Source organism: Symphalangus syndactylus, chromosome 21 (assembly GCF_028878055.3).
Source record: "Symphalangus syndactylus isolate Jambi chromosome 21, NHGRI_mSymSyn1-v2.1_pri, whole genome shotgun sequence".
NCBI classification, from domain to species: domain Eukaryota; kingdom Metazoa; phylum Chordata; class Mammalia; order Primates; family Hylobatidae; genus Symphalangus; species Symphalangus syndactylus.
In genome coordinates this window covers 35,851,073-36,405,703 of record NC_072443.2, presented here as the reverse complement: position 1 = coordinate 36,405,703, position 554,631 = coordinate 35,851,073, and the positions used below count along the sequence as shown (strand labels likewise).

General features: G+C 39.2%; 10 protein-coding genes, 1 long non-coding RNA gene and 1 pseudogene across 45 annotated transcripts; 4 read left to right on the top strand and 8 right to left on the bottom strand.

The window, feature by feature from the left end:
• Window positions 1–10,097: 10,097 nt before the first annotated feature.
• BTLA (B and T lymphocyte associated) lies at window positions 10,098–47,382 on the top strand. Of its 3 annotated transcripts, XM_055259848.2 has the most exons (6): window positions 10,098–10,397; window positions 10,493–10,692; window positions 31,197–31,511; window positions 39,583–39,726; window positions 41,135–41,181; window positions 44,874–47,382. In XM_055259848.2, the coding sequence occupies exons 2-6, from the start codon at window positions 10,605–10,607 to the stop codon at window positions 45,147–45,149; spliced, it is 870 nt and encodes a 289-aa protein (XP_055115823.2). In that variant the 5' UTR covers window positions 10,098–10,397; window positions 10,493–10,604; the 3' UTR covers window positions 45,150–47,382. The 3 variants fall into 3 exon arrangements, with proteins under 3 accessions (XP_055115823.2, XP_063486146.1, XP_055115822.2); XM_063630076.1 differs by lacking the exon at window positions 39,583–39,726 and having other exon boundaries at window positions 10,234–10,397; XM_055259847.2 differs by having other exon boundaries at window positions 10,327–10,692.
• A 77,202-nt stretch (window positions 47,383–124,584) lies between these two features.
• On the bottom strand, window positions 124,585–125,429 carry LOC129471076 (large ribosomal subunit protein eL8-like). The gene has a single exon (XM_055259315.2). It carries the CDS (start codon window positions 125,410–125,412, stop codon window positions 124,612–124,614), a length of 801 nt encoding a protein of 266 aa, XP_055115290.2. The 5' UTR covers window positions 125,413–125,429; the 3' UTR covers window positions 124,585–124,611.
• Window positions 125,430–147,651: 22,222 nt separating this feature from the next.
• On the bottom strand, window positions 147,652–403,938 carry CD200 (CD200 molecule). 28 transcript variants are annotated; one of them, XM_063630060.1, is made up of 8 exons: window positions 403,826–403,938; window positions 403,081–403,232; window positions 395,257–395,336; window positions 393,246–393,301; window positions 390,415–390,497; window positions 370,326–370,526; window positions 323,896–324,987; window positions 309,764–318,906 (listed from the first exon to the last, which is right to left on the bottom strand). In XM_063630060.1, the coding sequence occupies exon 8, from the start codon at window positions 312,319–312,321 to the stop codon at window positions 311,071–311,073; it is 1,251 nt and encodes a 416-aa protein (XP_063486130.1). In that variant the 5' UTR covers window positions 312,322–318,906; window positions 323,896–324,987; window positions 370,326–370,526; window positions 390,415–390,497; window positions 393,246–393,301; window positions 395,257–395,336; window positions 403,081–403,232; window positions 403,826–403,938; the 3' UTR covers window positions 309,764–311,070. The 28 variants fall into 28 exon arrangements, with proteins under 28 accessions (XP_063486140.1, XP_055116258.1, XP_055116261.1 ...); XM_063630070.1 differs by lacking the exons at window positions 309,764–318,906; window positions 323,896–324,987; window positions 370,326–370,526; ... (1 more) ...; window positions 393,246–393,301; window positions 395,257–395,336 and adding exons at window positions 147,652–148,922; window positions 161,094–161,201; window positions 163,252–163,524; window positions 166,109–166,435; window positions 170,935–171,016 and having other exon boundaries at window positions 403,107–403,232; XM_055260283.2 differs by lacking the exons at window positions 309,764–318,906; window positions 323,896–324,987; window positions 370,326–370,526; ... (3 more) ...; window positions 403,081–403,232; window positions 403,826–403,938 and adding exons at window positions 147,652–148,922; window positions 161,094–161,201; window positions 163,252–163,524; ... (2 more) ...; window positions 176,206–176,280; window positions 179,004–179,148.
• LOC134735504 (large ribosomal subunit protein eL21-like) lies at window positions 167,585–168,120 on the bottom strand (the record flags this gene model as incomplete). Its single annotated transcript, XM_063630802.1, has 1 exon — window positions 167,585–168,120. A coding segment is annotated over one exon (495 nt), but the record flags the coding sequence as incomplete, so codon positions are not given.
• LOC129471561 (uncharacterized) lies at window positions 179,458–218,544 on the bottom strand. Its single transcript, XR_010118456.1, has 5 exons — window positions 218,454–218,544; window positions 212,020–212,201; window positions 207,219–207,503; window positions 181,585–181,722; window positions 179,458–179,980 (listed from the first exon to the last, which is right to left on the bottom strand). It is a non-coding gene; the product is annotated as an uncharacterized lncRNA (long non-coding RNA).
• On the top strand, window positions 210,683–392,365 carry SLC9C1 (solute carrier family 9 member C1). The gene is given in 30 exon segments (XM_055260281.2): window positions 210,683–210,880; window positions 229,269–229,388; window positions 229,390–229,447; window positions 235,392–235,492; window positions 237,307–237,435; window positions 238,341–238,506; window positions 241,179–241,307; window positions 246,638–246,799; window positions 250,360–250,462; window positions 252,353–252,496; window positions 253,598–253,772; window positions 272,322–272,403; window positions 276,383–276,549; window positions 285,072–285,197; window positions 295,385–295,482; window positions 299,034–299,153; window positions 308,224–308,419; window positions 320,490–320,675; window positions 322,488–322,637; window positions 324,124–324,175; window positions 325,407–325,555; window positions 349,332–349,457; window positions 350,948–351,046; window positions 351,906–352,076; window positions 360,466–360,594; window positions 360,729–360,914; window positions 362,407–362,533; window positions 378,186–378,238; window positions 381,400–381,486; window positions 391,965–392,365. Coding segments are annotated over 28 exon segments (3,471 nt in total). The 5' UTR covers window positions 210,683–210,880; window positions 229,269–229,355; the 3' UTR covers window positions 381,454–381,486; window positions 391,965–392,365.
• On the top strand, window positions 396,041–409,250 carry GCSAM (germinal center associated signaling and motility). Of its 4 annotated transcripts, none has more exons than XM_055260295.2 (6): window positions 396,041–398,394; window positions 400,976–401,044; window positions 403,404–403,448; window positions 404,756–404,802; window positions 406,543–406,571; window positions 408,018–409,250. In XM_055260295.2, the coding sequence occupies exons 1-6, from the start codon at window positions 398,366–398,368 to the stop codon at window positions 408,333–408,335; spliced, it is 537 nt and encodes a 178-aa protein (XP_055116270.1). In that variant the 5' UTR covers window positions 396,041–398,365; the 3' UTR covers window positions 408,336–409,250. The 4 variants fall into 4 exon arrangements, with proteins under 4 accessions (XP_055116270.1, XP_055116269.1, XP_055116273.1 ...); XM_055260294.2 differs by having other exon boundaries at window positions 400,970–401,044; XM_055260298.2 differs by lacking the exon at window positions 403,404–403,448.
• A 4,308-nt stretch (window positions 409,251–413,558) lies between these two features.
• Window positions 413,559–445,692, bottom strand: C21H3orf52 (chromosome 21 C3orf52 homolog). Its single transcript, XM_055260291.2, has 6 exons — window positions 445,483–445,692; window positions 438,557–438,686; window positions 429,074–429,201; window positions 422,181–422,251; window positions 418,656–418,837; window positions 413,559–415,133 (listed from the first exon to the last, which is right to left on the bottom strand). The coding sequence occupies exons 1-6, from the start codon at window positions 445,618–445,620 to the stop codon at window positions 415,129–415,131; spliced, it is 654 nt and encodes a 217-aa protein (XP_055116266.1). The 5' UTR covers window positions 445,621–445,692; the 3' UTR covers window positions 413,559–415,128.
• Window positions 445,693–450,574: 4,882 nt separating this feature from the next.
• Window positions 450,575–497,658, bottom strand: TMPRSS7 (transmembrane serine protease 7). Of its 3 annotated transcripts, XM_055259455.2 has the most exons (18): window positions 497,501–497,658; window positions 494,143–494,392; window positions 490,400–490,530; window positions 488,128–488,195; window positions 486,504–486,697; window positions 485,439–485,477; window positions 484,506–484,734; window positions 482,508–482,638; window positions 481,693–481,805; window positions 474,760–474,866; window positions 469,990–470,126; window positions 468,285–468,392; window positions 465,927–466,037; window positions 458,018–458,134; window positions 456,929–457,100; window positions 455,226–455,494; window positions 453,491–453,627; window positions 450,575–451,106 (listed from the first exon to the last, which is right to left on the bottom strand). In XM_055259455.2, the coding sequence occupies exons 1-18, from the start codon at window positions 497,546–497,548 to the stop codon at window positions 450,936–450,938; spliced, it is 2,532 nt and encodes an 843-aa protein (XP_055115430.2). In that variant the 5' UTR covers window positions 497,549–497,658; the 3' UTR covers window positions 450,575–450,935. The 3 variants fall into 3 exon arrangements, with proteins under 3 accessions (XP_055115430.2, XP_055115432.2, XP_055115431.2); XM_055259457.2 differs by lacking the exons at window positions 485,439–485,477; window positions 494,143–494,392; window positions 497,501–497,658 and having other exon boundaries at window positions 486,504–486,694; window positions 490,400–490,525; XM_055259456.2 differs by lacking the exons at window positions 485,439–485,477; window positions 494,143–494,392; window positions 497,501–497,658 and having other exon boundaries at window positions 490,400–490,509.
• Window positions 497,659–498,204: 546 nt separating this feature from the next.
• LOC129471202 (riboflavin kinase-like) lies at window positions 498,205–501,429 on the top strand (annotated as a pseudogene).
• A 16,286-nt stretch (window positions 501,430–517,715) lies between these two features.
• Window positions 517,716–532,950, bottom strand: TAGLN3 (transgelin 3). The gene is made up of 5 exons (XM_055259799.2): window positions 532,754–532,950; window positions 532,269–532,621; window positions 530,929–531,103; window positions 519,781–519,883; window positions 517,716–518,187 (listed from the first exon to the last, which is right to left on the bottom strand). The coding sequence occupies exons 2-5, from the start codon at window positions 532,446–532,448 to the stop codon at window positions 518,046–518,048; spliced, it is 600 nt and encodes a 199-aa protein (XP_055115774.1). The 5' UTR covers window positions 532,449–532,621; window positions 532,754–532,950; the 3' UTR covers window positions 517,716–518,045.
• A 5,536-nt stretch (window positions 532,951–538,486) lies between these two features.
• On the bottom strand, window positions 538,487–553,149 carry ABHD10 (abhydrolase domain containing 10, depalmitoylase). Its single transcript, XM_055259213.2, has 5 exons — window positions 552,926–553,149; window positions 550,156–550,339; window positions 545,413–545,524; window positions 544,741–544,878; window positions 538,487–540,449 (listed from the first exon to the last, which is right to left on the bottom strand). The coding sequence occupies exons 1-5, from the start codon at window positions 553,065–553,067 to the stop codon at window positions 540,105–540,107; spliced, it is 921 nt and encodes a 306-aa protein (XP_055115188.1). The 5' UTR covers window positions 553,068–553,149; the 3' UTR covers window positions 538,487–540,104.
• Window positions 553,150–554,631: the final 1,482 nt, after the last annotated feature.

Below are 554,631 nucleotides of genomic sequence, written 5' to 3'. Positions count from 1 at the left end.
TTTGGAAAAGCTTGAAATTCAGATTATGGATGATCTTACACGTTTTCACTTCGAGTTTATTTCTAATTTTAGTTTTGTAGTATTTTAAAACATCTGATTTACATACATAATAAATGGTATTAACTTATTTAACTTAATTTTAAAATAATTTCATAAAGATTTATAGAACCGTTCCAAAGGTAGCACAAGAGTCCTGTGTACTCCTCAGCTTCTTGTATGTTAATATTTTACTAAGAAATTAACACTGGTTCTATCAACTACAGATTTCATTCACATTTCCTCAGTTTTCCCACTTTTTTTTCTATTTCATAATCTAAACTACGATACTATATTGCATTTAGTTGTCATATCTCTGTCTCTTCTAATCTGTGACAGTTTCTCTGTGTAAAGTCTTTCATGACTTTGATACTTTTGAAGAGTAATGGTCAGAAATTATTGTGTACAGTGCTCCTGAACTTACATTTGTTTCTTCGTTGTTTCCTCATTATTAGCCTGAGGTTATGAATTTTGGGGAAGCATACCACAGAAGTTATGTGTCTTTCCCTTTGCATTATGCCTTTCTCATTGCATTTAGTACTACTAAGTCTGTAGTACTTAGTTAAGGTGGTGTCTGCTTGGTTTGTCTACTCTATATATATAGTTAATATTTATTCCTTTCCGTTGTTAGAAGTGAGTCACTAAGTCTATAGAAGTTTATAGCCACAAGGGAAAAGAATTAATCTTTGCTTTCTGGAGAAACTGCCACAGCAGTAATCAGTAAATTTTGGGAGAGATATTTTGAGGTAATAAAAATATCCAGTTTCTCATTAAAGTTTCATTTAGTAATTTTAGCATTCATCAATGAACCTTGCCTGAAACAGTTATTACTGTAGTGTTCTACTGATGTGCCTATTCTTTTGCTTATAACAATCACTTTTTTTTTTTTTTGGAGACAGACTCTTGCTCTGTCACCCAGGCTGGAGTGCAGTGACACGATCTTGGCTCACTGCAACCTCTGTTCCCTGGTTCAAGTGATTCTCATGCCTCAGCCTCACAAGTAACTGGGATTATACAGGCATGTGCAACCATGTCTGGCTAATTTTTGTATTTATAGTAGAGACAGGGTTTTGCCATTTTGGCTAGGCTGGTTTCAAACTCCTGGCCTCAAGTGATCTGTCTGCCTCAGCCTCCCAAAATGTTGGGATTACAGGCATGAGCCACCACACCTGCCCTTCACCCCACCTTGATTAATGTGGTAAACCTTGAAATAGAGTAGTATGAGCCCTCCAACAATTGTGTACACACACTTCGATAGTGGTATGAATACCATCCTCTCCCTCTTTGGATATTCGGTACAATATTTCAGGTGGGGTATACACCACCTGCAATATTGGAAGTAATATTATTTTCTCCCCCCTGGATATTAGAAACAATATCACAGGGGGTGTGAACAACCCCTGCGATATTTGGAGTAATCTCATGGTCTCCTCTTATGAATATTAAAACAATATCGTAGCGGGAGGGAGGTGTACACCCCCTTGGATATTTGATGTCATCCTCTTCCCCCTTGGATATTAGGAACAATATCAGGAAGGGATGTACAGACCCTGCAACATTTGCTGTCATATAATTGTCTCTCCCCTAAGTATTAGGAAAAATGTAACTGGGGATGTGAACACCCCTGCGATATTGGGAGTAGTATCATCCTCTCCCCCCTTGGATATTAGGAACAATATCACAGGTGGGGTGTACTGCCTCTGCGATATTGAGAGTAAAATTATCCTCACTTCCCCTGGATATTAGGAAGGGGGTATCGGGGAGGGTATACATTCCCTGCGATATTCAATGTAATCTTATTCTCTCCCTCCCGGGGTATTAAGAACAATATTACAGGAGGGGTGTACACCGTTTGCGATATTGAGAGTCACATCCTCTTTCACTCTGGATATTAGGAACAATATCACAGGATTGTGTACACCCCCTGCGATATTGGCAGTAATATCATCCTCTCTCCCTCTGGATATTAGGAAGAGTATCACAGGACTGTGTACAGCCCCTGCAGTATTGGGAGTAATATCCTCTCTCCCTCTGGATATTAGGAAGTGTTTCACAGGGGTATGTGCACCCCTGTGATATTGGGAGTAATATCGTCCTGTCGCCCTCTGGATATTAGGAAGAATATCACAGGGGTGTGTACACTCCCTGCAACATGGGGAGTAATATCCTCTGCCCCCTGGATGTTAAAAACCAAATCACGGGGGTTGTACACCTGCTGCGATATTGGGAGTAATACCTTCCTCTCTCCGCCTGGATATCAGGAGTAATATCACAGGGGTGGTTTACATCGCATGCGATATTGGGAGTAAGATCATCCTCTCTCCCCCTGGATATTAGGAACAACATCAAAGTGGGGTGTCCACCCCCTGCGATATTGCTGTAAAACACCCTGTGATATTAAGAGTAATATCCTCTCGCCCTCTGGATATTAGGAACAATATCATGGGGTGGGGTTTGTACACCCGTGCAATATTGAAAGTAATATCATCCTCTCCCCCCGGTTTTTAGAAACGAAATCACAGTGGGTTGTACACCTGGTGTGATATTGGTAGTAATATCGTTCTCTGTTTCCCTGGATATTAGGAACAACATTACAAGGGGGTTGTACACCACCTGCGATATTTGGAGTAACATGATTCTTTGCCCACCTGGATGTTAGGAACAACCTCACGGCGTGGGGGTCGTGGAAAACCCTGGCTATTTTGAAAGTATCATCCCTTTTTCCCTGGATACTATGAACAATATCACAGGAGGGATGTATACCTTCTGTGACATTGGGAGTAATATTATCCTCTCTCGCCCTGAATATTTAGAAAAATATCAGAGTGGGGTGTACACCCCTGCGATATTGGGAGGAATATCATCCTCTCCACCCAGGAAATTTACTAACAAGGTCACGGGGGGTGTACTCCCCCTGTGATATTGGGAGTAATGTCGTCCTCCCCAAGCCTGGATGTTAGCAACAAGAGCACAGAGGGGGTGTACTCACCCTGTGATATTGGAAGTAATACGATCCTCTCCCCCCGGATATTGAGAAAAACATCACAGCGCGGGTGCACGTTTCCTACGCTGTTGGGAGTAATATTCTTTTCCTCTCTGGATATTAGGAACAATATCACAGGGGTGGCGTACATTTCCTTCGATATTGGGAGAAATATCATCCTCTCCCCGTTGGGATATTAGGAACAATATCCCAGGGGGGTGTCCACCCTCTGCGATATTGGGAGTAATATCATCCTCTTATTTCCCTGGATATTAGACACAATATCACAAAAAGGTATACACCCCCTGCAATATTGGGAGTAATATCCTCTCCTTCCCTGGATATTAGAAAACAATATCATCGGCCGGGCGCAGTGGCTCACGCCTGTAATCCCGGCACTTTGGGAGGCTGAGGCGGGTGGATCACGAGGTCAGGAGTTCAAGACCAGCCTGGCCAAGATGGTGAAACCCTATCTCTACTAAAAATACAAAAAATTAGCCAGGCGCGATGGCAGGCGCCTGCAGTCCCAGCTACTCAGGAGGCTGAGGAAGGAGAATCATTTGAACCCGGAGGGTGGAGGTTGCAGTGAGCCAAGATCGTGCCACTGCACTCCAGCCTGGGTGACAGAGTGAAACTCCGTCTCAAAAAAAAAGAAAACAGTATCATCGGGGTGAACACCCCCTGCAATAATGGGAGTAATATTTTCTCTTTCACAGGCCATTAGGAACAATATCACAGGGGGTGTTTACACACCCTGCGATTTTGGAGGTAATACCCTCTGCCCCCCAGAATATTACCAATAATATCAAACGGGTGGTGTACACCCCCTGTGATATTGGGATAATATCATTCTCTCCACCCCCGGATATTAAGAACAATATCACGGCGGGGGATGGTACACCCCCAGTGATATTGGGAATAATGTCATCCTCTCCTTCCCTGGATATTAGGAACAATAAATATCACAGGGGGGTGTACACCTTCTGTGATATTGGAAGCAATATTATCCTCTCCCCCGCTGGATATTAGAAAAAATATCACACATGGTGTACACCCACTGTGATATTAAGAAGAATATTACAGGGTGTACACCCATTCTGACTTGAGGAGAAATAGCTCCCTAAAATATCACAAGTAATATCACAGGGTATACAGTAATAGCTCCCTAGGGTATTACAAATACTATCACAGGGTGTACACCCACTGTGATAACAGGAGTAATACGTCCCAAGGATATTACGAATAATATCACAGGCTGTACACCCACTATGACATAAGGAGTGATATCTCCCTAGGATATTACGAATAACATCACGGAGTGTACACCCATAGTGTGCACCCACCCTGATATTAGGAGTAATATCTAGCCAGGACATAGCCAATAACAGCACAGGGTGTACATACATGACGTACACCCACTGTGATGTTAGGAGAACTATCTACCTAGGATATTACGAATAACATCACAGAGTGTACACACATGATATACACCCACTGTGGCACTAGGAATAATAACTTTCTAAGATTACGAATAGCATCACAATATAAACACATGGTGTACACCCACTGTAACATTAGGCGTAATTTCTCCCTAGGATATTATGAGTAACATCTCAGTGTGTACACACATGGTGTACACCCACTGTAACATTAAGGGTAATATCCCCCTAGGATGTTATGAATAACATCACAGGGTGTTCACACATGGTGTACATGCACTGTAATATTAGGAATAATATCTCCGTAGGGTATTATGAATAATATCACAGGGTGTACAGCCACTGTGATATTAGAGGTAATATATCTCTAGGATATTATGAATAATATCACAGGGTGTACACCCACTCTGATATTGGGAGCAATATCTCTAGGATATTACAAATAATATCACAGAGTGTACACCCACTGTGATATTAGGAGAAATATCTCTCTGGGATATTACGAATTATGTCACAGAGTGTACACACATGGTGTACACCCACTTTGATATTAGTGATATCTTCCTAGGACATTACAAATTATATCACAGTGTACACCCACGGTAATATTAGGAGTCAAATCTCTCTTGCTTATTACAAATAATATCACAGGGTGTACACCCACTGTGATATTAGGAGTAATATCTTCCAATGATCCCCAGTGCACACCCTAATAAACTTCCTGCACACTAGTCTCTGCCTCAGAGTCTGCTTCCCATTGAGCTTTATTTTCAAAAACTAGAAAGACCTTCCAAGGATCAGAGGCTGGGGCTATTGCGTGGGCTAACTAAGAAACTTCACCCACTGCTGCAGCAGGGCACCCTGGCTATTGACCAGTGGCTACCTATGTTTCTTGTATTCCCTTTTCTGAATAGGAACGTGTGTGTGTGTCTATGTATTATTTCCCTAACAACTGAAAATTAGTCATATTGACATTTTAGCCCTTAGCTTAAAGTAAGTTTCTAATAGGGACCATTGATGCACCATGGCCTGGAAAACATCTTTGCAGAAACTTATGTGACTATCTTCTTCCATTTGTGCTGGTAAGACAATATACCTTAAACAATAATTTTTTGTTTGTTGTTTGTTCCTTTGTTTTTAAAGACAGTGTCTTGCTCTGTCACCCAGACTAGAGAGCAGTGGCACAATCATAGCTCACTATGAAAGCTGGGTAATTTAGAAAGAAGAGAAATATATATCTCACAGTTCTGGAGAGTGGGAGGTCCAAGATCAAGGTTCCAGCAGATACAGTGTCTGGTGAGGGTTGCTCTCTGCTTCCAGAATGGTGCCTTCTTACTGCCTCCTGACAGCAAGGTGGAAGGGGGCAAAGAGGGATGAATGCTGTGTCCTCACATGGCAGAAGAGATGGAAGTGCAGGCAGCTCTCCAAAGCCTTTTTTGGAGTTGGGGTCTTACTCCACTGCCCAGGCTGGAGTGCAGTGGTACGATCGTAACTCATTGCAGCCTTGAACTCCTGGGCTCAAATGATCCTCCTGCCTTAGCGTCCCAAGTAGCTGTAACTACAAGCACATACCACCATATCCAGCTAAGTTTTGAAGTTTCTTGTAGATACAGGGTTTTACTATGTTGCCCAGGCTAGTTTCGAACTTCTGGCCTCAAGCGATCTTCCTGACTTGGCCTCACAAAGTTTGGGATTACAGATGTGAGAGCCACAGCACCTAGCCTGAAGCCTCTTTCTTTTTTTTTTTTTTTTCTTTTTTTTTTTTGAGACGGAGTCTCGCTCTGTCGCCCAGGCTGGAGTGCAGTGGCGCAATCTCGGCTCACTGCAAGCTCCGCCTCCCGGTTTCACGCCATTCTCCTGCCTCAGCCTCTCCGAGTAGCTGGGGCTACAGGCGCCCGCCACCACGCCCAGCTAATTTTTTGTATTTTTTAGTAGAGACGGGGTTTCACCGTGGTCTCGATTTCCTGTCCTCGTGATCCGCCCGCCTCGGCCTCCCAAAGTGCTGGGAGGTGAGCCACCGCGCCCGGCCTCCTGAAGCCTCTTTCATAAGGACATTAACTCCATTCATGAGGGCAGAGCCCTCATGACCTAATCACATTCCAAAAGCCCCTATCTCTTAATGCCATCATTTTAGGGGTTAAGTTCTAACATAGGAATTTCAAGGAGACACCCACACTCAAACCATAGCAGTTTTTATCAAAATGGGCTAAATATTATTCAGTTGGAATTGATTACTGTTATATAAGAATTTGAACTATGAATGCTGTATTCTTTCTTCATCTGGGGAGACCAATTGTCCTAAAAGTGAGGCTTCCTCACTTTATTATGTTTTATTTTTGCAAATAATACTTCATTCAACAATCAAACATTGCTTATGAAATTTTTTTAAACACTATAATGGAAATGTTGGGTGCATATTACTTGATTTTTAGTTCATAAGACATGGAACCATGAGATGCTACATATAGACCTAAGGCCCCTTTGCAAATGTTTTTGTAATTTGGACCATCTTTAAGCTACACCATTCCTCTGCTAATCAAATCTTTATTATGGCATTTACTTTAGAGTCTTGATCTCTATGCAACAATGACTCCCATTAGCAAGTAGACATTTTCAACTTGCTCCACCATCATTAAATTTTGGCTTATTAATACAGGGTTTCTTGGTTCCAGAATGATTATAGTTGCAATTTACTGATTACTCTGCATATATCACCTCAGTTAACCAACAAAACAGGTATTGTTACTATGTTTTAAAGAACTGGAAAATGAAATGTGGAGCAGATTTGGTTCTCTGGAAGCAAACATAGATAGATTAGGGATCAACAACTGTGAAAGGAAGGGATCAGAGGAATAAACTGTGATGTAGGCCTAATATACCCTTGGCAACTCAATTGGGAGCTCTGGATCAAGTATTGCCCATCAGCTTCCCATGTCAGTTCAAAATGGCCAGAAATGGCCGGGCGCGGTGGCTCACGCTTGTAATTCCAGCACTTTGGGAGGCCGAGGCGGGCGAATCACGAGGTCAGGAGATCGAGACCACGGTGAAACCCCGTCTCTACTAAAAAATACAAAAAATTAGCCGGGCGTGGTGGCGGGCGCCTGTAGTCCCAGCTACTCGGAGAGGCTGAGGCAGGAGAATGGCGTGAACCCGGGAGGCAGAGCTTGCAGTGAGCCGAGATCGCGCCACTGCACTCCAGCCTGGGCGACAGAGCAAGACTCCGTCTCAAAATGGCCAGAAATCTGTACACTTTCCTTGCTCCATCATTGGATGCAAGCTGTCATGGGAAAGCATGACCTTGGCCAAGGTGTGTCTCAACTGAGCAGACCTGGGAGAAGTTTACAGTTGGACGTACTCTGCCTATTGCATTCCCCCCATCTAAGAGCAAACACATCCTTGAAGAGGGGATCTGAGAAGTGCATTTCTGTGTCTACTGCAGACTCTAAGAACATAGAAAATCTATGAAAGTTTCTATAGCTAGTAACTGAAAAAGCTTTGATACCACATATGTGATTCAAAAGCTTATATCCCCTGCCAACTCATAATTGGTTTCTAAATATTCCTTCAAACTAGTATATCAAAATCACCTTTGGAGCTTTCTAAAAATAGGGATATCTGGCCTTCACCTTGTGAGATTCTGATTCAATGGAAATGGATAGGATTAAAAAATTCCACCAATTTTATAAAAAGTGTCCAGGCTGATTATAAAATACAGTAATGTATAGAAACTATTGCTTACAATAACATTAGTGAAAAAATGACATCAAATAGAAAAATGTCAAAGATTTTAAATGCTGGATTACTTTTACAGTAAAGCTATGGAATGTTTTTGGGGAAAGTTAAAAAGATCAGAACCAAGATTCATCTCTTTGGGGTTGTCTAACATCAGGGGCAAGACTTTTCCAGGATCCTGTGTCGTGTTTTGTGATTGCTGGTTCTCTGATCATCTGGGGGAAAAATATTGCAGAAAGTATAGCTGCTTCATCATTCATGAAAGCAACTGAGTCTGCAAGTGAACTGAAAAATTTGCCCTCCAAGTAGTTCCTGAGATGTTTTCTAAAGAGAGTTTGAAGTTACTAAATTCTATTTCCTTTTTGTCTTTCAACACAAAACTGATTAGACGTTCATTTTTAAAAATTGTTTCAATATGTAATGCAATCGCTTTCAAGAATGTAGTAAACTCTTTAAATTTGCGGGATCAAACAATATACATAATTATGATGGGATTACAAAAGTTATAAGCTTAAGGCAAGATTGACTTGTTACTGAGATAATAAACTTTTGAGTCTGGCTTCTTTCTAGAACAAAGACAGGAGTGAAATTCAGAGGCAAGGTTTTATCTACAGTGGGACACTCAGGACTCTACCTGTGGAGGGATAAAGAGCTAGGCATGCTAATAAAAGCAAGAAATATATAAATCTTTTAAAAATACATTAGATGCTACATAAGATTTTTTCCAAATTTTGTCTAATTAGCATGGACTTTTTTATATGAAAAATATTTAATAGTGACATAACAGTTTTAAGCTGAGATAAAGTTAATATGATCTCTCTCTGGTTTGGGCTTATGTAACCCATAAGCCATAAGGTTATGGTTTTTGACCTCTGGGCCATTTTAAAGGGACAATGAGCCTTGCTTCAGCTGCCTCAAGAAGCTTTTACTCTGCTGTGAACACAGGAAAAGGAAGGAGGTGTGAAAATATGGCATTAATATTTCCCAGGATGTTTATTTGATTAGCAACAGAAATTCTAAAAGGCTACGTGTACCCTCTCTGTATTATACTATATTATAGGACCAACACTAAAGGTGGATGTGAGAAAGTCGTAATACTGGTTGAATGAGTTCTTTAAAATCAGCAATAGCAACTCATTCATCATTCATCTCCAACGATAGCACATTGTCTATTTGACTCAATAAATACCTGATAACTGTTTTTTAATTTTAATTTACCCTTGGCAACTCAATTGGGAGCTCTGAATTAAGTATTGCCCATCAGTTTCCCATGTCAGGTCAAAATGGCCAGCAATCTATACACTTTCCTTGCTCTTAAAACTTTCCTTGAACTTAAAACCATTGAAGTTTGGCCTTGGAATAAAATCATCAGTCTCTGAGGAAAAAACTTATATAATCGACTTCTGTCAATGATCACAAATGCCACAAATCTAGGTCTCTCACTTGGAGTCTCAAATGGCAGGTGAATTTGATTAGCTCCTATGACTATAAGCTAAACTAATTATTACAAGTGGTTGTGGAGAAAACAGTCCTATGGTGGCCTGTGCTATCTGATCTTGAACTTTTCCATTTCTTCCTTTACTGTTTCTATTCTACTTCATCGAGACAACAACTGCATGAAGAATGTTTAAAATGGAAATTTCCTTTAATTGATATTCAAGATCTCCTTTAGATTAGAACTTTATTATGTAGAGAGAACATGTAGCCAATATTAATGATGATCTTGTTCCATTGATATGTATCCACAGATTAAAGACGGCTGCTCTTCCTTCTTCTGTTGAGGAAGTGCTTCCTGTCACTCATTTTCTCCATAACCTCAGATAAATCTTCACTGGTTTAATGACAATAAGCATCCTCATCTTACCATGACATGTACAGGAAAAAAAAGAAACCTAAAATCTTTTACATAAAAGAAGTTTCATAATCACAAGCTATCACAAAGGGGAAAATGTATACTTACCATTGATAGTTTTACCATAAATTTCCTGACCTTAATTTGATTAAAATCTCAACTTAAAGACTGCAACAATATAGATTTCTTTAAAGCTTAATTGCTCATTTCACTGAACGCTGAGTGCAGGAAAAACCTCAAGCTGGGGCAAAAACATGGTAGAGCGGAAGGAGAAGTTAAGGACTGAGCTGCTTTGCAGATCAGAGTGTTTGAAAGTGAACAGCCAACCTGACAAGAAGCAAAACCACAGAACAGAGTACCACATCGTCTTTCTGTTCATTTTGTTTCACAAAATCATCCAGGCTCTTCCTACTCTCCTCTCTTACCACCTCTCTCTTCTTTTTTTTTTAGTTATTTCACAGATGCCACTGGGGTAGGTAAACTGACCCAACTCTGCAGCACTCAGAAGACGAAGCAAAGCCTTCTACTTGAGCCGTTTTTCCATCCCTGATATGTGCAGGAAATGAAGACATTGCCTGCCATGCTTGGAAATGGGAAATTATTTTGGGTCTTCTTCCTAATCCCATATCTGGACATCTGGAACATCCATGGTAAGGCACCTGCTTAGGTTATTTCTGGTTTTATTTCTCAGGGGGTCTTGGAGGCAACATTTGCCCTTGCTGAACTTATATGGTGTAACGTTTATACTAAGTGGGTAATCGTAGATGAAACCAAGCAGTTACATTTGCTTACCGAAGACATTGTAGAGCATAAACCAAATTAGAATATAGTATTCACCTGCCTGATCATAGGCATCACATCCATAGCTTGGCTGACTTTCTTAAAAACATGTTGATGGTAAGAAAAGAGAACTGAGTAGATGTTATAAATAGTTAAGTACAAATCTATCACTACTTCTTGCAAAAATGCTCTGGCTGCCATACTGATAATGAATAGATAGCTCATTCTTTCCAAACTGAGTGCAGTAGAGTGTTGCAGTGCTCAGTTGGGTAGGAGAGTTGTTGCAGAATCGGAGTTATACATATCTCCACGGTTACCCTCAGATAATATTGCCTCTAAATAAAATCTCTATACTTGCTTCATTGGGATGTATGCCTTGAGAATACCGATTGAGAAAATGCTACAAAATATAGGAACAGAACTTTTCGTCATTGCTTCTATTTTGTTGAAAGGGAATGGTTCCTACTTGGTTGTCAATTGAACACAGAAAATAAGTTGGATTCTGCAAAGATGATATTTAGCCACCCCTGCAAAGACTTTATGCAGGCAAAAAAAAAAAAAAGGGCAATTTCTTTTTTGTTGTAAAGTCGCTTCCTACCTTATATTGACATAGGAACCCACATATTATCAAGAGGAAAAACCTATGAGTGGCTCATCAGAAGCTTCTGATTTTTCAGGTTTTTTTATTTTTTTAAGACAGAGTTTTGCTCTCGTCACCAGGCTGGAGTGCAATGGCGTGATCTTGGCTCACTGCAGCCTCTGCCTCCCGGGTTCAATCGATTCTTCTTCCTCCTAGGTTCAATTGATTCTCCTGCCTCAGCCTCCCTAGTAGCTGGGATTACAGGCACCTGCCACCACGCCCAGCTAATTTTTGTATTTTTAGTAGAGATGTTGGATAACCCCAATTATCCAACATCTGTCCTACCCAACTGAGCACTGCAACACTCTACTGCACTCAGTTTGGAAAGAACGAGCTATCTATTCATCATTAGTGTGGCAGCCAGAGCATTTTCGCAAGGGATAGTGATAGATTTGTACTTAACTATTTATAACATCTACTCAGTTCTCTTTTCTTGCCATCAACCTGTTTTTAAAGAAAGTCAGGCAAGCTATGGATGCAATGCATGTTGGGAAGGCTGGTCTGGAGCTCCTGACCTCAAGTGATCCACCTGCCTCAGCCTCCCAAAGTGCTGGGATTACAGGTATGAGCCACCATGCCCAGTGATTTTTCAGGTCTTAAATATTCTGTCTTATTATTCCCTACAAGCACACATTTATCAGTTTGGATACTGCAATTTTAAATTAGAAAATCTGACCACTGAGGTTCTATGGTAAGTCCATCTATAATTTTAAACTGTGTAGTTTGGAATATGTCTCTATGATGCCAGGATGCCACACAACTAAATGCGAAGTCAAAAAGTCTTTAGTTACCCAAGCATCTTTATGTTTGTAAGTATCTAGTATTAAGTCAACTAGGTGCTTAGATGGTTGACTGAATTTTCCACCTTCCATCAGATGCTTACTGTCACATAGCTACAACTGGAGTCAAATATTATTAAATAGATTTCTTCCCCATTTGAAGGATACGTAAACTACTTTCTATGAAATTAAGAACGATGAGTTTCAGTGCTAAACCACATTGATGGTGGAGTATGACATTTATTTCTCCCAATGTGCAACCTAGCATTTGCAAAAGTGAACTTGGCTGTTAGAAATGGGTTAATTTACTGGCTCTGCCACTTACTGTATGGCGTTAAGTCTCTTCTCTTCTCTTTAGTTTCCTCACTTGTACAATAGAGATAATAATTGTACCTAAATTATGAGGCTGCTGTGAAGACTGTAAGTGCAATAATATGGGTAAAGTGCCTAGCATAGTAAGTGCACATATTAAAGCGCAATAAATGTTAGTGGTATTTTTCCTAAATTATTTTCACCATGGAACCTCCATGTAATTAAATGAGAATTATGTTTTAACATTATTATTTAAAATAGTTGAGTTTTTAAAATTAAAAATAAAATAAATAAGTACAATATGTCTTGCAATATATTTAGCCCAAAATATAGTGAATCAAATTATTCAGAAAATGAAATATGGCTGGGAGCCATGGCTCTCGCCTGTAGTCCCGGCACTTTGGGAAGCCAAGATGGGTGGATCACCTAGGGTCAGGAGTTTAAGACCAGACTGGTCAACATGGTGAAACCCTGTCTCTACTAAAAATATAAAAGTTAGCTGGGCGTGGTGGGAGGTGCCTGTAGTCCCAGCTACTTGGGAGGCCGAGACAGGAGAATAGCTTGAACCCAGGAGGCGGAGGTTGCAGTGAGCTGAGATCACACCACTGCACTCAAAAAAAAGGGGAAAGACTTGAGTGAAGTGCTGGTCAGATACATACCAGTTGATATAATGGATTGCAGCAGCAGTTGCATTAAAGCTATAGGTTAAGAGAAGGAACATTTGGTGAAATTTGTTCTCCCAGGTAGAGCTGATGGCTCCATTTCTTAAAACCACATTAACTACCTTATATCTTGGGGATTTCCTGTGATTTATTTAATTGCTGAGTTCTTTACAGTAACACATTTTCAAAGTGTTTAAAGATAGCCTTTGAAGATTTTTCCCCCTACTTCAAAGCAATGTGAGATCCCTGTCCTTGTTCCTAGGAGTGAGGCTGCATATATAATAAGGCTGGAAAAAATGTAATGTTCTCTACAAACTTCCTGTTTAAGGTCCTTCTTTATTACAAAACTATGCTTGCTTACTTTTTGTGTTTCTCCAAAAGATTAGAGAAACTTGCCCCTCAGTGTGTGGCATACAGTTTCTGTCCTGATAGAAGTAATAAAAATGTCAACACATTCCCTTCATGGGTAGATCATGCTGGCAAGAACTAGACTGCAAGTGGAAGTGTCTCTGCCCATTGTCTGCCCTGTTGTCCTGGACCATTTGTCTGAGGCTGCCCTAGACCCTAGTTCAGTTGAGGATCAACCAAGGATTCCACCTTTAGGCAGGCAGGAACACTGCAGTTAATGTCTGGGTATTTCCTAGCACCATATATGATCCAGAATAAAGGCAGTTGAACTGTTTGATTGATTACTGGTTATTGTGATTTTTAAAAAAAGCAATCCTAGTCTGGTTCAGTAAGGGAAGGACACCTGTATTCTGGCTCTTTTGAGAATGCAGTGGTATTCTCAAAGGACCAGCTTTTAAACACCATGTTCCACATCCCACACAGATTGTTTTGCTCTACCACAAACTGGCCATATCTTTGGGTCAAAAAAAAATCATTCCTTGATGTTCAGGTTTTGTAGCACAGTATCTTTATAATGCATATTTCTATGGCTTCAGCTATTTGTTCCTATTGAAATGTGCATATGGAGGAATGCTAGAGATAGAGATCTGTCTTCTGCCAAGTGCCTATGTATTGTTACAACAATGCCTGCCATATATTAAATAAATGTTTAGGAATGCATTCTGTGGTTACAGGACTTCTTGAATTAAAGCATGAAAAGATTAACCTTGTGCTCATTGCAGCCTTGAACATACTTTTCCTATCACAGAGAAGTTTTTAAATTTCTTGCTTCCTCTGTCCTACTACCAAAGTTTCCTCTATTGTAAAGTTGAGGTCAAAACTATTTATCTTGCCTCATTGGGACTTTCCTACTTAATTTCCATTATTTGTGAGTTTCATCTTTATGTAGAGTTCAGAATTGTTAAAAGAAAAATATTTACAGGCATTTGTAATCAGGTCCAAAAAATAATCATTTTCTTTGTTCCTTGGAGAAGCTGTGTGGTATAGTGGCTAAGATCAGGGACTCTAGAGCCAGACTGCATGGATTAGTATCCTATGTCTGCCATTTAATGGTTTTGTGACTATAAAATCTCTGGTTCTCAGTTTTCTCATCTAAAAAAATGGAAGAATAATCTTATAAGGTTGTTGTGACTATTAAGTGAATTAATTCCGTAAAACACTTAGAACAGTGCATGGCATGCCATTAAGTGCTGTGTATATTTAGCTAATTTTTTTTCTTTTAGTCCAATATTTCATTAGTTTAATAGTCCCGTTAAAGTAACATTGGGTGACAATTGGGAATCAACCACAAATAAAAATTTGGAGTTCACGAAAGTCTTCTATAAATTACTCTTGATATTATTATCTACTCTTTTTTTTATCTCTTCTAAAAAAGGAAAACAGGATACATGTGCAGAACGTACAGGTTTGTTACATAGGTATATGTGTAACATGATGGTTTGCTTAACCTATTGACCCATCCTCTAAGTTCCCTCTCCTCTCCTCCTACTCCCCAACAGGCTCTGGTTTGTGTTATTCCCCTCTCTGTGTCCATATATTCTCATTGTTCAACTTCCACTTATGAGTGAGAACATGCAGTGTTTGGTTTTCTGTTCCTGTGTTAGTTTGCTGAGGATGATGGCTTCCAGCTTCATCCATGTCCCTGCAAAGGGCATGATCTCATTCTTTTTTATGGCTGCATAGTATTCCATGGTGCATATGTACCACATTTTCTTTTTCCAGTCTATCATTGATGGGCATTTGGGTTGGTTCCATGTCTTTGCTATTGTAAATAGTGCTGCAGTAAACATACGTGTGCATGTGTCTTTATAGTAGAATGATTTATATTCCTTTGGGTATATACCCAGTAACGGGATTGCTGGGTCAAATGGTATTTCTGGTTCTAGATCAAGGAATCGCCATACTGTCTTCCACAATGGTTGAACTAAGTTATATTCCCACCAACAGTGTAAAAGCGTTCCTAATTCTCCACAGCCTTGCCAGCATCTATTGTTTCCTGGCTTTTTAATAATCGCCATTCTGACTGGCATGAGATGTTATCTCCTTGTGGTTTTGATTTGCATTTCTCTGATGATCAGTGATGTTGAGCTTTTATTCTTATGTTTGTTGGCTGCATAAATGTCTTTTTTTTTCAGATGGAGTCTCACTCTGTTGTCCAGGCTGGAGTGCAGTGGCGCAATCCCCGCTCACAACAAGCTCTGCCTCCCGGGCTCACGCCATTCTCCTGCCTCAGCCTCCCAAGTAGCTGGGACTACAGGCGGCTGCCACCACGCCTGGCTAATTTTTTGTATTTTTAGTAGAGAGGGTTTCACCGTGTTAGTCAGGATGGTCTTGATCTCCTGACCTCATGATCCGCCTGTCTCGGCCTCCCAAAGTGCTGGGATTACAGGCGTGAGCCACCACAACCAGCCAGTGTCTTCTTTTGAGAAGCGTCTGTTTAGGCTGGGTGTGGTGGCTCTTGGTGCCTGTAATCCCAGCACTTTGGGAAACTGAGGAGGGTGGGTCATTTGAGGTCAGGAGTTCAAGAGCAGTCTGGCCAACATGGTGAAACCCTATCTCTACTAAAAATACAAAAATTAGCTGGGCGTGGTGGGACACGCCTGTAAGACCAGCTACTTGGGAGGCTGAGGCAGAATTGCTTGAACCCAGGAGACAGAAGTTGCAGTGAGCCAGGTTGCACCACTGCACTCCAGCTGGGTAACAGAGTGAGACTCTGTCTCCAAAAAAAAAGAGAGAGAACTGTCTGTTCATATCCTTTGCCCACTTTTTGATGTGGTTGTTTGTTTTTTTCTTGTAAATTTATTTAAGTTTCTTGTAAATTCTGGATATTAGGCCTTTTTCAGATGGGTAGATTGCAAAAATTTTCTCCCATTCTGTAGGATGCCTTTTTGCTCTGATGAGAGTTTCTTTTGCTGTGCAGAAGCTCTTCAGTTTGTTGCAATTGTTTTGGCATTTTTGTCATGAAGACTTTGTGAGAAAAATGCCAAAAGCATTATCTGCTCTTATCCTTGGTCACCAAGAAATGCTAATAGTGTTTGAGAATCATGCGCTTGAGTTGTATTGTGTCAGTGAGTTGTATCATATGCGATTTGCTTCACTTTTCTAATATTCTCCATTCTCTTACCTCAAAATAAGCTCAATATTTTGTACCTTTCTAGTATACTCTCATGGTTATGAACCTGATTTACATGTTTATCTCAATGGAAGAAGTGGCTTATGTGCATGTGTCTATGTGTATGCATGCAGAGATGTCATTTTTAATATGCTCAGAATCTAAACATACAATTTGAGATTCACTTAGAACAGAGTGCAGAAGAGTGTTAGATCAGTCCCAGGAAAACATCAAGTTTAGCTGGCAGAGCTCTTTAATTTATCTTTTCTGCCTTCTTGATAACCATGTTCATCTCATAAGCACAACCTGGAACTCACACACATCACAAATGGCCTATTATCCAGTATTTGGCTACAAGGGAGGCTGGGGCATTGAGATTTTTATCTGGGGGGTTATGGCCCCACTTCATTTTCCTCTATATTATTAGAAGATGAGAATTAATACTGGAAAACATTTAGCAGATTCTGTCCACATAAGTTTGTTTAGTATCTTCAAGGGCTTTGAAAATGCCAATGAATCTCAGTGTGATGTCTGTGGTAGGATGTATTAGAGTTGTGAGGAAGTATCTGGGAAGAAAGAAGAGATGGACTTTCCCTTTCCAATCATAATACATAAGCCACACTTAATCTGAACATCACAAGTAACCACCCTTCCACTGAAGTCAATATTTAGAAATACTCATGTTGGTTTCTGATCAAATGCCAGAGGTGCTCACTGATGCTACTGTCAACAGCTTCTCAGGTATGCTCTCTGCATTTGCTGCCCTATGTTTCTTCCTAAAGTCCCTGTGACCAAGGTGGAAAACTTAGCCTCTCTGAAGGACAGGGCCTATGTGTAACAGGCAATCAAAATCTCTCTGGACCAGAGCTATTTTCTACATTGTCAACATAAATCATTGTTCTTTAGGACTCATTAAGTTGACTAGAAGCTTTTACTATTCAAGGGTGATAATTACATGTTGACCAACTAAAACCACCAGAAACTCATCCTTGTTACATAGAGTAGACAGGGCTCTAAGGAGTGCAATGCATATGAATCCTCTGGCCTAGAGAAGCAAAGTCAGTGACAAATAGGGTATAGAACTGCAAGGGGACATTTGTGACTTGGCAGAGATGTAATGAAGAAGTCCTGAAAGCAAGCTTAGAAAATTATCAAAGGACAAAGTTTTTTTTCAATTTTCTAGTTTTGACCAAGGCAAGCCTTGCTGGTTAATATATTTCTGTAGAATTTCCTCTCCCACATAAAAGAAGAGCATGCTTATATTGGATGTGCTGCCTTTCTTCTATTATATATATACATATATTTTTGCCTGGTGTATATACTAGTTATTATGCACCACTGCTGATCCCTAGAATTGTTGTTGGGAGTAATTTTTCACAGCAGAGCCTTCTGTGTTTCCATCTTGTCTTTACCATTCATAGGCTTTACACCTCTGGATAATGACTCAACTTCTGTGTGATTTCCCTAAATTCATCCTATCAGAAAACATAATAATATCTGGTACTTAATGTTGTTGTTATGTGCCAAGCATAGTGCTAAGAATATTTCCTATATCTTCTCATTTACTTTCACAACAACCCTACTGGATAAGAGCTTGTGCTTTGGAGTTAGCCAGGCCTAGGTTAAAGTCCTAGTCTTGACTCTTCCTCCTACCAGCTGGTGACCTTGGGCAAGTGGCTTATATTCTCTAATACCCAATTTCCTCAACTTAAAGGCCATAATAGTAATTCCCTCATAAAATCATTGTGAGAGTCAAATGAAACAATACATGTTTGGTATCTAAAAGTGCCTACCTCATAATAAGAACTTTGAAAATATTAGTCATATTCTTTTTTTCCTCCTGTTAAGATGGATCTAGGTTGGGTCTACAGCGTATAGATAATGTGAGGTGGAGGGTACTTGTGGGCAAGTGGCAAGGAATGTGTAGCAGTGATTCTGGAGGTGATCTCCTAAATGTAACTTAAACTTTCTATTCGGCATCTGACCTCATGACCTCTAAAGATCTCTTCTTGGCCGGGCATGGTGGCTCACGCTTGTAATCCCAGCACTTTGGGAGGCCGAGGCGGGCGGATCACGAGGTCAGGAGATCGAGACCATGATGAAACCCCGTCTCTATTAAAAATACAAAAAATTAGCCGGGCGTGGTGGAGGGCGCCTGTAGTCCCAGCTACTCGGAGAGGCTGAGGCAGGAGAATGGTGTGAACCCGGGAGGCGGAGCTTGCAGTGAGCCGACATTGCGCCACTGCACTCCAGCCTGGGCGACAGAGCAAGACCCTGTCTCAAAAAAAAAAAAAAAAAAAAAAAAAAAGATCTCTTCTTGTTCTACTCTTAAATATCTCAAGGACAGGAAATGACATGGGGACTTTGTAAGCTTTGCTAAATGTCGGAAAAAGCAATGACAAACAGTAGAATGACTGATTTTAGACAAAACAAGTTCAGAATTATTCCAAACATGATAAAATCAAGAGATATATGGCTTAAAGTCTTCAGTGGCTCAATACAACTGCATTGAAGAGATCAGTCTTCAAATTTACTTGCCAAATAGTCATACTACACTAACAGTGAGAAATTCTAACTGTAGAAGAAATTGCTTTAAAGTGTGCTAATACCATATGAAAGTAAATTTAAGGAAAAGCTTCATATATGAATATAAGAAGATATGTTTTTATAAGAAGGAGATTTTTAAGAGGAAATAATAATAAAAGATGATTGTGAAAATGCTCTCAATTTTCTTGTTTCATGGTTCTTGTTTTTTTTTTAATAATGGACATAAATGTAGATTTATGCCCTGTGTATTCTTGGCACTAATACTTTCCAGTTCCATTTTTGTGAAGGAAATTTTACATTGTGTGTGTGTGTGTGTGTGCGTGTGTGTGTTTACCCAGGGAGAAAATGGCTTTTCTTGTCTAAAGACCAATATCAGGTAATATCCACAGAGAATAAGTTGAATCTACTATTGCATACTACATCCTTGTCTGTGATCTGTATTGTCTGTGATTTGTATCTTTAGTGTTGTTTTTCAGGTAAGACATATGTAAATACACTTTCATTTTACATAAGGGACTGAGGGTCAGTCAGTTTTCATTGTACTCATGAGGACAATCACAGGGTTTTCCTTAAAGTAACAATAGTCACTTTTATAATAGAAGCTCTGATTTTAATATATGTGTGCGTGTATCATACTTATTTAATTTTCTCCAGGTATTCCTAGTACTTCTGAGAATAAATGACTTATGGAGTGGTTTATTTACCATAGAGTTAAATAGACATTACATAATACATTTAATAGACATTACATAATACATTAAAGGAATACTTTCTATATGAGGTGGAACTCCCCCACCCTAACCTCATGTCACCACATTTCTGATTTTGTGAGTGTATGTCAGCTAGTTTATGATGGGAAAGTATGCTATTTGGGTTTTCTGATGTCGTCCGTGTGATTTCCCAAGGTATGCAAGTCAATGTCCTCCCAAGATCTTTGAAGTATGGTTCCATGGGTGCTATTGCTGTATGTGGATTTGCCCTATGTGCAAACCATTGCCTTATGGGATCCCTAAACTCTAATTTCAAGGGAAGATTTGCAAGACAGATTATTTCCCTTCCCTGGTGGCCATCATCTCTCCCCTCCTCTCTACCATTCCAGCCTTCTAAAGTAAGGCAGAACATACCATCCGGAGGCCTTTTTGCTACTGAGTGTAAAGACTTCTTTCCTTCTGTAGCCTCCCCAGCATATGTCTGAAGTTTTGGTTTGCTTGTTGTTTGTCTGTGATAGTATCTTCTGATAGAAGCTAAAATCCTGGTTGATGTCACAGAAAATTATTGGTATATTATACCGTTAGTAATCATTTTAGTTTCTCAAAAAATCATTTGTTTAATTTCTATGTTAAACTCTGATACTTTCTTAGCTCAAGTTAAGGCAATCTGCATTCATTACAGTCATTCATTTCTTTTTTTTTTTTTTTTTTGAGACGGAGTCTTGCTCTGTCCCCCAGGCTGGAGTGCAGTGGCACAATCTCGGCTCACTGCAAGCTCTGCCTCCCGGGTTCACGCCATTCTCCTGCCTCAGCCTCCTGAGTAGGACTACAGGCACCCGCCAACACGCCCGGCTAATTTTTTGTATTTTTAGTAGAGACGGGGTTTCACCGTGTTAGCCAGGATGGTCTCGATCTCCTGACCTCGTGATCCGCCCGCCTCGGCCTCCCAAAGTGCTGGGATTACAGGTTTGAGCCACCGCGCCCGGCCTCATTTCTTTCAATGGTTGTAACCACTTTGAAGTTTCCATAAATTTGTAAGAATTTTTCAGTGGAGACATAGTGAAACTCAGGTGAGATTTTCCTCATGATAATGGTTATAATTAAACCATATGGTATTTAAAAATAAGAAATAATGATATGTTACAAAATATTCATAATCATAACCCTCTTTTTTTTTTAATGGCTAATTGGTTTCAAAAATTACCTACTCTCTTCAGCTCAGCAACTACACTTCCTCAGCTGGGAGTTACGAGACTATACAGTTGTTTGTGGCTGGCACTCCTTTCTGATCGGCTGGTCTTGTAGCTGGATGGCCATGGAGTGTCATTTGTTAAATATTTTTAATATCCACCCCTGAGTGGACATAAATCAGGCCTTTTCAAACTGAATAGTTGTAAAGTCTAGCTTTTCTTTAGTAGTTACAAGTTAACTGCTGTAAGGTATGTTGAGCTGCATATGTTCTTCACCTCAGTGCCTTTTAGCCCACCTCTCTAAGGGCTTAGCTGACTCTGCTGTGCAGCCAGTACTACATAGAAACAATTAGAGCTGTGAACAGGGGATTATTTGCTCCACTAACGTCTTTCTGTTCAGTCTCAGGGCACATCATGCTTTCTCACCTTTATACTTTTCTAAGTCCAACTCCTCACGTAGAGACAGGTAACACACCATCAAGGAAGTAGCAGACTATATAGAAGACAGAAACATGAACACATATGTAATTATAAAGAGTGATGCATGTTGGCTGGGCGTGGTGGCTCATGCCTGTAATACTAGCACTTTGGGAGGCCGAGGAGGGTGGATCACAAGGTCAGGAGTTCAAGACCAGCCTGGCCAACATGGTGAAACCCCATCTCTACTAAAAATATAAAAATTCCCCAGGCGCAGTGGCAGGCACCTGTAATCCCAGCTACTCCAGAGGCTGAGGCAGGAGAATTGCTTGAACCCGGTGGGTGGAGGTTGCAGTGAGCTAAGATCGCACCATTGCACTCCAGCCTGGGTGACAGAGTGAGACTCCATCTCAAAAAAAAAAAAAAAAAAAAAAAAGTGATGCAAGTCACACAAAATAGCATCAGACACTTGCTAGGGAGTGGGGATATGAGGGTATGGTGAGTTTGCATAAAGAAGCAGGGGCTAGGCCGGTGCGGTGGCTCACGCCTGTAATCCCAGCACTTTGGGAGGCTGAGGTGGGTGGATCACGAGGGGTCAGGAGATTGAGACCATCCTGGCTAACCCGGTAAAAACCCGCCTCTACTAAAAATACAAAAAATTAGCCGGGTGTGGTGGCGGGCGCCTGTAGTCCCAGCTACTTGGGAGGCTGAGGCAAAAGAATGGCGTGAACCCAGGAGGCGGAGCTTGCAGTGAGCCGAGATTGGGCCACTGCACTCCAGCCTGGGCAACAGAGCGAGACTCCGTCTCAAAAAAAAAAAAAAAAAATGGACTGTGACAGTGATGTGGAGAATGGATTGAGGTGGAGAGAGGGAAACAAGGCCAAGTTTGGAATGTAGAAGACCATTTGGTAGGCTGTGACAATAATCCACATGAAACAGAATGAGATCCAAATTAAGGCAGTGTCATGGAAACAAATATGGAAGACATTTTCCGTCCTGAATCAATTGAACTTCGTGGCTGATGGAATGGGACGGTGACAAGGAAGGAGACTAAGATGGCTCACCAGGTTCTGGCTAATGTGATTAGGTAGATGATGGTATTATACTGTGATAATGAGAGGAGGACCAAGTTTGCCTGGAGGTTGGCTTGGAGGAAGAAAGAGATTTATCTTCCCCTATGAAGCCTTTCCTGATTGACCCAGCCAGAAAGACTGTCTTCCTCTTGAGGGACCTGAAAGCTCTGAGAGATTATATCATATCCAAAATAATAAAACAAAAATCTAATGGCAAAATTGAAAAGTGGTGTAAGACTTTCAGCCTCTTCTTTGTGCTAGAAACTGTCTCGTTACTAATGTGTCAAGGACAATGGGATATCCACACCCCTGGGTGTGAACAAGTGGGTCCATTGTCTGTACTGAATTTAAAAACAACTAAAAGTTGATTTCCCTTTTTTTTTTTTTTTGACACAGAGTTTCGCTCTTGTTACCCAGGCTGGAGTGCAATGGCGCAATCTCAGCTCACAGCAACCTCGGCCTCCTGGGTTCAAGCGATTCTCCTGCCTCAGCGTCCTGAGTAGCTGGGATTACAGGCATGCGCCACCATGCCCAGCTGATTTTGTATTTTTTAATAGAGACAGGGTTTCTCCATGTTGGTTAGGCTGGTCTCAAACTCCCGACCTCTGGTGATCCGCCCGCCCTGGCCTCCCAAAGTGCTGGGATTACAGGCATGAGCCACCGCTCCCGGCCAGTTTCCTTTTAATTGTCACCACATACTAGCAAATATGAACAATGTCAGAGGTGAAATATTTATCCTTCAAAATATTTTTGGCCTAAGTTCTAAACACTATGGTTACTGTTGAGTTTTGTGATATATATGTAAACTTCAAATTAGCACATTTGTAGTATATGTCATTTGACAAACATTGCATTCTACTTGCAAGTTAACTCACAGAACTTCCCAGTTATAGAGCTGGCCTTGGACATATACAATTCAGCTACTTGTGTTCATTTTGATAGCAAATTTATAATGTCCAGGATCACTCCAGTTTCCTCCAGGGACACTTTGTGTCCTCAGTCTCTGTGGTACTGCATACTCCGGCCTTTCAACATTCAATTTTAAATAAACAATAATACCACAGAGAATGCTGAGACAAAGAAGCAGAACAGGAGCTGTTGCATTTTTGTCATTTGGTGCAAACTTCTTAAATGTTTATTTGTGTTTAAAATTTAAAACAGTGAAAAGGATACAAACTGTGATGTATAAAATTTTCGGCTTGGCAACTTTATTTCATGCCTGAAATATTAGATTGATTAATATTTTTACAATTGAAATTTTTTTAATGTTGTTTTAAAACTAACTTTAGAAAATAAAACTTTAGTGTTACAATTTAGCAGTTACCTAAATTGTATCTTTGCAGAATTTCAGTTTTAATACAATCCATTTATTAGTTATTGGGCAATTATTTACATAAACTATTATATCAGACTATAACTAAAGAATCAAAGTTCATACTGTTTAGATGGATATAAAAATGATTGAATAAATACCTGTGCATTTTTCCGTTTTTTGTATTTTAATATTTTTTTAAACATTTTTTAATTTGCATGGTTTTATACAAGAAGTTCAACATAAGAAAATATTCATTGTCTATATTTCTTTTCTGGCCATTTTATTACTTGTTTCATCTCATGATTTTTTTTTTTTTTTTTTTTGAGACGGAGTCTTGCTCTGTCACCCAGGCTGGAGTGCAGTGGCGCAATCTCGGCTCACTGCAAGCTCCACCTCCCGGGTTCACGCCATTCTCCTGCCTCAGCCTCTCCGAGTAGCTGGGACTACAGGCGCCCGCCACCACGCCCGGCTAATTTTTTTTTTGTATTTTTAGTAGAGACGGGGTTTCACCGTGGTCTCGATCTCCTGACCTCGTGATCCACCCGCCTCGGCCTCCCAAAGTGCTGGGATTACAAGCGTGAGCCACAGCGCCCGGCCTCATCTCATGATTATTTCTGAAAATATTTCTACGTATAGAGAAAGGGGTTGCTCAAAATGATGTACTCTGGACCTAAAATAAAATATCATTGGTACCACCTGATCATGGAATATATATACCACTAGTAGTTTTGATAAAAATTTTTAAAATGGAAGAATTTCTAAACCTATAGTGACTTAAGGGATATTTCATTATATAAGAGCCTGGGTGGAGTAGAAGTTTTTATTCTTTGTTTGTTGGTTTGTTGTTTGAGATGGAGTCTTGCTCTGTCGCCCAGGCTGGAGTGCAGTGGCGCGATCTTGGCTCACTGCAAGCTCCGCCTCCCGGGTTCACGCCATTCTCCTGCGTCAGTCTCCCGAGCAGCTGGTACTACAGGTGCCTGCCACCACACCCCGCTAATTTTTTATTTTTTTATTTTTAGTAGAGACGAGGTTTCACCGTGTTAGCCAGGATGGTCTCGATCTCTTGACCTCGTGATCTGCCTGCCTCGGCCTCCCAAAGTGCTGAGACCACAGGCGTGAGCCACCGTGCCCGGCCAGAAGTTTTTATTCTTTTACTGCATGTATTTATTTTAATTATTTTTAGCATTGAAAATTTCCTATCATCAGATATGAATGCTTGAGAAAAACAGCAGAGATAATAAGAGCAGGAATAAAAATAACTGATGTTTCCGGCTACTTGGGAGGCCGAGGCAGGAGAATTGCTCGAACCCGGGAGATGGAGGTTGCGGTGAACCGAGATTGCTCCATTGCACTCCAGCCTGGGCAACAAGAGCAAAACTCCATTTCAAAAAATACATAAATAAAAGATGAAATAAAATAACTGATAGTTGGAAGTTGAGTAACAGCCAAAAGCAACTGTGATAGTTATTCCTCTTCAGGAAATATTTATTTGATAAGACAAACTTTTGGGGGATAGCTTTGTGTGTCCTAAGTATCATAAGATGGATATGCATAATTCAGAACAGGCAGAAAAGGGGTATTAACAAGCTTGTCAGATGGACAATTAGAATTGTGCTATTTGTCGGCCCGGCCGATGGCTCACGCCTATAATCCCAGCACTTTGTGAGGCAGAGGCGGGTGGATCACTTGAGGTCAGGAGTCCGAGGCCAGCCTGGCTAACACGGTGAAACCCCGTCTCTACTAAAAATACAAAAATTAGCCGGGCGTGGTTGTGGGTGCCTGTAATCCCAGCCACCGGGGAGGCTGAGGCAGGAGAATCACTTGAACCTGGGAGGCAGAGGCTGCAGTGAGCCAAAATTGCATCACTGTACACCAGCCTGGGCAACAAGAGTGAGACTTCACCTCAAAAAATATAAATAAATTAAAAAAATAGAATTATGCTATTCGTCTCAGTGGGTCATTTTTACACTACAAACATCAGTGTTAGCCTCTGAGAGATAGGAAGTATTATAATACCTTGTTTGTGCACAGAGGGAGTACGCTTGATTTCTAATGCCTGCTTGCAAGCCTACATTCATCATCGGTTCATTCCTCCATTCAAGAAAAATTCCTGTGCCAGTCAGTGTGATCGCGAATGATCATCATCCTGCTGATAAGAATATTTAGGAACTGCAATGTTTCCATAATCCTATTGTGAATCAGTGATGCCACCAACACAAAAAGCTAGCTCTTTTCTCCACCCCTAACCCACTTTGCACACCGCTCCAGAGCATACAGTCACAAAAGACAGAACTTGAAGTGATGTCTAATTGTGCCACTAACATCAAGTGATAGTCCTATGGCTAAATAGAAAGGTAATATATTGTGATAGAAATAGAAATTGCAGGCTAGAAGTGGTTTCATAGTTTCAGTCACACATTGAGGAAGGTGAAGTTGTGTGTGTTTGTGTGGTCAGGGGATGGTGAGTTAGAACTTTCCTACTTTTACAGTTCAATCCTTTCATCTTATTTTGAAGAAACTGAGGACCAGCAAAACTGGGGGACTATCTCAAATTCGCTCAATGTGTTAGCATTTGAAACAGACATGTTCAAATGAATAGTCTCATTTGTAGCTATTTCCATGCCCTTTATAAATATCCCCCCAAAATTAGGCACCGTATTTTCTCACGGTGGATAAGCAAAGTTTAAACTCCTGCCTAATGCTTATTCCATTTGTTCTGAAACAACCACTGGTCTCCATGTCACTAAGTCAGAAAACCATGATTCAGTTGTGTATCAATGATCTAAATCTATCATGAGATTCCTGGTCTCAAAGACTTTTCCATTCCATTTCCTCAATCTTAAAATACCTGCCCTGTCCCATGTACTGCTCTGATTCCCAAAGGGCTACTCATTCACCAAGGTTCAGCTCAAGTATAGCCTTTCCATGAAGCTTTGCCCCAGCTGAAGTTAACCTGCAGACCCATGCAAAGTTGTTTGTACCTTTTCTTTTTTTTTTTTTTGAGACAGAGTCTCACTCTGTTGCCCAGGCTGGAGTGCAGTGGCATGACCTCAGCTCACTGCAACCTCCAACTCCCGGGTTCAAGCAATTCTCCTGCCTCAGCCTCTTGAGTAGTTGGGATTACAGGCAGGCACAACCACGCCTGGCTAATTTTTGTATTTTTAGTAAAGACGGTGTTTCACCATGTTGGTCAGGCTGGTCTTAAACTCCTGACCTCAGGTGATCCACCTCCCTCGGCCTCCCAAAGTGCTGGGATTACAGGCATGAGCCACCATGCCCAGCCTTGTTTGTACCTCTTTACGGTGTTATATAACACTCTTCCAATTGCCATTCATTTTTATTTCCCATTAGAAGGCAAGCTCCACAAATGCAGACATCCTATCTGATGTATTCCTAGGCTTCCTAACAACCAGCATGCAAGGTCCCTCAAGCTTTGCTTTCAGCTCAGTAAACTGAAAGAAATAAAGAGTGGTATATAGTACATTGATTCTAGAAAGGTGTCCTCTGGCCAGGTGTGGTGGCTCACGCTTGTAATCCCAGCACTTTGGGAGGCCGAGATGAGCTGATCACCTGAGGTTGGGAGTTCAAGACCAGCCTGACCAACATGAAGAAATCCTCTCTTTACTAAAAATACAAAATCAGCTGGGCGTGGTGGTGGGCCCCTGTAATCCCAGTTACCTGGGAGGCTGAGGCAGGAGAATCGCTTAAACCCGGGAGGCAGAGGTTGCGGTGAGCCAAGATTGTGCCATTGCATTCCAGCCTGTGCAACAAGAGTGAAACTCTTGTCTCAAAAAAAAAAAAAAAAAAAAAAAAAGAGAGAGAAAAAAAAGAAAGAAAAGAAAGGTGGCTTTCATCGTTAGATACTCCTGCCTTACCAATTAAATGGTAAACTCTTGAGGGTAAAAGATCTTTTGTCTATAACTATCTCATTGTTTTTCATAATTCTAGCACAGACTTATAGGGTCCATAAACCGTTATTGACTTATCCAAGAAAATGAAAAGGGAAGTTAGGAGGCTGAGGGAGTCTATTAACTTCAGGGAGAGGAACGGACTTCTGGAAACAAGAGTTTCACTTGAACTTTCTGCCTCTGGCCTTCTTAATTTTTTGTCATAAGTCTAACCACATTCAGGTACACTTCCTTTTGGTAAAAGATTTTACCCTTTCTCTTCATTTTTTTGAAAACCTCATCCTTATAACTTACCTTTCAGTTTGGTTTCATTTTAGTTCTAAACTTTTGGAAGCAACTGAATTAAGAAGTCTTAAAGTGAACTTCTTTGAGGTCTCAGAGCAGTTATAAATAAATAAATATTAAGAGGTTCTAAAAGTTTTCTGCAGGTCCTTTTTCTCACTCTGATTCCTGGAAACTCAATCAAGTTTCTATTATTCTGAGCAGGGATTAATGAGATGTGAGCAGGAAGGGTTTTTAAGTAGGGTGTGAGTGAAAGGTATATTAGGTGTGAGGAAATAGATAAAATGAGAATATTTATGCTGGCAAGGGTGTAGAAATAAGGTGAAACCTTGTTCTGGATAGACATGTATGTGAAGCTCAGGGTCAAAATTTGCTCCTTGGTTCAACATCTGACAAGCTGTGTGATCACAGGCAAGGCCTTTAGCTGTCTTTGTATTTTAAGAGAGTTTTGACTATAATCTCTGTTACGCTTATGTCGTTACAATGTATGATACTGTACATCTATTCAGAAGAATGCATGAAAATGAGTGAAATAAATAAATGAAGGAGATGAATTAGACATTGCTAAGAGAGCGGGTAGTTCAAAACATAGAAAGAAAGGCTAAGAAGGAACTGTAAGAGTGGAGAAAAAAATAATTTAAAAGAAAATACTTTTAGGATCATGAGCTTAGCCTTAACTTTACTGGAAAATAAAAAAATACGAATCAACACCAAGTGCATAACTAAAGGGAAATGAGAAACAAGCCATTGGAAACTGGAGTAAAGGCCATCCTTGTCATACAGTTGCTAAGAATTTGGTGGAAGTGTATCTATGTCTTACGACTTTATGGAAAGCAGAAATTAAAAGCAATAATTTAGGATATCTGGTGGAAAAAATATCTAAGCCGCAAAGCATTTAGGCTGCTGTGTAGCTACTTTTAACTGCATACAGTAAGAGGCAGGAGGGAAAAAAATGACTTAAAAATGGAATTTATAATTAAAAGAGAAGCAGAATAGAAAGATTTGGAAAATTCACTGCCTAGCCATATAAAAAGTGAAAAGGCATGTTTGGGAGAAAATACTAAGGGTGTGGCCTAGTGACCATTGTTAAGGAGATTAATATGGATAGAAGGGAGTGAAGTACTATTCAAGAAGTTGAGAAAAAGGCCCTGAAGGCATTTCAAAGCCTTTGAGGCTGCCCCTCCCATCATAGGCTCAGAGCTCAGAGGGCAAATTGATTTCAGGGGAAACTGGAATGCCCTTTACAGGCTTGCTGCCCAGATCTGCCTCGGGTTTCCGTTCTCTGAATTCCAGCACTGTGCTCCTTGGCTGCTCCAGCCATGGCTCAAGTGAGCCCAGGTGCAGTTCAACCCACCACTTCATAAGGCGCAATTGGTAAGCCTTGGTGGTGCCCACTTGTTAAGTGTGCAGGCTAGCAGAATGAAAGAGGCGTGGGCCACAACTTCCTCCATGTAGATTTCAAAGGATGTTGTGGACAGCCTGAGGGCCCAGGAAGAGTCTGCTCCCATGGCAGTGCCTAGTGGAGCCTTGGGAGTGGACCGCCACTGAGACCCCAGAACTGTGGAGCTATTAGCCTGAAGCATTAGCCTGGGAGAGCTGCAGGTAGGAGTCTCCAACTTGTGAGTGCTGAAGCATCAACCAAGCCCAGCAATGCCATTTTATTTCTCTGTTGGGTTTTGGACTTACTTAGGACCTGTTACTTTCTCATTTTTGCCTATTTCTCCCTTTTGGAATGGGAATATCTATCTTATATCTGTCTTACCACTATATTTTGGAAGTAGATAACTTGTTTTGATTTACAGGATCATAGCTGGAGGGAATTTGCTTCATAATGAATCCTGCCTTGAATCTTACCCATATCTGATTTAGATAAGACTCTGAATTTGGTGTTTTGAGTTGATTCTGCAATAAATTAAAACTTTTGGGGCTATTGAGATGGAATGAATTTTGTATGTGAGAAGAACATGAGTTTTGGGGGACCAGGGACAGAATGCTATGGTTTGAATGCCCCCTCCAAAATTCATGTTGAAATTTTGTTGCTATTGTAACCGTATTATGAGGTGGAACCTTTAAGAGATCAGTAGGTTATGAATGTATTAATGCTGTTATTGTAGGAATGGATTAGTTATCACAGGAGTGGGTGCCTGATAAAAGGATAAATTTTGGCCCCCATTTTTCTCTGTCTTGTGTGCTCCCTTCCACCTTCTGCTTTCTGCCATGAGATAATGCTGCACAAAGGCCTTTGCTAGATGCTGGCACCATGCTCTTGGATTTTCCAGCCTACAGAGCCATGAGCCAAATAAAACTTCTATGATTCATAAATTATCCAATCTCAGGTATTCTGTTATAGTAGCAGAAAACAGACTAAGACAGTGTCTCACATGTCCATGTGTAGAGATCACCAAACAGGCTTTGTGTGAGCAACAAGGCTGTTTATTTCACCTGGGTGCAGGCGGGCTGAGTCCGAAAAGAGAGTCAGCAAATGATGGTGGGATTATCATTAGTTCTTATAGGTTTCGGGATCGGCAGTGGAGTTAAGAGCAATGTTTTGGGGGCAGGGGGTAGATCTCACAAAATACATTCTCAAGAGTGGGGAGAATTACAAAGAATCTTCTTAAGGGTGGGGGAGATTACAAAGTACATTGATCAGTTAGGGTGGGGCAGAAACAAATCACAATGGTGGAATGTCATCAGTTAAGGCTATTTTCACTTCTTTTGTGGATCTTCAGTTACTTCAGGCCATCTGGATGTATACCTGCAGGTCACTGGGGATATCATGGCTTAGCTTGGGCTCAGAGGCCTGACAGACAGAGGATTAAATGATTTATTTCATTTTTTAAACATATTTATTATGTGCCTAATATGTATGAGACATTCTGCTAGTGAGGTTTAATTACTAGCAATTGGGGGGTTGTTTTTGAAAATTACCAAATAATAATGCTTGAGAACTATTGAAGTCACATATATACGGTACTTCCAGAAGAACATATTTGATTTTAGTTTTGTTTTTATCTTTTAGGGAAAGAATCATGTGATGTACAGCTTTATATAAAGAGACAATCTGAACACTCCATCTTAGCAGGAGATCCCTTTGAACTAGAATGCCCTGTGAAATACTGTGCCAACAGGCCTCATGTGACTTGGTGCAAGCTCAATGGAACAACGTGTGTAAAACTTGAAGACAGACAAACAAGTTGGAAAGAAGAGAAGAACATTTCATTTTTTATTCTACATTTTGAACCAGTGCTTCCTAATGACAATGGATCGTACCGCTGTTCTGCAAATTTTCAGTCTAATCTCATTGAAAGCCACTCAACAACTCTTTATGTGACAGGTGAGTTCTCAACACCTAGACCATCTGACATTTTTCTCATAATGTTTCCAGGAAGAGGGGGGTTCAGTTTCTCAAGTGATTATGTTAGAAAGCCAACTCCTATAGCACATCTGAAATCTGCTACACCTCACAGATTATGTGCCAGTGTGTACATATGTGTGTGTATGTGTGTGTTTGAGGTGAGTGAGATAGAGGAGATTAGAGAAATAGATAATAAAAGTTATTGTTTTTGACTTTAGGGATTATAAAATTTATTTGATAACTTCAAAAGTAAACCACTGAAATATTGAAAAAATTATAAAGTGAATACCTATAGTTGCGAATAGCTCTGTGATTGTCCTTGTTTGGTTTTTTTTTTTTCTCTTTTTCCCATTTTTCTCTTCTTTACTTTTGTTCATTACAATTTCTTGAAGTTATGTTTGTGGTGCTTAGGCAATTATACACTTCTTAATAGTTCACAGTTTGTTTAGAGGAAAAACAGCAAACAACTAACTGACTTCCTAGTGATTTTCTGGGAATATTCAGAACTCTATCTCTCTCCCCTGTTCCCCGGAAGAGGCCTTTAATATGCTTTGACAACTGAGGAAGGACAGATAGAAGTTAAGCTCGGGGAAACCAAGCTGAATTAAACATGAAAAAATACATAGAGTGGGGAGTAGGTGAGAGTAAAAAATACTTGGTTTATTTTATAGCCAACATCATATTCAATGGTGAAAGGCTCCCCCTAAGAACAGGAACAAGACATGGATCCTTGCTTTTGCCATTTCCATTTAACATTAAACTGAAAATTCTAGCCTGAGCAAATAGGCAAATACAAGAAATAAAAGATATCTAACTTAGAAAAAAAGAAGTAAAACTTTGTTCACAGATGGCATGAACTTATGTGTAGAAAAATTCTTAAAAATTTATTTAAAACTATTAAAGCTAATACATGAATTTAGCAATTCCACATGATACAGGATCAACACACAAAAATCAGTGATATTTCTATACACTAGCAATAAACAATCCACAAAGAAAATTAAGGAAACAGTTCCATTTACAATAACATCAAAAAGAATAAAATATTTAAGAATAAATTTAACCGGCAAAGTTGTACACTGAACAAAGAAAACATGGCTGAAAGAAATTCAAGAATATGTAAATAGATGCAAAGACATTCTGTATTCATGGACTGAAAGATGTAATATTGTAAAGATAGCAATATTCCCCAAGGTGATCTACAAATTCAATGCAGTTCCACTAAAATCCTAACAGCTTTTTGTCGCTATTGCAGAAATAAAAAAGCTGATCCTAAAATTCACATTGAGTTGCAACAGACCCAGAATTGCCAAAACAATCTTGAAAAAGAACAAAACTGAAGCTAAGACTTCCCTATTTCAAAACTTACTACAAAATGACAGTAAAAAAAAAAAAAAAAAAGAGTAGAACTGTCATATGGATAGACAAAGAGATCAATGTAAATAGAATTGAGAGTCCAAAATAAACTCCATACATCTGTAGTCAATTGATTTTTGATAAGGGTACCAAGATTACTCAGTGGGGAAAGAATAGTCTCAATAAATGGTGCTGGGATAATTGGATATTCATATGTAAAAGAATGAATTTGAACCCCCGTCTCATACCATATTTTAAGAAATCAAAATAAGTCAGACATTTAAGTAGAAGAGCTAAAACTATAAAAACTACATTATATAAAACAATAAAACTCTGGTTTCTTAGGAGAAAACATAGGGATAAATGTTTCTGATCTTGGATTTAGTAGCGCTTTCTTAGATATGTTTACAAAAGCATAATCAACAATAACACCAAAAAGAGATAAATTGGACTTCATAAAAATTAAACACTTTTGTGCATCAAAAGACACTAAAATTCAACAACAAATAGACTGCCAACCTAATTTTAAAATGAGCAAAGGACTTGAATAGACATTTCGTCAAAGAAAATATACAAATGGCCAATAAACATATGAAAAAAATGCTCAATGTCATTAGTCACTGGAGAAATGCAAATCAAAGTCACAATGAAAACTCACTTCACACCCATCAAATGACTAGAATAAAAAAAACACAGAAAATAAGAAGTGTTAGCAAGGATGTGAAGAAATAGAAACACTATCCATTGCTGATGAGAATGTAAAATGGTGCAGTCACTTTAGAAAGTGGTCTAACAGTTCCTCAAAATCAAAAGATAAAACCTAGTTGTCACAGTACCCAGTAATTCTATTCCTAGGTAAATACTCAAATGAAATTAAAATATATGTTCACACAAAACCTTGTGCATGAATGTTTATCACAGCACTATTCACAATAGCCAAAAGGTAGAAACAACCTAAATGTTCAGCTGATGAATGGATAAAGGAAATGTAGTTTATCCACACATGGAATATTATTCAGTCATGAAAAGGAATGAAGTACTAACGTATCTACAACATTGATGAACCTCAGAAGCATTATGCTAAGTAAAAGAAGATATACACAAAAGGTTACGTACAATGTGATTCTGTTTATATGAAATATCCAAAATAGGCAAATCCATAGAGACAGAAAGTAGATTGGTGGTTGCCAGGGGCTGAAGAAATGAAGAATGTGGCATCTACTTAATAGGTAGAGGGTTTCCTTTTGGGGTGATGAATATGTTCTGAATCTAGATTGTAGTCATGTTTGCACAACGTTGTGAATATCTTAAATGCCATTTAATTGTACATTTTAAATGATTAAATTGGTAATTTTTATATGTATTTTACCACAATAAAAATATATTTGGATCAAAGAAGAGCGCCATTTAATTATAAGAAATAAGGTGGATCTTCTTTTGTTGCTCATAAATTGACCTCAACGTTACTAGGAAGGAGAAATTTCAAAAGAGGGTTATTGCAATAGCAGCATGGCTGAACTCTAGATGCAGCCTCATACAGTTTAGTTCCTTTATGGACATCATTCACTTGAATGCATACATTTTACAACTGTTCTTTTAAAAATTAATTTGTTACTTTATATGCTTACTTTTGAGTGTCTTTCAACTCCCTTAAAGTAGCCCAATGAAAGAATCCATTGAAATTCTTTTAAAATACTTTGTCAGTTTAAAATTTCTTACAGCAGCCCCATGAAAAAATGCATAGCACTTTAGTAGTAGCTACAACCCTCAATTATGAAATGTAGAAATGTAGAAGAAATCGATGGCAGAGTTAGGGACTCTGCTTTTGCAAATATAGTGTCAAGCTCGGTGCTAGTTACTTGTGACCATCCATGCACTGGCTTATAAACCTTTTCAGGATGGAGACTGTGTCTTAAACGTCTTTGCTCTGTATGATGGTTGGCAGGGTACCTGGCACATGGTAAGGGCTCACTAAATATTTCTTTGTAAATGAATTAAAGAATATAATATATGCAAAGCACAAAAATTGTCTTCATCAACCTGGAGAAGCCTATATTAAGGATGTATAGAATGAATACTTTCTGGAAAGAATTGCATTATTAATTCACATTAATGAGACAAAATATTTAATTTTTAACAAATACTATTTTTTAAACAGGCAAAATAAATTACAAAAATAAGGAAAATCTGCAAAATGTTAATTCTAGAATGATATATACTATGGAATTAGTAAGTGCTATTAGCTAATTTATATATTAACATAATGTATAATAAAATTAAATTTTGAGGCATTGAGTCCACCTTCCTTGGAAGAGAAGCCTTGTGTAATTTGGTCTTTCTTTATGGGAACTATTCTACTTCTATATGAGAGATGAATTTAGCCAAGGTCAGATGCAAGGTCAGAAGTTAATAATTAATTGTTATACAAAAGTCTATTACACAAAAGTAGCATTACAATTTTTGCTCTATCGCATATTTGGGTCATTCATGATGACTAAAGATAGTCTATAGTTTGTAAAGTGCATAAAGGTGCCTGTTCTAGGGATCAAGTTGGGGCTGAGATTAGGATCAACAATCTATCTATTTTGTGGAGGAAAGAACCCAACTTTAGGTGAAAGGGAATAACATTCCCTCCTAAATCCTGTGCCTTGGGGGGTTTTATGGAACAAAGTATGTGAAGTATGAAGTGGTGAAAGAGATAGTCTAAGAGCTAAATAGGAGACATGAAGGGCCTTGTCAGTTTCTTTTCGAACATTTCTACTCTCCTAGTTTCCTACTCACCTACCCTTCTTATCACTTCCTTCCTTATCAGTTTGTTAATTAATGCTCTTGATCCTCATGGAAAATCCCAGAGAATTTTCTCTGGCTTCCTACTCTTGTCTCTCCACAACATTCCACTCCGTGATGTGTTTCCTCCAATTGCTTCTATGAGCATCTCGTGCCATCATTATCTTCCTTCTAAATAATTCCAAATAATTCTGATTGGACTCTTTGTCTTTAGTATTTCCCCATTTTGGTCAATTTCAGCCAAATACACTTAGTTTACCTCACACACTTCCTTCATAACAACACTCTCTTGCATAGCATCCCCAGTGGTCACAATATTGGGCTCATCTTTGTTAACCAGCATTCAAAGTCTTCCACAATTTGATCCCACCACCTTTCTAGATTGTTTCTGGATTCTATACAGAGCCTCTCAATTGTAGCCTAACGGCCTTACTTGCCATAACCACATCTCCATCATTGCTTTGTGTATGCTGCTCTTGCCACTTGTAGAGCACCCATTCATCTGTCTCCACCTATGGAAATTCTACCCCTCCTTTCAATCTCAGCTCATTTTCCAAGTTCTTTAGGAAGCCTTTCATGATCACCTGAGGGGAAGGGATCACTCCTTTTCACCAATTTTTATGCCATTTAAGGTCTGTCCCTCTCATTTATCATTTCCTTTCACTGTAGTAATGTGTGGAAATGTCTTTTAGGTCCCATGAAAGATTATAAAGTCCTGGAAGGCCGGAATTTGTGTAATATTTCCTTTATTTTTTTCTACTTCCTTCACAAAAGGTAAATCGTTTAGGAATTAACTTTAATTTAAACTCTGTGCGGATTTAAAACTAATTTAATCTAGGTGTGCATTTTTCTTTAGTAAAGTGGTGAAAACAAAAATAACAGGAAGGGTCAAACAAAAATTCCTTTTCCTTCTGAACCTGGAAGTGCTCAGTGAACTAAGTATAAGGTGAGGAGAAAAATATATTTTGGAAATATGTTTAAGGACCATGCTTTTCATAAAGAAATTTTGGAGGTCTGATAAAAAATATTTTATTTTTTTCTGTGAAATGTATTTCCGAAGTGATTTTGGACATTTTCTTATTTTTATAAGTGACTCTCTTTTGCTGTTTATGTTCAAGTTAAAAGTTCATGTAAGAACAGGACTGTGACAGAGTTGGGGCTTAGATGCTCTTAGGAAAGCACTATTCTCCCAGAATGAAGAAAAGCACCTTGCAAAACAAGCCAAAGTCCTAGGGGAAAAGTTGACAGGGCTGGGGAATAGTCCTTGAAACATCCATTGGCCTGCCACTTCACCCTTCCCAAACTTCCCTTGGTCTGTTTCTGATTCCGAACTTCCCCAAGGCTGGGCGTGGTGGCTCACACCTGTAATCCTAGCACTTTGGGAGGCAGAGACGGACAAATCACTTGAGGTCAGGGGTTCGAGATCAGCCTGGTCAACATGGTGAAACCCTATCTCTACTAAAAATACAAAAAATTAGCTGGGCACGGTGGGAGGCGCCTATACTCCCAACTACTCAGGAGGCTGAAGCAGGAGAATCACTTGAACCCAGGAGGTGGAGGCTGCAGTGAACCGACATTGCACCACTGCACTCCAGCCTGGGTGATAGAGCGAGACTCCGTCTCAAAAAAAAAAAAAGAAAAGAGAACTTCCCCAAAATGTGATCATTATCTGTGGCAGGAAAGTGGGTGTGGAGTGAGAGGGCAGGAAGTCCTTGTGGGTTTCCACCCTGATTTGGAGCACCTGCTGAATGTGCCTCTTGTTATTCCAGGTGCCAGAGATATCATTGTGCAGGCTATACTGTGTCCTTATGCTTAAGGAATGGGGAAGAGGAGATCAAAGCAGACAGATGAAGATTGTGTTGTATTTAGTCTTTCAGTGAGCTTCAAAATAAGCCCAGATATTTACTTTGTGTCAATGATCTTGGGATGATGTTCCACAAATTGTGCTTACTGATCTTGAGATAGATTGTTGGACTCTCTGGCAGTGTGCAAACACTGGAATCCTCCCCAAGGCTAGCTCTGGTTTTGGATACACGTGAGTGTACACCCTCATCATTTTCTCAATCAATTTCAGTTATTTATCTTGTTTCTCTATTTCAGAACAAACTCAAAATAAGTTAGGGGGAGTTTTGAGTTTGTTCTGAAATAGAGAAACAGTTTGTTCTGAATTAGTTTTATTTGATCAAACTAATCAAGTAAAATTAAGGAAATTAGTTTTTTTTTTTTTGGTGGTTAAAGAAATAACAGAAGTTGGATCTTCTTGATCCAGCAGATTTGTTTGTATTAGGGTATCTGTTGTAGAAACCTTAGTCCCTATTGCTATCCAAGACCCTCCCCTAGACAGCTGTTTCTGGCACTCCTGGCAGTGGTTTGGCTGCTCGCTAACCTAAACAGCAGCTGCAGCGTCAATAGACAACATTTGTTACCACTCTGAATAACCAAACCACTTTTTGTGCAACTTCAGTTGCCTCTAATCATTTTTACCCCAAACCCAAGCATCTAGCCAAACCAAATAACATTATAATAGAATAGAATTTTTTTTTTTTTTTTTTTTGAGATGGAGTCTTACTCTGTCACCCAGGCTGAGTGCAGTGGTACCACCTCGGTTCACTGAAGTCTCCACCTACTGAGTTCAAGCGATTCTGCTGTCTCAGCCTCCCATGTACCTGGGATTACAGGTGCACACCACGCCCAGCTAGTTTTTGTATTTTTAGGAGAGATGGGGTTTCACCATTTTGGCCATGCTGGTCTCGAACTCCTGACCTCAAGTAATCCACCTGCCTCGGCCTCCCAAAGTGCTGAGATTACAGGTGTGAGCCACCAGGCCAGACCTTAAAATATCTTACTCCAGTATTTTTCATACTGTGTTAACAGTAACCCAAAATTTAAAAAAACAAAAAACAACAACAAAAAAAACTAGATCTTACATCACAACCCATAATGCACACAAATATAAAAAAATTTCATAAGGTCATACTTAACCATAAGACAGAGTTTCTCCATTGACATTTTGGTCTGGATAATGTTTTGTTGCACTAAGTGGGGGTTGCATACTGTATAGTGTAGGGTGTTTAGCAGAATCCCCGGCTTCTACTCACTGGTTGCCAGCCTCCTTCCCCCCACCTTGTTACAGCCAAAAATGTCTCCAGACATTGCCACATGTTCCCTGGAGCCAAAATTGTCCTGCTTGAGAACCACTGCTCTAGTGTGTATGATGCATTCTGATGATTTCTATCCTCTTCTGTTTCATTTTTTAAAATGTTATTTGTGACCTACTAAATTGTTTCACAACCTGCTAATGAGCTGTGAACAACTGCAGACAAACAGAACCTCAGTGCATATTAACATTGATCAATAGTAATGCGCATTAGCTGTGTGCCATGCAGAGCACTTTTGAGGATATCAAAAGTATTTGATATTTGGAGATTCTGATAAGTTATGAGACAAGGAAAGGACGTTGTGTTGAAGAAACTTGAATTTCATGTTACAAACATGTTGGCTTGAGTTCCCATTGCCACTCACTAGCTATCTGACTTGGAGCAATTCTCGGGACAAAATAAAGACAATGGTTTTCCTACTTAAGTGATGAATATGAGAGTTAGATACTGTAAATAGAAAGGCTTAATGAAGTACCTTCTGACAGCTATCATGAAGATTGTTCTGTGGAAGATTAACTCTATCAGAATAAAGAATTTCTGCAAAAGATAAATTATTGCAGAGCCACATCTGCTCAGCAAGAAAGCAAGAGGTGGCTGAGGGCACTGGGATTCTTGAGGAATGCCTCTGGGGAAATGGAGGCATTGGCCTGAAATCTCCTTCATTCAAGTTCTGACAATGCAGAGGGGTGCCGCTGATCCCAATATATCTCAGATTTCCTAACTCTCTTTAGCATTTACTAACATTCCAGATGTAAAAAGTGCCTCAGAACGACCCTCCAAGGACGAAATGGCAAGCAGACCATGGCTCCTGTATAGTTTACTTCCTTTGGGGGGATTGCCTCTACTCATCACTACCTGTTTCTGCCTGTTCTGCTGCCTGAGAAGGCACAAAGGTGGGTTCTGTTTTCCCTCCGCTCCCAGTACCACATATTTGGGGCCATTCTTATTTCTGGGGCTAAAGGATTTTTAGTTTCTTCCTGTTGTTTTCTTTCCCAATCCTGTAAACCACGGATAATGATTTCCTAGAAGACAACTCATACTTGTGCTAAAAAGCTAAATGGGTTAGTTGGGGCTCCCTTGAGTCATGAGAGAGGCATGCTCACCACAGCACAGTATTCCAGCTAGAGTTGTGGCGAGCATAGCACATTGCTGAGACTTCATCATTCTCTTTGCATCAATCTTAGGTTTGTGTGAGAAAGAGCTCTTCTAAACCTTAACAGGATTGGAAGTTGAAACAATCTCTCAGATCAAGATATCTGATTTATTTTGTATTATCCTCTTTTCACAGCCACACCACATCATGCCAGTCCCACACACACCCTTATCTAACTGAAGAGCCAATGTCCCCAGAGAAAATTAGTATGTCTGTACTTTCTGTTGCCATTATAAACATATGCTTGACCTGAATCCTTACCCAACAATAATGCATATGAAAAATGTGGGTTTGGCTATGATGGGAATGGTGTGATATTTTGAAAATAATTCCTTTCTACTTTGGCAAGAACTCCCTCAATGTCATGACCAAACATGTTAAGTAAGAGAGGAAAGCATAGAGAATTCTGATCTAGCTTTGGCCTGAACTACTTCAGTTTTCTCTTTCCTTTTTCTTCTCCTCCATCCTCTCCCATTCCTGTTTTAACAACACGAGCTACAGTGTAGCTATAGAAACTGAGCTAGATAGAGCAACCCTTATTCTGTGTGACACAGGAATAACCTTTGACTGGGCAAAAGTGCTTCTGGTATTTTGGAGTGAGAACTTCTGGAGTTCAGAACCTTCACTGGATTCTGAAGAATTCTCTCTTACCCCAATTCTTCATCTGCAACTCCATGGCTGTTTCTATGGCCTCTCTGTATCTTTCATCATCTTTCTTGAGACTGCTGGAACCTCTCTCAGAACTTCAGAAAAGGAATCAGGGATAAATCTTTTGATTTACCACATCCAAAGTGAACTAGGTAGCCGGAGATCTTGGCTACATAGGTGACAGGACAGCAGCGTTTCTGGCATTGAGTATGGAATGTCCCCAGAGCAAGGACTTCCAGTCTCTTCCAAGTGATATACTAGATCCCTCCCCTTCCTCTTAGATATGCCATGGGGCTATGTGGATTGAAAAGTGATAAACCAGAGAGAGAGCTGGTCAGTGTGAATTCTCACAAACAAGTGTGTGCTAGGCAAAGCAAATTAACAAGCCAAAACTAACAACACTATCCCTGGCATTCAACAGGATAAGCATGGGTGGCAAGGTGGTTTACTTCTGCTTTCTTTACTCCTTTTGATTACCTCTTTTTCTTTTTGTCTTCCAGGAAAGCAAAATGAACTCTCTGACACAGCAGGAAGGGAAATTACCCTGGTAAGCTTGATTTATCTGTTGAAACAAATGCAATTTGTATTATACTGCGTTTATTTATTTATTCAATGAATTTATATAACACCATGTGACAGGCATTATTGTATGTAATATATATATATCTTATATATATATGTAATATATATATAAGATATATATATATTACATACATAGACCCATTTTTAAAAATGTGAATTTTGCATTCTGCTCTCTATGCAGCAAAGACTCTTTAGGATTAACAAGTCTCATAATAAGTAGTTCTTTGGAAGTTCGTGGAAGGCAGTCTAGATCCAAGACAGAAAAGTCAGAGACTGAACCATACAAACTTGACTCTGCTCTTGCCTGTTACGTGGCTTCAGGCTATTCATTTATTTTTTATGTAAACACCTTAAGGTCTGTCTGGAAGCGAGTAGGGAGCTGATGAAAGAATGAACCCATAAATAACCTCATAAAATGATTAGATATCTTCATAACTAGCAGCAGCAAAATAGAGACATGATCTTTGGCTTAGTTATTACACAGAGGTCCCTGGCAATGTGTATGGGCTAATCAAGGAAGGGACCACTCAGACTAAAGGAAGGGAATTTTGGAGTCAATCTTTCCTACAAGGCTTGGAATGTAAATGTAGGCTTTTCTTTTGAGTTGAATGCTATGGAGATATTAGAACTAAAAAAGAATGCAAGATGAGGCAGTATATTTGTGGAAAAGCATTCTGAAGCTCTCTAATTAAAACTAAACAGTCATAAATGAGATACTGCAAAGGAACTTGATGTGTGTGTGTGTTTCAGTAAGGAAGAATAGTGATAAAGAGGTAGTAACCCTCTTAAAAATTCCACAAAAGACAAAATCGATACAGCCAATAATTCTATATATAATATTAAGTGGCATTCAACATTCCCCACCAAGCTGCTTAATTTTAAACCAAACCAAATACACTCAACTTGACAAACTTCTATTAAGTTTTCATGAGCATCAGTAGGCACTGTGTTGGGTGCTAAGGCTTTGTTCCCTCAAATAGGGAAATTTTCTTAAATATTATTTTCTTTCTATAGTAAATAACAATAATAATTTCACTTGATTACAATAAGGCCAGAGAGCTATGAAATTATTTAAGATAAAAATCTAAATAATTTACTGTGCAAGTAAAACCCAGGTTGGTTAAGCTGTGGACATTTTTCTTCCTGTGTAGGCTGGATAAATTATGATTTGAAGCTTAATTTAAAAGGGTATTTTCTGTATGTGTAATTGTTTGGGAAGTTTGTTTTAAAGTGTTTTTGCAGGCCGGGCGCGGTGGCTCACGCTTGTAATCCCAGCACTTTGGGAGGCCGAGGCGGGCGGATCATGAGGTCAGGAGATCGAGACCACGGTGAAACCCCGTCTCTACTAAAAATACAAAAAATTAGCCGGGCGTGGTGGCGGGCGCCTGTAGTCCCAGCTACTCGGAGAGGCTGAGGCAGGAGAATGGCGTGAACCCGGGAGGCGGAGCTTGCAGTGAGCCGAGATCGCGCCACTGCACTCCAGCCTGGGTGACAGAGCGAGACTCCGTCTCAAAAAAAAAAAAAAAAAAAATAAAGTGTTTTTGCTACTAACAGGAATTTGAAGATTTTTGCCCCATTTCAGTTGTCTAGCATTTCAGAAAATAATCAAAAGAATACCATATTAGATCCTTGGGGCTAAATATTTCTTAATATAAAACTAGTTTGGGAACTGTGGAGAAATCAAAGTACAGAAAGGAACTAGTATAAACATGACAGGAAAGGAACTGGTACAAACATAACAGGTACATATAAAAGCCAAAGCTCTGATCTTAATCCAAAACTGTCCTTTGAGGGTATAAAGTGCTTGCCTAATAAAAACCACTGAATTGTACACTTAAAAGGGTGAATTTTATGGCATGTGAATTATATCTAAACATATACTATAAATACAAATTTTAAAATGCTTTGTATACTGTAACCTGCCACAGGAATGTAAGGTGGGATTGCTGTTTCTGGCTTTATCGTCTCTATCCACCACATTGTGGTGCATTGGCTTTGTGACACCCAACCACTTTGACGGGGTGCCACAGCAGGGATGCTGCAGAGCACTATATTTTATTTTGCTCCATTCATTTTAACAAAATTTTTCATGGAAATGAGCCATTTCTTGGGATGAGAGACAGGTAACTGAATTGACAGGCTTAAACAGATTGAAAAGTATCACAGGATCCTTGTTGATATATTGAGGACTAAAGGCTATTTTTCAGTTCACTTGACAGTCTTCTTTAGTGTGCCACCTACTGACCTCAACCAGGCTCCTTCTAGTGGAGTTGGGAGTACTTTTTATCTTAGCCAAGCAACCTCCTCCCCTTTCAGTCGCTCAGCCTTACTGTTATTTCTGGGCAGCCACCACATCAGAGGGTGGCACTGTATCAGTAAGTATTACCTAGCTTCTCAGGGTAAAGCCAGACATGCTTGCATGATAGAGCTCTGCCAAGGAAATCTGCCATAGACATCCTACTGCACACATCACAATGAGGATGACAAAGGACCAGATAAAGTATGTAGACTTTCAAAGACTGTGGACCTGATACCTTAAAGGAGTTAGGCCAGATGTCAAGAGCATAAATTGATGGGCAAAACTTGAATTTAAAAAAACTGAAATAGCCCCTAGAATGAATACATCTTCTTTGTCAAGTGAACCTTTGTATAGGTAGCAGTGGCTAATAAATAACTGAAGAGTGAGAAAACATCAGGACTAATTTTACTTTTTGTTTTTACAAATTCACCTCTTTCTCAGAAGCTCTAAGATATTTGGCTATATTTGAAACGGTAAGAATTTTCTTGCCGGGAGCGGTGGCTCACGCCTATAATCCCAGCACTTTGGGAGGCCGAGGCGGGCGGATCACGAGGTCAGGAGATCGAGACCATTCTGGCTAACATGGTGAAACCCCGTCTCTACTAAAAATACAAAAACAATTAGCCGGGCGCGGTGGTGGGCGCCTGTAGTGCCAGCTACTCGGGAGGCTGAGGCAGGAGAATGGCGTGAAGCCGGGAGGCGGAGCTTGCGGTGAGCCGAGATCGCGCCACTGCACTCCAGCCTGGGCGACAGAGCAAGACTCCGTCTCAAAAAAAAAAAAAAAAAGAATTTTCTTTTGATAGGAATAGCAACTGGAATATTGTTTTAGAACTTTTTCTAAGCTTTATCTTTCCAAAACTGACATCAATTTTTTAATTTAAGATCTCAAATTGTAATAATATATCTTGGCTAACTCATAATATTTATTCTTTCTGCCCTCTTAGGGGTTATCTGTTCTGCTTTATCCTTAATCTTTTTATTCTAAACTGCATTAAATACTACTCATCATGTTATAAGCTGCCTGAAGTTTTCATAGGATATTTTTTGCTTTTTCCATCAATTTGGGCTATGCTTTTTAGCTTGAAGAGGGATTAAAAAATGTTCTGTGACCTCAAAAATGACCAGTAATAAAGCACAAAATAACTATTTAGGGGTGACATAGTGATTCTCAAGCCTTTCGTCCTTTAATAATTGAGATTTAGCTGAAAATGTAGATGTCAGCCGAGTATGTGAGGAACAGTAGATTATTTCTCACAATGGACATGACTCCATTTAAGCCTTTCATTCATAGTTTGCTAATGAATATGCACTACCATGGCCGTAAGTGTCACTTAAAACCATCTTTTTTTCTATTATAGGTTGATGCTCCCTTTAAGAGTGAGCAAACAGATGCAAGCACCAGGCAAAATTCCCAAGTACTGCTATCAGAAACTGGAATTTATGATAATGACCCTGACCTTTGTTTCAGGATGCAGGAAGGGTCTGAAGTTTATTCTAATCCATGCCTGGAAGAAAACAAACCGGGCATTGTTTATGCTTCCCTGAACCATTCTGTCATCGGACCGAACTCAAGACTGGCAAGAAATGTAAAAGAAGCACCAACAGAATATGCATCCATATGTGTGAGGAGTTAAGTCTGTTTCTGACTCCAGGGACCATTGAATGATCAGCATGTTGACATCATTGTCTGGGCCCGACAGGATGTCAAATAATATTTCTCAATTTGAGAATTTTTACTTTAGAAATGTTCATGTTAGTGCTTGGGTCTTAAGGGTCCATAGGACAAATGATTAAAATTTCTCTCAGAAACTTATTTGGGAGCTTTTTATATTATAGCCTTGAATAACAAAATCTCTCCAGAACTGATTGACATCATGAGTAGCAGAACAGTAGAACATTTAAACTTAGCTACATTTTACCCAATATACAAACTCGATCTTGCCTTTGAAGCTATTGGAAATACTTGTAGGGAAAAGAGGTTTGTGTTATCTGGATCAGTTCACTACACACTCTTGAAAACAAAATGTCCCAATTTGACTAACCAACCATAAATACAGTAATGATTGTATATTTCAAGTCAGTCTCCCATAATAAGAAATTTTTCCTGTGTCAGTCTAAGAATGATGTTTCTTAAATGCAAAGGAGAAATCATTTTAGGCTTGATGTAAGAAAATGAAAATAATAAATGGTGCAATAAAAATATAGAATATACCAATTGGATATAGGGTAGATGTTCCACATACCTGGCAAACAAATGCTTATATCTACTCTGTTAGATTGATAAGCAAATATAGGTATTAATGGAGCAGTCAACGTATAGCACATTTATGAGCAAAGTAGAGACTCACTGTTTGGGTCACATAGACTAATGGATAGGAATGTGACATAATGCTGCTGAATTAACATACTTACGGGCATCTGAATAGTTTAAAAGTTAGTCAGAATAGGTATCACTGGGCAAGTGAAGATAGCTCAAACTGCTTCATGCTTGACTTGATAGCAAGTTAAAGTGCAATTAATGGAATGGAGGAAAACCCAGAATATTTAATTGGTCTTTAGGGGTCAATTTGCTTTCATTCACCACATCTGCATCTTGCTGTTCTTCTTACTAAGGAATCAGGGCAAATCATCTGTAGTGACATATTTTAGTTTGCTAATCATTTATTTTAAAATACTGAGGTTGCAGCCACTTAAGAGTATAGCAAAAGATGGATTCAGATTTTTGGACTTTCCAAAGTACTTGAGTTAAACTATTTCAAAAATAGCCTATAATTTTATTCAACAGTTTGAGGCTATTAGAATTCTCAAGTGCTGCTACTGAATAATGTAATAGTCTTCATACAAAGTGGATAGCAAAGGTTAAAATCCATTTGAACAAATATGTGAGCTGAGCTGCTGCACAAATGAATGTGATCTGTGTGTGTGTGTGTGTGTGTGTGTTAGGTGGGGTGGGTAACAACAGAAATGGTGCACCAGAAACTGATCAAATTGACATTATATTTTCAGTTTGCTTATGAAGCTCAAAATACTAGAGTAAATAAGTCATTAAAGCAAATCATATGTGAAATTATGGAGTTTAGAGTACAAGTGGGGTATATATACAAAAAGACAAAACTGAGGTTTTGTGGTGGAGAGATTTTCTTAAGTAACACTGGCATTAAGTTTTAGCTCCTTAGATTTGGGGGTGCAGATATTCTTTTGAGTCACTGTTATTTTGCCAATTACATCTAGAATTTTAAGCAACCAGTTCGAGATAGGCTGCTTTAGCCAGGCTGCATTTGTGGACAACTTATGTAAGAAAGACATGTTAGAATAGCTGCTTGTGGTATTCTTAAAAATAGAAACAGGAAATATGGGGAGGATACATTTAGCTGTCCTCTTATCAGATGAACACACAAAGTTGAACAGTTCCTTGATGATTCTCTCAAACTTAAAAGCAAAATATTTCCGTCTTATTTAGAATATTCTTAGTACGTCTTATAGTAAAGATAATGCTGATAATGATTTCATCTCTAAGATATATTAATATATTTGTACTGTTTGCCAAAATCACAAATCAATTATGTTTTTATTCCTTTTCAAAATGGTGTCAGAGACATACATGCATTTTCCCAAATGAATCTATTTCACTATTATTTACATGGCTTATTTCATTAATTTATAGATGGTTTGAGAAAAAGAATATGTAGATAATTTAATGGTTTTTCACAAATTTTAAGCTTGTTGATTGTGCTAATAAGAAGGTAAAGTTATTAAAACTTATTTGAAATTAATTTGGCATCTGCTTTTGTACCCCAAAATGTGTGGACATGAATATTGATTCTTAAACCCCCTGACAAATAAAAGCGACCCGAATAACTTGCTAAACTGCAGACTATTAACTTGCAGCACTAAGAAATTCTGATTCAGGAGGTCTAGAAAATGGCTCTTTAACAGACATCTTTAAAAGACATGCCAACCAATTTTAATATGTTTCCCAGTGTCTACAATTTGAGAAACCTAGTAGAGGCTAGGTTTGGTATATGTGGTTTATTTGATCAGTTTTGTGCACCAACCAAAACTATCTAGTCCCCAGAATGAATTCTCTGGCGTGATCATATCTATTTTGCTAAATATATAAACTTTTTTCAGAGCACTTTTAGGTTCAGCAAAGCTAAGCAGAGAGCATTGAGAGTTTCTATACCGTCTTCCCCCACACATGCAGTTTCTCCCATCATCAACATCCTGTACTTCAGTGGTGCATTTGTTATAATCAGTAACTAGAATTGACATGTCATTATCAACCAAAGTTCATGGGTTACGTGAGGGCTCACACTTGCAGTTCTTTGGGTTTTGACATGTATAATGACATGTATCCACCATTATAGTGATTTACAGAATAGTTTCACTGTCCTAAAAACCTCTGGCTCTACTCATTTATCTCTCCCTCCAAGTCCCTGACAACCACTGCCTCTATTGCTTTGCCTTTTCCAGAGTGCCATACAGTTGGAGTCATGCCCCATGTAGCCTTTTCAGATTTGCTTCTTTCACTTAGTAATATGCATTTAAGTTTCCCCCATGTCTTATCATGGCTTGATAGTTCATTTCTTTTTAATGGTGAATAATATTCCATTGTCAGAATGTATCACAGTTTATTTATCTGTTCATCTACTGAAGGACATTTTTGTTGCTTCCAAGTTTTGACAATTATGAATAAAATTGCTCTAAACATTTGTGTGCAGGGTTTTAGAAAAACTTCAATTTGAAATTCAGGGGTACATGGGCAGGTTTGTTATAAGGTAAACCAGTGTCATGGAAAGTTTGCTGTACAGATTATTTTATCACCCAAGTATTAAGCCTGTTAGTACCCATTAGTTATTTTATCTGATCTTCTCCCTCCTCCCACTCTCCACCCTCCAGTGGGACTTAATGTCTGTTGTTCCCCTCTATGTTTCCATGTGTTCTCATCATTTAGCTCCCACTTATAAGTGAGAACATGCAATATTAGTTTGCTAAGGGTAATGGCTTCTAGTTCCATCCATGTTCCTGAAAAGGACATGATCCATCTTTTTCATGGCTGCATAGTGTTTCATGGTGTATATGTACCACATTTTCTTTATCCAGTCTTCCATTGATGGACATTTAGGTTGATTCCATGCTTTGCTATTGTGAGTAGTGCTACAGTAAACATATGCATGTATTTGTCTTTAAAACAGAACAATTTATATTCCTTTGGATATATACCCAGTAATGGGATTGCTGGGTCAAATGGTAGTTCTGTTTTTAGCCCTTTGAGGAATTGCCACACTGCTTTCCACAATGGTTAAACTAATTTACACTCCCACCAACGGTGTATAAGTGTTCCCTTTTCTTTGCAACCTCACCAGTGTCTGTTATTTTTTGACTTTTTAATAGTAGCCATTCTGACAGGTGTGAGACAGCATTGTTGTGGTTATGACTCACATCTCAATTTTCAACTCCTTTGGGTAAATACCAAGGAGGATGATGGCTGGATTGTATGGTAAGAGTATGTTGAGTTTTTTAAGAAATTGTCAAAATATCTTCCAAAGTAACTGTACCATTTTGTATTTTCACAGGCAATAAATGAGACTTACTGTTATTTCACATCCTAGCCAGCATTTAGTGTTGTCAGTGTTTTGGAATTTTGCCATTTGAATAGGTGTGTAGTGGTATCTCATTATTTTAATTTGGAATTCCCTAATGACATATACTGTTGTGCATCTTTTCATATAGTTATTTGTAATCCATGTATCCTCTTTGGTGAGGTGTCTGTTCAGATCTTTTGCCCATTGTTTAATTGGGTTGTTCATTTTCTTGTTGAATTTTAAGAGTTCTCTGTATAGTTTTGATAACAACCTTTATCAAATATGTCTCTTTTTCTAGATTGCACATAGTCTTTTTTTTTTCTTTTTTAAATTTTAGATTCAAGGGGTATATGTGCATGTTTGTTACATGAGTATTACATGTATAATGGTGAGTGTTGGGCTTGTAGTATACCCATCACCAAAACACTGGACATTGTATCCAGTAGGAATTTTTCAACCCTCAACTCCTCCCCACTGGAGAAAACAGACCCTGGAGAAAATAGTCTCCAGGGTCTGTGTTCTCCATCTTTACATCCATGCATGCCATTTGTTTAGCTCCCACTGGCAAACAATTTATTTCAGTCTGTGGCTTCTCTTCCTCTCAGTATAATTCATAGCACTTATTTCTTATTATGTTTCCTATAACATTAGACTGTGGGCTTCTTATGGGCAAGGACTATGTCACATTCTTCCTCAGTTTTTTAGCTCAGTGTTTGGCACATATTATGATTAAATAATGTTTAATTAACGAATGACTGTGTTTGCAAAATGAGTCATCTACTCTCTTGATACTCAAAGGATGGCCCTCAAATCAGTAGCATGGGAATCCTCTGGGAGCTTGTTAGTATGTAGAATCTCAGCCTTCACATGTTAAATAAGTATCTACATTTTAGCAAGATCTTCAGGTATTCAGTATGCACTTTGATGTTTGTGAATCTTGTGTTCCACTTAACCTTTATGAACCCATCTTTCCCCACCCAAAGTCAGGTATGGTAGGAATCCAAGTCACATTTATAGGATAGACTAATTTAGAAAGTTCTATTTTAGGCAGAAACAGGAAAGGCCACAAAGTAAAAATGACAAATGAGAGAGCACAGTACTATTTTATAGAAGTTTTGCTAAACCTGAGAACATGAGAACTGAAAGTCCTGTGCTAGAAATCAACTTACAGTTTCAAAAATAAGTTCTGGGGGGTTAATCTTTAAAATCAGGCCCTTATTTTGAAGTTGGTCAGGTGAAACATTCCATGGCAATTGTTTTTTCTGCACCCAACTTATAACCACCTATTACCACCTACCAGTTTGCTAAGTTCTGAGGTTAGTATGGTTGAGAAAGATTTCATTCCTGCCTGACACTGCTTATGGTATAGATGAAGAAGTAGAAGTTAAACAAAAAATTATAATCTCATTGTTGAATTCTGTTGTGGAGATAGGTGCAAAATATTGTGAAAACACCATTGAATTTTAAGTTTCTTGAGTATAAGAACTATGTATATTGTTCACTGTAGTAGAGTTCATGTTCCTGAGACTGAGGGTTTTGAGGGAACCCTAAATAATCACATTCCTCTGGCTCTACAGATCGTTAGCCAACTGAAAAATGGAGGAGTCAGACTGGGGATAATATTAATAATAAAGATAGATTGACAAGCACAGCTTGGGCCCCAAACCAAAATGTGTTTCCTACCCATTCCCCCACCTAATCTTGCTTGACTTTGGGACCCCTTTAAAGGAGAGTTAGGTCTACAGAAAGATACCCACCCAGTCATGTGGGGAATGCAGCCTGCTTCAAGTTTCCTTGATTGCAGATGAGGGTCAGAGATATAACTACAACCTCCTTGCCTTTGATGCAAGACGTTCTTTCAGAGGTTAATGTGGTTAAAAGGGTGAGAAACTCTGCCCATCACACCAGTATGTTAAATCAATCCTCTTTCTGTAAGGAGAAGCCTGCAAGAGGGCAGATCATAGGAGGACCTTATATCAAAGCTAAAGTGAGAACACGAGGAAAGAGAAACAACGACTTTTTCCCAGTTTGGGAATATAGTAATTGCTGAATGTTAAATTACTGAACTGAATGAATTAAAAACAAGAAACAACTACTTCTTTCAGGGAAGTCAAAAAATGTCATTTGTGCCTTCTCTTAGAGCCAGAAAAAAGGGAGGAGAGAATTTTAAGTGCAGAAAAGAGCCATTCAAAGCAGCATGGCACGTTCTGAGATTGTTGGCCAGGCAGCCAGTGGCTGTAGAGTAGGTTATGGGGAGGGAATTACAAAATATAACACCAATTTTAATTGTAATTGCCACTTAAATACAATGTAGGTAGTCAAAGTTCTTTCCAGTATATTATACAAAACATTGTGAAGGATCTATTGGCAACGATTTTCTCTTTAAGCTTCTTGGCTATCACAGATATGCATAACTGACATGCTGATAAAGGCATAAAATTTATTTTTATTTTAGGCAATATTATTAAAACCTATCCAAGTCTTAAAAATGTTTAACAGTTGATAAATGATTTTATTTGGGGTTAAATACAAGGAAGAACAGTACTGAGTAGAATTTTAGCAAACCCTATGAGGTCACAACCAAACAGAGGTTAAAACCTCAGACTTTCTTATTTGCCATTGACAATCTACCTTAAAATAATTAAAAATATTAGCTCCAAACTGGATAATGACAGACTGCGTTGTTCTTTAAACTTTCGGAAATGTGTGTTTTCTTTGAATAGTATGCTATAATGCAATTGGACAACATATGATTCCTAAGTTTATTTGAATAACATTGGTGTTTATTATGCATCTTTCAAAAAAAAAGTTAAAAAGTTCAAATTAAGAAGTATTATAGTCAATCTCTTCCAAGGAAGTATTCCAAGTAATAGTGGAGCTGGCCCACAGATTGACTAACTGCTATATGAAATTGAGACCTAAGCTTTAGGGCTTTCTATGGCTCATAATCACATATTTATAAGCACTCCACAATATTTTACCTCTTATAATTCTTGATGATCCCTTGACAATAATAATAAAATGTTTATAATAATTGATATATACCATTTATTTATTGCTTGTCTATGTGCCAAACACTGCTGTAAGTCTTTTAAATGTACAACTTGTTTAATTCTCACAATCACCTTATGAAGTAAGTGGTTATCATTCTCATTCTACTGATCAGGAAACTGAGGCACACAGTCATCAAGTAACTTGTCCAAGTTCTCATCACTAATAAGTGATAGAAACTAAATCCCAACCTAGTAATCTGATTCCAGAACCTATGTTCTTACCACAGCACCAACTTGAGGAGCAATGGAGAAGAATTTGGGGTTGTTCTAGACTCTGTAGTATGCATGAGAAGGCCTTAGATTTGTGCTGAAACCATCTCAGGATTGTCTCATTAAGCCCTGCTTAAGAGTGATGATGCTTGCAATTGCCCAGTTATCAGTGTTGGGCCATCAGTAGAAGGAAGGAATTGAACTAGGCAAAGATATGGCACTACACTGGAGAAATAATACTCATGCTGATGGCAAGGACAGAGTACAAGATGGTCATCAGGTTAAGTATGCACAGGAGGAGACAAAAATGAGCAGTCTACAATCAGGAGGTCAGGAATTTAAATAACAATGTCCAGAGATTAGACAAGTAGTATAAGAAACTAGCACAGAGCCCAACTGCATGAAAGAAGCTGGATTCTGAGCCAACTGCATTTTAATGCAGGAGTCTCTAACATAATTCCCATTCAGACTGTGTCCTGGACTGAGGTGGGCTTAAATCTCCAGATAAAAACAAGTATTCAGATTTGTCTGGAGAAGAGAATTGAAGAATTAGAGAATCTAGAGGTTCCTAACAACAGTGATGGGAGAAGATATGGAGCTTAGACAGACCCAACATATTTCACCACAGCTCCCTGCCCCTGGAGAAGCATCAATATGTTGGAAAAACAAAAGAGAAACAGTGACGAAGTCAAAGAAAGAAGATACTCAAGGACTTAGGAATAAACCATTGAACCAAAATTGCAGTTAAGGGTAAGTTTTGTCATCTGTAAGCTAAAAATGCACCCTAGTGGTCTTGGGAAAACCAGAGTGTATCCCATTTGTTAAAACCCACATATCACACAAAATGTCCTAGTTTTAAACTCTTTTTGCTGATAATGCTTTAAAATATACTGACTTTGTGGTATACATGATTCTACAAGAACCCAGAACAACCTCCAAGTTCAATCTGTTTTTTTTTTTAAAAAACAAAAACAAAAACAAAAACACTGCCTATTCTGCATTGTATCTTGAGTATCTTAAAGCATCTCAGAAATCTCAAAAAGTGGTACTATTAGTAGGTAAAACATACTTATCCACACAGTCACACACCTATATACATACAGACATAAAAATTAATATTTGTATATATACACTTAGTTCAAATAATGAAAACTAAAAATTTTTAAATGGCTACCTCTAAGAGGGAGGAGAGAAGAGTGTGCAATAATTAAGGATGGAAACGAGACTCCAGTGAATGTACTTTGGTATAGGGTTTGACTTAGAAATAATGAAAATTATTTGCATAATTAAATAATAATACTTCATAAATAAAAAGCAATTCCTCAAATTGAAAACAAACTGAAACAAATGTATATTAGACTGATGGCATACTACATAGAATAATTATGTCAAATGACTTCAGTGTTTTGACTATACAACCTTGCAGGGATATATTATAAGAACAAAAAGAACCATAAAGATATTTTAATCTTCATTTTGTGCTTGTCGTGGTAATATTGATATTTTTATTTTATTTTTTGTTTGTTTCTTTGTTTCTTTTGAGACAGGGTCTTACTCAGTTGTACATACTGGAGTATAGTGGCGTGCTGATAGCTCACTGCAGCCTTGAACTTTTGGGCTCAAGTGACCCTTCTACCTCAGCCTCCCAAAGTGCTGGGATTACAGGAAGGAGCCACCATGCCTGGTGATATTATTATTTAAAAATAATATGTGGATAATGTAGTATACAGCAAGTATGTATGTTAATATATTTAGAAATATAGCTTTCCTGTATGCCAAAAATTAACAGAAGTATGGAATTAAAGATTTTAATTAAGAGCCCTGAAATCCAAGTTTTGAATTTGTGTATATGAAGTATATACATAAATCCCTAATTGTATTTATTAAGTTGAAAGGAAAAAGGGCATGTACATTTCTCTAATCATTAATGATTTTTAAAGCCTTAAATAAAATATTTCCAAATGTAAATCAGTAAAATATTTAAAGAATAATGTACGAGAACTAAGTGAACCACATCTCCAGGAACAACAAAAACAATACCTCCAGTAGGTAAAAGAGAAAAACAACCCTACAGCTCTGTATCATATCCAGAATGCTAAAAAATTGCTGTTCTAGTCATTCATTAATTCACCCAACACATATTTTTGTGTAAGTCTGTTACATGCCAGGCCCTGTGCTAAGCTCTGTGGGGTTCAAAGAAATTTTTAGAAGGCTTGTAGCCTGTGAAAGAGCCATAAACAGGCAATTGTCTCACCTAATGATAACTGTGAAGATTAACATTCATTTGAGTGCTCTGAGTTCATGGAAGGGCATCAATCTGGCCTTAGTGTGGTCACGCATGTTCAGAAGCAGTTTTTCTCATATGATACAAAATCAAGACCCTATATATAAGGAGAGAAACTACAATTCGGTTCTCATAGATGCTTTTAATTAAGAGGCCTTGAGGCATGAAAACTAATGTGAGAGAAAAGCTACTTTTCTCAAACATTCCAAAATCATTGACCATCCATCAGAATACAGTTGGATATATAAGTAGCTAATTTTATATAATTCTAGCTATGTGCCAGGCAGTGTGCTACGGGTTTTGCATAGTTTATCTCATTTGATCCTTACAACATCCCTATGAGGTAGGAGCCAATGAAAATCTCAGTTGATGAGAAACAGTGCTTAAAGAGGTTGCTCTTTTGCATAAGCCAGTTAAAGTTAGAATTCTGTCATTGGCAATAAAAAATGTTAATTCATGTATTTACTAAAGCAGGTCCAATTAATGATGCTTTCTGTTTGGAACATTTCATGAATTTTTCCTTGCCTGTAAGATCTTCTACCTAAGATGTGGAAGCAAAGGAGGATAGACCAAGGCTGTGTTGTCATGAGAGCTCGAGCTGCCCATGGCACTGCAAGTGGGGTGCCCATGGGTCATAGGATATGCAACTAAAATGGTACATCAGAGAAGTAGTATGCAGAGCAAATCTAAATCCATGTCCAGGCAGATGGTCCAACCAGGTTGTCTGACTGAAGGGAATAAATTGAGAGAAATGGAAATGGGAAGAAACTGGGTCAGAGTGGGTGGCGTGCTTGAAGCAAAGGATAAGTGAAGAAGCTTTGAGGAAAACTTTGTGTTATAGAGACATAGTGAAGGTGTTCATCCCTAGAAGATTCTTAATGAAGTCCCAGAAGCTTTTGGATTTTCAGGGTCCTCAACTTTTGGCTCTTTTTTACATTTAAATCATATCTGAGGACAATGGCTTTCAGCTCTGATCAACATTTCTGATGAGGTCTCTGTTAAATGTACGCATTGCCGATGAGTATCAGCCAGAATAGGAAACTTTTTTTTATGTGTATGGTTGGGTTTTAAAGAGCCCTGTTGGCTACATCCTTGGTCAGGGAAAGAACTACCTTGCTTGGACAGTTATTCCACCTCTGCGTCATCCCACCTCCTGACAATGAAGTTCAAAACATTCCTAGTGACTCCACTACCTTTTGACACCCAGAGAATCAAGAGCAGTTGGCTATTGAGAGAATTTCCTGAAGTGTTTCAACTTGGCTTAGAAGCAGTCTTAGCTAATTCCTTTAAAGAAAAAATTTAGAGATGGGGTCTCACTCTGTTGCCTAGGCTGAAACGCAATATTAGCTAATTCGTGACTGAGAAATGAATTTGTGAACACTCAGCAATAGAGGCAGTAGTCTGTCAAAATATTGTATCTGAAAAGCCAATTTGCCTATATCCTTTGGTTACAAAACATTTCTCCTTCCACTCCCTCTCACTTCTGACCCTGGGAATAGCGGGAAGACGGCCCTGCCTTATTATTCTGGTCAACTCTCTGTGGGCTATTTTCCTATTTATTCTGGTCAGCCCAATTTCCTGGAGCTGGTCTCTGTTCCCAGACCTCCCTGCCCTATTTTGGGGAAAGTTTCTTCACAGGACTTGGCCCTGCCTGATGGTTTCGGTCTCTCTAATTTGGATATCTATAGCCACAGCTCCACTCTTCTTGTCATTTTAGGACATTGCTTGGGTAAATCCTTCAGCCTGGGACTGCAGGATATTGGCTTTATATTGGTTTGGGTTTAAGTGCAGATTCTCAGTGCCTTTGCCAGGGATGCTTTCTCCGCCCTGGTTTGTAACTAGATTCTTCCAAAGTTTTTAATAAATGTTATCACAAAATAAGTGTTGTTATACATAGGGATTTACTTTATCAATGTGATTCATTAAGTTCTCATATTTCTGTTAGCCCCCTGTGCTTTCTGGCTCCCTTCTCTCTGTATGTCACAGAGCCAACTCTCTGTAGTCTCTTTTCCTAAACATCAACACGGATAAGGATAATAATCCGCGCATTCTTCAGCAGGACATTTTAAAGTCTTTGCAATTTGGTTCCAGTTTACACCCCCAGCTTTATCTTTGCCACTTTCTTTCATATACAATAGACAGAAAAGCATAGCCAGTATCTAAGAACAGAACACATAAATCAACTTGGCCTTAGAGCCCCTGAATCTTTGCATCTTTGCAGAGATAGCAAGCACATAAATGGGGATCACCATTTGATTGTCTTTTTTTTTTTTTTTTTTGAGACGGAGTCTTGCTCTGTCACCCAGGCTAGAGTGCAGTGGCGCTATCTTGGCTCACTGCAAGCTCGGCCTCTCGGGTTCACGCCATTCTCCTGCCTCAGCCTCCCGAGTAGCTAGGACTACAGGCACCTGCCACCATGCCTGGCTAATTTTTTTTGTGTTTTTTTTTTTTTTTTTTTGTAGATATACGGTTTCACCGTGTTAGCCAGGATGGTCTCGACCTCCTTACCTCGTGATCCGCCTGCCCCGGCCTCCCAAAGTGCTGGGATTACAGGGGTGAGCCACCGAGCCCAGCTTGATTGTCTTTCTATACAATAGTTTGGTCACTGATATTTCAGTCGAATCCTGAATACAGTAATGCTTGCTTTCACACTGCATTCAGCATGTCTTTAAAATTAAGTCTTTATGATCATAGCACTGTAAAATTGGTGTTTTCTACTTTTCCAGTATGTGCATAGGGGAAACAAGATACTCTTCTCCATAGCCTTCTTGCTAATTCACAGCCTGTAAGCTCTTTATGTTCCCATAATATTTTATACCTCTGTAGCTTTGAACATGCATTCTCTTCCGTTTGTTGACTGCATGTTTTCCACCATTTTGCATCCTGGACAATTTCCACTCATTTAAGATTTAACTCAAGTGTCACTTTTTTTTTTATAAGTTCTTCCATAGGTTCTCGAGCAGAATTATTTCTACCCCATTCTGTGTTTCCTCACAATTATGGATTATGATTATTTCTTTGTGTTCTGAAAGTAATCTGACCCTTTCATTCACTTATCCCTTGAAGTCAGGGATTGTATTCTTCATGTATATGTATTCATTTCCAAAATAATGCCTGATACATACTGGAAACACCACAAATATTTATTTTTAAATATATGTTATTTTATATAGAAATCCACTGAATCTACAATTTCCATTAAATTGACATTATTTATTCTTACATTTAGGTATAATCTGGTTTAACTAATTTCTCTTTTTCTTTCTTTTTTGTTTGACACAAAATCTCAATCTGTGGCCCAGGCTGGAGTTCAGTGGTACAATCTTGGTTCACTGCAACCTCACCTCCAGGGTTCAAGCGATTCTCCTCCCTCAGCCTCCCGAGTAGCTGGGACCACAGGTGCGTACACCAGGCCCAGCTAATTTTTGTATTTCTTTTTTTTTTTTTTTTTTGAGATGGAGTCTTGCTCTCTTGCCCGGGCTGGAGTGCAGTGGCACAATCTCGGCTCACTGCAACCTCCACCTCCTGAGTCTAAGCAATTCTCCTGCCTCAGCCTCCTGAGTAGCTTGGACTATAGGCGCATGCCACAATGTCCAGCTAATTTTTGTATTTTTAGTAGAGATGGGGTTTCACCATGTTGGCCAGGATGGTCTGGATCTCTTGATCTCATGATCTGCCCGCTTCGTCCTCCCAAAGTGTGGGGATTACAGGCATGAGCCACTGTGCCTGGCCTTAACTAATTTTTCAATACAATCTATCCTTATTTCCTAGTACCAAGGATATGGAATTTCTATACTTATCCTATGGTCTTCCATAACTGAGTTCCTATTTCTACTTGAAATGTCCACGATCTCAATTTTTAAAGCTTACCTATAGAATTACTTTTGATCATTTACTTAAAGTTTGACCAAATAGACATTCCAGACTAAATTCTGTCTTGATCTGGTCTAGAGAGCCTTTTGGCTTAAGCTTTGTTTCCTCTTAATTTCTTAGTCCCCATTTTAATCTACAGGCTTATGCTCTCACAAACCTAACCCATGCATCTGCATATGTGTTGGAGAGAAATAATTCAAGGTATCAAGTGTGGGTTATGCCTCTAACTGCCAGAGAAACGAAGTACCTGGAATGGCCTCCGGAGAAAATTAAGAAAAGAAATGAATTCCTTACATCTAAAAATAATTATATCTGAAAAAAGATATTATTGGACCTTCCTATATCCCTAGCCCTAGGAAGACTATACTGGGTCTTAACTGTCATGCGGACAAATGTGGAACATATTTAATAAGCACAGGGGAGAGACTGAATAGTTTGTGAATAAGGCATTTACCTCATCCTCTCTGGGGTACCAGCTTTTCAGATGAAAAATGAAGGTTTACAAAACCTGGCTGTAGAGATAACTTTCCTATTATGCCCATGACACTCAGTTACGTCAATCTATATGACATTCCAAAAAGTCACTTCTGTTGACGAGTTTGTCTTCAAGACAAAATTTACATGCCATACTGGGGCTTGGTATGGTTACTTGGTTCTCTCCAAGTACTTGGGTGGCCACTTGGTTCTCTCCAATTCCTATATTTCATGTCTTTGATTCTATAACAGGCCCAAGGGAGGACAGAAAAGTCATATAAACCATGGTTTCTACCTTGTAGGAACATGCAATTTTGTTAAAAAGAAAGAATAAAATAAATTAAGAGAAACTGTACATATTTGTCAAATATAAGGCTTAACTATGAGTATGCATCTCTGAGTAATATATAACTATATTAAGAATACTGAGGGTTGTTTTTATGGTTTGCTGTTTCTCTTCTGCACCATGTCTTTCTACTCTTGGATATTGATTTAGATTCTTTTATCAGGCAGCTGGAGTATTTTTTCCCCTACTTTGTTTCCAGTGAGTTAAGTGAGTCATGTATCTTTTGAGTCCATTTACATCTGAGAATATAATTCCTTTGTCTTCACATATACATGATAAGGTAACTTTTTTCTCCCTCTTTCAAAATGTTGTAGCTAGTTTTATTTAGTTCTGCAATTAAGCATCATAAACAAAGTCTGTTGTAAGTAAGAGATATATATTTTTCATCTTAGGTACCCTGTTGTTTTGTTTCTGTTTTTGTTCTTGCTATGTAGAAATCATTTTTTATCCTTGCAATTCTGAATTTTAAACAGCATATATCTAAACATGTAACTTTCTTCACTCTTGTCTACATCTGGAATCTCAACTAAAAGCATTTTTTCCTCTTGGATCTTTCCTCCATTTTTTTTAACCTTTTAGTTGTTCAGTTCTTTATCCTTTTTATTTTGAGTTCTAAATAATTAGTTGCACATGTTTTTTAATTAGTTAATTTGGCAATCTGTGGTATTCTGGTCACGAACTCTTCTGCTTTAAAAAAATTTTTAAGTAGAAATTTTATGGTAATAAATATTTATAGAGAAAAATCACAAATAATAGGTGCACAGATTGTTAAATTTGAATGGGATAACCTATGTAATCAGTACTCTTCCAGATTAACAACTAGAAGACCAGAACTCCCCAATGCCTCCTTAAAGCCACATCCCTGCTCCCCAAGGAAACTATCTTGACTTCTGACATCATATGTTTGTTTTAATGCTTTTGGACTTGACATAAATAGAATCGTATAGTATGTAATTTTTGAGTTTAAAATCAAGAACCCCTAAAGGTCTGAAATTTTTACCCTGCTTGTAAGCTGACAAATTGGGGTCTCATAGTTTCATGAATGCTGGTAGAAGACATGAGACTCCTGGGACTGAGACAAAGGACATCATTCCTCACAGCCCAGCAAGTAACATAACCATCAGCACAATTGTGCCAGTTTGCCTTGCCCCTCAACTCCCGTGGGGTGATACAGATAGGTTCAGATAAATGCCTTTTCAAATGGGTTACATTACAGGAGAAAACTCCAAATATAAGGAACCTAAATCTTTTATAAAGGGTAGTAAGCATGCCTTCCCTTTGCTCTGAAGGGAGACACTATCTTTATCTTCCAATGTTGTTTGCTATACAAATATCCTGGAAACGAATCTGAAACAAAGTATTTAATGTTTTGCTTTACAAGGTATGCAGAAAGTAAGAGCCTCATGGAGAACTGTCTCCCAGTATCTGAGAGATTCCACATTGATATGGTTTGGCTGTGTCTCCACCCAAATCTCAAGTTGAATTGTGTCTCCCAGAATTCCCACATGTTGTGGGAGGCAGGTAATTGAATCATGGGGACTGGTCTTTCCCGTGCTATTCTCATGACATTGAATAAATTTCACGAGATCTGATGGGTTTATTAGGAGTTTCCGCTTTTGCTTTTCCTCATTTTCTCTTACTGCCACCATGTAAGAGGTGCCTTTCACATCCCGTCATGATTCTGAGGCCTCCCCAGCCATGTGGAACCATAAGTCCAATTAAACCTCTTTTTCTTCCCAGTCTCTGGTATGTCTTTATCAGCAGCTTGAATACGGACTAATACACACATTATATGTTTATATGTTGGTATTCATCCATGTTTTTGCTTATAGCAATAATTAGCTCTTCTGTAGTATAGTAATCCAATGCATGAATATCTCACAATTTAAGTGTACTTTCTTTTGTTGATGAAAATTTGGTTTGTTTCCAGTTTGGGGCTGTTATAAATAATATTACTATAAGTAAACTTGCACATTTTTTGATGCATATTTGTTTGCATTTCTGTTGGGTATATACCTACAAATATAATTGCTGGATTATTGGTTATGCATATATTCAGCTTTAACAGATCTTGCCAGTTTTCTAAGGTGGTTTAAAAAGTTTACCATCTTAACTGGTATCTGGCTTTGTTTATCTTTGGCAACATCAACTATATAGAATAAATTTGATGTAGAGTCCCAGTTGATAAAGATAGTCTCATATAAAGTTTTGCATTTTTTTCTTTCTTCCTTTTTATTTTAATGCCTTGATGGAGGGGTTGGAATTGGCAAATGAAAGTTCAAGTCAGTGGGGAGAATGACCAAAGTGATGTAACAAGAATGCGCTAAGCATATTCACAGTTGATGATTTGTCTGGTTTGCGTGGGCTGTTCAGTGAAATAGAAACATATTATCCTAAGTAATTTATTCTCTTTATATTATGCCTTTAAAAAATCCTCCAAACTCCTAAACCAAACTCTTAGAATGGAGAAAACATTGAAATTATCTTTCGAAGTGTTGTTTGAATATCTCTCTTGGTTAGTAATATGTGGTAACCTGTGGTGTGAGCTTTTATCTTATGAATCACTTATTTGCTTGCAATGCCAGATTACTTGGTAACTGCTCATTCATGATTATTCTCCTTCATTGCTATGATCTTACTCTCAAGTCTTGAAAGGAAGTATGACTAAAAGTCCCTATTGAGGGGAAAAAAAAGCACAGAAAATTTTACTTCTCGACTAATTCAGAGTAGGATATGGTTGATATTTAAAATACGCAGAAGCCTCCAGGAAAAATTAGGGATAAGAATTAAATGATGAACTAGTGAATGAATGCACAAGACTCAGAGTAGGAGAAATTATACTGTGAATTATAAGGGACAAATGGAGCAGAATACTTGATAGGTTTGCAAAGGATTGGGCCAATTGATGATTAATTTTGTGTCAACTTAGCTAAACCATGGTACCCAGTTATTTGGTCAAACATCATTCTAGAAGTTTCTGTGTGGGTATTTTTAAGGTGAGATTCACATTTCATCAGTAGGCTTGAAGTAAAGCAGATTATTCTACATGATGTGGGTGTGCCTCATCCAGTCAGCTGAAGACCTTAAAAAAAACTGACCTTCCTTTGGGAAGAAGAAATTCTGCCAGCAGACTGCTGTGGGCTTATACTGCAACTCTTCCCTGGGTTTCCAGCCTGTTGGCTTACCCTGCAGATATTGGATTTGCTAGCCTCCATAATCATATGAGCTTATTCCTTAAAAATCTCTCTTTCTCGGCCAGGTGCAGTGGTTCACAACTGTAATCCCAGCACTTTGGGAGGCTGAGGCAGGCAGATCACAAGGTTAGGAGTTCGCGACCAGCCTGGCCAATATGGTGAAATGCCATCTCTACTAAAAATACAAAAATTAGCCAGGCGTGGTGGTGGGTGCCTGTAGTCCCAGCCACTCAGGAGGCCGAGATGGGAGAATTGCTTGAACTCGGGAGGTGGAAGTTTCAGTGAGCTGAGATCGCGCCACTGCACTCCAGCCTGGGCAACAGAGCGAGACTCCATCTCAAAAAAACAAAAAACAAAAACCAAAAAAACAAAAACAAAAAAAACCTCTCTTTCTCTCTCCCCCTCCAATTGGTTCTGTTTCTCTGGAGAACCCTAACTAATACAGGCAAATTCTGCATAACTGGCCCAAATCACCTTGGCATTTAAAGGAAGCTCCTGCTTTGCCTAAGGAAAACCAAAGTTTATTGTTAAAAAGGAAAACACCCAATATTATTACATAATTTCTGAATTTGGAAGATTAGAACTTCTGATCTCTTAGGTTCTACTCAAGTATAATACAGTGTCAATAACTCTAAACTCGATTCTGTCATCATTACATGAAAAGGTTTATACTCAACTTCTCAATCTGTCAGTCAAAGAATAAGTTAAATATTGTTTGTTTTCCTAAAGAATCTATTTTTGCCTGAGCTGGAAATTCTTATTGACTTTTTATTTCCTGACCTTACTCTTTTCCCTTGGCATTTAAGAATCAAGCCGTAATTAGAACTTAACTTCACTCTAATAACCATGAGGGAGTGAAAATGGGTGAGCCAAACAAGCCTGAAGCCTGAAACTGCCTCCATGAACTATAAACGGGTAGATACCCGAAAGTATCTGATGATTCTTTTGCCACTGAAATGGTGACTTTTCCAGATGAGATTGTAGCTCCTTAGACCATTTTCTTAGTATTCCTTTCATTTCTTCATTCACGCAGCATAAGTGTTCTGGCCCTTTACTGGGAATAAAGTAAAAAGATATTTAAGATCTACCCTCTACCTTCAGGGAGGTTAGAGACCAAGAGAGGAGGAGAAATATGGAGACAAATTAGTATAAGACCATCCCAGGTGTAGTGATGGAAAGCGTATTACAAATGTGTACGTTGCAGCCTGGTTCATCTTTATACAGAAACAAAGAAGTGCTGGCCCCAAGTTTTATATCCAAGTCCATTTCTGATCAGGCGCAGGTAATAATTATTCAAAGGAATGGCTGGTAAAAGTTCAAATTATATAAATGTCTTGTGACAATTTTTCTGCCACCAGAATTTTAAAAATTCTTTTCTAACTGGTGAGCACTCATGCTTATCAGTATGTTTACTCTTACCAAATCTGTGTCTATCTTTCTGAATTGACCCAGATAGTAGGCAATTTCCTCTTACAATGCACACCATCAACTTCCCTCATACTATACATCTACTGCTTTATCAATAATATTTCTGAACTATTTTTCAGCCTCCTCTTTAGTACATTTTTAGCTAGAGTTCTCAAACCAATTATGTGTGTGTGTGAGATTATAGGTGGGATATAGCAGGTATATGAGATGATGTTGGTGCCCCTCCCGAATTACTTTTATCAGCAATTACACCCATCCCCAAGCTGTTGTAAGTGCTGGCAGCTAATGGATCACAGATGCCCACCCACGTACTTTCCTGGAGAATAGCTCTCAGAAGATGGCCACCAGATGTTCATGCAACATAAGTGTTCTGGCCCTATACTGGGAATAAAGTAAAAAGATATTTAAGATCCACTCTCCCACTACAGCCTACAGCTAATGACTGACTAACTGATGCTAAAGTATGACAGACCAACCCTTTGCATCAAGGAGGAACCATCTCTGTTGTGCAATTTATGGTTCAGTGCACCCCTACCTGACTAATGTGGTAAGAAACTGTAGCTTCATCTACAAAAACAGAAATCTCTTGGAATGGTTTGAGTAAGGTTACTTGAGGACAGAGGCAAGTACAAAGCTGGCAAGTGGATTATTCTTCCATTACTGGTATTCCCAGGGAGCCACAGGTAGGCTTTAACTGGATTGAGACAGTACTACAATGGGTTTGCTTGTCTGGTAAGAGAAGCAACCTCTGAGAATACTTTGCAAGGTTCTGGAAAAGCAAAGTATCCATCAGTTTTGCCCACTTAAATATATTTCTTTTGATTAAGGTACATGCTTTTCTTCTACCAATGTATAGAAGTGAACATCTCCAGCCTGGGCAACAAGAGTGAAACTCCATCTCAAGAAAGAAAAATAATGTTACATGGTTATACCACATTCTCTTTCATGCTCAGAGCAGTGATTTCACTGAAAAATTGGAATGGGATTTGAATCCTTTGTTTCTCAACAGGCATTGAAAAAATATTTTCAGTTATTCATTCAACTGATTGAATATTACAGGAAATGAAGTGAAAACTTCACTGGAACTATTCCAAAAGATCTGGAGATGAGAAGGAGGGGTGGGAGAAAATGAAACTACACAACTTTGTAAATTTCTTACTTCACAAAATTTTTTCATTTTGCCTCATCTACTGATACCAGGCCTGGGTTGAAATTTACATGTGCCCAAGAAGGGTGATATAAATGAATAGGACACAATATACCATTTATCTTGACAATATATAATTTTACAGGTATTTTTGGCTGGATCATAACTTTACCCCATGTAGCCAAATTTGGGTAACTATAAATATGATTCTGTTTCCAAGAGGCAGGGCTAAACCTATTTTTCTTTACCTTTCAAATACTATGAAGTCTTCCTGGTTGTGGGGCCAAAGAGAAATATTAGCATAGCTTCTGTTATTACCAACTATGTGGGTAAATGGTACATCTACTGAGAAAAAAAAATTATGGAGGGGGGAAATGTGTGTGTTAAAAGGCAGTAGCTGGAAACAATGAGAGATCATAGTGGAAGGAAAGGGCACTTGCAAATGGGTCGCAATCCCAGGGAGAAATGCAATCATGCTATTTCCATAAGAGTGTTTCAGAGCAAGAGAATAATACAATTAGCTATCTCTTTCAGAACTAGCACTGGCTCATGTTAGGAAGGTTTAGCACATGGATTCTTTTATTTAAAAAGTAAAACTTTCTCAGAAGCCACTCAACAGAATTTCTTATAGCTCGTGGCCCCAAATGAGCACTATAGTTATTACTAGGTGCAAGGGAGTAGTGGGAACACAACTACATTCTTTAATTAGTAGCATTAAGAAAAAAAGGGTTGAAAATAGCTGTAGTTTTGCCCCATTGACAGCATCTTCCACCAGGGGAGAAGGTCATTTTATCTGTAGCATAGATGATGGACAAGAAACACGCAGAACTGGAGTTGGGGAAACCAGTTAACAGACTTTTGTGTGGGGAGAGGGGATGCAGTGATGGGTATTGAAAATGAGGTAATATATGAGTGATATGGAGGTATACTCGTTAGAACTTGGCTGCTAGATATATGGGACTAGGAAGAGGGAGAAATAAAAGAGGACTCCTTAGGTTTTGAACAAGGTAAGTGATGCTAATGGACAAGGAGAATGTTGAGGATGGAAACGATTCATTTGGTTGTTTATGCTTATCTAATTTCAGTTATTTTTCATTTTCTGCCTTTTGATACCTCTCATTATTTATGGATCATTGTGTCCTAAAATAAAGTAAAATGGGTCTGAAATGTTATGGCAAATGAGACATGTATTATAATCAAAAAATCCTATAACAATAGTGTCATGGGAATCTTTATGTAGATTTTAGAATTACAAGGTTTCTAGTTACATCCAGGATTCCTGTTTTTTTTTTTTTTTGAGACGGAGTCTTGCTCTGTCGCCCAGGCTGGAGTGCAGTGGCACAATCTTGGCTCACTGCAAGCTCTGCCTCCTGGGTTCACGCCATTCTCCTGCCTCAGCCTCTCCGAGTAGCTGGGACTACAGGTGCCCGCCACCACGCCCGGCTAATTTTTTATATTTTTAGTAGAGATGGGGTTTCACCGTGGTCTCGATCTCCTGACCTCGTGATCCGCCCGCCTCGGCCTCCCAAAGTGCTGGGATTACAAGCGTGAGCCACCGCGCCCGGCCTCAGGATTCCTGTTTTAAGCCCCGCAGCTTGCTACATCCGAGAAGGACCCTGTGAGGGTCAAATAAGATAATTATGAGAAAATCTCTTGTAAACTGCAAAATTCTATGCACATATACATGATTATAAGAAATCATTTTGGACAGATATCTAATGGGAGAAACACATAATCTCTGATTATTAATGTGCCTGAAAATGAATTTTTACTCCACTCCATTCAACATTGAATATTACGTGAAAAATAATTATAATTCTCTACTCCTTTCTCACCAAAGGGGAAGAGAAGTGATACAACTGCCCAGTGAAGTTGTAACATGGAATCAAACTTCTGGGTTTGCTGTCACTTTGGATCTGTGACAGGATCATTCTGGTCTGCTCTCCTATTCCTAGTGGTAGTGGAGCTTACCTTGCCCCTTTCTTTCTCTCTCTCTGTTTGTGTGTGCACGTGTGTCTGTGAGACAATATAGGAGGATCTCTGTTTAATTCTACATAAAGTATTAGAAAACTCATTGTGGCTCTGTATTTAAGCTACATGCTCCAATCTATCTTTTGATTGTAATAAATTAACCTTTTGATTTTTTTTTTTTTTTTTTTTTTTTATTGAGACGGAGTCTCGCTCTGTCGCCCAGGCTGGAGTGCAGTGGCACTATCTCGGCTCACTGCAAGCTCCACCTCCTGGGTTCAGGCCATTCTCCTGCCTCAGCCTCCCAAGTAGCTGGGACTACAGGTGCCCGCCACACGCCCGGCTGATTTTTTGTGTTTTTAGTAGAGACGGGGTTTCACAGTGTTAGCCAGGATGGTCTCTATCTCCTGGCCTTGTGATCTGCCCGCCTCTGCCTCCCAAAGTGCTGGGATTACAGGTGTGAGCCACCATGCCCAGCTGACCTTTTGATTTTTATCAATCGAGCTATGAGTCTAACTGCCCAACTTAAAAGGGAAAAGAAGAGGGCTATCTATCTATCCCAGACCTCAGTACTATTAAAAACATCTTTATTGGTGATTCTAAAAGCCTCAGCCAATAATTTACTTTGAGTACAATCTACTTTATGTCTCTACAGGTTAGCCTATTCTGGACATTTCATACAAATGAAATCATACAAGATATGACCTTTTAGTCTAGCTTCTTTCACTTAACATAATATTTTCAAGGTTAATCTGTGCTGTAGCATATATCAGTCTTCTTTCCTCTTAATGAATGAATAATATTCTATTGTATGGATCTACCATATTTTATTTATTCATTCATTAGTAGATGGACATTTGAATTGTTTCTACTTTTTGGCTATCTGAATATTGCTGCTTACAACATATGTTGTCATTAACCTTAAACTATACTTGCATTATCACATATCTATCCACCCAACAATCAATTTATTTTACTGATATATTTCAAGGTAATTTGTAAATATCAATTTATCCATCAAAAATATTCTTCCAGTTAAATACTTTCATGTTGCCAACATTAACTAGATGTAACATTTTTTAGAGCTTTTAAATATAAAATTGCATGCAATAAAAGGTACATTTGTTGATAGAAAAATGCATATACCTGGGTAAATGAATCTCATATTGAGATATGAACCACTACTCTCACTCCAGAAATTTCCTTATGTCCCCTCCCAGCCAATATTCCATACCCCCAGAGACAACTGTAGTTTTTATTTTTTTCACCATAAATATGAACTAGTACATACCTGGGTTTTTAAAAAATGAGTTTCTGTCTTGAAGCTATATAACTTATTCATTTTTAATGTTTATTTATTTCACTGAACTTATTTCTTATCTCATACTTCATATGTAGCATGTTTTTTCCCTTTTTTTGCCTTTTTTCTATTCCCCTCAACGTATATACATGTTTTGTATTCTCATTCTGTCCTATAAAATTAATTTTTTGGCCTATGTAATTAAATGTATATTTTTTCTAAAAATGTCTAATTAGTAGCTACATCCTCCAATTGAACAAAACAAGGAAATTGATGCATTTAAAAATGTATATTACATGGGTATACTGCACCCATGTAAGAAACCTGCATATGTACCAACTATATCTAAAATATAGGGAGGATAGTACCCAACAGGTAGTTTTTTAACACATGCCCCCCTCCCTCTCTCTCCCCTCTAGTAGTCCATCGTGTCTATTGTTCCCATGTTTATGTCCCATGTATACTCAATGTTTAGCTCCCACTTATAAGTGAGAACATGCAATATTTGGTTTTCTGCTCCTGCATTAACTTGCTTTGAATTATGACCTCCAACTCTATCTATGTTGCTGCAAAGTACATGATTTCATTCTTTTTTATGGCTGTGTTCTGTGGTGTATATGAACCACGTTTTCTTTATCCAGTCCACCACTGATGAGGACCTAGGTTGACTGCATGTATTTGCTATTGTGAATAGCATGACGATGAACATATGAGTGCCTGTGTCTTTTTGGTATAATGATACATTTTCCTTTGGGTATATACCCAGTAATGGGATTGCTGGGTATAATGGTAGCTCTGTTTTAACTTCTTTGAGAAATCTCCAAATTGCTTTCCACAGTGTCTGGACTAATTTACATTCCCACCAATAGTCTATAAGCATTCCCTTTTCTCTGCAGCCCCACCAACATCTGTTGTTTTTTGACTTTAATAAAGCCATTCTGACTGGTGTGAGATGGTATCTCATAGTTTTAATTTTCACTTCTCTAATGATTGGTGCTGATGACAATTTTTCACGTTTTTTGGCCACTTGCATGTCTTCCTTTGAGAAGTGTCTCTTCATGTCCTTTGCCAATTTTTTAATGAGGCTAATTTTTGCTTGTTGATTTGTTTAAGCTCCTTAGAAATTCTGGATATTAGACCTTTATCAGACGCATACTTTAGAATATTTTCTCCCACTCGATAGGTTGTCTGTTTACTCTGTTGATAGCTTCTTTTGCTCTGCAGAAACTCTTTAGTCTAATTAGTTCCACTTGTCAATTTTTGGTTTTGTTGCAATTGCTTTCGAGGACTTAGTCAAAAATTATTTGTCCACGCTGATATTGAGAAGAGTATTTCCTAGTATTTTTTTCTAGGATTTTTATAGATTAAGGTTTTATATTTCAACATTTAATCCATCTTGAGTTAATTTTGTATACGGTGAAAGGTAAGGGTCTAGTATTATTCTTCTGCATATAGCTAGCCAGTTAACACCATTTATTGAATAGGGAATCCTTTCCCCATTGCTTGTTTTTGTCTACCTTGTTGAAGATCAGACTGTTGTAGGTGTGCAGCTTTATTTCTGAGTTTTCTATTCTGTTCCACTGGTCTATGTGTCGGTTTTTGTATGACTACCATGGTGTTTTTGGTTGCTGTACTTTTGTAATATAATTTGATGTTGTGATGCTTTCAGCTTTGTCCTTTTTGCTTAAGATTTCTTTGGCTATTCAGGCTCTTTATTGGTTTCCTATGACTTTTAGAATAGGTTTTTCTAATTCTGTGAAGAATGACACTGGTTATTTGATAGAAATAGCATTGAATCTGTAAGTGGCTTTGGGCAGAATGGTCATTTTAATAATATTGATTCTTCCAATCTAAGAGCATGGAAAGTTTCCCCATGTATTTGTTTCATCTCTAATTTCTTTCAACAGTGTTTTATAGTTCTCCTTGTAGAGATCTTTCAACTTCTTGATTAACTATATTCCTTGGTATTTCATTTCCTTTGTGGCTTTTGTAAATGAGATTGCATTCTCAATTTGGCTCTCAGCCTGAATATTATTGGTGTATAGAAATGCTACTGATTTTTCGTACATTGATTTTGTATCCTGAAACCTTGCTAAATTAATTTTTCAGTTCTAGGAAATTTTTGGAAGAGTCTTTAGGGTTTCCTAAGTATAGAATAATGTTATTAGTGAAGAGAGATAGATTGACTTGTTCTTTTCCTATTTGGATGCCTTTTATTTCTTGTTCTTTCTTGATTGCTCTGGCTAGGACTTCCAGTACTTGTTGAATAGGAGGGCATCCTTGTCTTGCTCCAGTTTTCAAGTGGAATGCTTCCAGCTTTTCCTGTTCAGCATGGTGTTGGCTGTGGGTTTTTCATAGATGGTTCTTATTAATTTGAGGTATGTTCCTTTGATGCCTAGTCTGTTGAGAGTTTTTACATGAAGGGATGCTTGAATTACCGAAAGCTTTCTCTGCATCTATTGAGATAATCATGTTTTTTTCCATTTAATTCTGTTTATGTGGTCAATCACATTCATTGATTTGCATATGTTAAACCAACCTTGCATCCCAGGAATAAAGCCTACTTGATAGTGATGAATTAGCTTTTTGATATGCTGCTGGATTCAATTTGCTAGTATTTTGTTGAGCATTTTTTTAAATCTATGTTCATTAGGGATATTGGTCTGAAGTTTTCTTTTTTTATTGTATCTCTGCCAGATTTTGGTATCAGAATGATACTGGCTTCATAAAAGGAATTAGGGTCAGGAGCTCCTTCTCCTCAATTTTTTGGAATAGTTTCAGTAGAATTGGTAGCACTTCTTTGTACATCTGGTAGAATTCAGCTGTAAATCTGTCTGGCCTAGGGCTTTCTTTGCTTGGTAGGATTTTTATTACTTATTCAATTTCAGAGGTTCTTATTGGTTTGTTCACGTTTCACTTTCTTTCTGGTTCAATATTGTGAGGTTGTGTGTTCCCATGAGTGTACCCATTTCCTCTAGATTTTCTAATTTGTGTACATAGGGGTGTTCATAATAGTCTCTGAGCATCTTTTGTTTTTCTATGCAGTCAGTTATAATGTCATCTTTGCCATTTCTTATTGCCCTTACTTGGCTCTTCCCTTTTTTTTCTTTGTTAGTCCAGCTAGTGGTCTATCAATCCCATTTATTTTTTGAAAAAACCAACACTTGGTTCATTAAACTCTTCTATGGACTTTTGCATCTCAATTTCATTCAGTTCTTCTCTGATTTTAGTTGTTTTATTTTCTTCTAATAGCTTTGGGGTTGGTTTGTTCTATTTTTTTCTAGTTCCTCTAGGTATGATGTTCTTTAATTTGAGGTCTTTCTAACTTCTTGATGAAGGCATTCAGTGGTATAAACTTTCCTCCTAAAACTGCATTTAGCTGTATCTCAAATATTTAAGTTGTATCTCTGTTTTCATTAATTCTAAAGAATTGTTTTGATTTCTGCCCTAATTTTGCTGTTCACCCAAGAGTTATTTAGGAACAAGTTGTTTTTTTCTTTTTTGGGGGGACAGAGTCTCGCTCTGTCACCCAGGCTGGAGTAGAGTGGTGCCATCTCAGCTCACTGCAACCTCTGCCTCCCAGGTTCAAGTGATTCTCCTTCCTCGGCCTCCCAATTAGCTGAGACTACAGGCACGTGCCACCACGCCTAGCTAATTTTTTGTATTTTTAGTAGAGACAGTTTTCACCATGTTAGCCAGGATGGTCTCCATCTCCTGACCTTGTGATCTGACTGGCTCAGCCTCCCAAAGTGCTGGGATTACAGGTGTAAGCGACCACATCCGGCCAAGAACAAGTTGTTTAATTTGCATGTTGTGTAGTTTTGAGAGATCATGGTATTGGTTTCTATTTTTATTGCACTGTATTCTGAGAATGTGCTTGGCATAATTTCTATGTTTTTGAATTTATTGAGACTTGCTTTATGACTGAGCATGTGTTTGATCTCAGAATATGTTTTGTATGTGAATGAGAAGAATGTATATTCTGGGGCTGTTGGGTGGAATATTCTGTAGCTGTCTGTAGGTCTGGTTGGTCAAGTGTTGAGTTTAAGTCCAGAATTTCTTGGTTAGTTTTCTGCCTCAATCATCGGTCCAATGCTGTCAGTGGGGTGTTAAAGTCCCCACTATCTTTCTGTGGCTGTCTTAATCTTTTTGTATGTCAAGAAGAACTTGGTTTTATGAATCTGAGTGCTTTAATGTTGGCTGCATATATAATTAGGATGGTTAGGTCTTGTTGAATTAATCCCTTTATCATTATGTAATATCCTTCTCTGTCCTTTCTGATTGTTGTTAACTTAAAATCTATTTATCTAGTATAAGAATAGTGACTCCTGCCATTCCTTGTTTTTAATTTGTATGGTAGATCTTTCTCCATCCCTTTACTTTGAGGCTATGTCTGTTACTACATGTGAGATGAGCCTCTTAAAGACAGCAGAGAGTTAGATCTTGTCTTTTTATCTGGCTTGTCACTGTATGCTTTTTTTTTTTTTTTTTTTTTGAGACAGAGTCTCGCCCTGTCACCCAGGCTGGAGTCCAGTGGCACGACCTTGGCTTACTGCAAGCTCCGCCTCCCGGGTTCATGCCATTCTCCTGCCTCAGCCTCCCGAGTAGCTGGGACTACAGGTGCCCGCCACCACGCCTGGCTAAATTTTTTCTGTATTTTTAGTAGAGACAGGGTTTCACCATGTTAGCCAGAATGGTCTCGATCTCCTGACCTCGTGATCCGCCTGCCTCGGCCTCCCAAAGTGCTGGGATTACAGGCATGAGCCACCGTGCCCGGCCCACTCTATTATGCCTTTTAAGTGGGGCATTTAGACCATTTACATTCAGGGTTAGTATTGGTATGTAAGATTTTGACCCTGTCATCATGTTGTTAAGTGGTTGTTAGCTGGCTAGGGGGACACTCTGTTTTTTAAATTGCCAGAATTCTTTGCCTATTCTTTCTCATTGAGAAGGCTGGTCTTCCTTTAACTGTGGTGCCAAATGAGCATCATCATCTATCTTTGTTCCTGGGTGCTTTCAGAGGGTCAAGGCTCTGTGTAGGATCTTTAATTGTGGCTGGATTTTTGCCTAGGGTCTGACAGGCTTTGTATGCTGGCAAAATATTTTTGGTGTTGTAATTTGGAGTGTGAACCAGTAGATGGAGCTTAAGAGTGTTGGCCAGCAGGTAGGCTTTTAGCCATACAGCTGTGTATTTCAGCACATTTACAGTAGTACTCTGTGATGGCAGTGAGAAAGATAGGTGACCCCCCAACAAGGTCTGCTCCAGGGCCTTGGAGAAGCCCCTTTTGATTACTGGCACCGCATTCGTATTTCCTTTGTTAGGTACTCTGGGCAGCAGGGTTCCCTTAGGTACTGGCTGTGGCTGGCATTCAGGTCACACCCTTCCTGGATCGGCCCTGTTTAGAAGGAGGCACAACTCACTCCCCTGTCACCCAACAAACCTGAGTGTCTCATCCCTCAAAGTGTTCTGGCAATGGGGCACCTCTCCTGTTTGGGCACTGCCAAAGCCAGTGAGCCTTGTCTGGCTAGAGGCAGTGGTGGTGGGTGGAGTGGCATGGACCACCATCTGCATGCTTTCTGGGGGAACACAGGGCTGTGCCCACCTGCAGAGTTCAGGCAGGAGAGGGGCTGCTGTTCTGGAAGCCCAAGCTGGTGAGTCCCATCTGGCTAGCAGCAGTGTGGGTCGGAGGAATCTCCCAGTTCATCACCTGAGTGTTTCCTGGGGAGACACAGAGCTGTGCCCATTGGCAGAGTTCAGGCAGGGCTGGGTCTTCTGTAGTGGAAGGAGGAGTCAAGCTTTGTCTGGCAGGTAGGAGTGAAGCAATCTGACTGCTTCCCAGCAGGCCTAAGGGGCTCCCCATGGTTTTGAGTAGTACCTCTGCAAAAACTCTGGCAACTTTCTGTATCAGTCTAGAGGCCCAGGGCAGGGTGAGGGTCAAGGGGGTTCTCCCATTTCCTGAGTTGCACAGGTTCCTGTGGTAAGTGTGGATTCCCTGGAAGCTCTTACTCCCTCATCCTGTCCCTATATTAAGAAGCTTCTCTTGGCTGCCTGCTAGTCCTGGGTGGGCAGATGCCCAGCTTCACTATTTTCTGTTCTCTGTATGTCCTCTCTCTCCCTTGATGGATCCTGACATGGATTCTTGGATGATCCACTTAAAGAGTCAGTATTTACTTGCCACTTTGTTTCCTCTCCTTTAGAGTGGCACACACTAGCTGCTGCTAGTCAGCCATCTTGAACCACCTCAGGAATTTTTTTTCTGGTATAAATCTTCAGAAAATTCGTACAGAAAGAGTTTTGGTGATAAATATTCTAAATTTTTACATGTATAAGATATTTTTATTTTTCTTCCTAATTTGACTTTGATTGGAATTCTAGTGTTAAATTCTAGTGTAGCTTTCCTGAAAATTTGAAGCTATTTTTTCATTATCTATTGCCTTCAGAGTTTCTGAGAAGATTGATGTCAATTCATTCTTATTCATTTGTAGGGTAATTTTTATTGTTGTTATATGAAAGCTCTTAGAATTTCTCTCCATAATTTTGTGGGTTCTGAAATAACACTATAGGTAGTGTGTTTACATTTTTTCTTGTTTGGCTTTTAGTAGAACTTTTAAGTTTCAGGACTCATGTCTTTCTCTGCTTAGGGTAATTCTCTTCTATTATTTCTTTAAATATCATCTCCTCCTCATTTGGTCTATTCTTACTTTTGGGAACTCCCATGAAATGGCTGTCGAAATTCTAGGTCTAGTCTGCAAAGTCTTTTAAGTTTTATTTCATATGTTCCCTCTCTTTGTCTCTTTGTATGCATTCTAGGGCAATTCTTTGTCTCACTCTGCTAGCTTACTACATCAACCTTCAATTGGGTCTGCTCTACTTTTTAGACTATCTCTTAAGGTTGTCATTTCAACAACTACGTTTTTAATTTTCACAATCAATAATTTGTATTTTTTTTACTTATTCGGAGAATGCTAATTATGCTTCCTCCCCAGCCCCACCCCCCTGCAAAAAGAAGCTCTGTTTAGGTTGCTCTATTAATTCTATTTTTCCCTCTGTAGGTTCTTGGGTTAATTGACTTTACTCTTTCTCTATGTGTTGGCTTCCCTCAAACATCTCATTATTCCCGTAGTGAAGACTTTATCTTTGATTGTGTGTCATAGGTGTTTTTGCAGCCCACCAGGGCATTATTTTATTGAAAGTGTGTGGGAAGTACAGCACGCTGACAGGATAACACCTCGGTGTGTATTTTTCTGAGCATGTCTGCTCCTCATTTCTTTTACAAATCACAGTCACATGCACATTGTCCATTCTCCATTCTCTCTAATCTACTCTTCCTCATATTGTAAGCAATCACTCCCATTGCATGACTAGTTAATAGGGTAGGGGTTGGTCAGCTTGGCTGTTCCTACTAATCACCATGTTTATTGCCTCTTCTACTCATCAATCTCCAGGTATAAAGTTTCTTTGTATAAGATCTCATATTTTTAACAGTTTAATCATGTACAGATTTTGGATTGTGGCTTTTTAAAAAATCAATTTGACTCCTATGACTTTTGTCCTTTAAGGATTTTTCCCAGTTCTGGTCCTCTGAGAGAGAGAGAGAAAAAGAAAGAGAGAGAGAGAAGGTGCATTCTTATTTTCAAGTGTAGCTGTGGCTTACTCACACCCTTATACAAACACATCTATCTATCTATCTATCTATCTATCTATCTATCTATCTTACCACTTCTTCTGGCAAGAACTTTTTTTTTTTTTTTTTTTTTGAGATGGAGTCTCACTGTGTTGCCCAGGCTGAAGTGCAGTGGTGTGATCTCGGCTCACTGCAACCTCTGCCTCCTGGGTTCAAGTGATTCTCCTGTCTCAGCCTCCTGAGTAGCTGGGACTACAGGCACATGCTACCACGCCCAGCTAATTTTTGTATTTTTAGTAGAGATGGGGTTTCACCATATTGGCCAGGATGGTCTTGATCTCCTGACCTTGTGATCCGCCCGCCTCAGCCTCTCAAAGTGCTGGGATTACAGGCATGAGCCACTGCGTCTGGCCAAGAACTATAACTCTTTTATCTCAGTATTTCTAGTTTCTTCCACAGTAACTCCTCAAAAGGTGGTTGTAGATTTGGAAATAAATGTAATTGAGTGGGCCAGTCATTCTCTGTCATGGGAAATCAGGCCATTTACAAGATAAATGCTTTAAGGGAAGCTTCCAATTTGAATTCCAGTGATTTAACTTTCTTATCTACCTATGTTTTGTCTTCCCAACACAACGTCCATATTGATAATAGATGGAAACAAATTTACTGTAATGCTCAAAAGTTGTATTTTGATACACATGTTCTTATTTGGTCCTTACAACCACCATCTGAGGCAAAAGTCCTGACCTCCATCTTTCAGTTGAGTAAACTGAGGCTCAGAGGGGACTGGTACAAGAATATTTTTTGGAAAGCAGCTGATGGACACAGATCTTTGGGAGCAAATTAAGTGTACCATCTTCCATAAAAAGATGGATATGTGCTTTTCTATTCCTTAAAACACTGGTCTATTGCAGATAGCAAAAGTTTAATAAAAGATTAAAAACAAAATTTTATCAATTTTAAAAAGAGAGGGAAAAGAGAAAGAAATTAGTGAATGGACAAAATATAATATATAGAGGCAATTTTAGATTTTTTGTTGTTGATTTTAACGTAGTATTTGCTTATGTGAAGTTCATGGTCAAATCTCTACAAGATGTTTTTTTGCTACTGAACGGAAATGTTTTTAATTTAAAATTTGCCATGGAAAATGGTCTCATTTTATCAGTGTATTAACCAAATTATATCCTTGACTACTAGTATGTGATGTCAAGGGAAAATATTACAAAAGAAAGTAAAAATTCTCAGTTCAGTTGACTTTCCATAACCCTCCTACTTATGTTAGTCATGTATTTTCCCTCTTTTAGAAGTGGTATAGTTAGGCTGGGCGCAGTGGCTCAAGCCTGTAATCCTAGCACTTTGGGAGGCCGAGGTGGGCGGATCACGAGGTCAGGAGTTCGAGCCCATCCTGGCCAACATAGTGAAACCTTGTCTCTACTAAAAATACAAAAAAATTAGCAGGGCGTGGTGGCAGGCGCCTGTATTCCCAGCTACTCAGGAGGCTGAGGCAGGAGAATGGTGTGAACCTGGAAGGCGGAGCTTGCAGTGAGCCGAGATGGTGCCACTGCACTCCAGCCTGGCGGATAGAGCCAGACTCTGCCTCAAAAAAAAAAAAAAAAAAAAAAAAAAAAAAAAAAAAAAAAAAAGAAGTGGTATAGTTACTATATTGGAGCCATTCCTAATTTTAACAGTTTATTAGAGGTTAAAGGCCTCATAAAGTATTTGAACTAGACATCAGAGTAATTTGTCTCACATATGATTAAAAACTGAAAATTAGTGTGTGATCATCTTATGGTTTATGATTGTCTTATGATCAAGTCCACTCTAATCATAAACTTAGAGTGAATCTTAGTTCTAATCATAAACTAAGCTCAGCTGAATAACTTTCATGTTATCAACCACTAAATTATAAATAATATTTGCAAACACTACACATACTATATTTGTTTAGTCCATATTTTTATTAATTAGTTCAGCAAAAATTGAATAGCCTGTAAAGATACTGTGCTTACAGTGGGGACACAGAAGTGAACAAGATAGTAGCTCTTCTTTAAGAATTTTCTTGGGAAGAAAGTAGGGCTGCCAGATTTAACAAATAAAAATGCAGGATGCCCAGTTAAATTTAAACTTAAGATTAAGGGCAGGCACAATGGCTCATACCTGTAACCCCAGCACTTTGGGAGGCCAAGTTGGGTGAATCACTTGAGGTCAGGAGTTTGAGACTAGCCTGACTAACATGGTGAAACCCTGTCTCTACTACAAATACAAAAATTAGCTGAGTGTGTTGGTGTGTGTCTGTAGTTCCTAGTTACTCAGGGAGGCTGAGGCAGGATAATTGCTTGAACCTGGGAGGCAAAGGTTGCAGAGAACTGAGATCATGCCACTAGCTCCAGCCTAAGCAACAAAGTGAGATTCTGTCTCAAAAAATAAAAAATAAAAAAATAAACTTAAGGTTAAATAAATCTTTAGTATGTGTATTAGTCTGTTTCATGCTGCTATAAAGACATACCCATGACTGGGAAGAAAGATAAGTTTAATGGACTTACAGTTCCACGTGGCTGGAGAGGCTTCACAATCATGGCAGAAGGCAAGGAGGATTAAATCACGTCTTACATGGATGGCAGCAGGCAAAGAGAGAGTTTGTGCAGGGAATTCCTCTTTATAAAATCATCAGATCTTATGAGACTTATTCATTATTGTGAGAACAGCACGGAAAGACTTCCTCCATGATTCAGTTACCTCCCACCAGGTCCCTCTCATGACACGTGGGAATTCAAGATGAGATTTGGGTAGGGACACAGCCAAACCATATAATTCCACCCCGGCCCCTCCCAAATCTCATGTGGATGAAGACACAGCCAAACCATATCAGTATGTCTATGTAGAATTTGGAATATACTATAAACTTTTCTTTTTCTGAAATTTGAATTTAACTCAGAAGTTTGCATTTTATCTGGGAACTCTAGAAGAGAGTCAAGGAAAAAGATTGTTATACAACTCTTTTAATAAGTGATATAACATGGCTAAGTCCAGAGAATGGTAGAAATATATAGCTCCTTGATAATTAAGGGTTTTCTTTTTCTTTTTAGATTTTCATATATGCTAGAAGAGAATGTGATTCTTTTCTGCAATTTGACAAGGTTATTGATCTGCAAAATGTCCTGGGAGGAGAGCATCTTCTTAGATAAAAATGATGCACATATAAATATGTGTAGAAATTCTTCAACCATACTGAAATTGACTGCATTGCAAGAACATGGAACCCAGTTTATAGCCATATGAGATGATTTTTCAGGATGAAGCCTATTAAAAATGTTCCTTCAATGTGTTTCTACATGGCAACCATGGAAAACAAACATGCTTTACTATTCTGAGAATACAATAGAAGATAAATATCTTTCAGAGAGTGCAAATAGCACCCTCTGAAGTTCTGGGCCTTCAAACTTTTAGGAATAATGTCCAGGGAAGGAATGTTAAAGCTAGAAGATCAACAGGGCTCATCTGGTTCATGCTTCTCATGCAACAGACAAGAGAGCCAAGGCTAGCTAGGCTTAAGAGATCGTGACTGCTGCAGAAACAAATTACTCTATATCGTATACTATGCTACCTTTTTTCCCCAGCAGACAATTAATCAATGTGGATGAGAATCATAAAAAGACTCTGAAAAACTTTTGTAAAGTTGAGGAAGGAGTGGAAAAAGAAAATATAGAAGAGGGAAACAATAAGGAAGTGATACTAGGAAAGTAAATCCATTCTGTTTTCAGATTAATTAAACTTAAAAGAGAAAAATTGTGTCATAGTTTTCCCGTACTCATATCTCTTGTCTCTGTTTTGAGACACTTATAATTATCATAATTTATTGAAAAGGTAAAAGTCTTTGTCTATTTTTTGCTGCTATAACTGAATACCCAAGGCTGGGCTATTGATTGATTAATTGTAGAGATGGGGGTGGTCTTGGTATTTTGCCCAGGATGGTCTCAAACTCCGGGACTCAAGTGATTCTCCTGCCTTGGCCTCCCAAAGTTCTGGGATTACAGCTCCTGCCTCTGGCCCCTGGACTGGGTAATTTATAATGAACAGCAACTTATTTCCTGAGTTCTGAAGACTGTGAAGTCCAAGACTGAGGGGCCAGCATCTTCTGAAGGACTTCTTGCTGCATTATAACATGACAGAAGTGCAAGAGAGCATGCAAGAAAGAACAGCAAGGGTGTTGAACCCATCCTTTTATTGGAATCCACTCCCATAAGAACTAATCCACTCTCAAGATAATGGCATTAATCCACTCATGACGTCAGAGCCCTTATGACTTAGTCACCTCTTAAACATCCCACCTCTCAACACTGTTGCATTGGGGATTAAGTTTCTAATATGTGAATGCCAGGAGACACATTCAAACCATAGCATTCTGTCACCATTCCCCCAAATTTATGTCCTTTTCGCAGGCAAAATACGTTAATTCCATCCCAATAGCCCCAAAGTCTTAACTAGCTCCAGCACCAATTCAAATGTCCAAAGTCCAGAGTCTCACCAAATGACATATGCTTAAGACTCAAAGCACAATAAAACCTCAGGCAAATTTTCCTCCAGCTATGAGCCTGTAAAATCAAAACAAGTTACATGCTTTCAAAGTACAATGGTGGAACAGGCATAAGATAGACAATTCCATTCCAAAAGAGAGAAATAGCCAAGAAGAAATGAGTAACAGACCCTAACAAGCCCCAGACCCCAGAAGTACACATTAAATTTTAAGATTCCAGGACACACTGGGGTAGGGATTGAATTCCAGAGCCACAGACAGCCTGCTTATAGGTTTGCTGGGCTCAGCCCATGCAGCACCTCTCACACCTGCAGCTTTCCCAGACTAACCTTGCATACTGGTAGGTCTACAGATCTACAGACTTAGAGGTGGACACACTCCATGAATCCACTAGACATTACCCTGTTGGGGACTCTGCAATAGCTTTGCCCCTCTGGCAAGTTTTTCCTGGGTTTACAGGCAGCCACAACATTCTTTGAAATCTAGATGGGGGCAGCCAGGGCCCCACAACTCATGTACTCTGCAAGCCTGCAGAATTAGCACTACATGGATGCTGCCAAGACCCACATATTGCATCCTCCAGGGTGGCAGGTTGAGCTCCATCTGGGCCAGCTTGAGCCATGACTGGGCAGCCGAGGAGACTGCACTGGAGAATGGGAGAGCAAAGTCCTAAAGTGGTTCTGGGCAGCAGATGCTAAGGTCTTACTGGTGCCTCTCTTGTCCTCAAGATTCTAGCTTGCTTAGAAGATCTCTGAAATGCCTTTGGGGTCACTCTCACATTATCTTGGTAAATAGAACCTGAATTCCTTCTATCAATATTAATCTCTTTAGCAAATGGCCAATTGGCCAAACCCTTAATATTCTCTCCTGAACACACCTTTTTATTCTGTACATGGCCGTGCTGAGAATTTTCCAAATCTTTCCTTTCTGCTTCCCTTTTAATTATAAATTCCTTCTTTAAACTATTTTTCTTTTTTATTCATTTTACTGTAAGCAGCCAAAAGAAGTTATGTAGCACTTTGAATGCTTCGATGCTTAGATATTTCTTCTGTCAGGTACGGTAGTTCATTATTCTGGGAGTCAGACACGCTACCACTGGGCCACAAGGTCATGTAGTTCATTATTCTTAAGTTCTGTCTTCCACAAAGTCCTAAAACACGGACATAAATTCCACCAATTTCTTTGCAACTGTATAACAAGGATGGTCTTTGTTCTATTTTCCAATACCTTGTTCCTTATTTCCATCTGAGATCTAATTGGAGTTACTTTGCTATCTATAGTTCTATCAACATTCTGATCATGTCCAATTATGTAATTCCTTTTTTTTTTTTTTTCTGAGACGGAGTCTCGCTCTGTCGCCCAGGCTGGAGTGCAGTGGCGCGATCTCGGCTCACTGCAAGCTCCGCCTCCCGGGTTCACGCCATTCTCCTGCCTCAGCCTCTCCTAGTAGCTGGGACTACAGGCGCCCGCCACCACGCCCGGCTAATTTTTTTGTATTTTTAGTAGAGACGAGGTTTCACCGTGGTCTCGATCTCCTGACTTCGTGATCCACCCGCCTCAGCCTCCCAAAGTGCTGGGATTACAAGCGTGAGCCACCGCTCCCGGCCTCTATTATGTAATTCCTAAGAAGATTTAGGCTCTTCCTATAGTGCTCATCTTCTTCTGAGCCCTCATCAGCATTGCCCTTAACACTCCACTCACAGCAATCTAGGCTTTTTCTAGCCTGCTTCTCCAAATTATTTCAGCCTCTGCCCATTACCCAGTTCCAAAGCCACTTCCACATTTTCGGACTTTTTTTGTAACAACAGCCCCACTTTTCAGTACCAATTTCTTAGTCTGTTTCATGCTGCTCTAGCAGAATACTAAAGGCTAGGCAATGTACGATGAATAAAAATGTATTTCTCATAGTTCTGGAGGCTGACAAGTCTAAGACTGAGGGGCTAAAATCTTGTGACGGCTTTCTTAATGCATTATCACATGGTGGAAGGTAGAAAGGCAAGAGAGCATGCATGGGAGACTGGGAAGAGGGTAGAACTGATCCTTTTATCAAAAGCCCACTCCCATGATAACTAGCTCACTCAGCAATATTAATCCACTGCCGAGGGCAAAGCCCTCATGACCTAATCGCTTTTTAAAGGACCCATCTCTCAACAGTGTTGCATTAGGAATTAACTTTCCAACACTTGAATTTTGGGGCTCACATTTAAACCAAAGTAGTAACCTGAACTGTTCTAAACTAGAAGATCTGTCAGGGGACATAGGGTATCAAGTTAGCAGAATTGAAAATATATTAAAAAAAATTTGGCTGGGTGTGGTAGCTCACGCCTGTAATCCCAGCACTTTGGGAGGCCAAGGTGGGTAGATCGTGAGGTCAGGAGATAGAGACCATCCTGGCCAACACCGTGAAACCCCATCTCTACTAAACAAAATACAAAAAATTAGCCAGGTGCCTGTAGTCCCAGCTATTCAGGAGGCTGAGGCAGGAGAATGGCGTGAATGCAGGAGGCGGAGCTGCACTCCAGCCTAGGCAACAGAGCGAGACTCTGCCTCAAAAAAAAAAAATTAAAATCAATGGATTATCTATATTTTGACTTAATGTAAAGAAATTTAGGAATTGCTGTTATTGACTCCATGGAAATGTTCTATAATTTATTTCTGAATTTGATTAATTTACTATCTTTGTTTCCCTCACCTATAATTGCATTATTTCCTAACTCCATTCCTACCCTGACTTTGGAGTGCTTTACAAATAGTGGGGATCTTTAAGAAATTTGATGCCCTCTGCTAAGATTTGGATATAGTTTGTTTGTCCCCTTCAAGTCTCATGTTGAAATTTGATCCCCAACATTGGAGGTGGGGCCTGACGGAAGGTGTTTGGATCATGGAGGTGGATCCCTTGTGAATGGCTTAGTGCCATTCTTGTGAACGCGAGTGAGTTCTCATTCTTAGTTTCTGGAAAAACTGGCTGTTGAAAGGAGCCTGGCACCTCCTCCTCTTTCTTGCTTCCTCTCTCTCATGTGATGCCTTCTCTGCTTCACCTTCTCCCCCAAAGAGAAGCTTTCAGAGGCCCTCACCAGGTGCAGATGCTGATACCATGCTTGATACTGATACCATGCTTCTTGTACAATCTGGAGAACCGTGAGCCAAGTAAACCTCTTTTCTTTATTAATCGCCCAGCCTCAGATATTCCTTTATAGCAACACAAATGAACTAAGACACTCTCTTATTCTTATTACTATATAATCTCATTTTATTTTATTTTCTCCCCATTTCTCTGGTATTCTAAACATCCATGAGGGTATTGCATGGGCTTTCATTCATTTATTGTTTCTGGCATTCGGTGGTAGCATTCAGTATTTCACTTCTGCAAAATTAGTGTCTCAATTTTTTTGACGATTTTTTTCTTTGATAAGTTCTGTCAGGTTTTTTTTTGGAAATTTCTTTGTATCTCACTGGGTCTTCTAAATTAATTTTCTTTTTCTTTCATGTTTTGCTCAATTTTAATCTCTTCTTTCTTCTTTCCACATATTTCTTAGGTTTTATCTTTCTTTTAATTGATTCTTCTTTTATTTTTATTTCTTTTTGTTTTTATCATACTTTTAATTTCCAACAGTTTTTTGTCTTTCTTCATGGCCTCCACTGTTTATTTTATGTAAATGAAAACTCTTCAAGTTTCTCTACAGAAACTAACTAATTTTGTCTGTTCTTAAGTTTTCTTTCTTTTTTTTTTTTAATCATTCTTTCTCCTAAGTTAGGTGATTAGAGGTTTTTCTTCTTTTTCACTTTTAGCTTTATCTTTCTTTCATGTTACCATATTTCCTCAAATAGTTGGTAGTAATGCATGACACTTGGCCCCTCTGGAAAGGTAGGTGGGCTTATTAACTGATAGTCTTCACATTACAGAAACAAAAGGGAGCAGGCCAAGTATGTGTCAAGACCCCCAGTGCCCACATGTAGAGGTCTTTGCTCTGGAAAAATTGATGTCCAATCGCTCTGCCTTAGGTAATCTCAGATAATTCATTCAATTTCTTTGTAAAAGAACACTTTGATTTTTTTTAATTTTTATTTTATTTTTATGTTTTTACATAGGATACAGTTATCTGACTGTCCATGTTTCTACATGTGGTTGGAAAAGTTGGGGAATGTAGTATGAGCTCAATTGTCCTGGATTCAGAGTTTCATTTAGACAACTTCAGAGTTTGAATTCTGGGCCTCTCCAGAGTTCTGCCTCAAAATTCATTGCATTCCTCTCTTCTAGAGCCATCTCTCTTCTAGGCCACCTTTTCTTCATCCTGTTACATCATTTACTCCTTTATTTATTTTTTATTTGTCATAACTTTTTAAAAACTTTCATTTTTTTTAACATGCTCATCTTTTCTCCTTATTTGGTTGCATATTTATAATACTTTAAGCTATTTTATTATTTCAGTGGAAACTCAGGGATTATGAAAGATAAGTATGTATGGCAAGTCTTTCATCTTGAAATAGAAGCCTATTATTAAATTGTTCTAAAGCCAGAATATTTGGAAAATATTAGTACAACAGTTCATGAATACAAGATAAATCTATCAGTTATTTCAAAAGTTGGGCAAAGTGTTATGTTTTGAGGCACCTGGTTAACATAAAATATATTTTAAAATGTATTCATTTGTCATCAGATACAAATATTTTATTAAATATGTAATATGCCAGTTCAGAGAAAGATTTTTCTATCCTGTTTGGCAAGTAGATTGTTTGGTTCACCTGTTAAACTGCGTCATCAGGGACTCCACTCTTTCTATTTATTTTCTTTGCTATACTTAGCTGTTCTGCAGGAAATTACCTTCATGTGATGACTGCCTTCAAGTACAGTTTCAAGAAAGTTATTCCAGACCAGAAATACCAGAAAGCCTCATGGACCAGATTAAAATGCTTGAATTACATGGTTTATTAAATCAACTTAAAAACACACAGCAAGAAACAAGTGGAAAGAGTTAAGGTAAGTTAACATATTTAAGTTAGAAAAGTCCAAAAGAGAAGCTAAAAAAAGAAAAATTGCATTATTTTCAAACAATTTAATGCAACAGAAAATAATCCTAGGTATGATAATAGAGCCCTAGGATAACACTGTATTGTGGTTTAAGTAAATCACTAATATTCATAATAATGACCAGAAATGGAAATGAAAATATATGATTGTATTCTTTAGGTTTGCAAAAAGGCAAAACAGGTCTATAATTTATCTTAGGAAGAATTCCATTCAATACGCTTTTTAAAACTCTAGGTGACTAAAATTTTGACTTTTTCATGAGTACAAACTAGGATTTATTTTTTAGCTCTGTCACTCACTGTGTGACACTGCATAATCTAAGTCATATATCTGAGCTCTCATTTCTTCAACTATGAAATGGTAAGGGTAATACATTTCTGATATAGTTATCATGACAATTCAATAAAATTATTCATGTATGATGCTTAGGATAATATTAGTTGCTATTATTAACATTACTGAAAATGTTTTTCTTGAGTTTTCCTAAATTCATTGTATGTATAATTTTAATGGTTACAAAATATTTTGTCACACAGTTTTAATTTAAACTACTAAATCAACCTCAATCAGATACTGGCAGGAGTTTTTGTCTGTTTTTGTTTCTCAGAAACGGATGACATTAATCTAGAATTTATATGAAAATGCAAAAGTTTAGAAATGGGCAAGGCAAGCCTGAGGAAGAAGAAGAAAAAAAACTAGAGGACTTGTACTAAACATAAAGATCTATTAAAAACCATAGTTCATTATATTCTTATATAATGCATTATATTTAGTAGTTAAGACAGTGTGGCTCAAATATAGATTAAAATTACCAATGGCACAGAATAGAGAGTTCAGAAACAGATTCACCTGATTTATGAAAAATGTGATATCACAGTGCAGTGAGAAATGGATGGGACCATTGGATATTCACATGGAAAAAGCATGTATCAACTTCTTCCTCACAAAAATAAATTTCAGAACAATTACACATCAATGTGAGAGATAAACGAATAAGGCTTTTAGAATCGTCAATGCTATATATGTGAATAAGTTTGTTTTTTTTAATAGTAGAGTTTAATAGGTAAAGAGTAGAATAATCCCAGACAAATGTTTTTTTGAGAGATTAAAAGGTGTCAGAGATGGGAAGCCAGATACTCCGGGCAACAAGTTCATGGTAGTAATTAATGTGATTTTGTTACTGGGAAGAGCAGAGTCCTCGGTTCTTAGGCTTACTTGCAAGAAAGAATCCGACCGCCGGGCACGGTGGCTCACGCTTGTAATCCCAGCACTTTGGGAGGCCAAGGCGGGCGGATCACGAGGTCAGGGGATCGAGACCACGGTGAAACCCCGTCTCTACTAAAAGTACACACACACACACACAAAATTAGCCGGGCGTGGTGGCGGGCGCCTGTAGTCCCAGCTACTCGGAGAGGCTGAGGCAGGAGAATGGTGTGAACCCGGGAGGCGGAGCTTGCAGCAAGCCGAGATAGCGCCACTGCACTCCAGCCTGGGTGAGAGAGCGAGACTCCGTCTCAAAAAAAAAAAAAAAAAAAAAAAAAGAAAGAAAGAAAGAATCCGACCAAGAGACCACTTAGCCCAAAAAGAGAATTTATTGAAGCAAAATTAGAGCAGACAGTTTATTTAGAGAGACAGTACACTCTAAAAGATGAGGCAGAGTGGGCTACTAACAGAGAATGAGCCAGCAGTAGTCCCAAGAGTTCTGCACTGGGTTTTTATGATGTATTTTTTTCTTGAAGTTCTCATCTCTGTCTTAAGTCTCCACCTTTTTCCTTCATCTAGTTTTTCCTGCTGCTGCCTTAAGTCCTTGCCTTTTCCCTGCCTAGTTCCTGCCTCAGATTTGTGGGATTCTCTCTTACTATTAGTTGGCGTGCATGTGTGGACCTGGTGTTGGACACAAATTCTACCTAATGTCTACATTGCTCATTACCATCACCCCAGGAAGGCTGTATAGCGGTTAAATCTGTACTTTTTATGCCCACATATCTCTTAGGAATTTCTCCTTCACCGCCTTTCCCTCTTTATTAGCATGTAGCTAGCCACATTCCGACAGGTTAATTGCAAAGTGGGTGATTACTGGGTGTCCTAAGGGGGCGATTCTTCCCATGTAAGTATTTCCCCATCTCTTTGCTTATATCCAGCCTACATGTTTCGGGTGGTCCCTGGGGTGTGAGATTTTCCAGACTTCCCTTTTCCTCAGTGGCTCCCCTCCTCTTGCTGCTTATGTCTAGCTATCTGCCTACTCTGACAATTTCTTCCTATTACAATTAATATGAAAGATAATTAATCCATTCTTTCATTCATTCACTCATATAACAAATACTACCTGAGTGACAACTATGTCCCAAGCATTGTTCTAGGTGCTGAGGATATAGTAATGAACAAGGCAGTTAGTTTCTCCTTTCATGGCTCATTTATGAGGCAGACATGGAGGCAACAGAAAGGAATAAATAGATACATAAATAAATGACGAAGAAATAAAATTCAGTAGTGAAACTGAGACAATGAATCAATATATTCAGTGATGAAACAGAGAGTGACCAGTAGTTCCTATAGATGGAGTGGTCAGGGAAGGCCTCTGTGGGGACATAGGAAGTCACCTGTCACCTGAATGGCAAGAATCCCGCTGCTGGGTATGTACCCACATGGTGTTATGAAGTGTATTGGTTTTCATGGATGGATTCTGGCTCATAACTCCCAAAGCCCTTGTTACAATCTTTTGTTACAATGCTGGGTATGTTAGACCTCAGGGGTGGGCCTCTAACCTTCTTCTGCCCTCCTTTCACTTGACCCAAAGACTCTAATCTTAGCTTGCCTTTCTGATTGTGGGTCTTACGGCCCTCCCATCAGTGGAGTCCCACCCTATACCCTGGGGGAAGGAATGCCGACATCATGAAAATCTAAGGGCACAGGGTTCAGAGAGTTCTTGGATACCTGAACACATGCAGGTACCTGCAGGGTGGTGTGCCCAGGGAGGGCATGGAAGCTCCACACCCCTTCCCCTACACCTCATTCCACATGTCTCTTTATTTGTATTCTTTGCAATATCCTTTATAGTAAACCAGTAAATGTAAGTAAGTGTTTCCTTGAATTTTTGGAGCCACTTCAGCAAATTAATTGAACTCAAAGAGAGGGTCATGGGAAACCCAACTTGAAGCTGGTTGGTCAGAAGTTACAGAGGCCCAGACTGGTGTGGTGGGTGAAGGGCTTGGGGACTGAGCCCTCAACTTGGGGGATATGACACTATCTCTGGGTAGTGTCGAACTGAAGTAACAGCTGATGTCTGCTGCTTAGTGTGTGGGGAAAAGAATCCCACACAAATGGTCACAGAAGTCTTCTGTGTTGATCACTGTTGTGGGGTGAGAGTAGAGGAAAAATATGATTAAAGAGTTTTCTCTACACAACCCAAAAGATAGGAAATCAGTATATCAGAGAGATATCTACACTCCACTGTTTTTTGCAGCAGTATTCACAATAGCCAAGATTTGGAAGCAACCTAAGTGTCCATCAACAGACGAATGGATAAAGAAAATGTATATATACACAGGGGACACTACTCAGCCGTTAAAAAAATGAGATCGTGTCATTTGTAACCACATGGATGAAATTGGAGGTCATCATGTGAAGTGAAATAAGCCAGACACAAAAAGACAAACTTCGCATGTTCTCACTTATTTGTGAGAGCTATAAATTAAAACAATTGAACACATAGAGGTAGAGAGGGTAGAAGGATAGTTATCAGAGGCTGGAAAGAATGAGGGGGGATTGTGGGAGGGAAGTGAGGATAGTTAATACATACAAAATAATAATTAGAAAGAATGAATACGACCTAATATTTAATAACAGAACAGGGTGACTATAGTCAATAATGGTTTAATTGTACATTTTAAAATAACGAAAAGAGTATAATAGGTTGTAACACAAAGGATAAATGCTCGAGGTGATGGATGCCCCATTTTCCCATGTAATTATTATGCATTGCATGCCTCTATCAAAATATTTCATGTACCCCATAAGTATATACACTTACTATATACCCACGAAAATTGAAAGTTAAAAAAAAAAAACCCAGCTGACACAGCTCTAGAGAAAAAACATTTCTTGCAATGATATCATTCTATGCAAAGGTCCACAGGTAGAAAAGAGCATAGCAATTCAGGAACCAAAAAGAAAACCAGTGTGGCCGAAGTGTCATGACAAGGAGATGAATGATATTCAGTGATGTTGAAGAGGTAACTAGGGGGCTACTGATGAGAGTAAAAAGTTTGTGGGTTTTTTTTTTGAGATGGATTCTTGGTCTGTCACCAGGCTGGAGTGCAGTGGCGCAATCTCAACTCACTGCAACCTCCGCCTCCTGGCTTCAAGCGATTCCCCTGCCTCAGCCTCCCGAGTAGCTGGGACTACAGGAGTGTGCCACCATGCCCAGCTAATTTTTGTATTTTTAGTAGAGACGGGGTTTCACCATGTTGGCCATGATGATCTCGATCTCTTGACCTCGTGATCCACCCGCCTCGGCCTCCCAAAGTGCTGGGATTTCAGGTGTGAGCCAATGCACCCAGCCTGTGTTTTATTTAAAGAGATGAAAAGGTGTTAGAGAGGAATCCTACTTTACCTTCTTCATTTTTCCATAGAAGGAAGAAAATTTCTATTTTGTTTTCTCAAAGAGAAGAGAGTTAGAGCAACAATTCCAGATTCTGTATGACTTATCTAATTGAAGAATTCTGGATAAGAAACTGAGATCACAATACTATTTTTCAATATTCTGGTAGACCATGGTGTTTTTAGGTACCAACAAGACATTGATATTCTTATGATATAATAACATTAAGATCAAAAAAAGAACCATTAACATCTTTAGATGTCTTAATATACTACACTAAAATGTTTAATCAGACATTTGATTTATTATAAAACATTCTTCTATACTTCCAAAATTCCTCTAAACAAGCACAACAAAAGTCAATTGACCATACAAATGGTATCATAAACATAAAAATTCTTACTCTGGTTTAAAAACTTTCTAAACAAGAGAAATATGAACATGACAAAGTTGACATTAATTCAGATGTTAATCAGTTTCTAGAAAATAAAGAACTAAAAACATTTTCTTTGAAAAACACACACACACTATGGCTTGCTCTCAATGTAATTACTGAAAAAAATAAAAGCTTTCAAAAAGATCTTCTCAAACTTATCTAGCAAGAAGGTGAATTAACCAGAGGAAAATATTGAAATAGCTTATAAATGTCTTATTTCCCGCAAAAAGAGTTTTTGATAGTTGCTTTTTTTTTTTTTTTTTTAACAAAAAATCACTACATACATGGGTTTCAGCGAAATGGCAGAATGAGAGGGCCCCAGCCCAAGACCCTTCACAGAAATTCTCTAGTCTTCTTACAGAGTTAGTATCTATTCACAGACAAGAATGCCTTTGTAGGAAGTCTAGATCACTGGGATAAAATTGCAGCACCCAGTAGAGCATAGAAACAGAAAAGGTATATTAAAAGAGGTAAGAGGAATGGTTTCACTTTGGCCCGTGTTGCCCCTCCAGCAAGCCAGCACAGAGCCATGCCAAGAAAGATCCCCTTGGCCTGTAACTTCTCCAGTGGGAGAAAGAGAGACTGAGGTGGCTGTTCAATTTCCCCAGCATATCAGAGACATACAGAAGAGCCCCAAATCGGTTTCACTTTGCATGGAATACTCGGGGGATTGGCCTGGCTAGACTGACAGGAGAGAGTATGAACAAAGAAAAAGAGTTGTGGGAATTTCAGCAGCAGCATGCAGATCTTTGTGGAGTCTCCATATTTCCACCGGTGGCCTTACCCAAACAGGGCCCCACTGGCAGCCTCGCCCAACCAGAGTCCACTCATCCAGCCCTGCCTAAGTGTGAAGGTCCTCCAATTGGCCCTACCCAATGATAGAGCACACTCAGTGGCTCTACCTGACCAGAGAGTCCAGACAGTAGCCCTGTCATGCTAGGGAGCCCAGCCAGCAGCCCTGCCGGATCAGGGAGCACTTCCAAGACCCTGATCAATCAGGGAGCATGACCAGCAGCCCCACCTGAATGCAGAGCCTAGCTAGAAGCCCTGCTCACCTGAATGCAGAGCCCAGAGAGCAGCCCTGTCAGACCACAGAGCCCAGAGAGATGTCCCATCTTACTGTGGAGTTCCACCAGTGTCCCTGTCTTACTACAGGGCTCTTCCAACTGGTCCCGCCTGACTTTGGAGCCCAGCCACTGACCTTGTCTGACTGTAGAAATCCCCCTAGACAGCCATACTCAACTTCGGACATTCCCCCAACTAGCCCCAACTGACCATGGTGCCCAGCCAGCTGATCCTGCCGATAGCAGAGCACAATCAGTGGGCACCACTCAGCCACAGAGCACTGGCAGTGGGTCCTGCTTGACCAGGGACGCTGGTGGCACAACATGCCTGATCCTATATGCTACCAGCTGGCTTAGCCAAAACTCCATGCTGAACTATGTGGAAAAGGTCTGACCCTGACAAAACCAATCTACAAAGTCTAAAGAAGTAACCACTTCCTCAAGTGTACAGTACAGTTGCAGAATATGAAATCGACATACAAAAATTAGCAGCATTTCTATTTACAAACAACAAACTATGAAAAAAGGAAAGAACACAATCTCATTTACAATTAGCAACAGAAAAAATAAAATATATAGGAATAAACTTAACCAAAATGGTGAAAGACACGTCCACTGAAAATTATAATACGTTGACGAAGGAAATGAAAAGAGGAAACATATAAACAGAAAGACATCTGTGTTCATGGTATGGAAGAATTAATATTGTTAAAATGTTCATAACACTCAAAGTTATCTACAGAGTCAATGCCATCTCTATCAAAATTCCAAGGGCATTTTTCTTTTTTTTTTTGAGACGGAGTCTCGCTCTGTCGCCCAGGCTGGAGTGCAGTGGCGCGATCTCGGCTCACTGCAAGCTCCGCCTCCTGGGTTCACGCCATTCTCCTGCCTCAGCCTCTCCGTGTAGCTGGGACTACAGGCGCCCGCCACCACGCCCGGCTAATTTTTGTATTTTTAGTAGAGACAGGGTTTCACCGTGTTAGCCAAGATGGTCTCAATCTCCTGACCTCGTGATCCGCCCGCCTCGGCCTCCCAAAGTGCTGGGATTACAAGCGTGACCACCGCGCCTGGCTCCAAGGGCATTTTTCAATATGAGTGCCAAGAATACAAAATTGGGAAAGACTTGTTTCTTCAATAAATGGTGTTGGTAAAACTACATCCACATCTAAAAAAATGAAGTTGGACCCTTATCTTTCATCATACACAAAAATCAACTCAAAATGAATCAAAGATTTGACTATGAGATCTGAAACCACAAAACTCCTAGAAGAAAACAGAGAGCGAAACCTTCTTGATATTGACCTCGGCAATTGTTTCTTAAATATGACATCAAAAGCACAGGCAACACAGCAGAAATAGACAAACAGAACTACATAAAATGAAAAAGCTTCTGCATGACAAATGAAACAATCAACAGAGTGAAAAGTAACCTATAGAATGAGAGAAAATATTTGCAAGTTATGTATGTGATACAGGGCTACTTTAAAAATATATATAAGCAGTTTCTAAAACTCAGTAGCACAAACAAAATAATCTGTTTAAAAAAATGGGCAAAGGACTTGAATAGAGAAACATTTCTCTAGAAAAGACATACTTGGATGGAGGAATTAATATTGTTAAAATGTTGATAACACCCATATATTATGTACCATAATAATATGTAAATAAAAGGGGAAACTGGGTGCAGGATATATACGAACACTGTACAGTCTTCTCAATTTATCTGTAAATCTAAAACTGTTCTAAAGGATGAAGTCTATTTTTAAAATAAGTAATTCTGCAAAATTTTTAAAATTGACCATTTTGAAATTGATCATTGACATGTGATCCACTGACATGTGACCAACATTTTTTTGATGATCAAATAATATTTCCATATTATGGTTTTACAGTTAAATTTATTTTATGTAGTGTTTAGTTTTTTAAATAATTGCTCTATTGAATTTTATCTGATATTATTTTATATAAAATTAAATATGCTTAATTATAATTTTTAAACTGTAATTGTTTTATAAGGTGACTTAGACATGTCTGGAGCCTGAGGAAAAAAAGCCAGTAGAGAGACTGCTATAAAATCCATGGTAACATTAACCTTGATAATCTAAGATTATTTGTCTGAAAATTTTTTCATTTGTGTTGTTCCACATGACTTGACTTTAAGTGTTGAATGTGCACATTATTCCTACATTCTGAGACTTAGATTTATAGCTTATGAGTTGTCCTTCTAAAGGTATACTCTTCATATGCCAGTGACTCCCCAGCTTATACAGTAAGTTCTTAATTTCCTTCCTTTTTCAAGCCCACTTCTGCTGTGTTTTCTGTTTAAGTAAAATGATACTCATCCATTTAGTTATGTCAAAAACCTATGAATTATCCATGACCTCTCTTTTACTCTTTCTGCACTTTAAATGCATCAGCTAGTACTGTCTTCAAGAATGTATCTTTTTTTACCCACTCCTCGCCATCTCCTTTACTATCCCCCTTGTCCAAGCCACTATACTTTCATCCTGCTGTGGAAGCAGTTTTCCAACCCTCCTTACTCTCCTTTTGACCACTTAATATACATTCTTCACTAGCCAGAACAATCTTTGAAAAATGTAACCTACCATATGTCACTCCCCATTTGAAATGTTCCTATTGGGATTTTAAGACGACATTAAATAACTTCTCATTTTCTCAGCTCTCAAGTCTGGATTCAATTGAGAGGCAGACAGATTTGGGCAAATGAGATAAAATATTCGTTTTGTATTGATAAATGCTTGGATTGGCAGATGTTGCCTTGTATTGAGTATGGTCGTAAAGACATCACTAATATTTATCTACCTATTTATTTTCTTTCACTTTGAAGTGTGGTTAGAATTTGGAGGAAGCAATTTCATGAAGGTAGAAACAAGATTGCCCTCATAAACTATGTTATGTCCTCATAAAATAAATATTTATATATTATATATAAAATATATAAATTTATTATCCGATCCTTCCCAAGAGAGATTCCGCACCCCTGGTTGCCCTTAGACTTAATCATTAAGCCGGAACCGTAAAGAGAACAAAAAACATTCCCTGTGCCCAACGTTTTATGGCCTGTGTCACTCCTCAAGTAGTCTCCCCAAAGGAGGAATGTCTGACGTGGTAAGTTTGAGAAGAAACTGGATTTTGTTGGATCCACCCCTTCGGAAGTCTCTTGTTGTCTTCCTCCCTCAAGAGATGTCTGCTCTATTTTCCACTTGTTTGGAAACTATCTCCCCTGTCTGGTGTCCTTGCAGCTGTGCATCTGTGAATCTGGGCTGGTAAGCTTTCTCCCTCAAAAACCGACTTGATGTGCTTCTCTGTTCTTATAATATCCGGCTCATATACCTGCATTTCACTAACCTAACCTACTATATTATATATAATTTTGTTGTTTATATGTTTATCTTTTATACCTCACTGAGTTCCTTGAGGGTAGGAACAGTGAGTTTTCTTTTTTTTTTTTGACTCCATGTTCTCAGAACTCTGGCACAGAGTAAATACTCACAAAATATTTCTTCTTCCTTTCTTCCTTCCCTCCTTCTCTCTCTCATTCTGTCCCTCTCTCTTTCTCTATTTCTTTTGTCTATCTTTTAAATCACCAAAACAATACTTTGTATGTAGTAGGTATTTTCCTGCCTAGTACATACCCAAGTATTTTTCAATATTGTTGCACAGTAGTTAGTCTTAGAATTCCCACCTAGATTTTTAGAGGGATTTAAGTCTGATAGTGGTGTCTATATAATGTGAAACAACATTATTTTACTCAACTTAATGTAATATCAACAGTTTATGTATCTGTTTGCACACTTTATGGACACCTCATATTTTGATATATCTGCCATATCTCAAATGTTGTAAAACCTATCTTAAGTACTAAACAAATGACTGATACAAGCATGTTTTATCTCGATATCTGAACACTCCTCATTACTTATAATCTATATCACCAACATTAATTTTCTGTCTCTCATTTGTTGATGCTTGTTTACATTTGGTAATAGCTGGACAAGTATTAACCAGGTTGGAAGTTATGTTTAAGATGGTGAACTGATTAAGCAATAAGTAAATGTATGAGCCCGCATAACTAAAAAATCTGAATATTTAGCTTTTGGAGCAGCTGGATGAGAAGCTAATATATATCTGTTATCAGGACCTAGACGATTTTTCTTTAACTTCTACTTTTATTCACCTCTAATTAGGATCCATTCTTAGTTATGCTCTGTCCTTGTAGTTGCAAGATGACTGCAGCAGCTCTAGAACACTTATCTTTAAAACTCCACACCCAGGAGAAAAGGGAAAGTCCTTGTCTCAGAAAGTTCTAAGAAAGTCTTAGAATAGAATCTCACAGATCTTGATTTCACAGACTTGGATCCTGTGTCCATTCTGGAATCAGATTGTGGCCAGAACAAATAGCGATTAATAAAATGTATTATTAGAATGAGGATTTGGCCAAAAGTGCACTCCCAGAGCCAGGTATGAAATCAACTTTATACATATAGAAAGGTAGGAGAAGGGAATCCCCCAAAACAAAATCAGAGTTCCATAACCACAAGATGAGATCTTGATTACAGGTGGCAAACCCAACAAATGTTCATTATAGATGTCCTGATATATTATATAGTCTCGGTAGTACATATGAAATTCACTTTGGGGAATTCACAGAAAGAGGCAGCCTTTCTCAGGAAAATTAAACTGATGTTTGGAAAGATGCCCACATGAGGGAAGAGAGAGACCTCTCATTGTTTTATATTGTTTTATACTCAGTACCTGTTTTAAGAAAAAACAGCAAGGAAGTAAAACCAAAGACAGGCAGCCCGGCGCCAGGCCCAAACCCAGTAGATAAAAATCAACTCATAACTCAGAAACCGATGTTATTCATAGATTCCAGACCTGTATAGAACATTGTGAAACTCCCTGCCCTGTTCTGTTTCTCTCTGACCACCGGTGCATGCAGCCCCTGTCACATACTGCCTGCTTGCTCAAATCAATCACGACCCTTTCATGTAAAATCTTTAGCATTGTGAGCCCTTAAAAGAGACAGAAATTGTGCATTCAGGAGCTCAGATTTTAAGGCAGTAGCTTGCCAATGCTCCCAGCTGAGTAAAGCCCTTCCTTCTACAACTCGGTGTCAGAGGTTTTGTCTGCGGCTCGTCCCGCAACACATAGACTGCTGATTAGGAAAGACCATTCATATTAAAAGGGCATTAACAGGTAAAGAAAACACTGGCTTCCCATATGAACCAAAAATAATAATAATAAAAGCAGACGCCTCAACTATCAGCCATTGATCCATCACTGAGCTGTTCTTAAGAGTGCCATCTCCTGGGTGACAGCAACAGGACTTATTTATTTAATTTGATAATTGTTAATGAAGTTAATAATACTGTATTGTAAATTTGAAATTTAATAAGAGAGTAGACCTTTGTTTTTACTACATACACAAAAGGTAACTATGTGAGGTGAGGGATGTGTTAACTAACTTAATTTTGGCAATAACTTCACAATGCATATGTACATCAAAGCATCATACTATACAACTTAAATATGTACAATTTTATTTGTCTATTATACCTCAGTAAAGCTGGAAAAAGTATTAGTTAAACAGTATTATGAAAGCCTGAAAGCCTTCTATGTTGTACTCAGCACTCTGTTAGGTGCTAGGAAAAGATATATTTTTTTAAAGGATAACCCTAGGAGCCAAACATAGGATAATGATACTAATGCCCAAAGAGACTGGCTCCATCAAAGACAAAGCTCAGAAGATGCCTTGAGGCTAAAAGAATTGCTGTCCTTGGCCAGGTACAGTGGTTCACACCTGTAATCTCAGCACTTTGGGGGGCCAAGGTGAGTGGATCACCTGAGGTCAGGAGCTCAAGACCAGCCTGGGCAACATGAAACCCATCTCTACTAAAAATATAAAAAATTAGCCAGGCATGGTGGCACATGCCTGTAATCCTAACTACTCAGGAGACTGAGGCAGGAGAATCACTTGAACCTGGGAGACAGAGGTTGCAGTGAGCCGAGATCATGCCCCCGCACTCCAGCCTGAGCAACAGAGTAAGACTCCATCTCAGAAAAAAAAAAAAAAAAAGAATTGCTGCCCTTGAAGGTGAAGACAGTCTATTGTAGAGCTGATCACCTGGCATTTTGAGCCCTTTCAGAGGTCATTGACCTCTGGAGAGAGAAACTGAGACACGTAAGAGGGTGGAAACGACTCAGTGGTGACACACTGAGGAGTCCTGCTCACAAGTGGCACACACTGATCCACCACTCAAAAACCCTAGGCCACAGCTCAGTTCCTCCTTTTAAGAAAATAAATAAATAAATATATAAATAAAACCAGGAAACAATCTAAGAATGAGGAGAAAACAAGAAGAATGGCCCACTTTTGTGCACTCCATAGGTTTTACAGCACCTTTACTTGCCAGAGTAAAACGGAAGTAATACAGTCTTTGCACACATTTAGATTAAGGAAAAAGAGCCCTAAGGTGGACCTGTAACTATAGAGTTCCCAGGTCCCCTTTTTCTGTATTTTCTTTTCTGCCTGCTTTAAATCTGCTGTTACTTTCCTGCTGAGATAAAAACCACTGTTTTGCCGGGCGCGGTGGCTCAAGCCTGTAATCCCAGCACTTTGGGAGGCTGAGGCGGGCGGATCACGAGGTCAGGAGATCAAGACCATCCTGGCTAACACGGTGAAACCCCGTCTCTACTAAAAATACAGAAAAAAATTAGCCAGGCGTGTTGGCGGGCGCGTGTAGTCCCAGCTACTCGGGAGGCTGAGGCAGGAGAATGGAGTGAACCCCAGGAGGCGGAGCTTGCAGTGAGCCGAGACCACGTCACTGCACTCCAGCCTGGGGGACAGAGCAAGACTCTATCTCAAAAAAAAAAAAAAAAAAAAAAAAAAAAAAAAAAAAAAAAAAAAACACTGTTTGGATCTAACAGGTTTTGTTTGTTTTTTGCAAGCTGGCAAATTTATATTTATCTCATGGCTAAAGTACTGAAGTAAAACCTGTAGAAGCTGTGTGTGTGTGTGTGTGTGTGTGTCTGTATATGTGTGTTTGTATATATTTGAAGGCCTTTATAATAGACTTCTATAATGTTATGTTCAATTGGCAATTAAATCCATTTTAATTTCCCTCCAGCTCACCAGGCTTTCTCTTTTTACACTTTTTTTTTTTGAGTCAAAATCTCACTCTGTTGCCCAGGCTGGAGTGCAGTGGTGCCATCTCAGCTCACTGAAACCTCTGCCTCCCGGGTTCAAGCGATTCTCTTGCCTCAGCCTCTCGAGTAGCTGGGATTACAGGCACACGAGCACATCTGACTAATTTTTGTACTTTTAGTGGAGACAGGGTTTCACCATGTTGACCAGGCTGGTCTTGAACTCCTGACCTCAAGTGATCCAACTGCCTCGGCCTCCCACAGTGCTGGGATTACAGGAGTTTGCTGCCCCACTGGGCCCTCTTCATACTTTATGATGTAAGTTTTGTTATCTGATTTTCACCTGAGTTGTTTCCTCTAATATGCAAATTTAAGGCTATTTAGCTGACAACTGCCCAGGGTGAGTTTAAAAAAAAAAAGGAAAAAAAGGAGGTCTTTATGAATCTATAAGATGTACTTCTATCAGCATGCCTAATACATCTATATATTTATGTGTTGTGTACACAATATTTCACTATTAAAAATATATAACGATCTCTGATTAATTGGATTAAAAAATAAAAGTGCTTAAATCAGATACTAAAGAAAAAAGACAGTTAAATGCTTTTTCAAGTTCATGTGAGTTAAGTAAAATCGTTAATAAATAAGCTGGCTTTAAAATTATGGGTAAAATAATATTAGAAATGTCTTAACAATTTGCCAGCATACGTTTGTGTTTGCATTTATTAATCAAGCATTTTCATACTTATTACTCCTAAATACTACAAGGTGTCAAAACTTGGCATAGGGGCTACAAAACTATTAACCCAGCCCAAAATAGAATGATCTTCACTTTTGTAATCTTCAATAAATAAGACATGAGTATTGATTTAATCAAAATTGTTACATCTTAAATTTAGTAAGATTACTATAACCTCTAATCTTGTGGTTTTAGGCGGTCTAGTTCACAGGCAATAAAGTTTGTTATTGTCTTTGTTTCAAAGCTAAACTATAAACCATGTTCTTCCCAAAGTTAGTTCGGCTTATGCCCAGGAATGAACAAGGACAGCTTGGAGGTTAAAAGCAAGATAGAGTTAGATAGGTCAAATCTTTAGAATTTGAAGATTTAATTTAGAAAGTTATATTAAATTAAATAATAGATATTTCATTAAGTATTTTCCAATAAAACTGTATTTGTAGAAAAACATTCTAAGAAAAATGTGTGCCCTTTAAAAAGGTGAACAATTTTTGTCTAATTCAAAGCTTATTTAGAGGTCCTATAAAGGAGATGTAAAGAAAGTTATAAAAATAAAGAGGTAGGTTTTTTTTTTTTTTGGTAAGAAAGCTTAAAGAGAATAATTTTATATGAGAAAGAATCTTGTATGGTAAATTTAGTCCTAGAGTAAAATGACTGGTTGTTTAAGAAAGAAGGATGTTCAGGACAAACCAGAAAGTCGAAGCACAGTCTATGTAAGTCACAATGAGAGGATTAAAATACCCCCAAAGCCCCCAAAACTTTTATATCATCAACTTGTCGTATTAAGTTTTGATTTGTTATGAAAAACCTTTAAAAAATTAAGGTTATTACATCTGTATATCTCTCTGTATGTGTGTGTGATTTTTTGTTGTTGTTGTTTTGATATGGAGTCTCGCTCTGTCACCCAGGCTGGCGTACAGTGGTGTGATCTCAGCTCACTGCAACCTCTGCCTCCCCGGTTCAAGCCATTCTCCTGCCTCAGCCTCCCAGGTAGCTGGGACTACAGGCGTGTGCCATCAAACCTGGATTATTTTGGTACTTTTAGTAGAGATAGGGTTTCGCTATATTGGCTGGGTTGGCCTCAAACTACTTGCGACATTGAGATATAGGGCTCTGACTCCTGGGTCTAAAGAGGACACCAAATCCACTAAATTTTAAACACTGACAGTAATTAAAGCCCCATCTTCAGGCCCTGTAGAAGATGCCATCAAAATAAACTGCATTCCTGAAACACAGAGCTGCAAATGAAAGCTATTCAATTCCTCAAGGCCCCAGGACTATCACGGAAGAGGTGGGTGTGTGAGATTGTAAGGGCCCATTTTGAGAGACAAAATAGTTCAGTTTCTCTATAAGTTAATCATTAATGTCAAAGGCACACTGATACCTGTGTGTGATTAACAAGGTTTTCTTGAAGCGTTAACTGACTCCTTAGTAAAGGTTATAAAGGTTATAAAAGGCTTATGGAAGTTATATCTTATGGTCGAGATTAAACTTTTATAGACTGTTTATAAAATTTTGAAAAAAAATTTAGTTGGCTTCATACTGTTTTATTAGGGCTTATTGTTTTGAAAATTAAGTCTCCTCTCCCAGAGAATGAAGATCCTTGCCTTTTTTTGAAATCCTTGAGTTATCACTTTGTTCAAACGAATGACTTATTTTACAATGACCTATGATATCAAGTATTTTATACATTTGATATTTGACAAACTTTCCAAAACCAAATGATAAATTATGTCTTTTTTCTGACCTAATTGGTCCTTTAAGGTATTAGTTTCCCTAAAGTCCAAAAATGACATAATTTGGCATATTTGGTATAAAAATTGAATAGGAAACACTCTCAAATACGAAATGGTGTTTGGTTTTCTTTGGGCTGTATTTGTATAAATATGTAATTGGTATCTGTTTCAAAATCATGAGAACCTCCTATAATTCTGATATTAGTGTATATTATCAGTAATAATTTTAGTTGTTAAATTATTGTGTGCCTCAGAGGTAACAAATTTCCTTGTCAATTGTGTCTTTGATTATGGCTGCCCTAAAACATTTTGTCATCCATGGACAAATGTTGTCTTGTTTTGGTCCTCTTTAGAAAGTGGTTTTATAATCAGCCATAGAACTCTAACAGGTGTTCTTAAATGAAGGTTTCTGATAACTTTGGAGACTATGACATTAGAATAGAGGAATAACCTTCAGGACTCTCATGGAAAGCTAAAATATTCATGAATATCAAGCAGAAATAGGAGTGAACTGTGCAAACTGAACTAATAGAAGACTAAAGTAATCTTTTTAGCTTTTTGCTTAAAATGTTGCTGATCCTTTGTTTTGTTTTTCGGATCAAGAAGACCTTTATGCTATTTACAGCTTTTAACGATTGAGTAAAGTTTACTCCTATGAACAAAATTTGGAGCATATTTGCTTCTCTCTACCTGATTTCTACAGAATTTGGTAAGTATTTGTACATATTCTTAACTTATGATGTCAGGCCTCTGAGCCCAAGCCAAGCCATCACATCCCCTGTGACTTGCACGTATATGCCCAGATGGCCTGAAGTAAGTGAAGAATCGCAAAAGAAGTGAATATGCCCTGCCCCACCTTAACTGATGACATTCCACCATAAAAGAAGTGTAAATGGCTGGTCCTTGCCTTAAGTGATGACATTACCCTGTGAAAGTCCTTTTCCTGGCTCATCCTGGCTCAGAAAGCACCCCTACTGAGCACCTTGCGACCCCCACTCCTGCTCGCCAGAGAACAAACCTCCTTTGACTGTAATTTTCCTTTACCTACCCAAATCCTATAAAACAGCCCCACCCTTATCTCCCTTCGCTGACTCTCTTTTTGGACTCAGCCCGCCTGCACCCAGGTGAAATAAACAGCCATGTTGCTCACACAAAGTCTGTTTGGTGGTCCCTTCACATGGACGAGCATGAAATTTGGTGCTGTGACTCGGATCGGGGGACCTCCCTTGGGAGATCAATCCCCCATCCTCCTGCTCTTTGCTCTGTGAGAAAGATCCACCTGCGACCTCAGGTCCTCAGACTGACCAGCCCAAGAAACATCTCACCAGTTTCAAATCCGGTAAGCAGCCTCTTTTTACTCTCTTCTCCAACCTCCCTCACTATCCCTCAAACTCTTTCTCCTTTCAGTCTTGGTGCCACACTTCAATCTCTCCCTTCTCTTAATTTCAATTCCTTTCATTTTCTGGTAGAGACAAAGGAGACACGTTTTATCTGTGGACCCAAAACTCTGGTGCCAGTCACGGATTGGGAAGGCAGCCTTCCCTTGGTGTTTAATCATTGCAGGGACGCCTCTTTGATTATTCACCCATGTTTCAGAGGTGTCAGACCACACAGGGACGCCTGCCTCAGTCCTTCACCCTTAGCGGCAAGTCCCGCTTTTCTGGGGAAGGGGCAAGTACCCCAACCCCTTCTCTCTGTGTCTCTACCCTTTCTCTGCTTTCCTGGGGCAGGGGCAAGTACCCCTCAACCCCTTCCCCTTCATCCTTAGTGGCAAGTCCTGCTTTCCTGGGGCAGGGGCAAGTACCCCTCAACCCCTTCTCCTTCACCCTTAGCGGCAAGTCACGCTTTTGTAGGGGTCAAGGACCCCCAATCGCTTATTTCCGCACCCCGACCTCTTATCTCTGTGCCCCGATCCCTTATTTCCATGCCCCAACCTCTTATATCTCTGTGCCCCAATCCCTTATTTCTGTGCCCCAACCCCTTCTCTGCTTTTCTGGAGGGCAAGAACCCCCCACCCCTTCTCCGTGTCTCTACTCTTTTCTCTGGGCTTGCCTCCTTCACTATGGGCAAGCTTCCACCTTCCATTTCTCCTTCTTCTCCCTTAGACTGTGTTCTTAAAAACTTAAAACCTCCTCAACTCTCACCTGACCTAAAATCTAAGCATCTTATTTTCTTCTGCAATGCCGCTTGACCCCAATACAAACTCGACAGTAGTTCCAAATAGCTGGAAAATGGCACTTTCAATTTTTCCATCCTACAAGATCTAAATAATTCTTGTCGTAAAATGGGCAAATGGTCTGAGGTGCCTGACATCCAGGCATTCTTTTACACATCAGTCCCTTCCTAGTCTCTGTGCCCAATGCAACTTGTCCCAAATCTTCCTCCTTTCCCTCTGACCTGTCCCCTCAGTCCCAACCCCAAGTGTCACTGAGTCTTCCTAATCTTCCTTTTCTACAGACCCATCTGACATCTCCCCTCCTCGCCAGGCTGAGCTAGGTCCCAATTCTTCCTCAGCCTCTGCTCCTCCACCCTGTAATCCTTTTATCACCTCCCCTCCTCACACCCGATCTGGCTTACAGTTTTTTTCCATGACTAGCCCTCCCCCACCTGCCCAGCAATTTACTCTTAAAAAGGTGGCTAGAGCTAAAGGCATAGTCAAGGTTAATGCTCCTTTTTCTTTATCCCAAATCAGATAGCATTTAGGCTTTTTCATCAAATATAAAAATCCAGCCCGGTTCATGACTCATTTGGCAGCAACCCTGAGACATTTTACAGCCCTAGACCCTGAAAGGTCAAAAGGCCGTCTTATTCTCAAAATACATTTTATTACCCAATCTGCTCCCGACATTAAATAAAACTCCAAAAATTAAATTCCAGCCCTCAACCCCCACAACAGGATTTAATTAACCTCACCTTCAAGGTGTACAATAATAGAAAAAAGTTGCAATTCCTTGCCTCCACTGTGAGACAAACCCCAGCCACATCTCCAGCATACAAGAACTTCCAAATGCTTGAACCACAGCGGCCAGGCGTTCCTCCAGAACCTCCTCCCCCAGGAGCTTGCTACAAGTGCCAGAAATCTGACCACCAGGCCAAGGAATGCCTGCAGCCCAGGATTCCTCCTAAGCCATGTCCCATCTGTGCGGGACCCCACTGGAAATCAGACTGTTCAACTCACCTGGCAGACACTCCCACAGCCCCTGGAACTCTGGCCCAAGGCTCTCTGACTGACTCCTTCTCGGCTTAGCGGCTGAAGACTGATGCTGCCCGATCGCCTTGGAAGCCCCGTAGACCATCACAGACGCCGAGCTTCGGGTAACTCTCACAGTGGAAGGTAAGTCCATCCCCTTAGTCAATACGGAGGCTACCCACTCCACATTACCTTCTTTTCAAGGGCCTGTTTCCCTTGCCTCCATAACTGTTGTGGGTATTGACAGCCAGGCTTCTAAACCCCTGAAAACTCCCCCACTCTGATGCCAATTTGGACAACACTCTTTTATGCACTCTTTTTTAGTTATCCCACCTGCCCAGTTCCCTTATTAGGCTGAGATATTTTAACCAAATTATCTGCTTCCCTGACTATTCATGGACTACAGCTGTATCTCATTGCCGCCCTTCTCCCCAACCCAAAGCCTCCTTCACGTCTTCCTCTCGTATACCCCCACCTTAACCCATAAGTATGGGACATCTCTACTCCTTCCCTGGCAACCGATCACATGCCCGTTACCATCCCATTAAGACCTAATCACCCTTGCCCCGCTCAACGCCAATATCCTATCCCACAACACGCTTTAAAAGGATTAAAGCCTGTTATCACTCGCCTGGTACAGCATGGGCTTCTAAAACCTATAACTCTCCTTACAATTCCCCCATTTTACCTATCCAAAAACCGGACAAGTCCTACAGATTAGTTCAGGATCTGCGCCTTATCAACCAAATTGTTTTGCCTATCCAACCTGTGCTGCCCAACCCGTACACTCTTTTGTCCTCAATACCTTCCTTCACAACTCACTATTCCGTTCTTGATCTTAAAGATGCTTTTTTCACTATTCCCCTGCACCCCTTGTCCCAGCCTCTCTTTGCTTTCACCTAGACTGACTCTGACACCCATTAGGCTCAGCAAATTACCTGGGCTGTACTGCTGCAAGGTTTCACAGACAGCTCCCATTACTTCAGTCAAGCCCAAATTTCATCCTCATCTGTTACCTATCTCAGCATGATTCTCATAAAAACACACATGCTCTCCCTGCTGATCGTATCCAATTAATCTCCCAAACCTCAATCCCTTACAAAACAACAACTCCTTTCCTTCCTAGGCATGGTTAGTGCAGTCAGAATTCTTACACAAGAGCCAGGACTGCACCCTGTAGCCTCTCTGTCCAAACAACTTGACCTTACTGTTTTAGCCTAGCCATCATGTCTCTGTGCAGCGGCTGCTGCCACCCTAATATTTTTAGAGGCCCTCAAAATCAAAAACTATGCTCAACTTACTCTCTACATTTCTCATAACTTCCAAAATCTATTTTCTTCCTCATACCTGACGCATATACTTTCTGCTCCCTGGCTCCTTCAGCTGTACTCACTCTTTGTTAAGTCCCACAATTACCATTGTTCCTGGCCCGGACTTCAATCTGGCCTCCCACATTATTCCTGATACCACACCTGACCCCCATGACTGTGTCTCTCTGATCCACCTGACATTCACCCCATTTCCCCATATTTCCTTCTTTCCTGTTCCTCCCCCTGATCACGCTTGATTTATTGATGGCAGTTCCACCACGTCTAATCGCCACACATCAGCAAAGGCAGGCTATGCTATAGTACAAGCCACTAGCCCACCTTTTAGAACCTCTCATTTCCTTTCCATCGTGGAAATCTATCCTCAAGGAAATAACTTCTCAGTGTTCCATCTGCTATTCTACTACTCCTCAGGGATTATTCAGGCCCCCTCCCTTCCCTACACATCAAGCTCAAGGATTTGCACCTACCCAGGACCGGCAAATTAGCTTTACTCAACATGCCTCGAGTAAGATAACTAAAATACCTCTTAATCTAAGTAGACACTTTCACTGGATAAGTAGAGTCCTTTCCTACAGGGTCTGAGAAGGCCACCGCAGTCATTTCTTCCCTTCTGTCAGACATAATTCCTCACTTTAGCCTTCCCACCTCTATACAGTCTGATAACAGACCAGCCTTTATTAGTCAAATCAGCCAAGCAGTTTTTCAGGCTCTTAGTATTCAGTGACAGACTAATGGTCTATTAAAAACACACCTCACCAAGCTCAGCCACCAACTTAAAAAGGACTGGACAATACTTTTACCACTTTTGCTTCTCAGAATTCAGGCCTGTCCTGGGAATGCTACAAGATACAGCCAATTTAAGCTCCTGTATAGACACCTCTTTTTATTAGGCCCCAGTCTCATTCCAGACACCAGACCAACTTAGAAGGTGCTCCCAAAAAACTTGTCATCCCTACTATTTTCTGTCAAGTCATACTCCTAGTCTCCATTCTCAACTACTCATACATGCCCTGCTCTTGTTTACACGGCCGGTTTACACTGCTTCTCCAAGCCATCACAGGTGATATCTCCTCGTGCTATCCCCAAACTGCCACTCTTAGCTCTTGAAGTAAATAAATAATCTTTGCTGACAGGACTATGCTGAATCTCCTTAGGCACTCTCTAATTAGATGTCCTAGGTCCTCCCAATTCTTAGAACTTTAATACCTGTTTTTCTTCTTCTCTTATTCCTTTAGTTTTTCAATTCATACAAAACTGTATCCAGGCCATCACCAATAATTCTACACGACAAGTGTTTCTTCTAACAACCCCACAATATCACCCCTTACCACAAAATCTTCCTTTGGCTTAATCTCTCCCACTCTAGGTTCCCACGCTGCCCCTAATCCCGCTTGAAGCAGCCCTGAGAAACATCGCCCATTCTCTCTCCATACCAACCCCCCAAAATTTTCTCCGCCCCAACACTTCAACACTATTTTGTTTCATTTTTCTTATTAATATAAGAAGGTGGGAATGTCAGGCCTCTGAGCCCAAGCCAAGCCATCGCACCCCCTGTGACTTGCACGTATACACCCAGATGTCCTGAAGTAACTGAAGAATCACAAAAGAAGTGAATATGCCTTGCCTTGCCTTACCTGATGACATTCCACCATAAAAGAAGTGTAAATGGCCAGTCCTTGCCTTAAGTGATGACATTACCTTGTGAAAGTCCTTTTCCTGGCTCATCTGGCTCAAAAAGCGCCCCCACTGAGCACCTTGCGACCCCCACTCCTGCCCGCCAGAGAACAAACCCCCTTTGACTGTAATTTTCCTTTACCTACCCAAATCCTATAAAACGGCCCCACCCTTATCTCCCTTCGCTGACTCTCTTTTTGGACTCAGCCCGCCTGCACCAGATGATTAAAAAACTTTATTGCTCACGAAAAGCCTGTTTGGTAGTCTCTTCATACGGACGTGCATGAAAGTGGCACAAATCCATGGCTGGGCTCAGCTTTTAAAAAGTCTTACCTGAGATTCCTTCTATGGAACAAAGTTGCATCAAAGCCAATTTAAAAGCCTATATAAAAATAATTATTCTTGCTGCACTCTATATAAATAATGAGGCCAAGTATAATAAAGCAAATCAGTCCTACCATGATTTGTCTTTAGTAAAAATGGGAAACTATAGAGAAAACTCTATAGTTTCAAAAACTATAGTACACCTGTTGTTAGATTCTAGTCTGGCCTAATGTTTTCTAATTTTTATTGTTTTCCACAGTTTGAACCGAATTCTAATTTTTCGTGGCTACCAGTCATCGAAATAATGTTATAAATTTTTACTTCTTTTTTTCCCCTAATTTTTCCTAATTTGGTATCATTGAAAACTAAGCTCTGCTCTCATAAAGCCCTGTGAACTGAAACTAGACAACTTAAACTTCAGAAGTAAATAACAACAACCTATTTACATAGATAAGCCACTTTCATACCTGCCTACTGATGTATGAACTTCAGAGTCATGTGGCCTATATCAACTTACCAGGATTTTTTTTTGTTTGTTGTTTTTCTCCCTTCCTTACCCTATTTTCTCTTCATAAAACATAAGACTTTACAACTTTCTACAAATGAGTTTTCCTAGTAACTCAGGACCTACCTGTCTAGGGATAAACCATCCTAGCCAAGAGCGATCAGATGAAAGCTGGAACAAGAGACTCATTTTCTTCTAAAATGTTTTCTCCAAAAGATTTTTTAGAAAGAAAAGGGAAGAAATGGGAAAGGGAAATATCTTGGGCCCCCAAAATCACTAGGCTAAAGGGAAAAGTCAAGCTGCGAACTGCTTAGGGCTAACCTGCCTCCTATTCTATTCAAAGTCATCCCTCTGTTCACTGAGATAAATGCATACCTGATTTTCATGCGCGTCCGTCCGTGTGAAGAGACCAGCCAACAGGCTTTGTGTGAGCAATAAAGTTTTAATCACCTGGGTGCAGGCGGGCTGAGTCCAAAAAGAGAGTCAGCGAAGGGAGATAGGGGTGGGGCCGTTTTATAAGATTTGGGTAGGGAAAGGAAAATTACAGTCAAAGGGGGTTTGTTCTCTGGCGGGCAGGAGTGGGGGTCGCAAGGTGCTCAGTGGGGGAGTTTTTTGAGCCAGATGAGCCAGGAAAAGGACTTTCACAAGGTAATGTCATCACTTAAGGAAAGGACCGGCCATTTTCACTTCTTTTGTGGTGGAATGTCATCAGTTAAGGCGGGGCAGGGCATTTTCACTTCTTTTGTGATTCTTCAGTTACTTCAGGCCATCTAGGCATATACGTGCAAGTCACAAAGGATGCGATGGCTTGGCTTAGGCTCAGAGGCCTGACACTGATTGCCTCATTTGGAAAGGCTAATCAGAAACTCAAAAGAATACAGTCACTTTTCTCTCACCTTCCTGTGACCCAGAATCCCCTTCCTTGCCTGGAGTTGTCCCACTTTTGCTTTGAGTTGTCCCACCTTTCTGGACTGAACCAGTGTTCATTTTATGTACGTTGATTGATGTCTCATGTCTCCCTAACATGTATAAAACCGAGCTGTGCTCTGACCATCTTAGGCACATGTCGTCAGGACCCCCTGAGGCTATGTCTTGGGCATGCGTCCTCAACCTTGGCAAAATAAACTTTCTAAATTAACGGAGACGTGTCTCAGATTGTTGGGGTTCACAGTTCACAACCTTAAATGGATCACGATTGGGAATATTTAGTTGCTTAGCTTTAGTGTTCAGTGAGGAGTGGCCTATCTCATAGTCTCAGGTAGTAGCAAAAAACTGAAACCTGGGGAAAGACAGGGAATTTTTCTGATAGCCTGACAACCTGTTAGGGAAGCCACGCCTGTTACAGGATGATGGGTCATAGTCAGGTGAGAATTCATATGTCTGTAATTTCCTGAGGTGATTAATTTGGATTTCCCAATTATTCAACATGTCATAATAATAAGACTGACTAATCAGAATATGTCACATCAACAGCCTGATATAATAACTTGTGTATATACTCTTCCTGTAAGAGCAATCCAAGGACCCACCTGGGGGATATTGCAGACTACTACATTTGACTTTTTTTTTTTTTTTTGAGACAGAGTCTCGCTCTGTCACCCAGGCTGGAGTGCAGTGGCGTGGTCTTGGCTCACTGCAAGCTCCACCTCCCGGGTTCACACCATTCTCCTGCCTCAGCTGCCCAAGTAGCTGGGACTACAGGCACCCGCCACCACACCCGGCTAATTTTTTTTCATATTTTTAGTAGAGACGGGGTTTTATCTTGTTAGCCAGGATAGTCTCGATCTCCTGACCTTGTGATCCGACTGCCTCGGCCTCCCAAAGTGCTGGGATTACAGGTGTGAGCCACCACGCCCGGCCTTATGTTTGACATTAAGTCAATAATGTTGAAATGATAAAGCTTTCAGTAAGGATAAAGGAAAATATGAAAATATACCTCTATTTTTAGAGAAGCAACAAGGACAAATTTCTTGGGAAAGAAATCATGTTGCAAAAATTGTAATGTTCTTTATCATAGAAACCATAAGCATTTTGACACATTATAGAGGCTCACCACTATATATATAGTTTGTATGTATGCGGTATATGTATTGTTAATTTCAGAGTTAAGAAGTTTATTTTGAGTTAATAAGGACTAGCTAATTTAATCAAATAGAGAATAACTTGCTCAGAACATGGATCAGAACTTATTTATAATGACTTATAATCTGTCTACTTTTAAGCTACAATTTCTTTAAAGGAATTTGAGCCTTGTAGGTTAGTGGAGGAATTTGAAAAATTAGAACTATTTCTGGTTTAGTACCAGCCAGGAAGAAAATAAATGAGTTAGTCAAAGTTTAAGAATAATAAATCCACTCAAAATGGAAAGTTCTAAATTTTTCTGTCATTCATTTGTCCAACTAATAAATATTTACTGAAAACCACTATGTGTAAGTTACGGGATTCCAGTAGTTGAAAATGCAGAGAAAGCCCAGAGAGAAGTGGTGAGCCTCTATAATGTGCTAAATTGCTTATGGTTTCTATGTTATAAAGAACATTACAGCAATATGATTATTTTTCCCAAGAAATGTCCTTATTGCTTCTCTCAAAACAGTGATTTAGAAGTAGCTCTCTAGATTAATTTTAAAAATTACTTTCTAAAGTATCTGTTTTTGTATCATTGAAAATTCCCACCCAGTAATGTAATCTTTCCTCTCCTTTCTCAATACAGACACTCAATTTAACCTGCAAAAATATTCATTTTGACTCATTATATCTGCTTGTTATTCACTTAAGTGAATCTGTCACAGTCACATTTCTATATCAAGGACCTCAGTCAAGAACATTACTACTAAACTGTTAGGAATAAAGTCTCTTCATGAATGTATGTTCTATACCTTTGCCAAAATGTGGCAGGCCTCAGGTTTCTAAGAGATACCAAACCATACTTAAAACTATCCTAACTGCTGAATTCAAAACATTTAATTTTGTATTTTGGTTTCTCTCATATATTTGTTGTTGTACCTTTCACAGTATTTATTTTTCCTTATTTTTTTTTACCAAGTCATACTATTAATAAAATCAAACTAAATTTCTTATTGCTCAAATAATAGCATTAATCAGTATGATTCTAACTTTAAAAAGTTAGTTGGCTGTCTTGTAAGTGACCCTCAATGTTTTCATTAAGGCTAATACATAGAATGATGAGAATAATTATGACTTATCATATGTATGGTATTTCTATTATTTTCTAGAATTATAATCATGTACATTTTTTTAAAGTTGAAGGAGATTCAACTTCAGCCTTCTCCCCAAAGCAGGGATTCTTTCTATGTGAGATAAAATAATTTTTAATTTGGAAGCAGGAGAAAAAGTTGCGTAAATTTTTTAATATGAGAAATTTGATTTTTTTCCATTTCTTAGTTTATGGTATGAGATTCACCTCAGTGCATTCTTAATCATGACTACTAAGGCAACCAATTGAACCCATTTAAAATAAGGAGACAAATAATGTTTCATTATTTTATTATTCAAATCAAAAGCAAGTTAAGCCTTCATATTGAATTACCCTTTATTATACTAGGCTTCTCTCCTCCCTTTTAGTCATCTTCTTCAGGATAACCTTAAATCTTCCAAGGTCTTACACATACTCATCATATTCAGGGAACTGAGACTCCACACACCTCACTTTGAGGCTGGAATATGCTGAAACTGCCTCCACAAACTCATTATTCTGGACCAAGACTTACAGCCTAAAGTGAAGGACATTTCCAAAGAAATTTTCTCCTCGCTGATGCTGCTCCTGCTGCAGTGCAATGACCCTGGCTATGTACAAGACATACTTTGGCTTGTTCCTGGGAAACCTTTGCTCTGTAAAGAGCACTGAGCTGTTGCTACCATTGCTGGCTTCAAGCACTTTGTCCCCATTCATTTCCAAGGTCAGACCTAATGCCAAGACTTTCTTGAAGGAGAAGTGGGGAGTCTCAGCTACTGCCGCCAGAAAGGCAGATGTTTTCATTGTTTGCCGCAACCTGTTTGTCTTATAGTGGTTTCTCAAGATATCCAGGAAGAAAGAAAAACAAATACCTCACCCTGCCCTAGGAAAGTGACAGACTGTGATGACACTTCCATCACAAAACACACCTGGACTCTGAAGCAATTGTCTCCTTTAACACACCCATGTTAAAACCAGTCCAAGTTTCACCTTCTCAGGCGTACTCCCACTACATTGTGTTTAAAATATATATTTTTTATATTATTATTTTATTTATTTATTTTTTTGAGACGGAGTCTCACTCTGTCACCCAGGCTGGAGTGCAGTGGCGCTATCTAGGCTCACTGCAAGCTCCGCCTCCCAGGTTCACGCCATTTTCCTGCCTCAGCCTCCCGAGTAGCTGGTACTACAGGCGTCTCAATCTCCTGACCTCGTGATCCGCCCACCTCGGCCTCCCAAAGTGCTGGGATTACAAGCGTGAGCCACCGCGCCCAGCCCATTTTTTGTATTTTTAATGGAGATGGGGTTTCACCATGTTAGCCAGGATGGTCTCAATCTCCTGACCTCGTGATCCGCCCACTTCGGCCTCCCAAAGTGCTGGGATTACAGGCATGAGCCACCACGCCCGGCGTTAAAATATTTTAATACACATTTTCATTTATTGGAGAAATGTGTCATTGCTTAAGTTGTTCTGTTTAAACAATGTGAGACAGGTCTCATTTAATTTAGAAAGTTTATTTTGCCAAGGTTGAGAATGCGCACCTGTGACACAGCCTCAGGAGGTTCTGACACATGTGTCCAAGGTGGTCAGAGCACAGTTTGGTTTTATACATTTTAGGGAGACATGAGATGTCAATCAACATATGTAAGATGAACATTGGTTCAGTCTGGAAAGGTGGGACAACTTTAAGCAAAGGCAGGAAGACTTGAAGTCAGGAGGGGCCTTCCAGGTCATAGGCAGAGAAGAAAAATGATTGCATTATTTTGAGTTTCTGATTAGCCTCTCCAAAGGAGGCAATCAATTATCTCAGTGAGCAGAGGGGTGACTTTGAATAGAATGGGAGGCAGGTTTGCCCTAAGCAGTTCCCACTTGACTTTTCCCTTTAGCTTAGTGATTTGGGGGCCCCAAGATTTATTTTCCTTTCACACTCCTAGGTACAGTGCCTAGTCAGGAAAAAAAAAAAAAGCCCCAAATCTATAAAGTCACAGCGACAGTCACACAAACATAATTTTCCCACGGTGCTCTGCATCCCACTTTATAATGACCTCTGCACACTCTAATGTTAGTCTTGCATCACCTGAAACTTCTTTACCCTAGGTGCTATGGGTTTTTGAGAACACAAATGATACATAGTTATAGAATCACAAGCTGAATAGACTCCAACATTGTCTACCATGAAAGAAACATTTATTCTCCACCTTATGCCATGCCACTACTTTTGTTTGGACCTATTGAGGTACATTTATTTTATTGGACTTTAATGAGCTTGGGACACTGAGAATGCATGTCAAGAAGTAGAAGGGAGGAAAGAAAAGAAATGTTATGGTCTGCTGTGCTTTCTTACTTAATACTGAAAACAATGCAAAGAATAATTCACAGATGAGGACATTGGGATATGAAAAGTGGTAACTCTATGATCACATAGTTAGTACATTGCAGATCTTGGATTTTAACCGATGTTTTACGTGACTTAGAAACCCTTCATATTATTTACACTACTCATTTCTATCCTGCCAAATGTCTCTGTTAATATCCAGACTCTTTTTTGGATTAAAACTCTGAATTCTCTTTCTGATCTGTATCATTTAAATCCCAAATACTTAGTATGAACACCATAAGTGCTAAAGCATTAAAAAGTCATTAAACAACCTCAAATTAATAAGGCATGTTAGTGTTTGAAAATTCTGGTACATATATTACCTCTTGTCTTTTCTTTAATAGGAGTATAAGATGAATATTTTAATGTCATCTCTTTTTTAAAAATTAGGAGGCCAATGTCTAGGGAGATAATTTGTGAGAGATAGCATGATGACGGTGGAGCCAGAATGTGAACTTGGGTCTTCTGGCTCCAAGTCTAGAATAGCTGCATTGCTCTACTACACTCAGTGTTTTGTTGAGGAAACATCTGTAGCCTTGCTTTCCTGGGGTACAGCATTAGGGGAAGGACAACAAAGAGTATATATGCATTCTCAGTGATGTTCAACAGTGGTTTCCTTCCACTAACGACTTACAGAGTTCTCTCTTCTTAATTTCCTTCCTTTTCTCCAGTGAGAGTCTAGAAGTCATTTATATTCACTATGTCAAGTGTTTGAGCTTAATTTTCTTAGGTATATTTTGCTGCTCTCTCTTTACTTTCTTATGGACTCATTCAATGAGAAATTCAAACACAGTCAAACTGTCAAAGGCATTCAAACCAGAGCAATTCCATCTTGAGTGAAGCTAGGAAAAATGAAGCTGGAGCTTGCTGGGCTGCATTCCTAGAAAGTTAGGTTTTCCTAGCCTCTAGATGTTTACAGTTAAGGGAACAGATTTATAATTTTTACTAATCAGGCCCAGACTTGGGAGTATCCTGATATCCCGATATCTTTTTTTTTTTTTTAGATGGAGTCTTGTTTTGTTGCCCAGGTTGTAGTGCAGTGGTGGGATCTCTGCTCACTGCAACCTCTGCCTCCCTGGTTCAAGCGATTCTCCTGCCTCAGCCTCCTGAGTAGCTGGGACTATAGGTGTGCACCACCACGCCTGGCTAATTATTGTATTTTTAGTAGAGATGGGGTTTCATCATGTTGACCAGGCTGGTCTTGAACTCCTGATCACAGGAGTTTATATTTATATATATTATATTTAGGATATAATATATGTTCATCTTGTCTAAAAAAATATGGAGAAAGGAAGTCCCTCCACCTTGCCATCTCCTATCTAGGTGACTTTGAGTATGGTAATGACATTATACATACAACACCGAAACCATGATTCATTAAAACTAATTCATAAGCTAGACTTCATTAGAATTAAAAGTTTCTGCTCTGTCAAGGCCACTTACAAAGAATAAGAAGATGACCCCATAGACTGGGAGAAAATATTTGCAAAACACATATCTGATAAAAAAAAAGACTGTTATCCAAAATATACCCACCCCCTGAAAAAACCCTCTTAAAACTCAACAGTAAGAAAGTGAACAACCAGATTGGTTGCCCATAACAAATGGGCAAAAGATCTGAACAGACGTCTCACCAAAAAAGGTACAGATGACTAATAAGCACATAAAAAGATGTTCACCATCGTATGTTATCAGGGAAATGTGACTCAAAATGATGAGATACCTCTATACACCTATTTGAATGTCAAAAATTCAAAACACTGAGAACACCAAATGCTGGTGAGAATGTGGAGCAACAGGGACTCTCCTTTATTGCAGATGGCAATGAAAAATTGTGTAGCCACCTTGGAAGACAGTTTGGTAGTTTCTTCTGAACATGTAATTCAAAAATCATACTCCTTAGAATTTTCTCATATTAGTTAAAAACATGTCCATACAAAAATCTGCATGCAGATATTTATAGCAGCTTAATTAATAATTACCAAAACGTGGAAGAAGCCAAGATGTCCTTCAACAGGTGAATGAATAAGTAAACTGTGGTATATCCATTTAACGGAATATTATTCACCATTAAAAAGAAATGCACTGTCACACAGTGAAAATTACCATGTGAAGCAAGCCAGTCTAAAAAAGCTACAAACTGTATGGTTCCAACTATGTAACATTCCGCAACAGGCAAAACTATGAAGACAGTAAAACGATCAGTGGTTGTCTGGGGTTAGGGAAGAAGAGGGAATGAATCAGCAGAGCACAGAGAATTTTTAGGGCAGTGATACTATTCTGCATAATACTGTAATGATGGCTACATGTTATGATACATTTGCAAAACTTATAGAACGTGGAACACCAAGAGTGAACCCTAATGTATAGTATGAACTTTGGGTGACAATGATATGTCAATGTCATATGAAGTTTCATTATAACAAATATAGTGCTCTTATCTGGGATATTGCTAGTGGGGGAAGCTATGTGTATGTGGCGGCAGGGAGTATGTGGAAAATCAATGTACCTTCTGCTCAGCTTTGCTATAAACCTAAAACTAAAAAATAAAATCTATTATTTTAAAACCTAAAAAACAAAATCTATTAAAAAATAGGATTAGACATTTGCAGAACCTGAAGTGCCTCTAAGAAATCTTAGAGTCATCTGAAACAGTTTGGTACCCACCAAGTTAAACTGTCGTTCATTTCATAACTAATAATATCATTGAAAACCACAATACAATCAAAATAAATTGAAGACATACCTCTTGAGAAACTTTACTAAATCTTCGCAAACATATTCTTTCCATTCCTAAATGTAACCTTATGGGCCATCTATTATTTTTAAGTTAACCTACTTTATATATAAGGCTTTTAAACTCATTTACATATAAGGAAACAGATGTACAAAGATCAGTGGGTTGCTCGAGGTCACAGAGCTAGTAAGAGAAGAGACAGCGTCAATCCAAGGCTCTTGCATGACACCCTGGAACTGCCTTATCCTGATCTCTTTCTTTGGGCAAGACGTATGACACCCCGCATGAGGAAAAAGAACTAAGTACACTCAGTGCATCTGTGCCTTTGGATGACTGCACTGTGAGCTTTCCAGAGGCTGCCAGTTCCTCTGCCTTGGGTTCTGAAGGGCACCAGCCAGGCCTCTCCTGGGTGGGAGGCTAACACAAGTCTGGCTCTGTCCAGGAAGGTCCTCTCTGCCCCACGGGTGGACTAAAATGAAGAATGCTGAAGAAGCCACTGAAATAATGTTCTCAAACTTCTTGCTTTTCATTCTTGCATCCACAGGTGTTCTCACGTGGCTATTATGTGAAAATACTGTTTCGGGCACAGGAGGTGCAGGAGTAAACAAGACAGGGAAGGTTCATATTTGAAGCAGGGAAAACAGCAAATGTGAAAGCCTTGAGTTGGGAACAAGCAGATGCCTGTGGCCAGGCAGGAGGAGGAGCCCCCAGGAACCACCAGTGGCAGGGCAGAGGTGTACATAGTTTACATGTTATTCCATTGAAACATTTCCTGCTTATCATTTCTTTTCATTCCTGCTTATGTGTTGACCTCAACTCAGATGGAAGCCTTGCAGCTGAAGGCAGAAGAGGAGAGGAGGCCTTACGTGGTACACTGACTGTCAGGAAATGAGCATATTTGGTTAACAAGAGAGGGATGAGGAAAGAGAAACAATTGAGTTCTGTTTCCTGAGCGACAGAGCTAGCCCCAGGCTCTGCTGAAGAAAGCACAAACGAAAGCTTTATTTGTTTCCCAGCAGCACTGCCCACTAAGGCCTCTCCACAGAAAAGAGATCTGAAGAAGAAGCCAATAAGATTTATTTTTACCATACTGAGTATGTGTGTTGAAAGTGAGAGGCATCTCGGGGAGTTATTTTTTAGCTGCCTCTTACATAGCTTCCCAGCTAAGGAGTTTTGGCATCTACCTCCTTAGGAATTCCTACTTTATCCTTCATGCTTCAAGACTAAAGCTCTTGCAGTTCCCTGAACAACGTTATCCCTCTCTTCTACTCAGTCTCAATCTGTTTTGGCTCACGTTTTCAGATTCTTTATTTTTGACCTCAGCATTACTTTCATCAGAAAGATTTTTTGGCTCTGTCCCAGGGGGTGATATCAATTGGGCTTTTCTGGAAAAGATTCATAGAGGCTTTTGTGTGCAGAAAACAATACTTACAGTACTCTGTGTTGTCACTGACACTCATTCAACTACAATTATAAATGGAAAACTTTGCTTTTCTTAAGCTTTTAAACATAATTGAAAAACATTTGGTATTAATCTATAAATGTAAACATTTTTTGGTTAAATTAAGCACGGTTTGTCCTTGGTTATTGTTTGGTTGGCTTATATATATATATATGTATTTCACAAACAAAATGTATATAAACCTTTAGGTACTATATATAAGCTTAAATTATTTCATATTTTAAATATACAGTTGACTCTTGAAAAAGGCAGATGCTAAGGACATTGTCTCCCTTCATAGTAAAAAATCCATATATAACTTGACTCTCCAAAAACTTAACTACTAATAGACTACTGCTGACTGGAAGAATTACTGATAATATAAACACTCAATTAACACATATTTTATATATTATGTGTATTATATACTGTATTCTTACAATAAAGTAAGATAGAGAAAAGAAATGTTATTAAGCTATTCCTAGGAGAAAATATATTTACTATTCATTAAGTGGATCATCATAAAGGTCTTCATCCTTGTCATCTTCACACTGAGTAGGTTGAGAAAGAGAGGAAAGAGGAAGGGTTGGTCTTGCTGTCTCAGGGGTGGCAGAGCTGAAAAAGGTGGAAGAGGTGGAAGAAGGAGTAGCAGGCACAGCGGTGTAGCTTTACAGAAATACATGATTTCTGTCTCCCTTTTTTGCTTTTTCATTTCTCCAAAGATATTCCCGTACGGTACCAATCCTTCCACAATTTGATTTAATTTCAGTGCTTGTATCATAGGAGGCTCCATGTTGTACAAAAAGTCAGAAGCAGTCTTAAATAATTGTAACCCTTCTGCCGGATTGTCTAATGTCAATTTGTTTTCTGGCACTGCTTCTCCTATGTCCTCTTCCTCACTGTCTCACACTGGTTTGGAAGTCCTCATCTCCATCAAGTTGTCTTCTGTTAATTCTTCTGATGTGGTACCTATGCATTCTTGAACTTCTTCATGATTCATATCTTGAAACCTCTCATCCCTGCACCATTTTTGCCATATCCACAATCTCTTTCAAGATTCCTTTGACTGGTCCTGCCACAAATCCTGTGAAATCATGCACAACATCTGGACACAGTTTTCTCCAGCAAAATTTATTTGTTTGGGCCTGATTGCTTTCACAGCATTTTCTATAACAATGATGGCATCTTCAATGGGGTAATCTTCCAAACTTTCATGATGTGCTCTCTATTGGGATTCTCCTCCTTAGTACTGACAACCATTCCATAGACTACCATGAATAATGAGCCTTAAAGGTCCTTATGAGACCCTGATCTAAAAGCTGAACTACATATGTTGAGTTTGTTGCCAAATAGACCACTTTGATGCCTTTGGTGTAGAACTCATAGAGTTCTAGGTGGCCAGGGACATTGTCCAATAACAAAATAACTATAAAAAAGCCCCTTACTGGCAAAGTACTTCCCAATTTCAGGAACAAAGCATTGATCGAACCAATCAGAAAAAGAGTTCTTATTTTCTGGGCCTTCTTGTTGTAATACAGCCAGATGACTGACAGCTGGTGTTTTATTTTCCTTCAAGGTTTGGGTGTTAGTAGCTTTATAGATAGGGACAGCCCTGATCATAAACCCAACTGCTTTTGCACAAAACAATAGCGTTAGCCTATCCCTTCCTGCCTTAAATCCTGGTGCTTGCTTTTCTTCCTTACTAGTAAATATCTTTTGTGGCATTTCTCCCCCACCCCCCAAAATGGGCCAGTTAAATCTGCAATAAAAATCTCTTCAGGAAAATGTCCTTTATCCTCAACGGGTTTCTTAATGGTGTCTGGAAATTTGCTGCCTCTTGGTTGGCAAAAGCTGATTTTCTTGTTATCTTGTCATTTTTTAAGCCACACTTCTTTCTAAAAGTATCAAACTATCCTTGCTGGCATTAAGTTCTCCAGATTTAGATCTTCCACCTTCCTTTTGCTTTAAGTTATCATATAGTGACTTTGCTTTTTCTTGAATCATGTTAGAGTCTATAGGTATGCCTTTCTTATAGCAATCCTGCACCCACATAAAAGGTGTATTTTCAATATGACATAAAAAGGTATTTTGCAAAAAGTGCAAGGTTTTGGTACTTGCTGACCTAGCTGTAGTGATGGCTTCATATCTTCTCTTTTCTTCTCTTTTTTTTCCTTTTCTTTTCCAATGAGCCTTATACTAGATTCATTTATCCTGAAGTGACAGGAAACTTCAGCTGCAGACTCCAATCTATGGGACATATCAAACAATTCAACTTTTTTTGGTAATGTCATGACTCTTCTCTGTTTCTTGGGAGCACTTCCAGCAGCACTACTGACTCTTTGTATGGGTCCCATGGTGTTAATGAAGGTTTATGGTATTGCACTGAAAAATGAGTGAGAACTTCAAAAGGTCACTTTTTACTGGGATATGCAATTTATGGATGAAAGAAACTGCTCACTTGGAGGCAATTAGCATCATATGACATTTCAAGCAGATACAATGCTTGAGCTCACTGCAATAGCAATGAGAGGTGGATACAAAATTATTACAGAAGTACAACTTATACTATAGTTAATTTTATGCAGTTATATTTTGATAGTACATCTCGATTTGTTTACATTTTTCTCAACTGAAAATGGTGCCCTGTAGTCTTTAAGTGTTTGTATGTGTAAGTGTAGACAAACTAACTTTTTATAATAGATTTGTGTATATTTTATATAGCAAATAAGAAAATAGACTAGTATCAATATGTTTTATGCATTCATGGCATAGCTTTTTCTTAAACATTTCGCTATTTCTAGGCATGATTTATCTGTGAATATTTAAACATTGTCAGACATCTCCAAAAATTTTTCTAATACATTTATTGAAAAAAAAATCCATGTATAGGTGAACCCTTGCAATTGAAATCCATGTTGTTCAAAGGTCAATGGTATATAATTCAAGAAATGGAAGTCTAAGTCCAATAATATGATTGTTTCTAAATATTTAAACATATTTTATTTACTTGGTTAATTATATTCCTATAAATGTTTCCAGCTATGGTCACAATTTCATGTGATGGATTTTCTCAAGAACTTTAAGCACCTAAAAGAGCAGATTACAAATCCCATAAAAAAATCCTTTCTATACACATAGGTAATTGGGATAAGTCAAATAATAAAATTACACATTTCCATATGATTCTCTTAAGCATTTAAACATCATAAAACTTGCCCTCATATATTTAGTAAATCAGATTATCTTAACTATTTAAAATTAATTGCAAACATACTTTTTTATTTTTTAGATGGAGTCTTGCTCTTGTTACCCAGGCTGGAGTGCAATGGCACAATCTCGGCTCACTGCAACCTCCGCCTCCCAGGTTCAAGTGATTCTCCTACCTCAGCCTCCAGAGTAGCTGGGATTACAGGCGCCCGCCACCGTGCCCAGCTAATTTTTTTATTTTTAGTAGAGACAGGGTTTCACTATGTTGGCCAGGCTGGTCTCTAATTCCTGACCTCAGACGATCCACCCGCCTCAGCCTCCCAAAGTGCTGGGATTATAGGCGTGAGCCACCACGCCCAGCCTATACGTGGGTAAAATCTTCAAGTGTTTTAGTTAAAACCATCAGTCTATTATGTTAGTTTCTCAAATATTTTTAATACAAAGCACATACAAAGCACTATCATGATTTTTTAAACTTGTTATATTTGCAAAAAAACAAATTGCGCAAAAATGACAATATCATATTCATTTTTAAAAACCATCTAAATATTTCTCTTTTTTTGATATAGCCTCGAGTTTGCAAAGTCATTTAATTAAGTAGAACATAATTATTTCAGGCTCACCACTAAAGCTGAGATTATTCACTCAGAGTTGTTGGTCAGAGATTTGATAACAATGGTATCGATTTGGGGTCACTGGTCACTGGACAAGGAATTAAAATCTGGAACACGTGGACTAATGCAGAGCACCTTCTAAGAAAATTCAGCTCAGGTTTATAAGGAAAATCCCCTTTCAAGAGTTCTGCGGTTAATGGAGAACTCATTGATATTATCAGTTTACTGTATCACATAAATTTTTGCCATCTTTCAAATTTACCCTGACACAAATTCTGTCATAATTGCCTATAACATTTTATCACTTGATTGGATAGATGAATACGCACGAGATTTGTATCTCTTTGCTTCCTAATTAGAATAAACACAGTAGTGTAAGATTTTATATTCTATAGCTTAGCAAACACGATTCCATTATTAATAGCTAGTATTCTGGTCTTATTATTTAAGCTGAGCAAGGCTGGAAGTGAGAACATAAATTCAAGCAAAGTTCAGAGAACCCAGTTGCATGAGCTTCCTATGGCTGCTGTAACAAAGTACCATGAACAAGGTTGTTTATTGTCTTGTAGGTCTGTAATATAGAAGTCTGAAATCAAGGTGTCAGCAGCACCATGCTCTCTTGAAATCTTTAGAAGAGGATCCTTCCTTGCCTCTTCACATCTTCTGGTGGTCCGCAGGCAATCTTTGGTGTTCCTTGGTTTGTATATGCATCACTCTAGTCCTCCATCTTCACACGAAGTTCTTCTTGTGCCTCTGTGTCTTCACATGGCATTCTTTTTAACAGGATGTCAGTCATATTTGATGGCACCCTACTCCAGCATAATACCATCTTAACTTAATTACATCTGCAATGACCTATCTCCAAATCAGGTCACATTCTGAGGAACCCAGGGTTTGGACTTCAACATATGTTTTTTGGGGGAAGCAGTTTGATCTCTAACACCATGATAAAATCAATGGACTGTAGATCCTGGTAATGTTAAGCAGTTTATCAACCTTGGCATTATTGACCTATTGCACTGAATAATTCTTTGCACTGAATTATTTTTTGTACTGGAAAATTCAGGAGGTCTGTCCTATATATTGGGAGATGTCACCAGCATTTTTGGCCTTTACCTGTTAGATGCCAGTAACACCCTCTTGGTGTGACAACCAAAATGTCTTCAGGCATCTCTATATACCTCCTGGAGGGGTGGGCATCAAAATTGCCCTTAGTTGAAAACCACAGAGGAAAGAAAAAGAATAAAGAAAGGCACACATAAAGGAAAGCTGGAGTTGTAATATATGAGGAAGTGAACAGGAAAAATAGGAAATTTTCTTATGGCAATGGGAAGTGTGTAAATGAGGTAACAAAGGGGTATTAGTTTCTGTAAGAAAAAGATTAAGATATGGTTATAGGAGTGAGGCAAGTGCCTGATGTAGAGTGAGGACTGGGTTGGTAGAGGGGAAAAGACCTGGGAATTAAAAGAATCATGTTTGTACACATTGATATAGCCAACAATTTTATCACAGAAGTAGTTTTGGAGGCTGACAGTTAATCAGGAACTAAAATCTTCAAGAAATGTGGGAGGCAGGGGATCTGGGGAAGATGAATGACTATAACAAAGATAAGGAGAAGGTAAAATATCTGATTATTTGAGATTCAAGCAAGTCCTTTCATGGAGTCAGAAAAGACTGCAGCCTAGAAGTGGCAATGGGGGACAAAAAGGACATCCCTTCCCCCCATGCATATGTCTGCATCCAGTGACACAAGAAAGGCAAAACCACTGCAGGGGGCTGCAGGGGACACTGTCCTCCAGGAAGCACCAAGTTCAGTTAGTGCATGAAGAGGTGGAAGGGAACCTTTAGGAAAAAACTTGAGGCCACAGAGTTTGCTGATTATTGGAGTTCCAGGGAACAGAGTTGAAGGAGTTCAGAGGTTGAGGATTGGTGAGAAGCAGGATCAAAAACAGGAATTAACAGAGCCTTATCAAAATGAGTGTAAGGAGGAATGAGCAATTTCCTAAGAATCAGTCTTTGGTTTCTTGCAATGACTGACATGAATAGAGATAAAGACATACTAGATAATGGTGACAAAGCTAGTGTTTTTGAGAGATGAGGGAGGAGGGATCTTGCCAGGAGCATGCAAAGTTTGAGGGCTCTCTCTTGATCTTTGATGGTGGATTTTTCAGGGTCATTTTTCACTGGGCCCTGAATGGCAGCTTAGAGGAAAGCAGTTTTCTGCCAGCAAGATATTTAAAAAAGAAAGAAAAAAAGCTCGAGTGTTGGAACCTGAACCCTCTGAGTTTGTATGCCAGCTCTCAGCTCTGCTACAAAGAAGAAGGGAAATGTCTTGTCTTTTTTTTTTTTTTTTTCTGAGATAGAGTCTCGCTTTGCTACCCAGGCTGCCGTGCAGTGGCTCCATCTCAGCTCACTGCAACCTCCCCCTCCTGGGTTCAAGCGGTTCTCATGCCTCAGCCACCGGAGTAGCTGGAGTAGCTGGGATTACAGGCATGCATCACCAAGCCCGGCTAATTTTTGTATTTTTTAGTAGAGACAGGGTTTTGTCATTTGGCAAGACTGGTCTCGAACTTTTTTTTAACAAAAAAGTTACTGAAATATATACTGAACTGTCTGCTGAGTTGTACAGACATTAGTAACTCAGTCACATTTTTTTTGAAGGAAAATTTGTATTTTAATTATTTTTATGTACGGAAAACTCAACAGCGTACATTTAACCCAGTTTAGTGGCAAGTTCTTTAGCCTTTGCCTTTTCGAGCTTGGCGATACGAGCCACAGACTTAGGACCCAGGACGTTGCTGCCCCAGTGACGGCGGATCTCATCGTATCTGTCATTGTAATTGGTCCTGATAGCTTCCACCAGCTTAGCCAAAGCTCCTTTGTCTTCCGAGTTCACCTGTGTGAAGGCGACAGTGGTGCAGGTCTTCCTGTGGACTAGACGTCCCAGTCTTGCCTTCCCCTTGATAATGCAGTAAGGGACCCCCATTTTACGACACAGGGCAGGCAAGAAGACAACCAGCTCAATGGGATCCACGTCGTGTGCAATCACCACCAGCTGAGCTTTCTTGTTCTCCACCAGCATGGTGACGGTGTTAACTCCTGCTCGAAGGACAGGTGGTCTCTTCGTGGGGACGTCTCCTTTGCCAGCAGCTTTCTTCTGGGCCCGGGCCAACAGTCTCTGCTTCTTCTCTTGCTTTGTCTCTGGTCTGTACTTGTGGGCCAGCTTAAGCAGCTGCGTAGCTGTTTGGCGGTCCGGGGCCTGGGTGAACTGGTTAATCACAGGAAGCACTTTCAGCCGCTTATAGAGGATGGCTCTCTGCCGCTGCAACCTGATATAGTGGGGCCATTTCACAAAGCGGGTGAGGTCTCTTTTGGGCTGGATGTCCTGTCCAATGCCAAAATTCTTAGGCCTTTTCTCAAACAGGGGATTCACCACTTTCTTAGCCTCCTGCTTCTTCACGACAGCAGGGGCCGGAGCCACCTTCTTTCCCTTGGCCTTCTTTCCTTTCGGCATCTTGGGCGGCGGGAGGAGAGAGCCTCAGTCACATTTTAAATGAATGTCTTTTGCACTTTCACATAACCCGTGGGAAGAAATACCTTTTATGGCATAATCCAAAGTACATATTTGTGAGCATTTTATTAATGAATACTTGCCCTTATTGAGTGTTATGCACACTGGTAATTTATTTATCATATTATTATTTTGTATGAGACAGGGTCTTGCTCTGTCACCCAGGCTGGAATGCATTGGCGCAATCATGGCTCATTGCATCCTGGACCTCTGGGCTCAAGAGATCCTTTCACTTCAGTCTCCCAAGTAGTTCAGACTGCAGACATGTAGTCACTTCATCCTCTCCATTCACATGATTTACACTTTGTAACTTCACATTCATCCTCTCCATTTACCTAGATCACACACACCAGGTAACATCCTCTCTATTTACAATATGGCACATACTGAGTAAATGACTCTGTGACTTCGCTTCATTCTTTTCATTTACATAGAATGTATGCTAAATAACCAATGGGAAACCTCTAGAGTATTGAAACCCCAGAATATTCTGTAAGTGGGGCTCTTGAGCCCCTATGCTCAGCCCACTCCCACTCTGTGGAGTGTACTTTCATTCTCAATAAATCCCTGCCCTTGCTTTCCTCTCTTCGTTTGTGTGTTTTGTCCAATTCTTTGTTCTAGATTCCAAGAGCCTGGATACCTTCTACTGGTAACACTGCCAGATAATTTCTGTTTTTTATATTGTTTCAAATAGAAACAATTAAGTTCATCTCATGATACCAATTTTGAAGCGACATTATTCTACAAACATATATTGAGCATCTTCCCTCAGCCTAGTTCTGATGGTTATTTCAAATTTAAAGAATAATGTAGATCCTGTACCACAGGCCACTGGGGAAAACAAATAGATAAATACTTACCAAATAAAGCATTACAATAGAAATCTGTCAAAGTGCTGTTGGATCTTAGCCTAGAAAATCCGAGAATATCCTTCAAAAGGAGAGGACAATTAAGCCTTGCTTCAAGAGGGAGTAGGACTTGTGTATACAGAGAAAATGTGCTATGAAGATATAAATTGTGTTCCAGGTGGTTATTTCTTAGGCTAAGCCACGTACAGAATTTGGTTTATACAAATAGTGCTTTACCACTTTTCTTCTGAAATTTAATCAATCTCATTTATCATCTTTCTTGGATTTTAGAAAAAATATTTCATTTCTGTAGAATTGTCCTGCTGTTGGCTGCCTAACTATAGCCAAAGAAGTGACAAACTAAAGAACTTTCTGGAGGTAATTTCACAGAAAATACCCAGTAAAGCACATACTAATCTGGGTAAGATTTAATCTGCCTGCCAGGAATATTCATCATGTGGATTGTGCTGTGGTTACAAAGAACACCAAAACTGTTTCCACACTCAAGATGCTTGCATGTGCTGGAAAGGGGAACAGACAAATTAAAGAAGACAGGCAGTAAGTAATGTGTAGAGCCACGAGAGGGGATCTTCTAACTCTGGGAAATGGTAGAGTTGGTCTCAGAGAAAGCACTCTGGAGGGGAAGAAGGGGCATCTGAAATCTAGATATGTGTTAATTTACTTAGTTCAGCAGTTGCAGATTCAAGCTCTATGAGGGGTCAGGGAGGTAACCGAAATGAGTGTAATACCCTGTGGACAAGATAAGATGTGGTGGGGTCTTGGCAAACCAAGCATCATAGCCAGTCTACAGGAAGCAGTGGGCAGTCCTCTGGCTGAGTGTATCAGTCTGTTTTCACGCTGCTGATAAAGACATACCTGAGACTGGGAATAAAAAGAGGTTTAATTGGACTTAACAGTTTCACATGGCTGGGGAGGCCTCAGAATCATGGCAGAGGCTAAAGGTACTTCTTACATGGCAGTGGCAAGAGAAAATGAGGAAGATGCAAAAGCAGAAACCCCCGATAAAACCATCAGATCTCGTGAGACATTCATTATCATGAGAACAGTATGGGGAAAACCACCCCCATGATTCAAATTCTCTCTCACTGGGTCCCCCCCACAACACATGGGAATTATGGGAGTACAATTCAAGATGAAATTTGGGTTGGGACACAGAACCAAACCATATCATTCTGCCCTTGGCCTCTCCAAATCTTATGCCCTCACATTTCAAAACAAATCATGCCTTCCAACAGTTCCCCAAAGTCTTAACTCATTTCAACACTAACCCGAAAGTCCACAGTCCAAAGTCTCATCTGAGACAAGGCAAGTTCCTTCCATCTGTGAGCCTGCAAAATCAAAAGCAAGCTAGTTACTTCCTAGATACAATGGAAGGTATTGGGTAAATACAGCTGTTCCAAATGAGATAAATTGTACAAAATAAAGGGGTTACAGGGCCCATGCAAGTCCAAAATCCATTGGGGAAGTCAGATTTTAAATCTCTAAAATGATCTCCTTTGATTCCAGGTCTCACATCCAGGTCACGCTGATGCAAACGGTGGGTTCCCATGATCTTGGGCAGCTCCACCCCTGTGGCTTTGCAGGGTACACCCTCCCTCCCAGCTGCTTTCACAGGCTGGCATTGTGTATCTGTGGCTTTTCTAGGCAAACAGTGCAAGCTGTTGGTGGATCTATCATTCTGGGGTCTGGAGGACAATGGCTCTCTTCTCACAACTCCACTAGGTGGTGGCCCAGTAGGGACTCTGTGTGGGGCTCTGACCCCACATTTCCCTTCTGCACTGCCCTAGCAGAGGTTCTCCATGAGTGCCCTGCCCCTGCAGCAAACTTCTGCCTGGGCATCCAGGGATTTCCATACATCTTCTGAAATCTAGGCGGAGGTTCTCAAACCTCAATTCTTGACTTCTGTGCACTCATAGGCTCAATACCACATGGAAGCTGCCAAGTCTTGGGGCTTGCACCCTCTGAAGCCACAGCCCGAGCTCTATGTTGGCCCCTTTCAGCCACAGCTGGAGCAGCTGGGATGCAGAGCACCAAGTCCCTAGGCTGCACACAGCATGGGGACACTGGGTCTGGGCTAAGAAACCATTTTCTTCTAGGCCTCCAGGCCTGTGATGGGAGAGGCTGCCATGAAGACCTCTGACACATCCTGGAGTCATTTTCCCCATCCTCTTGGGGATTGACATTCAGCTTCTTGTTACTTATGCAAATTTCTGCAGCAGGCTTGAATTTGTCCTCAGAAAATGGGATCAAACCATATCACCGAAGACAGGCTGAGGTTTTTAAAAAGCAAGCCAGGGAATTCATACTTCTGTAGAAAAGGTTTTTAAAAAACTTCTCTATTTTGTTAAAACACTTGGTAGGCCAAACGAAACACATTTGCTAGTGGAGGAGGTCATTCATGACCAATTTTTTATTTCTGCTCTGTTAATTAAGGCTTTTCTAGAATTCTATATTTAAAATGAAAATTTCTTGATTGGAAATAATTGTAATACCTTAGTGTGAATGGTGCATTTGATTATTTTAATTGGAGTAAATGGAATTAGTGCTTTTTAAGTCTCTCTTATGGGCTAGGTTACTAGGAAAATAACTCTTAGCATCCTAGAAAGAAGCAATGCTTTCAGGATGAAAAGGATAAAGTCTGCGAAGCCCTCAGGTAAAGATGGAAAGAAACACTGGAAGGGAAGGAGCAAGTAAGAGGACTCTGGGAGAGGTGCTCTCCTTTTATTGTGCATTCAATTCCTTTGCAGAGTTGGGGAAAGGGAGATTTTTTAGCAAGGGTCAGTCCTGGCTACTATTCTGGGACAGTAATAAATTAGTTTTCTTTTTCTTTTGTTCATTTAGGAACTACAGTACTCTTATGTCAGTAACATAGATCACAGTCGTATGTCTCCAGGCTTCTTATCTTCCTCTGAACCTGACCTGGCTACTGTTTGGTGGATTATGGAGGAAAGGCTGTAATGGGAAAGTAGGTTGGGTGAAGGGATGAGGAAAAGGAAAGCATCGTGGAGCACATTAGCAGGCTTTCCTCGTGAAGAAGCAGGTATGTGCCCAGTGGAGACTTACAAGAAGGGAACTACAGACCTTCTTTCTCTCTTTCTTTTCCCTTCCTACATGCTCTTTTCCCCTCCCTACCTTTCCCATTTGCTCTCCACTCCTTAAAGGAGATGTATACCTCGATGCCCTGGGATGTGGAGGGGTTGGAGGCCACAAAATGTTAGTGCCACTGTGTACCAGTCTACCCTGGACTCTGATATGCCAGCAGAAATGTGTACTTTCCATCAGAACCAAGGCACCAAGCAAACCTTGCCAAAAATTCACAGAGAACCAACCAGGTGTGGTGGGTCACGCCTGTAATCCCAGCACTTTGGGAGGCCGAGGCAGGTGGATCACAAGGTCAGGAGATCGAGACCATCCTGGCTAACAGGGTGAAACCCCGTCTCTACTAAAAATAGAAAAAATTGGCTGGGCATGGTGGCGGGCGCCTGTAGTCCCAGCTGCTCGGGATGCTGAGGCAGGAGAATGGCGTGAACCCGGGAGGCGGAGCTTGCAGTGAGCCGAGATTGCGCCACCACACTCCAGCCTGGGAAACAGAGAGAGACTCCATCTCAAAAAAAAAAAAAAAAAAAAATTCACAGAGGACAAAAAAGCATGCTGAGGACAGATGTGCTACCTGTCTATGTTGACAGACCCTTTAAAAACATTCCACCTACAGTCCCCATAAGTAATAGTCAGACCATATACTCTGACTTTTAGTTGTGATCAAAGACCTAAAGAGTTTTCCTGGTGGCACAATGAGTGTTCAAAAGACTAAAAAAGGAGTATATGGTGTAAATAATGTGTAAGTAAATGCTATCACTTCCACGCTGAACTAGTGTTACTAGGAGAATAGATGAGTCAATCAGAGAGGAGTGGCAGAACGTCTTCATGGAAGAGAAGTAACCTCACTAGTTATACCATGGTGATTAAGGGATTTCTTTCTCCAAACACCGCTGGGCTCTGCTAGCTGACAGATTCTTGCAGCCCCTGCCAGAGTGAAAGTCCCAAAGCATGGGTAGTGGCAATTTATTCCTAGACCTAGGGACCTAATCTTTAGAAGCAGAAAATAGAATTGTCCTTAAGGGTGGGAATACAACATGGGAGGGAACAGATATATATTTAGGGCCTATGCCAAGCACAAGATTGGGAACAGAAATAGGCATTACAGAGTACGTTCATCAGCTGCTTGTTCAAGAGGTGGCCTAGCTGTTGTTTCAGTGTCTTAAACAGTCAAGCATTTTTAGTCATGCCTGTGGTTTCTTTTGCAATCCAGTTTCCTCAGAAACTTACAGGCTTCTATACTATTTTCCTCCCAGTGAGTTCTGTTTCCAGGACATACACAATATTCTTAGATATACTTCTTACGTATTGTTTTCAAACCTGCCTTACTTTTTCGCTTCCCCACCTCTACGCCTCGCTCTCAATTTAATTGCAGCTAATTTGAAGGCTAGTAGGCTCAAGCAAGAAGATATTACATCTTATTTTTTTTCTCCTCAAATAAGAAATTCAAATCTGAAGAAAGTTAGAAAATGTTTTCAAAGTTACAAAATTAATAATTGGCAAAGTTGTCAGGTGCGGCGGCTCATGCCTGTAATCCCAGCACTTTGGGAGGCTGAGCTGAGGTGGGTGGATCACCTGAGGTCAGGAGTTCAAGACCAGCCTGGCCAACATGGTGAAACTCTGTCTCTACTAAAAATACAAAAATTAGCCTGGCGTGGTGGCAGGCACCTATAATCCCAGCTACTCGGGAGGCTGAGACAGGAGAATCACTTGAACTCGGGAGGCGGAGGTTGCAGTGAGTGGAGATTGCACCATTGCACTCCAGCCTGGGCAACAAGAGTGAAACTCCATCTCAAAAAAAAACAAACAAAAAAATTGGCAGAGTTGAGATTCTATCTTGCATTCCTCAGACTTAGAAACCTTTGCTGTTTTTCTTTCATTAAGCCCAGTAGAGAATTCTCAGCATTCCTGACAGTTTGGAAGATAGGTACTTAATGGACTATAGCCTCCTCAGCAATGTCTGGGAGACCTATGATATAAAGTGGAGTCTGGACATTAAAAAAAAGAGATAAAAGGAGAAGAGAAGGTAGAAAAGAAAAGTGTGCCATAGAGACGAAGAAAAGAAGTAAATGCATATGTTCCAGTAGAGTGGACTTGGGCCTCAGTGGAGTTCAAGCAAAGATGTCCATTCTTGGAATATCCTGCTAAGACTGTGGTCTCTTAATCACGTCTAATTTTACTACCACGTTTTAAAATATGGTAAAGAATATCTTAGTTCATTTTGTGTTGCTATAAAGGAATGCCTGAAGTTGGGTAATTTATGAAGGAAAAAAGGTTTATTTGGCTCACAATTCTGATTGCTGGAAAGTTCATGATTGGGCACCCACATCTGGTGAGGGCCTTAGGCTGCTTCCACTCACGACAGAAGGTGAAGGGGTGATGATGTGTGCAGAGATCACATAGCGACAGAGAAGGCAAGAGAAGGGGGGAGATTCCAGGCTCATTTTAGCAACTAGCTCTCTCAGAAACCAATACAGTGAGAATTCACTCACCCCCAAGGGAGGGCATTAATCTATTCACGTGGGATCTCCCTCCATGACCGAAACACCTCCCATTTGGCCCCACCTCCAACATTAAGGATCAAATTTCAACATGAGATTGAAACGCATAACAAAGAACAAGTAAAGGAAAACTGAAAATGTGGGTTATATCAAAGTCAAACTGTGAAATTTGAGAACTGCATTTATTTAATCCTACTGACCTTTAGTTTCCTCCCCTGTAAAATGTGAATAGTGATACAGTATTGTAGATTCATTGCAAAGATAAAGCCATGTAAGTTGAGTTCATAGCACAGTATCTGGCTCATAAAGAGAGAGCAAATGCATCATCTCCTTCCTCTCTCCTTAAAAAATTTCTGTTTTATTTTGCAGTTATTTTCTAAAATTCGATTCTCTAAATTCTTTTTTGTGTTGACAATTCCAAAAGAAATTGATGTCAACACAGTTCTGCAAAGTTGCTCAAAAAGCAGGAGGAGGGCAGAAACATGTATAGAGATAATTTGCTTTCTGTGACCAACCTCTCATCCCCAAATCCCCAATAAAATCCTAGATACATGAGTGATACATGGTGGTGATATGCCCCGCAGATTTGGTAGTGGTTTACAACACAGTCATGGCATTAGATAACTGACACAGTCATCATGGGTGAATTGCACAGAGTCAGAGGAAATAGTATCAAATGAAGCTGACAAAGTGGCTAGAGGCCAGAGTGTTGACTCCGTTACAGATCTTAGCTATCTTTTTTTTTTATTTTTTTTTTTGCACACAAAAACAATAAACATTTTCTAAAAATACATACAAACAAAAAGATGCGTATCAAACAGAGATCTTAGCTATCTTAAGAACAGTGGAAGCCATTGGAGAATATCAGTCAGTTACATAACATCATTATCAGAATTTAGAAAGATTACTTGGGTGTGTTGTAAAGAATGGATTGGCAATATTTCAGACAAGCAATGATAATGTCTAGAATAAAGGCAGTAGCAGTAGAGATGCAGAGATGTATATTTTATATTTAGGATGTTACAGTAATAAGGCTTTGATCAAAGTCCTATTTCATCAAATGGAAACAAATGGAGAAGTATTATGCATTCCTGCCAGATTTCTGGCAGTGTGCTTGATGGTTAATATTGAGTGTCAACTTGATTGCACTGAAAAGTGCAAAGTACTGTTCCTGGATGTGTTTGTGAGGGTGCTGCCAAAAGAGATTAAAATTTGAATCAGTGGGCTGAGAGAAGCAGACCACCCTCAATCTGAGTGGGCGCAATCTAATCGGCTGCCAGAAAGACTAGAATAAAGCAGGCAGAAGAAGGTGGGAGAAGCCGATTTGCTGAGTCTTCCGGTCTTCATCTTTCTTCCGTGCTGGATGCTTCCTGCCCTTGAACATCGGACACCAAGTTCTAAAGCTTTTGGACTCTTAGGCTTACACCGGTGGTTTGTCTGGGGCTCTTGGGCCTTTGGCCACAGACTGAAGGCTGCACTGTCAGCTTCCCTACTTTTGAGGTTTTCGGACTTGGACTGACTTCCCTGCTCCTCAGCTTGCAGACAGCCTATTGTAGGACTTCAACTTGTGATTGCGTGAGACAATACTTGTTAATAAACTCCCCTTCGTATATACATCTATCCTATTAGTCCTGTCCCTCTAGCGAACCCTGTGCCCAAATGGATGATGACACCATCCCCTGTTGATACGGACAGGAAACGGGGAAACACTGGGTAGAAGAGAGTGGTTCCCTGGTAAAGGCCCCTATCTCAAGCCTGAAGTCCTGTGGCCCTAAATGGGGACAGGCATTTCTGTTTTCATACGAAGAAGTTGCCTTTTGGCCCACCATGCCCTCTATCCTGTATTCATATAAACCCCAGGCTCCAGAAGCAGATGAGCAGATGAGAAGATGAGTAGACCAGCAGACGGATTGCAAAATGGTGCAATAGAGAAAGAGAAAAGAAGAGGAAATGTCTGAACACCAAGAGGTTTCCAGCTGGGGTGGTCAGAGAAGAGTGCAGCCACGAGATGGCCAAACTCCAGGGAAGATCTTCTTCCCACTTCATTCCCTGCTTCTGTTTCCCCATCCATCCCACTGAGAGCCACCTCTACCACTCAATAAAACCCCTCATTCATCCTTCAAGCCCGTGTGCGACCTGATTTTTCCGAGATGCTGGGCAAGAGCTCAGGATACAGAAAGCTGTCGAACTGCCCCTCTGCCCTTGCAGAGCTGGTAAACACCCAAGCCATTCATGGATGGCAAGGCTAAAAGGGCACACTGTAACACACTCCACTTAGGCTCCTTCACCTGCCTGTCTGTGTGCTCCCCCTCCCATAAGGGGTTTGAGGAGTGCTGGTGACTGAATGGGCGAGCCACACCCGTCACATGTCCTTTGAGGGGGATCAGGGAACTCTCATGTTTCACTGTAATAGAGAAAACTGGAGGAGGACCAGTTATGGGATTGGGAAAGACCAGGAGTTCAGCTTTGGACCTGTTCAGTTTGAGTTGCCTGTAAGTTAGCAAGTGGAGATGTTTTTTAGGCAGTTGGATACAAATATCTGAGCTCCAAGGAGTTAGAAGTAGTAATTTTGGACTTGTGAGTGTATAGATCATAACTGAAGACATGGCAAGGATGAGATCACACAGGGAAAGAGTACACTATTAGGAAACAAGAGAGCCTCTATGCAAGTTTTCAAGAATTGCAAAATTTAAAAATTAAGTACAGGAGGATGAGCTGGAAAGATGAGGGGAAAATCAAGAGCACATCATATTACAGAAGACAATGAATTTCAAGAAAGAGTCTAATGTGAGACATGTACAGAAGAGGTAAAAAAAAAAGTCATTAAACTTAGTGATATGGAGGTCACTAGAGTCCTTCCAGAAAGCAAAAAATTGCTTAGAATTTCAAGGGGACTGTGGAGTTGTCCCCTTACGTGCCCCTGAGCCCAGGTTAAGAACTCCTGCCTGTGGATTCCAAACAGTCATCTAACAAGGTAACCTAACTGGATTCAATATTAATTCTCTACTCTCTCAATGGCAAGAAAAATTGTTTAGCTGACTTTAATGTCATTTGAAACTATGTGATTTTGTGTCCCAGGCAGGCTAGAGGTTCAAAGAAAGAGGTTATATTAATATAAATAAGGCAGCTTCTTTATTTGTCCATCGGAAAGTCTGTTCGTCTGCAATCATAGAAAGCATTAGATAAATCAACTGCAGGGAGATAGCTGCACAGATGCGAAGCTCTGCCTGATGATTCCAGCCTATTTTCCAGGCATAATCAACAGTGACTTATTCCTTCCCTAGAAACTAATCTTCCTGTTTGGACCAATTGTATTATTCTTAACCCCACTACAGGTTACGGACAATAGCGTGAGTAAAATCTGGGAATTCCTGAGATGTGCTTCCAAAAAACTATGGTCGGGAATATGTAAATCTGAATAAATAAGAGCATGAGTTTATAAAAATTTCCAGTTCCACCCAATAAATTCTCTTCTTCCCTTTTTTTTAAGAGATAAGATCTCGCCCTGTCACCAGCCTCTCTCCCTTTTGACCATTGAACAACTGAACCCCAACTCCAATTACTGAAGCCAACTATTTCATAACTCAGTCTCTCACACTCTTGAGCAGATTCAGTAATAAGAAAGTTTATCTTTCACTTTTTCTGTTTTGGTTCTGGTCCTGGTCTCTGGATCTTTGTGTTAGTTTCCTATGGCTGCCATAACAAATGACCACAAAGATGGTGGCTGAAAATGATAGAAATTTATTCTCTCACAGTTCTAAAAGCAAAGTGTTTGCGGAACTACATTCCATCCAAAGGCTCTAGGGGCAGTCTGTTCTTGCCTCCTCCAGCTTTTGGTGGCTCCAGATGTTCCTCAGCTTGTGGCCACATCATTCTAGTTTTTGCTTCTGTGGTGACATTGCCTTCTCCTGTCCTCTGTGTGTCTCATATAAGGACACTTTTCACTGGATTTAGGGCATGCCCAGATAATCCAGAATGATCTCATGTCTAGACTCTTAAATTATATCTGCACAGACTCACTTAGGAAATAATATCATATTCATAGGTTCTGGGGATTAGGATGTAGACCTGTATTTGTGGGGACACAATTCAACCCACTACCCCCTCCAATGAACACATCTATTTTCTATTTCATAGAACTGCCTTTTCAATGGTTGAAGAAGCTGTTAGATTTCCTCTTGTTCATATTAGGGAAAAAATGGCTGATGTTACTGAAGCTCTACAATGTTCCAGGCATGTGCCAAAATAATATTACAATGTTAGTGTCTATTTTTCCTTCCTATTCATTACCATTTCCTTTCATGCATTATAACAGGTGGGGTCTTTTTGCTCACTGCCTCAGGAAAAGAATGTGGCAAGGGAAAAAGAATGGTAACTTATTCTTATTTTACAGAAGGCTAAAATCTCAAGCTTTTGGGTAAAGTGAATCAGCACACGTGTGGGGACAGAGAAGGAACAGAGTAGAGACAGGGAGACAGTCTATGGATCCCATAACAGAGGGTGCATGGGTAGATGTGACTGTGCTCAAACTGTCAAATAGGATGCTGCAAGGAGCCTGCGGCAAGTCTCATCAGAAGAATTACAATTTGGCTGGTGTGGTGGCTCATACCTGTAATCCCAGCACTTTGGGAGGCCGAGGTGGGCGGATCACCTGGGGTCAGGAGTTTGAGACCAGCCTGGCCAACATAGTGAAACCCTGTCTCTACTAAAAATACAAAAAAATTACCTGGGTGTGTTGGTGGGCACCCGTAGTCCCAGTTACTTGGGAGGCTGAGGTAGGAGAACTGCTTGAACCCGGGAGGTGGAGGTTGTAGTGAGCCAAGATTGTGCCACTGCACTCCAGCCTGGGAAACAGAGCAAGACTCCATCAAAAAAAAAAAAAAAAAAGGAATTACAGTTCAAAGCTCGGTTTTGGAGTGAAGCCATACACACTTTCAGAAAAACAAAACTATTTCCTTTTGAGAAACAGCTTTTGGCTTGCAATTGAGCCCTGGAAGTCCTTGATCGTTGGGATACCAAGTTACTTTTTGCCCATAATAATGAACTGTGTGATTGATCCACCCAGGCATAAAGTCGGGCGTTCCCAACAAGAGTATATCATCAAACAGAATTAGTGTATATAAACCTAGGCTTGAGAAAGTCCTGAAGATACTGGTCCTGAGGATTACATTAAGTTGTGTGGGCAACTGACCATTCTTTTGGTGTATGTAGTCCTGTTGCATAGTCACCTGCCTCTCAGCTGTTTCAGCTGCCTCAGTGGGAATTCCCATGAGCAGCTGAATAAGGACCGCAACAATCTAGACTTATTTATGAAGCAATGAAACTCAATATTCCACCTCACACTCTTTCAGAATTTTTGCTTCCTTTCCTGACGGCTCTGAATGAAACCACCCATGAAGACCTTTCAGCCAAAACCAAAGCTGCATCATTATCTGTGCGTGTAATCTTGAGTAAAATGTATTTCTTCATCTGTAAAATATAGGGGTCAAACATGATAATTCTGAGGCCTCTTAGCTCAATGATTTTACTATTATCTGATGGGGGCCCATATACAATTCAATGTGGAAAAAAGTAACAGGAAATCCACTGTTTGGATAATGGGTACACTAGAAGTCCAATCCCCAACAGTACATAATATATCCGTGTATCAAACATGCATATGTACCCCTGAGTATAAAATATAATAAAATAAAAATAAATAAATATATAACAAAAACTAAAATAAACAAACAAAAAAAAAAACAAAAATTACGGAAACTGAATATATCACCCAATTCCTCTGTCCCCTTTGTGCTATGAAACAATGGCAAAACCGGCTGGTAGCGGGGGCTCACGCTTGTAATCCCAGCACTTTGGGAGGCCGAGGCGGGTGGATCACGAGGTCAGGAGATAGAGACCACGGTGAAACCCCGTCTCTACTAAAAATACAAAAAAAATTAGCTGGGCGTGGTGGCGGGCGCCTGTAGTCCCAGCTACTCGGAGAGGCTGAGGCAGGAGAATGGCGTGAACCCAGGAGGCGGAGCTTGCAGTGAGCCGAGATCGCGCCACTGCACTCCAGCCTGGGCGACAGAGCAAGACTCTGTCTCAAAAAAAAAAAAAAAAAAAAAGAAACAATGGCAAAACCAAGAATTTTCCTTGTTTATTCCTTTGATATAGCCTGCCATTGACCAGAATGAAATATATCAAATTTCTGTCTTTAGAATAACCCTGAGTCTACGGAATCAGATATCTGACTGAGGGAAATATTCACCAATTCAATTGAATTCATCTAACATTAGATCAGATTAGTGTCAGGGTCAAAATGCAAAGGCACACTTCCTGTATTGGAACAGCCTTCTGTGCTATGAACCCAGCCTATGTTTCCAGTTCATTGCATGTTCCTTTCTCCACTGCCCACCCTAACCTCCAGCCTAATGCTTCCCTTCCTTAGCCTCACTTGGTGTTCCACACCTCCTGCCTCTGCATATGCTGGTCTGTCTGCCTAGAATATTTGTCATCCTGTAGTCCAACACTGTCACAGTTTATATGATGACTTCTCACAGCATCTCTAGAGAAATCATCTTGTCTTATTTATTTTATATCAATAGAGCCAAGCAGAATACCTTTCTCATAATTGATGCTCAATAAATATTAGTTGGAAAGAATGCTCAACCACGTGATTAAGCCAGTAGTTCTTACCTCCTGACTCTATCTCAGGATAGAAGCAGTTCTCTTTTCACTCCATTCCCTCCTTCAGTTCCCTGAAGTGGATTCTTCATTTATTCTCTGTGCTTCATTGCTCTCCATCAAACTTTTGAATATGTCACTTAGGTGTCCTTCTCACTTTTATTTGTTTCTTCTAATAGAGGAATGATATTTCTACATAGCTATACTACTAACCCCAAACATGATCTCAATCTACTCTTTCATTGCCTTACAAACTAGTGAAGTGGACTGTTTAATGACTAAAGGCCAGACTTTAGGTATTACTTCCTGGAGACATTCTCAAAGAAGTTTTAATTAAAATCACTTCAAAAATTTCTAACACATCAAAATTCTTTTCATCTAGTAATATCTAGCTTTATAACTGAAGAAATTACTTAGCCTTCCCGAGCATCTAGGGTTTGTTATTGCTGTTTCTTTGTAAATGAAATAAGGGTACGTTTTTATAGAGATGTTGTGGATATTAATTGACACAGTATGAACAGCAATAAACACTGCGTCTGGTGAAATAGTAAAGTGATCAATAATGTTAGCTGTTTTAATTATTATTATTTTATAGCACTTTACAGTTTTCTAGGTGTAACCAGGGACTCATCTGATGAATCCTCATAATCACATAGTTGGGTAGATATTATGTCAGGAAACCCAGACTTGGAAATGCTTGCCTCATATTTTCCACTATATTTGTTTATTTAAGGATTAATTTTGATTGCCCCTTATTTTCACCAAAGTAACTTGAAGCAGTTTCAAAATATATATACTTAAAAAGTAGTAACCTAGGAATGTTGGAACCAAGAAAAGGTGAGCAATCGTGTACCAACCATAATGGTAAATACAATTCCATTGATTGAGTACCATATTTGGCTCTTAAAACAAATAAATAGTGGCTTTTCTGGATGGTGGTGTAATGGACTAATATTTTTTATGTCTCTACTTCCTTTATTATTATTCTTCTGTACTTAACAATTTTTTTGTAATGAGCATGTATTATTTTTAATAATCAGCAAGAAGCATCTTAATCGGACCTTGGCTTCTTGACCATCAAGGCAAGAAGGAAAATTAGTCATTTATAGTCACACATTACTTAATATTGGAGATGTGCTCTGAGAAATGTGTCGTTAGGTGATTTTGTCATTGGGCAAACACTATAGAGTATACTTACACAAACCAAATAGTATAGCCTACTACACACCCAGGCTATCTAGTATAGCCTATTGCTCCTAGGCTACAACCCTGTGCAACATATTATTGTTCTGAATCCTGGAGGCAATGGTGACATCATGGTAAGTATTTGTGTATCTAAACATATCTAAACATAGAAAATGTACAATAAGAATATGATAGAAAAGATTTAGAAATGGTACATCTGTATAGGGCACTTACCATGAATGGAGCTTGCAGGACTAGAAGTTGCTGTGGGTGTCTGTGAGTAAGTGGTGAGTGAATAGGAAGGCCTAGGATATTACTGTAGACTACTGTAGACTAAAAAATACTGTACATCTAGGATACACTATATTTATAAAAATAATTTTTCTTCAATGATAAATTAACCTTAGCTTACTATAACTTTTTTACTTTATAAACTTTTTAATTTGTTTTAACTTTTTGACTCTTGTGGCAACACTTATCTTAAAACACAAGCACATTATACAGCTATACTAAAATATTGTCTTCATATTCTTATTGTATGAACACTTTGTATTTAAAATTTTTTTACTCTTTCAATTTTTTTTTATTAAAAATGGAGACACAGACATAATATTAGCCTAGACCTACACAAGGTCAGGATCATCAGTATCACTCTCTTCCACCTCCACGTCTCGTCCCACTGAAAGATCTTCAGAGGCAATAACATCCAAAGAATTGTCATCTCCTATGATAATAATGCTTTCTCCTGGTATACTTCCTGAAGGACCTTCCTGAGGTTGTTTTACAATTAACTATATATTTAAAAGTAGAATGAGTACACTTAAAACAATAGAAAGTATACTATAGTAAATTCATAAACTTGTAACATAATCATTATCATTATCAAGTATTATGTGCTATACATAATTGTATGTATTAAACTTTCATATAAGTGGCAGCACAATATGTTTGTATACACTAATATCACCACAAATGTTGTGAGTAATGCATTGCTCTACAACCTTATGATGGCTATGACATCACTAGGTGAGAGGATTTTTTCAGCTCCGTTATATAATCTTATGGGACCATTGTTGAATGTGCAGTCTGTCATTGACAGAATCATCATTACGCAACACATGATTGTGTATAGTAAGAATAAAAAAGGAGACACAGGGAGGGGAACAACACACACTGGGGCCTGTCAGGGGAGGGTTGGGTGGAGGGGAGAGAGCATTAGGAAAAAGAGCTAATGCATGCTGGGCTTCATACCTAGGGGATAGGTTGATAGGTGCAGCAAACCCCAGTGGGACATGTTTACCTATGTAACAAACCTGCGTATGCTGAACATGTACCCCGGAACTTAAAAAAAATTTTTTTAAAGGAGAGAGTGTGCCAATTCCTTCAGGAAAATAGTTTTTCTAGTATTGGTTTTCACTTGGAACACTAAGAAGTATAATGTACTTTAACTTCAGAATCATTTTTCAGCAAATACACTGACAATGCCTGAAAATGCTTCTTGTAGCATTGTTTCAGAAATGCAAGGAGTATAAGCAATTTTGTAATGGGCTAAGATCATGTCGTTCAAGAATAAATGCCAATTAAATGGATTTTGTGTTTTCAGTCAATTGTCCCTTAGGATCACTGTCAAATGAGGCCAGGAGTGAGTGTAAATGCGTGACTACTATGTCTGATTTAACAGTACTGAATTTGAAAATGTGTTAGGAACTGGCTATAATAGCTTCGAGTTTGTAAGGATAATAAATAAAATATGTGTTAAAAGTTTTGCAATTATGTGGTATGTAGCATAACTCCAGAAATTATGAGGCACCTGCACAGATGGGTGACCTCCCACCTGCATCCAGTTCAAGCCACGAGCAGGAAGAGTCTGGTCATAGAGGAAGAAGTGATGCTGCCAGAGGCGTAAAGAGAGTATCATTTCAACTTGATTGTCTGCAATAGTGTATCCTCTGTTAAATCATTGGTGGTCAAGAGAGTCACACCAATTGGTAAGAGAAACTATTGGAAACCTCTGTGCTATGTATCCTGGCCACACTTATTTTTTTTCTAAATCCAAAACTGTATTCTGTTTGCTTACCCAAACTGCATCAGTACCTGGACTTTCTGTCAGCTCTTTCCTACTACAATACTTCTCAAGAGAATGGTTGTATACTCATTTTAGCACCCATGCTTTGATGAATGATTGACTGCAGAGTGTTTGGAATTCTATTTTCATTGATATAAGTCTATAGTAATGGAATTCAAGGTTGTTGAGAAAAAATTTTATTTGGAAACCAGATGAAAAATGTGGCAGAGTTGAATATATTGTGAAAAAAGAGGAGACATTAGTGTTCTTGCTTAGCAAAGTAAGATATGAGTAATTTTTTAAACTTTGGATTATAAGATTTTCAAACATACACCAAAATAAAGAGGAGAATATAAAGGCATCAATTTCTTTTTTTTTTTTTTTTTTGAGATGGAGTCTCGCTCTGTCGCCCAGGCTAGAGTGCAGTGGCGCAATCTCGGCTCACTGCAAGCTCCGCCTCCTGGGTTCAGGCCATTCTCCTGCCTCAGCCTCTCCGAGTAGCTGGGACTACAGGCGCCTGCCACCACGCCTGGCTAATTTTTTTGTATTTTTAGTAGAGACGGGGTTTCACCATAGTCTCGATCTCCTGACCTCGTGATCCTCCCGCCTCGGCCTCCCAAAGTGCTGGGATTACAAGCGTGAGCCACCGCGCCCGGCCAAAGGCATCAATTTCAACAACGATCATTGTATGCCAATTTTATTTTCTATCATCCATATCCAAAATATCAGCATCACATCTGTAATTATGTAGAATCAAAGTACAAATTGAATTATAATAAATATATTTCTGGCTGGGCACAGTGGCTCACACCTGTAATCCCAGCACTTTGGGAGGCCGAGGCAGGCGGATCACCTGAGGTCAGGAGTTCAAGACCAGCCTGGCCGACATGGCAAAACCCCGTCTCTACTAAAAATACAAAAATTAGCCGGGTGTGGTGGCACATGCCTGTAATCTCAGCTACTCAGAAGGCTGAGGCAGGAGAATCGCTTGAACCTGGGAGACAGAGGTTTCAGTGAGCTGAGATTGTGCCACTGCACTCCAGCCTGGGCAACAAGAGCGAGGCTCTGTAAAAAAGGGAAAGAAAGAAAGAGAGAGAGAAAAAAAAGAGAGAAAGAAAGGAAGAGAAAGAAGAAAACAACAAATAACGTATTTCTGAATTTCATTTTCTATTCATGACAGTACTTCATGAATTTCCACAAGTCATTTCTAAATAATACATGCAGGTAGATGTATTTCGTCCTTTATTAAATATTTAATTTCTTCAGAACCAGGATTTTTAGTAGTGTCTTCCTCCGCAAATACCTCTCAGGACCCAGTACAGTGAGATGCCTAAAATGATGCTTGATAAATGCTATCTATTGTGAGACACATGCTGTTGTTCTGATCAACATAAACGCTACTGGCAGAAACACATAATCTAATGATGAGAAATGCAGTTTCACTTTCTAATGAAAACTACTCATTAAAACATAAAGTTTATGATAAGAAAATTATATATTTATTCGGTATGAAATTATCACAACCTTCACCTAATATCAGCACCTCTATTCCATCTCTTGGTTAATAAATGAAACAAAAATTGTGATCTAATTATATAAAGTTGCTTGTTTTCTTTCTTTTCATCTTTTCATGACTGTTGAAATGTTCTCTCCAATATATTTAGCTTTTGAAACTTCATGAGAGTGAATGGAAATTCATTCAAATCTGGCTTTGTAATGAGTGGTTCATGGTTTTTGGTTTGCTATTTTTAACCTGACGTATCTGGAAAAGTTCCCCTCCCCAGACTTGTTTATTGGCTCTCCTGCTCTTTCTCCTCAAGACCCAAAGCTAGAAAACATGCTGTTGAAAACAAAACAACTCTAGCCAAGGGAAATCTATGCAATGGAAAAGGGATTCTCCAGAATAAAGCGTAATGTCAAAACTGTGCATATTATCTCTCAAACAGGATGAGTACCTTCTCACTGCCAAAGTAGTTGGAGGGACATCAAACACCAGTGATGAGAACATTGAAACTCACATGAGGTAAAGCGATTCAGGAAAGTTTTAGTAAGCACTCAGGTCCTGAATATAGATACATAAACTTGGGAACTTGTTTTCTCAGCTGAGCGGTTTCCTCAGGAGATTGGTTCCAGGACCTCCATGGATATCTAAATCTGCAGATGCTCAAGTTCCTAATATAAAAGGGTGTAGTATATTCATATCACCTATGCACATTTTCCCACATACTTTAAATCATCTTTAGATTACTTATAAACCTATTACAATGTAAATATTATACAAATAGTTGTTATACTGTATTGTTTTTAAATTTGTATTATTTTTATTCTTGTATTGTTATTTTTTTCGGATATTTTTTATCCGTGATTGGTTGACTCCACAAATGTGGAACCCACAGATGGGGAGGGCTGACTGTATTTGCAATATTGTCTCTGATTTATTAGAAAATAAACTAACATGTGTACAAGTTACTGAGCTAAACACAACCAGATCCAGAATCATGTGGTAATTGAAATGCTTCACCTGAGCGGCTGGGCTTCATTGCCTCTCTAACTGCACCTGAGCGGCTGGGCTTCATTGCCTCTCTAACTGCACTGGAACATAAAAGCTACTCCTAGAAACACACAACTCTCTCTCTTTTTGAGTTTCAAATTTCTGAGATAAGTGTCCCACTATCTAGACTAATACGAGTCCGGTTAAAAGTATTAAAGTATCTTTAGGGTATCTATGAAGTATTTTTCAGGGGAAAAGGCACATGAGCCATGCAGGTACCTGCAGGAAGAACATTCCAGGCAGAGAGAGGAGGAAATGCCAAGGCTCTGAGATGGAAACATGTCTGAAATGTTGGTGAAATACCCGGGAGACTAGTGATCAGGAGAGAGAGTGGCAGAAAGTGACTTCAGAGAGTATCAGCGAGCCCCATTATCTAGAGCCTTATAGCCCACATAAAGACTTTGGCTTGTATTCTAGGTGAGATGGGAAGCACTTGGAAATTTTAGGCAGGAGAATTATGTGATTTGACTTGACAAATTTTAGAACAGTTATGTTTCCAGTAGAGTGAAAGAGGAAGAACGCAGAAGCATGAAGATTAATTAGAAAGCAATAACAATGATCTAGAAAAAAAATAATAGTGGTTTGGGTCAGGTGTAAGACTGGAAGTAGGAGCTGGATTCTGAATATAAGTACAGAACAAACAGGATACGCTGGCAAGTAAGATTGAGATAAATCACTGCAGGGTGGGCAGAAAAGAGAGTTCACTGGACAGGAACCCGGGATTTCTCAGTTGGAGTTTTGGCCGAAAACACATTTACAATGCTACTGGAAGAAAGTCACTGAAAAGTATGAAGGCTCATTTTTCACACCTACAAAAATGGGGTTAATTACCTTCAGGACCTCACAAGACAAATGATTACGACGTCTGTGTAAATGTTGGCTTGCTTAGATTGAGTCACTGCTCTATGTGACTTTGTGCAAGTGAATTAGCCTGAGCAACTGTGGAGGGGAGGATGAAATCAAATCTGGAATATTTTGAGAACAAACAAAAAATAAGAATATCACCACTGTGAAGAAATAATTTAAGAAGCTTTATTTTAAAAGGCAAAGGCCGGGCAAAGTCACTCACCCCTTTAATCCCAGACAGGAGGATTTCTTGAAGCCAGGAGTTTGAGACCAGCCTGGGCATCATAGTGAGACCTTATCTCAACAAAAAATAAAAAGTTAGCTAGGCATGGTGATGCATGCCTGTAGTCCTAGCTACTCAGGAGTACGAGGCAGGAGGATCGCTTGAATCCAGGGTTTCAAGGCTGCAGTGAGCTATGATGGCACCACTGCACTCCAGCCTGAGTGACACAGTGAGACCCTGTCTCTACAACAAAAATTAAATAAAATACTCTTTCTAAGCTCAGAATATCATAGAAGAAAGTTCAAAAAAATTATTTTAATCAAAGCCTTATGATTCCTAGTAGTAATATGGATTTTGCACTCTTTGAACCTAGATTTATGAATTGTTATCAAGTCACGGATTGAGGAATACAAACCAAAAAGAAAACATAAAATGACAAAAAAACCCTCCATTTGCAGTTTCGGTTTCAGTTAAACACAACAGACTTCTTCTGTTTTCTCCTCTCTCTAAGCAAGTTTGCAGTACTCTGGAATTTTTCTAAATTTTTACTAAGAACAGAAATACATGACTGAATTATTCTAAGGGACTCAAAAGTTTACAACTTTCCCAATCTGCTTAAATATGCAAAGCCCAAGCTACCTCTTTCTAATTCACAAATACAAAAAAGCACCCGTAGTTGAAAGTTTAGGATAAGCATAGAAGGGCTGGTGAGCAGCCTCCCAGGGTGAGAGGGCAGGAGACATAGAGGAGAGAGCAAGGCTGTGGTGTTCCACATGGAGCCACCTTCTCAGCAGAGAGGCATGCTCTCAATTACTCTTTCCTTCTCCTCTTTATTTCTCTATAACCTCCCAAGTCTTCCCCATCAAACATACCTATCCTACGTCCAAGTATCTCAACATCCTGAAAAGTAACTGAAAAGCCATTTAATAAGCCAATTTAAATTGAATTATTAACCATAGATAAAAATTAGTCTTTGAGCTTTCTCTGCATTTTGAGGAGGAGCTCCCAGTAATGCAATGGCCTGAAGTCCTGGTTAAAAGGTGAAATGCTTAGGTACCATGAAGCTAGATGTTTAGCAAGGAGTTCCTTTGAGAAAGACTCATGAAATCTTCCCATAAGGTGGTTTTCTTCTTTGCCTATACTTTATAACTGTAGTCTTTGGCATTGTCCCTAAGACCATCTCAGGGGGTCCACGTAATCAAAAAATTATTGTCACGATAACACCAATAAATTATTGACTTTCTCACTCTCATTCTCTAATAAATGTGCTCTGAAGTCTTCCAGAAGCTGTATGATGTATGATGTTGGCATCACTCTGATAGCTAATAGGATATATGGTTATATATTTTTGTATTTAAATTTTATCAGTTTTAATTTCAAATATGACAAATATCAACAGATATAATTCACATTACAGAAAAAGCTCTTTGGGATCCTCAATGATGTTTTTAAATGCATAAAGGGGTCCTAAGACCAAAATGTTTGAGAACTGTTGCATTAAGTCATCCTGCCTGATCTAGTACCAATTTAGCAGATACTAGAAATATAGAAAAATACAAGGGGATGATTCCCACTAAATTCAAAACTATGTGAGCTAATTGGTCTGCAAAGGTTGGTATCTAAAAGCAAAATCAAAAGAACACATATAAGGAAGTGCTGCAGAACTGATAGGGTCATGTCAAAAGGACATAGGCACCAACTCAAAGGAGCTCACACCAGCCAGACATCTGATTTGGGTTTTTGTGATTAGTCAGAAACAGCAGCTCATTTTTTTTTTTTTTTTTTTTTTTTTTTGAGACAGAGTCTTGCTCTGTTGCCCAGGCTGGAGTGCAGTGGCGCTATCTCGGCTCACTGCAAGCTCCGCCTCTCGGGTTCATGCCATTCTTCTGCCTCAGCCTCCCGAGTAGCTGGGACTATAGGTGCCCAGCTAATTTTTTGTATTTTTAGTAGAGACGGGGTTTCACCATGTTAGCCAGGATGGTCTCGATCTCCTGACCTCGAGGTCTGCTGCCTCGGCCTCCCAAAGTGCTGGGATTACAGGCGTGAGCCACCGCGCCCGGCCTAGCTCATCTTTTAGGAAGGGGAAGATAGAGAGGAGGGGAGGGTTTTACATATGATGGGAAAAGACAAGGATTATCATTCATTTCCACATTTCCCAAGAGAATATCATAAGCCAAATATTTGGAGTCAACACTTTTAATTGTTCAATATTTTACTACAAATATAAGAAACAATACAGAATTAAATAACACATGAAAATCTTGCTCTATATATATATATATATAAATATCCAATTTAACAGCGAAAACAACTTACACTTTAATTCCTAGGCCACTGGATAGACACAGACAAAGCAGAAGATACTGAAAAAGCAACTAATAATGGTTATTAAAGATTCAACATCATTCCACTAGCTGGAACAATATCTTTAGAACAAAGGGATTGTATGCTCATATTTGCCTCCTCTGCTGTTGTGAAAAGTTAATGCATGGAAAAAGAAGCCAGCAGAGACAAAGCATGTGAATTGGCTGACTGCTATACAGGAAATCTCCTAAACATCTGTTTTCATAATGTATTTTCATTATATGAGGCTGAATTTAGAATGATGTAAAATAGGGCTGGGTCATGTTATAAGACAAATGGACAGGGAAAGCATGCTTCTCAAAAAATGTGAGCTATTGTCTAAGACTAACAATATTTATCTAGCTATAAAAATAAATAAGTTAAATGAATAAGTTGATTGCCAATGTTACTTCACAATAAATTCAGTCCTATTTTTGTTGGAGTAAATCTCATAGAAGCACATGAAGAACAGCAGTGAAACCAAGGATTCTAGCAAGGCCAGCTATTAGCAAAGCAGTAAGCAGGAACTGGACTAGATACCAAATGATGGGGAAACAGACTCATAGACCTAAGAACATGGGAAGAAGAGATGTAACATCAACAGAAAGGCAAAAGGTAAGCGCTCTGTATTCTTTCTTCTCTCTCTTTCAATTCTTCCCCCTTTGCTTATTCCCTTTTTTTTCTGGAATTACATTTTAAATTAAGTTTTAGAGCTATGTGGTAAATTATTTGGTCCAATTCCTTTATACTTTGGATGAGGTAAAGTGACTAACAGAGGTCCCCACCAGTAGGAGCTCAAGTCAGTCTGTGAGCTCAGTGCTCCTGATACTAAGTCCAGTGCCCTTTCAACCACATAACATGGCATTGCTTTACAAAATCAAGTCCTACAACAGACCTGAGAGGTAAAATGACTTCCTCTTGGGATTCAAACACCGAGTAGCTCAGATGGCAGTAAAAAGTCGTGGGATCCTTAAGGCTTTCGCTCCCACCTCTTTCGCTCTTTCAGGTCCTTTGGAGAATGGCCCCTTTTCCTCCTGCTTTTCTCTTGTGTCAAATTCAAGTAGACCAGGGAATGACTTTCAGGGTGCTGTATGACTCATTTAGGGCTCTGGATAAAAGAAAAACAAGGTATTAACTTTGGACACTTGTAAATTCTATCATAATAGATTTTAAGAAGATAAATAATAGAGAGATTAAGAAGCACAGAGTTATTCCAGTGTATATTCGTTGGCAAAGATAAGGAAGTAGACATTTCTGACCCAGTATGATGTGAGGGGACTATGACTCTTTACAAGAACAAAAGTAGGCTGGATGCGGTGGCTCATGGCTGTAAGCCGTGTTTTGGGAGGCCGAGGCAGGAGGATCATTTGAGCCCAGGAGTTCAAGACCAGTCTGGGCAACATAGTAAGACCTTGTCTCTACAAAAAATAAAAATAAAAAAAAAATAGCTGGACATGGTGGCATGCACCTATACTCCCAGCTACTCAGGAGGCTGAGGCATGAGGATGACTTGAGCCCAGGAGACTGGGGCTGCAGTGAGCTATGATCTCACCACTGCACTCCAGCCCCAGGCAATATAGCAAGACACTATCTCTGAAAAAAAAAAACAAAACAAAAAACAAAAACAAAACTAAAACAAAAATAAAAGGGCATACGTAATCCTAGGAAACAATGGTTTAGCAAATCACCTAAGACTATAAGTAAAGGAACATGCTCAAAAATTCCAAATGATCAAAATGTATTCTATTTGTAAGCTTTGTTTCTGATGGATAATAACTCACTGGATGACAGGGTAGAAATGGTCATGAAGTAGAGGCCTTTCCAAGGGCTAGTGGCTTTCTGGCACATACTGGGAGCCTGGGATCCTCTCAAGGCACATAGATGATGAAGTAAAAGACTTGGAATTTTATCTTGGCACCACCTCTCACTCTCTGTGTAATCTTAGGTAATTGTTTACCAGAACCTGCAAAGTTCTGCACATTTTAGATCCTGCCAATATTTCTAACATCAGATATCAATGGGCCATGGAAAGACCATCTTCTCCCAACATGGCTCAATACTTTTCAATTTAAATAGTAAAAAACGAATTACTAGAAAAATGACATAAAATAATATAATTCATTTTAAATTATCAGATTTAACAGATATGAAATTACTGTCAAATTCTTATCATAGAGTGTAAGCATTTATTCTCAGTTACGTACTTATGTTGCTTCAGACTAGTAAAGAACACTTCTTGGATGGGCAACCATCCTCAGACCATATTTGGAGTAACACTGCTCTAAAATATATACATATATATATTATATTTTTTTTTTTTTTGAGATGAGGTCTTACTGTGTCAACCAAACTAGAGTGCAGTGGTGCAATCTCCGCTCACTGTAACCTCCACCTCCTGGGTTCAAGTGATTCTCCTGCCTCAGCCTCCTGAGTAGCTGGGAGTACAGGCACATGCCACTATGCTTGGCTAATTTTAATATTTTCAGTAGAGATGGGGTTTCACTATGTTGGCCGGCTGGTCTCAAACTCCTGACCTCAGGTGATCTGCCCGCTTCAGCCTCCCAAAGTGCTGGGATTATAGATGTGTGCCACCTCGCCCTGTAAAATATTAATGACTTTTCTGCCTTAGAGCTTTCACATTTGCAATTAATTTGCTAAAAGCCACTCTTCCCTTGTGTCTTCCATGGCTGGCTTATTCTCTCCTTGCAGGTCTCTGATTAAAAGTCACCACCTCAGTGAAGCTTTCCCTAACAAATTCCAAGTAACTGGTATCCTTTTCAAGTTATCCTCTTTCATTGCATGCTATATTTTATATTATTCTATATTATTTCCTTGTGCTAAAATCTCTTGTTTTAATAGTATCCTTATTTGTTGATTCGCTTGTCATTTCCCTGCCTATCTCCCTAACCTGTCATCTCCATTACAATTACTAATATTATTCTATATTATTTCCTTGTGCTAAAATCTCTTGTTTTAATAGTATCCTTATTTGTTGATTCACTTGTCATTTCTCTGCCTATCCCCCTAACCTGTCATCTCCATTATCAATTACCAATAACAATTTATAATTCTTATATGACCTAACTACTGACTGGAATCCAGAATAATAATCTAAATGATAGCATGGTTTCCTTTAAAGATCACTAGTATACATTTTTGTTGTTGTTTTTTGTTTGTTTTTTTTAAAAAAAGCTCTTAAATTGAGCCTGACTTTGAATGGTTGATTACTTGATTCTGCATCTGGTCTGAAGAAGTTTTTCCTTTCTCTAAAATAAAGTTTCTATATATCTTTCTCTCTCCGTCACCTCAAAGGCCATGCTTTACTCACAGCCCTTGCCAGAGCAAAACCTTTTAGGATTCTTCTAAACTCTAGAATGCCTAAGGACTACCTGAAGTACTGGTTAACTTGCAAATACACAGGACACTTGTAGAGAATGTGATTCTTTGTCGTTTTGTGTGGTTCAGGAATATACTTTCGTTTTCTTTCTTTCTCTCTTTCTCTCTCTTTCTTTTTTTTTTTTTTTTTTTTTTTGAGACGGAGTCTCGCTCTGTCGCCCAGGCTGGAGTGCAGTGGCGCAATCTCGGCTCACTGCAAGCTCCGCCTCCCGGGTTCACGCCATTCTCCTGCCTCAGCCTCTCCGAGTAGCTGGGACTACAGGCGCCCGCCACCACGCCCGGCTAATTTTTTGTATTTTTAGTAGAGACGGGGTTTCACCGTGGTCTCGATCTCCTGACCTCGTGATCCGCCCGCCTCGGCCTCCCAAAGTGCTGGGATTACAAGCGTGAGCCACCGCGCCCGGCCTCTTTCTCTCTCTTTCTTTCCTCTCTTTTTTCTTTCTTTCCTCTTTCTTTCTTTCCTTTCTTTCTTTCTTCTTTCTTTCTTCCTTCCTTCTCTCTCTCTTTCTTTCTTTCCTCTCACTTTTCTTTCTTTCCTCTCACTTTTCTTTCTTTCTCTCTTTTCTTTCTTTTTGGATTGGGTAATCTATGAAGCAATGTGTGAGGGAACAAAAATAATAAGAGAAGTTTAAAGCATATGGAATAGAGAGTGAAGAAATTGTTTAGTGCAGAGAAGGCAGAACAGTCAAGTTGTGGTAAGGATAGGAGAAACTAGATGCAAAACTCATGAATCAGTGCTGATGGGGAACTTAGGGCAGCTTTGGATCTACAAGCACCTTCAGGTAGCCGCTCTTCTTGCCATGTGGCAGTTTAGTTTCCTGGAAATGCATTTATACACATCCGTACAGGAACTGTCCTCTCTCTACCCTTGACTTGCACTAGCTTCAGTGAGTAATTTTTCTGCCCACACTTCTACAAAAAAAAAATCTAAGCAAAACCGTTTCTCTTCTTCAAAAAGAGATAAATTGCACTAGCAGGAAATCAGTTTTCGGCATCAAAAGTTCATTTCAGTACAGGCATGTTTTTAGTACGCACATTTTCTGATTCTGTCTCCCCAGTGGGTCCCCACAAATTTCTCCCAAGACTGCTACTAGAATGACTTATATAGCAGGTCCTCCAACAACATCCTTTCATTCCACAACATCTTGTTATAATGTTGATGAGTTAAACAATAGATTCCCACCCAGGGCCACTGTGTGGAGTTAGCACATTCTCCCCAAGTCTGCATGGGTTTTCTCTGGATACTCCGGTTCCCCCCACATCCCAAACATGTACGGCATGTTACGTAAATTGCATGTCCAAATGGTCCCAGTCTGAGTAACTGTGTGTGGGTGTGTGTGTGCGTGTGTGTGTGTGCGTGTGTGAACGCCCCCTGCTATGGGTTGACGTCCTGTCTGGTGTCAGTGTCTGCCTTGCATCCTGAGCTGACAGGATAGGCTCTGGCCACCTATGCCCTTGAACTGAAATCACTGAGTGAATAATTATCTGACTTGTTTTTGTTACTCTTTCTTAAATGTATGCATAGCTCACATTTATTTCGATGTTTAATATTAGAAATGTTTTGGTCTTTATTAAAAGTTTGGTGATGTTTTTGTGAGAAATATGCCATAGGAACTTGTCTTGTTTCTATCATTTAGCCTGTGGTAAAATTGGTTTTGTTACATGCCATTTTGCTTAAACTCGCAGTTTCCAAGAACCTATTGATGACATTAAAACTTACTGTATGAGTTCTTCTCCCTTTCAAATACTCATGCCCATGTGCCCAAACAGATTCAGACAACCTGAAATCTTCCTCAAAGCTTTCCTAACTGCTACAATTCCTGTTTGTCCCTCCATTTATCTCTCTAAACTCGTCCCTCCTTGAACATTTGTACAATTCATGAAAATATACATCGATAAAAAGAAAAAGGACCTTAGATTTAGTAATTACAAAAACGAACATTTGTTACAAACTTACTCTGCCGCATTGGTGTGCTAGAGCTTTATTGGTTCATGCCGATGGTTAAATTGTTAGTACCTTGAAATTTGCTATGGTGGGAACATTTACTTCACAGAAGTTGGCAACAGCTACAAATAAGCACTCCACCCCTCTCCTCCCAGGCCAGTGTTCCAGCGTATCATTCGTTTTAGGCACTTTTCTTTTTTTTTTTTTGAGACGGAGCCCCGGTCTGTCGCCCAGGCTGGAGTGCAGTGGGGCGATCTCGGCTCACTGCAAGCTCCGCCTCCCGGGTTCACGCCATTTTCCTGCCTCAGCCTCCCAAGCAGCTGGGACTAGAGGTGCCCGCCACCGCACCCGGCTAATTTTTTATATTTTTAGTAGAGACAGGGTTTCACCGTGTTAGCCAGGATGGTCTCGATCTCCTGACCTCGTGATCCGCCAGCCTCGGCCTTCCAAAGTGTTGGGATTACAGGCGTGAGCCACTGCGCCCGGCCATTAGGCACTTTTCTAAGCCCTTGTATGTATTCCCGTTTAAATCTTCACAACATTCTTGTGAGATACAGTTACAATTATTATCCCCATCTTAGTGAGGAAAAGGAGGCACAGGGAAGTTAAATGGCTTGTCCAAAGGTACTCAGCTAATTTGTAAAGGACAGGATTTGATCAAAATCACTAAGTAATTGTTCATTGTTGCTAATAAAAATGACTGACTAGAAAACAACCAATTTTATATGTCATTTGCAATCATTCTTGCCAAAATTAACAGTTGAAAACTTTAAACTCTTGAAGGAGAAATATTGTAGAAATAAATATCACATTCAGTTTCTCAATTATTTCATGTGGCCTTGGTTAAGATGAAAAAAATTTCAGTTAGATAAGGAGTAATAACTTCAAGAGATCTATTGTACAACATGGTGACTACGGTTAATAACAATGTATTGTATACTTGATATTACTGACAGAGTAGATTTTATGTGTTCATACCACAAAAAAATAAGTATATGAGGCAATGCACGTGTTAAGTAGCTTGATTTAGCCATTCCACAATGTATACATATATACAAATATCATTTTGTACACCATAAATACATACAATTTCTGTTTTCGATTAAAAAATAAAAACAAAAATTCATAATAAGTAATAGTTTTAAAAAAGATTAAAAGAAAATTGTGTACACAATCCCAAAGGTATTTAACATGAACTCTTTAAAGGACTTTCAAAATACAAGGCTAGCATTTCTCTTTATTGTATAAAAATGGGAGAAGGTTGGAGAATTTATAAACTAGTGTCCACAGAGGCTCAGAACTAGCAGAATTGGTCAGTCATCATGAAATTCTATCTAGTTTGAATACTGAGAAGGGCAAGAGGCTCTCTTTTGATAGCCTCTCATTCATAAATTTCCATAATTGTGCCTCATGAAATGCGGAACTTAACATCGAAGTTGTGATTTTTGCAAAACATGTCTTGCATGTTTGTAGTACAAAATCTCATTTGTTCTTTATTTACTAGAAGAAATTGTATTTTTTTACAATATGGTTATTTTTAGAGATTAAAATTATTCAAATTAAATTGTACTGAACGTACTTTTATCTCTTAATTTTTTTCCTTATATTTCTAACATTTTTTTCTACTTAATATACTTCATCAAATATATATATTTTTAGCTCTGTCTTTAAAAAAATTGTTAGTGGAAGAACTGCTCTACTGCATATGGGTTGCTGAAATCAATTAGAGCCTATAAATGGGAATTTTGAAGAATTCTGAAAATGATATGAAAAGCATTGAGGCTCCTAAAATCTATAATGACCTCATAACATGACTCTGCAAGTATTTGGGACTGAGAAATTCCCAGTTTAATAAGTTATGATAAATGGGGAAAGACCAATTTGGTTATGCCTACTATCACCACACATAGTGATAATATAATTTTCCCACTTTGAACTTTCACAGTTCCCTGTGAACTTGTGTTTACGGGATGCTTATGACTAAGACAAAGGAAGTTAGAATTGCTTCCTCTATGAAAAGGTGGAAATAGGGAGAAGCAGGAAATATGCAAGAACTGAGATTCTAAGAAAAAAAAGTTTTTGTAATATTACAGTTAGTGATAGAAAACAAGGGAAAGCAGAAGTGATGCTTTTGCATCACAGATTTGAAAGACAAAATATAATCTTGGAAAATAAAGCCTTGCCTGGTCGGAGGTTCTGACCAGGTTTTGAAGTTCTTTGATAGAGAGTTGCCAGGAACAGAGCAAAAGCTATGGAATTGCAGAGAGAGAATGCTTCCACTGGGAGGTCAGTAAACAGCTGTCCCTCTAAGTAACTCACTCCCACACCCTCTTAGCATTTGTGGTAGGCATAATAATGGCACCCCAAAGACATCCATATTCTAATTCCAGGAATCTGTGAATATGTTACTTTACATGGCAAAAGGAATTTTGCTGATGTGATTAAATTAAGGACCCTGAGATGGATTATGCAGTTGGGCCCATTGTAATCACAAGGATCCTTATAAAGGAAAAAGGAGACAAACGTATCAGATTTAGAGTGATTCAATGTGAAAAAGACTCAACTGGACATTGTTGGCTTTGAAGATGCAAGGCAAGGAATGTGGGCAGTCTCTAAAAGCAGGAAAAGAGAGAGAGGGGAAAAAATGGATTCTCCCCTAGAACCTCCAGAAAGGAATGTCTCCTTGCAGACACCTTGTTTTAAACCCAGTGAGACCCATGTTGGACTTCTGACCTCTAGAACTGTAGTATAATACACGTGTGTTGTTTTAAGCTGCTAAGTGTGTGATAATTTGGTAAAGAAGCAATAGAAAATTAATACAGCATTTATGATGTTTCCCCCTCTGTAAGCCATGTTGAGTACTTTCATTAAGTGGCCCAATCTTTTCCAGTTTAAATAGCATACAGTTGGCTTCTTTTGTTAGTAGAGGCTAGGGTCTTGTATCTGTTTAGAGGCAAGCTTATTATATGGGTGTGACTATACTACTGAAATGCGCAACGGTTCCAAACAAAACAAACTGGTAATAGACACTAGGTAAAGGATATATGCAAGCTAAAATGCAAAAGGAGTAGAGATGTTAGAGGATTTTTCAGCTGGAAGATTTTCTCATCCTTTTTGCTTTTCATTAATTGGTCTAACAGGTACTGACAGCTAATCTCCTTAAACAGCCCCATGGCCAAAAAGCCAAGGGAATGAGTATGCCATTTGAGGACTGAACATACATTGAATTATTGGGCAGGAGACTGAGATGTCTTGATTCCTAGAGATGTTCCCCACATATAGATTGAAACTTAAAATTTGGGTCATCTATGCCCATGTGGGTTTAGGTGTTAGAGAGAACAGCAAAGAAGAGCTCCAGGCAAGAATGTCCAGGCATTAAGAATCTGTTTGCTAAGGGTTTTGTGATAAGATTATGTATGTCATCTTGGCATGATAGGTAAATCATACAAAATTTGTAAAATTTTTGCAGAAAAATAGCCTTGGAATTCAAGATTTCTCCCAGCAATACTAATCTAAGCAGTTCAATGAAGATTCTTTATCGCTTTTCTCATGTAAAGCATCACATTTCTTCCTCCTGAAACTATGAGGATACTGGGGTGGGGTTGGGTAGTGCCATTCATCCAGCCTCTGTCAGGGAAGCATAAGTACTTTTTGAGCAAAGCAAAGGTTCTTATTTCATACAGCCCAGACAGAGGGCTACCCATTCATACAGCCTTTGTACAGGAAGCAAAAGTGCTTTCTGAGCAAAGCACGGGTTGTTATTTCAGGAGGGGGGAACAGATATTGTTTTCCCCTTTCAATTAATGACCAATTGCATCATCACAAATTGTTTATTGAACACCTTTGTTGTTTGTATTAAGTATTAAGCTTAAAATAGGAGAAAGTCCCATGCTGTTATCCAGGAAATGACGTTTTATTAACTTTGCCATTGTTATTATACATTGCCAGGAACCCATTCATAGGTTAGGTTATTGTGAAGAGAAGGAAATCAAGATAAATATACAGCTCATGCAGATGAAAAACATACTTCTAATGGATTAGGTAGTACTTGAAAAAAAAGTGAAGTTTGGCATATAAATTTTACATGATTGTCTAAATTATCTATTGTTCTCCAAAGCAGCCTTGACTCAACCAAACCAAAGCAAAGCAAACCAAACCAAACAAAATAAAGCTGCCTAAAAATTAGGTGATTGTCTATGATGATCTGCCCCAAAGTGAAGTTTCTTTTATTGTTTCTGAGAAGCATGTAATTGTTGGTGGGATGACTAATGAGAAATAAAAGATTATTCTCAACTCCAAATTTAACTACATTGTCATATATGTGAAAGGCACAACTGTATGAAATCACTGGGTTTTAATAGAAAGAAGTATTTTGAGATGATGGAAAATTTCCCTAGGAAATTTTAATTCTTTCTCACTTACTGTTTTAAAGTACTGGATTCATGAAAGAGAAAAGAATGTTCTTTGAAATCTTATTAGTCTTACTGTGGTAGTCTCCTGGGAAGCAATTGTGATAATTCTATCAGGAATGGTGCAAAGAAATGGCCTGTGCTACTTTACAGTTGGAAAAAACCAATGTCATACTCTCTGGCATTATACAGGATCACAAGAAAAGTAATGGTAGTCTAACTTCTATGTAAAAATAACATCAGTAACTATAAGTTTGCTTAGGCATTTGTGAGTAATGAGTAGTGATTATGACCTAAAATAAACTTCTGTTTTGGTCATTTACCCAACACAGAATTGACCTAACTTAACAGACTTACCTTATTTACCAGATTTTTATTATTGGCTACTGGAGCTACATGAAGATAATTCTTTGTCTGTTCACACTCAATAAATTCAAAAACTAATGCATCTGTCTCCTTTGCTTTTCTACAAACTCTAAACACTCTCTCTCTCAGTTCCACCTCTTCACTTTAGTGTTTCTGTTCACATCACCATTTTTGAGGTCACCAAGTTCAAAATCTTTGTATTATTTTGGACCAATCGTGTTTTCCTGCCCATTCGGAAATTTTATGTTTTCAGAAGATGATGGAAAGAAAAAGAGAAAGAAAAGTAAGGATGAAAACAACTGGAAGGCAAATGTGTAGGACTATTCCCCTTCCTCACAAAATATCAACCAGAATTTGTTAATTGTAGAAATAAAAAATGGCGCTATCTTCTATGATTTTCTTTCCTTTCTCTTTTCTTTGTCCCAACTTTTTGTATAACCTGAAGTTCGGTCTAAATGAACCAGTATTTGCTTAGCCCTGAGCATTTAAGCTTCAGCATAATCGACTCTTGGTTTTACTAGCTGTTAAGTATATGAAGCCAAATTATCTGGCTGTTAAAATTTTCTTTTTTTTTTTTTTTTTTGAGACGGAGTCTCGCTCTGTCGCCCAGGCTGGAGTGCAGTGGCGCAATCTCGGCTCACTGCAAGCTCCGCCTCCCAGGTTCACGCCATTCTCCTGCCTCAGCCTCTCCGAGTAGCTGGGACTACAGGCGCCCGCCACCACGCCCGGCTAATTTTTTGTCTTTTTTAGTAGAGACGGGGTTTCACTGTGGTCTCGATCTCCTGACCTCGTGATCCGCCCGCCTTGGCCTCCCAAAGTGCTGGGATTACAAGCGTGAGCCACCGCGCCCGGCCGGCTGTTAAAATTTTCTAAATCGGTTGTTACAGTTTGGATACTTGATCCTGCAAATCTTATGTTGAAATCTGATCCCCAATGTTAGAGGTAGGGCTTAATGGGAGGTGTTTAAGGGGAAAGATCTCTTGGGAATTGATTAATGCCCTTGGTGTGAGTGAGTTCTCTCTAGTTCCCATGAGAGCTGGTAAAACAGCCTGGCAGCACCCTCTTTTATTTTCCTGTCTCGCTATCTGGTCTCTGTGCACAGTGGCTCCCCTTTTCCTTCTGCTATGAGTGGAGGTAGCTTGAGGCCCTCACCAGAAGCAGATGTTGGCACTGTGTTTGTATAGCCTTCAGAAGCCAAATAAACCTCTTTTCTTTATGAATTACCCAGCCTCAGGTGTCTTTTATAAGCAACACAAATGGAAAAGAAACGAGTCAAAAATCCAGTCATTGAAAATATGCCACTGAACATTCAGAGGAATTAATTCAATTGGCCATATGTCATGAAGACATCATCAGTAAATGGCAATCCTGATGCATACAGGAGTCAACATAGGTTCAGGTATTTATTTCATAAGTGAGGAAAAACTTGGGCAGAGAAATAAGCTGATTCTTTTTGCTTCAAGAATCGGATATTGCCATTGAATGACTATATTTCCCAGAAAGTCCAAGACTTGCTTAATGAACAAGGGTAATTATTTTGCATGTCTCTTTCCAGTAGAATTTACCTCAGGCTTGAGTAGATTGCATTATAAAACTTTTGCCCAAGAGGGACTTTTAAAAATGAATTTAAATGCTTTATACTTGTCTGCTTGCACTTTCCAAAAGAAAAGGACATTGACAGTAAGCACAGATTAAGTGAATGCAACTGATAACAATAGCTCCTTTCAAGTCAAGACATTGGGGCATCAGTAATGACAGGAAGAACATTTGGCAGAGGTCAGGGCACCGGGGTTTAGTCCTAGCCTACTCTTAAGAAGCTGTATGAACTTATGGAAGGAAGTCAGCTTTCCTCTCTGGGCTTCAGTTTCCTAATTGGAAAAGAAAAATGTCTGGATAAAGTAGAATCAAACAGACTTCTGTCTTTGATTTTATTCTGTGGAGCACTTATGAGTTCCGTGGGCTTATAATTATGTGCAGTAAGATTAACTGATTTGTAATCTTCTCTCCTGGACAGAACAAATACCTTTACCTACTTTTGCAAAAGGGCCACTGACACTGAAGGCTTTTTGTGTTTTATAAATTCACAAGAATTAATCTGGAGGATTATGCAAAATAAAGTGGTCAAAAACTTGAAACATGAACAAAAACATAAAAATGTAAACATAAAACTAAAAGGAAACATTTCTATAAAACATAAAATGAAAGGAAAAAATGAGTAAGATTTTTAATCAAAGTCTAAAATAGCAATCAAAGCCAACTTTTTTTCTTTCCTGACCCCTATCCTTCAGTCATCTGAAATGGAGGAAACTCCCATATTACCCCTTCACGCTAGCAAATTCCCATTATACAAAACTTCAACTGCAGCTTTGTATTCGCTTCAATAAATTATGCACTGTCTACAGAAACCAAAGACATTTCATTCTTCCTCTCTATCTAGCTCACTGCTCTTGCTTTATAGTGTCTCTTGTTTTATAATTTCTCACAATATCTTAGACTGGCATTTATGAGGTACTGAATTTACAATAGAAGGGGAATTGAAAAAAAATCACCTTAAAAATTCTCTCTGTCCTCAATCAGTTCATTCAGTAACTTAACATTTATTCAGCCCCTGGTATATATAAGATGCTGTGATAGTTGTGAAAGATAAAGAGAAATTTACAGTCTAGAAGGGCAGAACGACATGACACAGTTACTGTAAGTATGGATCACTTGCATGATGCTGATAGTGTTTGAGGCATCGTGGGAGTATAACACAGAAAGTGTTACTTAATGAGTGATCATAATTGGACAATTGCAGTCTCTTAAATGGGCAAATGGCCTGTGAAGTGCTATAAAAAGAGAAGAGATTGTCCTTCTCATTAATGAGTGGAAAGGGCCTTACGTGGGTGCCAGACTTCTTTCTTTGGTTCTATCACCATTGTTTGATTTCATTAGCTTCTAAGTCATCTTAGCAAACCAAAAGCAGAAATGTCCAATTTAATGTCCAATTGCAAGAAAATGCCCCGATGCATTTTAAAACAGTATCAACATTTCTATATTTTGGAAACAACAAACAAAACACATTGTTGCCATTCCCTTATTTATATCTTCAAATGACTCACAAATTGTCATTAAAAATAAAATTTAATTTATATCATTTTTTGAACTCCCTGTGATGACCCACCTCGGTCCTGATTCCGGTGACGTTTCCAGTACAGTAAGATTGAGATTAGGACGAGAAGAATTACCAGGGAAACAATGCTTAACAATAGTGGAACTGAAAACCAATAGCCTATAGATATTGAAGAAAGAAAAAGGAAAATGACGTCACAAGAGGAAATTGTTGAGGCAAAAAGTAATAAAGCAATAGAGTTGAGCTTTTAGTTAAAATTATCCTTAAATACATACATATGTAGGTTTATACGTATGACTTCATATTATTTTAATAATATTTAGATATTAGTAATAGCTAACGTGTTTTATCTGGCTACTATGTAATAAGAGCTTTAAACTTATCCCATTTAATCCTCAAAACATCCCAAGATTTATTATTTTCTAACAGATTTTTTTTTTTTGGTATTTTTGTATTTTTAGTAGAGACGGGGTTTCACCGTGGTCTCGATCTCCTGACCTTGTGATCCGCCCGCCTCAGCCTCCCAAAGTGCTGGGATTACAAGCGTGAGCCACCGCGCCCGGCCTATTTTCTAACACATTTAAAGAAAACCGAGGCTTTGAGAATTTAACTGAGATCAAACTCAGAATAGCAAATGGGATAGCCAAGGCTTGATTGAAAGTCTGTTTGCCTGTAAAGCACATATTCTTTGCCGTACTATCTATTAAAAGAATATATGTTTATTGAGGAAATTGTGGAAAATGCAGAGAAGTATAAAGAAAGAAACATGAATCTCATGATTTCAACCCCCAGAGATAACTCATCTCAAAGTTTTTATTAAATTTCTTCTTATCTATGTCTTTAATGCAACTCAGCTTAAATATCAGTTCCTCAGTGTCATGCTGCAATGCAAAGGCACATGAGGAACTCCTTGATTTAGGAGTCTCTAGCATCTTCTCCATACCTCCATAATGGGATTCATCACATCATTATTTAACTGAACACCTCAGACCTCAGACAGGGATTTGTTTGATTTCTATACTTCCGGTGCTTGACATAATGCTTTGAGCATGGAAGATTTTTGGTAAATGTTCACAGAATAAACAAACATTATACAAGTGGTATATATACACTGTAAGTGATATAAGTCAAATCTGGCATTCTTGGGAAAAAAAAAAAAAAAAAAGACATTCTTTTTTAGGTTCTTGTTTTTCCGGGAAATATACCCTTTGCCATGGCTGAATCTGAAGATCTCTTCACAAATATCCAAATCCAACACTGCAAGTCTTTTTGACAAAATTTGCCTAAATATCCAATTTCTGATTAGTCTGGGTTTTCAGGGACTCCAAAGGCCACTGCAGTAAAGAGGTGGGTGTAGAAAGCTTTTCCAGTTTATTGCTCATTATCTCTCCAAAAAAGAGGAGTAATACTTTTTATGAGGCTTATTACTGACTGCTTCATCAAGAGTCAGTGCTTCAAAACTACAGAGAAAAGACATGGCTATTATTGCTAAAACTTCTTGTCTTTATAATCTCTGCTCCCTTTATTCTCTCCTCTGTCATTCTCACCTCTTGTATCTATGAGGCCCAGAGACAGTAGTTTGCACAAAAACACAAGAAAGCAAAAAGGGACTTGGAGAGGAGGCAGTTTGCTTTAAAATGGGTGATGAAAGCACTTCAGATAGGTCGCTTTCTCACAGTGTAGATTATTACAGTGATTTCATCACAGATGTCACTTCTTCCAGGAAACCTTCCAAATCTCCCCCAGATTGAGCCCCTCCTTCCCAACCTCCAATTCTCCCATGGTGCATCATAGCTTTCTCACTGGAGAATGTAATGCACAGTTTTACAATTGCCCATCCATTTATCTCTATTCCTTAGTAGACTAGAAGCTTAGGGACTGAGTTTTGCTCATTGCTGCACTTTTCGTGTTCAACCCAAAGTCTGGCCCAGAACAGACCTAATTACATGTTAGTAGAGTGGAAGAAATAAATAAATGAATGGATCTCAGCAACAGCATTTGGTGTGTGGGCAATGAACCACATTTATGAAAGTAAAACTTGCTTTATTTGTTTCTTCAATTTTTGTTTTGTTTTGTTTTTTCCTTATTTGCCCCATTCTTTCTCCAAATAGATTATGCTAAGAGGCTGAAAACCTCTGCAGGACATTCACTGCCTTCCAGATGCATGCACACGGACACAACCACAGCCACCTTGCTCACTTTCTCTTACCTTTGTTGACTGTTTGCTTAAAGTCAGTCACAGTCCCCAGGTGCAGCACCTGGCAGATCACCTCCTTCCCCACCTGATTCTTAGGGTCTTTGATATGGAGGATGCTGGTAACAGACGTGGTCCCATTTGGGTGAGACAGAGTCACTGTACTATTTTCAATCCCTGACCGAGGGACCTTCCAGAAGACCATGGGGGCTGGGCGGGCAGTGGCAGAGCAAGTGATATTTAGGTGGTCTTCAGAGAATTTGTAGTGAAGGGATACTATGGGCTGTACTGGGACAAAAAATAAACATGATCTGTTATCAGTTAAGCACCTGGTCTGAGACCTGCAGTCTCTCAGAGAGATGAAGGAAATATGCTTATAGAAAGATAATGGAGGCTAGAAAGATAGGGTGGCATATCCTACCCAAACTGGGGACTTTCCAGTTCCTCTTGTGTCTAATTTTCTGATCTGCAGGATGGAGACTGGCCTAGTACAAACCTGGGATGAGAAAGACCCTTTCTGTAATTTGTCTGTAGCAGAATTTGTCAGATGGACATAGAGTATTGAGAAGTCAGATGATACTCTTCTCTCCCAAACAGTCCTAATTATTCTGTTCTCTTCCAGGGGCAATGCAGCATCTCTGCCTTCTTCTAGGTATTCCTCTTAAATGGCTTGACAATAACCACCAACCAGCACTGCCATACATGTGTCCTGTACCTATCAGAGGCACTAGGGCAGTTTTGGAACAGAGAGCCCATAGAAAGGCTACTGCTTAGAGATAGCCATTTTCTTCTTGGAGCTGGACCAGTGAATTAGATGCATGGCGGAGAGCTGGAAAATCCCTTTTTGGAAGAGCTACACAAAGTGCGAATTTGGAATTCATAGCTAATAACCATAGAAATTAAGAAATGACTCTTGGAAGAGCATTGGAAATCACCTGATTAAATTAAGAAAAAATTACTAGCTCATGAGAAAATTGTTTTCAGGCCAGCTGTAGCCTGTAACCTTTTGAAAATCCCCTGACTAGTGAGTTCATTTTTGTTAGAATATAGAATTTTTCTTTTCTAAGCAAACGTAAACTTGTCTTTCTGTGGTTGGCTTTGGAGCCCACAAGATAATTAAATGGCAGTGCTAACTGAAAGCCTGGGCTGTGCTTATAGGTTCAAGAGGCAGGTAGATGACACTGGGTTGGGGAAGTAGGGCTATGGAACTGTGGCTCTGGCTAAGATTACTAATGTCTGGGCCGGGCGCGGTGGCTCACGCTTGTAATCCCAGCACTTTGGGAGGCCAAGGCGGGCGGATCACGAGGTCAGGAGATCGAGACCACCGTGAACGGTGAAACCTCGTCTCTACTAAAAATACAAAAAAATTAGCCGGGCGTGGTGGCGGGCGCCTGTAGTCCCAGCTACTCGGAGAGGCTGAGGCAGGAGAATGGCGTGAACCCGGGAGGCGGAGCTTGCAGTGAGCCGAGATTGCGCCACTGCACTCCAGCCTGGGCAACAGAGCGAGTCTCCGTCTCAAAAAAAAAAAAAAAAGATTACTAATGTCTGTGAGCACTGGAGGAAGGGAAACAAAAGTGAAAAAATACGAATATGGTTGATGGGCCAGACTGAGTGTTGAGGTCCTATGATGTATCAAAGAATGGCTTACATGAAAGTTATAAGTTGTGGCTGGAAAAGGTCAGTGTGGAAGAGAACAGAATTACTAGCTTTAAAGCTCAGAGACGTCTGCTTTTCAGGAAAAAAAAATACAAAAGTCTATGAGTGAAGGAAGGAGACTAAAAGAAAGAAAGATGAGAGGAAAAGAGGAAGAGAATAAAAAGGAACACAAATGAGAAAAATATGACAGAAAAAAAGAAGAAAAATTAGATAGGAGGAAGGAAAGAAGAAAGGAAAGCAGAGAGGGAGGAAAGGAAGGAAGGAGACAGGGAGGAAAAACAGAAAAAGAGAGAATGAAAGAAGTGGAAATCAAGAAAGAAACGACATAAGATTCTACAGAGAGGACTCATTATAGGCAAAATAAGTAAAAGAAATTTCTTTTGGCATTGTCCTATCTCCCTTGCATTCTCATCTACTAAGCCTTTTCTTCCCTGTGGGCAATATTATTGGCATGATTAAACTCTCACCTTAATATTCCTAATAACCATAAGTTTGTCCTCTACTCACTAAAACTACTGCCATGTGTGCCACGCTCGGAAGTAATCTCTTAATCCCGCTTCCTAATCTTTCATCTCAGCTGTGTGTCAGTTAAGAAGAATCTCATCAAACTAAGCCTCTTGGATTTTAAAAGAATGCTCTTGCCCAGTTATATCTTTAGTTGGCATCATTTCAGGTATGAAAAGGCTCTGCTCTATGTGCCCTTATCAATCCTGAAAGAGCTATCTCCCCAAGCAAAATGAGAAGGACAATCATAACTGGCTCAAGGCTAGTCCAATCTGGCTCTGTCCTTAGATCCAAAAAGTTGAAGTTGTAAGTGACCCTAGAAATGATCTATTTCACACTTATTGTCCAGACAATGAAACTCCAGTGGAGTGTGGATAGGACCCTTCTAGGGTTGCATGATTGCTAGTGGGCAAAGCCAGATCTGAACCATATCACTGCTTATGGAGAACTTGTTGCCCTCACCATTGTCCTCAAATTTCTCCTGTTGACAGCAGGATCCCTCAGAGAAAAGATAGCTCCAGCCAAAGAACTCAGTGTAGCCCCAAGAACTCTCCAAATAATCATAAACACAGCTATAGTAGACATGAAAGGCTATCTTCTCATGACCCTTTCTGTGGTTAAAATCCTGAAAAACTGGGCACTATGGCTATGTTCCAAACATTCTTGAAAATAGTATTTCCAGACACAGACAATGATTCTTAGAGACTCTCACCATAGACGGTGAGGCAGGCTGTTCCTGAGATCTTCCCAAAACCAAAGGTATTAAAGAGACACATGTAACACCCTTCATCCTCCAGGGTGATATTCCAGAAGGTGATGGTTGAGTTTTGGAGTCCCAGCTGGGTAATGTTTATCTTGTCCTTATAGGCAGGCTGGATCACCACCCCATGGTTCTCGCTGAAGGTGACCATGTTTTCTGGGCTTACAGCTTTCTTTTTCTGCCATGTCACAATGAGGGCTTCCTGGGCATTTTGCAGAGAGCATTTTAAGGAAGCAGGTGTGTACAGCTGCTCTCTTTCATCCTGGGTCACCACTTGCACTATGGAATCATAAAAGAACATTTATATTTAAAGATTGTAACACACATACACTTTTTCCTGATTATAAATAAAATGTATATTCAATGTCAAATATAGAAAAGATAGAGAAAATGCAAAGAAGAAAACATTTATTTACATTCCTACATGATGCCAGAGAAATAGATAGGTTCAAATGTTTGTTCAATCTTTAAAGAATAGTAGCAGAGTAGAAAAACAAGAAAGCAACTCTCAGTTACAAGAAATTGTGAATGATCTGTGTAAGCTGCGAAGTAGGTACAATGAGATTGAAGATGTAAACTGCCAGGTAGGATAGCAGCTTCACCAATCTTGTCCATGCTTGGAGAAGTAGAAGCAAAGAGCAGGAAAAGGCCAAAGGATAACAGGCAGAGTGACCACTTCAAGTAAAGAAGATGGAGCAGCCCTATGCATTCCACACAAACACACACACACACACAATCTACAAAGGAAGCAGGTGGAACAGAGGTGTTTGCCTCCAAGAAGCAAGAGTGTATATAGGAACATAGGTGAAGAGATTTATGGGACAATGTTCTGGAGGATCTTGAAGCTTTGGCACACAAATAATAATTTACACACCCTCCGCTTTCACTAAATGCTATGGTGATAATTTCTTCCCTTCCTCAATATTAGCAACTCATACTATCGTACATTATTTGATGGAAAATCTCAACATAAAAACGAATAGCCAAACTTTTCAGAAAGCCAATACAATGAAAGAGAAATAATAAACTTTACAAACCCAATAACTCATACAAAATGAGTAAAGACATCATAAGACAATAAATACTTTGACATGAATACATGTGATGATATAAGTGTAATAAAAGCATTACGAATAGTAGAAATTAGAGATATAGAAAATGAGAAATGTAAAATTGCAACAGATTGGCTGACTTAGCAAAATGGATGCTACTGAAGAGTAAATTAGCAAAAAGTAAGAACAGGCTGTGAAATTATTCTAGAATGTAGCACAAAGAGATAATGATATGGAAGGGATTAAGGAAAAATTCAATAAGTAGACTCGAATGTTCCAAAATCAGTTCAGTAAGACTTCTAAAAGGAGAGAAAAAAAAGAATGGAAGACAAAAACACTGTAAGAAGGGAAAAAAGTATTTTTTTTTTTTTTTTTTTACAGCCCAGAGGTCCTTTATTTTTTTTTTTTAAACACCTATTATGCCATGAATTCATAGGGAATAGGTTCCAGCAGCTCAGGCTCCTTCCCATTGGTTCTCACAAAGTGTGCTTCTGTGGGTGGAGCAGGCTGGCGCTTTAGTTGAACCCAGGTACCTTTCTCTTTGGCTTCTTTCTTTTTCTGATCATTTTCCTTCACACGTTTCAGGAAGCTGTCTCGGCTCTTAGAGTGCTTAATGTGCTCAATACGCACATTAATTCTCTTGGCAAGAATCTTGCCCTTAACTTGTTTGTTTACAACAATGCCAACAGCATGCTGGGTAACATTGTAGACTCTTCCAGTTTTGCCATGGTAACACTTGTGGGGCATTCTTTTTTGAACAGTACCCATTCCCTTGATGTCTACAATATCACCTTTCTTATAGATTTGCATATACGTGGTGGCCAAAGGAACAACTCCATGTTTTCTAAAAGGCCTGGAGAACATATATCGGGTGCCTCTCCTCTTTCCCTTTGTGTTTGTTATTTTGGTGAATTACTGGAAGATGGCAGTTCCAGCCGAAAGGACAAAAGTATTTTTCAAAATGATAAAAGGAACAATCTAAAATCAGATCTATTATAGTAATCACAAACCTTTATGCACCTAACAACATAACTCCGAAATATATAAAACAAAACTAATAGAATTACAAAGAAAAAAATTTAAATCCACAATCATACTGAGAACCTTCAATTTAATATATTTAAACAATTGTAAAAGCAAAAAAGTTAAATAGGAAATTTGAAAAACTGCCAGGTACAGTGGCTGATGCCTGTAATCCTGGTGCTTTGGGAAGTCAAAGTAGAAGACTCACTTGAGGCCAGGAGTTCAAGGTCAGCGTGGGCAAGAGATGAGACCCTTATCTCTACAAGAAATGTAAAAATTAGCCAGCCGTAGCATCATGTACTTGTAGTCCTAGCTACTCAGGAGCATAGGACAGGAAGATTGCTTAAGGCCAGGAGTTCAAGGTTGCAATAAGCAATGATCGCACCACTGTACTCTAGCCTGGGTGACAAGGTAAGTCCATGTCACAAAGAAAAGAAAATTTGAAAAACAATATATATTTATATATATACTTTAGGTATTTAATATTATCAATGTTTTATATGTTTATATTATATACACTATATACTTTATATGTATGTAGATCTCTCTCTCTCTGTGTATAAATATAAATTTCTTCCCTTCTCCAATATTAGCAACTCATACTATGATAAATTATTTGATGGAAAATCTCAACATAATAACAAATAGCCATACTTTTGAGAAAGTCAATACAATGAAAGAGAAATAATAAACTTTACAAACCCAATAACTCATACTAAATGAATAAAGATATCATAAGACACACACACACAGACACACACACACACTTTACTCAAAGAAAGGATGTATAAACTTTTCAAAACACACATAAAACATTCCTCCAAATTGAACTCAAAATAGGCCACAATAAAGTTGCTACCCTATGTATGGCCTTGAACACTGTTCATAATACAATAAAATTAGAAATTTACATACTTCTTTTTAAGTCTTAGGTACACCGGAAAACATAGAAAAAATCATAAATTATTATAACTGAATGACAATGAGAACATAATATGCTAAAAATCTATAGAAATGGGTAAGACGTGCCTGGTGCAGTGGCTCACGCCTGTAATCCCAGCACTTTGGGAGGCCGAGGTGAGAGGATCACTTGAGGTCAGGAGTTTGAGACCAACCTGGCCAACAAAGTGAAACCCTGTTTCTACTAAAAATACAAAAATTAGCCAGGCATGGTGGCGGGCACCTGTAATCCCAGCTATTCAGGAGGCTGAGGCAGGAGAATTGCTTGAACCCGAGAGGCAGAGGTTGCAGTGAGCTGAGACTGTGCCACTGCACTCCAGCCTGGGTGACAGAGTGAAATTTCGTAGAAAGAAAGAGAGAAAGAAAGAAAGAAGAAAGAAAGAAAGAAAGAAAGAAAGAAAGAAAGAAAGAAAGAAAGAAAGAAAAGAAAGAAAAGAAAGAAAAGAAAGACAGTTCTCAGAGAAACATTTAATTCTAGCAACATTTAATAGAAAAGAAGAGATAATGAAAAATGAATACTTACTTCCAAACCTCCTACCCTCCCTTTCAAATATCGCAGTGAATTAATAAAGATAAAGACACTAATAAAATGGTACACAAAATGTAAACTTGATCACAAGCATCGAGACTTGTTTTTAAAGACTGATAATCTGGATAAAATGTTGCCAAGTATAAGTAGAAAAAAAAAAAAGAAGGCTGAGCAAACAAGCAACTCCCCCACAACATCAGGGAATGAAAGATGGGAATAACAAATACAGGTTGGAACACCTGAGTATTGCATAATTCAAAACTAAATGATGTGTACTCTTGGAAGATGTGAAAAGTTCTGGGAAACTATCTGTTGCTAGGATTGAGGTTTCTTGAAAGTTTATTGAGATTTTGCAGACCAGAGATTTGAAGAAATTACTGCTTTTAGAAGGCAGAGTGAAAGGGGACTCGAAACTAGAGTTCAACTCTTAGATGAGTTTTTTTTTTTTTTTTCTTTTTGATCATGGAAGAAATCGTTTAGGGGAAGTTTACAATTCTTTGCTACCTCTATGGAATCTCACTTAGATTCCTCTGGTCAGTTGATAAGTCCTGTGATGAATGTTGTGGACCAGAGTTGGAGATGGGCATGAAGCCCACCTGATCTTCACCAGCATCACCCACATCTGTGGAGGCTGATGCTGAGCAACATCACACTGCAAGTGATGAAAAGGCCAGTGGTAAAGTGAGTGTGGCCTCCCAAGGAACTGAGGAGGAAGAGCTAGGAACTTCAGTAGATAAGTAAATGGCACAACCAAATTTGTTATAGAACAGATAATATGAGCCTGTATAACTTCTACATTTCATTGTTTTCTACATTTTTCTGTAAAAAGGTAACACACCCAATTTTAAGGCTTACTGCCAGATTACTTTCCAAAAAGATTGAATTCAAGCATTCCCATATCTTTAAAAACAGAGGAAATCATTATTTGTAATTCAATTCAGTAAGTGAAAAAGACATTTTAAAATAGAGGATTTTTTCATAAGTCTGGTTCATATACTATGGAAATGGCTTCTAAATATCAAAGTGTGCTTCTACATCAAAAACAAAAATGTGGAAAGCAGAAAGAATCACTCCAACTCCTCCAGGCAGATTACATGCTTAAATCATTCATGCAGACAAATGGAACCAGCACAGCACAAACAATACTGGCTAAATGTCTTCACCCCAGAAATTGTGTTTGCTGGGCTCCAAGAAGGGGAATTGAGCTTCTTTACCTTGTGCTGTGCACAGCACCACTGCTGCCATGCCCCAAACCAGGCTGTAGGTAGACAGATGACAGAAGGGCATCCTGATCACCTGAAGACAGAAAGCAAAGTACAGAAATGGGGGTTTGGATTTGGACAAATCCAAGGAAGCTTCAATCTAATCTCTATTTCAGGGAATGTTGTAGCTAAGTTTTTATCCCCCAGAGAATTTTGGTTTTGTGGGAGCAGAACTTGAGGTTATAAATGGAAGAAATAACAAAGCATGCTCAGGATATGAGGAGGGAAAAGCAGTAGGGTGGCTCCAACACAATAGCAATCCCTGGCAATTTGGGGCCTTGCTTCTAAAACCACCGTTGTCAAGAGCGAGGTCTCAAAAACATAGGATCACTGGGGAAAACAAAGTGCCTTAAATAAATACAGAAAATGCTGAGAATACAAATGTTAGACAGCATCCACTTCCCAAAAAATCCACATCTGTTAATATTAAAAATGTAACTCAGAGGGTAACCCTTTTCAAGAACATTATTTGACTGCCTTGAATTTTGTTGAGGTTGATTTTAATTCTGCAAGTGTTTTATATAAACTGCATGTTTTAAAAACCAGTACTGGCTTTAATTTTTTCTTTCGCTGACTTATTTTCATGTGTCTGGGCAGAAATCCTCGGCCTTCTTATAAATCATGGGAGTATTTAAGATAATGCTATTCTGGGCATCATCCTTCTATAAAATAATAAGTCAGGGTAGAGGCAGTTGAACTTTTCTCTGCAATAGTGCCATGGATCCATTCATATGGTCTGTATGTATGTTCATACTAAGGGGCAAAGGCAAGAAATGTAACTTTTTCCTTTATTTTTTCTATATTTCTATTTTTCATAATACAGATGAGTAAAAAATGTAACTTTTATCTGTTTTTAACTGAATTTTATTTTTATTTCAGTTACTATTCCAACTGGAGATAAGAATTTACTTCCAATCAATGTTGTATAATCTCTGTCAATTCAGTCTTTCACCACCACAATACCCCATAATTGTCCCAATCTCCAGCATTGCGTCTACATTCCTGGGGGTTCACAAAATGCCCAGCTATAAGACAGGACTGCTAATCATTGATTACAACCATCTATTATGCTAGCATTTGCTAAAGTGGCTGTGTTCCCCTCAAGTCATCACTGTCATTAGTTTGTGCAATTATTGCTCACAAGATGAACTGGTGCTTGCTCATGTTCTTCGAGGCTGTCCCTGGGTTCCCCTTGTGCTGGATGAAAGGAAATTCTACAAGGCTTTCTGCCTAAATTCCTGTGTATCAATTCATCTCTGTTTTACTGTTCACTTGCCATGATGGACAAGCATGGTGCTTCCTACAGTCCCTTTAGGGGACTGTGAGACACAGGTATTATTTTTTTCTTGGATCTTGACAACTACTTGCAGGTTCTATTTTCTACTCTCCTGAACTTCCCATGTCTGGGGCCTGGGCACAGGGCCTTATTTTGGGGATGCAAACTGGTATCTGAGCATAGACATCAATCAGCCCCATTTTGCTCTCCCAGCCTACAAAATATTTATCTCCCTGAGCCAGAAAAGCTGGTTCCTCCATCACTCTGCATTCATCGAATCAACCCTTTCTAGCATGAACATTATATCCTTGGTCTTTTAGCATTTAGTCATTTGAAACTGGAATGCCAAGTCTCTTGGTATTGCAAAATTTTGGCTTTTGAAACTAAAATTTATTTTCTGCTTAGTATTCCTTCTCTAAGGCAATGGAAGCTTAATTGTCTGATTTGAAAGACCAGAGGACAAAAATAAAGTACTGGAATAAAAAATCACACCAGATGATACATTAAAATAATACTCCAACTTATATTTTGCATAAGGCTACTAAGCCACTAATACTAACATTTATTGAACATTTATTATGTACTAGGCACTGTTCTTAGCACTTGAGATAAAGCATTTCATCCAATATTTCATATAAATCTATATAGGAAGCACTATAATTTTTTTTTTTTTTTTTTTTTTTTTGAGACGGAGTCTCGCTCTGTCGCCCAGGCTGGAGTGCAGTGGCGCAATCTCGGCTCACTGCAAGCTCCGCCTCCCGGGTTCACGCCATTCTCCTGCCTCAGCCTCTCCGAGTAGCTGGGACTGCAGGCGCCCACCACCACGCCCGGCTAATTTTTTTTGTATTTTTAGTAGAGACGGGGTTTCACCGTGGTCTCGATCTCCTGACCTCGTGATCCGCCCGCCTCGGCCTCCCAAATCGCTGGGATTACAAGCGTGAGCCACCGCGCCCAGCAGGAAGCACTATTATTGTCATCATTTGCAAAATAAAGAATGAGGCACAGAGAAGTTAAGTAACTTGCCCAAGGTCACACAGCTGTGAAGTGACAGAGAAGGGATTTAAGCCCAGGCAGTCTGGTTTCAGAGCTCATAACCATAATTACCACACTATCTTGCCTCCCCTATGTATAAAGTTTTGTTGGTTTAAAAATTTTGACACATCATCACAAAAGTACATTGTTATTGCCTATGACCAAATCATTGTGAGGAATTACCAAACTGCTATTCACACAGCAGTCCCTGCTTCATTGTCCTGCAACAATATGTTAAATTCAATTTTGAAGCTGTTTTTAAAAAGCATTTAAACCGGTTTCCACAGAGTCAAGGAATCTCTGAAAGCCATCAAGTCATTGTCTAGAAGCTCTGCTAATAATAAAGCGTGACCCCATCTGTCACTACCTGCAGCTCAGCACCTACAAATATGCTATCAAATCTCATGTCACTGTGCTTTCCACCTTGAACACCAAGCTCCACTTCACCATTCTTTCAATGACTTGAAATTACCAAGCTATTTCCTACATTAGTTCTTTTATCTTTCCTTCTGCCTAAGATGCTGTCAGTTGAATAAAGAAAAGAACGAATGATGAATAATTAAATTTATGAATAACATCAAATTAATCGTCATTTTACCCAAAACAGCTACTTTTTTGTACTTTTATCTCCCAGGCACTCAAGTCATCCAGGATGAATCATTTTTCCCCTACCTAGATATGAAATTAGTCACTTTACACATTAGATTCTTGCATGTGAAGTGTCTGTTCCTTGGTACCCATGTGAAGTGTCTGTTTTTTACTACCCTAGTCTCAGCTCATAACACTAAGTGTTTTGTGCAGTAGTCTTGTCTTCTATTGGAACTGAACTTTTGCCAATATAGTTGGCCCACTGTATCTGTGGGTTCTGTATCCATGGATTCAGGTAACCACAGATGGAAAATATATTTTTTAAAAAAGCATCTGCACTGAACAAACATAGATTTTTGTCATTATTGCCTAAATAATACAGCATAAGAACTATTTATATAGAATTTACATTGTATTAGGAATTATAATCAAGAGATGAGTTTATATATATGGGAGGATATGCATAGGTTATATGCAAATATTACAGCATTTCATATAAGGGACTTGCACCATCCACCAATTGGTATATGTGAGGGTCTTGGAACAAAGCCCCCATGGATACCAAGGGACAACTGTACTTCTTTCATTTATTCTATTATTAATCATCTCTATTGAGTCTGACTTCATGCCAGGCACTATGGTAGGTACTTTGGAGACAGTGGTACATAAGGCGGATATAGTCCCTAACTTAGTTAAGTTTACTATCCAGCTTATGTATTTACACACTATTGACAGATTAATTTTCCTTAAATTCCTCTTTGCACAAGATGCCATCCTCTTCTATAGCCCCTAACTATCTAGAGAAAATTGTTCAAAGTTCTTAGCCCGTTTTCGTTCTTGCAAATTCATTTCCATTGCCTTCCTATGCATCCCCTCCCTGCCAGCTAGCCTTTTCTACTTCTAAATGCACCACACAATTTCCCGCCTTGGTATTTTTGCTTGAGCCATTCCTCCTACATGAAATGTCTTCCCCCTCACTTGTATTTATGTAAGGTCTTACTTTTATGAGCCTGATTACAGTCATCTTGCTATACAGATCCTCCTCTTCGGAAGCATTTTCTGCTTAGGTCTTTTGGAAATTTTAGTGCTCCAAGAAGATTCAAGCCTCTTCCTCCAGTGCCAAAGGGGTCCTATCTCCCTTTGTCTGCCATGCCACAGCTTCCAGATCTTGTCTGAACACACCCATCTGCTTTCCAGTTTGAAAGATGACTACTTCCCAAATATACCCACCATATACCCCACACCCTGAGACACTGTTTCCAGCATGCTTACTACCTGTCAACACCCCTCACCCCCCACCACTCCCCCAGCTATCAGTCTTTGATTCTTGTCAGTGAAAAAAAATATAGCACTAAAGCAGACTTGACAGTTTTGAAACTACTCTTCTTTCTCAGACTGAGTTAAATTCCTGAGGTTGGGACATTGGCTGCTTGTTTCATTAGAAACAGTCTCTTATTTGGCTCTGTCTATTCTTTTATGGTATTTAGCAGTATGATCATAGTCTTCCATTAAGTAGTGGTCTCTTTGTGCCTGTCTCATTGCCTCCCAAGAACCTCAATATCCACTGAATCCTGTTGCTTTAGCAGGATGTCCTGACCACTTTTTCCTTAATAAACTCATCACGGGCATCCTTTTCTGAAGTTATATGTTCTCATCGGCTCCTGTTTAGCCCCATCTGTTGCGACTATAATTTGAAGCTTATTTCTAGAATATTGGACCATAATCACTTAAATGACCTTGCTTTAGGGTCAGGATCATTGTTAAAGGGTGGTATTCTACCTGTGGGAATCCCATCCCCTCATTCTCAGTGTTTGCCTTAACTAAGCCCTGTTTTTGCCATTCCTTTTGCCATTCCTTTTAGATACAATGACTTCCCTGCTGGAATTCATTTTCCTTATCACTCCAAGCTGGGTCTTTCTGTTTGTCTTTCAATTTTTCTGGGATTTTTATTGTCTTGTGATAGCCTTCTTCCTGTGGGCTTAGGAGCAGTGGGTGGGGGAACGGAGTTCTCAAGGATCTAAATCTCTCCTCCTTTACCTGCCACAAGGATTTCTCTTCCTTTTCCTGTCCAGTGGGAGCCACTCAATTCTAATATCCTCCTACTCAACGGATTTGTTAATTTTAATTCTGGTCAATACATGCCCTTTTCTTTCCTTATGAAACAGCCATGACCTAAACTTAATGAGGGAAATTTCAAGAGGAAGTACCAAACCAATTCCAAATAACAGGTGTTTCACAAACATTAATCTTATATAATAAGCTTCATTTTTCCTCTAGCAAGAGAAGTTACTAACCAAGTCCCTTCATAGGTAGGGGTAGAAAATTACCTGGTAATCATTGATGGTGGTCTTTCCTAGGAGTGTAGCTGTAAGGAGAGGGCCCCCAATTGTCCTGGTCAGGGTCTGTGGTTTGAGATCAATGAGATGATAAAAATTGGAGCCAATATTGTCTCAGCTCTCTTGGGGCCAACTTGTACCCTAGAGGTGGTTGTGTGTGTTGAACACCAGAGCTGTCATGGTCTGGGTGAAGACCCAGCATCATGTTAGAGACTGGCCTGCTGGAAAAGGGCTCTTCTTCAGCACTCACTAACTGCCAGAGACAGGGAGTCTCCATCACTATCTCCATCACAGTGTTCCTGATGGATCTTTCAGGATAGATGTCCTGGAAGGAATGATGTCTCACCTCCCCGTGGCCTATCCCAAGTGCTGCCACATACCTGAGTGTCTTCTTGTCTTCAGCTAGAGAGAACCAATCACTTAGACTGTCATCCTAGACCCCATGCAGTGGCATCATAGTATACAGTAATACTGATCTTCGTGATGTAAGTTGCTTTTTCCTTACATCTCTAAGGCTACAGAGAATTCAAGATTATATCATCTGAAGGTGCCATTAGGACAAATTATTCTTTGCAGATATATTTTATTATTCGATACTCAAGCATACCATAAGCATGCTATGCCTTCCTTGTGACTTCTCTTCCTGTCTTCATAGGTCTAAGACTAATAACATAGTCACTGCTCTTTGAGAAATCCAAGATGATTCAGCTGCCTGAATACATACTCACAGCCTACAAAGATCTGCTCACTCTGCCTGTCCACTGCTGGGTATTATACTCACAAAGGCTTTGGTTTTGAAGTGAAAAAAAATATAACTCGATAATTTTCTCAGTGTTACTGAGACTGTTTTATCCTATCTAATTATCTAGGAAAGTCAGAAAAAATCAGGCAAAATGTTTCCTCAGGCTCCATTGCCAGTGCCCACCCAACACATTTTGTTTTATTTTCGGCTAAGGCAATTGTGGAGACGGATACTGGCATTCCAAATCGATGTGATATTTTTTAAACCATTAGGCTTCTCTCTGACGTGGAAATCCAGGCTCTAGCAGAAGCCATGATGAAGAATGCAGAATGGACAAGCTCTCATAGAGAAAATCTGTGTTTTAGGACAAGAGAGAAAGCAGATACATACCAAACCAAACCATATATTGTGGACTGGGAGCCAGCAATGTTAAGAAACAAAACACAGTGATTGAGGCAAAGGAAATCAGAAGGAAAGCCTTACTCTTAAATAGATACGTATTTTTATTTTACAGTTTTTTTTTCCTCGAGTCCATGCAGAATAACTGAAGATATGACCAATCTGAAAACAACAGTATTTATATATTTACAGGGAGGTGACTGGGGCTAAAACAAATACTAGATTTGTGAGCAAAAGAAATCATTTTACCTCTCTGAGACTCCGGAAAATTAATAGTACCAATCTAATGGTTAAAAAGACTAAATGAAGTAGTATATAAAGCTCCTAGAATACTGCCAGTACGAATAAGCACTAAATAAATGTTGCCCTTATCTCACATAGTTATTATGAGAATTAGGCAATTAAAGCACTTAGTATAGAGCCTAGGTTATAGTAAACGCCAATTTGTGTTAGGTAGATAAAAAAATTAATCGATCAAATCATATAGGGGGAACTACAGTCCTGAAAACAAAGAAGCCCACTTATAACCCTTGCCATGCAGTCCAGGGTTCACAAAAACCTGGGTCTTACCAGACAGCTGCCCACCTGGTAGCTATATTGCCCCTATTCATGCCTCTTTCTCAGCAAGTTTCTATGTCCAAATCCACATTACCCCACATGTAGTCACAAGGACTTGGAAATATCAGGCTTTCCGCCTGTTTATGTGTAAAACGAGGTAATAATTCATTTTTAGAAGGATAGTTATAAAGAAGATTAACAGTATCTAGCTTGCAGTAGACCGTAGCTCACAGACCACCATTCTCCTTTGTTAAGAAAGACAGTGAAATCATTGGCTATGTGGTCTTGCCAACAAACCATACATGAAAGAATTATCTTGAGGCATTCATTGTATTTGGATTTTTATACCAATACCATTGTATTTGGATTTCATATACCAATGGGGTATATGAAAACCTTCTCCGTTTTTTGTCTTGTAAGCTGGTTCCTAATAAACAAAATGTCTGTTTCTCTAGATAGCCAGGGTTAACCCTTCAAAGTATTATGATCACAGAGCATTTCAGCTCTCTCAAGTGTAGCTTCAGCTTTAACTGATCCTTCATGGCTTCCCCCAGGCAAGGGCTAGGAAGGAGAAAGGGGCTGCATAACAAAGAGGAGCGGCAGGAGCTCTCCCGGAGAGAGCGAGCCTGGAAACCTGTATCTCCGCCGCAGCTTTTGGTGCCAACATGGAACCAATACAGCATTTCTCCTTCCCTTTTGGGGGCAGTTTAAAATAGGCTGTGCCTCCCCAGCTTTGGGAGCTGGAGCCAGTGAGCCGAGCCGAGCCTGCCCGGAGGATGCGCCAGCTTCGCCAGCGCGGATCAAGCGCCCCCGGAGCCCCGGCCTGGTGTATCTTTTTTTCAGGCAATTGGAATGGAGAATCTGGACGCCAGCAGCTGCCTGTAAACCACCCTTTGGAAGGCAAAATCCGCTTCGCAGCAAGATAAAGCGCTTAGAGAAAAGCGCTGCCATCAACACCACTGATATAGTCCCCCGACCAGATTGTGGCGAGAGCCGAAGCTCCGCGCCTTCCACTCGCCGCCCGCCCCAGGGCCACCGGCTCGACATCGCCCGCCCTGCGCCCTCCTTCCCAAGCCCCGGCCCCGCTCACCAGCCTCTCCATCCTCGCTCCTGGAGGCGCAGGCGAGGTGGCTGACTGCGGATGTGCGCCTGGAGCTCTGCTAGGGAGGCGGGAGGAGCGTCACCTGTGCCCCCACCGCACCTCCCGCCTCTTCCTCCTCCCCAGCCCCCTTCTTCCACTCCCTTTTCCCCACGCCCTCATAGGAGCGGAGGCTGTCTGTGTGGGGGGAATTAAATGATGTTTATATTCAGCTTTGCCTATTTTCAGACATTTTTCCCTTTTCAAAGGTGACCACTGGGGAAACTGAGAAAGTGTTTGGAAAAAAAAAAAATCTTTTTTTTTTTTTTTTTTTCCATTTTCCTGCTACCTGGACTGAGAAAGGAAATGAGGTGGGAGGTTGTGGAGATCAGTTGTTGAACTGTTAGCTCTTGATGTAGTAGCAAAGGATTCAAGCTGAATTTAACCAGTGGACTCTTTTTTTTAAAGAAAAAACTAACATTTATTATTTTTAAATCCAGATTCAAATTATATATTTAAGCAATCAATTCCGCAATGATTTCACCTTTCGTGATGTGATCAATTCTTTGGTGAAGAGTTTCCTTCCACTTGCATTAATGATAAGGATTCTTTTTTCCCTTCTCCTTCTCCTTCTCCTTCTTCTTCTCCTTCTCCTTCTTCTTGAGACGGAGTCTCGCTCTGTGGCCCAGACGCCCGCCACCATGCCCGGCTAATTTTTTGTATTTGTAGTAGAGACGGGGTTTCACCATGTTAGTCAGGATGGTCTGGATCTCCTGACCTCATGATCCGCCCTCCTCGGCCTCCCAAAGTGCTGGGATTACAGGCGTGAGCCACTGCACCCGGCCCTCCTCCTCCTTCTCCTTCTTCTCCTTCTCCTTCTCCTTCTTCTCTTTCTCCTTCTCCTCCTTCTCCTTCTCTTCTCCTCCTCCTTCTCCTCCTCCTCCACCCCCCCCCTTCGTCGTCTTCTTCTTATTCCAGAGTTCTTGGCTCTTAAAAACAAAAACGACAAAGAAACCATCAAATGTTCACCTCCTGAAGCCTTTTGTGTTTTACTACTACCACCCTCTCATAAGGAGCTGGGACAAAGCTTTGGGGTTTTGTTTTTGCTTCTTTTTACGAAGTCTCTCTCTGTTGTCCAAGCTGGAATGAGTGGTGCGATCATAACTCACTCCTGGGCTCAAGGGATCCTCTCACCTCAGCCTCTAGAGTAGCTAGAACGATAGATGTGCAGCCACTATGTCCAGCTTTTTTTTTTTTTTTTTTTTTCCAGACATGGGGTCTTGTGTTGCCCAGGCTGACCTGAAATTCCTAGCCTCAAATGATCCTTCTGCCAACGCCTCCCAAAGCAGTGGGATTACAGGCATGACCAAATGCACCTGACCTATTCTCCGATTTCTTTTTTGGGGGAGGGACGGAGTCTCGCTCTGTCGCCCAGGCTGGAGTGCAGTGGCGCGATCTCAGCTCACTGCAAGCTCTGCCTCCTGGGTTCACGCCATTCTCCTGGCTCAGCCTCCAGAGTAGCTGGGACTACAGGCGCCCGCCACCACGCCCGGCTAATTTTTTTGTATTTTTAGTAGAGACAGGGTTTCACCGTGTTAGCCAGGATGGTCTCGATCTCCTGACTTCATGATCCGCCTGTCTCAGCCTCCCAAAGTGGTGGGATTACAGGCGTGAGCCACCGCGCCCGGCCCCTATTCTCCTACTTCTAACACCATAGACTAGGCTCAACTGATTTTGAATTTTATATGAATGGCATCATAGCATATGTCTTCACTTGTGTCTGGGTTTTTTACTCAACAGTAGATTTTAAAAATCCATCCATGTTATTGCCTGTAGTGTGGCTTATTCATTCTCACTGATGTATAGTATCCTATTCTATAAATACTGTATATTACAATTTATTTATCTATTCTTCTATTAATTAAAATTTCTTTGTTTTTCAAATTGGAAGCATTTTTCATAGTGGTGCTATAAACATTCTTATACATGTCTTTTCATAAGCATATGTACATCATTCTATTACATTAATTTTTCCCATATATTTTCCTATCACTTTATTTTTAGCCTTCCTCTATTAGAGAAATATTAACTGAACACTTGGGAAAAAAATTCTCCCACCTTGGCCTCCCAAACTACTGGGATTACAGTTGTGAGCCACTGCACCCAGCCTTAACCTATTTGTATGTTGTAATTACCGATATAATAGGACTTTTAATTTTTTTATATTTCATTTTAGTATATTTTCTTCTGTCTTATCTTTCATTAGGCTAAATATTATCTTGCTACACTAAGAGTTATATTTTATTATTCTGCTGTTTTCTCTTAACTTACTAAGGACAATACATATATTTATTTTTTTAAGTCAATTTCTTAAATTTCCCAACACGTATACCTTAGCATAATTCTCCTCACCTCTCATAATCTTATTTTCTAATTTTTTTAAAAATAAAATCTTATATTTATTATTTTTAAATCCAGATTCAAATTATAGAGTTAAGCAACCAATTTCATAATGATTGAGGCCAGGAGTTCAAGACCATACCGGGCAACATAGTGAGACCCCTGTCTCTACCAAAAAATAAAAATAAATTACCTGAACATGGTGGCACATGCGTGTAGTCCCAGCTAATCAGGAAGCTGAGATGGGAGGATTGCTTAAGCTCAGGAGGTTGAGGCTGAAGTGAGCCATGATGGAGACACTGCACTCTAGCCTGGGTGATGCAGTGAAACCCTATTTCAAAAAAAAAAAAAAAAAAAAACAGCTTAAAAACAACATTTTTAGGTTAAAAGAGACTTGGGACACAGAAGAGTGAACAAAAGGGGAAAAACTCCCAGCCATAATGAAGCATAAACATTGTATTAAAAACTCTTTGAAAAAGAAGAAATTTGCTTACATAATTTTTTTAAAAAAGGTCTGCAGGAAAAAGGAAAAAATGACATTTAAAATTATTGGACAGATTTAAAGGAACATTCAGAATTAATATATCACCTTAATTATATCAGATGTCAATATTGAGCAAAAGAAGCAAACAAGGAACTCAACAAAATGAGAAGGAAAAATATAATAAAACTAAAGGCAGAAATCAATAAAAACAAACACAAATAGAAAAAATATAATTTTTTTAGAGATTAATTGATCAAACCGGTGGCATGTAATACTCAGAAAATTATTTCTGTAATACAGAGTAACAATATAGAATGAAAAAGGAGAACTAATACTAATGCAACAAATAGCAAAAATAACAAAACAATATTGTGAACAGTCATATGAAAACTTACACAAAATGAATAAATTTCTGAAAGTGGCAAATTGGCCACAAAAATTTAAAAATTAAATAGGCCAATAACTTAGTAAGCAAGTAAATCAAAATCAAAGACTTGCTTTGCAAAATAAATAAATAAATAACAGACCTAGAGGATTGTTGAGGAATAGATCTATCTTATTCATGTTCAAAAGGGAGAATTATAAAATTACTAAGATCTTTCTTTGAGGCTAGTATTATTTTAATTTTAAAGCCAGGAAAGGATAATCCAAGAAAATAAAATTATAGTCCTCTTTTACTTATAAATATAAGGCAGAGCAATTTCCAAAATGGCTTAACATTAGAAAACTGTCAATATAATTTATCATATTAGTAAATTGCTATGAAAAACCATGATTATCTCAACAAGTACCAGTAAATTATTTCTTAAGTTCAACAACATGTTTATCATAAAAACAAAGGAGATAGGAATAAGAAAATATTTCCTAACTTTATGCTTACTGATCAAACTGCAGCAAATGTCATATTTAACTGTAAGGAAATTTTAGACATGGTCTTTTAAATCGGAAACAAGAAAAAGATAACTGCTATTGCAGGTATTAAATATAAAAAGAGGTGTCAATTGGAAAGAAAGAAGCAAAACTGTCATTAGTTGTAAGAGAGAGAATCAACTTCATGAAAAACAATCAAAATCAACAGAAAAACTTAAATACAGAGTTTAGCACAGTTTCCCAATATTGGTTAACTTAAAAAATCCAAAAATGTTCCTAAACCACTAATAATAACCGGCTAGACATTTTTAAAAATATCATTAATTATAGTGAATAAATTAAAAGTACTAAAGAATTAACCTAGCAAAAATTACACCTACATTGAGAAAATTGTAAAACCTTCCTAAAAGACATTTAGAAAGACTTGAATAAATGGATAATAGTATTTATGGCTGAAGGAAATTCCACTATAAAGACATCAATGCCCCAAACTCAAATTTATTAACAACTTATAGTTTGACTTAACATTGTTAAATCCATACACTTTTTATCCATAAAAAGTGGACTTTCGGTTTTCTATTAAATACTCTGTTCCCCTAATGGTATAACTGAAAAATGTAACAGAGTGATGCCAAACAGGGAGAAGTAATCAATATCTAGTATATAAAGGATCTAAGATATAAAAAATTTCTGGCCGGGTACAGTGGCTCACCCGTGTAATTCCAGCACTTTGGGAGGCCGAGGCAGGAGGATCATTTGAGGTCAGGAGTTCGAAACCAGCTTAGCCAACATGGTGAAACCCTGTCTCTACTAAAAATACAAAAAGGGGCACTGTGGCTCACGCCTGTAATCCCAGCACTTTGGGAGGCTGAGGCAGGTGGATCACCTGAGGTCAGGAGTTCAAGACCAGCCTCAAAACATGACGAAACCCCCTTCTCTACTAAAAAACAACAAAAATTAGCTGGGCGTGGTGGCAGGCACCTGTAATCCTAGTGACTTGGGAAGCTGAGGCAGGAGAATAACTTGAACCCAGGAGGCGGAGGTTGCAGTGAGCCGAGATCGCACCATTGCACTCCAGCCTGGACAACAAGAGTGAAACTCTGTCTCAAAAAAAAGAAAATATAAAAAATTAGCTGGGCATGGTGGTGGGCACCTGTAATCCCAGCTACTTGGGAGGCTGAGGCAGGAGAATCACTTGAGCCCCAGAAGCAGAGATTGCAGTGAGCTGAGATCGCACCATTGCACTCCAGCTCTGGGTGACAGAGCGAGACTCTGTCTCAAAAAAAAAAAAAAAAAATTTGCAAATATAAACAGCCAACCAGACATTACTTGAAGATATAGACAAGAACTTTACAGAAGGGGAAACTTGAATGGCTAAAAAATACATGAATACATGCTCATACTTATCAATAATCTGAAAAAATGCAAATCAAAGCAGTCATTCAATTGGTGATGATGGGAGGGGATCTGAATCAGGGAATGAATAGAAATATTCAAAGACATTAATATTAATATAACCTAATTGGAAACCAGTAATTCATGAAATTCGATTATATATTTAACCAAATCATTGTTTTCATTTATTTCTAAAATAATTGTTGCTACCAAATGCATGATTTAATTTGGAAGGTTAAATCTTAAATTTGAACTGTACAAAATAACAATTCACAATTGTTTTTTTTTTTTTTTTTTTTTTGAGACTGTGTCTTGCTCTTTCGCCCAGGCTAGAGTGCAGTGGCGCGATCTCGGCTCACTGCAAGCTCCGCCTCCCGGGTTCACGCCATTCTCCTGCCTCAGCCTCCCTAGTAGCTGGGACTACAGGCGCCCGCCACCGCGCCCGGCTAATTTTTTGTATTTTTAGTAGAGACGGGGTTTCACCGTGTTAACCAGGATAGTCTCGATCTCCTGACCTCGTGATCCACCCGCCTCGGCCTCCCAAAGTGCTGGGATTACAGGCGTGAGCCACCACGCCCGGCCTACAATTCACAATTGTTATACAAAGTAACAAATTCACAAACCTTCCAATTTACCTGTATGTGAGAAGAGAATGGCTCATTACATTCTCCATGTGAGGCTGTCTCAAATGAAGTATTGGTTCACACATATTCTGATATATATATGAGATATAGCGACAGGCATGTATCCATCCATAAGAGGAATACAGCCCAAACACTCCCCCTCATGGCAGTACATTGTAAGAGTATGCTATGAGTAAAAAATTGGGAGAGTCAGATTCAAATTCTCTTGAGATTGACCAAAGTATATTTTCAAATGCTTAGTTGGGCATAAAAATACTCCAATTACAGAACTTGCATATTATTTCCACTCTATAATAGTGAGAGTCATAACCTATGATTTGTCCCCTTGGAGAGTCTATTCATTATACTCTAAAATTTAAACCACCGGTCCTTATATGTTCCATATATTTCAGATTCATATATAGAGATAATTAACCTATTCCTTTGGATGTAAAATAGGCGTTTCAAAATTAACGTGTTCAAAATTGAACTCTGGATTCTCTTTCTAAAGTTTGTTCTTCCTCTAATCTTTCCCATATTTGTAAAAGTTTTCTTCATCTAACACCAAAAAACAATCATCAGGACAATTCTTATATTTTGCTCTTTTACCACAGCTGTTCCTTCAGCAAATCTTGCCATCCTAAACTTGTCCTTAATCCCTCAGTCCCCTTTGCTGCTACTCTAGTCCAGGCCACCATCAACTCTCATCTTGACTACTGCAATAGTCTCTTTGAAAAATCTCCTTCCAGTCTCTACCTTTTTTTACCTCTCAATGAGCTTCCTCCCACCAGTTGTCTGTGGTCTGTATTCTCTCGTGCAAAAATCTGTCCTCAATAAAGACTCTTAGACTCAATTTACTATAAGTATTAATGATAACTAACAGCCTACCTTTGTAATATTCCAGAGTAAACTATGACTTTAACAAAGATATACCCTTCACTGCGGGAATTACCAAGCATGTGGAAGAGTTTTTTCATAACAACTCTTTTCATGACGGATTTTGCCAGAGCCCTTGGAATTTCTTTTTTTAATGATTAAAACTAGCCCTGTTTCACTCACCCTCTTTTTCACAAACAGGTAACATCTTGCTTCTCAGAGTAATACAGAGGATAATGATGACAACACATGAAATAAATTAAAATGTTATGAGCGCACCTATAGGTAGACAAATAGAAGAACTAGATGTACCTGAAAAACACAAATCAGAAACGTTCTTTGTGACTATACTTCTTTTCTATACACTGTATTGCCCTCTTGATACCTTTAATCTGTAATGCTCTTTTGAGTTGCCATTGCCTCTTTGACATTAAAATTAATACTATATGAGATTTGCCATATTTTACTTTATTAAAAAAAAACTAACAAATATTCAAACTCCTACACGTTCTTCAAAGATATATAACATCTAATATAATCTTAACATTCTCAAGAATAAGAAAAAATAGGTAATCACCTAAATATTTATCATAGAAAAATGGTTAAGCAAAATATAATATAATGTAATAAATAATAAATTAATTTTATTAAGAATTATATATAAATTTATAATTATATATTTATAAATAAGTTTAATAATAAAATATAGTGTAGTCACTTGCTGACTATATTACTAAAATGGAATTTCCAGAGTCTGGAATAACCTCAGAAAATAAATGTATAGTAATAATAATAGATATTCAAGATGAATGTACTAAGTAATGCGATAAGCATTTTATAGGGACCATTTATTCACATTATCTGGGTAAGTGCAGTTATTAGGTACAGATGAGAAAACGCAGTCTCAGTGATGTTAAGAAAATCACTCAAAGATATACCATGATTAAGTGGAAAAAGTGAGAAACAAGTTTAATTTTCACTCGAGTGCCTACACTCAAGAAAAACAATTTTTCACGCATCAATACTTTAAAAAATAGCTACTTTGACCAAAGTGTAACTAAATTGTGTTACTGACATGTCTTCATGTAGCCCTCTGAATAAAATGTACATTTTTTTTTTTTTTTTTTGAGACGGAGTCTTGCTCTGCCGCCCAGGTTGGAGCGCAGTGGCGCAATCTCAGCTCACTGCAAGCTCCGCCTCCCCGGTTCACGCCATTCTCCTGCCTCAGCCTCCCGAGTAGCTGGGACTACAGGCGCCCGCCACTACGCCCGGCTAATTTTTTTGTATTTTTAGTAGAGACGGGGTTTCACCGTGGTCTCGATCTCCTGACCTCGTGATCCGCCCCCCTCGGCCTCCCAAAGTGCTGGAGTTACAAGCGTGAGCCACTGCGCCCGGCCTAAAATGTACATTTTTTATTGCAGTTTAAAATTAACAAAAAGCCATCACTGTAATTGTCAATGATGCTTCTTAGATATGATATAAAAATGAACATATAATTTATGTTGGCCCTTAAGTAAGTTTTTGCTAACATTAACACGAAATATTTTGCATTTTGCATATTTAGGTCTTCTCACAGTAGGCTTTTTTCTCTGTCCTCTGCCTAATTGCCAGACTGCTGTAATTTTCCTGCTTACAGTAACCTCTCACTCTTTTTAAATTTGCTGCTTTGAATTTTCATTACCATTGAAGGAAAAGAGAAATCTTTTTTTAGTAGTTCTTTTCTGAAATGTTATTTAGAGAGTGCATGTGATCCGGTGTGCCATTTATTTTTGACTGCTCAGACATCATTTTGTCTCAGTTTCTAGATTTTACCAATAGTCTTTCTCAAGAAGATACTACATAGTCATTCTAAACAGGTGGAGGGGGATGAATGTGAAGAGTTTGGCGGTAAAATATGAACACATCCTTAAAGTTAACAACAACAATGCATAGAAAGAAATACTTAGATGAGAATTTCAACAGAATTAGGGATTTATATTGCTCATATTTGTTACAAAACTAAGCAAGGAAGAATCATTTTCTTAGTTGATAGCTTCTTTACTGACATTTGTATTTCAATAAGAAGTAAAATTAACTGATATCTAGCTAGTAGATTGATGGAAGATACATAGGCTATTCAACTGGCATATTCCAATCTCAAGAGCTGGGGAAGGCCTAGGCGAGTGGATCACCTGAGGTCAGGAGTTCAAGACCAGCCTGGCCAACATGGTGAAAATCTGTCTCTACTAAAAATACAAAAAATTAGCCGAGTGTCGTGGCACGCACCTGTAATCCCAGCTACTCGGGAGGCTGAGGCAGGAGAATCACTTGAACCTGGGAGGCAGAGGTTGCATTGAGCCGAGATTGCCCCACTGTACTCCAGCCTGGGCAACAAGAGCGAAACTCCATCTCAAAAAAAAAAAAAAAAAAAAAAGTATTTCTGATCATTTTCCTGTATATTCTGATTGTGAACTTCCTTACATGTCCTGCAGACAAATAAATCTTGTTTGATTTTCCCAAGTGATATACGGATATTCATCAGTCTGTTAGTCCATAGTTAATACTGAAATTTGTTACAGCTTTGTTTATGAAGCTTGGCATCTAAAGTGGGACAGACACAAAGATCCTAGACTCATCATGCCTACATTTTTCAGAGGAAATCACCAGAGTAATTAGGAAAAGGGAGAGGAGTAGGATACCATGTAACTCATTTTGTCTTCTTACAAAATTTGTAAGAATTTGTTTTAAAAAGGATACAGCCATGACAAAAGAGGAAACATTTCAGTGGAACAGGTGCATGTTTTCCTTAACTTACTGAAGCCTGAAATGTAGCCCATTAATTTGAAAATGCAGAAGATCATGGTATAGAACCTAAAATGTCTTGGACTATAAGGCTCAAATTAAAAGTATATGGTACGTAGAAAGAGCACAGATGAGACTACTATTGATTTAAAGCTCTCTGACAAGCCAGAAAAACTTTTTTTTTCGTACAGATATTTGGGATACCTTCTTTGTGGCTCCCAGTAATTCATTAATATATTCAAGTTGTATAGTTCATGGCAAGATAGTCACCAAAACTCTAGGCTACAGGATAAAGGAATTAAGAGTATTTGCTCCAAAGCTTGTCTTAGATCTTCTGTTGAAGTAGGAAGGGGAGAATGCATTATTCTTTAACCCTGGAGAGTGGTGATGGTTGTTTGGCTTGTCAATGGATGCTTGTGATTTATGCTCATATTTATCCAAAGGAAAGGAAATCTGTATATTGAAGGGATATCTTCTGCACTCTCATGTTGGCTGTTTTGTTTTGTTTTGTTTTGTTTTGAGATAGGGTCTCGCTTTGTTGTCCAGGCTGGAGTGTGGTGGCATGATCATGGCTGACTGCAGCCTCAACCTTATCCAGGGACCTGCCCCGATAATCACATACGTTCTTTTCTATTTTCCTAAGCGTCGGCTGGATTGAGAAATAAAGGGACAGAGTACAAAAGACAGAAATTTTAAAGCCGGGCATCTGGGGGAGACATCACACATTGGTAGGATCCATGATGCCCGACAAGCCACAAAAACCAGCAAGTTTTTATTAGGGATTTTCAAAAGGGGAGGGAGTGTGCAAATAGGTGTGGGTAAAAGACATCAAGTACTCAACAGGGTAATAGAATATCAGAAGGCAAGTGGAGGCAGGGTGAGATCACAGGACCACAGGACTGAGGCAAAATTAAAATTGCTAATGAAGTTTCCGGCACCATTGTCATTGACAACATCTTCTCAGGAGACAGGGTTTTGAGATCAACCGGTCTGACCAAAATTTATTAGGTGGGAATTTCCTCTTCCTAATAAGCCTGGGAGCGCTATGGGAGACTGGAGTTTATTTCACCTCTGCAATCTCGACCATAAGAGACAGGTACGTCCCGGGGGGGCCAGTTCAGAGACCTACCCCTAGGTGCGCATTCTCTTTCTCAGGGACGTTCCATGCTGAGAAAAAGAATTCAGCGATATTTCTCCCATTTGCTTTTGAAAGAAGAGAAATATGGCTGTTTTGCCCGGCTCACCGGCGGTCAGAGTTTAAGATTATCTCTCTTATTCCCTGAACAATTGCTGTTATCCCGTTCTTTTTTCAGGGTGCCCACATTTCATATTGCTCAAACACACATGCTGTACAATTTTTGTAGTTAATGGAATTATTGCAGGGTCCTGGAACGATATACATCCTCCTCAGCTGACAGGATTAAGAGATTAAAGTAAAGACAGGCATAGGAAATCACAAGGGTATTGATTGGGGAAGTGATAAATGTCCATGAAATCTTTACAATTTATGTTTAGAGATTGCAGTAAAGACAGGCATAAGAAATTACTAAAGTATTAATTTGGGGAACTAATAAATGTCCATAAAATCTTCACAATCCACGTTCCTCTGCCATGGCTTCAGCCAGTCCCTCCGTTTGGGGTCCCTGACTTCCCGCAACAAACCTCGCAGGCTCAAACAATCCTCCCACCTCAGCTTCCTGAGTATCTGGGACTGTAGGCGCTCACCACCATATCTGGCTAACTTTCTTATTTGTTATTGAGGCAGGGTTTTGCTCTGTTGCCCAGGCTGGTCTTGAACTCCTGGTCTCAAGCGATCAGCCCACTTCAGCCTCCCAAAGTGCTAGGATTACAGGTGAGAGCCACTGTGGCTGGTGACTTTCATATTAATTGCAGCACTATTTACAATAGCCAAGATAAGGAATCAACCACAGTGTCCAACAACAGATGAATGAATAAAGAAAATGTGGTATATAGGCACAATGGAAATACTATCCAGACATAATAAAGAATGAAATCCTGTCATTTATGGCAACATGGATGAGCCTAGAGAACATTATGTTAAGGGAAATAGCCAGGAACAGAAAGTTAAACACCAGACATCCTCACTCATATGCAAAAGCTTAAAAAGTTTATCTCACAGAAGTAAAGAAAGGAGGATACTAGAGGACAGGAAAGGTTGTAGGAAGGGAGAATAGAGAGAGGTTACTTAAAGGTTATGACATTTTAGCTAGGTAGGAGGAATAAGTTCTAGTGTTCTATAGCACTGTAGGATGACTATGTTTAACATCAATATATTACACAGTTTCACATAGCTCAAAGAGGGGATATTGAACATTTCCATCACAAAGAAATGATAAATGTTTGAGAAGATGGATATGCTAATTATCCTGATCAGATCGCTATACCTTTTATGTATCAAAAAACTTCACTGTGTATACCCCATAAAAAGGTACAATTATATTTGTTAATTAAAATAAACAATTTTAACAAGCATATATCTCATAATGCCCAAGTCAACCACTAAAGGAAGAGTAAAGAAATCTTATTTAAAAATTAGTTAATAAATTAAAAAATGGGGATATAAAATTTTTAAAAATAACTCAAAATCAAGGAAAGAGAGAAAAGAACATTAAACAGGTGAGAGATAATAGAAAATGAATAGTAATGTGGTAGATTAAAACCCCAAAATATCAGTATTTACAGTGACTATATGGAGAATAAATACTTTAATTTTAAAAGATTACTTGCTATAATATAAAAACAATTATTTAATACTGTTTATTGGCTTCCACTGTTAGAAACATCCTGTGAGGAAATTATACGCTGTTTAATTATTGTTATAATTAAATTATTGTTACAAAACAGAAGATAAATACAGGTGACAGAGCTTGGAAGGAGGGAGAGCAAAGAGGAATGGGCAACTAAGAGAGACATTCTGAAACTGGGTCAATGGTCAATGGCCTTGTTGTTTGAGGTGTCATCCAAGTTTGTTGTCTTGCGACCAAGAGAATTAAGGAGCATGGATACACAAAGGGTGAGGTTGAAGCAAAAATTTAATAAGTAAAAGAAGAAAGCTCTCTGCAGCAGAGAGGGGAGCCCCATTGGGGTGCTGTTTTGCAGTTGAATTCAGAAGCTTTTATAAGAAACTCATCTCTGTAGCTGCTTGAGCAAATTCTCTTATCTGTACAGCTGTCTGTGTAACTTCCCTTATCTATGCAGCTACAGATATGTCTCTAGGTAAGCACAAAGCACAGCTTCTATTGTTTGTATAACTGTGGATTTGTTTTAGGTAAGTCCCCCTCCCCTCCCTGTGAAAGCGCCCATGGTGCCCACTGTGTACATGTCTGAAAACTTTTTCCTGAGATCCCACCAATCAGAAAAACAACAAAAGGCTTCCATTCTGGACCTTGCCTCCTTATCTGTGCAGCTGCAGCCTGAGTTTTCCCCAGGCTGCTCTACTTGTGCCTGTAGCTGTGATTTTTCAGCTGCTTCTCCAAGGACTAGCCTTAGCTGTCTACCTAACTTTTTGCTTTTCTTCTCCCTAAATTGTATGGTGGATGAAACAAACAAACAAACAAACAAAAAACAGATTTGGCAAGGCTGTTGAAAGTTGTAGAGGTAAGCAGGGAAAAAAAAAAAAAAAACTATATTGGGAGGCAAAGGGTGGAGAAAAAGTTGAGGGAGGTGTAAAAAGAGCTCAATCTTCAGTAATTGTGGCAGAAATCCAGTGGAGACCATATAAAGCAGATCAATCTAACATTTGCCATATAAGAACAGTTGCCTCAGGAAGCAGGACTAGAGTAGAGATGGCTTCATCATTTGATTCATTCAACCACACATATATAATACATTGATTTACATTTTAAAAAATACGCGACTTATACAAACACCTCTGGTAACGGACTTTGAAGAAAAATAAATATTTTTCGTTATTGATGTATCACTTCTACTTACATTCTTGTATTACTAAAAGAGGAACAATCTCCTCATTATTCATTAGAGGATGATTCATGTACACAATCAGGCATTGGAGTACCAGGGACCTCACAGTCTCCATAGAGATGGTGCATATTTCAGTGACAGTTATTGTGCCATTTGGATTCTGAGCAAGATATTCCTCTGGTGAGTTAATTAATACTTGTGAGGGGAAAACAGATATTTGAGGAGTAGGTTTTCTCATAGCTGAATAATTAAGGCAAAGAAAATCTTCAAAGTCTAGATTCAGCTGGAGTTCAGTTCTTAATTCAGATACAGCTGAGGCCAAAAAAAAAAAAAAAAAAGGGAGAAACAAAATTAAACATAAACGTATGTCATGCTGGATTTATATGATGCCTAAGACTGGTCTTCCCCAAATTTTTATATGGAGCCAAAGCATAGGAAACATATCCCTCTCAGATATTTGTCCCCACATTTTACAAAACTTCACAGTATCATTTCCTCTACCCACTGACAGGCCCTCCAATTTGAGAAGAATAGTTGATGTCGTAACTTTCATTCAACCTTATATAAACCCCCAACACTTTAAATGTATGGCGGGCCGGGCGCGGTGGCTCACGCTTGTAATCCCAGCACTTTGGGAGGCCGAGGCGGGCGGATCACGAGGTCAGGAGATCGAGACCACGGTGAAACCCCGTCTCTACTAAAAAATACAAAAAAATTAGCCGGGCGCGGTGGCGGGCGCCTGTAGTCCCAGCTACTCGGAGGCTGAGGCAGGAGAATGGCGTGAACCCGGGAGGCGGAGCTTGCAGTGAGCCGAGATTGCGCCACTGCACTCCAGCCCGGGCGACAGAGCGAGACTCTGTCTCAAAAAACAAAACAAAACAAAACAAAAAAATGTATGGCAACATAATGAGGAGACACTATGACACTATAATTATTCCTGTAACTTTGTGTTAATTTGAAGACTGGGAAGCCCCTATTCTCTTAGAGTCCTCATCCTTCTTCTTTCTTTTTTTTTTTTTTTTTGAGACGGAGTCTCGCTCTTTCACCCAGGCTGGATGCAATGGCGCCATCTCGGCTCACTGCAGACTCCGCCCCCCGAGGTTCACGCCATTCTCCTACCTCAGCCTCCCGCGGAGCTGGGACTACAGGCGCCCGCCATCTCGCCCAGCTAACTTTTTGTATTTTTTAGTAGAGATGGGGTTTCACCGTGTTAGCCAGGATGGTCTCAATCTCCTGACCTCGTGATCCGCCCGCCTCGGCCTCCCAAAGTGCTGGGATTACAGGCGTGAGCCACTACGCCTGGCCTCTTCTTTCTTTCTTTCCTGGCTCTTTTTCTTTTTGTCTCATTTCTCAACTCTCCAGTGTGAAAGTCCTTCACGAATTTCACTCATGGTAAGAATGCTACTAACTGATCTAAACTAAGGGTGTGGTGATTGTGGGCACAATAATTTAATAATAAGAGCAAATAAATCTCCTGAGATCTTCAAAAGTATTGATTTCCTCAGTCCTCTGCTACAGTGTGTTAAGATTGGCAGAAGGCCACAATTTCTTTGTTGGTTGAGAAAAAATTACCAATAATTTTCCCTGACACCACATGGTAGATAGCAGAAAAGTGCATCCGATTAGGTTATTCTCTAATAGGAAGTTAAAGTGAAATTTTTAATTTTCCTGCGATAGGAAAGAAGGACTTTGGAAAATTTATTAAGTGACATGTATATATGTTTGTGTATGCCTGCAGGTGTGTGTTTTCGAGGTGTCAAAATATACAAAAATAATTAAACAAAAATTAGAATTACATTTTCAAAGCTTTCATTTCTAGATAAAATGGAGTAGTTTGCAGGAGGTTAACGCTTCTATTGAGAATAACTATATAAACTGAATTAATTACACAAGAATTTACTTAAGGGCATCAAGCAACTGAAAAGCCAAGAAGAATTAGAGGGAGTAAAACACAGAGGGGGGGAGTCTTACAGAGGTGAGTTGAGAGTCAGCAGCAACAACCTGGGATTATTTTTGTCAGTACTCTATGGGTTGGAAGTTGAGAATCGGGAAACAGATAAACCTTTGGAGTTTTCTGGAATGTTGCAGCCCTAGAGTGAGTGGAGTGACAAATGGAAGACTTTGTAGAGCTTCAGACACGTGCCAATTTCTCCCTTAACATCTTGCTGAACTGCAAATCTGCACATGGTGGGAAGTTAAAAGTAAAAGGTAAATCAAAACCTCAGGAAGTCAGAGTGGAACTTTTCCAGACCTAAAGTTCTTAGAAGATAAAAATCTCTAGGAAGGGGCACTAGAGATTAAAAGCTCTAAAAAATAGTGTTGAATTCATGCAGTGAAAAGCTGCCAACACCTTTTTCCTGAGGATACTTGTTGATATATGTAAGAATCCAGCTTTGACCTTAAGTAGAACTCTGCTGCTGAGCAACAAAGAAATCAAAAGAGCATTTGGTCATTTCTTGGGCTAGAGTAACAAAACTGAAGACTTGAAGAAACTCACACATAGAGCCACCTTCCCCCGCAAAACATTTATCAAATTCTGATTTCGTGCAGAGAAAAAAAACCAAAGAGCTAAGTTCAATCTCTCAACGGCTCAGAAAAAATTCTCATAGTCTCTTAGTGCTAAGGAGACAAATATGCATTAGTCTCACAATTGAAAGCTCTAGAGGTTCATGCTTTAGAGTGATAAACCAATTAGAAAATATTTTGAACAGAATTACAATGAAGATATGATGTATCAAAACTTGTGATATATAGCTGAAGAAGTGAACAAAGGAAAATGTGTTGCCTTAGATCCACACATTAGAAGAAAAAGGCAGAAAATTGATGGTCAGAGCTTCCATGTCAAGATACTAGTAAATCAGCAGGAAATCAAAATTACAAAGTAGAAGAAAGAACATAACAAAGACAAGAGCAAAACTCAATAAAATAGAAGATAAAATAACAACATTCGAGTGGGTATTTACTAGTAAAATTTATACACCCCAGGTGAGGTTAACCAAAAGAAAAAAGAAAGAAAATATGATTTACCAATATTGTGATAAATAGGGAAACCCTATCACAAATCCTACAGACATTAAGAAAAACAATATTTTTACCAATTACATGAAAATAACTTTGAAAATTGGCATAAAATGTAACATCAAAATAGACAGAAGAAAAAATAAAAAAATAGAGAAGTGAGATATCTATTAATGATATTGAATCCATTATTAAAAATCATCCAGATGAAATACCAAGGCTCTTGTATCTTCACTGGGTGAATACTTCCAAATACTTGAAGGGAGAAAAATTATCAGTCTTGTAAAACTCTTCAAAGAGGGGGAAAAACACATACCAACAATTTTTATTTTTATTTTTCTTTCACAGCTGGCTATGTGACTCAAATAGTCAACTTTTTAAAATATATGTATCTGTATGTCTGTGTATTTATGCTATATGTACATGATGTTTCACTACCAAAATAGATAAAAGAGTTCTATAACTGGCTTAGAGAAAGTAAGTGCTTAACTCAAATATTTTATCAGGAAAATAAAAACTTTAACTCATATGCCTTTTAGTTTACGTGACTTTAATAATCTTTAGTAAATAAAGACAGTTTTTAAATTATTGGTATAATAAAACAGAGGTGTCTTCAAAGTTTAATTTAGACGTTTGGTCTGAATAAGGAAGGTCAGATACTGTCTCTGCTAGATATAAAACTTTGCTTGTCTAATACTTTTGATACTTGCTTAACTTGCCTATAAACGTGTCTTTAGATTTGAGCCCGTAGGGCCATTTCAAGGCCCAGCCTCAGACATTGTTCATTGTCTTGGACTCTGCATCTGGTACATAACTAAAATTGGTTACTTACTAGGTTTTTCATTAAAAATAAAAATAAGTGTTACTAAGAGTTAACATTGTAATTAATAGCTGTAATTAAAACTACTAGATATAAGAGAAACAATTCTATACACAAAGTATATAAGAAAAAGAGAATGTGTTTTTTTTTAAAGGGTTATAAAAAGACATGGAAATGTAGTTTTTTAAAAAAGAAAAAAGTAATTTTGTCTATTTTAGAGGTTTGTAAAAACTATATTAAATGGAGTGTTTAAAAATAATAGATAAGGCCTGGTGCGGTGGCTCACGCCTATAATCCCAGCACTTTGGGAGGCCGAGGCAGGCGAATCACGAGGTCAGGAGATCGAGACCATCCTGGCTAACACAGTGAAACCCCGTCTCTACTAAAAATACAAAAAATTAGCCGGGTGCAGTGGCAGGCGCCTATAGTCCCAGCTACTAGGGAGGCTGAGGCAGGAGAATGGTGTGAACCCAGGAGGCGGAGCTTGCAGTGAGCCAAGATTGCACCACTGCACCGCAGCCTGGGCGAAAGAGTGAGACTCAGTCTCACAAAAAAAAACAATGGATAAAGCAAGTTAGAAAAAAGAAAATATAAAAGAATTATAAAAGGTTTATAAAAATATTACCTTATGAGGTAAGTTTGGATGGATTTGTTTATAAGATTGTATTTAAAATTATCTTTTGTAATAATAATATTTACACTTTGCAAAGGTAAAATATGGCTTTCTCCTTTGAACAAGATTTTCATTTAATATTAAGAGACAGTAAAAGTTTTTTTTTTACCTTTTGAGTAAACTGCATAGAGAGAGAGAGAAAGAGAAGAAAGAGGAGAGAGATTCAGTTGAGCTCATGCTGTCTTGTTGTTTGGGAAACTGAGTGTCTATCAAAGAGTAAAGGTTTTTGTGCTTTTTAAAATCTTTAAATTCTCATTTAATCTAAGTTAACGAGTTATTTGGGATTAACTGGGATACTATTTTGTGATATCAAGTGTTTTAAACCTTTAATACTCAAAAAATTTTTCAAAATCAAAATTTCAAGTCCCAAACTCAGTTTTTTAAATCTCATTAACTTTTTTTGGTGCTAGGTCTTCTGAAGTCCAAAGGAGACATATTCAGTTAATTCAAGATGTTAAAATCATACAGGAAGCATTATCAAATATGAAATGGTGCTTAACTTTCTTTGAGTCCTATTTATATAAATGTGTTAGTAATATGTATTTCAAAATTATATGAGGTTTCTAGAATTCGAATATATCTTTGTATATGTTATCTACAATACATATGGTTATTACATTAAATTGTTGCATGTTACGGAAATAACCAAATTTTCTTGTCATTTGTATCTTTGACCATGGCTGTTTGGGCTTTTGTCATCCACAGACAATTAACGTTTTACTTTGATTCCTCTCAAAAAGTGGTTTATAACCAGCAATAGCCCAAAACTTCCTTCTTTAAGGAGTTCAAAGGAAGAACTCTGACAAGCTCTTAAATGCGGGTTTCTGACAATCCTTCTGATTGTGACATGAAACTAGAGAAAAAATAATTTCAGCACTCTCATTGAAGAACTAATGTGTTCAGAAGGATTACTAACCCCAGTATCAAACAGAATGAGTAATTGCATTGGACTGAATGAATAGGGGACTAAAATGATTTTTATGACTTTTTGTGTTTGACACATTGGAGATTCAGGGTTTTTTGGTCAGAATCAAGATTTTTTTATTTTGAGCTATTTATACCTTTTATTTTATTTTATTTTTTATTTTTTTGAGATGGAGTTTTGCTCTTGTTGCCCAGGCTACAGTGCAATGGTGCAATCTCAGCTCACTGCAACCTCCACCTCCCAGGTTCAAGCAATTCTCCTGCCTCAGCCTTCTAAGTAGCTGAGCTATTTATAGCTTTTTAACAATTGAGTAAATTATACTCTTGTGATCAAAATTTGAATCATATTTCTTTCAGTCTACCTGATTTCTCCAGAATGTGGAAACCATTTGAGAGTATTATTAATTTATGGCAACATAGTTATTTGCATAATTTCAATAAAAATATGTTTTCTTTTGTAACAGGACACAATTGGAGACATTGGTTATGTTTCCTAGGCTTTGACTGAACTGGCATATTTTCAGATATAAACAGACGGCTTTGAGGAATTAAAATTGACTTCATAAGGTGATAAAAGGCCCTTGAAAGGACTAGTCTCATATCTTGTCCATGCAATTTTTTTTACATCTCTTGACTTGTGGTAAGAAAAGAATGTCACGTTCTGACAGGCCCAGGAACCTCAAGTTATTTTGGGACTTTGAGAAGAATAGAATTCAACCAATTCATGGAGGTATATGCAGGCACAGATAAATCCTTTTCTAGGCTCTAGAGGCTTCTTAAAAGTAAAATCCGTCATTCTTTATAAGAAAGCTCCAGTAAAGCCAATTCAAAATGAGCCTATCGACCAGTAATTATTCTTGCTGTACTTTATGCAAATAATCAGGCCATACAACCACTATAATAACAGTCTTATTATACTACAACTTGTTTTGCAGATAAGTTGTTTTTACTATGATTTGTCTTTGGTAAAAATAGGAAAATATAAAAAATTACATTTCAAAAGAAACTATAGTACACCTGTTATTAGATTCTAGCCTTGTCTATTGTTTTTCAGTTTTTATTATTTATCTATAATTTATCTGGACTAGATCTTGAATTCTATCCTGACTACAAGTCTCCAAACTAATGTTTTAAAATCATTTTTTTCCCATTTTTCTAACTTGGAATCACTAGAAGTTAAAACCATGCTTTTCTTAAAACCCTGCAAACTGAAGCTAGACAACTTGAACTTTGGAAGAAATAACAGCAATTTCATGCCTGACTACTGATGTACAGCCTTCTTTTTTTTTTTTTTTTTTTTTTTTTTTTTTTGAGACGGAGTCTCACTCTGTCGCCCAGGCTGGAGTGCAGTGGCGCAATCTCTGCTCACTGCAAGCTCCGCCTCCTGGGTTCACGCCATTCTCCTGCCTCAGCCTCTCCGAGTAGCTGGGACTACAGGCGCCTGCCACCACGCCCGGCTAATTTTTTGTATTTTTTAGTAGAGACGGGGTTTCACCGTGGTCTCGATCTCCTGACCTCGTGATCTGCCCGCCTCGGCCTCCCAAAGTGCTGGGATTACAAGCGTGAGCCACCGCTCCCGGCCAGCCTTCTTGTAATATAGCCTGAATCTGTTTTCCAACATTGCTTTCCCTTTGTTGCTGTAATCTGGTCTTGGTAGCCCCCTTTTTCTCTTTTTTCCCTTTCATTCTTTCTTCCTTCCCCTTTTTCGCTCCTTGGGCCACAAGACTTGACAACCTCCTAGAAATGAGCCTTCCTAGTAACGTGGAATCTAACCTCGTAGGAATAAACTATCTAGCAACAAGGGATCACAACAAACCCATAACCAGAGACTAATATTCTTCTGCAATGCTTTCAACAAAAGATTTTGAAGAATTGGGGAAAATGTGGAAGAAAACAAAATCTCAGGATCTTGAACTCACTATGCCAAAGGGAAAGTTAAGTTTGGGAACTAGGTGATACAAGAGACTACCTTCCTTTTTTTTTTCCCAAATAGATTACTGTAATTTCACATGCTTATGTTATGTAGAAGGTAGATTTACTGAGCATGAAATGAATGCATAATTGACTTTGTCCCACTCCCTCCTCTTCACATGTAAAACATAGACTCACTGAGTGCTAATTACTACCCTCCTTCCTGTTTTTTTCTTCCCCTTCTGCTTCCTCCTTCCTCTTTAAACATTGACATTCCCAAAATCCTCTCTGAAAAAAAGCACAGGGCACAGATCCTACTGTGACTTGTGTTTGTTTTTCCTGGGCACGTCCTCAACCGTGGCAAAATAAATCTCAAAATCAATCAAGGTCTACCTTAATTACTTTTTTTACTTACACAGTATAAGCTTAATAATAAAGCTTAATAAAAATATTTCAAGAAAAAAGAATTACAGACCAGTATCTTTCCTGGGCTTTGATCCTAAAATAAATATTGGATAATCAAATTAACCAATACGTTATAAAAGGATACACAGTAATAATCACTAAGGTTTCCTTCTCTCCAGTAATGCAAGGATGATTTAATATTCATAAATCAATCAATTTAAATCACCATTGACATGGTTAGGCTTTGTGTCCCCACCCAAATCTCATCTTGAATTGTAATCCCCAGGTGTTGAGGGAGAGAACTGGTGGGAAGTGATTGGATCATCGGGGCGGTTCCTCCCATGCTGTTCTCGCGATAGTGAGCAAGTTCTCACAAGATCTGATGGTTGTATAAGTGTTTGATAGCTTCTCTCTTGCTTACTCACTTCTCTCTCTTGCCACCATCTGAAGAAGGTGCTCCTTTGCTCTTCGCCTCTCACCATGATCGTTAAGTTTCCTGAAGCCTCCCCAGCCATGTGGAACTGTGAGTCAATTAAACCTCTTTCCTTTATAAATTACCTAGGCTCTGATATTTCTTTATAGCAGTGTGAGAATGGACTAATACAACCGTATTAACAGAAAAAGTGAGAAAAATAATGTGATTAATAGATTCAGAAAAAAGCATTTGATATGTTTCTATACCTATTTATGAAAGAATAATAGCTAGCTAGGAATATAAGAGAATTTCCTTTATATAATGAAAGATAACTACAACAAGCCTTCAGCTAACATTACACTTAATGATGAAACTGTTAATGCTTTTCCTTTGAGCTCAGTAACAAGACAAAAATTCCCACCACTCTCAGTCCTTCTCTCCAACAGTTGACTGGAGATCCTAGCTTGGACAATAAGCCATGAGAAAGAAATAAAATGAATAAAGATGGGAATGCATTAAATCAGTCTTTATTTCCAGGTGACATGATTTTGTACTTAAAGAATTAGAAAAATTTACAGAGAAATTACTATAATTAACAAGTCAATTCAGCAAGATCCTGGATTCAAGGTCAATATTCCAAAATAAATAAGATGTCCAGTTTCAGTTTTAACGTATAAAGAGCTTGGAATTCATCATCTCATCCTAACACAAGAAAAAAGCTGAACAAACTGAGAATCAATGGTCTTTATTAGACTCTTCAGAGAATTAAAGGCACAGGGAAAACTACAACCCTGAAATCAGCAGAGACATGAATAGAAAGGCACTGAGATCAGCTTACTTGGAATGAAAGTCACTGGTGTTATAAAATGGTAGGGACATATCAATGATAATTTTGATGGATTGCCAGAGGCTTCGTGTGAATCAGCTTCAGAATGATAAACTCTTCAGAGCTGCAGTCTTAGGGAGACCCCACAATTCCATAGGTTTCACCTCCAGGAACCTTATCAGCTTTTCATAGTGAAGAGCTAAGAAAAATCACTTCATATGTTTAAAAACCGAAGAGGAAATGTAACCATTTTTAAATAAGCCCAGTGCATTTTTCACTTAAAAAAAAAAAAACCTACTTTCTAGGAAAAAAAGAAAAAAAAAAGATATATATAACCAGAACCTTATCTTATGTAGACGGAAGGAAAATGACCTAACTCCAGTCACCTCTTGCTTTCCTGTCTCATCTAAAGTGGTAAGGGAGAGAAAAATAAGTAAGAAAATGTATGAAGGTCATAGTGTTGTGGGATTCAGGAGGATGAGAGAGAGACCTAGGGTTGAAACAGGAGAATCTTTTATTGAGTGCACTCAGGCCCAGCTGACTCAACTTCCAAAAGACTGGGCCCGGAACGAAGACAGCACTTGACTTCACAAAAGGAGGTGAGCTAGCTTGAAGCAAGCTTACAGTGGCATGAAAGCAAGGATACAGAGGCAGGACAAAGACAGTTAATCAAATTGTAACAGATTCATAACTCAGGATTACACATAACCATTGCTGTGCAACCCAGGTGTCCATTATCTGGGTTTGCCTAGGCACAGGCTTATCCTATAACCTTCACTATGGCGCCCAGGTGACTGTAACTCAGGTCTGCTCAGAGGCTCATGACCTTCACTCTACTGCTTAGATAAAACAGAGTACTTGAAGTCACTAGTTACAGAGAACAGGAATCTGTAAACTCATTCCATAAAAACAAATGAAAATTTGTTTTTCTTCTCCCTATGTTGAGGGAGTGCTGGGAGAGTCTCCAGAGCACATTAGCTAATATCATCAAGACTCTTCCTGGGTCTGGGCTGTGCCTGTTGCTGCCTCTGGGACAAATCAGCCTAATACAGGAAAATGTTTTTCACTTTCTTTTTAATTTTATTTTTCTTTAATTTCCCACCTCAATAGCCTATAGCCAAGGTACACAGGCCCACTAAAAGAATGAGAATTAATCATAAGATTTTAGAATGCTTTCCCTCCACAATTCCTTACCACCATCAACAGGGCTCTAGGATAATAGCATTGGATTATAGCTGAAATAGTTGCAAGTCTCAGACTCTAATTAATAAGCAGTTCTTAGAAACAAGGAAACTATAGATATGTGAAGCCCTTGACACCTGCTGCTACAGTAAACAATAATGCAACCCAACTTTTAGCCACATTTGCATAAAACCCACACTAAAAGCCTATTTACCTCAGTTTCTATTACCTCATGTATCATGTCTGGCCTTTGACAAAAAATTGCAAGGCATGTTAAAAGACAAGAATGGTTCAGGAGCAGTGGGTCACACCTGTAATCCCAGCACTTTGGGAGGCTGAGGCAGGCAGATCACGAGGTCAGGAGTTCAGGACCAGTCTGTCCAACATGGTGAAACTCCATATCTACTAAAAATACAAAAAAATTAGCCGGGTGTGGTGGTGCACACCTGTAATCCAGCTACTCAGGAGGCTGCAGCAGGAGAATTACTTGAACCTGGGAGGCAGAGGTTGCAGTGAGCTGAGATTGTGCCATTGCACTCCAGCCTGGGCAACAGAGTGAGACTCCGTCTCAAAAAAAAAGACAAGAACAAGGGCAGTCTGAAGAGACAAAGCAAACATTAAACTATAATCAGATAAAACACAAACTTCAGAATTATCCAACAGGAAATTTAAAATAACTATGATTGATATATTGAGGACTCGAGTGGAAAAAATAGACAATGGGCAAGAATAATATAAGCAGAGAGATGGAAACTTTAAGAAGCAATAAAAAGAAAATGCAAGAGATAGTAATAATGATAATCACAACAGAGTAACAAATTGAAGAAAGTCTTTGATAGGCTTATCAATAAATTGCACATGGCCAATGGAAGAATTAGTGGCTTCTAGATATTTCTAGATATCTTCTAGATATTTCAATAGAAATTTCCCAAAGTAAAATATAAAGGGGGAAAAATAAAATATCCAAAAATGGTGAGAAATTTTCCAATAATTTTTATGCACAATTGGAATACCAGAAGGAGGAGAGAGAATTAAGGAGAAGAGATATTTGAATAATGGCTGAGAACTTTCCAAAATTAATGGCAAACATGAAATCACAGACTCTGAAATCTGACATAACATCAAGCAGAATAAATACCAAAAAAAAATCTACATTATGTTCAAACTTCAGAAAAACAGAGAAAATCTTGAAATAAGAGAGAGGAAATAAATCTTATCTATAGAGGAAAAAAGAATAAGAGTTACAGTGAACTTCTCATCAAATCAATGCATGGGGAGAGTGGAGTGAAATATTTAAAGTGTTTAAAGAAAAAAAAATCCACTAACCTAAAATTCTTATTTAAAAGTGAAGGATAAAGACTTTCTCAGACAAACAAAATCAAATAATTCATTGCCAGCAGATCTACAGATTTGCTATGCCAAAATGTGTGTGTGTGTGTGTGTATGTGTGTATAAAAGAAGCTGTTTTGATAGAGCAAAAATAATGTAGATAGAAAACTTGAATCTACATAAAAAAGTAAAAGCATCAGAAAAGAATAAAGGTAAAACAAGATTTTTTTTTTGTATACTTGATCTAATTGTTCAAAGTAATAACAGTGACAAGGCACTGTGTAATTATAGCACATGGATAAATAAAATAAATGGCAAAAATATTATAAAAGATAGGAGGGAGAAACTGGGAATACTCTATTATAAAGTACCCACAATGCTCATGAAATTGTATAGTGTTATTTTAAAGTAGATTACAATTAGTTGTAAATGTATCTTACAAGCTCTAGGAAAGCCACTAAAATGTTTTTAAAAAGAAGTCTAATGGGTATGCAAAGAGGAGAGAAAATTGAATCACAGAAAATAATTAAAACTAGAGAAGCTAGGGAAAGTATGGAAAAGAAGCAAATTGCAAGGGTAAATAGCAAAACAGTTATAAACATAGCAGATACTAATCCAACTATATCAATGATCTCCTTCTAATGAATGGTCTAAATATACCAATTAAAAGTAATTGCCAGCCTACATTTTTTCTTTTCTTCCTTTTTTTTTTTTTTTTTTTTTTAAGACAGAGTCTCGCTCTGTTGCGCAGGCTGGAATGCAGTGGTGCAATCTCGGCTCACTGCAACCTCCGACTCCTAGGTTCAAGCAATTCTCCTGCCATAGCCTCTTGAGTAGCTGGGAGTACAGGCACATGCACATGCCACCACGCCTGGCTAATTTTTGTATTTTTAGTAGAGACGGGGTTTCACCATGTTGGCCAGGCTGGTCTCGAACTCCTGACCTCAGGTGATCTGCCCACCTTGGCTTCCCAAAGTGCTAGGATCATAGGCGTGAGCCACCACACCGGCCCAGACTACATTTTTTCAAAAAAATCTATATGCTGTCTACAAGACATTCACTACATGCAGTCAGCCCTCTATATCCATGAGTTCTACATCTCTGGATTCAACTAGAAATAGATCAAAAATATTTGGGAACAAAATGGTTAGTTGTGTCTGTACTGAACAGGCACAGACTTTTTTCTTGTCATTATTTAAAGTACTTTATAGATGATTTCTGAAGACTCGTACATGTAAGAACTGTGAGTATCAGCTCCTCTGGGTTCTGGTTACTGCTGACTTTTTGTTGGTCTGAGCAAATCAGTAATTTGTGTATAGATTTTTTAAAATTTAGAACTAGTTTTTATACTGGAAGGTAATAATTATAATTTTGAAAGATTTTTGAGATTATCACTTTTAGTTTATACACACACAATAAAACTTTTTGTCTTGTCTCTTTCTGATAGCTCTAGGAGTTTCATATTTTGGTCGTAGTTTCAACATTTTAACATGTGAATTATAGGGTTTCATGCTGGCTTCCAGATTTTATTATTTGACTACAAACAATGAAGTTTGAAATATATATAATATATAATAATATAATAATATAATATATAATATATATTATATAATTATAATAATATATAATTGTAATCATATTAAATTATATATATAATATTATATAACATATATATATAATTTGAAGGAGGGAAATGTTATCCTCTGTTTCTATAAGAGATAAATATGGTGGATATTTTTCTATTGGTAATGATTGAGTTCACCTCTTTCAGAAGACATTTTCTTTCTCTTCTGAGTAATTCAAATAAAATCTGGCCCTTGTGAAACCCTGGAAATCTTAAGTCTGTTGAAATACAAGGTTAAACACATTCCAAGAGATTTGTTCAAACTAAAATTATTTTTTATACTTTGAGGTGCCTGAGAAAAAGACTACATTATTTATGAGAAAATGTGCTTTATCTTGGAAATTGTGTTGAAACATTAGCTTGCTATTTTGTAAAATAAATACTTATGAAGCTAACACTGTTGCAGGATTCAGGAGGATGAGAGAGACCTGGGGTTGAAACAGGAGAATCTTTACTGAGTGCACTCAGGCCCAGCTGACTCACATCCAAAAGACTGGGCCCAGAACAAAGACAGCACCTGACTTTCATATACACTTCACAAAACGGGGTGGGCTAGCTTGAAGCAAGCTTACAGTGGTATGAAAGCAGGGATCCAGAGGCAGGACAAGGACAGGATTGCATATGACCGTTGCCAAGCAACCCAGATGTTCCGTATCTACGTTTGCCTGTGCACGGGCTTATCCTATAACCTTCACTGTGGTGCCCAGGCACCTCTAGTTCAGGCCTACTCAGGTTTTTCATGACCTTTGTTGTACTTCTTAAATAAAACAGAATACTTGAAGTCACTAGTTAAGAGAACAAGAATCTATATACTCATTCAATAAAACAAAGGAAAATTTGTTTTTCTTCTCCCTGTGTTGAGGGAGTGCTGGGAGAGTCTCCAGAGCACATTAGATAGTATTATCAAGACTTCCTGGGTCTGGGCTGTGCCTGTTGCTGCGTCTGGGACAAGTTAGCCTAAAACAGGAAAACTTATTTCTCTTTCTTTTAATTTTATTTTTTTTTTAACTTCCCACTTCATTCCCCCCTTTGAGGCCTTTTATAAAAGAGTTTACTAGAAGGCCTCAATATTACTTAATTTTGCATGAAGAGACAAGTTTTCTTCTTTGAGCAAACGTTGATATTTAAACAAAGCCATTAGCTGAGTGGTAGTTTGTCTAGCTATGTTTTTAGCCAACTGTGTAAACAGATACTATAGTACTCCATGGAACTGTGGATTAGGGGAAAGAGTGAGCCTATGCATGTTATCTGGCAAACATTAAAATATAAAGATCTGACTCCTTCATGGGAGAGAGACTTTGGTCTGGTTTAAAAGACTTCCTTTCCTTGACCTGGTACAAATCTTAAACCAGGTCCTAGATAAAAGCTTAGGGTTCTAGCATACATAAGACTGGCTACTCCTTGGGTCACAGACTGAATAGGTTGTTTGGTCGTACATACAAGTCTCCAGAGGGGTTTCTGTGTATTCATAGTATATAAAGTACAATAAAGTCTTAACTACTGTGTTTCTTATTTATGTAGTGTGCTTGCACTGATGGCAACTATCTATGTGCTTTTCTTTTTGTATAGACTTAAGTGCAAATAAAGCCAAGGTAAAAAGTAACATTCTTATACTAAACATGGACAGAAAGAGTTCTCCCTTGGGCAGACAGATTGGCAATAATGATAGCATAGTAATAAAACAACTAGTAATACTAAGATAGTAATTAAACATAAAATTTGTATTCACATCTACTCATTTGATGATGACTCCTCAAGCTTCAGCCACGCGTAGGCTAGTCAGCTTCTGGTTGTGTGACTACAGCAGGGCTTACAGTTTTCCTCAAGCTTCCGCCGTACATAGACTGGCCAGCCTCCGGAGTGGCCACAGCAGGGCTACTGTTATTTCTACTAGTTACATGATCTTGTCACAGGATCAGCCGGGTTGGATGGTCTGGGTCTTATTGACTGATCCACTGATCCTGGGCCGCTGGTTTTAGCCGACTGTGGTGAATCCAAGGCATGATTCCTGAAACTTTAACATAAGTAGGAGTAGACAAGATTATAGAATGGGGCCTATCCTATATGAGTCCTAGAGTGGTTGGATTTTATTTTTTAACTTAACTAAAGTTCCTAGGTTTGAAAGGGTGTATTGGGGGTCTGTCAGACTTAATAGGCATTTTTTCTATATCTAGCCATGCACTTTTTGCATGGCCATTCCTAGAGACTGCATTTGCCTTTTTAAAGTTAGTTTTCCTAGTTTACAGAGATCACTTTTAATCTGACTTATGATGGGGGTGGCCGGCTGAACAAAATCTCACAGGGCAAATACCTAGTTTGTTTGGTGGGGGTGCACCTGACTCGGAAGAGGACCATGGGCAAGACCTGATCTTACCTTAGATGAGTTTCTCTTGGCAAAATTTCTTCAGCAGCTGTTTGAGTGTCCGGTTCATGCACTCCACTTTACCTGAGCTCTGCAGCCTGTAGGCTGTATATAATTTCCACTTTATTTTTAATAGTCGAGTTAAGTTCTGAACTATTTCAGCCACAAATGTTGGTGCATTGTCTGATTCTAGAGTTAGAGGCAGTCCAAATCTGGGAATAATGTTTCTTAACAACATGTTGGTCACCTATAGTGCCTTCTCTGTCTGGGTGGGGAAGGCCTTGACCTATCCTGAAAAGGTGCAAATGAACACCAATATGTATTGATAGCCCCCCTCTCAGGGCAATTCAGTGAAGTCCATAAGCAGTTTTTCACAGGGTATGGCTCCTGTTTTCTGAACTCCCAGGGGCTGAGTAGGCCCTTGTCATGGATTGTTCTGAACACAAGTTAAACACTGTTTGTTTATAAATGGCTTGAGTAATAGCAATGAGCCATGGCACATAGAAAATGATGCCCTAATAATGTCTTTAGTGCTGTTTTTTTTTTTTTTCCATGTGAGTTCCTTGGTGGAACTGTTTTACAAATCTGGGGGCTACCATTTCAGGTATGGCTAGCCTCACATTGGAGATTTTTTACCATTCTCCTTCAATGTAGTTTCTATTTTCCTGGGCAAACCAAGCCTTTTCATTTGGAGTGTAGCTTGGGATCTCTGGGAAGGGAATCTCCAGGAGGAGAGGTATAGCTAAGGCTTCTTCTTTACAAGGTGGAGTTGTCACTGCAGCCTGCTTTGCCTCTTTGTCTGCCTTTCTGTTTTCTTTAGCCTTCAGTGTTCTTGCTTTTTGGTGCCCTTTGCAGTGCATTACTGCTACCTTTTTGGGGGCCTATACAGCATTTAAGAGGTGTAGAATTTCTTCCTTGTACTTTATTTCTTTACTTCCAGCAGTTAAAAGTCTTTTTTTTTTTTTTTTCATTGTAAATAGCCAGATGAACATTCAAAGTGGCAGAAGCATATTTGGAATCTGTGTAAATATTTGCCTTCTGGTCTTTTGCTAGCCAGAGAGCTCTTGTCAGAGCTATTAGCTCTGCTTTCTAAACAGAAGTTCCTGTAGGCAAAGACTGCACCTCTATTACTGAGTTCAAAGTTACTACTGCATATCTAGCTTGGTGGACTCCTTTTAGTATGAAACTGCTTCCATTAGTAAAATATTCAATGTCCCGGTCCCTGAGGGGCTGATCTGTCAAATCTCTCCGCTTGAGAACACTTCATCTACCACGTCCATACAGCAACGAAGGGGGCCTCCTGGCACTGACTTTATGAGGAAGGAGCAAGGTAGCTGGGTTTAGGGTATTCACAGTCTCTAAAGTCAGTTTATTAGCTTCCTGCACCAGTAAGGCAGTGGCAGCTAGTGCTTTAAAACGAAGAGGTCATCAAAGTGCCACAGAATCTAATTGCTGGATAAGTATGTCACCGGGTGATGCCATGACCTTATAGCTTGAGTTAGAACCTTTATGGTGTCCCTTTCACTTGTGGGCATACAAGAAGAAAAGCTTAGTTAGACCTGGTAGTCCTAAAGCTGGGGCCTGAGTCAAAGCTTTTTTTGATTTCCTTAAAAGCCTTTTCCTGGTTGGCCTTCCAGAAAAGGGGCTCCTTCTTTCCTCCCCTTTGTGGCTTCGTATAATGGTTTAGCCATGAGCAAGAAATTTGGCATCTAAATGCGGCAGAACCTTGCTGCCCATAGGAACTTTTTTTTTTTTTTTTTTTTTTTTTTTTTTTTTTTTTTGAGACGGAGTCTCGCTCTGTCGCCCAGGCTGGAGTGCAGTGGCGCAATCTCGGCTCACTGCAAGCTCCCCCTCCCGGGTTCACGCCATTCTCCTGCCTCAGCCTCTCCGAGTAGCTGGGACTACAGGCGCCCGCCACCACGCCCGGCTAATTTTTTCTATTTTTTTTTAGTAGAGACGGGGTTTCACCATGGTCTCGATCTCCTGACCTCATGATCCGCCCGCCTCGGCCTCCCAAAGTGCTGGGATTACAAGCGTGAGCCACCGCGCCCGGCCACAGCCCATAGGAACTTTTTTATCTGACGCCTGGTGGTTGGAGTAGGAAGTGCACAAACAGCCTGCTTCTGTTCACTACTAAGCCATCTTTCCTCTTGGCTTATATAAAAGCTTAAATACTGGACACTTTTAAAGCAAATTTGAGCCTTTTTTCCTGACACTTTATAGCCTGTCTTTTCCAGCAGGTGCAGGAGGTCTTGGGTTCCTCCGGGTGCAGTAGCCCTTGGCTGGTGATTTTCTTATACCATGGCCCTGATCATTTTCCTTATTCTTTTGACATTCATCTTTTCAGTGTCTTTTCCTTTTGCACCGTGCACATTAATCTCTCTTTAGCCTCGGCCGGCCTTCAAATTCTTGTCCAGAATAGCCTCTTCCACGACTGCGTTCGTGCCCGCGTCCAAGCCTCCTTGCAAAGTCAGCTTCTCTTCCCGTAAGGGCTGCTGCTAGCAAATTAGCCTTTCTTAATGATCAGCCTCCTTTTTTGCCTCCTGATCTCGGTTAATGTACACCTTGGTAGCCACTTTAATAAGCTGAGTAGCATTCACGCCTGCGGAGCTTCTAACTTCTGCAATTTTTGCCTGATATCTCCTTGGGCTTGCCTTACTAACGCCGTATTCACCATGCGCTGATTTTCAGCAGCCTCGGGGTTAAATGGAGTGTACAACCAAAATGCGTCACCAAGTCTTTTATAAAACTGGCTGGTGCTTTTATCTGCACCCTAGAGCACCTCTGAGATTTTTTTCTATATCGATTGCCTTTTTCTTCTACCATCTTTAAAAAAGCCTTTGCAGAAGTGCTTCTCGGCATCTTTGCAGACACCGTAGCTAGACTGCATCATCTGGGTCCTAGTGGGGGTCTACTTGTCCTCTTAAGAGGTATAGGCATAACTTGGGCGCGGACAGACCTGAGACAGCCTGACTGACTTTTCAAACCTTTCACTTTAACTTCCTGGAGCTCTGATTTCTCCTTCTCAGGTGAGTCTGGGAGCGTGTATCCGTTTGAACTTAACTTCTTAGAGGCAGTTAGGCTTGGTAAAGGGGGGGTAGATTGTCCCGTAATTCTTGCAAAACCAATTTTTTTGCCTTTCCTGAGACTTTTCTTTTGTCTCCATAGCTGCCAGGGCAGCTGATTTTTACCTACACTTTTGGCTCGGCTGTGCTACAAGCCCCTGTGACTTTCCTTTTAACTCTGTAGCTGCCAGCGCAGCTGATTTCTCTTGGCGTGAGCTGCGAGCATTCTGCAATAAACTGCTAGGCAGGGCTGCATCTATTTAGCCATGAGTAAATATAAAGTCTTTGTCTGAACGTCCTGGCTGTCCTCCGACCCTAGTCACCACCTTAAAACACATGGCCAATTTCTTTATCTATAGTGTCTTCGGCCAGGCAGCCACACTAAAAGAGGGCTATTCTAATTCACAGAGAGTTTTCAGCATCTGAGGGGTTAACTTGACTCCTTAATCTCCTGCAAAGCCTTTTTTAAAGTTCTTTAGCATGCATTCCAAGGGGGTGGGTTTCGAGGATTTTCCTCCCATTTCCTCCCAGTGACAATGCATCACATTCACTCTTCCCTTTCTCCCTTCAAGGCTCAGCACACTCCCTCTTCCTTTCCTTTTAGGCTGATCGGACCCAGTTGGTCCTATAGGTTGCTCAGAGCATACAGCCTCTACTAAGAGACCTGCAGCCCCCTGCATGTCACTCCTCACATTGGTTTCTCCCGGAACCGTCTCTTTCACACGCTTTCACAAACCTCCCCTGCCCCAGGACTCCTCATCAGATGAAACGAGTCTCTCTCTCGTGTCCCGGGTGGGTTCACATGCACCCACACACTCCCAGTTGGGGTGGCAAGCCACTCTTGCCACCCTGCTAGCAAGCTCTACCTTGCTGCACTTGCCGCTCTATTGGCCCATTTCCTCCCCTTTTCCAGTTCCTGTCTCCAGATCCAGTGAACCACTTTTACTTTGTTAGTGGGGACAAGCGGTTCATCCAAATGGGCAAGCCTCTCCTGCCACACCCAGCTGTTCTGGGTTGGATTAGTGGTCATTCCCTGGGAAGTGATCAAGCTCCCCTTTGTCCTTAGGGGACGGGCTTCCCTGCCTTGGGCCCCAAAACCTTACCACGGTTCAGATGTCTGCGCGCTGCTCTTGAGATTGTCCCGCAACCCTCCAGGTTTTGATGCACTGTACGGGGAGGGGCGCTGGGGAGTGGAAGAGCCGCTTCCTTGCTTCCTTCTCTGGGCTTAAGTTCTTCCAGTGGTGCCTGAAGTTACAGGTCTCCCACTGCTGGGGCCCCAGACCACCTACAGGCAAAGGAGACAGCCAACCTGTCCTCTCCACGGCCTCCTGGCTGGCTCACCAGAAATGTTATGGGATTCAGGAGGATGAGAGAAACCTTGGGTTGAAACAGGAGAATCTTTATTAGAGTGCACTCAGGCCCAGCTGACTCATGTCCAAAAGACTGGGCCCGGAACAAAGACAGCACCTGACTTTCATACACACTTCACAAAATGGGGTGGGCTAGCTTGAAGCAAGCTTACAGTGGCATGAAAGGAGGGATCCAGAGGCAGGACAAAGACAGGATTGCATATGACCGTTGCCAAGCAACCCAGATGTTCGTTATCTAGGTTTGCCTGTGCACAGGCTTATCCTATAACCTTCACTATGGGGCCCAGGCAGCTGTAGTTCAGGCCTACTCAGGCTTCTCATGACCTTTTTTGTACTTCTTAGATAAAACAGAATACTTAAAGTCACTAGTTACAGACAACAAGAATCTATAAACTCATTCCATAAAACAAAGGAAAATTTGTTTTTCTTCTCCCTGTGTTGAGGGAGTGCTGGGAGAGTCTCCAGAGCACATTAGATAATATTAACAAGACTTTTCCTAGGTCTGGGCTGTGCCTGTTGCTGCCTCTTGGACAAGTTAGCCTAAAACAGGAAAACTTTTTTCTCTCTTTAATTTTATTTTTCTTTAATTTCCCACCTCAACACAAGATTATTTCAGAATAATCAGCAGTTTCCTTGACCTTTTGCTTGCTTTTCTGAATATTTTGAATATAACACATTTCTTTCTATTTTATTCCAGAGCATGCAAATGATATGAAACATCACTGTACTGAAAGAATTAATATATTACTTTTAGTAATGTACCTGAGCTAAATGACTGAAGCCTTAGTGTACATAGAAGCCACAATAATTTGTATGACATTTTGAAGTGAATTAAATATTTTCAAACATGCTTATTTGACAGCCAGTGTTATATTTTTTAGACCAACACAACGCACAATGATTACTCCAAACTCAATATTTTCAAATTCACATATTTAAAGATAGGGAAGCTACAATTTCTTTGTCAAAATTATGGGCTGCCATATTTATGCCTATTTCTTCATCTGTATTATTTGATACTCAGAATTTTTAAATTTCTGTGATTTCTGATTTTGTAGACTGTAATGTGTTCATTGTGTTTATGAAGTAATATATAATTGTGCAGTTTCTGTGAGTAAATGGAATGCTTGGGCTTTCAATGTAGTATTCATATAAAGCAATAAATATTAATGTTATAAAAATGTTTAAAACAGTATATGATAGAATGTGTGTAGGTCATATACAAATACTACACCATTTTATGTAAGTGACTTGAGCACTCATCTCTACAGTACTGTAGAGTACTGGAGAGGAGGCAACCAATCTCCCATGGATACCAAGGAATGACTGTATATAAAGACACAGATAAGTTTAAAGTAAAGGAGCCAAAAAAAATACCATGTTAACACTAATCAAAAGAGAGTTGCAGTAGCTATATTAACTTTAGACAAAGCAGATTTCAAAACAAGAAAAATTTTCAGGGATAGAAGAGGGCATCATATAACAATAAAGGGGTTAATTCTCTAAGAAGACAATAATTTTTAACATGTATGTGCCTAACAATAGATGTTAAAAATATGTGAGGCAAAAACTGATAGAACCACAAGCAAAAATAAACAAATCTATTATAGCCAGAAACTTCAACATCCCTTAACAGATCAAGCTGCCAAGAGATCAGGAAGGATGTAATTGACCTGAAAACACTATCAATCAACTTAATATCATTAAGATCACTTTATCCAAAAACACCAGAATATTCTTCTCAAATTCACACAGGACGTTAACCAACCTAGAACCCATTCTGGGAGTTAAAACAACACTTTAACATACAAAATGTGTTCTCAGACCACAATGGGATTAAACTAGAAATAACAAAAAGATAAATGGAAAGTCCCCAAATATTTGGATATTAAACAATATGTTTCTAAATAACATATGGGTTAAATACAAAATCTCAAAAAAAAATCTAAAAATATTTTAACTAAATGAAAATAAAAATACTACTTATCAAAATTTGTAAGATGCAGTAAAAGCAGTGTTCAGAGGAAAAATATATAGCACTAAATGCATATGTTAGAAAAGATGAGAGATTTAAATCAATAAGCTTCTACCTTAAGATAAGAGAAAAAGAAATTTAGGAATTCCAAGGAGTGCAGACTGTAACCTGAAAATCTAACTGTATGATAAGTGTATCTATGCAAACATAAGAATTGACAGTGCACACACTTGACAAGATGTGATGAAAATGGCACCTTACCTCTGTGGGCTTTCTGCCAACCCATAACCCCAGTCTAATAATGAGAAAAGCACCAGACAGGCTCTGAGAGAGGGTAATTCTACAAAATACTTGACTCCTCAAAATAGTCAAAGTCATCAAAAACAAGGAAATTCTGAGAAATTATCACAGCCAAAGGAAGCCTAAGTAGACATCACAAGTAAATGCAATGCGATATTCTGGTTGGCACCCTGGTATAGAAAAAGACATTAGGTAAAAACTAAGGAAATCAGAATGAACTGTGGACTTTAGTTATGAAAAATGTATTGAATTTGGTCTATTAATTTTAAGAAATGTATCATGCTAATGTATGATGTTAATAATAGAAAAAAAACTAGATAAGGAAGTACATAAGAACACTATACTATCTTTTCTATTTTTCTGTAAACCTAAAACTGTTCTAAAAAATAGTATCTTAAAGCATTGTTTTCTGTATATCTTCAATAAGCTCATAGAAGACAAACACTTGAATATAGCATTTACAACAACAGCTCATCTCCCCAATAAAAAGAAATAAAAGTATATGTAGAAATAAATACATTAAAAGGTTTATAAGACCTCTCCACTAAAACCAGCAAAATATTTCTGAGAAAATTAAAGACTTAAATAAATGGAAAGATATAACATATTCATACACAGGGAAAGGCATAAAGATGTCAGTTCTTTCCAAGCTGATTTTTAGATTCAGTACAAACCTAATCAAAATTCAACCAGTTTTTAAAAAATGTTTAATTGTGAAAATTGACAAGCTGATTCTGAAAAAGCCAAGATAATGAACAGAAGACTTACCTCTGTTCCAGATATAAAGCTAAAGTAATACAATGTGATATTGATTTAAGGATAAGAAAATACAATAAAATAGTGATTCAGAAAAAGACACACAAATATAGTCAACTGATATATATATAATATATAAAATATACAAATAAAACAGACAGTGTATAAGATTAGAGAAAAATGATCTTTCCAATAAAAGATGCTGTGTCAATTGGATATCCATGTGGCAAAATTATATATTATATATTGACCCCTACCTAAGACTGGAGACAAAAACCTATTTCAAATGCACTGAAGATTTAAATATGAAGATAAAACACAACTTCTTTTTGTTTTTTAGATAGGCTCTTGCTCTGTCATCCAGGCTGGCGTGCAGTGGTGCAAACTCAGCTCACTGCAACCTCTGCCTCCTGGGCTCATGTGATTCTCCCACCTCAGGTTCCTGAGTAGCTGAGACTATAGATACGTACCACCATGCTTGTCTAATTTTTAAATTTCTTGTAGAAATGAAGTCTCACTGTATTGCCATGGCTGGCCTCAAACTCCAAGACTCAAGCAATCCTCCCAACTTGGTCTCCCAAAGTGCAAAATACAGCTTTTAAAAGAAAACACTGTAGAACATCTAAATGAATTTAGTAACCATATAAAAAAGCTTTGGGAGTTCACCCACCATGACACCTGCCTTACATGTAATGATAAAGGGAGTTATTTCAGTTGAAACAAAATAATGCTAATAACATGAAAACATAAAAGTACAAAACTCACTGTAAAGGTTAGAATATAGTCAAACTTAGGATATGCTAAATACTGTAAAAGTGGCACATAAATTAGACTTAATCCAGTGTAAAAGATTTTTAAGTATTAAAAATTACTATAACTATAAAAATTTGGTCATGGAAAAATATGTAAAAGATGTAAACTGTGATATCAATAGCATTATATGTGGAGGGGGTAGAGAAATGAAAATGTGGAGATTAGAATGGTGCTTACTAGGGGATTGAGGATGGAGGAAAAAGGAAATAGAGTGACGTTGGTCAAAGGGTACAAACTTTCAGTTGAACAGGAGCAATAAGTTCTGGAGAGCTATTGTGCAACATAGTGACTACAGTTAATAATATAGTGTATATTTGAAAATTCCTAGGAGAATAGATTTTTAAGTATATCACCACACATACAAAAAATAATAAATGTGTGAAGGGATAGATATGTTAATTAGCTTGATTTAATTACTCCACAATATATACATGTATCAAAACACCACATTGCACATCATAAATATATATAGTCAATAAAAAGAAGAATCTCAAACGAATAACCTAATCTTCCACCTTATGAAACTAAAGAAGAGCAAACTGAATTCAAAACAAGCAAAGAAAGGAAACAATAAAGATTAGAGCAGATGTGGAAAGAGAAATAGAAAATAGAAACAAGCAAAACTGACTAAAAATAGATAATGTAAATATAACTATAACAAGTAAAGAAACTGAGTTGGTAATCAAAAAATGTGTTACAAAAAAGAAGCCACCAGATGGCTTCACTGGTGAATTCTACCAAATGCTTAAAGAGGTAACACAAATCCTTCACAAATCCTAACAATAACAACAACAAGTAGAAGAGAAGGAAACACTTCTTAACTCATTTTTTGAGGTCAGCATTACCTTGATACCAAAGCCAGACAAAAAATTCACAAGAAAATACTGTAGATCATTATCTCTTGAGACTATAGATGCAAAACTCCTCAGTAAAATACTAGTAAACTGAACCCAGCAGCATATAAAAAAGAAATTTACATGTCGATCAAGTGGAATTTATCTCAGGAATGTAGGTTTGGTTCAACAAATGAAAATTGAGGTAATACACCATAAGGGAGAAAAGCTTTTGATAATCTCAATACATGCAGACAAAGCAATTGACAAAATCTAACACCTTTATATAATTAAAAAGCTGAGGCAGGAGACCGTTGTGAACCCGGGAGGCGGAGCTTGCAGTGAGCCGAGATCACACCACTGCACTCCAGCCTGGGCGACAGAGCGAGACTCCATCTCAAAACAACAACAACAACAAAAAAAAACACCAAACAAACAAACAAAAAACACCAAAAAAGAAAAAAAAAAAAGAAACCGTAGTAATAGAAGGAAACTGCTTTGAATCAATAAAGGGCATGTATGAAAAACCCATAGCTAACAGCATACTTAATGGTGAAAACAAAGTTTTTCCCTAACATCAGGAACAAGACAAGAATATGTTCTCCCTACTTCTATTAAACAGTGCATTTGAAATTCCAGCCAGGCCAATTAGGCAAGATTTTTTAAAAGGCGGGGGATGGAGTGGGATACCGTTTGGAAAACAAGAAGTGAAGTATATCTATTTGCAGATGACATGACCCTATATACAGAAACCCCTAAAAATCTACAAAAGGCCTATTAGAGCTAATATTAGGTTAGTGCAAGAGTAGTTGCAGTTTTTGCCATTACTTTTGCACTGACCTATAAATGAGTTCACCAAGCTTATAGGATACAAGATCAATACAGAAAAATCAGTTGTACTTCTATACACTAGCAATGAATAATGCAAAAATAAAATTAAAAAACCAGTTCCATTGTGATGGCAAAACAAAACAAAACAAAAAAGAATTAAATGACCAGGAATAAGTTTAACAAGAGAAGTGCAAGGCAGTCCATTTGCTGATTTTTTTTTTTTTTTTAGAATTTGTTGTTGTATTTTTTGCATCTGTAATTTGGTTTCTCTTTATATCACCTATTTTTTTCCCTGGAACTTTACTTCTTTGCCCAGAGTTTCTATTTTTTCATCTATTTCAATAGTGTTCATAATTATTAGTATTTGCTGAAATATTTTTATGATGGCTATGTTAAAATCCTTTTTAGATAATTCTAACATCTTTGTAATCTTGGGGTTGGTGTCTTTTATTGTCCGTTCTCATTCAAGTTGGGATCACCTTCGTTCTTGGTATGATGAGTGATTTTCAATTTCTATTTGGACAGTGCAGATATTATAAGATACTGGATCTTATTTAAATCCTGGGTTTTACCAGGCATCCTCTGACACTGCTCTGGCAGGAGAAGTGGGATCACCTCTTGTAGGCAAGTTGGAATAAAAGCTCAAGTTCTCTACTCACTCTTGACACACAGCTGAAGAAGGGGTGTCTTCTTACTGTTTAGGTAGGAGTGGGGCTTCAGGCTCTTCACTAGGTCTCTGATGATAGCCCCCTGGATGGGAAAGAGAAGGGTGCCCCATTACTGCTCCCTGCATGGTCTCCACTGATACCATGGGAGGTGGCTTACGCCTATAATCCCAGGACTTTGGGAGGCTGAGGAGAGGGTGGCTTGAGGCCAGGAATTTGAGACCAGCCTGGGCAACATAGCAAGACTCCATCGCTACAAAAAGAATTTAAAAATTAGTCAGGTGTGGTGATATGCCTGTAGAAGTATTCACCCAAATACTTAAGAGGTTCAGGTGTGAGGATTGCCTGAGCCCAGAAGTTTAAGGTAGCGGTGAGCTATGGTTATACCACTACATTCCAGCCTGAGTGACAGAGTGAGATCCCATCTCTTAGGAAAAAAAAGGTGAATGATTCTGGATTACAAGGATGTCCAGTGTGTGGTCATTAGAGTGTATTTCTAAAGAGGAATATTAGACAACATTTACATTTCCTGTTTGATATATATATATATGTATATGTATATAAACTTAACAAGACATATGTATATAAACAAATACATAATGTAGCAAATATTAGGTTTGCAACCTAATTAATTTTTAAATATGTATCTACCCATGAACCACAACCCACACACGGATATGTGGTATGTATTTCCAACAATGAGAATCCTTTTTTTTTTGAAACGGTGCCTCACTCTGTCTCCCAGGCTGGAGTACAGTGGCGCAATCTCGGCTCACTGCAACCTCCGCCTCCCGGGTTCAAGTGATTCTCCTTTCTTAGTCTCCCGGAGCTAGGACTCTAGGCGCCTGCCACCATGCCTGGCTAATTTTTGTATTTTTAGTAGAGATGGGGTTTCACCTTGTTGGTCAGGTCGGTCTCGAACCTCTGACCTCAGGTGATCCACCCGCCTCAGCCTCCCAAAGTGCTGGGATTACAGGCATGAGCCACCACGCCTGGCCGAGAATAGATTTTTTAAAGAACCAAGAAAAGGGGCAGCCCAGCAAGACAGAAAATGTCACCAATAACTGCTTTACTTTAACCAAACACCACAGAAAAATATTCACCCACTCCCTGTACCCACATACCAGCAAAGACTGAGTAGGAAGCTTAAACTTCACCCATACCATACAAGATGCCAGAACCCTGCCTGTTCCCCCACCCCAACCAGAGCAGTATCAGAAAAGGCCTAGTGGGAGCTGGAACTTTCATAACAACCAGGCCGTAAAGAGGCACCCCAAGCCTCAGTGGAGACCATGTAGGGAGCCTGGACTTCTACTCCCATCCAGTCAAACAAGTTGCCTTGTGCCTTCTTCATCAGGGTAGTATCAGAGGAGGCCAAATGAAGAGTTGGGAATTTTACCACCATTCACTTATAAACGTGTGGGTCGGGAGAAAGAAATGAAACACAGAGAACAAAACATTAAATACAATTTTAAATAACTTTAAGATATTTTATGAGAGTAGGAATGTGAAAAGTTGGCTCTATAGTAATAACGGTAATTTCAATTAAAATATTTTTTACATATTATGTTTAGAAAAAACAAATGAGCATATATATCATTATTCCTGAAAATTTCCTCACGTATAACCCAGAGTGAAAGTTCACCTTGTCATCTTGATTTCATTCTCTTACATGCCCAGAATATCCATTCACTTTTTTCCTAACCCAGCAACCTGCGTCCTCATATCTCTACCCCACTATCTTATCCAGGAAACTTCCTTTTACTAGAATTCTGGGAAAGCTCTTTGTCAGAAATCCACTGTCCCAAAGTCTTAAATTAACACAATGGCGCAATTTCTGTAGGTTCATTTTCACCCCTTATTTATTTTTAAAAATAAACAAAGCCTTAAGCCCTCAAATGCCTGAGATATGCAGGAGCAATGACGTTGCATTTCATCAGCCAATCAAGTAAGAGGAGATGGGCCTGAAGCTAAACGGTGCAGACTAGGGGCGAGCTTGGAGCAAGTAACTGTCAGTGAGGCTGCAGTTGGTCCGGGCTGTTTGGCTGTGAGCGAAATAGCTGCCCCCTACTTCTCACTAGCACACCACGGGATACTCCTCCTGAGGCTCCGGATGGTGAGCTCTCCAGTTTCTAGTTTCCTTTTCTGGAAGTTGACCTTTCCTACTGGTATTTTCTCTCTCAGTCTCGGCTCCTAGAGGAACAAAGGCTCCCACAGTTTTCCGGCTAGAGATTCAGCCACTCCCTCTTGGAGCTTCCGCCTTTCTTGTGGCAGACCATGAAACACTTTCCCAAAGATCAGCTAGCCTCTCGGTTTGAACTTCTACCCCTTAGCTGCTTCCCCTCCTCCCTTATGCTTTTTACATCAACTCTTTGTGAACTATCCAGTGGCATGTGTTCCCTTTGCGTTACTGAAACTGAAAAGTCCAGCCCCAGGGGAAAGCTCACTGGTTCACGGAATCGCGTCAGGTGTGTGGAGCTGATCCTGAGCCGGAGGAAGGGCTCATTCTGAGTGGAGGGGCATTAGGAGGGCAATAGCCCACCCACCTTCAGAGTCAGTAAGATGTCTGCGTTGTGTGGTAGGAGAGTTTACTGAGGAGACAATCCAGCCTCAGGTATCAATATAAAATAAACCATTAAGCATGAGCGTTGTAGCTGCGAAGATTACTGAGATCCCACAGTGCCCTCTTCAGGATGCTTTCTTCACCTAATTCTTGCAAAATGTTCCAATGTAAAGGAAGAAGACTGTTTCCGTGTTCAGGAACATGGTAAATTAGTGTGACTTACGGTTCATGAGACAAAATTTCTCAATGCTGGCTGACTGACAAGGACGAATTCATGTCATTTTTGAGAGGGCAGTCATCAATTTCCTCCACGCACAAACAGAATTGAGATTTTAGCTAACATGAAATATATATATATATATTTGAAATGGAGTCTCACTCTGTCACCCAGGCTGGAGTGCAGTAGCACAATCTAGGCTCACTGCAATCTCTGCCTCTTCAGTTGATTCTCCTGTCTCAGCCTCCCAAGTAGTTGGGATTACAGGCATGTGCCACCACACCTGGCTATTTTTATTTTATTTTATTTTATTTTTAGTAGAGACAGTTTCACCATTTCGGCCAGGCTAGTCTCGAACTCCTGATCTCAAGTGATCCACACGCCTAGGCCTCCCAAAGTGCTGGGATTACAGGCGTGAGCCACTGTGCTCAGTCAACTAACTTATTGAAAAATTAATGCAGAGGACCTATGTGATAAACCAATATTTTTTCCTTAATGGGATTTGGACTCACAGACTTTTACAAAGCTGTCAAAAGTCAGCTTAAGATGAAGAGTTTTAATTACCTTGAAAAGCTGTGGCCGGGCATGATGGCTCACGCCTGTAATCCCAGCACTTTGGGAGGCCGAGGCGGGCGGATCACAAGGTCAGGAGATCGAGACCATCCTGGCTAACACAGTGAAACCCCGTCTCTACTAAAAATACAAAAAATTAGCCGGGCGTGGTGGCAGGCGCCTGTAGCCCCAGCTACTCGGGAGGCTGAGGCAGGAGAATGGTGTGAACCCAGGAGGCAGAGCTTGCAGTGAGCTGAGATCGCATCACTGCACTCCAGCCTGGGCAACAGAGCAAGACTCCTTCTCAAAAAACAAAAAACAGAAAACCTGTTTATTCTCATAGCTATTTCTTTACCCATACATTTAACATATTAAGCTACAGTAATGTTAGTATTTTAAGAACTATTTTAAAATGACATCTATTCTCAAATAGAGATTTCTTATGAGATTTTGGAGTAGAGGTTGGGGAAGCCAAATGGTATTTATCAACATATGCATAGCCAGAGAGATAAACTGTGTTGAATTTGATCATATATATCTCTGAATTTAAGAGTAAACAGGATTTGTGGTAATTTTATTATTATTAATATGATTATAATTTAACTTTTATGTTCTGGGGTACATGTGCAGGTTTGTTGTATAGGTAAACTCGTGTCATGGAGATTTGTTGTACAAATTATTTAATCACCCAGCTATTAAGCCTGGCACCCATTAGTTATTTTTCCTGATCCTCTCTCTCCTCCCACCATCTACCCTCAAGTAGGCCCCAGCGTATTCCCCTCTATGTGTCCACGTGTTCTGAATATTTAGCTTCCACTTATAAGTGTGAACATGTAGTATTTGGTTTTCTGTTCCTGCATTAGTTTGCTAAGAATAATGGCTTCCAGCTCCATCCATGTTCCTACAAAGGACATAATCTCATTTTTTATGGCTGCATAGTATTTCATGGTGTATATGTGCCACATTTAGTTTATCTAGTCTACCATTGATGGGCATTTGGGTTGATTCCATGACTTTGCTTTTGTGAATAGTGCTGCAATGAACGTACGCATGCATGTGTCTTTATGATAGAACAGTTTACATTTCTTTGTGTTTATACCCGGTAATGGGATTGCTGGGTCAAATGTTAGATCTGTTTTTAGGTCTTTGTTTTCCACAGTGGTTGAACTAATTTATATTCCCACCAATAGTGTATAAGCTTTCCTTTTTCTCCACAACCTTGTCAGCATCTGTTATTTTTTGACTTTTTAATAGTAGCCATTTTGACTGGTGTGAAATGGTACTTCCCTTGTGGTTTTGATTTGCATTTCTCTAATGATCAGTGATGTTAAGCTTTTTTTTCATACGTTGTTGGCAGCATGTATGTCTTCTTTTTAGAAGTGTCTTGTCCTTTGCCTACTTTTTAATGGGGTTGGTTGTTTTTTCTTGTAGATTATTTTAAGTTCCTTATAGACGCTGGATATTAGACCTTTGTCAGAAGCATAGTTTGCAAAAATTTTCTCCCATTCCGTAGGTTATCTGTTTACTCTGTTGATAGTTTCTTTTGCGTGCAGTAGCTCTTTAGTTTAATTAGATCCCATTTGTTAATTTTTGCTTTTGTTGCGATTGCTTTTGATGTCTTTGTCGTAAAACCTTAGCCCACTCTTATGTCGAGAATGATGTTGCCATTACCAGCCACTACAAAAACACACTTAAGTACACAGACCAGTGACACTGTAAAGCAAGCACACAGTCAAGTCTGCATAATCACCAGCTAACATCACGCTGACAAGATCAAATCCACATGTATCAATACTAACCTTGAAAGTAAATGGGCTAACTGCCCCAATTAAAAGGCACAGAGTGGCAGGATGAATAAAGAACCCAGACCCTATGGTATGCTGTCTTCAAGACACCCGTCTCACATGCAGGATTGAAAGAAATGGATGGAGAAAGATCTACCAAGCAAATGTAAAACAGAAAAAAGCAAAGGTTGCAATCCTAATTTCAGACAAAACAGACTTTAAGCCAACAAAGAACAAAAAAAAAAAAAAAAAAGGAAAAGAAGGTAATAACATAATGGTAAAGGGTTCAATTTAACAATACCTATTTAAATATATATTCACTCAACATAGGAGCACCCAGATTCATAAAGCAAGTTCTTAGAGACTTTCAAAGAGACTGACACTCCCACATAATAATAGTGGGAGACTTCAACATCCCACTGACAGTTTTAGACAGATCATCAAGGCAGAAAATTAACAAACATATTCAGGACCCAAACTCAGCATGCTCAAATGAATCTGGTAGACTTCTACAGAACTCTTCACCCAAAAACAAGAGTATACATTCTTCTCATTGCCACATGACACATACTCTAAAATCAACCATATGGTCAAACAAAGAACACTTGTCAGCAAATGCGAAAGAACTGAAATCACAATAACTACTCTCTCAGACCACAGCACAATTTTATTATTTTCTGAAAAAAATTTATTATAATTGAATCTGTAAACACTACAATTTTTAAATAATTTTAGAAATGATAAAAATGCTCATGGGAGCATGTATTCTTAGTTTGGAAAACAATAGACTTCTTAACTATATTAAATTCAGAAAGCATGTAGGAATGTGTAACTGTGGTACAGAAAATAATTTTCCTTATTTCGTCTAGCCTGTATACTCAAGGATTCTTAGTCTTGGCATAAGAGTGGGCAAGTTAAGAGGTGACATTAACAATATTTTTCTCAATAGTTTGATGTTAAGAGCAAATATTACTAATTGACCAAAATGTTCTTTCCTAATGGCAGGGGCTTCCCCTGGAGCAGTGTTTCTAAACACCGATTGCTCATTAGAATCATTGGAAAGCTTTTAGAGTTCCTGGTACTCAGGCTGCACCCCAGATGAATTAAATTAACCTTGGAGGGAGGGCACCAAGGCATCAGTATTTTCTAAAACTCGCCACATGATTCCATGTGTGGCCAAGGTTGAGAATCTCTGTTAAGCGACATAGCTGAGCTCACTCTTCTCTGTCACTTGTATTACATTCGAGATCTTCAGGTCTACCTACAGTTCTTGATATGTTTAGGTAACGTTAAAGAATTTAGAAATCCTTTGAGGAAAAGAACCAAACACAAAACCCAGAACAGCCCCCAAATCCAGGAAGTGATCTAATACTCAGAGATAGGACTCACTATGTTGCTCCAAGCTGGCCTTAGGCTCATAGCTGGGCCAATGTTGTTCTCCTCTTTGACATAAATGATCCCACAGAACATCAACATCAGACAAAGTCACTTCAAACCTTAGCAAAATGAGACACAAAGGTTGTTGTGCAACCTATACAACACCAAACACCCAGTCTCAGCTAAAATGAGTGACTGCTGCTTCTGTGCCCATCACAGCTGTTATCTTAGCTCTAGTCTACCCTCCTTATAGTAAAGTTTTATTGAAATACTCAATCCCAGAATTGTCCTCACTTTCTGACAGCACCCTACCTAAAGTGAACCCTCACTTCCACAGACCTTTTCCAAAATTACCCAGACAAAGCGCAGGTGCTCTAGTAGGTTATTTCTAACACTCTTTCGTTGATATACCCCATGGTTTCCCATGGTGAGTCATCTCCTTCACTGCAACAAATAAATAACAAACAAAACTTGTTGACTACAGATGTATTTCTGGTAACATTTGGCTGAAGGGCATTGACAGCCTTTCTCACAAAACCTCACCAAGAATATTGAAAAGAAGCTGACTTTGAGACTAAAAATTGAGCAATGTTGTCTGAATTGAGTGGATCACAGTGGTTGCTAACCTTGGCTGGGTTAAATTAAAATTACCTGAAGAGCCCAGGCTGCAGACCAGACTGAATTAAATCAGAATCTCTGGAGATAGGACGTAGGCACCAGTATCATTACAGCTCCTTAGGTAATTCCAAAAAATAATAAATATAGGGAGAGAAATTACACAGACTAGAAAATTATACAGATTTGAAAACTGAGGCCAGTGGTGTTAAAGTAAGTTACCCTGAGTCTTTCAACCTACAGGCAGAAGCCCATCAGACCTACGAATGCAAGTAGTCTGACCGCAGATTCTGAAATTTGTTTTAGAGACAAGGTATCACTCTGTCACCCAGGTTGGAATGCAGGGGCATGATCATAGTTCACTGCAGCCTTGAATGCCTGGGCTCAAAACAATGTCTCACCACCCCCTCAGCCTCCTGAGTAGCTAGGACCATAGGTGAGCACCACACTGAGCTAAGTTTTTTATTTTTTGTAGCAATGGAGGCTTGCTTTGTTGCCCAGTCTGGTGTTGAATTCCTGGCCTCAAGGGATCCTCCCATCTTGGCCTCCCAAAATGTTGGGATTATAGGCATGGGCCAGTAGGCCAGCCAGAGTATGCACTTTTACCTTGGTGGTAATGTGTCCGAAATTGGTGGGTTCTTGGTCTCACTGACTTCAAGAATGAAGCCGCGGACCCTCGCGGTGAGTGTTACAGCTTAAGGTGGCGCGTCTGGAGTTTGTTCCTTCTGATGTTCGGATGTGTTCGGAGTTTCTTCCTTCTGGTGGGTTCGTGGTCTCGCTGGCTCAGGAGTGAAGCCGCAGACTCTCGCAGTGAGTGTTACAGTTCTTAAGGCTGCGCGTCTGGAGTTTGTTCCTTCTGATGTTCAGATGTGTTTCTTCCTTCTGGTGGATTTGTGGTCTTGCTGGCTCAGGAGTGAAGCCACGGACCCTCGTGGTGAGTGTTACAGTTCTCAAGGCGGTGCATCTGGAGTTGTTCGTTCCTCCCGGTGGGCTCGTGGTCTCGCTGGCTTCAGGAGTGAAGCTGCAGACCTTCGCGGTGAGTGTTACACCTCATAAAAGCAGTGTGGACCCAAAGAGTGAGCAGTAGCAAGATTTATTGCAAAGAGTGAAAGAACAAAGCTTCCACAGTGTGGAAGGGGACCCGAACGGGTTGCCACTGCTGGCTTGGGCAGCCTGCTTTTATTCTCTTATCTGGCCCCACCCACGTCCTGCTGATTGGTAGAGCCCAGTGGTCTGTTTTGACAGGGCACTGATTGGTGCGTTTACCGTCCCTGAGCTAGACGTAAAGGTTCTCCACGTCCTCATCAGATCAGTTAGATACAGAGTATAGACGCAAAGGTTCTCCAAGGCCCCACCAGAGCAGCTAGATACAGAGTGTCGATTTGTGCATTCACAGACCCTGAGCTAGACACAGGGTGCTGATTGGTGTATTTACAATCCCTGAGCTAGACATAAAGGTTCTCCACATCTCCACCAGTCTCAGGAGCCCAGCTGGCTTCACCCAGTGGATCCCGCACAGGGGCTGCAGGTGGAGCTGTCTGCCAGTCCCGCGCCATGCGCTCACACGCCTCAGCCCTTGGGTGGTCGATGGGACTGGGCGCTGTGGAGCAAGGGGTGGTGCTCGTCAGGGAGGCTCGGGCCGCACAGGAGCCCATGGAGGGGGTGGGAGGCTCAGGCATGGTGGGCTGCAGGTCCCGAGCCCTGCCCCGTGGGAAGGCAGCTAAGGTCCGGTGAGAAATCGAGCGCAGTGCCGGTGGGCTGGCACTGCTGGGGGACCCAGTACACCCTCCGCAGCCGCTGGCCTAGGTGCTAAGCCCCTCACTGCCCAGGGCCCGCAGGGCCGGCCGGCTGCTCCGAGTGAGGGACCCGCCAAGCCCACGCCCACCCGGAACTCCAGCTGGCCCGCAAGCACTGTGCGCAGCCCCGGTGCCCGCTCGCGCCTCTCCCTCCACACTCCCTGCAAGCTGAGGGAGCCGGCTTCTGCCTTGGCCAGCCCAGAAAGGGGCTCCGACAGTGCAGCAGTGGGCTGAAGGGCTCCTCAAGTGCCCCCAAAGTGGGAGCCCAGGCAGAGGAGGCGCCCAGAGCGAGCGAGGGCTGTGAGGACTGCCAGCATGCTGTCACCTCTCAGTAATATGTTACAATCTTTGTGAATGTTATCTATAAGGCTTTTGATGCTGGTGATACAATAATAAGAGGAAAACAGCACAAAATTTAATCGTAAAAGGATGAGCCCAACAATGCAAATGAAACCTGTAAGAGCCACTAGATGATATGATTTTGGGTCATTTCTTTTCTGCTTTTGAAATACTTGTTTACATATTTATTTCAAAAAGTGTTCACAATAAACATGTATTTATTTTCCCCTTCAAAATATTGTTTTATAATAAGAAAGACATAAGAAAACATACATATATCATATATATATGATGTGTGTGTGTGCGTGTGCGTATGAAACTGAAAAAACAAATTGCCAGATTATCATATTATGAGAGGAATTATAATTTCTTTTCCTTTTTTTTTTTTTTTTTTTTTTTTTTTTGAGATGGAGTCTCGCTCTGTGGCCCAGGCTGGAGTGCAGTGGCGCGATCTCGGCTCACTGCAAGCTCCGCCTCCCGGGTTCACGCCATTTTCCTGCCTCAGCCTCCCGAGTAGCTAGGACTACAGGCGCCCGCCACCACGCCCGGCTAATTTTTTGTATTTTTAGTAGAGACCTGGTTTCACCATAGCCAGGATGGTCTCAATCTCCTGACCTCGTGATCCACCCGCCTCAGCCTCCCAAAGTATTGGGATCACAGGTGTGAGCCACTGTGCCCGGCCAGGAATTATAATTTCTTAGCAAGGCAGCCATATGAGATGCTGATAGAAGGCACTAAAAAATGTCAAGCTACCATTATGAGAGATAGAATCATAATATCCTGTGTGAAATGTAAGACCTTTGATGTAAAACTTTCCTTTCCATGGGAAGCAGGCGAGATTGCCTGACTGTGGTTAACTGTCTATTGTTTCAAACTCTTATCAAGGCCCCTCTTGTTCCTTTTCCAAGAAGTAACAAAGAAATAGAACATGTAACAATTTCCCTGATTTAAGAAAGTTTTTTGGTTTTTATATTTTTCTTACATTCTTGGTTGCTATATACACATATAAATTTAGAGAACACCTTGTCTGTCAGTGTCCCAAATGAGATCAAAGAAGGCTGTGATTGGATATCATCATGATTTATTAATTTCTGTCTGGATAAAACAACAAAAGAGATCCAAATATTCTTCCCTGGTTTCCCTACTACTTTGGAATAGCTGTCAGAACGTGCTTGCAGAGGCTTAGATAATCTGAGGACAAAACCCTTTGTTGTCCTTCCACAGAGCTAAGTAACCTGCACCAGCTTGTGGTTCCAATGACCACATTGGTGAGTGTGAATGGTTAGATGGAGAATCCTTCTTTCAGACAGTTGGGTGGATTCCGAGTGGGTAACAACTGAGTAGTGCTTGGCATTGTAAGTAAACATAAGGTAACACTGGTAGTCTCTATCACTTGGGGTTCCGACTTTTTTATTACATTAACTTGAAAGCATCATAGAAGGGAGAGGCATCCCTAAATTTGGCAGACCATGAGAAATCACTAGAAATAATTAAAGAATAGGGCTTTTTTTCTTTTTTAGAAAATTATTAGAAGGCCACCAAGAAGGCAAATCTTATGTTTCTTAGATTCAGATGGACTGTGAAAAACAACAAGATGGATGATCATACGGAGATTGTTTCTAACATCAATCTTCATAAAAATTTTTCTGACACATGGCTGGAATATTTAAGGAGTTTTTTTTTCAGTACTCCTGAGGACCTCCCTGAAGTCATTCTAACATTGTCTTTGATCAGCACCATTGGAGGTAAGTATCTCTTTATCTGAGTTTCTTCTTCCGGTACATCTTATAAATGCTACCATATAGAATTAAGGAAAGTAGAAGTAATAGGATATAATTTTGTTCTCAAACTTATACCTTTATCTCAATATTTTCAATCAAATGAATCCAATAATAATTTGCTCCTATGGAGAGACGTGTAGAATCTGATTTTCATAACATTCACCCTATTGGGTTCAAAGTGTTCATTCATACCTTCTTACTTGCTATGTCAGGGTCAGATTTCAATGAAGGAGATAATTGAAGAAAACAGGCAGAAAATCAAGGGTTGGGGCAGGGTGTCCCATAGGTTTTGTCCAAATTATAAATTATGCCTGCTATTTTGAGAAGAAAAGAACATGGTATAAACAAAAAGAAAACACTTTTTGCACTTTCTTTGTCCTGATTAGGGACTGTATTACAAAGAAGCAGAAAAAAATGAAATGGAAGCAAATGTTATGATATTACTTATTGCACTTTTATAACAATAATACACAAAGTTAAATATTTGTTATGGGGTTTTTAATGTGTAATAAGTAATTTTTTTTTCACAGTATTATAAAAATTTTATTTCAAAGCTTTTGATATAGCAACACATAAATGCAATATGAAAACCAAATGTTAGGCCAGGTCCAGTGGCTCACACCTGTAATACTAACACTTTGGGAGGCTGAGATGGGCAGATCACTTGAGTCCAGCAGTTCAAGACCAGCCCCATGAACATGGCAAAACCTCGTCTCAACAACAACCAAAAATTGGCTGCACATGTTAGCATGCACCAGTAGTCCCACCTACTCAGAGGCTGAGGTAGGAGGACTACTTGAGCCAGGAGGTGGATATTGCAGTGAGCCAAGATCATGCCACTGCACTCCAGCCTGGGTGACAGAGCGAGATCCTATCTCAAAAAAAAAAAAAAAAAAAAGAAGTAAATGTTAAATTATAACTGAATACCATAAGGAAAGATGTAGCTGTTTGTAGACTTGATGTGCATATTTACATCTGGTTAAATTTGCAGACTCCCTAGCTTGTTTTTACACGCAACAGTCCTGGCTTTGAGCATGCAAGCTGAAATTATGCAGTGTAATCTTAATCTATGCAAAAATTTATGATTGTTCTGTGACTTTTAAATTTGCTAGATTAAAAACTCTCCTGGCTGGGCACGGTGGCTGATGCCTATAATCCCAGCACTGTGGGAGGCCAAGGCGGGCAGATTGCTTGAGCTCAGGAGCTCAGGACTGGCCTGGGCAAAATGGCAAAGTCCCGTCTCTACTAAAAACACAAAAAAATTAGCCTGGAGTGGTGGTGCACACCTATGGTCCCAGCTACTTGAGGGGCTGAGGTGGGAGAATTGCTCCAGCCTGGGAGGCGAAGGTTGCAGTGAGCTGAGATCATACCGCTGCTCTCCAGCCTTGGTGACATAGCATCACACCTTCTCAAAACAAAAACCTCTCCTGTGTTGGCTATAAATATTTCAGGAGATCAAGACTATCCTGGCTAACACGGTGAAACACTGTTTCTACTAAAAATACAAAAAATTAGCCGGGCGTGGTGGTAGGCACCTGTAGTCTCAGCTACTCGGGAGGCTGAGGCAGGAGAATGCCGTGAACTCAGGAGGCAGACCTTGCAGTGAGCCGAGATCACACCACTGCACTCCAGCCTGGGTGACAGTGCGAGACTCCATCTCAAAAAAAAAAAAATGTATTCTTTTCTAATAATGTAAAACTAATATTTATTTAGTATACTAAATTTTAGTAATTCAAAATATTAGAAACATTGGAACACTAAAACATTTCTTTATAATTTTGTCAAGAATAGTTTGAATAGTGCTTGTCTTATCATATAACTTACTAGTGAGCATCTTTTCTATGCCTTGGCAAATTGTCTCACTCCTTCTTAACTTTGGGTCAGCTTCCAAAAGTTTATCCTTTGCATTTTCAATGTAATGAAGTATCTGAGAGCTCCTTTAATGTAAAGTTTTTTGCTGGCATCACTTCCTGAGACATGGTTGTTCTTTACGTCACAACCACTTTCTTAATGTATGTCTATACATTTGACTTTGCTAAATTCCCCTGGCTACATATCTAGAACTGCCTCTTGAACAGCAGCAGCGTTAACATTCCCATAGTCAGCTATATCTTCTGTAACGTTCTATCTGAAGCTTGCTGCTTCATGAGATAGCTTAACATCAATTCATGCCAACTGCTGAAATGATGAGCCCAGCTTTTACTGGTAATAATATATTCTCTTTCAGTCTTCTTGTCGTTACCATTTTCTTTCAGTTCAGTAACTAAAGTTATCACTTTGGCCTGAATGCTAGTCAAACTGATTGGGATTTGTTTTTGATTAGTCTTCAATCCAAACAAGTAAATGCTCCATTTCAACCACAAGCAGCTTTCTGTTCCCAGTGCAATTAAAACTGAAAGACGTTGAAGCAACTTTACCTTTTTACGTTTATCAGACTTTTTAAATAGGTTTGTATTACAGTTTCATGCAGGTCTGAGTCTCAACCTATCTTTGCTTTGCTGTCACCACTTTCAAATCTAATCACATCCAATTTCACTTCCAGCATTATCACTTTTCTTTGCTGCCCTGTCCCTTGCTAACCAATTACCTCTTTTGATTATCTATTTTTGTAAATGATCACGAGTTTAATCCTTGGGGTTGAGGAGGCAACACTACTATGCACTTTGTGCTTTGCTATCTGTGCATGAACTGAACAGATGATCAGTAATGAATCACCAACAAACTTTGAAAGAAGTAATGTAATAAGTGACTGATCATGATGCACATCTTTTTTTTTTTTTTTTTTTTTTTTTTTTTTTTTTTTTTGCACAGTGATTTGTGGACTAAAGAGCTAGCAGCAAAATTTATGCAAGTTTTCTCAATACTGTGGTCATGGAAATATTAACCACATTGTTGGACTGGTTTTATTTAACTTAACTGTGGTAACCGATATTTATGCATATTGAAACTGTGCAAAGCAAGGACTGCCTATATCTAAAAAAAGAAAAACTCCTTATTAGTTCCCAAAACAGTTAACTTTTAATCCAATTTAGTTAACTACTGTCCAGGCCTAATACTGAATCAAATAAAAACTGAACTGCTCACTGGAGTTAGAAAAATGTTTGGAGAGAATTTAATGCAGAATTCTTCAAATTAGGATTTGCATAGCACAAAGACATTCTAGTGTTTTTTTTTTTTTTTTTTTAGAGATAGGGTTTTGCTCTGTCACCCATTGTAGTGGCAATAATCACAGCTCACTGCAGCTTCAACACCTGGGGTACAAGTGATCCTCCCACCTCAGCCTCCCAAGCAGCTAAGACCACAGGCACACACAACCATGCCTCGTTAATTATTTTATTTTTTGTAGAGACAGGATTTCATTTTGTTGCCAAGACTAGTCTGGAACTCCTGGCCTCAAGGGATCCTTCTGCTTTGGCCACCCAAAGTGCAAGGATCACAGACATGAGCCTCCATGCCCAGTCGACATTCTTTTGGGAATTCAGATCCCTTCCCCTCATTTCAATAGTCGTGAGGTCTGCAAAGAGTAAAGTTGTAGACAAAACGATCATCACAAGGCACATGACTGTAACTTTTTCCCTAGCAGCCAGTACCATGTTTACGCCTCGGTAAAACAGTAGCATCCATTCCATTAATGTTGTTTTAGTTTGTTTCTGAATGCATTTATTTCACAAATTTGTTTGTTAAGGGCTATAAACAAAATTTGTATCAATTTTTATGTCTGTGTCTATTTATAAAATAGAAAATTAAGTCAGCATTAATTTAAGTTAACATGAATAGTCACAAGAATTTTTCCCCTCTATAAAGGGTGGATATTCAAGGAGACTTCAAAAATTTGTGGAAAAATGGAATTAAAAGATAAAAGTATAAACTATATTTCTAAACATTAGCTTGATCGAGTTAAAGACACTTTTGTAAGGGATGATACCAGCTATTTAGTCCATCCTAAAGAACTGAGAGTTCTGGGAATTTAACCACATCAATGCAGTTTTTTTTTTCATTATTAACTGAAGAAAAATGTACTGCCCTTAAAAAAATTATTAAGATTAGGGAAAAAAAGTGAGAAGGTGCCAAACTGGGACTATAGGGTGAATGCCTAGTGATTTCCATCAGAACTCCCACAAAATTGCCCTTGTTGGATGAGAGAGACGAGCAGGAGCATTGCTGTGGTGAAGAACTCTCTGGTGAAGCTTTCTCTGGCATTTTTCTGCTAAAGCTTTGGCTGAGTTTTTCAAAACACTCTCATAATAAGCACATGTTACCATTCTTTGGCACTACAGAAAGTCAACAAGCAAAATGCCTTGAGCATCCAAAAGCTGTTGCCATGACCTTTGCTCTCAACCAGTCCACTTGTAGTTTGACTGAACTACTTCTATATTTTGGTAACCATTGCTTTAATTGTGCTTTGTCTTCAGGATTGCACTGGTAAAGACAGGTTTCATCTCCTGTTACAAGTTTTCAGTGAAATGCTTCAAGATCATGAGCCCATTTATTTAAAATATCCATTGAAAGTTCTGGTCTTGTCCGTAGCTGATCTGGGTGCAATGGTTTTTGTACCTCTCAGGTGTAAAGTTTGCTGAGCTTTTCCGGTCAGAATTGTGTCAGGTGAACCAACTGAGATGTCTATGGTGTTGGCTGTTGTTTCTGCTGTTAGTTGTTGGTTTTCTTCAATTAGGCCATGAACTAGATTAATTTTTTTCTCACAAACTGATGTGGATGATCTGCCACTGTGGGCTTCTTCTTCAACATTACTTATCCCTTCTTAAAACTAATTATTCATTTGTAAACCATTCTCTTTGGAGCATTGTCTCCAGACACATATAAACTTTTCATAAAGCATCAATTAAGTCACCATTCTTCCACCCAAGTGTCAACATAAATTTGATGTTTGTTCTTGCTTCAATTTTAGCAGAATTCATATTCCTCTTCTTAAACTGATGTCTTATTCTTCTTAGTGCTTCAAACTAGATCCTTATGATATAAATCTTCAACGTCTTGATCAAATAAATATGACAAATGATGTTCTGTAAGAAAAACGCCCTTCACTTTTATTCCTTCCCTGCATATTTTGAGTAATTATCTTCCAAGACCCATGCATCTTCTCCCAAAATCTCTGAGAATACAATTTCTTATTTCCTTCACTGTGGCAAAGTGTTTCAGAAAAGTGTTCCTTGAATTAATAGTCGGCGTATCCTATTTGACTCCCGCTCCTCCGGGATCACATACCTGCAGCCAACCATGCCAAGAGCTTCTCTATTATCTCCGCATCGGAGAGCCCTTTCTCCCCATATCCTCCAGTTTCAGAGACTGCACCCGGAGACCCATTGTCAGGTTCCCAGATTCACCTCAATTTCGGTCCTACCTCTCTGCTTTGCATTCTCGGGCTCGCTCGGCCTTACAAGAAGGACGATGGTGCCAGATTGTGCCAGAATGAGTGAAAACAGGAGGAAAATGAACCAGTTGCAGCAAAACCCACTATTCCACAACTAGTTTTTTAAATTGGTCTAGTTTCTCATTGTTCCTGAACCAGAAGATTTCATTAAAGTTTACTTACTAATCTTTTATTGCAAGATTGCTAAAGAAACTAATCTCTGATTTATAATGTGTACAAAACTACTATAAATATTTCAATAGTAACCCAAGAGCCAATAATTGCTAGTAATGTTTGTTAAGTTTCTAAGGAGATGAGCATGAGATACATCATAGGAGAGGTAAAACAGTAACCTGGTAGATTAACAGTTACACTGATTCTGTGTGCTGATAAGTGTGAGGGAGGATTTTAAACTCACGAAAAGAGAAAACAAGTAGTGAAACTGTAAGACATTGTTCACAATTTTAAGAAATCATGTCACATTAAAGTTCTATAAATGAGATATCTCATTGCCTTTCAGTAACAACATTTTTTTTGCAGCATTTTTGAACCTGCTCTTGGAAGACTTTCCAATTCCTGTCCCTGTGATATTATTTTTACTTGGATGCAGTTTTGAAGTATTAAGCTTTACATCTTCACAGGTGTGTATTGTAAATGAGTATTTTACACTATTTATTTGAGAATTGTATAAATGCAGAGATGGCATTTAAAATTTGCAAAAATTATTCATCCCCTCACTGTTCTGCCAGTTGATAGATGATTGTGATGTGGCTAGCATCACATCAGGCATGTAGATAAAGGAGCCAGGCCTGCAAAAGCTGAGGTCTAGCTGAGATCTGCAAAAGCTGAGTACATACAGCTACTGAGTACATACAGCTACTGAAAGTATTAGTGGCCAAGGAATGTTAAACAGATTTTAAAAGCTTAGAAAAAAAATGGCTAGTGACATAGGAGCTCAGGGAGACTTTGTACTGCTGGTACGGGACTTGAGTAGCAAAAATATTATAATATTGAACTAAGCTATTTCCTCAATGAAGACGGTTTTAAAGGGTTTCTGTTAGAAGAGAAACTAGTCTCTTAAGTGTGCAGATTTGGGCAAGGGGCGATAATTTGCCAATATCTGCCCTAGTCAATCAGAATGGATGTGAGAACTTGTCTGAAATGATTGACTTTCCCAAACAAATTTAGTCAATAATGTTAAAAGTATTATACAAAACATGTATTCATGTAAGAACCAGAAGCAGTTTACTACTTTACCTGTCATAAACAGGTTTTATAATCATATGATTTTGACACAGATGCAATTTGAAGTACTTCTTTAAGCTTTACTATTTGTCAGCAACTCCTTCAAAGGAAGAGACCAATGTTAAGACCCATGAAGGGTCTAAGATTTTTCTCTACTTGCCAGCTAATAAGCTAGCCTGCCAGTTTCATGATCCCAGAAAAAGAGATGGGACTCCTGGACCAGAGAAAAAGGGTTTTATTATCCACAGCAATAGCAATAACCAGAGTTAACACTTTCTTGTGCCTGTCTCCTGAACCATAATCCCAAAGAAGCAAAGAGGGCCAGGTGAAATCTGCACCTACATTGGGTTATATATCTGGCCACAGGAGAAGAAATGTAAGCTTAGAGAACCTGAATCCTCTATAATGGGTAGTAAGTTCATTTGCTCTCTTGCCTATTCTTCCACGCACATCTTCTATATAAGCCATAGCCAATTATTTGTAGTTTTTAGAATTTGGTACAATCACTTACTCCTTTGTGAATTTTGTGCATGATTATCCACCTACCTGAAACTTCTTTCTTCGTCTTGATTGCCTGAAAATCTGCTGCATATTCTTTAGTACCCATGTCAATGTACTTCCTGTATCTGTTCTTTAAATGTAATAAACGTCTCTGAGGGAGATACTATCTTTATTACACTGGACAGTAAAGTAAACCTGTCATTTGCTCTGGAGGAAGACACTTGCTCTGCCTTCTAAGCCATACCTACATTCATGAAAAGATAGTCTGGAAGAAAAACAATCAATGCCTGTATGCATAAACCATGGAGAAACACAAGAGATGCATGGAGAATTATCTCCCAAATGCAAAGATATTACCTAACACAGTAGGTACTCAGTGTTTCCCTAATAAGTGAATGTTGAATGGATACCTATAAGAGGAGTTACACATTTCCACTAAATATCTCATGTTAAACATTGTTAATTAGTTATTGCATGAATTGCATTAACTTTCCAGTCTCTATCCCTTCTATTCTTCCACACATATCTTCTACATAAGCCATGGTCAATTATTTGTAGTTTCTAGAATTTGATATGATCACTTACTCCTTTGTGTGATATATCTTTTAAAAATTGTCTTTCTCTACTGTTAGATTTAGGAGTGCCTAGCATGTATTCTATTCTAATAGTGATGAATAAATGAGAAGATGATATATTTGTATAATATTAGGTCCAAAGATACGCAAACACCATACAATGGATGAGTCCAGACTTATTTTTTCGTATATTTACACCAGTAATTTTCTTTACTACTGCACTTGACATGGATACATACATGCTTCGAAAGTTATTTTGGCAGGTAAGCATTCTTTTTTGGTAATATCATTCATTCATGAACCACATATTATCTATGTTCAAATTTTTAAAATATTTTTTTCCAAAAAGGGAACAAAGAAGAAAGAAAAGGGTATGGGAGTAATAAATTCAGCTTCATAATTTAGTGAATAAGCCATATCTTGGCAATTGCCTAGCATATCAAAGACCCAGGGGAAAAATTATGAAAGAAAACAGTAATTCTGAAAATCTGACTCGCATAACTTCATACCAGATATAATTTTAACACTGAAATGCTACAAGAGTGCTATGAGAAAGTGTATTAGCTCCAGTAAAAGGAAATTGCTAAGAAAAGTCATGTTTTAAATACCTATGTTCTAGAGCTTCCTACATTCAAATCTAAGAGAATAAAAGCAGAGAAGAAAACACAGAAGCAGCTAAACTTTAATTCAAAAACCATAAGTTTTTTAATATGTGAGATTTGAACTGTATCAGGGAAAGACCTCAAGAAAAAACACTCCAAATCATAAGTAGGGTGTACGTTTCTTTCAAAGTAATCAAAACAGTTTTGTAAATACAGGCCATTACTTAAACTGCATTAGAAGCAAATAATCTGTTAGAATAATTTATACTTTTAAGCCAAATCCAGACACATGGAATTCAGACAAATGACAAAAAGATGAAATCAAAAAGAATAGACATAAAAGGGGTTTGGGTTGTCTCAGCTGAGCTCTGCCAAGCCATCTCCTGCATCTTTGGTCAAGTGGAAGTCAGCTGAAGCAGCGTGAGCTAGATGGCCCCACTCCTCTGTCTGCTGGTGGGTACTGTTGGTGTTGGTTGATTCTGTATCTCCAATAATGCTGATTATCTTCTTCTTAAAATGGACTACAAAAGCAGTCTGATTTTTCTAATTGTAAAATTTCTTTGCAGATACTTTTAATTACAATTCCCGGCTTTTTGGTTAATTATATCTTAGTTCTTTGGTATCTGGCATCTGTAAATAAATTACTTTTGAAGCCCACCTCACGGTTATTATTTTCAGCTATCCTTGTGAGTTCAGATCCCATGCTAACCGCAGCTGCTGTAAGAGACCTTGGTAGGTATATTGTTCTCTTTTTCTATATTTATAATATCATATTTCATAATGAACTTGTATTTGTTTTAAGATGTTTTGCTTTTGGTAGCTTTTCACTATGAGAAGTCAGGTAGTGAGGGATTGGGGGTTGAGGATTAAGCAGAGATTCTGGAGGTCATGCTTAGGGCAGAAGAAATGCCAGTGACGGGCTTACTTAGTGTCAAAAAAAGTATTATATGCAATTGTGGAATAGGAGAGGGGATTAGTTTAGAACCCTTGACTTTATACATACTTCTACCTTGAGCCAACAGAACAGTTCTGGGATGTTACAATATTGCATATACACTGTGGTGACATTTCTGTTGCCCAATATTTCTTTTCCTTTGGAAATAATCATTAGGACAATGCCATTTTAAAAATATTTTGCTTTTGGAGTCATTGTCATCATCAAGACTGAAAACCTAAAAAGCCAAAAAATGGTAAAATCATCAATCACACAGCGTTTTGAGTGTATACTATTTTAAGAAAAATCAATCTATATTTAAAAGTAAAATGCCAACTCAATTTAGCCCAGAAGAGCAAAAAAAAAAAAAAAAAAAAAGCCTCATGCAAGAAAAACAATAACTTTATTGTCCCCCTTCATCACTTTTTAATAATGAGAACTAGAAAAATTGCTTTAAAATAGAATATTAATATGGCAACCCATGCACACATTTGCACACACACAACATGCGTACTCTTTTCAATTTTAATTTTACTTTCTAGCCAATTAAAGGGGAAATAGCTATCTAACGCAGGTAGAAATAGAGTAGGGGAGACACATCAAGTGTAAATATATGAATAAATGAGAGCTGAGCCTTCAAGACAAAGGACATTAAGAGAGTGAGATGACACTTTAGAAGAAGATGCCAACATCCACCACCCAACCCTGTATTCTTGTCTTCCTCCCCATACTCTCAGCACACATCCCTGCCTCCTTGTGACTGTCAGTGCCAGCCCTTTTCTCCTCTATATTTGAGAGACTCTTACGATACCTGAGATCTGATTTCACTCTTGTCTAACTTTGTTATCTTGTAATCTAGTATTCCACTGATTTTCTACCCTGCTGCTGTTGAACTTGATTTATGAAGAGTACCTTGCAAGGTTATGTTCATAAATTTTGTCCATCTTGCCATTACTTTCAGAATTTTGTCTGTCTCCTCCCTGTATCTTTCCAGAAGAAATTTTTATAAGTAATTTCTTCTTGGCAGCATTGTTCCTGAGTTTACAAAGCAAGATTTATAAGATTTAGATATATGTATATATGTGTATGTGTGTGTGCATGTGTATGTGCATATATATACTTTTTTTAAATATATACATGAAAAATTTGCCCAGGACAGTCAGAATACATAAGTACATTCACATTGGCTTGAGCTTTTCATGTCCTTTGACTCCTCCTATGCCCTTACATCTACTAAGTATTTCTGAGTATTTACATTTTGCCATACTTCCATTTTCTAAAATGGAATAATTATACAATAATATCAGTTAGATTTTGCTGAGTAATAAACAACTGCAAATATGGTGGCTTAAACAACAATTATTATTTCTCATGAATCCAGCAGTTCTGATGATATGGGCTGGGTTCTGCTGATCTTGCTAGGTTCACTAAGGAATCTGTAACCAGCTGGTGGACATTGGGGAGGCTAAGTGATCCAGGATGGCCTCATTTGGGAAGATCTACGATTCCTTCTTATATCTCTTATATTCCTATAGAGGAATGCTGCCATGGCGGTGGCAGGAGTCAGAGAGGAGGCAGAAAATTTCTGCTTTCATCGAGTCTCATAAAAAAACAAACTAGATCTTTTTGGTGAGAATCACTGCCAAGTCTTACAGCGAAGGGCATAGATACAGGCAGAGGTGAAGTATGGGATGGCCAAGGCAATTGAGCCACACAGGAACAGCCTTGGTGTTTCTTCTCTTCTATCAGCGTACTGACTGTAGTTAGGTTGTGATTGCAGTTATAGAGTGGTTGATTCACAGAAAGTACATTTGCTGTATAATAACATTTCCTCCTATGGCTTTTAGAAAATCACTATAGATGCTCAAAGTTGTAGTTTTACCACTACATGCACGTTTAATGGCAGAGGAAAAGGACAACTGATAGACATTTAAACTTAGAATGCCATCGTAAATAGAGGAAAATTTGGATGGAAGTGAATAATATCAGGAACTCTCCATTCATGGAGATTGATTTCTAAAACCATTGGGAAGAATGAATGAGAAAGTCAGATAATTTCTAAGCCTAGCTAGATTATGTGAACAAGTGCCTTAATATTTGTTTGGATGTCATGTTATAAAGCTTTGGTTTGTAAATTTACTTTATTCCTCAATCATCATTTTCTGTCTTGCCTTAAATATATCTGATTTATCATGCATGTATTTATATAGAACAACTCACTGAATTAAAAAAATAATAAATTTCATGTTTTCCTCTGTGCTTTGAAGCAAGGAATGAGAAATTTAATTATCTCACACAAACATAACGATCGTAATTAATTTAGTGCCAATTATGATTGTCTAAACTTAACTTACAGTAAATCCATAGCTAAGACCATCCTTATAGTTGCTAAGAAAATTGTATTCTTTAACATTTAATTTTTAATGTTTTTCTCACTTTAAAAAACATCTTTCCCCCTCAACATATGTAGGGCTTTCTAGAAGCCTCATCAGTTTAATTAATGGAGAAAGTCTGATGACCTCTGTTATATCATTAATTACATTTACTAGTATTATGGATTTTGGCAAAAGACTACAAAGTAAAAGAAACCATACCTTAGGTACGTATCTTTTTTAAAAATTTTTCTTAACATCAGAATCCTGTATTTTCTGAAAGCTGATGTGTATTTTGTAATATCCTACCATAAGTTATATTTGTAGGAAGATAATAGTGAGTATTGGTTTAGTGACTTACTCTTTACAAAGCACTATTATACATTACTTAATGTTAGTTACATATTTGTTGTGAGACTGGGTTGAGACTCTTCATGAAGATGCTTATGGGAGCAACATTCCACAGGCCTGGGCTGAACCAGAATGCCAGACAACCAGAATGAGGGATGTTCTTTTTTATGTGCTGAAGATGAGCTTAGAAGATAAGCCAAATAGTGCATCCACTAGTAGTGAGAGGAGGCAGCTTCTCTTCCCTTTGCCCTGGGACTATATCTCATGCTGGCAACATAAAAAGCTGTCAAATAAGGGAGGAAGTATGAGTTATTAGCCATCTACAGGGCCAGAGAATAGTGCTTGTTAGCAGAGGGATTGCAAAGTTTCCATGAGCTGTTTCATTCACCGCTTTCAGATAGCCCTAAACCATAAGTACTTTTTTTCCCCTTTATCATGTTTATGTGTGTATATAAAATAAATGATATATGTATATTATAATAGTGATTATAATGTATACAGCTATATAACTATTAATCAGGAGAAGAAATTTCATGTTACCACCATCCCTAGAAGCAACTTATGTGCTCCTCTCTGGTCAAAACCCTGTATCTTCCTCCTAGAAAAGTCATTTTCAATGTTTAGTCTCTGAATCCCTGGCTAGTGGAGGAAGGGGGTTCATAGGATCTTTTCAGGGTGTCTATGAAATCAAAGCATTTCCATAATATTACTAAGAATTTATTTACCTTTTTATTGTGGTGCACTTGCACTGGTTTTGGAAAAGCAATTATTACAGTCTCCTTGATAAACTGACGACCTACTATTCTATGCACTGGGTGTCTTCTTTGTTCTAAGGTCTTATGTAGCATTGTCTCATTCCACCACTACCCCCATTCCTGTGGAAAAGGTGTGCTTAGGAGGTGCCTCCACAACATATTCTAATCCATTGATCTGTATGGTATCAAACAATCCACTCTGCTGCAGTGGATTTACCACTACATGCACATTTAATGGCAGAGGAAAAGGACAACTGATAGACATTTAAACTTAGAATGCCATCATAAATAGAGGAAAATTTGGATGGAAGTGAGTAATATCAGGAACTCTCCATTCATGGAGATTGATTTCTAAAACCATTGGGAAGAATGAATGAGAAAGTCAGATAATTTCTAAGCCTAGCTAGATTATGTGAATTCCCCTAGATTATGTGAAGAAGGGGATTCTTCTATTCCCCCCCTCCCCTCAGCAATGAAGAATATCTTAAATTACCTCTCTTACTACTCAAGAAGGGGAGATTTTAGCTGTAACTGTTTTCCCTGTCCCTAGAGAGTGCTTCATTGTTGTGCAACCAGGGACCCTGTATACCTCTATTCTTTCCTATTCCTGCCTTATCCTAAAACTCAGAAGTGAAGAATATTTTTCCCAAGAAGAATCATCCTGAGGACCACCACCCCTCTCACCCTTCCCTCAAAGGAGCTGATCCAGGTGGTGGACAGTTACCCCACTTGGGCATAGGAGGTATTTGCTTTCAGCCTTTGAGGCTTATGGACAACAGATGGGTGAAGCTCTCTGTATGGTGTTAGTTTACCTAGCCCATGGAAGCTTGGAGCATCTGTGGTGAACCTGGAATCTCAGTTTAGCACAGAAAGGTACATCGTCTTTAGGTACTTCCAATTCACCATCTGTGATGTGTGTGAAAGCCAAATAACCATAAACACAACCTCTACTAAAACCCAGGGTGCAAAGGGAGGTGACGCAATATGGCACTCAGAGAGCACTCACCATAAAACCTCCTATAGCTATGACCTTCCTGAAGTTAACTAAGGTGAGCAACAAAGAAATTTCTATATTCAGAACATTTAAAAAACTCAAGGGCCACCCTTGGGGGAACTGAAAAACCTGAAAGAAATACAATCATGCATGCCATTCAGGAGGATCCATGTTCACCTACTAAACCTGGTTCAGTGTTCTACCAGGCTTTATTTAAGATACTATATACTGACCACGTATTTTCAGGGAAACTTATATCAGAAATGACATCTACAGGCTAATCAGGGGAACTTTTTTGGTACTTGTTGGGAGAAGGGAAAGGAAAAGGAAGAATAAAGGTTCTGATATGGAAGTTCATTCATTTACTGATTCAACAATTATTTATTAATATGTACTATGTGAGAATTTCTATTCTAGGGCCTGAGGATTTAACCATAAACACAATAAGCAAAGTCCCCTTGCCTCCATAGAGCTTGCCTTGTAATTTTGATAATAATCAATGGAATGGAACTTTATTTTTTTATATTTCAGAGGAATAAAAACTGTAAGTAATCACTATTAAAATAATAATAGTAATAACTTCAACAGTAAAAACTCTGCTGTAGGAGAAAGAGAACGATGAATTTACTTTTTTAGACATTAGGACTTTCTCTGAACTTCAACACCTTTGAAATACAAATTTTCCTTAAGAAATAAAGATGCTTAATAAGCTTTACTGCTATTTCATTTGAAAATTGTGAATCAATATTTTTCAGAGTAACCAGTGTTTTTATAACTTCTGTAATTTTTTTTTTTTTTGAGACGGAGTCTTCGCTTTGTCGCCCAGGCTGGAGTGCAGTGGTGCAGTCTCGGCTCACTGCAAGCTCCACCTCCCAGGTTCATGCCATTCTCCTGCCTCAGCCTCTCCAAGTAGCTGGGACTACAGGCGCCCGCCACCACGCCCGGCTAATTTTTTGTATTTTTAGTGGAGACAGGGTTTCACTGTGGTCTCGATCTCCTGACCTCGTGATCCGCCCGCCTCGGCCTCCCAAAGTGCTGGGATTACAAGCGTGAGCCACCGCGCCCAGCCACTTCTGTAATTATTTAAACAGTGTTACTAATCTGTGAAGTTAGCACATATTTTATAATAGGGAAAAATTAAGAAAGATTATTTCACTCAGAGTTCTTACTCTTTCCAATTTGAGTGCTAGAAATTTTAAAACACTATAAGCAGTAATGGCTTTGCTTTGAGACTTTTCCTGGCTTAACAAATCTAGTCAGCAAACATGTTACTTATTAAAATGTATTTTCCTTTCTTAAAGGAAAAAGCAACATTCAAACGGGGGTCTTCTAACTCCAGATTCCTGTATGCTTCTGCAACTAGAGTTAGCCTCCATCCTATATTTTAGTGACAGGAGATGCTGGACTCAAAATTATTGCCATGACCAGCTCTGTGCCTAGAGCTCCTGTGGCCTAGAGCCATGTGTTGTTCCAGCAAATGAGCCTATGATGGCCTCGGGCTCCCTGTTTTCCTGGGAAGGGCATCATGACATTGCTCTGTGGAAAGCAATTAGGCAAAATATAAAAGTAACAACACCAAAGAAGCAAATATCTTTTGGTGCATGAATTTTACTTTTGGAATCTAAAAAGCACTCAGAGAAGCACAGAAAAATGTATGTACAGAAATATACATTGCAACATTGTTTATCAGGGTGAAAAGCTAAAACATATGAAATGCTCAAAAATAAGGAAGCGATCAGTCACTTTGGCAGGCCAAGATAATGCAGGAGATTCACCCACCTGAGGCCTAGAGACATTTCTCTTTCTGTACTTCCTGTGTGTATTACATTAGATCTAGAGTATCACTTCCATGAGTTTAGGGACTTCCTACTTGTTCCTTCATATATCTCTAAAATCTATTACATGTTTGACACGTTAAAGGCACTGTATAAATTCCTTAATGGAGACCGAAAGGAGCTCTTAAACTAAACTGACGAAATTTTACAAACTTATGCATGGCTTTTAGCAGTTGAAAATAAACTCTTTCAACACAGAAACAAGAAAATTTGTCCATCTACCCCAAAGACAATGAGCTATTTTTATTAATATTAGTTTTAATGGACAAATCATAATGTATACATTTATGGGGTACAATGTGAGGCTTTGATATATATATATATACAATGTAGAATGATTGAGTCAAGCTAATTAACATCACCTCATTTAACTATAATTTTTTATGATGAGAGATTTGAAATTTACTCTCTTAGTTATTTTGAAATACCAATACATTATTATTGACTATAGTCACTTTGCTGTGTAATAGATCTAAAAACTTATTACTGCTTTCTCTTGGAAACTTTGCACCTGTTAATCAACAATTCCCTATTCTCTTCCTCCCTACATCCCCAGCCTCTGGTAATAATTATTCTACTCTTATTTCTGTAAGTTCAACTTTTTTAGTTTCTATATATAAGTAAGATCATGCCTATCTTATTTCACTTAGCATAATGTCCTCTAGGTTCATCCATCTTGTTGTAAATAACAAGACTTCCTTCTTCTTTAAGGACAAATAATATTTCATTGTGTATGTTTACCATATTTTCTTTATTCATTCACTGATAGACACTTAGGTTGACTCCATATGTTGGACATAAATAACCCGATTAAAAAATAGGCTAAGAACAGACAGACATTAAAAGAAGACATACAAATGGTCAACTGGTACTTTTTTTTTTTTGAGACAGAGTCTTGCTCTGTTGCCCAGGCTGGAGTGCAGTGGTGTGATCTCGGCTCACTACAACCTCTGCCTCCCGGGTTCAAGCTATTCTCATGCCTCAGCCTCCCAGGTAGCCGGGATTACAGGCATGTGCCACCACACCCAGCTAATTTTTGTATTTTTAATAGAGATGGGATTTCGCCATGTTGGCCAGGCTGGTCTCAAACTCCTGGCCTCAAGGGATCTGCCCACCTCGGCCTCCCTAGGGATTGTAAGTGCTGAGATTATAGGCATGAGCAACAGCACTCGGCAGTCAACAGGTACATTAAAAAATGTTCAGCATCACTAAACATTAGGGAAATGCAGATGAAAACCACAATGAGATATCACTTCACATCTGTTAAAATGGCTTTTATCAAAAAGATAAAAGAGAAGTGTTAGTAAGATTGCAGAGAAAAGGAAACTCTTGTACACTGTTGGTGGGAATGTAAATTAGTAAAGCTATTATGGAAAACTGTGTGGAAGTTCCTCAAAAAACTAAAAGTAGAACTCTACCATATGGTCCAGTAATCCTACTTCTGGGTATATAACCAAAAGAATTGAAATCAATATGTTGCAGGGATATCTGCACTCTCATGTTCATTGTGGCAGTTAGCTAATTTTAAAGATAATGACAAAAAGGAAAATAAACCTGGAATATCAATTAAAATTAAGGGCAAGTTCTATTAACTATTTCTTATTTACGCCCCTTTCTTGTAGCTGAAGAGATCGTGGGTGGAATTTGTTCATATATTATAGCAAGTTTCTTGTTTGGAATTCTAAGTTCAAAACTGATTCAATTTTGGATGTCAACTGTTTTTGGTGATGATGTCAATCATATAAGTCTCATCTTTTCAATTCTGTATCTCATCTTTTATATTTGTAAGTGAGAGGCCTATGCCTAAAATAAAATCACATAGAAAACTTCAAAATAAAAATATATGAAAAATGCATACCAGGCAAAAGTTAGTAAAAACATTCAACTGATCTAGACAGAATATTTTTATTAAAATAATCTATCAAAAGATATTAAACATATGAATATCTATACAACAGAAAACAATGTACCAATATTAGCAAATACTATTATAAAAGAAAGAAAAATTTGACAAAACTATCATTACAGAAAGATAAATTCTTATGCCTTTCCCAGAGAATTTCATGACTAATTGAACAAAAAATGATCATGGCTATAAAAATATTTAAATATCTTATAAGGTTGGTTTATAAGATATATAGAGTTTTACCTCCCACAACAGAATGCATATCCTTTACATATACCTGTAGACAATTTGCAGAAATTAACTCGAAGAACATTTCAATAAAATTTCAAACATTGTTCAACCACGATGCAATTAAATTAAATATGAATTACAAGGAGAGAGTTCCTACCAGGCGTGGTGGCTTATGCCTATAATCCTAGCACCTTGGGACAGGAGGATCACTTGAGCCCAGGATTTCGAGACCAGTCTGGGTAAGATAGTGAGATCCCATGTCTACAAGAATTTTTAAAACTAGCTAGATGTGGTAGCACATGCCTGTAGTCCCAGCTCCTCAGGAGCCTGAGGCTGGAGGATCACTTGAGCCCAGGAATTTGAGGCTGCAGTGAGCTATGATCGCACTCCAGCCCAGGCAACAAAGAGAGAAGCCGTCTCTCTAACAAAAAGGCGGGGGGGGGCAGTTTCTACCTGTAAATTAGATATTTTGTCTTGGTAACTGTTAGATCAAAAAGGCAATCAAAATAGAAGTTACATATCAAGTAAAGCTAAATGTTATAACATCTCTCAATATTATTAATCCATGTCCCACAATCACCTCCTCACAAAAATATGGTAGCTATTGATAATTAGCCATACCGCTGTTTCCTGACACAGCCTCAGAATTACATTTAACTCAGTTCTTCAGACAGCCCTTCATATGATTTGGAATTGACATGCAAGATAACACCTAGTTACCTCACCTGTACTATGTCTCTGTTACATTTAGGAATAAGACAATGGTGTATATTCTCACATCCATGATTAAAAATAATTCTGAAGGCTCTAGCTAATGCAATAAGGGGGAACATTTATACATATTTTAAAAGAAAAAATGGTTAGATTGATCACAACATTTTATATCATATAGAAAATTCAACAGAATTAATTGGTAAACAAAGTCAGCAAGACCCTTTAATAGCTTGATATAAGATAAAGTTATCCAAAACAATTGATGGTATTTTTATCAGCCAGCAATGACTAGCTAGAAAATATGAAAATTTGATTCTTTTTATATTGGTAAAAAGTTATAAAATATCAATGAATAAACTTAACAAATAGTTTGAACCTAAACATAGAAAATTATAAAAGTTATTAAGAAATATAAAATTTGAATAAGTTGAAGCATAGAAAAACTATTCTTCAGAAGTGCTAGAGTAATGGGAATTTATTATTTTTCCCTCTGAAGAGGAAAAGGCAGACCAGAGGATCTTGAGGCTTTCTAATGAATTAATCAGTGGATTAAATTCAATTATAATATACTGAGGGTTACAGAATCAAGCTAATGAATTAACAGACAGTGAGAGAATGATCAGTTAATTCAGGTAGATTCCTCATGTACTAGTATTCATGTGTATGTATACTTAGATTCCTAAAAGAAAATCTAACAAATATAATTTCCTCTAACATTATTTTTAATAAGTAATCCTAGTTTCAAGATTAAAGGTTATACTTAAGAAAATAATTTTAAACTTTTAGAGTCAAGATGTCTCAATAAACATTTTAGGAAGAAACCTGCCAGGACAGAATTTCATTAAAGCAAGATACAGAGTAAATATAAATTTAATGTAAAAAGACTTTCCCTGTGACATGGCTTCATGTTTATATTATTAGTACCTTCAAGATAGTCATTATAAATATTTTCCCGACTTCACCATCACCTAACAAGTTATAATACCTAATCCAGGGCTTGATTGTTTCAAAGAACCTATGTCCATGATTTCTTCTTCTTTCACGATTCAACAATGACTCTGCCTTTGTTACCATTTTCAGCCAGGACTAAAATAAAAAATAGACAACTTGTAATTTTCCATCTTTAGAAGGGAAAACTCAATAATGTAATAATGGCATTAATTTCACTAAATTAAACTTTATTACAATCCAAATCAAACAATGATAGAAATTTTTTTTGGTTTTAAAATTTCCTTCTCTCTCTCTGTTTTTTTTTTTTTTTGGGATGGAGTCTCGCTCTGTCACCCAGGCTGGAGTGCAGTGGCCCAATCTCTGCTCACTGCAAGCTCCGCCTCTTGGGTTCTTGCTATTCTCCTGCCTCAGCCTCCCGAGTAGCTGGGACTACAGGCGCCCGCCACCACGCCTGGCTAATTTTTCATATTTTTAGTAGAGATGGGGTTTCACCGTGTTAGCCAGGAGGGTCTCAATCTCCTGACCTCATGATCCACCCGCCTTGGCCTCTCAAGGTGCTGGGATTACAGGCGTGAGCCACCACGCCCAGCCCTCTCTCTCTCTTAGAAACAGAGTCTTGCTCTGTTGCCCGGGCTCTGGAGTACTCATGGCTCACTGCAGCCTCAACCTCCTGGGTTTAAGCAATTCTCCCACCTCAGCCTCCTAAGTAGCTGGTACTACAGGCATGTGCCTGCAAGCCAAGCCAATTTTTAAAATTGTTTGTAGAGACAGGGTCACATTATATTGCCTAGGCCAGCCCCGAACACCTGGGCTCAAGCAATCATCCCACGTCAGCCTCCCAAAGTGCTGGAATTACAGGTATGAGCCACCGTGCCTATCTAAAATTTCATGACAATTTCAGAAGTTAAGCTAGAGAAATTAATGTGTGAGAACAGACAAGACAATTTTTTTAAGTGGAGAACTTTCTCTACCAGATAATTAAATGTTTTAATAGGTCTACAGTAATTAAAATACAACTGTTGTAATACAAGAATGCAAAGTAAGTCAAAGAAACGCAAAGGGCACAGAACTAGTCGAAGTATGAATGACAATTTAATATATGATAAAAGTAGCATGTCCACAATATTCTTTAGTATTAAAAACAAATATTTCAATTTTTACTTATTAACTAGAACTATGTCTGCTAAGAAGTTGTGGGCAAGTTCACGAAATCATCAGCTGATTTTCATTTCAACCCTCCAGAACCCATCTGAAACAACCAGACCTCTAAAGTGTGCTCTAGCCTCAATGGGGTGTGTGAAGCAGTGCAAAGATGTCCATAGTAGGCTTTATAATACAATTGGATATAAGTTGGAGGAAGAAAAAGGACATGGGGTGGTGGTAATAATTTGCAATATTTTTCAGCTGAAATCAAGTGAAGTTAGTTGCCTCTCTATAAAAGTCACGGTACTGTCACAACATCTGATACTTTTAACTCAGGTAAAATTTGTGCTGCTGTTGATGTTAAATTAATACTTTATATTTATTTCTTTTTAAAAATAGGTGAGTTAGTTGGAATGTCAGGAATATTTACTCTGGCCATTGTCGGACTTCTTTTAAATTCTACAAGTTTTAAAGCAGGAGTTGAAGAAACACTTCTTCTTGAGTAAGTGGGTAGCATATTTTGACTTTATTTCATACAATGGAAGCTATAATATTATAATAGTAACAATATCTACATCTACATGGTTGAAGTAAGATTTTCAAAGACTTGAAAGCTGCCCAACTAAAAATCTTTCCTAGATTTTATTTTTTCTTGCCTGTGTCTTTGAATCCTCCAATTTAAAGCAAATTCGTAACCTTACCTTGAGTCCGTGTTGGTTCTCTTTCCCCACTCATTCCTCAAATCTCTGATTATCTCCTCAATAATTTCCCATATAAAATCTTGTACCCACTAGTAAGAGGGTGCCAAAAGTGCAGTAATTGAGAAGTAATATTTTAATATTTTAATGCAATATTTTAAAATTAAGTTTAATTAAGTTGAACTTAATGCAAAAAAAATCTAAAGATCAGTATTTTAAGGACAATGAGGTGCTGTGTAAAGCAAATCAGAAGAGTAAGCTGGGGCATTTGAAGAGGATTAGCAGTGTTATAAAAGAAAGTATGACCAAGCTAAATGTAAGCAAGACTATGGGTGGAAAAGTGCAAATTGTGCCTTGCTCAAGGGAACTCATCTGAGGGGTGAGTAATCAGCAAAAACGAAGAGCACTTTCTGTAATGCTTCAATACGTAGGGTGGAAACTTGACCTGAACCACATAATGAAAACATATGTGTTAACAAAGGCCCTGAAAGTAAACCATGATTTTTAGAGTTTCGGGACAACGTTATAGAAGATAGAATTAATTCTAATGTAAAAAGCTTAGAAGATATAGGGTCTTATAGGATTCTGGAGCACTTCAATAAAATTCCATGCCAATTACAATGGAAGTAAATTGTACTTGCACTTAGGCAAAATTAAACGGACCACAGCTGAGGGAAGAATTTAAAATGCTACACAAGTATTAGTTATATATATGGGGAATGATTCTGAAGGTTTTCCTCTCCTTCTTGCTCCAACTGTAAGCTGGATCTTCAAATATATTACTTATGTTTATTCTTCATTCATTATAAGTTGTGATGTCTTTCTTGCCTGCATTCCTAGTACTATTGAGCCTACAATTGAAGTAGGTGATCTCTCTGTACCTCAAAGTGATTTCTAAATCATTCTATCTCCTACTTCCTTAAAAGAATCCAATTTTGAAGCTCGTGCCATCAGAATATACCATCTGCCTCTTGATTGTGATTATCTATAGAACTCAAGTCACATTTTCCATTTTGTGAAGATTTTAGTTCCTGTCTTACTGTGACTCTCCAATATTACTCTGTCACCATTCTTAGTGATGTCAATAATCATACAGTTAATCCTTCTACTCCCTCATCTTTCAATTCCTGGATCTTCTCTCCTTGTATAAGTATGTCCACCACTCCTCTTTAACCACCCACTCCCACAGTTGTACAAATAACTACTTCATAAACTCAATTGCAAGAATCTTACTGTCTAAAATATGGTATGTACCAACTTCTACTCTTGAAGATAGTGGAAATCTAAGATAATAGTGTTAAATCCTACTAACATCTCAAAACAACCTGTAACAGGTCCATGTTAACTCTTTAACATAGAAGCTGTACCATCTCTCATCTTTTCACTATATGCCCTCTAGTACCTAAATTCTCACAATTCTGCAACCATACTGAGACTAAAATTTATTGATTCTATGATCTTTTACTGACTCTCACCCATCTCATATTTTCAATTCCTCTTTATCCAGATAATTTCTTTTGTGTAAAATAATTTAATAACTTTTCATTATTTTCAGCTACAAGTCAAATTTGTTTGTAAATGTTTTATTCATTTTTTGGTAATCATTAGCACAATGATTCACATAGATAAACCTTGTAATAAAGATGTCAAATTAATTAATTATAAATATTTTTAATTTTTTCTGAATAATGCAGATTCTGGACTTTTCTATCACGTGTTGCTTTTCTCATGGTGTTTACTTTCTTTGGACTTCTAATTCCTGCACATACATATTTGTATATAAAATTCGTTGATATATACTATTCATTAAATATCTATTTCACACTGATTGTTTTAAGGTAAGAACATCATTAAAATTTTTCTATTTATAGATAATTGAGTCAGTTTGAAGATCATCTCTTAAATAACACAAAGATTTCGTACCTTAGATTGAAAAATTGACTGAAACTTTCCAAGGATCATCAGCAAATAAATGCTTTGTAATTTTTTTTGGCTTTTAACTAAATTTCAAAGCAATGCAAACTCTGTTTTTTTTAATTAGAAAAAAACACAATTAACATTTGACATATTTTGTCCAATGTTTTTGTAATGACATTTCATGAAGTTAAGTACCTATTATAAATAAAAATCTTGTTTTTGCTCAATATTATATAACAAACAATTTTCTATTAATTAAAAACTATAGTTAGAAATTGCTCTTTAAAAATCATAGGGAAGCCCCTTTTGTAAACGTCTTTTTTTCTCAAATAATTTTTGTAGTTTCTCTTTCCATTGTTAAGAGGTAGAAAGAAGTCTGTTCATGTAGCTGAAAAGGAGATAGCATAGAGTGAGAAAAACCACCATAACTGGAGTCTCATAGTTCTTTAATCTCCATTACTCAAATGGTTAACATTCTACTTCCATCTAGTTGAATTGTTGAAGTCAAGGCATCTAGTGCCAAGTAAAAGAAAATTATTTCCCAAATTATCAGATAAAATTAGTGTAAAACATAGGAATGATATATGACTGAAGGAAAAATAATCTGGCCAATATTGGACCAATTCAGCAAGATTAAAATCTATAAACAAAAAGAAACAGAGAACATTTTCTCACTTCTTATTCATTAGATTTGTTTTTATTTGGGTTGGGGATTCAGAATTTATGTACAAGACATCTCGAACTTTTCTTTTTCCTCCTGAAGGAGCACCACTCAAGGATGATGTAAAGTTACTATGCTACTCACCTAGTAGAAAGAAACAAAGAATAATACCATTCTCTTGGCATGTCTCTCTATGGAATACCTGCTGCTTTTCTTTGGTGTCATGTCAACAGTGTGTGAAAGATGTCTCATTTGTTTGAGAGTTAGGAATTCTACAGGGAGTAGATTAGAATAGAGTAGCATGAAATGGAAAGAAACTCATATGAAAGAATAACTTTGTAAAAATTGTTTTGTCTTTTAGATTTCTGACCCTTCTGTTAATGAGCCCTGTTTTGTCTCGAGTTGGTCATGAGTTCAGCTGGCGCTGGGTATTCATAATGGTCTGTAGTGAAACGAAAGGGATGCCTAATATAAACATGGCCCTTCTGCTTGCCTACTCTGATCTTTATTTTGGATCTGACAAAGAAAAATCTCAAGTAACGGAAGCTGTATTTTCTTATTTGAATATTGTATAAAACTATTACTGTGTATTTAAAATATATTTTTTTGAAGTGAGGTAGCTCAACTTCACTTGGGATGTAGGAGTGATTTAGCTATGATGGCAAGATTGGGGAGAGGAGGAACAACTGGCAACTTTTCTTCTCCCCATTCTAGCTTAGGAACTCCTACGTTTCTTCATACCCTAAAATAGGTTTATTACAAAGATCAAAGTAATTAAAACTTATCAATCATTTAAAATAGTACCTGGTATAAAATGTGCACTCAATAATGTTTTAATTATTTATTGCACTCAAGAGAAGTGAAAACTTTCTTATGATTGGCCCTATTGCCTTCTGTAACTTTCTGAGGCTCATTTAGTAATGCTATGAGCCAAAACATTTTAAAGCACTCTAAACAGTACCCTCAAACTCTGCTTAGCAGAAAATACAGGGCATAATTCTCCTACCGTGTGTCTGGGCAAGATAATTACAAGTATCTCTATAAGAAAATTTCTGTGCAGATATCACACAGCATCTGATGCTTTTGTCATCTGGGTTTTTTTTTTAACAAGAATTCCAAGTGTAAAAAGAGAAGTGGCAAGATAATCATTATGTGTCTACTTAAATAATACTCAGTCCAAATATTTAAAAAACTAATCTTTAAACTGCCTTTAAAATCAAAATTATCTAATATTGCATGACCTCTCCCTTCTGTCTATTTCTACATGCCCAAATAATCAAGATCAGTGTCATCACTATGCACCTGATCAGTGTGATGGCTAACCTTGCACACAGATCTAGGTTCTGAAATTTTTAGCTTAGCTGCTATTTGCTGCAGGGACATCAGCAAGTTTTTAATTTCCACCTCACCTCTTGTATCAGTTTCCTTACTCCAAAACAGACTTAATAGTATCAATGGTTTGCTGGTAAATATTTAACAAGTAACTTAAGTGTTGAGGTGAGAGAAACATTTTTTGTTTCTCATAATAATGCTTTGTGAAAGTAGTGTGCTAAGCCAGCCTAGCACACTACTTTCACAAAGCATTATTATGAGAAACAAAAAATGTACATAAAACACTTGGCACATTGTTTAGCATATAGCAATTGTACAATAAATACAAGCTCTGATGATGAAATTATAAGTGATGATATACTTTGCAGTAGTGTTTTAAAATAAAATTTTAGTAAGTGAAATCATTTAGTAAAATATCCTCACTAGAAGTAACTCCTTGAGAAGAAAGTAGCACCCCTTTTCTCAATTTAATCTAGCTGAACCCTACAGTTAATACTTACCCAGAGGCATTACAGTAAAGGGTTAAAAATACTAACATTGAAGACATACTGCCTTTTTAATTCTGTCTCTACTACTCATAAGTTATGTTATATTGGGAAAGTCACTGTGCCCTAGCTTCCCATCTGTGTAATTGTACAGTATTGGTAATTACCTCAGACAATTGCAGTGAAGATTAAATAAGCCTCGTATATTGTATTATAAGCCTGTTACATGTGTTAGCTCCTATTAATTTTAAACTATTAAACTAATTGAGTGGTCTTTTACCTAGAATGCAATTCACTTTAGATTGATTTAGGAACTTAATATTGATAAATATCAATTGAAAATAATCAATGATTGAAAAATATCAATGTCTGTGGAATTCTAGTCTTTACTATGATGAATAGTGGATATCAGACTTACTTTCCATAGTAAACAACTACAAAAATGTTTAAAATATATGAAGCAACTGATTTGGGGTATTGGATAAGGGACATTGCCTGGTTAGATCCTTCAGAGAAATGGAACACATAAGGAGAGTTCACATTCACTCTGATCTTTCTTCAAAAATGTTGCACAGAGAAGTGAAGGCCAAACAGGATGCAGTAAAGTTACTGGGCAGAAAATACCTATATGAGAGTTTAGGGCTACTTAAGTAGCTAGAATTTGGGGAGGCAAGGTATCATGGAGGGAAGAATTGTGTAGAAAAAGGAGCACCAGAAATTTAAATTTCCTTGGATCATTACTTCAATACTAATCAAAACAAGCAGAGATTTTGCAGGAGGAGCAGCAGAAAAGAGCTGCTTGGGAGCTTTTGGCTGAATGGATATTGTAAAGGCCACACAGCTCTGGCAGATACTTGAGTTCTGACTAGCCATGGTGTATAAACCTCACTGAAAACCACATAGGTTAAGTTGTGAATCCAGAAAGACCATGTCTTAGAAATAAGAATTATGCCCTAAAGAAATGTGTATTTTAGACCCATTTGAAGAAAGACTAGAATCATACCTTAGTAGGATAATGTGATCTGCCAGTAAATTAACTGCCTGACACAAAACTCGAAACTCTTTACAAGAAGAAAATGTAATCAAGACGCTCGAGAATGTAACATCCATAATATATAGCCTAAAATCTAATATTACTATGCATGTGAAGAAGCAGGAAAATGTGGTCTATTACTAAGGGAAAAAATTATTCAATAGAAACAACCCAAAGATGACACAGATGTTGGAACTAGCAAAACTTTAAAAAATATACTCAAGAATCTAAAGAAAAAATGGACATAGGAAATGAGGATATGGGATATTTCAGTGAAGAAATTGAAACTATAAAAAAATCCAAAGAAAAATTCTAGAAATAAGAAATATCCAAACTAAAAATTTTTGTTATCAGCTTCATGGCAGATTGGACTGTGCAGAAGAAAAAAAATAAGTTCTAAGTTAATATGTTCTACAAGAGTGAGAAAATATATGAAGCAAAAACTGATAAACCTAAAGGGAGAAATAGATAAATTATAATTGGACACTTTAATACTCCTCTATATAATCCAACAAATTATAGAACAACTAGACAGAAAATCAGCAAAGATATGAAAGAATTGATATCATCATCGACAAATAGGATCCAATTGATATTTATGGAAATTATATCAATTGATGCAGAAAAAGCATTTTACAAAATGTAAAATCCATTCATGATAAAAACTTCAAAACATAAGAATAGAAGGGAATTTTCTAATGTTGATAGAGAACATCTGTAAAAAGTCTATAGGTAACAACATAATTAATAGTGAAAGACTGTTTTCCCTTTAAGATTTGGAACAATGTAAAAATGTCTCCTTTTTCTTTTTGTAAAACTTTTATTTTAGGTTCAGGGATACATGTGCAGGTTTGTTATATGGGTAAATTGCATGGCATGGAAGTTTGATGTACAGATCATCCTTTTTTTTTAGATGGGTAAACTCATGTCACAGTGGTTTGTTGTACAGAATATTTCATATTCTGTACCAAGCCTAGTACCCAATAGTTATTTTTTTTTCTGATCCTCTCCCTTCTCCAATCCTCCACCTTCAAGTAGTCTCCACTATCTGTTATTCCCTTCTTTGTGTCCATATGTTCTCATCATTTAGCTCCCACTTATAAGTAAGAACATGCAGTATTTGGTTTTCTGTTCCTGCGTTAGTTTACTAAAGACAATGGCCTCCAGCTCTGTCCATTTTCCTGCAGGACATGATCTCATTCTTTTATGTGGCTGCATAATATTCTGATACGGTTTGGCTCTGTGTCCCTACCCAAATCTCATGTTGAATTGTAATTCCCAATGTTAGGGGAGGGACCTGGTGACTGGATCATGGGGGTGGATTTCCCCCTTACTGTTCTCATGATAGTGCGTGATTGCTCATGAGATCTGGCTGTTTAAAAATGTGCAGCACTTCCCCTTTGACTCTCTCTCTCTCCTGCTCTGCCATGTGAAGATTTTGCCTGCTTTTCCCCTTTGCCTTCTGCTATGATTGTAAGTTTCCTGAGTCCTCCCCAGCCATGCTTCCTGTACACCCTGCAGAATCATGAGCCAATTAAACCCTTCTTCTTTATAAATTACCCAGTCTGGCCGGGTGTGGTGGCTCATGCCTGTAATCTCAGCACTTTAGGAGGCTGAAGTGGGTGCATCACTTGAGGTCAGGAGTTTGAGACCAGCCCAGCCAACATGATGAAACCCTGTCTCTGCTAAAAATACGAATACCTGTAAAACTAAAAATAAAAATACAAATAGCCTGTGTGGTGGTGCGCACCTGTAGTCCCAGATACTCAGGAGACCGAGACATGAGAATCTCTTGAACCCTAAAGGTGGCTGCAGTGAGCCGAGATGCACTGTTGCACTCCAGCCTGGGCGACAGAGTGAGGCTCCATCTCAAAAACAAAAACAAAAACAAAAAAACCCAAAAAACAAACAAAAAAAAACCCACCCAAATCTCAGGTAGTTCTTGATAGCAATGTGAGACTGGACTAATACATATTCTGTGGTGTATATGTACATTTTCTTTATCCAATCTGCCATGGTGGGCATTTAGGTTAATTCCATATCTTTGCTATTTGTGAATAGTGCTGCAATGAGCATAGGCATGCAAGTGTCTTTATGGTAGAACAATTTATATTCTTTTGGGTATATATACACAGGAATGGGATTGCTGGGTCAAATGGTAATTCTGATTTTAGCTCTTTGAAGAATTGCCACACTGCTTTCCACAACAACTGAACTAACTTACACTCCCACTAACTGTGTAAGTGTTCAGTTTTCTCTACAGCCTTGCCAGCATCTGTTATTTTTTGACTTTTTAATAATAGCTATTCTGACTGGTTTGAGATGGTATCTCATAATGGTTTTGATTTGCATTACTCTAATGATCAATGATACTGAGCTTTTTAAAATATGCTTGTTAGCTGCCTGTATGTCTTCTTTTGAAAACTGTCTGCTCATGTCCTTTACCTACTTTTAATGGGGTTGTTTTCTTGTAAATTTGTTTAAGTTCCTTATAAATGCTGGATATTAGACCTTTGTCAGATGCATAGTTGGCAAATATTTTCTCCCATTCTGTAGGTTTTATATTTACTCTGTTGATAGTTTCTTTTGCTGTGCAGAAACTCTTATGTTTAATTAGATCAATTTTATCAAGTTTTGCTTTTGTTGTGATTGCTTTTGGCGTCTTTGTCATGAAATCTTTGCCACTATCTATGTCCAGCATGGTATTGCCTAGGTGTCTTCCAGAGTTTTTATAGATTTGAGTCTTACATTTAAGTCTTTAATCTATCTTGAGTTGATTTTCTTATGTAGTGTAAGGAAAGGGTCTAGGTTCTACCTTCTGTATATGGCTAGCTAGTTATCCCAAAACCATTTATTGAATAGGGAGTCCTTTCCCTATTGCTTCTTTTTGACAGCATTGTCAAAGATAAGATGGTTGTAGGTGTGCAGCCTTATTTCTGGGCCCTCTCTTCTACTCTGTTGGTATAAATGTCTGTTTTTGTACCAGTACCCACGCAGTTTTGATTACTGTAGCCCTGTTGGACATTCTGAAGTCAGGTAATGTGATGCCTCCAACTTTGTTCTTTCTGCTTAGTATTACCTTGGCTATTTGGGCTCTTTTTGGTTCCATATGAATTTTAAAATAGATTTTTCTAGCTCTGTGAATGTCATTGTTAGTTTGATAGGAATAGCATTCAATTTGTAAATTCTTTGGGGCAGTATGTCCATTTTAATGATATTGATTCTTCCTATCCATGAACGTGGATTATTTTCCATTCATTTGTGTCATCTCTGATCTCATTGGGCAGCATTTTGTAATTCTCATTGTAGAGATTTTTTACCTCACTGGTTAGCTATATTCTTAGGTATTATTTGGGCAATTATGAATGGGATTGAATTCCTGATTTGGCTCTTGGCTTGGTTGGGGGTGGTGCATAAGAATGCTGATGAATTTTGTATGATGATTTTGTATCCTGAAACTTTGCTGAAGCTGTTTACAAGTTGATGGAGATTTAGGCCAACTATGGGATTGTCTAGATACAGAATCATGTTATCTGCAAATAAGGATAATTTGACTTCTTTTCCTGTTTGGATGCACTTTATTTCTTTCTCTTGCCTGATTGACCTGGCCAGGACTTCCAATACTATATTGAGTAGGACTGGTGAGAGAGGGCATCCTTGTCTTGTGCCAGTATTCAAGAAGAATGCATCTAGCCTTTGCCTACTCAGTATGATATTGGCTGTGGGTTTGTCATAAAGGGCTCTTATTATTTTGAGGTATGGTCCTTCGATACCCAGTAGATTGAGAGTTTTTAACAGGAAGAGATGTTGAATTTTATCAAAGTCTTTTCTGCATCTATGGAGATCATTGTATAGTTTTTTTTAGCTTCTGATCAATCACATTTATTGATTTGCATATACTGAACCAACCTTGCATCCCAATCAAGCCTACTTGATTGTGGTGGCTTAGCTTTTCCATGTGCTGCTGGATATTGGTTTACTAGTATTTTCTTGAGGATTTTTGCATCAATGTTCATCAAGAATATTGGCCTCAAGTTTTCTTTTTTGTTGTTTCTCTGTCAGGTTTTGATATTAGGATGATGCTAGCCTCATAGAATGATTTGGGGAGGAGTTTTTCCTCCTCTGTTTTTTGGAATCGTTTAAGTAGAAATGGTACCAACTCTTCTTTGTGTATCTGGTAGAATTAGGCTGTGAATTTGTCTGGTCCATGGCTTTTTTTGGTTGGTCTATTTGTTACTGATTCAATTTGGGAACTCATTACTGGCCTGTTCAGGGAAACACTTTCTTCCTGGTTGAGGCTTGGAAAGATGTATGTGTCTAGGAACTTATCCATCTCTTCTAGGTTTTCTAGTTTGTGTGCATAGGGGTGTTCATAGTAGTCTCTGATGGTTATTTGTATTTTTGTGTGGTCAGTGGTAGCGTACACTTTGTCATTTCTAATTGGGCTTATTTGAATGTTCTCTTCTTTATTAGTCTAGCTAGAAGTTTTTCTGTCTTATTAATGTTTTCAAAAATAAAAAGAACCACTGCATCCATTGATCTTGTGAATGATTTTTGTGTGTGTGTGTTTTGATCTCCTCGGTTCAGCTCTGATTTTGGTTATTTCTTATCTTCTGCTAGCTTTGGGGTTGGTTTGCCTTTGCTTCTCTAGTTCTTTTAGTTGTGATTTTAGGTTGTTAATTTGAGAGCTTTCTTTTTGATTTGGGCATTTCGTGATATAAATTTCTCTCTTGACATTGCCTTAGCTGTGTCCCAGAAATTCTGGTATGTTGTCTTTTTGTTCATATTAGTTTTGAAGAACTTCTTGATTTCTGCCTTTATTTTATTATTTACCCAAAACTCATTAAGAAGCAGGTTGTTTAATTTCCATATAATTGGACAGTTTTGAGTAGTTTTTTAGCCTTAATTTCTGTTTTTATTGTGCTGTGATCTCAGAGTGTGTTCAGTATGATTTTTTTCTATTGCATTTGCTGAGGATTGTTTTATGTTTGATTGTGTTGTTGATTTTAGACTTTTTGCCATGTGGTGATGAGCAGAATGTACATTCTGTTGTTTTTTGATGGAGAATTCTATAGAGGTCCGTAAGGTCCATTTGGTCCAATGCTGTGTTCAGATCCTGAATATCTTTGTTCATTTTCTGCCTTAATGATATGTCTACTACTGTTTGTGGAGTGTGAAAGTCTCCCACTATTCTTGTGTGGGAGTATAAGTCTCTTTGTAGGTCTCTAAGAACTTGGTTTGTGAATCTCAGTGCTCCTCTGTTAGGTGCATTAATATTTAGTATAGTTAGGTCTTCTTATTGAATTGAACCCTTTACCATTATGTAATGCCCTTCTTTGTGTTTTTAAAAACTTTGTTGTTTTAAAGTCTGTTTTGTCTGCAAATAGGGTTGTTTAACTCCTGCTTTTTTTTGTTTTCCATTTGCTTGGAAAATATTTTATTTTGAGCCTATGGGTGTCCCTGCAGATGAGAGGGGTCTCTCGAAGACAGCACACCATTGGCTCTTGGTTCTTTATCCAGCTTGCTGCTCTCTATCTTTTAAATGGGGTATTTAACCCATTTATAGTCAAGGTTATTATTGATATGTGTGGATTTGATCTTGCCATTGTGTTGTTAGCTGGTTATTACGTCAGTTTGTTTGTATAGTTGCTTTATTGTGTCACTAGTCTGTGTATTTATGTGTGTTTTTGTGTTGGCTGTCAGCGATCTTTCCTTTCTATATTTAGTGCTTCTTTGCAGATCTCTTGTAAGGCAAGTCTGTTGGTAACCAACTCCTTCCGTATTTGCTTATCTGAAATAAAAAAAATTGTATTTCATGTTCACTTAGGAAGCTTAGTTTGCTGGATATGAAATTATTGGTTGAAGATTTTTTGTCTAAGAATGTTGAATATAAGCCCCCAGTCACTTCTGGCTTGTAGGATTTCTACTGAGAGATCCACTGTTAGCCTGGTGGAGTTCCTTTTGTAGGTGACCTGCCCTTTCTCTCTAGCTGCCTTTAATTTTCTTTTCTTCATTTTGACATTGTAAAATCTGATGATTGTGTGTCTTGGGGATGATCTTCTTGTATAGAAGCTTGCAAGGGTTCTCTGTATTTCCTGAATTTGACTGTAGGCCTCTCTAGCAAGTTTGGAGAAGTTTCATGAACAACTTTCTGAAATATGTCTTTTAAATTGTTTGCTTTCTCCTCATTCCTTGCAGGGATGCCAATAATTTGTAGTTTTACCTCTTTACGTAATCCCATATTTTTCAGAAGTTTTGTTTAACCTTTTTCATTCTTTTTTCATTTTTATCTGACTGTCTTATTTCATGGATCAAGCCTTCAAGTTCCAAGATTCTTTCCTCATCTTGGTTTATTCTGCTGTTAATACTGGAGATAACCTTGTGGAATTTTTGTAGTGTGCTTTTCAGCTCTATCAGATCAGATCTGTGTATCATTTTATTGTGATTCTTAGCTTCCTTGGATTGGTTTTGCCATTCTTCTGAATCTTGATGATATTCATTACTATCCACATTCTGAATTCTATTTCTGTTATCTCAGCCAACTCATCCTGGTTAAGAACCCATGTTGGAGAACTAGTGTGGTCATTTGGAGGACATAAGACACTCTGGCCATTTGAGTTAACAGAGTTCTTGCATTGGTTCTTTCTCATCTCTGTGTTTGGGTGTCCCTTTAACTGTGGTGCAGATTGAGTGCAGTCAGTAGACTTCTTTTCTGAATGTTTTCACTGGGCCAAGGCTTTGTGCAGAGTCTTTATTTGTAAATGACTTATTGTCTTTGGTTTCACAGGGCGGATATGTTAGTGAGGTATTTTTGGTATTGAAACTTTGGGGTATGAACCAGTAGGTGGTGGTTAGGTATTGTGGTCAGTTGGTGGGCTCTTGCTTGGTCACATGGCTCCCCTACATTTCCTCACAGTTGCAGCCATGCTGTCTGTCAATGCCCTGAACATGTGGTCTCCTTTCCTACTTGCGTGCTGGCTGTAGATCACAAATTGGCACTCCAAGGCTGCCTACCACAGCTCTTGTGTGATCTCACTGTTGCCTTCCCCAACTTGGGGGCAACAGTGGAAAGGACCTTAGCAGTGTTTGTGGATGAAGGTCTTTTGCCTGTCTGCTGGGGGCTCCACCCCAGAGAGATGCAGGTGAGTAATCATTCAGTGCAATTGTCCAGAATGCAGGATCTGTGTTGTAGGTCCAAGCTTAGTCAGGAGATATGGGTTTAAGGGCCCACATAACAGTCTGGTTACTTTTTCATAAGGATGCTGTGGTATGCTGGCAGTCATCTCCAGTCCCTAGTCTCCTCAGATTTTCCAGGACCTGAAGGTATCACTAGTGATGGCTGTGAAACAGAAAAATGGTGGCCTGCCCTCCCCCTCCCTTTGTGAGCTCCAGCCCAGGGAGGTACAGACATTTTGCCAGCCTGAACACACCAGCAGGAGGTGGCTGGAGTCTCCACTTGGTAGATCCCGCCTACTGCGGAGGAATGGGATCATGGACCCACTTAAAAAAGCAGTCTGGCCTATTTTCCCAAGGGCAGCAGTGCTTTGCTGGCAGTTCACTCCAGTCCCTGGTCACCTTGGACTCTCCAAAGCCTGAAGGCAACAATGGCTAAGGCTACTAAACAGCAAAGATGGCAGTCCACTCCACCTTCTGAGAGCTCCATCCCAGAGAGTTTTGAAATTGCTGCTGACCAGAAAACACCAGCAGGGGTGGCTGGAGACCCCAATCAGGATGTCCCACCCAGTGAGAAGGATCAAAATCAGGAACCTGCATAAAAAGGCATTCTGGCTGCTTTCTCATAGAGCATCTGTGCTGTTCTGGGGGTCTGCTTGAACCTCCAGTTGCTCCACACTCTCCAAAGCCTAAAGGCCACCATGCTTAAGTTGAGAAACAGCAAAGATGGTGGCCTACCTCTCCCTCTGGTAGCCCCATCCCAGGGAGGTTGGAAACTGCTGCTGACCAGAAAACACTGGTGGGGGTGGTCGTAGACTGCAGTCAGGAAATTCTGCCTGGTGAAGAGAACTAGGACCTGGGACCCATGTGAAAATGCAATCTGGCTGTTTATCCAAGAGCAGCTGCACTGTTCTGGGGGACCTTTCCAGTCCCTAGTCACCTCAGAATCCCTAGAGTTCAAAGGCAACAAAAGATGGTGGCCCATCCCTCCCACAGGGACCTCCATCCCAGGGAGGCTGGGAACCACTGCAACCCAGAAAACACTGGCTAGGGTGACTGGAGAGCCCAGCCTGCAGTCTGACATGCAGAGCTACATGGAATATTAGCAGAGCAGCCACTCATATGGAGCCCTGGACACTTTAGATACCTGGGCTTCCCAGCAAAAGTGGCAGCAATTTGAGCAAAGTTGGGGGTTAGACCCCTGTCCATACCTCTAGGAAAGGAGATGATTCAGGGGGCTGACCCAAGAGTTTCAAAGATCCATGGGAGAAGCATGGATACCCAGAATCACTCATTCACTCACCCGCCCAGAGAGGAGAAGCAGGATCATGGACCTGAGTAAAAAAGCAAGCCAGCTACTCTTCCATAGGGCAGCTGCACTAGAGGCAGCAATGGCTAAGGCTATGGAACAGCAAAGATGGTGGCTTGCACCTCCCTCTCAGAGCTTGGTCTCAGGGAGGTATAATGCTGCTACTGGTGGATGACTGAAGTTTCAAGCAGTGGGTCTTATCCTGGGGGATGCCATGGGAATGATGCCTGTAGACCATTGCTACTCAGGCCCCCTGGATCACCTCCTTTCCTAGAGTACGTTCAGGAGTCTAATCTCTGACTTTGCTGAAGTTGCAGCCACTTTTGCTGGGAACCCCAAGTATCTAAAGCACCTAGGGCTCCACGTGTGCCTGGATGGCTGCTCTGCTAAGACTCCATGTTAGACTGAAGGCCCTGATGGAGTCGGATCATGAGGGGATTTCCTGACCTGATGGTTGCAGAGATCCATGGGAGAAGAATGGGTGCCCGGAATCAGTCACTCACACATCACTTCCCTGTGTAGGGGAGGCTCCCCTGACTCTGTGTCACTCCTAGGTGGGTGGTCATCCTGCCTTGATTTTTCTTGTTCTCTGTGGGTCAAGTTTTTTGCTTTATGAATCCCAATGTGTGTACCTGGATGTTCCAGCTGAAAATGCTGTATTTACTCACCCCTTCTATTTCTCTCCATGATAGAGGTGCATACTAGCTGCTTCTAGCCAGCTATCTTGGTCAGTTTCCCAATCTTGTTCTTTTTATGACTGCATAGTATTCCATGGTGTATATGTACCACATTTTCTTTACCTAGTCTACAATTGTGGGCATTTTGCTTGATTTCATGTATTTACTCTTGTGAATAGTGCTGTGATGAACATACACATGCATAAGTCTTTATAGTAGAACAATTTATATTCTCTTAGATATATACCCAATAATGGGATTGCTGGGTCGAATTGTAGTTCCAAGTTCTTTGAGAAGTCACCAAACTGCTTTCCACTGTGGCTGCCCTAATTTACATTTCCACCAGCAGTATATAACTGTCCCTTTTTCTCTGCCAGCACCTGTTATTTCTTGACTTTTTAGTAATAGCCAGTCTGACTGGTGTGAGGTGGCATCTCATTGTGGTTTTGATTTGCACTTCTCTGGTGATAGCAATTTTCACATGTTTCATGTGTGTGTTGGCCATCTATGTGTCTACGTTCTTCTTTTTTGAGTTGTAAAAAACCATAGAAACAACAGGTGCTGGAGAGGATGTGGAGAAATAGGAACACTTTTGCACTGTTGGTGGGACTGTAAACTAGTTCAACCATTGTGGAAGTCGGTGTGGTGATTCCTCAGGGATCTAGAACTAGAAATACCATTTGACCCAGCCATCCCATTACTGGGTATATACCCAAAGGATTATAATACATGCTGCTATAAAGACACATGCACACGTATGTTTATTGCGGCACTATTCACAATAGCAAAGACTTGGAACCAACTCAAATGTCCAACAATGATAGACTGGATTAAGAAAATGTGGCACATATACACAGTGGAATACTATGCAGCCGTAAAAAGGGATGAGTTCGTGTCCTTTGCATGGACATGGATGAAGCTGGAAACCATCATTCTCAGCAAACTATTGCAAGGACAAAAAACCAAACACCGTATGTTCTCACTCATAGGTGGGAATTGAACAATGAGAACACATGGACACAGGAAGGGGAACATCACACACTGGGGCCTGTTATGGGGTGGGGGGAGGGGGGAGGGATAGCATTAGGAGATATACCTAATGCTAAATGACGAGTTAATGGGTGCAGCACACCAACATGGCACATGTATACATATGTAACAAACCTGCACATTGTGCACATGTACCCTAAAACCTAAAGTATAATAAAAAGAAAACCATAGAAAACCTCAATGAAACCAGAAGTTGGTTATTTGAAACAATAAATAAGATCGATAGGTTGCTAGCTAGACTAATATAGAATAAAAGAGACTATCCAAATAAACACAATCAGAAATGACTTAGAAGACATTACCACCAACCCCACAGAAATACAAGAATCCCTCAGAAACTGTTGTGAACACCTCTGCACACAAACTAGAAAATCTACAAGAAATAGACAAATTATTGGAAACAACAAACTCCCAAGATTAAACCAGGAATAAATTGAAACCCTGAACAGACCAATAACAAGTTCCAAAATTGATTCTGCATCTAATAACCTACCAACCAGAAAAAGCTGAAACAAATTCATAGCTGAATTGTACTATATAGATAAAGAGCTGGTACCATTTCTACTAAAACTGTTCCAAAAAATTGAGAATAGACTCCTCTCCAACTTATACTATGAGGCCAGCATCATCCTAATACCAAAACCTGGCAGAGCTAGCAGAGACACAACAGAAAAATAAAACTTCGGGCCAATATCCTTGAAGAATATAGATGCAAAAATCCTCAACAAAATACTGACAAACCCAATCCAGCAACAAATCAAAAAGCTAATCTACCCATGATCTAGTAGGCTTTATCCTTTGGATGTCAGGTAGATTCAATACATACAAGTAAGTAAATGTGATTCATCACATAAACAGAACTAAAAACTAGAATCGTGATTACTTCAATAGATGCAGAAAAGGCTTTTGATGAAATCCAACATTACTTCATGTTCAAAACCCTTAAAAATCTAGACGTTGAAGGAAGATACCTCAAAATGAGAAGAGCCCTCTATGACAAGTCCACAGCCAACATCATACAGAATCAGCAAAAGCTGGAAGCATTCCCCTTGAGAGCTGGAACAAGACAAGGATGCCCATTTTCACCATTCCTATTCAACACAGTTCTGAGAGTCCTAGGCAGAGCAGTCAGGCAAGAGAAAGAAATAAAAGGCACCTAAATAAGTAGAGATTAAGTAAAACTATCTCTATATGCAGAAGATATGATTTTATACATAGAAAACTTTTTGTGAAATAGAGTTTGAAGAAAACTACTTTAATCTGATAGAGGGGATTTATTTAAAAAGAAAAAGTTAAAAACTTAATGATAAGTGACACTTAATGGTTGAATACTGAATACTTTCTCATAAGTTTCAAATAAGGGCAAATATATCTGCTTTCTTCATTTTTGTGGAACATTATGCTCAATGTCCTACCTCAGGCAATAGGGAGAAAAAAGGCACACAAATTGGTAGATACTAAATAACCAGTAGAACTAATAAGTGAATTTAGCAAAATCATGAAATTCATGTTCAGTATACAAAACTAAATTATATTTTTATATACTAGCAACAAACAAACAGAAAAATGAAGTAAAGAACATAATAATAGCATCAAAAACATGTCATAGCAACAAAAATAATGAAATACATATGTATCAGTTATCATTATCTATGGCTATGTAAAAAATTATCCCAAAATTCAGTGGCTTGAAATAAGAAACATTTATTATCTCAGTTTCTGTGAGTCAGGAGTGTGAGTTTAAATTAACTGAGTGCCTCTGATTGTTTCTCTCATAAACTTGCATTTAAGCATAAATTGGGAGTGCAGCCATCAAAATGCTCAACTGGGGCTAGAGAATCTGCTTCTAAGCTGATTGTGTGGTTTTGTTGACAAGATTCAGTTGTTTGAAGGCAGTGAACTAAGGGCTTTAGTTTCTCGTTGACTCTTGGCCAGAAGCCTCCTTGTCATTTGGACCTCTCCATAGGTCAGCTTGCAATATGGTAGCTGGCTACTCTCAGAATGAATAAGCAAGAGAGCTAGAGAGAGCAAACCCTCAAGACAGAAGCCACGGTCTTTTTACAACCTAATTTTGAAAGTCACTTCCCATTACTTCTTCATATTCTATTTATTAGAAGTGAGTCAATATGTCTAGTCCATATTTAAGATGACTAAGTGTCTAATATCAACAGTATATTTCAGCGTGTGAGATACACACACACACACACACACACACTCAGAGTAAACTGAGTACCACTTTACATTTTCTCTTCCAGAGTGAGATGTATGCAGTATGTGGCCATGTTTGCTAACATACTCATTCTTGACAAAATTCTGATATTATAAAATGTATATGGTTAATATTTGGGCTTGTGACCTGACTTCTAAGAGCTGCTTCTATCACAGAATTAGGCATTCACTTAACAAAGTAGGAATTTGAGCACAACCTTGTCCACAAGACATTTTAAATATCCACTTAGCCCGGTGTAGTTAGTAGGTGGATGGACGCCACTTTCATAAGTTGAGCTTGAGCTCACAACTCAATTGTGCAGCTTAATATGCTGAGTAGGGACGCTCCCCTATGGGTTGTCTTTATATCACCATCTTTCTAAGCCCAGAGATGTCATAAGTGACAAGAAAAGTGATAAAATTGAGAAATGGGTGTCACTGCTTCATTTGGAACACGTTATTAACTATGGTTGAAAGATCAAATAAAATAGTAGTTTTATATTTCAACACAAATTGCTATAAGCAGTCCTTGATGTTTTTTTGATGGTATCAGCTGGACAGCCTCAAATCTAAGAGGGCTTTCCACCCTAGATATAAAATAGATGTTGCCTATTGCTGTGCTTATAAATGAAAAAGGAAGTTGAGGACACTTTTGCAAATGCCAGAATGTAAGATTCATTCAGTGTGCTCCCTGGGCCTCTAATGCATGCATTGACAGGATTTGCTTATTTTCTAAAATTAGCTTCATTCAATATTTATTATTCTCGTTTTCCTCTCTGAGAATGAACTCTGTATAAAATAAGCTTCTGCCTATTTGCATTTATCCTCCAAACCCAATCTAACAGGATGTGTTCATTTTAAAAACAAGAGGGGAAAAGACCAGAGTTTTCAGGAGAAAACTGGAGGAACATGGGGACGAAACCTCAGAAAGCAGCTATTCTCAGCAGCTTCCTGGTTAACAACCTTGATGCTGCCTCTAGTCTTTGTCTGTATTCTTCTGCATTTAACCTTCGGATTGTAAGCCTTTTCTGGCAAGCTTTTCTTCTTTTTTTTTAAGCTCTTTTCCTGAAACTTTCTATGAATGGCTATGGCACCATTAATGCTGCTGAATATCTTTAAACTCTTAGCACAGGCAAGTGTGTAGCTTAAGGCCACTACTGGTGAGGAAACCAGGTGTTCTCTGTGCCTTTTTTCTTTCTGTGAAGTAGTTTAAGGACATCTAAAAAATTAGATTTTAAAAAGTTATCATTTTGGTACAACACCGTGTGCATATACACTTGGAAGCTTAAAAAGGTGTTTTGTCTGGAACTTAGAATAAGCTCTAAATCTAGTAGGGCAGACTTTCTAACATACCTAGTTTTATTTATTGGCTTTGCTGGAGTATGATAGGAAAATGACGACTCTTTACTCAGCTCTGGTATTGCTCATAACTTACCAAGAAGCTAATACTAAACTTGGAAAATTGTTTAAGTACATTTTATCAAGCAGTCTGGGTTTTGTTTTTTAATATAGTTTTTAATGGATATCTGAAAACTGAAGGAAACTTTAAAGGTTTTTTAATGGTGCAGGTGAAGGTGCCAGTTGCTATTTGGTATCACACTCTACAAAAGCTTAATTACTTTACTTGATGCTGGTTGCTAAGCAGTGATTGTACAGAACATAAGCCTACTGGGTGCCTTTACAAGCCAGAGGCTGATGCCGCACTCTTGATGTCATGTGAGGAAATAATGCACATGCTCTAATTGCTCACCAGGAAATAAACCTAGAAACAGAAAATGAAGAACAAAAAGGTTGCTTGAAATAAAACATGATCAACATGACCGTACTTTGAAACATTTCAGGAAGGTTGCTTCTTGTCAAACTTGCCTGGCAGAGTTTGTTCAAAACTTGTATTTAATAAATGAACACCTGACTTACAAAAAAAAAAAAAGATGACTAAGTATCGAGAGATGGATACCTTTGAGAGCCAACTTAGAGGCTTCTTTCCAAAATATGCAAAACTTGTGCACTGAAAACAACATGGCATTGTTGAGGTAAATTTTTAAAAACCTACATAAAATATGTATTCCAATCATGGATTTGAAGACTTGGAATTATTAGGATGTCACTATACTCATTGCAATTCCAATCTCAGAAGATTTTGGAAATAGATACCCAAAATCTAAACTCCATATAGAAATACAGAAGACTGAGGATAGCCCTAATAATTTTGAAAAGGAAGAACCAAATTTAAGGACTTATACTATCTGATATCAGGACTGACTATAAAAATACAGTAATTCAGTAGCATGCTGGCATAAGAATAAAAAAAAGATGAATGGAGTATAATAAAGAATTCAAAAACTCACATTTATATGGCGAATTGGTTTTTGACACAGATTCTGAAACAGTTCAATGAGAGAAAAAATATTTTTTTCAATAAATGGTGCTGAACTACTGGATTTACTTAGAAAAAAAAAAGAAAAACTCTATTTTTACCTCACACCATACCTAAAACTGATTTGAGATGGACCATAGACTTAAATATAAAATCAAAAACTCTAAAATTTTTTGAAGAAAATACAATGGTAACCCAATTTTAAAAAAATGTACAAAATATTTGAACAGACACTTCTTCAAAAAGAAAGATGTGTACTAATATGCATGTTAAAAGTATTCAATGTTACTACTCTAAGGAAATGCAAATTAAAATCACAGTGAGACATGTCATATGCTATTTAATTTATATGAAGATTTTAGAATTGGCAATTCTTATCTACAGAAGTAGAAATCAAAATACTAGCTGCCTCTCATTGGTGAAGGACTGATTAGGAAGGAGCATTAGAGAAATTTTGGGGATGTGAGATATTTTGCATCTTGATAGGATTGAGAGTTTTATGAGTAGATATGCACTGTCAAAATTGACAAAATGGTACTTGAGTACATTTCAATGTATGTACATTATACCTCAGATTTCATTATTACCAGTGCTTGGGCTGCACCCTTGAAGAATTAGATCAGAATATTCAGTGGGGACCTCCTGGGTACCAATATTTTAAAGTTTCCCTTATGATTCTAATGTGCAACTTTGGGAGCCTCTGGTGTGGTTTCATGCTCTATCCCTAATTCCATCTGTGGGTATAGAACAGAAGACTAGCTAGGGCTAAACATAAATTCTGGAAGTTAGAATTCCATAAATCCCCAGAAATGTGTAGCCTCAGATTGAAAAGTGTTAGTTCATTTGTCTATCAAGACTGACTTGAGATACAAGTAGATAAAGATATCAAGTGGCACCAAAGACATTTATTACTCCTTCTTCCTGACAGTGAAAGGGTACCAGTGAGGCAAAGTGTGAGGTGGAGAAAACATATCAAGGGGCTTGAGTTGTTCTCCTTTCCCGGGTAAGGAGAATTGTTTGATGCAGATATGCTGTTAATGTTGAATAGAGAACGGTGTGGCCATGCACAGCCAGGTGTGTATAGTGGATAAGGATTGATAAAATATAAGTGTATTCTCAGCTACCAGGAAGTGCAACAGTGGAAGTCAAAGATAAATATTCCTTCCCAATGTCTGTATTAAGTATTGATTTACTTGTCAAAACTTGTGTCCTAATTTTGGTTTGGTACAAAACATGGATGAATTACATGCAGGAAGATAAAGAATACCCAGAGTGCTTTCATCATGTCTTAGATTAATTCCTCCCCTGCCATGAGCATCTATTAACACAGTACAACCTAGCTTAATTTATATTGGAAAATAGCTTAATTTATATTGGTAAATATAGGCTATATTATATGAAATTGCCATGAATACTTACTTTGTGTTTTTTTCAATTCTAGGTATTATTTCATGGAGTGTTAGTGTGCCTAATAACCCTTGTTGTCAATAGATTTATTTTGCCAGTGGCAGTTACTATACTAGGTAAGCCCTAACAATTACCATTCCTGTGGAGAGAAAAATATTCTAAGTATGGTAAAGAAGTGCTAATAATAAAGGAAGAATCCATATACAGCCTAGGCAACATAGTGAGACCCCCATCTCTACAAAAAGTTTAAAAATTAGCCAGGTGTGGCGGTGCACACCTGTTGTCCTAGCTATTTGGAAGGCTGATTGGGGAGGATCGCTGGAACCCAGGAGGCTGATGCTGCAGTGAGGCAAGATCACACCACTGCACTCCACCCTGGGCAAGAGAGCAAGACCCTGTCTCAAAAAAAAAAAGAATCCATATAAATTATATAAATACAAGTCAGTGGTGCCTAATTTTTTTCAAATTTTATTTTACATGTGCAGGTTTGTTACATGGGTATACTGTGTGATGCTGAGGTTTGAGGTACAGGTCTCATCACCAAGGTAGTGACCACAGTACCCAAAAGGTAGCTTTGCAACTCACATCCCATTTCTCTTTCCCCACTCTAGTACTCCCTGGTGTCCACTGTTCGCATCTCTATGTTCATGTGTACTCAATATTTAGCTCCCACAAAAGGTATTGGATTTTCGCTCCTGCATTAATTCACTTAGGATAGTGGACTCTGGCTTTATCCATGTTGTGGCAAAGGGCATAATCTTGTTCTTTTTTATGGCTGCGTAGTATTCAATGATGTATCTATAGCACATTTTCTTTATCCATTCCACCACTGATGGACACTTAGGTTGATTCCATCTCTTTGCTATTGTGAATAATGCTGTGATGAACATACAAGTGAATGTATCTTTTTTGTAGAATGATTTATTTTCCTTTGGCTATCTTCGGGTGGCTAGCTTGAATGGTAGTTCTGTTTATAGTTATTTGAGAAATCTCCAAACTGCTTTCCACAGTGGCTGAACTAATTTACATTCTCCTTTCTCACCAACAGTATATGTGTTCCCTTTTCCCCACAGCCTTGCCAGCATCTGTTATTTTTTGACTTTTTAATAATAACCATTCTGACTGGTGTGAGATGGTATCTTATTGTGATTTTGATTTGCGTTTCTTTTATGATTAGTGATGATGAGCATTATTTCACGTGTTTTGTTGGCCACTTGTATGCCTTCTTTCGAGAAGTGTCTGTTCATGTACTTTGCCCATTAAGATTTTTTTTGTTTTAATTTTTGTGGATACATAGTAGTTGTATATATTTATGGGGTGCATGAGCTATTTTGATACGGGTATAGAATGTGTAATAATCAATTACGGTAAATGGAGTATCCATCACCTCAAGTGTTTATCCTTTGTGTTACAAACAATCCAATTATACACTTTTAGTTATTTTTAAATGCACAATTACTTATTCTTGACTATAGTCACCCTATCGTGCTATCAAATGCCAGATCTTTTTCATTCTTTCTATTTTTTGAACACATTAACCACCCAAATTTCCCCTTACCTCCCCACTACTCCTCACAGGCTCTGGTTAATCATCATTCTACTCTCTATCTCCATAAGTTCAATTGTTTTAATTTTTAGCTCCCACAAATAAGTGAGAACATGCAAAGTTTTTCCTTCTGTGCCTGGCTTATTTCACTTAACATGACCTCCAGTTCCATCCATGCTGTTGCAAATGACAGGATCTCATTCTTTTTAATAGCTTAATGGTATGCCATTGTGTATATGTATAATATTTTCTTTATCCATTCATCTGCTGATGGACACTTAACCTTTGCCAATTTTTAAATGGGATTGTTTTTTGCCTGTTGCTTTAAGTTCCTTGTAGATTCTGGATATGAGACCTTCGTTAGATGTATAGTTTGCTAATATATTCTCCCATTTTATAGGTTGTCTGTTTACTCTATTAATAGTTTCTTTTGCTTTGCAGAAACTCTCTAGTTTAATTAGCTGTCGCTTGTCAATTTTTGTTTTGTTACAGTTTTGGGGGGGACTTAGCCAAAAATTATTTCTCGAGGCTGGTGTGGAAAAAGTTATTTCCTAGGTTTTCTTCTAGGACTTTTATAGTTTGAGGTCTTACATTTAAATATTTAATCCATCTTGAGTTAATTTTTGTATATAGTGAAAGGTAGAGGTCCAGTTTCATTGTTCTGCATACAGCTAGCCAGTTATCACAGCACCATTTATTGAATAGCGAATCCATCCCCCATTGTCTGTTTTTGTCAGCTTTGTCAAACATCAGATGGCTGTAGGTGTGCAGCTTTTCTTCTGGGTTCTCTATTCTGTCCCATTGAGCTATGTATCTGTTTTTGTACCAATACCATGTTGTTTTGGTTACTGTAGAACAGTAGTATAGTTTGAAGTCAAGTAGTGTGATGCTTCTGGCTTTGTTCTGTTTGCTTAGGATCGCATTGGCTATTTGGGCTCTCTCTTGGTTCTACATAAATTTTAGAACTGTTTTTCTCTAATCCTGTGAAAAATGACATTAGTAGTTCAATAGAAATTGTGTTGAATCTGCATATTGCTTTGGATAATGTGGCCATTTTAATGATATTGATTCTTTCAATCCATGAGCATGGAATGTTTTTCTATTTATTTGTGTAATCTCTGATTACTTTCACAGTGTTTTATAGTTCTCCTTGTAGAGATCTTTCACCTCCTTTGTTAGCTGTATTCCTAGATATTTCTCTTTTTTTGTGGCTATTTTCTTCTTTTTTATTTTTAAAATGTTTGTTGGTACATAGTAGGTGTATATGTTTGTGGGGTACCCGAGATGTTTTGGTACAGGCATGCAAAGTGAAATAAGCACATCATAGAGAATAGGATATCCATCCCTTCAGGCATTTATCCTTTGAATTACAAACAATTCAATTGCTCTTTAAATTATTCTTAAAATGTAAAATTTTAAAAATGTTTAAAATTTAAAATATGACTCTTTAAATTATTCTTAAAATGTAAAGGTATTATTGACTATAGTCACCTTATTGTGTTGTCAAACAATAAGTCTTATTTATTCTTTCTATATTTTTGTGCCCATTAACCATCCCCACCTGCCCCTATCCCCCCACCACCTTTCCCAGCCTTTGTTAACCATCATTCTACCCTCTATGTCCATGAGTTAAATTGTTTTTATTTTTAGATCCCACAAATAAGTGAGAATATGTGATGTTTGTCTTTCTGTGTGTGGCTTATTTCACTTAATGATCTTCAGAAAACACAACAGGTGCTAAATTTCTTAGGAAGCTAGAAACTGGACGTGTTCTAGAACAGAAAGATAGTTCAAGAGATTGGAATCTTAAAAGATAATGCAGATAACTTATCATATGTGCTTAACTGGCTCATGCAGTTATGGAAGCTAAGTCCCAAAGTATGCATTCCAAAGGCCTGAGAAACAAAAGAGCCAATGGTACAAGTTCCAGCTAAAGTCTGAAGGTAGGAGAAGACAGAAGTCCCTACTCAAAGACCACCAGGCAGAGACAACAAATTCTCTCTTGTTCAGACTCTTGTTTTATTGAGGCCTCCAACAGATTGGATGAGGCCCACCAACATTGGGAAAGGCAATGTACTAGTCTACCAATTTAAATGTCACCCTCATCCAAAAAAACACTCACAGATACACCCAGAATGTTTAACTGAATATATGGGCACCCTGTGGCCCAGTCAAGTTGACACATGAAACTAACCATTATACCTCTGTTTCTTTGTTTCCTCATATATCAAACTGGGAAAAAGGACTCACCTCAAAAGTTGGCCAGATAACCAAAAACTTAATGCATGCAAAGTGCTGAAATGCACTTTTGCAGAATATAGTAAGCACTCAATAAACATTAGCTATTACTATTACATGCCTCACCTTTTGTGAGAAGAAATATGAAAGCAGAAAATGTTTAACTCTTTAGTATTTCCATTATTAAACAATTTATGTTGAAATTTTATTTAAAGATTAGTGACAATAAGTTAATAACAAAAGTAAGCTTTCTAACCCATATCAGAATGGTGGTGTTTCTACTATTTATCAAATGTGTGTTTGTATCAAAGGTCTTCGTGATGCCACATCAACAAAATATAAATCGGTTTGTTGCACATTTCAGCACTTTCAAGAGCTAACCAAGTCTGCAGCCTCTGCCCTTAAATTTGACAAAGATCTTGCTAATGCTGATTGGAACATGATTGAGAAAGCAATTATACTTGAAAACCCATACATGGTAAGCAAGTAATATCTTTTTTATTGCTTTAATGCAGATTCGATTATACTGAAGTATAAATCAGATCATAAATATTAATTCACAAGTTTTAATATTTGTAATTGATAGAGAAGTCATGTTGATAACTCTATTTAACAAAGTAGTAAGGGGGAGTGTTAAAGAACTTCATGATCACTGTGGGGCAAAGTAGAAGTCATAACCCCTTTGAATATATATGTTTAAAATATGTTTTGGGGGCACAGTTCCAAGATGGCCGAATAGGAACAGCTCCAGTCTACAGCTCCCAGCGTGAGTGATGCAGAAGACAGGAGATTTCTGCATTTCCAACTGAGGTACCAGGTTCATCTCACTGGGGCTTGTCGGACAGTGGGTGCAGGACAGTAGTTGCAGTGTGCCGAGTGTGAGCTGAACCAGGGCGAGGCATCGCCTCACCCAGGAAGTGCAAGGGGTCAGGGAATTCCCTTTTGTAGCCAAGCAAAGCTGTGACAGATGGCACCTGGAAAATAGGGTCACTCCCACCCTAATACTGTGCTTTTCCAATGGTCTTAGCAAACAGCACACCAGGAGATTATATCCCACACCTGGCTCAGAGGGTCCCACAGCCATGGAGCTAGCTCATTGCTAGCATAGCAGTCTGAGATCAAACTGCAAGGAGGCAGTGAGGCTGGTGAGGGGTGCCCACAATTGCTGAGGCTTGAGTAGGTAAACAAAGACACCAGGAAGCTCGAACTGGGTGGAGCCCACTGCAGCTCAAGGATGCCTGCCTGCCTCTGCAGACTCCACCTCTGGGGGCAGGGCATAGCTGAATAAAAGGCAGCAGAAACCTCTGCAGGCTTAAATGTCCCTGTCTGACAGCTTTGAAGAGAGTAATGTTTCTCCCAGCATGGAGTTTGAGATCTGAGAACAGACAGACTGCCTCCTCAAGTGGGTCCCTGACCCCCGAGTAGCCTAACTGGGAGGCACCCCCCAGTAGGGGCAGATTGACACCTCACACGGCGAGGTACTCCTCTGAGAGGAAACCTCCAGAGGAACAATCAGACAGCAACATTGCCTGTTCAGCAATATTCACTGTTCTGCAGCCTCTGCTGCTGATACCCAGGCAAACAGAGTCTGGAGTGGACCTCCAGTAAACTCCAACAGACCTGTAGCTGAGGGTCCTGGCTGTTAGAAGGAAAACTAACAAACACAAAGGACATCCACACCAAAACCCCATCTGTACATCACCATCATCAAAGACCAAAGGTAGATAAAACCGCAAAGATGGGGAAAAACAGAACAGAAAAACTGAAAATTCTGAAAATCAGAGCACCTCTCCTCCTCCAAAGGAATGCAGCTTCTCACCAGCAATGGAAAAAAGCTGAATGTAAAATGACTTTGACGAGTTGAGAGAAGAAGGCTTAAGATGATCAAACATCTCCAAGCTAAAGAAGGAAGTTCGAACCCATCGCAGAGAAGTTAACCTTGAAAAAAGATTAGACGAATGGCTAACTAGAATAATCAATGCAGAGAAGTCCTTAAAGGACCTGATGGAGCTGAAAACCATGGCACGAGAACTACGTCACGAATGCACAAGCTTCAGTAGCCGATTCAATCAACTGGAAGAAAGGGTATCAGTGATGGAAGATCAAAGGAATGAAATGAAGCGAGAAGAGAAGTTTAGAGAAAAAGGAATAAAAAGAAATGAACAAAGCCTCCAAGAAATATGGGACTATGTGAAAAGACCCAATCTACATCTGATTGGTGTACCTGAATGTGACGGGGAGAATGGAACCAAGTTGGAAAACACTCTGCAGGATATTATCCAGGAGAACTTCCCCAATCTAGCAAGGCAGGCCAACATTCAAATTCAGGAAATACAGAGAACACCACAAAGATACTCCTTGACAAGACCAACTCCAAGACACATAATTGTCAGATTCACCAAAGTTGAAATGAAAGAAAAAATGTTAAGGGCAGACAGAGAGAAAAGTTGGGTTACCCACAAAGGGAAGACCATCAAACTAACAGCTGATCTCTCAGCAGAAATTCTACAAGCCAGAAGACAGTGGGGGCCAATATTCAACATTCCCAGAGAAAAGAATTTTCAACCCAGAATTTCATATCTAGCCAAACTAAGCTTCATAAGTGAAGGAGAAATCAAATCCTTTACAGAGAAGCAAATGCTGAGAGATTTTGTCACCACCAGGCCTGCCCTAAAAGAGCTCCTGAAAGAAGCACTAAACATGGAAAGGAACAACCGGTACCAGCCACTGCAAAAACATGCCAAATTGTAAAGACTGTCAATGCTAGGAAGAAACTGCATCAACTAATGAGCAAAATAACCAGCTAACATCATAATGACAGGATCAAATTCACACATAACAATATTAACCTTAAATGTAAATGGGCTAAATGCTCCAATTAAAAGACACAGACTGGCAAATTGGATAAAGAGTCAAGACCCATCAGTGTGCTGTATTCAGGAAACCCATCTCATGTGCACATAGGCTCAAAATAAAGGGATGGAGGAAGATCTGCCAAGCAAATGGAAAACAAAAAAGGCAGGGGTTACCATCCTTGTCTCTGATAAAACAGACTTTAAACCAACAGAGATCAAAAGAGAGAAAGAAGGCCATTACATAATGGTAAAGGGATCAATTAAACAAGAAGAGCTAACTATCCTAAACATATATGCACCCAATACAGGAGCACCCAGATTCATAAAGCAAGTCCTTAGAGACCTACAAAGAGACTTAGACTCCCACACAATAATAATGGGAGACTTTGTCACCCAACTGTCGACATAAGACAGATCAACGAGACAGAAAGTTAACAAGGATATCCAGGAATTGAGATCAGCTCTGCACCAAGCGGACCTAATAGACATCTATAGAACTCTCCACCCCAAATCAACAGAGCATACATTCTTCTCAGCACCACACCACACTTATTCCAAAACTGACCACATAGTTGGAAGTAAAGCACTCCTCAGCAAATGTAAAAGAACAGAAATTACAACAAACTGTCTCTCAGACCACAGTGCAATCAAACTAGAACTCAGGATTAAGAAACTCACTCAAAACCGCTCAACTACATGGAAATGGAACAACGTGCTCCTGAATGACTACTGGGTACATAACGAAATGAAGGCAGAAATAAAGATGTTCTTTGAAACCAATGAGAACAAAGACACAACATACCAGAATCTCTGGGACACATTTATAGCAGTGTGTAGAGGGAAATTTATAGCACTAAATGCCCACAAGAGAAAGCAGGAAAGATCCAAAATTGACACCCTAACATCACAATGAAAAGAACTAGAGAAGCAAAAGCAAACACATTCAAAAGCTAGCAGAAGGCAAGAAATAACTAAAATCAGAGCAGAACTGAAGGAGATAGAGACACGAAAAACCCTTCAAAAAATCAATGAATCCAGGCGCTGTTTTTTTGGAAAGATCCACCAAATTGATAGACCACCAGCAAGACTAATAAAGAAAAGAGAGAAAAATCAAATAGATGCAATAGAAAATGATAAAGGGGATGTCACCACCGATCCCACAGAAATACAAACTACCATCAGAGAATACTATAAACACCTCTACACAAATAAACTAGAAAATCTAGAAGATATGCATAAATTCCTTGACACATGCACCCTCCCAAGACTAAACCAGGAAGAAGTTAAATCTCTTAATAGACCAATAACAGGCTCTGAAATTGAAGCAATAATTAATAGCTTACCAACCAAAAAAAGTCCAGGACCAGATGGATTCACAGCCGAATTCTACCAGAGGTACAAGGAGGAGCTGGTACCATTCCTTCTGAAACTATTCCAATCAATAGAAAAAGAGGGAATCCTCCCTAACTCATTTTATGAGGCCAGCATCATCCTGATACCAAAGCCTGGCAGAGACACAACACAAAAAGAGAATTTTAGACCAATATTCCTAATGAACATCGATGCAAAAATCCTCAATAAAATACTGGCAAACCGAATCCAGCAGCACATCAAAAAGCTTTTCCACCATGATCAAGTGGGCTTCATCCCTGGGATGCAAGGCTGGTTCAGCATATGCAAATCAATAAATGTAATCCAGCATATAAACAGAACCAGAGACAAAAACCACATGATTATCTCAATAGATGCAGAAAAGGCCTTTGACAAAATTCAACAGCCCTTCATGCTGAAAGCTCTTAATAAATTAGGTATTGATGGGATGTATCGCAAAATAATAAGAGCTATTTATGACAAACCCACAGCGAATATCATACTGAATGGGAAAAAACTGAAAGCTTTCCCTTTGATAACTGGCACAAGACAGGGATGCCCTCTCTCACAACTCCTATTCAACATAGTGTTGGAGGTTCTGGCCAGGGCAATCAGGCAGGAGAAGGAAATAAAGGGTATTTAATTAGGAAAAGAGGAAGTCAAATTGTCCCTGTTTGCAGATGACATGATTGTATATTTAGAAAACCCCATTGTCTCAGCCCAAAATCTCCTTAAGCTGATAAGCAACTTCAGCAAAGTCTCAGGATACAAAATCAGTGTGCAAAAATCACAAGCATCCTTATACACCAATAACAGACAGAGAGCCAAATCATGAGTGAACTCCTATTCACAATTGCTTCAAAGAGAATAAAATATCTAGGAATCCAACTTACAAGGGATGGGAAGGACCTCTTCAAGGAGAACTACAAACCACTGATCAACAAAATAAAAGAGGATACAAACAAATGGAAGAACATTCCATGCTCATGGATAGGAAGAATCAATATCGTGAAAATGGCCATACTGCCCAAGGTAACTTATAGATTCAATGCCATCCCTATCAAGCTACCAATGACTTTATTCACAGAATTGGAAAAAACTACTTTGAAGTTCATATGGAACCAAAAAAGAGCCCACATTGCTAAGTCAATCCTAAGCCAAAAGAACAAAGCTGGAGGCATCACGCTACCTGACTTCAAACTATACTACAAGGCGCCAGGCGCGGTGGCTCACGCCTGTAATCCCAGCACTTTGAGAGGCCGAGGTGCGTGGATCATGAGGTCAGGAGATCGAGACCATCCTGGCTAACACGGTGAAACCCTGTCTCTACTAAAAAATACAAAAAATTAGCTGGGCGAGGTGGCGGGCGCCTGTAGTCCCAGCTATGCGGGAGGCTGAGGCAGGAGAATGGTGTGAACCCCGGGGGATGGAGCCTGCAGTGAGCCGAGATCGCGCCACTGCACTCCAGCCTGGGTGAAAGAGCGAGACTCCTTCTCAAAAAAAAAGAGAAAAACAAAAAAAAAAACTGTACTACAAGGCTACAGTAACCAAATAACCAAAGCAGCATGGTACTGGTACCAAAACAGAGATCTAGACCAATGGAACAGAACAGAGCCCTCAGAAATAATACCACACATCTACAAATATCTGATCTTTGACAAACTTGACAAAAACAAGAAATGGAGAAAGGATTCCCTATTTAACAAATGGTGCTGGGAAAACTGGCTAGCCATATGTAGAAAGCTGAAACTGGATACCTTCCTTATGCCTTACACAAAAATTAATTCAAGATGGATTAAAGACTTAAAAGTTAGACCTAAAACCATAAAAACCCTAGAAGGAAACCTAGGCAATACCATTCAGGACATAGGCATGGGCAAGGACTTCATGTCTAAAACACCAAAAGCAATGGCAACAAAAGCCAAAATTGACAAATGGGATCTAATTAAACTAAAGAGCTTCTGCACAGCAAAAGAAACTACCATCAGAGTGAACAGGCAACCTACAGAATGGGAGAAAATTTTTGCAATCTACGCATCTGACAAAGGGCTGATATCCAGAATCTACAAGGAACTCAAACAAATTTACAAGTAAAAACAACCCCATCAAAAAGTGGGCAAATGATATGAACAGACACTTCTCAAAAGAAGACATTTATGCAGCCAACAGATACATGAAAAAATGCTCATCATCACTGGTCATCAGAGAAATGCAAATCAAAACCACAATGAGATACCATTTCATACCACTTAGATAGTTTACTGAGAATGATGTTTTCCAGTTTCATCCATGTCCCTACAAAGGACACGAACTCATCATTTTTTATGGCTGCATAGTATTCCATGGTGTATATGTGTATTGTGGCACTATTCACAATAGCAAAGACTTGGAACCAACCCAAATGTCCAACAATGATAGACTGGATTAAGAAAGTGTGGCACATATACACCATGGAATACTATGCAGCCATAAAAAAGGATGAGTTCATGTCCTGTGTAGGGACATAGATGAAGCTGGAAACCATCATTCTTAGCAAACTGTCCCAAGGACAAAAAACCAAACACTGCATGCTCTCACTCATCGGTGGGAATTGAACAATGAGAACAGGTGGACACAGGAAGGGGAACATCACACTCCGGGGACTGTTGTGGGGTGGGGGGAGGGGAGGGATAGCATTAGGAGATATACCTAATGCTGAGTGACGAGTTAATGGGTGCAGCACACCAACATGGCACATGTATACATATGTAACAAACTTGCATGTTGTGCACATGTACCCTAGAACTTGAAGTATAATTAAAAAAAAGAATCAATAAATACCCAAAATTTGAAAATAAAATAAAATATATGTTTTATGTGTATGTTTAAAATATATATGTTTAAATTCAAAAGAGGAAGCCGTGTATTGGAGCTCTCTTTAAAAGACATCATAGGTCAGCACAGTGGCTCATGCCTATAATCTTAGCACTTTGGGAAGCCAAGGCAGGTGAATTGCTTCAGCCAAGCAGTTTGAGACCAGCCTGGCAACATGCCAAAACCATGTCTCTATAAAATATACAAAAATTAGCTGGGTAGTGGTGTGCATCTGTAGTCCCCGCTACTCAGGAGACTGAGGTGGGAGGATCACTCAAGCCTGGGAGGTTGAGGCTGTGGTGAACCGTGATTGTGCCACTGCACTCCAGCCTGGGCAGCAGAGAGAAACCCTTTCTTAAAAAAAAAATATGTGTGTGTGTGTGTGTATGAAAATGAACCTTAGAAAATGGCTAGTTTCTGACCAAATTGGGACGGGTCAGGGGCCTTTGTTTATTTATTTAGGCTATTGTGTATCTAAGCATTTGTTAGACCTTAATTTATGGTTAAAAATATTTTCAATATGAAATAGAATTCAAAGCCAAAGTTTAGCTGTGGGAGATGTCACCTTCTGTTTCTGAGATATGCTTTAAGATATCTGCAGTCAGACTCATTCTTTCAAGAACACTCAGCACACTAATCAGTCATGGTTTCCCTAAAGGGAAATAGTAAAAGTTGTCCTGGGGTCTTCACACCTGCTGCACTTTTCCGTGTCCTACATCGTGTCCAGTTTTCAATGGTTTTTACAATGTTTTTGTTTTTGTTTTTGCAAAACACAGTATGAGGGGCCAACTTCTGGGAGTGCTTAGGTGAGATAATTAGTCTCTATGAAGTAGAATTCCGAAAAAATCCATTTCATATCCACTGAACCAGTGCTTAAAGCTCCAGATAGGAATTTAGAACTGACCCTTGTGCCTGCAGGAATACTGCCAGGATTTCTGGATGGAACAAGTACCACGTCATATCCAAGGATTTCTCTAGTAGCTCCCAATACCTGATTGTGAACTTTTGCTGACTTGTCTGCATCAGAATTATCCAGAAAGTTTATTCAAAATATTGATTGAGTTTTCACCTACTCTCTGAAGAGTTTTATGCAGGTGGTCTGAGCAGGGCTCCAGGAATATTTTAAATCCACTACCCAGCTAATTCTAATGCAGAAGCCAGTGTTGGGGCCACCACTCTGGTACTTGATCTGTTTTAGAAGGCAGAGGATCAAATGACTACATTCTCGTTTTTATGATGCAAACATGAGGGATATTATAGTATTAAAGATAGAACACTGACCTTGGAATCAGAAAATCTGGCTTTATAGCCTAGCTTTCTCACTTAATAGCTTTGTAATTTTGAGCATATCAATTTTCTCTAAGCTTCAGTTTCTCATCTGTAAATTATTCATACTCCGATTTCCTTTATGTGTGTTCACTTTCTATTTTACATTAAGTGTTCATTTTAAAGCAGTGGTTGTCAAGCTTTAGCTGCAGTAAAATTTTCAAATGAAGTTTTAGAAACACAGATTGCTGCCCACTCCTCCAATTATGATTCAGTAGGTCTAAGGTGGGATCTGAGAATGCACGTTTCTAACACTTCCCAGGTGATTCTGATGCTGCTGGGAGACCACACTTTGAAAACTGCTAGTGTAAAGCATGATCATATATGTGATAGCTTTTTAAACTGTTAATAATGCCATGTAAAAGTAAAGATATGATATAACTCCTCCCTGCAAAACTGACAATTATTTTACCTTCTATAACTGAGCAAACGATTAGGACATTTGAGCAAATGATGAGGATCTGAACATTTTTCTTATCTACCAGATTTGCTACCATTTTTCAAAGCAAACTGGTACAAAAATTGCTTGTGGATTATGCTAAACAATATGTTAATATTCATGTATTTTTTGTTCTTTTGTTTATGTTTTATTTAGTTGAACGAAGAAGAAACAACAGAACATCAGAAGGTGAAATGTCCACACTGTAACAAGGAAATAGATGAGATCTTTAACATTGAAGCAATGGAGCTGGCCAACAGGCGTCTGTTGTCGGCACAAATAGTACTGTACTATTCTTTTTTGAAATTACGTTTGGCCAAAAATTATGTTGAAAAATTCCTCCTTTATAAAGACATCTTGATCATGCTCACCTAATAGATTGTTTACAAAGGCAAAGGGAAGTTTGACATTGTCTTAGGAATCTGCTTGATTGGAAAGAAAGAAAAAGAGAGAGAGAGAGACAGACAGAAAGAAGGAAAAGAAAGAGAGAGACAAAAGAAAGAAAGAGAAAGAAGGAAAGAAAGAAATTCACTCACATTAGCTTAAGTAAAGAGTGGTTTATTTATGAAGAATTTGGAATTTCACAGATCCCAGTGGCAGAAATTGCAACTGGGGTTAAACTTCAGACGTGTTAGGCAATCAGTTCTGTGACATTGCCCATCTCTGGATCCAAGCCAGTTTTTCATATAATGATACAGCCAAATCCTCTAATAGCTGGCTGAAGAGAGTTTTATGTCTTCATTCAAATATTGGCTAAAAATTAGAGAAATGCTGTAGCACAGCAGCATACAAACTGTTGGAAATTGCTAATAGTCTAGTTTTCATTTTCTATCCAGGTTGAAATAATCAAGATCTATTTGCCATGAATTGTCCTCTTAAGGTGTTCATATTGGCCCTTCCTCACTGCCTATGGAGCTGTTGAACACTTCTCAGCTATTCCAGCCACATAGGATTCCAATCACTCTACCTGCTCAGTCTAACTAGGGAAGTGGGAGATCTGTAGGGTATGACTGTTCTCTGTTCAACAGTAGTCTTGGCAGACAAGCTGAGTTTCAAAGGCAACTATTTTAAGGACATAAATAACTTCTTTAAGCAATTGAGGCCGTGCCATGAGGATGAAGCTAATGCCCATATGGTGCTTTATTCCACCAGCAGATTTTCCACTTGTCCTACCAAATTAGGTATTGCTATCCCCAGAGTAATGACTTCCTTCCATATGACTAAGTTAACACAGAGGTAGCAAATATTCCTGCTAGCTCTTCCATGTTTCCTAAATCTGATGCTCCAAGGCCATGTTTCTGTAATGTAAATGGACAAGCTAGTCATCCTGGGTTCCCCTGGGAACTGCCTATGAACAGCTTCTGAGGCAAAAACAAAGGCAGGCTTTCTAAATATACCGAGTCAGCAGGAATGAGAGGAAAAAATTGTCAGTCAATGTAAAACAATGGAACAAGATAGAGAAACATCTAGACCAGGATTTCAGAGTAGAAGAGGATCTGGAAACAATGAAGTAGGGCTAGTCCTGAGATAACCATGGGTGAATCTGAACAGCCAACCATGGCTTCTTTAAGCCACAACAATTGCTTCCTTAGAAAGTACAAAGGAGTATTTTACAAACATTTGTCTGTAACTGTCAAAAATGAGGTAGACTAACCAAAAGTATATATAATCTGCTATATAATTTAGGAAATATAAATTGCATTTCTATCTTTTTCTGCAGAAATTCCCCAAATCAAAAATTTTTCAATGAGATAGAAAATAAAAACAGAATATGAAACACTAAATTGTGGAAATATCAACTAACAGCACATTTTGATCCTTCTCATTGCTCACTCAACTTTTCTGGATAGTTTTGTTTCTCTATCTAAGTAATGTACTTGCTCACCAATTTTTGTAATATCCCTTCTAGCTGGACTCATGATCAAAGAATCTGCCACTGCCAGCACCACCACCTTATTCCCCACCCCTATTGCCACTAATTCTTTATACACACTCATACACGCACACAATTTTCTCAGCCTTAAAAAAATCTATACACCCTTTTGCTTGATAATCTCTTTTTGTACATTGTGTTATTAAATTTTACCTTTTCAAACTAATATTTTATTCCAATATGAAATGTAAATTTAGGGTCAAGAGGGTAATTTTTATTGCTGTTGTTTTAATTGACATATAATTATACATATTTATGAGGCACAATGTAATATTCTAATACATGTATACGTGTGTCATGATCAAATAAGGGTAATAAGCATATAGATCACTTCAAAGCTTTATTGTTTCTTTAGGTTGAGAATGTTCAAAATCTTGTCTTCTAACTATATGAAAAAATACAATAGATTACTGTTTACTATAATCACCCTGCAGTGCTGTAGAACACTAGAATTTATTCCTTCTATCTAACTGCAAACTTTATATCTGTTAACCAACCTATACCTGCTAGCTCCCCTGTCCCCCTACCCTTCCCAGCCTCTTGGAGCCACTATTTTACTCTATGAGGTCAACTTTTATAGCTTCCATATATGAGTGAGAACAAGCAGTATTTCTTTTTCTGTGCCTGACTTCTTTCACTTAGCATAATGTCCTCTAGTCTTATCCATGTTGCCACAAATGAAAGCATTTTATTCATTTTTATGGCTCAATAGTATTCTGTTGTGTAAATATACGACATTTTCTGTATCCATTCATCTATTGATGAACACTTAGATTGATTGCTTATCTTGGCTATTGTGAATTGTGCTGCAATAAACATTCCCCATATATAAACACTGTATTCTAGCCAGGGAAAGATAATATCTCATTATGGTTTTGATTTTCATTTCCCTATTCACTAGCGATGTTAAATTTTTTTATGTGCTTGTTGACTATTTGTGTCTTCGAGAAATGTCTATTCAGATCCTTTGCTCATTTTCAAATCATACTATTTGTTTGTTTGTTTTTGCTGTTGGGTAGTTTGAGTTCTTTGTCTATTCTGGATATTAATGCCTTAGTAGAAGAATAGTTTGCAAATATTTCTTTTTGTTCTGCAGGTTGTCTCATTATTCTATTGATTGCTTCCTTTGCTGTGCAGTAGTATTTTAGTTTGATATAATCTCATGTGTCTATTTTTCCTTTTGTTTCCTGTGCTTTTGAGATTGTAGCCATGAAATCCTTGCCCAGTCCAATGACTTGAAGTGTTTCTCCTCCGTTTTCTTCTAGTGGTTTCATAGTGGCAAGTCTTTAATCGACTTTGAGTTTATTTTCATATAAAGGAGAGACAATGGTTTAGTTTCATTCATCTGCATATGACTATTAATCCCAACACTATTTATTGAAGAGACTGTTCTTTCCCCAGTGTACGTTCCTCATGACTTTGTTGAAAATCAATTGGCTATAAATAGGTAATATATTTCTGGGTTTTCTATTCTGTTCTATTGGTTTGTGTGCCTGTTTTTATGCAAGTACCATACTGTATTGGTTGCTATAGCTTGTTGGTTGTAGTGTATTTTGAACTAAGGTATTATAATGTCTCCAGCTTTGTTCCTTGTGCTCAAAATTGCTTTGGCTACTTGAGGTCTTTTGAGGTTCCATACAAATTTTAGGAATGTTTTCTCTATCACTGATATTTTGCTAGGGATTGCATTGAATCCGTAGGATTCTTAGGGAGTATGGTCATTTTAACAAGATTTGTTCTTCCAATATATGAACATGGGATGTCTTTCCATTTTTTGTGTTCTCTTCAATTCCTTCATGAGTCTTTTATAGTTTTCATTGTAGAGGTCTTTCACTTTCATGGTTAAATGTATTATGTATTTTTGGTAGCTGTTGTAAATGGGATTTATGCTTTGATTTCTTTTCACATAGTTAGATGTTAGTCTGTAGAAATGCTACTAATTTTGTTTGTTTGTTAATATCGTATCCTGCAACTTCACTAAATTGGTTTATCAGTTCTAGGAGTTGTTTTGTGGAGTCTTTAGCTTTCCTAAATATAAGATTTTAACTTATCCTCATTCTGTATGATTTTGGCTGTGGATTTGTCATATATGGTTGTATTGTATTTAGGTACAATCCTTGTATATCTAATTTGTTGGGAGTTTTTATCATGAAACAATGCTGAATTTTATCAAATTTTTTTGTGTCTATTCAGATGATCAAATGGCTTTGATCTTTCTGTTAATGTGATGTCTCATGTGTGTTGATTTGTGTATGTTTAAATATCCTTGCATTCCTGGGATAAATCCCACTTGATCATAGTGTATAATCTCTTTGATGTGCTGTTAGATTTTGTTTGCTAGTATTTTGTTGAGGATTTTTGCATCTGTGTTCATGAGGGATATTAGCCTATAGTTTTCTTTTTTGTTGTGTTGTTTGCTTTTGGTATTAGGGTAATGCTAGCCTCATAAAATGAGTTTGGAAGAATTCCTTCCCTTTCAAAAATATTTTTTTCTTGGGAGACTTTATATTACTGCTGCAATCTTGTAAGTCTTCATTGGTCTATTCGGACTTCCTATGTCTTCCTGGCTCAATCTCAGTAGGTTTATGTGTCCAGGAATTTATCCATTCCCTCTAGGTTTTCCAATTTGTTGGAGTGTAGTTTTTCATAATAGTCTGTAATGATCCTTTGAATTTGTGGGGTCTCAGTTGTTGTGTCTCGTTTTTCACTTCTGATTTATTTGTATTACTTCTGATTTATTTGTATCTTCTCTCCTTATTTTCTTAGTCTAATGGTTTGTTAATTTTTTCTTATTTAAAAAACAACATTTTGTTTTTCTGATCTTTTATATTATTTTTGGTGTCAATTTCACTTATTTTAGTTCTGATTTTTATTACTTCTTTCTTTGACCTAATTTTGGGTTTGGTTTGTTCTTACTTTTTTAGTTCCTTGAGGTGCATAATTAAGTTGTTTTTTGAACTTTTGTGTGCAGGGGGTTGGGGGGAAGATGGAGTCTTACTCTATCGCCCAGGCTGGATTGCAGTGGTGCAATCTCGGCTCACTGCAACCTCTACCTCCTAGATTCAAGCAATTCTCCTATATCAGCCTCCTGAGTATCTGTGATTAAAGGTGCTTGCTACCACACCTGGCTAATTCTTGTAATTTTAGTAGATATGGGGTTTCACCATGTTGGCCAGGCTGGTCTCAAACTCCTGACCTCAAGTGATCTGCACACCTCAGCCTCCAAAAGTGCTGGGATTACAGGCATGAGCCACCACACCTGGCTCTCTGTCTATTTTTTTGATGTAAAAGTTTATTACTATAAATTTCCCTCTTAGTGCAGCTTTTGCTATATCCCATAGGTTTTGGTATGTTGTGTTTCTATTTTTGTTTCAAAATAAAGAATTACCTTCTTAATTTTTTTTCTTGATCTATCAGTGGTTGAGGAACATGATTAATTTCCACATGGTTGTACAGTTTCCAATGTTCTTGTTACGGATTTCCAGTTTTACTCCATTGTGGTCAGAAAAGATACTTGATATGATTTTAATTTTTTAAAAATTTGGGGGGCTTGTTTTGTGGCCTACCATATGCTCTCTCCTGGAGAATGATCTGTGTGCTGATGAGAAGAATATGTATTCTGCTGTTCTTGAATGAAATGTTCTGTCTATAGTGCAGTTTAAATCCAATGTTTCTTTGTTGATTTTCTGTCTAGATAGTCCTTCCAATGCTATGACTAGGGCTTTAAAGACCCAACTATTATCGTATTGGAGTCTTTCTCTCCCTTCAGATCTAATAATTTTTGCCTTATATGTCTCAGTGCTCTGGTTTTTGGTATTTATATGTCCTCTTGCTGATTTGATCCCTTTATCATTATATAGTAAACTTCTTTGTCTCTCTTACAGTGTTTTACTTAAAGTCTATTTTATCAGTTATAAGTATAGCTATATAACTACTCCTGATCATTTTTGGGTTCTGTTTGCCAGAAATATCTTTTTTCATCCCTTCACTTTCAGTCTGTGGGTGTCTTTATAGGTGAAGTGAGTTTTTAATAGGCATAGGTGGTGTGTAGTTGGGTCTTATTTTTTTAATCAATTCAGCCAGTCTATATCTTTTAAATGGAAATTTTAATTAGTTTACATTCAGGGTTATTATTGAAAGGTGTCGTTTTATCATTTTTTTTTTTTTGGTTGGTGTGTATTTATTTTTGTTTGTTTATCTTTGAAGTTTGGTGTTTTTCTGTAATAATAAGGTTTGATTCCTTTAAGATTTGTGTATCTGCTCTACCATTGGGTTTTATATGTTTTTACAATCTTAGTTATTGTCCTTTTGCTTCCAGATATTTGACTTTTAAACATTTCTTGTGAGTCCTGTCTAGTAATGGTGAATTCTCTCAGGTTTTACTTGTCAGGGAAACACTTGATTTCTGAAGGATAGCTTTTCTGGATATAGTATTGTTGGTTGAAAGTTTTTTTGTCTTTCATATTGTCAACCATATCATTTGTCAACCATATTATCTTATTCTCTTCTGGCCTATAAAGTTTCTGCTGAGAAATATGCTGATATTCTAATGGAGATTCCTTTATATATGACTTGACACTTTTTCTATTTTTAAAATTCTCTCTTTGTCTTTGACTTTTGACAGTTTGACTATAATGTGCCTCAGAGAAGAATTTTTTAGGTTGAAACTTTTGGGGGATATTTGACCTTCCTGGATCTAGATGTCTATATCTTTTCAAAAACTTGGAAGTTTTCTGTTATTACTTTATTAAATATGTTTTTATAACTTTTCCCATCTTTTCTCCTTCTTAAATTCCCATAATGATAACATTTGTTTGTGTAATGGTGTCCCATAGGTCCCATGAGCTCTCTTGGGTTCTTTGGCTCTTTCTTTTTCTTTCTTTCTTTCTTTCTTTCTTTCTTTCTTTCTTTCTTTCTTTCTTTCTTTCTTTCTTTCTTTCTTTCTTTATTTCTCTCTTTCTTCTTTCTTTCTCCCTTTTTTCTTTTCTTTCTTATCTATGTATCTTTCTTTCTCCTTTTCTCTTTTTTCTTTCTCTTTTGTCTGACATGGTTACTTGAAAATATCTGGCTTCAAGTTTAGAGATTCTTTTTTTCTGTTTGATCTAGTTTGTTATCAGAGTTCAATTGTATTTTTTCATTCATTAAATTAGTCAGCTCCAATATTTCTGTTCAGTTATTTTTTTATAATATCTATCTTTTTGTTGAGTTTCTCATTCACATAATGAATTGCTTTTCGATTTTATTGTGTCTGCTGAGTTTCCTTAATATCATTATTGTAAATTCCTTTTCAGGGAGTTTCTACAATTCCATTTCTTTGGGACCAGTTGCTGGTGAACTATTGTGTTCCTTTAACAGTGAGATATTTTCTTGCTTTTTCATGTTTTTTTGTATCCTTGCATTGATATCTTCAGATCTCGTGAAACAGTCACCTCTTTCAATTTTGTATAGTGGCTTTCATGGGGAAAGACTCACCTGCAGAGGGTGTCAGTTGGGTAGGGTACATTAGCTTTTTACTGGGTGGATACAATAGCATAGCCTCAATACAGTTTCTTCAGCTACAGTCAATGTCATTGATGCCTGTGAGTGCCTCATTTGCTTAGGCTGCAGAAGTTTGTGTGGCTGGTCTACCTATGTGGGGTCTGCTCCCTTGTGAATGAGGGAGCTGGCTATGCTACCATGCGTAGAGAACCAGGATCATCTGTGATCTGGGGGAAGTGCAGGCTGGTCAGCCAGCATCTCTTCTCAGGTGCTACTCCTTTGAGGACAGGGTTCCAGGCTGGTCTTCACTCTGGGGAAGCAAGGGGCTGGTTAGCCAGCAGCTCAGCTCATATGCTGCTTCACTTGAAATTTTGCTTTTTAGTATAGTTAATTTTTCTTGTAGGCAAATCCAGTAAACCTAGGTAATAATTTTTAGGCTAAAGTGTGATTTATTCATCTGTATGTCTTCAGTGAATACCACAATGTGTAGTACATAGTAGGTGCTCAATTAATATTCACTCAACTAATTAATCTGAACCTTTTTGGAGTATTGGAGATTTATTATAGGATCTAATAGCTGTTCTATTTTGATATCTCAATTCTTCTCTTCTTTCACTCCTCTCTTGCTGTTTAAATTCCTTTCTTTTTCTTTTCCTTTGCTGGCCTGCTTTCCTTTCTTTGTTTCTTTTGTATTGAGATATATATCATTCTTTGTTTATTTCTGTTTGATAAGCTAACTTCAAAAAGTATCTAATTTTACCTTACAAATGATATAAATGTCAATAATACTCTATAACTTTCTAAATAAAATGTTAACTATAGATGTACTTTTAGAGTAGACACATGTTTTCATTTCCCTTTTCTCAATCTACCTCTACGTTCATTTTTTAAAAAAGAAAAAATTGCTTACTAGGCCTTGTACCCATGGCTGGAATATGAATTTAGTTCAATGTTCTGAAATCTCTTTGTGTTCCTCTTCTATTTTTTGAGACAAAGTTTCTTTATGTTGCACAGACTGGTCTCAAATTCTTGAGCTCAAAGAATCCTCCTGCCTTAGTCTCCCAGAGTAGCTGGGGCTACAGGGGGACACCACCATGCCCTATTCCCCTGTTTTCACTTTTATACTTTAAGTTTTGTTTTAATGATTATGCTTATTAGTCTTATAAACAGAAGCCTTTTATAGATATGTTTTATTACATATTTCATTCTTTAATATATTGATATTATGTTATAATATTCACTGATTATTTCCAACAATATTCCCAGCTGAGAATATCTTTGAAATGTATTTTTCAATGGTTTGGCTAGTGTCTCTAGCCTAATTTTGTAGAAAAAAGAATTGATTAGTAAATGTTTAAAGATGTTTCAGACCTAAAAATAGTTTTATCCAAGTAATGATACATTTATATGAAGACAAAGGAATGATTTTTATGCAATTAATAAATTAATATTTATTAAATACAGCTTCCTTTATTGTTTGGATATCTGTAGAATTATTTCTATTTCCTTGTAAATTAAAAATGTTATGAGGCCATGTCTTTTAGTCACTTCCCAATTTTAATTTATTTCAGGAAAATATGGTGTACAAGAACCCACAAAATAAATGAAGGAAACTTCATTTTGAGTCTTGTTTTTGTTATTAATATGATATGTGACTAAGGACTTAATCTATTTAGTTTTCATTCTCTCAATCTATAAAAGAGAAAACTTATGGTGACTGAATAACCTCTTTTTTGCTTGTGATATTCTATGTTTTCTGCAGTGTACACTCCATGTACCTTTTTGATTTATTGCCTCAAATGTTTGGGTTCTACTATTGTATTTCAATCATTGATTTTGTGCTATTGTGTCTTAATCAAGAAATCCCGCTTTTCAAAGTAGATTGGATTTCTCTGCTCTGTTCTCTAGATCCTCATTTCACTTAATATCTTCCAAGTTCTTCTTAATTTTACATATATTTTCATGCTCATCTTGATTTGTCGATTTGGTTTCTGCATTCCCATTGGGAAAGATAATTTAACAGTTAACATCTTCTAGTATCTAATTGCTTTGGTATTTGTGTTGCTAAGCTTTCGTGAGATCCATATAATCTTCAGCTTCCTTATTTTTTCAAACTACAATTTTTATCTTGAGGATACTAAGAATATTTTGATTTAATATTGTTTTAAACATATTTTAATGATATTTAAGGAGAAGAGTGTACTCTATTGAATTCCTGTAATTATGGGAAAAATTTTTTCATCCCACATCCTCAAATGTCATTGTTATTTCTTTCTAGTGTTTCCCCAAAACAAAGCAGTGTTTAATATTCAAAACTGATCATGCAGAGAGAATGCCTGCTGCAGAACCCAGAAATCTTTGGTCATATAATATATTTCAGTTAAGGAAGTTGGTCTACACAGTGATTCTGAATAGTGTTCAGCACCTGGATGCCAGGAACAGTGTCAGATACTGGTTTCCATATAATCAGACATAGTCCCTGACGCTCATATATATGTATTGAATGAAGAAGTGACTGCATTCTGCCAAATAGCAGCAATCTGTTATTATAATACTCCTTATAAATTATAAAATTTTCTATAAATAATTATATAAGTTACAAAGATATAATAATTTTAATCCTTATCACAGATGAGGCAGCAGAGCCCTGTTGTGGAAATATTTGAGAAAATTCAATTAAATAAAGATGTATAGTAGAATTTTTTTTTTACTGTAGGGATTCTCAGAGCCTTTAATATTCATTATTAACTTTTGAGATGTGGATATAGCTTGTAGCAGTTCCCAAACTCATTGGCCAATAAGTTCCATTTATTTTTTGAAAATCTAATTCCATGTCTAGAAGAGCTCTAGTTTCCTTCAGAACCAATATGGCTCCACCCAAAGCCAAGACCTACCTTATCCAGTAATCTTATAATCTGAACTCCATAGAAAGATTCTTTTTACAAATATACTAGACTGAGTGTTTTTACTTCTTTATCCCACATTTTTCCCATCAAGATTGTAATAAGTTGTCATTGTTATTCATGCTATATAATGACTTGAATTAATATTTTTTTAGGCAAGCTACCAGAGACAATACAGGGATGAGATTCTGTCCCAGAGTGCTGTCCAGGTGTTGGTTGGTGCAGCAGGAAGTTTTGGTGAGAAGAAGGGAAAGTAAGTATATTCTCAAGAGATGGCTTCTATTCTAAGCCACAGCATTTAGGAAATTACTCAAGTGAGTTTTCTTGTTTTTGTCTGGTAACTTGGCTCCCTCTACTATTAATATCAATACTGTAGTATGACAGCAGAGCTGTCTGCTCTATACCCCACCCTCAGGCCAAACTACCTATTTTCAGTTTCCCAAATTTGCTGCATTCATTCATACCTCCGTGGTTTTGAACAAGCTTTTCCTTCTGACTGAAACTTTCTTTTGTTCTTTGTCCTCCCCCTGCCAAAAGTTAAGCTGTGGTAAAGAACTCTTCCTTTTAGACAATTTGAATGCCAGACTAAGTAAGAGTGAAGCCTTCCTTAATCCTTCCAGGCATATCTTCCCCAATACACAGGTAGTACTTCAACATCTTCTCTTAATACTTAGCATGCATTTGTAATCTTGTAGTGATTTCTTTAGATATAGGTCTCCAAAATAAGCAGTGACTTCCTCAAAGTTGGTGTTTTGAGGAGTACCCTCAGATCATCCCCTGTGGAGGAATGCTGGATCTATGATTGGGCAAACAGGGGGGTTAAACTGCAATGCAACTGCAACAGTGTCCACCCAGACATACTTTCTAGTTCTAGACAACAGTCCCGAAGACACCAAAATTCCCTGCTTAAATTGTCCTAAGCTTATTTCCAGAGTCTATTTGGGCCTCTAGTCCTGGTCCATCGTCTCATGAGCAAACCAGACCTTTGGTGTGCATACCCCTAAACCTGAAGGATGTGCCAACCTTGTGTTAAGTCACACATACAACCTTGTGGTACACTGAAGGATAAAGTTAGATGTTAGAAAAGAAGCAGCCAGAAATCAGGGCATATTTGCATTTCATTTCAAGTACAGACTTTCAAAGTAACTAAGAGTTTTCATTTTAAGCCTAGTCATACAAATCATTATGACATTATATGTGTCATGATAGGAAGATGAAATATATCTTATTTAAAATTTTGTTTCCTTGATTTATAATGCTTGAATATTTTCATCTATGCTACCAGGGTTTCTGTTTGTCCTTTTGATCCAGGCACTTCCAATGCTTTAGTTGACCTAGTAAAGTTGAGGGAGTTGAAAGAGAGGGCTTGGCAAATGTGATCAATTCAAAACAATACCATGCATATTTTAAAGAAGAAAGGTGCATATTGTACAGTGGAAGTTTTTAATAAATGACACGATAAAAAGCATCATTAATATATTTTCCAGGAGATGTTAAAAATAAAACAACAGGCTGGGCATAGTGGCTCATGCTTGTAATCCCAGCATTTTAGGAGGCCGAGGTGGGTGGATCACTTGAGGTCAGGAGCTCGAGACCAGCCTGACCAATATGGTGAAACCCTGTCTCTACTACAAATACAAAAAAACTAGCCAGGCATGGTGGCATGCACCTGTAGTCCCAGCTACTCAGGAGGCTGAGACAGGAGAATTGCTTGAACCCCGAAGACAGAGGTTGCAGTGAGCTGAGATCGCGCCACTGCACTCCAGCCTGGGGGACAGAGCAAGGCTCTGTCTCAAAAATAAAAATAAAAATAAAACAACATAGAGCAATTCAGCCCACTGCCTTGATTTTTTTCTCTTTAAATGTTCCCTAAAGGCAGAAGCAACATATGTCTATGAAGGCAAACTTTGGAATATATTACATTTTTAATGCATACATGTAAGAGATACACATTGAATACCAATATGTGCAAAGCTATATATTACCAATATATGCCAGTCACTGTAGGGAATATTAATATTAGCAAAATGATATTCCAGCCCCTAGAGAACTTTCTATTGATTATGCTTATATTCAGTTCTTGCTTCTTTGCTGAGCTGCCTTGGAGTTGATTTTACCATTTGCTAATTATTCCTATGAGTGCCTCGTGTCAGGGTAACCTGTGGCAAGAAAAACAAGTCTAAGAAAAGAAAGAGTGGAGGGTTTAAACAGGAGCACCAGGACCTATGCTAAGTGCTTGTATAATTGCCTAAAAAATAATACTTTGAGCACATAGTTTCTTTTTATTGAGTGTCAAACCAGGTACAGTTTTAAACACTTTACATGTATTAACCTATTTTACCTCAGAAGAATCTTATGAGATAGATGCTGTTATTATATTCACGATGCAGGTTAGGAAAGTAAAGCAAGGAGAAATTAAATAATTTATGCAAGGTCATTTGACTCATAAATTACAGAGTTGGTATTCAAAGCCAAGCTGCCTCACTATCCAGTTAAATAGATCATACTGTTTCCCTAAATCAGGTCTAAACAGTGAACACATTGATGTAAAATAGGAATTCAAGAGCCTGAATTACTTAGTAATTTGTGCTGTAAAGTGTCACACATAGATATCACAATAAGACTATATTAAATGCTTATTTTTGTGAGTCCAGGGAGCCCTCTCATTTATTATCTCTGTGGCAACACTTACCACATTTTACTGTAATTGGTATTTACATGTTTCATACCACTAGTCTGTTGGAGCCTTGAGGGCAGACCAGTATTTCTTCATGGTCTATCTTTAGCATTTAACAACCATAGCAGATGTTGAATAAATATTTTTTCAATTATAAATGAATCAAGTAGAAAAGAGTATACAGATTCAACATTTTCCATTTATTTACTGCATATTATATTGAATTACAGATAATCGAATGACTTCATTCTTTTCAATTACGTTAGTATCCCTGTAGTAAAAAATATATATATACAAGTTTTAAAGTAAGAACATTATAATTCATAGAAAGGGCAAGGTTTACCTTTGAACTTAGGTTTCCAATGCCCTTCCATTAAGCCACATTATAAGGTAGGGCCTCAGATCCAAGGGCAGAGCCTTACTCTCCTTCTGATCATGACGATGAAAGTATCTGGTCAGCAGCAGGTAAATTCCTCGAAAAGCCAAGGAGATTGGCTAAACAAGATGTGATCATATACACGGATCTGAGCTGTCTCAATTAAAAAAAAAAAGCCAGCAGAATGCTACAGAAAACTTGAGACAAGTGCTACCAAAATGACATTGAGCTCTTATGACCAGTGACTTTTTTAAGTTACCATTTTAACTCATTTTTAGTCATTCTAAACCTTACTATCTGCTTTGAAGGTGAAGACAAAGCGAGGGGAAGATGTGTGATATGAGTTGGATGCTTTATACATGCTTTCCCATTTAATTATCCCAACCTAACATTGGTATTTTTATCCTTACTTTTTAGATTAGCCAGCAAGTTAATGAGGTAATTTGTCCATTGCCATACCAGACAATGGGGAATCTAATATGAAAACCCAGATGTCTGAATCCCAAATATTTGAAACATAGTATGTTTTCTGTCCCTGAACCTTGAAATCTCTATTATTTTCAACCATGTATCTCCAATTTTTAATACTCTCTGTTTAACAAGTGAGCCTGACAATCTAACTTCATGAACCATGCTCATGAAAATGTCTTAATCCAGCCATCATGACACAAAATAGTCTTCCTGTTTTGTGCAACATTAAACTTATCTCAAAATGTTTAAAGCATGTTTAAAGATTTCTCTCTTTTTCTAGATATATGAGTCTTGAGACAATAAAGAATTATTCTGAAAGCCAAAAAACAGTTACCTTTACTAGAAAACTACTACTTAATTTGGTGTATAATACCAGAAAGGAAAAAGGGGGCCCATCAAAGTAAGTGCTTTTGAACGTTATAAGAAAGGCTATTATATTCACTTGAAATTCCCTGTTTTTTCTTTTAAAATGATATCCTGAATTTTTTTTTTATTATACTATAAGTGCTAGGGTACATGTGCACAACGTGCAGGTTTGTTACATATGCATACATATGACATGTTGGTGTGGCGCACTCATTAACTCGTCATTTACATTAGGTATATCTCCTAATGCTATCCTTCCCCCCTCCCCTCACCCCACAACAGGCCCCAGTGTGTGATGTTCCCCACTGTGTCCAGGTGTTCTCATTGTTCAATTCCCACCTATGAGTGAGAACATGCAGTGTTTGGTTTTTCGTCCTTGCAATAGTTTGCTGAGAATGATGGTTTCCAGCTTCATCCATGTCCCTACAAAGGACATGAACTCATCCTTTTTATGGCTGCATAGTATTCCATGGTATATATGTGCCACATTTTCTTAATCCAGTCTATCATTGATGGACATTTGGGTTGGTTCCAAGTCTTTGCTATTGTGAATAGTGCCACAATAAACATATGTGTGCATGTGTCTTTATAGCAGCATGATTTATAATCCTTTGGGTATATACGCAGTAATAGGATGGCTGGGTCAAATGGTATTTGTAGTTCTAGATCCTTGAGGAATTGCCACACTGTCTTCCACAATGGTTGAAATAGGTTACAACCCCACAAACAGTGTAAAAGTGTTCCTGTTTCTCCACATCCTCTCCAGCACCTGTTGTTTCTTGACTTTAATGATGGCCATTCTAACTGGTGTGAGACGGTATCTCATTGTGATTTTGATTTCCATTTCTCTGATGGCAAGTGATGATGAGCATTTTTTCACGTGTCTTTTGGCTGCATAAATGTCTTCTTTTGAGAAGTGTCTGTTAATATCATTCGCCTACTTTTTGATGGGGTTGTTTTTTTTTCTTGTAAATTTGTTTGAGTTCTTTGTAGATTCTGGATATTAGCCCTTTGTCAGATGAGTAGATTGCAAAAATCTTCTCCCATTCTGTAGGTTGCCTGTTCACTCTAATGGTAGTTTCTTTTGCTCTGCAGAAGCTCTTTAGTTTAATTACATCCCATTTGTCTATTTTGGCTTTTGTTGCCATTGCTTTTGGTGTTTTAGTCATGAAGTCCTTGCCCATGCCTATGTCCTGAATGGTATTGCCTAGGTTTTCTTCTAGGGTTTTTATGGTTTTAGGTCTAACATTTAAGTCTTTAATCCATCTTGAATTGATTTTTGTATAAGGTATAAGGAAGGGAACCAGTTTCAGCTTTCTACATATGGCTAGCCAGTTTTCCCAGCACCATTTGTTAAATAGGGAATCCTTTCCCCATTTCTTGTTTTTGTCAGGTTTGTCAAAGATCAGATGGTTGTAGATGTGTGGTATTATTTCTGAGGGCTCTGTTCTGTTCCATTGGTCTATATCTCTGTTTTGGTACAAGTACCATGCTGTTTTGGTTACCACAGCCTTGCTGTATAGTTTGAAGTCAGGTAGCGTGATGCCTCCAGTGTTGTTCTTTTGGCTTATGATTGACTTAGCAATACGGGCTCTTTTTTGGTTCCATATGAACTTTAAAGTAGTTTTTTCCAATTCTGTGAAGAAAGTCAGTGGTAGCTTGATGGGGATGGCATTGAATCTATAAATTACCTTGGGCAGTATGGCCATTTTCATGATATTGATTTTTCCTATCCCTGAGCATAGAATGTTCTTCCATTTGTTTGTGTCCTCTTTTATTTCGTTGAGCAGTGGTTTGTAGATCTCCTTGAAGAGGTCCTTCCCATCCCTTGTAAGTTGGATTCCTAGGTATTTTATTCTCTTTGAAGCAATTGTGAATGGGAGTTCACTCATGATTTGGCTCTCTGTTTGTCTGTTTTTGGTGTATAAGGATACTTGTGATTTTTGCACACTGATTTTGTATCCTGAGACTTTGCTGAAGTTGCTAATCAGCTTAAGGAGATTTTGGGCTGAGACAATGGGGTTTTCTAAATATACAATCATGTCATCTGCAAACAGGGACAATTTGACTTCCTCTTTTCCTAATTGAATACCCTTTATTTCCTTCTCCTGCCTGATTGCCCTGGCCAGAACTTCCAACACTATGTTGAATAGGAGTTGTGAGAGGGCATCCCTGTCTTGTGCCAATTTTCAAAGTGAATGCTTTCAGTTTTTGCCCATTTAGTATGATACTGGCTGTGGGTTTGTCATAAATAGCTCTTATTATTTTGAGATATGTCCCATCAATACCTAATTTATTAAGAGTTTTTAGCATGAAGGGCTGTTGAATTTTGTTGAAGGCCTTTTCTGCATCTATTGAGATAATCGTGTGTTTTTTTTCTTTGGTTCTGTTTATATGCTAGATTACATTTATTGATTTGTGTATGTTGAACCAGCCTTGCATCCCAGGGATGAAGCCCACTTGATCATAGTAGATAAGCTTTTTGATGTGCTGCTGGATTCGATTTGCCAGTATTTTATTGAGAATTTTTGCTTTGATGTTCATCAGGAATATTGGTCTAAAATTCTTTTTTGTGTGTGTGTCTCTGCCAGGCTTTGGTATCAGGATGATGCTGGCCTCATAAAATGAGTTAGGGAGGATTCCCTGTTTTTCTATTGATTGAAATAATTTCAGAAGGAGTGGTACCAGCTCCTCCTTGTACCCTTGGTAGAATTCGGCTGTGAATCCATCTGGTCCTGGACTTTTTTTGGTTGGTAAGCTATTAATTGTTTCCGTAATTTCAGAGCCTGTTATTGGTCTATTCAGAGATTCAACTTCTTCCTGGTTTAGTCTTGGGAGAGTGTATTGTCCAGGAATTTATCCATTTCTTGTAGATTTTCTAGTTTATTTGTGTAAAGGTGTTTATAGTATTCTCTGAGAGTAGTTTGTATTTCTGTGGGATCGGCGGTGATATCCCCTTTATCATTTTTTATTGCTTCTATTTGATTCTTCTCTCTTTTCTTCTTTATTAGTCTTGCTAGTGGTCTATCAATTTTGTCGATCTTTTCAAAAAAACCAACTCCTGGATTCATTGATTTTTTTGAAGGGTTTTTCGTGTCTATCTCCTTCAGTTCTGCTCTGATCTTAGTTATTTCTTGCCTTCTGCTAGCTTTTGAATGTGTTTGCTCTTGCTTCTCTAGTTCTTTTCATTGTGATGTTAGGGTGTCAATTTTAGATCTTTCCTGCTTTCTCTTGTGGGCATTTAGTGCTACAAATTTCCCACTACACACTGCTTTGAATGTGTCCCAGAGATTCTGGTATGTTGTGTCTTTGTTCTTATTGGTTTCAAAGAACATCTTTATTTCTGCCTCCATTTTGTTATGTACCCAGTAGTCACTCAGCAGCAGGTTGTTCAGTTTCCATGTAGTTGAGTGGTTTTGAGTGAGTTTCTTAATCCTGAGCTCTAGTTTGATTGCACTGTGGTCTGAGAGACAGTTTGTTATAATTTCTGTTCTTTTACATTTGCTGAGGAGTGCTTTACTTCCAACTATGTGGTCAATTTTGGAATAAGTGTGATGTGGTGCTAATAAGAATGTATATTCTGTTGATTTGGGGTGGAGAGTTCTGTAGATGTCTATTAGGTCTGCTTCGTGCAGAGCTGAGTTCAATTCGTGGATATCCTTGTTAACTTTCTGTCTTGTTGATCTTTCCAATGTTGACAGTGGGGTGTTAAAGTCTCCCATTATTATTGTGTGGGAGTCTAAGTCTCTTTGTAGGTCTCTAAGGACTTGCTTTATGAATCTGGGTGCTCCTATATTGGGTGCATATATATTTAGGATAGTTAGCTCTTCTTGTTGAATTGATCCCTTAACCATTATGTAATGGCCTTCTATGTCTCTTTTGATCTTTGTTGGTTTAAAGTCTGTTTTATCAGAGACTAGGATTGCAACCCCTGTTTTTTTTTGCTTTCCATTTGCTTGGTAGATCTTCCTCCATCACTTTATTTTGATCCTATGTGTCTCTGTACATGAGATGGTTCTCCTGAATACAGCACACTGATGGGTCTTGACTCTTTATCCAACTTGCCAGTCTGTGTCTTTTAATTGGAGCATTTAGCCCATTTACATTTAAGGTTAATATTGTTATGTGTGAATTTGATCTTGTCATTATGATGTTAGCTGGTTATTTTGCCCATTTGTTGATGCAGTTTCTTCCTAGTATAGATGGTCTTTACAATTTGGCATGTTTTTGCAGTGGCTGGTACTGATTGTTCCTTTCCATGTTTAGTGTTTCCTTCAGGAGCTCTTGCAGGGCAGACCTGGTGGTGACAAAATCTCTCAGCATTTGCTTGTCTGTAAAGTATTTTATTTCTCCTTCACTTATGAAGCTTAGTTTGGCTGGATATGAAATTCTGGGTTGAAAATTCTTTTCTTTAAGAATGTTGAATATTGGCCCCCACTGTCTTCTGCCTTGTAGAGTTTCTGCTGAGAGATCCTCTATTAGTCTGATGGGCTTCCCTTTGTTGGTAACCTGACCTTTCTCTCTGGTTGCCTTTTACATTTTTTCATTCATTTCAACTTTGGTGGATCTGACAATTATGTGTCTTGGAGTTGCTCTTCTCGAGGAGTATCTTTGTGGCATTCTCTGTATTTCCTGAATTTGAATGTTGGCCTGCCTTGCTAGGTTGGGGAAGTTCTCCTAGATAATATCCTGCAGAGTGTTTTCCAGCTTGGTTCCATTCTCCCCGTCACTTTCAGGTACACCAATCAGATGTAGATTTGGTCTTTTCACATAGTCCCATATTTCTGGGAGGCTTTGTTCATTTCTTTTTACTCTTTTTTCTGTAAACTTCTCTTCTTGCTTCATTTCATTTATTTGATCTTCAATCACTGATACCCTTTCTTCCAGTTGATCGAATTGGCTACTGAAGCTTGTGCATTCATCACGTAGTTCTTGTGCCATGGTTTTCAGCTCCATCAGGTCATTTAAGGACTTCTCTACACTGGTTATTCTAGTTAGCCATTCGTCTAATCTTTTTTCAAGGTTTTTAGCTTCCTTGCCATGGGTTCGAACTTCCTCCTTTAGCTTGGAGAAGTTTGATCATCTGAAGCCTTCTTCTCTCAACTCATCAAAGTCATTCTCCATCCAGCTTTGTTCTGTTGCTGGTGAGGAGCTGCATTCCTTTGGAGGAGGAGAGGTGCTCTGATTTTTTAGAATTTTCAGTTTTTCTGCTCTGTTTTTTCCCTATCTTTGTGGTTTTATCTACTTTTGGTCTTTGATGATGGTGACGTACAGATGGCGTTTTGGTGTGGATGTCGTTTCTGTTTGTTAGTTTTCCTTCTAACAGTCAGGACCCTCAGCTGCAGGTCTGTTGGTGTTTGCTGGATGTCCACTCCAGACCCTGTTTGCCTGGGTATCAGCAGTGGAGGCTGCAGAAGAGTGAATATTGCTGAACAGCAAATTTTGCTGCCTGATCATTCCTCTGGATGTTTCATCTCAGAGGGTTACCCGGCCTTGTGAGGTGTCAGTCTGTCCCTACTCGGGGGTGCCTCCCAGTTAGGCTACTCAGGGGTCAGGGACCCACTTGAGGAGGCAGTCTGTCCATTCTCAGATCTCAAACTCCGTGCTGGGAGAACCACTACTCTCTTCAAAGCTGTCAGGCAGGGACATTTAAGTCTGCAGAGGTTTCTGCTGCCTTTGGTTCGGCTATGCCCTGCCCCCAGAGGTGGAGTCTACAGAGGAAGGCAGGCCTCCTTGAGCTGCAGTGGGCTCCACCCAGTTCGAGCCTCCCGGCCACTTTATTTACCTACTCAAGCCTCAGCAATGGTGGGCGCCCCTCCCCCAGCCTTGCTGCTGCTTTGCAGTTCGATCTCAGATTGCCGTGCTAGCAATGAGTGAGGCTCCATGGGCGTGGGACCCTCTGAGCCAGGCGTGGGATATAATTTCCTGGTGGGCTGTTTGCTAAGACCATTGGAAAAGCACTGTATTAGGGTGGGAGTGACCCGATTTTCCAGATGTCATCTGTCACAGCTTCACTTGGCTAGGAAAGGGAATTCCCTGACCCCTTGCACTTCCCAGGTGAGGGGATGCCTTGCCCTGCTTCAGCTCATGCTTGGTGCACTGTACCCACTGTCCTGCACCCACTGTCCGACAAGCCCCAGTGAGATGAACCCAGTACCTCAGTTGGAAATGCAGAAATCTCCCGTCTTCTGTGTCACTCATGCTGGGAGCTGTTGACTGGAGTTGTTCCTGTTCAGCTATCTTGGAACCGCCCTCTATCCTGAATATTTTGCAAAATATTTTGAGGAATTTTACAATGAAATTTCTTTTTAAAAATTTTTGCATATTTTATTATCTGAAAAATGGCCTTATTTATAGTCACAGAAAATGCTCACAAACATACCTAAACTAAGAAAACAAAAATAATCTGTATTAACAAATTCATATTTTATACCTGTTACCAAATCAGCCTTCAAACTCACCACAAATTTTGGTACCACCATATATTGTTAAGAGTTTTTATAAAAATCAAAGGAGATTATGGCATAATCTAAGAGAAAAATGATCTGGCCAACATCCACTGTAAACCTTAGCAGCATCCTTTTAATTTTTTATTTAAAAAAAAAAAAAGTTTTTTTTTCCTGTCTTTACAATTGATTTAAAGCTTTGAAGTGGGTGGTAGCCACCTCAGAGGAGACTGATGAGTGTCATAGGGCATAAATAGCTACAGAATGTTTATTAGAAATGTGGGGGTCAGCCACCACCCTAAATTTCTTATGTACATACACAAAGTTACTTAAAGAATAAGAAAGATAGGAATAGTATTCTCTTTTTAATTGAGGTAAATTTCATATACATAAGTAAACCATTAACCATTTTAAAATGTATAATTCGGTGTTATTTATTAGTCCAAAACTAAACTGGGTATGCATTAAGCAGTCATTCCCCATTTCCCCTTTTTGCCCTGCTCCTGGAAAGCACCAGTCTGTTTTCTGTCCCTGTGAATTTACTTATTTCAAATGTTTCACATAAATGAAATCATCACTACGTAGCCTTGTGTTTCTGGCTTCTTTTACTTAGCATAATGTTTTCATCCACATAACAGAATGTATTAGTACCATAAGGGTCATCCTCTTTGTAGCATGTATCAATATGTGATTCCCATTTAAGGTTGAATAATGTTCCATGATATATATACCACATTTTATTTACCCATTCATCAGTTTATGGACATTTGAGTTGTTTCTGCCTTTTGGCTATTATGAATAGTGCTGCCATGAACATTCATGTACAAGTTCATATTTGAATACCTGCTTTCTATTCAAGGGCATATCCCAGGGGCAAAATTGCAGGACTGTGTGGTAATTCTATATTTAGTTTCTTGAGTAACCACCAAATTGTTTTCCACACTTGGTATACAATTTTGATATCAGGAAGTATAAGTCCTTCAACTTTTCTTTTTCAAGATTGTTGTAACTAGTTGAGGTCCCTTACAATTCCATATAAATTTTAGATTATCTTGCCTGTTTCTTCAAAATAAAGAAAAAGGTCGAGATTTTTATAGGATTTAATTTAATCTGTAGATTACTTTGGGTAGCATTGTCATATTATCAATATTAAGCCTTCCAAACCATAAACATGGAATATCTTACCTTTTATTTAAATCTTTAACTTACTTTGGTAATGTTTTGTTGTTTTGAGCATGCAAGTTTTAGGTTAACATTAATCCTAACTATTTTGTTGTTTTTGGTGCTATTTTAAATATAATTGTTTTCATAATTTCATTTTCAGATCAGTCCTTTCTAGTGTATAGAAATACAACTGATTTTTATATATCGATTTTGTTTCCTGAAACTTTGCTATTTTGTTTATTAGCTCTAGTTGATTTTTGCACATTCTCTAGGATTTTCAGTATATAGGATTATGTCATCCACAAGTAGAGATCATTTTACTTCTTCCTCTTCAATTGGAATTTCTTTTTTTTTTCTTAGATTCAAGGGAAAGAAATATAGCTAGTGACAAAATGAATGAGATCAGTGACTGCAAATTTAACCATAAATTTAAGCAAAGGTAACCTCCAGTGCCATGCTTTGCCAAACATGGTTTTGCTGCTGGAAGAGATCAAAAAAAGCAGACTGGAGAGAGGACAGAGAGGTTACCACAAAGTTAACAAGGCTTGAACTCTGCAGCTCCCATCACAGAGGAACTGCCTGAGGCCTTGGAGGGCCCTGGCAATGTGAGCACAGACTATATATTACTGCACTCCTAATTTGATCATCTTTTTTTCAAATGGGATCCAAAATTGTAAAAGCTTCTGGGCCATGGCATAGATGTACCTTTAAGAATCAGAAAATGATCTGGTACTTACCCAGTCTTCAATCAGCAATTAATTCATCATTATCATGTGAATTTTAACAACAATAGTGTATTATTATACTACTTGAATAATTAAAATATTAAAAGTAAATCTTTTTATCTACATTTCTACTCTCCATCATATTGAATATGGAAGCTATTTTTCAAAGCATATACATTAATTTAAATTTTGTGATAAAATTTGGATCCATATATTCCACCACCATGCATCCTAGGCTTTGATCCCAATTTTATACCTTGACAAGAGAAGATGCTCATGATACATTGTTAAAAGGGAAAAATGCAGGTTACAGAAAAATATGTGTCATATAACTTCTTTTATGTTTATAGATAATCATTTTATAAACATAAAAAGTTGGAACAATATTCAAACTAATAGTATTCGTCTCTGAAAATAGGAATTATCAAAAGCTAGAAAGTACTCTCTTTATTTAAAAAAAATTCCAGTTTGAATTTTTCCTGTATTATACCAAAAATATTTCTATTAAAAGTAAAAAGAAAAAGTGAATGAGATTTAAGGAGGGAGAGAAAGAGAAAGGAGAAACTAGACTCAAGACAGAGGAGGATCAGTGGAAGAAATTAAAAGGGCAGTATCTGAAGCAGGATGCCAGAACGTGTTAGCTAGTGGTGGCTGCTTTCAGAATTAAGGAAGGCTCTGCGGCTGTTGATAAGTAGAACAGAAATGAGTATATATGAAAATCATTTAATGTAAACCTTTTATCAGATAAAACTGTCTTTTTGTTTTACAGATACTTCTTTTTTCGTATATGCCATACAGTAGTATTTACTGAGGAATTTGAACATGTTGGATACCTTGTGATATTAATGAATATATTTCCCTTTATAATCTCTTGGATATCCCAGTTAAATGTAATCTACCACAACGAATTAAAACACACTAACTACTGTTTTCTTACACTTTATGTTCTAGAGGCACTACTTAAGGTAATCTAAAATTTATGTGTGTATGGAAGTGTTATATGTCTGATAGGGAGATTTCCTAGCCTTGTTTTTCAACACCAGCAACAGACAATTTTCTGAAGGATTGTATGAATTTCTTCCTCAGGTCTCCAAACTTTAATTTTTGAAGGTGATTTTTATAGTAACTCAATAGATAATATGCATACTTGAAGCACTGATTTTGTATTTCAGAAATAAATTTTAAAATGGTGTGTGTCAAAGGGACACAAAGTGAGTTTAAAAGGTATTGGCAATGTTCTCAGTCTTAGCAGGGTGGTGAGTACTTGAATGTTCATTTTATTATTTTTATACTGGATAGGTATTTTTATATCTCTCTAGTATGATAGAGGAATACACAGAGTACAATGGGAACAGACAGAAGGAGCTTCTTATGCAGAATAGTAGGGTCAGAGAAGGAAGGTATTCAAGGGAAAGCAACACTTGAGATGAATTTTGAATAATGTCTAGGAGTCAAAAAAGAGAATAACTACGAGTACATCACATAATAAACAACAAGAACAAGGGAAAACATAGAAGCAACACCATGACACATGTAAGGAACACGACTCCCAATGACTGAAGCTCAGGAATGAGTTGGTCAGAGTGGAGATTGGAGAGATATTAAATATGTTTTCAGGATATGGAAAATGAGGGAAGAGACATAGATGTGAATTAAATAATAAAGGGCAGGCCATGCTGTCTCATCTACTTTTGTGACATCAACTGTCATTCATAGTCTAATGACTCCCAAATTCATGTCTATAGTTCAAATTTTATCCAGAGCCATAGATCATATAGGTAGCTGCTGACTAGATCCCTCTGACAAAGTACTGGGCAAATATTACAAGCAGCATATTGAAAAGAAATGTGTCTTCTCTAATCCTACTATCCCTTCAGAATTTCAATGGAAACCCAATTTCCCAAGCTGAAGTCTACAACCATCTTTGAAATCTCCCACTTTCTTAGCTATAGTAGGTTTCAAGAAACCTTTTTTTGAAATATGCAGAAAGACTGACTGTATCAACCATCACAAAATAGTAGGAATTTTGACTATTTTCTCCCTTGGAATAGATGCTTCAGTATTTTAGCTATTTGATTTCAAATTACTATGATCATTTACTAGTATAAATATGTACTTTAACATGTCTAAATTCAAATTATTATTATTATTATATTTTAAGTTCTAGGGTTTATGTGCACAACGTGCAGGTTTGTTACATATGTAAACATGTGCCATGTTGGTTTGCTGCACCCATTAACTCATCATTTACATTAGTTATTTCTCCTAATGCTATCCCTCCCCCAGACCCTGACCCCATGACAGGACCCGGTGTGTGATGTTCCTCGCCCTGTGTCCAGGTGTTCTCGTTGTTCACATCCCCCCTGTGAGTGAGAACATGCAGTGTTGGGTTTCCTGTCCTTGTGATAGTTTGCTCAGAATGATGGTTTCCAGCTTCATCCATGTCCCTACAAAGGACATGAACTCATCCTTTTTTATGGCTGCATAGTATTCCATGGTGTATATGGGCCACATTTTCTTTCTTTTTTTTATTTTTTATTTTATTATTATACTTTAGGTTTTAGGGTACATGTGCACAATGTGCAGGTTTGTTACATATGTATCCATGTGCCGTGTTGGTTTGCTGCACCCATTAACTCGTCATTTAGCATTAGGTATATCTCCTAATGCTGTCCCTTCCCCCTCCCCCCACCCCACAACAGTCCCCGGAGTGTGATGTTCCCCTTCCTGTGTCCATGAGTTCTCATTGTTCAATTCCCACCTATGAGTGAGAACATGCGGTGTTTGGTTTTTTGTCCTTGTGATAATTTACTGAGAATGATGGTTTCCAGTTTCATCCATGTCCCTACAAACGACATGAACTCATCGTTTTTTATGGCTGCATAGTATTCCATGGTTTATATGTGCCACATTTTCTTAATCCAGTCTATCGTTGTTGGACATTTGGGTTGGTTCCAAGTCTTTGCTATTGTGAATAGTGCCACAATAAACATATGTGTGCATGTGTCTTTATAGCAGCATGATTTATAGTCCTTTGGGTATATACCCAGTAATGGGATGGCTGGGTCAAATGGTATTTCTAGTTCTAGATCCCTGAGGAATCGCCACACTGACTTCCACAATGGTTGAACTAGTTTACAGTCCCACCAACAGTGTAAAAGTGTTCCTATTTCTCCACATCCTCTCCAGCACCTGTTGTTTCCTGACTTTTTAATGATGGACATTCTAACTGGTGTGAGATGGTATCTCACTGTGGTTTTGATTTGCATTTCTCTGATGGCCAGTGATGATGAGCATTTTGTCATGTGTTTTTTGGCTGCATAAATGTCTTCTTTTGAGAAGTGTCTGTTCATGTACTTTGCCCACTTTTTGATGGGCTTGTTTTTTTCTTGTAAATTTGTTTGAGTTCATTGTAGATTCTGGATATTAGCCCTTTGTCAGATGAGTAGGTTGCAAAAATTTTCTCCCATTTTGTAGGTTGCCTGTTCACTCTGATGGTAGTTTCTTTTGCTGTGCAGAAGCTCTTTAGTTTAATTAGATCCCATTTGTCAATTTTGGCTTTTGTTGCCATTGCTTTGGGTGGTTTAGACATGAAGTCCTTGCCCACGCCTATGTCCTAAATGGTATTGCCTAGGCTTTCTTCTAGGGTTTTTATGGTTTTAGGTCTAACATGAAAGTCTTTAATCCATCTTGAATTAATTTTTGTATAAGGTGTAAGGAAGGGATCCAATTTCAGCTTTCTACATATGGCTAGCCAGTTTTCCCAGCACAATTTATTAAATAGGGAATCCTTTCCCCATTTCTTGTTTTTGTCAGGTTTGTCAAAGATCAGATAGTTGTAGATATGCGGCATCATTTCTGAGGGCTCTGTTCTGTTCCATTGATCTATGTCTCTGTTGTGGTACCAGTACCATGCTGTTTTGGTTACTGTAGCCTTGTAGTATAGTTTGAAGTCAGGTAGCATGATGCCTCCAGCTTTGTTCTTTAGGCTTAGGATTGACTTGGCAATGCGGGCTCTTTTTTGGTTCCATATGAACTTTAAAGTAGTTTTTTCCAATTCTATGATGAAAGTCATTGGTAGCTTGATAGGGATGGCATTGAATCTATAAATTACCTTGGGCAGTATGGCCATTTTCATGATATTGATTCTTCCAACCCATGAGCATGGAATGTTCTCCCACTTGTTTGTATCCTCTTTTATTTCATTGAGCAGTGGTTTGTAGTTCTCCTTGAAGAGGTCCTTCACATCCCTTGTAAGTTGGATTCCTAGGTATTTTATTGTCTTTGAAGCAATTGTGAATGGGAGTTCACTCATGATTTGGCTCTCTGTTTGTCTGTGATTGGTGTACAAGAATGCTTGTGAGTTTTGTACATTGATTTTGTATCCTGAGACTTTGCTGAAGTTGCTAATCAGTTTAAGGAGATTTTGGGCTGAGACAATGGGGTTTTCTAGATATACAATCATGTCATCTGCAAACAGGGACAATTTGACTTCCTCTTTTCCTAATTGAATACCCTTTATTTCCTTCTCCTGCCTGATTTCCCTGGCCAGAACTTCCAGCACTGTGTTGAATAGGAGTGGTGAGAGAGAGCATCCCTGTCTGGTGCCAGTTTTCAAAGGGAATGCTTCCAGTTTTTGCCCATTCAGTATGATATTGGCTGTGGGTTTGTCATAGATAGCTCTTATTATTTCGAGATACATCCTATCAATACCTAATTTATTGAGAGTTTTTAGCATGAAGGGTTGTTGAATTTTGTCAAAGGCCTTTTCTGCATCTATTGAGATAATCATGTGGTTTTTGTCTTTGGTTCTGTTTATATGCTGGATTACATTTATTGATTTGCGTATGTTGAACCAGCCTTGCATCCCAGGGATGAAGCCCACTTGATCATGGTGGATAAGCTTTTTGATGTGCTGCTGGATTCACTTGCCAGTATTTTATTGAGGATTTTTGCATCAATGTTCATCAAGGATATTGGTCTGAAATTCTCTTTTTTGGTTATGTCTCTGCTGGGCTTTGATATCAGGACGATGCTGGCCTCATAAAATGTGTAAGGGAGGATTCCCTCTTTTTCTATCGATTGGAATAGTTTCAGAAGGAATGGTACCAGTTCCTCCCTGTACCTCTGGTAGAATTCGGCTGTGAATCCATCAGGTCCTGGACTCTTTTTGGTTGGTAAGCTATTGATTATTGCCACAATTTCAAAGCCTGTTATTGGTCTATTCAGAGATTCAACTTCTTCCTGATTTAGTCTTGGGAGGGTGTATTTGTCGAGGAATTTATCCATTTCTTCGAGATTTTCTAGTTTATTTGCATAGAGGTGTTTGTAGTATTCTCTGATGGTAGATTGTATTTCTGTGGGATCGGTGGTGATATCCCCTTTTTCATTTTTTATTGCATCTATTTGATTCTTCTGTCTTTTCTTCTTTATTAGTCTTGCTAGCAGTATATCAATTTTGTTGATCTTTTCAAAAAACCAGCTCCTGGATTCATTAATTTTTTGAAGGGTTTTTTGTGTCTCTATTTCCTTCAGTTCTGCTCTGATTTTAGTTATTTCTAGCCTTCTGCTAGCTTTTGAATGTGTTTGCTCTTGCTTTACTAGTTCTTTTAATTGTGATGTTAGGGTGTCAATTTTGAATCTTTCCTGCTTTCTCTTGTGGGCATTTAGTGCTATAAATTTCCCTCTACACACTGCTTTGAATGGGGCCACATTTTCTTAATCCAGTCTATCATTGACGGACATTTGGGTTGGTTCCAAGGCTTTGCTATTGTGAGTAGTGCCACAATAGACATTATGTGTGCATGTGTCTTTATAGTAGCATGATTTATAATCCTTTGGGTATATACCCAGTAATGGGATAGCTGGGTCAAATGGTATTTCTAGTTCTAGATCCTTGAGGAATTGCCACACTCTTCCACAATGGTTGAACTAGTTTCTACTCCCACCAACAGTGTAGAAGTGTTCCTGTTTCTCCACATCCTCTCCAGCATCTGTTGTTTCGTTTTTAATGATCGCCATGCTAAATGGTGTGAGATGTTATCTCATTGTGGTTTTGATTTGCATTTCTCTGATGACCAGTGATGTTGAGCATTTTTTCATGCATCTATTACCTGCATAAATGTCTTCTTTTGAGAAGTGTCTGTTCATATCTTTTGCCCACTTGTTGATGGGTTTTTTAATATAAATTTATTCAAGTTCTTTGTAGATTCTGGAGATTAGCCCTTTGTCAGATGGGTAGATTGCAAAAATTTTCTCCCATTCTGTAGGTTGCCTGTTCACTCTGATGGTAGTTTCTTTTGCTATGCAGAAGCTCTTTAGTTTAATTAGATCCCATTTGTCTATTTTGGCTTTTGTTGCCACTGCTTTTGTGTTTTAGTCATGAAGTCCTTGCCCATGCCTATGTCCTGAATGGTATTGCCTAGGTTTTCTTCTAGAGTTTTTATGGTTTTAGGTCTAACATTTAAGTCTTTAATCCCTCTTGAATTAATTTTTGTATAAGGTATAAGGAAGGGATCCAGTTTCAGCTTTCTACATATGGCTAGCCAGTTTTCCAGCACCATTTATTAAATAGGGAATCCTTTCTCCATTTCTTGTTTTTGTCAGGTTTGTCAAAGATCAGATGGTTGTAGATGTGTAGCATTATTTCTGAGGCCTCTGTTCTATTCCATTGGTCTATCTCTCTGTTTTGCTACCAGTACCATGCTGGGTTGGTTACTGTAGCTTTGTAGTATAGTTTGAAGTCAGGTAGCGTGATGCCTCCAGCTCTGTTCTTTTTGCTTAGGATTGTGCTGGCAATGCAGGCTCTTTTTTGGTTCCATATGAACTTTAAAGTAGTTGTTTTCCAATTCTCTGAAGAAAGTCGTTGGTAGCTTGATGGGGATGGCATTGAATCTATAAATTACCTTGGGCAGTATGACCATTTTCATGATATTGATTCTTCCTATCCGTGAGCATGGAATGTTCTTCCATTTGTTTGTGTCCTCCATTATTTCGTTGAGCAGTGGTTTGTAGTTCTCCTTGAAGAGGTCCTTCATGTCCCTTGTAAGTTGAATTCCTAGGTATTTTATTCTCTTTGAAGCAACTGTGAATGGGAGTTCACTCATGATTTGGCTCTCTGTTTGTCTGTTATTGGTGTATAAGGATGCTTGTGATTTTTGCACATTGATTTTGTATCCTGGGACTTTGCTGAAGTTGCTTATGAGCTTAAGGAGATTTTGGGCTGAGATGATGGGGTTTTCTAAATATACAATCATGTGAGCTGCAAACAGGGATAATTTGACTTCCTCTTTTCCTAATAGAATACCCTTTATTTCTTTTTCTTGCTTGATTGCCCCGGCCAGAACTTCCAACACTATATTGAATAGGAGTGGTGAGAGAGGGAATCCCTGTCTTGTGCCAGTTTTCAAAGGAAATGCTTCCAGTTTTTGCCCATTCAGTATGATATTGGCTGTGGGTTTGTCATAAATAGCTCTAATTATTTTGAGGTATGTTCCATCAATACCTAGTTTATTGAGAGTTTTTAGCATGAAGGGCTGTTGAAGTTTGTCAAAGGCCTTTTCTGCATCTATTGAGATAGTCATGCAGTTTTTGTCACTGGTTCTGTTTCTGTGATGGATTATTTATTGATTTGTATATGTTGAACCAGCCTTGCATACCAGGGATGAAGCTGACTTGATCGTGGTGGATAAGCTTTTTGATGTGCTGCTGGATTTGGTTTGCCAGTATTTTATAGAGGATTTTTGCATCGATGTTCATAAGGGATATTGGTCTAAAATTCTCCTTTTTTGTTGTGTCTCTGCCAGGCTTTGTTATCATGGTGAGGCTGGCCTCATAAAATGAATTAGGGAGGATTCCCTCTTTTTTATTGTTTGGAATGGTTTCAGAAGGAATGGTACCAGCTCCTCCTTGTACCTCTGGCAGAATTCGGCTGTGAATCCATCTGGTCCTGGACTTTTTGTGGTTGGTAGGCTATTGATTATTGCCTCAATTTCAGAGCCTGTTATTGGTCTAATCAGAGATTCAGCTTCTTCCTGGTTTAGTCTTGGGAGGGTGTATGTGTCCAGGAATTTATCCATTTCTTGTAGATTTTCTAGTTTATTTGTGTAGAGGTGTTTATACTATTCTCTGATGGTAGTTTGTATTTCTGTGGGATTGGTGGTGATACCCCTTTTGTCATTTTTTATTGAGTCTATTTGATTCTTCTCTCTTTTCTTCATTAGTCTTGCTAGTGGTCTATCAATTTTGTTGATCTTTTCAAAAAACGAGCTCCTGGATTCATTGATTTTTTTGAAGGGTTTTTCATGTCTCTATCTCCTTCAGTTCTGCCCTGATCTTAGTGATTTCTTGCCTTTTGCTAGCTTTTGAATGTGTTTGCTCTTGCTTCTCTAGTTCTTTTAATTGTGATGTTAGGGTGTCAATTTTAGATCTTTCCTGCCTTCTCTTGTGGTCATTTAGTGCTATAAATTTCCCTCTACACACTGCTTTGAATGTATCCCAGAGATTCTGGTATGTTGTGTCTTTGTTCTCACTGGTTTCAAAGAACATCTTTATTTCTGACTTGATTTCCTTGTTTACCCAGTAGTCATTCAGGAGCAGGTTGTTGTTTCCATGTAGTTGTGTGTTTTTGAGTGAGTTTCTTAATCCTGAGTTCTAATTTGATTGCACTGTGGTCTGAGAGACAGTTTGTTGTGATTTCTGTTCTTTCACATTTGCTGAGGAGTGCTTTACTTCCAACTATGTGGTCAATTTTGGAATAAGTGTGATGTGGTGCTAATAAGAATGTATATTCTGTTGATTTGGGGTGGAGAGTTCTGTAGATGTCTATTAGGTCCACTTGGTGCAGAGCCAGATTCAATTCCTGGATATCCTTGTTAACTTTCTGTCTCATTGATCTGTCTAATGATAACAGTGGGGTATTAAAATCTCCCATTATTATTGTGTGGGAGTCTAAGTCTCTTTGTAGGTCTCTAAGGACTTGCTTTATGAATCTGGGTGCTCCTGTATTGGGTGCATATATATTTAGGATAGCTAGCTCTTCTTGTTGAATTGATCCCTTAACCATTATGTAATGGCCTTCTTTGTCTCTTTTGATCTTTGTTGGTTTAAAGTCTGTTTTATCAGAGACTAGGATTGCAACCCCTGTTTTTTTTTGCTTTCCATTTGCTTGGTAGATCTTCCTCCATCACTTTATTTTGATCCTATGTGTGTCTCTGTACATGAGATGGGTCTCTTGAATACAGCACACTGATGATTCTTGACTCTGTATCCAATTTGCCAGTTTGTGTCTTTTAATTGGGTCATTTAGCCCATTTACATTTAAGGTTAATATTGTTATGTGTGAATTTGATCTTGTCATTATGATGTTAGCTGGTTATTTTGCCCATTAGTGGATGCAGTTTCTTCCTAGCATCAATGATCTTTACAATTTGGCTTGTTTTTTCAGTGGCTGGTACCGGTTGTTCCTTTCCATGTTTAGTGCTTCCTTCAGGAGCTCTTGTAGGGCAGGCCTGGTGGTGACAAAATCTCTCAGCATTTGCTTGTCTGTAATGGATTTTATTTCTCCTTCACTTATGAAGCTTAGTTTGGCTAGATATGAAATTCTGGGTTGAAAATTTCTTTAAGAATGTTGAATATTGGCTCCCACTATCTTCTGCCTTGTAGAGTTTCTGCTGAGAGATCCACTGTTAGTCTGATGGGCTTCCCTTTGTGGGTAACCCGACCTTTCTCTCTGGCTGTCCTTTACATGTTTTCCTTCATTTCAACCTTGGTGGATCTGAGAATGATGTGTCTTGGGGTTGCTCTTCTTAAGGAGTATCTTTGTGGTGTTCTCTGTATTTCATGAATTTGAATGCTAGGTTGGAGAAGTTCTCCTCTATAATATCCTGCAGAGTGTTTTCCAACTTGGTTCCATTCTCCCCATCACTTTCAGGTATACCAATCAGATGTAGATTTGGTCTTTTCACATAGTCCCATATTTCTTGGAGGCTTTGTTTGTTTCTTTTTACTCTTTTTTTCTCTAAGGTTCTTTTCTTGCTTTCTTTCATTAATTTGTTCTTCAATTACTGATGCCCTTTCTTCCACTTGATCGAATTGGCTACTGAAGCTTGTGCATGAGTCATGTAGGTCTTGTGCCGTGGTTTTCAGCTCCATCAGGTCATTTAAGGTCTTCTCTACAGTGTTTATTCTAGTTAACCATTTGTCTTATCTTTTCTCAAGGTTTTTACCTTCCTTGCGATGGGTTCAAACATGCTCCTTTAGCTCGGAGAAGTTTGTTATTACTGACCTGCTGAAGCCTACTTCTGTCAGCTTGTCAAAGTCATTCTCCATCCAGCTTTGTTCCATTGCTGGCTAGGAGCTGCGATCCTTTGGAGGAGAAGAGGTTCTCTAGTTTTTAGAATTTTCAGCTTTTCTGCTCTGGTTTCTCCCCATCTTTGTGGTTTTATCTGCCTTTGACCTTTGATGTTGGCGACAGATGGGGTTTTGGTGTGGTTGTCCTTTTTGTTGATGTTGTTGCTATTCCTTTCTGTTTGTTAGTTTTCTTTCTAACAGTCAGGTCCCTCAGCTGCAGGTCTGTTGGAGTTTGCTGGAGGTCCACTCCAGACCCTGTTTGCCTGGGTGTCACCAGCGGAGGCTGCAGAATAGCAAATATTGCAGAGCAGCAAATATTGCTACCTGATCCTTCTTCTCAAAGCTTCATCCCAGAGGGACACCCACCTGTATGAGATGTCAGTCGGCCCCTACTGGGAGGTGTCTCCCAGTTAGGCTACACGGGGGTCAGCGACCCACTTGAGGAGGCAGTCTGTCTGTTCTTAGAGCTCAAACGCTATGCTGGGGAACCACTGCTCTCTTCAGAGCTGTCAGACAGGGACATTTAAGTCTGCAGAAGTTTCTGCTGCCTTTTGTTCAACTATGCCCTGCCCCTAGAGGTGCAGTCAACAGAGGCAGCAGGCCTTGCTGAGCTGCAGTGGGCTCCACCCAGTTGGAGCTTCCCAGGCTGCTTTGTTCACCTACTCAAGCTTCAGCAGTGACAGACCCCCCTCCCCCTACCATGCTGCTGCCTCTCAGGTCAATCTCAGACTGCTGCACTAGCAATGAGTAAGGCTCTGTGGGCATGGGACCCACTGAGCCAGGCGTGGGATATAATCTCTTGGTGTGTGCTGTTTGCTAAGACCATTGGAAAAGCACAGTATTTATGTGGGAGTGTCCCGTTTTTCCAGGTACAGTCTGTCACAGCTTCCGTTGGCTAGGAAAGGGAAATCCCCTGACCCCTTGTGCTTCCCGGGTGAGGCGATGCCCCAGGAACATGGGCTGCACCCACTGTTCAACCAGTCCCAATGAGATGAACCAGGTACCTCAGCTGGAAATGCAGAAATCACCTGTCCTCTGCGTCGATCACACTGGGAGCTGTAGACCGGGGCTGTTCCTATTCAGTCATCTTGTAACAAACCCCCTCAAATAATTATTTTTAACAAGAACGATGTTATGACATTAAACCACTATAGACACCACAATTGTGACTATTGGTCACAATTCTGTAAAATTTAAAAATTATTTGTTCCAGTATTATAAATTTAGCAGATCAATTAATCATTAGGTAACAGTTAAGTGAGATAAAATATGTAGGTACAGATACTGGATCTAAAATATTCACATATATTTCACTTTAACTAATAAAATGAAGTCCTTCCATATTTGTATTCTACTAGAAATGTCATATTTAACATACCTTAACTAGAAACATACCTTAACTATCTTCAGTTGGCATTCAGCTAGCCTTGAACAGAATTGCCAGAAAACCTTTTTCAATTGTGGATTCAAGGCAATGAAATCTTTGTTGCCAAAATTCAGATTAAGTTATGGCATTAATGCCTGCAAATTAATATAGGGAACAAAGGAAAGGGAAAGAAATGTATGTATTCTAACTTGGTTTTTTGCCTAGCAGTAGGAGATTTGTAAGTGCTTCAATTTTATTATTTTCTTTTGAGTTGCTTCTAAAAAGTCACCCTTTTTAGGGATCCTTAAAGAACGTTGTCTGAATCAAGAAATATTCTAGTTGTCCTCACTGGATCTCTAGATGTATGAGGGAGAAAATAGGAAAAAAACAAACAAACAAAAAAAACAAGTAATATGCTTTTTAAAAAAACAGCAAAAGCAATTTCTCAACTGGCAGCTATCTGATTTAAAAGACTGTCAAATTACTGGACCTGTTTAGAATCATCCTAATAAGCTATTCTACCTCTAAGGTAGGAATACATGGTTATGGAGTAAAACATACACATAGAAAGCCTCTGATATGTATTTATTTCAATGTTTATGTGTTGATGAAACCTTACGTTAGCTCTGCAAATATATTCATTGAGATAAAGAAAAGGGTTGGTGGAATTGCTAAGGTAATTCTGACAAAATATTTACTTCTCCATAGATTTTCTTACGAATTTTTTTGAGAAATTAAAAATAACTTATTCTGCATTATCCCAGAATGAAATTACACAAGTGAATTTAGTGAAGAAAGCATAATCTTTTAATAAATACATTTTTAAATCTTGAACTACTTTAATAAAAACTTTGCCCACATGTGTCACAACAAACATAAACTAATTTTGTCTTGACTACTCAGAATCATCATTTTGGATATAAATTATAAAATAATAAAAAATGGATACAACCCCCAGGATTTTTATGGCATTTAGGGCAACTTGTTTTAAATTAAAACACCCTGGCATACTACATTTTTGTCTGAATTTGCCTTTCCAATGTTGCTACTTTTTACTGGTGTCATTATAGACATCTGTTTGTTTTCATTATACCTGTCCTTTAAACCCAATCCTAAATTAATAGTCCTAGGAATATTCCTTTATTACAGGATAAATTTGATGAACTTGTTTGTTTGTTTGATTTTGGTTTCCTCAGGATATTTCATACACGTGGAGTAGATAAGAGAAAAGCCTAACATGATGTTTAAATTATTGTGGAAAATGGTGTAGTAAAAGCAGAAACAAACATGATAATGGTAATTTCCTTTTAAATCGACAGATAGCAGCAATGAGGAAGGACTTTTTTTCACATGCCTGGAACCTATTCGAGTTAGCAATTACATTAATTGGCATCTTATATGTAATAGTTATTGAAATAGACACCATTAAGTATATTTTTAATGTGACTGAAGTAATAGTCTTTATAAAAGTTGTTCAATTTATTCGTATACTACGCATTTTCAAGGTAAAGAACCAGTCAATCATGCAATTTCTAGTTCCTACTGATTGTTTCCTAAAACATACAGTAAAACTAGTTTACTAGTTTTATGGTTACCATTTTCTGTTGGGTTAATGTTTATATTTTAAATTTTAGCTCCCTTTGACAAATTAAGTTTCATAACATTTCATATTACAAACATCCAAATTATATTAGGAATTTGTTTAGCATGTGAAAGTATAGAAATACTCATCACAACTTTTCCTTTAAATAGACAGCACATGAGAAATTCTATATTAATGTAAGTGTAAGTTAACCTCCATGTAATGTTTATTTTTATAGATACTTGGGGAATAAAAGATGGAAGTTAACAAAGCAACCATGCAAACTATTTATAGGGACAAAGAAAATAGCCTACATTTATACAAATCAAGGAAAAAATACATATAGTATTATAGAAATATGGTTTCAAAAATAACCTTTGATTGTCTAATAACATGTTTCTATAACAAATATTATGGGTGGTTATTTTCTGTGTGATTATTTCAATGACATGAAACTCACTCCTTCACAAATAAGTATATATATGAATGCAGATATACTCGCTCTTTCCTATCTTTTTTACTATTCATACACAAACAAGATACATACATATATAAGCACTGTGAGAGATACAGTTAAATAAAACATAGTTTGTATGGAGATAAAACTTATAGAATCTTTACATTTAGATCTTTCTTACACATGTAAGGAATAATTTAAAACATTTTTGCTACTGAGAGGCATAAATCAACTAGGTCAAAGAGTACAGAACCAGTAGCCTGCTTTTTCAGTATTCTAATGGATCGTAAGTAGTGCTAGAGTGCAATTTACCTGAGGAAGGCAAGTCTAGTGTAATCCACTGATTAATTCTGATAGGAAGGTATACAGAGCCTAACAAATAGTTCAGATGAAGAAACTGATAAACCACCTAAGAAAAGTTTGTTGATATATTCAGAAAACTCTGAACTATGGTCTTATGTTAAATCACAGGTCCTTGGAATATGAAGATGAATTAGATATTGTCTCTTCCGCGGAAAGCTTATTGTAGAAGAAAAATCATGAGTAATCTAGATATTGAAATGTTATATGGTAGGATAGGTGCAAAACAAGAGTATGCACAGAATGAGAAAAGACTTCATTTATTAGTTGATACTTGAGCTGAATCTTGAAAGATGAGTGTAAACCCTTTGGGGATTAGTGGCAGGTAGTTGCAGGGTAGAGTATGGAGGTTGTGGAACACAGATAGAAAAACAAAGGGATCAATGAACTCTGCAGAAGCTAGGGGACTGCACAATGGTAGCTGATAACCTGGAGACTTCAACCCTCAGCAAAGAAACACGGAGAAGTGAAGTTAATTTTGGGGTCTAACAGGCAGTATGGTTGTGGTGGTTTCTCACCTGACCAGACCATCTAGTAGGAGGTGTTATAGGAGATTGAGCATGCAAAAATGGCAGTAATTTAGTCATTTTATGACCTAAGCACAGAAGATTAATTGCATTGTTTTCCAAGAATTTAAACCAGTTGAAAATAGCATCCAATTCTCTATAAGGAAAATAAGTAAAGAATAAAGTCATAAATTTCACATAGGTACCCCCAAATTATTAGTTATGGGGAAATAGCTATAGTCATGAAGTTATAAAGATACCACTAAAAAAAAAACAAGAACCTTGACAGGTTATTGTAGTTATCTTTGAGGGCACTTAATTTCTTATTATTAAGTATTTTGATTAAACTAATCAACATATCGTAAAATGATATTTGTGCAATTTATATTAATGGAAGTCCTGTTTAATTCAGCTCATAGCACCAAAGTTGCTGCAAATAATAGATAAAAGAATGAGTCATCAGAAGACCTTTTGGTATGGAATACTAAAAGGATATGTCCAAGGCGAAGCAGACATAATGACTATAATTGATCAGATTACAAGTTCTAAACAGATTAAACAGGTAAGAAAACCTTAAATCCTAAGAAAAGAGTTCACTCAGCCCTCAGTTGCCCTCATCCATCATTTTTTTCTGTTCATATATGCAGATGTCTTTACTCCTGGTTTTCTAATTAATTTCTTTAAAAACTTAAACTGGGTTACATTTAAATTACTCAAATGCCTCCTTCTGAAATGACCTGTGCCATATTAGCGAGTTATAAGGCTCGTATAAGGCACCTTTCTGTCTTTGTGGAGGTTATCACGAAACCCATGTGCAGTGGTTAGCTTTCTCCCAATGCAAGCTCTAAGATCTGTCAGGCTATGGGTGTGTAAAATAGGAAGTACTGGAAGGTGAGAAGTGAAGGCAGGGTGGAGAAAACAGGGCTTCCTCATAATGTCCAAAAACTTCTTTCATCTCTCTCTATCCTTGTTTTCTACACATTAAACAGTAAAGGAAATAAAAACAAGTGATTCAGCAAATAGAAAGAAGTAAAGAAAACGATAATTAAAATAGAGGGAAACCTACTTTGATTTTGTCATTATGCAGATGAGAAAAAGGAGGCCAAGAGAGGTTAAATGATTGTGCCCAAAGTTCCATAGTGAGTAAGCAGGAAAGATAATTCTAAGGCCTAAATTCTGGATATTATTTTTACTTTCTAGATTGAGACAGATTAAAACTGATATGTGCCCACGAGTTTGTCAGCTATGTGGAATGCAACATTTACTTTTCAAGACGATTTAAAACATTTCAATGCTATATTTTATGTGCCCAAAACTTTGTCATTGAGAAACTGAACATTCAATATGCGGTAGAATACAAAAAGTAGTATCTTCCGCTCTTCACCTCCTGCAACTTTAAAACTATTTTCTTATGTTTTATTATCTTTTCTAACCACTGATATTTAGCGCTTGAATTTGGAGATACACACGAGAAAATATGAAAAGACTTGAGTCCCTAAAATATTGTCTTATTATCCCTAATTTCTATTTTCATTCACCTTGGCCAAAACTTCTAGTCTCTTAAGATTGATAGCCATCCTGGAATCACAAATTTGGGGGCTCTCATAAAGCTGAATGGGAAAGTACCTACCTATGTTCATAAAACATAGACTAAAATCAGTTTATTGGTTTTATGACTGCAATCTTCTGTTGGGCTAATGTTTGTATTTTGAATTTTAGCTCCCTTTGACAAATTAAGTTTTATAACGTTTCATATTACAAACATCCATATTATATTAGGAATTAATACCATGCCTGCACTTTTCAGAATCATGACTCACCTTCAGATGTCTCAAAATCGGGCTAGGTTATACCTCTTATCTTCTCTACTACTCTAGCTGAAGCAAAAAGTGCTGCAGCACAAAATTCAATTCGAACCCCTGAAAACCTCTTCATCCTACTTCTCTTAAAACTATTAACTTAGGTTAAAAATCCATCAGTTGCAAATGTAAGGACATTTTATAACAGTCTGTTTTTCCAATGGGGATAACATTTCTTTTGTTCCTTAGATGTTATTAAAGCGAGTGATAAGGAATATGGAACATGCTATGAAAGAGCTAGGTAAGTGTCTCTCATCCTATTTAGCATGACCATCTCTTATCATCACCACTTCAGAAAGGCAATGGTTTTCATAACTCGAGCTAATATTTCAGGAAACCTACTCACTAACAATACTGAAGTGAGTAACCTCAACAATCAATGCAATCTTATTTTCTAGTTGAGATGGAAATAGTGTAATAACTCTTCACACACTCTCTCTCTGCTTCATGCAACAATGAAGGCCTTTTGATTTCTCTTTAGACAAGCTGGCATGCTATGATTATGTATGTCATTATAGTCTTGTAAATTCCATTTTTTTCCAAACCAGAAATACAGGTACCTTCCTGAGTGACACAAGAAGTTACGTTTTTCTTCTTCTTGCCACAGAACTGCCATTTAAGGATTTAGGTCTTAAATGAGTTGAAATTAGAATACAATCTTGCAGAATCCTGTTTTATCTGCTGGGAGGCCCAGTGTCAAACATGGCAATAGCCTATTCTCTGAGTCATGCCAAGTCATGCTCCTGGCGCAGGACAAATCTTGAGAGTGGCACAGTCACAACCCTATAGTATAATGTTCATGTATAGGAGAAGAAAATTTTATACCATGTGGTGAGCTACAAAAGGACACAGCAAACGTGGAGATGAGGTCATTTGAGAGATCTTCTATGACAGGTAGTTACCAAACCAGATAAGAGGTTATGATCAAGGAAAAGCCCAAATGTAGACTCTAAGATGAAATTTTCATGGACTTCAGGAATCCAGATGAAATGGACAGAAGAGCATAAATGTATGGGTCATCTAGATGCACTGGCAGGTTGAGTGGATGATGACCTAAGACGAGTGAAAGGAAGTAATCAGAAACCGTACTTAATTACACAATCTGTAGTTAAAAATTCTGATTCACACAGAATAAGAAAATGAGTCATGAACTCCAGACATATAGCCCTGAGCAGCCTCCCAGTGTCCAGTGCAGGTAGAAAAGTATACCTGTTAATCCTAGAAACGAGGCTACCTATCCTTCTCCATGGACTTAGGCACAAGTGTGAGTGCTGCCAAGAAAACATCCAGCAGAACTCTGGCACTACTAGTGAATTATGATTGATCATAGTGGCCCCTTCAGGAAGAGATACATTTCTCTGTGTTGAGGGCGGTATTCCATGGGTTTAGAACAGAAACATTAGCTTACTGTCCACATAAAAAATTTAAAACAATGTTCTTATTTAATCTAAAAATATTTTGTTATTTTTTAGGCTACTTAGAGTATGATCACCCAGAAATTGCTGTCACTGTGAAAACAAAGGAAGAAATTAATGTTATGCTCAATATGGCTACAGAAATTCTTAACACTTTCAGCTTAAAAGGAATTATTAGTGAAATTGAAGGTGCTGGAATTAATAAGGTAAGGCAAAATATTTTCTTTTTTTTTTCATGTGGCCAACAAACATTTATTTCAGATAAATGAAAATTTATGTCCACACAAAAACCTGTACATGAATGTTCATAGCACTTTAGTTTTTTTTTTTTTTATTATACTTTAGGGTTTTAGGGTACATGTGCACAATGTGCAGGTTTGTTACATATGTATCTATGTGCCATGTTGATTTCCTGCACCCATCAACTCGTCATTTAGCATTAGGTGTATCTCCTAATGCTGTCCCTCCCCCCTCCCCCCACCCCACAACAGTCCCCGGAGTGTGATGTTCCCCTTCTTGTGTCCATGAGTTCTCATTGTTGAATTCCCACCTATGAGTGAGAACATGCGGTGTTTGGTTTTTTGTCCTTGTGATAGTTTACTGAGAATGATGTTTTCCAGTTTCATCCATGTCCCTACAAAGGACACGAACTCATCATTTTTTATGGCTGCATAGTATTCCATGGTGTATATGTGCCACATTTTCTTAATCCAGTCTATCGTTGTTGGACATTTGGGTTGGTTCCAACTCTTTGCTATTGTGAATAGTGCCGCAATAAACATACGTGTGCATGTGTCTTTATAGCAGCATGATTTATAGTCCTTTGGGTATATACCCAGTAATGGGATGGCTGGGTCAAATGGTATTTCTAGTTCTAGATCCCTGAGGAATCGCCACACTGACTTCCACAATGGTTGAACTAGTTTACAGTCCCACCAACAGTGTAAAAGTGTTCCTATTTCTCCACATCCTCTCCAGCACCTGTTGTTTCCTGATTTTTTAATGATGGCCATTCTAACTGGTGTGAGATGGTATCTCACTGTGGTTTTGATTTGCATTTCTCTGATGGCCAGTGATGATGAGCATTTCTTCATGTGTTTTTTGGCTGCATAAATGTCTTCTTTTGAGAAGTGTCTGTTCATGTCCTCTGCCCACTTTTTGATGGGGTTGTTTGTTTTTTTCTTGTAAATTTGTTTGAATTCATTGTAGATTCTGGATATTAGCCCTTTGTCAGATGAGTAGGTTGCAAAAATTTTCTCCCATTCTGTAGGTTGCCTGTTCACTCTGATGGTAGTTTCTTTTGCTGTGAAGAAGCTCTTTAGTTTAATGAGATCCCATTTGTCGATTTTGGCTTTTGTTGCCATTGCTTTTGGTGTTTTAGACATGAAGTCCTTGCCCACGCCTATGTCCTGAATGGTATTGCCTAGGTTTTCTTGTAGGATTTTAATGGTTTTAGGTCTAACATATAAGTCTTTAATCCATCTTGAATTAATTTTTGTATAAGGTGTAAGGAAGGGATCCAGTTGCAGCTTTCTACATATGGCTAGCCAGTTTTCCCAGCACCATTTATTAAATAGGGAATCCTTTCCCCATTTCTTGCTTTTGTCAGGTTTGTCAAAGATCAGATAGTTGTAGATATGCGGCATCATTTCTGAGGGCTCTGTTCTGTTCCATTGATCTATGTCTCTGTTGTGGTACCAGTACCATGCTGTTTTGGTTACTGTAGCCTTGTAGTATAGTTTGAAGTCAGGTAGCATGATGCCTCCAGCTTTGTTCTTTTGGCTTAGGATTGACCTGGCGATGCGGGCTCTTTTTTGGTTCCATATGAACTTTAAAGTAGTTTTTTCCAATTCTGTGAAGAAAGTCATTGGTAGCTTGATGGGGATGGCATTGAATCTATAAATTACCTTGGGCAGTATGGCCATTTTCACAATATTGATTTTTCCAACCCATGAGCATGGAATGTTCTTCCATTTGTTTGTATCCTCTTTTATTTCATTGAGCAGTGGTTTGTAGTTCTCCTTGAAGAGGTCCTTCATATCCCTTGTAAGTTGGATTCCTAGGTATTTTATTCTCTTTGAAGCAATTGTGAATGGGAGTTCATTAATGATTTGGCTCTCTGTTTGTCTGTTATTGGTGTACAAGAATGCTTGTGATTTTTGTACATTAATTTTGTATCCTGAGACTTTGCTGAAGTTGCTAATCAGCTTAAGGAGATTTTGGGCTGAGACAATGGGGTTTTCTAGATATACAATCATGTCATCTGCAAACAGGGACAATTTGACTTCCTCTTTTCCTAATTCAATACCCTTTATTTCCTTCTCCTGCCTGATTGCTCTGGCCAGAACTTCCAGCACTATGTTGAATAGGAGCGGTGAGAGAGGGCATCCCTGTCTTGTGCCAGTTTTCAGAGGGAATGCTTCCAGTTTTAAGGCAAAATATTTTCAAAGCAAGTATATTTACTCAATATATAATCATTCATGACCTTCAAGGCTACATTTGACTTCTAACACAGGCCATTTCTAAGATAGGAAAATCTCACTTAAAATAATTTTCTAAAGACAAACTCCTATGATAGACAGTTTCCTTCCTGCAGCCCAGGTGGTCAGCTTCTCTTTTTATTTTTGCTACAGTAACAGACCACCTGTTTCTCTGCTTTGCTGCCAAACGAAAAGTCTGATGAATCTATTCGTCATCCTAGATTACAGTGGGTATTATTATGTTTGGGGAATTATCTGTGACACTTAAATAACATTTTTCATGTAAAACATGATTTAAGACAACACTCAATTGTAGGGTTAGTGTTGACTATGTTTCCTTTTTCTAAGTTACATAAATGGTACTATGACATATAAAGGATAGAAAGAATCCCAATTCATTCTGTAAGTACAAACTTGACACCAAAATGGGAAATAGCATAAGAAAAAAAGCATAAACCCTGTTATACTTGTAAATACACATACAAAATTTCTTAGCATAATAGTAGTGAACTGAATTGGGTAGCATATTAAATGTGTAATATACTTTGTCTTGGTAGGTTTTCTCTCTCCTAACAGCTATGTAACTCACATACTAAGAGATGAAGAAGAAAAACTACTTGATAAAATTTAACCCTCATTAAGAATGTTAATAAAAATCTTAGAAGACTAATAATAGAAGGAACTTCCCTAACTTGATAAATAGTATGTATTAAAAATTTGTAGCAAACTTTGTGTTAGATGGCAAAACATTAAGAGCATTCTTTTTTTTTTTTTTTCTTCTCTTTTTTTTTTTTTTTTTTTTTAATTATACTTTAGGGTTTTAGGGTACATGTGCACAATGTGCAGATTTGTTACATATGTATCCATGTGCCATGTTGATTTCCTGCACCCATTAACTCGTCATTTAGCATTAGGTGTATCTCCTAATGCTGTCCCTCCCCCCTCCCCCCACCCCACAACAGTCCCCGGAGTGTGATGTTCCCCTTCCTGTGTCCGTGAGTTCTCATTGTTCAATTCCCACCTATGAGTGAGAACATGCGGTGTTTGGTTTTTTGTCCTTGCGATAGTTTACTGAGAATGATGTTTTCCAGTTTCATCCATGTCCCTACAAAGGACACGAACTCATCATTTTTTATGGCTGCATAGTATTCCATGGTGTATATGTGCCACATTTTCTTAATCCAGTCTATCGTTGTTGGACATTTGGGTTGGTTCCAACTCTTTGCTATTGTGAATAGTGCCGCAATAAACATACGTGTGCATGTGTCTTTATAGCAGCATGATTTATAGTCCTTTGGGTATATACCCAGTAATGGGATGGCTGGGTCAAATGGTATTTCTAGTTCTAGATCCCTGAGGAATCGCCACACTGACTTCCACAATGGTTGAACTAGTTTACAGTCCCACCAACAGTGTAAAAGTGTTCCTATTTCTCCACATCCTCTCCAGCACCTGTTGTTTCCTGATTTTTTAATGATGGCCATTCTAACTGGTGTGAGATGGTATCTCACTGTGGTTTTGATTTGCATTTCTCTGATGGCCAGTGATGATGAGCATTTCTTCATGTGTTTTTTGGCTGCATAAATGTCTTCTTTTGAGAAGTGTCTGTTCATGTCCTCTGCCCACTTTTTGATGGGGTTGTTTGTTTTTTTCTTGTAAATTTGTTTGAGTTCATTGTAGACTCTGGATATTAGCCCTTTGTCAGATGAGTAGGTTGCAAAAATTTTCTCCCATTGTGTAGGTTGCCTGTTCACTCTGATGATAGTTTCTTTTGCTGTGCAGAAGCTCTTTAGTTTAATGAGATCCCATTTGTCGATTTTGGCTTTTGTTGCCATTGCTTTTGGTGTTTTAGACATGAAGTCCTTGCCCACGCCTATGACCTGAATGGTATTGCCTAGGTTTTCTTGTAGGATTTTAATGGTTTTAGGTCTAACATATAAATCTTTAATCCATCTTGAATTAATTTTTGTATAAGGTGTAAGGAAGGGATCCAGTTGCAGCTTTCTACATATGGCTAGCCAGTTTTCCCAGCACCATTTATTAAATAGGGAATCCTTTCCCCATTTCTTGCTTTTGTCAGGTTTGTCAAAGATCAGATAGTTGTAGCTATGCGGCATCATTTCTGAGGGCTCTGTTCTGTTCCATTGATCTATGTCTCTGTTGTGGTACCAGTACCATGCTGTTTTGGTTACTGTAGCCTTGTAGTATAGTTTAAAGTCAGGTAGCGTGATGCCTCCAGCTTTGTTCTTTTGGCTTAGGATTGACTTGGCGATGCGGGCTCTTTTTTGGTTCCATATGAACTTTAAAGTAGTTTTTTCCAATTCTGTGAAGAAAGTCATTGGTAGCTTGATGGGGATGGCATTGAATCTATAAATTACCTTGGGCAGTATGGCCATTTTCACGATATTGATTCTTCCAACCCATGAGCATGGAATGTTCTTCCATTTGTTTGTATCCTCTTTTATTTCATTGAGCAGTGGTTTGTAGTTCTCCTTGAAGAGGTCCTTCACATCCCTTGTAAGTTGGATTCCTAGGTATTTTATTCTGTTTGAAGCAATTGTGAATGGGAGTTCACTCATGATTTGGCTCTCTGTTTGTCTGTTATTGGTGTACAAGAATGCTTGTGATTTTTGTACATTAATTTTGTATCCTGAGACTTTGCTGAAGTTGCTAATCAGCTTAAGGAGATTTTGGGCTGAGACAATGGGGTTTTCTAGATATACAATCATGTCATCTGCAAACAGGGACAATTTGACTTCCTCTTTTCCTAATTGAATACCCTTTATTTCCTTCTCCTGCCTGATTGCTCTGGCCAGAACTTCCAGCACTATGTTGAATAGGAGCGGTGAGAGAGGGCATCCCTGTCTTGTGCCAGTTTTCAGAGGGAATGCTTCCAGTTTTTGCCCATTCAGTATGATATTGGCTGTGGGTTTGTCGTAGATAGCTCTTATTATTTTGAGATACGTCCCATCAATACCTAATTTATTGAGAGTTTTTACCATGAAGGGTTGTTGAATTTTGTCAAAGGCCTTTTCTGCATCTATTGAGATAATCATGTAGTTTTTGTCTTTGGTTCTGTTTATATGCTGGATTACATTTATTGATTTGCGTATGTTGAACCAGCCTTGCATCCCAGGGATGAAGCCCACTTGATCATGGTGGATAAGCTTTTTGATGTGCTGCTGGATTCGGTTTGCCAGTATTTTATTGAGGATTTTTGCATCAATGTTCATCAAGGATATTGGTCTGAAATTCTCTTTTTTGGTTAAGTCTCTGCCAGGTTTTGGTATCAGGACGATGCTGGCTTCATAAAATGTGTTAGGGAGGATTCCCTCTTTTTCTATCGATTGGAATAGTTTCAGAAGGAATGGTACCAGTTCCTCCTTGTACCTCTGGTAGAATTCAGCTGTGAATCCATCAGGTCCTGGACTCTTTTTGGTTGGTAAGCTATTGATTATTGCCACAATTTCAGAACCTGTTATTGGTCTATTCAGAGATTCAACTTCTTCCTGGTTTAGTCTTGGGAGGGTGTATTTGTCGAGGAATTTATCCATTTCTTCCAGATTTTCTAGTTTATTTGCATAGAGGTGTTTGTAGTATTCTCTGATGGTAGATTGTATTTCTGTGGGATCGGTGGTGATATCCCCTTTTTCGTTTTTTATTGCATCTATTTGATTCTTCTCTCTTTTCTTCTTTATTAGTCTTGCTAGCGGTCCATCAATTTTGTTGATCTTTTCAAAAAACCAGCTCCTGGATTCATTAATTTTTTGAAGGGTTTTTTGTGTCTCTATTTCCTTCAGTTCTGCTCTGATTTTAGTTATTTCTAGCCTTCTGCTAGCTTTTGAATGTGTTTGCTCTTGCTTTTCTAGTTCTTTTAATTGTGATGTTAGGGTGTCAATTTTGGATCTTTCCTGCTTTCTCTTGTGGGCATTTAGTGCTATAAATTTCCCTCTACACACTGCTTTGAACGTGTCCCAGAGATTCTGGTATGTTGTGTCTTTGTTCTCGTTGGTTTCAAAGAACATCTTTATTTCTGCCTTCATTTCATTATGTACCCAATAGTCATTCAGGAGCAGGTTGTTCAGTTTCCATGTAGTTGAGCGGTTTTGACTGAGTTTCTTAATCCTGAGTTCTAGTTTGATTGCACTGTGGTCTGAGAGACAGTTTGTTATAATCTCTGTTCTTTTACATTTGCTGAGAAGAGCTTTACTTCCAACTATGTGGTCAATTTTGGAATAGGTGTGGTGTGGTGCTGAAAAAAATGTATATTCTGTTGATTTGGGGTGGAGAGTTCTGTAGATGTCTATTAGGTCCACTTTATGTAGAGCTGAGTTCAATTCCTGGATATCCTTGTTAACTTTCTGTCTCGTTGATCTGTCTAATGCTGACAGTGGGGTGTTAAAATCTCCCATTATTATTGTGTGGGAGTTTAAGTCCCTTTGTAGGTCACTGAGGACTTGCTTTATGAATCTGGGTGCTCCTGTGTTGGGTGCATATATATTTAGGATAGTTAGCTCTTCTTGTTGAATTGATCCCTTTACCATTATGTAATGGCCTTCTTTGTCTCTTTTGATCTTTGTTGGTTTAAAGTCTATTTTATCAGAGACTAGGATTGCAACCCCTGCCTTTTTTTGTTTTCCAGTTGCTTGATAGATCTTCCCCCATCCCTTTATTTTGAGTCTATGTGTATCTCTGCACATGAGATGGGTTTCCTGAATACAGCACACTGATGGGTCCTGACTCCTTATCCAGTTTGCCAGTCTGTGTCTTTTGATTGGAGCATTTAGCCCATTGACATTTAACGTGAATATTGTTATGTGTGAATCTGATCCTGTCATTATGATGTTAGTTGGTTATTTTGCTCGTTAGTTGCTATAGTTTCTTCCTAGCCTTGATGGTCTTTACAATTTGGCATGTTTTTGCAGGGGCTGGTACCGGTTGTTCCTTTCCATGTTTAGTGCTTCCTTCAGGAGCTCTTTTAGGGCAGGCCTGGTGGTGACAAAATCACTCAGCATTTGCTTGTCTGTAAAGTATTTTATTTCTCCTTCACTTATGAAGCTTAGTTTGGCGGGATAGGAAATTCTGGGCTGAAAATTCTTTTCTTTAAGAATGTTGAATATCGGCCCCCACTCTCTTCTGGCTTGTAGAGTTTCTGCTGAGAGATCAGCTGTTAGTCTGATGGGCTTCCCTTTGTGGGTAACCCGACCTTTCTCTCTGGCTGCCCTTAACATTTTTTCCTTCATTTCAACTTTGGTGAATCTGACAATTATGTGTCTTGGAGTTGCCCTTCTCGAGGAGTATCTTTGTGGCGTTCTCTGTATTTCCTGAATCTGAATGCTGGCCTGCCTTGCTAGATTGGGGAAGTTCTCCTGGATAATATCTTGCAGAGTGTTTTCCAACTTGGTTCCATTCTCCCCGTCATTTTCAGGTACACCAATCAGACGTAGGTTTGGTCTTTTCACATAGTCCCAAATTTCTTGGAGGCTTTGTTCATTTCTTTTTATTCTTTTTTCTCTAAACTTCCCTTCTCTCTTCATTTCATTCATTTCATCTTCTATCAGCGATACCCTTTCTTCCAGTTGATCACATCTGCTACTGAGGCTTCTGCATTCTTCGCGTAGTTCTTGAAACTTGGCTTTCAGCTCCATCATCTCCTTTAAGCCCTTCTCTCCATTGGTTATTCTAGTTATCCATTCTTCTAATTTTTTTTCAAAGTTTTTAACTTCTTTGCTATTGTTTTGAATTTCCTCTCGTAGCTCAGAGTAGTTTGATCGTCTGAAGCCTTCTTCTCTCAACTCATCAAAGTCATCCTCCATCCAGCTTTGTTCCGTTGCTGGTGAGGAACTGCGTTCCTTTGGAGGAGGAGAGGTGCTCTGTTTTTTAGAGTTTCCAGTTTTTTTGGTCTGTTTTTTCCCCATCTTTGTGGTTTTGTCTACTTTTTGTCTTCGATGATGGTGATGTACAGATGGGTTTTTGGTGTGGATGTCCTTTCTGTTTGTTAATTTTCCTTCTACCAAACAAGACCCTCAGCTGCAGGTCTGTTGGAGTTTACTAGAGGTCCACTCCAGACCCTGTTTGGCTGGGTGTCAGCACCGGTGGCTGCAGAACAGTGGATTTTCGTGAGACCGCAAATTCAGCTGTCTGATAGTTCCTCTGAAAGTTTTGTCTCAGAGGAGTACCCGGTTGAATGAGGTGTCAGTCTGTCCCTACTGGGGGGGTGCCTCCCAGTTAGGCTGCTCAGGGGTGAGGGACCCACTTTAGGAGGCAGTCTGTCCGTTCTCAGATCTCCAGCTGCGTGCTGGGAGAACCACTACTCTCTTCAAAGCTGTCAGTCAGACAGGGACATTTAAGCCTGTGGAGGTTCTCGCTGAGTTTTTGGTTGTCTGTGCCCTGCCCCCAGAGGTGGAGCCTACAGAGGCAGGCAGGCCTCCTTGAGCTGTGGTGGGCTCCACCCAGTTCGAGCTTCCTGGCTGCTTTGTTTACCTAAGCAAGCCTGGGCAATGGCGGGCGCCCCTCCCCCAGCCTCGTTGCCGCCTTGCAGCTTGATCTCAGACTGCTGTGCTAGCAATCAGCAAGACTCTGTGGGCATAGGACCCTCCGAGCCAGGTGCGGGACACAATCTCCTAGTGTGCCGTTTTCCAGGCCCGTTGGAAAAGCGCAGTATTAGGACGGGACTGACCCGATATTCCAGGTGCCGTCTGTTTCCCCTTTCTTTGACTAGGAAAGGGAACTCCCTGACCCCTTGCGCTTCCCGAGTGAGGCAATGCCTCGCCCTGCTTCGGCTCGCGCACAGTGCGCTTCACCGACTGTCCTGAACCCACTGTTAGGCACTCCCTAGTGAGATGAAACCGGTACCTCAAGCAGAAATGCAGAAATCACCAGTCTTCTGTGTCGCTGGGGCTGGGAGCTGGAGACCGGAGCTGTTCCTATTTGGCCATCTTGGCTCCACCCCCCTTTCTCAAGAGCATTCTTATTAAAGTTAGGAACAAAAGAAGAATGACAAGTGACATTCCAAGCATTGAATAACTATGCTGGAGGTCTTATCCAAGTCAAGAAAAAAAGAAAGAAAATTGAGAGATGAAAATTTTGGAAAGAGGAGAAAACTGCTATTATTTGTTGACTGATTAATTTAAAATCTTAAGGAATTAGCTTAAAAGCAGTAGGATTAATAAAATAATTCAATAGCATCCAGAAATAAAAGTAATATATAAAATTCTTCTCTAATGGAAAAATTTAGAAAAATATTATTATATTTACAATTACAATTAGAAACTCTAAATTCTTATCTATGAACCTAATATAAAATACATAACACCTATGTGGTAAGAACTAAAAAATTCCAACTGAATACATGTTTCTGTAGAGTAGGTATTAACAATCATTTTCTATAAAGGAAAATATAGTAAATATTTTATATTATGTAGGCCATATGGTTCCTACTAGTAGTACTAAATTCTGCAATTGTAATACCAAAACAACTACAAACAACATGTAAATAAATAGGCATGTTTGTGTTCCCTACCCCAAAAAAATGTTTAGAAAAGTAGATGTTAAGCAGGAGCGGGCCTATGGGCAGTAGTTGCAACCCATGTTGTAGAGAATCAATATCTAAGGCATGAATCATCCATAAAATAATCAGTTAATTTAATAAACCTTAATTAAAATTTGCACCATGTTAGGGAGCTAAGGATTTCACTTGTACAATTTATTGCTCAGAAATTAATTTAAAAAAAAAACAGTAAGAATTGAGAGGATTCTAGGAAGAAAACAGAGTAGGAAGTTTCAGAAATCTGTCTCTCCTTTTAGACAACAATTGCACTGGCAAAATCTGTCTGATGTAACTATTTTGGAAATCTGAATTCTATGAAGGTTTGCAACTTTCAGGGGAAGGCTTAGATGATAAATTTTGGTTAATTTTGTCATGTTTATCTCTCAGCACAGTAATAGCTACTCCTCACCCCTCAGCACCATGGCAGGCAGCTATGCATGTGTTCTTGGAGCAACTTAAAACTTGCAAGAGCCAGATTGGCAATAAAAGACCCTGTTCTCTAAATATCTTGCATCTGTACTCTGATGACTGATGGATTGCCATTTCTAATCAGAGAAGGCAAAGAGGTGGAAACCATTGTGATTGCCCCTCCTCATATTATTGTAAGCCCTCCCCCTCTGGCTGAAGTGACTTCCAAAGGATTTAAAGGGCCAACACTTTTTTTTAACCTCTTTATTTTTGTCTTATTTCTCTTTTGGGAGCCAGACTTTAAAGACTAAGACATTCAAAAACCACCACTTCACAGGTGAAATGAGAAAGTCACAATGCATGCACAGGGGAAGACACAGGCTCAGAAAAAAGGTAAAATAAAACCCTGACAATACCTTAAGCTTCGACCTAAGACTAATCCTAAGCAGAGACAGCCTACAACCACCAAAAAACAAAAACAAAACAGCAAATTCTGGGAAAAAAGGGAGAGTCTGAGTTCCAGAATTACCGCATTGTTTAATTTAAATTCAGTTGTTGTTTTTTTTAAATCACAAGGCATACACAGAAACTGGCAAGTATTGCCCATTCAAAAGAAAAAAAAATAAAACAACAGAACTGTCCCTAAAAAAGATGGCAGGTCTACCAGACAAAGACTTTAAAACAGTTGTTTTAAAGATGCTCAAAGAACTCAAGAAAGATGTGAAGAAAGTCAGGTAGAAAATACATGAACAAAATGGAAATATCCATAAAGACATAGAAAATCTAAAAAGAAATTCTGGAGCAGAAAAGTAAAAAGTACAATTAAGTACAATAACTAAAATCTAAAAATTTTCTAAGGGGATTCAAAGGCAGATTTGAGTAGGCAGAAAAAAGAATCAGCAAACTTGAGGATAGGACACTGGAAATTACATGTCTGAGGAACAGAAAGATAAAAAGAATTTTAAAAAGTTAACAGAGCCTAAGGGGCCTGTGGGACACCTGAAGCAGACCAATATATATTGTGGGAGTCCAAGAGAGAGAAGGAAAAAAGACAACATTTGAGAAAATAATGGCCAAAAACTTTTCAAATTTAATGAAAGACATGAATGTAAACATCCAAGAATCTCAACAAACTCCAAGTAGGATGAACTCAAACAGAACCACATCTAGACACATTATAATCAAACTGTTAAAAGACAAAGAGAAGTTTTAAGACAACAAGAGAGAAGCAATCCATCACACACAAGGATCCTCAATAAGATGAATAGTAGATTTCTTACTGGAAACCTTGGAGGCCAGAAGCCAGTGAGCTGATGTATTCGAAGTGAAAAAACAAAAAAAAGTGTCAGCCAAGAATCTTACATTCAGAAAAATTGTACTGCAAATGTAAAGGAAAAATTGAGACATTTCCAGATAAACAAAAGTTTAGGGAGTTTGTTACCTCTAGATCTGCCTTAAAATAAATGCAAAAGGAAGTCCTGCTGGTTAAATGGAAAGACACTAGACAGTAACTCAGAACCTTATAAAGAAATAAGACTCAGTAAAGGTAAATACATAGGGAATTATAAAAGCTAGTATTATTGTAATAATGATGTGTAACTCCACTTCTTGTTTTCTAAATGATTTATGAGAATAATATTTCTACTAAAAAACAGTTATTAGTATAAAACTAATATTATTTTAACTTTGGATTGCATTAAAAATATTTCATGTTTTTGGACACACAATGTATAAAGATGTAATACTGTGATATCAACAGCTGAAAGGAGATGGGGATGGAACTGTTGTTAAAGGAGCAGAGTTTTTGAATGTTATGGAAGTTAAGTTTGTATAAATTCAAATTATAGTGTTATAGCTCTGGGAGTTCATCTATAATGCCCATGGTAAACACAAAAAAAGTAGCTAAAATATATACACAGAAAGAAATAAGAAAACAACTTAAATGTTTCACTATTTTAAAAAATCAACTTAACAAAAGAAAATAATATAGGACAACAAAGCTACAGATATTTAGAAAAGCTATACAGAAAAAATACAGCAAAATGACAGAAGTAAGTTCCTTCTTATCAGTAATTACTTTAAATGTAAAGGGATTAAACTCTCTAATCAAAAGACAGATTGGCAGAACAGATCAAAAAACATGATCCAACTATGTGCTTTTTCTTTGAGAAATTGGATCTCTACATGCAAAAGAATAAAGTTGGACCCTTACCTAATATCATATACAAAAAATACCTCAAAATAGACCCATGACCTTTATGTAAGACCTAAAACTATAAAACTCTCAGAAGAAAACATGGTTAAAACTTCAAAACATTGGATTTCACAATGATTACTTGGAAATGATGCTTAAGGCATGCGCAACAAAAGAAAATATAGACAAAGTGCACTTCATGAAAATTTGGAAATTTTGTGCATCAAAAACCACTATTACAGAGTAAAACGACCCAAAGAATGAGAGGAAATATTTGCAAACCATGTGTCTTATACAAATTAATACCCATAATATATAGAGAACTCATAAAACTAAACAACCTGATTCAAAATGGGCAAAACATTTGAATAGAAATTTCTCCAAAGAAGACACTCAAGTGGCCAATAGCAACATGAAAATATGTGTTTGACATCATTCATCATTATGGAAATGCAAATCAAAACTAGTGAGATACCACCACACATCCATTAGGATAGCCACCACCAAAAAAAAAAAAAAAGAAAAGAAAAGAAAATATCATTGTTTTGGTGAGGGTGTGGAGAAATTGGAACCATTGTACACTGTTGTTGGAAAAGTAAAATGATACAACCTCTGTGGGAAACAGTATGGTACTTTCTCAAAAAAGTTAAAATCAGAATTACCATATGATCCAGTAATTCCTTTTCTGGGTATATAGTCAAAAGAATTGAAAGCAGAGTCTCGGGCCGGGCCGGGCGCGGTCGCTCACGCTTGTAATCCCAGCACTTTGGGAGGCCAAGGCGGGCGGATCACGAGGTCAGGAGATCGAGACCACGGTGAAACCCCGTCTCTACTAAAAATACAAAAAAATTAGCCGGGCGAGGTGGCGGGCGCCTGTAGTCCCAGCTACTCGGAGAGGCTGAGGCGGGAGAATGGCGTGAACCCGGGAGGCGGAGCTTGCAGTGAGCCGAGACTGCGCCACTGCACTCCAGCCTGGGCGACAGAGCGAGACACCGTCTCAAAAAAGAAAAAAAAAAAGAAAGCAGAGTCTCAAGGAGTTATTTGTACACCTACATTCATAGCAACATTATTCACAATAACTAAAATGTAGAAGCCAATTAATTTACAGTGACATAGGCAAGATGGCACACTAGAGGTGCCTGGTACTCATTTCCTTCACCCTTCAAAAGAAAGGACCAAGGCAACAAATTAAAAAAATAAGATTTGTCTGGAATGTTGAGGGGAGAAAACTAAAGCACAGGCAGGGAGTAAAGAAGTACCTGTGGTGATTGGAAAACCCAGGAAGTCACATGGAGGCACCCTGCTTCTGCAGCCCCATCTCCCCCACACTTATTGGCCTGGAGTCAGAAATAACTTCCCATTTCATGGAAAAGATAGGCAGAAGATTCCCACCGGCCCCCAATGCCACCACAAGCACCTGCAGTCCTCCCTACAGAAGTATCGCACAGTCTTTCCAAAACCTGAACACTGTTTGGGGAGCTGCTGGGAATTCATGAAGCTGCATTACTCCAGATTAGGATCATAAGGTGTGCACTCCCCACTCCCTACCCATCTACTGTGAGCCAAGCTGCTGCACCATGGCACCATCTTGACACCAGAGCTATTTGTGGAGTGTACCCTGCTCATGGGACTAGTTGCTACTGCACCCCTCCAGCCCTGGAGCTTTCTCTTCATTCCACCAAGCCCACATGAATGACTGAATGCCACAAACCCAGTTGCATGAAACTGGGGCCTAGGATCAGCTGTGGCTCTGGTCCCACACAGCAGGAAAACCAACCCCCACCACCCACAATTCCAGCCAGAGAAACAGTCTTGCAGCCCCATTCAGGACAAAACTTCTGTTGAAATGGCCTAACCACTGTGTCTCTCCTGCAACCAGGAGAGGCCCCCAAGCCAGCAAGTAGATAACACACCCCCAGGCTGGCAGAGCAGCTACAAGTGTCCCCACCCAAGACCTGAAAAACAGCCCTGTCACCACCATTAACCTCATGGACATACCCCTGGCCTGCCCAATGACCCCATGCCATCCCCATACCCAGAGCCTGAGACACAACCCCATAGCTACCCCCAGCAGACATATCCTTAAGCCAGCAAAGCAGCCTTGTGCCTGTATCCTGTGACCAAGAAAGAGCCCCAAGTTACCCTTCTCAACAAAGACATGCCTCTGGCCTGCTGAATGCCCTGCACCAGAACTAAGGGCCTGAGAAACAGCCCCACAAGTCTCTGCTGAAAGATATGCCCCCAATTTAGCTAAGCAGTCTTGTGCCCACATGCCAGACCAGAAAAAAAAGCCCATCCAATCCTAGGCAGACATGCCTCCAAGCCAGCTAAATAGTTGCATGCCCATGCCCCTGGCCAGAGTAACAGACCCATGGCTCCAACCCTAGTGATCCAGACCCCAAGTTAGCTGACATGTCATGTGCATGCATGTGCCCCCAACTTGAGAGGCAGTCCAGCAAGTCTATACCTGGGAAAGCCATGGCACTACCACCACACACTCTCATAGCTTAGGCCACTGAAACACTTGCAAAATTCACTAGTATGGATTCCAGTTGGAACAAACTACATGGAGACTACAGTACTGCATCTGTCTAGATCCAAAGCCAATGCATTCTACCCAACCGACACCCCAAGACCTACTCATGCCAGTAAGTCTTTCCCTATGAAACCTACTTCATAAAATTCAGAGAGGCGATTGTTCCACCAGATGCATAGAAAGTAGTGTAGTGACATCAAACATGAAAAAGCAAGGAAATATGATACTTCCAGGGGAACACAATAACTCTCTACTAACAGATATGCAAAATACCAGAAAAAAATTTTAAAATAATCATGTTAACAAAACAGTCGGATACAAGAGAATACAGATGGACAGTACACTAAATCAGAAAAACAATTCATGATTCAAGTGAGAAGTTTAACAAAGAACCAAACAGAAATTCTAGAGCTGAGGAATTCAATGAATGAAATAAAAAATACTATTGAGAGCTTCAACAAAGACTAAACCAAGCAGAAAAAATAATTTCTGCACTTGAAGACAAGTCTTCTGAAATAACTCAGGCAGACCAAAAAGAAAGAAAAAAACAAAAACAAAAAAAGAATAGAAACAATAAAAGGTAGACACCACCCAAGTGTCCATTAATAGATGAATGGATGAGCAAAATGTGGTATATACATACAATGGAATTTTATTTAACCTTAAAAAGATAAATCCTGATATATACTACAATATAGATGAATCTTGATGACTTGTGCTAATTGAAATAAGCCAGTCATGAAAATCAAATACTATGTGATTCCATTTATATAAGGTATTTAGAGAATCAAAAGATAGAGAAATGATGGAATTGTAGTTGTCAGGGGCTGGGGAAGTTGAAATGGGGAATTATTGTTTAATGGGTATAGAGTTTCAGTTGTGCAAGATGAAAAGAATTCTGGAGATGGATGGTGGTGATGGTTAAGCAACAGTGTGAATGTACTTAACACCAGTGAAAATGAAGGGAGCCTTAGCCATTTAAAATAGTTAAAATAATAAATTTTTATGTTACGTGTATTTTACCACAGTAAAAAAAAATGGAAAAAAACAAGAAATGGAGAAAGGATTCTCTGTTTAACAAATGGTGCTGGGAAAACTGGCTAGCCATATGTAAAAAGCTGAAACTGGATCTCTTCCTTACACCTTATACAAAATTTAATTCAAGATGGATTAAAGACTTAAATGTTAGACCTAAAGCCATAAAAACTCTAGAAGAAAACCTAGGCAATACCATTCAGGACATAGGCGTGGGCAAGGACTTCATGACTAAAACACCAAAAGCAATGGCAACAAAAGCCAAAATTGACAAATGGGATCTAATTAAACTAAAGAGCACAGCAAAAGAAACTACCATCAGAGTGAACAGGCAACCTACAGAATGGGAGAAAATTTTTGCAATCTACCCATCTGACAAAGGGCTAATATACAGAATCTACAAAGAACTCAAACAAATTTACAAGAAAAAAACAAACAACCCCATCAAAAAGTGGGCAAAGGATATGAACAGACACTTCTCTAAAGAAGACATTTATGCAGCCAACAGATACATGACAAAATGCTCATCATCACTGGTCATCAGAGAAATGCAAATCAAAACCACAATGAGATACCATCTCACACCAGTTAGAATGGCAATCATTAAAAAGTCAGGAAACAACAGATGCTGGAGAGGATGTGGAGAAATAGCAACACTTTTACACTATTGGTGGGAGTGTAAACTAGTTCAACCATTGTGGAAGAGAGTGATGATTCCTCAAGGATCTAGAACTAGAAATAACATTTGACCCAGCCATCGCATTACTGGGTATATACCCAAAGGATTATAAATCATGCTGCTATAAAGACACATGAACACGTGTGTTCATTGTAGCATTATTCACAATAGCAAAGACTTGGAACCAACCCATCAATGATAGACTGGATTGAGAAAATGTGGCACATATACACCATGGAATACTATGCAGCCATAAAAATGGATGAGTTCATGTCCTTTGCAGGGACATAGATGAAGCTGGAAACCATCATTCTCAGCAAACTATTGCAAGGATAGAAAACCAAACACCGCATGTTCTCACTCATAGGTGGGAATTGAACAATGAGAACACTTGGACACAGGGTGAGGAACATCACACACCAGGGCCTGTCATGGGGTGGGGGGAGGGGGGAGGGATAGCATTAGGAGAAATATCTAATGTAAATGACGAGTTAATGGGTGCAGCAAACCAACATGGCACATGTATACCTATGTAACAAACCTGCACATTGTGCACATGTACCCTAGAACTTAAAATATAATAAAAAAAGAAAATTAAAACTTTAAAAATGCATACCTTTAAACCAGCAATTACACCTGTATGAATCTACAGTTATTCAAGAATAAGCAAAGATATGTGTTCAAACATATATTATAAACAGCCTATATGTCCATCAAGTTGGAGATGGTTATATAAATTGTAGTATGGCCATGCAAGTGTGGTATAGCTGTGCAAGTGCAACATATATGTAAATAAATATATGTAAATAGATATGGAGACATATATGTAAACATATAAATAACATTATATGTAAATAAACAAGAATTTTAAATATCTATATATACTGATATAAAAAATTCACCAAGATACACTATTAGTAGGAAAAAAGTAACCTGTAAAATTATAAGATTTTATATATATGATGGTCATTTTAGATTTTTAAACATTTCTGTAGATACATCTATGTAATATATTAAAAATAATCTAGACAAATATATGCAAAACTTTTCATATTGCTCCACGTGGAAGAAGAAATGAGAAGGAAAGAAGGAAAATGAAGGAAGCCTTAGCTATTTATTTTATTTATATTTTCATCATGCTTGAAACTTTTACTTGGAAGTGTTCTTATATATCACTTGTATAATTAGTAAACTAATTTTTTAAAACAAGTCCCCCAGTTGCCACAATTTTTTTTTGGAAGTAACCAAAATAGAATCCTGAAGACACAGTCTCACTTGATCTTCTATTGGTTACATCATTAACACACAAAGCCTGTGTGCCTTGTACAAATTGAAACAAACTCACCACATTCAATGAAGGTTATTTTTCATTTAATGTTTATTATACAGTTTAATGGTTCAGTCTGTAATTTCATTTGACCATGGTGAGAAAACCTGTGAAAAGCAGTATCTTCACTGAAGAAGAAACATAAACACTAGATGAAAACCTACAAAAGCTCATGGTAAAATAACAGAAGGGAGAATAGTGAAAGATTAAAATAAATCTTTACTCATTTGATTCTCACAGCAACCTATCATGTGGATACTATTGTTGTCCCTATTTTATGAGAGAAAAAACTGAAGCACAGAGAGATAAAATAACTTGCACCAAGGTCAGATAGCTAGTAAGTCTGGAGACGTTAATTTAATCCAGGCATTCTGATCCCAGAACTCAGGCTCTTAAACATAACACTATAAAAAGCCCAAAATAGAAAGAGATGTGTGTAAAAAGCCTTTTGAACTTAGAAAGCAGGGTCAATATACCTGATTATAAAGAAAGTTTATCTTGCAGAAAATAGAAATAATGAACAGAAGCAATGCCATTTAGAATGCCTTATATAACAATGCTAGGTTAAAGTTAGCATTTTTTCTGTATGAATAATCAATTGATCCAGCATAATTTATGAAAAAGACCATCCTACTCCACTGCACTGTGCTGGAGCCTTTGTCACTATTTAAGCGACTGTGTAGGTGTGGATAAGTTTCTGGACTCTTTTTCTGTTCCATTGTTTTATTTAACTATCATTGAACCAAATCATATTGTCTTGATTACTGAAACTTGCTAAGTTTTCATACATGATTGTGTGTGTCTTCCAGCTTTGTTATTTTCTTCAAGACTATTTTGACTAGTTTTAACATTTTGTATTTTCAAATAAATTTTAAAGGCAGCTTGGAAATTTCTACTAAGTTGGCCTACTGAAATTTCCATTGAGATTCCATTAATCTTGTATATCAATTTAAGGAGAATTGATAACTTTGTGATATTGACTTGATCTACTCATATGATATATCTTCACTTAATTAGGTTTTAATGTTGTTTTAATTGTTTTTGGTTTTTTTCTGTGTAGAGTTCTTATACTATTAAATTCATAAATCTGAACTTTATCTTATACCATACACAAAAAAATCAATTCCAGATAAATTATAGACATAACTGTTAAAGGTAAAAGAATAAACTTCTAGAAAGTGACATAAGAGAATTTTCATGATATTGGCATAGGCAAAGATTTCTTAAATAGGATACCAAATTGGATTTTAATAACATTAAAATTAAGAATTTTTCTTCATTAAAAAATTAAGAGAACTAAAAGTCCACAAAAAGGTAGAGGATAATTGCAAGACAAATATTTCCAATGAAGAACTTATATCCAGAATATACAAATCAATAAGAACAAGATAGAAAGTTCATTTTTTAATGGGCAAAAGATTTGAAAGTGCATTGTGCAGTGGAAGATATTTAAATGGCTAATACACATAAGAAAAGGTGCTAAATATCATTGTCACAAGCTTGATGCAAATTAAAACCCAAATGAAATACCAATACACAACCACCAGCATACCATTTTTTTTAAACTGACAATACCAAGTGTAGACAACAGTGTGGAACAACTGGAACATTAGAGTAGAAGTGTAAATTGATGTAAGTGATTTGAAAAAATATTTGGCAGTAACTATTAAAATTGAACATATGCATACTTTATGATCCAGCAATCAGATTAGATAACCATATACTCAACAGAAATATGTACACCTGTACACTATATTCGTAGCAGCATTACTCATAAAAACCCCAACTGAAGCAATCTAAATGTCAATCAACAGTAGATAAATAAAGCTGTGGCATCCATAACCGAATATTATACTACGATGAAAATAAAGTGAAAAAATTTTTGTTTTCTGCAACATCATAGATGAATCTCAGAAACAAAATGTTGAGCAAATGAAATCAGACAGAAGTACATTCTTTTTTTTTATTATTATTATACTTTAGGTTATAGGGTACATGTGCACAATGTGCAGGTTTGTTACATGTGTATCCATGTGCCGTGTTGGTTTGCTGCACCCATTAACTCGTCATTTAGCATTAGGTATATCTCCCAATGCTGTCCCTCCCCACTCCCCCCACCCCACAACAGTCCCCGGAGTGTGATGTTCCCCTTCCTGTGTCCATGAGTTCTCATTGTTCAATTCCCAGCTACGAGTGAGAACATGCGGTGTTTGGTTTTTTGTCCTTGCAATAGTTTACTGAGAATGATGGTTTCCAGTTTCATCCATGTCCCTACAAAGGACATGAACTCATCATTTTTTATGGCTGCATAGTATTCCATGGTGTATATGTGCCACATTTTCTTAATCCAGTCTATCGCTGTTGGACGTTTGGGTTGGTTCCAAGTCTTTTCTATTGTGAATAGTGCCACAATAAACATACGTGTGCATGTGTCTTTATAGCAGCATGATTTATAGTCCTTTGGGTATATACCCAGTAATGGGATGGCTGGGTCAAATGGTATTTCTAGTTCTAAGTCCCTGAGGAATCGCCACACTGACTTCCACAATGGTTGAACTAGTTTACAGTCCCACCAACAGTGTAAAAGTGTTCCTATTTCTCCACATCCTCTCCAGCAGCTGTTGTTTCCTGACTTTTTAATGATGGCCATTCTAACTGGTGTGAGATGGTATCTCATTGTGGTTTTGATTTGCATTTCTCTGATGGCTAGTGATGATGAGCATTTTGTCATGTGTTTTTTGGCTGCATAAATGTCTTCTTTCGAGAAGTGTCTGTTCATGTCCTTCGCCCACTTTTTGATGGGGTTGTTTTTTTCTTGTAAATTTGTTTGAGTTCATTGTAGATCCTGGATATTAGCCCTTTGTCAGATGAGTAGGTTGTGAAAATTTTCTCCCATTCTGTAGGTTGCCTGTTCACTCTGATGGTAGTTTCTTTTGCTGTGCAGAAGCTCTTTAGTTTAATTAGATCCCATTTGTCAATTTTGGCTTTTGTTGCCATTGCTTTTGGTGGTTTAGACATGAAGTCCTTGACCACGCCTATGTCCTGAATGGTATTGCCTAGGTTTTCTTCTAGGGTTTTTATGGTTTTAGGTCTAACATGTAAGTCTTTAATCCATCTTGAATTAATTTTTATATAAGGTGTAAGGAAGGGATCCAGTTTCAGCTTTCTACATATGGCTAGCCAGTTTTCCCAGCACCATTTATTAAATAGGGAATCCTTTCCCCATTTCTTGTTTTTGTCAGGTTTGTCAAAGATCAGATAGTTGTAGATATGCGGCATTATTTCTGAGGGCTCTGTTCTGTTCCATTGATCTATGTCTCTGTTGTGGTACCAGTACCATGCTGTTTTGGTTACTGTAGCCTTGTAGTATAGTTTGAAATCAGGTAGCGTGATGCCTCCAGCTTTGTTCTTTAGGCTTAGGATTGACTTGGCCATGCGGGCTCTTTTTTGGTTCCATATGAACTTTAAAGTAGTTTTTTCCAATTCTGTGAAGAAAGTCATTGGTAGCTTGATGGGGATGGCATTGAATCTACAAATTACCTTGGGCAGTATGGCCATTTTCATGATATTGATTCTTCCAACCCATGAGCATGGAATGTTCTCCCATTTGTTTGTATCCTCTTTTATTTCATTGAGCAGTGGTTTGTACTTCTCCTTGAAGAGGTCCTTCACATCCCTTGTAAGTTGGATTCCTAGGTATTTTATTCTCTTTGAAGCAATTGTGAATGGGAGTTCACTCATGATTTGGCTCTCTGTTTGTCTGTGATTGGTGTACAAGAATGCTTGTGATTTTTGTACATTGATTTTGTATCCTGAGACTTTGCTGAAGTTGCTAATCAGTTTAAGGAGATTTTGGGCTGAGACAATGGGGTTTTCTAGATATACAATCATGTCATCTGCAAACAGGGACAATTTGACTTCCTCTTTTCCTAATTGAATACCCTTTATTTCCTTCTCCTGCCTGATTGCCCTGGCCAGATCTTCCAGCACTATGTTGAATAGGAGTTGTGAGAGAGGGCATCCCTGTCTTGTGCCAGTTTTCAAAGGAATGCTTCCAGTTTTTGCCCATTCAGTATGATATTGGCTGTGGGTTTGTCATAGATAGCTCTTATTATTTTGAGATACATCCCATCAATACCTAATTTATTGAGAGTTTTTAGCATGAAGCATTGTTGAATTTTGTCAAAGGCCTTTTCTGCATCTATTGAGATAATCATGTGGTTTTTGTCTTTGGTTCTGTTTACATGCTGGATTACATTTATTGATTTGCATATGTTGAACCAGCCTTGCATCCCAGGGATGAAGCCCACTTGATCATGGTGGATAAGCTTTTTGATGTGCTGCTGGATTTGGTTTGCCAGTATTTTATTGAGGATTTTTGCATCAATGTTCATCAAGGATATTGGTCTGAAATTCTCTTTTTTGGTTGTGTCTCTGCCAGGCTTTGGTATCAGGACGATGCTGGCCTCATAAAATGTGTTAGGGAGGAGTCCCTCTTTTTCTATCGATTGGAATAGTTTCAGAAGGAATGGTACCAGTTCCTCCTGTACCTCCGGTAGAATTCGGCTGTGAATCCATCAGGTCCTGGACTCTTTTTGGTTGGTAAGCTATTGATTATTGCCACAATTTCAGAGCCTGTTATTGGTCTATTCAGAGATTCAACTTCTTCCTGGTTTAGTCTTGGGAGGGTGTATTTGTCGAGGAATTTATTCGTTTCTTCTAGATTTTCTAGTTGATTTGCGTAGAGGTGTTTGTAGTATTCTCTGATGGTAGATTGTATTTCTGTGGGATTGGTGGTGATATCCCCTTTTTCATTTTTTATTGCGTCTATTTGATTCTTCTCTCTTTTCTTCTTTATTCGTCTTGCTAGTGGTCTATCAATTTTGTTGATCTTTTCAAATAACCAGCTCCTGGATTCATTAATTTTTTGAAGGGTTTTTTTGTGTCTCTATTTCCTTCAGTTCTGCTCTGATTTTAGTTATTTCTAGCCTTCTGCTATCTTTTGAATGTATTTGCTCTTGCTTTTCTAGTTCTTTTAATTGTGATGTTAGGGTGTCAATTTTGGATCTTTCCTGCTTTCTCTTGTGGGCATTTACTGCTATAAATTTCCCTCTACACACTGCTTTGAATGTGTCCCAGAGATTCTGGTATGTTGAGACACAAGTACATTCTTTCATTTCATGCCTAAAAGGCTGAAAGCCAGAGAAAGCTAAACAATGATTATAGAAGTATAGTAGTTATCTTTGGATAGAAGTAATGATTAGAGGAGAACATAAAGGAGGATTCTAGGGTGAAGCAAATGTTTTATTAATCTAGGTGTTGGTTACACAGATGTTTTTACTTTGTAATATTCTTTGAGTGAACATTTATGACTTGTACACTTTTTTTCACATCTGCTATACTTCAGTAAAATGGTTCACTTTAAGAAGCTTATCTATGACTTCAGAATAATGATCATAGGGAAAACTACCTAACAGGTACTATGCTTATTACCTGGGTAACAAAATAATCAGTAAACCAAACCCCTGTGACATGCAACTTACCCATGTAACAAATCTGCACATGTATCACCTGAACCTAAAATAAAAGTTGGGAAGAAATAAAAATAATGATGATACAAAAAGAATCATGATATAAGGAGAGGTTGGAAATGTTCATGGAAGAAGAAAAATGTCAAATGATCAAGAATAGGAAATAGTACAAAGACCTGTCTGCCTTAAACATTCTGAGAATAGCAGTTTGGTTCATCCTTTTTCTTAAATTTTGTGTTTTAGTTAATCATGGCCAAAAGGAAAGAGGTGCTTGATTCTCAATCTATTATCAGGCCTCTTACTGTTGAAGAAGTCCTATATCATATTCCGTGGCTAGATAAAAACAAAGACCATATAAACTTCATTCAGGTAACACTTTTATTTCCTACTAATAATATTTTTAATGTACTAGCAAATAATCTTTTTAAAAATAAGAATTTAACCATGATACTCTCTAGTTTAATATTCTCTAAATGTTCCTTATTGCTGATAGTATAAAATCAAATATGCAAAATTTTGAATAATATGCAAAATCTTTCTGCAATCTGTTTCCTGCCTACTTCTCCACCTTTGTCTTCTGTTTTCCATTGCCACATATCCTCTACACTCTATTTATACTGAACCACTCATGGTGTCCCACGCACATTACATGTTTTTCTAATTCCATTCATCTGTGGGTGCTATTTACTTTTTTTGAAATGCCCTTGTTTTTCACTTTTTTTTTTTTCAAACTTTTCCTTCTTATTTCTTTTCTGGAAACATCCCCACCAGAGTACTCAGAGAAGTAGGCTTTGGAGCCAAATGCCCCAGTAGAAGACCATCCTGTGAACTATATTGTTTTCAGAGGACCAATATTGCTGCCATTGTATCCAATATGTACCTTTATTATAGCATTAAGTACATTACATTACAATTATCGTTAGGTCTCTCTCCTACTATATTTTTTATCTCATCTATCTTTTAAATACCCAGCCCCTAGCACTTTGCATAATGCATAGTGGATGCTCAGTTAAGTGCTTGTGGAATGAACAAATAAATGGATCTAACTTGTTCTAATATTCTTTTTTATATATCTATTTGACATCAAAAGACCAATTATATTTTTCTACCTGATTAAAACATTTTGAATAAATGAATATTTTATTTACCTGATCAGCTGTTTGGAGCAGGAGTATGTATGACAAATGCATGCCATTAGCCTACGTCTGTTCCCATTACTTTTCATCCAGATGAAAGATTTTTATCCCCTAATTACATTCTCATTCCTAGAGTACTTCTTTTCTAATCCATGTATGAATACCTTATCTAAAATTGCATATATTCATAAAGATCCACCTTCCTCTTTACTATTCATAATTTCTATTTTCTGTTACAAACTTATTACTAATATATTTCAGATATTATCAAATGATAGTAATTTTTTAAATGTAAAAACTTTTTTAAAAAATGCAAATTTTAGGCCCGGTATGGTGGCTCACGCCTGTAATCCAAGCACTTTGGAAGGCCAAGGTGGGCGGAAAACCTGAGGTCAGGAGTCTGAGAGCAGCCTGGCCAATGTGGTGAAACCCCGTATCTGCTAAAAATGCAAAAATTAGCTGGGCATGGTGGTGGGCACCTGTAATCCCAGCTACTCAGGAGGCTGAGGTAGGAGAATTGGTTCAAGCAATTCTCCTCAGCTTGAACCCAGGAGGGGGAGGGTGCAGTGAGCCGAGATCGCACCACTGCACTCCAGTATGGGTGACAGAGCGAGACTCCATCTCAAAAAAATAAATAAATGAATAACAAAAATGCAAATTTTAACATTCCCAACCACTCCTAAAATGTTGTTTATAGTTTATGTATTTGGTGGTATCTTTTAGGAAAAAGCCAAAGTTGTAACATTTGATTGTGGAAATGATATATTTGAAGAAGGTGATGAGCCCAAAGGAATCTATATCATTATTTCAGGCATGGTAAAGGTAAGGCAGAGGTTTTTGTTTTGTTTTGTCTTTTTGCTTTGAGACAGAGTTTCTCTCCTGTTGCCCAAGCTGGAGTGCAATGGCATGATCTTGGCTCACTGAAGCCTCCACCTCCCAGGTTCAAGTGATTCTCCTGCCTCAGCCTCCCAAGTAGCTGGAATTACAGGCACACACCACCACACCCTGGTAATTTTTTGTATATTTAGCGGAAACAGGGTTTCACTATGTTAGCCAGGCTGGTCTCGAACTCCTGACCTCAGGTGATCCGCCCGCCTCAGCCTCCCAAAGTGCTGGGATTACAGGTGTGAGCCACTGCACCCCACCAGGCAGAGTTATTTATAAATGCACTTGTGATCATAAGTTTTTAAAGAAAACTTTATGAAATTGATAATTAGTAGCTTTCCATGTTAAGAACTGTATAGTTTCTTTTTTCGGACAGTGACTACCATCTAATGATAAATTTTCATGTTCAGACACAATGGATAACACTATCTATCATTTTAAAGCCATACTTTCTCACAGATAACAGGAAACTTTCAAAAGAATTATCTTTTACGATGGAAAATTATAATATAAATTGTTATTCATCTTATGCTGATCTGAGCTAGAGATTTAGCCATTCTAAAATGGGTATAGATTAACTGAGTAGGAGGAATCAGAAAGATCAGAGTATTTAAGAATGCTTTGTGTCTAAATTATTGCTAATTTAACAATTTTACTTAAAAAGAAATAAAATATTTATTCTCAAAATATGTAAATATTAAAATTGTTCAAACCAAAGTGGAAAAAGTCATAAATTAGTTTTGGTAATACAAGTTAACTGGCATATGTATTTTTCTCTTTCTTTGTTCCTGAACAGCTTGAAAAATCAAAGCCAGGTTTAGGGATTGATCAAATGATGGAGTCAAAGGAGAAGGATTTTCTGATAATTGACACAGACTATATGCTCAGTGGAGAAATAATAGGAGAGATAAGCTGCTTAACTAATGAACCTATGAAATATTCTGCCACCTGCGAAACTGTAGTGGAGGTCAGAAAAAATTCACCTGTGACTTTTGTTGTATTTTGTTAAATATCTAATATCAGATTTAAGGTTATTTTAGTATTTAGTATAAGTTTACAGTCTAGTTGACAATTTACTTTTAAAAACTAGGAATAATAAAGGAACAAAACTTGCCAAATTACACTCATCTAGTATAAAGCCCTGGCAAAATAGCTTATGAATGTTAATCAACCATAAAGAAAGAAAGATTTATCCAGAAAAATTGGCTATATAAGCTCTTTCATGGGGAAATTGGCTAGCATATGTTAATTGTCAATACCATAATTTGAAAGATGAGAAAGGGGATAAAGACAGGGCTAGAATCTATTAATATAAAAGTTGGGCAAAGTGCATGAAAGTTTCCCTACACATGATTGAGAACAAAATCCTCATAGTACCAAGGGCTCCCACTGGCTTAATTTGAACTCAAAAAGAATAATGACTGTAAATAATTAAACTCCATAAATATGTGAAAATCCATACATTCCATATATTGATAATGATGCTAATTTTTTAAATTTCTCCTGAGGTTGCTAGGATATCATTTTATTACTTTGAAAATGGATTTTTTTAAGAGAAAGAAGTAAACATTTATCTTGCCTTTCTTCTATGAACTCTTTCAAAGTAGTTTTTTAATTGAGGAAAAATTCTATATAGAATTTCAGCTAATAAACACAGAATGAGAGAATCAGAAAATCTCCATTGTGCCATCGCTAATAAAATAATAGATCTAGGAAACAACCTTCAGTTGATGCTGAAACTTCTAAGTGAATGTTAATAGAAAATGTTATAATGAAGGAAATACTACCTAAGGACATTGGTCAATATTAGAGTCACTAAATGGGACAACCAGGCATGATGTACCTCATGATGTGATGCAGCAGAAGTGCTAGCACCACCCATGAAGTCTCACACAAGAAAAAATCTGAAGTTCTTCAAGTCTATAGATTGAATCAGTTTACAGAAAATACAGGAAGGAGAGAAACAAGTTAATTGACAGCAAGAGGGAATAATCAGCTAAATTTAGAATGTGGAAGAGTCTGTAGACAAATAACCTGATTTCTTTAACAAATCAATGGCATAAAAAGTGAATGGAGTAGCAGACATGGTGGCTCATACCTGTAATCCCAAAACTTTGGGAGGCTGGGGCAGGAGGAGGCCAGGAGTTTGAGACTGGCCTGCAACATATCTGCAAAAAATTAAAAAAAAAAATTAGCCAGGCATGGTGACACATGCCTGTAGTTGCAGCTACTTGGGAGGATTGCTTGAGCCCAGGAACCCAAGGTTACAGTCAGTCATGATTGCACCACTGCACTCCAGACTGGTAACAGAGCCAGACTCTGTCTCTGTTTACAAAAAAAAAACAAACAAAAAACAAAATATGTAGTGGTAGAGGGGAAGAAGGCAAAGAAAAATTATTAAAAATGGACTTGAGATATAATAACCAAATAAATACAGTTGCTCTAATTTGAACAAACCAATTATAAAGAGACCTATTTGAGATAACTTAGGACATTTTAATGTGAACAGAATACTAAATGATATTTTTATTTTTGGCATATAATCACATATGTTATATATTTAAAATATCTCATTAAAATATTTACAAATAAAATTATATATTTATGATACCTGGAATTTGCATAAAACACTCTAGCCTTCTGTTTTGGGCTATAATGAAGTTACTGGTAACAGAGCTGCACATCTGCTATAAAAAAAAACCCTAAAACTTAATAAAATATATGAGGCAAATGTGATTTTTTTCTATTTAAATTTTTTTTTTTTTTTTTACTTTTTGAAAAAAAATTTTTTTAAACCTTTTATTTTAGGTACAGGGGTACATGTGCAGGTTTGTTATATAGGTAAACTTACGTTACCCAAAACTAAGAGATGAGAAACTCACAAAGTAAGCCCTACATTCACCCCGATCCTCTGCTTAGGACTATTTCCTGACCATGATGCAATAAGAATCCAAGCAGAAGATGGCGATCCTGCCAAGCTGAGAAATGAGACATCAGAAGTTGTGGAAGCTAACTTGGCTAGAATCTGCAGAGCAGGAAGTAAGACAAAGTCTTACATGGAGAAAGACCCAAGTAGTCTGTGTGGTGGTTCTCTACAAGTCCTTGGTTGAGAGACAGGCTGCAAATGCCCAGGATGAGACACAATTAGATTTACCAGATTGTTAAGAAAGGAAGAGAGACACCAGGAGTCAGGCAAGGTGCAGGGGGTCACGCCTGTAATCCCAGTACTTTGGTAGGCTGAGGCTGGTGGATCACCTGAGGTCAGGAGTTCGAGACCAACCTGACCAACATGGTGAAACCCCGGCTCCAATAAAAATACAAAAATTAGCTGGGCACAGTGGCACACACCTGTAATCCCAACTACTCAGAAGGCTGAGGCAGGAGAATCACTTGAACCCAGGAGGCAGAGGTTGCAGTGAGCAGAGATTGCACCACTGCACTCCAGCCTGGGCGACAGAGCAAGACTCTGTCACAAAAAAAAAAAGAGAGAGAGAGAAAGAGAGAGAGAGAGAGAGAGAGACACCAGGAGTCAAGAAGTCGAGAAGTCAAGATACCTAACAGAAAGGAAAGATCTGTTAAAATCTCAGGCCCACAGCTGAGAGACCAGAAAGGATAGGCCTTAGGAGTAAGAATCATGACCTAGAAGAAGGCTTGCTCTTATTCTAAGACCTAACAAAGCCTTGGAGCAAGCCCTGACAGCATCCATGGTGGAGACAGAGTTTGGAGACAAGTTACACTGTCTTAGCTACCTGAGGTTTTCTATGATTCACTCAATCAAATTGTAAAACCCAGCCTATACAAGCTCAGTGTGATCAGATAGTAAATGAACTGCCTACTATAACAAAAATCAACAATTTTCAGAGGAAGATAAAATAATCTAGAATCTCTGTAGTGTTATCATCAGCAACCATGAATTACAAAACAAGCAAAGAAGCATGAAATTGTGATCTATAGTATAAAAGGTGAGGAGTAAAGCATTCGGTAAAAACCATCATGGAGATTGTCCAGACTATAGATTGGTCAAAGACTTTAAACCAGTTGTTAAAAATTGATTCTGGAGAGAGGTGGCCAACATGGCTGATTAGAAGCAGCTGGTGTGCGCCGCTCTCACAGAGAGGGATGGAAGAGGCAAGTAAACATAGCACTTTCAACTGAAACATCCAGGTACACACATTGGGACTAATCAAGGAAACAACTCAATTCACGGAGAACGGAGGAAAGTAAGGCAGGATGACCACCCACCTGGGAGCGACACAGAGTCAGGGGAACCTCCCCTGCCCAGGGAAGCAGTGAGTGAATGAGCAGCCCCAGGAACCCATGCTTCTCCCATGGATCTTTACAACCCTCCAGTCAGGAGGACCCACTCCACTAGGGCCTGCAGTCTGACATGCAGAGCTATGTGGAGTCTTGGCAGAGCAGCAACTCAGGCACATGTGGAGCCCTAGGAGCCTTAGATACCCAGGCCTCCCAGCAAAAGCAGCTGCAACCCTCAGCAGGAGGTTAGATCCCCATACCTACTCCTAAGAAAGGGACTGAATCCAGGGGACTGACCAATGATGGTCTGCAGGCCCATGGTACATCACATGATAAGACCCACTGGCTTGGAAATACAGCCAGCCATGGGTAGCAGCATTGCGTCTCTCTGAGAAAGAGCTCCCAGCAGGTCGGGCGGGCCACCACCTTTGCTGTATCTTAGCCTCAGCCACTGTTGCCTTAGGGCTCAGGCAAATCGGTGACAATGAGGGACTAGAGCAGTCTCTCAGCACTGCCCAGCAGTACTATGGAGAAGCAGTCAGACTTCTTATTCATGCAGATCCCGAATCCCATTTCTCCTCACTAGGCAGAATCTCCCAACTGGAGTCCTCCAATCACCCCTACTGGTGATGGCTGACTGAGTTTCAAACCTCCTTGTTACAGAGCTCCCAGAGGGAGGGTGGACCACCATCTTTGCTGTTTGGTCAACTTAGCTATTCTTGCCTTCGGGCTTTGAAGAGTCCAAGGCAACTGGAGGCTGGAGTGGACCTCCAGCTAGCACAGCTGCTCTATGAAAACATGGCCAGACTGTTATTTTTAAGTGGGTCTTTGATCCCATTCCTTTTCACTGGGTAGGACCTCCTGACCAGGGTCTCCAGCTACCTCCTACAGGTGTGTTCAGGCTGGCAATAGGTTCATACCTCCCTGGGGCAGAGCTCTCAGAGGGAGAGGCAGGCCACCATCTCTGCTATTTCACACCCTCCACTCATTGTTACCTCAGGCACTAGAAAGTCCGAGGTGACTAGGGACTGGAGCAGACACCCAGCATACCACAGCAGCCCTATGGAAAAGTGGCCAGACTGTTATATGGAGCTAGTTCCCACATCTCCTCACTGGGCAAGTCCTCCAGGCCTGGGCCTCCAGCCACCCTTTGTCAGGGCTATTGAGCCAGTAGCAGTTCTGCAACTCCCTGGACGGGACTCCCCGTGGGAGGGGGAGTTGCCATCCTTGCTGTCTTGCAGCCCTTGCCCTTGCTGTCTCCAGGATCCAGAGAGTCTGTAGGGACCAGAGGCTGGTCCAGACCCCCAGCAAAGAGCAACCAGCTCACAGAAAAGTGGCCAGACTGTTCTCCACGCAGATCTGGATCCTCACTTTTCCTCACTGGGCAGGGCTGCCTGGCCTGGGACTCCAGCACAATGACCCAACCCTTGCCTGATCACCACAATCAAAGACAGCCCAGCATTTCTTCAAGGAGGAAATCATAGAGTCAACTCACAACCCCTCTGCTACTACATTTGCAGTGGCTCAGCCCTTACAGCCCTGACACTGGAAAGGAACAAAGGGCCTAGTCATTATGCTGGCACCTCCAGCACATGGCAGCCACCATATGGAGGTGAACCACCACCCAAACTCTTCACCAGGCAGGGCCCCCAGCTCATGAAAGTAGAACAGTTGCTCCATCCACAACTAAGCATACTCACTGGTAGTGGCCCAGAGTTTGCCCAGGGAGAGGCTCCTAGAGACATACAACTGCACCCCTGCTCCCGCCACTGCCAACAGTTGTATCCCTGCTTCCCTTAGTCTGGGGAAGAAACAAAGAGCCTGAGGGCTACACTAAAGCTTACCACATGCCACAGCTACCAGACAGAGGAAAGACCAATCTTTCCTCCCTGTGAGCTTTTGGCCCCCCTGAACCCCACCAAGAAAAATCCTAAGGTCATGACAACAGTACACACAACCCATGCCTCCAGCTGACCAGTAACAGCAGCTCCACATTTCATGGAGGTGGAGCCCCCAGGGGCAACAACTTACAGAATGGAAGACAATGCTTGCAAACTATGCATCTGACAAAGGTTTATAAGCCAGAATCTCTAAGAAACTTAAACAAATTAACAAGCAAAACACAAACAACCCCATTAAAAAGTGGGCAAACCATAGGAACAGACACTTTTCTAAAGAAGATATAAACATGGCCACCAAGCATATGAAAAAATTCTGATGATCACTAACCATTTACATTTGAAATACAAATCAAAACACAATGAGATACCATCTCACACCAGTCAGAATGACTATCATTAAAAAGTCAAAAAATAGATGCTGGCAAGGCATACATCCCGTGTAATTAAGGCCACATGATGCTGGCTTTAGGTTAAGATGTAGAGATCAATACAACAGAAAAGAGAATCCATAAATAAATCCACACATACATAGTCAATAGATTTTTGACAAAGGATCAAATTATCTCAATGGAAAAATTACAATATTTTCAACAAATAATCCTGAAAACACTGAATATCCATGCAGAAGCAATGAACCTTGATCCCCACATACTAGGCCCAAAATGTAATGTGGCATGATCATATACTTTAACATGAAAGATAGAACTATATAAAGTATAGAAGAAAACATAGGAGAACTTAAGGTAGGCAAATATATCTTAGCCAGGATTGTTTTTAAGTATAACCATAAAACGAAATATTGATAAATTGGATGTCACCAAAATTAAAAATCTTCTGCTCTTCAAAAGACATCACAAAAAACATGAGCAGCAGGCTCAGGGAAAAATATGAGTCATGGGCTTAGGGATTTTTCAAAAGTTCCCCAAGAAAAGGATTTGATAATAGAATCTATAAATAACTCTTACAATTCAAAAATAAGACAAACTACTGAATTAAAAACTGGGCAAAGAATGTGAACAGACACTTTACAAAGAATATACAAATAGCCAATAAACGCATGAAGATGGTCACCATCATTAGCTGCCAGAAACATGCAGATTAAACCCACAGTGGTATGTCAATACACACCTACTACATTGCCTAAAAATAAAAACACTGAATAACAGGTACTGGCAAGGACGTGGAGCAACTAAAATTTTCTTTCCTTTTTTTTTTTTTTCTGACAGAGTCTCACTCTGTTGCCCAGGCTGGAGTGCAATGGCTCCCAATCTCAGCTCACTGCAACCTCTGCCTCCTGGGTTCAAGTGATTCTCCTGCCTCAGTCTCCCAAGTAGCTAGGATTACAGTCACGTGGCACCACGCCCAGCTAATTTTTGTATTTTTAGTAGAGATGGCGTTTCGCCATGTTGGCCAGGCCGGTCTCGAACTCCTGACCTCAGGTGCTCAGCCCGCCTCAGCCTCCCAAAGTGCTGAGATTATAGGCATGAGCCACCGTGCCCAGCTGAAATTTTCATACATGGCTGATGAGACTGTAAAATGTTGAAATAACTTCTGAAACCAGAGATTTTAATCTGAACAGTGGTCTGAAACAGTTTGTCAGTTGCTTACAAAAGTTAAATATACATGTCCTATACTACACAAAAAAAAGATACTGACCCAAGAGAAATAAAATCCAATGTACACAAAACTTGTTTTTCACTATTCATAGAAGTTTTATTCTTAGTAACCAATGGTCTGTTCACTTTTAGCATAAGCATTTTATTTTTGCCTAAAAAGTTTGCTCCCCTCAAATAACACATTTATAGAGGCATATATTTATCTAAAAGGTCAAATAATTTTTAGTAATTTGTTTTCTATTTTTTATCTTATAAAAAATAAAATATGTGTAAATCACAATCTGATAATGGGTTTGTATCTAAAATATATAAGGAACTCAAAAGCTCAACAGCAAGAAAATAAATAATACAATTAAAAATAAGCAAATGAACTGAATAAACATTTCTCAAAAGAAGACATACAAATGGCCAACAGGTATATAAACAATGTTCAAAATCATTAATCATCAGAAAAATGCACATGAAAACTACAATGAGATACTACCTTACACTAGTCAGAAAGGCTATTTGAGTTCCTTGTAAATTCTGGACATTGGTCCATAGTCAGACGCATAGTTTGCAAATATATTCTCCCATTCTGCAGGGTTTTTGTTTCTCCCAGTGAATAGGTTGCTTGTTCACTTGATATTTATTTATTTTTGTGGTACAGAAGCTATTTAGTTCAATTATGTTCCATTTGTCTATTTTTGTTCTTGTTGCCTGTGCTTTTGAGGTTTTAGTCATGAATTCTTTGCCTACACCAATGTCCAGAAGACTTTTCTCTAGGTTTTCTTCCAGCATGTTGATAGTGTGGGATCTAATGTTTAACTCTTTAATCCATGTTGAGTTGATTTTTTTTAATGTGGTGAGAGATAAAGGGTCCAGTGTTATTGTTTTGCATAAAGCAATCAAATTTTCCCAATACCATTTATGGAAAGAAATTTTAGATGACACAAACAAATGAAAAACATCCTATGCTCATAGATCAGAAGAATTAGTACTGTTGAAATGACCACACTGCCCAAAGCAATCTATAGATTGAATGCAATATCTATCAAAATGTCACGATTTTTCACAGAATTGGGAAAAAACTATCCTAAAATTCATATGGAACCAAAAAAGAGCTCAAATATCCAAAGCAATCCTAAGCAAAAAGAACAAAGCTGGGGGAATCACATCACCTAACTTCAAATTATACTATAAAGATATAGTAATCAAAACTCAAATATCCAAAGCAATCCTAAGCAAAAAGAACAAAGCTGGGGGAATCACATCACCTAACTTCAAATTATACTATAAAGATATAGTAATCAAAACAGCATGATACTGGTATACAAATATACACATACATCAATGGAACAGAATTTAAAAACCCAGAAATAAAGCCACATTTTACAGCCAACTGATTTTGACAAAGTCAACAAGAACATAGGGAAAGGACACACCAATTTTCATTGATAGACACATTTTATTAAGTTTCCATGCTATTATGTGAGTCTTACCTAATTAAATTATTAGCTTTAATAGTGTACATAAACAAAAAAACTTTATTCCTTAAACCATAGTGCACAAAATAAAATACCAAATTTACATCCTTCTTTTCCAGACATGTTTTATTCCCAAAACTCACTTGTATGATGCTTTTGAGCAATGCTCTCCTCTCATTGAAAAAATGTGGCTAAAAATTGGACTCGCTATTACAGCCAGAAAAATCAGAGAACACTTATCTTATGAGGTAGGAAGTGCTTGTATAAACTTGTCTTTCTTTCTTTGAATGGAATGGCATTAAAACATTATAATTGACTATTTATGAATATATATTAAACTTCATAAACTAATAATAGACTGAAATTGTGTTTTCTAAAACAGGATTGGAACTACAAGATGCAACTAAAGCTCTCTAATATTTATGTAGTAGATATACCAACGAGCACCAAAACTGATATTTATGATGAAAATCTAATCTATGTTATCCTCATACATGGAGCTGTAGAAGATTGTCTGTTACGAAAAACTTATAGAGCACCTTTCTTAATTCCTATAACATGCCATCAGGTAAAGAAATATTGATTCCTGTCTTCAGATCAATATGCCATATGTCCAACAATGTATTAACATCAGAAAAACTGTCACTATAATCTTAAGCTCTTCACCTTCCAATCTTCTCCCTTTTCCCACCACTCCATAAACACTCACTCATACCCACAACCACACCCACATACGCCCACACACACCAAGTTCATTGACTGCTTTGGCACTTGCTAGCCCAAGCACAAGTTATTCCCATCCAATGCCTATGAAGGCCAAGCTGGACATTTTGGCTACAGTTAGATTTTAGTACAGTTATTCATTGCAAAAGAGGGTGCATTTATTTTACTCACATGTTGCAGAAAAACTGTATCAACAATGCTCTAGAAAGGTTCTGCCAGACTGATGCTGAATTGAGTATTAGTAGTATTTCCACAGCTGCTTTGAAAGTGAATGTCTTCTCATATTTAAACTGTTAATTGCGTTCCCCTGCCAATCAAAATGAGAACCTGAGCCATGTAAATTAGGAAAGGAGTGTGTGTGTGTGTGTATTGTTTTGTGTTGGGGGAGAATCAGAGAGGCACATGTCAAAAGGAATCAGGGGACATAAAAGATACAGCAACAAAAAGTAATTCAAAGAGGACTCAGAGTTATTTAAAATATGCTTGAATACAGTGCTATATATTGAAATGATTAAAAAAATGATACTTACAACTTATCCTCAAGAGATCTCTCATCCAAGTGGAAAGAAACAAATAAGTAAATATATTAATAAAATGTTTTACAGCTAGGATGAAAGCACTTACAGGGTAGATTTTGGACATAAGAAAAAAGTGTAATGGGAATGGGAGGGATCCCAAGGTGAGAAATGATCACAAGAAAATTTTCTAAGTGGACATCACCAGCACTGACATAGTGCTTAATGACAGGAAGTGAAACATTCTCCGCTATGCTGCTCTCTACCTCTATCCTTGAACACATAACAGAGATTTGGTGTGGGTGCTTGTTGAGAATTTAGACGCCAAGCAGGAGCCTGAAGCCTGATAAACTCTATCTGCTTCCCGAGAAACAGAGCCCTACTCATTGCGGATTTGGGTACCAATGTGATTCAAACTATATTGAAAACAACCACAAGGTGGAAGAATATTTTGAAATATTTCTATATGGCAGAAAGTTTAATGACAAGAATATTTTGAAATACTCTTTTCATTAAACTTTCTTTCTGCCATGTAGAAAAAGTCTCTGGATGACTTTTAAAGGGCCATTGGTAATTCATTATTAATCATTTTTTTCATATGGAATAGAAATATTTAAAAATCAATGAATGTATATGGAATATTGACTTTTTCAAAATCAACATATCCAAGTATTTTAAGATATCAGTCTTATTTGTGTTGATTTGTTAATATTTTCCATTTTTCCCAGATACCTAGAGAAAGCCAGAAATAGCAGCTTACTAGATAAATGTTTATTGTAAGGTATTTGCTCAGAAATTAACTTGCATTCTGTCAACTTTCAGATACAAGGTACTGAAGATTTCACAAAAGTAGTGATTACTCAAACTCCAATTAACATGAAAACATTCAGATGGAATATTAGAAAGTTTGTTCCTAAACATAAAAGTTCTCTTACACCAGAATTAATAGGTGAGTTAGATTTCTTTGAGCAATTGTGAAAACTTACTTTCCCTTTATAAAATAGCCATATGTGTATTTGGAAACTGTTGTTTGCATTCTGCCTAATATATTGAGGAATCCTTTTAACCGCCATATTTGCTATTCAATGTATGAGTTCAGACAGACAATATTGAATTTACACTTTTAAATTATTATATATTTCATCCATAAGAACAAAAGTGCATAATTATCAAAATGATATGAAAAAATGTTAATGAGGGAATTAGTAGCTCTTCCCTAAAATTAAGATATGTTATATAGCAATAACAATAAAAATAGCATTGAACTGTCTGAACAAAAAAAATAAATCACTGGAACTAGATGAATAACTTTGATATAAAGCCTATTCTTCATACAGATTTTAATAGATAAAACTTTAATCATAACATATATGATTACTTAATCACTACTATTAAGACCTTGATTAAAATTTGAAAAATACTTTTGAGATAAATTTAAAAATTGAATTTAAATTTTCAATTTTAAATTGAATTTTGAGATAAATTTTAAAAATTTAAAAATTATTGAATAAGTAATAATAATAGAATTTAATTGATCAATTCATTAAAGGAGAAATAATGTTCAAAATTTAGAAATATAGAAATCAATTTGTATCTATAAAAAATATTACCAATCAAGAGATCAACCAAAGACATTTCACAGGTGAAAACTTGCGCTGAAAACACAATGTGGGATTCTTTCTCCTGCTGTCCTGTGAAGAGGTGCTGTCCACCATGATTGTAAGTTTCTTGAGGCCTCCCCAGCCATGTGGAACTCTCCAGCTCGGAGGATGCACATTTAACATTTAAAGAAATAGCTAGACTCCAGTCTTCAGCTCCCAGTGTGAGTGACGCAGAAGACAGGTGATTTATGCATTTCCAACTGAGGTACTGAGTTTGTCTCACTGGGGAATGTCAGAAAGTGACTGCAGCACACTGAGCGTGAGCTGAAGCAGGGTGAGGCATTGCCTCACCTGGGAAGTGCAAGGGGTCAGGGAATTCCCTATCCTAGTCAAAGAAAGGGGTGACAGACGGCACCTGGAAAATCAGGTCACTCCCACCCTAATACTGTGCTTTTCCAAAGGTCTTAGCAAACGGCACACCAGGAGATTATATCCCATGCCTGGCTCGGAGGGTCCTATGCCCACGGAGCCTCACTCATTGCTAGCACAGCAGTCTGAGATCAAACTGCAAGGCAGCAGCAAGGCTGGAGGAGGCTTGAGTAGGTAAACAAAGCAGCCAGGAAGCTTGAACTGGGTGGAGCCCACCACAGCTCAAGGAGGCCTCCCTGCTTCTGTAGACGCCACCTCGGGGGGCAGGGCATTGCCAAACAAAAGGCAGCAGAATCCTCTGCAGACTTAAATGTCCCTCTCTGACAGCTTTGAAGAGAGTAGTGGTTCTGCCAGTATGCAGCTGGACATCTGAGAATGGACAGACTGCCTCCTCAAGTGGGTCCTTGAACCCTGAGTAGCCTAACTGGGAGGCACCCCTCAGTAGGGACAGACTGACACCTCACATGGCCGGGTACTCCTCTGAGACAAAACTTCCAGAGGAACGATCAGGCAGGAACATTTGCTGTTCACCAGTATCTGCTGTTGTACAGCCTCCACTGCTGATACCTAGGCAAACAGGGTCTGGAGTGGACCTCCAGCAAACTCCAACAGACCTGCAGCTGAGGGTCCTGACTGTTAGAAGGAAAAATAACAAACAGAAAGGATATCCACACCAAAACCCCATCTGTACGTCACCATCATCAAAGACCAAAGGCAGATAAAACCACAAAGATAGGGAAAAAACAGAGCAGAAAAACTGGAAACTCTAAAAATCACAGTGCCTCTCCTTCTCCAAAGGAACGCTGCTCCTCACCAGCAATGGAACAAAGCTTGACGGAGAATGACTTTGACGAGTTGAGAGATCAAACATCTCCGAGCTAAAGGAGGAAGTTCGACCCATGGCAAAGAAGTTAAAAACCTTGAAAAAAAATTAGACAAATGGCTAACTAGAACAACCAATGCAGAGAAGTCCTTAAAGGACCTGATGGAGATGAAAACCAAGGTACGAGAACTACATGACAAATGCACAAGCCTCAGTAGCCGACTCAATCAACTGGAAGAAAGGGTATCAGTGAGGGAAGATCAAATGAATGAAATGAAGCGAGAAGAGAAGTTGAGAGAAAAAGGAATAAAAAGAAATGAACAAAGCCTCCAAGAAATATGGGACTATGTGAAAAGACCAAATCTACGTCTGATTGGTATACCTGAAAGTGACGGGGAGAATGGAACCAAGTTGGAAAACACTCTGCAGGATATTATACAAGAGAACTTCCCCAATCTAGCAAGGCAGGCCAACATTCAAATTCAGGAAATAGAGAGAACGCCACAAAGATATTCCTCGAGAAGAGCAACCCCGAGACACATAATTCTGAGATTCACCAAGGTTGAAATGAAGGAAAAAAAGTTAATGGCAGCAAGAGAGAAAGGTCGGGTTACCCACAAAGGGAAGCCCATCAGAATAATAGCGGATCTCTCAGCAGAAACTCTACAAGCCAGAAAAGAGTGGGGGCCAATATTCAACATTCTTAAAGAAAAGAATTTTCAACCCAGAATTTCATATCTAGCCAAACTAAGCTTCATAAGTGGAGGAGAAATAAAATCCTTTACAGACAAGCAAATGCTGAGAGATTTTGTCACCACCAGGCCTACCCTACAAGAGCTCCTGAAGGAAGCACTAAACATGGAAAGGAACAATCAGTACCAGCCACTGCAAAAACATGCCAAATTCTACAGACCATTGAGGCTAGGAAGAAACTGCATCAACTAGTGAGCAAATTAACCAGCTAACATCATAATGACAGGATCAAATTCACACATAACAATATTAATCTTAAATGTAAATGGGCTAAATGCTCCAATTAAAAGACACAGACTGGCAAATTGGATAAAGAGTCAAGACCCATCAGTGTGCTGTATTCAGGAAACCCATCTCATGTACAGAGACACACATAGGATCAAAATAAAGGGATGGAGGAAGATCTACCAAGCAAATGAAAAACAAAAAAAGGCAGGGGTTGCAATCCTAGTCTCTGATAAAACAGAGATCAAAAGAGAGAAAGAAGGCCATTACATAATGGTAAAGGGATCAATTAAACAAGAAGAGCTAACTATCCTAAATATATATGCACCCAATACAGGAGCATCCAGATTCATAAAGCAAGTCCTTAGAGACCTACAAAGAGACTTAGACTCCCACACAATAATAATGGGAGACTTTAACACCCCACTGTCAACATTAGAACGATCAATGAGACAAAAAGTTAACAAGGATATCCAGGAATTGAACTCAGCTCGGCACCAAGTAGACCTAATACACATCTACAGAACTCTCCACCCCAAATCAACAGAATATACATTCTTCTAAGCACCACACCACACTTATTCCAAAATTGACCACATAGTTGGAAGTAAAGAACTCCTCAGCAAATGTAAAAGAACAGAAATTATAACAAACTGTCTCTCAGACCACAGGGCAATCAAACTAGAACTCTGGATTAAGGAACTCACTCAAAACTGCTCAACTACATGGAAACGGAACAACTTGCTCCTGAATGACTACTGGGTACCTAACGAATTGAAGGCAGAAATAAAGATGTTCTTTGAAACCGATGAGAACAAAGACACAACGTACCAGAATCCCTGGGACACATTCAAAGCAGTGTGTAGAGGGAAATTTATAGCACTAAATGACCACAAGAGAAAGCAGGAAAGATCTAAAATTGACACGCTAACATCACAATTAAAAGAACTAGAGAAGCAAGAGCAAACACATTCAAAAGCTAGCAGAAGGCAAGAAATAACTAAGATCAGAGCAGAACTGAAGGAAACAGAGACACAAAAAACCCTTCAAAAAATCAATGAATACGGGCGCTGCTTTTTGAAAAGATCAACAAAATTGATAGACCACTAGCAAGACTAATAAAGAAGAAAAGAGAAAATAATCAAATAGACGCAATAAAAAATGATAAAGGGGATATCGCTACCGATCCCACAGAAATACAAACTACCATCAGAGAATACTGTAAACACCTCTACGCAAATAAACTAGAAAATCTACAAGAAATGGATGAATTCCTCGACACATACACCCTCCCAAGACTAAAGCAGGAAGAAGTTGAATCTCTGAATAGACCAATAACAGGCTCTGAAATTGAGGCAATAATTAATAGCTTACCAACCAAAAAAAGTCCAGGACCAGACGGATTCACAGCCGAATTCTACCAGAGGTACAAGGAGGAGCTGGTACCATTCCTTCTGAAACTATTCCAATCAATAGAAAAAGAGGGAATCCTCCCTAACTCATTTTATGAGGCCAGCATCATCCTGATACCAAAGCCTGTCAGAGACACAACAAAAAAGAGAATTTTAGACCAATATCCCTGATGAACATTGATGCAAAAATCCTCAATAAAATACTGGCAAACCAAATCCAGCAGCACAACAAAAAGCTTATCCACCATGATCAAGTGGGCTTCATCCCTGGGATGCAAGGCTGGTTCAACATATGCAAATCAATAAACATAATCCAGCATATAAACAGAACCAATGACAAAAACCATAAGATTATCTGAATAGATGCAGAAAAGGCCATCGACAAAATTCAACAATGCTCCATGCTAAAAACTCTCAATAAATTAGGTATTGATGGGACGTATCTCAAAATAATAATAGCTATCTATGACAAACCCATAGCCAATATCATACTGAATGGGCAAAAACTGGAAGCATTCCCTTTGAAAACTGGCACAAGACAGGATGCCCTCTCTCACCACTCCTATTCAACATACTGTTGGAGGTTCTGGCCAGGGCAATCAGGCAGGAGAAGGAAATAAAGGGTATTCAATTAGGAAAAGAGGAAGTCACATTGTCCCTGTTTGCAGATGACATGATTGTATATCTAGAAAACCCCATCGTCTCAGCCCAAAATCTCCCTAAGCTGGTAGGCAACTTCAGCAAAGTATCAGGATACAAAATCAATGTGCAAAAATCACAAGCATTCTTATACACCAATAACAGACAAACAGAGAGCCAAATCATGAGTGAACTCCCATTCACAATTGCTTCAAAGAGAATAAAATACCTAGGAATCCAACTTACAAGGGATGGGAAGGACCTCTTCAAGGAGAACTACAAACCACTGCTCAATGAAATAAAAGAGGATACAAACAAATGGAAGAAGATTTCACGCTCCTGGGTAGGAAGAATCAATATCATGAAAATGGCCATACTGCCCAAGGTAATTTATAGATTCAGTGCCATCCCCATCAAGCTACCAATGACTTTCTTCACAGAATTGGAAAAAATTACTTTAAAGTTCATATGGAACCAAAAAAGAGCCCACATTGCCAAGTCAATCCTAAGCCAAAAGAGCAAAGCTGGAGGCATCACGCTACCTGACTTCAAACTATACTACAAGGCTATAGTAACCAAAACAGCATGGTACTGGTACCAAAACAGAGATATAGACCAATGGAACAGAACAGACCCTTCAGAAATAATGCCACATATCTACAACCATCTGATCTTTGACAAACCTGACAAAAACAAGAAATGGGGAAAGGATTCCCTATTTAACAAATGGTGCTGGGAAAACTGGCTAGCCATATGTGGAAAGCTGAAACTGGATCCCTCCCTTACATCTTATACAAAAATTAATTCAAGATGGATTAAAGATTTAAATGTTAGACCTAAAACCATAAAAACCCTAGAAGAAAACCTAGGCAATACCATTCAAGACATAGGCATAGGCAAGGACTTCATGACTAAAACACCAAAAGCAGTGGCAAGAAAAGCCAAAATTGACAAATGGGATCTAATTAAACTAAAGAGCTTCTGCACAGCAAAAGAAACTACCATCAGAGTGAACAGGCAACCTATAGAATGGGAGAAAATTTGTTGCAATCTACTCATCTGACAAAGGGCTAATATCCATAATCTACAATGAACTCAAACAAATTTACAAGAAAAAAACAAACAACCCCATCAAAAAATGGGTGAACGATATGAACAGACACTTCTCAAAAGAAGACATTTATGCAGCCAAAAGACACATGAAAAAATGTTCATCATCACTGGCCATCAGAGAAATGCAAATCAAAACCATAATGAGATACCATCTCACACCAGTTAGAATGGCGATCATTAAAAAGTCAGGAAACAACAGCTGCTGGAGAGGATGTGGAGAAATAGGAACACTTTTACACTGTTAGTGGGACTGTAAACCAGTTCAATCATTGTGGAAGTCAGTGTGGCGATTCCTCAGGGATCTAGAACTAGAAATACCATTTGACCCAGCCATCCCATTACTGGGTATATACCCAAAGGATTATAAATCATGCTGCTATAAAGACACCTGCACACGTATGTTTATTGTGGCACTATTCACAATAGCAAAGACTTGGAACCAACCCAAATGTCCATCAATGATAGACTGGATTAAGAAAATGTGGCACATATACACCATGGAATACTATGCAGCCATAAAAAAGGATGAGTTCATGTCCTTTGTAGGGACACGGATGAAGCTGGAAACCATCATTCTTAGCAAACTATCACAAGGACAAAAAACCAAACACTGCATGTTCTCAGTCATAGGTGGGAATTGAACAATGAGAACTCATGGACACAGGAAGGGGAACATCACACACCGGGGACTGTTGTGGGGTGGGGGGTGGGGGGAGGGAATAGCATGTGGCGATATGCCTAATGTTAAATGATGAGTTACTGGGTGCAGCACACCAACATGGCACATGTATACATATGTAACTAACCTGCACGTTGTGCACGTGTACCCTAAAACTTAAAGTATAATTAAAAAAAAAAAGAAAACACAATGTGGAAAATGTTCAACATTGTTAATGTTTACAGAAACAAATTATATATTTGGTCTATTTGATTTGTGAAATTTTATAAAAATTATAATACCTCTCAACCAAAAAGAATGTAGTGAATTTGATACATATTCTTACTTTATTAATAGCAATGTAAACAATAAAGTAAATTTATCAGGAGATTCCAAAAGACATAAAAGTGTTTATATCCTTTGACTAAATAATATGATGTCTCAACGTTTATCCTAAAGATATAAAGCTAAAAAAGAAAATGATAATTGAGCATATTTTAAAAATAAAACATAAGAAATAATAAAAATGTATAATGATGAATGAATGGTTAACTAAATCAGTACATCAGTCAATGTGATTGAATGTTATATAAGCATTAAAAACTTGATTTTCCGTATTATAACTTTTGAAAAACAGTGATACAAGGAAAGAAATAGCAGACACTGGGGTCTACTTGAAGGAGGAGGATGGGAGGAAGGAGAAGAGTAGAAAAGATAACTATTGGGTACTAGGCTTAATACCTGGGTGATGAAATGATATACACAATAAACTTCTGTGACAACGTGTTTACATTTGTAACAAACTATTCACATGTACCCCCAAACCTAAACTAAACGTTAAAGAAAAACCAGTGATATACGTCAAGTAAAAATACCAAGAATATAACATTATATTACTAATGTAAATGAGTTTAATCTTTATTATGTACAATCATATAATTTTGCATCTATGTGGACACAAAATACTGCCACTGTATGGTCCCCACTGACCTTAAGATTAAGCATATACAGAGTGGCATAACCAAGATAATGGAATAGAAGGTAATACATTCATATATCCCACAAAAAAAAAAATTCTGTACCCATACATGGCCCAAAGCCTCTCTGCAGGAGCCTCAAAATTTAGGTAGGAGTTTGTGAAGTCTTCATGTAGCTCACAACCTAGGAGCATCATTTTGAGAAGCAGATTGACTCCAGGTAGTTGATACTACAAGCTTGCTTCCACATTCAAGTCTTGAAATTGTCCTGTCCTCCAAGGGGCTTGGCTCCTTCCTCATTTGGTCTTGAGCCTGCAACCAAAACCATCTGTCAAGGAATCCAAGATGTATCATGCATACTTGTGCCTTGGCAGAGAAACTCATCTGCCTGCTAACATCTATCTCAGTGATGAACCTGAAAGTTTCCCTGTGGTTTGGCTTCAACCACTCTCAGCTGAGGTCCCAGCTCAGAGCTGTTCACACAAGGATCCAGAGAGAGAATCACCCATATCACACAACCTGGGAGTCTGAGCCTCCCTGACAGGCTTGCCGACCTCCAACTCACAGCAGATCCTGATGGCACCAAGTCTCAGGTCTGGCTCCTCCCACTGCAACCAGTAAACTATCCCATCTGTGCTGAAACCTGCAAGGCATGCCCCTCTGAAGCAATAAGACAAAGACTCTCCAGCCTGTGTCCCACAGCAGATCCCCAATCAACCTAATCTGAGGTCCAGCCCTTCTTACTGCAGTCAGGGAACTATCCCATCTGTTCAGGTACCTACTGGGAAACACATACCTATCTGAACTGATGTGACAGGCATGCCAGCCTCTATCTCACAGCTTTCTCAACTTTGTCCCCTCCTGCTACATCAGGGAGCTATCCTATCTGTGCTGGGTAATGTGCACTACTCTGAAGCAAGACTGACCTCTCCAGCCTCTGTCCCACAGCAGATCCTGAGGGGACAGTCTCAGCTCTGGCTCCTCCCGCTACAGTCAAGGAACTGCCTTGCTTGTGCAGGCACCTGCTGGGTGATGCATGCCCATCTAAGCCAACAATACGGGCCTATCAACCTCCTTTCTCTGGCAAATCCCAAGGGGGCCCAGCCTCAACTTCAACCCTTCTGTTGCCCATGCTGAAGTGCAGTGGTGCAATCATGTCTCATGGCAGCCTTGAACTCTTGGACTCAAGCAGTTCTCCCACCTCAGCCTCTCAGTGTTGGGATTACAGGCATGAGCCACTGCGGCTGGCCCAACTTCAACCCTCTCACTGCAATCAGGGACCCAACATATCCATGCAGAGATGGGCAGAGAGTCACATCCATCCAGGGCATTGGGACAGTCTTCTGAACTCAGATTCCAGACCAGCACTCTCACACAACCCCAGAACCCTCCCTGGGTCTTCCCCAGGTCCATCTGGGCCTTAAAACCACATCAGCCTTGAAATCCTTGTGAGCATCTTGGTAAGCCTGGGCTTAGAGCATACTCTAGTGCTGAGAGGGCTGCAGTGATCACAGATTCAGGTAACTAAACAATCAGTCTGCCAGAATCCATGGAAGGCTCTCCAAAGACAGACAGAGACAGGCAAAGGCAAACTGTGGAGACTAAAATAAATACCTAATCCCTCAATGTACATGTCCACAAGCATCAGGAATATTGAGAGAAATATGACCTCACCAAATGCACAAAATAAGATGTCAGAAACCAACCCCAAAGTGATGGAGATGTGTGATCTCTCAAAGAATTCAAGAAAACATTTTAAGGAAACTCTCTGGACTTCAAGAAAACACCAAATGAATTCAGAAATTTATCAATGAAATTTAACAGAGATCAAAATTTTAAAAAATCAAACATAAGTCCTAAAGCTGAAAAATAAAATTAATGAAAAACCATCGACAGCAGAATTGATCAAATAGAAGAAGGAATCAGTGAAGTTGAAGACAGTCCAGTTGAAAATACAGTCAGAGGAGAAAAAGAATAAAAAAAAGAATAAAGATATCTTACAAGGTCTAGGTGACAACATCTAAAGAACAAATATTTTGGTTTTTGAAGTTAAAAAGGGAACTGAGAAAGAAAAAGTTGTATAAAGTTTGTTTTAATAAATAATAACAGAAAACTTTACAAACCTGGACAAGGAGATAAATATCTAGATACAAAAAGATTAAGTCATCAATCAGATTTAACTCATATAAGAATACCCCAAAACATTATAATCAGGTACTCAAAAGCCAAAGATAAAGAAAGGAAAAAGCGACTTTTGAGCAAAAGCAATGAGGAAAAAAAAGAAGGAAATAATATGTAAGGGAAATCCAATATGCCTGAAAGCAGACTTCTCAACAGAAACCTTACAGGCCAGGAGGAGTAGAAAGATATATTCAAAGTGCTGAAGAAAAAAAAAAAATCTGCCAAGCATGAATACTGTACTCAGAAAAGCTAAATTTCAGAAAGAAAGGAGAAATAAGAACTTTCCCAGACCAAAAAAAAAAAAAAACTTGAGGGGATTTATCACTATCAGACCTGTCCTATAAGAAATGCTAAAGGAAATTCTTCAAATAGAAAGAAAATGATATCGATGTGATTGTTACACTAATATGGTAATCATGGTGTGTGAATCACTTATATCCCTACTAAGAAGAATAAGAGACAAAATATTTAAAATAATACTAACTACAACAATTTTAAAGAGATAAGCAATATAAAATGCAAGTTGTGACATTAAAAATCAAAATGTGGGGTAAGTTGGGAATTAATGTGTACAGATGTCTTTGTTTGTGTGTTTGTTTCTTCTGTCTCTTTTTTGCAATCAAAGTTAAGTTGGCATTAGTTTTAAATAACTTATTTAAAACATACTACCAGAAAAAAATAACTAAACACAATGGAAGATAGTAAGAAAGGAAGAAAGAGAATAGTTACAAAACAACTAGAAAACAAGTAAGACAGTGGCAGTAGTAAGTCCTTACCTATTAGTAATAACAATGAATGTAAATGGACTACATTCTCCAATTAAAAGATAAAGCATGGCTTAATAAATTAAAAAAATAAAACCCAACTATATGCTGCCTATGAGAAGAACTCTTTGCCTATAAAGATACATGTACACTGAAAATGAGAGGATAGAATAAAATATTCTATGCAAACAGAAACCAAAAGAGGAAGAATAGCTATACTTATATCAGATAAAATGGACCTTAAATCGAAATCTTTACAAAAAAAAAAGAACAAAAAAGGTCATTATATAATAAAAAAGGGTCAATTAAACAAGAGGATCTAACAATTGCCAATATACGTATGCGCTAAACATCAGTCCCCAGATATGTAAAGCAAATATTAAGAGATCTAAAGGGAGAGGTGGACTGCAATACAACAGTAGTAGGGGACTTCAACACCCCAGTTACAGCAATGGGCAGATTATCAAGTCAGAAAATTAACAAACATTGGAGTTAAACTAGACCCTACACCAAATGAGCCTAACAGACATTTACAGAGTATTTCATTCAACTGCTGCAGAATATACATTTTTCTTATCAGCACATGGAATATTCTCCAGGATAGGCCACATGTTAAGCCACAAAACAAGTCTCAACGATTTTTAAAAAGTCAAAACTATATCAAATATCTTTTCTGACCACAATGGGATAAAACTAGAAATCAATCAGAGGAGGAACTATGGAAACTGTGTAAATACATGAAATTTAAAAAAACATGCACCTAGATGACCAATGGATCAATTTAGAAATTAAAGGAAAAATTTATTTTAATTTATTGAAATAAATGAAAATGGAAACACAAAATTTCAGAGCCTATGAGATATAGCAAAACTAATACTAAGTGGGAAGTCTATAGCAATAAATACCCACACTCCCAAAATAGAAACACCTAAAAAAAAATCTAATGACACACCTCAGGGAACTTGAAAGCAAGAACAAACCAAATCCAAAATTAGTAGAAGAGAAGAAATAATAAATGAGCAGAAATAAATAAAATTGGAAATAATAATGATTTTAAAATTTGGCAAAAAAATTTTGTTTTTTAAAAAAGATAATTAACAAAACCTTATCTAGACTAAGAAAAAGAGATAAACCCCAGACAAATAAAACCAGAAATAAAAAGTAAAGATTGCAACTGATACCACAGAAATACAAAGGATCATCATAGACTACTATGAAAAATTATACGTGAACAAATTGGAAAACCTAGAAGAAATGGATAAATTCCTGGACACATACAACCTATCAAAATTGAAACATGAAGAAATAGAACACCTGTACAGACCAATAACACATGACAAGATCAAAGCCATAATAAAAAGTCTCCCATTAAAGAAAACCCTAGGATTTAATGGGTTCACTACTGAATTGTAATGAATATTTAAATAATAACTAATATCAATTCTACTTAAACTATATCAAAAAATTGAAGAGAAAGAAATACTTTTAAATTTATTCCACTAGGCCAGCATTATCCTGATACCAAAAGCAGACAAGAACACAGGAAAAATAGAAAACTACAGGCCAATATCCTTGATCAACATAGATGCAAAAATCCTCAACAAAATACTAGCAAACGAAATTCAACAATAGATTAAAAAGGTCATTCATCATGATCAAGTGGGATTCATCTCAAGGATGCACAGATGGTTCAACATATACAAATCAATAAATGTGATGTATTACATCAACAGAATCAAGGATGAAAACCCTATGATCATTTCAGTAAATGCAGAATAAGTATTCAATAAAATTCAACATCCTTTCATAATAAAAATCATCAACAAATTGAATATAGAAGGAACATACCTCAACACAATAAATGTGACATATATGGCAAACTCTCAACTAATAACATATTAAACAGGAAAGAATTTAAAAAAGCTTTTCCACGAAGATCTGGAGCAAAACAAGGATGTCCATTTTTATCACTATTCAAGATAGTACTGGTGGTCCAAGCCAGAGCAATTAGGCAAGAGAAAAAAATAAAGGCGTCCAAATTGAAAGGAAGAAGTCAAAGTATTCTCATTTGCAGACGACATGATAGCATCCTTAGAAAAACCTAAGGACTCCACACCAAAAACTCTTAAAACTGATAAATCCAGTAAAGTTGCAGGATACAAAATCAACATACAAAAAGTCAGTAGCATTTATATAGGCTAACAGTGATCAGTCTAAAAAAGAAATGAAGAAAGCAATCGTATTTACAATAGCTACAAAAAAATAAAATACCTAGGAATAAATTTAACTTAAGAAGTGAAAGATCTCTACAAGAAAAACTATAAAACACTCTTGAAAGAAATCAAAGAAGGCGCACAAAAAATTAAAAGATATTCCATGTTCATAGATTGGAATAATTAATGTTGTTAAAGTGGTCTATACTACCCAAAGCAATCTATAAATTCAAAGCAAGGCCTATCAAAATACCAATGGCATTCTCCACAGACATAGAAAAAAAATCCTAAAATCCATAGGGAACCACAAAAGACCCTGAATAGCTACAGCAGTCTTGAGCAAAAAGAACAAAACCAGAGGCATCACATTACCTGATTTCAAATTATACTACAAAGCTACAATTACCAAAATAGCATGGTACTGGCATAAAAACAGATACATAGATCAATGGAGCAGAATAAAGAACCCAGAAATAAATCCATGCACTGATAGCCAACTCATTTTCAACAAAAGCACCAAGAACATATATTGGGAAAAGGACAGTCTCTTTAATAATTGGTGCTAGAAAAACTGGACATCCATATGCAGAAGAATGAAACAAGCTTCCCATCTATTATCATATAGAAAAAAACAACTCAAAATGGATTAGAGACTTAAATTTAAGACCTAAAACTGTAAAACTACAAAAAAAAGTTGGGAAAATGCTATAGGACATTGGCCTGAAGATTTTTTTGCTTCAGGCCACAAAAGAACAGACAACCAAAGCCAAAATAAACAAGTGGGATTATATCAAGCTAAAAACTTCTGCACAACAAAGGAAACAGTCTACAAAGTGAAGAGACAACTTACAGAATAACAAAATATTTGCAAACTATTCATCTGATATGGTATTAATAACCAGAATATATAAGGAACATAACTCAATAGCAAAAACACAAGTACTCGATTTTTAAATGCGCAAAAGATCTGAAGAGACATTTATCAAAAGAAGACATGCAAATGACCAACAGATATACGAAAAAATGCTCAACATCACTAAAAATAGAGAAATGCAAATCAAAACCATAATGAGATATCATTTCACCTTAGTTAGAATGACTACTGTCAAAAAGACAAAAAATTTAAAATACTGGCAAATATACCAAGAAAAGGGAATACCTGTACACTATTGGTGGGAATGTAAAGTAGTACAGCCATTATGGAAAACTGTACAGTGTTTCTTTAAAAAAAAAAAAAAAAAACTAAAAATAGAATTACCATATGATCTATCAATCCCACTGCTGGGTATATATTCAAAAGAAATAAAATCAGTATGTTGAAGCGATGTCTTCACTCCCATGTTTATTGCAGCACTGTTCACAACACCCAAGATATGAAATCAACATGTGTTCATCAACAAATGGATAAAGAAAATGCAGTGTGTATGTGTGCATATGTGTATATACACAATGGAATATTATCTAGCCATTAAAAAAACAATAAAATTCTCTCATTTGCTGCAATATGTTTGAAACTAGAGGTCATTCTCTTAAGCTAAATAATCCAGGCACAAAAAGACAAATGCGACATGTTCTCACTCATCTGTGGGCACTAAAAAAGTGGATCTCATAGAAGTATAGAGTATCATGATAGTTATCAAAGACTGAGAAGGAAAGGGAAAGGAGACGATGAAGAGAAGTTGACTAAGGGGTACACAAAAAATACAGTTAGAGGGGATAAATTCTAGTATTCAATAGTACAGTAATTATAGTTAAAAAAATATATTGTATATTTCCAAATAGCCAGAAGAGAAGAATTGTAATGTTCCCAACACACAAAAAAAAGATAAATGTTTGAGGTGATGGATATCCCAATTATTCTGATTTGATCTTTACGCATTGTATACAGGCATCAAAATATTATATGTACCCCCAAAATAGGTACAACTAATATATATCAATAAAATATTTAAATTGTCAAAAAAATTAAAATAAAATACCTTGATTCTCTGCTTTTAAAAATGATTAAGCATATACAGGGCATGGTTTTGGGCCCTTCACCATCTGCACTTTCACCTGCTACCTCCTCTCCCCACTCTTTAAAACCTAGCTATAGCAAACTACAAATGGTTCACCTGATACCTCCTCTCCCCACTCTTTAAAACCTAGCCATAGCAAACTACAAATGGTTCACCTGGTGGCCTCCCATTCCTGAGCCTTTCCCCATGTTGTTCATTTTTCCTGAAATTCTCTATACATCCTCTTCCCCACATCTCCTCATTTCATGGCGCTAACTCCTTATCCTTGAAATCTCACCTTTTTCTCCAAGCAGCCATCACTAATACATCCAAAATTCACAAAACTGCGCTATGTGACTCTCCTGCATGCTCCCATAGCCCAACATACACACAGTTCTGTTTTTACCACGTCATATTTCTTTGTATGTTTGCTAGTCTGTCTGTTTTACTAACTTAAAACTCCTAGAAGACATGGATCTTAACTCTTTTGCTTTCTTATGTATCCTCATTGCTAGCAACATGCCTGATCCTCAATACATATTAATATAAAAGTATTTTGGGATATTGGAATGATAGATGATTTTGTAGCTCTACTTTCCAAACTTTTTGCACATTTATCATATAATCTCCATAATAAAAGACTTATAATCACTTTTTAAAATGTGACCCCCTTTTTTTTTAGCCAAATGAGATTACCACCAATTTCAGATCACAGATCCTGAGTGTGATTTGAATCTGATCTAATCTGATAGTTGGACTAACAGAAATAGTCACTTGCTTCAGTGGTTGAATTGACACTTTTTTTTTTTTAATCAGGTTCAGCTGGAACATTGGAAGAAGGCATTCAAGAAGAAACAAATGTTAAGGAGGTAAATTTAAAGCAGCCTTTCTAAAAGTTTTATTTTGGGTAAAAGAGAGTCTAGAATTTATGGAAACTACCAATGTGTTTCTCTTATTCTGAAAAAGTTCATCTGCTAGTCATTTTGTAGATTTTGGTGTAAAAGACTTATTTTAGCACTGGGTACAGTGGAAATTATACTTATTTTTAGGGAAGTATTAGAGAAATGACAAAGAAAAATGAAGTTCAAGGGATGCTAGAAGACCTGTCTTGAATCACATTAGCAACCAGGCACTACCAGGATGGCTACAGTTGTAGCACACCCAAGCCCTTTCCACTCCCCGTTGGAGTGCCAAAATCTGGACTGACCTTAATCCTTTCAGTGCTACCTCAGCTATGCATTTGGGATCTTTAAGCCTGAAAGCAGTTTGCCCTGTGTTCACAGTGCATGACAGAAAGAAGGAGCTCAATAATAAATGCTCTAATAAAATATATCCCGGCTAACCTAAATTATTCACAAATATTGATCAATTTCATATTCCTCTATGACCCTGGGGATCTTGAGATCCTCAAAATCTTGAGCCAACTTCACAATAGGATTCCAAGCTATGAAACACTATAGGACTCTGGAACTGAAACTGAGCAGAGAGAAATATAATGAAAATACCCCACCAAATCTACATCATCCTACCTGTGTCTGAATCGTATGGACTCCAGATGCAATGGAGAGTTCATTTTTAGTTTGAGTCTCTGCCAAGTTGGTTATATTGCTCCAGAAGAAGCTGATTATAATACTCAGAATCTGATAAATGTCTGCTATGAATACACAAGCCATAAAATTGTATATTTCGTTGTTAAATACATATTTTACATCAATTAAGCCTATTTGTTCTATTAGCACTAGACATAAACCTCTGAGAACAGACACTCCTTTTATCCCCAACATCTCCTCACAAATATATGTTGAATAAAAGATGATCATAGGCTCTGTGATAAGTTGAAGATGTTCCTCATCCAAGTGCCCTGGCTTTTAAGAGGACAACACTCTTCTCCAGTACCCAAGTTTCCATCCCTCATGAAAGAAGGATGTTCACTCTCTCCCAAAAGGATTTTGGAGACTTCTTGGGAAAAAGTTTCCTCAAACCTTTCATATTTATTGCCTGTTGAATGGAATTCATGGCAGAATAGCATAAGGGTCAAGAATCTGGGCTCTGGTATGAGACTTTCTGGAATTGACTCAGATTCTACCACTTAATAGCCATGTGACCTTGGGCAAATTTTTTAACCTACATAAGCATCATTTTTTCATCTATAAAAGAGTGATAATAGCAATACCCACCTCTGTAAAGATCAAAGAAATGAAAAGTACATTGCACAGTTCTTGGCACAAACAAGCAATTCCTACACACAGTTTCCATTATTCTTGGCTCACCCCTTCTTAATACAGGAAACTATTTCTCCAAACATCTTTGTCCCTTCCCATATTCTCTAAAAAACATGGATACATGCACCTATTCCAATTCTTCCAAACACAGCTGCTCCTGAAGGCTAGAGAATAACAAAGGGAAATAACAATAGAAAAATAGATGAGGAGGACATTTAAAATAAAATATTAGATGACTTCTAGAGCCCACTGACAAGACCATTTTTTTTTTTTTAACAATGCTGCCTTAATAACATATTTGGAGGGATCGAAGAAGGAAAGCTAATGTTTTTCATGTACCTAGCCTCAAAGAATGCTGCTTTTCCATCAATTAAAAAAAATGATGGCATGGTGGTTGTTAATGAAGCAGGAGTGTGAAAATGAAAGTTTGTTAAATGACAGGAACATTAGCTATTAAGACATATAAAGAAAATCATCAAATTGTGTTGTTTAGTAGATGCTTCTCCCTGCAGTTAGATCCTGGCTGTGTTAGACTCAGCTCTCTTCCCAGGATCCCAAACCCTTTCCTCATTATTACCATCCCAGGACTGTGGCTTTCCCTTTACATAATAAAAAGTCCATCAAAGGTGTGGGGGAAAGAAAGATAGATCAGACTGTTATTGTGTCTATCTAGAAAAAGGAAGACATAAGAAACTCCATTTTGAGCTGTACTAAGAAAAATTCTTCTGCCTTGAGATGCTGCTAATCTGTAACCCCGGCCCCAACCCTGTGCTTGCAAAAACATGTGCTGTATTGACTCAAGGTTTAATGGATTTAGGGCTGTGCAGGATGTGCTTTGTTAAAAATGTGTTTGCAGGCAGTATGCTTGGTAAAAGTCATCGCCATTCTCCAGTCTTGAGTACCCAGGGACACAATGCACTGCGGTAGGTCGCACAGACCTCTGCCCAAGAAATCCTAGGTATTGTCCAAGGTTTCTCCCCACTGAGACAGCCTGAGATATCGCCTCATGGGAAGGGAAAGACCTGACCGTTCCACAGCCTGACACCAATACAGGGTCTGTGCTGAGGAGGATTAGTGAAAGAGGAAGGCTTCTTTGCAGTTGAGATAAGAGGAAGGCATCTGTCTTCTGCTTGTCCCTGGGAATGGAATGTCTCGATGTAAAACCTGATCGTACATTCTATTTTATGAGATAGGAGAAAACCGCCTTATGGCTGGAGGTGAGACATGCTGGTAGCAATACTGCTCTTTACTGCACTGAGATGTTTGTGTAAAGTCAAACATAAATCTGGCATACATGCACATCGAGGCACAGCACCTTTCCTTAAACTTATTTAGACACAGAGTCCTTTGCTCACATGTTTTCCTGCTGACCCTTTACCCACCATTACCCTATAGTCCTGCCACATCCCCCTCTCCGAGATGGTAGAGATAGTGATCAATAAATACTGAGGGAACTCAGAGACCAGTGCCGGTGCAGGTCCTCCCTATGCTGAGTGCAGGTCCCCTGGGCCCACTTTTCTTCCTCTATACTTTGTCTCTGTGTCTTATTTCTTTTCTCAGTCTCTCGTCTCCACCTTGAGAGAAATACCCACAGGTGTGGAGGGGCAGGCCCCCTTCAAAAGGCCTATCATCACATCAAGTAACAAACTGTTTTGAATCCCAGGACGGAGCACACAGTGCTGCCACTGCCAGGAGTCCCCAGCCTTGCTCCCTGCTCTGTGGACTGAATTCTACCAGCCCTGCTTTGTAAGTCTGACCCTTATTAACAGTCTCAGAATTTGAGTCCTATCTCCTGTCTCAATTTCTAGATGCAAGAGCCTGCACATTTTCTTGATGATCTCAATGACAAAGTTCAACTGTAAGGAGTCCCCTAGAATAAACCTAAGGAAAGTCAGGTAAGCCACCCTGGTTTCCTCAACAGGATCAGGAGCACATCTGTCCCTGGAGATACAGACTGAGCCAAAGTTACTCGCCCTTTATGTGACAGTGTGAATTATAACTCTTTCCACTAGTCAGATGATTCTTCTAATTACAGTGTTTCTAAGTTGTAATTTAGAGAATTAACTTTAAAATACGACTCCTTTATCTAGGTTTCTGAAAACTTCATAATATTCTGGTTTCCTCTCTATATACTGGTACTTAATCTCACATGCAACACTGGCTGCTCTCAATTTAGCAGGTTATTTTTCAGGCTACCATGTACTGTTGGAAGATATAAAAAGATAAGTTATGACTTCAATTCTCAAGTGTTTATGTTCTAGTTAAGAAGACAAAACCTACCAGAAGGCAATTAAACTACCATAAAAGATACACTGTGGATAACACCAGCTGAAGTTAAAGGCATTCAAGAGAGAAATGGCTGGCTGTGAGAATGGGCAAAGTCTTTGTAAAGAAAGGAAGAGGATGTTCACAAGAGAGGATAAAAGAAAGCAAGACCTTTGGGGAACAATGAGAAGGACAGTCTGACAGTTAACTGTTCAAAATGTGTCTATGGGGAAATATTTGTGTGTGTATGCTTTATATGATTTTATGTTACATAAATCATATCACTAAGTTAAAAAATAAAAGCCATCAGATAAATAGGTTTATCTCCATTTTAAAAATGTAATTCTTCAGGCTGGGCGCGGTGGCTCATGCCTGTAATCCCAGCACTTTGGTAGGCCAAGGCAGGTGGATCACGAGGTCAGGAGTTCAAGACCAGCCTGACCAAGGTGGTGAAACCCCATCTCTATTAAAAATACAAAAATTAGCCAGGCGCTGTGGTAGATGCCTGTAATCCCAGCTACTCAGGAGGCTGAGGCAGGAGAATCACTTGAACCTGGGCAGTGGAGGTTGCAGTGAGCCGAGATCATGCCATTGTACTTCAGCCTGGGCAACAGAGTGAGACTTCATCTCAAAAAAAAAAAAAAAAAAAAAAAACAAATATATATTTCTTCCATGCCACCTCCATATTTTAAAATATGGCCATATTTAAAAGTAGATTTAAAAGCTTAAAATACCCTATGAAAAAGTATTTGCAAGATGAATTTAATGGCAGATTAGAGGCTTTCAGTGTGCCTCAGCCACTTGGAAATAGCAAGATAGTGCATAAAAATTATCTCTGTGAGCTACAATTCAAGAAGGAAGATGGGAATCCACTGGAATCATGAGGGACACCCCAGATCCTAGAGAGAAGAACACCGGCAAACAGCACTCCCATGACAGTATCTACCTCATAAAAGTGAGTGAAGCCCCAGTATATGAGAGAAGTAGAGAGCTTCCCTTTGTGACTCATCTTTCTACTGGAGAGCCATGCAACCCAGGCCAAGGGAGACCACTTTGTTTCTCCCTAGCCCTTGAGTTAACTTAGGAGAAAGGCACTAGAGAAAGCTGTAGACATTTTCCCAGACCTGGGATGAGAGCAGGATGCCATTTTTAATCCAGTCACATAAAAAGTCAGTCATTCTTGGGTGACTCAGCAGCATGGCTATGCAGGCATTTTAGTCTCAGGCCAGAGATTGAACACCCTGTTCTGGAGCAGGGTAGGAGCCTCCACTGCCAGAATTGTGGAAAGTGCCTCAACAGTAGGTGGTAGAATTGTGCTTTTCCCCATTGCAAGTCTGGGGTAGGAGGAAAACTGCTACAGCTGTAGTTTCTCCTGGGTGAAGTGAGACTTTCAGCCAGGGCCAGCTTGGCAACCAGGAACTTATCTGTATGTGCCATTGCTGGGTGCCTTACTCTGCTCCCCTGAGATTGTGGTGCAGTGGGGCCCTCTCTGCTCAACCTCCAGGTAGAAATACAGGTATTTGGAGCAGTCATTCACCTTGTTCAGCACCCTAAGCCATCCCACCCTTCCTGGACACAGATCATGGTGCCGTGGGGCTCCCTCTGCTCCCCACCCAGGAAGATGTCAGGTGTTCAGAGCACCCATTTGCCTTGTTCAGCAGCTTGAGCCATGCAACCCTTTCTGGACATAGATCATGGTACAGTGGGGCTCTCTGCTCCACACCCAGGCAGACCTCCAGGCATTTAGAATACCCATTCACCTGGTTCAGCAGCCTAAGCTATGCCATCCTCCCTAGACATAGATTGTGGTACAGCAGGGCTCTCTGCTCCAAGCCCAGGGAGATCTCCAGACATTTGGGGCACCTGTTTGCCTGGTTCAAGAGCCTGAGCCACCCCATCCTTTCTGCACATAGATCATGGTACAGCAGGGCTCTCTCCGCTCCACACTTAGGCAGATCTCCAGGCATTTGGATTACTCACTCACTGGATCAGCAGCCTGACCCACCCCATCCTTTCTGTACAGAGATCCTGGTGTGTGGGAACTCTCTCTCTGCTTCATGCCCAGGCAGATCACCAGGCATTCAGAGTACCCACTGACCTGTTTCAACATCCTGAGCCACCCCACCCTTCCAGAATCATGATGCAGTGGGACTCTCTGCTCCATGACCAGGCAGATCTCCAGGCATTCAGATTATGCACTCACTGGATCAGCAGCCTGACCCAACTGCTCCCCCTACTTCCTGTGCAGAGATTTTGGTACAGGGGGACCTTCTCTGCTCCATGCTCACACAGATCTCCAAGCATTCAGAGCACCTGCTTCCTTGGGCCAGCAGCCTGAGTCATCCTACCCCTCCTGTGCAGAGATCTTGGTGCAGGGGGGCCATCTCTGCTCCACACACAAGCAGATCTCAGGCATCTGAAGCATCCACTCTTCTAAATTAGGAGCTTAGGCTGCCCCCACTTCCTGTGCAGAGAACTCAGAGCCAAGGTTTCCCAACTCCATGCCCAGGCACACCAGTGAGTACCTGGTGGACACTCACTGGATTCTCTGTTGGCACTGGTGCTTGTGTCTGCTATCAAGAGACCTGCAGACAGATCTGCCCAGTCAAGACACACCCTTTATGGCTCCTACTCCCCATCCCCTCAAGGCTGAGCAGGGAGTTCAGACCACTGTGCATATTAGGAATTAGCCCATTGCCTAAAACAATAGTTTCTGCCAGTAAACACGGGTCAAGTATATACCTAAACACATTGGCCACAGCCAGCTCTTACTGTAAGTGCCATCTACAGGCTTGTAGGGTGAACTGCACAGCCCAATATAAAACCTGCCAAAAGTTTTATTAAGACATAGAGCTATAGTAGCAAAGCCAAAACAGCATTCTCTATGGTCATACCCCCTAGGGAGTAGGGGAAAAGGGAAGGGAAAAAATAAAAAATAAACAAATAATAATATTATTAAAGGGAAAAAAGGAAAATTCTACTCACATGAAAAGAATTACAAAAATTGGAAGTGCCAGTGTCTCCAGATGAGAAGGAACCCATGCAAGAATTCTGACACCATGAAAAATCTGAATGGCACCACTAAAGGATTTCACTAGCTCTCCAGCAATGGTCCTTAACCAAAATGTAAACTCAGAGATACAGATAAGGAAGTCAAAGCATGGATTCTAAGGAAGCTTAATGAGATCCAAGATGAAGTTGGAAATCAACACAAAGAAACCTTAAAACAATCCAGGAAATGAAAGAAGAGATAAACGCCTTAAAAAGAAATCAATCAGGGCTTCTGGAATTGGAAGACTTACCTAAAAAAATTCAAAATACAATTGAAAACTTTATCAATAGACTAAACCAAGGATAAAAATGAATTTCAGAGCTTGAAGACCATTCTTTTGAACTAACCCAATGTGCCTGAAATAAAGTTTAAAAGAATTTTAAAAATGAGCAAAGTCTTTGAGAAATATGGGATTATATAAAGAGATCAAACTTATGAATTATTGGCATTCCCTAGAGAAGGAGAAAAGTCAAACAACCTATAGAATATATTTCAGGAAATAATTCAAGAAAACTTCTTTAATCTTGCTAGAGATGTAGACATCCAGATACAAAAACCTAGAGACAATATACAAAATGAACATCCCCAACACATATAGTCACCAGACTGTCCATGCCAAAGAAAAAATTTTAAAGTCAGGAAAATAGGGTAGATAACATACAGTGGGGACTCCATGAGTCTAACAGCAGATTTCTCAGCAGAAATCTTACAAGCCAGGAGAGACTGGGGACCTATATTCATCATTCTGAAAGAGAGAAAATTCCAACCAAGAATTTCATATCCTGCCAAACTAAGCTTTATAAGCAAAGGAAAATTAAAATATTTTCCAGACAAGAAAGTGCTAAGGGAATTCATTACCATGAGACCACCCTTATAAGAGACTGTTAAGAAAGTTCTAAACAAGGAAACAAAAGAATGGCAACTGCTACCACAAAAACTCACCCATGTACATACCTTGCAGGCCATATAAAACAAAAACACAACAGAAACTGCACAATAGACAGCTAACAACTTCACAATAGGATCAAAATTTACATATCAATATGAATCTTGAATGTAAATGGTGTAAACACCCCCACATAAAAGGCATAGAGTAGCAAGTTGAATTTAAAAAATAAGACCTATCCTTCAAGAAACCCATCTCACACATAATGACACCAATGAGCTCAAAGTAAAGGGCTGGAGAAAGATCTACCATGCAAATGGAAAACAAAAAAGAGCAGGGGTCACTATTTTTATATCAGATAAAACAGACTTTAAATCGGAAACAGTAAAAAAGACAAATGCATTATGTAATGATAAAGGGTTCAATGTAAAAAGAAGACAACCATCCTAAATTTATATGCACCCAATACTGGAGCACCTAGGTTCATAAAACACATACTTCTAGATGTATGAAAAGGCTTAGATAGTCATACAATACTAGTGAGGGACTTTAACTCCCCACTGACAGTATTAGACAGATTGAGACAGAAAAGTAACAGAGAAATTCTGGACTTTAACTCAACACTTGGACCTAATAGACATCTACAGAATACTCCACCCATCAACCACAATGTATATTATTCTCATCTGCACACAAAAAATATTCCAAGATTGACCACATGCTCAGCCATAAAGCAAGTCTCAATCAGTTCAAAAGAATCAAAATCATACCAACCATATTCTTGGACAACAGTGGAATAAAAATAAAAATGAATACCAAGAAGATCTCTCAAAACCACACAATTACATGGAAATTAAACAATTGACTTCTGAATGATGTTTGAGTAAACAATTAAATCAAGGCAAAAATCAAAAAAATACTTTGAAATAAATGAAAGAGATACAACATACCAAAGTCTCTGGGATACAGCAAAACCAGTGTTAAGCATAAAGTTTATAACACTAAATGCCTACCTGAAAAGTTAGAAAGATCTCAAATTAACAATCTAATTTCACACCTTAGGAACTAGAAAAACAAGAACAAATGAGCTACAAAGCTAGCAGAAGAAAAGAAATAACTAAAATCAGAGAAGAACTGAACAAAATTAAGACATAAAAATCCATACAAAGAATCAATGGAAATAAAGTCGGTTTTTTGAAAGGATAAACAAAATCAGTAGATTACTAGCTAGATTTAAAAAAAAAAGAGAGCTCCAAATATGCACAATCAGAAATGACAAAGGTGACATTATAACCAATCCCACAGAAATCCAAAAGATCCTTGGAGATTATTATGAACACCTCTACATACACAAACTAGAAAATGTAGAAGAAATGGTGTATCAGTCCGTTTTCATGCTGCTGATAAAGACATACTTGAGACTGGGCAATTTACAAAAGAAAGAGGTTTACTGGATTTACAGTTCCACATGGCTAGGGAGGCCTCACAATCATGGCAGAAGGTGAAAGACACATCTCATGTAGTGGCAGACAAGAGAAGACAGCTTGGGCAGGGAAACTCCCCCTTATATAATCATCAGATCTCATGAGACTTATTCACTATCATGAGAACAGCACAGGAAAGACTTGCCCCCATGATTCAATTACCTGCTTTCGGGTCTCTCCCACAACATGTGGGAATTTAAGATGAGATTTGGGTGGAAACACAGCCAAACCATATCAAATAGTTAAATTTCTGGGACCACACAATCTCCCAAGATTGAATCAGGAATAAATTGAAAAACTGAACAGACCAATATCAGGTTCCAAAATTGAATCCATAAAAAAAAACCTACCAACCAAAAAAAAAAAAGCCAAGGGCTGGATTCACAGCCAAATTCTACCAGATATACAAAGAAGAGCTAGTACCAATTCTACTGAAACTATTTCAAAAAATCAACGAGAAGGAACTCCTCCCTAACTCATTCTACAAAGCCAGCATCACCCTGATACCAAAACCTGGCAAAACACAATGAAAAAAGAAAACTACAGGCCAATATTCCCAATCAACATAGATGTGAAAATCCTCAACAAAATTTTAGCAAATTAAATCCAGCAGCACATCAAAAAGCTAATATACTACAATCAAGTAGGCTTTATTTCTGGGATGCAAGGCTTATTCAACATCCAGCAGATCAATAACTGTGGTTTACCACATAAAGAGAATCAAAAACAAGGCCATATGATCATCTCTATAGACATAGAGAAAGCTTTTGATAAGATCCAACATCCCTTCTGATAAAAAGCCTCAACAGACTAGGTACTGAAGGAACACACCTCAAAATAACAGGAGCCATCAAGCTTCTATTATTTTTGGGACAAGCCCACAGCCAACATCATACTGAATAGGCAAAAGCTGGAACCATTCCCTTTGAGAACTGGAACAAGAAAAGGATGTCAACTCCCACTACTCCTATTCAACATAATACTAGAAATGCTAGCCAAAGCAATTAGGCAAAAGAAAGAAATAAAAGTCATCCAAAAAAGAAAAAGAAGTCAAACTATCTCTCTTTGCAGACAATACGATTTCACATTTAAAAAACCCCAAGGACTCTACCAAAAGCCTTCTGGAGGTGACAAACAACTTCAGCAAAGTTTCAGGATGCAGAATCAATGTACAAAAATCAGTAGCATTTCTATACACCAGTGTTCAATCTGAGAGCCAAATCAAGAACACACTCCCATTTACCACACACACACACACACACACACACAACCTTAGGAATACATGCAACCAAGGAGGTGAAAGATTTCTATAAGGAGAATGACAAAATACTGCTGAAAGAAATCACAGATGACATAAACAAATGGAGAAACATTCTATGCTTGTGGATTGGAAGAATCAATATTGTTAAAATGGCCATACTGCCCAAAACAATCTACAGATTCAACACTATTCTTATTGAATTACCAACATAATTTTTCACAGAATTAGAAAAAAAAATGGCCGGGTGTGGTGGCTCACACTTGTAATTCCGGCACTTTAGGAGGCCGAGGTGGATGAATCACGAGGTCAGGAGTTTGGGACCAGCCTGGCCAACATGGTGAAACCCGCCTCTACTAAAAATACAAAAAGTTAGCTGGGCTTGATGGTGGGCACCTGTAATCCCAGCTACTCAAGAGGCTGAGGCAGGAGAATCACTTGAACCCAGGAGGCGGAGGTTGCAGTGAGCCAAGATCACACCATTGCACTCAAGCCCAGGTGACAATGTGAGACTCTGTCTCAAAAAAAAAAAAAAAAAAAAAAAGCCAGGGCATCACAATACTATAAGGCATAGTAATCAAAGCAGCATGGTACTGGTACAAAAACAGACACATAGGCCAATGGAACAGAATAGAGAACCTGTAACTAAAGCCCCACACTTACAACCATCTAATCTTCAACAAAGTTGACAATACAAGCAATGGGGAAAGGACTCCCTATTCAATAACTGGTACTAGGATAACTAGCTAGCCATATACAGAAGAATGAACCTGAAACTATTTCATTCTTTCCCCTACCTTTCACCATATACAAAAATTCACTCAAGATAGATTAAAGATTTAAATGTAAGACCTCAAACCATAAGAATCCTAGAAGAAAACCTAGGAAACACTATTCTCGACACTGGCCTTGGCAAATAATTTATGACTAAGTCTTCAAAAGCAATTGCAACAAAAACAGAAACTGACAAGTAGGACCTAATTAAAGTAAAGAGCTTCTGCACGGCAGAAGAAACTATCAATAGGATAAACAGACAACCTACAGTATGGGAGAAAATATTCCCAAACTGTGCATCCAACAAAGGCCTAATTTCCAGAATCCATAAAGAACTTAAACAATTGAACAAGCAAAAAACAACCCCATTAAAAATGCATGAAAGACATAGACAGACACTTCTCAAATGAAGACATACAAGCAGCCAACAAACATGAAAAAGTGCTCATCATCACTAATCATTAGAGAAATGCAAATCAAAACCACAATGAGATACTATCTCATGCCATTCAGAATGACTCTTATTAAAAAGGCAAAAACAACAGATATGATGAGGCTGCAGAGAAAAGGAAACATGTATACACTGTTGGTGGGAATGTAAACTAGTTCAGCCACTATGGACAGTAGTTTGGAGATTTCTCAAAGAACTTAAAACAGAACTACCATTTGATGCAGCAATGGCATTACTGGAGATATATATATATATACAAATTATTCTACCAAAAAGACACATGCACTTGCATGTTCATCATAGCACCACTTAAAATAAATAGCAAGACATGGAATCAACCTAGGTGCTCATCAGTGGTGAGTTGAATGAAGAAAATGTGGTACATATATGCCATGAAATACTATACAGCCATAAAAGAGACCCAAATCATGTCCTTTGCAGCAATATGGATGCAGCTGAAACCCATTATCCTAAGCAAATTAACACAGGAAAAGAAAACCAAATATTGCATGTTCTCACCTATAAGTGGGAGCTAAACATTGGGTACTCATGGATATAAAGATGGCAACATTAGACCCTGGGGATTTCTACAGAGGGAAGAGAGGGAGGGGTCATGGGTTGAAAAACTAACTACTGGGTACTATGCTCAGTACCTGGGTGATGGAATCATTTGAATCCTAAGCCCAGCATCACACAATATACCCAGGTAAAAAACTTGCACATGTATCCCTGGAATCTAAAATAAAAATTGGAAAAAAAAAGATTTTTTTATTATTGCCCAAAGAATACTTTCATTTATTATCAGAAGATATTCTCTTTTTTGTATATTGAATTTAAGTCAGAATGATTTAGGTAATGTTTAATGCATTAATCTCTTTTATCTCAAAAAAGTAATACTGTCATAGAAAGCAGAAGGAAATATAAGGAGGTGCTGGAGATTGATAATCTTCTTGGCAGGAGGACACCCAAGTCAGCAGTTTCTTATGCAATCCTATAATAATAAAAGCAGTTCAAGAATGGTCCAAAAAAAGAATTAATTGCTTACAATAAGATCAATATCTTTGCCTTGGACTAATGTGTACAACATGATTAGGAAAACACTGTAATTTCAACAGGCAAACTTATGAATAAGCAATTCAAGTAAAAGACAATACCTAACAATGGAGAAAATAGTAATCTAAGAAATGCAGAATTAAAAAAATTATTAACATTTGCTTTTTTAATTGACAACTTTTTATTCATTGGTAACATCTATTTCCTTTGAAACAGAAGAGGAAATAGATGAAAACTGAGGTATATTGGTTTTCTCATATTTTGCTGGTAGAAGAGTAAAAACAACTTGTAACAAAGTTATAAGAATGTTCACACACTTTGAATTAGTGATTATGCTTCCAGGGATTAATCCAAAGTAAATTATTCTTACAGTAAATGTGTACAAAACGTCCAAGGCACTACTACTTCTAATGACAAAAGAAAGAGCCCAAGTGTCTAACAACGAGATTGTCTACAGAACATCCATATGAGGAAATATTGTGCAACCATTAAAAGGGTTGGTTGTATAGATCAATGTAAAATATAAAGAGGAAGGCAAAATATGCAACATACAATATATACACATCTTTCAACATGAAAAGGGTCTAGAAAAGATCAATACAAGTTATTTAATTATGGAATTAGAAGGATGAGAGTAGGAGTGGTTTTGATCACTTCTCTTATTTTATGCGGTTCTATTGATTTTATAATAAGCATGATTATGAAACTATTAAACATTATTGAATATAAATTATTTGAAAGTTATTTATTTCTTCTTAACACCCTTTACATTCACCAATACTGGTTTGATGAAGGGGGTTTTTATAGTCTGAACTGAAGCTCAATGAGTGGTAATGGATTAAGTCAATGCTTCTCACAATGGACAGTGCTCATCCTGACAATCCATAAACTATGCCTGTTCATTTTTAGCAGGCTTCAGTGGCTTCTCAGACTCTGACTCCTAGGTAAAATCATTCTGCCACCACTCTATGAGTGATAAGGGATTCACACTCACTTGCTCAATTTCCTTCCTTGGCCTTAACAAAAATGACCAAGTGTTTCTTATGGGAGTCAAATTGACCCTCTAGTACATCCTATTCTGGGTTGTAAGTCAATGTTGAAAGATTCAAAAGCCCTCTATGTTTTTGTTTTTTCTTTCCGCTTCTGTTAGGAAAGAGTAAGACTGTTATGAAGACCGAAGCATGTATTAATGCTGTGGCTGTGAGAGGCCTCCTGCTGCAGAAACACACTTCCCTACATCAAGAAGGAGCAACTTCAAGTTGGATCCTGTGTGGACGATCTTGGTGCTAAGCAGAAAAGAAATTTGGACCTTGAGACCATCAGTTCAACATATATACTTTTTGCAAAATTTCCTTGATTTAAAATATTTGTTATTTTAAATATACAAAACATTTTAGAAAATCTTAGAGTAAATTTTAGTCTTAAAGCCAGAAAATAAGCTTATAGCCATCTAGATATTTTGCATATTGCTGTTACAGCAATAACGGTTTGGTTCACTTTATGAAAAATAAAATGTATTAAAATATAGTTTAAATGTTGTTCTTGATCCAAGTATTGATTTGTGTCACTCATTGCACTTCACTCATCTCGGTAGCTCTCAGAGAATTATAATAGTGAGGAATGAAAACTGATTCTGACTGAATCGGGCAACTTAGCCCTAAGTGAAACTTTCAGTAATCACTTTGTTCACCATTATACTCACAGCAACGAGCACAATGCCTGGTATGTAATTTTAGAAAATAGTCTTAACAGTGAAGAATTAGTGCATGCTTTCTGTATGTTAGGCATACAACACATGCCATACGGTTATGATGAACTCATTTTGTAACAATCATATAAGGTAAGTACAATTATTCCCAATTTATGAATGAGTAAACTGAAAATCTCACAACTAGGAAGAGGCAGAGCAGAGATTTGAAAACAAGTTATAACACGTATCCCTCTAATACGGTAAGCCCTAAATAGATATCTGAAGAATTAATAAAAATTTAGCTTGCAGTGAGCTGAAATAGCACCACTGCAGTCTGGCCTGGGCGAAACAGCAAGGACTCCGTCTCAAAAAAAAAAAAAAATATTTAAAGATAAGTCTTCAGAGTCAGACTTCCACCTGGGGGTCTAGAAATCTGAATGCTATGCCAAATAACTGGTGGTGGGCACGTTTTAGAAGCCAAGTATGGCAACTCCTGTCACAAAAGTGTCCTTGTGGAAAAGACAACTTGGTTTGTTTCTGTTGACAAAGTCAAATCAAACTGCTACCACTTCTCTCCAAAACTAACCTTAACCAGTTTTTTCCCAGGGATAATTACCTGACAGCTGTTAAGTGTTTAAGGAACCCCATTAATGAGTACCCCTCCTCTCCTGAGTTCTGAACCAACTGAAAATTATGACAAAGGGTTAAAGCAAATAGAGATTAAAACATTCACAAGCTCACCATTATTACTGATGGAGCTGACATTAGATAATGTGGTTGCCTTCTTTTCCCTAGAACTGAAAAGATTGACTGCTGTAGGCATTTGTCATTAAGCTTAATGCACAGCTGAGAACAGTAGAAAATGCAAGATTTCTAAGAGTAAATTTACTCCAAAAAGTATCAGGAAGAAGGGGATTAACAAAGAATGTCCAGGTTCTACTTCCAAATATATCAACCAAATAAACCACCGCACTTCAGTAGAACAAATGAGAAAATGAAGATGGGCAGCAATATAAAGGCAATGGAGAGTTCAGCCCTTGATCTAGAGCAAGCACCAGGAGAGGGAAGAAGTGTTCTCCACCAACAGTAGCTGTTACTTACAGAGAGCCTAATGTGTCTTCTGATACGCTATTCTGAGTGCTTTTCCCTCATTAGCTTATGCAATCATCATATGAATTTTGGGAGGTACGTACCATCATTAGTCCCATTTTGCCAAGGAAGTAATGGGGCTTAGAGCATGCAAATAAATTGCTCAAAGTCACACAGCTAGGCATGATGACATGGATTTAAATCCTCCAAGCACAATCAGTATAATGCTTTTTAAGTTATTTAGATTTTATCATGGAAATTTAAGCCATTGAAGAAGTATTGCATACACTCCATTATATTAGTTATTGTCAATGTCATGGACTAGGTTTGTGTACTGGATTGTAAACATCTCCCTGTGGGAAAAGGCCACTACACAAGACACTGGAATATAAAATCCTGGTACCATGCATGATGTATATAACCAGCCTCATCTTCAGGACATGGTGGGTTGTGTGCCTAGGGCTCTGCTTTTACCTGAAAGAATGTAATGTACAGACTTTGGCTGAGGAAGGTGCGTAGAGCTCACTTTCATTTGGCTTTTCAGAGGAAACCTGTTTATTTGCTTACAATGCCCAGAACATTGTCTGCTTTTAAAATTTTTATATAAAAGGCTTTCTGTGGTCTGTTGACCCTTAAATATTTTTGTAATTTAGCTTTATTCTTTAACTTTTATAAGGCTTAAACCTAGTTTATACTTTGTCTGCAGATATTTGACTTATCTTCCATATTCTATATTAGTTTTACTAATGAAAAACAGCAAACTTTGCAAATGAAGAAACATTCTTCCCAAGGGTCATTTATTCTCAGAGAAGTGCTGTGCCACCCTCCTGGTGGTTACAGCTAGGAGAGCATTCCTAGTGAACTGAAGAAGTTCCCGTTCTGTTTCTAGACAATCATCTCTGGATTACCATGGCTCCTGCAAAGCCAGTGGAGCCATGTGCTGAAATCTCTTCACCACAAAGCAAAAGTTCAACCCCAACATTCACCTAGAGAGTTACTGAAACTCTGTTATCTCCTCTTTAAAACAAAATACTTTTTTGTATGGAATAGCAGCAATTAATAGTTACAGTTTTCAAACACATAACTATCTGACATTAGCTAGGACCACTAATCAGCTCATATTCTGTATCACAAAGTATATAGTTAGAAAGTTCTATTCAGGAAGATTCCTCAGTACCATGCAGCCTTTGCCCTCTTCTAAAGGGAAGCAGAATAGGGAAGTCTTAACTAAACTATTTGACTCCTGGTTCTGTAAGAAATCTTAAATAAACCACTTCTTTTCCCATAACAAAATGCCCCAAAATAATTTTCTTTCTGTATAAATAGTTCTCCTAATTCCCTTCCCTCATTTCACTATTGCCAGAAAGTGACTGGGCTAAGGCTAGGGCTAGAATTATCCCATCTAGGCCTTTGAAACTGCAGGAGTATCTAGAATCACTCTTATCACTCACTCTTATCCTAAAGGTCTCTAACGTGCCTTGTGCTGAGGCCAGCCCAGATTGTGAAAACTGCCTAAGAACTGGGAAACCTTGACACACTAAACATGCAAATATACCGCTCCTTATTGACACATTGGAGTGATGTAGACCAGGTTTCAAAGTCAAGCTAAGACGTCTTTCAAAGAGTACTTATTAAATAGGACAACAGATAGATATATCCACACCCAGTTTGAACTTATATCTTAGCTCTGTCACTTCCTATTGGGATATCCTTGAGCAAGTCACTTGAGCCTGGTGTTCTCATCTACAACAAAGAGGAAATAGTATTTATTCCACAGAATTCTTACATGAAGAAATTAGAAATTGTATCTAAAGCATTTAACAGAGTTACTGGATTATTAGCAAGTTCTCAACAAATACTTATTGTAATTATACTTTTCTACGATCTTCAAAGGATATAGCAAAACAGTCATTGGTCATTAATTCTTTACAGCAATGCCAAAGGATAGGAAAGTAAATTTAAAGATCTCAACCCAAACGTTCTCTGATTTCCCTATCATCTGCTTACAAATATCCAGGATTTTATTTCCAATTCAACACATACGGTTTCTTACATGTGTTAGAAATACAGTTTCTTACACGTGTTAGGCACTGGGGTTAAACACTGAGAAGAATAAAGAATGAATCTATGATTCAAAGATTTGTTATCTGGGCTTCTTTGTGTGGGGGTGTGTTACTTTACTCATTTATGGAAAGGAGATATATTATTTATAGTCCAGAGTCAGTTTTACAGCAGTAAATCTGTATATTATAAATATCCTGCTCTTTCATGCTACTTTACACACGTGATTGATAGCTAACACTTCCACAGCTCAGCTTCTCCATCTAGCGGCCTGAGTAAAACAGAAGCTTGAAAACAATTTCTAACCTTCCCCTAAATTACAATGGGCAGATTGATTTCCAACTCACCCTACCATGGCTCTCTGGACTCAAAGACTTTTTTAGACAATAGTGGAACTAATTAAGCCACCCATGGAGCAGCATCCAGGCTGTGTCTGCTCAGGCTGCCCCAACCAGGGTCTAGGATCTGTTCATTCATACTGGTGGGAAGTCAACAATAGCCCTACTCACTGGCTAAGCACCCTGTCCATGTGGTCTCTCTTTCACAATGCTAAGACATTCTGGTCCCCTGCTGCTAGCCTCTAGGTAGTGCAAAAGGTGCTGAGGCCACTGAGGAGGGGGCACTTTTAGGTTAGATTGATTGTTTTTCTTTTCTTCTGAAGGTAATAGGGAAGAGAGAGGTTAGTTATAATAGTATATCAAGATTCCTTCCAACTCCCACACATACATACCTCTTTTTCTCATACACAAAATGGCAGACCACTGCTTGTCATCCCAGATTTTCCACACACAAGGAAGAAGCATTCGATAAATTGGAACACATACTCTATTTTTTATTGTAATTATCCAGCCTGGGAAAGGGAATGATTTTGAAAGAAGAGAATTGGAGAAACAGACTAGGGTACCCCTAGGTTTCTTAGATCTATATCCTGTGGAAACTTGATTTTCAATAAAAGCTTTGTTAAGAATATTCTTTTTTACTTCAATGCTTCATTTAATTTATTGATGGGAGGGTTTTCCTGAATTTCAAATATTTACAGAACAAGAAAATTTGCCACCCTAACATCTTTCCTAGAGTCAATTACATGAGGGATTCATGAAAAAAATTAATGGAGCTACTATTGGGGAAATAGAATTAAAAGCAAAATCTCCTGCTATTTCAGAAAACCTCTCCACAAAAATAGAAGAGAAAGAAAACACTTTTATTTCTGAATAAATATTCAAGCAGAATGTAATGCACACCACAGGCACACCCTTAAAGAGATTACTAAAACAGAAAGAAATCTTCCCCTTTTATATGCCAAGAAGATAGCCTCCATTGCACACATTTTCTCAAGACGAAACAATGACTAGTATTCAAATAAGAGGACTTGACAGCACCATTTGTCACATAGAGTTTATCTGAAATTATTTTTGTAATATATTTGCTAATTGCCCTTAACAACTAATTTCCCCTTTCTTTTTGATTGGAGGTAGATTTGCAATTTGGAGACAGGTATCAACTGAAGTTAGACTCCAGAAAATTGTATTCTGGAATACTTGAGCATGGAAACTGCACATGGACATTAGGGTGTGTGCTCTGAGATAAACTAAAGCTACAGTGAGAGAACATAACCAATCCCAAAGATAATTTCAAAGAACAATGACAGCAAAGGTTAGGTGGGAGTAGTATTTGACAATGTTTATTTGATATTGTCTCTCAGAGCTGCAAACTAGATTATACAAATCATTAGCATCAGATAGCTTTAAAGTTGTGACCTTCCTTTACATGAATTTTCTAGCCAGTTTCCTTTCCTTTGCAAGAGGTAACAAAACATGAAACCTTAGAATGTGTGAGTTCAGATATTAGGTAGGTATAAGCAGGCTCTCTGTCCAGGGATGCTTTCTGTCTTGCAGGGGCTAGTCAGACTTGTGTGTTTTTATTTTATTCTCGCATTTGTGTTTTTTTAGAAAAGTGAATGGTCGATAATGGCTTATCTTTTATAATAAAATCTTCCATTTTTAATAAGGTGCTCCTGGAAATCCCTCACAGAGCCAAAAGGAAGTTTGGAGAGCAGCTGTAAGGATAAGAATGATGTGGGGTGAATCTGGGGTTACACAGCTAGTGTGCCAGAAACACTAGTGTGTAAAAGTGTTCCATTGTGGATTTGATTTACACTTCCCTAATGACTACAATGTTTAGCATCTTTTAACGTTCATCTGTGTAGTTCCTTTGGTGAAATGTCTGTTCAAATACTTTGCCCGTTTTGTTATTGGGTGTTTGTTTTCAGATTTGAGGGTTGTTGATACTATATTTTCTACAGGTCTGTGGCTTGACTGTTTTAACCTCCTTCTGACTTTTCTAAGATGACAACGTGATTTATAAACGTAACTATCTGCAGTGGAAAAACTCCCATGGCCCATCTGTAATTTCAGACCTGGGATTCCCCAGAGGTTTGAAGCTCTCATTGACGGGTAGTTGCTGGTTATGGCCAACAGCCAGGTTGATTCAGGCACTGACATGTTAGGACATTCTGCATGTGGGTGCCTCTGACACTCCTCCCCCAGCCTCTTCCTCCCCTCTGCAGAGACACCCTTCTCCTTTCTGCTGTCTCTGCATGGGTGGCCAGAGCCACACAGCCCTTTCTTTAAGTCAGGAGTTGCCCTGTCAGAGCACAAGGCAAGAAGGAATTGGTAAAGGGACGGAGGGGAAGCCCTGAGAGGACTGAGAGGATGGGAAACTCTCTGCTGAGAGAAAACAGGTAAGTCTAGACTCCCTGTGGGAGAGCAGAGGAGATGGGACAGGGCAATACAGCAAGGAAGAGAAAAAGAAAGCTAGTATACAGTTAGCACACTAAGTTGGGGTAGAAAGTAGTTGGGTAAGGAAACTGCCAAGCCTTCAGTGCCTACTCTGTGCCAGATACCACATTAAATTTCCCATAGGTTTTGCCTTCTCCCAAGAATCATGGTGAGCAGCTGATGGAGAATAGCTGAAAGGTGGAAAGACTTTACCAAGGAAGGTCTATATAATAGGTTACCACCTAAGAAACGAAACAACTTTCTGAAAGCCCGGGAAGGAAATGCCCTCCTGAGCTCCTCATGCTCCACAAGGAGGTCAAAATCACCACCCTCTTTCAGGCACTGTTTTAAGTTTGAAATAAACAGCAAGCTTCCTGCCACCTTGAGGCTTCCTTTGATGTGCACTCCCTGCAAGCAGGTAAGCAGAGGTCATCTAAATTAAATAGGCAGAGAACTCGGATTTACTTTTCTGGACCTCAGCTTCTTTATTTTAAGTAGAAATAATAATACAATATCTACCTTAGAGAGTTCTAATGTGTATTGTGCTAGCATAGTGCCTGACACAAAGTAGAGTTCAAAATTAGAAGATATTTTCTGCTTTCTTTTTTTGACCATCATCTTCCTTAATATCAAAGCCGTGCCACCAAAACAGTGCCACCACAGACAAGGTAATCTCTAGGGTATAAAGTGGGTTGATCTAGAGAGAGTAAGCGAGCCAGAGGGGGTCTTCACGGGGTTATGTTTGGAATTCCAGGTCTCAGTTCATGCCACTAGAGAGTGGAACACAGGAAAAAATAGTAGCCTAGTTTTGACCACTTGCCGAAAAGAGGATTGATCGTCCTGTGGAATATCTCATGTCCCTTCCTAAGAATCATGTTGTCTGAGACTTCTCTACCCTGGGTCCTCACAGCCCCTTGTCAATCTTCTACTCTAGCATTGTTCTAACAATTATATAAATTACTATTTTTATTACTAGATATGAGATGCTCAAATGTAGTGATTGTTTCTTATTTATCTTTGAATTCCTGGTTCCCGGCATTGTTTCTGGCACATCACGTGCACTGAATAAGTGCAAAAAAACTTAAAAAAAATATTTTTTACTTTAAAATTTTGTTTTATGTAAGAAAAAAACTTTTTCCAAGGTACACACATCTTATGCTATTTGGACTTCTTATGGTTTTGTGTTTATTATATTTTAAAGAAAATTCAATTTTAAATCTAGAAAGCTTTTTGGTTTCTGCCATTACATTCATGCTTAAAATTCTTTGCTCTTCCTAAGATAAGACAAATCAACTCATATGTTTTGATTTTGTTATTTTATATTTGGCAATATATATTCAATATATGGTGTCAGATATAAATTTTTTTTCCAAATAGTTAATCGGTTTGCCCAACATCTTTATTTCTATGATGATTTAAAAGGTCTCCCTTGAACCAAGTGCAGTGGCATGCACCTGTAGTCCCAGCTACTCAGGAGGCTGAGGCAGGAGGATTGCTTGAGCCCAGGAGTTTGAGTGCAGCCTGAGCAACATAGCAAGACCCAGTCTTAAAAATAAATTCATTAAAATAATTAAATAAAATGTTTCCCTTAATGTATTCAAAAGTCTTGTATATATTGGTATCTAATTTTCATTGTCACCTCAACACTCAGTTATCATCTAATCAGCATACCCCCCCAACCATGTCTCTCCAGATCAAATAAGCTAAGAAGCTGGGGAAATTTTGCACAGGATAGAATGGCACCCATCCCTTCATGACAGGAGCTCAGTCTCAGAGGAAGGGACCTGCCAGCAGCAAACCCAGCTTTTCCCCCTTAGTGGTTGTGGATCCTCAGACCAGTTGCCTAGCATATTGGGCCTCAGTTTCCTCATTAGTATAAAAACTATAATGATAATATCTATCTTATGGATTTATTCTGGGATTAAATGAAATATAACACACAAAATGATTGGCATATAGTAAGTAGTGTTTAAGTGTTAGTTTCTTTATCCTCATACTCCCAATTCCTAACAAATGGAAAGATGGGTATACAGAAATCTAACCCAAACAATGAACCAATTTACTTTCTTTATTCAATCCTTTTCTTCTCCTTCTGTCCCTTGTTTTGGGCCTCCATGCTTTCTGTGAAAGATGGTGTGATTTACACAAGACAAAGCCAGTACCTTTCCGCATTACTTGTGTATAGCTCCTGGAACTACATCAAAGAGATGGTAGCTGAGGACCTCAGGCCTCTCTCTGGACACTGATACTCTCAGGGTCATGATGAGGATCCCTGGATATTTAGGAACAGACGATTTAGGATCACTTGTTCATGGCGGTTGGAGAACATTAGTGGGCTGTTGCTGTGGCAATGGGGAGCACATCAGATCAAAGGTAGCTTGTGGCATGTGCTTGAGGAAACAGTATTAACATGTGTGAGGGCAACCAGTCAATTTCAGAGTTACACACAAATAGCAGAAATGAGGAAAGTTGGAAAAATTATGAAAAGAAGTGGCAGGCCTGTTTAGGAAATACTTAGCCTGTTTCTGATATGTTGAGTTTCAGGCGGCAGCAGAACACTCAAGAGATGCCTTGGACAGTGAGAATGCAAAGCCCCAAACAGAGAACATCCAGGTGAGAGCAAAATCAACCAAACTCCCCCAGCCTTTGTGGACTTCACATCCCAGTGAGAGAGGGCCCTGTTTAGACCAGTAGCAGTTGCAATAATAGCAAATGTGAAGACAGGACAAAAGATAAAATGCTTGAAAACTTTGGACGGGAGATGTGCTACTTTGCTAGAAGCCTAATGTAACTCCTAGCAACAGGAACCAAGACCCTGTTAGTCCCTGTTATGACCCGTTATAAAACAAGGGTCTTATTTCCTGTTGTCCTTTTGTTTGTCTATCTCAGGTACCTTTGTGCTCAACCTCCACCCTAGCCATTTTATTTTAAGCTATAGGTGTCTATTTCTGAAGTGACCACATGCCCCATGTTACAACAATTTTTAGAAAGTTTGTGGAGACACCATTGTGATTGCCCTGATGCTGTTAAACAAAGACCACCTCATTAACTCTTTTTGAACAGACCTTTCAAATGTCTAGCCCTAAAGAATTCTCTCTAAGGAAAGGAATAATTAAAATATGGAACTAATGTTCCAGGTTCCAAGAATTCTAAGGGCTGACAAGGTCAGTTTTTCTGTGGCCTGTAAAGTTATCTGTGCTTTTCACATGGTTTCGGAGGAGATTTTGAAAGAGGAGCAATTGAAAAACAGGCACTGTTGTTATTTTTTAACACCAATGCCTGCGTGAGGGGCTGGAGACCAAGAGATTCCTTTCAACAGGGTGCATTTTTTCAGTGCAAGTTGAGAATTACATATTTTCAGGGGTATCATTGGGCACATTTTAAGGCATACAGTTCAAATGATGAAATAAATCAGAAGGGCCATGGCATCGTAACAAGGGAGGGGTTGGGTAGACTGGAGAGCCAGAGAGGGCATTGTGAAAGAGACAGATACCTCAAATTCCTGACATGTAGCCTAAGGGTATAGAGATTTGTCTAGCTTGCTTCTTGGAGGCTGTCTGAACCCATCCCAAACCAAAACAACCATGTTGAAATGCAAGAATAAATTGCAGAAAAGTCAAGTAGGAGAAACAGCCAGCTTACAGATCGTTTTTGCCCATATTTAACCTCAGCTTATTCTTATAACTCCAAGTGTAAGCAGTATATACATCTTCTTTTACAGATTTAAAAACTGTGGCCTCAGGAGTTCAGAGAATATCTCTCAAAATCATCCCCCTCCTCTTATCTCATTCATTTCTCCTCAGTGAATCTGGTTTGTTAACTTGGTGTGATTCAGTAGTTATCTTACCATGTTTCCTTAGCAACAAAGCAGATATGTAAGCAAACAGCCTGAAGCATATTGAAGGTAACCTAAAGAAGAGGAAGAGCTGCAGCTGTGCCTCTGGGCCCCAAAGGCTTTGATGATGCATAGATCTTAGAGGTTGTCAGAATGCTCAGCCAAGCAGGTGACCAGAACCAAGGTCACGATGCAGTCAGCCTCTCCTCCACTGCTCCTCCTGATGAAACTTCATGGGAAAGCTCATGGGGGGAGACATTTTTGGATGGTGTTTTCCAAACGTTTTTACGTACTGTAACTGATACACATACTACTTTATAAAGGGCTTTCACATTTAACCATGTAGGTAGTTGACTATGCCTCAAATTCAGAAAGATGTACAGAATGATACTTAGACATTAATGTAGATGTAGTACTGCAGAGAGATTCTAAGCCTTTGTGCTATAAGAGAGAGAAGTCCTGTTATTCAACTATGTCATTGGAGTCAAGGTAGTAGATTTGCTGACCTCCTGCACCAGGGTTGTTCTGTCCTTGGCTATTCATTCTGTATTCATATCTTCATCAAATATTTTTTGAAAACCCATTTACTGTGTGCCAGATGTTGAGTCATAGACTGGAAATATATACCACGATGAACAAGATCAACATGGTCCCCAACTTTGTGAAGCTCACGTTCTAGTGTAGAATATAGACAAGTGAGCAAACAATTGCAATATACTGTAAATTGGAGAAATTCAGAGTATAGTCAAATACTGTTATTGCCTAACCCATACCTGAAAAAAAAATGATTTGTAAAATTTCCACACATTTGTACCTTGATTTCCTGGAGATAACACTTACGTGTTCTTCATTACAAGGGAACCAAGGAAATTACCAGAATTGAGAGTGAGGAATCACTTTTCCTTTGCTGGGAACACAGCAGAAAGCTTTTGTCCTGATTAGGAATTTGATAGTATCATCTTCATCCTAGGAAGACAAATGCATTCTACCATGAGAGATATGTCCAAGTTATCTAGAATGAAACACACTTGTGGGGAGAAAAAAAGTTTTCCACAGAAATGGCAAAAGGAAAGGAGTCACCTTAACAAAGCTGCAGAAATCAACCTTATGATTTGCCATCTCTCTTGGGTATTTTAGATGCTGGGATCACCATATCGCTGAAGGGTGTTTCTGTCTTCCATGGTGAGTGGACAGTTGTTTTTAGGAGTTATTTCCCTAAGTGTGGTTTCAATGTGGTATTTGCTGTAAGTTACCTGTGACTGTCTGTGGCCACAGCGGAAGCCTGTCACTAGCCAGATACAATCACCTAAGAGTTAATCAGGGAAGCAATCCTTCCAATTTGATGAGAAACAGGAACAATAGTCTCATGGGTGGCATGCTCTCCTCAAACAGGAAAGCCTCAGAAGCAAAGATGAAACTAGCTACTAACGTAGAAAAAAGACACCTTTTTTTCACACTGCAAATCTGAGTCTGCATGTTCCGAAGCACACATTTCTATCCCTTGCACATAGAACTTATAGTCGGGGTGATAGTATAATTAATCATCCGAACTTAGATACCTTTTGAAAGAGTGACGCTCAGACTTAAGACCACGGCACACCGGCTCGGCCAAAAGATCTTTATTGGAGGCAGCAGGCTGGGCTGGGCAGGAGAGTGAGAGAGAGAGAGAGAGAGAGCGGTGGGGGGTTTGCTTCTTTTATGCCCAGGAGGGCTGCGTGGATGTTCGTGATTGGTTGGGGTGGGGCTTAGAGCGAGGCAGGAAAAACACCTCTCTCTGATTGGTTTTTCCTTTGGCGGGCTTGCATTGAGGAAGGAGAACCCGGAACCAGCGCCATTAGGGTGCTCTAGTTACCTAACACCTTTGAGAGTGAAACGGATGCTAAAAATAGTTAAAGCTCGCTAAGTGATTGATAATGACCTTAACCAGACTGAGGCAAACCAGGACATATGGTCACCCTCACAGCAGATGTTCTTGTCTACTGAAATGATAGTGGGCTTCCATTATATTTATATCGCATTTTTTCAGGGAGTCTTTCATACAGTGTTCCCTTATGCGAAGAGTGTGTTTATTTGTTTGTTTGTTTTGGAGATCATAGATTAGAATTGAGATTGAAAATAATCCTGGCTCCTTTACTCACATGATAGAAAAGAAATTGATACTTTGTCAGAAAAAAAGTCTCCAAAAAAGTAACCTCTATCACCGTATTTCCCCATCTATAAATCAATTCCCTATCAGATTTAGAAAAGAAAGAGAGGAGGAGGAGGAGAGAGAGAGAGAGAGAGAGAGAGAAAGAGGCACAAAGGAATATATTTCTACTTGGCCTCATCTTTTACTTTTTTGTTTTTTATTTAACTCATCTATGCTGAAGGAGGCATTATAAAAGGTATATAACTTTAACAAAGAGTTAAAAGTAAGTTTTGTAGGTTTGTGTCATTTCCTTTGAGAGTTTCTGAATATTAAAACAATTTGCTTTGCTTTGCTTTCACAGGAAAAAAATACTCATTTTTGAAAAGAGGCAAGATTCCCAAAATGAAAGTAAGTCATTGATTTCCTATTATTTTCACTTTTGATAAGACTTACATTTCCAAACTGCTGCTACTTTATGTTCCCAAAGCCCCTTAGGCATGTTTCAATTACAATATCTACACATTTTGCTGCACTGTATCCAATTGCATGTCCTTTGTCCTCACTAGATGGTGAGCTCATTGAAGCAGGAATTGGCTCATTAATCTCCAAATTCCTGAGTTAGTGCCTGAGGCCTGGAGGCTGAAGGCAGTAACTGGGGGCAAGGATACAAAAGGTGGAGGAGAAAGGCACTTACAAGAAACTGCAAGAAAGCCAGCCTGGGATAGGGGAGGGGTGGGGCCTCCTGGCCAAGTTAAAGATTTTCATCTTTGTCTTGAGAGCTACAGGAGATACTGGCTTTACACAGTGGGGAGGCGGGGGCAAGTATGATTAGATTTGTATTAAAGATATCACCCAGTTTCCTGTGCAGAAAACAAATTGCAGCAAGGAGCGGGAAGAGCAGATACCAGAAGACCACTTAGGAGGCTGGTGCAGTAGTCTCTGGTGATAGTACAGCGTTGAAGTTAAGGAGAAAGAAGAATTCTAGAAGGAGAGTGTGATGAATTGTATCACACCTAAAAATAAAAATAAGAAAGTGTAGGCCTGAGGACAAGCTATTGTGTTTCTGAAGAAGAAAAATGGAAGAGTTTTGACTTTTCCTTCCTTAGTTTACAGAGGAGAACCTAATTCATTTACACAGAATCTTAAAATCTAGCCCTGCAAGATGTGTAAATGAATAATACAGCCTCCCACCCTAGCCACTTCACTCCAGAAGTGGTGGGTCCCAGGGAACCTCCATTTCCATCAGAGCAAAACATAATAGAAATAAGACCAGATGCTAAAACTCTATGCTGAAGATGCTTTTCTTATAATGATAATCAAGGAAGTTTTAGATGCCTATAGGAGCTTATGGAGATGTGGAAATCCAGGATGTGAGGACCGAGAGAATGTCAATCCGTATACCATATGGTGGCTTCCTCTGTAGACTTTCATGTGAGGGAACATGTTTGTTTATGGAACTGGTGTTTTTGCAAGAGGGTAGCAAGGGTGTCAGTTTGCCTCTTTGCTGACTGGCCAGAGCCATTTGGTTTTAACTAGGCTCTGAAAAATTGCCCTGCTCATTTGTTATCTGCCAGCAGGTATAGGAATGGGAAAGTTTAGCTTAAGAGTTTCCTGCTCTGCAAAACTCCTTGAACACCAGTTATCACACTACCACCATCCCGTCACCTAGAGTAGAAACGACGGCCCTCCGCTCCACAGTGTGGATCTCTCACAGCCCCTTGTCTGTCTCCTGTGCTAGCTTGTGAGCCTTTTGAGGACAGGGACTGTTTCTGATTCTTCTTTGTCTCCCCAGTGCCTGGTGCAGAGGCACTGAATTTGTGTAAGGAACACAAATCAATTTTGCCTAAGGAAGGAGAGGGGGCTAGGTAAGGAGGGAAAGAGAGCTGGAGGGAGAAATCGTGATTTCCTTTCCAAAGACTAACCAAATGTGTCTCCCTCCTCTCACCTCTCAGACTGAGCATAGCTCTCGCTGTGACTTGTTTAGATGTCCTGTCACTCCCCAGGGATGTGCTGTAGATCAGAATAACCTGAGAAGAGCTACCCCAGCTGTTTCTTGGCTTTTTAGTTATTTATATTCTAGCCTTGCCTGCTCCTCCCCTCAAATCTCCCCATAACCTGAAATTCATTGAGTGTATTTTCTTTCTCCAGATGAAGGAATATCATCTACTCCCACCCAGGTAATAAGAACATCTCTAAGCTATTTTTTGAGATGATGATAGAAGTGCAGACACTCTAAATGGCAGGAGAAGTTGGCCTCCAAGATCCCTTCTGACCCTTACATGGAGAAAGACTTTAGATGTCAGTGCTTGTGAACCTGGGGAGCAAGTGCAGGGCCAGGTGGCAGAAGCAGCAGCCACTTCTGCTGTATAACTTATTGAAAGGAACTTAAATTTACTGACCACTTCATTTATGACAGACAACATGCTGAGTGCTTTACACACATCAACTCATGTAGCTAAAACAACAACCCTTGAATATTGCTACTATAATCCATCCCATCCCCCCATTTTATAGACGAGAAAACTGAGTGATTAAGTGATAATTCCCCAAAGCCAAATAGCTAAAAGTGGGCGGAACCAGGATTCAAAACCAAGTCTTACTTCACAATCCATGCTTTTCCCCCTGTACTTTGCTGCTTTGCTTTTTATCTCCTGATATCCCATCACAAGTGAAACCTTCCCTTGAGTTGCTTCCCTACTTAATAACGTAAATATCTCTAGAGGGTAATTAAATCTCATAACCAAAACACATTAAGATATCACAAGATTATTTATTTATTTATTTTGAGACAGAGTTTTGCTCTTGTCACCCAGGCTGGAGTGCAATGGCATGATCTCAGCTCACTGCAACCTCCGCCTCCTAAGTTCAAGCGATTCTCAGCCTCAGCCTCCCCAGTAGCTGGGATTACAGGTGTATGCCACCACACCTGGCTAATTTTTGTATTTTCAGTAGAAATGGGGTTTCACCATGTTGGCCAGGCTGGTCTCGAACTCCTGACCTCAGGTGATCCACCCACCTCGGCCTTCCAAAGTGCTGGGATTACAGGCGTGAGCCACTGTGCCCAGCCAGATTATTCTTTTTTATTAGAATGGGCTATCCTCAGAGCCCTGAGACTGGGAATTACATGGGTAGTGTCTTAGTCCACTTGTGTTGCTATAAAGGAATATGCAAAGCTGGGTAATTTATAAAGAAAAGAAGTTTATTTGGCTCATGGTTCTTCAGGCTGTACACTCATAACTGCGAAGATGGCACCAAGCCATTCATGAGAAATCTGCTCCCATAACCAAAACACCTCTCACTAGGCACCACCTCCAACAATGGGAACCAAATTTCAACATTAGATTTGCAGGGGACGAATATCCAAACTATATCGGGTGGTCAGAGGTCACTCTGGAACAAGGGGCAGAGAGGATGCACTTGAGCAGGCTCTAGACCTTAAGCACTCTTGCTGCTGGCCTAGTGGTTGGGGTAGAAGCAGCCATTTAGAAAAAAATGGCCAAGAGATGGGGAGGAGGTGGTCATAGAAGACAGACTTGACCCAGGGTCAAGCCTGTGTTGAGACTGAAGTGTAAAGGTCATGGCAAGAGACCAAATCTTGATGATGGCTCTCCTTTGACAAGCAGGACAACATTGACCAGACCTACTCAGAGGAGCTGTGCTATACCCTCATCAATCATCGGGTTCTCTGTAGAAGGCCATCAGGGAACTCTGCTGAAGAGTACTATGAGAATGTTCCCTGCAAAGCGGAGAGACCCAGAGAGTCCTTGGGAGGAACTGAGACTGAGTATTCACTTCTACACATCCCTTCTACCCCTAGGCATGCCCGATCCCCGGAAGATGAATATGAACTTCTCATGCCTCACAGAATCTCCTCTCACTTTCTGCAACAGCCACGTCCACTTATGGCCCCTTCTGAGACTCAGTTTTCCCATTTACAGTGAAGTGGTTGGACTAGCATTTGTTTAGCACCAACAAATAAAAGGTGGGATGGGGGATCTGCCTGAAGCAGGGATGGGACACAAACTCCCTCCAGCTTATCTCCCACAACAACCCTTTCCCTGCAGAGCACGGTTTGTATACCACAAGCCCTCTTAGCATGCAAAAGCCAAAATCTAAAGATCGGCCATTTATCCTGAACACCACCATTTGAGAAAGAGGTAACCATCTTTGGTTCTACATGGTTTGGAGAGTATAGTGGTAGGAGGGGCTCCCTGATTCCCCTAAAGCTATGCACACCACAAGGGGCTCTGCTCTTCTGTCTGGGATCTTCTTATAAAGCGTTCCCATGATTGTTCTCTAAAGTCACAAGGAAGCTTTACTCATCATACTAAGTGTGCCCAACGGGGAGTTCACTCATTACGGTGACCTTCCAGCTCAGCCCCCACCCCATGGGAGCCTGTGTTGCTCCTCTCACTCCATGTGTCTAAGTCATGTCTTTTACATAGTGTCCTTTGACCTGTTGGCCCCCATGGTCTGTTTAGTTATGTGAGTTGAATCAAGAGGGTCTAGGCCAGATGTTTACATAATTTTAACCTATATGATTTTATTTTTAACTTTGTATTTCTCCCTAGAAATCTTAATAAGACAATTATACCATCAGACAATGTTAAGAAGAAAGATCCTTGGAGATCCCGTAATCCCACTATCCTTTTTTGGTTCAGAGAGGATAATTTGCCTAAAGATACATTAAAGTTAGTGGCGAAACTTAATTTGGAGCCTGATCTCCTACTGACTTCCAATTTAGTGCTCGCCCAGTATGCTACATAGAAAGCCCTCTGCAATATACTAAATGTATATATTTAATAATGTCATTTATAAAATATGAATAAAATGTCCACATAGGAAATTAACACGTATATACCTTCTCTGATAAGCACTCCTCTGTGTGTCCTGATTATTTACTTTCTCTTATCTTTTCCTTAGTGTTCCTCAAATTATATCTATCCTCTAAACCAGGGATCAGAAAACTATAACCCCCAGGCCAAATCTGGCCCACTCCCTGTATTTATAGATAAAGATTTATTGGAACACAGCCACACTCATTTGTTTACCTACTATCTATGATTGTTCAACCATGGGAGAGTTGAGTAATTGTGACAGGGACCATAGGCCCTAAAGAGCCAAAATAAATATACTTTGGCACTTTTTGGAAAAAAAGTTTGCAGACACCTGCCCTAAATGATTACAGTTTGAGAGAAACTTAACAGAAATGTGTTTGGTTACTGATGCATAAGAGCAGGCACCAATAAAATGGCATAAAAATATTAAATCACAAATTGGATAAGTGAGACCAAGACAATTTAGCAAATTCTACTATTTCTGTATTCACACCTGTGTCTTCCACTTGTTGTTTTATTTAACTCACGGCTACTGTCCTAATTTTAGGGATGCTAAAATAGTTTGTTTTAAAAGAGGTTTGTTTAAGAAAGCAGTAGGTACATTATGTTTACTAGACAGGCCCTTTGACCAGCTAAGTGACAGGGAACCTGGTACATTATGTTTAGTTACTGTTTTCTTCTCAAAGTTAACCAAAGCTAAATAACTTTGCTATGTAAAATGTGCTAACTCCCAAATGAGGAGAAATGCAGTGGCTTGAGCTTGGATGTGTCACAGGTTTGTGAAGACTTCAGCCAGGTGACAGTCTTCAGCTAAAGAGCCAGCTGCATCTTGGTATCTCCTCCTCTGCTAACTTCCTACTTTTAGCAAAATTCTTTCACATGGAACTCTAGCTGATCCTTGGCCAGGATCAGATCCTCAAAAGGAGGTAATCAGTTAGCAGTGGATATTGTACAAGATGTAACATGGCTTAGAGGAAAGAGTGTAGACCCCAGAGACAGATAATCAGTCATTCAAATCCTGGTTCTCTCTCTTCCTCCATCTGTGACTTTGAACATGCTACTTGGAGGCTCAGCTTCTTCATCATCAACAGGAGGATTACATCTAATGCAGGCAATCATCTATTACAGATGCCGAATAAATGATATCAAAGAGCACAGAGAAACAAAAATCTTTTATGATGTATGGAAAAAAAACATGCTGATACAGCTGGCTATTCAGGGCCACCCAGCAGTCCTCCAGCAAGGTAGAAACACCAAATCAATGAGTTTATGCTAGAATTTTTCACATGGCTACTGGACCATTGTGGAAGTAGACTAGTTGAAATATTCTTAGTATGACATAGTAAGTTATATTTGTTTGAACCTTATCCTGTGAAAGCATTATCTGTCCCAAACAGTATATGCCTTTTATCAGGGACACATTAAATATAAATGTTTAACCAAATAAAGTTGTTCTTATAATGTAATTATAACTGGGATTTATAAGAGGGAATTATAGGAGGGATTATGAAAGGGAATTTTGAGCAAGGGGAGCCATTTGGGAGTGCTTCAAGATACCCAATATGATATATACAATTATGATTTCTCAGTTAAAAGTAATATTAAGAACAAAAAAAGAGTTAAAAAATTCTGATATGAGTGCAATATACTTAATGTGTAGGATGTCTCAAATTTCCAGTAAATACATTTTAATGTCCCAAAATACCCACTACGTCTGTAACACTGATCCTGTTTCCCTACATTTCAGGATTTCTAATGAAAGCTGGGCACTCCCTTTGCAGAAAATGCACATTCACATACACACACATTTGTATACGATGTGTGCAGGGGTTAGGGATGCAACCCCTCAGTGAAAGAATCCCTGTCCCTGATAAAGAACCTGAGCCTGAGCATTTAAATTACTCTCTCAAGCCACAAATATAATCAGAAAACTCCCCCTCCATCATGCTGGTCTTAAAACTACATAGCCAAAATTCAGAGGCACAATTTATGCCACAACTGCAGACTTTGTGGTTTCCGTTTCACATATGTACTAGCATCTATAAATAATCCCTTATTCTATGAATAAATTCTTATTTAAAACAGAAGAGAAAAATAGGAAGAGGGCAAAGATAGGGCGGGAAAATCTGTTGACAACAAGTTGAAATGCTAACGTTTTTTAGGACAAACTTGAGTGATAGGTGCTTCGGATAGTCTCAGGGATGGGGAAGGGCATGGACAGAACAGGAAATAGAAGTCTCCAGGATTCCACGAGGGCTCCAGGGAAAAGTAGATTCTATTTCCATTTATCTCTGTTCTTTTCCAAGCCTATAGCCTCAATTCAGAAAGCCACTTGATCTGAGCATACCTTGGCTCTGCCAACTGTTAAGTGGACCAGTGTAAATTTCGTCTACTTTCCTACAGAATTATCTTTTGCAAGGCACTTGGTGAAGCCTCGAGAGGTCACCATCATCACAGAAAGCCTCCTGCAGTCTGAGGGCCCTCCCTCTCCATTCACCCCTGACCCCTGATCACTTGTGCTCCTTAGGGATCCCCAGATGTCAGTCAAGCCTGAACTGAGCATGCCTCTGGGGATCCTACCTGGGCTGGAGGCCACTCATAGTATGTGGTTGCCCTGTGGGCTAGGCTTTGCCCTCAACAAGCTGTGGAACTCTGGGCTGGTCCTCCCAGCTCTCCAGAATTTGATTTCCCAACTGTGAGATGAGGGAGGTGCCTTTTGAAGCTGAGTCTGTAATCTCTAGTCACAAAGGAAAGATTCAAGGATGTCTGTGGATAAAGCTGCCAACAATGCAGCAATTGTTAATTCACAATGCAGTGTGAATTAACTTATTTTAAAGCAATGAAAGAGTGATGGGACAGGAGAAGGAGGACATTGAGAGATTTCTCCCATTTTTTCTTAGCATTGATCAGACTCTGAATAGGACAGGATTCATGTCCAGAATTCACATGTAAAAGACAAAGGAGAGAATATGTACCTCATCCTAAGAAGACACAAACATGTGTAAAGGCAGGCAAATCTTCTTATTCAAATCCCACCAGTGCTTCAGGATTCTGCTTGAGTCCTACTTCCTACAAAAAAAGTCCTCTGATTAAACTATACTGACCACTCTTTTCTCTGACCACCGCAACCCTACTGTTTCCGTTTGTTTGTTTGTTTGTTTGTTTGTTATGGAGTTTCACTCTTGTCACCCAGGCTGGAGTGCAATGGTGTGATCTCGGCTCACTGCAACCTCTGCCTCCTGGGTTCAAGCAATTCTCCTGCCTCAGCCTCCTGAGTAGCTGGGATTACAGGTGCCTGCCACCACGCCTGGCTAATTTTTAGTAGAGATGGGGTTTCACCATGTTGGTCAGGCTGGTCTCGAGCTCCTAACCTCAGGTGATCTGCCTGCCTCGGCCTCCCAAAGTGCTGGGATTACAGGTATGAGCCACCATGCCCAGACTGCCTTTGTTTTTAACCCCTGGGTATTTTTTTCTGCTGTTTCCTGTTTCATCTGTACTGATCCTGACTCCTTAATAAGACTAACAGCTTCTTTTATTGTTGTCCTCTCCATTAATATCCCCATAGCCTTCTATAAAACACACCATTTTTTTCAAATCTGTAGAAGTAAATTAAATTGAAAGGCAAAAAAGAATCAGACATATGGCTGGAATTTTTGTTGGCAGAGGAACAGAAGCAGGTTCTGCTGATATGGCTGTTGCCATTCTATCCATATCTAAGTGACATCCAGAGAAGAGCAGTTTTCTTCTCAAATCCTTCAATTATTGAAACCTCACTATGTACCAGGCATTATGCTCATCATAATGTTGTGTGATGACCAGTAGATTTATCTCCTATAGCAGAACAGTGCATTTGCAAGGGCCATTTTTTTTTTTCAAACCCCGCCAAATATGTTAGTCACAAAGGTTAGTTTTTTTCCATATCATCTGGGCAGAAAAGTCAAACCTATGGAAAGTCCTCTCTATGACTCGCAAATGGTCAAAACCCGAGACAAGGTACTTGCATCTTGGTGCTTTCCAAAGCAGAAGGGAAGAACAAAACCAAATCCTGCCTCCAGACATGAACAGGCTGTTCCTTCAAGTCCAAGCCCTTTCAGATAGCAAGTCCTGCCAGAGAGGGCCTCAGAGAAAGAGGAGGGGATGGCCTCTGCCTGCTTTTGCTGGAACAGAGAGGAGAACAAAGGCCGCCCCAGCCAAACTTGGCTTCAACTTATTCACCCAGAAGAGGAAGCTGCCCTAAGGGAAATAAAAAGATTATGTTCAACACCATTTACTGCAAAAAACAAACAAAAACCCTGCCCAAAGCTCAGCCAATGGGAATGCAACAGCACAGATGCAAAAATAATGTATTGTAAATGTTTTTAAATCATTCTCCATTAAAATTTTTCATTATTTTCTACAAAATACAAATACACTAAGGTTCACATTTGACATGTAAAACATAAAGAGGAAGAAGAGAAATCCACTAGTTTCACTAGTTTAAAGAACAATCACCAAAATGAGACAATGATCTATAGTACATGTATCTTCTAGTTAAATAGGAAAGCAAATTCACATTATCCAGAGTCCCGGGTCATAAAGAACTCAAGTCAAATCTAGTCTGAGGCAGACACTCTAGCTTGTGTCCACACACAGCTGCCCTTCACACTGACTTTAACCCAGGGCTGATTTAACTGACAGACGAGATCTCTCACGATACAGCACAAAACTCTTTCTCCTGGTAAATTTCTTTTCCCAACAAAACAAACACTTGGTTCCCTCACAACAGGCAATTCTGTATCTGTAGACAACCAACACAGTGGCTAATATTCCTCCTACCCCCCAAATAGCTGGCAAAAGCTTCCAACAGTTTATTTTCAAAGAAGAGTGGTTCTTCCTGTATCACAACCATCTGTAACAGGATACACAATCATTGCCTGAAGACACTGAGTCCTACAGGAAGGTTTGTAGCACTGGGCAACAAAAAGCCAATGCGTAATATCCAGAGCAGATGTTAAACAGCCTTAATGATTCTCTAATGAAAGTTTATAAAAATATAAATGGAGTGACTATCCAAAGTGATAGTAGTGTGCTCAAAACTCACAGGGACCCATATTTCCAAAAAGGGTGTTCAGGAATCACAGCAACAACAAGGAGCTGCAAAATAATGAAGAAACACATAGCTCCCATCTGTAACTAGCTATATACATAGATTTCAAAGTAACCTTGGTGGTGTGCCTAAGGCTGGTTGGCTAAGACACTCAGGTACAGGTCATAGAAGTAGACACAGAACCACACTGCTGAGGTCTTCTAAAGTGCCTTCCTTTTCTTCACAGCCTGGCTTAGAGGTAGATCAAATCGAATGGTGGGAGGGGAGGAGGGTGATTTCAGTGAATAATTGGCTTAGTCTTCCTAACCTGGCTGTCTGCCTCTCCCTGCTCTACCAGCTCATGCTTATGCGATCCCATCTAAAAGAAGGCAGTGCACCTCTGCACTAAAGAAAAAGTAGCCCAGGTGGGTGGAGTGCTTCAAGAATAGCAGTGAGCCATGATCACGCCACCGCACTCCAGCCTAAGCGACAGAACGAGACCCTGTCTCAAAAAACAAAACAAAATAAAAACAAATAGAATACCAGTGACCTCCCACAGTGGGACATAACCCGCTGACCCTATCGCCCCCACCCTAGCTGGCTTCCTGCCTTTGTCAAGACTGGACCCAGCTGAAGCAGTGCTCGGGAGCTGTTTTACTGGGCTTGGAGCCAGACTGCAGAATCAGGAGAGAAAGGAGTCTCCACCCCTCTGGTTGTTGCTGGTGCTTCTGTATTAATCCACAGAATCTTTTCTGCAAAACAGAGTGAATTCCCTTCATCTCCAGGACTCAGTGGAGCACTGCTTTCAGACACAGACCAGCCTCCATCACTTCATTCTAAAAAGAAAACACAGATGAACAAAAGTTACTGATTTTTAAAACCATTATTAAATGCTTGTGTTTTTATTTCATTTCATTGAATTTTAGTATAAAATCTTAAATAAAATTGCAAGGTTTATACATTCCTAACAGAGGAAATTTAGTCTTCAGTCCACACACACACACACACACACACACACACACTGCTCTGAATACATTTCAAAAGGCAAATCACACTTATTGTTTCTTATTTGTTTGGGTAGGATGCATGAGAAATAATTTTGATGATGTGGTTTTTGGGTGCTGAAGACATTTTAACATCCAGTCCCTTTTCATAATCTAACCATAAAGTCTAAAATTTCCGTTTCTAAAACGTGTAAAATATACTGTGAGAAATTCTGATGAGAGAAATGGTGTGAACCCTACGGCACAGGTGCAGGTGCAGATGCAAAGCCCCAAGCAGACACAACACAGGGGGAGCCCGCCGGGGTCTACAGACCAGCAGTCCAGCCTCACTACCACCGACAGGACCAACAAGATTCACTATTCTCCCTACCTGGGGCTCTTTCCTCTTCTCTCTCACAAAAATCCTGGTTTTGCCTTTTTTCCCTACTCAGTCTACTAGCTGACTCCTTCCCATGTGAGAACAGTACCAAGTACCTCCCCTGTGTCCAAAATAACTCATGATGCTGACCTATTCTTTGATCTTTGTAAAACAGACTTCCCCCTCCTAGCCCAGGGCCCCACTCATCTAGGAGGTCAAGAAGATCAAAGATAGGGAAGGGTGAGGGACGATGGACTTAAAAAATTCCTTTATCATTATATTTTAAGGAAAGTTTTTATTTTTATAAGGCATCCCAATATGCATGCAGTCAGGTCAAAATAATCGCCATATTTCCAAATTAGAGAATGAGAAGCAAACACACACAAAACCCCTCAGGAATCTAAATTGCAATCTAATTTTGGATTCTGCTTCTAAAGTGCACATTTACAAACCCCAAATGGACCACAGGCTGGGCTCAGGGAAATACTTGGAATCCCTGAAATTGTCTGTACAATTTTGTGTTGTGGGGAGAAGTAGGTACATTTTTTTTTTCCTGGGGAGAAGGTACACAGCTGTCTTCAAATTCTCTAAGGGGCACACAAACCAAACAATTTTAAGAATCTTTGTTCTTTGAAGACTAAGAACATTACCATTGTGGGAAACTAGTTGCCCAGGTAATCACAGGGCGGGGATAGTAATCCCCCAAGCCCACAGCCCATGTGCACGTGGAAACTGGCATAAGAACTCACTCCATCCCTCTTGGTCCCTCCCAGGGCCCTGGGCCTCTCCCTGACACATCTTCCCTTTCTCTAGAGTTTGCCTCTGAGCTCATCCCCCATCTGCCTGCATGCCTGCGATGAGTCCCTCTTCTTTCCTCACTTCCCAACTGCTTCTCTGTGCACCCTTCCCTTTGAGAGGGCAGTGACACTCACATTCTGAAAACATAAAATGGCTCAAATATTGCACATTGATGCTCTGCAAAGTGGGACACGGGGTCACAGAAAACCCCACATTTTCTCAGCATGTCCCGTCAGAAGAAATGTCTGAGAGAAAGCATGCAATTTCCAGAAGAGCAGAGACTTTGTTTCACTCACAGCTGCCTTCCCAGCACCTGCTGGAGCACCAAGCCGTGGGGAAGCAGCTGAGTCTCTTTGGCCAAGCTCAGGGTCTTCTGGGAGCCCTCCTCAGGTCTCACAAGCAGTCTGCCCTTTATCCTGTGCTGTTTGAACCTCTCAGCCTTGGAGGCCTCTTAAACCTTTCCTCAGACCTCTGCCCACCTCCCTGGCCTCCATTTGGAAAGAGCCAGTAACAATTTTTGCAAGGGGCCTAAGAAAATCAAGACCAACCACACCACAGCAGCAGCCCCCACAGGCATCGCAGGCCTCTTTACACAGGAGGAGGCTGAAGGTTTGTGGTTTTTTTTTTTTCTTTTGAAACGGAGTTTCACTCTTGTCACCCAGGCTGGAGTGCAATGGCACGATCCCGGCTCACCGCAACCACCGCCTCCCAGGTTCAAGCGATTCTCCTGCCTCAGCCTCCCGAGTAGCTGGGATTACAAGCACCTGCCACCATGCCCAGCTAATTTTTGTATTTTTAGTAGAGATGGGGTTCCGCCATGTTGGCCAGGCTTGTCTGGAACTCCTGACCTCAGGTGATCCACCTGCCTCGGCCTCCCAAAGTGCTGGGATTACAGGAGTGAGCCACCACGCCTGGCCTTTTTTTTTTTTCTTTTTAAAATTCCTGTAATTGGGGCACAGTCTCTTCACTCCACACACATATAGTGTCTGCCTGACCCACAGACACACTTTATTCAGGATGCTCTGTGAGGAAGATCTCCAGTTATGAGACTTTTCCAGTGAGCTAAAATTTGGCCTTCTGAATGGCATTCTTAAGAACTGTTTTACATAACGTTCTGCCTTCTTAGGCCAACATTACTCTTGCCTCTCATCCTCAAGAAACAGTGTCATCATCATAATAAACACCTTGTCTTGTACTATGCACCAACACTTGTGCTTTTAACCACCCGTTCCATGCTTTTGATTCTAGACCGTTAATGCACCTGCTGCCAACCACAACTACTCCTAATTTGCCTTTCATTCATTCAACTAGTATTTACCGAGAACCTACTAATGTGGAGAAAGTGATTCTGATGGACTGTGGATGAGAACATAAAATATTCAAGATTGTTGGCATTATGGGCTAAATAAGAGCAAACAAGCCTCCGAGCGAGGTATCAGAAAGTGAGATCAGCAGCAAAGGCCAGAGCTTCACTACAAAGCAATGGAAGGACATTTTGAGGGCTTGAAGCCATTTGGCCTTCTGACCTTCCTTTCTGTCAGGTTTTGTTCCAAGTGTCAAAAGTTCTCAGATTCTGATAAATGGGGTGTTTGTTACATTTATTAAACAACGTATCTATTTCCTTGTTCTGTTCTTCATTTTAAAAGTTGACGAGTAAATTTGTCATAATTTTCTAAGGAAAGGAATAAACTTGTCTTTGTATACCCCTCTATTAATTTCTTAATGGTCTCAGTGGCCTTCAACAGAAAAAGAAATAGGTTCCCCATATTGAGATACTCTTTCAGCAATTTAGCTGTATCATTTATTTCCAATTCTTCAATTCTTACTTCTCTTGTGAAACCACAGTATCTCCATAAAGGTTGCTAATCATGTTGTAAAGTAGGATACAGGGCTTAGAATGTGGGTGAACTGCATGAGGAAACATGTAGCAATGTTCATCTTTATAGTTGAATCATCTTTTCCATAATTGCTCCCCAACTACACTGTCTAATTATGGAGGGCACGGACTGTGTAGCCTCCACAGAGAGGGGAACATCACCTCACAGCAACACCATGTGCTGAGGGGATGAGTGAATAAATGAATAGTCTGACACAGTACCAAGTCACCACAGTTGCCAAATCGAACCAAGCCAATTTGACCCTAATCTGGTTCACCTGTTTACTGTCACAACTCTGACTTCTTTACTTGCTCTACTTACCATAGAGCAAGAGTGACGCTGGATCAAGCCCCAGACTCTCACAACCGGGTATATTCTGATCATGGAAATCCTGTAGCAAAATGCCCAGCACCAACTCCTCACTCATCATATACTTCATAAAATTTTCATCATCTGATGGAACCCCAAATTGCAGGTCATACATTACTGTGGCATTTTCACCACTGAAAGGCAAACCAGAGACATTAAAACATAAACAGCATCATACTGCAACTCAAGACATGAATTTAAGCAATAACTTTTTTTTTTTAGTTTTGCATGTTCTTCCAGTACAAAATAGCAAAGAATGTTCTGTCTTGGAAAAACATACTGTCCTATAAGAATCCTCTTCCATAGATTCATCACAAAAAGTTGAGGTGATCCTAACCTCCTCCTTCCACCCAGTACCCATCGTCTAGGGATCCACTGGGAGAGGCCATCAGAGCGAGAGGTGCAGCCCATCTCCGGTCAAGATGCTGAGAAGATCCCAGGCTTGACCCATCATCTGTCCCAACCCCAGCCTTCATCCCTTAAGGCAAGCCAGGGAAGCCTTCGCTTTTCTCCACACACATTCCTTCTTCATGTTCTCAGCATTGCCCCCACAAAGGTGTGCCAGGGATATTTAGTTTAACCAATTCTTTATTTGACCTATAAAAATGTTTAAGGCACAGCCAAAGTTTCCTACCATTGGCTGGGTCCAGAACTTCTGAACGTTGACAGAGACCACCCTGTGTATCAGCAACAAATCAGGCTTCCCTAGTTTGTCCCCAAAGTGAGAAACTTTTCTGTCCCATTTCCAGAGGCCCCTAGGGCAAGATAACCAAGTCCTGTAACTCTCAGTAATGGGACCTAAGGAAAGGGAATTTTCATCTTCCTAGAACATTTTTTCCCATTTCCAAAATAAAAATAATCAAGGGCTACCCTCCATTAATTAGTGTCTAATGCTGCTCTTTAAATGCTGCTTCAACATTTAGTTTATTCATAGTTATCCTATAACTTTTGTTCAAGATGGGCCAGATTAAAAACCAGCAATAAAATAATGAGCAGGAGGCCACATCTGAGACTATCACCTTGGGGAAGTTTTGCAGATGCACCAGTCCCATTAGTGTGAATCAGGCCACTGCCCTTGCTAAGGATAGGCAAAGAGCTCCCTCTTCTGGCCACAGGTCACATAGGCCGATACTCTTGGATCTTACAAGGTGGCTGACAATTGAGTTTATAAACTCTACTATGGCTGGGAGATGTGCCAGATCCTGCAGATCAAATGAATAATGGAGAGTCAGGACTCTGAAGAAACTCATAGTTTCAAGGATGCCACTACAGGAGGGCCGAAAAATGCACTTTCAAACTGCAATCCAGCTACCCTAGTTCGCAGGTGTCATAACTTGTTCCCTGAGCTCTGCCCTCTAATTATCGCTAATGATGATCAACACCTACACAGCCAGCCACCCTGCATTCCCAGGGGCAAGGACTTGGGCTGGCTAATGAAGAGGGCCAGAGTCTGACTTTCAGAGGACTAGGTCAGAAGCTGAATGGGAAAATCAGGCCACCTAGCCTGGCCTGGCCAGCCCATCCTAATCCCCCATGGAAGGTCACAGGGTAAATTTACATAAGGCTATTTTGAGAAAAGAGCAATTTTCAGGGCCTTTCGCCCAGCTGTCCACCACTGGAGTGAGTCTAGCAGCCAATAACCAAAGGGCATTTTTCCAGGTTCTAGCTGGGCCAGTCCAGGGCTGAGGTCATGATGCCCCTGTAGACACAAACGCATGTGCCAGGGATTTAGCCGCCTCCCGCCCATGTGCAGCAGCACCCTTTGGGAAGCAATGGCTTTTCTTCCTCAATTCAATACTTTAGAACCTCTGTCTGGACTTCTTGAAATAAAGTGCAGAGATGTCACCATAAGTACCATGTACATTGGGTCTGTTTTGTTTTGTCTCCTTTGAGTCTCTCTGTGTCACAGGCTGGAGTGCAATGGTGCCATCTCAACTCACTGCAAACTGCGACTCCCTGGTTCAAGCAATTCTCCTGCCTCAGCCTCCCAAGTAGCTGGGTTTACAGGCACGTGCCACCACGCCCAGCTAATTTTTGTATTTTTAGTAGAGACGGGGTTTCACCATGTTGGCCAGGATGCTCTCAATCTCATGACCTCGTGATCTGCCTGCCTCGGCCTCCCAAAGTGCTGGGATTACAGGTGTGAGCCACCATGCCCAGCCCATTGGGGGTCTTTAAAGAAGGAGATCAAAGGCAGCCTGCACCGTATGTATCTGTAGACTTCAAGTCTGTTTGGCCCCACACCGTGGTGCTACCTACTGCCTGCTTTACGTGCCTCCCCTCCCAGGTCTGCTAATATTAGGGTTTGGAGAACTTACAGTTTGAAAGGGGAATCTCAATATAATACAACTTTTGATGGTCATATTCCAGAGACATCTCAGGCATAATGGATAATGAAGCTTTGATGTAAATTTTAAGTCATCTCCAATAGTCCCAATGATGTAAAAGGATAATAAACGGACTCTACACACATACACCCTGATGCCTACATCTCAAGAACATTAAAGATAAGGAGGAAATTTAAAAAATAAAAAATACATATGGGTGTGTATATCCTATGTGTGTGTAGTATCTGTGGTGCCTATGGTAGATACATGAACAGAAGTAATTACACTCAACTCCTGACAGCTATTAACTCCATGGAAGGGAATGGCATTAGTTATTGGTGGTGGCAGTGGAGAAAAAAGGAGGCAGAAGGTAGACTTTTCCTGTGCATACCTCTTTATGTCTTCTTTTTTAAATTTTTATTTATTTTTATTTTTTTGACAGAGTCTTGCTCTGTCACTCAGGCTGGAGTGCAGTGGCGCAATCTCAGCTCACTGCAACCTCCCCTCCCAAATTCAAGAGATTCTCCTGCCTCGGCCTCCTGAGTAGCTGGGATTAGAGGCACCCACCAACACACCTGGCTAATTTTTGTATTTTTAGTAGAGATGGGGTTTCACCACGTTGGCCAGGCTAGTATTGAACTCCTGACCTCAAGTGATCCACCCGCCTTGGCCTCCCAAAGTGCTGGGATTACAGGCATGAGCCACCACGCCCGGCTCCTCTTTACATCTTTAATACTAAACAAGGAGAATGTACTCCTGTATTACTTGTGCTCCTCAAAAGCAAATGCCTATACATATATCACTCACATCACAGCACGACCTGAGATCTATTTCTACTTCTACCCTTAGCTTATTTGAGCATTCATTGTTAAACAGGAATGGTTTGCCTGGGATTGGCTTTTCCTCTCTTTTGTGTGGCCCTGGTTGAATCATACCATTAATCTGGGCTTCCTTTTTCTCATTTGTAAAATAAGGGAGTTGAGCCTGTTGGTGTAAAAGACCTTCCCAGCACTGACATTCTGTGATTCTATTACAGGTTCCCTTCATGCTCTGAGGCTCTGGGAATCCCCACTAGGTAAATGCTGAAGGGTGGGGTGGGGGGATCTCTTTCCAGAGAAAGAGAGCAAAATGTAATGTTCCACACTCTTACCTGAAGTCCACTATTTTAACTGAAGTAAAATAACGACTCAGAGAGGGCGATGTACTGTACACATCTGTGAGCTAAAACAAACAGAAGCAAATTAAACCACACACATTACTGACAGATCATATTACACATCACCTGACAAAGCAAAACTGTTTCTAAGGCAGAGGAGATTCCACTCTAGCCTGGAATCAACTTATCTGGAAGCTCTGGATCAAGAATTGAGCCCACCATAAACCAAAACTCAAGTTAATGCTACTTCAAAAGAACTCCATTTATAAGGACCAAATGACTCAGTTTCTCTCAGAAGTTGCACTGGCACCCTGTGGCCGTAGTGGTGAGAATGTCAGCAGCTGGAGCCCACACAGACCTCACAGACCATGGGAAGGAGAGAAGAGAAGACCCCAAAATGGCTGCTGGACAGCAGCAGCACAGACCACTTAGCACCTGGGACATTGCTTAGCCCAGGGCTTCTTTCTCCCTTCTCCAGAGCTTCAGTGTAAAGACAAACAGCCATGCTAAGCCATGGGTCTAGCACATCCCCTGGACAAAGAGACAAAGAGGGGAACTGCAAAAATATGGAGGCTTTATTTTATGCATGAAATATTGCAAGCATCATAAAAAATAATGACACCTGTGTTTCCACTACCTAGCTTTCATGTCTTCACATTTGCTATACTGGGTTCGGCCCTTTAATTTAAGAAACAAAATAAAGCTAAAGTGACTCCTACATACTATTCAGTTCCTCCTCTCTCTCTTCCTTAGTACTAACCATCATTCTGAAGCTGGCATGCATCCTTTCTTTGCATATTTTTACAAATTACTACTTATTTATGTAATCATAACAAAATATAATTTGTGTTTTTATTCAACCAAAAGGCATCATATTCTACATAATCTTCTAAAACTTGCTTTTTTTCACTCAAAATTACATTTAAGATTTACCCATAAAGTAAATCTCAATGAAAGGCATTCACCTAACTCCTGCACAGATTTCCTTTAAATGAGTATACCAGCCTATCCACTCCTCTACTGATGATCACATGCACTATTCCCAATTTTCCCCTATCACAACTTATGCTGAAGCAATCATCCTTAATGTCTCCATGCATCTCTTCTTGGACACGCAGGAGTTTCCAATGGGCATATGCCAAGAAAAGGAATTGTCGGGTTTAAGGGTAGGTGCATTTCCAACTTCACAAAATTGTTCTCCCTTTCCCACCCCTCCCAGCAATGTATACATATCCATTTCACGTTGTTTTAATTTGTACTGCCTCACTTACTAGTGAGGTTGAACATCTTTTCATATGTTTATTAACTCTTTGGGACTTCTCATCTCTGAATTTCTCACTCATTTCCTTTCCTTCTCTTGGCTTTCTGTCTTTTTTTTTTTTTTTTTTTTTGAGATGGAGTCTCACTCTGTCGCCCAGGCTGGAGTGCAGTGGCACAATCTCGGCTCACTGCAAGCTCCGCCTCCCGGGTTCACGCCATTCTCCTGCCTCAGCCTCTCCAAGTAGCTGGGACTACAGGCGCCCGCCACCACGCCCAGCTAATTTTTTTTTGTATTTTTAGTAGAGACGGGGTTTCACCGTGGTCTCGATCTCTTGACCTTGTGATCTGCCTGCCTCGGCCTCCCAAACTGCTGGGATTACAAGCGTGAGCCACCGCGCCCGGCCTATCTTTTTCTTGTCTATCTGAAGTGGTTAGTTTCATATTCTGGATACTAGTTGTTGATATTATGTTACAAGTGTCTTTTCCCAGGCATTGAGTAGTTGTGTTTCAGAGATCTGAATCCTAAACTAGTAGTACTAGGAACATGTGCCATCCCCAGCTACAGCCATTATGGCTTAATGACCTATCACTTTTTTCAATAACAAGCAGTCGAACATACAAAAAACAGCAGTGCCCTATGGGGAGCTTACCCTGTTTCCCCTCAACTCCAAATGGAATGTCAAGGACGCTGCACTTCCACAATACACTCCCATTTAACTCAACATTTACAACCCATCTCTCAAAGAGAGAACAAAAGAGGACAGTGCCTGCTATTTCTGCTCTTCTAATCTTGTCATTATTGTTGTGATCTTTATAAAAACCTGGCAAAACAGGCATTAATATATCTCCCCTTTTTACTGGAAAATTAAACAGCACTCCATTCCATGAGATGAAGAAAACCTGTCCCAGTCACTGTGCTAGTAAATGGAGAAGCCAAAATTCAATCCTACGTGTTATGAACACTAAAAACCAGCTTCTTCCCATCTTACCACACTACCCAGTGAAGAAGAAATTGATACATATATAGTGAAGGAAAGTGTCTCCTGAATATCAAGGAGGAAAGAAGCTTAAAGTGACAAAAACTTTCAGAGAAAATGACTGGGTCATCGTACAGCTCTTAAGCCCCAATGCACAGGATGTTGCCGATAGGCTGACAGTCATTTAGAAAACTCAGGAACTAGGAAAGCAGCTTTCACAGGGATGCTGTGATGGGGAGGAGGATGAGGATGCTGTAGAGGAGAACTTTTTCAAGCACTAATGTCAAGCACTCGTGTCTCTCTCTTCCTTTTGGATTGAGTTTCCTATGGCAAGAGTGATATTTATCCTTCCTTCCAGTCTTCTCTGCTTCCTCCTTCCCTTCTTTCCTTTATTAATCTTTAGGGCCCAGCACAGTGTTTTGCACATAACAGGCTTTCAGCAAATTTTTAAGTTAAAATTTTAAGGTAACATATGGAGTGCTCGACTAGATCATTTTTAGTGTTCACTCGAAGATTCTTTTTGATCATGCTCCTCTGCTGTCCTTAGGACATATTTACATTTGGGGACCTGTTAGTCACACTGTCCACTTTTGGCCCAAAGAAGTGAAATAGGGGGGTTCCTCAACACTTAGTCTGGTGTCTCCCACACAATGTCTATGAGGCTTGGTGCAAACTGAGCAAGGAGTTCAGCGAGTTAATTAGCTGAGTCTGATGCAGTGGCTAATTAGAGACCAGCTTCCAGAATAAGAGAGGTGCCATCATTAACTCCTAACCCATGCACAGGGTGTGGTAGTTCACATGTAACTAACAGGCTGGCTTAAGCAGAGTAACGGCCCCAACCCTGAGAGGAAAACACTGTGGCAGTGACACATGGCAGGGCCTGTGTTTAGAAAAGTCAAGGGAAAGGGCATAAAGTTCCAGTACTGTGATATAATAACAATATGTATACTGTTTAGTCTCTGCCCCAGTTCCTGGCACAGAATTCCTAAAACCCTTGTTACTTCCTGAGTGACAGGGGTGCCGGGTACATCTTTTACTCTAACATTTGGTCTTTACCCCAGCTCCTGACACAGACCTGCTCCTAAATCTCTTGCAGTTTCCTGGGTTATAGGAGTGTCTTTATTCCTGATGAGGCAACTCTTGGCGGGCTGCTGGATGGGGGCTTGGTCAGAAAGACCAAGCCGCAACTAGAAGCTTGGAACTTTCAGCCAGTGTGGTGGAGTGGGATAGTGCATGCATGTAATCCCGGCAACTCGGGAGACTGAGGAGGGAGAATCGCTTGAGGCCAGGAGCTTGATATCAGCCCAGGCAATATAGTGAAAACTGTCTCAAGAAAAAAAAAAAAAAAAAAAGAAGAAGAAGAAGAAATCTAAAGCTTTTGGCTCCACCTCCACCCCCATCCTCCGGGGCGGAGAGAGGCTGGAGAGCAAGCTAATAATCCATCATGCCCATGTGATGAAATCTCCATAAAAATCCCTAAAAGACAGAGTTTGGAGAGCTCCCAGGTGGCTGAACACATTTACAAGGGAGAGTGGCACACCTGAAAAGACATGGACACCCACGTTCCAGCCCACATGTCCACCCTCTGTACCTTTTCATCTGGCTTTTGATATCCTCTATTCTCTGCAGTGTGCCCATAAATGTAATGCTTCCCTGAGCTCTGTGAGCCATTCTAGCAAATAATCAAACCCAAGGCGGGGGGATTTTAGAAACCTCTGATATGCAGCTGGTTGGTCAGAAGCACAAGTGACAACCTAGACTTGTAACTGGCATCTTTTTTTTTTTTTTGAAACGGAGTCTCGCTCTGTTGCCCAGGCTGGAGTGCAATGGTACAGTCTCGGCTCACTGCAAGCTCCGCCTCCCAGGTTCACACCATTCTCTTGCCTCAGCCTCCCGCAACTGGCATCTTAAATGAGGGAAGTTTTGTGGGGCTGAACCCTTAAACTGTGGGGTCTGCACTAACTCCAGGCAGATCATGTCAGAATTGAACTGGATTGCAAGACATCCAGCTGGTGGCAGATAATTGGTTGGTGTGGAAACACACACACACACACACACACACACACACACACGTGGCCAAAGAATTGTTCTGCATTGAATGTGGGTATAGAGAAAAAAATAGTTTTTCCTCCACAAATACCCACTTCCATTTACCTTTTATATCCAGAAACTTCTGAAACTTGACCTAATGGAAGAAAGGAGTTATTAACCTGACAATAAGACAGCAGCAGTACCTTTAGGTGCTAATTTTTGTTCCTGAGCATATTTGGCTGATGAATGAAGGGCAGGAATCTGTCACCTCACTATGCCTTACTTTGATCATCTGTAAATAAGATAATTCTTTTAAAATGTTTCTCAAGTTATTTTTACGTAATCTCATTTGCACCTGAGGTATACAGAGAACGTGCACTGGTTTCCATTTATCAGAGAAGAAACTGGCTCAAAGGAATCTGTGGACCCACCACAGCCATCGATGTCAGTCCCTGTTCCTTTGCCACTACCTAGCGATGAGCTCAAAATACCCAGAGAATTTCCTCGTATCTGACTCTGTGCAAGATATATGGTTGTAAAATGAAAAATGAACATTCATTTACCTTTGAAATAGACAGTCTACTCTGCAACAGGTGACACATGTGGATGCTGACTCATCTTATTTCTGCTCAGCAAATGCAAAACCTCTCCATTAAAAAAGCAGCCAAGAGGAAAGTAACAAGAAGTGTCTCACTCAGCAACTTGCCCCAGGAAGCAGGTGGAAGGAAACGAGAAAAGGGAGCTGAAGATAAGACATAAATGAAGAGACTTCAGGGATTTGAGGGAAAGGGTGGTGGGGGTAAGGGATAAAAGACAACATATTGGGTACAGTGTACACTGCTTGGGTAATGGGTACACCAAAATCTCAGAAATCACCACTAAAGAACTTATTCATGTAACCAAATCCCACCTGGTCCCCCAAAACCTATGGAAATAAAAAATAAAAATAAATAAATAAACTTAAACAACCTAAAAAAATTTAAAGATATAAATGAAGAGAAGGAGAAAGAGAAACCTGGAGTAATCATCACAGGATACCAACTCCTGTGATAAAAGAAGCAATTAAATCTCATGCATGGGTACCCAGAAACTGACTCTGATGTGACCTGGATAGAATCGCCTCTTCAGGAGCTTTTGTAGGAATCAAATCGAATGGAAGTTAGATAAACAGCACTCACTCCATTCAACCTAGCAATGGCAGAGAAGAATCTAATGGAGGGCAGGCTGCTCTTGCCTAGATTTTCTTATCAAAATTTCTGGATCTGGCTGTGAACCACCCTGTCTTTGACAGGATGATCAGGATGCCCCACCCAACCGTCCTAGTCTGGCTGCAGAGCTTCCACCTTCCACAGAGGGTTCATTCTCGTGGGTTTCTCACCTCATGACCGACACCACCATCCATCTGCCCAATCACTTAACTGGAGCTTGCAGTCATGCTCTCCTCACCACCACCCAATCAGTCACGGACTCTTGTTGAGTAAGAATACCTCTTAAATCTCACGCAAATCTTCCTTATTTTCCTGACACTGCCCTAGTTCAAGCCTCCCTCATTTCTCACCTGGACCATTGTAACACCTTCTAACTGATCTCTTCCTCCTAGCTTTCTCCACCAAAACACAGAAAGGCTAAAAGGAAAAATCTAACTGTGTCAATCTGCTGATTAAAATATTTTGGTGCCTTACCGAAGAGTGGGAAAGCCTTCATGACCTGACCCCTGCCTTCCTTTTTAGCCTCATCTCTGCAAGCTGTCACCACAAAGCATGGGAAGGCCACAGTACACTACTTTGCAGATCCTTTAATGTCCCATGCTTTTTTATTTAGAACATTCCTACCTCATTTCAAAACTCATCCTGAGCATCACTTCACTAAACAGGCCTTTCATGCCTTCATCTTCACCTCAGGTAGCTCAGATACCCCTCCTTTGCCATTGTAAAACACACTAGAACATATCACACTATTATAAAACTATCTTTTTAGTTACTTCCTGTGCTTGGACTGTGAGACCACTGAAGGCACAGACAATGTGACCCTGTCACTTGGCATGCTGTCTAGCACATTACAGACCCTCAATGAATACTACAGGTTGAATTAAATATAGGACCTGAGGTAGTAAAAAGAACAGTGTCCTCCAGCATTTATGCAGCTGGAGGCCAGGACTCTTCTCTCTGGCTTTGCACTACAGTAAAGACATTTACTTACTTTTTTAACAAAGTTTTATTTTAGGCTCAGGAGAATACATGTGCATGCTTGTTATATAGGTAAACTCATGTCACGGCGGTTTGTTGTACAGATTATTTTGTCACCCAGGTACTAAGCCTAGTACCCAATAGTTATTTTTTTTTCTGCTCCTCTCCCTCTTCCCACCCTCCGCCCTTAAGTAGGCCCCAGTGTCTGTTCCTCTCTTCGTGTCCACGTGTTCTTATCATTTAGCTTCCACTTGTAAGTGAGAACATGTGGTATTTGGTCATAAAACATATTTATAAGCATCATTTTCTGCTAAAATCCAGACAAAGAATCCAAAATTGAAGCTACTTACTCTATAGCTCTATGCCAATTATTCTAGAAAAACTCATATTCTAATGTCAAGAACTCCTTAGGCAATACATAAGATGGAATTACCCTTTCGGTGAGCAGGTGAGGCAATTCCTCTTGAGCAACACACTCCTCTGGAATCTTCAGCATGACGAAGAATGTTTTATTTGATGATAATTCAAGTATTTCATTTTCATCTTCATCAACATAAGTTACTAAAGAGAGTAGGGGAGGTGGAAATGAAAAACAAAAGTAAACACCTGCATATAATAATAAACTTATTTATTCCATTGACTGCCATACTTAAACATAACTATGACCATCAAGGGTAAAGGCTGAACACAGCAAGCAAGTATAAGCAGAAATGCTTTCTCCACCCAGTAAAATTGAGTAAAATACAGGAGTTTGCCTCCATCAAAATAAAAAGTTTGTTTTATGGCAAAGGGGTCTCAGATTCCACTGAATACAGACTGGGGAAAGGGCCCGAGGGAGTAGGAAGAATACGAACTTCCTTATTAGACTGAACCTGCAGCTTAGCTAGGTACACAGGTGTCAAGGCAGGTACTGGGAGACAGTGGGGGTGGCTAAACTATACTCAGAGCCCCAGGGTGTGCAGGAATTGTTCAGGTCAATGAATTAGCATGTATTAGGGTCAAGGTATATTTATAGACTCAGTTCTGAAATAATTTACATTTTATAAATGGGAAAACAGACCCAGAGGGTTGACAAGTTTACCTAAAACAATGAGTGATGGAGGACAGAAAGTGGGAGCAAGCAACCGCATTGACTCACCTCCCAGTTCTGTGCTGGCAAAGACCACCATGAAGAAGTGACATCATTGACCCAAACAACAGAGGTGGGACTAGAAAATGAGCTTGCGAGTTCATGTCTTGAAGTCTCCCCAGGAAGACAGAGGATGAGCATGAAGCCATCGCTCTAGACTATGTCTCACAGGACAGGTATGTTGACATGCTCTGCTTGCAGAAGGGAAGCTAAACTATACTCAGAGCCCCAGGGTGTGTAGGAATTACATTCCTGGGACAATTAGTTATGTGTTGCTGCTTGTGTTTAATGACTGCTATCTAATTGATTTTTAAGTAGTTGGAACTAAAGGAAAATCACACAAAGTGATGAGCCAGGCGCCAGAAGCTAGCACTAGTGTGCTAATTATGCTCCCCTGGCTCCACGCCAGCCTCACCAGCTGGCCCCACACAGGAGACCACCTCTCTGGCCCTGAGAAAGGCGTAGGAGGGAGGAACCAGGTGCTTATATTGCCATAGACTTTAAGACCATAGGGGAATAAATTCAGTGTTGGAGATGGAAGAACAGGTAAAAAGGAGGAAGATTCCTGGTATTCCTGTTACTTATTCTGTGAGGACATCTGGAGATATGAGGCATTAGGAGCAAGGAATGTGCAGAAAAGAGTTAATATAGCAGGTCTGAGATTGCTAGCATAAGAAATGCCTCCTCGAAATTGGTCCTGGCTGGTGTCTGAGAACCTGGATTTTCCACTGATGAGAGGGGCTCCCTGTGCCTCAACTGTTTGTACAATGTGGCTAACATCTCTTTCCTTCTGACAGTCTGGATTTTTGATGCATAGTAGGCAGAGGCTACGTATATGACCAACCTCCAGTGAAAACCGTGGGCACTGAATCTCTAATAAGCTTCCCTAGTAGATGAGATCTCACATGTGTTGTCACAGTCTATCGCTGGAGGAATTAAACAAGTCTGGTGCAACTCCATTGAGAGATGACACTTGAAAGCTTGCTCCTGGTTTTCTCTGGATTTTGCTGTAATTAATCATTTGATGTAATATATCCTTTTGCTGTAATAGATCATAGTGATCAGTAGGACTACATGCTGAGTCCTGTGTATCCTCCTAGCAAATTGTTGAATCTAGGAGTAATCTTGGGGACCCCCAAACATAGGGAATTATCCTGCATCCTTACTTGTTGTAAGTCATGACATTATGTTGTATGATTTAAAAAAAAAGTTATGCCTTCATAGCCAAAAAATTTGCTAAGTGCAGGAAATTGTAACAAAGCAAAGAAAAAATACTAATAATCTTGCAATCAAGAGGGTTTTTCCTCCTGTACTTGATATTATATATTTAAGGTCTTAACAAATAGGTAATTTATATCCTGCTTTTTGTTGTTTGCTGCCGTTGTTGCTTACTTATCCTGATTGTTTTGTTGTAAACATATCAAAAGCCATTTCCCATGTGCTTAAAATTCCTTGCAAAGATTATTTTAATGGCTTCATAATGTTCATAATAGGCTCACCTATTTTCTTAAATATGACATTTATCATTTTCAGCTTTCTACTTCTATAAATAATATTTCGATGGGTATCTTTGAGCCCTATACCCACCATGTAGATTTCCATAACAGATATCAATGCCTCAGAAAACAATAGGGGATGCCAAGAGGATAGATACAAGATTCAAATAACTGCTAAACTCAAGGACACTGAGAAGAGATGCCAAGTGTGAAAACAGGCCTCCCATAATAGCTCTAATGACACATATTTGATGTGTATCATCCAAATTATGAATCTGTACCAAGACCTATCTAAATAGTTGTGTGGGTCAAATAATAACAATAGTAACAATGACAGGCTTACTCAGTCAGGAGAGCTTTTATGTCACTAATGAGATAATCTGGGCTGTACTTATTCGTGTAGAAAAAACATATTTTTAAAAAATCACAAAAACGTGTTGTATGTTGAAGGAACATGAAAACAGTTCTTTGGCTAGAATATAAGAAATTAACCTTGAGAGAGAGCCCTTAAATGCCAGATACCTTCAAGGGGTAGTGGAATGTTGTTAAACATCTCCCACGAAGAAAGTAGAGGCTGGTGTTTAATGGAGGTTAATCAGGTGGTCATGGATGGGATAAAATGAAACGAGGAGAGATGAGGCAGAGAGGCCAACAGGCATAAGTTTGGAACAGACTGATTTGACTGAAAGCAGTGGGAACAAAAAGAAAAAATTAATGAGAAAGCCCAGGATAGTAGAAACAGAGCTGGCTTTAAAGGTAGCCAGACTTAGTCCAAACTCCTGCTGGCTATTTGTTAGCCAGGTGACCTTGAGCAAGTCACTTAAATCTCTGAAGCTACTTCTCCAACAGAAATATCAACACCTACAATGTAGGTGATAGTAAAGATGAAGACCAATGTGCATAAAATATCCTGCATCGTGCCTTCTAGTAAGTGGGAAAGTTACTATCAAGACACTACGAAGGAATAACTGGTAAGATTTGGCCATTATCCAGATATGGGAAAGAAGATATCAAAAAGGTTTCCAAGATATCAAGCCCAGGAACAGGAAGAATAATAGCTACTGTATTAAGTATGACATGCAAACATTCTGCTATGCACTTTATGAATATATTTTCCTCACATAATCCTCACATCAACCCAATGAGTTAAATACTGTTGTTTTCATTTTTAAATGAAGACATTGAGGCTTAGAGAAAACGCATAATTTGTTTGGGTCAATGAATTAGCATGTATTAGGGTCAAGGTATATTTATAGACTCAGATTCCGAAATCCTTTACATTTTATAAATGGGAAAACAGGCCCAGAGGGTTGACAAGTTTGCCTAAAGTTACACAACTGGATAGTAGCAGAACTAAAATAAACTTGGTCTTATATAAAAGATGAGTGAATGGGGAAAAGATGAGCAAATTGGGATAAAGGATATGATATGGTCTGAATGTTTGTGTCTCCCTGAAAAACGCATATGTTGAAATCTAACCACCAATGTGAGCGTGTATTAGTCCATTCTCACATGGCTATAAAGAACTACCTGAGACTGGGTAATTTATGAAGAAAAGAGGTTTAATTGTCTTACAGTTATGCAGGCTTAACAGGAAGCAAGGATGGGAGCCCTCAGGAAACTTACAATTATAGCAGAAGGCTCAGGGGAAACAAGCATGTCTTATCATGGGGGAGCAGGAGAGAGAGACAAAGAGCAAAGAAGGAAGAGCCACACATTTTTAAGCCATCAGATCTCATGAGAATTCACACACTATCATGAGAATAGCAAAGGGGAAATCTACCCCCATGATCCAATCACCTCCCACCAGGCCCCTCTTACCATTCAATGTGAGATTTGGACAGGGACACAAATCCAAACAATATCAGATGGTCTTAGAGGGTGGGGCCTTTGGGAGGTGATTAGATCATGAGGGGAGAGCATTTATGAATGGTATTAGTGCCCTTATAAAAAAGGCCGAGAAAGCTGCCTTTCCCCTTATACCGTAGAAGATATAGCTAGAAGGCATGATCTACTAAATAAAAAGTGTGCCCTCACCAGACAGCAAATGTGTGCTGACGCTTTGATCTTGGAGTTCCCAGCCTCCAGAACTGTGAGCAATAAATTTCTGTTATGTATAAGCTACCTAGTTTATGATATTCTGTTATAGTAGCCCAAGCAGACTAAAATAGCATACAAACAAACGGTAGTTTCACATGTATAATAATTGAGATGATGATAGTTGTTTTTAGTTAAAGATCTCTGGCCAAGAGTACTTCTAAACCTCAGGAAAATTGTACAGATGTAGATCTAGGAGTCACCTTCTTAGAGGCATGGCTGCTGTCTTGGGAGTGAATGAGCTCTCCAAGAAAAAGAATGAAGAATGTGAAAAGTCACGAAGCTGAAGAGAAGCCTCACGAACCCACAATGCAGAGGCCAAGAGCAAAAACAGCAAAATCAACCTAAAGTCCAGGAGTTCTATAGACTCAGAAGAGTATAATGAAGTTGACAGAGCTAAAAGATGACAATAAGGCAGGAGACAGAGAAATGTTGGCTTCCACGATCAGACAATTGCTAGTAATCTTGGGAAGAAATATTGGGAACCAATAGATACAAGAGGTTTGGGAGTCTGCAAGAGGCAAGATTCAAATGCAGACCTTTCTTTCTGGAAGTTTGCCAGTGAAAGAAGGGAGAGAAAAACATATATCTAAATGAAGTAGCAAGAATCCTGATGGAAGACTGCTTTGAAGGAGAGAGGATGATAGTACATTTGAAGAGTTAACCCATTTATACCTGAGGTTGAACTTTTTGAATTTTTGCAATCAGACTTTGGTGATGACCTTGAGCAGTAAGATATAAATAACTGCCACATGATTAGCATTCCAATAATGGCATCAATTAAGAATAAATAAAGGCATAAATTAAGAAGAATCTGAGGATGCTTAGAGAGAGGAGGAGATATCTGAAGATCTCTGGGTCAGAGGAAGCTGAAAGATATTATATGGAGACCACAGGTAAAGGTGTCCATCTTGGTAGAGAAACATCAGCGATTTGAAGAAAAGATAAACAGGTGAAAATGGAAAGAAATTGCAAGGTACTGGGTCTAGTGCTGCTCTCATGTTCCTGCCCCAAAGGATCTTGGCAGCTTATAGCTTGTTAATGCTGTCTGCCTAGGATTTTCCCATGAGTCACCCTACACCAGGGAGCATTACCCTGTGAAAACTGTCAGTCTGCCAGAACCACGTGACATCATAAAATGTAGCTCTTATTCACAACTGAAAGGCAAACAAATCCACTCAACACAATGTCACTTAGGAAGTCGTTGCTTATATCTCAGTACCACAGCATTCCTACTCATAAAAGGTGTTTAAATTAAGAGATTAGGGTCAGGCAAGAATCTGGGGTATAATGTTGGGGGATATCACATAAGTGTCTCCGGAATGTTATCAATTTAAATCATGTTTCTAAGCATCCACCTATTTGTCACAGTTTTGTTTCTGAAATATTTAAAATATTTTGCCCCAACCAAAACTTCATTAGTAAAGTGTTATTCAGGGTCTCACCTCTCCATGACTAGGGTGAATTATTGAAGAAAGGAGAACCCTTGAGAACACTCAACTGTTTCTCCAAATTATCCAGAAAGAAAATGACTTTGAGAAAAAGATGAAGGCTTTTGTTTCTGTACCTGTCAAATCAAGAAATTTATAATTCCTTATGGAGAAAGAAAGAATCCATTCATACCTTTTCCCTAAAGAGTCTCAAATAACAGAATTCCCTGGGTTCCACTCATAAAAATAGACATTAAAAAAATTTCCATGTCGATTGTGAGTCTGGTGGACAGGTAGCCTCTTTTCCCTAGTGCATGCAAAGCCCCTACTCAGTGCCTTAAGCTAAGCCATGATCCTGAATTTGTCATTCTTCAATGGCATACAAGGGCAGAGTAGTGGGCAAGCCCACCCCATGTACAGGCAATAAAGGCTGCACAGTCTGTAGAGAATGAGCAGCAATAATAAAACCTACTACAAGTTGGTCTGCTTTTATTATCACCACATGCCGACAATTCTTAATTTGAGTGAAAAAATACAACTCCCCACTGGACACCCTGCCCTGGGTACCCAACTGTCCCCTCCCCAACTTTCTGTTCTGAGATGCTTTCACTGTCCCATTTTATGTCCACCCCAACTGCACAGTTTTGAAGGCTAAAGAAATTTCATCTTAGTTATTATTTCACTGTATTAACTTCTGATTAAATTCAGCTCTGGAAATGCCTCTAAGATTTCTATTTCATCTATTGTTGCATGTATAAGAGCACATAGTTACCATAAATCTCACCCTCAGGTCTAAACAACCTTAACATTATCTACATGCCATAAATCCTGCCCTTATGCCATTGTAAAACACATCCCTTCTGAAGCACGCATACCCTTTTTCTATGGTATTTAAGCCCTGGGCCTTTGGGGTAATGGTGCAGGAATGCACCATCTCCTCTCGCTGCTGCCCAAGGCATGGCTTCTGTTCCTAAAACCCCGTTAAATGCTTCTTTCTGAGTAATTGGATTTGTCAGTTTTTCTTTAGCCTCTCAGCTTCCTCAGCCTTTCTGGGTAGTTTTGCAAAGACCTGCCTACTAAAGAACAAAAGTTAACACTTCTGCCTCCAAGCTTCAATCTGAAGACTATAGAGCCTTGAGACAGGAGATTAAGGGGTCTAGAGAAGGGTAAGCAGGCAATGAATGGCAAATGTAGTTCCTGAGGAACTTTAGTCACCCAGTAAATCCAGACAGCCACAGGCACAGCCCTTGACGCTCCCAACAGTGTTTTTATCCCCAGACAACATTTCCCACGCAGTACTTGAAAGTTCCACAAATATCTGATCCATATTAATGGGCTTGGCAATTAGGAAGTGGCTGATTATTGAAGATCATCCCCAAAAAGTGCCTACAGAACTGCTCTAGGTGAGGCTGGGACTGTCACAGAAGGGAGCCCTTGCCCCACCCCTTTTTACCTACTGCATCTCCCCCACTCCCACGTCTAACATGACTCTCCCCACAGGATCAAATACCTAAGAGCTGAGATGCCAAGTAAAATAAAAGTATTTCCTTGATTTAAAAAGTAGTTTGAAAAAATCTCTCTTACAGCATTGACATGTTAGAACACAAATTTACAATTAAATTAAAAATAAAGTTTGCACTACAAGTGTTAAAAAACTTCTTCCCTGAATATTATCCCATAACCTTTTACATCTCCAGAAAAACTGTGGTAGGAAGTGAAATATCTTCCTCTTGCAGACTGCTCTTTGTAAGGTGAAGAGGTTAGATGATTTTTTGAGAATGGAAGACAGATCCTGGGTCTTGTGCTTTAGAATCCTGAATATTAAACCATCTAGATCTCTTGAATCATCCTTTGTGATAGGCCCCAGATGCCAACAGGATCCAAATATCAACTTCTAGGATAGCACCAACTAGTTGTGTCAGGACAAGATTGTGCTACTCAACCTCATTTTCAACATCCATGTGTTGGAACTGATATGAATAGGAAATATGGCAATGCTAACACCAGAACTATTGTCCTCAGCATGACGGAGGAGGTGCACCACACTTTATTAGCTTTTTCCTACCTTAACACCAGCTTATAGCCTCAAACAGTCATCCAACACACCTGAACAATGCCCTAAGTAAATAAGTAGATATGGTACCTGGCCAGGATACTCATGTGCTGGAGGTTGGCTGATGTCATCAAAGTTTTCCTATTCCTTTGGGAATTACAAAACTCTAAGACAGGAAATTAAGGGGTTAGGAGAAAGGGAAACAAGAGGTAAATGGAAAATGTAGTTTCTGAGGAAAATTCCTGAGAACTCCCTCTGGAGAGAGTGGGGAGTTACCCCTTCTTGTTCTCATTCTATGACTGGGTTTGTAACTGGGAGCTGGACTCAACCCATGCCGCATGAAGGCAGGATCATGCTCGGGAGTATCCCAGCCTCATATGAGCCCCTCTCTACCATCACCCCCACATATAAATAAAAACAATTTTCTTCTTTCCCATTTTGAATTGAAATGATTGTCCACTGGAGGATGTAAAAACTTTGACGAATACGAATAATCATTAAAAAATTGGTAACTACCTAAACAACTTTAAATGATGTGGAAGACTATATCACGCAAATCATAAAAATAATAATGTTCACAAAGAATTTTTAATGACTTGGCAAAATGATCTAAACATAATATCAAAATCCTAAAGGTAGTCCACAAGACTATAAAGAAATCTAATCTCAAATTATTTTAGAAATGCAACGAAACAAAAGACTAGAAGAAAATATGACCAAATATTAATATTATGGATGGGTTTTATGGGTAATTGAACATGTATCATTTTTGAATCAAAATAAGCAACAAAATGAAATAATATATGGAATAGATGTAGTCATATATAGTTAGCATTCTATATGTTTTTTGTTTTATACACACATACAACACTAATAAAATAGTCATTTCTAAAATAAGTTAAACTTGGGCCAAGCATGGTGGCTCATGCCTCTAATCCCAGCAATTTGGGAGGCCAAGGCAGGCAGATCACTTGAGGTCAGGAGTTCAAGACCAACCTCAACAGCATGGCGAAACCCCGTCTCTACTAAAAACACAAAAATTAGCTGGGCGTGGTGGCACGTGCCTATAATTCCAGCTATTTCAGAGGCTGAGGCATGAGAATTCCTTGAACTTGGGAGGCAGAGGTTGCAGCGAGCCAAAGTCGTGCCACTGCACTCTAGCCTGGGTGACAGAGTGAGACTTTCGCTCAAAAAATAAATAAATAAATACAATAAGTTAAAATAATGACAGCTTATGGACACATGGTTCTTCAAAGTGTTTTAAAACTCTTTCAAATACATTATTTATTATTTTATCATCATAGTAATATATCAGACACACCAGATGAAGTATAATTATTTTTAGCAAACAAATGAAAAGAAAAAGAATTCAAATCAACAGGTATCAGGATATAAATAAAATATAAATCAGTGTTTAAGTAAGTTGAAACGTTAAGAAACCTCTTCAAGATCCAATGAGCAGAGTTTAAAGTAAAACACTGGTTTCTATACTTCTTCTGGAGCTTATAAAACAACAAAATACAACAACAACAGAAAACAAAAACACAAGAATCAGGCATATCTCCCACCCATACAATATATTCCAAGCCGGTCTTAAATTCACATTATAAATAATGAAATGGCTATGAGTACATCTTCCATTTCAGTGTAAGTCACAAGCCTTAAGTAAGTTCTTAAAATGTGTTATTTATTCACATCTAAATCCTCTTACCTGCAGCAAGATATAAGCCTATGATGATCACTATAATGACACCTAGGAAAATGGAGGTGATGATCATCCACAGTTTGCACCTTCCAAACACATTCTTATTACAGAAGCTCCAGGGGCTTTCCTTGTTAGCCTAGAAAGGCAGAGGGAGATTGTGAGGCAGTCATTTTGTTGCAACAGACAGTTCCGAATACCTAGGATGGGCCAGAGACACAGAAATAAAGGCAGCAAGACCCTGACCTCAGGGCAACACTCTACTGAATCAAGTTTACAAAAAGATCAGAGGCAGAACAGAACCTCACCAAGAAGTTAGCAAGAAAATCCTCTGGGGGCTCTGAAGTGGGGAGGATAGGCAGGATTTTGAAAGATGGATTTTTGAAGGCATTCCAAACCCAGGAAAGAGCATCCACAGTGTGGATTCGTAATGGAACCGGCCAGCAGATTAGTCTGCCGATTGGAATGTGGGTTTCAGAGGCAAATAATGAAAGTTAAGATTAGAGAGAGTGAAAGGCTGGGAGCACACTCAGAGGGTGTTGATGGCTGTCCCAGAATAGATTGGACTTAATTGGGTGTGCACTGGTAACCTGAAGGTTTTGAAGCACCAGAGCCGAGTTGAAAATTAAGGGAAAATTATGTGTAGTTTAGAGTGGAAACACCAAGAAAAAGCTACAAGGCTACTGCTGTGGCCTAGGTTCTATGTAAAAAAGGGTTGGGAAAGGAAATGAAAGGACAGATGCAAGAGACAACAGGAAATAAGCTGCAAAGCTGGAGTGAGAAGGCTGGAGTGAGGCAGAGGAGGGGTCAATGAAAACAAGTACAACTGCTATGGTTTATTGAACACCAGCGTCATTTCACTTAACCCTAACAGCCCTTCAGGGTGTGCACTAGCCCATTTCAAAGACGCAATTCAGAGAGATGAGCCAGAACCAGTCCCTGCTGTGTGTCTCCACAAAGCTCTCCAACCTTCCCTTTTGTCCGCATCACTGTACAGAGCTCCGGCTTATGAGGGTGTCACAGAGGGGCCCCCACCTTACCCTATATGGTCCCATGACTCTTCTACTTCCCACTCCACCGTTAGGTAATTCTTACATGGAGACCATGGGAAACAACAGAATACAATGGGAAAAAAATGTTTCTGTATCTAACACACTTGGATTCCAAACCAAGGTATACCACTTAAAGGCAAGGTGGCTTTAAGCAAGCTACTGAAACTCACAGGCCCCAAAGTCCTCAACTTTAAAATATATAAATAGTAAATGTAGCTCACAGGACTGTTGCAAAAACTAGAGATAATGGACACAAAGCATCTGCTAAACAATTATCGGGAGCTTGGCCAAAGGGTGCAATCGCGCCTCAGTCATTCCTCAGCGTTCGCCATCCTACAAAGCAGCAGCCGGCACTCGAGGAGACTCGCTCCTGACTGACACCTGGCCACCTGGCCTGCTTTCTCTCCCGTTCTTTTTTTTTTTTTTTTTTTTTCTTGAGACGGAGTCTTGCTCTGTCACCCAGGCTGGAGTGCAGTGGCACGATCTCGGCTCACTGCAAGCCCCGCCTCCCTGGTTCACGCCATTCTCCTGCCTCAGCCTCCTGAGTAGCTGGGACTACAGGTGCCTGCCACCACACCCAGCTAATTTGTTGTATATTTAGTAGAGATGGGGTTTCACCGTGTTAGCCAGGATGGTCTCGATCTCCTGACCTCGTGATCCTCCTGCCTCAGCCTCCCAAAGTGCTGGGATTACAGGCATGAGCCACCATGCCTGGCCTTCTCTCCCATTCTTATTTTGGTGCTGGCCATCAGAAAAGGAAGCGGTCAGTCCACATTTGGACTGTATTTCCAACCTTCTCAATTAGAGTTGCCCAAGCCTGGCTGCATTTCAGAATCACTCGGTAAGGATTTTAACTGACACATACGTAGGCCCCACCTGCGCCTAGTGGACCAGATTGTAAGGGAGGTGGGAGCAGGCCATGACACGCCTCTGATCTGAAGCCTCCCACCTTTCGGGAGTTAAGTCAAATCTCCCCTTTGGTGGAAGCCTCCCTCCCCACCTGCCCTTAGTGAGATCTTCCAACACCTGAGATGTCCACATAGCCCATCTGCTGCTGCCACTGACTGCCCTGTCTGGTTTCAGGTTCAAAATCAAACAGAGCCTGGCCTTATCTTCCTGGGTAAACTGAAACCACATAGAGGAGGTGTGCTCTTAAACTGCCCTGTTCTTATATTCCACACCTGTGCCTTGTACAAGTAATACACATTTAACAATTGTGTGCTGTTTAGTTGTAGAGGCCTCCAGAAATTTTAAGAATGGACTTTGGGAAAATCTAGATGAGGAGACAAATGTTGGATTTCCCAAGTGCACTTTACGCTGACTCTGAGGCCCAGCCTGTCACAGGTGCGAGGGGAGCACTTAAAGGCCCTAGGGATATCTTGACAGAGGAAATCCCTCGAGTTAAGTGCATTTCTGGAATCCAGGGATAGGGTCACCTCTCATCCCCACTCAAAACCTGCAGAACTGCTTCAAAGCCAGGGGAGGCCACATGGGAAAAAGACATCCCAGTACAAAGAATCTTCAGTTTCTCAGGGGACAGAAACATCTCCCCATTTACAGAGCTCCTGAGGCCAAAGCCCTGGTGCTATTTTCAGCCTTCATAAAAGGCAGCTGGGACCCATAAAGATTAGCACAAAAGGAAATATCTAGTTTCAAATGAGCCATAGAATGAGTGTCAATGCACCTCCTTGGCCTCTCATGCGTTTACTTATGCTGTCCCTTAGAGATCATAAATTAGGACTCTGGTGGGTTGAAAAAAACCACTAATTACTCTATGACTTCCTGGAGGAACTCAGCTCAAAATTTTACAGCCATCATCTATGGGAAATGCCTCTTCCTGCAGCCTAGTGCCCTCACTGACCTGTCCTCAGCTCTAAGAGCAAGACTGCTGAGCACTATCCCTTACATGATTAATATTCACAGACTTTATGTCATTATAAAATGGTCTGTCACAACAAAAAATAAAAATTAAAAAAAATAGCCAGGCATGACGGTTTACACCCGTGGTCCCAGATACTGAGAAGTCTGAGGTGGGAGGATCGCTTGAGCCCAAGAGGTCAAGGCTGCAGTGAGCTATGAGCATACTACTGCACTCCAGCCTGGGCGGCAGGAGTGAGACTCTCTCAAATGAAAAAAAAAAAAAAAAAGCACAGGGAAACTGTCAGACACTCCCAGCCAAACAATAGATTGTACAGTGCTTCTCAGCTGTCTGCACATTAGAATCAGCTGAGGAATTAGTATCTTTTAGAGGTAACCCCCGGAGATTCCAATGTGCCCTGAGGGTGAAGAGCCTGTGATACAGTAGGTGTGTGCTACCTGTGCCATCTGAGTCTTGCCTCAAAACTGGATCATGAAGACACACTGCCTTCTTCACTGGCTTCATCTCTCTTGCCCAAATTCTAGATCGTGAGGAGAGGCCACACATAGATTCTTCTGCAAGGTGCCGTCCAGAGATATTTGCAACTACATCTTACATTCTATTATTGTTTTACATGGCTTAATAATTTACATTTGCAAACTGCATCTTATATTCTGTGTCGTATCATATGGCTCAAGAATTTTCAGGGCTTTCATGTGAACATTCCCCAGATATTTACATCCCTCTTTAGATAAAGGTCTAAATACATGACACAGGATCCTGCAACAGTGGCAGGATACCTATCTCTTAGATCCAAAAAGCTTTTCTTCTTTTCGACTCAATCAGAAGCAGATATTATATAGATCAGGGAAAATTTTCTTTCAGGTAGGAAACTCTTCATAATATTCAGTGTGGGATTTAATCCACTTGTTTGATCCAAGCGCAAAAGAGCCAGTTGATTCTTGTCCTAAACTGAACAACACGTGGCAATGGAGCTAATTTTTAGCTAGCTCATTGAAATAAATCTTTTTTTTTTTTTGAGATGGAGTTTCACTCTTGTTGCCCAGGCTGGAGTGCAGTGGCGTGATCTGGGCTCACCACGACCTCCGCCTCCCAGGTTCAAGCGAGTCTCTTCACTCAGCCTTCCTGAGTAGCGAGGATTACAGGCATGCGCCACCACACCCGGCTAATTTTGTATTTTTTTTAGTAGAGACGGGGTTTCTCCATGTTGGTCAGGCTGGTCTCGAACTCCCAACCTCAGATGATCTGCCCACCTTGGCCTCCCAAAGTGCTGGGATTACAGGCGTGAGCAGCTGCACCCGGCCTGAAATAAATCTCACCTGCCTCAAAACTATCAATTTACTGGTTTGTTATTATTCAAACGATGTTGCCATCTCTTAAAATGCCTCTGGGATTTCTATTTGAAAACTGAGCCCCTGTAATGAGCCATAAAAGAAAACCAGCCTCACTCTATTACCCATAATTTCTTTTTCACTTTTGACCCAGCCATATTGCCATGTTTACAGTGACAGCAGGCAAAGTAGAGTTCAGTGGCTTCCATTCCTTTGTCTCAAGTGCCAAGCACACATTAAGAAAGGCAAAGAAGTTCTTTCTACTGCTGTTGTTCACTCTCCCACCACAGCTCTTCCAAGGAAGAAGAGAGATGTCTTCTTCCCAATCATTCCAGAACTGTTCCTGATTCCTCACCCATCCACCTGCAACTCCATCATTCCAGATGTGATACTCAACTGCTAGCTCACTTAAATTACCTAATTATAAATTACCTAACTTATAGAAATTAGTAATAATTAATAACTTAGGCAACTATAAACAAATGAGTATAAATTATATATGACATATTTAAATTAAATGCTGATAGATAATAGCTAGATAGATAGAATAAATCAACAGAAACAGCATAGGTTTGAGATCTAAAAAACACACGTTCAAGCTTCAGAGGCACCACTGAGTGAACTTGAGGATTTTGGTAACTCCTCTGAGCCTCCCTCAATTTCTTCACTCAGCATCTTCAATCTGACAAACCAGAATACTGACGCCTTCCTCTTAAGTTAGTTGTGATAATTAAGTGCATTTATGCATCAAAAGTATTTGTCACAAGACAGTTACTAAACAGGGTTAATGAAAATACATGGACTTCAGTTACATTTCAAAATTAGAAATCTTAATATACAGTTCAAAGAGACCAACACACAAAATTCTTAAGTGTCTGAATCTTGTCTGAATCTTTTTAATGAGCCTATATTTATTGACTTTTCTAACTGAAATACACTTCACTTTATTTTATAGGACAAAAGAGAACGATTAACACATTAGATGAGATTAGTTCAAGGCATTCCTTGAACACACTCCAAGTACTCCTGTAGCCCTTCACCTTTACTCCATCCTGTTACTGAGGACAGCTCTCCTATTGGGTGACCTACAAAGCTAACTTACAAAGAAGTCTAGGGTATCTGTATATACCTTACTAACAAGGACGTCATGAGAACATTAAAGAACCATTGCTACAGGGTAGGTGCTAAACAATTACAGAATACTGTTAACCCTGCATGGATTTGGCATGTTCTACCCATCACCTGTTTTCAACAAGGCATTCCCGGGCCTCACAGAAGCCCGAGTAGGCACACATTACCACTACGGGACAGCCTTGCCCCTGGGACACATTTTTTGGGGCGAAACTGTCACCAGATCTCTGGATTCAGCCCCAAGCTAGGGAGTCTTTAGGGTGTCCGGGTCTATCTAATCTGAGGCAAGTATTTCCAACTCCCATTCCTGGACACCGCCCTGGAGAACTCATACAGCCAGTTCACAGTTGTGGCCACTTGCACTGGTGACCAGACTATCTTTGTTCAACCTTCATTCTTCTGTGGCATTCATATTTTATTCAGAAATAAGTTTCCAAATTACTTTCCAGAGTACCTATAAAAGCAGACTTTGCAATAGTTCCAGGAATCAATGTAGAACAAAAGCAATGCTTTCAACTTTTGAATTTCCTGCTTATCCCTAAAATCAACAGCTGGGCAGCCAAAAAGTTGGGGGTGGAAGAGTGGGGCCTAGAAAGATCAGGTCGGGGCTCTATATGGGGAGTTCTGTGTACCCGGAAAACCTCAAGCCAATCTTAGGAGTTAATCAGAAGGTGGATGGCTGGGAAGTCAAAGCTCTGATGTTTTACAAGTCTTTGATGAGAGTGAATAATGTTCCAATCATTGCTAGGGTTGAATCAGAAAAGAGCTTGGCCTAAAAATCGCCAGGGACTTCCTTAGGGATTGAGAGGAGGTAAAAGCAAGGTGGGCGAAGTCTCATCCTTCGAGACAAGAACTTTGAAATTATTTTCTTTCAGTTGAGCAGGGCAAGTTCACCTCCCCCCAGCCGCCCCCCCAACCAGCCCGCCCCATCTCTACGCCAGCCCTACCCCTTCTCCCCTTCTGACCGCTTTCTCTCCTCTGTGCTCTCCCCTATCTCTCTTCCTGCAGAATCAAATGGCCAGGCTGGGAGAAGGCAGAAAGTGCTTGGCGGATGGTAGGCATGGAAGAAGGCTGGGGGCTGCGGCGAGGTGGGTGGAGGGGAGGGAGAGAAGGGGCAAGGCAGTGAAGGTAAGAGGAGGGCAGAAGAGATTCTGAGAGAAGGAGGATACTCAATTTGTCATTTTCATTCTCCCTACTGGAAAAAAGAAAAACTGAATTAAAAGTTACATAACTTTAAAAAACTACTTCTATCTCCGGGATATCTCTCTGAAGACAGGAGCGGCCACACCTCACCACTAGGATTCCTAAAGCGCCTCGGGTGTCAGAGGGGTTGGAGGACCCCAGGGGCTGGGGAGGGGACTGCTCGGGCCGAAAGGTGTCGCGGTGACTCGGCTCCATTCAGAGCACTCCAGCGCACCCCACCCTCGCTGGGCGCCGGCGACGCCCCGCCTGGCTGGAAACCCGAAACTCACGGGTGCCAGGCCCGGGTCCTACTACTGTCCCGCCGCCGGCAAGTTAGGGCCAGCGCCAAGAGGACCTTACCTCGGCCGGGGGGGCCTCCTCGTTCAAAGAAGGGAAGACTTTGTCGGCACCATTGAGAGGCGTGTGCTCTTCTGGCTGCCGCTCGAGCACCGAGAGCTCCAGCTCGTCTACTGGCGGTGAGGGTTGGGCCGGGTCCATGGGCCGGCAGAGAAAGTCTGAGCGGCTCCGCGGGAGGCCACAGAGCAGGCAGAGTCGAGCGACCTCCCCGCCTCACACTCCACCCACTGGGCGGGGCGCCGCGGACCTCGGGCGGCGGGAGCGGACTGGAGCGGACAAGAGGGGCGAACAGTGAGTGGCGGCCACTCCCTGGATCCCGCCGGGTAGAGCACCCGAGGACGTGGCGGAGTGGGCTCCAGAGCCGAGGGCTGTTTTTCTGGTTTGTTTAGGGCGCTGCCTGCTATGCCTTTCCCCGCGCCTGCAGATGCAGACCATCTCTGTTTAGGGGCTGCCTGGGTGTCGGGCTGTGGTAAGGAAAGGGTGGGCCCGGCAGCACCGTCCAACGGAGAAAAGTTTACGATCTAACCCTACGACCTCTTGGTTGTTGGGGTTTGCAGTCCTCCCGGCCTAGCAAAAGTGCATTCATTCAATCAACAAATAACCATGCCTCGTGCCAGCATGGTGCTAGGTTCTGAGTATATGAAGGTGAATAATAAACACCAACACACTTCCTTGTCAAGTCCAGAGTCAGGCACAGAGACAGTATTGTGTGGTGCTGGGGACAGCGGACTCTAAAACCAGTGTACCTGGGTTATTCTCCACCCAGAGGGTTCCTCACTGTGAGACCTCGATCTTCATCTCTCTGTGCCAACGTCCTCACCTGGAAAGTTGGTGTAATATTTGTACCCTCCTAATGTAGTTGTTACCAGGATTACAAGGGTTGTTGTAAGCAAAGCACTCAGAACAGTGATTGACACAGCAAGCACTCATAAATGTTGACCATTATTATTTATCTTTGAGAGGAGGGGCCTTACACACACACACACACAATGCACGCACACACACAATCTCCTTGACACCCTATCTGTAGTTCAGAACTTCCGGTTTAGTTAGCATGGAATTATGTTTGTTAAGCACAGCATGGGTTGGGCCAGGGGCCTCAACTCTCAAGCTTCTGTTCCGAATAGTCTTGCCCCTTACTGCTCACCCTCCATGCAACACACACACACACACACATACACACACATACACACACATTAAGACCAGACCATTAACAAGAAGCATATAAATCAGCTCCACTCCAAATATGTTGACTTGAGTCCAAAAGTCTGGCATCTTCAGTGCCTGATGTTGAGACAGCCTAGATATCCTGTCTCCAGTTGTCTGGTGCCTGCTACCAGATCCCCTGAACTTTGGATCCATCCGCCTGCTAAGGAGAGTCTGCAGTGACTCATCTGCTGACCTGCACTGACTTCTGCTCCAACAGGCAGATCCTGCAAGAATCAAGCTGCATTCTCAGCTGGGGTTTTTGACCAGGTTTTTTAACCAAGGAGCAAGGGTTAAGGGAATCAACAAGGAATGGTGAGGTACCCAGGGACTAGCAATACTGAGAAGCCATTAACACTCTTAGGCCTGAAAGGGATTGGAGACTGATAAAGAACTAGAGCCATTGAAGGGTGTGGGAATTTGCAGGGAGGTCTTGATAGGATCTGTAGTCACAAAAACATGCAGACCTGACTGGAAGCACTGAGACCTCTCAAACTTCTGATCCTCCCCACCCCCATCCTTACCTAGGGTCCAGAAAACTTTTCTCATAGTTCCCTTATTTGACTGCAGGAGTTCATCCTAAATGTGAGATTTTTTTCTCACATCAGATGGATAGTAGCTATCTCCAAGCCTGGTTTCTCCATGCACAGATACCTAAAGCCTCCCTCACTCCCCAGAGAATCAAAAAACAACTGCTCCTGTCTCAAGCACACCCTAAACCACGTCTTCTAATGCCTTTTGAGTACTGTTAAGCAAGGTTTATATATTCTGTAATTAGATTTAAATTCATTTCTATAATTCCATATGCCTAACCCTTGTCCTCATGTTACAGTGGAAGGAATATAAGTTCTGAAGGCAGACAGAACTAGGATCAAATTTAGACTCTCACTATCTGTGTGTTCTTGGGCAGGTTGTTTAATGTCTGTTTGTTTTCTTATAAAATGATTCCTACCTAGCAGAGTCAGGAAGATTAAGGTAAAGCATTTATTCTTGTGCCTGAAAAATGAAAGGATCTCAGTAAATGCTCCATTACGTTCCCTGACTGTGTCTTTGTAGCTAATACCCACCCTCCCCCGACCCTTAGCACCCAGCACTAACCCTTGATTCAATATATTTTCTTTTGATAGTGATTTTTCTTCCTGTCCTGTCCTATTTTCCTGATCACTGACACTTGCTGACACCTCCGATATTACCTGAACTACTTAAATACTTATTTGCAACCTGTTCCTGTTCCTGTTAAACTGCTAATTTCTTAATCTCCAGACAGCTGACCTAGAATGCAGATGAAAGTCCCAACCCTACCTGAAGACTTTCTTCATCCTGCCAGTTTCACTCCACACTAAGGATTCAGAGTAAGTTAGGAAGAGGTGTTTCTCCCTAGAGGTACAACCAAGTTTAAACAATTCTGATGAAAGTCAAGCATCTGTGAACGAGGAACCAAACTCTACCTAGATTTGTTTTTGTAATTCCTTCAGAATTTATTTACATAAGGTTAGCTTTTTAAATGTACTATTATTTCAAAGATAGATTTCTTTAATATAATTTAAAATTATTATTGACTCAATGGCTTTAGGTTGAAGAGTCCAATTTAAGTAACATTAAAAAATTAAAACATACTTATAATTTGCTGACCAATATAAGATTTTTGATGTTGCTCTTTTGTAATAGTACTTGCTCTTCTTTTTAAATCCTTTTTAGAAGCAAATAATTTCCTAAATGGTTATCATATAAACTGAAAAACAAAGTAACATCATCAGAATGATATCATCAATACACCAAAGCATCTCATTCCCTTCAAATAGGTCTGTGACTCTGGAATATGTGACTCTGGAATACGCAACAGTTTGTTCCTGTGTGTTGTCAGATGGCAAGCGGTACCACTCTGAACATCAGCAACTGGGTCAGCCACTCAAGCTAATCAAGTAGAAAACAATTGAGAAATGGTTGCTTGTGGTGCTTCACTGTGCTATTTTCAAGGCACTGTGAAAGAGGGCATGAGTCCTTACAAATTCTCCCCAATAACATGGCACGTGAAATGCTTCTGTCTTGATTTATGAAGGCCATTTTGCTCTTCTAACAAAACCATTCTTGGGACTTGCCTTACTTCACACCTTTGCAAGAATGAAGTGGATATTCCCACATCATTCAGGTTCTAAATGCATCTTAACATGCAATATCCAAGTAAGTTAGGTTTGTTTTTCAACCTTTTCCCTGCCCCAGCACTGCTAAGGAACATCGTGTACTCACTTTAATACCAGTGAGGGCCTATAGTGGTAGTGCATACATGTGCTTTCAAAAACTCCCTCTGATGAATCTGATAGATCATGCCAGCCCTCCTCCATCCCCTGAGATCACAGACTTATGCAAAGGTTTTCATGTATTTTGTGAAGAGCAATTCTATGCCCTAGAAATGACCATAAAGTAAAAAGTACAACTCACCTTGTATATAGGTCACAGCCATCCAGACAAAATAAATGTAGATTATAAGAACTGTCAGCCTAATTCGCTCTTCTATCCAGTGGATTCAGTAGCCAAGTCCTCCCTTTTGAATTAGTGGTACACTTGGCCCTCTGAACTGCACTATCATATAGCCAGTTTACTGAAACCTTTGGGGCCCATTAATAGAGGTATTATTAAGATGCTTTATCCTTAATCTGCGGAAACAGTCTTTTAACAAATCAAAGTATGTTCTATGAACTGAAAAATTTATCTGGCCTGGGAGATGACACCTTTTGCTCTCTCTCCTTTTGCTGTTACATTAAGATTTTCTAAGATTCTGTGCATTATTCTATTAATAGACCCTACCTGATAATAGTATTTTTATTACTCCTTTGACTTTATAACAGGAAAACAAATAATATCACTCTTTTTTCTGTTGTTTTCACTCATTTGGTGGTACTGTCAATTCTGGCTTCTGTTAATGAAAAGAATATTCTGAAATCAAGTATGAAACCTTCTAAATCAAGATAAAATAAATCAAGAACTAAGATACATTGAGAGTATGCTATAGGTTTACAACTATGTAAGGTATTATAAGAGTCTGAAAGTAAAAGAAAGTCTTATCCACTGGGGTTTTAGAAAAGAACCAAAAGCCAGATGATAATATTTCTGAAAAATTTCAGTTTCGCAACAATCATTCAAAAATTTCTTTGCCTCTTTTTTTTTGCTGACCAGCATTACAACAATTTCTTTGAATCTCATATACATGCTTTCGATTCAATTACCATGATGCTTTATTCTGCCATTTAGTCATGGTTGCTGTCAGTTTTGTTGGTGGTTGATTGGTTTCTCTGTACACAACATTACCATGTGCCATGGCTGAAGATGGTCCACTATGATATGGTTAGATAAAACTGGTTTGTAAAGCAACAATATAGGTACTTATTCTGTCGATAACTGAGTTTTGCTTTATTTGCATTTGCAAAGGAGATATTTTGTGCATTTAGTTTCTTGAAAATGCTGAAGGTCAGGTATGTTTTTTATTGGAATTTCTTATTTTAATAAGTCAAATTTGCTCTAATTTTTATAAGTATCTGAACATGAATAGGGACATAAAATAGGGATCCCTGAACATCTCCCTTATTTTTTTATTTTATTTTGGAGGCTTAGTTCATAACATTACTTTACGTTTCTTCCATCTCTGAATCAATAGCTTTTTGTACTTAAGAATGAATATAGTTATTTCCTTGGGAAAACTTTTTATGGAGCACATATTAATCTTTCAATAAGTATTAAATGTATGCAATTTGACACTTTCAGTTGAAAAAAAGTAAGGGACTAATTTTATTATTAAATGTATGCACTTTGACATTTCTAGTTGAAAAAATGTAAGGGACTCATTTTATTAATAATTATTGCATCATTTTATTTATTTATTTATTTATTTATTTATTTATTTATTTATTGAGATGGAGTCTCGCTGTGTCACCCAGGCTGGAGTGCAGTGGCTGATCTTGGCTCACTGCAAGCTCCACCTCCCGGGTTCATGCCATTCTCCTGCCTCAGCCTCCTGAGTAGCTGGGACTACAGGCACCTGCCACCACGCCCGGCAAATTTTTTTTTTTTTAGTAGAGACAGGGTTTCACCATGTTAGCCAGGATGGTCTTGATCTACTGACCTTATGATCTGCCCGCCTCGGCCTCCTAAAGTGCTGGGATTGCAGGTGTGAGCCAGCGCACCCAGCCAATTACTGCATCATTGTAAAGTATCTATTTTTAACGTAAATCACAGTAAAAATACAACTGGTACAATTACAAAAGAAAAGGGACATATTTATGAATCCAGGGAACAAAGTTTGACACTCTTGTGTAAACACCAGGAAAGTTTGGTCGTCCACATCCATGTCCCCAGCTAACAATGCCAGTCAAAATCCATTTTCCATCACTTTTTCTTCGACAAGATAAAGGTCCACCCGAATCTCCCTACACACACAAAAAATTGTAAGTATAAAGTAAATTGGTCCCATGATCATCAGTTTCATCTTTATTGTATCTAATGAATTGTGTTCAAGAGTCCTCTAATGACATGTTTTTGCTTGGCTAATCACTGTGTAATTTGGGAAGTGTCAAAAACTAATGTGAAACTTCTATCATTTTATAATTATTCTTCCTATAATCAAACAGCTGCATTCATTAGACGAAACATGATTCTTTAGGCTAAGAATAACATTAGAAGATTCTTACTGGAGAAAACAACTCTCACATAGCCCTAAACAAAGAATAAACCTCAGTAATACTAGTGGTGATGGTGGTGGTGGTGGTGGTGGTAACAGTAGTAGTAGTAGTAGTAGTAGTGGTAGTAGTAGTAGTAGCAGTAGTAGTAGTAGTAGTAGTAGTAAGGGCTAACATTTATTTAGTGCTAGCTATGTGCTAAGAATTGTTTAAAGACATTTAATCCTCACAACAACCTTATGAGGCATGTTTATCTTGGAAGGTTGACTTCTATCTCTGGGCCATGCAACTTCAGTGATTAGCTTATAGCCCCATGGAGAAGAAGAGACCTGTTTAGTTAGCCAGGTCCAGTGAAAAAACCCTAACAACTGCTGGTCCACAGTCATCACCAACAAATCACTCTCACTTGAGAGTCCTTTCTGATATCTCAATTCCTCTAAGCAAAGGCTTAAACAATTCAAAGTATAAACATAATTTCCACAGTATTAGTCCTTTAAATTATAATATCTAGGTTTTATTTTCCTATTTTAGAGGGTAGATAATCTTGCAACTTACTCAGAGGCAACGAACTTGCCCATGTATCCAAATTATGATCTTATACCTGATTAGGAAAATTCCAACTAGTAGGGAAACTGGGCTCTTTATTTTAATTGTCACCACATCAACTCTACTAAGTTTAACAAGTAAACACTCGTGGCTGTGTGGAACAGGGCTGTGTAACTGACTAGCTATGGGAAGGACCCCAAATAGAGTACCCTTAGCATAGAGAGGCAAGGGTTCAAATCCCAGCTCAGACATTTACACTTACTAGCTATATGACCTTGGGCAATTTACTGACCCTCTCTGTGCCCAGTTTCCTCTTCTATAAAATGAGGAAAAAAGAATGATTGGAATGAATTTATGTAAAGAACCTAGCATGGTGCTTGCCACAAAATAGGAGCTCAGAAGACAGAAGTCATTATTATAGGATGAGTTTTTGTGGCATCATGGCTAAGCTTGTGGAAAGATGAAAGAACAGCTCCCACTGTCCTACTCACCCTCTAAATCAGGAGTGTCCAATCTTTTGGCTTCCCTAAGCCACATTGGAAGAAGAAGAATTGTCTTGGGCCACACATAAAATATATGAACACTAATGATAACTAATGAGCTAAAAAAAAATTGCAAAAAAAAAACTCATGATGTTTTCAGAAAGTTTATGAATTTGTGTTGGGCTGCATTCAAAGCTGTCCTGGGCTGCATGTGGCCTGTGGGTGTGGGTTGGACAAGTTTGCTGTAAATCGTCTGTTTACTCTTTGGCAATCATGTAGGTAACTGCATAGATTGGAATCTCAGGCTCCGAGAAATGTCACCCCAAAGGTGACTTCCAACTTTACCACTGCCAGGGGCCTACCCAGCGAACTACAAATGAGTACTCTTTGTCACCTCTCCATTCCTCCCCTCTTTCCCCAAGCATATGCTTCAAAGGAATGAGTATATAAAATCCTTCAAATTTTAGAAATTAAATGGCAGCTGCTAAGGAAATAGGAAATAAATTGGTTATAAGAAAATTATGAGGCCGGGCACGGTGGCTCACGCCTGTAATCCCAGCACTTTGGGAGGCCGAGGCGGGTGGATCACAAGGTCAGGAGTTCAAGACCAGCCTGGCCGAGATGGTGAAACCCTGTCTCTACTAAAAATACAAAAAAAAAATTAGCTGGGCGTGGTGGCGGGCGCCTGTAATCCCAGCTACTCGGAGGCTGAGGCAGAAAATTGCTTGAACCCAGGAGGCGGATGTTGCAGTGAGCTGAGATCATGCCACTGCACTCCAGCTGGGACACAGAGCAAGACTCTGTCTCCAAAAAAAAAAAAAAAAAAAAAAAAAGAAAATTATGGCAGAATGATGAATGCTGACCTCATCCTCTAAATATTGAAGGAAAATACATGAAGCACATTATAGAAAACTGAGTTCTATAGAATAAATTATTTCAACACCTCTCCAAGATCTTAGGCAATTGGATGATAAATAATATCTGAGCAGCTCAGGTGAATTAAGGGAAATACCTGCCCTGGTTATTTCCCGGTGTTATGTAGATTAAATGAGAAAGCATTTATGGAAAGCACAACATGTTAGGCAAGGGAAAGGTACAATGACTTACTTTGCAGGCATCTCTCTTGCCTGACATTATGCCTGCACAGAGCATCCGAGAAGTGATGATCCCGTAGGTGGAAACACAGAGGGTTTGATCAATGAGCTCTACCTCTGCTTGTTGCAGAACAAGGGAGCCTTTATTATCTGCAAAACACATTGGAAGTAGAAATGATGTTAGTGGTAATGGCTACATGTATTCAGGGCTTCATTTGAAAAGTTAACACACATTATCTCCTTTTACCCTCATAGCAGCAATTCTTTGAGGTAAATTCTACTATTATCCTAATTGTGCTGATGAAGAAATCGAGGGCTAGGAGATTAAAGGGCTTGCCCAGTGACACACCGCTAGCAAGTAACACAAGATTCAGACCCAAGGTCTGACTCAATTACTTGAACAACTGTGCCATATTCCTCACCATTTCCCTCCTGTTTTCAGTAGGATGATAAGTCAGCAACAGTTATTACTAATATCTACTATTCAAGAGAGCTCTTTAAATGGAGCAGCATAACTGATATATGGGAGTCCCTGATGAACTGTAAAAACCTAACAGTTTGCAAATAGCTGTTTCACTTCCTTTTGAACCTACCTGGCTAAGATGATTCAGAAAAATGAGTGCACACACAGATATTCAGGCTTATAAAGAAAACATCTCATGATAAGTTGGTTGGGCAGATGCTTTTCTCCTGTGATATATGATAATGTAATCAAAGCACTGAGCACAGTAACCTATCAAAGTTACAAGTGTTCACACAGTCAGCTGCCTTCCCTCCTTGGGACCCTGAGACTTCAGTGGACCCAAGCTGGTGGTATTACTACTTCAATCACTAAATGAAAGCACTGAGAAGCTGCCTTTGAGAAGCTGCCCACACTTTAGAGTGTCAAAACGAGGCTACAGGGTAAGGTTCAGGAATTACAGATGCTGTATGTGTCCTAAACCCTTGAAAAGGATGGCAAAAGAAGGTGAGGTGATCGAAAGATCAAGGGAAAATATTAGCACTAGGGTTTGGGGATACATTCACAAAGCATTGGATTCTTCCCCTCACTATATATTCAGAATCCCACCTTGAATCCTGGACCATGAAAATCCTTGGCAGGGTAGATGTAGGGACTTCCCTATTATACAGCCTGATCTTTACGCATATTGAAAAGATGTCCTCTCTCGCCAGAGGAATTGCAAAAAGGTATCTCCTCTGGGTGGACCAAATCCGAATCCTGGAGGTATAACCTCCAGGCCTGAATTTCTGGTCTGGAAACTAAGGGCAGTCTGAAGTTCAGCCCCCACTCTCATCCCTTGGCCAATTGCACAGGCATAGGACATACCCACATAGTTTTCCAGACTGTTGCCTATGAGTTGACGTAGTGGGATGTGCACGTGTGTCCTTCTCTCCTTTATAAATGAATCATTTCTTTGAATGAAAAGGGAGGAATTGCTCCTTCTCTAGTGAATAACATAGCATACCCTTCAGAGTTTGAAAAGGGCCCATGACTATCTAGTCAATCCTGCCTTGCTCATACACAGTCCTCTCCCTCTTTATAAGGTGAGCCCTGCTTCTTTTAAAGCAGGTGGATAGCATCATTAAAAAGGAATAACAGTACCCTCCTCCAATCCAACCTTCCAGAGTTGTCAGGAGGTTCAAAGGAGATCATATACACAAACCCTCTCTGTGAACCCTAAAGCACTACATAAACACCTTATCATCCTCTGCAGGGGAAGGGCATGACCATTCATTTATACACACACCTGCTTCGTGTCTTTGCCCCCAGCCAGTTACCCAGCACTTCTCCCCACTGCGAACTCTCTGGCCAGCAGGAGGAATGCATATTGGCTGAATGAGCTGTTTCAGGGTCTCAGGCCAGGCAATACTGAGCTGTAGCAAAGCAATATCATAATCAAAAGTCTGACTGTTATAGTACTCATGGACCACAATTCTTCTCACCGGGGAGACAAACTTGGCATTCCCCTGAACATACATCCCAAGGTGTGCAGTCCATGGTGTGGGATCCGACAGCCTGAGAGAACAGTAATGAAACATAAAGTTAGCAGCTTAAAGAACCACATGTAGTTTGCAAACAAGCACTCTAAAGAGTTGAGGGCTGAAAAAGAAGGGCCTGACTTCCAGGGTGTTATAGTCGCTGGCTCTGTCCAGGGACTATGGCAGAAAGGATAACTGTGAGCCTCCCTTGTCTCCCTAAAAAAGTATTAGGAGTGGCGAGTAATAGAAAATTCACTCAACAATGTCCTAAGCAAATTCCTGGACATTTTCTTTCCACTAGTATTTCATGAACCACACACAGGTCAACAATGTTGGTATCTAGAATTAATTTGTTACATTCTTCCTATTCATGCTGGCAATGGCATTTGATGGAGAATCCTACTACCAAATTCAAATGATATGAATACCAAGATAGATTAGAAATCAAAGTGTTATAAGCAGGAATTTAATGAAATTCCTTCTGGCGAACTACTGGAAGTCTTAATGATCACTACTCTTACTGCTCAACAATGCCCATTCATAGGGTCACCAACTGCCATTCCCATCAGTCTTTCGAGAATCCCAATCTTGACCTCCATGACCTTGCACAAGTCACAGAAGGACTTGTAATCTCCACGTGAAGCGTCCATCTCCATCAGCATAACAGTGGGGTAAAAAGTGGGAGTGAAAAAAATGAGGAAGCCCCAAAATTTTGGTCACTAATCTGCTTAGCTGATGTCTCATGAGTGGCAATGGACACCCAAAGAAATATTAGGGTTAACACATTATTTGGAGCAGTTTCACAGCATTAGAGACTAATGATCAAACAGATGTGAAGCTATCTTAATAATTAACACAAATCCTATAATTTCTAGGAGAAACAAAGATCCAAACTGTGTAACTTCATTGAAATACTAAAAAAAAATGCAGAATGAGAAGTGAATGATTTTTTTACGCTAAGATTCAGTAGATTCCAATAGTAAGTTTAAATTTTAAGTGAGGTTATTTTCTAAGATGTCCTCTTACCCTTAGCTGGAAGAGCATCTATCCCATCATAATCCCATTGGTAAAGACAGACAGAGCCCTTCCAAAGCCAATCCTAATAGGCCTCTCCAGGATCCCCCTCCTATATTAAATGGGGATCTCCATTCTCCAGTCACTCTCCAGTGCCCATTTTTCTCCACATTCTCCACACATTCTCTTAAGTTTGCTCCCTCTGAGTTAAAAGCCCTATCTTGTTTTCTCAGCCTTAGTAAAAGCCTATTCATTCTTGATGTTTCCTTTGTGCTCTTTTTTTATACCAACAATATCTTAAAAAAAATGTTTGTCACACACGTGGGATCCAAAAAATGAAAGCTCAATTGAATTGACTGAATGTCCCCAACAGGGATCTGCTTCCCACAATTTGAGGGCAGATATGTTGTCTGTGGCCACAGAGTGCCACTTGAGAGTAAGGACCCTCATGCCCTACCTGTTTCCATGAAAGCAGTGGGCTGCAGAAAGAAGCCACTCCCTGGAGATGACCGAGGCACCACAGTAGGCAGATCCAACAAAGTGGAGGCTGACCTGCCACGGCCAACCCCCCTCCAGGGTGTCTGTGCCTCCGATGATGCGGTGAAGGGTGGAGGAACTCCTGCTGCAGGCTTTGGTGGAGAAAGGGCATGTGATTTAAAGGTAGACTTGGAAGAAAAACTAGAAGTTAAGCCAGTTTTAGTGCTGGCTGGGAACTGACTCACTGGGTAGCAATTTGAAATCTCCTTATCTAGAGGACAGAGAACATGTTAAGTCTGTCTGAAACCAATACAAACAAACCACTCCCTCCTTCCTGAAGCATGCCCTGACACAGTCTCTATACCACAATGCAGATGAGAGGAGGAGGGGGACCTGCTGTAACAGCTGAACTGACATAAACAGCTGCCTATGGATTTAGATTGTCAGGTAAAGAGGAATGTAAATGAATTGAGAATTTCTTTGAAGTTGTGCTGATGTGACAGAAAGTATTTGGGAAAAGATTTATAAGACCTGGACAAATGAAAACCTACTGGGAAAACTAGTTATCAGAGCAATTGTTTGCTGGTGTAAATAGTATTAGTAAAGATGTATAACTTACATGTTGCCATATGGCCAATTAGTGGCCACATGACTAATAGGAGCATGTGGGAGATTAGTTATTGAGTCAAACCTAAAGAAAGAAACAGCACTTGATGTTGTTCATAACATAAGGCATTATTAACAAGTCATCCACTGCATTCCAGTTTCTATTTATTTTCTCACAGGGTTTTTTATTTAAGATCTTCTCCCTTGATTAAAATTATTAGAAAGTGAAAGTTCTCATTTTAAAAATTTAATTCATTAATGCTGTTATCAAGAAGACAGAATCCATTCCAGAGTTTTTATTTCTGAGAAACAATTTCAGACGCAGTTTGCCAATAGTTACTATTCTTGTTTTGGCTATGGCAACCTCAATCAAGGGAAATACACCAAGAAGGGAATGAAAATATAAAAAACAGGTAAACTGAAGAGGGAATACAGGAACCCAAAGGAATGAATTTCTACTCACTGCAGCCTTCTTCATCACTTCCATCTGGACAATCCACTGTCCCATCACATTTTGCATTTTGTTTCCTAAAGCAAATATCATTGCCACACTTAAAAGTTCTGTTGTTGCAAGGAATACCTAACAATGGACAAAAGAAGAAACAGCTTTTCTTAGCCAGAAACAAACTTGAGTGAATGAGATTTGAATGAATAACTCCAAACCCCATAAAAAATGGTTTAATCACAGGATTAGTATTTGCTGCTCTGGGATAAATGGCAGAAAGAAGTGAAGCAACCTCACAGTGATCTGTTTCTTCACCTAAGAAAAGCCATTTGAAGGCTAGCAGGCATATTTGTTGAGACTCAATCCTATCACGTCTTCTTTCTCCCACAGCAGGTGAGATGTGAAGAAGGATGACATATCAGTGGCTTTAGGCTGCAGCCTCTTTGCTATTACCTTCTCTTATTCTCCAAGAAAACTTTAGACAAAAATCACAGCCATGCTCAGTTATTTTATATCAGTAGGAGGCAAAATGGACAGACTTGTGAATTACAACACATTTGTTCACAACCTTGGAGGTTTGTTTCTGCGAGGGTGAGAGTGGAACGTGTTCCATTCCAGTATTTGGCAAGTTCCTCTACATCAGGTTTTCTGTATCCTACAATTCTGAGCATCATTAAAAGCAAGTAAGCAATAAGAATCTGCCAGTATTACAAAAGAAACTACCATCAGAGTGAACAGGCAACCTACAGAATGGGAGAAAATTTTTGCAATCTACCCATCTGACAAAGGGCTAATCTCCAGAATCTACAAAGAACTCAAACAAATTTACAAGAAAAAAACAGACAACCCCATCAAAAAGTGGGCAAAGGATATGAACAGACACTTCTCAAAAGAAGACATTTATGCAGCCAACAGACACATGAAAAAATGCTCATCATCACTGGTCATCAGAGAAATGCAAATCAAAATTACAATGGATACAATCTCACCACAGTTAGAATGACGATCATTAAAAAGTCTGGAAAAGGCCGGGCGTGGTGGCTCATGCCTGTAATCCCAGCACTTTGGGAGGCTGAGGTGGGTGGATTGCCTGTGGTCAGGAGTTTGAGATCAGTGTGGCCAACATGGTGAAACCCCATCTCTACTAAAAATACAAAAAAATTAGCTGGGCATGGTGGTGTGCACAAGTAATCCCAGCTACTCGGGAGGCTGAGGCAGGGGAATTGCTTGAACCCGGGATGTAGAGGTTGCAGTGAGCCCAGACTGTGCCACTGCACTCCAGCCTGGGCAACAGAGCAAGATTCTGTCTCAAAAAAAAAAAAAAAAAAAATCAGGAAACAACAGATGCTGGAGAGGACGTGGAGAAATAGGAACACTTTTACACTGTTGGCGGGAGTGTAAATTAGTTCAACCATTGTGCAAGATGATATGGCAATTCCTCAGGGATCTAGAACTAGAAATACCATTTGACCCAGCAATCCCATTACTGGGTATATACCCAAAGGATTATAAATCATGCTACTATAAAGACACATGCACATGTATGTCTATTGTGGCACTAGTCACAATAGCAAAGACTTGGAACCAACCCAAATGTCCATAAATAATAGACTGGATTAAGAAAATGTGGCACATATGCCTGGCTTGGCAGGTCCCACGTCCGCAGAGCCTTGCTCACTGCTAGCACAGCAGTCTGAGATCCAACTGCCAGGCAGCAGCCTGGCTGGGGGAGGGGCGTCCACCATTGCTGAGGCTTGAGTAGGTAAACAAAGCAGCCAGGAAGCTCAAACTGGGTGGAGCCCACTGCAGCTCAGCAAGGCCTACTGCCCCTATAGACTCCACCTCTGTGGGCAGGGCATAGCTGAACAAAAGGCAGCAAACAACTTCTGAAGACTTAAACGTTCCTCTCTGACAGCTCTAAAGAGAGCAGTGGTCCTCCCGGCATGGCATTTGAGCTCTAAGAACAGACAGACTGCCTCCTCAAGTGGGTCCCTGACCCCTGTGTAGCCTAACTGGGAGACACCTCCCAGTAGGGGCCAACAGATACCTCATATAGGCGGGTGCCCCTCTGGGATGAAGCTTCCAGAGGAAGGATCAGGCAGCAATATTTGCTGCTCTGCAATATTTGCTGTTCTGCAGCCTCCACTGGTGATACCCAGGCAAACAGGGTCTGGAGTAGACCTCTAACAAACTCCAACAGACCTGCAGCTGAGGGACCTGACTGTTAGAAGCAAAACTAACAAACAGAAAGGAACAGCATCAACATCAACAAAAGGGACATCTACACCAAAACCCCATCTGTAAGTCACCAACATCAAAGACCAAAGATACATAAAACCACAAAGATGGGGAGAAACCAGAGCAGAAAAGCTGAAAATTCTAAAATCCAGAGCTCCTCTTCTCCTTCAAAGGAATGCAGCTCCTCACCAGCAACGGAACAAAGCTGGAGGAGAACTACTTTGGCAAGTTGACAGAAGTAGGCTTCAGAAGGTCGGTAATAACAAACTTCGCTGAGCTAAAGGAGCATGTTCAAACCCATCACAAGGAAGCTAAAAACCTTGGAAAAAGATTAGACGAATGGCTAACTAGAATAAACAGTGTAGAGAAGACCTTAAATGACCTGATGGAGCTGAAAACTATGGCACGAGAACTACATGACACATGCACAAGCTTCAGTAGCTGATTCGATCAAGTGGAAGAAAGGGTATCAGTGATTGAAGATCGAATTAATGAAATAAAGTGAGAAAAGAAGTTTAGAGAAAAAGGAATAAAAAGAAATGAACAAAGCCTCCAAGAAATATGGGACTATGTGAAAAGACCAAATCTACGTTTGATTGGTGTACCTGAAAGTGATGGGGAGAATGGAACCAAGTTGGAAAACACTCTTCAGGATGTTATCCATGAGAACTTCCCTAACCTAGCAAGGCAGGCCAACATTCAAATTCAGGAAATACACAGAACACCACAAAGATACTCCTCGAAAAGAGAAACCCCAAGACACATAATTGTCAGATTTGCCAAGGTTGAAATGAAAGAAAAAATGTTAAGGGCAGCCAGAGACAAAGGTCAGGTTACCCACAAAGGGAAGCCTATCAAATTAACAGCAGATCTCTCGGCAGAAACCCTACAAGCCAGAAAAGAGTGGGGGCCAATATTCAACATTCTTAAAGAAAAAAATTTTCAACCCAGAATTTCACATCCCGCCAAACTAAGCTTCATAAGTGAAGGAGAAATAAATTCCTTTACCGACAAGCAAATGCTGAGAGATTTTTGTCACCACTAGACCTGCCTTACAAGAGCTCCTGAAGGAAGAACTAAACATGGAAAAGAACAACTGGTACCAGCCACTGCAAAAACATCTCAAATTATAAAGACCATTGATGTTATGGAGAAATTGCATCAACTAACGGGCAAAATAACCAGCTAACATCATAATGACAGGATCAAATTCACACATAACAATATTAACCTTAAATGTAAATGGGCTAAATGCCCCAATTAAAAGACACGGACTGGCAAATTGGATAAAGAATGACAAGTTAACAGGTGCAGCACACCAACATGGCACATGTATACATATGTAACAAACCTGCATGTTGTGCACATGTACCCTAGAACTTAAAGTATAATAATAATAAAAAAAAGAGTCAAGACCCATCAGTGTGCTGTATTCAGGAGACTCAACTCATGTGTAGAGACACACATAGGCTCAAAATAAAGGGTTGGAGGAAGATCTACCAAGCAAATGAAAAGCAAAAAAAAAACCAGAGGTTGCAATCCTCGTCTCTGATAAAACAGACATTAAACCAACAGAGATCAAAAGAGACAAAGAGGGCCATTACATAATGGTAAAGGAATCAATTAAACAAGAAGAGCTAACTATCCTAAATATATATGAACCCAATATAGGAGCACCCAGATTCATAAAGCAAGTCTTTAGAGACCTACAGAGACTTAGACTCCCACACAATAATAATGGGAGACTTTAACACCCCACTGTCAATATTAGACAGATCAACAAGACAGAAGGTTAACAAAGATATCCAGGACTTGAACTCAGCTCTGCACCAAGCAGACCTAATAGACATCTACAAAACTCTCCACCCCAAATCAACAGAATATACATTCTTATCAGCACCACATCACACTTACGTAAAATTGACCACATAATTGGAAGTAAAGCACTCCTCAGCAAATGTAAAAGAAGAGAAATCACAACAAACTGTCTCTCATAGACCACAGTGCAATCGAATCAAAACTCAGGATTAAAAAACTCATTCAAAACCACACAACTTCATGGAAACTGAACAACCTGCTCCTGAATGACTAATGGGTAAATAACGAAATGAAGGCAGAAATAAAGATGTTCTTTGAAACCAATGAGAACAAAGATGCAATGTACCAGAATCTCTGGGACACATTTAAAGCAATGTGTAGAGAGAAATTTGTTGCACTAAATGCCCACAAAAGAAAGCAGAAAAGATCTAAAATCAACACTGTAACATCACAATTAAAAGAACTAGAGAAGCAAGAGCAAACAAATTCAAAAGCTAGCAGAAGGCAGGAAATAACTAAAATCAGAGCAGAGCTGAAAGAGATAGAGACACAAAAAAACCCTTCAAAAAAATCAATGAGTCTGAGAGCTGGTTTTTTGAAATGATCAACAAAATTGATAGACCACTAGCAAGATTAATAAAGAAGAAAAGAGAGAAGAATCAAATAGACTCAATAAAAAAATGATAAGGGGGATATCACCACCAATCCCACAGAAATACAAACTGCATCAGAGAATACTATAAACACCTCTATGCAAATAAACTAGAAAATCTAGAAGACATGGGTAAATTCCTGGACACATACACCCTCCCAAGACTAAACCAGGAAGAAGTTGAATCTCTGAATAGACCAATAACAGGCTCTGAAACTGAGGCAACACTTAATAGCCTACCAACCAAAAAAATTCCAGGACCAGACGGATTCACAGCCGAATTCTATCAGAGGCACAAAGAAGAGCTGGTACCATTCCTTCTGAAACTATTCCAATCAACAGAAAAAGAGGGAATCCTCCCTAACTTATTTTATGAGGCCAGCATCATCCTGATACCAAAGCCTGTCAGAGACACAACAAAAAAAGAGAATTTTAGACCAATACCCTTGAAGAACATTGATGCAAAAATCCTCAATAAAACACACTGGCAAACCAAATCCAGCAGCACATGAAAAAGCTTATCCACTATGATCAATTTGGCTTCATTTTGGGACACAAGGCTGGTTCAACATACACAAATCAATAAACGTAATCCATCACGTAGACAGAACCAATGACAAAAACCGCATGATTATCTCAATAGATGCAGAAAAGGCCTTTGACAAAATTCAACAGCCCTTCATGCTAAAAACTATCAATGAACTAGGTATTGATGGAACATATCTCAAACTAATAAGAGCTATTTATGACAAACCCACAGCCAATATCATACTGAATGGGTAAAAATTGGAAGCATTCCCTTTGAAAACCGGCACAAGACAAGGATGTGCTCTCTCACCACTCCTATTCAACATAGTGTTGGAAGTTCTGGCCAGGGCAATCAGGCAGGAGAAAGAAATAAAGGGTATTCAATTAGGAAAAGAGGAAGTCAAATTGTCCCTGTTTGCAGATGACATGATTGTATATTTACAAAACCCCATCGTTTCAGCCCAAAATCTCCTTAAGCTGATAAGTAACTTCAGCAGTCTCAGGATATAAAATCAATGTGCAAAAATCACAAGCATCCTTATACACCAATAACAGACAAACAGAGAGCCAAATCATGGGAGAACTCCCATTCACAATTGCTACAAAGAGAATAAAATACCTAGGAATCCAGCTTACAAGGGATGTGAAGGACCTCTTCAAGGAGAACTACAAACCACTGCTCAACGAAGTAAAAGAGGACACAAACAAATGGAAAAACATTCCATGCTCATGGATAGGAAGAATCAATATCGTGAAAATGGCCATACTGCTGAAGGTAATTTATAGATTCAATGCCATCCTCATCAAGCTACCAATGACTTTCTTCACAGAATTGGAAAACACTACTTTAAGTTCACATGGAACCAAAAAAGAGCCCTCATTGCCAAGACAATCCTAAGCCAAAAGAACAAAGCTGGAGGCATCATGCTACCTGATGTCAAATTATACTACAAGGCTACAGTAACCAAAACAGCATGGTGCCGGTACCAAAACAGATATATAGAGCAATGGAACAGAACAGAGACCTCAGAAATAACACCACACATGTATAACCATCTGATCTTTGACAAACCTGACAAAAACAAGAAATGGGGAAAGGATTCCCTATTTAATAAATGGTGGTGGAAAAACTGGCTAGCCATATGCAGAAAGCTCAAAGTGGATCCCTTCCTACACCTTATACAAAAATTAATTCCAGATGGATTAAAGACTTAAATGTTAGACCTAAAACCATAAAATCCCTAGAAGAAAACCTAGGCAATACCATTCAGGACATAGGCATGGGCAAGGACTTCATGACTAAAACACCAAAAGCAATGGCAACAAAAGCCAAAATAGACAAATGGGATCCAATTAAACTAAAGAGCTTCTGCATGGCAAAAGAAACTACCATCAGAGTGAACAGGCAACCTACAGAATGGGAGAAAACGTTTGCAATCTGCCCATTTCACAAAGGGCAATTCTCCAGAATCTACAGAGAACTCAAACAAATTTACAAGAAAAAAACAAGCAACCCCATCAAAAAGTGGGCAAAGGATATGAACAGACACTTCTCAAAAGAAGACATTTATGCAGCCAACAGACACATGAAAAAATGCTCGTCATCACTGGTCATCAGAGAAATGAAAATCAAAACCACAGTGAGATACCATCTCACGCCAGTCAGAATGGTGATCATTAAAAAGTCAGGAAACAACAGGTGCTGGAGAAAATGTGGAGAAATAGGAATGCTTTTACACTGTTGGTGGGAGTGTAAACTAGTTCAACCATTGTGGAAGACAGTGTGGCAATTCCTCAAGGATCTAGAACTACAAATACCATTTGACCCAGCAATCCCATTACTGGGTATATACCCAAAGGATTATAAATCATGCCACTATAAAGACACATACACACGTATGTTTATTGCAGCACTATTCACAATAGCAAAGACTTGGAACCAACCCAAATATCCATCAATGATAGACTGGATTAAGAAAATGTGGCACATATACACCATAGAATACTATGCAGCCATAAAAAAGGATGAGTTCATGTCCTTTGCAGGGACATGGATGAAGCTGGAAACCATCATTCTCAGCAAACTATCACAAGAAGAGAAAACCAAACACTGCATGTTCTCACTCATAGGTGGGAATTGAACAATGAGAACACTTGGACACAGGGTGGGGAACATCACACACCAGGGCCTGTCAGGGGGTGAGGGCCTTGGGGAGGGATAGCATTAGGAGAAATACCTAATGTAAATGACCAGTTGATGGGTACAGCAAACCAACACGGCACAAGTATACCTATGTAACAAACCTGCATGTTGTGCACATGTACCCTAGAATTAAAGTATAATAATTTTAAAAAAAGAAAAAACAGTGTTTTTTACACTAAAGTAAAAATTTTTTAAATTGAAAAAAAAAAAAAGAGAATCTGCCAGTATTCACACATGAACACACACACACACACACTCACACACATACACACATTCCACCCCATTTAGAGTGACCAACTGTCCCTATTTGTCCCCTTGGGACTAAAGGGGTTCCCAAGACAAGGGGCTTTCAGTGCTAAAACTGGAAAAGTTCCAGAGAAACTGGGACAAGTTGATTGCCCTAACCCCTAACCCATCAGAGGTATTTTTGTCCTGATTTAGAAGAGTTTCATAGGAGGAACAGCAGGGCACAGAGGACTCTCCCTCACTTTGAGTGCAGTTTTGCTCATCCCGGCCATTCTCACAGTCCCTGAAGCCATCACAGATGAGAGGGCCATGCTGCCTGAAGGAGCTGGTATTGCAGGCAGGTTGAGGGCTCACTAGAATAAAAAATAAAAACAGAAAGTTCATGAGCCTGAGATACCAGCTGGGTTCTCTGATGATCAGCAGTGCCAGTCTCAAGGTACAAATCATTAGGATGACCTATAAAACAAAAAGTGTATTTTCCTCAAAACTGACGCTTCCATGAGGAAAAGTAGGTGTTTAAACTTTGGTGTAATTTCTAGCACTTGTTTTGTCAGATCTGATTTTTGCTTTTGTATAAACGTGTTAAACTCTGGTGGCTTGTTTATTTAGTTACAATTAAATGCATCATAGTAATTTATTTTAAGGGAGATAAAAATCATAAGCTGTGATTTAAATCAAACTCATCTACCTTCTGAAGCAAAATAGGAGTGTCCTGAGATTGGAGATTTTGTCTTCTTGATCTCCGTACCTCAAGCCCCTGAACAAATAGTGGTTGTTTACTCAAGGTTTGTTGAATGAATTAATGAATGTGAGATCTTAAAGGATAACAGACTTTGGGTTTATGTGGCCCTGTGGTCTCTTTGGAATTATTTTGTCTGATGAGATCAATTTCCGGAATTAGGAAATATTCATGTATATCTATCATGTTTTTCCTCTTTGGAATACTTTCATGAATTGCCTTTAGACCAGCAACAAGTACAAGCAAGCAAATTTAGGAGGTATGATTCCTTAGACATTTCCGGTTTTGTGAATAGTTATCAGTTTTGCTATCTGCACTTGTTTTTTCAGAGCTATCTCTTGTGAGGGCAGGTAGGAGGATATTGCTGCCCTAAAATTGTTCATTAGGTCCCTGAGTATACCTAGTGGACACTTAGAAAATAGCTCCAAAAAATGGCACAATGAGGAATAACGATTACCAAAAAATAGTCCTTATTATAAATTAACAATAATCATTTTTGTTTGGAGAATCAGCACAAAAAATAATAATGTAAAAAAACCTGTCATTATATAATGATCAGTATTTATTTTCTTAAGAAATAGAACACTATAGATTTAAATAATCAATGAACCATAAGCTAAGGCAAATTTTGTGTTTTGTTTTGTCAATTAAAAAAATAACGTATAAACTAGGCACGGTGGCTCGTGCCTGTAATCCCAGCACTTTGGGAAGCCAAGGTGGGAGGACTGCTTGAGGTCAGCAGTTTTAGACTGGCTTGGGCAACACAGTGAGACCCCATCTGTATGAAAAGTAAAAAAAAGTTAGTGGCATCGGTGGTGTGCGCCTGTATTCCCAGCTACTCAGGAGGCTGAGTGGGAAGGATCCCTTGAGCCTAGGAGTTCGAGGCTGCAGTGAGCTATGATCACACCACTGCTCTCCAGCCTGGATGGCAGAGCAATACCTTGTCTCTAAAAAAATAAATAAATAAAGTATATAGTCACAGGTTATTTTTCATTAATATAATTTTTCAAAGTTAGATACAGCATATTAACTATATTTTTCCAAGAATATAAAAAAGATTAAATAGCATCATCATTGTAACTGGATTTGATTTAAACACTCTGGACCTTCAGGAGAAAATGCTGCCAATGGTGTCACATAGTCCAGTGAATTGTCCTTCCCATATTGCTCCCTGAAACTAGAGATGGATTCAGGAATGAGGTACAAATAGTCATGAAAAATTAAGACAGAGATTCTCCACCCAAAATAAGAATATCCAGTTACCCCACACCTTAGTCATCACCAATGTGATGTCAGTACAAATTGTACAGGTTAGAAAAATAACAACAGAACTTTTTCTTTCATGGGGCTGGCTGCAGTGGCTCATGCCTGTAATCTCAACACTTTGGGAGGCCGAGGGAGTCAGAATGCTTGAGGCCAGGAGTTTGACACCAGCCTGGGCAGCAAAGTGAGACATTGTCTCTAATAAAAATCTTTTAAAAATTAGTGAGACATGGTGGTGCACACCTGTGTTGCTGCTCTCCCCTCTTTTCCTTTTGCCACTGCCATGACTAGCCCACTGGCTCAATAAGGAAAAGAGCCATAAAAAATCGAGCTGATTCCAACCTTGGAAGAACCAAGCTCAGGAGGACCCAATGCTTGAAGCAGAGCCACCCATATGAGCCCAGCCTATATTAGTCAGATCCCAGAAAATCCACAGATGAAGAATAAATGATTGTTTAAGCCACTGGGTTTTGGGGTAGTTGATTATGCAGTAATAGATAATAACTACAAAAACTAAGGATATATACCAGCAGCAATCATGGTCCTGAGAAGTTACTTATTCCATAAGAAAGTCATATTAAAAAGTTTGAATACCCACCGCAAAACAGTTCATCACTTTCATCAAAGCAGTCATTTACTCCATCACAACGCTGGGCCTGAGGGACACATAAACCGGAGGAGCATCTAAAAGATCCAACAGGGCAGGCTACGGACAACAAAAAATAGAAAATCTTGGATAAATCCCTGAAATCACTAGACCACATTAGCAAAGAAATTTAAAGTGTGAAGTGGTTAGGGAGTTGGCAGGGTAGCAGTAATAATTATATAGTGTCTCCATCAAATGAAGGCTGCCAGTCATTGAAAGACAAAAAAGCAGAACATAGAAGAGCAAAGAAGAAAGCAGTGTCCACTTGGAGCTCTCGGTGAGTACTGCATTCAGGTCATATGCACAAGCAAATTTCTACTATCTCCATAGTCTAGTCTCAGCTGGATGACTTTGTCATATACCTGAAGAGTGTGACAGTTGGAACATACCTAAGGGAGCCTAGCATTCCTAATGTGGAGTCTTTAGACAGCCCTAGAGAATCTTAAATTGACTTCTGGTGTCCCTGAATCTTCTGTGATCAGATGAGTTATTCTGTATGTCTTAAATTACATTTTCAAGTGAGCTGTGCTCCAAAACATATTAGTAACCACTGCTCTTATCACGTTGGACCTAGAGAGATTACTTACTGGCCTCGAATCCAGACTCCTGCCCCCTACCTCCCTGTCCATTTGTCTTTCCTCTTCAACCAGGCTTCTGATTAATGGTCCATTCCCTGATTCAAGATTCATTCCTGATCTTGAATCATTCATCCAGAGTTCATAGGTAAACATTAGAGAAATAATGAATCCTTCTTCCCCTTGTGCAAAAGAATGGGGGAAAGTGTATGGTCGAGTCAAACACTATTTCAATGGCACATGATGGAATGGATGAGATGCTGGAAAATAGTTATGGTTTGAAGAAACAATTAAAAATAAGACAGCTTGTTTTATCTACCTGTGACTCTGCTGGAAACTGTAATACTCTGATATTCAGGATGTAATATTCTGAATCTAGAAGAAGGTCTATTAGAGATTGGCAAAGAAGGACATGGTCTAAAGAAATGTTCTCTCAAGTCATATCCCTGTGGACTCCTCAGTGGGCAATCTTTACTTTTTCCCTCTTAAGATGGGTCAAAGATTTCCTGAGCATGTCATTACCCACTCTCTGTAGTTCTAATGACTTCCCTCACACATTGCCTTCTCTGATGAGCACTTCCTGGCCACTCTTCCAGTAGTTTTCAGTATGAATTTCAAACTCAACATTCTGAGGGCTGATATTTGAACTCCCTCCACCAAACAGCTCTTCCTGTGCAAACACAGGCCAAAGTGAGTGACAAGTGTTGGCTTTGGATCCACTACATGTTGGTGTAAACATCATATTTACAGAGAATGATGGCTAGCAAGAACTACAAACCAATACATGTCTTGTCTTTAAGGAATAATGTGAGAAATTATTTTTCAACTATAAATCAGTAATATTAAAAAGTTATATTATTTCTTTAATAATTCAAAGTATAGTAGTAATAAATATGTAATCTTATATATTTGTTATATTTATTTGTATTTTATATTTATTATTTATTATAAAAATAAGTATGTAAAAGGAAATAGCAGAAATAAAGAAGTATTCGTTTCTTAAATTCTCATGGTTTAGAATTATAAAATGTTATCTTCTATGTAAGTATTAAGTTTTCCTAAGGAGGTGATCTCAGGCTTACGTTGACTGATGTTGTAACTGCCATATTCTACCAAAAGTGGCTTGTCTGAAAGACTTGAACTGCACTGGAGCTGAATGTGAACCAGAGGGCTGGGCACTCGAAAAATTGTCTGATGATCCATGTAGGAGCCACAGTACCTGAGGAGATAAGAGTCGGGGAGAACACACAGTTTGAGGTTCTGTCGACTGAATTCCTGTTCATGGTGAATTCTCTAATACTTTGGTCATTTGGTTTTCACAAACAGAGATGGGTATGGCAGAGCCAGTGGTAGTTATTCATTCTAGGCCATGTGACTGTGATCAAGTAACTTCTGCCCTCTTTATTTTCTCCTCTGCTTAATGGAACAATAATAGTACCATTGACCTGTTGCTTTCCTCACCATCACTTATGATCCAAAGAAATATGGATTTAATTATCCCAGTTTTCTCTCCTTTTACAATGTGAAAACCTGTGTAACATAAGAATTGCCTGCTTTTGTCAACAAGCCTCTCTGCCAAGCAAAGTGGAGTTCATTCATTCAGGTTGAAAATATGCAAAGAATTCCAGCAAGACTAAAAGCAAAAGACAACATTATTTCAATCTAAATTGAAATCTGACATGCACATAAGGGCTTGTCCTTGGCAAAATTTCAAAGAATTAATGTCTGTCTCCAATATTTCCCTACCTAGATTTTTTTTTTTTTACCTCTCATCACCTAATGCCCCCCAGTATCCTTTTGAGAAAATATCCCTCCTGTTAATAATTCTCACTACATTAGCACTGTGGTTAGTGGAGCATACAGTATTATTATATTGCAGGCCCATAAGTTAGTCCACCACCCTGCGTAGATGAGGCTCTTCCCACAGAGAAACCCGCAAGATCTTGATGGGAGACAGCAGACATAAGGCTTGGGGGTAATTGTTGTGGGAAGTCAGGGACCCCAAACGGAGGGACCGGCTGAAGCCATGGCAGAAGAATGTGGATTGTGAAGATTTCATGGACATTTATTAGTTCCCCAGATTAATACTTTTATAATTTCTTATACCTGTCTTTACTGCAGTCTCTAAACATAAATTGTGAAGATTTCATGGACACTTATCACTTCCCCAATCAATACCCTTGTGATTTCCTATGCCTGTCTTTACTTTAATCTCTTAATCCCATCATTTTCGTAAGCTGAGGAGGATGTGTGTCACCCCAGGACCCTGTGATGATTGCGTTAACTGCACAAATTGTTTGTAGAGCACGTATGTTTGAACAATATGAAATCTGGGCACCTTGGAAAAAGAACAGGATAACAGCAATGTTCAGGGAACAAGAGAGATAACCTTAAACTCTGACCGCTGGTGAGCCGGGTGGAACAGAGCCATATTTCTCTTCTTTCAAAAGCAAATGGGAGAAATATCGCTGAATTCTTTTTCTCAGCAAGGAACATCCCTGAGAAAGAGAATGCGCCCCTAAGGGTGGGCCTCTAAAATGGCCCCCTTGGGTGTGGCCATCTTCTATGGTTGAGACTGTAGGGATGAAATAAGCCCCAGTCTCCCATAGCGCTCCCAGGCTTATTAGGATGAGGAAATTCCCGCCTAATAAATTTTTGGTCAGACCGGTTGTCTGCTCTCAAATCCTGTCTCCTGATAAGATGTTATCAATGACAATGCGTGCTAACTTTATTAGCAATTTTAATTTTGCCCTTGTCCTGTGGTCCTGTGATCTCGCCCTGTCTCCATTTGCCTTGTGATATTCTATTACCTTGTGAAGCACGTGATCTCTGTGACCCACACCCTATCCGTACACTCCCTCCCCTTTTGAAAATCACTAATAAAAACTTGCTGGTTTTGCGGCTTGTGGGGCATCACAGAATCTACCGACACATGATGTCTCCCCCAGACGCCCAGCTTTAAAATTTCTCTCTTTTGTACTCTGTCCCTTTATTTCTCAACCCAGCCAACGCTTAGGGAAAATAAAAAAGAACAGACGTGACTATGGGGGGCAGGTTCCCCGATAGGTAATGACCTCCACTGGATCCTGTGATGCCAATTACTCTAGGCCCCTAAAGCACTTGGGAAACAGGCATCTTCCATGGATCAGACACTGGCATTCAGGAGCACAGATAACCTATGATTTTAAGGATTAAAGGAGGAGAGCATTCACGTGTTTTTCAGGAAGAGTCTTTCGCAGTTGGCTGAAGTACAGGAACTGATAACCTGTTAGACCAACTCCTGAGGTATGAGGAAGAGATGGCAAGTGCAGATGTCCTTCTGGCTAACTGGGAGCCAGGGTCTGAGAGGCACCTGAAAGCCAAGCCATGCCAAACTTTTGGAGTCAGAGTTGGCCATCTTGAGATCAGAATCCTGTGCTCTTAAAAACATGCTGATTATGTTATCTGAATCTCATAGTGATTTTCTTTGTGCTCACCATTAACATTTAGTAGAGTTTCCTTGCAAAGATGAGCCTTGCTAGGCATGTTAAGGGGAATCAAGAGGAAAGAGATCATACGCTTGGGCTGGAGTTTAAAGGCGGAGAGTATGCAATGGGGAATAATGGTGGCTTATGAAATGAAAGTTTTAAAACTGAGAAACAGGAGAAAGCCAGCAAGAGTCAGTTCATATAGACAGACACATGACAAGTGAGGAAACTAAGACATAAAGACGTGAAATAACTTGCTAAAGTTCAAATAGCAAGTAAGTAAAACCAAGATTTGGATGCCAATTGGCCTGATGCTAAACTCTAGCACACCAAAGCAGTTCTGTCCTGCTAAATCTTTGTAAAAAGGCTATCCATTTCTTAGGGGTTCATATACCGCAGTCCAGCTGCCCTGAGCATTCACACCTCACCCCCAGGCTGTCTAGAGGAGATCATTAGGCTTCTTCCAGTCAGGATTACTTTTTCCTCCTTCCCCATTATAGCCTCAATTTCCTTAGGCTAACTGCTCAGCAAGGTATCTAGTTAGCACAATTAGAGCTTTTCCTTTTTAGAGGAAAAGTACTTGATAATGTGAAGGGCTGGCATTTTAAATCCTGAAGGTAAGGAAGCATCAAATGAATCTGATAGGATTTCAGCCAGCCCACAAGCCTAGTGAAGAACTAGCCCTTTAGGAAAGGATGGGGCTGAGAGAGCTTTCCTGGTATTGCTTGGGAGCAGATCCTGCTCCTACTTAGGCAGCAGTAAACACATCCCCGGTCATTGTTGTGATTTAGGGATAAAATAGCCCCTCATTTTCAAAGTGCAGCTCTGTCATAGGCTTACACCTTCACAAAAGATTTGTAAAGATTTGTTTTCTGGATCTCTATTTTAATTAAATACCAAAATGCAGTATCTTTAAAGCCTTGGGGGCACGTTCTATAGTATTTATCCAACAAGTGTCATTTCAAAAACAATCTTATTATTCATATTAATAATAGCTAGTATTTTTTGCTTTGTGGTATACATGATTTCATAAATGCAAACCAAAAAACAAACAAGAAAAACTTATTAAGAATCATTACCTCATTTCACCAACCAAAACTCAAAGAAGTTAAATAATTTGCCCTAGTTAATGTAGCTCCTAAATGATAGAGCTGGAACTTGAACCCACGTCTTCTGACTCCCACAAAATAGAGCCTCGATTCAATTACACTCCCCAAAACAATACAGTCTGCATTTTAATAATGAATCCAAGAATGTCCTTAAATTTGATAAAGCCTATTCCAATGAAGACAGGACCAGTTATTTTGCAAGTAGTCTGTCTAAAGGAATTGAAAGAAGTTTGTTCTGAAAAAGCACTTAGAAAGGAAAGGTTTCACTCATAGAATAACAATGAGCAAAGAAGTAGCAGGCAAATCCTTTAACTTAACAGAATTCTCTGAAAGTGAACTAAGAAGCTATTCTGTGGTCAAGACAGGGCATCCTGTATTTTTGAAAACCTATTGAGGGGCTGGGTGTGGTGGCTCATGCCTGTAACCCTGGAACTTTGGGAGGCTGAAGAAGGTGGATCACTTGAGGTCAGGAGTTTGACACCAGCCTGGCCAACATGGCAAAACCCCGTCTCTACTAAAATGACAAAAATTAGCCAGGTATGGTGGTGTGTGCCTGTAGTCCCAGCTACTTGGGAGGCTGAGGCAGGAGAATCGCTTGAACCCAGGAGGCAGAGGTTGCAGTGAGCCAAGATCGCACAACAGCACTCCAGCCTGGGTGACAGAGCAAAACTCTGTCTCAAAAAAATAAAGATAAAAAAAAATTTTTTTTAAAGTATTTAATTCAGTGCCTATTTAATCTGTTACAGATTTAGAAGTAAATCAACAACAACAATTAAGGGACAAATTAAGAGTGAGAGTGAGCACCTAGTACATTGGTTCTAGAGCCAAGTAGATTGGTTCTACCCCTAAGCCCCTAGATTTCTGATTAGCTTCAACCCATTTCCCAGTCTCAGGATCCAGCCATGCCAACTGGGACTTTCCAACCACACAGAATTGGTCAATGGTCTCTAACATTTTTTTCCAGCAGAATCCCAATTTATTATTTTCCCCCATGGATCCAGGATTTGAAAAACTCATCTGCCAAATACTCTTGTGAAGTGTGGAGTATACATTTCTACAGCCCAGCAGCAGGGAGCAGTGGTGGGGCAGGAGCCCTAAGACATGGGTTTGAATCCTGCCTCCATCACTCATGAGCTGCATGGCCTTGAGCAAGTTACGTAACTCCTATATCCCTCAGTTTCCCTAACTGTAAATGGTAAAGCACAAACTCTTTGAGGACAAGGAACACACAGCTATGAACTTTTCATCAGATGCCTCACATATGAAAATCACTTACATGTGCTCATTAATTTCCCACCATCCATGCTCACAGCCTTTCATACTCTTCTTGGTTATTGAATAGTTATAGAATTTCAGTGCTATGCCAAGAGTTGATAGAGAAGTCTGTGAAAATAAACCTTAAGTCAGAAAAAAATGCTTCAATCAAAGGATATATTTACTTATTCCCTTGGTTTGTTGTTTTAAGGCCATTCTACTCCTTGTGCCCTGTGGCCCTTAGTGGGGTAAACCAGTTCTCCTGAACAAAGCGGGATAAGGAGGAGAGCGTTCTGAAGAAGGAAGCAGGCAGCCATGTATTCAGGGAGCAGCTGCTGGGTCCCAAGTGGAGCGGGGTGACTTGAGACTTATCAGCATCTCTGGGTTTCAGTTTCTCCCTGTTAGTGTGAACTTAACTTTAATAACACCCACTTGTTAATGAGTGTAAGCACCTTCCTCTTTTGATGTACATATGACACAGCTGATTTAAAGCATCATTCAGATTCTTTAGAGAAAGGAGAAATGAATCAGCCTCCTCTTCATATTAAATTCAGTATTTCCGAAGGCTGTTAGTGAGTCACCCCTAGATCTTCTCGGAAGACGTCAAAAGAGAAAGCTGCCTACGTGTATGAGCAAACACGTGTGTGTGTGTGTACATGCACCACACCACTCCACACACACACACACACACACACACACTATGCAACTGACTTTTTTGTTGCATTTTGTGGTATACATCTGTATTATGTCTGATATGACAAAGTTTTCGTTTTGATTTTCACTTTGACCCAGGAATTATTTAAGGAATTTTTACATGTAAGAGAGTCAAATTTGGGTTCATCCATTTTTAAGCTTTCTAATTCTTAGTGGAATAAGAGTATCATTTCACCGGGCGCGGTGGCTCACGCCTGTGATCCCAGCACTTTGGGAGGCTGAGGCCGGCAGATCACGAGGTCAGGAGATCGAGACCATCCTGGTTAACACGGTGAAACTCCGTCTCTACTAAAAATACAAAAAATTAGCCAGGCTTGGTGGCGGGCACCTATAGTCCCAGCTACTTGGGAGGCTGAGACAGGAGAATGGCATGAACCCGGGAGGCAGAGCTTGCAGTGAGCCAAGATCACACCACTACACTCCAGCCTGGGTGACAGAGTGAGACTCCGTCTCCAAAAAAAAAAAAAAAAAAAAAAGAGTATCATTTATAGTGCCTTAAATTTTTTAAATTTTGTGGTCAAATTTATGAATGCTTCCTGGTCACTTTAAAACAGGAGTAGTCTGCATATATATGATATGAAACTCATCTGTATGATATTCAATATTTAATATCCTGCTTTGCCTTATTTATTGTCCTCCACTATCTCTGTCATGAATGAAGAGACTTAAAATTCCTTATTTAAGCATTGCCCACTTCTTTGCTTATGTTTTTTTACTTTTTTTATAAAATAATTTTTATAGAGACAGAGTTTCACCACATTGCCCAGGCTGGTCTTGAACTCCTGGGCTCAAGTGATCCAGCCACCTCAGCCTCCAAAACTGTTGGGATTATAGGCATGAGCACTGTGCCTAGCTGGCATTGCCCACTTCTCTCTTTGTATTTCCACTTATTTTTGATTTATGAGTATTACTGCTGTTTTGTTTGCTGCATAAACAATTGACGTAATCAGATCTTGTGGATCATCGTCTTCATCATTATAGATTGCTTTTTGTCTCGTACTTGCAAATCAGGGATATCGTTGCCCTGATTTCAGTGTTGCCTGGTACTAAGATTGTGGACTCTGCTTTTTGTTGTTTATACTTGCCTGATACATTGTCCATCCTTTTTGTTCAGCCTTATTGAGTTGCTTTTTAGTTCATTTTGTCTTTTAAAAATAACATAAAGTTCAGTTTTAGGTAATACTTTGTAATTCAATTTTATTGTCTTTTTCTTTAGATGAATTTTACCCATTACTTGTATTGCTCTGAAAGACGTTTGGTTTTAGTTATGTCATCGCATTATATGTTATGCTGTGTGTGTGTGTGTGTGTGTGTGTCTGCGCAAGTGTTTGCTTGTTTCCAATGTGCGTTTGAATAGAGTAAACCACCACCCCTCACCACCTACCTTTGAGGGAGAATGAATCAGGCACTTTATGTTTCTCACTTAAACATCACAACAGCCCTGTTGTGCAGGTAGTGTGAATCCCATTGCACAGAAGTAAAAACCAAGACTAACCAAGAAAAGTAACTTTTCCAAGGTTAAAAAATGCAGATTACAGATTCAGAAGCAGCCCTGCATGTCTCTGAAGGTCACCCTTTTCCCGGTGTATCACGCTGCTTGGATACCAACATGGGGGGCTCAATCGGAAAAGGATTGTCTTATGTTTACCGAAAACCAGGGCTCATGAGAACACATATCAGCTTTTTTTAAGTCTCCTCATCTGGTTATTTCTTCACATAAAAACTATGCAAACTGGCTGGGTGCAGTGGCTCATGCCTGTAATCCCAGCACTTTGGGAGGCCAAGGCGGGTGGACCACGAGGTCAGGAGACCCAGACCATCCTGGCTAACACGGTGAAACCCCGTCTCTACTAAAAAATACAAAAAATTAGCTGGGCTTGGTGGCGGGCGCCTGTAGTCCCAGCTACTCGGGAGGCTGAGGCAGGAGAATGGCGTGAACCTGGGAGGCGGAGCTTGCAGTGAGCCGAGATGTGCCACTGCACTCCAGCCTGGGCGACAGAGCGAGACTGTGTCAAAAAAAAAAAAAAAAAAAAAAAAAAAAATGCAAACGGAGAGATAGTAAATATATTAAGTAACTAATGTAAATCTTATAATGTAAGAACATCTTGCAGTGCAATCTTCTACAAGAAGCTCAGTTAGGCATTTTCACTATATTCCACAGCTTCAAAATAAAAATGGATTCATATGCAACACTACCTTCCAATCCACAGGGTTCCTCCATAGTGAAAAGAAATGAGTCCCCTTGCACACTGATTCCACTAACACAGAATTGCACACAATTCTACATTTGTATACAGATTGGCCAAGAGGCATTACTTATATTAACCTGCTTGACAAACAGAGGGATGACATTTAGTTTCACAGTGCATTGCAAGCTATTTCAACAAACGAACAAAAAAATAAGCCCACTATTATATGCTCTGTGTTCTCTGTTTCTGTTCCCTATCCTCTGCCTTCGCGTTGGGAACTTTAACCAAGTAAAGGGAGGAATCTTCCTGATCTGGACCTGTAATATGTAAATATATCTCTAGTCAGTAATGGTGATAGGATGCAAGAGGACTTATCTTTCAGCCCACCCCTAATTTGCCAGTGGTCGTGTGTACACAACCCAAGAACCCACCTCAGATGAGCAGTGAAAGTTTCTGTGGTAAAACTGCTTGCATATTTCCTTCACAGAAGCAGGGAACAGGGCTCCCTTCTGGGGAATCTTGTGCATTTCCTAAGTGATATAAGGAGGTGACTTACATGGCCCGTAAAAATCCGTGCTTATGCCTGGCGGACCTAAATTGGATGGTGCTGTGCTGAATGACTTCTGTGATAAAACAATTCAAAGCACTGCTCCATTTTCCTTTTCTAAGATTCTATAACAAAATGTATTGGAATACAAAAAAAGAAGGGAGGAGGTAAATGTTCAGCTAAGTGATTGTTAAGAAACATAGGGAAGCAGAACATCTTTAGAAACCCAGAAAAGGAGAAGGGGCTGAATTTATTTATGATTCCTTCTAGTCCTACCTGGGTCACTTTCTGTTTGAGTGATCCCTAGTAAATGATTCAACCCATCTCTTTTTCCGTACCTGTAAAATGTGCTAAGAATATGTCTTCTATATTAGAGGTGTGTTTTGAAGGGCCAATAAAAATATGTTGCCAAAAATACTGAAGTGCTAAACAAATATAGACAACATAATATAAACTCAACACCCTTTTTTGGTTGTACTTATTTGTTCCTTCTTCCCCTGTAGTCTGTAAGCTCCATGAGAACAAGGACTTTATCTTGCTACTAGGCATCCCCATATAGGGCCTGACACATGGCAGACATTTAATAAGCATTGTTGAGTAGACGAGAGAGCTTGAGAGAAGAATCTTTAAGCTGTAGCAGAAGTTAATCCTTCTCAGATAAATAAGACCTTAAAGCTCAGCTGAAAGTGAGTTTGCAAAGGGGGTTGATTGCTCTTCAGTGAATTTCAAAATGGGACCAGACACTAAGATGGATTGAGGAGAATATAAACTAACTTTTGTGTAAAAGACTTTTATTATGATGAGTCAATATTTTTGTTACTTAAGTCATCTAGTTCTTATTTTTTAAATAAATTCAAAGCTATTTTACAGGTGAAAAAAGTCAATTTTACACTGATCTCCATTCACAGTAACATGCCCTCATGTTTTCAAAGCTTTCTGGAAAGGAACAGCTTTATTTAACCTCTACACTAAGGAGGACAAACTTGCTCTCTGAAAGATGACAACAGCTGACACGTTTGTCCTGGTGTTTCCTGCCTCCTTTCTCCCACTCCTCACTTGCCCACTGGGATGCCCTTTTCCTTATAAAGACTTTTTTCTTTTTCTTCAGCATTTCTCACCTCCAACCCCTAGCAAAACAGTAAATGATCCAATATTCTTATTCACACCCTGACTAAAAGTCCCAACAAAGTTTTAAAATGTTCATTTTAAGGCTGTGGATTATTAAGAAGTCAACCTTTATTTTATCTCAAAGGAATTTCAAATATTTGACAGAGCTTTTAAGAATGGCACTTTTTCTGCTATCACACGAGCTCAAGAAGGTAAATCTGCTTTGTGGAGAGACTGAAGAAATGGAGATTTGTTTCCTTTCCCTCTTCCTTCCCTAACCCTTTCCTTCATCTCCTCTTTTCCTCTCCTCCTCAGACTCGCTGCCTATCTGAGGCCCTGCATTTCTGCTGCCCTGAATCCTTGAGAATGTGGCAGTGAGCAAGGGTCCAGCACCTTTATCTCTTAATTACTTTGGAAATAATTGTAATAATGATTTTTTTAAAATTTAAGGATACATGCCATCAGGGTATTGACACCAACTTACAGGTTTGGGTAGAGTAATGAAATTATTTTAACTATTTAACTATTATGACTATGCACAAAAAAACATCTATGCATCGGCCGGGCGCGGTGGCTCACGCTTGTAATCCCAGCACTTTGGGAGGCCGAGGCGGGCGGATCACGAGGTCAGGAGATCGAGACCACGGTGAAACCCCGTCTCTACTAAAAAATACAAAAAATTAGCCGGGCGTGGTGGCAGGCGCCTGTAGTCCCAGCTACTCGGAGAGGCTGAGGCAGGAGAATGGCGTGAACCCGGGAGGCGAAGCTTGCAGTGAGCCGAGATTGTGCCACTGCACTCCAGCCTGGGCGACAGAGCGAGACTCCGTCTCAAAAAAAACAAAAAAAAAAATAAAAATAAAAATTAAAAAAAAAAAACATCTATGCATCAAGCACCCTCCTGCCTCAGAGTCCCTGGCTCAGCTGTTCTCTTTGCCTGCAACATTCTTATCCTGGTATTCACAAGGTTAGTTCCGTCATCTTTCAGGTTTATCTGCAAATGTCCCCTTGTCAGCAAGACTTTCCCTGACCATCCTATTTAAGATAACAAACACCTAACTTGTTATGCTTCACACCTCCCACCCCCAATTCAAGCTATAGAGCCCCCTTCCCTGCTTTATTTTTCTCCATAGCATTTTATCATTACGAGACATATTACGCGTATTTAACTTGTTTGTTTATTACTTGCCTTCCCCTACTGGAAGGTAAGCTCCATGAGAGCAGGGCTGCTGCTCTGTGTGTGTGTCTGATTTCATGGATCCCCAGTGTCTGGAATCGTGCCTGAGTGCCTGGCCCATAGTAGTCATTCAATAATATGTTGAATAAACACAAACAACATACTGCTTGCCACTTACATCTAATTCATCTAATTGCTACGCCACACAATAATGAGTCTAGATGTATATCCTGAATGAACAAAGGTGACACTTTGCCCTGTCTCCATGTGATATTATAGGTGGAGAAAGAAAAAACAGTTTACTAAGTTTTTTTTAAAAAAGCATAAATGCCCTATCTAGCAACAGAAGGAGAGATACATAGATAGATAGATAATAGAGATAGATAGATAGATAGATAGATAGATAGATAGATAGATAGATGATAGATAGATAGATAGATGATAGATAGATAGACAGATAGATAGATAGATAGATAGATAAATAGATATTTCATATACATTTGTACTCTGGTTTGCTTATACAACTGAAATATAATAGAGTCGTCCCTTAGTATCTGTGGAGGATTGGTTCCAGGAGCCCTACAGATACCAAAATTCTCAGATAGTGAAGTATCTTATATAAAATTGTGTAGTATTTGCGTGTAATCTATACACATCCTCTCCTATACTTTAAATCATCTCTAGATTACTTATAATACCTAATACAATTATATTCTATATAAATAGTTGTTATATTGTATTGTTTTCATTTGTATTGTTGTTTATTGTTGTATTTTACTGTGTGTGTTTGTAAAATTTTTTGATCTGTGATTGGTTTAATCCATGAATGTCAAACCTGCAGATACAGAGGGCTGACTGTATTGCCTAATCCAATTTATTATTTTATTATTATTCCTATTACAATGCTGGTGATGAAGTAATTAAAAATTGATAAATGTGCTCTATCATAATACAATAATTGTTTGAACCTTCAACAATGCCTTTGCATTTTCAATACCAACAAAATAAATTTGAGAAAAAAGCCCCAGTCTGCTAAGAGTAGTTCATTTGTGGGCAGAGGGTTGAAATTACAGAAAAGTGTTGCATTCTAAATAATATATTTCAATAATACTGAAATTTTATAAAATTAAGCAATATTCTTTTGTAATTAAAAAATTAATGAAATTCATACTATTAAAAATAGAGCAGTAATATTTTTCTAAGACACTGGTAGAACTAGGCTACCTGAAATTTCCAGGTACACTTGCATTTTGGAGGATAGTAGCTCGGGTAATATGGGCTTGAAATTTTCCCTTCAAAGCCAGTGGTGTCTTTGACCAACACTGTGTTTTCACACTCTGGAAAAGATACCCAGTGACACACAATGATTCGCAGCTGTGAGATTATGGAAAAATACACTTCATACATTTCTTTAATTACTAATGCACACTTCCTTGATCGACAAGCTTTATATATTTCTTAAACTTTAGGTTTTTTTTTTTTTTTTTTTTCAGAAGAAAGAAATACCACCCTACAGATGTATAGCTAAAATGCTTATTCTCTAATTCTATATTTGTTTTCACATCATATGTCTTGGCTGCAGATCTGCAAGATGCTATTACTCTCTTTAAAAACATAGTTCTGAACTCAGAGACACCAGCAACAGCTGAACAGCAATCCCTCCTCAGAGGGCCTGAGTTCCATCCCTCATATTGCCTCCTCTAAGCTCTCAACTGTAATAATCTCAACCTCTTTCCTTTGTTCACCCAGCCCTAGGGATGATAGTTACTTTCTGCACATGTTACATCCATGACACATTTCTCTTCTTGTCCTTTTGGCCTTTTGAGTAACCTTATTAACACCTTTATATGAAGTTAATAGTTCTTACAGAATTCATTCTGTCCAAATAACTAATATGGTCTCTCTCTTCTGAGTGGACCCTTATTCAGAGTCCCAGGCTAATACAATGAATATTACAACACAGCTTCCAGAAAGATAAGAATAGGCTATCATAACAAATACTTCTAAAAGTGACTTCTCCATAATTGGGGAAGACTTACTTTGTTCTGGAATGACCTCAAAATATGCCCGGATTCCTGACAGCCTCCGTATATGAGGAGACTTAAATGTCACCAACATGAGATTATTTGTAGAAACAAATGACATTAATGTTCTTGTGGGTTCACAAATTCTGAAAGCAGATAATAAAACAAAAGTACATGAATAATACGTTATTTGAGAAATGGGTCTCCATTCAAAACGATTCCACACATTTCCTGGGCCATCCATTCAATCCATCCACTCAGTTCTTGGGAATCTCTCCCAACCAGATCCTCATCCATTAGTAGCCACAGAGCACTATGGAGCCAGAAAAGGTAGATATATTTTTGTGTAGGAACCTCTACCAGAGAATTCTCTGGGATGGCTGTCACTGTATGCTCCTTGGGCAGAAATACGGTATAAAAGTAGTGTATCTAATGGCTAAGGTCCTGAACTCTGCTCTAAGGAAAACTGGATTCAAAATTCAGCTCCATCACGTAAATGGATGAAAGATGCCAGGCTTAAATCTTTGTAAGCACCAGTTTCTCTTCTATGCAATGGTAGTGTTACCAGAAGAAAGGCCACGTGAGTTGTCCAGGTCCTTGGCATTTTAAACAAAGAACTGAACAAAATGCACAAAGCAACAAAGGAATGAAACACAAAAATGAGAAAGGAAAGCAGGGATTTATTAAAGCACTCCACAAGGTGGGAGTGGGCCAGAGCAAGTGACTCAAGGGCCTAGTTACAAAATATTCTGGGTTTTAAGTACTCCTTGTGAGGTCCCTATCAGCTACCCCTTAACTCAATGAAGGGTTTGGCCCATGGCTAAAGGCTGAGGTGAATTGGTGCGGAATGCAGATGAAGGGATGGCCCGGGCTTGACCCCCAGCCAATCCAGGGTGCTTTCTCTTTCCACCTGAGACGTGGCGGAAGCGGTAGGGTTGTAGAGTGATGGGGCTTTTCCTTTTAGTTTAGCTTTAGGAAGTTTGTGTCAATTGGCCTTAGGTTCCCAGCCCCCAGATCTTCTTGTTTCCCCTTGAATCAGCTTTAGGAAGTCAGCACTGATTGGCCGTAAGTTCCCTGCCTTCAGATCCTATTTTCCTGCCTCAGTAGTAATAATAATAGTATGCTCCTCATAGCATTGTGCTGAGGATTAAATGAGATAAGTAAATATGTCTGAAAGGATGAAAAGAAGCTGATAATGATGGAGGAATGGGCATCAGTGGCAAACTTACTTTTCACTGCACATTCTTATGTAGTGTTTGAATTTTTAACATGCACATTCATCACCAAAATATAAATACCTGCATACACACATAAAGCATTGTTGCATACATCCATAGACACGGTTAAAAATAATAGGATGATTTATGTACCTTTTTAGCACAGTGAGTAATAATTTCTTAATAAAGCCTAATTGATTATTAGTTTACCAAATATTAAGCACCCACAAATAAATATCTACTATTAAGTAAAAAATACTAGAGTATGTATATGTGTGTGTAATTACACATACATGAATGAAAGGATTTATGCTAAAATATAACAGAAATTTGTTCTGAATAATGAGGTTGTGAAGTAATTGATACTGTTTCCTCTGACCTAATTTTCTACAATAAACATGTATTATCTTTGTAACGAGGAAAAAAATTTAATTGTTTACTAATATGATGCAATCATCATAGGATATTCTCACACTGTTGAAATAGTAGACTTCATTTTTATTTCAATAAATGTAAAATTAAACAAAGTATCTGTTATATTTCAGGTATACTGGCTGAAGTTCTTGCTGTACTGACTTTGAGAGTATTTGCTACAAGTGGAAAACAAACATTGAGTCTGACAGGCTCTGGCGAGGGTACTAAAGTATAAGGGATAAATAGGGCATGGGTCAGTCATTGACCTCATGTGTGCACACAAAAACTGTTTTAAAAAAAAAATCCAGGGGGAACACAGATACTGTAAAACAGAGGTTGTAAAAAATCTTTTTACCCGCCAAGAAGAGTACCTGCATCGTACCTGTACAAGATGCTGCTCCGGATGGGCAAAAGGGAGTCGTAAATGGTCAGGGAGTCAGTGACACAGTTGTCGGCTTCGATTTGGATGGACTTGATTGAGAGACGAATCAGGTAGCCTACTATGGCCACCAGCTTGAAGTGACACATCAGCCTCCCTGAGGTTGCAGAGATCTCCAGCGGGTAGTGGAGAGACAGATGCTCTGCATAGAAGTACTGAGAGCAGCCTTTGTCTGTGGAGACAGCACCATTTTCCTTTCTTTTCTTTTTTTTCAGGAATGACTTTTATAAAAACAGAAATCTTTATAGAAAAGTAAAGGGCAAAAGAGGTCATGTGAAGGACATATGGCCAGCCTAGGTCCACTTCCCTGCCTTCTGGTAACAGCCCTGCATTTTGCCTTTAGAAACTACCCGCACTGTCTATATAGTTTGGTTGGGGTTAAACTCACCCCTAGTTTCAGAGGTGGGCACATAACCCAGGCTGGCCAATCAGAGTCAAACAGGCATGTCAGTCAATCCAGACAATGAGAGTCAGCCCCAGGACTTCTGCAAGAGCAATCGGGAAATACGTGGAGGTGGTTTTCACCATGTTTTAGAAAATGATAAATTATCAGTTTGGATCTGCTTGGTGGTCCTACAACCACAGTGGAAGAGCACACTTGATAACGAAGCCTCCATAGAAGTAGGCAGAGATGCAGAGTTCTGATGATATTTTTATTTTAGATCCTAGACTCAACCATAACTAACACTAGCACACTCCATGTATGTCCCACTTACATGAGCCAGTCAAGTTTCTTTTGTGCTTAAGGCAGTTTGAATGCATTTCTGTCACTTGCAATTAAAAGAGCACTAACAAATACCATCAATTAGAAAATGAAAATTACAGCCAAAAACAATATTAACGTGGGGGGAGGGGGAACCACATGAAAGAATTTACCAGATCCTATGGTTGACGAGTAATCCGACCGAAGCCCAGCTGCATTGGAAAAGCACATGAGAAGAGACTGAATCCTATCATTTCATTTTGTTAGAATTTTGCTTAGTAAAAATTATTTTCAGTCCTTCTTTAAAAGCAATCAAACACATCTGGGATTTACTTTAAAATAATCCAGTGAGGATGAGGTAGTTGTTTAGGTATTTAGAGATCAAATAGAATAGTCATGCGTGAGTTGGTAGTTGTCGAAGCTGAGTAAAGGCTGTATGAGAGTTCACTATAGCATTCTCTTTATTTTTGTATCCTTGAAATTGTAGTTGCAAGTTTCAAATATTTTCAAAGGTAAAAAAGCAACCAAACAAATATAATATTAGTCCCATATATGAAATAGTACATGGGATACAGAATTTTCTATGAGATTTTTCATTTATTTAACAAATATTTGTCAGCTACCTACCATATGCCTAGTGTATGTGTGTGTGTATATAATATACTTATATATTTTTAAATACACGCAAAATATATTTATAACATATTCATATATGTATTTTATATATAAAATTTAAATCAAAACAGAAAACTGGATAAATTTTGAGTTATGCAACCATTAAACCATTTTACTATCAAGGCAAACAAAGAAATTCGCATTTGGGGCTATGAAGCAAGCTGTTTTGGAGTGTTGGACAACATTACACGGTAAAGGGACAGTTCTGTCTGGGCAAGTAAAGTAACAAGATAAACTTCAGCAAAATTATTCCTTGCCTAGGGTTTTGTTCTTTGGGGACTTAGTTTGACAATGCATGACCTGAATAAAGGTAGGTAAAGGTACACAGTAATACATTCAATTTCATATGTATATTGTCCCCGAATCTACTGTTCAATCGCTGTATACAACATTTAGCAATTTCCTTTACTGACATAGCTCCAATGTCTTTAGTTAATCCTGCGCTACTGGGATTGTGGGGTAATCCCACATTGTAATGCTTCATTACAATGTTGACTATAATCATGGCAAGTATCAGGAGTCCTGCAGGAAGGAATGCTAAAGGAAAATTACCCAACAATCACCATTTAGTACCACAGAGTCCATGTCCACAGCCAGACCCTGCAAGCTCCCCACAGAGGTCCGGTTTATGACGCTTGTCTGGATGGAGTCCTTCAAGATGGCGGCCACACAGTCTTCACAGAAGATGTGGCCTTTGGCACGTGGCATGACAAAAACAATCCAAAAGTGGACAAGGAGGCCGCCTTTGTTGTTGCTGCTATAACGAAAAACGAGAGATCGTCAGGGACCTCACAGGACTTTACAGAGAAGAAATACCCAGCTGGTGGATTCAAGGAAAGGCCAGTGAGCACATCCTTCAACTGAAGCTAGCTCGCTTCTTTAGGTAGTCATTGACTTCTGTTATGAAAATTGGCAAAGGACAGCATCATGTTATATGTATTCAGACTATAGTGTTGGATTCTAATCTAAAACCGTTGCTGTATAGTTGCGTCTCCATGGAGAATATGCTATTTCTATGGATATCAATCGGTATTCACTGCCATTAAAATTTAAAACCATGGCTGGGCGTGGTGGCTCATGCCTGTAATCCCAGCACTTTGGGAGGCTGAGGCAGGCAGATCACCTGAGGTCAGGAGTTCAAGACCAGCCTGACTAACACGGTGAAACCCTGTCTCTACTAAAACTACAAAAATTAGCTGGGCATACTGGCAGGTGCCTATAATCACAGCTACTCGGGAGGCTGAGGCAGGAGAATTGCTTGAACCCGGGAGGCAGAGGTTGCAGTGAGCTGAGATCGTGCCATTGTACTCCAGCCTGGGCGACAGAGAAAGACTCTGTCTCAAAAAAAAAAAAAAAAAAATTAAAACCATTATAATGTTTGATACTCTGCCATGTCCGGGGACTGTGCTAAATCTGCTTTATCCCATTTAATCTTATGAGAAGGTCCTATTATTATTCCAATTTTATAGGTGAGAAAACTGAAGCCAAATACAACTCCAAGTCACATAGCTAGTAGCAGATCCAGTAATTAAGCCCAATTTGGTTTCCAGTCGGCCCCCAGAGCCTGAGCTCCTAATGGCATAAATACTGCCACGTTGTATGAAAGGGACATAACGCGGCGTCCTGCAGTAAATGACTTGGGAAATGGAAGGTTAAGGAAACTAATCAAGTTGCTATACTCCAAGTCTTCTCAGTGCTTTAATATGTCAAAGTGGGTTGTGGATTGTGAATCTCTGCAGATATATTTGGAGTGGGTGGGGGTGGGATATAATATATGGTGCACAATTTTTTCTAAAAATTATTTGACCATGAATCCCCTTTTTTCTCAGAAGATCTCTAGTGACCAGTTTTCAGTGAACATTAAGAAATCATGGTCTGTGCTTTATTTTTGCCTCCACTCTCCACCCAATATGATAGACAAGTTTATGGCCATTTTGCACAGCAGCACTGCTATAGGGGTTCAGGATTCTAGCTATGGGGAGAAGGTTGGGATTTGGTGGATAAAGAGCAAAAACACAGCAAGAAAGCAGGGCAGTGAGTTGAGTCACTAGCTGTGCTAATACAGTATAAATCCCCAACCACCTCCAAGAAGTTACTTGGTAACGGTGGAATCTCAGCCTTTTCATAGCCTTGAATGGACTTTAGAACAATGAACACAGAAATCTCAAAACGAGGGACATGCATTACCTGACATCTGCAACAACAGACTGCTCATAAAATTTGGAGAAGGCAGATGTTGTATAAACCAGGTTTATCTGAAAAAGAATAGTTGAGGTATCTGAAGTATTTCATACTTGACTTCCTTTTACAGTATCTTAAATGTTGTAGGCCCAAGCTCTGACAGCCAGCAAGAAGAAGTGCAAGCCTCAAAATAAAGGCTCCTAACTCCACACCCAGACATTATTTCTTGAATTCAAATAAATTCTTCCTGCAACAATCTTGAGTGACTTACTTTCATTCTGCTATCTGTGAAAAATCAGTGACCCTCAGTCATTCATTGCTCTCTTTAAACTCAAACTGAACTTCTGTATTCTCCCCACTGCAAAGGTTAATTTTCTCCACAGTTAACAAATCAAACTCATTTAAGCAACTTTTCATAGCACAGTATCTGACCCAACGTCTTTTCTATCAGTGCACCAGCGTCGACTATATTCTTAAGGACACATTCTCACATTAGCCACTAGGGGGAGAGTGGTACCCACAGCCAGGTCTACCAGCCCCCTTCAGAACAAACTCTAGGGAAGGGCCCCAGCCATTTTAAAAACTTCATAATTGGATCTCAAAGGAGAGCTCTATTTCAATCGATTTACCTTCTTGGCCCTCACCTAGCATTTCTAAAACCAAACTCAATCTCTTCTCCCAAGTCATTTTCTCTAGTATTCCCCTTCCTGCAGAATTTGAAAACCACCTACATAATTGCCCAAGATTAAAAAACAAAAAAATTAACCCTTAGAAATTATGAAGTGTAGTGGAAACAATATAAGCTGTGAAATTTAAATTCACTGTGCAACACAGAACATGTTGCCTAAACCTGTTTAGGCAGGATTTTTTCTTTTTCTTTTTCACCTATAAAGTGGTAATCAAAACAGCCACCGCCTTGGGATAATTTGAGAAATAATTGGTATACAGTCATATGCCACATGACATTTTGGTCAATGACAGACCACATATATGACAGTAGTCCCATAAAATTATGATGGAGCTGAGCAACTCTTATCATCTAGTGATTTGTGTTACAATTGCCGACACTGTTCAGTGCAGTAATATGCCGTCCAGGTTTGTGGCTTAGGAGCAGTAGGCTATACCGTCTAGCCTGGGTCAGTAGTAGGTCATTCCAGCTATGTATGTGTACACACATTCTATGATGTTCATACAACAGTATCTTCATTGTTAAGCGACACAGGACTGTATAAATATTAGAGGCAAAGGGTTTAGTGACGTACCCACTATATAGCAGGCATTCCAATAAGTAAAAGCTGCTCTGAGCACTATTGTCTTTGATGTGCCCTCTCTCTCACCACCTTTCCTCATTCTACACAGCCAGTCATTGTGTCAAAGTCATCACTATGACCACCCTCTCCAGTACCGTGGAAATACAAATTGACAGCAACATTCTAGTTGGTAATATGTGCCAAGAGCCATGAATAGATACTTTTCTATTTGTCCAAGTAATTATGCTTTTAGGAAACCACCTAAGGAAGTAATTGGAGATACTCACAAAGAATGTGGCAGTTTTGCTGTCACATTATCTATAGGAAAAATTGGGAACAGCCTAAACATCCAATAAATAGGGATTTGCTAACTTTGAGGCTATTGTAACTTACATTTTTTTAAGGAAGATTTACTTGCATAGGAGCATGCAATAGCATGCGAAGAGAAAATGTTAGCTTATAAAACTGAATATAAGATTCCAATATTGCACTATTCTCTATGTCTGTGTATTTCAGAATAAAAAGGGGCTTTATCTCTGGTGATGACGTTAAAGAAGATGTTAGTTTTTAAAACATAATCATCAGAATTTTGCTAATTTTTATAATAAATATGTATTAGTTCTATAATGAGAAAGTTATTTTTTTTACAATGAAGAGATTTCCAGTGCACCAGGGTTGAAATAAATGTGTACAATAATGGAATGAATCGGTATGCATCTAACTTCAGAACTGGAAGGTATTTTAAAGGTCATCTGATTCCAATTCTTTTATTTTACAGTTGAGAAAAACTGAAGCTGAGAGAACAATTCTTTTTTTTACATTGGAGCATGGGGGCAGGGGGGAGAAATTCTATCTTACAGCCAAGATGTGCTAAATTTCATGTTTTGTTCTGACACCTTCCTTTGTCTACCCTGCCCTCTACTTCCCTAAACCCTGCTCACCTGTGACCCTTGTGGTCCCCTCCAGCTTCATCCCCCACCTCCCCGAAAACCCACTCTACCCTAATCCCCTCTCCCCCACCGCCTCACCACTTGCTGCACAGTCCGTGCCACTGAAAGAAACTCCCTGGACTCCTTTTGTCGGTATGCAGGAAGAAACTCAATGTTGGTGACGTGAAACATCCCAGCAAAGTAAAAAGCATCTTTACTTTCTGTCTTACCTGTAAAATAGGAGAGAACGAGATTAGGAGGCTTTCCCATCTGTTTGACAGTAAGGAATTGTCTGCGCTATGTCAGTATGAGGCTCCTAAAATAATTTCATTTTAGGCAGCTACATACTAACTGGTTCAGAGCCTGTGAAGTTTTAAATGTAGGTAACAACATCTATTTCATCAGCAGCAAATAACCATATCTCAGAATATTCCTTCTATCCACTCTGGCAAATACTTAAGAGCAAGATTAAAAGGATCTCATGGCCGTTGTGTGTTACTTTTCTGTGGCCCATACATACCCTGTTTTATCATAATTTCTCTCTGTCTCCTTCAAGGGCTCTCTGAAGGAATAAACAGTAATTTATTTTGATTCCTGAGCCCCTAATGCAGGGAGGGCCTGGCTTAGCTTTGAAACTCAATAAACATTTGAGGGAAGGAAGGGAGGGACAAAGCGGGTAGAGGGGGAGAGAAAGGGAGAAAGACAGAGTGAGAAAGAGAGAGAATATTTCCTCTTAGCACAAGGCCCAGCACGTGGAAATGCTAAATAAATGATGGCTGAATTAAAAAGAAGTTGCAACCGCTGTGAGTGATAGGAAACAGCTTCCCTTCTAAGATCCATTCAAGGTCACTTTAGCCCCAGGAAGTGTAGAGAGGCTGGGGAGGGGAGGAGGCAGCACCGGGTAAGGGGCAGAAGGATTGAACTCCTGTCCTTGATTTGTTTATTCAGGTAATGTGACCTTGGACTGATCACCTTGCCTCTAGGCCGACCATATAAAACAACAGTTGTTTTTCAGTTTTTTTTTTTTATTTTTATCAGGGAAGTGCTTCCTAGATTCCTTTTTTTTTTTTTTTGGTTGCGGACTCTAAAATTCAAATGAAAGCTATAACTTCTTTCCAGAAGCTCACACATCCTTCTCATATCAGTAAGTACTCTAGAGTCAGAAGAACAACCACGTAAGAAAGATCAATTAATTTAGCATTAAATCAGACCACATTTACCTGACTCTTCACTTCAGCCTAATGTACAAGATCCTCCGTAGTCTCCCTGTTTACCTGTCTCTGTCTACCTCCTTTTTCAAGGCCACCCTCCGTGCCCAGATTTCATGTATCAAAACTAACCTGTTTTCTATTGAAAAATTCTTACTGGTCCATACCAGTCTCCCTTTGCTTGTACTGATCTGTTTCCATGAAGTGGCCTTCTCTGATTTTTATAAGTCAACAAACTACATCTGCACAAGGATGTTCTGAAACTTTATATAAAAATGCTAGGACAGAGCAAATGTGTCAGCTGGGGAACAGCAGAGAAACCATGGCAAATAAGCTGCTTTGTTCTGGGTTGGGGTTGTGTGTGTTTGTCTTAATGACCCATTGACTTGACTTCCCCACCAGTTTCCTCAAGGACAGAGATCTTATCTTGCTCACCACTCTGCTCTCATGCCTACCCCAGGACCCAACACATAATGAGCAGTCTCAAGATGTATCAAATGAAACAGGAACCAGTCCATGAACCCTTCTCTGGATGCCATCCCTGGGCAATTTGGATGTCTTTCTTCTGTCGTCACAAGATAATCACTTAAGCAAAAAAACTCACACCTTCTCTCTAGCACTGAACTGTGAACTTTTTGAAAGTAGAAAATGCATCTATGAGCTTTCTGAAGGTAGGAGATGCATCATGGTGTGTTTGATGCCCTACATTCTGCCAAGCAAATCACAAGTGATCAATTTATGTGCATATAAGTGACCTGAACCATTCAAGACAGTATTCCTTCATCTTCATTCTTTGCCTGAAAGTCTTCCCTTCCAATCAGATTTTCATATCTCTGAGAGTACATCTAGGAAAACTGTTTCTCTACCCATATCACTTCTGTCACCAAATGTGGGGGTGGGGGTGGGGGCGGGGGTTCCGCATACCAAGCAATTCTCCAATTCATTGCAGACACCAGCTGGATGTCCAGTGATTCAATTCAATTCTGACACTATCTACCAAGAGTCCGTGTCAGACCCCAAAGGTTAAAGGCACATTCTTACCAGACCGCCCCCCACTGCAGATCCCAATCAGAAGTAGTAGGTCCCCAGGCTATCCACACTGCTGTCCAAATTGGCTACAAGTTGGCTGTTCTCATAAAGCCCTCAGGTTTCATAATTTGCTAAAATGACTCACAGAACTCAGAGAAACACTTTACTTACATTACTTCTTTATTATAAAGGATACGAATGAGCAGCCAGATGAAGAAGTACCTAGAGCAAGGTGCAGAAGGGTCTCCAGAGTAGGAGCTTCTGTCCCTGTGGAGTTGGAGCATGCCACCCTCCCAGCAACTGGATATGTTCACCAACCTGGAAGCTCCTTGAACCCTGCCATTTAGGGTTTTTGCAGAGGTCAGTTTTAAATCATTGTGCATTCGTGATTAAGCTCAATCTTCAGCCCTCTCTTGAAAGTTGCAATCCCCTAAGCATGCAGTTGGTTTCTCTGGTTACCTAGGGGCTTTCAGCCACCAGTCACTTCATTAACATACAAAAAGACATTCTTAGAAGCTCTGTATTAGGATCTAAGGACTACAATCAAATATTATAACAAAATGTATGTATATAAAACAAAAGATGCTCCTATCACTCCTATCATTCAGGAAGTTACAGAATGTTAGAAGCTCTGAGCCAGAAATCTAGGGCACAGAATAACTAGATATTTCACATTATATCATGGTGCATGATTTTGTATCAAATATATTAACATGTATAGATGGCAACTCCGATACAAGTCAACAAAGGCTATACTTGCAGTGTTGCATAAGTGAGAACTCTATAGGAAAGGGCTTAGTTATGACACCTGTCCAAAAGGATCAGTCAGATCAACAAACACGTAATAACAGAGGAGAGAAAGATGCATGTGCAAAATGGAGCTCAGGGAGCCGGAAATTCAAGGTTGCCTAGAGACAGGTGGTGGGTGGAATGAGGAAATGGAACAGCTTGGCATTCCGTTAATTTTTTTAAAGCTACAAATGCGTTACATTTCTGAACCAGTCAAAATCTCCTGAGCATCCTTCTCAGCTCTTCCCATCCTATCCCCAATCTCCCCCTCTTCCTCTCCTATGGGGAGAAAATGGTGTTGGTAGAAAAAAAAATAAAAGAGAAAGAGAATTCTGGTTTATGTCTCCTTAAAATATCAACACCAGGCCGGGCACCATGGTTCACGTCTGTAATCCTAGCACTTTGGAAGGCCAAGGTGGGAGGATTGCTTGAGTACAGGAGTTTGGGACCAGCCTGGGCATCATAGTGAGAACTCTGTCTCTACGACAAATTTTAAAAATTAGCCCAGGTGTGCTGGCATAGACCTGTGGTCTCAGCTACTCAGGAGGCTGAGGCAGCAGGATTGCTTGAGCCCAGGAGTTCAAAGTTGCAGTGAGCTGTGATTGTGCCACTACACTCCAGCCTGGGTGACAGAGCAAGACCTTGTCTCAAAACAAAATAATAAAAAACCATCAACACCAGTTTTGGAAATGGTATATCCATATTGGAAAAAGGAAAATCCCATCAGAAATACCTATGGCAGATTAGGGCTGCATTGCTAATGCTAGACTCACACCATAAGCCCTAACCCCAAAGAAACACAGATTTTTAACTTACTGATATACAGCCACAGAAGTGTCCAGGCTATGACTGCTAGGATGAATAAAAATACTGTGAAGAGAATGATTTTATTTTGTACATTCCAAAAGGGAAGTTTTTTCTTGGATTGCTTCTTGGGTTTGGCTTTGCCAATGGGTCTTTGTGGTGGTCGTCTTCCTGGCAATGGTAGTTGTCTCCCCAGCAACGGTGGCCGTCTCACTGGCAGCTTCTTTTGGGCACTGACCACTTGGACTGAGATATTGGATATCTTCAAAAAAAAGAAATAACATATGTTACCAAGTAGAAGTAGACAGGATCGTAAATGAAACTACCCAGTCAGGAGATGTTGGTGCTAAAAGGCCTAAATGTAACTATTTAAGCATTCATATTTATGTAAGTATATAAAATTATTTACATAAGTATAATAACTTGATTTGCACCAAGTCACAAAATTAAGATCAGATAAACCAGACATTACTGTATATAAACCCTAGTGAAATGGTTTCTATTGGGGGACCCAGCCCCCGATATTTCAATGTAGGTTCTTTTCTATTTTCCCTAAGTGTCGGCCGGTCTGAGAAATAAACAGAAAGAGTACAAAAGAGAGGAATTTTAAAGCTGGGTGTCCGGGGAAGACATCACATGTTGGCAGGTTCCGTGATGCCCCCTCAGCCACAAAACCAGCAAGTTTTTATTAGCGATTTTCAAAGGGGAGGTAGTGTACGAATAGGGTGTGGGCCACAGAGATCACATGCTTCAAAGGCAATAAAATATCACAAGGCAGAAGGTCAGAGCAAGATCACAAGGTCAGGGTGAAACTAGAATTGCTAATGAAGGTCCATGTCCTGCTGGGCACACATTGTCATTGATAAACATCTTAGCAGGAAACAGCATTCAAGAGCAGAGAACCTGTCTGACTAGAATTCGCCAGCCTGGAATTTCCTAATCCTAGCAAGCCTGGGGGTGCTGCAGGAGACTAGGGTGTGTTTCATCCCTTATCTTCAACTGCATAAGGCAGACACTCCTAGACGGCCATTTTAGAGGTCTCTTCCTGGGAATGCATTCTTTTCTCAGGGCTGTTAATTATTACTATTCCTTACTGGGGAAAGAATTCAGTGATATTCCTCTTACCCATTTTCAGCAATAAGAGAAATATGGCTCTGTCCTGCACGGCTCCCAGGCAGTCAGACCCAATGGTTATCTCCCTTGTTCCCTGAACATTGCTGTTATCCTGTTCTTTTTTCAAGGTGCCCAGATTTCATATTGTTCAAACACACATGCTTTACGAACAATTTGTGCAATTAATGCAATCATCACAGGGTCCTGAGGCGACATACATCCTCAGCTTATGAAGATGATGGGATTAAGAGATTAAAGTAAAGACAGGCATAGGAAGTTATAAGAGTATTGATTGGGGAAGTGATAAATGTCCATGAACTCTTGACAATTTATGTTCAGAGACTGTGGTAAAGACAGGCGTAAGAAATTATTAAAGTGTTAATTTGGGGAACTAATAAATGTTCATGAAATCTTCACAATTTATGTTCTTCTGCCATGGCTTCAGCAGTTCCCTGCGTTCGGGGTCCCTGACTTCCTGCAACAGTTTCTAGGTTCTTTCCTCAACTCTCCAACTCTGTTGAATAGATGCTGTGGAGGAGAGGCCTGAATTTCATGGGGTAAAGTAGATTAGAGGATTTGAAGGTTAAGAGGTTAAGGTTAAGATTCTAGGTGGGTAGATTCATGTGTGTACGCAGCCCCCCCTCCCTTTTTTTTTTTTTTGACAGAGTTTTGCTCTTATTGCCCAGGCTGGGGTGCAGTGGAGTGATCTTGGCTCACTGCAACCTCCACCTCATGGATTCCAGCGATTCTCCTGCCTCAGCATCCCAAGTAGTTGGGATTACAGGCACTCGCCACCACACCCAGCTAATTCTGTATTTGTAGTAGAGATGGGGTTTCTCCATGTTGGTCAGGCTGGTCTTGAACTCTTGACCTCAGGTGAACTGCCCGCCTCGGCCTCCCAAAGTGCTGGGATTCCAGGTGTGAGCCACTATGCCTGTCCACAGTCTTTTTTATGTATGTGTGTATTTCACATGTTTGTATTATATTGTTTTTCTCTCACAATCAATTATTTCTGGGCTGATGCAGGATTGAAAATAAGAAGATAAGTGAGTTCCCCACAGAAATGAATTGATTTCCTAGTTACAGCTTCATGACTGGGTGGTAGGAAGGAAAAGTAAAGGCGATATGATAATTTGCATAGGGTTGTAGGATAGGAATTAAATATGTTTGTTTTGCCATTGCCAGCCACTGAACTAGTGACTCAATTTCCCAATTATAAATGAAAGAATTATTTAAAAGTAAATCGAAGAACGAAATAGAACACTCATTAGATTAGAAAATTGTTGGTTTAAGTGTATTGATGTGCATAGTGTTATGTGCAAGAGTAAAAAATACATTATTTAATTGTTTCCCTTCCTCCTCCTTTATTTTCTTGTCTACCCTCTGCTATTTGATGCTGTGAATTCTTTAATAATGTATTCAAGGGTTTAGCTTCATTTAAGGAGAGATTTATACAAGTCAGGGTAACTAAACTCCAGAGACAAAATAGCTTTTAACCACACATTCTTTTAAAGGCAACAATATGGAATGCCAATGCCAAAGAAATAATCTCTCTTTTGCACTATCCTTAAGAGTTCTCTCCTTCTCTTTTCCTCTCCCTCACTCTTCTCTTCAAAATTCATGCCCTCCAGTCTTTAATCTTGCCAATTAATGGGATAATATGTGGCCACGTACACTCTGAATTATTCATGGCCCCTTCATTCTTTTTGCCAAACACCTTGTCAACCGCTGGAGTGAAGTGTCGCTTGTATCCTTTCTGGTGAAATTGAACTAGACCAGACATCATTTAATGTGGTGTCCTGCGGGAATGAGGATGGGGTTTCTAAAGAGAGAAACATTCCATTGTAGAATGAGTTGACGATGGTATCAAGCTACTTTCAAGTGCTCCCCCAAAAGAAATAAAGAAACACACAGAAATGCCAGTACATGTTGAACTGACAAAGCCAAGTTTGGATCTTTAAGTGCAGGAACACATTATAGGCAGTCTCAGTTAGCACTGATTAAATTTTAAAATGGAATTTGTGTAGAGATCAGTACAATTTCCCTGGAGTTTTAGAAAAACGGCTACAAATCAATTGCCAAGTACAGCACTTTATAATAAGCTCACATTTGTAAAACCTATTAATTAACATAAGAAGATAAAATATTTTATTGTTGTTTCCTTTATTTTTATAAGGTCATGCAATCTCATTTTACTAACAGGGTCAATAATAAATGGCATTCAATTAAGAGAGAAATTTTCTCACCCTTTACTTACTTTCAGGTCAGCAGGTGCAGCTGAAACATCACTGTTTTCTTTGTCCATTATTAGGTGTTTTGCGTGTGATCATCCAGGGGTGTCTCAAAGCCAGTTTTCGCCCCTTATATGCTCTCTTGAGAAGAATTGAGAGAACCGTCACCACATTCAAGCTAGCTTTCAGAGGAGTGGAATCAATTTACCTCCACCGGGTTCAGTTCAGAAACTGAAGCCGCCTCATTGCTATATTGTAAATGTTAAAGGGACCTAGCACTCAGCTTTGCACCCAAACTCAAGGATTCTCAATGTAACTTTCATAGGAGTCAGGCCTCTCAGAGTACAGCCAGCCTCAAGGCAAGGTTTTCTTATAAGAAACACAGTCCTACAATCCAGAAACATTTAAAAATCATTATAATTTTTTTTCTTGCATCTCCTAAAGAATATGAAGAGGTCTAATTTACAACCCTCAGCACCACATCTGAGAAGTCCTCACACCTCATTTCTCTTGCTTGGCATCTCTTGCCTGCTCCAGAAGGTTCACTCTTCAGTCCTGCTCTCAACTCTCCAGCCATACTCTCTGAGAAGCCATAATCCAAAGGGACTTTTTTCCATTTAGCTCCCCCTACTTCTTGCAGTCAGTCCTCAGTAAACCTGGGGCCCTTTCTGCTGTAAAGCCCCTGTTTCCATCTCTCCCATACTTCCCAATGTCAATCTGAATTAGATCCATGGTGGGAAGAATAATCTTGAGGGGCAGTGTCAGAATTTTTCTTAGCAGACTGGGCGAAAAAGGCAGGGATTGCTGGAACCTCATCACCCTGTGGGCACTGGGTGTCAACAGAAAGCTGATCTGTCACTCTTTAAAGGAGAAACACTGTTCTGCTGATCCAGACACAAACTTCAGCATCATTCACGGGCTGTGCATATGGCAAGTGAGAAACTGCCTGCTGAAAGTGGTGAAAGATTAGTTGAGTTGCCTCATACCTGAAATTTGATCTAACTTGGGGAAAATGAGACAGAATGACAAAAAAAAAAAAAAAAAGAATTAAGTCATGTTGTACAAACTTGCCTCTTGGGTTTTGTTATTTATTATTCACACTGATGAAATTATTAATAATGGTTTAGACTTTATAATATGACTTTTAATGGCTCATCTTTCCTGTATTATTTCTCTACCTATTTCTAGAACTAACTCATATTCCACCAATATAGGTAAAATTTGTATACTTATCAGTGGCCATTGACAAAGACTCTCTTCTTGACCAAAGTGTAGTCAGGTTACTCTGAGCTCTCTTTTCAACTAGACCTTGTCCTTGGGCCTTGTCTTTGGCCCATCTGGTCAGTTTAGCAGGAATCCCCCCACCTTGATATCTGATCACCCTTGATTTTTCTTTCTTTTTCTTTTCTTTCTTTTTTTTTTTGATTCAAGAGTGGCCTTGAAATACCCTTGATATCTGATCAAGTTCTTTATCCCCTACCTTTGATATGTAAGTCCTTGGCTGCCTGTAACAAGAATCCTGATTGGTTAGTTTAGCAAGAATGCCCCTTGATGTTTTACCTTAGTAATTTTCCATCCATGGACCCCCTCACTCTCTTCATTGGCTACTAATCCCCAGCTTTCTTTGCTGTATTTGGAACTGAGTTCAGCTCTATATCGAATTCACTTTCTCCCATTGCAACAGTGCTGAAGAAAATCTGTCTTTACAACCTTTAACTAGTGTCCCCCCAATCCTTTTTTCCCTTTCACACCACCAAGTGTGAAGTGGCAGCAAAATATCAGGAGGCTGTGTTAAATGTACCGAATTTAAAAGCAATCATAAAACCAACCGAAGGCTGCTTTTTCACTATCATCATGCCAGCAATTCTAAATAATGTCAGTGACAAAATACTCCTCCCTAAAAAAAAAAAAAAAAAAAAATTGGTGTGAGTTCTAAACAATCACTGCCACTACAACTGTTTTAATAATACTTATCTAAGTGTATAATGAGCAATTCATATTATTCATTTTTTAATAAGTGGTGAATGTCATGCAGAAATTAATTTGGAAAACTCCTAACTATAAAGTTGGTCTCAAACATGTTGTGGGTAACAACTATCTGGGGCCAGTGGTGCAGGTGGTAAAGGAATTTCCCAAGACAGTTGTAGGTAAAGAAAGGTAGATTTATTAGAGAAAGTAAGAAAATACATTGCAAGAGAGCAACAGGCAGATCAGCAAGAGAGGAGTTGACTGCAAGGAGATAAAGGCTGGCTCGGGATTTTATAGGATGGTGCTTGTGCTCAAGAGGGCCACGTGGAGTGCTGATAATGCCAAGGTTACAATGAGCTAACTTGCATTTTTCTATCAGCCAAGGGTCTGGTGATAAGTCGGGTGCGGGAAGATTGTGAGTTGAGTTACTTGTGCAGGAGGGCTACATGTCTTGGACCATGAAGAAAGGCAGACTTACAGCTCATTTGCTTTCTTCTTTTTGCTTTCCCCTGCTTCCACCAGCCCGACTCCTTTTCCCTAATTAGGACTCCACAGAATACAAGATGACTGTGACACATGTTCATTTCAAGAGTAAGCTTCTAATGGTCTGGAATCATTTGCACATACTTGGGGCAGAGTCCTTGCCTCCAACAATCCCTGTGGGATTACATATTGCTGCATTTAAAGGGAAGATTCAAAACAAGCAATAATAGCACAATGATTTTAAAGACCAAGAAACAGAACTTCAGTTATTTCATTTGTCCTTCTATGTGACCAATGAGTTAATTTATATTTAAAATTTAATACAGTTACAGAGTATGAACTGCAAGGAGTTATATTTTTATATGTAATATTCTGTATGCAGTATATATTTTGTTAATTTTATTTTTGCTAGCATAATTATATACACAAAGTTGACTAAAATTTTTCACTTTTTTTCTCACCAATATTATTATTAGTTTTATTTCATGATTCCTCCTGAAAACAATTTTACTGTATAGGAGAAGAGATTGTTGAGAAATGATCCACTCTAAGGAGAAGCAGCCCCTGAGTAGCTGGGCAGCTTCTGTAGGGTCAACAGTGTGAAGGACCCACCACAGGGTGTCGTTGGCACCGCCTGGTAACTGGTGAGTCCATCGGCCAGCAGAGCTCATACCCACATTCCCAGATTAGTCCAGGGGGTCCAGGCACGACCTCAACTGCGGCTCTTCCAGATGCATGGAGGCTGCACCACCGCCCATGCCCTGAGTGCATGGCATCAGGAGGCTCCAGCCATACTTCTGCTGGAGCCAAGTGGTGCAGAGCCCGGGCCACTGCTCCAAGTAGCTGGGCATCTCCACAGCTAACTATCCAGAATAAGTGGTAGATAACCTTCCAACTGGTGTATCCACTGCATTTATCATGGTTGGGCCGATTTGGAAGTGGAAATGTCCCTAAGATGGTGGCGAACATAGGGTGGAATCCATACTGCAAAAATACCAAAAAAATCCACAAAAACTCCTACCATGCATGCCTTTAAAGAGGACTTCTGGCTGGGCACAGTGGCTCATAGCTGTCATCCGAGCACTTTGAAAGGCCAAGGGAGGAGGATCACTTCAAGCCAGGAGTTTGAGACCAGCATGGGCAACCTAGCTGTACAACCTGTTTGTACAAAAAAAAAAAAAAAAAGCCAGGTGTGGTTGTTTGCCATTAGTCCTAGCTACTCTTTGGGAGGCTGAGGTAGTAGGATCTCATGGGCACAGGAGTTTGAGGCTGCAGTGAACTAGGACTTCTGTGGGAAAATCCTCAATGTGACTATCGTTGGCTACCTCATAAAGGAAATTATTAATCAGAAAAAAACTTCTTGGATTCTTTAGAGTCACTTGTTTCAGCAATTCACGGTGATATTGAGGAAGCTAAGAAACGATGTGATTTACCAGAACATTTGAAACTCAAAGAAGACAATTTCTTCCAGGTTCCTAAAAGCAAAATGATGAATGGCCACTGATGAAAAAAATCATCTTATTTATTCATTCACACTTTTCTAGTGAAACTATAACTGCTCATAACTCTGCAGTCTCATCTTGGTTGTATTTTAAAAACCAAACATTTCCCTACAGCTATTAATTAGTTTAAACAGTGCACTGCAGTTACCATTTTATGTTTCAACCGTTAAACCCATCAGGACGTAGTACAAAAGAGATTCATTTAAAAATCAATATTATTTTTATTTAATATGTTGATTCAAATGCATCCCTAGAAAGGTATCGGTCTTATCATGGAAATGAAATGTATATAAGTATGGATAAAAAGGCAAGTCACTAGTTTGATGTGAGAAGTATAATTCTCATGGTAAAATACCAGCATATATGTACTCATATAGATTTACTGCTCAACAGAGGGGGCTTATAAAAGTAAATGCACTAAACAGAAGGTTGATAGTTTATTATAATCCTAAGAGGAAAAATCTAGATTTTGTACTTTTTTGATATTTTGTACATTAATATATTATCATAAACGTGAGGACAGTTGGGAAATATTATTTTAGTCATTTCCTTTATGAGGTCACATCACTGTATCATCTTCATTTTTGTATGACACTGCCTCAATTTATGGACTAGACACCCTCTGCCTATCATGGTTTTTGTGTTTATATTTTAAGACAGCAGAATAAGTGTTTTTTGAATCTGTAGGTCTCATTTTTGTGTTGGATAACTCTTTTTATCTTTTAACATTTTGTGTTGGATAACCCTTTTTATCTTTTATCTTTTTAACAGTAGATGTCTCTGTCCTGCAACAATTTTTTTTTACTTTGGTTCTTTCTTCCTTTAAATGATTGTCAATGTCAGTTTATTCCATTTAGAATATCCTACAACTGTATACTTAAAAGAGATTGCATCTGTCCATACCATTCCATTCTTTCACTATAGAACAGTGATTAAGTGTCTGTATGTATTGCATTTTATAGAAAAAACAAAACAGCAAACTTCATCCTTAGTTTTCCTTAAGATTTAAATGAACATGTAGCCGTTCATTTATATGTACTAGTTTTTTAAAGGCCACAAAACTATTGAGCCAGTTAAACTATAAAATAATTAGAAAGTTATTTATTTTTAATGCAAGTATATGTTCTGGAGCAAATCTAAATTGCTGTAGTTGCATACACACAATGTAATTTGATGCTTGTCTAAAGAGTGCTTGTAGCTTCAGGGAAATGCATAAAATTTTACTTAAATAATTTTCGTAATATGGATTTTTTCCTCCTACTAACTGTATGATTTTTGGCCATTTGAGTCTTTTTCTTTATACCAGAAGAAAGTTGAAATCTTTGGATATTTAGGAAATTAAGATTACAGGTTGTGTTGGGCTCCTCAAACAGCATCTTGCATCATTGTTCACTTTAGCAACAGATTTGGTGGTAAATGGGGGTCAAGGTTGGAGTAGAACTATGCAAAAGCTATTTTTAAAGATAACTCATTATGCATCAGTTTCCCCTAATCTGCATAGGTGAATTAGAACTGATTTTAATTAAAATATTTTAAATTATTTAGAAAAGCATATAAAGTTGTTGGAAAAGAGAAAATCATACATAAACTCAGTTGGATTGTGTTTTACTTTTTGGTGTATGTATTTATGGCAAACAATATAGTTTTTGGCTTCTTTATATTTTATAGAAATATTTAGAAAACATAATTGTAAATGTTAGAAATCCTATGCTTGAAAGAAGCCTCATTTATCATGGATTTTTGAAGCAAAATTAAAAACAAACATGGAAATTGTAAAAATATTTGTGCTTGTTTTGTCTGAATAGATTGCTGCTAATTATGTTCTCCTTAGGTGTGTGAAAGTTATTTGATGTTTTATTGTCATCTTGCATTTTGTTAAATAGCCATCACTTTTGAAAATCAAAGGGTATCCTTGTTTAAGAATTGTGTCAGCATTTTTCAAAATTTTATATTATTTATGTATTATAATAAATTACTATAGTACCATTTTGATTAGTCTGAATGTCTTCAGGCTTTGAAATAAATCTTGACCAAGTGATACAAAACAAAATACAGAAAGAAATGATCTACTCTAAGTGAGCAGATATATGATAAAGCAACTACAGCAAAATGTTAATGGTAGAATCTAGGTGTGGGTTTATGCATTTACACTATAAAATTATTTCAACTGCTTGTTTGAAATTTTTCTTAATAAAATGTTGAGGGGAAAATGATCGTCTCTGAGAGTCAAATACACTAGATAAGTCACTGGTTTTGAGTGATGATGGCAAAGAAAGCTGGAATGTAAGATAAGCAAGCTTGCAACAAGCTTGATGAGCGAGTATACATTGATCTCCTTGTTGTTTTTTACTGGTATGGAAGTTCTGGCACAGAGTCCTTTCACCAGAGTCATATGTTCAACAGAGCATATGACCAAAGACAATCGCGATGGCCAGGTACATGCTGATGTTTTCCATCATAAGCAGTTTAGAAGATGGGGAGAGATTTCTATTTCTTCCCAGGAGCAAAGGCCCCTGTGCTAAGGGAAGAAGGGTAGGTGTCCGAAAGCTGGCCTTCTAAGCAGATAGTGTACAGTGATCTAGATCAAAGGAGAAATATTTCTCCATTGCATTTAGCAGTGATTATTGGGAGCAAACACGTAATCAATACATGAATTCAACACACGAAAACACTAGATGTTTCAGCCTTCCATCCCTGTGCTGAGACTAGCATATTGTGAAGACAGGATGTAAGTCCAAATCATCTATCTAATGTGAACAAGGTTCTGCACTCCTGGCATAGGAGGCACTTAGCAGCGGGAGGTGATACTTTCATCTTTGCCTAAGCAGAGGAGAGGTCAGCTCTTCAGAAATTGGTAAGTGTCTTTCTGCTGCTTAGGACCCACTTCTCCCTATTATGATAAGTGGCTGTGTGCAAAGTTGCCATCTGATCACCACTGTCCACTGAGTTACCTGCAGAGGGGGAGTAAATCCTGAGGAATCTCAAGGTTGCACAGGATGCTGGGAAGTCAGCCAGCCACTTAACATTATCATTCTCTGTGTCCTGTAATAGACTCGTATGACAATGATCCCGGCTTCCCTTTCCCTGGTGACTTGCAGGGAGCATGATTCTAATCTTTTGGGTCACATCACATGGATTTTTTTTTTTTTTTTCGAGACGGAGTCTCATTCTGTCGCTTCGCCCAGGCTGGAGTGCAGTGGTGCGATCTCAGCTCACTGCAAGCTCCGCCTTCCGGGTTCACGCCATTCTCCTGCCTCAGCCTCCCGAGTAGCTGGGACTACCGGCGCCCACCACCACGTCCGGCTAATTTTTTTTTTTTCTTTTTTTTTTTGTATTTTTAGTAGAGATGGGGTTTCACCGTGTTAGACAGGATGGTCTCGATCTCTGGACCTCGTGATCTGCCCTCCTGGGCCTCCCAAAGTGCTGGGATTACAGGCACAAGCCACCGCGCCCGGCCATGGATCTTTTTTAAAAGTGAAATTGTAGTGTGGCATCTGAAATCTGGGCTATTGCAATATCCTCTTAACTGCTTTTCCTTCTGTAGGCTCATCTGCCACACTCCGACCCATGAGTACATCACTGTTAGTAAATCTCCCTAAAATGATTCTAACGTCACTTCCATCTTTAACAAATGGCAGCCCTTTTGTTCAGTCCCTCTAGCCTGGCATTCGAGTTTTCCTCAGTGTGGCTCCAGGCTGCCTTTCTAACTGTGTACTCCTGTCACATACACTAACCCTGTTCTGTCAAATCATGCATTTTCCATTTTTATTCCTCCATTTATTCATCCATCTATCTGTTAACTCAATATTTATTTCATGCCTACTATATGACACATCAAATATTTCAAAACTGAATAAAACCTATTGCTGCCCTTAAAAAGCTCTCATTGGAGGGGGCAGAAATGCAAATGACTGATTATAAGATTATGTAATAAATATTATAACAGAGATGTGAACAAATGCCCTAGAACTTTAGAGGAAGCTGATATTAACAGCCCTCTCCCCTGAATTTCGTGCCCCCAGCGCATATTGCTATTCAAATCCTAACCACTTTCCACACCCTACTTATAGCTCTCCTCCATGCTTTTGCACCCCACCCCATGACACTCTCTTTTTCCTAACTCAAAACCTTTATGGTACATACTAATACTTGAGACTTTAAATAATGTAATAATTAATCAAGCACTACTTTGTAGCATCTATCATCTGTCTTGTTGGCTATTTAATTTGTCATATGGATATCCTATCTCCAACTAAACTCCAGGCTCCTTGAAGACAAGGTCCCTGTATTATATCCTTCAATGTAATAACCTTGGGAAGGGGCAATCGGTGATAGCCTCTTCAGGAATTAGTTAGGTCTGGGATTTGTTTGCACCTTATTTACAAGCGAGTAAGTTAGCCTGTTAACTGTTTTATGGATGGTAGCAAAAGACACAAGATTCACGGCTCAGCAAACAGCATGAGTGTCAGTGGGTGTCCCACAGGGGTGATACAACATGGTCCAGATGGATGCCGCATCTGCAGTGGGTTTCCATTGCAGCCGAGGAATGCAGAGTTTGGAAAATCCACCGTTTTTACAGCAAACAGTAAGCAAACCTGCTCATTGTCCAAGAAGGAGACATTACCTCCTCCCACAGGGCCTGCAAACACACCCTGAGAAATGGCCAAGATGGGGAGCAGTAGGGGCCTTGTATTCTTGGCATACACAGCGTATTCGTTTCCCAGGGCTGCCACAAATTGGAAGGCTAAAACCACAGAAATTTATTGTCTCACAGTTTTAGAGGCTAAAAATCCAAAATCAAGGTGTTGGCTGGGTCATGTGCCCTCTGAAACCTGTAGGGTAGAATTTTTTCTCGTGTTTTCCTAGCAGCTGCAGCTGCAGCTGCAGCCCTTCAGTCTCTGTGTTTATCATCACATGGCATTCTCCCCGGTGTGCCTCTGTGCTGCTTCTTTTATAAGGACACCAGCCTTGTTGGATTAAGGGTCCATTTTACTCTACCATAACCTCATATTAACCAATTACATCTGCAGTAACGCCATTTCCAAATAATATTACATTCCAAGGTGATGGGAGTTAGACTTCAACGTATGTTTTTTGGAGACATAATTCAATGCATAACACCCAATAAGGCCTGTAGGATATTGACAGACTTGGAGAACTGTCTCTCTCAACAGAGTAAACTTGCCTCTAATAGACAGCACTGCAAAAATTCTAGAGCCAGGTCATATTCTGAGGTAGGTGTAGGTGGCATTCTTACCATTTCATCCAGATGTTATCCTGAAATCCTACTCTACTCTTCTGACTCTCCCTCTATGGTAGAGAGCGGGAGGATGGTTCAGTGTGATTTATTTATGGTCAAGAAGGAATTATGATGATTCATTAGTACATGATCCATGGTCAGCCATATTACAAGAAGTGAATGTTCAGACAAGATTGTCCTGCTATTCAACTAGACCAGTAATGGGAGAGTTAATGGGTGAAAAGCATCTTTTCTTTGCATTCAATGGACATGTAGAAAATATCTCTTTTCCTTTTTTGATTGCCTACTATGAGAAGCACTCAATTCAGTATGAACATGTGACTGGGCTAAGGGACACTGAGGTAAACTAGTCCAGAAGCCATTCTACCTCACATACCTAACCAGACAAACCCTAGTAGGCACAGATTGTCCTCAGGTGGCAAACAGCACTGTCACAGAAAGCTGCCACCTCACTGAGCTGGTGTAGCATCTGGCTCACAGCAGGAGCTGAATCTGATTTATGTTTGATGAAGAAATGAACCTGCTGTACTAAAAAGTACTGACTTTGGAAATAGTACAAAGGTCACTAGATTACAAAGGGATGCTTTTGAAAAACAACTACAAATCAGAATAACAAGATAGAATTGGGAAAATGATGAAAGGACAGAAAATGAGAAAAATTATGATAGAAATAAATGAATCAAAATGAACTTGGTACAGAGAGATATGGAATAAAAATGAGGAGTAAAAATCAGTGGAGGAGAAAACAAAAGGAACAGAACAATTAAATAATTTAAAATGTGTATTCCATGGTTTAAGTTGGCCTGGAGACCATCTCACGTCTTAGCATCCAAGGGCTGAGTTTTGCAACTGTGCAGAGTTAGCTTCTCTGCCAAATTCATCTCAGTAATGCTGTTCAGCACTCCCAGCTTCTGTGCTGTTTAGCGCTGTGTCATATCAACTTTTTCATAGACTATGCACGTTCTGGAATCTGAAATAATAACACTCAACTATTTGCTCATTACCCTAAATCATTCCCAGTTAGAGGTCCCAATGGCCTTGATATAATTTGATAATGGCAACTGAGAGAAATGACTGAGTGTATATTCTGGGAATTTCTGTCAAAAGCTCAGGTGCTTGAAAGCACAGCTAAAATCCAGATAAAAACAGTGGTGATGTGATAAAACAGAAATCCTACCTTATGTCCCCCACCCCCCAAAAAAGAAGTATTTCAAAATTAAATTAGAGGTTATATTATGCCATTTTTGTGTTGCTGTAAAGAAACTCTTCGGGAGGCCAAGGCAGATAGATCACCTAAGGTCAAGAGTTCGAGACTAGCCTGACCAACAAGGTTAAACCCCGTCTCTACTAAATACAAAAAATTAACTTGGTGTGGTGGCACATGCCTGCAATCTCAGCTACTTGGGAGGCTGAGGAAGGAGAATCGCTTGAAATCGGGTGGCAGAGGTTGCAGTGAGTTGAGATTGCACCATTGCACCCCTGCCTGGGCAACAAGAGCAAAACTCCGTCTCAACACACACACACACACACACACACACACACACACACACTCACAAAGAAAGAAACCGAGACTGGGTAATTTATGAGGAAAAGAGGTTTAATTAGCTCATGGGTTTGTAGGCAGTACAGCAAGCATGGTGCCAGCATCTGCTTCTGGTGAGGACCTCAAGGAATGTACAATCATGGTGTATCTCTTCGTTTTCACACTGCCATAAAGAACTGCCCAACACTGGGTAATTTATAAAAGAAAGAGGTTTAATTGACTCATGGTTCTGAATGGCTGGGGAGGCCTCAGGGAACTTACAATGATGGTGGAAAGCAAAGGAGAAGCAAGGCACGGCCTCAAGCAAGTTCAAAACCCAGTAGTGCAGTCATTAAAATCTTAAAGCTCCAAAATAATCTCCTTTGACTCCATGTCCCACATCCAGGGCACAATGATATGAGGGCTGGGCTTCCAAGACCTTGGACAGCTTCATCCCCATGGCTTTACAAGGTACAGCCCCTGTGGCTGCTCTCATGCGCTGATGTTGAGTGCCTGTCGCTTTTCCAGGTGCAGGGTGTAAGCTACCAATGAATCTATCATCCTGGGGTCTGGAGGACAGTGGCCCCTTCCCACAGCTCCACTAGGAACTGCCCCAGTGGGGACTCTGCTAAGGAAGTTTGGCAGCCTCCTTCACTCTTGAACTCTGTGCACATGCAGGCTTAACATCATGTGGAAGCCACCAAGACTTAAGGATTGCACCCTCTAGAACAGCAGCCTGAACTGTACTTGGGTCCCTTTGAGCTGTAGCTAGAGCTGGAGTGGAAGGGATGGAGGGAGCAATGTCCTGAGGCTGCTCAGGGTAACAGGGCCCTAGGGTCTGGCCCCCCAAAACCATTCTTTCCTTCTAGGCTTCTGGGCCTGTCATGGGAGGGACTGCCTCAGAGATCTCAGAAATGCCTTAGAGAACTTTTTCTCATTGTCTTGGCTATTAGCATGTGGCTCTTTTTTAGTCACAGAAATCTCTTTAACAAGTGGGTTGCTCTGAAGCACTCTTGGATTCCTCTCCTCAAAAAGCTTTTCCTTTCTCTGTCACATAGGCTGCAAAGTTTCTAAACTTTTACACTCTGCTTCCCTTTTAAATATAAGTTCCAATTTTGGGTCATTTATTTGCTCCCATATCATAGTGTAGGTTGTTAGAAGCAACCACGCCGCTTCTTGAACACTTTACTGCTTAAAAATTTCCTCCATCAGAGATCCTAGGTTGTCACTCTTAAGTTCAAACTTCCACAGATCCCTAGGGCATAGCACAATACAGCCAAGTTCTTTGCAAAGGCATAACAAGGGTGACCTTTGCTCCAGTTCTCAATAAGTTCCTCATTTCCTTTTGAGACCTCATCATCCTAGACTTCACTGTCCATGTAACTATCAGCATTTTGGTCACAACCATTTAACACGTCTCTAAGAAGTTCCAAACTTTTCCTCATCTTTCTATCTCCTTCTCAGACCTCCAAACTCTTCCAATCTCTGCACATTACTCAGTTCCAAAGTTGCTTCCACACCACCAGGTATCTTTATAGCAACACCCCACTCCTTGGTACCAATTTCTGTGTTAGGCTGTTTTTGTGTTGCTGTGAAGAAATACCTGAGACTGGGTAATTTATAAGGAAAAGAAGTTTAATTGACTCCTGGATCTCCAGGCAGTACAGAAAACATGGTGCCAGCATCCGCTTCTTTTGAGGGCCTCAGGAAGATTACAGTCATGGCAGAAGGCAAAGGAGAGCTAGTGCATTACATGGCCAGAGGGAGCGAGAGGAAGAGTGGTGGGGGAGGTGCTACACACTTCCAAACAACTAGATCTTGTGAGAATTCACTCACTCATCACCAAGGGGATGGCACTAAGCCAATCATGAAGCATATGCCACCATGATCCAAATGCCTCCCACGGGGTCCCACCTCCAACTTTAACATGGGGGATTACATTTCAACATGAGATTTGGTGGGGACAAATATCCAAACCATATCAGATCCTTTCTACTAAAGATTGCTTTGGCTTTCCAACCTTTCCTATCCTAATTGAGGAGCCATATAGTGCTGGAACAGTCGTTTTTTTGTTTTTGCTTTTTTACTTTTTTTTACTGGTTTTGTTTTCATTTTGCAATCATAGGTTCAGTTTTGTTCCTGGCAACACATGCAATGTTGTGTTTCTGTTTGTGTGACACTAGCTACTTAACTGATTTTTATTTATTTCCACTGGCATCTCTAATAGGTGTTAATTCAGCAGAGGGTCCCCTGGCTGTTGCATTCTAACTGATCTCCTTGGAGAATTCTAAAATATGGTTGATTAGGTTCATGGACCCAGCAACAGGATGCAGGAGCCTCCAGTGGAATTTTACTACTTCCCCAGCAGGCTAAGTGCCTCTGACTTTCTGAGGGAACTTGCTGGCATCCTCACACTGTCTCATCAAGCATAAAGGGCATATGAGTGGATGTCTCTGCTATGTTATCATTCAGTACATCAATTTGCTCCAATGGGCTGGAAATAGTTTTATCTTAAATGGTATTTTTGCACTTCTGTCATAAGTTAAATTTCACTAGAAGTCCTTGACGGTACTCGCCTACAGTTAGCCACAGCTGCCAAATCCCCTTACTCAGAGATACAGGCTCTTCAGATTCACTGATAAAATGCCTTAGTGTTTCAGCAAATCAGTGGAGGATGGAATCTGTCCACAGGGCTGGTATCACACTGTGAGAATCATTGTCCTCCACAGTAATCCAAAGTCGTGAGGCATGACTGCACAGTTAGAGGGACTGTGCTGACTCTCTTTTTTTTTTTTTGAGGCAGAGCCTCACTCTTCTGCACAGGCTGCCTCCCAGATTTAAGAGATTCTCCTGCCTCAGCCTCCCGAGTAGCTGGGAGTACAGGCACCTGGCACCACGCCAGGCTATTTTTTGTATTTTTAGTCGAGACAGGATTCTACCATGTTGACCAGGCTGGTCTCAAACTCGAACACCTGGCCTCAGGTGATCCACCTGCCTCAGCCTCCCAAAGTGCTGGGATTACAGGCATAAGTCACTGCACCTGGCCCTGGCTCTTCTTATGAGTGACCTACATCAGCTAAGGGAGAGTCTGTTCCTTAAATACCCTGAGGGTATTATGGCGTCTGACATATAGCAGGTGCTCAGTAAGTCTTGGCTGTTATATTAATTAAATTCAAAACGTCTATTAATTAGATTAATAACATCTATTAATTACTATGAAGTAATGAATACAACATTGCCAAAGACCTAGTTTTACCATCTTTATTCCTTTTACTACAGAGAGGAGTGTTGTGACTTTTCCTTCTCAAAATTAAATTTTGTGTCCAAGGAGAATAACTCACTCATTTGATCCTAATCCTGGTCCTAAATAAAAGATCCCAAAGAAAAAAAGTTACATGACATCTGCACAGCTATGCAAGAATGATTCCAATCAAGAAACATATGTTAAACTTTCAAATGTAAAACAAGCTACTTGAATATTGGTTATTTATATACACAAGGGTGCTCTGAACTCAGGAAAGAAATACATATTTTGAATTTAGGCCAGAGAACTGCACCTATCTGTACTTTCCTGATTTATAGACTGGTAAGCTCTTCATTGTGAGTTCCTACTGGGGAAAGAGTAAGTGTTAATTTAGTACAGGGACCACGTCTTCACTCATGTATCCACCAGAGCTCAGCACCGTCCCTAGGATGTGGAAGGGGGCACTGTATAGTAGAATTCAGAAGGCTTTGGAATCAATGCTCAGAGTTCAAATTTCAGTTCTTCCTCTTACTATTTGTGGACCCTTGGACAATCCCTTAGGCTCTCTATACCTCACTTTCCTTATCTGGTAAATTACATAAATACTCACCTTATGGGGTTGTTATAAGTATCAAAGGATATGAAATATATAGAGTGCCTGACACTTAGTAAGTGTTAAATAAATACCTGCTACAGTTTGAATGTACATGTTCCTCCAAAATTCATATGTTGGAACTCAAGCCCCCAAGGTGATGGTATTAAAAGATGGGACTTGTGTGGTGATTAGGCCATGAGGGTTCTGTGGTCATTAATGGGGTTAATGCCCTTATAAATGGGGCTTCAGAGAGCTGCCTAGGCCTTTCGTTTCTTCTGCCATGTGAGGACACAGCATTTGTCCCCACTGAAGGACACAGCAACAGGGTGCCATCTTGCAAACAGAGGGCAAGCCCTTACCAAACACCACATCTGTTTTTTTTTTGATCCTGTACTTCTCAGCCTCCATAACAATGGGAAATACATTTTTAATGTTTATAAATTACCCAGTCTAAGGTATTTTGTTATAGTAGCCCAAATAGACTAAGGCAATTTCTATCAAGTGAAATTCCCATAGGTCATTATTTTTTTCCCTTTAGTTTGTTCTGAAATGGAATTTCTTCATAAGAAATTTCTTTATAAGGCAGAGTTCCTTATTTTGCAATCTGTGCGAGCTAAGCTCATCCCATCATAAGACTGATGCAATGTTCTCCCAAAGAATTATCGATTCAAAACTGTGGAACAAGGCCAGGCACGGTGGCTCATGCCTATAATCCCAACACTTTGGGAGGACAGGCAGTCAGATCATTGGAGATCAGGGGTTCAAGACCAGGCTGGCCAACACGGTGAAACCCCATCTTTACTAAAAATACAAAAAATCAGTCGGGCGTGGTGGCACATGACTGTAGTCCCAGTTACTTGGGAGTCTGAGGCAGGAGAATCTCTTGAGGCCAGAAGGTGGAGGTTGCAGTGAGCTGAGATCATTGCCACAGCACTCTAGCCTAGGTGACAGAGTGAGTAAGACACCATCTCAAAAAAAAAAAAAAAAGAATGTGGAACCAGAATGGATCTTTAACTTTATCCTCCAGAAGGCCATTCAATATCTGTCTCATTAAAACAAAGGTCAGTAGGACAGTATTTACCCTAAACTCATTTAAACCACAGTGAGATTTATTCTTGCCCTTCAACATAGCTTTACTTTTCAACTTAGGGCTTTCCAACTCAGGGTTATAAAAGCTGACATATTTATTTTGAGTCTATATTATAGACTCACAGCCATGTCATATCTTTGATTTCACTGAGTAGTAAATCAATTAACTACATTTCACAATGCTTTCTTGTCTAAGACATTCAAATTGAATTCTGGAAACAGTAATTTCTGTTCTGGTATCATATTTTTCAGTAATTTTTACCAGCCAACCCTTCTGTTTTTAGCAATCCTATTTACTTCATACAATTTTACTTCATACAGTCATTAACAAGCATAAGGCTGGGCATGGTGGCTTATGCCTGTAATCCCAGCACTCGTGGAGGCCGAGGCAGGCGGATCACCTGAGGTTGGGAATTTGAGACCAGCTGGACCAACATGGAGAAACCCATCTCTACCAAAAAATAGAAAATTAGCAGGGTGTGGTGGCACATGCCTGTAATTCCAGCTTGGGAGGCTGAGGCAGGAGAATCGCTTGAATCTGGGAGGCGGAGGTCACAGTGAGCCGAGATCACACCATTGCACTCCAGCCTGGGCAACAAGAGCGAAACGCTGTCTCAAATAAATAAATATTAAATAATAAAACAAGCATGAATTGCTCACAGATCCAATGTGCTCTGTGGCAGAAATGAAAAACACTGGGATTTGTGGCAAGGTATCCAGCCACCATAAAATTTCTTTGCAGCTGCCTAGGAAAAACACCAAATTCCACTAAACATCCTAGCATGCAGATGGTGTCTTTCAAAATATTCACAATTTTTTAAAAAGTGATAATGCTGATGAGAGTGTATGGAAATGGCCACATATACTTAGCAGGTGAGCCTCTAAACTGGTAGTATGGATGGTAGTTTGACAATATTAATCAAAAATGGATACTTATCACTAGGAAATTATCCTAAGGTAATTATTACAAAGATATAGCTATAAGGATGTTTCTTATAGAATTAATTTTAATGATGAAATTTGAGAACATTTTAAAATCCAACAATAAAGGTTTAATTAAATGAAAATGATACATCCATTCAAAAGATTTTCAAGGAAAAATTATGCAGTCATTTCCATGTAGAACTTTCCATGTAGAAAGGACCAGCTTCCTCATTTGGTCTTGTTGGGACACCCCATTGAGTCAGACTTTCCTACTTCCTGAGAAGGTATCTACCCTCCCCTTGTATCTGATAGGTTGTAGCTGTGAGAAACTGGTTTATTACCAAAGGACTGTAGAAATGAAGATATTCTCAATATGTTATGCAGATTACATATGCATTTTAATTTGCTAGGATGAGATGCACTAAATTGTGGGTTGTGGTTATCCTGGAGGATGGAATTAGAGAGGGTCTTTACATTCCCCAAATTGTTGAATATTTTACAATGTTTTATCAAGGGAAAAATCTATTTTGAAATTTGATAAAAGGGAATAATTATCTTGCTGGCCCATTGTACAAATACCTTGAAGATACAGTGACAGTCAATAAATTAAGCATGATAAACATTAAGTAAGATCTGTGTTATTAATAAAGCAGCAGCAAAATAATAAAGCAGGTACAAACCAACATCTAAGAATCACCCTGTGTTTTCCAAGGAGCTTTGCCTCAGAGACTCATCTATTATGGATTATGTCACAACTGCTTGCTGCAATACAAAGCAACTTTGACTTAATATATTGAAGAAAGGATTAATGTTTAAAAATACACAATTATCTTTCTTTTGTTTGCTGGGTGCACATGTTGGCAAACAACTGTTTTGACATGAAAATTCCCATTTCTAGGTATGAGCTGAGAGGAGTGAAAAAAAAAAGAAAATTTTTATTTCTACAATTTTCAGCATGTTATCATCACACGGAGAAAAATTGAGTACCAGAGGCCCAGAAGAATCCTTCTCATTTGGCCCCCTAGCCAGTGGTTTTAATAGCACAGTAGGTGTATTACTAACACAGGGTTTACATAATGACTATTCAGAGTTTACTCTCACTCAGTCACCACTGCTTGCAATTAGAAAAAAGTACATAGCATGCTAATTGGGTCTATAATTTGAGAAAGAAGAAAGATTGCTCTTTTAAAAAAATGGACTTGACTATACTTTGGATCCAATCAAGCTATTACATTATTTCCTGTAGCTGAAATGCATAAACAAACTATCAAGAATTGGCACCTACCATTTGAAATGGTTCTCAAACAATGCTTGGGAGCAGAGACGCTGATCTTAGGAGGTGTAGTGACCTTAAGCTTGTTTATCATGTGCACAGTGTGAAGGCATTACCAGGCCCATGCAAAAGATGGCCTGGAGTCTACATTATTCAAGAAGCTGACCTTGGCCAGTTTAAATGTGGAAATTTCACTTCTAAAATGTCCAAGGGAAACAGGCTTTAAAAGCACTCACAAGAATGATGTGCTCATTTCTGCCAATAATGCTACTACAATTTAAAATTTTATCTTTGTGTTTTACAGTTACCATAGCAGTGAAAGATTCATAGTCAACAGAATTGTTTCAATTTCAATGACTGATTAAATTAGCAGTTTTGCTAATGTGAGGCCGTGCCAATTAACTTTATTATCTACAGTAGTGCTGCACTCTAGTACGCCATTAAAGCTTTCTGCGAATTGTAACTAAAATGGCAGAATGCCTGCAAATAAAAAACAAGATCCTACTACTTGACTGCAAATGCAAAGTGGGAAAAGCGGGAAAAAAAATCTCAGGCTTTAGCTTGGATCACTTCTGGTGACTTTCGGGAAAATATATCGAGACAGATATTCTTTGGAACTACACACTGGATTATCATTCTCTACCCTAATCGCCACCACTCAGGGTAAACCTCTGCTCTAGGGCCTCAAATTTTTTCAAGAGCCTCGTCTCTAGGTTACAATTATTAGATACGACTGAAGGGTTGGGAGTCTCCATGGGGGGGCGTGGGTTGCATCGTGTTGGGAGGAGAAATATCCAGGTGCTGGCAAGTCTACCTGTGCTCTTTTTACCTGCTCCTCACTCCAGCTGGGCTCCAGCACAGCCCTGAACTTAGCAAGCTGATTCCTGCTGGCTCTGAACTGATTTTGCTGTTTTCTCACCTCTCTGTGTCACTGGTACAGCTAGGGCAATGTGGGAGCCAGAACAGGGCACATCCTGAAAGTTCTCTCCCAATCCATCCCCTTCCTGATGGAGGCTATTTCCCTAGGGCCCCTACCCCCAATCCCAAACAGGGACCTAGACACCTTCTGTTTCTCCAGGACTTTCCTCCCAGTTTTATTTCACTTTTTGGGATCCATCGGCCTCCCTCTCTTACTTTTATGGCAACTCTAAGGTAAGGTTTTAGGAAATAATTCAGCTGCCGTGGCTGGGAGACATCTTTCCGGGAATAGGCAGTTCACCAGTAGCTGTCAAAGGGTCACTAGAACTTCCAGCAGATACAGTAAACTGTTTAGGTGACCCACAGGCCAATTTTCTTTAGCATAATGGTTTTTCCTTTTTTCTTTTACATTAAAGGTCTTTTTAAAAATGTTATACTGAACCCTAATATGTAATATAGATATATCAGAGCTGCTGTGGTTGAAGCAGGAATGGAGGCCCAGGGTTCTGCCTCCTCAGCAGCCCTGCCCCCACAGGGATCCCATAGGAACCTCTGGGTAAACCTAGAACTGCAGAGAACAAAGAGAGAACACAGTCCAAAAAACTACCATCCAAACATTTAGAGTGTGGCAATGTCTATACTTTCAGCTATTTTATCTTTTTCTTGTTATCCATTAGATGGATAAAATACCTTATTTCTTTTCTTACTAGATGTATCATGTTTTTTTTCTTGTTTCTACTGGTAAGAAAGAATAAGATGAACTGATAATCCCCAGGCTTTTTTGACCTTTTAATGTTTTCTATCCACGGGGAAAAAAATCTCAAAAACCTATTCATCTTAGGCAAATCTCAATACCCGGCAATATCCTAGGGTTTTCAGGGTTGAGACCCTTTAAATGACTTTAGGAGAGCAAACTACGTTGTCTATAACTCCTGGATGATGAAAAAAAACTGTATAAATGTCAGCATGGGACCTAGGGTCTGGTCTGTAAGAGGAAGATGAATGCTAGAGAAGTGAAAACTGCTCATTCATTCAGTCATCTACCCACCCATCCATTCAATAAAACCATCCATCCATCCATTCTTCCTTCCATCCATTCAACAGATACTTTCTGGGCACCTATACAAGAGCTTCTCAAGAACCGGGGCTTTGTCTCAGTCTTTCCTGTGTCCTCTGCAGGTCTAGCACAATAAGCACAAAGCACATGCTCAAAAACTTGTTGTGGTCAAAGACTTTGTTCTTGAACTCATGGCTCTAGGCTCTCAGAATGGGCGAAATGACTCCTAAACTTTCTACTCCAATTGCCAAGATAAACACTATAATCTTGCAAGAGCGTCCTCATAGCTCACCTATGTTGCTCAGCTGCAGCTTAAGCTTAATTCCATCTTTCTGGCCTTTGAATGGAAGAGAAACCAGTCCAGACTGTGGAGTCCCTAAGAGAAAGAATGAACTTTACACTGTAAGACACAAGACTAATTACTTTATTAGGTGCATTCTATAAGTTGAAGAGGAGAATTTTTGGCAAATAAATAAATAAATAAATAATCAAACAGAGACTCTGGGGCCCGAGGAGCTCAGGAGAAAGGAAGCGGAGTCTTTGCATAGTTCTAAATGAACAGGAGGTGGCAGCAGTAGGCAACGCGGATTCTCGGCGGAAATGCAGCACTTGCAAAAACCAGGGACAGAAGGCTTTGAGAAAGAGGAGAAGGTCAGAAGGTGACTAACTATTTCTTTTTCGTAGAGACCATGGTGTGGAACATTCGTCCTCTCTACCAGGGGCAGGATGCGGCGTCCTACATGATCTGCCTGGGCATCCCGTACCCTGTCATGCCCGCCTGGGAGGCTCCCTTGTTGCTGCCCATCTGCAGGCCTATTACGTTCTGTCCCTGGCGAAGCTGCTCCTCGGAAAAGCCTCTCCGATTCTGCTGGGCTTTCCTGGACAAGGAAAGTGAGAGGGAATAATGTCATTATGACAGTTTTCCAATCCTTTTCAAGATACGCAATCAGACAGGCTCTGCTGGGGGTCCCCAAATATATCAGCAGGTCCTACCCTGAGCCGTGGTTATGAGCTATGGCCCTACTCTGAGCTATCTATGGCCCTACCCTGAGCAATGGCCCTACCCTGCACTGTGGACCTACCCTGAGCCGGGGCCCTACTCTGAGCTATCTCTGGCCCTAGCCTGAGCTGCGACCCTACCATGATGCATGAGCTCCCTATCTTTCAGAAGCCCAGGTGTTTTCCAGAATTCCAGCAAAGAGGAGGGCAGAATCAGTGGCTACCTCTCTGGGGAATTCACTCTCAGCTTTTCTTGTTTCTCTTTCTCCCCACTCTCCCTTCTTCCTCCACCACTTTAGGCCATCTCAGACTTCTAAGAAGAAGCAGGCTTCTTTCTCTCACAGCTACCTCAAGCCTTTGTGAAAATTAAAATCGGTTCTTCTTACAAAGCACATCATTACTCCCATTCCCCCTTTCCCTGTATAGGGCCAAGATGAATATACCATTTTAGAGCCAAGGGACCTAAGAGTTAATGAGGGGAAATGTCGCACTCTAGATTAGAGGTCTGCAAACTTTGGTAAAGAGCCAGATAGTACATAATTGTGGTTGTGTAGCCACATGGAACATGGTAGTTCACTAATAATACAGACACTAAAACCAGGGTTTCAAATGGCCAATATCTTAGAAGTTTTCAGGGCAAGCGTTCTTTAAAATGACATAAGCTGGTAACCTTTTTTTTTTTTTTTTTAATAACTGTCAAGGAGAAGAAAAGGGGATCATGGAAATGAATAATCAATTATTTGCCACAGGGCACTCTTCTACAACTAAGTTACCCAGTTTAAGCTTCCTGCCTACCCTACCCCCTGCAAAAAAAAAAAAAAAAAAAAAAATCATTTTAAAAAAAGGCCCTTTACTGAGAGATAACCATATAATTTGTCATCCAGACTAGGATGCTGTTGAGAGTGAAAGAGAGTTCTATTAATAAATATACTGGGACAACATAGATATTAACCATGACTGTTCCAGACAAACAGGACATATTTGCCCTTTATTAAGTACACAAACAAAAAAGGAAGAAGGGAAGGAGGGAGGGAGGGAAGGAAGGAAGGAAGGAAGGAAGGAAGGAAGGAAGGAAGGAAGGAAGGAAGGAAGGAAGGAAGGTGAGCGGGCGGGCAGGCAGGCAGGCAAGAAAGCTCAGAGCTGGCTTAAGTCATAATAAAGCCAAATTCAGACATGAAGCCACCTTCAAGAAAGGCCATCCAGTCCTGCTGAGCCTCAGGAGAAACAGAACCTGGGTGGAGCTGGAGGATGCAGGTATCTGGTAGAAAAGGCCTAACCATTTCTGCTCTGGATAGGTTACTGGACTGTACGGAAGCATCAGACTTTCATTGCTTTGGGGAACTCAGTTGTGGATACAGCAGTGCTTGGTGCGGCGGCTTTGCACATAAAGCCTCTGTAGAGTTCCAAGGCTTCAGACCCTCCCTCTGGTTAAAATCGCCTTGTGGTCCAGGGGGCAAGGAAGAGACTTTTACCTGTGAAACCAGGATGGCTCTCCCCGATAGCAGCCATCATCCTTGGTGACTGCAACGCTGCCTAAAGCCATCAGGGTCCTCTGCACAGCTGCCATGTCCTTCCCTGGAGGCCAACAAAGAGATTAAACCCAAGCACGTGTCAGAGCCAAGGAATGCTGGAAGGATATGGCTGGACACCCAGGAGGGAAGTTCTGATAGAAGGCTATAGTTGACCATATTCAAGGGAGCAGTGCTATCAAACACCTCCCAAAGTGGCCCTAAGACATCCATACCCAAACTTCTCAGAAAGGAACAAAAAGTAACCTGGTTAATTATTCTCTATATGGTACCTACCAGAGATACCGAGTTTCTAATCCATTCATAGTTGCTGTATAAATAAAATCATCCATGTGCATCAAATTGAGTATTCACTTTGCTCTTTGGGCCAGAGGCCTGGCAGATGAAGAACAGCAAATCAACACAGAAAGCACTCAATGTGACACAAGTGATAGGGCCTTTATTTTGTGCCGCTTGAAAAGAGCTAAATGGAGACAATAAACAACTGGCTTGTGTGTGACAGAGAGGAGAGCAAGGGAGAGGGATGTGCGGTGTGGCCCCTGCACAGTGGGATGGGGAGCCCCATTACCTAAGCAGCCCAGTGACCATTAACCCGTGGAGAAAGCAACTGGGCCTTACAACTCAGCCTTTCCTCCCATCCTTTCTCCTTTCTTCACTTCCAGTTGACTGACATGTCCTAAACTGAGAAGATGCTACTGAGGGGGTGGCCTGCAATTTAGAATCAGATCAAAAGTCCATGCAAGGCACCAGTGTGGAATACAAAAGCTAAAAACCATAGGGTTAAAAGGGAAGGCAGCGTCTAACCTGGTGGGGAACTGTGAAAGTTAAGGGCAAATATTAAGGCTCTCTTTAGACCTGGTGAACCATCTGCAGTTTTTTGGCCCAGCTGCTGCAGCTCAGTCTCTGGGGAATACAGAATTACAGGGGAAAGGCAGATGGAAAGTGAGAATGGAGTATGAACTGTAATAAAATAAACAATTAAGGCCTTCAGAGGAAGTCCAGCTCAGGATCTTCATTTATTCGAAGAGGAGAGAGAGAAAGCTGATCCTCTCTCCCCTCCGCCCCCACCTCCCGTATTAACCACAGGGTGATTGCCTGAATCCTGAGGCCCTGTGAGACTGGTTAGTGAACACAAGGATAAAATGCTGTCAATGGATAGTCCCCCAGACTCAAGGAATAACTGGGGTGGTGGAGAATGAAGTATTTCAGAAGCAGACAGAAGGGAGAAGGCATAAGGAATATTCAGAACTAAGAAGAAACACAGAAATTGTTGTTAGAATGACTCTTCCACAGGTGAAAGCATTTCTTAATTGTCACCATATAATGGGACACTTTTTCAAAAATATAAATGTAGTAATGATATTTTGAAGGTTCATTCTGTGAAGAGATAGGGAGAGGACTTGCTCTTAAGCAGTGAACTATTAAAGGGAACCTAGAGAAATAATTGAGCAAAGGAAGGCTTAGGTTAGGGTATATCACTCATCTCTACTCTTTACAAAGAGCACCCTGGATACTTGTTTCTGGTGGTTGGAAAGAGCTGTTCTGATATGTCCAGGATCTGTGAAAATGTGGGGCCTGACATCCAGCAGATCACCCACAGATACTACCCTGGAGCAATGGGTGAAGAAGCAAAGTTTTATTAAACTATAGAACTAGACTCCTTCAAAGTAGCTAGTTCATCCCTGGTATCCCTGCATCTAGAAAATTCCCAACATTTAGTTCCCAACTTAGTTCCCTTTGTCCTTTCTGGGTTCATGTAGTAGTCTATATAACACTTCTTATATATAAGACTACATATAAGAACTTATAAGAACTAACACTTATATATAAGTGTTATATATAATGCTTCTTATATAGACTACTACATGAACCCAGAAAGGATAAAGGGAACTAAGTTGCAGGCTAGGATAAGATATCCAGGAGCCTAGAACTATCAACACAACCCCACCCTCATCCCAGGAGAGTGGAAAAGGAAGTGATTACACTTGAGAAAGAAGCCACTAAGGAAGCAGGCATTATTTGACAGAAAGAAACTGGAATTTTTTCCTTAAGAAACTTTCCAAAGCAAGATATTTGATATAAATTATAGGGTAGACACTGTATATGTCATCTCAACCTCATGGAATTGGGATTATTCCTCCTCATGTGTGGATGAGAAAACTAATTCAGAGAGGTTAATTAACATGCCCAGAGTCACCCAATCAGTTAACAGAGCCTAGCTCTAGATCAGACCTGTCTGAATGCAAAGCCCTCGAACAATCCACCATGCCACTCTGCCATCTCCCATGGCACCTCATTGCAGGCTAGATGAGGAGCACATTCCTCAGTAGGAACCAGCGATCAGGGATGATCTGAAAGGGTCATGATGGCTGTTTTGTGCCAGGCCAGAGGGGACACTGAGGGGAATAAAAGTGGAGCACAGATTTCAGGCCCTATAGAATCAAGGGCACCAACCCCAGTGCCCATAAATCTTTGAGTGTTTTTGTCTAGGTTTCTCCATGTCTTCATTCAAACAAGACTGAAACAAAGAAAAGCAGTTAGGGCCTCACTACGGATGTTCTGGCCAAGTGATATCATTTGGATGTTTTGTACTCTCCAAATCTCATGTTGAAACGTGACCTCCAATGTGGGAGGTGGGCTGAGTAGGCGGTGTCTGGGTCATGAGGGCAGATCCCTCATGGATGGTTTGGTGTTGACCTCATGGTAATGAGTGACTTCTTATGTATGAGTTCACACAAGATCTGGCTGTTTAAGAGCCTGGCACCTTTACCTTCTGTCTCTTGCTCCCTCTCTCACCATGTGACATACTGGCTCCCCTTCGCCTTCCACCATGATTGTAAGCTTCTTGAGGCCCTTGCCAGAAGCAGGTGCCGGCACCACACTTCCTGTACAGTCTGCAGAACCGTGAGCTAAAATAAAACCTCTTTATGAATTACCCAGTCTCAAAAGCAACAAAAATGGACTAGTACACTAAGTTAATGATTGCCAAAATTCTAAATAACATTATGACCAGAAATCTGCCTTCTGGAACCAGTTCACATCTAGCTCATTTTCTTGTTATGTTATTCTTCTTATGTTTCCTAATTCCAGCACTCTTGGACTGACAAGATGGGAAGAGGGCCTTTTTCCAGCCTTCCCTGTCTTGCTTTGCCAGTTCAGAAGCCCAGATCAAGTACCACTGGATGAGAGTGGCACACAGGAGTCAGGGCCACTTGTAGAAGCTGATTTCTGCAACTGGCGGTCAAAAATTTAAGTTGCATAAAAAAGCACTGCGGTTAAGGAAGCTCTGTGATGTGCACCAACTATCAAACAACAAAAGGCTGGGCACAGTGTCTCACACCAGTAATTTCAACACTTTGGGAGGCTGAGGCAGGAAGACTGCTTGAGCCCAGGAGTTTCAGGCTGCAGTGACCTATGATTACACCACTGCACTCCAGCCTGGGCAACAGAGGGAACCCCTGTCTCTAAATAACAATAAGATAAATGAAATAAATTTATAAACAAGAAAAGCGAAACTAGTCGTATCACAACCAAGTGTCGTATCTGCCTAACGACAAAGCCTTCAAAATTGTGCAAGTATAAAAAATGGCCATACACAGCCTGCTTTCCCAAGCTTCTTGGATTATTTATGGAAGTTTGGTGGGGGGATCATCTCTTTTAAAATATGCATTTTGAGGTCATTCTCTTGAGAGAATGATTTGGTAAGTTCTGGGAGTCCATATTTTTAATAAGCTGCCTGAGTGATTCATATCTTCAGGCAAGTTTGAGAGTTATAGGTGTTGCCTGGTGATTTGCAAGCTAAACTGATCTTCAGGATTACCTGAGAATCTTAAATATTCAGATTCTGGGGCAGTCTCCTGGGATGATTGTGAGGCAGCCAGATGGACAGGCACATACTACTCTAAAGCTTTGGTTTTCAATGTTTAAAAACATCCCCATGTCTGCCATGCGGTAAGTACTAAGTAATATTTGTTAAGCAATAACTCCTTTCTTCAGAGATATCCTCCACAAAGTCAAAAGTAAAAGCGATAATTAGAAAAGCTCTGTTCCAAGTTGGAAGTCAGCCCAGAGCCCTGCAGCTTGGAATGGCTTTGCTCCCTGACAGCCACCCTGGATGCTTTGGTAGATTGCTGGGGCTCCTCAAGTGAGCTTGAATGCCACTGCTCCAGGCCATTCTTCCAAGAAAAGAAAAACGTTCCTCAAAGAAGGATCAACTAAGTGTTGGGAATTTTCTGGATGGAGGGATAGCAAAAATGAGATAGAGTCTGGTTATCTAAGAGCTGGTGGAATCTGAAAAGCATACATACTGTATGATTCCTACTTTATGGCATACTAGAAAAGGCAAAACTGTAGAGACAGTAGAAAGATCAGTGGTTGCCAGGGTCGAGGGTGGGAGGGATGAAAAAGCAAAGCACAGAAGCTTTTTAGGGCAGTACTTGATATGATACCGCAGTGATGAATATGCGACATTATACATTTGCCCAAATGCATAGAATGTGTAACAGCAAGAGTGAACCTAATGTAAACTATGTATTTTGGATGATAATGACGTGCCAATGTAGGCTGATCACTTGCAATATGTGCTTCTTTCGTAGGGGACGTCGATAATGGGGGAAGGTTGTGCATTTGTGGGGAGAGAGGGCATATGGAAAATATCTGTACCTTCCTCTCAATTTTGCTGTGACCCTAAAACTCCTTGAAAATATTAGTCTTAAACAAAAAAGGAGCTGATGGTATGGTAGCTTTCTCTGTCTCACCTGGCAAGCGTTTTCAGCAAGAGTCTCACCTAGCAACTGACAGCTTTACTTGACAATACAGAGCTCCCTGTTTCCTACACTGTCACAAAGTAATGTTATCCAAAGTGTGATCCTGCACCCCATATTACTAAGTTATAACTCCTGGGGAGTAGGACTGGAGGTTCTGCATTGTAAGGCCCCAACCCAGGAATTCTTAATGGTATAAAGATTCTTTAACAAGGATTTTGTTCACTTAAATTCTTTATTACTTCCAAGGTATCTTATGTATGACTATGAAAATAAAAAGTAAATGAAGAGGATAAAGGCAAAGAAAAAAGGTAAAAGAGAAGTCATCTGGGTGTGTCAACTTGGATGGGACAGTCTCTACTTTCTATTTCTACTTTTAATACAAAAAAATCAGTCTTGCAGTCAAAGTTCTTTGTCTCAGAGCTATTATACTTCTATTATATAGCAGTCTTGACTCAGCCTTGTAACTCTTAGAATACTGGCTTTTTCCATCTTTCTTGGAATTACAGAGAAAGTAAGCAGTAGTGTATGAAACCATGTCTTATTTCCCTGAATAATAACTTGGGCCTAGCTTCCAATTCTCCCCTGAAGGTAAACCAAAATATTGCAACAGTCAAGGGAGAAATATCGGGGGTGAGGTTGGGTTTGTTCTGTGGATTTTGTAAATGTTTGTTGCTTGCCTCCCTGACTCCCATTGCTCTGGGTGGTGGCTCTTAAAGTGGGGTTCCCAGACCAGCAGAATCAGTATGGTCTGTGAATTGGTAAGAAATACAAATTCTTGGCCTCACCTCAGACCTATTACCTCAGAAACTCTGCTGTTGGGGCTTAGCAGTCTGTGCTTTAACAAGCCTACCTAGGGATTCCAATGCATGCTGGCATTAGAGAGCCATTGCTAAAGGAAAGACCCATCCAATACAATTGTCAGCAGCCACTTGAAATAATTGCAGTGATGGCTGCTCTGATAGAAAATGAGGCTTCGAGGCCGGGTGTGGTGGCTCACACCTGCAATCCCAGCACTTTGGGAGGCCGAGGTGGGTGGATCACGAGGTCAGGAGATGGAGACCATCCTGGCTAACACGGTGAAACCCCTTCTCTACTAAAAAATAAAAATAAAAATTAGCTGGGCATGGTGGCAGGTACCTGTAAGTCCCAGCTACTCGGGAGGCTGAGGCAGGAGAATGCCGTGAACCCGGGAGGCGGAGCTTGCAGTGAGCCGAGATCAGGCCACTGCACTCCAGCCTGGGCGACAGAGTGAGACTCCATCTCAAAAAAAAAAAAAAAAGAAAATGAGGCTTCAAGCAGCAGACACTTGTGATGTCTCAAGTCATTACAGGTACTTTACTTACAATATCCCAAGAGATCTCTCGTGCTGTGTGAAATATCTCTTCACTCTTGCTGTTGAGGAATGACACATAAAGTGACGCCTTCCCAGAGAATATATTTGAACCTCCAGGCCCTTCCAATGTAAACCACACCTCCCTAACTGCCAGTCATCAAGAAAGGGGAACAGGCATGACATCGCCATGTGTCCAGGATCCTTACCAGTAGAATTACTAAGAAGAGCTATGAGACTGATAGATCTGTGAGTCTTGCCTGCTCTGACATTCTAGAATTTTATACATTTAATGCACATCAAGTGGTTATACAAATGAACCAAAAAGATCAGTTGCTGAATGACTAATAGTGTGGGGGTAAAAGCCAACATTTATTAGGTGTCTAGTAGCCAGGCACTGTGCTAGCTTCTTTACATAGTTAATCCTTACAAAAATTCTACAAAAGAGAGGCATTAGAACTGTTTACCAAGAAGGGAACCGAGGCTCTGAGAAACTAAGCAACTTAAACAAGGTCACACAGTATGTAGCAAAAGAGATTTCAACCCATCTACCTGACTCCAAAACTCATGCTCTTTCCAGTGTAGCGGGGTCTTCTGTGTCTGGAATTGGTAAAGCAATAAATTATGGGGAAAGACCTCAAGAGGGTAATGACCACAAAGTGGAAAAAAATGTCAATAAAGTGACTCCTAAAGCCTGGTCATTTGTATTAGAGAATAGCTGATGAGGTAAAGGCTCCACAGCTGTCAGAGAGGGCAAAGGTCAGCCAGGCAACCCACCCCCCCCCCCACCACCACCCCATCCCCCCACCAGTTCCTCTATGTGGCCACTAAGTCCATTTGTTGTAAGACAGAATGAGTGTCTTTCCAGACTTACTCTTCCCTCCCTTATTTTCTGTTAATCTTAGAAAAGACAAGCCAATGACAATCATAATTTCTACATTACCAACTTTTATTATCCTCTAGTATCGTCTTCTCCCTTGTAGGGCTCTGCTTGCCCACAGCTGCCCTCTGATTCTTCAGGCTGCCTGGATGTTGCAAACCAATAAGTCTGGAGGAGCCCAGGCTTGCCAAATGCCTTCTTGTTTAGGCTTCAATCAGTTCTATAGGCTGAGGCCCCAGATGTACCACTATCCTTAATCCCCCCAGGTGAAATACTTCAAATAGACTGCAGGGTAATTAGAAAACAAGATTCAAGCCTTTAAAATGAAACCCAAAGCTAAATGGTCCAGAAAAACAACCCAATCACAGGGACATTATAGACAAAGCACTTCTAATGAACTGTCTCGTTTACTTTCCATATCAACCCTGTGAAATAGATACGATTATCCCCACTTTACAGCTAAGAAAATCGAGGCTTAGAGAAGTTAATTGATAAGTGGTAGAGCACAGACTTGGCCAGGCAGTCTAATTTCTGACTCAGGAGCCTGTACTCTTCCTGTAACACCTTCCAGGATAAACTTGTATTACAGTCTTTCTGTCCTGAAACTAGACCAGCACACTCACTCGCTCTAATATGTTCTCTCTCTCTCTTACACACACCCCTCGCCCCCTGCCTTTCTTGCTCTGCCTTTTCTTCCTTTCCTACTTTCTGTCCACAGAAAAGATGCTGAAGTCTTACCTGCAGAGTACTTTCTTCTGAATCATAGACAGCTGAGATGGCCCCACCCCTGCCCTTTCCAGGGCACCCATGGCAAATCCAAAAGTAATCTGCAGGCCATTCACCTTCTGTTATCCAAGAGAAGACTTCCCAGGCCACTTCCATTCCTCTAAGCCACCCTACTTCTCCATCACTGAAAGCAAGTGGTCACCCCAGCTCCCCCTCTAGGGGGACTTCGGTAGCTTTGTCTATAATGTCCCTGTGATTGGGTTGTTTTTCTGGACCATTTAGCTTTGGGTTTCATTTTAAAGGCTTGAATCTTGTTTTCTAATTACCCTGCAGTCTATTTGAAGTATTTCACCTGGGGGGATTAAGGATAGTGGTACATCTGGGGCCTCAGCCTATAGAACTGATTGAAGCCTAAACAAGAAGGCATTTGGCAAGCCTGGGCTCCTCCAGACTTATTGGTTTGCAACATCCAGGCAGCCTGAAGAATCAGAGGGCAGCTGTGGGCAAGCAGAGCCCTACAAGGGAGAAGATACTGAGTAGGGGAGATGGGAGACTGAGAGCTGTTGGGCATGAAATACCTGCAGAGGAGGAAAAGCAGCTCCTAGGCAAGGAGGGCTGGAGCCACAGTGGCCACAGACACCACAACCAAGGTGCAGGGAATCCAGAATTAATGTAAGTTGATATGTGAGGACAGCATTAAAACCACAGTCAAGGTGGAGAATAGTAGGGAGAATGTGGGACTAAGCTAAGCAAACAGCTAGTCTAATAGCTGTGTGCACAAACATGTACCCCTCATATGCACATAGACACATAACACGTGCCAACCCTGCCCCGCAGCATTCCTTTGATTTCAGCTTCCTTATGCCAAAACACATGAGCAACAACCAGTTCTTGCAGAAAGGACCTCAGCCTCACTTGCTCAGTCTGCTCTGCAGTACTGTCAGCCTTCCCCTCCCTCTCCTTGCTTCTCTGCTCAAAGTGACCCACTTTTCTACCTCCTGCCCTATTGTATGGTGACCGGCATTGGCCTAAGCTTCAGACAGTGATCCTGGGGAATATCAGATATCCCCTCCAACCTATAACAAATCTCCCTGGACTTTGGTCCTCAGTTGCCATTCCATGGAGTCAGCCACCAGACCCTGGGGCCTCTTGGGGCCATTTGGAAACTCTGAAGCACCTGCTTTCCTACTGACAGCTCTCCTGTTCATCTCTACCTACTGCATGACCTACCTACAGTTCTTCCTGCTACCTGTCAGTCCTGGTGCCCTTGGAGTGGACCTCCTTCCTTATTTCCTTTAAAGCCCCATTTTTCTACCCTAGGGCTGGGACTCTTAGTGTCTGTCTTATTGCCCTGGAGCTGACTGGTCCATGGCCCTGGCTCAGGCGACCACACTCATCCGTTAGACTCCTCTTTCTTTAGAGGAGTCTAACACACAGGTCTGGGGCAGGTGGTGTATACCTCCTCCGACTCTGTACATCAGGGACCATTTCTCCCTACACTCCTCCACACTTGCTGTGATCACCTGTCACGAGTAAAGTTTACCTTTGTGTGCTTTGTAAAAAGGGGGAGAGGCAAGTAAAGCATCCTCAGTAGCAGGAAGACAGGAAAGCTCTCAGAATCCTCACCTCCCACAGACCTCCTGGCTTCTTCCTCCTCCCACACACTTCCTGCACTTGGTGGGGTGGGGGGGACTCACCCGGGTCCCTTCCATTCACACTGACTCTCCTATCCTTCTGTCCCACACAGCCCTGAATCATCTTCCTCCTCCTCACCTCCTCCCCCACCACCTCTTCATCCTCATCAGCTAGTCACCATTATGATTCGACAGCACACTCACGGTGTAGGTGAAGGAAACTAAGCCTCCTGGCTCAAGAATGGGTTGGCAGACTAGTTAAGGCTCTATTCTTTGCTGTCAGAGAGCCCAGGTTTGAATTCTGGCTCTGCCATCTCATGGACACAAGTAACCATGGGCAAGCTTCAGTTTCATCATCTTTGAAATGGGGAAATTAAAAAACATTTACCTCGTAGGATTGTTAGCAGAACTGACTGGCATTATGCAATAAAGCACGTCTACAATGCCTTGTGCATAGGAAAACATCAATAAGCAGTAGCTATGTAGCTATCTGTATTAGCTAGAAAAAATCATCATAGTTTTGATCTAGGAAGCAAGGATCAAATCTCAACTGTGAAATTACATGAGAATTTGGAGGCTCAACAGCAAGATCCATAGCCTGGCCTGGCCTGCAGTTTTGAATATCTGAGTTTCTAAATAATGGCAAACCACCAGGTAAACTTATTAGCATCTTAGGATTTTAACCACTCACCTATGAGGGAAACATGCAATGCCAGCTCTTTGCACGACGCCGAGGATTAAGGAGGCAATTGTTTCTTTATAAATCATAGTGTGGTGAGTAGTAGAATGGTCCTCTGCTAGAAATCTATTTCAACCATCATCTGAATACCCTTTAAAATACCATGTCTCTCCATCAGGGGAAAGCTACCCCATTCTCACTGTCAGCAGAGCCATTTGGGTCACTGCCCTGGGGATCCTGTTGGTTGGGCCACTAATGACAGCCAGTGACAAAGAGCATGTGAGAGCAGAGTCAATCTGACAGTCCTGTTCTGACTGGTTGGTATCTCTTGGTGCCTTAGGCAGGCCTAGTGGAGAAGGAACACAGTCACATGGTTGGGTATACACATTTTCGCTAAAGGGGACGTTAATGACACCATGACCATAGGTCCCAAATTCTCTGGCAGTGTCTCCATTCACATCATTTTCCCCAGTAATGGCAGATTATTAAATATGTCCAGGAGCATGATTTGATTTTTATGCTTTTGTAAGATTTCCTCACCAAGTCAATTCACAAATGTTAAAGAAAAAAGCACTTGTCACACTGTGAGCAGAATGCATATCCGGAAGGCATAGTCACCAAGCTCCCAGATAATGGTTTAACAAAAGGTTGGAGTGCTATCTATTTCTCAGATTGACAAAATAGCCCCAGATGGCTTTGTCTATAAGCTGTAGTTGAGCAAGAAGCACACTGGCCCCCTGCCTCCCTTCTCCTCTGGTAGCTGTGATTTGTTATGGGAGGGGTAAGAGGAATAAAAGGCAGTATGTCACCATTAGCTTCCTCTAGCTTGAGGCTTCTGTTTACATTAGTTGCTGAGATCCCCTCTGTGTCCTCAGGGTGTGTGTTCCATTAGAAGAGGGTACCTCCTTTTAATAGAACATAACAATGGGGAAGGCAAACAGTGCCCCCAGGATAACAGCTGAGAGCATCTTACACACATCAACCGGCACAGGGAAGAACACTGTGAGCAGTTTTTACAAGGAGATGGGCAAAGGAGAGAAGAAAAGAACAATCCCAAAGGCCAGGGGACTATTTACCTTCCCATAGATCCACCGTCTGAAAGATGTCAGTGGTTCTGACACCATAGGTCTCCGCAGCTTTTAGGAACTGGGAGATTTGCTCCATCTGCTTAAAAGCCATCTTTGACTCTGAGATCTTGGGTATGGGCTCTTGTCCTGGTGGGTATAAACTATTTATCAGCTTGCACAGGACCTGAAGGGGGAGGGGAGAGACAGAATCAATGTTTCCTTTTGTATTTACAGATCAAGAACGAGAAGTGAATCCTGCTCACATGGGGCACTGCTCACCCAGTTTGGGCAGGAGCAAGTCATGGGCCCCAGGAAGGCATGGGCTCTGGGCTGTGTAGCCAGGCTCCTATACGAAGCCCCAAAGACCCAGATGACCCCATTCCTAATGCTGTTCCTTACCACAGAGATTCCTGTAGCCTGGGAGCGCCATTCCCTCCCTGTTCCTCCCTTCCTTTTTCTGGATGAGGGAAAGAATGTTTACAGATAGGGAATGACGTGACGTGATGAGGACGTGATTCCAGACTTTCAAAGGAGGAATGACTTAGTGGCTCCTGAGGTTGGCAGAGCTCAAATGACAGAGTCTAATATTATTTCTTCTATCAAAAGGCAAATAAGCAGGTTTCAATTTACTCATCCCATATATTTTAACAATGTGTAAAAGAAGTGAATGTGGTACCCTTTTCCCAGATATATATATAACCCAAGCTCTGGGCAACCCAGCAGAAGCATTGGATAGCAGTTATGTAACAGTAAATCACAGACTGCAGGAAAGGATGGGCTTGTTTGAATCACAGAGCCTGCGGCCCTCAAATCCTCAAACACACACGAGCATTTGGTCAGAAAGGCAGTTAACAAATAAGGACTCCTTTCAGTTTCATGAGAACCTATCCACTCAATAAACAGACACTGAACACTTCCAGGGTGCATAGCTCCCACAAGAATGTGAAGGTGGCTAGTCCCCCTCCTCCCTCCTTTGTTTACTGTGTAACCAACACGATCCCCTAGGGAAAGAAATGGCCCCAGAAGAGCTGATGCACCAGGAAGGCTGGGGAAATTACAAGGACATACTTATCTCTATTCTCATTAGAAAAATCAAAAGGGCTTCGAATTTGCCAACTCAGAAGGGAGATGTGATGCTAGGGTGAGTGGAGAACCACCAAGCTAGCTAGGGAATAGTGCATGGAGCCCAAATCTTCCAACCCTGAAGAAATAAAGGCATTCTCATCCCCTCCCGGTGAGACACAGAGCTTGGCAACAGCAGCTCTTCCCGCAGCCTTACGTTAAAAGAAAGGGTCCTGGAGGGTTTCTCTGCCCACCGCCCCAGCAACCGAGATCGCTGCCGGCCTTACCGTCCCGTCCATTAACCATTTCTGAAAATGGGCCCTGCCGGGGGGCGGGTGCTCTATGTCCTCGGCGCACTGCAGGATGATCCAGTCCACCAGCTTGTTCTCCAGGTCCGCATCATACTTCTGCTCGATCTTCTCCTGCACCTCTCGGCTTAAGCCATAGCTCGGGCCCCTGTTAGCCATCTCTGGAAAGAAGAGAGGACACGCGCGGCATCCACACAATAGCAGCAGCAGCCTCCGGCTCCCTGCAGACGGGGCTGGGATATGGCTGGGCAGCCTGGCCCAGCAGCAGCAAAGCGGGCAGAAAGCCGGGCGTGGTTTAAATCAAGGAGCCAATGAAGCCAATGGGGTTTCACCTACAAACGGGAAAGAAAAGCACAGCTACCCGCCAGTAACTCTAGAATAAAGCTCCGGCCGGTCCAGGAGGGCTGGAACCCCGCTCCCGATCCCGCCTATCAATGAGACGAGATGATATAACACGGACTCACAATCAAGTCTGAACCCCCAGGCAGCAAGGGGGATGGGTGGTGGACGTTTCCTCCCCCTTCTCAGTAGCACTTTGCAAAGGCAGAAACCATGAGATCGGGAAGAGCAGGTAATTAGCAGGCAGGGAGGAAGCCTCCTTTCATGTTGAACTGCTGCTGCTGCTGCCTCGCGCCTGGAAGAATGGCACATTGATTTGATTTTCTCATGGCCGAGGTGGTTCAACCAGGGCCGTTGCTAAGAGCCCTCCAAAAAGCCAGCCCTCTCCCGTGTCAGTCAAGCCCGCCTGCCTCCCTCCTGCTGAGAGCCTCTTTCTCATCTGCACAATTCTTTCCCTCTTCTGGGGAGACAGCCGATTGTCTACGAGGCCAGCAGCTGCACAAGGGGATGAGGGCCTGTGGGAGGGTCCGTTCTACCGACTGTCCATCTGTCGGGAATAGCCAAGCCACTTTCCCCCTGCCCTGAGGTAACAACTGTCTGGCAGGACAGGAGGGGAGGGACTGAGAGCTGCTATCATTTACTTGTTCAGCTGCCAGCCCAACTTCACCCAGAAATTTCCATCCTGAAACTGTTGTGCCTCAGTTTGACTTATTCAAGGGAGATATTTTTTTCATGCTACTCTTACCAAAAGACACTAAGAGCAAGTTTTATAAATTATTATTATAATTCTTTCTATATATCTTTAGATAGTCTCGCTCTATTGCCCAGGCTGGAGTGCAGTGGCACAATCTCGGCTGGCTGCAACCTCTGCCTCCCGGGTTCAAGCAATTCTCCTGCCTCAGCCTCCCAAGTAGCTGGGATTACAGGTGTGTGCCACCACGCCTGGCCAATTTTTGTGTTTTTAGCGGAGATGCGATTTTGCCATGTTGGTCAGGCTGGTCTTGAACTCCTGACCTTAGGTGATCTGACCGCCTCAGCCTCCCAGAGTTCTGGGATTACAGGCATGAGCCACTGCGCCCAGCAAGTTTTATAAATTAAACAAAACTCAGTGACTAAGAACTCTTAGGGTGAAAGGTTTTGATAGAATGTAAAGACTTCATCTGAAGTAAGGACCGTGAAGGCATAACTGACATATTGTCAGTAGTAACTGAATATTTCTCATGGGCAAATAAGCACTCAGGAGAAACCATTAGATCTAAGTTGGCCCCAAATTTTTATAACAGCTAAAGGGCTTGGAAGTTTGTCCTCCTAGACTGTAAGCCATTTGTGGGTAAAGATTGAGTCTTATTGGTGTTGTGTAATTCTCTGGGTGTTTTTCATGAGAAAAATTCCACATTTTTTTTGTTTGGTTCATTTCTTCATTCAACAGATATTTACTGAGTGTTTATGCCAACTACTGGACTGAGGAGGAATAAAATACAATTCCTGCATTGAAAACAGATTGATAAATTGACTCAAGCATATTAAATAAAGCAATTCTGGGTACATGGGATGATGATCTTTGTCCCTGTGGGAAATTGATTAGAAGCTATGCAGGAAATGACTCCTCAAATAATACATGTATTGAGAAAAATCTCCTACCGGCTGGTGCCTGGACTAATGAAAATTCAATTACTTAAGAGATATGTGGGTGGTTTGCCTGAAAAAGACTTAGCAGTCAGTCGTTGAAGACCTGGGAGAGAGCCCTCTGAAAACAGAAAACCAGGAGCTTCAGGAGAGCAGTAGGTTTAGGAAGAGACAAGGGAAGGGCTAAGGCAGGTCTTCATGCTGCATGGGATCATCAGTTGAAGAAGCTCAAAAGACAGCAGTACTGTCGTGGGACACTTGGAGCTTAGGGGAAGAGTTTAGAGCAGGGAAATTGACAGAAGAATTAGGGAAGTCACCATTGGTATCTTGGGGAGCAGCCATAAGGCTAGTTCCAACCTTAGACTAAGGGAACAGAGTCCCAAACAGAAACCATGTAACTTTTTCCATGGCTGGAATGGCTCTAAGGAAGATGTTGGTTTGATATGCAAAGCTCGAAACAATTCAAAAGATGTACATTTGCTTGTCTTTTTTTTAAACACTGTGTTTTGCAAATCTTTTGTACCCAAAGAGTCCCTCATATTATAACAGAGTAGCTGGTGTGCTTTAAGTGAATGACTGGGCCCATGGTTCTAGAGAGGATACAATGGCAAAGAGAGGGGCCACAGCGGGTCATGGAAGTGTCCAGAAATCCAGAGGAAGTCTTCAGAGAAAAAAATCCTTGTCCTCCTCAGGGGTGACAGTGGAAATCAGCTCAACACCGCATTTACTAAGTGCCTACTAGTATTACAGTTAATGTTTTCAACAACTTTTTCTTTCTTTTTTTTTTTCTTTTTTTGAGTCGGAGTCTCACTCTGTGGCCAGGCTGGGGCGCAATGGTGCGATCTCAGCTCACTGCAACCTCTGACTCCCTAGTTCAAGCGATTCTCCTGCCTCAGCCTCCCAAGTAGCGAGGATTACAGGCGTGCACCACCACAAGTAGCTTATTTTTGTATTTTTAGTAGAGACGGGGTTTTTCACCATGTTAGCCAGGATGGTCTCAATCTCCTGACCTCGTGATCCGCCCGCCTCAGGCTTCCAAAGAGCTGGGATTACAGGCGTGAGCCACTGTGCCCAGCCTCAACAACTTTTTAAGGGCCTATGTGTATAGCTGAGACACAAAAATAAATGATACATGACAATTTGGTTTAGTAACAAAGTTAAACTTGTAAACAATAAATGCCAGATGTCATGCTAAAATTATGCACAAAGAACTCAGATTGGTACAATAATACCTGGAGGAGGGTGTTAAGGAATCAGGGGAAAGATTTATAAATGAGATTATTTTAAGTATTGAAAGACAAGTAGGTGTTTGCCAGGTGGATAGAGTGAGGCAAGAGAGGTAGGGAATGTTGCTGTCAAAAGAAGTGTATTTAAGGTGAAAATCTTCCAGTATTAATAAAACATACGGTTAAAGAGAAGAGAAACATAGAAAGAAAAATGAGGCTGGAATGTCAGGCAGGCTCCAGATCATAAAATGGTGTGTTTGCAAGTGCCCATGGTTAAATTTTCAGGAATTTCAAGAGACAGATGCTAAACTCAGTCATTCTTAGCAGTAAGGTTATATTAACTTACTCTTAAATAAGTTATATTACAAAGAAAAGTTACTCAAAATGAACCACTTTCTGATTTATTTTGCTACATTTTACTGTTACCTATGTTGAGGATATTTGCGTGTATTGCCTCTATACGGTGTAAATACTATGTGATGGTGTGCTACTGGGCATTTTCTTCCAGCTTTGCATTCAGAGATGTCATGATGTAGTTTAAAACCAGCCAGGGCAGGAATATTTATGCTGTGAATGTTAGCAAATGCTACAAATCAGGGCTTCCACCCCACCACCAAAAGCCAGTTGTTAAACTGGCTTTCAGCAACTGGCTTTTGGTTGTTAAACCAGCCTTGCATGGACTCAGATATCATGCAGGAGTTTGAGCTTTTTCATAGAGAGAGAGGATGATCAATCTGACTTAGGTAAAGGAAAAGGAGACAGTCAGAATGACTCACAAGTTTGACTTGTATAACAGAAGCAGTGCTGGCGCCATTTATTTTAGGAGGACTCATAGGTGGGGAGATACATAAAGCAGGAAAGATAATAAGGTTTGGATTTACTGCATCTGGGAAGCCCATGGTTCATCCCAGTTCATTAGGCAGTTGGTTTTATGGGTCTGGAGCTCAAGAGTCTAGATTGTAGGTATGTAGTTGAGTCACCTGCAAGCAGGTAGTATTTTAAACCATGAACATGGGTGATGTTGCTCAAGGTGAATAAGTAGCAAGAGAAGACTGCCGAGGCCAGAACTCAAGGAGTATTAACGTTATAAGGTGGGCAAGGAGGAGGAGCCAGTAAAGGGGTTGATAGAGCATAGTCAGAGATGTCTGAGGACAAACGATGTCAAAATAAAGCTTCTGACCTCAGTCATCCTTTGAGAGAAGGAAGCTAGGATATAAACTGAGAATTTCAAAGCAGCAAGTGGTACCAAAAAGGCATGGATAGAGTACTGTTCACAAGAGAGCCCAGAGGACCCAGCACAAACTTCCTGAAAAAGAGAGATGGGGATGAGTAAGGAAAGGATTCAGAGAGACTGACTTTTGAGCTTCTTCTTTAGTAGAAGTTTACCTGCAAAACCCTGAAAGCCTAGGAAAAGGGGAAGACAAAATGGGAAAGTATATTTTCCCCCAAAGATACATTTGGTTAAAAAAAATTGCCTGCAATTTTCTAGGTATATTCTCTAAATATACCAAAGCATCACATTTTTTCATCCAACCATTACACATACTCCACGATTGCTTCTAAACTAAGAAGTTACTTAAGATCTATATTTAGAGGATCTTAAAAAGGTATATTGAAATTCCACCCACCTCAACCCCAGAATATAAAGAATTCTTTAGATTTAACTGTTCCAAATTTAATGAGTATTTGACATATTCGCTTTGGGGATTATCCTGGGAATAGTTATGTGGCAAGTAATTCTTTCAGCTTTCTATCTCCATATTTTATAAAACTCAGTGTTGCCCAGAGCTTTTTTCTTCTCCTTCTCCAGAGACGTTTCTATATTGGCTGTTTGGAGAATGGTGTACTGTTTAGATTTGTATCTGGAAATGCCTCTAATCTCAACAGATGTAGCAAAAGCAAAATATATTACGTGGCTTCACTTAGCCTTCTTTTCAAATGGTATTTGCCTTATCCCTTTCTGTTGTGCATACTGAGATTTAGAGGGGTCGTGTCACTTATTTTAAATAATGACCAAGTTCCAGGGGCTAAGGCACTGAAGGGCTCCCAGCTATTCCTGCATTTTACACATCACTAAATACATGGGATGGAACGGTTTCAGAAAGGAGCTTTGGGGAAAACTAGAAAAAACAAGTAATTAACAGTGCACTAAAATACCCTAAATCTCACGGATGCAAACTCATTTGGAATTTGTGATGTTAACCTCTGCAAAGCTAGATTAAATTTTAAAAGATTTTCCTACCTTTAGACCATAAAGGTTCCTTCTCCTTTTTTGTTTTAAACCATTAGCATTTGAAAGAATACCATACAACATTCCTATTTGGGATCCTGAGGTCAGGAAGGTCAAATCCAGTTCAGTTCAGCTTTAGAAGCCCTACCCACTTCCTTGCCTCCACATTCCTTCCTATGCCTTCATGGATTGTGTCCATCAGTCTCTGACTGGACTGTGTTCTGTACATAATGAAAAGCAAAAAGATACTGCCTCCTGTGTCATTGTTCTAAATGTGTTGTGCTTATTATCTAGGTTTATGTTATTTTACAGAAGAGACTGAGACTCAGTGAGGTTAATTGCTCAGTCACAGAGCTAGTAAATGGTGAGCCAGAATTAAAAACCAAGCTTGTCTCTGACCTTAACCATTATGCATACTGTCTCTACATATGTATTATGAATCTCTGATCATATTTATTATTTTGCACAGAAAACCATCATTGGCAAGGGCCCTTGCCTTCATGTTCCTAACAAGCCTCACACCTAGCAATGTTTAGGCAAAGTAAGTCCTTGAATAGCCAGTGCCATCTTCTATCAACCCACTCCAGCACCAGCGACTGTGGCACTCATAGATGATTTATCTTTGTGGTTTGTAAATTTTGTCCAGTATAAAAGATAACCCATGGATTGTAGTTTAATTGCCCCGTAGGACATAAGCCAGTTTTGTATCTGTGGAGAGGCCCTCAACACCACCCCCAAATTTGAAGATTTGCTAGGAAGACTCGTAAGACTCCACATACAGTTCTGCTCACGGCCATGATTTATTACAGTGAAAGGATACAAAACAAAATCAGCAAAGGAAAAGACACATGGGGTGAAGCCGGGAAACTAAGTGCAAGCTTCCAAGAATCCTCTGCCAGTGGAATCACAGAGGATGAGCTTAATTCTCCCAGCGACCAGTTGTAACAGCACTTGTGAAACACTGTCAACCAGAGACTGAGTGCCTGGGGTTTTTACTGGGAGCTGGTCACAAAGGGTAGTCTCTGCCTGGCACATACCAAAATTCCAGACTCCCAGAAGGAAAGTAGGTGTTCAGGAGAAACTACTGTTTTACAGTTTAGATATAGTAAGCTACTTTGATCAGTTCTGGGAATGGTGGAAGCCCCCTGAACTCCAAGTTCCCAGGTGCCAATCAAGGGCCAACCTTGTAAAGCAGGTCTCTAAGGATAAGTAGTCAGGTCGGCTTCATTAACACTTTTTTCTGCACAGCAATTTCATCTCAACATTTTTTCTTCAACGCCCGTAAATACTCAGTTTCTTGAATTGTACTTTGAACCAGGTTTACTATCTGCTGGTTTCCTCATTAATGAGTTGAATAAGTCTTCCACACAGGCTCATTTTATATACATGTATATATATGAGTCATGTTGTCAACTTAAAAGGTTTGACAGATAATAACCTAATCAAGCTAAATAAAGTCCAGCCAAAATAAATAAATAAAAAATATTAACTCAATAATATCAAGGCTCAATCTACACCTCACTTTATTCAGGAAAGAAAAAAAACAACCTTTACACTAGCATTTCACATTTTCTTACTGACTTTAGAACGTCTTCTGATTTAGGTGGCAATCACTTGCCTAGCTGTACTTAGGGCAATATTAATAAAATAATGAATGTTTCTGCAAGAAATAATATATAAAGATCAATTTCCTCTTTAATTTTACCAATCAGAATATTAAAATGCTACATCGTTTTAGATGAAATTCCCCATTTAAATATATTACACATAAGCCAAAATTTAGAAATAGCTCCTTGTATCACTGTACAATTTTGGGCCTTTAAAAAAAAGCTTAAGTTTGAATATAATGTGCAGTTTATATAACATATATATAATACATATACTTTATACATTACATAAAGTATTATCCTTATTGTGAACTTTATTATGCTTCTGAAATTAATATCTCCATCATTTCAAATTTACTTCAATAAAAATTTCCCTATATTTTGTGAATTGCATTTTCAAATCCGAAGTAATGTTACACATTTCTGTCTATAATAAAAAAACAAAATATTCACACTTTATTAATAATCCTAATTAGAAAAGGATGCAATTAAGAGCTGGCATAGCTAACATAAGCATAAGAAAGGTAAACTTTTCTTGAATTAAAAAAAAAGGAAATACTTCAATGAAAAAAAATCAAGGACAGAAGGAAGGAGAAAATTTTCTAAACAGCAGCTGGTCCTTCTTCACAATTTACATTACTTGTGCAAATACATCATTAAATAATACTCATCTGATATTTACAAAATAGAGGAAAGAGAAAAACCTAAAGTATCAGGATCTTTCATTTGTTATCCCTCTTCCAATCTTCTGGATACATTAGTTTACATACCAACTAAACATGTGATACTAGTTAACTATAGTTGAGAGCTTATCAATTAAGTCATCGATAGTGTAAACAAGAAGTTGAATGTCTGCTTTTTCCTTCATTCGGTGATCACTATGTTTTCGGAGGATGACATCCACGTCTGTGCTGAGTACTCGATCAGCAACCTGCATTGATGTATGCCAAGGTACAATGTCATCCTTCATGCCATGGAGCAATCTTATAGGGCAGTTCACAGGAATTGGGCTATGTAACAAGCAGTGATGTTCAGCTTCTTTAATGAAACTGTACTGAACGTTATAAACTCCTTCTTCAGAGTATTTTGATGGCATGCTCCACACACCTTTCATCTCTACTTCCTTTTTTAGCTATTGGAAAAAGAAAGAAAAATAAAAGTATCTGTGACTTTAGGCAACATTAACACATGCAATAGTTTTAAGATCTAAAGAAAGCAGTTCTTGAATAAGAGGATAGAGATAACAAAAATATAACAATAATAATTATCAATAATTACTATATGCAAGGTACTGTGATGGGTATTTTATACATATTATTCCATAAGATCCTGATAATAATTCTGTTATTATTCTATTTTTATAAAAGAGGATATTATGGTTTAGATAAATGAAATATTGTGCTCAACAGTTCAGAGCTAGGCTACTAACTGTTATGGCTAAGACTCAAACTTCAATTTAAATTTATCTAACTTTATCATACACTATCTCAAATCAGATGTTGCTTCACCCCAACTGAAAAGAAAAATGAAGGGGGAGAAAAGCACTACAATTTCTTGTAATCAGTCCAGGTATCATTCATATTTAAATAAAATCAAATCTTAGAATAAACTGTTTAGATTTCAAAATTGTAAACCTAAAAGTGCTTATAAGTAGCTAAAATGGGTATGGCATAGGGGAAGAGGAGAAAGAATCAAACACAGAACTAAGAATAAAAAAAAAAGAGTAATTACACTGTAACAATCATACACATACTCATGCAATTTTAAGCTGAATGTAAAGAAATATAGTTTTTCCTTCCAGAGTCCTATAAAAGAGAAAAAAATTTTATTTTTGTTCTGGATGACAAAGAAGTCTTCCACATACTTCCTGAAAGCCAAACAATAATATCTGTATATTTATTCCCTAAAAATGAAATATACATGTCCTTTGACTTTTTGAGAACTCCTATTTTGTATATAATTTATCTTAATTTTTCTAAAAAAATTAGAATTTTGTATAACGAGTAACATGCAGTCATTATAGAAAACATAAAAATAATTAAAGAAATAAATCACACATAATCCTATCTTATGGAGAGAAAAACCATTAATATGTGGCTTATTTCCTTCTAATATTTGTCTATATGTGTTTTGGTTTTTATGTAATATGTAGAATGCATACATATTACACATTCATATACAGTTTTCTATGCTGCTTTATTTAGTACATATACTTCTGGGTTTAAAAAATTCTATGAAAGGGTTTTAAATGCTGCACAGCAGTCTACCATAACTGACTTAGTTTGACCATCTCATAGTGTGGTATTGTCATGAACACTTTTGAGCATAAAAGTTCATTTATATATAATAAATTTTTGGAAACATGATCACAGCTTAAAACTAAAAAAAAAATCAAGCTATGAATAGTTTCAACACTCTTACAATCATATAATATGAAGGGCACTTCTAGAAAAATGGAATGGACATCTTATCAAAAATTTTAAAAAATAAGGAAAGAAAAGCTACACATATTTGAAAAATTTAAAGTTTCAACAAATATACTATGATTTTCCCATGTTTAAAATTGTTAATTTATTGCAAATGTAAAAAGGAAAACAAGAACTTAAAAAATACGTATGACATAATATAATCTATATGTACTTAGGCTTTTAACGTATTTTTAATTCCAAAAAGACTTAATAATTCAGTAAAAAAAAAAACAAAACTGTACTTCTAAGTATGTCTCCAAATGATTTAAAATTAATGAAATTCTACAAAACTATAAACTGTATAAATCTATATCAATATCATGGCATTCTCTGTATTAAAACAACATATGAACCAAATATTTAAAGATGACATTTAGCTATCCTCAAGCTACTCAGGATTGTTCCTGAATTTGTAAATACTTCAGCAGATAGAACTTAGTCCCACTGGTTATTAGCTGAAGTGGAGGCTTTGCTAATTAAGGAGACACTGAATTAATAATAGTTTCATTTTAAGCATCCCTGGCCCCCAACTAGCTCTGTTACCTGCCACTGAATTGAATGAAAATGCTCCATTTGAAGAACAAAGTTAACTTTATAAAATGTTGTATGTCTCAAATCCTCAAGAACAGAAAGTTCAGAAACAGCAAAGACATTATCTAAAGAAAATGTACAATATATTAAGTTCTACATCAACAAAACTTATCAAGGCAATGTGGTTCAGAAGCGTACATTCCAAACAGCTGTGCATCATGTCTGAGGCCCTCTAGTGTCCAAAGAAGGTGATAATGATTAGAGTCAGTTACGAGGATGGTCAAGTTCTTATAGAAGCAATGAGATATGCTGGGCTTACTATTCCCAGGGTTATAAAAGATAGTAAAAATCTCCACATCTGCTCCGTTGACATTGTTAGGGCTAGCTGTTTATGTGAAGAGATAGTAGTCTTAGTGTTGGTGCTCTTTCCTTATACATGCTTTTAAGTTAACCAAGGGCTCAACATGCTTCTGTTAACAACTGCTTATCTGATTAAGTATTAGCAAAAAATGCCTTGATTTGCAGATTATAAATCTTCTCAATTAGAAAGTATCTACCCTATCCTCACTCTGACTGATGTGAACACACACACAGAGAAATGTACATGGCCAGGCACAGTGGCTTGTGTGTGTAAGCACTTTGGGGGTTCAAGGCAGGAGAATCTCTTGAGCCTAGGAGTTCAAGACTGGCCTGGGCAACATGGCAAGACTCCATCGCTACAAAAAATACAAAAATCAGCCAGGCATAGTGGTGTGCACTTGTGGTCCCAGCTACTCAGGAGGCTGAGGTGGGAGGATCTCTTGAGTCTGGGAGGTCAAGGCTGCAGTAAGGAATGACTGCACCACTGCACTCCAGCCTGGGCAACAGAGATACCCTAAAAATCCCCCAAAATAAAAACAAAACCAAAACAAATGTACACAGGTTTTGTCATTTACCAATAATTACAAAATACAATAAATCCCCCAACCCCCCAAAATCAACTCCTTTTCAATCTGCCATGTCTTTGAGATAATTTCCTACCCGAGAAGTGCTGTATTATTAAGAGGATGGGGCAAGGAGTCCACATTTAGATCCACAAAATGGCAACGGTGGGAAAAACATGAAGACATTGAGCAACTATGTATGAGAAACCACCAAGAAAGTGAACAAAATTTAGAAACAGGAGATAAGTTCAAGGAAGACCAGCTTTGTAATTTTAGCTCTGATAGGAAATAATATGAGAAACCTGAATACACATACAATGCTATTTCTTAAGGAGCTGAAAACAACGTGAACTAAGAATGAACTTAGTTAATACACGGCACAGGTATTAATGCAGAACTTGAGGCAAATTAATGACATTCTACTATTCAATACTACGTACGTTTTTTCTTCTTTTTTTATTTCTGAACCTCCTTCTCCTCTTCCTCCATTCTCTAAAGCATTGCTCTCAAACTTTACAAGAGGTTTGTTAAAACACAGACTGCTGGGCCATACTCCCAGTTTCTGAGTCAGGGTAAAACCCAAGAATTTGGGTTTCTAACAAGTTCTCAGGTGCTGCTGCTGCTGCTAGCCTAGGGACCATATTTTTTAACTACTGCTCTGTTTTCTTTAATTTCTGTGTCTCTGTCACTCTGACTGACAATATCTGTCTGGAGAGTTCTGTTGAGAGGAACTGAGGCTGCTTTTAGGCTAAAACAAAGACAGCTCTCCATATTCATGGTTTCTGCATCCATTGATTCAACTAACTTTGGATCAAAAATATCTGGAAAAAAAGATTACATCTGTATTGAACGTGCAGACCTTTTTTCTTGTCCGTATTCCCTAAACAATACAGTATAACAACAATTTACATAGCGCTTACATTGTACTAGGTATTTTAAGTAATCTAGAGATGATTTAGATTATATAAGATTATGTGCAAATACTACACCATTTTTTTTCTCAGAGACTTGACCATCTATGGATTTTGGTATCCATGGGAGGTCTTGGAAGCAATCCTCTTCAGATACCAAGGGACGACTGCAGTTTCAGTTCATTAGCCCACTCTAACACAGTCATAAGAATAGGCACTACTGCCCATATGCCACAAAGTAAGAGGACCAAAAGGAGATCACAATGTATGATCCAAATAAGTAAATGTAATAATAAAGAAAGTGTGGCTAAAAAAAAAGAAATTTCAAAGTGTGATTTTGTTAATGTGTCTCAAACATTTGGCAGAATGATTTGAAGAGACTATGAAGAAAGGAAATCTTAAACAAGATGCCAAATAGTTAAAGGTAGAAAAGAGATTGTGTACAGAAAGGCAGCTAAGACAAAAGTTGGGCCAGCACAGTAAGTCAAAGGACTTATTGTTTTCTGTCCCTCCTTCCCTCAAAGAAAGAGGGAGCAGAAGAAGTATAAGCGGTAAATATATGGAGGTGGCACAGGTGACTTTTGACTTACCTCAACAGGAAGCTGATTAAACTTTGTCACTAAGGTATCTGCAGCTGTAGCTACACCAATAAGAGCCACGACCTTTTCTGGTCGTGCAATTGCAGCATGAAGCATAAGCCACCCTCCAAGGCTAGATCCAACAAGAATCTAAAAATAAAATAAAATAAAATATTAGGTCTTTAAGACAGAACAGGTTATAAACATAAAACAAAATATTAGAAAGTAAAAATAATAGAATCATTTTAAATCAAATATCAAAATTGATTAAACATTTAAATTAAATAAAAACATTTTCATATCTAAAGAAACAGCTTAGGCCGGGCACGGTGGCTCACGCCTGTAATCCCAACACTTTGGGAGGCCCAGGCGGGCGGATCACGAGGTCAGGAGATCAAGACTATTCTGGCTAACACAGTGAAACCCTGTTTCTACTAAAAATACGAACAATTAGCCAGGCGTGGTGGCGGGTGCCTGTAGTCCCAGCTACTTGGGAGGCTGAGGCAGGAGGATGGCATGAACCTGGCAGGCAGAGCTTGCAGTGAGCCTAGATTGCACCACTGCACTCCAGGCCGGGCGACAGCACGAGACTCCATCTCAAAAAACAAAACAAAACAAAACAAAACAAAACAGCTTAAATATGAGGTTATAGTAATTATCATCATACTTAACAAAAACAGTCACCTGCGGCCCATCAGCTAAGTCATCAATTATAGAAAGAACATCTTTTCTCCATTTCCCCAGTGTGCTTTCCTCTGAGTTACCATCTGAACTTCCAACTCCTGAGTAATCAAACCTGGAAAAAGGGAAAAAAATCTACATCTAAATATCTATATATTTGCTTCTTTAATTTTTAAGAAAGATAGCACTTTCCTCATTACTATAATGCTTATAGTAAAACATCACAATCAATATGTATTTTAGCAAATTCTATTGGCTTATTAACTTTCAAGTATCTCCTGTGTCCAATCACTTTCTCACCTCCTCCACTGCTACCAGCCTGGTCCTAGTCACACTGTCTCTCAACTGAACTTAATGCAATAGTCTCCTAAAAAGTCTCCTGTTTGCATTTTCACACTCATAGTCTTTCCCTATATAGTAGAGTGATCCTTTTAAAACAAAACTATGTCTTGCAAACCCTCCAAAGGCTTTCTATAATCTTTAAATCCAGAGTCCTTACCATACTTTGGTGCCTGATCACCTCTCTGATCTCATTTCTCATTGTTTTCTCTCCCTCCCTCCCAACTGTATCTTCACTTTCCTTCTTGAAGTTCCCGTCTCATCAGCTTTTCTCTCCACATGGCATACTCTCCTCCAGATAGCCATTTAGATTGCTCCCACACTTCATTCAGGCCTTTGGCTCAAATATTACATCCTCAGAAAAGCCTCCCATGACCATTCAATTATTAAAACTGTGCTGCTTTCATCATTCTCTAATTCTTTACTCTGCTTCATTTTCTTCATAGCACTTATTACTACTTGAGATATATTTGATTATTTATGGTCTGTCTCCCACATTAGAATGAAAGTTCCACATGGGCACAAGCTTTGTTTCACTGCGTTCCTAGTGCCTAGTTCAGTTCCTTGTGAGTTGTAGGTGCTTAGTGTATATTTAGTGAATTAATGGAAGGGAAGGAGACCAAAATAAAATTCATCATCACCAACCCATCCCTTTCTCCTTCCAACTTCCTAGTTATCTAGGCTCAGTTATCTGTCTGATCTATGAATTTTACCTCTCCTTAAGGGTATCAAATCAATAAAAAATCATGGTGGTATAAAGTATCATACCACACCCACAGGTTACCTAAACCCTAGTCATACTGAACTACTCCTAATTCCCAGTTACACCCTTTTATAACTTAGGGCCTTAGCATGCTGTTCTGCTGCCAAGAACAGCTTCCTCCCCAACCCAAATTCGTAGTCATCCTTTAAGTCATGTCACCTCCTCTGAGGAACTTCACTTGACATATATGCCCCATTTAGTACCAGTCACTTTCTTTTGTATGTACTCAACACTTTTCATATTGTATTGTAATCAAGTTTGTTTTTAAACATTCATCTCCCTCTGACTAGAATGTCAGTTCCTTAAGAGCAGGCTGTTTTATTCGTTTGTTTTTCCAGGCTACAGAATACTGCCTGCCCTAAACCATCATGATTCATTCTCATTTCTTCTTATGTTCATCCCTTTCTTGGTACTTTGGTAAGTCCAGTATCTTGGCGTAGGTGTTTATTTGTCATCTTCGACCTAGACTATCATAGTAGCCTTCTATCTTGTGTCTCTATGACTCTGTCTTTAAATAGAGTCACTAGATACATGTCAGTTTTTTTCTTTAACATTATAGCATTACCTTCAGTGCTCCCTGCGATATACAACATAAACATTTAGTGCTTTGGCCTGTTTTTTTTAACCATTATATTCTGGTCATTTCAGATTGATTTCACAATTAATTTTACAGTAAATTTTTTTTTACTACTAAATTTTACAGTAGTACTCACTTCATCAGGGAATACTACTGCTTTAGACAAATTGATGAACTTACTGTTCCTAAAATAGGTCTATGTTTTCTATGTGTTTCACACCTCACACTGTTGATTCCTTTACCTGGAATACCTTCTTCCATCATCTTCTTTACTGATATCTTTTCCCTTCTTTACTGATGTCCTTTCCCAGAGCCTAGTTCAAATGAACCTTTTTGGTGGAATGGCTGGTACAGTAAGTAAGGGATTTATGAGAAATAGGAGAGAGAAGAAATTAAATTTTTCTTTAGGTTTGAAGTGAAATGATTTTGGATCCTTGGGAAATAGAACAGGGCAACTGGTGCAGTCTAAATCAGTTACTGTTGCCCCCTCAATCCAGGGTATGTAAGAGACAGGTAGAAGGGGTGGAGGGAAAAAGGGAGAAAGACACCAACTAATTTTCTCCTTTTCCCTCTTCGTAGTTGGCAATTGGATATGGCTGAATGTGGCATCTTTTACAGTTAGCTGCCTTCCAAATATATGGTGAGGATGCAAAATACTTGTACAGCTCCTTCATGAAGGAAAATATAAATACTTGGTGATACTAATAGGGTAGCAGTAAAAAAAATATAGTTAACTCTCGCTGAACCCCAATCCAGAGACAAAGATAATCCAAACATATTCAGCACTTTAAATCCAGAGACAAAGATAATCCAAACATATTCAGCACTTTAAAACTTTTAAACAGTAGCACATCTCCATCTTAGCAGCCTCAACAGTCTGGGATGTAGTCCCAAATAAAAATTCTATTACAAATAATTATGACAGAATACCAGCCTTAAAACCATATGTTATATTCCTGAGATCTGAATCAGTCTTACTTTAGGCATGGTAATAGGACCTTAATAAAACACATTCATATAGTCATATGTTTTATTTATTGTGTAATAAACTATTTCATCATTGAAGATCTAAATTTTACAGCAAAAAATCCCAACGAAAGCAACCTGAAAAATTAGAGAAGATAAAATCTCTTATAATAAAGTGCAATCAACAGTTAACAATAATCAGACTGTGATGAACTTTGTTTTTTTTTTTTTTTTTGAGACGGAGTCTTGCTCTGTCGCCCAGGCTGGAGTGCAGTGGCATGATCTCAGCTCACTGCAAGCTCCGCCTCCCGGGTTCACGCCATTCTCCTGCCTCAGCCTCCCGAGTAGCTGGGACTACAGGTGCCGGCCACTACGCCCGGCTAATTTTTTTCTATTTTTAGTAGAGACGGGTTTTCACCGTGTTAGCTAGGATGGTCTCGACCTCCTGACCTCGTGATCTGCCCGCCTCGGCCTCCCAAAGTGCTGGGATTACAGGCGTGAGCCACCGCGCCCAGCCAGACTGTGATGAACTTTGATAAGAGCAAATAAAATGGAACTTGTTCAAACTAAATATTTGTAGTTAAGCACTATTCTTTACTAAGGTATACTCATACAGGATCCAAAATGCAGAAAAGCCACATTATGTCTTATAGGGAGGCAGGAACTGGTTATAACTCTCATAGTCTCAAAGCTGAAATTTTAGAACTGGTAAAATGGTGATTTCTTGATTCAAATTTATTCAGTGGCAAAAAAGAAAAGTGATAACAATATTTTTGATATTATGATGTTCTGCTCAGGACAGTCCCCCTCCTTGGCCAGCACTTCCCTCCTACCCAAATCTGAATTATTCTTCAACGTTCCTTTATCTATTTCAATCTCACTGTCTCTAACTTTATGCAATTAAGTATACGTTCTTTTGACACAATCACATTCTGATGAGTATTTCTGCCAAATTTCTCACATGTATTTTATCTTGTGTTTCCCCACCCTGAATGAAAGGTCCTCATAGGCAAGTACAATGTTTTATAATTCTTTGTTATTATGCAGCAGTCAGTATAGTGCTAGAGAATCTATTTCCAAAAAGTACTCCAATCTTCAGAATAAGTCAGAACAGATTTTAAAAGAGTTCTGAGTATGAAAATAAAATAATTCATTAGTTTGGTAAAAGAAATAAGATTAAATCCATATAATTGACATAATTGCTGCTAATATATTGAACAGGTAGTCTGAAAGTTTTATATATAGCTGTATTTTCTAGAATTATTGAATGAATGTTAGTGAATCACTCTTCTAAAAATTTAGATGGATAGATTTTTAGGCTGTTAGTGCTAGAAAATAACTCAGAAGTTATCTCTAGTCCAACCTCTTTCTTTTGATGACAAACTTAGGTCCAATGTTTATTAACTTACTTGTCTTGTCATAGTTATTGCTAGAATTTATTCTAGAACTCATGTTTCTTGAATTCCAGGCTAATCTTCTTTTTACGAAATCATACCATCTCTTCTGGACAGTGGATACTAAACATATGACTGCTTTATGTTATTATAAGGTAATAACATAACATAGTTATTTACTAAAATAACTCTCAGTATGAAAAATTAGGAATTATAAAATCAAGCTTGAGTTAAGTACCACTTATCCCTATTTATGCTTCTACATATTCAGATTACAGGAGAGGGAAGAGAAAACTCAGCAGAAATTTGCATTATATAATACTTTTAAATACAGGTATTACTTTTAGATAAACAGTGATCAAATAAAGTCCTTAAGTCCCCAGTGGAAAATTATAAGAGACTATATGAAAGCCAACCAGTATATCTGTTTGCTGTCACATACATTATTGCCTCTAAAGAGCTTAGTTACCACTATTTCCCTTAAGATGTCCTTTCCTGCCAGGGTTGTCAGCGTGGCACAAAGGCCTTTAAAAAAGGTCTTTTAAAGGTTGCTTTTAAAATTACCCTAAATCACAAGATGCAAGTTTACAGACCATTAAAATAATGTATACAAATGCTGGCATTTACTTCAACTGATTAGAACAGAAGTAATTCTCCATTGTAATTATAACAGTAGCAATATTTTCTCAGTAATGTGTTGTTCCTACCTTATGCAGGCATGACCTAGAGATTTGCAAAACTCCTCAATCGCCAATGCTTTTGTACCATTCATATAAGAAAGATAGCCAGGGATGAAGATAATTCCTGGACTTTTGCCTTTTAGCTTCTTATAAGCCAGGTTTGGAAGGTCTGGTCGATTAAGGAATGACAGTGACGTCTTTTGTCTACAAGCTAAACAAAGTACACAAAAAGTAAACTATGGTTTGTAAATTCAGTCTTTGGAAAAACCATATATATTTTCGATCTTAACTTTCTTATCTCAGTGAAATGATGTTAAATACTATTTCCATTTAATAGAGAAAACAAGATCAGACTCAAAGTACTAAGTTAATAAGTCTGTGCATGAGATCTCCAGTTTTAAAATCATGCCAACATCAGTAATCTTCTTTGAGCAAAGTCCAATCTTGATTCTTCCAAAATACACAATGCGGTAGGAATTTCAAGACAACAAAAGACAGAGACTAATCAAAAAACATTTTCCTGTTGCTGCTTTATCATCTATCCTAAACAGTATCAATCAACATTCAGATTTACCCGCAATAGTTTCAGCCCTCTCTTGTGAGATTTTTGGCTTTGTTTTTAAATTTATTTTTTGTTTGATAAGTTTCACATCCCTTATTTTTTGTTTATTTTTATTTTTATTTTTTTTTTGAGACAGGGTCTCACCTTGTCACTCAGGCTAGAGTGCAGTGATGCAATCCTAGCTTACGGCAGCCTGGACCTCCTCGACTCCCCAGGCTCAAGCCATCGTCCCGCCTCAGCCTCCCCAGTAGCTACGCTACACGCATGTACCACCACACCTGGTTAATTTTTGTATTTTTTGTGGAGACAGGGTCTCACTATGTTGCCCAGACTGGTCTCAAACTCCCAGGCTCAAGTGACCCTCCCACCTTGGCCTCCCATTGCTGAAATTACAGGTGTTAGCCACCATGCCTGGCCTCGCATCCCTACTTTCTTGGGGGTCAGGGAAGAAACAGGTTTGGTCTGCCCTTGGAAAATTGTTTCAAAGGAGGACGTGCTGTGCCCTTTTCATTACTGACTCCCATCCACCTGCCCATCCAACCGCCTACCTCAACCAAGAAATCATGGGCCATGGTAATAACTCATAATTTTATTATCAGCTGAGGTAGGTTCAATGAGCAGTTTCTTTAAAAATAACATATGAGAGTATCGTTTTTGGAAGGAGATTTCTTATAGACCTATGCAATCACTTTGCATTTTATTTGTTGGTTTGGCTTTCTGTAAATGGTACACACAGATTTTAGTGTAATTTAAGTACAACAGTACAATTGGTGAACTTTATAAGATTATTCTATTTCATCGTTTTTCAAATTTACCCCCATTATAAAATCCATACTTGCTCTTAAGAAGTAGATTTTTTTTAAAAGAGTCATTTATAATCCCACCTCTTCTTTCCAAAGACACTAGGTTTGTGTACTTCCTTAGAGTCTTTGGACTAATACATTTTCTTTTTTTATATTAAATGAAGCCGTCCTCCACTTTGAAAACTTCTCAGTCTTGAGAAGAAAATCCATGTGTGCTGCTAAAGTTTTCCCCATTTTGTAATTAAGAAGTTGATTTTTAAAAGATGTAATTGAAGGCCTTAAAGCTATCCTTTTTACATAAAAGCTTGTTTCAAAGTATAGAGAAATATGCCAAATTTAAAACTTTTGGCAAGGACCAGTTATGTTGATCCACTCATGTTCATTTCCCATCTACTCAGCTGAGCACTAAAAAAAATTCTTACTATCCTCTTCCAGAAATCACCTCTCAAAACATAATTTCCCCCCGAGATGATTATAATTTATTTAATGTAAGTTCTAAGTAGACAGATTCATGTAATTATATTCATAAATCATCTTCGAACATAAGGATTAGTTCAAAGCCCGGTGCATAAGTGCTCAATGAACGTTTGCTAAATAGATGAAATAATATTATACTCTGGTTAATGAACCGACATACTACATTTTGCTAGGAGTATTTGCATGTGTAACATGCCTTTTGGTTGCGCACAATTAAATGCAAGTTAATCTGATTATAAAAGTTTAAAAATTGGATACAAAAATCTCCATACAAAAGATCTCTGCCGTGACATTAATTACCACACCAAGCACCATGCATCATCTGACAGCTACGTGGCAATGGTGTAAACACACAAAGCCAAAAAAATAAAAGGATCTAATTCAAAGACTATATATACACATACGAGGTTCTCTGATTTTTGGCCCAAATTCTAGTTTCCTTTGTGCAATAATGATTATGGTTCTTTCACTGAGTGGGTGCAGCAAGAAGGCAGAACTAGAAATTAGGCTTATGAGGGCGTCCACACTTTTACAAAGAACATGCCTCGCATTGTTAGGTTCCCTCAACTCAAAGGAGAGTCAGTCTACGCATTTTAGGAGTCACAATCTACAAATTCGTAGAAGTAACTAATAATACTGCATTAAACGCACATTTTAATTTTTTCTAGTGTTGGCGTTTAATGCAGGGGAGGCAGGTAAGGAGCAGGAGCTCTTTAAACTGCACAGTGTAAAACGCCAGCGAGGGCCCGGGGTGCCCAGAATGCCGCAGGGCCGCGGCAGAGCTCTCCTCACAGCCTTCACCAGAAGTCTACAAAGCGCCTAGAACTGGGGTGCTGAGAAAGGGGGAGGAGCATTTTTGAACCGGGCGCCAAAGACGCACTGCACAGGCACAGGAACTGACGGAACCCGAGGCGTTCGAAAGAACGCGTCCTACTCCCGCCTTTCGGACACTGACCTGGGAGCCACCGTGGCGCCCGCTGAGGTATCCGTGCAAGCAGTGCGCTGAGGCCACGGTAGGGACCGACGGGGACGGCTGCCCAGCCCCAGCTCCGACAAGGTACCCAGGCCGCCACAGCAGCCAAGCGCGCAACCGCCATCTTCCTATTTGTCCCTGCACCCTGCTGTGTCCCACAGAGTCGCACACTACGCAACGGAACCGAGGCTGCGCATGCGCTTCAGGCCGGAAGGCGGAACTTGCTGAAGAGCTCCCCGCACGATTTTCAGCTTGCGAAGAGCGCACATGCGCAGAGCGTCGTGGCTCTTTCCTTTCCTTGGGACTGTTGGTTTTGCCAGTAGTGGGGTTTGGCTTGGGGCCTTTGGGGTGTTTTGAGTGGCGTCGGGAGGCTGCCCTATCAGCGGGCTGATAGATACTACAGAGCTGGAAGCTCAGAAAGGAACCCTATCCAACGGTCCTAGATGGCACACCGTCTCCTGTCGAGGACACCAGGCTTGCTGCATCACCTGCAATCCCGCCGACCGCGTGACAGTTTTAACGTGTACTGGAAATGCTCCCAAGATCTGACATTAATCTCGCCTGTATAACCTGGAATGGTATCGGACATTCCCCGCTCTAAATCTATATGCCTGATTAACGAAATATTGAATTATCTTGGCCCCTTCCTCGTGCTATATGCGAAAATAAATTTCAGTAAAAAATTGATTTCAACGGAAGAATACAACTGAGGAGATTAAATAAATTTTAGGAGAATATTATATAATCTGGGGACAGAAGGGACTTTCTTAACCAAGATTTCAAAACCCAACATCATAAATAAAAAATATATTTGTATACGAATTTAAACTTTTTGAATGGCAAGACACCTTAAGTTGATTAAGAGCTTAGAAAAATGGATTTTGTAGCACAGATACGTTAAAACTTCTATTCAGCCTGCTCCTAGAAATAAAAAATATAATTCAAATAAAATTGGCCAACAGCTATAAATAGGCAGCCCATATAAGGAAACATGATGCTCAGACTCACTAAATGAAAAACTGGAATTAAAAAAATGCCTTTTTTCCCCCATTCAGTTGGCAAAAAAGAAAAATAATTGGCAAGGATGCTAGACACTAGCACTTATGTATGATTGCTAGGAAGGTGAATTGCTAAAAGTTGTTGTCAAGTAATATGGCCACATCTATTACAATTTAAAAATATGCATCCATTCCAGTGCCTTTTAACGCAGTGGCACCAGTTTGTGATTATGCTATAGAAAACAACACTAGTTCTTAAGACTGCATATTATCTACTACACCGTTTTTAGAGGCAAAGAGAAGGAAAAAAATGGGAATGGCTAACAATAGAAAAATAGTTGAATAAATTGTAGTACAAGGGTTTCCGGACTCCAGCTCTAAATACCTTTCAAACTAATTCCTGGGGGCCTCAAGCATCAACCATGGAGTTTTATGTAGTAGTTTCCTATTTAAAAGTTATGGTGGCTTGTGTAATACTTTGAGTATATATGATAGTAAAGTAACTTTTATTATCCTGGTTATAAATTTGGGGGGCAGTAATTGGTACCAGAATTAAAGGCAAAGTTTGGATATAGTGAATCCAGCATGTCTTTGGAGTTGTGAGAACCTGGACTGTTGGAACGGTCTGGAACAATTAGATAAATAAAGACTGAATAGATCTCTTTCTTGAGAGGTGGGATGCCTCTCTCT

What these genes read in the sequence shown, in the direction of transcription:
- LOC129471076 (XM_055259315.2), bottom strand. Translation starts at nt 125,412, where the DNA reads ATGCCGAAAGGAAAGAAGGCCAAGGGAAAGAAGGTGGCTCCGGCCCCT.
- BTLA (XM_055259848.2), top strand. Translation starts at nt 10,605, where the DNA reads ATGAAGACATTGCCTGCCATGCTTGGAAATGGGAAATTATTTTGGGTC. An exon ending in CTGCCTGAGAAGGCACAAAG is followed by an intron (nt 39,727 to 41,134) that starts GTGGGTTCTGTT and finishes TTTGTCTTCCAG; the next exon opens with GAAAGCAAAATGAACTCTCT. An exon ending in CAGGAAGGGAAATTACCCTG is followed by an intron (nt 41,182 to 44,873) that starts GTAAGCTTGATT and finishes TTTCTATTATAG; the next exon opens with GTTGATGCTCCCTTTAAGAG.
- CD200 (XM_063630060.1), bottom strand. Translation starts at nt 312,321, where the DNA reads ATGCAAGGCTGGTTCAACATACGCAAATCAATAAATGTAATCCAGCAT.
- ABHD10 (XM_055259213.2), bottom strand. Translation starts at nt 553,067, where the DNA reads ATGGCGGTTGCGCGCTTGGCTGCTGTGGCGGCCTGGGTACCTTGTCGG. An exon ending in ACTTAGCTGATGGGCCGCAG is followed by an intron (nt 544,879 to 545,412) that starts GTGACTGTTTTT and finishes TTTTATTTTTAG; the next exon opens with ATTCTTGTTGGATCTAGCCT. An exon ending in TTAATCAGCTTCCTGTTGAG is followed by an intron (nt 540,450 to 544,740) that starts GTAAGTCAAAAG and finishes TTTTTCCAATAG; the next exon opens with CTAAAAAAGGAAGTAGAGAT.
- C21H3orf52 (XM_055260291.2), bottom strand. Translation starts at nt 445,620, where the DNA reads ATGGACCCGGCCCAACCCTCACCGCCAGTAGACGAGCTGGAGCTCTCG. An exon ending in AGGCTTATATCTTGCTGCAG is followed by an intron (nt 429,202 to 438,556) that starts GTAAGAGGATTT and finishes TACTCTCTTTAG; the next exon opens with TAACTTATGTTGATGAAGAT. An exon ending in GTTAAAATAGTGGACTTCAG is followed by an intron (nt 418,838 to 422,180) that starts GTAAGAGTGTGG and finishes TTTGCCTTTCAG; the next exon opens with TGGTGAAAATGCCACAGTAA.
- GCSAM (XM_055260294.2), top strand. Translation starts at nt 398,366, where the DNA reads ATGGGAAACTCTCTGCTGAGAGAAAACAG. An exon ending in GCAAGATTCCCAAAATGAAA is followed by an intron (nt 404,803 to 406,542) that starts GTAAGTCATTGA and finishes TTCTTTCTCCAG; the next exon opens with ATGAAGGAATATCATCTACT. An exon ending in TATCATCTACTCCCACCCAG is followed by an intron (nt 406,572 to 408,017) that starts GTAATAAGAACA and finishes TTTGACAAGCAG; the next exon opens with GACAACATTGACCAGACCTA.
- TMPRSS7 (XM_055259455.2), bottom strand. Translation starts at nt 497,548, where the DNA reads ATGGACAAAGAAAACAGTGATGTTTCAGCTGCACCTGCTGACCTGAAA. An exon ending in CACGGACTGTGCAGCAAGTG is followed by an intron (nt 488,196 to 490,399) that starts GTGAGGCGGTGG and finishes ATTCTTTTTCAG; the next exon opens with ATAAACCTGGTTTATACAAC. An exon ending in TGAGGTCATTCCAGAACAAA is followed by an intron (nt 481,806 to 482,507) that starts GTAAGTCTTCCC and finishes TATCTTTTCCAG; the next exon opens with AGTGTGAAAACACAGTGTTG.
- TAGLN3 (XM_055259799.2), bottom strand. Translation starts at nt 532,448, where the DNA reads ATGGCTAACAGGGGCCCGAGCTATGGCTTAAGCCGAGAGGTGCAGGAG. An exon ending in GACGGTGGATCTATGGGAAG is followed by an intron (nt 519,884 to 530,928) that starts GTAAATAGTCCC and finishes GTTGGCCTCCAG; the next exon opens with GGAAGGACATGGCAGCTGTG. An exon ending in GAGCCATCCTGGTTTCACAG is followed by an intron (nt 518,188 to 519,780) that starts GTAAAAGTCTCT and finishes TTCCTTGTCCAG; the next exon opens with GAAAGCCCAGCAGAATCGGA.